General features: G+C 32.6%; 25 protein-coding genes and 1 long non-coding RNA gene across 34 annotated transcripts; 11 read left to right on the top strand and 15 right to left on the bottom strand.

The window, feature by feature from the left end:
* Window positions 1-4,446: 4,446 nt before the first annotated feature.
* On the bottom strand, window positions 4,447-10,469 carry LOC149898582 (putative odorant receptor 92a). The gene is made up of 7 exons (XM_090115220.1): window positions 9,869-10,469; window positions 8,011-8,203; window positions 6,985-7,081; window positions 6,091-6,195; window positions 5,620-5,708; window positions 5,215-5,281; window positions 4,447-4,816 (listed from the first exon to the last, which is right to left on the bottom strand). Exons 1-7 carry the CDS (start codon window positions 10,467-10,469, stop codon window positions 4,751-4,753), a joined length of 1,218 nt encoding a protein of 405 aa, XP_089971346.1. The 3' UTR covers window positions 4,447-4,750.
* A 17,507-nt stretch (window positions 10,470-27,976) lies between these two features.
* Ppa (F-box and leucine rich repeat protein partner of paired) lies at window positions 27,977-30,784 on the bottom strand. The gene has a single exon (XM_090114990.1). It carries the CDS (start codon window positions 30,592-30,594, stop codon window positions 29,263-29,265), a length of 1,332 nt encoding a protein of 443 aa, XP_089971116.1. The 5' UTR covers window positions 30,595-30,784; the 3' UTR covers window positions 27,977-29,262.
* Window positions 30,785-43,208: 12,424 nt separating this feature from the next.
* On the top strand, window positions 43,209-86,044 carry LOC149898575 (protein Wnt-5b-like). The gene is made up of 7 exons (XM_090114934.1): window positions 43,209-43,453; window positions 66,272-66,528; window positions 67,883-68,063; window positions 78,080-78,191; window positions 79,298-79,400; window positions 84,043-84,200; window positions 85,277-86,044. The coding sequence occupies exons 1-7, from the start codon at window positions 43,350-43,352 to the stop codon at window positions 85,472-85,474; spliced, it is 1,113 nt and encodes a 370-aa protein (XP_089971060.1). The 5' UTR covers window positions 43,209-43,349; the 3' UTR covers window positions 85,475-86,044.
* On the bottom strand, window positions 45,395-46,519 carry LOC149898580 (uncharacterized). The gene is made up of 3 exons (XM_090114907.1): window positions 46,363-46,519; window positions 45,849-45,950; window positions 45,395-45,520 (listed from the first exon to the last, which is right to left on the bottom strand). The coding sequence occupies exons 1-3, from the start codon at window positions 46,402-46,404 to the stop codon at window positions 45,395-45,397; spliced, it is 270 nt and encodes an 89-aa protein (XP_089971033.1). The 5' UTR covers window positions 46,405-46,519.
* Window positions 52,218-54,442, bottom strand: LOC149898579 (uncharacterized). Its single transcript, XR_016458026.1, has 3 exons — window positions 53,931-54,442; window positions 53,743-53,804; window positions 52,218-53,668 (listed from the first exon to the last, which is right to left on the bottom strand). It is a non-coding gene; the product is annotated as an uncharacterized LOC149898579 (long non-coding RNA).
* On the top strand, window positions 57,119-57,895 carry LOC149898578 (uncharacterized). Its single transcript, XM_090115072.1, has one exon. It carries the CDS (start codon window positions 57,266-57,268, stop codon window positions 57,605-57,607), a length of 342 nt encoding a protein of 113 aa, XP_089971198.1. The 5' UTR covers window positions 57,119-57,265; the 3' UTR covers window positions 57,608-57,895.
* On the top strand, window positions 61,101-61,573 carry LOC149898577 (uncharacterized). Its single transcript, XM_090114859.1, has one exon. It carries the CDS (start codon window positions 61,118-61,120, stop codon window positions 61,532-61,534), a length of 417 nt encoding a protein of 138 aa, XP_089970985.1. The 5' UTR covers window positions 61,101-61,117; the 3' UTR covers window positions 61,535-61,573.
* On the top strand, window positions 64,148-64,667 carry LOC149898576 (putative salivary secreted peptide). The gene has a single exon (XM_090115063.1). The coding sequence runs from the start codon at window positions 64,183-64,185 to the stop codon at window positions 64,537-64,539; it is 357 nt and encodes a 118-aa protein (XP_089971189.1). The 5' UTR covers window positions 64,148-64,182; the 3' UTR covers window positions 64,540-64,667.
* Window positions 86,045-86,850: 806 nt separating the features above from the next.
* Window positions 86,851-103,228, top strand: LOC149898573 (NEDD4-binding protein 1-like). 5 transcript variants are annotated; one of them, XM_090114960.1, is made up of 7 exons: window positions 86,851-86,916; window positions 87,015-87,250; window positions 96,757-97,470; window positions 98,665-98,840; window positions 99,855-99,956; window positions 101,189-101,308; window positions 102,459-103,228. In XM_090114960.1, the coding sequence occupies exons 3-7, from the start codon at window positions 96,760-96,762 to the stop codon at window positions 102,682-102,684; spliced, it is 1,335 nt and encodes a 444-aa protein (XP_089971086.1). In that variant the 5' UTR covers window positions 86,851-86,916; window positions 87,015-87,250; window positions 96,757-96,759; the 3' UTR covers window positions 102,685-103,228. The 5 variants fall into 5 exon arrangements, with proteins under 5 accessions (XP_089971086.1, XP_089971090.1, XP_089971088.1 ...); XM_090114961.1 differs by lacking the exons at window positions 86,851-86,916; window positions 87,015-87,250 and adding an exon at window positions 96,382-96,661; XM_090114959.1 differs by lacking the exons at window positions 86,851-86,916; window positions 87,015-87,250 and adding an exon at window positions 96,383-96,636.
* LOC149898574 (protein MBD-R2-like) lies at window positions 91,524-95,599 on the bottom strand. The gene is made up of 2 exons (XM_090115128.1): window positions 94,874-95,599; window positions 91,524-92,742 (listed from the first exon to the last, which is right to left on the bottom strand). The coding sequence occupies exons 1-2, from the start codon at window positions 94,948-94,950 to the stop codon at window positions 92,142-92,144; spliced, it is 678 nt and encodes a 225-aa protein (XP_089971254.1). The 5' UTR covers window positions 94,951-95,599; the 3' UTR covers window positions 91,524-92,141.
* Window positions 103,229-104,374: 1,146 nt separating the features above from the next.
* Window positions 104,375-131,887, bottom strand: LOC149898572 (uncharacterized). 3 transcript variants are annotated; one of them, XM_090114956.1, is made up of 10 exons: window positions 131,765-131,887; window positions 129,516-129,656; window positions 114,261-114,434; window positions 113,429-113,613; window positions 112,845-112,926; window positions 111,615-111,756; window positions 110,031-110,140; window positions 107,873-107,967; window positions 107,067-107,169; window positions 104,375-106,724 (listed from the first exon to the last, which is right to left on the bottom strand). In XM_090114956.1, the coding sequence occupies exons 1-10, from the start codon at window positions 131,867-131,869 to the stop codon at window positions 105,972-105,974; spliced, it is 1,890 nt and encodes a 629-aa protein (XP_089971082.1). In that variant the 5' UTR covers window positions 131,870-131,887; the 3' UTR covers window positions 104,375-105,971. The 3 variants fall into 3 exon arrangements, with proteins under 3 accessions (XP_089971082.1, XP_089971084.1, XP_089971083.1); XM_090114958.1 differs by lacking the exons at window positions 129,516-129,656; window positions 131,765-131,887 and adding exons at window positions 121,339-121,493; window positions 121,574-121,706; XM_090114957.1 differs by lacking the exons at window positions 129,516-129,656; window positions 131,765-131,887 and adding an exon at window positions 121,339-121,724.
* Window positions 131,888-132,784: 897 nt separating this feature from the next.
* On the top strand, window positions 132,785-140,812 carry Aprt (adenine phosphoribosyltransferase). Its single transcript, XM_090114989.1, has 5 exons — window positions 132,785-132,843; window positions 132,928-133,073; window positions 133,263-133,417; window positions 134,127-134,209; window positions 140,454-140,812. The coding sequence occupies exons 2-5, from the start codon at window positions 132,985-132,987 to the stop codon at window positions 140,676-140,678; spliced, it is 552 nt and encodes a 183-aa protein (XP_089971115.1). The 5' UTR covers window positions 132,785-132,843; window positions 132,928-132,984; the 3' UTR covers window positions 140,679-140,812.
* A 3,314-nt stretch (window positions 140,813-144,126) lies between these two features.
* LOC149898570 (uncharacterized) lies at window positions 144,127-145,355 on the bottom strand. Its single transcript, XM_090114988.1, has one exon. It carries the CDS (start codon window positions 145,334-145,336, stop codon window positions 144,338-144,340), a length of 999 nt encoding a protein of 332 aa, XP_089971114.1. The 5' UTR covers window positions 145,337-145,355; the 3' UTR covers window positions 144,127-144,337.
* A 1,535-nt stretch (window positions 145,356-146,890) lies between these two features.
* LOC149898569 (uncharacterized) lies at window positions 146,891-156,721 on the bottom strand. The gene is made up of 11 exons (XM_090114834.1): window positions 156,653-156,721; window positions 155,682-155,833; window positions 154,862-154,942; window positions 153,646-153,810; window positions 152,868-153,030; window positions 152,027-152,207; window positions 150,809-150,996; window positions 150,187-150,351; window positions 149,298-149,510; window positions 148,389-148,480; window positions 146,891-147,001 (listed from the first exon to the last, which is right to left on the bottom strand). Exons 1-11 carry the CDS (start codon window positions 156,719-156,721, stop codon window positions 146,899-146,901), a joined length of 1,572 nt encoding a protein of 523 aa, XP_089970960.1. The 3' UTR covers window positions 146,891-146,898.
* Window positions 156,722-157,653: 932 nt separating this feature from the next.
* LOC149898568 (uncharacterized) lies at window positions 157,654-170,065 on the bottom strand. The gene is made up of 11 exons (XM_090114969.1): window positions 169,885-170,065; window positions 168,915-169,052; window positions 167,410-167,742; window positions 165,682-166,105; window positions 164,556-164,706; window positions 163,935-163,984; window positions 163,300-163,401; window positions 162,302-162,411; window positions 160,954-161,052; window positions 160,078-160,251; window positions 157,654-159,455 (listed from the first exon to the last, which is right to left on the bottom strand). The coding sequence occupies exons 1-11, from the start codon at window positions 169,984-169,986 to the stop codon at window positions 159,159-159,161; spliced, it is 1,980 nt and encodes a 659-aa protein (XP_089971095.1). The 5' UTR covers window positions 169,987-170,065; the 3' UTR covers window positions 157,654-159,158.
* A 2,721-nt stretch (window positions 170,066-172,786) lies between these two features.
* LOC149898567 (uncharacterized) lies at window positions 172,787-176,342 on the bottom strand. The gene is made up of 8 exons (XM_090114899.1): window positions 176,281-176,342; window positions 175,895-176,045; window positions 175,564-175,747; window positions 175,093-175,271; window positions 174,567-174,743; window positions 174,143-174,355; window positions 173,332-173,435; window positions 172,787-172,868 (listed from the first exon to the last, which is right to left on the bottom strand). The coding sequence occupies exons 1-8, from the start codon at window positions 176,301-176,303 to the stop codon at window positions 172,787-172,789; spliced, it is 1,113 nt and encodes a 370-aa protein (XP_089971025.1). The 5' UTR covers window positions 176,304-176,342.
* A 5,517-nt stretch (window positions 176,343-181,859) lies between these two features.
* SP2353 (EGF like, fibronectin type III and laminin G domains protein pikachurin) lies at window positions 181,860-317,914 on the top strand. The gene is made up of 18 exons (XM_090114968.1): window positions 181,860-182,019; window positions 230,145-230,287; window positions 255,383-255,499; window positions 263,540-263,880; window positions 265,744-265,852; window positions 276,436-276,637; window positions 279,996-280,140; window positions 287,793-287,970; window positions 301,639-302,036; window positions 306,896-306,973; window positions 308,335-308,480; window positions 308,808-309,051; window positions 310,205-310,299; window positions 310,721-311,074; window positions 315,168-315,305; window positions 315,661-315,747; window positions 316,092-316,195; window positions 317,733-317,914. Exons 2-18 carry the CDS (start codon window positions 230,170-230,172, stop codon window positions 317,891-317,893), a joined length of 3,015 nt encoding a protein of 1,004 aa, XP_089971094.1. The 5' UTR covers window positions 181,860-182,019; window positions 230,145-230,169; the 3' UTR covers window positions 317,894-317,914.
* On the bottom strand, window positions 220,953-229,326 carry LOC149898566 (alpha-N-acetylgalactosaminidase-like). Of its 2 annotated transcripts, XM_090114965.1 has the most exons (9): window positions 229,003-229,326; window positions 228,375-228,549; window positions 226,720-226,894; window positions 225,898-225,995; window positions 224,367-224,528; window positions 223,614-223,808; window positions 222,538-222,702; window positions 222,138-222,210; window positions 220,953-221,035 (listed from the first exon to the last, which is right to left on the bottom strand). In XM_090114965.1, the coding sequence occupies exons 1-9, from the start codon at window positions 229,188-229,190 to the stop codon at window positions 221,004-221,006; spliced, it is 1,263 nt and encodes a 420-aa protein (XP_089971091.1). In that variant the 5' UTR covers window positions 229,191-229,326; the 3' UTR covers window positions 220,953-221,003. The 2 variants fall into 2 exon arrangements, with proteins under 2 accessions (XP_089971091.1, XP_089971092.1); XM_090114966.1 differs by lacking the exon at window positions 222,538-222,702.
* A 4,308-nt stretch (window positions 317,915-322,222) lies between the features above and the next one.
* On the top strand, window positions 322,223-350,080 carry LOC149898564 (ferric reductase 1). 2 transcript variants are annotated; one of them, XM_090114979.1, is made up of 13 exons: window positions 322,223-322,500; window positions 340,585-340,688; window positions 341,851-342,033; window positions 342,839-343,011; window positions 343,426-343,579; window positions 343,924-344,398; window positions 344,931-345,102; window positions 346,570-346,627; window positions 346,966-347,119; window positions 347,482-347,574; window positions 348,203-348,315; window positions 348,760-348,867; window positions 349,751-350,080. In XM_090114979.1, exons 2-13 carry the CDS (start codon window positions 340,593-340,595, stop codon window positions 349,877-349,879), a joined length of 1,908 nt encoding a protein of 635 aa, XP_089971105.1. In that variant the 5' UTR covers window positions 322,223-322,500; window positions 340,585-340,592; the 3' UTR covers window positions 349,880-350,080. The 2 variants fall into 2 exon arrangements, with proteins under 2 accessions (XP_089971105.1, XP_089971106.1); XM_090114980.1 differs by having other exon boundaries at window positions 340,579-340,688.
* A 3,021-nt stretch (window positions 350,081-353,101) lies between these two features.
* On the bottom strand, window positions 353,102-354,797 carry PolE2 (DNA polymerase epsilon subunit 2). Its single transcript, XM_090115022.1, has one exon. It carries the CDS (start codon window positions 354,691-354,693, stop codon window positions 353,119-353,121), a length of 1,575 nt encoding a protein of 524 aa, XP_089971148.1. The 5' UTR covers window positions 354,694-354,797; the 3' UTR covers window positions 353,102-353,118.
* A 19,546-nt stretch (window positions 354,798-374,343) lies between these two features.
* Window positions 374,344-383,425, top strand: LOC149898562 (ADP-ribosylarginine hydrolase CG3568-like). The gene is made up of 12 exons (XM_090114945.1): window positions 374,344-374,589; window positions 374,659-374,708; window positions 376,682-376,840; window positions 377,898-378,017; window positions 378,483-378,620; window positions 379,244-379,440; window positions 380,223-380,425; window positions 380,938-381,157; window positions 381,847-381,996; window positions 382,271-382,351; window positions 382,670-382,793; window positions 383,195-383,425. Exons 1-12 carry the CDS (start codon window positions 374,539-374,541, stop codon window positions 383,361-383,363), a joined length of 1,662 nt encoding a protein of 553 aa, XP_089971071.1. The 5' UTR covers window positions 374,344-374,538; the 3' UTR covers window positions 383,364-383,425.
* A 12,526-nt stretch (window positions 383,426-395,951) lies between these two features.
* LOC149898561 (calcium-independent phospholipase A2-gamma-like) lies at window positions 395,952-409,679 on the top strand. The gene is made up of 10 exons (XM_090115051.1): window positions 395,952-396,148; window positions 396,564-396,847; window positions 399,380-399,517; window positions 399,843-399,935; window positions 400,223-400,421; window positions 400,829-400,912; window positions 406,052-406,170; window positions 406,662-406,856; window positions 407,567-407,798; window positions 408,093-409,679. Exons 1-10 carry the CDS (start codon window positions 396,028-396,030, stop codon window positions 408,359-408,361), a joined length of 1,734 nt encoding a protein of 577 aa, XP_089971177.1. The 5' UTR covers window positions 395,952-396,027; the 3' UTR covers window positions 408,362-409,679.
* Window positions 409,680-411,682: 2,003 nt separating this feature from the next.
* LOC149898560 (uncharacterized) lies at window positions 411,683-413,600 on the top strand. Its single transcript, XM_090115113.1, has 3 exons — window positions 411,683-411,859; window positions 412,869-412,951; window positions 413,408-413,600. The coding sequence occupies exons 1-3, from the start codon at window positions 411,827-411,829 to the stop codon at window positions 413,523-413,525; spliced, it is 234 nt and encodes a 77-aa protein (XP_089971239.1). The 5' UTR covers window positions 411,683-411,826; the 3' UTR covers window positions 413,526-413,600.
* A 3,301-nt stretch (window positions 413,601-416,901) lies between these two features.
* On the bottom strand, window positions 416,902-418,250 carry LOC149898559 (U6 snRNA-associated Sm-like protein LSm6). Its single transcript, XM_090115013.1, has 2 exons — window positions 418,036-418,250; window positions 416,902-417,088 (listed from the first exon to the last, which is right to left on the bottom strand). Exons 1-2 carry the CDS (start codon window positions 418,124-418,126, stop codon window positions 416,943-416,945), a joined length of 237 nt encoding a protein of 78 aa, XP_089971139.1. The 5' UTR covers window positions 418,127-418,250; the 3' UTR covers window positions 416,902-416,942.
* A 430-nt stretch (window positions 418,251-418,680) lies between these two features.
* LOC149898558 (GATA zinc finger domain-containing protein 1) lies at window positions 418,681-421,024 on the bottom strand. The gene is made up of 3 exons (XM_090115054.1): window positions 420,526-421,024; window positions 419,936-420,122; window positions 418,681-418,898 (listed from the first exon to the last, which is right to left on the bottom strand). The coding sequence occupies exons 1-3, from the start codon at window positions 420,934-420,936 to the stop codon at window positions 418,732-418,734; spliced, it is 765 nt and encodes a 254-aa protein (XP_089971180.1). The 5' UTR covers window positions 420,937-421,024; the 3' UTR covers window positions 418,681-418,731.
* Window positions 421,025-423,383: 2,359 nt separating this feature from the next.
* Window positions 423,384-499,571, bottom strand: LOC149898557 (protein Wnt-7b-like). The gene is made up of 9 exons (XM_090115048.1): window positions 499,479-499,571; window positions 470,993-471,241; window positions 451,186-451,317; window positions 450,408-450,505; window positions 438,636-438,747; window positions 437,956-438,112; window positions 427,503-427,702; window positions 426,758-426,900; window positions 423,384-424,586 (listed from the first exon to the last, which is right to left on the bottom strand). Exons 2-9 carry the CDS (start codon window positions 471,079-471,081, stop codon window positions 424,435-424,437), a joined length of 1,083 nt encoding a protein of 360 aa, XP_089971174.1. The 5' UTR covers window positions 471,082-471,241; window positions 499,479-499,571; the 3' UTR covers window positions 423,384-424,434.
* Window positions 499,572-512,721: the final 13,150 nt, after the last annotated feature.

Raw genomic sequence — 512,721 nt, 5'->3', positions numbered from 1 at the left:
GGCCGCCGGGAGATTGTATTGTCCATTTTTGTACCCATTTTATTTTACAACCTGCTAGGTACTTCTGCACTAAGTATATATATAAGTTATAGAGCGCGTGGCGAAAGTGAAACATCAAAATTCGACTTTTTGTTTAGACTTTTCAGATGGTATCTGTTCTTGTCCTTATCAAGTACAAGCGCTTGGAGAGAGACAGCTCTAACTTATATTAGGTTTCGAAATGAATTATACAGTAGGTACACTTTCAAGTAATATATTTTATTTAATATCTAGATATGTGTTTCAAAAACATATTGTTTAGTTCAGTTGCTTCCATTGTACAGTACAGTTAGGTACTTATTTCGGATCTTTGATTTCTATGTTACTGTAAGCTTCGCTCGTTATGTACTGAAGAAAGAATAATAAAATATCCGGATTTATTTTGTTCTTCATATTTGACCTGGCAACACGAAAATTATCGACAATTATTTAATATTTCCAATTTGGCGGTACGCAATCCTGGCCAACGCGTTCCGCGAAACCGAAAAAAAAATACGACAAAGAAATTTCTCGTACATTTTATTTTCCGTACTCGCTCAAACTTGGATTAAATAAACTAGAATTATATGAAAAAAATACAAAGGGTCTATTATAAAAGAACGTGGGAGCAAGATTCTTGGAAAAGACCCTTTTTGGGTCGACGCGGGCGATGTGAAATATATTTTCTACCTGCTGTATGTTATTGTATAGATAGTCGGTAATTTTGAAACGCCTCAAAATTTCTCTGAATTTGCAATTTAGTGTTATTTAAGTATGTGTGTTCATATGGCAATATGGGCTTGACTACTGTTCGGTGTAGTCGATGGGGGTTATAACGTCGCGAAAAAAATGTCTCGACTTTCCAATTTTTGTCGTATAGTTCTAGGTACCTACTACCTATCTCCAAATAATAGTTTGTCAATATGTAGAACGTAAGTTGCAGTTTTATTATTTTTTTAGATTCACACTTGAAATTAATGATGCGGCCTAACGCTCGTACTAAAGGTAACTTAAATTGCAATATGTATATCTACCGTAATCTACCGTATGTACCGTAATACAAAACAATATGTCGTACCTACCTAATTATATTTATGCTGGTTGTAAGTTGTACAACGTTTAGGAACTCAAAACCATCCCTTGACTGTTAAAAATTACCTCCATATTTAATACATATTATGTTTTTATTCAAGTGTCTCATAATAAAGCGCCCTACGATTATTTTGCTTCCAATAAAATTCCTTACTTGACCAAATATCACTAACACGTCAATTTCAACGGATAGCTGTCAAAGCATAATAGTAACAAAAAAAATCATCAATGAATCGTGAATGGCAGTTCCTTTTAGTGACATCTGTATAGTGTTACGTTCTGCTTCGAGGCTTCTCTATTCTAAGAACACGTCATGAAGTCATACTATACAAGAATACGTATAGACTGAAGTTCATAAAAAGAAAGAGATTTATCAATTCTATATAATTATGCACTGATTATTTGCGTTCCTGCTAAGTTTTTATTACCTTTTATAATTTTCTTGCATAAAATTTCGATTGTTGAATCTTTATACGATGCTATTCTAGTTCCTAAACGTAACTCATATAGAAAATCTGTAACTTAAAAACTATAATACGAATTTCTTACATTATCTAATAATAATGTGGCCTGTTATAATTTCGATCTAACTTAGAAATGCAAATTTTGTACTTACCTGAAAGTGTTAATGAACGTCTTAACAGTATTTACTATTTAGGTACCTATGCCACGAATTTGCATGTAAATATATCACTATAAAACCTATATAAAACATTTGTGCTTCAAACAAAATACGAATAGAATCTCTTTTTAAAAATTGTTCAAATGCGGCTGTATAGTTTGAAGCCTTTGCCTCTAAAAGGTACAAAACGAATTTAGAACAAGTGACGTTAAACGCTTTCCCGCGCTTTCCCGAAACACGGGCGACGTGCGAAAATGCCAGTTTTTGTTTTGCCGCCTCTGTCATGAATCTTGTTGGGATGTTCAACTGTGTCTTTCATTTTCAGTGACATTATTTTATAATATGGACTTACTTTGTTGTAAAGTGAGAACGATGGTAGTAGAACAAAAACAAATAGGTACATTTAAACAAATATTAATTTTTCTCTCCTGAAATCGAAGTCGAAAATGGTGCACTTCTATGATCTATCATAATAAACAACCAAATAAAAAAAACAATAAAACAAGGTAACTATTTTTATTAATTATTTTATGATAAATCACCATGTTACGACCTTACAGAGCGTGAAACAAAGCGAATTAAAACAAACTTGACATAAATATTTCGAGCGGAAAGATTGATGGCGATTTTATTAGAACAAAATAGAAATTGATTAAGTATCTACTTAGGTTAAGCATGGTTGTAAATTGTATTCTAATAAAAAAAACTTTTTAGATAAAACATTTTATATTTTATTTATTTATTTATTTATTTATTTATTTCAGAACCAAAGACACATATACATATTATCACAATACTCTGCCAAACTGTAAAACAGTTTGTTGGCAGATGTAGCTCCATTTTACAAAATATGTACTTCCATTTTACTTATAAAACACTACAATTTAATTTAACACTTTGATATTCTAACAGCTAACAATGTTACATTTCAACGGCCACAGATCATCAACACATCAACTCACTCTCAAATGCATTTAAAAAATATCTTCTTAATTCCTTCCTAATAATTCCATCCTTCCTATCACTTTCCTTAATTTTCATTGGGATTCTATTAAACAGTTTTGGCACTAAGTACTTCCTATGTCTCTGCCCATAATACTTACATCTGAATTCGGCTTTCACAATACCCAGATGTAGATAGTTTTAATAGCAATCAGTCTTCTTGTTCTTTTGTATACAGTATCATACTTTTGTAAACTCCATAAATATGTTAATCTTTACGAAGTATATTTATCTTTCTAAGACTAGTCAAAAAAATATTTTACGCTGACTCCAAAACTCAAGGGTAGCAGTTGAACATCCCTCACACCCCTGTATCACTTGTTGCTTCGAGACACTGTGGTTTTATTGTGGGGACGATAGTCACTACTATCTACTGACACAGATAAAAAATGATTCTCGCTTTTATATTCTGTAAGCGGTTCTAGATGTTTCTTGAAGTTTGAATTATTAATATGTTCAACATTATTTATACGGTTATGTTTATTAGGTTTCTAAGAATTTATTGAGTATTCTCCACTAAAGTAATATAAGTAAGTATATAAAATACACATGTGTGTGGTGTTTGAAGTTAAACTCCTCCGAAACGGCTTGACCGATTCTCATGAAATTTTGTGCGCATATCGGGTAGGTCTGTGAATCGGCCAATATCTATTTTTCATACCCCTAAGTGATAAGACAGGCTGCACGTTTACCGGCATACTTCTCGGATATCGTTTTCAGGTTTAAAATTGCGCTCTATTTGATATTGTAATTCTCTAATTCTTATAGTCCTAATTTTTGCTATTTTGGTACTGCTCTCTTATTATAGAGCTAAAAATAGTTCGGAGGCGGAAATTTCTACTCTTCAGTAAGTTTAAGATACAGAAAGGTTGGATCTGTAAAACGATAATCAGCTCTACTTATAAATAAATTGTCTTCAGGCTTCAGGAAAGTTCGTACCTATTTAGTATTTATCATAGAATTTTACTCAAAAGTGACTGAATTTCAATACATTCTATGTTCAGAATAGTAATAAGTAGTAGTTAAATATTTTATTATTAAAATTTTATAGGTATGTATGTCATAATAAAACTCTCTAAAAATCATTGACATAACCTATAATTCTATTGCAAATTAACCACACACCGCTACTACAAAACCGTGTAAAATACGCTTCAGTGTTGCTGTTGCAAAAAACGATAAATAAAACCAGATAAATAGAATCATACAACATCCAACTTGTTGCACCGTGTAAAAGAAAAAGAACCGCCAACGCCCGGATAAGCGGACCACCGAAACCGAAAAAACGACTGGCTGATTTATTTCCGAACGATTTAAAAAGAAACGGATTGTCGATATTCAAATTTTTCTAGTTCGTTCGGTGAATATGTCAAAATATTGTTGTTGTTTTGATACGTAGTTGGAGTATTTGCAGGTAATTTGCGTATTTCTGTGTTTTGATTCTTCTATTGTGAACCAATTTTACATCTTGCTTTACGTAGTAGGTAGGTACTAAAGTTACCAATAACTAATTAATTTACTCTACATTACATTTGCTTAATGTAATTTATTATTATTCTGTAAGTTATTTTAAAACACAAGTCGCGTCCGCGTCGGTATGAAATAAAAGTATGTATTATGTAATGTGCAAAATTATTTTATTGACTTAAACCTAAGACTAAAACAGTGTTGAACAAAGCATTTAAACTAATACCTATACGTAATGCCTATAATCTAAGTCTATAATAAAATATATTCTTATTCTTAACAATCCATACTATCCATACTTAATATTATAAATGCGAAAGTAACTCTGTCTGTCTGTCTGTTACTCAATCACGCCTAAACTACTGAGCCAAATTTTCATGAAATTTGGTATGGAGATATTTTGATACCCGAGAAAGGACATAGGCTACTTTTTATCCCGGGAAAATGACGCAATCCTGGAAATCCCACGGGAACGGGAACTATGCGGGTTTTTCTTTGACTAAGCGGGCGAAGTCGAGGGCGGAAACGTAGTTAAAAATAAATTAAAGTTTAAGCTTTATTTGGATTGTATAGTGTCTTCAGTAGAGCAAAATACGACCAGGCTGTGCTTAAAATCTGAAAAAAAAAGAAAATAATTTAACATTCAGTACCCATATTTGTAATTTGTAATTTTAACAGATTTATGCGATCGATTCCCGGGCGTGGAAAGCAAATTTTCAGAAATCTTAAATGCAGTTTTCTAAGTTTAAAATGTAAATTTCTCTAATCTACAGTATCTACTTTCCTCCAGGAAAAGACGAAAGAACTCCAGGTAGCATTAGAAAATTCCACCATGTAACCTACTTATAACATAAATATTTACATACATCTAAACTATATAATATGTATAATATAGTCTCTATATAATCATATAATGTACCAGTTGATAAAAATCTAAGAAATAAATCTTCCACGAATAACTTATTATTGCGAAATTTCGCAATGAACTTTAAAATCTCCTGAAATAGACTTACGCTCATAAAAGCTCTTAAATTGACGTCAGCAAAACCAAACGCCGTTAACTTGCAAGGCTTCTGAGCTCTGTAACAAAATAAATTATAAAGAAAAGTCTTTTATTGTTAGGAAATTATTTAAAGATACTTTATAGGCTTTCAGGGGTTGCTATGACGTCTTAAAGCAATAATTCTAATGCGGTAAAATACAAGGTTATCTTGACTAGCACCTTCACTAGTTCATACTGGAATTAGTGCTGCTTTAAGACGGCATAGCAACCCCTCCCCCAGTTCATTCATACCATACATGCATAATAAGAGAGATGTATGAAATTTATAGGTGACGATTTGTTAGAGGTTAGGTTATAATATGATTTTGCACTTTTGGGGAGGGTTTTTATATAAATACTTTAATTAAAACCCAACCTTGTTTGTACGATGTGTAAATTTTTTTCAGCCGATGAATTAGCCAGGTACCACTTGCTCTCATATATTGCATAGCTGACATCTGTACTCTATGGAAAACAAAAGTATTAATTATTTGCGACGTTTAAAATCAAACATAGTAAATTACCTATATTAGGTATACAGTGTCGCATTTGCTATCTCGTAATTCCATTTAGGTACTAGTATATTTTTTTTCCAAAATTAATGTAAAATTGTATTTCCATACTGAATTTTTTTATAGGATATTTTTTTACAATTGACTTTTTCATTTATTTCACATTGTATTTTTATGTCTTCCTCGTTAGGTTCTTCCTCTGCATGTGATATGATAATAAGGTCTTAACTATTTAAATAAAAATAAATGTTATTTTTCGACGATAAATCGAATTTAGCTTCTAACTGCTTTCCTTAATAATTATCTTGATATACAACAATAGAAAAAAACCGTACAGATTTCATAAGCAAATCCCCGAAGAAACACACGAAGAATATTTGCAGCAAGCTCGCTGACAGGAACACCAGAAAAGTGCACGCCAGAGTCTTATCTTCCATGGCCTGTAAAAACATTGGTTAAGAAAATTAAAGAAAATATCTACATATTAGGTAATACTAGAGTGAAATGAGAATGGTAAAGAATAAATAAATAAATAATTTATTACGTCCTATCCCATACATTTCTGGAAGTAATCAAGTAAGGTAAATTACAAGTACAAGGTAAGTATATATTTTTGAAATATTTACCGTGAACACTAGGGTGAACAATCGTCAATCAAACAGTGTTTAGTATTTAGGTACCATGCCTATATCTAAAAATTTAATAATACCATAGACAAATATAACCTAGATGAATTTATTAGTCCATGATAATACTAATGCCCTGTTACATAAAAATATGAATGCTCACTTTATAAACCACTAGCTTTCCGCCCGCGGCTTCGCCCGCATTTTCTAAGAAAAACCCGCATAATTCCCGTTCCCATGGGATTTCCGGGATAAAACCTATCCTAAGTGTTAATCCAAGTTACCTTCTATGTGTGTACTAAATTTCATTGTAATCGGTTCAGTAGTTTTTACGTGAAAGAGTAACAAACATCTATACATACAAACTTTCGCCTTTATAATAGTAGTAGGATATTTCGAATTTCTATCAGGTGCTCTGTGCACTTTTATTGTAAAACATAATATTATGTATGTATTATGTAAATGTATACATATTAGAAATTATTGCAGCACCCCTTGAAATAGGTACCTCCTTAACCAACATATCCTAAATATACAAAAAAAGTATACATTTTAATTAACATTACCTTATATCTCTAGGGATATTAAAATAATATCAATTACCATAACATTGAATCCAGTGAGACACAAAAGAATGGAGCTGGCCACAAAATTGAATAGAGTCGACTTTGCGTACACTTTCTCCAATATTGCTGATAACCTGTTTATTACAAATCACATTATAATATTATTATTATATGTTCTACAAAGAAAGATCAGTTAATACCAAGTACATAGGTTTTCATGGTTTTAACGGATTAAAAATGTAAATTTTCACCGTGTTCGAACTTTTTTTTTGTTATCGCGTAAAATCAAACTAGTTAGGTCTTTTATTTTATTTATTTTTGACAAATTAAAATTCATTAATTTAGTATATACTTAATCGTAAATAGTCAAAGGTCTTCTTAAAATATATAAAAACTAGGTTTCCGCCCGCGGCTTCGCCCGCGCAGTCAAGAAAAACCCGCACAGTTCCCGTTCCCGTGGGATTTCCGAGATTGCGTCATTTTCCCGGGATAAAAAGTAGCCTTTGTCCTTTCTCGGGTATCAAAATATCTCTATACCAAATTTCATGAAAATTGGTTCAGTAGTTTAGAGTTTAGACGTGATTGAGTAACAGACAGACAGACAGAGTTACTTTCGCATTTATAATATTAGTATGGAAATAATGGCAGTCAAAAGAATGTATAGATTTACGTACGCTTTATATAAATTTACCTAAATTAAAATTACAACAACAAGTTCAATTATTAATGTATTCACAGAGGTCATATTTTTAACATTTTTTTTATAATACATATTTTAAACTTTTTAACTTTAGGTAGCTGTAGACCCAGAATAAGACAAATTATGCTACTTTTTATCCCGGAAATCCCACAGGAACCATGCAAGTTTTTGAAAACGCGGGCGAAGCTGTGGGCATAAATCTAGTTTGAAACTATCCTATGTGTTAATCCAAGTTTCCTTCTATGTGTGTACCAAATTTCATAAAAATGTATTCAGCAGTTTTTGCGTGAATGAGTAACATACATACAAATTTGACATTTATAATATTATTAGGATTAATTAGCAAATTCAAATAAATCATACCGTATTAATTCCTGATGCCATTTCACGAGTTCTACAAACTCTCTTATAAATGCTTCATTGTTGAAACGAACATTATTATCTTCCATAATTCTTTTAAAATTGTATTGTAAGAGACGGAATTGTATTCGTATGAACATACAACAAATGTACAGAAGATAATCTGTGCTGCAAATGTTTAAGACTACTATGGACTCTGCAAGAAATTAATAGATATTTTAGATTCGATTAATTTTTATGATATTAAGTATTAACGCTAATACGCTAAATAATGAAGGTAAAAAATAGAGCTAAGATACGGAGAATTCTGAATACGGTCATATAAAATTAGATGATGGGTAGTGTATGTACGTGCACCTGTATGTACGTGCACCTGGCACCAGTATGTACGTGCACCTGGCACCAGTATGTACGTGCACCTGTATGTACGTGCACCTGTATGTACGTACACCTGTATGTACGTGCACCAGTATGTACGTGCACCTGTATGTACGTGCACCTGGCACCAGTATGTACGTGCACCTGTATGTACGTGCACCTGGCACCAGTATGTACGTGCACCAGCATGTACGTGCACCAGCATGTACGTGCACCTGCATGTACGTGCACTTGTATGTACGTGCACCTGTATGTACGTGCACTTGTATGTACGTGCACCTGTATGTACGTGCACCAGCATGTACGTGCACCAGCATGTACGTGCACCTGCATGTACGTGCACCTGTATGTACGTGCACTTGTATGTACGTGCACCTGTATGTACGTGCACCAGCATGTACGTGCACCAGCATGTACGTGCACCAGCATGTACGTGCACCAGCATGTACGTGCACCAGCATGTACGTGCACCAGCATGTACCTGCACCAGCATGTACCTGCACCAGCATGTACCTGCACCAGCATGTACGTGCACCAGCATGTACCTGCACCAGCATGTACCTGCACCAGCATGTACCTGCACCAGCATGTACGAGCACCAGCATGTACGTGCACCAGCATGAACGTGCACCAGCATGTACGTGCACCAGCATGTACGTGCACCAGCATGTACGTGCACCAGCATGTACGAGCACCAGCATGTACGTGCACCAGCATGTACGTGCACCAGCATGTACGTGCACCAGCATGTTCGTGCACCAGCATGTACGTGCACCAGCATGTACGTGCACCAGCATGTACGTGCACCAGCATGTACGTGCACCAGCATGTACGTGCACCAGCATGTACGTGCACCAGCATGTACGTGCACCAGCATGTACGTGCACCAGCATGTACGTGCACCAGCATGTACGTGCACCAGTATGTACGTGCACCTGTATGTACTGTACCTGTATGTACTGCACAGTACATACGTACTGCACCTATATGCACGTGTGTGGTGTGTTTGAGCGCGGGGGGGACAGCGCGCAGCAGCACCGCTGCTGCGCCACGGCACGGCGCCCGGGCCCGGTACTGTACCTGTATGTACTGCACCTGTATGCACGTGTGTGTCTTTTGATGAATGGACATACAAATTCTTTGAATTTACAATAAAAATACTTGAATATTTGATTGAAGTTTACTTTTGACTTGTTGTTAATAGTTAATACACATAGCACTTGTTTAAAATTTTATAGTAATACAAAAAACTCCCAAGTCCCGAAAATACCGAAAGAACCGGGAAATCCCGGTTCCTTTAAGGTAAAGTACCGAAATTCCCGGTTCTCAAAAAAGAGACCGGTTCCGGAAACCCTAATGGGTATCCTAAAATTGAGGCTCTATATTTCTGATATATCATAAAAAAATATTTCTCTTTCATCGACCATTATTGAGAAATCTTTCTTGCGTTTTACTAAAATTTACCATCAAAGAAAATGCTCACCTGACCACAGTTGATGTAAGTACACAAACGGCCAATATCTTATGTCATGAGAATCAAAAGGATAAATAATCAAAAACGGGAGCAAAAGATCCCACTGATTCGACTTCAAATACTTCACAACGATTAGAATTAAGGGACTCATAAAGAACGTGATAATGAGTCCAAAATTAAGAATATTCGATACATTTATTACTGCGTTCAAGAATTTTACATCTTTACCAATAATGTCATCTCTTTCCTTCGTTCTTGCTCTTGTATTTTCTATCTCTTCTAACGACCTCAGTGAGTTTATTAATTCGCTAACAAAAGCTTCATAGTGTATTAAAGTATAAGCTTTGATATTCGCAAAGAAGCTGAATGTAACGCAAGGAGCGACATACGTGAGTTCTACAAAGGATTTTCCATTCAAAACTCCATTTATGAACCAGCACACAGCGCCTAGTACATCAGAATTAAGCCAGAAAAAGTTCAAAATATAAATAAATCGTTGTTTCAGTTTCTCTTTTCGCGTAGATTTAACACTATCATATGAAAGGCCTAGAACAAAATATATTGAGTTAAGTTTTTTCAGAACATTGTTCAACGTAGGTTCGGTATCCATCTTGTATGAAGTAATGAACGTTAAATAAAGTGTTTAACTGATGTAATAAAGGGCTTTAATTAAGCTATTAGCGTAATTGATGAGTTAATTACAAACAATATAAAGTATACAGGATGTGTAAGAATGATAGCTTTGTCTTAACTATCTTTCATTATTGTTTTATTAAGTGAAGAAGACAAATTGAGTTAGTTGGAGTGTGTCTATGGTTTGTAGTAATTGTTATGAATAAAATTATGTTTACTAATCTAGTAAGTTAAGTAAATTTAATCTAGTAAGATTGTTACGATGTAATTTTTATATTACTCACAATAATTGATATCATACCTAATTTGATTATATGTTAATTCAACTAACACATAAATTGCATGTTTTTATTTACATTGCCAAGTGTAAATAAAGTCTAACTTTTGATTAAATTAAGTTCCTCCTCCATCGTTTAAATGGAGAACACTGGAATAGTAAATATTAAAAGACACTGATTTATCCAGTTTTGTGAGAGAGAAATTTACATATAACAGGCATTTTTTTTTTTCACAAAATCTATACTAATATAATAAAGCTGAAGAGTTTGTTTGTTTCAACGCGCTAATCTCAGGAACTACTGGTTCGATTCCAAAAATTCTATCGTTTTTAGATAGCCCATTTATCGAGGAAGGCTATAGGCTATATATCATCACGCTAAGATCAGCACGAGCGGAGCAATGCGGGTGAAAACGCGGGGCACAGCTAGTCTATACTAATATTATAAAGAGGAAAAGTTTGTATGTATGTATGTATGTATGTATGTATGGTTTTCACGCATAAACTACTGGACCGATTTTGATGAAATTTGGCACAGATAATCTTTAGACCCTGAGAAAGAACATAGGCTACCTTTTATTGCGAAATATGTACCACGGGCGAAGCCGGGGCGGACCGCTAGTATTGAATATAATGCATATTTTCAAGACTCGGAAAGTTACATAACACATGAATACATCACATTTTAATGTTGCTAATTATATTCAAATTAATATTATAATTTTAATCCTGTATAGTGTATACTATACACAAATGCCATACAATTTACTATTTGTTTTTTTAATTACCTATCTAGAGCACTTAAGAAAAATATAACATGCAATTATATTTACATATCTACTATAAGTATTTCGGTAATGATTGTATTTAATTTTGTCGTGGGTTCTGTACACTTTTTTTCTATCTTTATTTTACAGTTATTTCCAAAAGATTTTGCGTTGAAAAAGTCTGTGTTAGACTCTACATCTTGCTCTTTCCTCTATGGTTATCAACTTGAGAAAAGATATTAGTTCTTGATTCTAGTTAGTTGATTTTTTTAATAATGATTATATTTCAACTTCGTCATTATGGTGTTTTATTCGAAAGAACTTCCAAATTGGGCCAGATAAAATGATCCAATTCTTATACAAAAAGATTTGCCTAATTGCTGTGACATTTATGTAAATGATTTCAATCATTAATTTAGCCAACACTTATGAGATAACATTGAACCAATAAATTGTAAATGACCATTTAAATTTAGCACTGACCCAGTTCAAATTCTCGATGTTTTAACTGTTGACTCACTTCTTATCAGGAAATATTCCATTATTGCCATATTTGAGTTAAAAAATATGTAATATGAACTTTATTGACACAATAACACATAAACATGTGTTGGTATAGGGTAAAAAAATACTCTTGTTGGTAGATATATAAAATTCAGTCATATCAGCAAAAACTGATCAGCCAAACTTGTCCAGCGCCGGATTTCAGCCAATTCTGACGTCACATATCTGTATGTCTTGTTCTTCACACTCTAGTGTTTTTGGTTTTCTTCAATTTGCTTTATATAAGTAAAGAAACATTTCCAATACTAAATTTTATACTAATGACTAATGAGTTATGTATGAATCGATCGGTAGGTAAGTAATGAAATGTTACCAATAAAAAAAAATCTTGATGTTTTTGTTAAAATGGCAACTCTTGTGGAATAATTCGTAAATAAAATCCCGTGGGGAAGACAGCTGATCCATTTCACATCTGTGTCACTGATTTTAGCACGGAGACAAGAATTTGCTGTCCTGTGAGATTTTGCCTAATTCGTGGAACAAAATTGTTCAGTTGCAGGCGTTCGGAATCCATGATACGTAATTGCTTCTTAATAAAACGATAAATCAGTTTATTTTGTTTAAATTTTACAATAAAACGCATAAAATAATTTTAAAGATATTTACCATAGACATAAATTATTTACAGTCTACTTTTGTCACAGAAAATTGAAAAATACAACTAAAAGGGTTGAAATTGGGCGGAGGGTGATTTAAAAAAATCGATCAGTGGAACAGATGACATGAATCCACCGTGTACCCCATAAAGCACGATATTTACTAGGTACATTCACAAAAGTAATAAAAATAATTCAAAACTATTGATTTCTTTCAATTTTTGGACGGCGGAACCCTGGATATTATGTTAAAAAGGTGGAGTATAATTACGTATAGCGGTATAGTTCCTAACTTGGATTTAATTTTATGAATTATTTATTAACACTCGTTTTAAAAATACATTATGTTCACGCGACTCTGTCTATAAAATTCTGATATTTTTCTATACTTTTATATCTGTGTAACCATTACGTCTTATGACTCTATATTTTACCCACTTTTAATTTAAAAAAATAACCAGAAATGTCTTATCAGCTTCCCATGAAATAGGTTTGTGACTCTTTTAAAAACTGGACTGATTAATATGAAATTATCTGATAACGGTCATAAGCTTTTATGGATTCGTAATTACTAATTAGCCTATAAACAATACTCAATGATTCAACATTTAGGTTATATCAGCATATAAAGTTTTTTTTTAGCTGCGCCCCGCGGTTTCACCCCCGTGAATCCGCTCCTGTTTGTCTTAGCGTGATGATAATATTATATAGCTTAAAGCCTTCCTCGATAAATAGGCTATCTAACACCGAAATAATTTTTCAAATAGGACCATAAGTTCCTGATATTAGCGCGTTCAAACAAACAAACTAGTATAGATAAAACCTAGTAAGTAGGTAGTAGGTACCTCTACAAATTTAGCATACAGATAATATAAACTTGCACTAATTAATCACTTGAATAACAATTTAAATATCGATCAAAATACCAATGAAAGTTAAAACGCTAGAGACGAAATGCACAAATGAAAGTACGCACACATGCACACAGCACACACGTACACGCATACATGTGTATAGTCCACATACACAAGTATATGTAATGTTGTGTGTGTGTAGTTATACATGTGTGGTGTAGTACGCCCCGCTGCGCCAGACGGTAGACGTATGAGTATAGTGTATAGGTATTTTGTCAGGGTTGCCACATGGAAATATCTATTGAATAATAAGAACGATTAATTAGTTTCTTGTTTTATTTTATGCTAGTATAATACAATAATTGGATATTAGGGATATTTTCAATCGATTTTAAACGCGATTTATGGTGTGAATTTATATATCCGTATTATTATAATTATTATGAACTATGTATTCAGTTATTCACAACGAGCGTGATCTTAGACAGGCTGTATGTATCAGTGAATGTATTATGTAGCGTTATGTATTCTTTCAAAGACATTACATTTCACAGACGAAAAAATGAAATAACAATGTATAAAGTGGAAGTACCTACTGACTACTGAGTACCTATATTATAATAAATATAAGTTTTCATATTTAACATAATTAAAGAAAAACAATTTAGTTGTATCGTAAGTATACCTGTCGTCCTCCCAAATAGCTTATTAAATGATTTCAGAATTTATTCTGCAATTAAAACATGCAAATAAATAATTTTAAAACCGGTAGCAGCCCTATTAATTCTCAAGCCCACCCCTAGAACGTAACCCCCGTAGTGTTTGGCAAGTGCACACACGGGTACATGTAAAAAATGACAGGCAATAAATTTGAAAAGGAACCTGCTCTATGGGCAGAGCATTGTCATAGACCCATTTTATGTGCAGTACCGGATGAAATTAGAATTTTGGTATTTAAATAAAATTTGTATATTAACGGACCGTTTCAAAATTCACACTGTTTTAGAATAAAAAAGTCAGAAATATTTAAATTAGAAAATTGAAATTTACAGTAAAACATTGTAGAGACGTTTGCTATAGCGACTCTACCATAGATTCTACTACGACTACGACTCTACTATAGACTCATACTCAAGAGGCAATAGGCATAGTCTATTCACCACTATAATCCTACTTCCAAGGCTTAAAATTAGGCTAGTATATATTTTCTATCTTCCATTGTACATTAGAGAAATTTAATTTACACTTATACATAATATTATAAACGATACCTTAAAACAGGCACTCTGTAAAACGCTTTTCAGTTATAATCTAATGAATCTAATATAAGATGCAAATTAAGATAGGTACACATCGAAAAGGGCCTCTCGGCTCTAAAAGACATGAAATATCAAATTATGAACAACATCCTGTTTCATACGATGGCAAAGGTAAACGTATCGCTACTTTTTGTAAGTATTTGTGCATTTACTACACTGCAAATATGTATAACTAGCTGTGCCCTGCGGTTTTACCCGCAGTACTCCACTCCTGTTGGTCTTAGCGTGATGATATATAGCCTATAGCCTTCCTCGATAAATGGGCTTTCTAACACCGAAAGAATTTTTGAAATCGGATCAGTAGTTCCTGAGATTAGCACGTCCAAACAAACAAACAAACCCTTCGGCTTTATAATATTAGTATACTCATCCACTGTCCAGCGGTTTCATCCGCAAAAATGAGTTGTTCCTTATAATAAATGAGTAAAGGTAGTTTTATATTTATATTCTAATCTCTTTAATAGAAAGACATCAGCTTTAAATACAATTTTATCAAAATTTGTAGCAATATTGAGTGTTGTATACGGGTAGAGTGAACTAGCATACTAACTACTCTACCAGTTCTCAGTACCTACTCTACCAGAGATTACAAATTTTAGTACTCTACTCTACCAATGGTGTCTACATTAGACATTAGTTTATTAGCAAGTAGGAGAGAGTACCGCTCTACTCTACAGTTTACTCTACCCGTGTACAGCGGGCATATACATAGTACATATTTCGTAAGCTAATTTTCATCACCAAAGGATATCCATAACATAATATACTATATTACTAGGACTTCATAAAATGTTTTTAATTCACATCTGAGTCGGTACATCCGTCCCGTTGCATTCCGTTGTATTCCGATAACGGATAAACGCTGTCATGCAAACCACAAAATTATTAAATTCACCAAACAAGCAAATTTACACTCTATTCCTAAGTTTTAAGACTCATAAACAACGTTAATTTAAAATTGTACGTGACGTTATCGACACAGCATAATATGCTAACAATCCAATAAGCTAAAATGTAACTTAACCACTTGTTATAAGGGTGATAAACAAATAATTAATAATTTTGTAGCGTCGCGTCGTGACGACAAACTTTACGGAGTTATGATAAAAACAACTCTATTCCTAGAGACATAGAGCTTCAAATACAATAAATATAAATTTGTAGTCTTGCCGATATACAACTGCTATTGTAATTCGTTTATACGAATGTAAGCCTTATTACAGTAGCAAAAAGGGTTGTATGAAGTGCAATGTAATTGTGTTTCTTAGATTCGGAATTTGATTTTGAACATTCAAATACCGGCCGTATTATAATGAAAAAATATATTTCTTATCACATAGATGAGTACATATTAAAATGATCTTTTTCTCATGGGAATAAGACCTACATTTGCTTATAAAAAATACTAGCAGCGTTATACAATTACCATCTTAAATATACGCTTTTCTACGGGATTCTGCACTCTATTGCCTTGAGATACGATTGTTTTTATATGAATGTATGTAAGTTTGCTAACATTCTATTACTTTACAATTTGTTGAACCGCAATGTCAAGCGATTCTAAACCTTATTGCTGTAGCAATACGATAGTTAAAACGTGAATACAAATTAAATTTGTGTTTTTTTGTCCCTACAGAATTGTCTCACGTCTCACGCTTAGCCAACTAGATAGGATGACCTAAATAGGTTCTAATCAAACTAACTTACTGAAATAAGAGTCAAGGATAAAAAGTCAGCAGTGAAATTATAATAAACAAATAAATTGTATTTTTATGTTCCAATTTGATGAATGAATGAATTCATTCATTCATTCATTTATGTTCTAATTTGAAGTGATCAGAAATTCGTGTACATTTTTGATTGCAAGATATTTTTCAGAGAAGTTTTAATCAAACTTGGTATTTCTTTAATGTAATAGACCATTGTGATAGTTATATTTAGTTCATGTAACCAAATAATATAAAAAAACTAGCGGTCCGCCCCGGCTTCGCCCGTGGTACATATGAAAAATAGATGTTGGCCGATTCTCAGACTTACCCGATATGCACAGAAAATTTCATGAGAATCGGTCCACCCGTTTCGGAGGAGTATGCAGACTAACATTGTGACACGAGAATAGGCATGACGAAAGATTTTCAAAACCTCTTCCATAATGTGTGTATACGTTTATTAAACAAGAAAAACCCTATATTTCGCTAATATACTTAAATTTAACGAAGATAAAAGCCATTTTTTCAATAAATATTTATTAACTGTGCCAAAACAGCTCACAGGTGTCATGGCGTAGGCGTGACGTCACTTTTACGTAAATACGTAATAATATTTAATTATTAAGTGTTATAGAATCTAATTTCAAAGTTTATAAGTGGTGTGCAGTATTGCAATGTGAATCTACATAAAAATAATACCCAAAAAAAGTGTTAGTAATTGTTTAAAGCGAGAAAATAATATAAAAGGAATAATACTACTATTATAAAGGCGAAAGTTTGTATGGATGTCAAGATGTATGGATGTATGGATGTATGGATGTTTGTTACTCTTTCACGTAAAAACTACTGAACCGATTACAATGAAATTTAGCACACATATAGAGGGTAACTTGGATTAACACATAGGATAGGTTTTATCCCGGAAATCCCACGGGAACGGGAACTATGCGGGTTTTCCTTTGAAAACGCGGGCGAAGCCGCGGGCGGAAATCTAGTGATTGTATAAATTTGACGCAGAGAAACCCGAACCACATATTCGTGAATTCGCAATTATATTTCTGTTCTGAGTCGATAAAGCATACGTGAAAAAATATAAAATAAATAAAAATGCGTATTCTTAACATATTCATATTTCATAACAACAAAATACACCTGACGCGAAGTTGTTTACAAAGACGTGACGTCACGCGTGTTTCAGTCAATATGGCCGACTGCAGAATTTCAATGTTTTATTTTATTGATAAATCTCATTAATCTTAATGTTTTTAATATTTCTAAGTCACTATTTTTAATTTATTTATTATACATTTTCCCTTAAAAACACTAATTCGATCATTTATGGATACTGTCGTCATGCCTATTTTATAATTATATAAGATTGTTATGTCGAAGTTTAGATACAGAAATTTCTATAATGCTAGAATGACTCATATTGTGTGTATGGCGCACCTAAATTCATAAATTGATCCATTTATTCGACGTTTAAAAATCGTTTATATTTAGGTACCTGAATATTATTATGTTGTAGACGTAATCTAAAATACTTACCTATAATTGATAAATCTGTATACTTACCTATACAGATTTGAGATTACCTAGACTAGCTGTGCTCCGCGGTTTCACCCAATTACCTACTCAGCTCCTGTTGGTCTTAGCGTGATGCCTGCATATAGCCTAGAGCCTTCCTCGATAAAATTGGCTATATAACACCGAAATATTTTTTCAAATCGGACCAGTAGTTCCTGAGATTAGCGCGTGCAAACAAACAAACAAACTCTACAGCTTTATAATAATAGTAGGTATAGATCTATACTATAGATTGTTGAATTGATAATAATAATATTATGTAGAGTCGGAGACTTGCAAGATATAAACATTTTTTTCACATTCTATCGAATTTAGAACAGCTTACTTAAGTTTATCTTAAAAACTCATATTCAAAGAGAAAGCCGAAAATCTTTTCTTGTTAATTATAAACTTTTATTATTTACACCCTGCATCCTTTCGGCATGTCGGTCAATCTTTGATCCCATGAAGAATGCCGACAAAATTTCTATAAAATTTGCGTTCGTTGACAAAAAATGTCCTCGCCGACACAAAGGCCCTACACCGTTAGAACTCGAGGTGAAAAAACTGAATTCGAAATTTGAAATTGTGTTTATAATGGCCGCTTTTGAGTTTTGAGTTGCCGCGTTTTTAAGATTAAAAGTTGTTTAATATTTTGTAGAAGTTCATTCTTGAACTAGCTTTTCGCGTTGGGTGAATAAAAATATAGGTTTGGTTTTTCTTTGAATTAGGTACCTACCTACGTAAAAAATTTTGGTCTTTACTGAGTAGGTATACTTAGTTTAAGCTATATTTAAGTGTCTGTATTTCTTTTTTTATTATCTTTAAGTGCAATAAAGAATTGATAAATAAATAAATATAATCGTAGTTCTAACACACGTAGGTACATTATGTATAGCATAGTATAATAATAGTATACTAAATATACTAAGGTACATAAATTGGACTTACCTTACCAAAGACTAGCTTTCTGCCGCGCCGCACAGATCCCGTTCCTGTGGGATTTCCGTGATAAAACCTATCCTATGTGTTAATCCAAGTTACCCTCTATAAGTATACTAAATTTCATTGTAATCGGTTCAGTAGTATTTCCGTGAAAGAGTAACATTTATCTATAACTAAGATAAATAGGTAGGTCCGTAGGTAGTACCTTAATAATATCATTCACTCACTCAGAGGCAAAATGGGTAGGTTTTGGTAGCTCATTTGCTATCTAATACAAGGTTAGCATGTTCCGTCAGATTTTGATTACGATTGAGTTGAACATAGTGATAGATATTCCCACATACCTTAGATAGACTACTAGTGGTCCGCCCCGGCTTCGCCCGTGGTACATATTTCGCAATAAAAGGTAGCCTATGTCATTTCTCGGGTATCAAAATATCTCCATACCAAATTTCATGCAAATTGGTTCAGTAGTTAAGGCGTGATTGAGTAACAGACAGACAGACAGACAGAGTTACTTTCGCATTTATAATATTAGTATGGATTTAGTACACAGATAGATGCAACACATACCTAGTCTGCAACACATACTCTGACCACTACTGTTGTATATGTCAATATTAACAATAGGATAGCCACCAACGAAAGAAACGGAAATTATTTATCACTATATCAGCCATCAGCTGACACATATTTTTGTATATCTCATTATGTGTTCTATACACGTGTATTATACCTACTTAGCTAGATTACTGTATATTATGTACCTTTAAATTATCTAAACTGTAAGTAGGTATTAGCTTTCCGCCGTGTAGCAACCAGAAACCGTGTAGAACAGAACCAGCATACCTAGTTCCCATTTTCGGGATTTTATCCCATGCTCTCTCATGTCTCAAACTATGGTCTAAGCGTGTAGAAGAGTCAGTTACTTTTGCATTTTTAATATTAATTAGGTATAAGGTCTAGGAGTCTAGGACATATTATATATCTAGTTATATACTGCTGCATTAGCGTGAAGTGAGCAGCAGAATTGGTAGTCAAGTTATCAAATAAAATAAAGACACACATATTTTAACTTTATGTATAATATTAATTATTAATGTAGAGTCGACGCTTCGGCAGTCTTGGGCCAGCTCGCACCAGGGAAGGTACCACATCCCTACAGAAGATCGGCGTGAAATACATACTTAGTACCTAGGTACTACGTAGCATACGAATGATCCTGTATTTCTTGCAATAATTTCTACTTCTTTCCCTTTTTAGTCGATTCATTTACTGTTTGTGAATACGGGTGTAACACCCGTATTCACAAACAGTACTTCCCTAAGTAAAGCATCAACACTGTGCAAAGGGTAACACTTCTCAGTGCGTTCCAATCATCGAGCCTTTCTATTCATAGACAAAACTTAAGTAATGCTTGGCAAAGCAAACGCACTGCGTAAGATGGCGGCATGTGATTGGTCCATTTGTATTGCTAAGTTCATGGTAGAGTTTGACAGGAGTAAATGACAATGAAATTTATAAACTGCTTTATTATCATGCAGATGTGCAAGCAGATGTGACATGAGCCGAGAGACCTTTTTAACAATTCTTGAAACTGACGGCTCGCTCACTTCTATAAGATCTCCCGTAACCATCTGTAAATGAAGATTATAAATTATTACCTACAATAATTACCCATAATTATTATACTTAATTCTGAAAAATTCTTGAAACTGTACCTACTGTTAGGTAGGTTCTTTGATACAATAATGTATTACTTATTTGTAAATTATAAATAGGTACTTAAGTGTTTTCTTAAAACTTACCTGAAAACCTGAAAAATCTATAACGTTTTCTAAACTCTTCCGAACTATAGTAATCAAAAGGATCTTGAAAGTCCCGTACCACTTTTCTTGTTATTATTTTCCTTTGTTAAAGTGAAACTTTTATTACATCGTCTCAAACTATTTGGTCTGTGTAGCGCATGTCGCGTGTATCGCGGCTGCCGAGTAGGTATACCTACTCGGCAGCCGACCGTCACGCGACATGCGCTACACAAAGCAGTGTTCAGAACCGTTCGAACAGTTTCACTTTTACCGTGGTTTCATAAAACCACACAACATCCATTTTGAGGTCGAAAGTAACAACAAAATAGTTTGGAAAATCCAAAAGTGCACGCCTCATAATTTTTTTTTAATAATTATTTATTAATTATTATTTTTGTTTATTTAATAACAATTAAACCACATCGAATCAGACCCTGAAAAATGAAAGGGTTCTATTCCTGAGCATACTCAAGCGTAAGAGAAAAAAAAAGACTCGATTAGTAAAGTATTTCGGTCGCTATCGTGTTAACAAGAAAATCCTCCGCACATACAGACACACGGACGTCCAAGACAGAACTTTTTTAAACTGTTTTTTAACTAGTTTAAATAACAAAAATGACATCAAAAATATCATGAACGTTAAAAATAGTGTTTTTTCTTAATATGTGTGTGTATGTATTATCTTACAAGTGCAATGTATGATACATAAAGACATTTTAAGTTTGAAAAATCAGATGTTTTGCGCAAAGCGACAGTAGTACCCACCTCAACGCTTCGCTTATGAGGCGTGCAATAAGACGACAAAATAATATAACTTCACTCGTTTTGTACACGTGGCCTGTTTTTGGTCTACTATGCGTTGTTTAAAGTAGCTATCGAAGTTGCTTAGCTGTGCGTTCAGTTTAACGAGCGCATAGTGCGCTTCACCACTTAAGTATTGTTTGTGAAATGATTTTGCTACCCCTATGCGTCCATGCCTACTATGAGACCTCACAGTAACGTTTGTGAATACGGGTGTGAGGGCGCGTTCCCACCGTGTCGTGACGACAGATAATCGTGTAGTTTTAAGTGTCGTGGCTTATATGTTTAAATGGAGGTGTTCCCATTTAGAACGACACAATTTACTGTCGTCTACGACAGTTTTTGCAGTGACGACACTTTGTCGTGACAGTGGGAACGGCAAGCACGACAGTCGTAAAACGATAAAAAATCGTGGACGGCAACTCTATGACGTCCATTGAACTCAGGAGAGTAAACGCACTAGTAATCACCAAGCGAACGCAGAGGCGACTAGATTTGTAGCTTGCTGATGATGTGTAAACGACAAAGCGACTGCCAGGAAACGATAAAATGTCGTCGCGATCCAATGGGAACAGCTAGATACGACAGTCGCTAAACGATAAAAAATGTTGACGACAAACAATCGTTATAATGGGAACAGGTAGAGACGACAGTCGTCGAACGATAAATTAGTCGTTACGACATAGTGGGAACGCGCCCTTAGTCCCGTCGTCAACCCTTTCTTACTTTCAAACTTAAAACAAACGTTCGTTTGTTTTAAGTTTTAGAATTATTTTTTGTGAAATCTTACATACTTTTTTGCCCTGTAATACCATCACTCTACTAAAAGTAATGAATTTTGTACCTACACATAACACAGATCCATTTTTTTATAATGTGTTGAATGTAAAACGTTGCTATACCTACTAGACTACTTATAATTACGAAAAATTCGTTCATAATTATTATTCTTTTATTTTTTTTTTATTCCAGATAGGGAAGCACTAGACCACAGCCTGATGGAAAGCTAAGACGCGGTCTAAGATGGTACGCGCTTCCCTAGTAGGCAGGTACCGGTTCACTCTTCGCTTGAAGACCCCAATATTGTACTGGTTAATTAAATAATTAAATTGTATTCAGTGTTTTTTCTGAATACAGATGATATAATATATAGATAAAAGATAATACAAAATAACTATAAAATTTTGATACATCAATACACTGTCAATCGCCCTCTGAAACTAAATTAATTTTTAATGTAGGTATGCTGTAAACATTAAATCTTCCTTCAAAAATTAAATCTTCGATAAATGTGCATTCTATAAAAAAAATCGGCAAAGGGAAACGTGAATAGTGATGAAACCGACACAAATTTAGGAACAAAAGTTTCCTGACATGCGACATCTTTGAATGTAATTATTTTTAAAGAAAAACATTTACCTAAACACATTGTACCTACTAAAAATAATAATCATCAATAAAACAATTATTATCGGAAAAAACTATTGAAAATCTATTTATAAAACAATGAAAAAGTAATTAAAAGATTGCCGCCAAAAGATGACAGACAATCCCAAAATAACTGTCATCATGAAACAATTGAATACAAATTGCTTTTAAAACATTTTCACTTTTAAACTGTTTATTGCTTTACAATCGGAATTATGTTGTAAAAGTGAAAACGAATAATTACAAGAACAAAATATAATTTCAATTTAAAGAACAGTTAGCGAGGTCTTTGTGAGATTTATTATTTTATGGTTTTAGTTTTAAACATTTTGTAATGCTAATAATGGTGGTAATTATTGACAATTTTTGAGACATAGCTTTAAAATATACCAACTTTGTACCAAAATCTAATACTTACTTATTTATAACACTAGTAATTGTAGTAGAGACAGAGTCATAGATAGAGACTAGAGTGGTAGAAAATATATGAAGGAGCAAGGAACCCACAATTATCAGAGCATTAAAACAAAAAAATATGTAGGTACCTATATATAAAATTGATTCTGTGAATTATTATAATACATAAAGAAAACCTTACAGGTTATTTAAATACTCAAACTTTCGAAGTAACAATTTGAAATATTGAATCGATTTTATAGGTAACTATAACTAGCCTTATAAAAAATTACATTAATTCATAAACTATGTGCTAGATATTTTATATTCAAGTTTTTTTATGTACAATATAAAATAGGTACATAGATTATTTTATGGAGTTGAGAAAGAAATAAAATTGTAACGTCGACGGACGCCCAAATACACGTACAGAGTCATTTCTAAGAAATAAATCGCCAATTTTCACTTATACTTGTTTCAAATTGATTGCGATACACATTATGAAAAAACGTACATTCCTTACGATTTGCATTCTTAATTATTCCGGCATATGTATTAGCACAGACTAATAATAATATACTAGGTATTAGTTAACGAAACATTGTAATTTAGCTAAAAAAAATCAAGTAACAGATTTCAACTAGTTTTCTAAGCATTCATTTTCCAATTATTTTTTAACTAGAGTTGTTTAAAATAACAATTGAATAATCTAAAATATTGTTATTATATTTCCTATATACCTACCTACCTATAATCTATACTAATATTATAAAGCTGAAGAGTTTGTTTGTTTGTTTGAACGCGCTAATCTCGGGGACTACTGGTCCGTCTTAGCGTAATGATATAATAATACATATATCCTATATCCATAGCCTTCCTTGGCAAATAGGCTAAATAACACCGAAATAATTTTTCAAATCGGACCAGTAGTTCTTGAGATTAGCGTGTTCAAACAAACAAACTCTTCAGCTTTATAATATTAGTATAGATATAACACTCAATAATAATGCAGCTTTCTTCAGCTTTTATTGATTATTTTTTAGGTAAAGTGTAAGTTAAACACACAGGTTACCTAGTAAGGGGTACCTGGAAGATACTGTTCAATGTAACAAAATCATGTATGAATTCATAAAATTTAATAAAGATTATTTAATAGACTAGCCGCTCCGCGCGGTTTCACCCCCGTGTCTCCTCTCCTGTTGCTCGTAGCGTGATGATATATTATAGCCTATAGCCTATAGCCTTCCTCGATAAATGAGCTATCTAACACCGAAAGAATTTTTCAAATCGGACCAGTAGTTCCCGAGATTAGCGCGTTCAAACAAACAAACAAACTCTTCAGCTTTATAATATTAGTATAGATTATTTAATAAAGATTGATTGATTTATTTAATAATCTTTAAGTTAATCCATTGCAAACAATCAAATCTTTCCTCCTCAAAATATTAGCGAAGGGATATTTATCATTATAATAACCGGTAATTTGTTTATTAATGAATAGGATTATAAACATTATAGGAAATCCACTAATTTCGTTAATATTTTAAACAATGTTTATTTGTTAAACTTAGATTAAGGTTCCAAAGAATTCTATGACTTGTCTTCCAAGTATTATTACAAACAATAGGGTTAAGACCGTTATTTTCTATTGTTTTAAGTTTTACTATAACGGGGTTTAAATTTTTGAACAGATTATAAGCTGATTAGAGTAGGTACCAATCCTTTTTCTGTAAAACTGTAAAGTAAGACTAAAAACATTAGTAATAATCATTTTTTTCATTATGAAAAGAATAAGTATAATACCAGTTTTGTTAAAATACCTATAATAGGTACCAATAATTGGTAGTAAATTCGTGTTTTAAAAGTAAAATTGACACGATTTCGTAAAGCTATGAATTTTGTTCTCTCTGTTGTTCCTTGTGTAATATGTTTTGTCTCTCTCTTTAAAAATAAGTATCACAACACTACCAAATTTGTATAAATCCTGATTCATTTAGAATACATTACTGATACCTATAAGGTTATGTAGGTCTTGTTTTTGTTGCTCTATGTATTTAGACTTTTTCAGAATATAGTCACAGACAAAATAGATATCACTTTTTATACACTTTATGCTTGTTTCATGTATTTTCATTAATTGATAACATAATCAAATTCTTTTTCGTTTTTCGTTATCATTCTAGCTTAGTATTTACCTTGTAAACTTAAAATAATTGTTAATAATGTAATTGAAATGTCTAAATTTTAAATTATATGTATTAGCAATCTTTAATATAATAATTAATTAATTATCATGCTTTTCAACTTTATTTAAATGTAAAAAGAACGAATAATATTTTCCTGTCCTTTTTTACTCGTTTTATATTATGAATTTTAAAACATCCGTTTTATAATGGTATTTAATCTCAACAATCATAATTGTTTGACCATATTACATTTTTCGTAATGTCATAGTACTTCTTTTGACGTTTTATAAATTATTTCAGTTTAAATTGAGTAATTAGAAAACCTACGATTTTAGTTCAGTATCAGTTCTGTCTTTTTTTTTCGTATAAAATGGCAGGAGATAACAATAACATTATTTTAAGCTTTGAAATATCTTTAAAATTTGCCATTGCTAAATGAAATTTACTTTATGATCGTAAAAAAAAGTTAGTACAAGTAACTAGGTGTGTTTTATTTATTTAAAAATTCATACCAAAATTAACTTGCATAAATAAAGCTAAATAATAATTTGTCATGGCTCAAATATAATAATTATGTAAAAATTGAGTAACACATATCAATAAATTGAAAAAATAGTCATGATGACGAGTCTCTTTTCGATTTTACTTTTTTAATATTTGTACATTGTACTGCCGCGCCAGGAAAGTTTGAAAACACATTTAATATTTTAATGAAAATATACCTAGTATTGACTACTTTATGAAGTACTAGTGGTCCGCCCCGGCTTCGACCGTGGTACATATTTCGCAATAAAAGGTAGCCTATGTCCTTTCTCGGGTATCAAAATATCTCCATACCAAATTTCATGCAAATTGGTTCAGTAGTTTAGGCGTGATTGAGTAACAGACAGACAGACAGAGTTACTTTCGCATTTATAATATTAGTATGGATTATGATCGCAATACGTTTCAAGAAGAGATACATTTTAGCTATCGCTATAAAATGATCAGCAGCTTTTTGAATAAATTGCAAACTAGTTCTCGATAATTCTACTAACAATGTATTTTATTACAAAAACGATACCAAGTTCTAGAATACATTAGCATTATTTATTAATTCGCACCTTTAATTGCGACTAAAATATGTCTTTTACTATGTACCTAGGTAATTTTATTACAAACTAGCGGTCCGCCCCGGCTTCGCCCGTGGTACATAATATTTACGTTTTCTCTACATAAGAACCATCCTCGTACTTCAAGGAATATAATAAAAAAAGAATTATCGAAATCGGTTCAGCCGTTCTCGAGTTATGTGCTTACCAACACATTTTGCAATTCATTTTTATATATAAGATATAGTTTAACTCTTTAAGACCTTTTAACATTTACTGGCCTTAAATTAATCATATAATAATTACCATATTATACCAGTATTACTAGTTACTTTATTTTAATGTAAAGGATATAAATGTATTTAGCATTTTTATAGCAAAATGCTGTAAGTATATAAAAACTATAAAATGTCATTTATTCAAAAATAAACAAATGTCGATTATTAATACACCCTATTTAGATTAACTACACCCCATTTTGTTCCTACATTGCCAGAATTTAGATAATTCTGGCGATATACTTACTGATAGTATGAATAATCACCATCAAAATATGGATTTATTGACATTTGAAGTTCAAAAATATTGCATTTAGCAAATCACTGTGGGCTAAAGAGCTTGCATCTCTCTACCTCCACACTCTCTACATAGTCTCTACATCGTATCAAGTCATAAAAAAGGAAATAAATAAATAGAGAGTCAATTTTTTGATGTTTTTGGATAAATACATTTACGATATAGGTATTAAGTATACATTTTGTTAGACAAAAAAAAAATTGGTTGTCTGTAAAGTCGGTTTACTGACGATAGTTGAACGTGACAACGTCCGATTGTGCTTTGTCGCTCGTTCCGCGCTCTCGCTCGCACTTCAAGCTTACATGGAACGCTTCAGATGAGTCAGAGCGAGGTAACGCCGCATGAGTCATGTTTTTTTCGTGCGTGCAGCCGGCTTTATCGAATTATAAGACGTTGTCACGTCAAAAACTTTTTAGATAGAGTTCATCTTTAGGTATGTCATGATATAGGTTATAGTGAAAGTTATGTAAATTAACTATAAAAGTACCTACCTAATATGTAGGTATATAACATATCGACTAGTCAGTCATAGGTTATAGTTAGTATAATATAAGGTTAGTATTATTTAATTTTAAAGGGAAGAAGGTTAAAAAATAAAGTCTTTAGTAATTGGCAACTTAAACGATGATTTAATACATTTTATCTATATTACATAAGTTTTGTACAAAACAACTTTTCAGTTAATATACAACAGATTTCAATTCGACATTTTGCGAAAAATATAAAAAAAACCTAACTTACGTATAAAAGAGATTATGGGAGAGTATTTTGTTCGATAAATTAACAATTAAATAAAACATTATTGCAGTGTTTGATTGTTTTATTTAAATTTAACATTATTACGTTCAATGCAAGGAAAATGCTTTAGTATAACTATATCTACAGATAATTTCTGTTATCTTAGCTCAATATACCTACCACTTCTTATGATTATTTCATACAGAGCGCTGAGACAAACGTCAAAACGTTAAAATAGTATACGCTATCGATACAAATTGACATAAGCGTATGATGTTTTGCCTAGGATTCGGTCACCCTACGTCATCGTCGTTAGTAGTGTGACCGAACCATTACCAAAATGTCATGAGATTACGTCAAAAAAAAACGTTAGCAGTTTCTATTCCTTATCGTTATTCTATTCTCTGACATTCGTCTCAGCCTGCTTGTCGGTAAAGAAAAAATGTGTCAAAAACTAACTTTTACAATAGATAATACATTTTTATTTTGATATTCTATTCTTCGCAACTGTAATAGAATATCAAAATATCCTATTCACAGGAACATTTACAAAGATTCCATTTGATAAAAAACAATATACCTACATCTAACTCAACAAGTTCTTTGAATCAATTAAAAACAACTAAACAACTAATGAGATCTCCCACAAACATTAAAGAAAACTTGAAACAAAACGCAACAAGTTATTTCGCAAAAAATCGAATTAAAACGACAATTTGAAATGCCTAAATATCTAACTAATGGAGCAATTAGATAGGAGAACCAGACCTTTTCGTAATCACTGATTACATTACGTTACATTTACAAATATGTGATTATTAAGATAAGTAATAATTGTATACAGTATACACAGATAAGCGAAAAAGGTCTAGTTAACACAGCGACTAGGTTTGGGGCAACTTTCTTCATAACCAAACAAAAAACCAGTAAAAAAATCACAGTACATGAAATCAGTCAACAAACTTACAATAACAATGTATACGACAAACAGAACATAAAGAAAGCGACCCCGTCTCCTAACGATAATTCAATAATATCTTATAATTGGTTAATTTTATAATTTTGTCCAGTATACAACCTTGGCGGTTCCAATATGGCCGTCGCACTCACACTCATACGCGGCACAGAAATACACTAGTGTGTGTGTGGTCACCGCACATGCCACAAACCGAGGTTTAGAACACTTAGACGCGGCAACTTCACGATATGGTCCAAGCCTTGTGGAGTGATGCATGTACACCCGTACAAGTCTATGGCCTTCAGATTCAACAGCCCGTCGCCTAGCGCTCGCAGGCCCCTATCCGTGACTCGGGTACATTGGCCTATATTGAGTGTTTCTAGCTGCGATAGCCTCGCGACTCGCTCCAGACCTTCGTCCGTGAGTCGGCAAGCGCTTAATGATAGGGAGCGAAGTCCGGATAGGCCTAGAGTTGCGTGCGATAACGCCTCGTCTCCAACCTTATCGCAAAACGACACATCCAAGGCCCGTAATCTGCCGCTTTCCGCCAAATGGGCGACGCCAGCGTCTGATACGCCGTCGCATGCCCGTAAATTCACATCTTCCAAGTGCGGTAGCTTCGCCAAATGTCGCAGACCAGCATCAGTGACAGCAACACAAAAAGAAAGATTGATTGATTTAAGTTTAGGAAGCCCCGTGGCGGCATGCTTGAGAGCCTCATCTGTTAACCTTTGGCAGTCTTGTAATCCTAAATGCTCCAATTCTGGAGTTCCTCTGGCTTCCCCACCGCCACATAAGTGAGCTATACCATCATCATTTACATGCCAACAAGATCTTAGATTCAATCTACGCAGTTTTCTCAATCCCCACGCAATTAATAACAATCCTGTGTCTGTAACATTGCAACAGCCGCCTAGTTCTAACTCTTCCAAGTTTTTTAGTGACTGTGCTATCCTTCCAAGCGAGGAATCAGTTACCTGCTTGCATAGTGATAAATCTAGCCTTCGTAGCGCTGGTAGTTCGGTTGCGAAAGCGCTTGCAAGAGCTGCATCGGTCACGCTATAACAACCACTGAGGGAAAGCGATTCTAAACCAGGAAGGGCCGCCACGGCATCTCGTAAACCGCGGCGTAAGGAAAGAACTTGTAGTTTTCTAACGCCTCGCCTGGCTAGCGATGCAAATAGCACGGGCGCTGGTCTCCTTAAATGCAAAGCGGCTTCAACCCCTCGCCAAACGGACCGACGGTCAGCTGCATCTCTCCAAGAGCGACAAACTTGCGCGGCCCGTCCCCTGTCTCTCACGGGCAATCTTTCGAATATCAACGCTAACAATTCGGGGTATAACCTCGAAATATGCGTTCCATGGGCCTCCGGTACCGGTTCTGGCACGTGAGCGGTAGACAAGTGCGGCCTGTGTAATCTGTACGGCGCGGTGCGGTTCTTTCTCCTGTTCACTGTGGGCAATTCGGTGAGACCTAGCCGGTCGTCGCGCCAGGACAACACTTCCTCCGTCCACGCACTCATCACTGCACTATAACATGTCACGGGTTGACGTTCGCGCGGTAGGAGCTGAGCGGACGTGCGCTCAGTGCGGGGTCTGAGCGCATACTGCCGGTCGGGGGAGAGCGGCCCCCGCCTGCCGTGGATCGGGCGGCGATTGGTCGCGCTCGGCAGCACGTGACGCGCGTCGTATCGATTTGGAGGCTCTGCGGCGGCATTTTTAAGTTGGCGGCCGGAGTGCCCGCCTTCGCCCCGCGCGGCTCGTGACGCCCGCTGCATAGATTATGTATTGAATACACGTGGAAATTTGTATAGTTGAGTATTTAGAAAATAAAGATTTTCATGGATTTTAAACGCGATCTATTCATTATATTATAGTTAACGTTTCGCACACTTTGCAGCAAGCGGGAGGTTGAATTGGTCAGGCGTGTGGTGGAAAGACGCTGGTTCGAATCCCGCCCCGTGATAGTTGTTTCCTATTTTTTTTTTTAATTTATATATTACACTTGTTTATAATAAAAATGCAAAAAATATACATTCAAAAACCAACAAAATACATGAAAATAAGTCGCTTGCTACACAACTTGCTCTACATTCACATAATAATATATTATCAGTCAAATAACATGCAATCAACTCTACATTCATACGCATACGGCATACATTGTACTAAGCATAATTTAATTAGATCTGAATTTAAATTCATAATGACCTGTTTACTAAGGTTATTGTGTGTTAATTATAATATATAAATATTAAAATAACACATTTTTATTCCAGGTACAACAGCACAAACAAACATAGTATCTTAAATGGAGGCGTTAATTTTTTTTTATCACAGTACGAAACATAATACCTATATTAGGTACCTACTGAAAATTTAATGAATGAAATACAGATGAAATTAAATGAATATGCATAGTATAAAAAAGAGCCTGTGTGCCGAGCACACGGTGTCAGAAGTGAAGCCTCTTTGGCAAGATTCAAAGATACAATAATCGTCACTTTACTCCATGCCGTTACGGTATTGGCATGATACAAACTTGAAAGCTTACTCTCAACGCGCCTAAAAAAGTTCACTTAAAAAAAAATTGACCACCTGGAGAAAAATGTAAAGTCACATAAATTTCTCTCAGATTCCTACAACAGTTGGCATAAACCGGTTGTAATAAAACACAAATAATCTATGATCAATCCAGTGATAAGGCGGCAAAACAACTCGTCGCGCCGTATATTTTCGTTCGCGCTGCACTTGCCGACGGTTTATGACCAATCAACGTTGGCCCCTGTCGCGATTCAAAACATCACTTATTACAATGGAAAACGTAGCACACAGAACTGTTACATGGGTCTTGGTTGCTGGTTGTTTGATATCAGACAACTATTAGACCTATTTCGCACGAGACCTCAAAGAATCATACTTAACATTTATAACTGCTCTTGTTTATGTTTAACCCATTGACCACCGAGCGGCCCGATCGGGCCGAGACACAATAGATTTTCTATTGTGTCTGTGATCCAAGGACGTCAGTCCGTCAGGATTAATGTTATATAATTATTAATTAATAATGCCTTTAGAGTACTTTCCAAAAACATAATACATACTGCACTGAATACTTTATTTTTGATTCAGTCTGTAGGACAAATTGTAATTTGACCTACTCAGCATTTTTAAGATAATGTAGTTTTCCATGTATTGATAGAAGGTATAGTTTTTATTTTTTAACCTATAAATGCATCAGTTTTTACTAAAAATTAATATTTTAAGCATCAAAATGACATAGCATCAATTCCCTACAGTAACCAACGTATTCCATAGTATAAAAAACGCGGCTTCAAAACGCCGCATATTACTTGACCTATAGTTGCATTTCACGCGTTTAAAAGCTCTAGTGCGTATTAGGCCTTACAAGGTTAACCGGTCTCTATCGTTCCAAATATTATATTCACTTTAGGAATTAGCATTGCATTAAATTGATAATTTGTATTTAAGATACAGTTTAGAAAGTTGAATTTGTAAATTATTGCTTTTAATTGTCTCACAAACATTTTTTTTAGTCATCATTAATATGTACATAATTTTGAATGTAAGTATATAAATTAAATAAATTACTTCTTCAGTTTATACGTATTTTATTTAAATGTTCGTTACGAAACAAAATGTAGAGTTGTTATTTTTTAATTCGTTTCTTGAAGAGAATTAAATTTTACATATTTAAGTCTATTTATTTATTATGTAACTACTATCATTATACTATGGTATTATTACATGAGGCAAGTATGCGACTCATATTGTTATGAGAACTAAGATGTAGGTAGATGATTGTTATTATTTTACTTAATTATAATATTAAACGTTTTATTTGCTGACAAGTTGTTTTATTTACACAAAATATCCAAAAACCTCATAGCGTCCATATGTATACAAGTTTTAAAATAACTCCTTCAGTAGTGTTTTTACATAAATAAATATTTATTAATTTTCCATTTTTCATTCAAAATACATTATATTATCATCCAAAGCAGATATTCACCACATAAATCAATCCACGTAGATGTTATCATACAGATTATAATATTTATCTAATTAACATAAATTAATTTCACTCTATCCATAATCAACTTTATTTAAAAGAAATATCGATTATCTATGATTTTAAAATCACGGGACTGGCATTCTAAATTAAAAAATACATTTTAAATAAAAAAAAACGAAGAACGAGTCAAGTGGAACGCCAGAGACCACTACCCGCACGCATGCACGCACACATGCACATCAGCTGATTTACATTTTGTATTTATCCCTTTATACATTCATGGAAATATTATCCTTATAATTATCGCATTAAAGTTGATTTTCATTTAACATTAATTGTGCATTTTCTATGAGGAAATGTATATTTAATAAACGATTTTGATCCGTATTCTGTTGCCATAAGTTTTACATTAGCTTGCGTCAAATTAGAACAAGCAAATTTGAACATTAGATCTAGGATATTAAAGTACGTTTTATCAGGGTATTAAAAACAAGGCTACTTATAGTAACAAAGGCATCTGCTTAGCATCGTTGGTGTGCGTGCATTTACCTGTGTGTTTATTTTTAAGCATAGTGTTTAATAAAATACCATTATTTTAACTATTATTTATATCCATATTATGTTTATCAAATTGCTTCGTGTAATAAAATGATTACTAACGTTAAATATTATGTGGTTTGTTTTTAACCAAGTTTATCATAGCAGTAGTAATTAGTCTTCTAGTTACTTCAACAATAAAAAAAATCTTCAAATGTTGTAACTTCAAATTATTCATACTTTTAACGACAAATGAAAATTACTTTACATAATACATTATGTGTACGAACCAATTCACCCCATTTATAATTAAATTTCAAAAAATACTACTCATAATAAATTGTAGCCTCTAGTAAATAATACGGTTTTGCTAAATCATGCTTGCTATATTAAGTAACTTAAAAACATTGATCAACTTTTCTAGTAAGGAAGCACTACAAGTCTTTAATAGCGGGTATCTTACTTTAATTATTCCTTATAAAATCATAAAAGCATTAAAAATGTCTGAAGCCAAACAAAATAAACCGTAACTTGGAAATATCAGGCGCAAACTATGTCGGAACGCAGGCATGATTCACGTCTTAGTTTTTTTTTTACTGTCAGCCGGAGGCAAGGCGCGCTTTTTGTGCCGTTTCCCGCCTACCTGGGTTGCCATATGGTTCAATGTGGTAGGTACAAAATAAACAAAACTTGTAACATGCATAAAATGTTATGCGCACTTGATTGGAAAATATCCTTGTGAAGATAATGCATGATGTACCGGATAGCGGTTGATTAAAATTTATAAACGAATATGCCTAAATATTTTTCTTACACACATAAAAAAGTTAATTTAATTGAAATAATAATTAAAATATATTATAGAATAGAAATAAAATTTTAAAAAGCAATTAAGTAAGTAAATAGCAGCAGTTTTACAAAAATGTGGCAAATAGTATCTTCAAATTTTAAATAAATGTTAAATATTTTCGAAGTAAATAATAAGAAAAAAATACATTTGAACTTAGAAGCTACTTCGTTTTCGGGAATGTTATGTTAGTTAATAATAAAATTTTACAGCGACATCTATCGACGAATAGAAAATAAAAGTTTACATTTCGTAACAATAGATGGCGCTTATATAAAAACTTAGCGACATCTAGTGAGGAGTAGTAAAAATATTTTTAGTGCTATTGAATTTCTTCTTTAATTTAATAGATGGCGCTGAAAACAAATTGTGTAAGTATCATAATACCATGGACGAATATAATATAATACATACTTATTCAAGATCATTACTGTTGTAAAAAAAACGATTTATGAAACGAATGGTAAATTTATTGTTCATTTGATGAACACTTAAGCATTAATTTCTTAATTTTTAAAAGGGATATTATCCGAAACGAAAGGAATTTTTTAATATGTTACGAGTTACGACCACTTGAAAATATGAATGCTTTCAGTTGTATCCTTAGGTTGTATCTTTATTATTTTCTTGTTTGTTATACAGAATAGTCTTATTGATCATTATTTTATTTGCTAACTCAAGCTAATACTTAACTTGCGCGCTGGACCTCCCGATAGAACAGGGACGAATTGAACATTATTAAATATTTTTAACAATTTTATAACGAGAATTTCGAAGTGGGAATGCGTATTTCATAATATTTCCATTTTATTAACACACAGTTAGTCAAAAACCAGCTAATTAGGAAATACGATCAAATTTTCTAAAAGGAAATTCTCAAAATAGGACAGTGTAAAATGTTATCAATAGCATAAATTATTAGTGTTTATTGCAAATATTATCAGTTATAGCGAGTTACTTAGAAAGTTAGAAATAAATTGGGACATAATACGGCAACAATTTTTTTTTATATAAGCCTAAGCTAATTATTACTAGGTAGGTAAATATTAAGTTATTAATAAACAAAAAGTGTAAAAAAAAATTAAAAGCGACATAGGCCGGATTAATATGCATACTGCATAGCGTAGGTAGATGAACCGGATTTTCTAGCTGTTTTATTTCCAAATTTTAACTAAACTAGTCTGTTTGTTTAGAATGTGGTCAGTTTTTACTAGAACTACTTATATTTAAAATAAGTACTTAAACGGTTTTTAACACGCTTTAAGATGTAATTAAGTAGTAAAGTAAGGAAAGATGTACCTAATATGTAATTTTCAGAAGATGAACATTTACAGAAAATGACAAGTTCAATCTTTATCTTCCTTTTTGCAAATTATTCTCCCAATCCATATCTGTCTATCGACAACATGCTAAGCGTTGTTTTGAATCAAAATGAACAAGAACACTGCACATTATTTACTGAAGACTTAAGCAATGTAGCACTTTTTATTAGAATAATACTAATCGAGAGCTTATTAAAAATATGTGTATAATTTAATGTTTATAAGCTGCTGAGTGAACACGCATCATCTGTAGTTGACTTTGTTGACTTTTATAATTTTTCACTATTTTAAAGTATGCCCATTATTATATAATAATATAAGATACTAGCGGTCCGCCCCGGCTTCGCCCGTGGTACATATTTACGTTTTTTCTACATAAAAACCATCCTCGTACTTCAAGGAATATAATAAAAAAAGAATTATCGAAATCGGTTCAGCCGTTCTCGAGTTATGCGCTTACCAACACATTTCGCGATTCATTTTTATATATAAGATTAAATAACATCTTTACACAACACTTTTTATAACATAAACAAAAATTTTACAGTCTTTCTTTCTGTCATATGAAATAGATCTTGTAGTAATAGTTTTAGAAAGTCTTACGAAGTTATTGAACATAGGTAAAGGATAAATCTCGGTAAATATAAAATTATGTATATAATGTTAGTTACTTACTATACTTCTCCGAAACTGCTGAATCTATTCTCATGAAATTTTGTGTGCTGGGAATCACTGAGAATCGAGATCTGAGAATCGGCCAACATCTTCTTGATCTTCCATCTTCATCTTCATTCTTCATACCCACATAAGAGTAAGATGTTTACTGGGACAGCTAGTAAAGGATAAAATTTATAAGTTTGTGGGAAGAAATCTCTGTAATAATTCCGTAGTCAATAGGTACATTATTGAAATTGCAAAGCTACATTATTTCTGAGTAACTTTTTTCTATATTTTAATAAGAAAAAAAAAAAGAGACTCGACTTAGCGGGCACGCGTCAACTATTATAATTTTTGCCTCAAATTATAAAGTTTGTTTGTTTGTTTGAACGCGCTAATCTCAGGAACTTCTCTTCCGATTTGAAATAATCTTTATACGGAATATTATATATCTGAAAGCATTTTCCCTTTCCACAGTTTACTATTATAGCTCAATCGTTTTAAAAAAAATCATCTTCCTTGTCTTCATTGCAGCCCTCTTTTATTAAAAAACGCATCAGAGTAAGCACTTAAAATTTGCAGCTAACATTACCGCCCAACAAAATATAGAGCAATGTTTGGAGCTGCTTCTTTAAAGTTATTGCTTAACCAATAACAACTCTTGGCCAGTTCTTTGGAATCATTAATAACATTATGTAGGAAAACTTTCAAAATATGTTAAATTGTCATGATTTGCAAATAGCAACTACAAAATTTCCTCTGAAGATATTGCTCTACCTTAATTTATATGCAGCAAACTACATAGTTAAATCTGCCAATTCATTAATTGCCTAATCGTTTTACCAATATAAAAACGTCGCGGCGCATCGTTAAAGAAAAATAAATTAAACATTGCTGTGAAAAATATGAGGCTAATAAAGAATCGGCAGATTTAACCAATTGGCTACGACATAGCTATTATCCATACTTAATAATATTATAAATGCGAAAGTAACTCTGTCTGTCTGTCTGTTACTCAATCACGCCTTAACTACTGAACCAATTTGCATGAAATTTGGTATAGAGATATTTTGATACCCGAGAAAGGACATAGGATAGGTTTTATCCCGGAAATCCTACGGGAACGGGTTTTTCTTTGAAAACGCGGGCGAAGCCGCGGGCGGAAAGCTAGTATAAAATATTGATTCAAAAGCGCTTATAAAGAAGTCTAGTTCAATAAATTAACACTTGTATTTAAGTTTGAGGCTATAATATGAAATTAACTGTACATAATTCGATACTAATTATTAATTAGCATACCTAGTATTATTCCCGAAAATATAACCGCGTACGAGAGCATATCCAACTTATTCCAATTAGCAATAATTAGTATTAATAAGTTTTCAGTACAACAAAACGAGTTGAACTTATAACAAAACAAAGTAAGAATTCAAGAATCAAGTTTTGATTCAGTCTGTACGCGACCTTGACGGGGGACGAACGACTTATAAGTTAAATAAATAACGGGACTTGGTTTCGTGAATTGTGAAAACTTATGTTGTGTATGTGCATGTGATAAATCAGTGTAGAAATTGCAATTTTTAATGGTGATTTTCTATAAATAAAATCATAAATGTATTGAGATTCGATTGCTCTTATATTTTGGTACAATGATAGAAACCTTCGATACATGGCCAATTTTAATATTTATCAATCGCAATACAGTTAAACTTGCCTTGATAATAATTATAATATCTGAAATTAAAACACAATTATTAAAACCAAAAGCTCAATGGCAAAGCTCTTTGCCATTTTTCGTTAATTGTATCGTTTTTATTTGTTCAAAGAAATTTTGCAACTTTAATATAAAACAAAGGGTTATAGTAGTTCACAAACATACTATAATATTAACCTATTTTAAATATATGAATAATTTTACAATTTTAAACAAATAATAATAAAAAAAGTTCTTGTTTGACTGTAGAACTATGAAGCAAATACATGTTTAAAACTTTTAATATAAAACTCTCTCAAATAAAATAATAATATACTCTTACACACTGAAAAGTTTCTTGCAATTATGTCTCCACAATATCGTAATAAATTTAAATCTTAATAGATTGATAATTTAGTATTTCATGTTATATCTATCGTATTTTATTAAAGGTAGAGTCATTCGGATTCGCATAATACCTCTATGTACAACGTATCAAAAAAATATTAAATCAATCAATAAGAAACATAACATAGAGTCGTCGAAAGAGCGAGATCTTATTCGATTAATTCATTGATATATGAATTACATACTAATATCTGTACTACCTAATATTATAAAGCTGAAGAGTTTGTTTGTTTGTTCGCAGGCGCTAATCTCAGAAACTACTGGTCATATTTGAAAAATTATTTCGTTGTTAGCCCATTTATCGAGGAAGGCTATATAATATCATTACGCTAAGACCAACAGGAGCGGAGCCACGCGGGTGAAACCGCGAAGCGCAGCTAGTACATCTATACATCTATACAAATATTATAAAGAGGAAAGGTTTGATTTTTTGTTTGTTTGTTTGTATGAATTGAATAGGCTCCGAAACTACTTGGCAGATTTGAAAAATTCTTTCACTGTTGGAAAGCTACATCATTTCTGAGTGACATAGGCTAGGTTTTATCCCGGAAATCCCACGGGAACGGGAACTATGCGGGTTTTTTTTTTAAAACGCGGGCGAAGCCGCAGGCGGAATGCTAGTATTAGATATCAGAAATAAAGTAAATATTACCCGCGGCTTCTCGAAATGAAAATAAATTCTCATGGGTATGACATGTTTCACCGCTGTAAAAAGCCTGTAATTTAGTTTTAATTGTTTTCAAAGTACCTACCAATAGTTTAAACTTTAAATAACAAACAATAAAAAATACACTTCAGTATTGTATTATGCTACGCCAAATAGTTTCAGCTCGACTTCTTAAAATTATACATAAATATAATATATCTGTAGCGAATACATATTATACATAATTGGTGGCTGTATCTCGCAATCTTATTAGATTATCAAATATCAATCAAATACTATTATAAAGGCGAAAGTTTGTATGGATGTATGGATGTATGGATGTTTGTTACTCTTTCACGTAAAAACTACTGAACCGATTACAATGAAATTTAGCACACATATAGAGGGTAACTTGGATTAACACATAGGATAGGTTTTATCCCGGAAATCCCACGGGAACGGGAACTATGCGGGTTTTCCTTTAATAACGCGGGCGAAGCCGCGGGCGGAAATCTAGTTATCAATATATCTAATCTAAGGGAAGGAATCAATGTCTTCTTTTCCTTTTATCTTTATTATTTTTTTTATATTTCTATATCTCATAAAAGTTCGCAATACAGTAACATCTAATAAATGTATGAATCTAGGATGACAGCCAAACGATTCAGACCAAACTTAAGGAATCGTAAAAGAAATTTAAAAAATAAAAATAAAATAGAACCAAAGTCTAGCTAAACTTTACCACGAATAGCTTGTTATAAAGGCATAAAAGAAATCGTAAATTTTATGGAATATAATTTCGTTTTAAAACTTGATAACAGATCGTCGCCCTTTCCGACTAGAATTTACTGCGGTTATAAACATTTTCGATTTTAATTAAAAACTTTAATAAATTATCATAAAACTCATTTTTACTAATTTATTTTATACTTATGTAATTACAAAATAGTTGTTGTATAGTATAGTAGTGTAGTATATAGTACTATATTTTAAAAGATATTTTACCAGTACATTTTTAATACAAATTTTAACAAAATAACAGAAGTGTTTGCTAACGCCATAAGATTTAAATTTTCTCGCGATATAATAAGCTTTCTAAATAAAAATATTTCATCCCCTATTTAATCTATTTGAGTTAGGTTTTCATGACATCGTTTCATACATTCCTTATTCATATTTCTATACTTTCCACGGATTGTTTATATTTAATTATTTATAATAAAGTTTTAATAATGCAAAATAGAAAAGAGTAAGTTAAAATTCAATAATTTTAATGAACATGTTGCAAATGAGGAAGTTAACAATGCCTAAGTAACTTGGCCCACCCGTTACGATTATCTCAATGCAAAACTTTAACCCTGCCCTTTATTGGCAATATAGTTTATTGCGTTGGTTTTTTGTTTTAAATCAAATGAATAATTTTACTTACAAACAAACAAAACATCAAAACATTCCTTTGTCTCTTTCCATGAAATCTATATATTTCATTCGACTCTATAATTTTGTTAGTTTTTAGTTCCTTATTAGTTTCTTTCCGAACACAATAAATATATGTAGCATATTTTTATAAAAACTACGGCCCCGTAAAATCAAATTAGTGCATAACAAAGAGAAATCGAGATTAATGCGTAACATAAAAGAATCGACAAAGGGCCCGATTATAATAGCTCAGAGAGCGACGTCGTGTCGACAGAGTATTTAGTTCTCACGATATTTTCATATTTTATACCTACGGTTTAAAGTCGTGTTAGTTGAAATCTTTAAATAAATAATGGCTGGAGCTATTTTAGTATTTAATAGCTCCAACTTTAGTAAGCCTAATAATTTTCGTGTTTCCCCCTAACCATTGTAATAGGGAAATACGAAAATTTCCCTAAAATACAAATAACTATGTTACAAATTACATATAATGGAATCAAAGTGAAATGTTGCTTATTAAATTGACTCTACTATATATTAATTGATTATGGGTAGATTTAGTTCACTATGTAAAAAATAACATGTGCATATTGCAGTTACAAAATATAAAATACTTCAATTTTGATCTCCTGTTTAATGCACAATTTTCTTTTTCGTTTTTCGTTTAATTATATACATAAAACTATAGGTACCTACATAGATATCTCCAAACAATGATCTCTTCCTATAACTTTCTTAACATTTTCATACATCAATTTTTAGAACGAAGAATAATTAATTAACTAACGATACGATTACAAGCAGTCGTGTCGTCATCGGATCTTGTGATGTCAACCGAGCGTCTTAGCTCCCATGTCAAAATTAGTTACGCCATTGCTTTCTATTGTAAATTAAAATTATAAGGGACGCTTGACGTGGTCCATCTTGGAGACTTTTATTATAACCGATAACTAAAGAATTTAGGAATAAAATTGATTTAAATATTTTACTCTACTTTTTATTTAATTTCTTCTTTGATTTATTCTAGATATGCTTTTGTTTAAGGGGGCGCATAAAGCAAAATAACCAATCTTCTATTAGATGATAGTGATGATACGTGTAATATGCAAGACCAAATCTAAAAATCTTTTATCGTGACAAAATCAAACGTTTATCTCGAGAAAAAAAGAGCCCCAAAAGTGGTTTATCGCAGATAAAACCAAAACTAAAAGTAATTACACAAAATGCTCTGACAAATATCTTGCAAATGTTTTAATATAATTGTTTATGAAAAAAAAATCATAATAAGTATTACCATGTCAAGTAGAAAACGTAAAAGTGTGAAAATTAGAGCTAACTTGGTGATTTTTTTTTATCGAGTAAATTTTAATATTTTATGTTTTTGATTAAACAGAATCGTTGAACATATCATCTAGTTTGATATATATTTTATTTTTTAGATTTGGTCTTGCATATTACACGTATCATCTAATAGAAGATTGGTTATTTTGCTTTATGCGCCCCCTTAAACAAAAGCATATCTAGAAAAAATCAAAGAAGAAATTAAATAAAAAGTAGAGTAAATTATTATTATATTAAGATTTCCTTAATTAATATACCTGTAAATTATTATTATATCATAAACATTAATAATTTTATGAAGCCGGGTCAATAACCTCTATATAATTTGACATTTAACAGAACTAATGAGGTTTTAATTTCCTATAAATTGGATAATCCAATCTTTTAAACATTAACTCATATTTTATGGCAATTATAAAAATTCCTTTGCATTTAATTTAATACGTGTCATATTACGTTATTATAAAATTTTATTATGTCTGTGGCGTAATCTCGGGAATAACAATATTTTTTGTTTATAGTTTCATATAAGCTAATGTTTCTAAGTGTACAATTACAAAACATATATAAGTATTTTAAAATAAAATAAAATACCTTCTAAGACGTGAATTATTAGGGATATCAATGATAGGAGTCTATAGAATGTTTTTATTAAATTACTAGTAAATAACCATTGAATATTGTAATATTTTCAATAATTTTTATTACAATACATGTAATTAAAGATGAGATCGCGTCAGAAATAATTAACTTAGAGCGGTAATAACAGCCCTCTATAATTACTATCTCTACCTTATAATTTAGAAGAAAATAATTATAAACCTTGTAGTTATTATGAACCTAAAATAAAATATATTTATATTGACGATATCCTCGCCTGTTCTTTGTTTTAAAGATAATATTAATACACAAAATGTTTAAGAACGAATTGATTAAGATTGCAGTATCTATACCTACTTAATATGTATAAGTATACATATTATATTATAATGTTATATCTAAAGTTTGTTTGTTTGAAAGCGCTAATCTCAGGAACTACTGGTACGATTTGAAAAGTTATTTCGGTGTTAGATAGCCCATTTATCGAGGATGGATAAGATAGGCTATCATCACCAGAGAGCCACGCGGGTGAAATCGCGGGGCGCAGCTAGTACCTAGATAAGTTTCATTCTATAAAATTCTATAAGAGCATTCGAAATCTAATCTATTCTAGTGAAATTAACATACAAGATGAAGAATAAACATTATTTCAAACGCAAGAACTTAATGTGCATAATTCAAAATAACAATAAAATGTTGACATTCGTTCCAAAAAATGTATAGAACGTTCCAGAATGGAATGGAACATGACGTTGTCCTTTAATTAAACAAGATGGCGGCAGTGTACCAATATTTGGTGTTGCTATCACTAATATGGATTTTGGGCGCGAACGGTGTGAGGAAAAAGCGGGAACCATGGACCAATGGAAGCTGGTTGTAAGTATTTTTTATATCAAGATAAGACACCCTACTCCTATCCTTTTCTTAATTTCTTTCCGTACAACCGGTTGTCTGGAAGAAATCGCTACTTAGATATAAGACCGCCGTTTGTTCAATATATCCTAGGTTAAGTCTCAGTTTGTAAGTTATCTAGAACAATAAAGCATAAATAAATAAGACACAGATTCATTTTCCAAGACCAAAAATGTCCAAGAACACTTTGTTTCCTTATATTATGTTACCAAGCTGTCCCATCCATACACTGTCCGTGCGTAACGTAGCTTACCTTGCTCAATTGCTCATAGATCGTTTACTGCAGAGAGCAATAACTTACAGCTTCATGGGCTGAAATACCAATAATCGGCCATCTTTGCGGAAAAATACGGTAACTAACTGTCAACCATAAGGTTAAATCAATTACCTACTTAATAAAATAAGGGCCATATTATGCGTATTTCAAAAATGGTTGTTTTGACTTTTGAACCCAAATATAACATACTATAATTTCCCTAACAAAAGCATGATTTTTATTAAGATGTTTAATATTCATAAATGTTTAACCTCAACATAATGCATTACGTGAAATTTGAAATTAGGCATGGCCCTTTTCGTTCGTTTCTTTTGAGGATATGATAGGATACATGATCTCTTGCATCTTCATGATGCAGAAGATCATGTACTTAATTTCTTTAGATGATGACTGTACCTACAATAAAATTTCTACATACAGCAAAATATTTCAATAATTAATTTCACCAATTCTACCCAACTCCAACTCCAAAACGTTCAACTGTTTTGAGAAGTGCTTTTAAATGGTTGAATATACCATTAGGCACCAAATACAAGTTTTTACATAAAAGAAAATATATGACTATAAACTTTGTAATAGTTTATAGTATAATAAACAGTTATTTCGCTCGTCTAGACGCATCAGGTGGCGTTGAATCAACGATTAGAATTGTGTGCAGCCACAGATAATATAAACTATAGTTACTATAGTATAATAGCTCCACAGAGACTTAACGATGTGGTCAGAATAATGTATGAATACTTTTACTGGAATACATAATTCAAATTTAAACATTTAAACATTTAAATACCGTGGGTGTTAGCAGAAGTTTTGTTGGAATTTTCATTTAATACTTACTTTTCAAATCCTCTTTATAAGATTTTATACTCGTTTTTTATGAACAACTAGCTTACCGCCCGCGGCTTCGCCCGCTTTGTCTAAAACCTAATAAATTATATACTTAAACCTTCCTCTTGAATCTCTCTATCTATTAAAAAAAACCGCATCAAAATCCGTTGCGTAGTTTTAAAGATTTAAGCACATACAAAGTGACATAGGGAAATAGGGACAGAGAAAGCGACTTTGTTTTATACTATGTAGTGATAGTAATATTATAACCTATAATTTAGTTCTCTACTATTTAGTTATTTACTAATAATTTATCTGTTGTTGTATCGTTTTTTCAACTGGTGTCATAAATCTGTATTGTAATTACCAGGATAGAGAAAAGCAATCACCAACGAAAAACAATGATAACAGATAAATAGAAATAAAAATACTTTTTTCATTTTCCAAGAATTTTTTTAATACTTACGGTGCTTTTACACCAATAATGTGCAAGAATATGTAAGTAAAGAAACAATCATATCGCTACATTCGGTTTAAAGTCTGAAGCGTTTAGCGTTTGAACTTTGAAGCGATACTATTGGTTATTTACAAACATATTCCTCGCTACACATCCTCGCATATTATTGGTGGAAAAGCACCCTTAACCTTAAGTACATACTTACATCTTTATTAGACGTCCTGAACAGCATCCCCCACGCAGCCTCCTAACGGAGGCCGCGTGTGTGAAGACCCTTGCTGCTGATCTTTATTAGTAAGAATAAACAATTGAAAATAGAACAATTTTTTTTTTATTTAACTATTCAGCACAGGTCTTGATAGTTTGAGTGCGTTATCAAATTAGCTTTTGTCTTCTTGACCCCATACAGCCAGAACTGGTAGGAGAGGCGAGATGTGGAGTTTAGGAGGAACGTCAGCAATATGTTGTCCTGAAATATATTTTATTTTGTACGAGTTAAGATTGGATTTTCTTTATTCATCATATTTGTAAGTCGAGAACGGCTGAACCGATTTCGATAATTCTTTTTTTATTATATTCCTTAAAGTACGAGGATGGTTCTTATGTAGAGAAAACGTAAATATTATGTACCACGGGCGAAGCCGCGGCGGACTGCTAGTTTCTTATATAATTTAAACTAGAATAAGACTCAAAAGAAAGACAAGTAGAAATAGTAGGGCATAAGAATAGATCTTGTGAGTCTAAACACTTTCGACTTCCTTCTCAAGAATTATACAAGGGTATTTATCTAATTTTACCTCCATTATGCCACCAGATTTAATATGGCCGCCATTGTCAAATCCGTCCATGTATAATATAACTGTGACTCCAGTAATTACGTGTTCCGGGTCTTCTTGCTCCTGCAAATATTATATGATAGCTTGAATAGTAAAATACTTATTATATGATAGCTTGAATAGTAAAAAAAATATTAAAATTTAAATTGTAGGTCGCTGTTTCCATTTTTAAACCATGGAATTCTTTTTTTTTTTTTTATATAGTTTTTTTTTTCAAAAAAAAGCTATAGCGTGTTGAATTCAGTTTCGTTAAGCTTCATAGACTTTTTTTATTTTAAAAATTAAAGTTAAACCATTACGAAACGCACTATTAAAACAATGGTTAAAAATATATATACGGAACACAGAAACAACAATCGTTTTTTGTACTTGGACGTAATTCATATCGAAAGATAAGATATACTGAATACTTCCCGGCTTAATTTATATCAGGTTGGTTTCTGTATAAACGGAGATAAAAAATACATTAACTTACATTTTCGCTCGGATATCGCAGAGTGAGATTAACATCTTGCATTGGAAACGTCCAGGCTTTTGTCCCGTACAACAATAACTCTGTTACATCTGTCAACGTCAGGGAAAAATCTTAATAATCTGTGGTCACGTTTTTGGCGCGAAGTGTGACGTAAGTTGTCAATTAAAAAAAAAAATTGAAAAAATAGTAACAGGAATAAGTTAATCATTGTTATTTAATACAAATAGATTTATTAATATAGTTCTTACTCTGTATAGTTTCCAAATGACATTGATATTTTTTTGCTGTCTGTTGTAGTGTCCCATTTAATCGCAAACGTTCCATAAAATAATTAGCATTTTCGATTGTCTCTTCAGGCAATCGTCTATCATATTTTTTTTCACTATTCACATTTAACAAGCAAAGTAGTAAAAGGTATAGAAATATATATTTTATATGCACCATCTATTTGTTCACAAACGTAACAATACTATTTTAAATTAAAAAAAAAACCATTAAAATTGATTAATTACACGCAATAAAATTTATGGAGAATTCACATTTATCTGTCATTATATATGACTGGCTTAAAGTTGCGACTGTATCAAAAAAATAATCTTATTTTGATAATAATTATTCTATTAACATAATATTGCGATTGATAAATAATGATTAATATGGTATTGATAAGTATACTAATTAGAAAAACAGATATATTTTTTAACATAATATTATTTGTTTTGCACTAATTCTTAAAAAAAAAACTAGATGACGCACGTGAAATAAAAAATAAAAAATAGAAGTTAAATAAAGGGGTGTTTTAGGATAACTATCGGGTTAGTTATTAATTAAAATTGTTAATTAAAAAAAAAGATTCTTTAAATGTACAATACATTTAAATTTTTCATACCATACCATACCGGAATTCCCTTCATTTCTAATTTATAGTCTGTAGACAGATATTTAAGATATTATTCCCATTGTAAAGCAAAGTTTGAAAAAAGAATGGAACCCTTCAAAGGATTCAAATTCAGAATGTGGAAATAATTAATACAGGGTCAATAAGACCGGTTGAAAAGGGTTTGTGAGAGTCCTCATTAGGCCTACTTTACACTATTGTTATGGGCCATTATGTTCACGCCTTAACTTGCTCGGTGGGATTTATATAGAGCTCCTAAATGTTGTGAAACGAATATGGTCCATTTTCATATTACACAATATTTGTAAAATTATTTAATTACAGGCTACTCCAAAACACCGGAATTATAATTGTTAATTCAATATATTTTTAACAATTGCTTTTTATAACCATAGCCAACGAAAGCTTAATTTGTAAATAATTTGTTAATCACAACTGCAAGCCTATTGTGAAAAAAAAAACTATAGCATAATAATGAATTTCTTTCAATTATCTATCAAATCAAGCATAAATTAAGATATTTTTCAAACATTTGAACAAGAACGATATTTCTAATAAATAAACACGAAAAAGATATTCATTACAGCTCTATACAATTCCTCCGAAATAGTCGATAAGTAATACAAGAAGTCTCGCTCGATATATTCTAAGATCGTAAATATTATTGGAAACCGTAATAAATCCACTTTTTTCTCAAGATAATTCCAATTTGTTCAGCGGAACATGTATTTATTGGAAGACATAAAAAATTTAATGAATGAGTCCATTACGTCATTTATCTATGGTCATAGTAAAGTATTTTCTTTAGAGACATAGCATATTGCTTTCTTTTTCTTTTAGAAATGGAAAATTTGTCAATTCCGTTGAAAATAGTAAGAAAGAGTAAGAAGATATAATTTCAATAAAGCTGGTTTCTACTAGCCACTAGGTTCACGTAAGAAACAATGAGTTTATTTAAAGTAGATACAGGTTTTGCTGAAAATCTTTGACGAAAGCTATTGGTTGTATCCAACAGTGAACTGGGAGTAAATATCAAATGCTATTTTCATTAAGATCGTGATAAAAGACAATAACCTAAAAATAATCACTTTACCTTGATAAATTGCTATCTCATGTTATAGGGCTATGATTGAAAATAAAACATGAGTAAACTCATATTTGCTAATAATATTTGTAGGCGGTATAAAATATGTTACGAAACTGTTACCATGGGCCCAATAAGTATTTATATTTGTCCATGATGTAACATATGTCTGTACATAATTTTCTACTAATATTATAAATGCGAAAGTTTGTGAAGATGGATGCACAATGGATGGATGGATATCATATACCTATGTAGATCAAAACTTTATAAAAATGGGAAAACAGTATACTTACCTATGTTATTGATTAGTAATTACTAATTAGTAATTAGTATGTAGTTTAGAAGCATCTACTATAGTAGTTTGTTACGTCCAAGATAACAAGTAGGTAAGATAAAAAGTAAACAGATATATTATGTAGATACCTTGGTAGATACAAACTTCCTTAGATTCTATGACAAATGATTTATACTGTCTACATACAAAATTCGACTTTAATTTTAATCCCTTTATTTTTCTTTCTCTGGTGAACGTTAGGTACCTACTGTAAAAATATGCCTATGATATTATCAATGTATGCAAATATTTAAACATAATATGTTTGACAAGGACTTTAGGAAGTATGTTTCGCCTCGATAGGAATCTTATTTAAAAAAGTTATATTGTTAACCAATTTATAAATCATTCATCTTTCTAATTAATAAACTAAAATGAATGATAAAACTGTCACAATAAAAGGAGCGATTCAATAAATTCATATCTAAAGCGTTAACCCAATTAAAAATTACTTAATGAATCAATAAATAGTGAAGAACATTAAAAACATACCAAAAAGGTTTTACCCACTCCGCTGCAGCTGTCATGTCGCCCAAAATATTAGTTATCTGTGGCATATTTTTGTTCCTGGCAACACTTGTGGATTCGAACGGGACTTTTGTTGAAGGAGCTCCGTATCCAGATGGAAAGAGGATATACCATGAAAGACATACGAAGATCGCAATACCGTTAATAAAACGTGACGAGGAGGTACATGTGAATGCGCCTGAAGGTACTTTAATTAAGGCGGTGGTGGTAAACGACTTGCGTGGAGATGGTGAATCTAGTATAGTGGGCGGTGGGATCGGACAACATTCTATAACTATAGAATTGAAGAGTCCTAGATTTGAGGGCTATGTGCAAGTCCACACTGCGAGCCTAGCGCGGTTGCGACGGCGGGCGCGAAATATCAAACGTATGAAACGCGCCTTTGCGTCCACATTGAAATGACTATGGCGGAAGCCTAGTGCGACGGTAATGAGCGAGCCAGCGCGCGTAGTTTTCAAACTCTCCTATCCGCGCGTTCTGGCCACACTACGGGCCTAGTCAGCAAGCGACCCAATGCGCGGACGGCGGGGGTATCAAACCAGTTCGGTCTTGTCGCTCGACTTCTTATATTATATCCTTTATTGTTTTTCGTAAAATAGCGGTAAATACTTAATTGTTGAAGTGAAACTTCTTTATTTATAAGTGCGATTCAATCTAAAACACTTATATACACCACAGTAATTTTGTAGGGTATAATCTCAATTCTTCATATAAGATTCACCCGTTATTCCTCTGTTTTATTTATTTCGTGTACAACTTCTATAATGATCTCATCTCAAAATCGAACTGTCCAGTAAAAATAGCAAATCGTCCAAAGTTTGCAACACCCGAAAAACGTCGAACCGCTACTTGAGATCGCGTGTCGGTGTGGCCACCGCGAGCGCCCGCTCGTCGCGCCCGCCTAGGCCGCCGCCACCGCGCATTCAGTGTGGACGCACACTATGATTTCATTGTCGATGTGTATATATAAGTATATGAAGTATGAACATTCTTTGTGTTGTTTTATTTATCCACTTTTTTTGAACTTGGTAACTACATAAATGACTTTTTGGAAATAGAGTAAAAGAGCCTTCTAAATAATATAATATGTTTTGAGTAACCATAGATTGCCTGATCTATATATCTCCGTAGAAAGTAGTACAAAAAATTACTGACACATGCATCATGCATGCAGCTTGAAGCAATCATTCACTAAAAAGTGTATCGAGTTTGTGTAACTGCTCATGATGGCCACTTTTTTGTTTAGGTATATAAAACGATTTTAAAATAAGTTTTTTCACTTTCCACACTTGTCAAATCAATATTTTTAAGTTAATTTCAAGTAGGTAATGCAATAAATTTATGAATAGGCGTTCATAGCGCTCATAACGCTCATTGTATTAGGAATTTAATGTGTAAGTATACAGTATGTATTAATAATTGTCGAAAATAGAGCTCGATAGTTCGATACCATTTCGGAATTATAATCGTAACAGGCATTTTTATATTGGTACACCGGTTTTATACCACGTTAGAATAAACTAAGGAACAAAAATAAGCTAAAATGAAATTTGAGTTCCCTTTTTTTATTGGGAATAGGGAAGCCCTTGACCACAATCTCGCCTGATGTTAAGCTGAGATGCAACGCGCTAGTACCTGCCCCCCTAGTCAAGTGGCTTTCTGTTAGCGTAGCGTTCAATAGAATAGACTACGAATGTATGAGATTGACGTAGGCTGTAGATAAACGTATCTACAGGTTACGTCAATCTCATACATTCGTAGTCTATTCTATTGATGTATTGAACGCTACGCTAACAGAAAGCCACTTGACTAGGGGGGCAGTTCACTCTACGCTTAAAGACCCTTGTACTCGTCGGGGAACACAGATTCAGGAAGCATGTTCCAGTCCCTCGCGGTTCGGATAAAGAATGTGGAATCGAACCGCTTTGTCCGAGTATATGGAACGTCTACGATAGAAGAAAACCTAGATCTTTGTTTAATAACAACTATGAATGCGCACTATGCAAATATCAGATAAATAATCCTTCATTTGAAAGATTAGAAAGATAAATTTCATTTTCAAGATAGGTAGTTGAGGTATAAAAATAAAACAAAACTCCCTGGATAAAAATAAAACAAAATTGAGGTACAACATTTCCATTGTGTTTGTGCTGGAGAACTTTGAAGAATGAAATGAGAAAGAACATATTGTTATTGGGCTGTAACATTAAATCAAAAATGTTAAAACTTATATTTGCTAATATAGTATTGGTATATAACATGTTTTGTTTTTAGTATTGGTATATAATAGGTTTACAATTTTTCGGTACATAAAGTATCTACGAGCGTTCCTCAGTTTACTTAAACTCAGCTGATCAGAAAAGACCAATAAAAACTTATATTATGTCGTAATAACTATTACTTTTATTGTTGTACTCGATACATAATCGATTAATGAACTATATTTATTTAAAAATAAATATTACGGGAAAACAGCGATACCTAAGCAATTTTTTAGTACCTACGTAGCTTCCGCGTCGATGCACGTAGTTTGTTACTTCAAGATAACAATTAAAACACTATGACAGCAATTAAGACAGCATTATTTGTACTGTCTACTTAAAATTTTTACACGTCTTAAATTTTAATCTCCCTATTTTTATTTGTATCTAGTGGACATATCTGTAACAAAATATGCCTGCTCTTATCAACTTTATCAATGCATGCAAATATTTGAAAAAACTTTAGTAAAGACTGGATGAAATATGTTCCGTCCGTACTAAATTTTATTTAAATAATACTTTATATGTAGTTTATTTTAAACTTATAAGAAAATCATCATTCATCTTTCTAATTAATAAAACAGTCTCACAATAATTCCCCTCAGAAACGATTCAATCAATAATTTATATCTCATTATTCAAACGTTAACCCAATTAAAACTGACATAATCAATCAATAAATAGCGGAGAACATTAAAAACGAAGCAAAAAGGTTTTACCCACTCCGCTGTCATGTCGCCCAAAATATTAAGACGATACACAAAAAAAAAATCCACTGCTTGGCGGGCGGAGTCTAATAGCTCGCTATCGCGAACGCCGGTGTGCGCGAAGTCATTCTTGCAAACTCGCCGCGCTGCCGCTGGCCGACTCGGGACAAACATGTATGGAGTCGTCATACAGTTATAATATTGTTATACATTTATTCAATTGTTGATTTATTGGTTTTATTTTCTTGCTTATAAACAAATAATCTTCTTTCCAACAACTACTTAGACATTATTAATAATTATTATTATTTCGTAATGTTTACTTTATTACAAAATAATACAGGTTATAAATAATCTTTAAAATAACAAAAAATATTGTTACTCTGAAAAAATGAAATGGTACTCAATAACGCGGACTACTGAATTGATTTAGATAGAATTTGATGCTGACGTAGATATTACATCATGCCCAGAAATGAAAGGTACTATTTCTGAAAGAAGTTATAAACCCTAATTCTTCTCAGTCAAAGTCAAGAGTGGAAGATATCACTAATACAGTAAAACTGATGCGAAACTTTGGATGTTAATTTGTATATTTTTTTGTTAGTTGTTACTTAATCACGTCAAGACTACATTACCAATTTTGATAAAATATAGCTAATTGCCTGGATTTACACATAGGATACTTTTTATCCGAACTGAACACTTCTGTGGGATAAAACAGGATTCACGATATAACCTAATTCCACGCGGGCAAAGCCGCGGTCGGAATGATATTTTTTTAAATAAAAAAATTGTTTAAAAAAAAACACAAAATATATTGACGCATGTATTTATTTTTTGCACTCTATTATAATTGTAATTATTCATTACAAATAATCAAAATAAAATAGCCAGAACAAAGTTAGGCCCTGGTAGGGTAGGTAGGCAGGTACAGCAATGTGAGACGAACACTGGCTTATTTATACCAATAATAATGTATTATAAACATTAAATTAAGTTTACTTTCTAACAACAAAAATACATAATATTAGCTAATGTGAAAGCGAATCAACCAATCATCCCACAAAAATGAAATGTGCACAAAAATATTCATCCAAATCGGTTCATGTCATTAAGAGGAGTGACTGCAGCGCCATCTTCCGGGTCCAATTGTGTTTCCAGATCACCCAGGAACTCAATTTAATATACTTACACAAAATTTTTCGAAATGAAAACTCACATTACTATGTAAATATGAATATAAACCTGTTTTATTACTAAGCAATTTCCCGCACAGGTGTAGTAAGTATAAATGAAATAAATATCAACATCAAATTCTTTATACAACATACTTATCTACCACCTTCTAAGAAATGTAATTCTTGAAATTATTTCGTATTTTTTTTAAATATAATACTACTCCAATGAGCTCCTGTTCCATATTATGTCCGCCATACTTCCACTAAGTTCACCATGATTTTTTATTTCTTTGCACTTTGTTGCTTTTTGCTAAAAATGGAATCATGCGATAAAACCAGTAGAACGTTGATAACATACATTTTTGACTGAATAAAGGTACTTACGAAGGAGTGGGTTCACATTGTGAACAATCAGTGGGTTTATTTTCCTTCTGGATTCCGGATTTCTGAAAAGATTATCTATGCTATAAATGAAAATATCTTACACATTCGTTATGTACTTAAAACAGGGGTACATATCAAACATCGTCTATAATACAATTATCATCAAATTTAAAATAAAACCAACTTACTTCATTAATTTGTTCCAATTGTAAGCATTCTTTTTCCTCCAACCTTTATGTTTCTTCTTCTTATTTTCTTTATTGTCCCCATTTGTCTCATTTTGTCTTATCGTGTTGTCACCCTTTTTTACGATTGCGCGAGCGACACAAGTTCCCCGTGTGACGGCCGTAGCGGGAATGACTCGTGCAGCGATCGGGGTAGGAAGGTACAGGGCGGCTCTCGCTATATTGGCTGGTCGCGCGCTAATTTCAAGTATTTCTTGTTTATTTCAAAACCATCGCATATTTCAAAATTCTAACACGGTAGACGTATAGGTTGTATATTTTATAGTTAATATCCAAAAAGTCGTAACTTTACGTTTGTTATTTTGAAGATGCCAGAGATTATAAAAAAATAACAATGAGAACTTTGTATTTTTTTTCTATCGAGAAAATATCATGGAATCATGTTTCTAAAACGGTAGACGTATTGTGTTACTATTGAACTTTCTTGTCAAGAATTTTCATCACGACAACTTTAATAATATAAAAATTACGAAGGTTTAAAAAGGGCCGTAAATGTTAGAAAAATTAATTCATCACCTTAATTATCTGTGGTATATTTTTATTCCTGGCAACATTGGTGGAATCCAACGGGAATCTTGTTGAAGGAACTCCGTATGGCGGGGAGAGGATATACCATAAAATGCATACAAAAATCGCAATACCGTTTATAAAACGTGACGATGTGATACAAGTTAATGCTCCTGGAAGTAGTTTAATAAAAGCAGTGGTTGTGCAAGATCTGTATGGAAATGGTGAATGTTATATAGTGGGCGGTGGAGTCGGACAACGTTCTGTGTCTATAAAATTAAAGAGCCCCAGGTTTAAGGGCTATAGTTTCCTTGTTGATGTGTATGCAATGTGATCTGTTTTGTAAAGATATCCTATTTTGTTGTGTTGTTTTATTTACCTACCCTCCTTTTGTAGTTAGATTATGATTTATGATTATTAATTGTATATTGAGAACTTATTGAGAACTAGAGGTCCGCCCCGGCTTCGCCCGTGGTACATATTTCGCAATAAAAGGTAGCCTATGTCCTTTCTCGGGTATCAAAATATCTCCACACCAAATTTCATGCAAATTGGTTCAGTAGTTTAGACGTGATTGCGAGTAACAGACAGACAGACAGAGTTACTTTCGCATTTATAATATTAGTATGGATGATTCTTGCTACACCGATGACCAGCCCTGTCTCGTCCGGGGCATGATCCAACATTATTATATGTCTGTATGATTAGTGACCGTACACGGCCGGGGCCCTGACCGGATGGTGTGTACAGTATAGAGAAGATAAAAGTGTATAAAACCCTGCATTGTGTATGAATGATTGAATGAAAAATTCTTTATTGTACACCATATAGGAAACAATTAAAAAACCTTATAACGCATTTAACAATGTAGAGGCCTTTTCGCTGACAGCGATCGCTGCCAGACAACCCAAACGACAAGGATAAATTCTGAGTATTTATTACTAGTGAAATAGTGAAATTAACTTTTTCACAACACATTCTGTAATACTTCCCTAGCATAATATTCAAAACTGTTCATACATTTATTAATTACTAGCTTTCCGCCTGCGGCTTCGCCCGCGTTTTCAAAAAAAACCCGCATAGTTCCCGTTCCCGTGGGATTTCCGGGATAAAACCTAGCCTATGTCACTCAGAAATGATGTAGCTTTCCAACAGTGAAAGAATTTTTCAAATCTGCCAAGTAGTTTCGGAGCCTATTCAATTCATACAAACAAACAAACAAACAAAAAATCAAACCTTTCCTCTTTATAATATTTGTATAGATAATTTGCGTCAAAATTATTGATTTTCCACAATATTTGCTTCGCTCTCGAATTGTGTTTAAAAACAAACTAATTTCCATATATTGACCAATTATATAAATTAATTGCTATGGAGGTCCTTATTGCAATGGGTTAAGGTTTATTTTAATTTGCTAATGGAATCTGACCTCTGTTCAGTGTCGATACTTGATGCTGATATGGCTAATGTGTATTAAACATGTTAAGGTTGGCTTACATGACGTTATGTAGCAAGCACAGCATTTATTTTGAACAGATAAAACGAAAGACTGATTTGTGTTAATATAAACTCATTTTTGGACTAAAATGGTTATTATTGTTGTAATAATAAAAACTTCAAACTCGACCTCGAAACGAATATCAATGCCATATTCGTCACTATTTTATTAACCACCTCCAGACAATGTTGAGCAGCTTTGAGCGACATGATTATACCAGTACCTAGTATAACTTTAATTAATCTTTAATTTAACATTTTTTATGGACAAAGTTAAGTTTCATTTGTCAAAATACAACAAACTTTTTAACAGGCTCCATGTAATCACATCTTTATCAATCTCTTTGTCGCATATTTTCAGCTTGCTGATAATAAAATGGGCCTTACCTCTCTTTCACTCGTAGGACGTAAGACATACGTCCCTTTCCCGCATCCGCATGTGAGACAACACTTTAAAATTGTGTACCAAATTAAACGTAACGTTAGAAAACAAACATGTCTCCAAAATTTATTATTTTCTTTTCCGTAATAGTGTGTGTTTATTCTAAATCAGTTATAGTCGGGCGAACAAACGATGGTGTTCAAAAAGTGTATGAAATGACGTATGAAGTGAGTGGATTTCCTTTAGTTAAACGTCATCAAGAGATCACCTTTGAATATCCAATTGGTGATCAGAATATAAAGGGTATCGCTATAAAAGATTTGGAAAATGGCGACGCAGAAGCATCTATTACTAGTGGAGGTCTTGGATTCAATTTTGTAACTATAAAATTAAAAAGCGCAAGAGGCTCTGGATACAAATTTCTAGTTGAAATGTATGCTTGATGTTATTGAATACAGTGTGTGCTTAATATTCTGTGTTAAGTCTTTATGAAATATAATCCTACTACAATTTGATATTTGTTTCACTTCAATCATAGATTCCTTACCTTTAATTTTTAACCTTTTCTATCCCCCTATTTGCATGAATGATTCTTATTTAATCAAAGTAACTTACTCAAATATGAATCAATTTATCCTCAAAAACAAAAGTACCTAACTACATAATTAATCCATAACAATTAAATTTATTCACAATCACTACAATTTGCATTAACTATCCCTTCAAACTTGCTTTACAATAACAAACTAAACTCCAAACTGAATAAGAATTAAAATTGCGTAATTAATTAAAACAATACATGTAACCCTTATCTTATCCACGCCGCTTGACCTCTATATCTGTTTCACCTTCCGTCTCACTCCATTCACAGTTCAAACCAACACAAGGCAAGATGTCTCTCAAAGGATTTATCGTAATTTGCGCTGTAATATCTGTAGTACATAGTAAAAGTGTTATAGTTGGTCAAGTGTATGACCACAACAATTTAGTAAGAAAAGTGCATGAAATGAGTGCAGAGGCGGTTGGCATCCCGTTTCTAAAGAGAGAACAAGAGTTACATTTTGATTACCCGTTAGCTGATCAGAAGATAAAAGGTATAGCTATAAGAGATTTGGAAAATGGTCTGTCTGAACCATCTATAACAAGAGGAGGGCTGGGATTCGGATTTGTTGATATAAAACTGAAAAGTGAACGCGGGTCTGGCTTCAAATATGTGATTGAAATTTACGCGTAGTGCTTTTTAGTAGTGTCATTTAGTGAAAATATCGCTCAAATACTGTATAATAGTTCTAAATTAAGTCAATTATAATATTGATACCGTGAGAAGTGAGAATGAACGGATTTGTTAAACGTTGATTAATAAAATATAACTATGAGAAATTTATTTTTTATTATGCAATAATTTAAAAAGTCATAAGATGCTGTGAAGAAGCTTTATCCGTTCATCATCTGTGAACTTTATATCCTATGAAAGAAATGTTGTGATGATTTTGTTGTGAATAATAAATGTTTATATTTTAAACATGCCTTTTAATATTTCTAGCACAACTACAATCTTGATTAAAATATTTAATTAAATTAAATATATTTGATTTTATCTGCATTCGATTTCATAGAAAGAGTCTGACTAATACAAATCATCAAGATTATTGTTCTTGTTTACAAATAAGTAATTTATCGTTACAATATGCATTTATACCATTAAATTGAATATAAACATTGAGTCATACAGACTTGAACAAATATGGATCATAGGTACTGTGTGACTAACTAATTGTAACACTTATGCAATAACAACAAGTTTTTCCTGTTTATGACGAATGTAATAAACAATATCAATTATTTTGAAGCAAATCTAATATTATTGCTCTCAAAAGTTCTTCTAACTATGGTAGGTATAAAGGACTAGTCTAGTGGTGCGGTGGTGTGCTTTCGTCATTCGCATGGAAATCAAAACCTACAGGCTACAGGGTATTTAACGTGAACACAGACACTTGAAAATTGTTACGAAGCAACGTCTTATAGCACAAACAAGGGAAACATTGAAAAAATAATAATTTACGGCCTTACTAATAAAAAGTTAAACAATGGATAAATTTTTACCATTTTCTACCATAGCTGTGTCCTGCTCTTGCTCACATGAAACGTCAATCATAAAAACAAGACATTGCAATAACTAATCCATTGCATAGCGAATGGATAACATTTTATTAGTAATACATGGTAATACCATGTAATACGTAGTATATTATTATTAGTCTGTAGTAATACCGTTACAGTTAAAACTTAGTACATAACAATCGAATTAGAGTCCTGCGTCTGGCTAATTAATTTTAGATTATGTTATGTTTAAAGAACTATGAAAATTACAGACATCCTAAAACAATTTGAATTTGTTATTAAAACGAAATAAAAAATTGCGTATTGCACCTATTTTACAACGACAAAAACGTCTTGCAATAAAAAAATTATGTCTTATGGATCTATCTTAAGGAAAAAGATTAAAAATTACGCGTTAAAAATTACTAAAGTTTATAGGATATTTTCACAATTTTCCGCAGATAAGATGCGTACTAATAAACGCAACCACTGCCGCGGCCGCCAGCCAGACAGCCCGGAGCCCGGACTCTCGGAAAGAGCAAGAGAGACAGTATCAAAAAACCACCTGTTCTAAAATCATCTCTCGAAGACGTTGCTACCTCCTGTACTATAAATATTGCGTTGGTACTGGAACATTTTTATTCTTTCCTTCAAACTTTCCAACTACACTAAGTGGACGCGAACAGGCGAAATGACCCTTCTATTTCTTTGGTACAATAACAGGAAGAAGGATAAACATTTAAATTAGGACAATCATACGTAAATGTAGCAAGAATAGTATTATTACGAGTGGAAAGGTTAATCTTGCAGCTCACACAAATATTTAAATAGTTATAGTCATATAGTATAGGCACGTATAGGTATACCACAGTTACAATACAGCTACTTTTGGTGACGCATTAGATCTACTATTATCTTACACTTTCACGCTGTATTTATTAACAATACATAAGAAATTGTTATTTCCTTATTAATATTCATATATGTATTGATGATTTACTTACTCTGTCTAAAGGATCACGTTTTATTATGCATGAGTAGTTCTTCTATATTTGTATAACAAGGTCATCTCACATTTATTGGTAAATAGGTTATACAGAGAACAACTTATTACTATTGCAATTCAAATACAATAAATACAAAGATGCTTTATTTGTTGAATCTAGACAATTTACCTATGTATATTGTTCTTATATTACGATTAGAGAAAATAACAATTTTCCATAATCGTAATATTGTAATGCATTACAATTTGATATTTATGGTAAACATGGAAAACATTACCTTTTTTAATTATCTCCGTAGGTCGCACTACATTTAAAACAACCCCCAGTACCTAAATGATAACATGATTATAATACGCTTGAGCTACGGAAATAGTTTCTACGTAAGAGACAGTAGGGTAAGTACCTCAAAATAAAACAAATAAATTACATCACCACTTTATTTACCATGATAATTCATAAAATGTCCGGTCTGAATAGCGTATACTTCTACCAGGAAATTATAACCTCTGAAGATGCTAGGACTGTTTAATTCCAGAGTTACGGACATTTGGCCAATCCCACCTTTTTTCAAATAAACTTCTCCCCATTTATCCGGGCGTAAATCAAGAACTCTGATTGCATTTATCACTTCGTGGTCTGAACTATTCACTGTAATTTCCTTGGAACGCACCCATATAGCCGGATTTTCTTGTTGCACTTTGTCATAAATTACCTTCGAATTTAAATCAGGATATCCGAGAATCAAATCAGAGCAATTAATCTGATTGTACAAGAGTACTGTTAAAAGTATTGATACAATCATTTTTACGTCTGTTATTTTCTAAGGTATGAGAATAAATGACAAAAAAACGTATGGTTCATGAATGAATAATTACAAGGACAACTAGCTAATAAATAAATCAAATACCTATATGGGAAATATCATCATTTTGCCGATATTTGTGTTTGAGTTACCTATATATTTTGTATGTATGTTTGATATGTAAATCTGACGTCTTCACACAACATGAGAATTTGGGACGACAACATTTACAGAATCATTTTGTAGACTAGGTACATTATTATTATTACATACCTTACTTTATATTTTGGTACATAGATAATTAAATAAGCTGCGTTGATCATGTCAATAGATGCAGACATAATATTGAGAACAGATTAATTATTCAGAAAATAAAATCCGTCATTGGGTACGTAAAATATTTAATAACCTACCTAAAATAACGTAAGTAGTTATTTTACCTAGGTTCTTAAAAAATACCTGAAACCTAAAGTTAATACATAAACAAAGCTAGAATTGAATTACTAACTTCAGATTAACAGCAATAAGAATTAAAACTTGCTAATAATAATTAATTTGTAGTTTGAAGCAAACATAAACAAAATTTCCAATAACCAGTTAGAATAATATTTGAAACGTGGTCACAACTTAAGTAAACAATTCTCGGAATACAAATCATTCTAATTGGTGAAATAATGTGAATGCCTTATACGTAACAAATATAATTTAACAGTTCTCCGACAATACACAGAAGATGATCTAATGAACATCTAATAAATAAACAACCGGCTATATAACCGACAAATATTTCTATAACGTCATTTTTATGTGATATTTTGGTACAATAACAACCAAAATGAACGCGAAGTTGTTGATTTTAAGCGTAATATCTGTATTTACTATAGTAAGTTCTAACGATATAAGATTGGGGTATACTGCGGCATCTTCCAAAAAGATTTACAGTGAAATAAAAGAAGCAGATCCTGCATTGTGGAAAAGAACTGATGACATCATTATAAACGCACCACATAACGAAATTATTAGTGCTGTCTTTGTCACTGATTTACGGGATGATAAGGACGGAGAAGCGTATATAGAGAGCGGTGGAGTTGGTGAAAAAAGTGTCACAATTGGTCTGAAGAGTCCCAGTATCTTGAGAGGTTATAAATTTGAAATTGAAGTCTTTACTAATGATCCCAATGCAAGATTGTACAGCAAAGGTGGCTATGCACCCTATAGTGGCAACGTAGAGTATTATACAAGGAAGTATTGATAATATTGTATTTATTTTGTATTAAAGATATTGTTTTTTGTTTCTTGTTTTATTTTATTGGTTACATGTTAGTATGTATATTAATTATATTCTCGATTGTTCAATAACGCTTAATATTCCTCAAATGGCATTACCGATTTTAGCAAAAGTGATGGTTTGAGAAGTGGGCACTCGTTACTAAGCTTGTTTCATTCTGGGTAAAAACTGATGTTGCCTCTGTCCAAATTTAGTTTTATAGTAGCTTGTAAGTTTCCTACACACACAACTATTGTACACATTGTATTTGTACGTATATATAGGTACAAGATAACGACTTGGATGCATCGAGTCAGAAAAATAGATAAGGAAGCAATATAAAACAGCGCAGTCCGCGACCTGCCAAGCCTATTAATGAATCATACCCTATGCCCAATCAAATAAAAACTAAACATATAAAATACAAATATGTTCACGAAAACCTTTCCACGTACGACAGTATTTACAATATGTATAACGCCAAACCTTGTTATTTTACCTGTTGACATCATATTATACGGTAAGAATTAGTCATTCAATTTGTACTTCCTTCTTATGACATTGATGCTTCAAGATAGTGTATCTTACGTTCTTCCGAAAAGTACATGAACAATTTTACATTTACATAATATTATAAATGTGTGTATAGAAATTAAAACATAGATAATTGTAAGAGTCCAAGAACTAAGGAAGTAATGAAGTCAGATAATAATTATAAAACGTTTTGAAATTTCTCACGTGTTTTAATAATAAATGGACCGAGGAAAATTTAACATCTATACTAATATTATAAAGCTGAAGAGTTTGTTTGTTTGTTCAAACGCAAACTCGGAAACTACTGGTCCGGTTTGAAAAATTCTTTCGGTGTTAGATAGCCCATTTATCGAGGAAGGCTATATAATATGATATCGCTAAGACCAACAGGAGCGGAGCACTGCGGGTAAAACTGCGGAGCACAGCTAGTTACACATAATAATATATGCAGTAAAATATCTTGTTAGATTTTAAGGTGAATACCCAGCTTAGGTACTTTCCTTAGGTTAAAGAGGGCATAATTTTATCTATTACTCACAGTTATTTTGGTTAAATTAAACAAAAACATATTTATAATCGATCATACAGCGACATCGTCAAATTTGTTATTTTAGTATTTTTATAAGTTTAAAAAAGTAAATTAAAGAATGTTGGATTGACGTAGTTAAGTTAAAATGAAAAATGAAAATGTAATAATATTTTTAATCATCTGCGTATATAAATTTAAAGCATACGCAATTTAAGGATACCAAACATAAGTAGATTGTGATTTGAGAATGATTTAAATATCTAAAGCAAACATTTTATTTAACAATAAACTCACCTAATAACCTTTTTCAGTCTTTATTTGTGTAATTAAGACACAAAATAGGACGCAATATAGAGCTGAAAATAATCGAATAGGTGACCTTTTACTAAAACAATGTATACATACTTTGAAATGTCGTCATCGTTTTGTCTTTCCCCTAATAAGAAATGCACAGACAAATCCATACTAATATGTATTATAAATGCGAAAGTAACTCTGCCTGTCTGTCTGTTACTCAATCACGCCTAAACTACTGAACCAATTTGCATGAAATTTGGTATGGAGATATTTTGATACCCGAGAAAGGACATAGGCTACCTTTTATGGCGAAATATGTACCACGGGCGAAGCCGGGGCGGACCACTAGTATAATATGTCTGTGAAGAAATGTATGCAGTATTTCCTGGATAATAAATACCTATTCACGTAAAATGATAATAAGGTATGAACCACAGGTATGAACAATATGATAATAGATTTCTAAGAAAATTAAGATTATGTAAGGTAGAATGTTCGTGTTTTGTTTGTTTGTTTGCCGTGACACTGTAACGTCATATGATGGCTTCGTTTGATGGATATACGATTAGAATGTTTACTTGGATCGCATTATGCAAGAGGTGTACTGAAAATTGTAATTACTGAAATTGTTTAATTAGATTTTGGTATTTAGTTTTTTATAGAATTCAAATGCTTTATAAATATAAAGTTTTAAAGAATAGAAAACAAATTGATCACGAGACAGGATTCGAACCCGCATATTTTCGCAATTCTGGGGCGATAAGACGTGTGTTACATTTACATTCTAAAGTTATTATAATTTGGCCTTTCGCACATTATGAATTTTGAACTTTTAATTAATTTGTCATTCTTACCCGAGAGGATGTTTTTGAAAATTTTATAATTTTAATCAGTTAATTTTTTGGATGCTCTGAAAGATCACATTAGTCCAATTTAATGTAATGGCTTAGAATTACCTTTTATTTTATAGACATTATTTTATTACGAGTTCAGCTTTCAGTTGCTAATGAACAAATTGATGAACATATTCAAGCATACCATTACAATAATTTTATGAATGTAATGTGTATATTCAGTTTTCACAGCAGTTTTAAGTTATTACGTCAGTCTTATCCGTGTAATCAGAAACAAATCAATACAGTGAAACAATTTGTTCATGTACAAAATGCAATTATTCATTCTAGGTGACTCACTCTTGCATAAAACCGACATTTTCTATATAAAACAATACAATTTCATTAGCACTTCAGTGCTAACGAACGAACGAAACAAAATGCGTTTCTTATCTCTTATCACCTTGCTTTGCCTAGTGGCAGCCGCGAGCGCTCAGAGCCACGACTTGATTCTCGGCCAGGCTACATACGGTGACGTCATCATTTTCAAACAAAATGAATACAAATATGGATTCCCCTTCATTGTAAGAACTAGTATCATCGAGTACCCAGAACCAGGGCAAAATAACTTCGCCTACATCAAAGCGATTTACATCAAGGACAATGAAAGAGACGGTACTGGTGGCTACCCGACCATTTCAGCGGGAGGTATCGGACAACGCTTCGCGAAAATCAAGTTGAAGAGCCAGAGAGGCAATGGATTTAACTTTACGGTGACGATCTATGGAAGATACTAGGCAGTCATGTGACCCTGGTACTAGTGAAAGTATTTTGTGCCATTAGAGAAATTAGGTTTTTAATTTAATTTATTTGTTATTTAATTATTATCATCCTGTATAAGTATTAAAAAGTGAGATTTGTACAATGGCTTTTTGATTTTGTCCCCCTATATATTATTTGATAAAATTAAATTTATTATAATGCCTATGTTGTGCCAAAAACTAGACTATACTTTAAATAATTTCGAGAAAAAAATCAGTGACAATATTAACTAAGTACCTATATCAAAATAATTTAAAACACTCATTTATTAGACCAATTATATTACACTATCATTTAAACACTAGTGAAATAATTTTAAATTTTTTGTTTAGATGGTATATTCAAGGCCAGTTTTTATAAAATCAATTTACTTTTTAATTATAAATTGCTTTTTAACATCAGGAAAACGTATTTTTTGTTACTTCCGTGTTACGGTATTTGAAAGAAAAAAAACGAACTTGTTTGCTAGACTAAACACGGGTTGATATATGTAGTCAAAACATCCACGGTAATTTTAAATAGAAATAATAATAACTGTATAGTTTATCAAAATATAAATATCTCATGGTATATCACAATAATAATTATGAACAAGCAAAAAATTATTAAGTCTGTATATTTTCCTTAATTTCTCTTTAACATCAGAACAGTTGTGTAAACAAAATTACACCCATTTTTAATACTCGCCTTAACGCGTTCTACATTTCCAAGAAGATTTATTAAACACTCTGATAGTTCCATGTAACGTTATCTCATATTTAATTATATGCCATTAGGCTGATATCCTAAGGTGTAAGTTACTTAGGAATGTGGTCAGACCTCTTTACTGATGTTAAATTGTATCAAATCTTTTAAAACGAAAGATCCCTTTAAGGTATCTTATCCTATCGCTAAAGTATAGATACATTTTTAATAAATATTAGTCTCAGAGATATTTTATATTACTAGATTTACTTCAAAATCTGGTGTAAACGGGAAAGTACAATATGGCTTAGAATAATAGAAATAGATATATTATTTTGAAAGCAAACATTTAAAGATAAGGTGATTGATGTTCATTTAAAATAATATTTACATTCCCAATGCTACTGATTACACTGAATAATAATTATAGAATAGAATATAAAGTCATTAACATTTCCCAAATTATAATAATATGTATATTAATTTATAAGGACGTATTAAAAATACGTTGAATTTGTATACAAGCTAACGTAATTTCGCATACGAACTAAAAACAATGCAAATGAAGTAATTGTATACAGTAGATATTGAATAAAAACCTTATTCATTTTACGCCTAATAATTGATATTTTTAATCTCTTTGACAAATGCATATAAATCAATTACAATATTATCTTTACTAATATTATAAAGAGGAAAGGTTTGTATGTATGTATGTATGGTTTTCACGCATAAACTACTGGACCGATTTTGATGAAATTTGGCACATATAATTTTTAGACCCTGAGAAAGAACATAGGCTACCCTTTATTGCGAAATATGTACCACGGGCGAAGCCGGGGCGAACCGCTAGTATTCTTATATAACTATTCATTTTATTATTTGAATGGTCACAAGATAATTATTTTTATAGTCGCATCACATTATTAATGCTATGACTAAAATATTTAATCGTATATATACTTCCCCACTAGATATGCTTACAATTTGAGTTGTACTTAAAAATAGCGTGTTTTTTTTCAGCAACATGGGCCTGCAAGAATTCGAGGAATGGTCGAACCAGCCAAACCTTTTCTCTGAAAAATCTCGTGTATGCGCCAGAATCCATGGTCTTACACCTGGCCAGCGACGCATATGCCGGCGGCATAAGGACCACATGCCAGCAGTCAGCGCTGGCGTTCGACAGGGCATCACTGAATGCCAGTATCAGTTCAAAACTCGGAGGTGGAACTGTACTGTGACGGGGGATGAGACTGTCTTCGGCCCTTTGACACTGATTGGTAAGCCTGCAATAGATGTTTCAAATAAAGTTGCTGCCTATAGCGCTTGTTAGAAAAAATCATAGGCTCCCTAAATTCATATATTCCTAGTTAGGACTTAGGCGTAGTTTTTAATGAATTATCAAAATATGCTTCCTTTCAAAACGTGTGTATTTATTCCCAGGTTTTAGATGCTGCTACAAACCCGATTATTTAAATTTTATAAAAAAATCTGCTCTATTACACATTATTTACGCGTTATTTTTCTGTAAGTGGTAATTACTAAAAAAAATTGAATTATTTCCCCAAACGTGCCATCAAAACCCTGCTACAAGCTATTTTTATCCTTATAACAATAAAACTAATAAACTAGAATCGCGTACAATCAAGTGCAGCCATAGCTTACCTCAAGAAGCATAAATCTCACTTAAGCGATGTCGACACAGTGTCGACTCTAAGTGATTTATACTTTGGTTTTATTTCTCGTAACTTGAAGTGCGGCCAAGCTGGATTATCTGCTTATTTAAATGTTTATTCCGAGTTAATATCGTTTGAATGAGAACTTTTTGCAAGTAATGTCAACATTACATTTCTTTGTGGTAATTAAATGAAGTATTTTGACATGGACATATTTTGACATAATATTATGTGCTTCAAGATGATGTGCTTCTTATTAACTTGGAGTTATCCTGTATCCATGTCCATGAAATAAATATTTAATAGCCTACTTATATTATATTTTATTGTTTGTTTTTGTTTAAAAAGTCTTATAAAATATTACTGAAAAAAATAAGTTAGTGTGAAGGTAGTTTGAAATAAGTTATTTTTAATCTTCTCCTCCAACCTTCATTCTATAATCGCTTAATTTAAAGAGAATTGGCATCAGAGTCAAGGAGACAATGAGAAGTGAAGGATTTATTAGTGAGCTGATTTAAACTATGGAATATATAGGAGAAAGCCCGGAATGGTAAATTTCGACATTAGATGTTTTCATACTGAATTTTCATGTATTGCGTAGAATAAAATGCAACTTAATTCTTATATGTAGTAACTAAGTAGACCGTACTCTTATATCTTTCTTGTATATTTTTTTGAGCCAAACTAAAAATATTAAACAAATATTATCAACAATTTGACTAAAACATTGTATATGACCATATGACCAAATATTTACGTGCACAAACGGTATACCTAAATATATTTTTACTAACACAAAAATCCAGCATCTTTTGCCATGACATACGTAACAAACATCATTACCATGATTATCCTCACTATTATTTTAGTACTATTAAGTATTATTATTTTAGGAATACTACAAAGTAAGTATTCTATGCATATACGAAACGAAGTCTAGTTAAAGGTTATTTCACAGCATCCAGAGAAACAGCGTTCACCCACGCAATCACATCAGCGGGCGTGTCTCTAGCCGTATCGCGAGCTTGTCGCGACGGTCGGCTAGCGTCCTGTGGGTGCAGCCGCGCGGCGAGGCCGAGGCATTTGCATACCGACTGGGTGTGGGGCGGCTGTGGGGACGATCTGGAGTATGGGTATAAGTACGTATTATGTGATAGTAGGTTATAGGGGATAGGAATTTCATGAAAATAATCTGTATACTTTTTTATTTAGTAGTTAGTATTAGTACTAGCCGTTATGTAGAGATAAACTACGATAACATGGCGCGCCCCTCCAAAATTCAAAACGTTTGAAAGTATTTGTGAAATTCATAATAAATAATATAATAATATAATATAATAATAAAAATTAATAATTTAATTATTATATTATTATAAAAATATATAAAAATGAATCGCAAAATGTGTTGGTAAGCGCATAACTCGAGAACGGCTGAACCGATTTCGATAATTCTTTTTTTATTATATTCCTTGAAGTACGAGGATGGTTTTTATGTAGAGAAAACGTAATTAATATGTACCACGGGCGAAGCCGGGGCGGACCGCTAGTAAATAATAATAATATAATATTTAAATATTTGTATTTCACTACACACATTGAAACAGTAATTTGGAGGGGCGCGCCATGTTATCGTAGTTTATCTCTAGCTTTGTAATGGTAATATAATAATTATTAATTATTAATTTAAACTCGATCGAGTAATTTTTGAGTTACTTCGAAACAAACAGTAAAGAGTAGATATTTTATTGTATGAAAGTATCATGAACTTAATTATTTTTCATTATTTATGGATTATAATGCGTCCATTACTTAAATAAACGTTATATGTAAGGTAATTAATTAAACCTTGGTTACCTGCGTTACCACCTGACGCACCTTATACCTGTCTACTAGGATCTCATAAAATAGAAGAGGGATATTTTACCTGTTTTCAGAGTCAATTCCTGTGGGAACATCCACGCTTTCCCTTTCCATTCACGTGAAAATAATATTTTGTCCCTCTCCAACACACCTGGGGAAATGGGAAATTCGGATACAAAGTGCGCTTGTGGGATGATTGCTATTTCTTTCACACCCCAGAAAATCTATATTTTCCTACTCGTTTTACCCTGCCATTGTTTATTTATTTATTTATTTATTTATTTATTTATTTACACACACCCATAGAACTAACTATCATTACAGGTTAACCTAATTCGACAGAGTTCTTTTATAAATTAAGAAAAACAAACATATCTCATAAAAATATAAAAATAAACACGTTGTAACACAATAATAGCCTATTAAGCCTCAATAATTCATAAACTTAACATTTCTGCTGATAGCATAATATATTTAGTAGTACCTTTGAAAATTCGCTCAAACTACAAGAAAACACATCTATTATATTGTGCAATTCGTTAATTGTACGAAATGCACAAATAAGAGGCGATTTGGCTAATAGATTAGTTCTCGCTACTGGTACATACAGTATATTGGGTAAGATTCTTTTTTCTAAATAGTGGTCTGGAACCTTTAAATACATTTCCTTTAATATTCCGGGATTGTATTCTTTGCCCCTTAAAACCCCCACCAAGTATGCCACCAGCTTAAATTCGCGCCTTACCCTTAACTCATTGTACCCCACCATGCCCAGTACAAACAGTGTGGGATACATTAGGGGATAGAAGGGATATACGCCATAAAGCTTCATGTACAGGTGGCGCATGAATTTATTTTGTACTCTTTCCAACATAACCGTGTACTTTGCTTCGTGCGGTGCCCATATGACCGCACTGTGTTCCAAATAGCTTCTGACAAGACTATTGTATAAGGTTTTGACTACCGTTATGTTGGTGAACCCCTGTGACTGCCTGAGTACAAAACCTAATTTTCTATATGCTTTTTTACAAATTTGCGTAATATGTGCTCGAAACGAAAGGTCAGCCGTGAGATTCAACCCCAAATCCCGTACTTCTGTAACTCTTCGTATCGGCGCCGCATCCACTATGTACTCATAATTTAAAGGTACCCGTGCGCGAGTAAAACTAATGATGGAACATTTACTTACATTAAAATACAACTTGTTCCGATGACTCCACTCCACTATACTATCTATATCCTGCTGGAGCCTTTCGCTATCCATTTTATCCCTTACCTCGAGCAGCAATTTAAGATCATCTGCAAATAATAAACATACTCCATGCTTGATGACCTGCGGCAGATCGTTTATCATTATTATGAATTCGAGAGGGCCCAAATTACTACCCTGGCTTACTCCCGATAGGGTGTAATATGAGTCAGATAAACAACCCTTGTAATCAACATACTGCTGTCTATCCTTTAAGTAACTACTAAAAAATTTTAAAAGATGCGGTGTACATCCCAATAAAGCCAGCTTATTCAATAAAATATCATTATCGACAGTGTCAAATGCTTTTCTAAAATCAAAGTAGGCAACATCCACCTGATGACCAGAATCTACTGCAGGCACAACATTTGACATGAAATTTAGAAGATTAGTAGTAGTACTACGACCAGGCCAAAATCCATGTTGGGCATCAGATATCAGACTACTAATTTGCTTCTGCATGGCACGATATATTGCAGCTTCAAATACTTTAGCCGGTGTCGATAAAACAGCCACTGGTCTGTAGCCACTGATATCCGATTTAACCTTTCCCTTAGGAACTGGAATGACTCTAGTAACCTTCCATTGAGCCGGAAAGGTCTCGAGTCGCATGCAAGTGTTAAAAATATATTGCAAAGGCTTCGCTAGTATCCCACTACAATCTCTAAAAAGAAACGCCGGTATCCCATCGGGACCCGCCGATCGTTTTGGCTTAAGAGACGCTAGTGCTTCTTTTACATCCTTTAAACTAAACGCATCAATATGTACTCTAGTGCTGGCGTACTCTTCTCCTGAGGCGCACTTTACTGCCATATTTACATTTAACTGGGGTGGCTCACTTGTGTAAACAGATCTAAAGAATGCTGCAAACTCTCTGGCACATTCCACATTCGTCAAAATATTACCATTTTTTAAAATAACCTCCTCCCTAGCACAACTCGATATCGATTTACAATAACTCCAAAAAGATTTTGGATCATGTCCAAATTGATTCTGTATTTTAATTAGATAATTTTTATACGCAGTGTCTATTGACTTTTTAATTCGCGATCTACAACACGAGAATTCCTGGTAATCGCTATCTTTTTTGGATTCCTTATATCTCTTATGAAGACTAGCTTTCAGTTTTAAATCCTTTATTATGCTATTCGTATACCACGAGGGATATGAGCGTGCCGTAGCAGATCTATGTTTTCTCCTCGGAACACATTCTTCAAAGATATTATTTATAACAGTATAGAAATACGAAATTATTTCGTCCACGTCCTTGGTCGCGTACAGGGCACTCCAATCAACTTCTGCAAGTTTAGAATAAAGTGCGTGATAATTTGCCTTATAGAAATTCCATTGAGGTTTTATATTGCAATCAGAGTGCTCACTGTAACGACCAACACGCTCCAATGAAGAAGAGACACTTACTACAAGTGGCGGATGGTATACGTCCACAGGCACAAGCGCCTCATCGGATGCAACTACTAAAACCTCTCCCCGAGAACTCGAACTCAAAACCAAATCCAACTGACGATTCATACATTGTTGTGTCAATGTATGAGAATATTACTACAGACTCAATAGTACCTTTCTCAGAGGGAGAGAAAATATTCACCTGCCTGAATTTCACGTCGCGCTTGTGAAAATTCAACGTGAAAGGTAGATACTACACCTTTACATTTATGATTTCCTGGTATTCAGGTGAGATGTAAGACAGGTAAAAATTCACCTGAGCTCTTCAGATTCGCGGTTTTTTACAAAAAAAACGTTTTAAATTAAATATTTATCCGTACCTGTGCCTATTTTTTATTAATGACAAATATCTTTGAAATATATCGTATCGTATTCTCATACCTCCAAAAGGGACAAATTTTATAACCTGTTTGATGTTAGCAAACGGTAAATAAATAAATTATTAGATTAAAAACATTATTTCTACCATTGTACCTGTTTAATTAATTTTTTGTTACCTACCTGACAACACAAATGAGCTGTCAGAAGGTCTTCACTCATATCAAAGCATGGTAGAAGACAGATTTAGTACTAGGGCTCCTCAATACCGTAAGAGGTGGAAGTCGTACCTACAAGCATTTTCCTCACAACTTTTCACTGAAAAATACTTTATTTTGTTATGAAAACTATAGAAGATAATCAAGTACTTATTATATAAAAATATTATCTAACTATTGAAAACTATGTAATAATATTTAGCAATTTATTATGAAATAGGTTATTTACATTAAAAAATTACAATTTTCAGAGTCTTGATCGACGATCATTATAGATCCTACAAAATTACATGATAAATCATTTATCAAACTTAAATAATATAAAACATATTCTCGACACTTATGTACTAATGTTTTAGTCTCACTCTGTGAAAATATTATATTTTTATGTTTTAAAACCACTTACCACAGACCGTAGTAGCTCATATTAAAAAAAAAAATTGATGTCGTATTCAAAAAAATTAGGTACCTAATTTATAAACTATGTTCATAATTATTTCGACCATAATAAGTAAAAAAAACATGATTTGAATGATACTAAATTACTGGATTTCTTATTGTATAAAGTTTTATAACTTTATAAATTTTAAAGAAATTCAGTAATTTCGATACGGCACCAAATTCCATTTCCAAAATTTCAGATCGTCGGGCGATGAAGGAAATATTCTGAAAAAGTAATACAAGTTTATAAGTACAACACATACACATTTTAGTAAACCTGCCAATACATTCATAGTCCATTGAATGAGTCCCTCCAAGGGGGGTCTAGAGTGCGTGAGTTAGTAACGTAAGATGTTTCTTCGGAAACATGTCAAGAGTCCCTAGGTAATAAACATACTAAAACCCCGGGCCACTAGGAGGAGCCCCGGAGTGGGGGGAGGGGGGAAATGGGTCCATTTTTTCATTTTTCGCTTAAATCTCAAAAACGGTACATGTTAGAGAAAAACTTTCAAGGAAAAGTTGAAAGGCCATAAAATTATCTACAAGTTGTACCTGAATCATTTTTTCCTATATCCTACCGTTTCTGAGTTATACGCAGTAAAACATGATTTTGGCTCAAACAATTTCAACATCAATCGATCAAAAAATATTTCTTTCTTCCAAAAAAGTCAAATGTGCAACTTGTGACCAGTACTGATAGATTGCTCTTAATTAGGTCTATAATTGGTAAAATAAACACATTCCTCCATGGAAGCCTTTAGGAGGAATCGATTGTCAAAATATTATATTAGGGCAGTTTGAGTTACTGAACTTGATCTTTTTATTTTTTTCTTCCAAAAAACTCAAAAGTGCAACTTGTGACCGGTACAGATAGATTGCTCATAATTAGGTCTATCATTGCTAAAAATACCAGATTCCACCACGGAGGCGTTTACGAGGAATTGAATTTTATCAGGGTAGTTACGATACATGAACTTTTTATTTTTTTTCTTCCAAAAAGCTCAAAAGTGCAACTTGTGACCGGTACAGATAGATTGCTCATAATTAGGTCTATCATTGATAAAAATACCAGATTCCACCAAGGAGGCGTTTACGGGGAATTGAATTTTATTAGGGTAGTTAGTTAAAAAGTTCATGTATCGTAACTACCCTAATAAAATTCAATACCTCCTAAAGGCCTCCATGGTGGAATCTGGTTTTTTTATCAATGATAGACCTAATTATTAGCAATCTATGGGTACCGGTCACAAGTTGCACTTTTGAGTTTTTTTGGAAGAAAAAAAATAAAAAGTTCAAGTATCGTATCTACCCTAATAAAATTCAATTTCCCGTAAACGCCTCCGTGGTGGAATCTAGTATTTTTATCAATGATAGACCTAATTATGAGCAATCTATCTGTACCGGTCACAAGTTGCGCTTTTGAGTTTTTTGGAAGAAAAAAATAAAAAGATCAAGTTCAGTAACTCAAACTACCCTAATATAGTATTTTGACAATCGATTCCTCCTAAAGGCTTCCATGGAGGAATGTGTTTATTTTACCAATTATAGACCTAATTAAGAGCAATCTAACAGTACCAGGCACAAGTTGCACTTTTGAGTTTTTTGGAAGAAAAAAATAAAAAGATCAAGTTCAGTAACTCAAACTACCCTAATATAGTATTTTGAAAATCGATTCCTCCTAAAGGCTTCCATGGAGGAATGTGTTTATTTTACTAATTATAGACCTAATTAAGAGCAATCTATCAGTATCGGTCACAAGTTGCACTTTTGAGTTTTTTTGGAGAAAAAAAAAAAAAAGTTCAAGTATCGTAACTACCCTAATAAAATTCAATTCCCCGTAAACGCCTCCGTGATGGAATCTGGTATTTTTATCAATGATAGACCCAATTATGAGCAATCTATCTGTACCGGTCACAAGTTGCACTTATGAGTTTTTTGGAAGAAAAAAATAAAAAGATCAAGTTCAGTAACTCAAACTACCATAATATAATATTTTGACAATCGATTCCTCCTAAAGGCTTCCATGGAGGAATGTGTTTATTTTACCAATTATAGACCTAATTAAGAGCAATCTATCAGTACCGGTCACAAGTTGCACTTTTGAGTTTTTTGGAAGACAGAAATATTTTTTGATCGATTGATGTGGAAATTGTTTGAGCCAAAATCATGTTTTACTGCGTATACGGTATAACTCAGAAACGGTAGGATATAGGAAAAAATGATTCAGGTACAACTTGTAGATAATTTTATGGCCTTTCAACTTTTCCTTGAAAGTTTTTCTCTAACATGTACCGTTTTTGAGATTTAAGCGAAAAATGAAAAAATGGACCCATTTTCCCCCTCCCCCCACTCCGGGGCTCCTCCTAGTGGCCCGGGGTTTTAGTATGTTTATTACCTAGGGACTCTTGACATGTTTCCGAAGAAACATCTTACGTTACTAACTCACGCACTCTAGAACTTTTTATTCAATGGACTATCACTACGAACCGACTCATCCCATTGGCTGATCGACTGTATTTTGACATGCGCAATGAATGGAATTTGGAGCAAGAGTCAAAGTTTTGAGGTTATTTTACCAGGATAACATAAACCCATTGGGAATATTAGCGGAAATTGGTAGTTCGGAGTTCGTATCGGTCTTTTATATCAATTTTCCAATGTGCCATTCAGTACGCCATTAGTATCCAAAGGGAGAGTATGTCTGAAATTTTACTCCACAGCTCGTAGACACGACGATTCGCCTGAAATGCTGAAAATTTTCTCCTATGTCACTGGGAGAACATGAGTAGTGAGGAAAATGAGAAAATTCCATTGGAAACGTTACAACAGGTTTTCTCTGTCTGTAGTGCGTGAAGTGGGTGGAGTTTAATGTTTTCACACACACCACTAAACATTTTTAGGGCTGAGTCGATGACGCGAATTCATTGTTGTTAGTAAAATAACTGTTAAATGAAAGTGATTTTAAATACATAATGAATTCCACAGATGAATTCACTTTGCATAGACGAGTGGATACACAGTGTCCCATGAAAGAGGTCATATTTCATTCTGTTAGGTATTTGCTACATTTGGCAGATTTTTTTGTCTATCCCGTACTCTTCCAAAAGTATATGCTATTGTAACGTATTTTTGAATTAACAGAATAGCCAGTAACAAAATGAATAATGGAAGGAATGAACAATATTCTAAAGTCTAATCGTATTAACAATGAACATACACGTAGTACACGCTGTACACGTAGTGACGTAAATCATTATGCGACAGTAGACTCAAACCATACATTGCTCATGTAAAAAATTCTATGGATATGGGCAGTACCTCCGCTAGGAGTACTAGTGTTCTGTGGGCAGTACAAAGACATTCACTGAAAAAAAGGATGAGAACATCTACGCGCTTAAAATATTATGATAGCAAAATGTCCTACGTGGACACGTGTCCTACGTCCTATGTGAAACACACAAAAATTTATTTATTTATAACAATAGATCTCATAATAATGAATTTAAACTAAGTTGTAAAGTTTTTGAAGTGAAACTTCTTTCTAAAAATATTTAGTGTAACATTTTTCCGTTACGCGTCATCTTTTTCTTATCTCTACCACGCGTGATTCGACGTATTTCTGTAAAGTTGCATATAGTAAATTATTTTTTGAAAAAAAAGGTAATAAAGAAGTTTCACTTCTTACGTGTGTACACTAGCACACGCACACATTTTTTTAAATGAAGCGTTTGCTGTTAAAGGTGAAGAAGGTTGTATGAAGAAAACATTAGATCTAATTGACTTTGACAGAACAAGCCCATTTAAGTGGCAGTCTTAATAAAATTTTACATTTAATGCATAGATGGGATTCCAAAATCGAATATGTATTAGAGATAAACTACGATAACATGGCGCGCCCCTCTAAATTACTGTTTCAATGTGTGTAGTGAAATACAAATATTTAAATTATATTATTATTATTTATAAATTAATAATATAATAATTAAATTATTAATTTTTATTATAATATTATATTTATTATCTATATTATTTATTATGAATTTCACAAATACTTTCAAACGTTTTGAATTATGGAGGGGCGCGCCATGTTATCGTAGTTTATCTCTACCTATTTTAATAATTCTAGAATAAGTAAAAAAGTTATATTTTTCATATAAATTATTATATTTTGTGCCAACCCTCACAGCGAAGGTTTTTTACCGTGAATAGAGGAGGGGCACTTTAAAAAAGCTTTTCCAATATTTTGCCCGTTTGAATTTTCTTCATGAGGGTAGCATGAAGCAAAGGAGTTAAGGAATGTTAGGAATTTGGAAAAGAATGGTTAAAAATATGTTGGGAAACGGGGAGAACGCCGTTTACTTCATAAAGGAGATTTTCCCGCATTCGAGTATTTTTATTACCAGGCGAACAAGAATTGTTAGAAGGTTCTAAGGAATGTGGCGGGTCGGGAACGCTTCTTTGGAATTTTCTTTAGAAGAAATTTTACTTATTTATAAGAAAGCTATTTTAACTAATTTTAAATTTGCTTTTGCCAAAATTGCTTTTTTGATATACCTATTCGAAAATATCTACCTTTATTATCGCCCATTTATATCATATTATTTGATTACAATGTGAATGTTTGTAAAAAAGCACGGTTATAATAGTAAAATCAAATAATTTAAATAACCGAAAATAAATAAATAAATAATATGTGATTAATAATATAACACCACTACATGAGACTTTTTAGACGTCGTTGACTTTTTACATACAAAATTTCCAAGGAATTTATGAATGAAAATTTTCACTGCACAATCTCTCTGAGTCCCGGATAATCGGATTTCACCCGGATAACCCCGGTTAACCTTTTTAAGCGAGCTTAAATCCGCCTTTGATACCAGGATCTCACAACCATTGAGGAGGTATGCTGATAAATAATTAGGGAAAAATCATGTTTATAATACATATTTTTATCTATAGGTACTTTCATAAAGAAAATAGTGGATAATAAATTTGTAAAATACGAAGTCATGCAAATTAAAGTTTTAATATTGTGAAAGCTTTTCCAAAGCTAAATTCTCGGAATCGATATCGTAGTTAAGGGTTGGGGGCTAAATAGGCGTGGCTTGTTGCATCCAACCCTCCATATTTCCGTCTCGCTCGGAAAATGTTTCAGGTACCAAGGCTCGCATAGCCGTGAAAATAATTAATTAGGTATTCTAATCATAAATAATCAGATAACAATTTAATATTTTATTTAAATCGGGAATACATGACAAAATATACTTTATTTATACTTACAAATAAAAATATTTACGTCAAAAAATGTTGACTAATCGCACACCAAAAAACAAAGTGCGGTAAAAGCTTACTGAAGTTACACAATTTCTGAAAAAAGTCACTAATTCATGCGCTTGTATTAAATTTTTCGGTGGTCCCAATAATTGCAATGGCCAGATTTTATACGCCTGTGGTGAAACTGGACCTTAATATCTCCCAAATAAAGTTTTAAATCAAATTTACATTATTATGCTAATGTGTTATGACATTTTGATTCTAGATACTTATCATTAATGAGCTGATTAAAAAAATCCACAGCTTATTAAAATAATGATTGTACCAGGTTTACAGAAGGCTTCGTAGATGTCCGTGAGCGCGAGCGGAAAGTGAAACGCGGGAGCCGCGAACAGGGGCGGCAGCTTATGAACAGGCACAACAACGAGGCGGGAAGACGGGTAAGGTGCAAAATATTGTATTAAAATTATTTAAACCAACAGACGTATTATTTTGTTTGCCTTATTTGTAAACAAAGAATGCTCACAACTCACAAGCTCAAAGACTTCTCGTGTCAAATGATGATGAGCTTTGCTTAACATGAAGACGGTAAACCGTATATCAAGTATATAACTATCAGTTTCGTGTAAATAATTAGACAAATAATCTCCAAGGCTCATGAAAGTGTAGCGCAAGGGCTTTCAAAAAGATAGAGCAAAAAATCGGTCTTAATTCTTATGCTTATACTATGTATTCTGTGCTTATACTGTAAGCTTTATTAATTTCGAGTATAAATTAAATACACAGTATTGTAACTTTTACATATTGTATAGAATATTTCAAATTCATTTCAATTTAGAAGAATTGTAATCAATGAATTGATGCTTGATTTATTATTATTAAAAGTAGACCACGTCGCTATTCGTTTCTATGCTAGCTCCTAAGAATGTAAAAAATGTACAAGTATGCAATAAATTAAGAGATAAGTCCATAGGATTTGTTTTTAAAGCAATTTCATATATTTAATAAGAATATGTTTTGCTAAAGTCATAATATCAGCACATTTATAAGGATTCCCGTCGACATTTCGGATTAGTGTCCCTCGTACTTAGCATAAATTATAGGATACATTGAAATAGTATTATTCGGTATAAATTAGTTTCTAGCTTATAGAGTTCAAGAATATATATTTTCCTAGATAATGTTTAAACAAGACATTGCAAATTGATCTTAGTTACTGTTATGACGATTGAGAAAAAAATACAACAAGCAATATTTAAATATTATGTACTATCCTTTACTTTTTTAAAGACATTATGATATTATATAAATAAATAAATAACATAATATTATGTAAATAATAAATAATGTCCTACATGGGCCCCAAATATGCATTATTTTAGAGCTGCATTCTTTGTATAAAAACATTAATTTATAATTAATATGGATGAAAAACAATGAAGTTAATAGTCAAGTCAGGGAATTAAAAAAAACTTTAAATATTTTTTCTATATTTGTGAAAATTATTATAATTTTATTATAAAATAAAATTTTTTATTTTTACCAGGCCGTCATAAAGAAGTCGAGGGTTACATGCAAGTGTCACGGCGTCTCTGGCTCCTGCAGCCTCATCACGTGCTGGCAACAACTCGCTACTTTCAGAGAAATTGGTAAGCATTTATGTCACTTATAAATTAGCTCATCGTTATTTATTATTTGATAGATAAGAATTAGTGTCTATCTTCTATTGCACTATGAAGTTACCATCCGTAATTTTTGGGTTAGACTATTGTTTTTTCAAGAGGTGGTGAACCATTGGTTATTTGAATACCTACCTACTCAAATATAAAGTAGGTAGGTACTACAATAAAAAATAACTGTTCGTAATTAATAGCATTAAAGCATTTGATGGACAAATTGTACGAGAGTCTCTATTATTTTAAGGGCCGATTTTTCAATGCTTGGTTAAAACTTATCCGTCCAATATAAATACCTATTGGCTATTACACGATCATATTAAAATGTCACATAAACTGTCAAATACTTAGAATACGATTTTAAAACATTGAGATAATATTACTACGTATGGAGGAGACACCACGAACAAAATCTGTGCGCCATTTTTTTGCTCTAACTAAGTTTTAAAAATTATTATCTAGTTAGGTACTTACCGATGAAAGTTATTCCTTTGCACTTTTCCGTATTATTTGTATTATTTGTGCAATATCGTAACACACACGAAGGCATATTTGATGCGTTTCACTTTAAAACCATTAAAAAAACCGCTCAACATACGCCATATAGCGTATGTTGTGCGGAACATAAGTGATGTAGGCGGTGTCGTCTCCATATTAATATTATCTCAATGTTTTAAAACATTGAGATAATATTACAATGGTAGTTTTATACATTATTCGACGAATAAGTTTTAACCAAGGATTGAAAAATCAGCCCTTAATGAATTAAAAAAAATTAAAAAAAAATTAAAAAATACAATAATTTTCATATCTTGTTTGTAACGAATATATTATAATATTAAAGTTTCAAAAATGATTTTCGCACGGTGCATAAATTAATTGCTTCCATGGGAGTCGACAGAGAAATAATGATGCTCATTAGTTCTTCAATAGCCGTCGAGTTCAGAATCGAGTCAATTTGGAGTCAATAAATTTGACTGGCTTTGCTTTGTTTCCTTTGTTATTTCGAATTGTCTTCTTCTTTATTAATTAATCTTGAGTCACAGTAGGTACGTAGATGCAAAGCAAAAAGAGAATTAAAGCAAAAGAAAAGAAGATGGTCGTGGGGCTTGTATCCCCTTTGATTATAATAATAAGTTAACTGTAAAAATTTTAGAAAATGTAACAAAACGATTACCGGGCATTTACTGTTTACCTACTTTTAAATCTATACTCACGTCTCACGGACAAAAATCTGAATCGTAACAGACGAAAACAAAAAAAAAACAAAGGACATCGAAATTAAAAATATCGATCTATCCCTCCCGGTACCAGGGCAGCATGATCTGACAGGAGGACAAATCGCCTCATTACTCGGAGCAAGTGCACAATGCAAGCTCGTTTGGGACACGATCAGCGAAATGGTAGAGTTCCACTACGTTAGTTTTCGTTACATTAAATTGGCTGAGTTATAGATGGTGATAAAGTGCGTCTTTGGTTTACTTTTGTGTTATTTGTAGTAATAGAAAATGGAACTGAAATATATACGATATTTCATATTATCTTGTTATGTTACTTTTGTCAACTATATTAATTCAATAGCTGTGGATTACTGTCCTCAGTATTACGGTACTTAGAATAAATAATATTATAAGATGCATTCAAATGCTTAGTAGATATTCGTTTTAGCTATTTCCTACAAGAAAAACTAACAAGACAAAGCTACATTTATAATGATTGCGGGACTCTGTAAATAATATACATATATTTTATATGATTCTAATTCCTTAGTTTTTAGTAGTAAATTTTGTACGTATATCAATCACTTTCATAATGTAACAAGTCGATATAGAGTCGTTGAGCCATAATATTGTTATGGTCCATTTACCTACATTTGTAAGATTTTAATTTAAAGTCTTATTCTACAAACAGATAAATAAAATATTTTTACGACCAAATTAATTTACATCTTGACTGACTTTACGATCACTTTAAAATTGTATACCTATTGTATTCATAATAATAAATGTATTAGTAACCTAACTTCTAAAGGCCAAAGGTTAATATCCGTATTTTTTAAATCATACAGGAACTTATAAAAACAAACCCCTATCTGATATCAATCGAGAAAAATGTTCCTTCTATTGGTAAAAGAAATACCAAAATTGGTACATTAGTTCCATAGTTAAGTTCTTACAAACAAACTCACAAAGTCACAAACTTTACCATGTTATAATTTTAGTATGTATGTAATATGTATAAATAAATAGCCGTGTCACAATATATCTCACTATAATTTATTCATTGATTCTAATTTCTAACTAATTCGATGACTGCTTGTATCCGCCATGCGGGAAGTCTTATTTATTATCTGTAATTAAAATACTATTACGCGTTTTTAATTTGAATACGTAAGTATAATAAATAACATAATGTAAAACCACGGCTAATGCACCTAACGATGTCTCTTAATGATAATTTATTTAGCATTGTTTAGAACATGTTTCCGTTTTAAATAATTGGATAGAACGACTCTGTTTATGTCACCTAATCTATACAAATACATATTAAAAAGAGGAAAGGTTTGATTTTTTGTTTGTTTGTTTGTATGAATTGAATAGGCTCCGAAACTACTTGGCAGATTTGAAAAATTCTTTCACTGTTGGAAAGCTACATCATTTCTGAGTGACATAGGCTAGGTTTTATCCCGGAAATCCCACGGGAACGGGAACTATGCGGGTTTTTTTTTGAAAACGCGGGCGAAGCCGCAGGCGGAATGCTAGTAATTTTATAAAGAGGAAAGGTTTGTAATTATGTATGTATGGTTTTCACGCATAAACTACGGGAACTATATTTTCTATCACCAAACTTTATATTTGTCATCAAGTTTTATCACCTAATAAATAGATCTATCATCACGAAATATTTTCGTTCTCAGATAAACAAAAATTGTTTCCAGGTATGAATTATCAAATTATTTTATTTATTTATTTATTTATTTATTATATAAAACGATGTCTCTTAATGATAATTTAATATATGTGTAAAATAAGAGATCGATAACCAATAAAATTATATTGCATTACATGAATATAAACTTCGTTCTTATAATAACAGTTTTGTTACTTAAATAATAGCTCTGTGCTCAGAATGGTAGATCTGTCACCAAATAAATCGATTATCGATCCCTGACTGCGACTCCTTTTTATTTGATATTTTGTCACCAATACAGTAGTAACATTTTATTTCGTTCAGATATTAAATTAATAGTATTCGTTACCAATTTAATACATCAATTTATAATTTTAATGAAAAAATGATCAAAGGAGCGGAGACAAATTGGCGCGCTTTAAAAATTATATATACCTATAATTATCGGCCAGAAAAGAAAAAGGGGGCGAATATTATCGGCCAGAAAAGAAAAGAAAAAGGGGCCCTTCGAAATCCAAACCAGCGCTGATTATTCAGTGATTATTGTTTTTTAACAATAAATATTGATTATTTTAACTTTAATTGTTTTATTTACTACTCTGCTAAAATTTTTAAAGTGAAACTTTTATTACATCGTCTCAAACTTTTTGGTCTGTGTAGCGCATGTCGCGTGTATCGCGGCTGCCGAGTAGGTATACCTACTCGGCAGCCGACCGTCACGCGACATGCGCTACACAAAGCAGTGTTCGGAACCGTTCGAACAGTTTCACTTTTACCGTGGTTTCATAAAACCACACAACATTTTTTTTATTTAAATATAATTTATACTACCAGTGGATAGTTGGTTGAAACGATGATGACAACCCTAATTTTTTATTTGAACTTAATGCAATTTTCTAGTAACATAATAATATGATTTATTGGTGATCTCTTTAAATTAGTTTGCTTAAATACTTATTAGGACACACCTATTATAATACATACAAAAACATTTATTTGGTACTAGACCTTATATCTCAGGATTTTAGGTGATTTATTTGTGGAACTGATTTTGCATTGTTTGGTGACTACATTTTGGTGACAGATCTACTATTTTGAGGACAAACCTTATTATTTAAGAAACAAAAAACTAATTAAATTGGTGATAGCTTAAATGATACCCATAAACTACTGGACCGATTTCAAAAATTCTTTCACCATTAGAAAGCTGCATCTTCACTGAGCAACATAGGCTATAAAACATGTAGGTACCACGGGCGAAGCCGGGCGGACCGCTAGTATATTATAGACAGTTAAATATTTTGTGTCGTAGTCGTCGTAGTGAGTTGTAACTTGTAATGTCACCATAGCTTTCCTATCTTGCCATAGCTAGCACAGAATATTACTAAATACATAGTTATTAGTTACCATACATAGCTTCGCAGAGGGCACAGCTTCGTCTACTTTTAAAAGGATTAGGTATATTTGCAATATTTTTAATTGATCCACACGGCACACCTCTTTCGCTATTGCGTGATCGTATGTAGCTTTCCTCTATAGCCTTCCTCAATAAGTAAACAGCTATGGTTTGTTTTGAATTGGCAGGCATTTCATTTCTTCTACTTACGAGACCATGGACAGAGTTCGTTGCTACAAGCATCTAATGATACCTAATGACTGGTTAAATAAATCTCTATCTTTTTTTTTGATATCGTATTTTTTTAAGGTGACTATTTACGAGACAAATACGAAGGTGCGACAGAAGTGAAGGTGTCGAGACGCGGGAAGCTGCGTCTCACAAATCCGAACTACAGCCTGCCGACCGCGCAAGATCTCGTATATTTGGAGGACTCGCCTAATTACTGTGTGAAGAACGATACATTGGTAATATTCTATGAATCTTCATTATTGTATTCCGTATTCAATGATGAAAAGATTTTGTTAATAAAATAGGGAGATAATAAGAGTTCGTGTTGTGTGCTTTTTGACTGATTTTAGATAGATATTTATAGGATAACATCTAGTCGCAGTGAAATTTTTATTACTGTGTTGATATATTCACGAATAATTAGATAATTAAACGAGGCATGACGACAGTATTCATAAATGATCGAATTAGTGTTTTTAAGGGAAAATTTATAATAAATAAATTAAAAATAGTCACTTAGAAATAGTAAAAACATTAAGATTAATGAGATTATCAATAAAATAAAACATTGAAATTCTGCAGTCGGCCATCTTGACTAAAACACGCGTGACGTCACGTCTATGTAAACAGCTTCGCGTCAGGTATATTTTGTTGTTATGAATATGTTGAGAATACGCATTTTTATTTATTTTCTATTTTTTAACGTATGCTTTATCGACTCAGAACAGAAATATAATTGCGAATTCACGAATATATGGTTCGGGTTTCTCTCCGTCCAATTTATACAATCATTTCATATTATTTTCTCTTTAATACTTTTTTTTGGGTATTATTTTTATGTAGATTCACATTGCAATACTGCACACCACTTATAAACTTTGAAATTAGATTCTATAATACTTAATAATTAAATATTTGTTTAATTTTGCTTCGCTATGCATACAGATAATTACGTATTTACGTAATAGTGACGTCACGCCTACGCCATGACACCTGTGAGCTGTTTTGGCACAGTTAATAAATATTTTTTGAAAAATAGCTTTTATCTTCGTTAAATTTAAGTATATTAGCGAAATATAGGGTTTTTCTTGTTTAATAAACGTATACACACATTATGGAAGAGGTTTTGAAAATCTTTCGTCATGCCTAATAATTTATCCTTTCCAACGACATGAGGCTTTGACACGTATCGAGTCAAAGAATACCCCATTATAATAAGGTTATACCATGGTTATACCTATCTGTGCAAATAAAGTCGTAATTCACTTGTTTTGAATAATTCATTCGCAAAATTCAATATTGTTCTCTCCAGGGCTCACCCGGAACAACGGGCCGCGAATGTAACAGGACATCAGCGGGCATAGACGGTTGCTCGTTGCTATGTTGCGGTCGCGGCTACAACACCAAGCGGATGGTCGTCAAGGAGCGGTGTGGCTGCAAGTTTCATTGGTGTTGCCATGTCGAGTGCAACACGTGCGTGAAGACTGTTGAAGTGTATACTTGTAAATAAAGATTTGAACCGAGAATTGTAACAGCTCAGACTGCGAAAATAAATATAATAAACATGAAATGTCTGTAGGTATTATAATAAATAGTATCCCATATATTTGTATTGACTCAAATTATGGTTTTTCCCAAATATTTCGAAAATTAAATAGCATAAATGAGGCATCGGTATACTATTTCTTCAAGGTTTCTTCCTACAACAAAATACGCTTGATATTGAGGCTAATAATACTCATTCGTATGGATCACACTATCGCGACGAAATATCATGATACTTTAAAAATCATAAAAACTAGGAAACCTAGGTTTTCGAAGTATATATATATATATTATGACTGTCTGTAGTAATAACAAAAAAAAAACAATCTATCATTAATTGCTTCTATAGTGTCATCTTACTTCTATCATTACAACTCGTATTAGTGCTATGTACTTAACAATCAGTATTTTTAATAAATTAGTACTAGACAAGTAAGTTTATTTATTACGGGACTTGATGATTGTAGGAATCATTTTTCGCAATACTTTTATAAGAGGAATATGCTTGTATGTAATAAAATATGTCATAGATTGTTTCCTAATGTCTATAAATAAAAATTACTGTAATGTGTTACGTGTTTTAATTATTGTCTTGGCTTTCTTAATTATTCTGTTTAAATACTAAATATAGGTTTGACTTTTTATGCATATAGCAGTGAGCATAATACTGCTTTTATATAGAATGTTAGAATGATGCGTTCTATGGCTGTGTGCTGTGGATGCGTATCTACTATGGACGCGCGTTATGGATTCTCGCTAGATAAGTGCTGCGGTACATCGATACATCATAGCTCGAGCTGCGCATTTCTTCTTCCTCGTACATCTTAATCGCGCCTCTACGTAACTTTGTGTCAGTCAACTTAATGTCTATTTACAGTTTTGCAGCATAGCTGCATAGCATATCTCAAGTGGAAAAGCACCATTATGGTGATTGTTCAGAAGCTGACGGCTTCTCAACAATCACCATAATGGTCTTATACCTTATCATAACTTCAAGTTAAGTATAACGACACGACACGAATTTCGTTTTGCTTTATTTCTATGAAGTTCACGCGTCGTAAGCGGTTTCATTTCAAAAGTCATAAGTCATAACAAAAACTTTCACGGTGTGGGTTTTTTCAGACCATAACGCATTCTGAGCTATTTTCTATTTTTTAGCAAAAATAACTTAAAACAAAAATGGACAAGGCACAATGGCAAGCCGCAAGGGCTGTGGGCAAGGGCAAGGGACTTTGCTTGCCTGTTACAAAAATGAAAAATAGGTATAAGAAGCAAACGTCAACCAAACATCTAAAATGTCAAATGTCATAAATCTAAATATTAATAACTAAACTTATTCCTCTGAGAACTAAACGAACTAAACGAAAACTAAAAGAAAGCAAGATTTTTGTGCGTTTTTAAACCCAGGTTATTTTATTAAATCTATATAATGTATAAAAGTAAATCAGAATAACAATTGATTAATTATATAATCAACTTAAATTGGGTGATGGATTATATTATAGCTATAAAACCGCCCGGTCGAAAATATTGTTTATTTGAAGATTTCTAAAGAGACTATGGATATAGCACATATAGAAATAAAAAGGGAAGCGGAGCAGGAATACTTATTTATCGCCGAATTTGGAGATATAGAAAACTTCGAAAAAGAGTCTGACGAAATTTTGCATACAGACTATAATGATTTGATTACCAAGTCCCCGCAACTATGTAGTTTTTGTTGTAAAATCCTAGAAAGCAGGCAAGTTTTTCTATTCTATTTATTTTATTTATATCTCTAACTAGCTGCCCCAGCAGATTTATACCGACTGCCCTAACTATTGTCCCTTTTTCGGCATTTCCCTCCATAAGAACCCTCCCTTAAATTAGCAAAATTGGAGCTATTCTCGAGTTATGTGCTTAGCCTACCTACTAATTATATGCCAAATGATATTTAGTGATTCATTTTTATAGTATTATGTTTGCCTTATATTTGAAAAAATATATGAATATTACACAATATTAAAGTCTTGAAAGCATACAAATATGGATGAAATTCACGTTTTTGTATATTGTAACACTAGCTGCGCTCTGCGGTTTCACCGTGGCTCCGCTTCTGTTGGTCTTAGCGTGATGATATATAGCCACAGCCTTCCTCGATAAATGGGCTACCCAACACAGAAATTTTTAAAATGGGACCAGTAGTTCTTGAGATTAGCGTGTTCAAACAAACAAACTCTTCAGCTTTATAATATTAGTATAGATAATATAAAACTCAAAGGTTGACTGACTAGTGATCTATCAACGTACAGCCCAAACCACTTGACGGATTGGGCTGAAATTTCGCATTCAGGTAGATCTTAGGACGCAGGTATTGTTAAGAAAGGATTTTGATCAATAATTCTAGTTCAAAGTTTGTACCATGGAAGTTTATCTTTTCCATGCAGGTGAAGCTGCAGGCAACAGCTAGTTCCTGTCCGATTAAGGCCCTTCTGGCCTCCACTCAAGCGACAGCCCAAGCCGAGGTTCGAGATCCCCGTGGCGGGGGGACGCCCGCCCGCATGTCGCTACCAGGGTGAACCTTCAGTTCACCCACGCGTCCGCGTTAAAATGTAGAAGCCCTTCTGGCTAACATTGAGAAACACTACACAAAAAAAAGCAACAGCTAGTTGAATCGTGACTAACGCACTTCAATCATATCAATAAATCATAAGAATTTTGTCGTTGTATTATTTACATAGCTTATTTTTTGTATTTATGCAACTTATACACATAATTTATATACAATTTAAACCATTTTAGCTATGCTCAACTACAACACAATATAACTCATATGAGAATTCATATTCCAAGGGTATGCGAGGCACAAGATGATTGTATATTTATATGTAAAACTGAGATTGAAGATGGTGAAAAACAATATGAAGAGCAACATGAACCTTTAACTAATTACCCACTAGATATTACAGAGAACAGTACTGAAAATGAAAACACACCACAGATAACACAAGAAAATGCAAAACAAACAACAGATAATACAATTACAAATAACTCTAAAGATATTACAATTACAAATAGCTCTGAAGATATTACAATTACAAATAACTCTGAAGATATTGCAATTGCAAATACCTCTGCAGATATTACAATTACAAATAACTCTAAAGATATTACAATTACAAATAGCTCTGAAGATATTACAATTACAAATAACTCTGAAGATATTACAATTGCAAATACCTCTGCAGATATTACAATTCCAAATAACTCTGAAGATATTACAATTACAAATAACTCTGAAGATAATATAATTACATATAACTCTGAAGATATTACAATTACAAATACCTTTGAAGATAATACAATTGCAAATACCTCTGAAGATATTACAATTGCAAATAACTCTGAAAGTAATTCTATTACAAATACCTTTGAAGATAGTACATTAACAAATAACTCTGAAGATAATACAAAGAAAGTGAAAAAGAAAAAGAAGTGCATTTGCGGAAAATCTGATTGTAAAGAGAAATCACTACATAAAGTGAAGTTAACTCTATGTGATTTGTGCGAGAAACCATTTAGTAAACTGTATCTCTACTTGCATAAGAGATTGATGCATGGAGATAAAGAATTGAAATGTGAATTTTGTAACAGAGTCGTGCAAACACAAGCCAATCTCATTAGGCATAAGCAAGTGGTACATGGAAAGAAAATAAAAAAACGTTGATATCTTTTTATTTTTTTAATACATTACCTCGATAGGATAAAAAAATAATGGATATGTTCCATATTTTTGTAAGCTTTCAATAATTTTTTTTGGTATTCTTCTAGTTAGTATAAATTATAAGGAAATTCTTAGATTAAGTATAGAATACTAGCTTTCCGTCCGCGGCTTTGCCCGCATTTTCAAAGAAAAACCCGCATAGTTCCCGATCCCGTGGGATTTCCGGGATAAAACCTACCCTATGTGTTAATCCAAGTTACCTTCTATATGTATGCTAAATTTCATTGTAATCCGTTCAGTAGGTAGTATTTGCGTAAAGGAGTAATAAACACATACACATCCTCTCAAACTTTCGCATTTATAATATTACTAGCGACCCGCCCCGGCTTCGCACGGGTGCAATGCTGATACTAAATACACTACAGAAAAACTGTGAACGTTGTATAAAAACATAGCGGCCCGGCCGGCCGGTACCGCCGCAAACGCTACGTCCCGCAATTTTTAAATCTGTAATATCTTCGAAAATATTCACTTAAATCATACGGTGTAAAGGGCCATATAGATCTATATTAAATGAACAATGTTTTCAAGGTATTTAATTGGTTAAGGATTAATGTTGTATTGGTGTAAATCGCTTCGAAAATTAGCTATTATTTGTCGTAAAAAGTAAATGACAAAAAAATGTTATTGTGGGTTATCCATAAGAGATAGACATATACCATCGCGGACTTTTCTGTAGACCTTTTCAATGTGTATAATACTTGGTACATTATTTTGATAAAACTCGTAGGGTTCAGCCTGCGTTTGCAATATAAGCGGAAAAAATGTAATTTTTTACGACATCACATTAGAAACCTCAAAAATAACAGTACTTCTCCACTATTCAATGGATGTCTATACTAATATTATAAAGAGGAAAAGTTTGTAAGTATGTATGTATGTATGTATGTATGGTTTTCACGCAAAAACTACTGGACCGATTTCAAAAATTCTTTCACCATTAGAAAGCTGCATCTTTACTGAGCAACATAGGCTATATTGCATTTTCAAAAAAATTAGAGATCCTTACAAAAAATGCAATAATGTAACCCAAGGTGTAAAAAAATCCTCAATAAAACTTCTGTCATCGCGTGCGCTGCGGAATCTATTGAAGATAGAACAAAAAAATGTTCTACGGTATTATAGAATGGATCAATATCTACAAGAAAGTCCGCGATACCATATGTCCATCTTCAGTAGTTATGTTACTACAACAACTTTTTTACGTTTTCAAAGTAAATAGAATTGCCGACAGTAATCAAACCATGTTATCGATACACATACATTAATCCTTATCCCATTAAATGATATTTTATTATAGACTGTTTCAATACCAGCAAAATACTTTTTAAATGAAAAGAATTGGATATTCCATTCAAAAGATATAACGAATTTTTAAAAGTGTTAATCTACAGAAAATAGTAGGTATACTGTTCGAGCAGGCCGTAGTGCGGGGGTCACGGAGGAATTATACCAATATGCGTCTTGACGGAACACAGTAGGGTTTTGGTCGGTAGGAATCCGACATAACCCACGGCCCCTCCCCCGGAGGCCGTGGGTATCTATAAAAGATTTCCCCACTAAAAAAAAAATAACCAGCGAGTGGCTTCAACGAACCTAAATATTAAAAAGGCCGTAGTGCGGGACGGGGTAAAGGTGATTTTCATGTGATTAAAAATTAAACCTATAGTCCGACCTATAGTAGACTTTTCACTGTAACGATATCGCTATCTATGCGGGTGAAACCGCAGGGCATTGCTAGTAATTAATAATTATACATATAAACCTTCCTCTTGAATCACTCTATCTATTAAAAAAAACCGCATCAAAATCCGTTGCGTAGTTTCAAAGATTTAAGCGTACAAAGGGACATAGGGACAGGGAAAGCGACTTTGTTTTATACTATGTAGTGATTATTAGTAGAAAGGACAGATAGATAGATTTTTTGATTTTTTTTTTCTAACTAGTTACCATTTTCATTTTAGTATGCTTGTTACCTTTTGCCCAGGTTGCCTGGAAGAGATCACTTCTAAGTGATAAGGCCGCCTAATAAACTATACTGTATTTTGTTTTGTATACTTATAAACTAGCAATAAATTTCCTATGTATAGTTTTATTGAAGTGTAAACAAATAAATAATTTGGAAAATCCAAAAGTGCACGCCTCATAATTTTTTTTAATAAATATTTATTAATTATTATTTTTGTTTATTTAATAACAATTAAACCACATCGAATCAGACCCTGAAAAATGAAAGGGTCCTATTCCTGAGCATACTCAAGCGTAAGAGAAAAAAAAAGACTCGATTAGTAAAGTATTTCGGTCGCTATCGTGTTAACAAGAAAAAGGATCCGCACATACAGACACACGGACGTCCAAGACAGAACTTTTTTAAACTGTTTTTTAACTAGTTTAAATAACAAAAATGACATCAAAAATATCATGAACGTTAAAAATAGTGTTTTTTCTTAATATGTGTGTGTATGTATTATCTTACAAGTGCAATGTATGATACATAAAGACATTTTAAGTTTGAAAAATCAGATGTTTTGCGCGAAGTGACAGTAGTACCCACCTCAACGCTTCGCATAAGAGGCGTGCAATAGACCGTAGGTACCTACATGTATTCTGACGCAGCCAAAAAATATTTCGAGATGATCCTGGTTAATTTGTATGTCTAAATAAACATTTCTCATTTTCTATATGACCCTCAACATTAGATTTTAAACTTGATATATTATTTATTAAAGTTCCAACAAAAGTGTTAATTAATGTTTGCTTATCGTACCCGTTTCCTCTAAGAGAATAAAAATTTATTTTAAGCAAAATTTAGTTTTTTTTTTTACCGGAGTTGCGAATATATAAATTAACTTATTACATAAGTATATAGTTATGTTGCTACAATATTCTCTTTTTTTAGGTCCTTTATAATATTTCTTAATGAACAATTTATTTCTTTTAATCGCCGAACTTCTTCTTGTAATGTTTTCATCTTTCGCTTCGTTTTTAATTTGAATATCTGGTGTTTTCGTAATTCTTTTCTCAACATATCCTTCGTAGGAGTATCGAATCTAGATTCTGAATCTTTAGTTCCATGGTCTACAGCGTTTACTTCAGTTAATTGTTCTGATTGTGGTCTAAATCCTGATAAATATGAGGCTGCAGTTTCTCTTACAACATTTTGGCATTCATTGGATGGTCCCGGTAGATCAGTAGCCTTATATAAATTTGAAGCAACAGCAATTTCTGAAATACCTTTTTCAACTTCGCTCTTTGGATCTCCAATTATTTGCAGTAATCCGTACAAATTTTGTGTCGGTTTTGATTTTTTTTTTACCAACCGACGACCTTTCTCGGTGTAGTAGAAATGTTCTACTTTGAAATGCGATGAGCAGACAACACAATATTTTGATGGACGCCAATAGTCATCTTGTCTGCTTTTACGTATGATAGAGACCCAATCATTGCGTGTAACAGGATCAGTTGGGAATCTGCATAAACAGAAAAAAAACTGTGAATTAAGGTAGCCATTGAGTAAAATATAATTAAGTAGGTAAGTATTCTTGTTTACTTGGAGATCAAAAAACCCAACTCAACCCAGCATCTTAAAAAAAACGAATTAAATTACATACGGGCACTAAATTCAGTACTAAATTTTGTTTCTGTACTGAACCACGTTTGTACCATGTATCAAATTTCAGCTGTACCAACCTAAAAACTAATGTCACTATCGCAAATACAAACACTAGATTTTTTGCAGCCGCCATTGTAGATTTATATTTTAACGTGACTATCGGCTTTCACACCCTCGAAAACCATGAAAACGACACCCATGACAAAACATTTGAATATTTTTGCAGCCGACCGTAATTCAATAGGTAGGTACCTATCGATTATAAATATATAAATTATTTATACTTAATATAATAAAGCTGAAGAGTTTGTTTGTTTGTTTGAACGCGCTAATCTCAGGAACTACTGGTCCGATTTGAAAAATTCTTTCGGTTAGATAGCCCATTTATCGAGGAAGGCTATAGGCTATACAGGGTGACTGGTATTTCGACGTGATCCTTCAAAGGGGTTATACTAGAGGTAATTTGCAACAAATTAAGTCCAGCTAACCAGGGGTCAAAAATGGATGGTTATTGAATTATGGTCCACTCATTTCGTCCGAAAAAAAGGCAAATAAAAGAAAGTGAATTTGCGCATCCAATTTTTTGATATGTTGTAGGGGATACCTAGAAAAGCTTAACTTGAGTTTTTCGACCAAGATTTCCTATGAGCTTTCGTCGCCATCTTGAAAAAAGGGGTAAAATTGGTTTTTCGGCAATAACTCGGCTATCCGATGAAATTCGGAAATCACTTATAAGACACTTTTTGTTCCTTTTTTTATGTTCTACAATTAAGTCCTGGCCATTTTTACTGTATCGTGCATCGTTATCGAGATATCGATCGATAAAGTAAAAAAAATGTATGCGTGTACTAGTGTACACACGTAAGAAGTGAAACTTCTTTATGACCTTATTTTTCAAAAAATAATCATCGGATAGTCGAGTTATTGCCGAAAAACAAATTTTACCCCTTTTTTTAAGATGGCGGCGAAAGCTCATAGGAAATCTTGGTCGAAAAACTCAAGTTAACCTTTTCTAGGTATCCCCTACAATATATCAAAAAAAATTAGATGCGCAAATTCACTTTATTTTTTAAATGTATATAATGAGTGGACTACTATGACCCTTTTCTTTTTGAGGTGATGCAAGTTTTGGGCAAGTTTTTGAAGTGAAACTTCTTTATCGGGGTTGGAAAAAAATTTAGTGTAACATTTTTTCGTTACGCGCCATCTTTTTCTTATCCCTACCACGCGTGATTCGACGTATTTCTGTAAAGTTGCATAATATAGTAAATTATTTTTTGAAAAATAAGGTCATAAAGAAGTTTCACTTCTTACGTGTGTACACTAGTACACGCACACATTTTTTTTTTAAACTGATCGATCATTCTTCGGCTTTCAAAAAAATATCAATTGAATGTTAACAGTGTAGTAGTTTTTTCATAATTAATTGTTTTTGGTAAAAAGACAGAAAATTTTCAAATCAAAATCCGTCATAGCTCAATAACCATCCATTTTTGACCCCTGGTTAACTGGACTTAATTTGTTGCAAATGACCTCTAGTATAACCCCTTTGAAGGATCACGTCGAATTACCAGTCACCATGTAAATCATCACACTTACACCAACAAGAGCAGAGACATGCGGGTGAAACCGCGAGGCGCAGCTGGTAAGATATATATAAAACAAGAATGATTTATTGTCTTAGTTTTACTTATAACTCTAATTTAAAAATCCTTATCTAAACTAATTCGCTAGGTACACCTCTAATATCCACATACCTACATTTTAATAATATCATACTAATTTATTAATATTTTTGTTAATCGATATTCCTGTATTCTATACAAATGACGGGGTAAATGTTTCAATGTAAACTAGCAACACCTCGGAGCAACACCGAATGGCGAATGATTACAGACTGTCATTCAGCATTCTGTCAAAGTTTTGTGATTCAAAATGTCAATAACATAAATTAATAATATGCAAATAGACAAATAATCAATGTTTACCTATGAAAAGATACTCCATCTTTTTTCTTTTGGTTCTGGGAACAGTTTTTGCAATGTTTAAAAACACAAGACGGCATTATTATCAAATATATTTTGAAGGAGCCGCTACGTGCTAACGATGTGGCGCTTCGTGCCGTACTGATTTGAGATTGTATTCGCTTTTGAATAATTTGTATTTGCTTTTTTGGCCGCACTCTCGGCGTTCCGCGCGGTCTAGATGTCTGTCTTTGTTCTATATGCTGAGGGAAAAATAATTAATTATAATAGCACAGTTTAGGCGTAGTAATGGCTAAACTGTGCTTTTTCGGACGGACGTCAAGTTGAGTGGCGTAAATTTTTTTGTGGTTAGTTATTGTCAATGGAACTGTGTATGGAACCTAAAGCGTCTTATTCACGGTCCATCCCCGACGTACGTCAGCTCAAGGTCGCGGTGCTGGATGTATCCTACTACGATCGTGCGCGCATCAAGCATGGCTAGGGTTGCCAACTTTTATTTGAAAAAATAGAGTATATTATCTGATTTTAAAGGAAGTAAATAAAGAGTAAATAAATATTTTTAAAAATGTATTTTTTTGTGCTTTTAGCAGTACCTAAAAATTTTTCATTATTTTTAAATGAATTATATGAATCCAAACATTCCAAATATAAATTTATATATTTCAAGAGCTCATTTTTAATTAATTTTTAATGAAGCTCGGTTTCTCTCTTCCCGCCACATTCACATTCATGACCGAAAAGACTCTTGCAGTAAATGCTGAAGTGGCGGGAACAGAGAGTATATAGCTAATCATTTTAATAAATAAATAAATAAATAAATAAATTTTTTCAAAACAAACAAATTCGTCAAGACATTTTTTTTTTAAATAAATTGCCATTTTTCTACAGTGGACTTTTGCATAAAATCTGTGTTATTCATCAATTCGCCTTGGAGTTCTTTTAAAATAATAACTTCTGAATATAAACTGTCCATGTGTACTAGGTTAATCCAAAATGATAATTGGGTATTTCCTGTGTACAATAAAAATATAAAATAACAGTTTCTTGCTTGCTCATGTAGGTACTCATTATGTAATCACAAAAAAATCATATCAATAGGCCACGTTTCGAAGTACATATTTACATTATTTTCTGTTGGCAACACTGATCTGCTGTACGTCCGCGCTATTCACTGTCCATCTGCACGACGTTCGTGGTGGTGGGGGTGCTCGCTGGATGAAAAATTGGTCGTGCACATCCAGCAAGATAATAATAATAATTATTGACGTACGTCAACACTATTCACTGTCGTTTTGCGTCGTGCATCGTGTATGACCTTGGCGGGACGTTCGTCAAGATGGACCGTGAATACGACGCTTTATCTGTGCCACAGCGCAACGCAATGTGACTCATTAATTCATTATAATTATCATGTTTCTGGCATAGCAATATTTCAATAAATTATTGCGTATAATGAACATTTTTTACATTTCTCCTATAAACTGTGTTTAGACCTTTTGAAAATTGTTTGTGAATAAAATTTTTTAACTTTTAAAATTTTTAAACGTTATGTCAAATGTCATTATTTAATATTTGTCTCGTTTTCGCCGTTTGTTCTCGTTTACTTTTGTCTATTTTTTCTTGAGTTTTTGGAATAATTTTAAGTTTCAAGCGTTTACAAAATTGGGTTATACACATTTTAATTCCCTTTTGCACTTAAATTTTAAATTCAAAAAGTATTTTTCAACAAGGTAATGGGTAAAAACTCGGAAGTTCCTTTGCCTCGCGTGAGTTTGTTTTGGTTCTACCTTGGTAAACTTTGTCTTAACAGTTATTGAGTAGATAATCTTATATAGAAGCAAAATAAAGCAAATCGACATTATGTTATACAACACCCTTATTTCCAGAGAATGAGTCGCGACAGTATATTGCTCAAAAAGGTATCATCCACTGGTATTCACAAAAATTCTAAGAAACGCAAAAGGAAGAACAGTCGTAAAATAAGAAATTTGTTCGATAAATTGAGGAATGAGAGTTCCAATTCAGAGTCTACCTCAAATGTTACAGTTATCGAAATTACTGATAGTAATTTAGAAGCTCCAACTGAGCAGAATGCTGCGATAAATCCTATCATAATCGCTGATGATGATGTGAATGATACAAACACATTGAATATTGAAACACCTCGATCTGATATCAATATATGTCCGCTGCAATGTTCCACACCAAACTCATCTAAGTCACGTACATTAACTAACTTCAATGAAGATGTTGTGAACTTAACGAAAGAGATAAATAACGATTCCTATTTAACAATAGATCTAACTGCGGAGAGTACATTAAATGCATCTAAAAGACCAAACGCAGTGATAGATTTAGTTAACAATTCTCAAGAATCAATTGACTCAAATATTTCAATGAGTGGAGATTCCGATGTAACAGTTATTAATACACAAATAACTAAAAAGAAAGTAAATAAACGGCAAATGCAAAAGTTTGCTAATGGTATTGCTCAAATGGATTCCTCAGAACGGGGCAAGTTATTGGAATTCATTGCTCAGAAGATTTTTAATGGTTGCAATGTTCCACACAGTCCGAGAATTAGTTTACATAGCTTAAAAGTAAGTATATTCTAAATATATTTTGTTATTTTGAGTAAAATTAGGTATACTAATAAGAATAATATTTACTGTCATGAAAATGGTATATTTGGGAATGGTCTCTTATGGATGTAAACTAATAAAAAAAATGCGTGCGTGTACTAGTGTACACACGTAAGAAGTGAAACTTCTTTATGACCTTATTTTTCAAAAAAATAATTTACTATATGCAACTTTACAGAAATACGTCGAATCACGTGTGGTAGGGATAAGAAAAAGATGGTGCGTAACGAAAAAATGTTACACTAAATTTTTTTCCAACCCCCATAAAGAAGTTTTACTTCAAAAACAGTTTTTTCACAAGTTAAAATTGAAGTCTTTATTAATTTCTTGATGACTTGTCCATAGATTGGCTATTTTGAATTATTGAATTTTTGATAACTATTTAAATTCAATAATCAGTTTTGTAAAAATGTTATTAGTAGACATCGGATTATATGCACTAACAAAATGCCAAAATATGCATGCAAATATGCACTAAAAAAGGCCGAAATATGCACTAAAAACGACTGATATGCCTAAAATATGCACAATACAAAATCAAAAAACCTTTATTATTTTATATATTTAAATCAAAGATTGTACAAATACAGTGAAATTTTCATGAAATTTAGTATAGTTTTTGTGCCAATATACAATTAGGCATTTTTACCTAATTTTCGAGCGCAAATTTGTGACGTTTGTCACCCGTGAGCCCAGTGTTGCCACCTTAGACCTTTCCGGGCTAAATCTAGCCCTTTTTTGGAATTCAACCCATGTTTTAAGTTTTAGGGTAATCTAGCCCTATTTTGAATAGCTCAAAATTTACTTAAAATGGAGCCTATTTTGTAATTTTTCGCCATTTTACCATGCCAAAATAGGGTTTGTTTACTCGTTGAGCGTTCTGATTGGCTAATTAAGGTTAGTCGACCAATCAAAACTCCCGTTACTTAACGAAATATGCACTTTTGGGGAAAAAGGCTAAAATATGCACTAACGCCGTAATTAGCGAGTTTTATGCATTTGCATATGCAAATATGCAAATACATATAATCCGATGTCTAGTTATTAGCATTAAATTATTTCCTATATATAAATTTTGAATCATAGTTTCACACTTCAAAATATTAATTGTAAAACATATATTACAAAACCTACAATAAAATAAAATTTTAGAATGGAGTGAACTGTGCAACAGAAACTGCGGAAGACACATATATAAAAGAGGTGATCCTTGGTCGAGCGCCGTCCAGAAATAGTATAGGTAGTAACATATATAACCCAGAGAGAGATATTAAGAACAAAACTGGGTTAAGAATGGTTGTGATCGACGGCAGTAATGTTGCTATGCAGTGAGTTTTTTAATTTAGTTGGCTTTTAGATTGTTTATTTATAATAGTAATAAACTTTTATTTTTGTAAGGACCGATTTTTTAATGCTTGGATAAAACTTATTCATCAAATAATGTATAAAACTACCATTTTAAAAACGTATTCTAATTGCCGGTATTTGACAGTTTACGTGACATTTTAATATTATCGTGTAATACTTTATTGGACGGATCAGTTTTAACCAAGCATTGAAAAATCGGCCCTTAATCAAATAGTGGTTGTAGGTAACATACAAAAATAACATTTTTTTTACTTATTCACACATGTAAATGACAATATGATAAATTGAATTGGTAGTTATAGATAATTAATTAAGGGAAAATAATTATTTATGAAAAAAAAGTATAAAGTAAAAAAATAAATCAACAGAATAAAATATGATGGAGGCTGAATGAATAAATTTGACATTAAATGATATACATGAATATAAGATTTAATGAAGTACATATTAGGCTTGGTTGCACCATATTTTAGTTATAGTTAAAAGTGAAGTCCCATGTCCCCCAGTGGGGTAAGGGGCAGATGCATTATACATCTGTTTCACTGATCGATTTTCTTTAGGGACAAGTAGGTGATCAGCCTTCTGTGTCCTACCAGACCAAGACAATTTTTTTTCTTCGTCACCACCGGGGATTGAACTCAGGACCCCTCGTTGTTACGCTCACGCGTCAACCACTGTACCAAGGAGGCGGTCATACATATTAGGCTTGGTTGTATCATATTTTAGTTATAGTTAAGGTTCATGTCAAATTTAACAATATCAGTAACATAACTTTTACACCAACAGCAAAATAGGTTGTGCCAGCATATTTTTTAGAAGTTAAAGTTATCAATGTCTCAAGTCGAATGTCATCTCATTTTGTATTTGACTCCTCTAACAGTTATTTAACGTTGACAATAGCTTTAACCAATGAAATTCGAGCCATAGATTTTATCAGTTAACTGCTATACCATAATATGTATAATTTTTTTCAGACACACCAAAGGACGAATATTTTCTGTGAAAGGTCTCAAGATTTGTATTGATTACTTTGTGAACAGAGGACATGTAGTCAAAGCTTTTGTGCCACATTTTAGGTAATATTTCATTTAATACTTTCATTTAATTTATACTAGCTTACCGCCCGCGGCTTCGCTCGCTTTGTCTCAAACCTAATAAATTATACACTAAAACCTTCCTATTGAATCACTCCTTCCGTAGTTTTAAAGATACAAAGGGACATAGGGACAAAAAAAAGCAACTTTGTTTTATACTATGTAGTGATGTATGTACATACAGTCAAAATCGAATCGAAATAACGACATCGAAGGGACTACTCATATTGAGTCGTAAAAACCGATAGTTGTAACAACCGGATTTGAATTTTATCCCTTTCTTTCCAAACAGTTGAAATTGTCGAGTGTGATACACCATATTCTTTTGCTAGGTCTTTGTTTGGAATTCCTTTCTCTAGCTTTGAAATAATACGCGATTTTTCTTCGATATTGATTTGTTTTCTTTTTTGCGACATGTTACAATTTTCACAGTTAACTCAACAATATGTTTTGGTGTGCCTTGTGTAAAGATAACGGGCCTTGAGGCTACGGCATGCATGTGCTTTGTTTCTTAGAATTACAAAAGACCCTAAACTTTGATTACTTTTACGATAATAGACATTGACTTTTATACCGTGCCAGATGTGGATACAGTTACCTATTCAAATTCTTTACAATACAGCTGAGCCCGTCGTTCTACAGATATAATTCTCCGAAAATATTAACCAAATGTGGTCACTTAATGCGGTATGTCGTAGTAAACAATGTCGTAAAAACCAATGTTTTCGATAAGGCGGTCATATAACATTCAGCCAGGACCTTTGATTTTGGTAAATTTAACCGGTATGTTGTTCTAAACGATGTCGCCATAAACGGTTTTGACTGTACTTCTATTTTATTAGTAACTAGCTCAATGCCTGTGTAGTTTAAGCTAATAATTATTATAAAGTAGCCTATCTCACTCTCTCATACTATAAAATCTTTCATTTTGACATGAAAGACAAACAAAAATACTTCCTATTCTATTACTCTCAATTTCCTTTGACGCCGCGAGTAAAGCCACGGGTAATTGCTGGTTATGAATAATTCGCCTTTATGTGAAACACTAAATGTTTTAAACTTCAAACTAAATGAGATATGATGGGTTTTTTTAACAAACACATTCCTCGCTACACATTCTCGCATATTATTGGTAGATAAACATCCTAAAAGCTTTATTTTCAATTCTTTTAATGTGTTTAAATTATAAAATTCAAGTTGTAAAATTATTTCAGATGCAAAAACGGCAAAAGCACAGATGGTCATATGTTAGACCAACTAGAGAGGTTAGGGCTTGTTGTTTACACTCCGTCAAGAGAAATACAGGGCAGAATGATCACTTCTTATGATGATAGGTAAGTTATTATAGAAGTGAAACTTCTAAAGACGCGTTGAGTGTGTGTGAACATTTTAACGCAGTATCTTAAAAGTAGCTGTTTATTTTTGTAACTTATGAAATCCTGAGCACATAAAAGGAAGTAGGTCATTTTGTAAATTAAAAAATCTCAGACTTGTTTCATTTGAGAGAAATTTGAGCAAACATATAATTGTTTTCATTTCTAATGCTAATAAAATTTTAATTCGTTTCTTGTTGGTGACAGCCCTGACACTTAAACTCGATACAAATAAAAATGGAAAATAAAATAAATTTCACTTCAAAAACAAAATAAATAAGTACAACATTTTTGAAGTGAAACTTCTTTAGGCGCGTTGAGAGTAAAATTTCATGGTCGCGTCATGGCAATACCGTCACGTCATGGAGTAAGGCGACGATTTTGGTATATGAATCTTGACAAAGTTTCACTTCTGACACGTGTGCTCGGCACACACACTTTTTTGTGGCTTTATTTAGTATTATGGAAATTTTAGAGTTGATATTATATTGTGTATAATAAGACAATGACCTATTTAAGTAAATGTAACTAGCTGTTTGTCCGGGATTCGAATGGGATAAAAATAATGTAAAATATATCCTGTTACTAAGTAAATAATATTACTCAGTAAATATGTAGTTTTCTAATGGTAAAAATTAAAAATTTAAGCATAAATACTAAGCATATTTTTCAGTTCAAATCGTAATTAACAAAATAATACAAAAAATCTAATTATATATGTTTTAGTGTAAAAAGATGTAACAGTAAACCATAGATGATAGATTAAAAAATATGTCAATTATGAATTTTTTTTATTTACAAAGATACAAAAAATTTTAACGGATTTTAAACGCGATTTATTCATTATATTATTTTTCCGAAATTTCTCCGTGTCTCCCCGTGACCAGGCTCGCTGTAAAGTGTTCGATACGTCGGGAAAAATAATATAATGAATAAATCGCGTATAAAATCCGTTAAAAAATCTTTAATTTCTAAATGTCGTCAATTCAAAAACTAGAAAATACTCACATACAAAATATTACAATTAATTGTTTGTTTTCAGTGTAGAATGAATAATTAGGGGAATAAATAATCAGCCAACAGGTTCTTTAATATTTATTTATTATTCCAGATACATAGTACAATGCGCGGCAGAATTCGACGGCGTTATTGTCTCTGGTGACAATTACAGAGATCTTCTGGCCGAAAATCCAAGATGGCGGTTCGTCATAGAGAATAGACTCTTGCAATTCACATGGGTCGGCGATATGATTATGTTCCCTAAAGATCCTTTGGGAAGAAATGGACCCACATTGGAACAATTTTTAAGGCATCCATTCCCGAATGAACAAAATTAAATGTCACTGTCAAATATTTTTTTTAATAGTCTGTAGTTGTTAAAAGTTGTGATGTTTTATGTAGCCTCGAGATTTATGTAAATTTTTCGCGGTTTCGTGAGGTTTTTTTTAAGTATTCTGCGTACTTTTTTTCATTTTAGGTATGAAAATCTGTATTCTGTACGAACTGTCAAAAGATATTTTTTGAAAATTTATGTAATTTTTGGAAAAAATTAGTGCGCAGAAAATAACATGATCTCAAAGACTGACTTTACTATTTTAATATAAGATAGGTTACGGCCTCATATTCTTAAAAAACGTTAAATTTTGTATATTATAATATTTCATTTATAATTCGTAAGGTTTGTGTCTATGATTTTCTATTAGAATATGTATAAAAACAAGTTACCAAGAAAGATAACAATTATTATTAACAATATATTAATTAGATTTCATAGGAACACAATGTCTTCTCAAATTATCCGAGAGCTGTTGATTTTGTAAATAATTCTAATTTTGTTGATTCTTTTTAAATTTGAAGAAGATAATAAATATTTTAATTTTATTTTTTGTGTTTTATTTCGTCTTACCAATCTGATAGTGTTTTCTGTTTTATGAAACATGTTTCATTTATTAACACGCCAACAGTTGTCTACCGTAAAGTTTACCGCTAATTTTTACCCGACTACGGCGAAGCAAAAGGAGAGGTTATAAAATATTTGACCTGTATGTATGTGAGTATGGATGTTCATCTGTTCCTTCATAACTTGTAAACTAGTTATCTTAACGGTGTTATAAAAACGCAAAAAAAAATTGAAATAAACATTCAACAAGTTGGTAGGTACTTAACCTAATGCACTAATAAATATAATTATCTATAAACAACATTAAGTGACAAAAATTATTCTTAAAACTCTTTGTTTAAATTGAAATAAGCTTTCTTGAAAAATGTGACTATTCGACACCAAATAATTTTTCAATTTAAATCATGATTTAAATCAGTAGTTTCTGTGCTTAGCTCGCTCATGAAATTCTTGAACTTATATTATAATATATTTGTGTAGACAATCTATCTTGTGAACAGACGAAAAACGTGATCCATAGAACTAGATTACTTATTTTTAATTATAATTTATATTGGAAATACTTAGACATAGGTTAAGGAAACATATGGTCGAAAATAAAACACACAAATTAAAATAATATTTTATTCAAATAAAGATTTACAACCGCAGAATTGAAAACAATACAAAGCTTCGTGCATATTTGGCATATAATAGCGTGTAAAAAATATTTTAATTACAAAAATAACCCTACCTAGTATCACTTTCCTTCATGCAAGCTCTTCACTTATTCTATAAACAGTCTTTTAAATATCATTATTAATAGCAAATGAGGAATTATAGATAAATTAAGGCCGCTTTTTGCTTAAATTATACTTAATTTTTAAGCGATTTTATTACATTGGTTTATATTTTTATCTTATAACTAGCTGCTCCGCGCGGTTTCACCCCCGGTTCCTTTCCTGTTGGTCGTAGCGTGATGTTATATAGCCTATAGCCTTCCTCAATAAATGAGCTACCTAACACCGAAAGAATTTTTCAAATCGGACCAGTAGTTCCCGAGATTAGCGCGTTCAAACAAACAAACTCTTCAGCTTTATAATATTAGTATAGATAACGTATGAAAATCGTTAACATTATGTATATTAAATTTTATAACAGTTACTCTACCGTTTTTATAATTCGACTATAATTATTACATATTTGGTTAAAAAGGGCAAAATTGGGATAACATTGTAAACTACTAACTTTATGGGATAACAAACAGACTAATGTGTATTTTTATATATGTGCATACTTTACTACAATGCTTACATTAACTTATAATTTTCTAGTTAAAAAAAACTATTTTGGGCACTAAAACTGAGAGCTATAAAACTGCGTAGAAATTTGAAGACAGGATTGTAAAAGGAAAAATTTGGTTGCATCGATTTTTTGTCATTTTGGATAGTAATTCAAAGTTTATTCTATTTTAATTCAGCCGTTTTTTGTGTGATTGAGTTTGGAATATAAATACTTCGATAATAATTAATTGATAATGCTAATTATTATTCTAATTATAATAATATAATATAAGCTTTTATTTCCTTACTTTTACAAAAAATGTTTTACAATTTAACTTATTCTAATTATATGCAATTAAAATATGTTATAACTAAGTATTTTACAAGTGTAAAATCCTGCTAAAAATGAGAATTTTTGTATGAATATCTATTACATACTCCTAAACGGCTATAGAATTTTAGTCAAAACTTCGAAGAAATGACAAAAAAGTCGATAATAACCGGAAAAATTAACAAAATCCTACTTTTGGCACTACACTATATAATATGAAATACTTTGGCATTGATTACAATTAATGGTTAATTAGATAGAGATTTAAAATCTATGAATAAGATTATATTCGGGTTATATTTGAGATTATTATAGTTTACATTTTATTATATTTTTGAAGTGAAACTTTTTTTAGGCGCGTTGAGAATTTCAAGGCTTGTGTCATGGCAATACCGTCACGTCATGGAGTAAGGTGACGATTTTGGTATGTTTGAATTTTGACAAAGAAGTTTCACTTCTGACACGTTTGCTCGGCACACACGCTCTTTTTTACTATTATTAGTAGTTGCAATTATTCCTATTTATTTCTGATTTAGAAGATTGTCATGCATTTAATAAATAATTAAAACTATTAACTTAAAATTACATTAAAAAATAGAAATCGATAACTTCCATAAAGGAAGTCGGTTAAAATTAACAATAATATAACTTCATATAGTTTTGCTTAACATCAAAACATACGATAAAAACAACTTTTACATACAAAGAGACATGCAAATATAATTTTTAACATAATTATATTTTCAATAAAACAATATCAAACAAAAAATTATGGCCTATTTATAAGGAGAACATTATTGAGAAAATAAATAATAATTATTAGAATTATTACAATCTCTATTAGGGAAAAACTATGATTTGTATAGCATTTATTAAAATATCATTTTAAAATTTCCTTACGGACGGCTATTATTGATGGATGCGAAATAATTTTATTTTTATAATCGTTTTAATAATATTATATAGAATCGTTAAAAACTATAGATTTACAAGCATAAATAACTTATAATTTTCTTTAAAATTAAAACAATTCTGAACGCAAATGTTTAAATAATATAATGAATACGACGTTTAATTTCTGCATAATTCACCAAAACCAGACTTGAAAAACGAATTTTCACATTAATAAGTTCAAACATCAGTATTTTTTATTTTATCCAATTTCATTTGTTCCAACTGCAATTGTCGCCTGATAGACCCCAATTGTGTTAAAATATTAATATTTCTGCCTTCACTCTGCAAACTTTTCAATATATTCTTTTGAACGGCTGGAACTTTCCATTTATCGTCAACAACTTTCATTTCTTCGCTTAAACTTTCATTTACTTCGTATCTTTCATTCACGTCATTTACTTTACGTTTCGGCGAATGTCGTAAAACCGGTATTGGTAGTGTATCCATTTTTTCTGGTTTTCTTACTTCATATTTTTTATATTTATCTTCATGCTTATTTTTAATTTCTTGTTTATTCCCACACACATCTAAATCTTTAGCTTTTTGTCTACTTTCTATTTCTTGTTCATACATTTTGTCGTGTAAATCTTTTCTTTCGTACCAATTATAGTTTCTATTATCTAATTGGTTATTTTCTTGCCAATTAGGTTCTTGCCTGTTTTCTTGCCTGTACGTTTCTTTATAATGTGGCAGATTCATTAGACTTTCTTTGGTAGGATTTAGGTTTTTCCGTAGATAACTTTCTAGGTCATAATTATGTGAGAATATGGAACTTTCTGGAATATTCATTGTGTACGGTTTTTCTATATATTCTGTATCGGTTTTTGTTTGTGCGTTTCGAGAGGCCATATTTAATTTTCTTTGTTCCATATCGATGTCCTGTTGTAATGCTGTCCTTTTTATATCGTAGTCTGCTGCATTGTATTTCATCTGTAAATTAAATAATTTTATAGTACGTAAAATAAATTAAAAATGAATTTTTGTTACAAATGTCTAAATAATAATGTTTTATTAATTGAGATATTTATTCGTAGATACAAAAAATGGGCAGAAAAATACATGATTTTCTGTCTATTTGTTCGTCTGTATTAGCTAACCTTAGAGAAAAAACATTGTTTTAAGATTAAATATACAATAAGTAATTCAAAATATTCTATATCGAGGATGCCTAGATCTTTACTAAAACAAAAACACAATTAACAAAACATTTTTAAGGACAACTAACAAAAATAATAATTTAACCAGTTTTTGCATAATAAAAAAACAACTTACAGAAGACGTGATATCCCGTTGTCTCTCCAATTCTCTTTCTTGCGCCATTTTCAAAGAACGTAATTGATGTTCGAGCCTCCTCATTTCAGCTTGTTCTAACATTCTGTAATATATAATTATATTATATTAAATTTATTTATTTATTGACTTTAACGTATCATTTGAAATAGAGAATAAAAGGCAGTTATAATAAAAGTACCATATAATATCAAATGTCGAAACAAACTTTCGAATGATATGGTATATAGGACAAAATTAAAGATTTTAACGGATTTTAAACGCGATCATTAAATTAATAACCCGACGTTACGCAAGCTTTGCACCGAGCGTGGATACAATAAAAACTTCAATTTCTAAATGTAATACTAGCGTAAAATCAAACCCAAGAAAATACTATATTTTATTAGTAAAAAAAATTTGACTATTAAACAAATCTAATAATCCTGGCTAGTTATAATTTAATACTTGAAATTTAAAACAAACATCTGTTATCTATGAGTTCCTAAATATTTTTAATGGTTGCCCATTAAAAAAATGTGTGCGTGTACTAGTGTACACACGTAAGAAGTGAAACTTCTTTATGACCTTATTTTTGAAAAAATAATTGACTATATGCAACTTTATAGAAATACGTCGAATCACGCGTGGATAAGAAAAAGATGGCGCGTAACGGAAAAATGTCATGCGTAACGGAAAAATGTTATACAAAATTTTTTTCCAACCCCGATAAAGAAGTTTCACTTCAAAAATATCTAATATAATCTGTATATCATGTTCAGAAAAAGCTAAGTAAGATAAGTTATTACTTTTCCCTGTTCTTTCTCTCTTCCCGAATCCTCTGTTGTTCTTGTATTTGATTCTTCAATTCTTGCTGATAATATTGCCTTCTGGCCGCTGCCTCCTGCAAAATATAAATGAAATTAAATAAATTATATAAAAAAAATGTGTGCGTGTACTAGAGTACACACGTAAGAAGTGAAACTTCTTTATGTCCTTATTTTTCAAAAAATAATTTACTATATACAATATTAAAGAAATACGTTAGTCACACGCTCGTCGCTACCTACTTAAATATTTACACCGGCCGCTGCTGCAACTCGCTCGCTTCGCTCCTCGCTACCTATTTGAATATTTACGCCGGCCACTGCCGTTTTCAGCTTATAAAGGATTTCGACTTAGGCGGATTTTGATTGGACAGAGAGTTTGAGGTTTATTCTTATAAATTTTGAATTCATAAAATTATAATTGAACACCTGACACCAATCAAGCAAACACGTGTTTACGTGAGTCATAGATTTATTATCGTATACTCCTAAAATGTTTTCTAAGAAACAATAGTGTACTTACATTGTCGGCACGTTCTTAAAGTCGGTAACTTATTTTTGTTCGAACAATAGAGGTAATAAATTCCTAATGATCAAGTTGTAAAGGTTGTAAAATAAAAAATATTCTATATTAAAACGTATATATAATATACAGTGCGTCATTAATTTCTGACTGTTTCGAAATTTGGTGCAAAATAAAATAGTGTGTAAATAAAATTTGTAAAAAATCAATAAAATAAAACAATTGAGTAAAGATCTATAGGCATATTATGTATGTATGTAGTATTTATACAAGATATGTATATTATATATTTATACAGGGAACTTCTCAACGTGTTATCTATGAAATTATACTTTTACTCAATTGTTTAATTTTATTTACACACTGTTTTATTTTGCACCAAATCTCGAAACAGTCAGAAATTAATGACGCACATAGTACATAATATATACATATTAAGACAGAGGTTAAGCTTAAATAACTTGAAAAATAAATAACATGATCACGCCCACGTGTTGGTGTTTTAAAAAATTCAATCAAAAACTGAGGTTAACTTTAAATACAATTTTAGAAAAATAAATACCACAATCAACATTCAAGTATTAGAAAAAATTGAATATACCATAATTCCACCCACGTGTTAGTGTATTGAAAAATACAATCAAAAAGTGAGGTTAATTTTAAATAACTTAGAAAAATAAATACCATAATTACACCTAAGTATTAGAAAAAGATATGTAATTACTTACTTTTTTTTAAATTCACTGGAATTAGAATAATTAAAATAAACACTTTGATTGTGCTGATCACTTTAATATAATATTATCACGTCACCATAGAGCGTTGGAAATAAATACGAGTGCAATAGAAAAACGGTCAAGTAAAGTGGTAGGACGTACGTTAAAACGATACGATATCCCTACTCCGCTGGAGAAAGTATACGTCGAATCACGCGTGGTAGGGATAAGAAAAAAAATGTCACGAGTACGGCGTAACGCAAAAATGTAACGCGCGCGGCGTAACGCAAAAAATGTAACGCGCGCGGCGTAACGCAAAAAATGTAACGCGCGCGGCGTAACGCAAAAAATGTAACGCGCGCGGCGTAACGCAAAAAATGTAACGCGCGCGGCGTAACGCAAAAAATGTAACGCGCGCGGCGTAACGCAAAAAATGTAACGCGCGCGGCGTAACGCAAAAAATGTCTCACAAAATTTTTGTCCACCCCCGATAAAGAAGTTTCACTTCAATTAAAATGACGTAATAAACTACCATCACCGTTGTGTGTCGAGAAATATTTTTATTTTACATAAAGACATTGAAATTGATATTTTTGAAGTGAAACTTCTTTATCGGGGTTGGACAAAAATTTAGTGTAACATTTTTGCGTTACGCCGTACGCGTGACATTTTTGCGTTACGCCGTATGCGTGACATTTTTGCGTTACGCCGTACGCGTGACATTTTTAAGGTCATAAAGAAGTTTCATTTCTTACGTGTGTACCCTAGTACACGCATACATTTTTGCCCAAATGTTACATGTTTGTACCTAACCCACAAATTGTTCAATAAATGATTTTTATTTTATTTATGTATTATTGTTAATTTTCTTGTAAAATAAAGTGTTTTTATGTTATTTTACCTTCTCAGCTTGCAAATTTCTCAGTGAGACAGCATCAGCGTCCAATATGGAGGGTTTATAGCTTTGGAGACTGCGGTATTTGTCGCCTTTCGACATTGATGCCGCTCTTTCTGAAATTATTTCAATCGTTATATGTATTTTAATCTTATATATAAAAATGAATCGCAAAATGTGTTGGTAAGCGCATAACTCGAGAACGGCTGAACCGATTTCGATAATTCTTTTTTTATTATATTCCTTGAAGTACGAGGATGGTTTTTATGTAGAGAAAACGTAAATACATATGTACCACGGGCGAAGCCGGGGCGGACCGCTAGTTAAATATATAAATCTCGTGTCACAATGTTTGTCCTCAATGGACTCCTAAACCACTTAACCGATTATAATAAAATTCGCACACCATGTGCAGTTCGATCCAACTTGAGAGATAGAATAGTTTAAACATGTAGGTACCACGGGCGAAGCCGGGGGGGGACCGCTAGTAATATACTAAGAATGTAGGTAGTTGAGATATGGGATATTGTGACAATCATCATAGTATAAAACAAAGTCGCTTTCTCTTTCCCTATGTCCCTTTATATGCTTAAATATTTAAAACTAAGCAACGGATTTGCATGCGGAAGGTTTAAGTATATAATTTATTAGGTTTTAGACAAAGCGGGCGAAGCTGTAATATATAAGATTTCTTTAAAAATAAATTCAGTTAACAGCCTAGGCCGTTCATTAAATCGCGTTATTTTTTATTGTTAGCCGTACTGTTAGAGACAACAACTGTATCGTTTAAGAAAATTTGACATCGTTTAAAAAAGTGAATATAACAGTACCATTTAATCGAAAGCCTAGGTTTTTAATTAACTGGCTGATGTGACAAACGCATTTTTTTTATAAAATAAACTAGCGGTCCGCTCCGGCTTCGCCCGTGGTACATGTTTACGTTTTCTCTACATAAGAACCATCCTCGTACTTCAAGGAATATAATAAAAAAAGAATTATCGAAATCGGTTCAGCCGTTCTCGAATTATGCGCTTACCAACACATTTTGCGATTCATTTTTATATATAAGAAGATATCTACCTCTTGTGTCCCCCGTGGGACCAGTCTAGAAGTCCCCGTAGCTCCGTCTTTCATTAACAGCCTAGGCCGTTCATCAAATCGTGCTATAAATTAACTGACAGAAAGATATCCATCCGTATTGTTAGAGATAACAACGGCGCGTCATCGTCAATCATTTAAGAAAAGTTGACTTCGCTATTTAATAAAATACCTAGGCTGTTCATTAAATGGCAACTGAGCACTCACCCCGTGTGTCCCCCGCGGGGCTTAATTTAACAGTATCATTTAATCGAAAGCCTAGGATTTTAATTAACTGGCTGATGTGACAAACGCATTTTTGAAGTGAAAACTTCTTTTGGTGTTGAGCACTTTTTCTATAATGGATATAAAATCTTAAACTCGCGTCAGGACACGTGACCTGATCGAAAAAGCGTAAGACGGATGGATATCAAACATGCTCAACGTTAATAATCAAGTTTTCAATTCTGCCGGCACTCCCCCAGTGCAACCCGTCTTTTTTTTCACACTTACCTCTTGTGTCCCCCGCGGGGCCGGTATAAAAGTCCCCATAGCTCCGTCTCCTGTCCCACTGGGGCCGGTGGGCCCACGTGTGGGGACCGTCCCACACACTGCGCGGGGACAGTTCGCGTTCCGCTTGCGTTCGTTTTGGGAACTGGAATATTATTTATTAGAACATATTCATTATCTTTAGGTAGTATCGTTACTATTAATCTATACTAATATTATAAAGCTGAAGAGTTTGTTTGAACGCGCTAATCTCAGGAACTACTGGTACGATTTGAAAAATTCTTTCGGTGTTAGATAGCCCATTTATCGAGGAAGGCTCTACAAATTTAAAAGTCACTCAGAATATCGAGACAGTAAAAACTGTTTATAAATAGCTCGATACGTCAAACATTATACACAAAACGTGCTGCAAACGAAAGAGATAACAATAATTTTAATCATAACACTTCAAATTCAATGTGAAAAAAGTGAAGTCCCATGTCCCCTAGTGGGGTAAGGGGCAGATGCATTATACATCTGTTTCACTGATCGATTTTCTTTAGGGACAAGTAGGTGATCAGCCTTCTGTGTCCTGCCAGACTGAGACATTTTTTTTCTTCGTCTCCACCGGGAATCGAACCCAGGACCCCTCGGTGCTACGCTTACGCGTCAACCACTGTTCAAATTCAATGTAAATTGTGTATAATCAGTGAAAATTGTTAGCAAAATGTTTTATGCATTCGTCCTTTTCTCGCTCCTTTCACATTTATATTGATTTGATTGTTATCTCTTTCTTTACCTGAACATAGAATCAGTATTACATCTAACTGAATATAACGTTAGTATATTCAGTTAGATGTAATACACAGCTAGTGCTGTGCCGCGCGGTTTCACCCGCGTGGCTCCGCTCCTGTTGGTCTTAACGTGATAATATATAGCCTATATTACTCGTGGATAATGTAGCTTTCGAATAGTGAAAGAATTTTTAAAATCGGTCCAGTAGTTTATGAGCCTATTCATTACAAACAAACAAACAAAGTTTTCCTCTTTATAATATTAGGGTAGACTAGTGTAGATGATATAAAGAAACATAGCGGTCAAAATTATAATACCAACTTTTAAGTTCCAAAGATTAAAAATGTGTGAAATTATTATTTTCTATCTCCCTTTATAAAAAGTCAAGGTTATTATTTGAATGAAGACTAATTCAATTATTTTGCTGCGACATATATTATATTTTTTTTATATACTTACAGTATACAGATCATCGTCATCCGTTTGAACGGCCACAGAGAGAGGCGTATGTCTGTCCACTTGCACACCCGTATCCACTTTACTGAAAATTATTTCATTTTGTTAACATAAATGTATATATTATATAGTTATATGTTATACTTTGTATTGTAAATACTTGAAAATGCAGTCCATTTTACACTATTTGATGTCGAAAGAAAAAATTCTAACAGTTTGTAAGATTAAATTGGCGAAATATGTTTATTATTAACTAGCTTCCCACCCGCGGCTTCGCCCGTTTTGTCTAAACCCAATAAATTATATACTAAAATTTTCTTTCTATCTATTAAACAAAATTGCATCAAAATCTGTTGCGTAGTTTTGAAGATTTAAGCATACAAAGGGACATAGGGACAGAGAAAGCAACTTTGTTTTATACTATATGTAGTGATAATTTCCTTTAATGTTTTTTAGAAAATTACGAAGATAATTTTATTACTTGGACAAATATAGCATTAATGTAAATTAAACATGTATAAAATAGAATTTTTCTGCAAAATTTTACAAAAAAATCCAAATCAATATTAATTAAAAAGGAAACTCACGTAGTATACGCATTATTAGCACCCGCGACCCTATAACCAAAGCTCGTTCTATCACTATTGCCCTCTCGCTCCAACTCACGCCGTTCCCGCTCCCTCTCTCTTTCTTCCTCCAATCTTTCTTTCTCTTCCCGTTCGCGTTTCTCGCGCTCTTGTTTCTCTTTCTCTTCTTGTTTTATTTTCGCTTGCTGTGGACAATGTTTAGTTTTTAATATGATATCTTAATATACATATATAAATCTCGTGTCACAATGTTTGTCCTCAATGGACTCCTAAACCACTTAACCGATTATAATAAAATTCGCACAGCATGTGCAGTTCGATCCAACTTGAGAGATAGGATAGTTTAAACATGTAGGTACCACGGGCGAAGCCGGGGCGGACCGCTAGTGGTTCTATAAAATGAAGCTAAGAATTTTTCATTTCGAGATTTTGTATAATTTAGATCAATTTTTGCCAGGAGAACTTTTCAGTTTATTATAGCCAAAACAAAACATGTTGCCCATTGAATTTTTCTGTGATCAGACAATTTTTTTTTGTAATTTTGTAATCTTCTTGAAAGTTCTACCATCTGTCTAATAAACATATTTTCGTATGGTCCAGAACATAATATTATGTCTAAGAAACATTATATTCTATACTCGCCAAGCCCGAGCAGAACATCGCCGTGTGTTCGCAGCCTATTCAGTCAATATTCACCCGCTTTATAGAACCTTCTAGATTCTAGAATGTTCTAGAAGCACTAAGCACGAGCAGAACATTATCCACCCGCTCTGTAGAACCTTCTATCATATTCTAGAATGTTCTAGAAGCTTCTGTCCCCTGTGAGGCTCACCTGATCGAGGTACTCCCTGTACTGCCGCTGGCGGATCTTGCGCAGCGTGTTCCTGCGCCGCTCGTACTCGCCGAGCCCGAGCAGAACATCGCCGCTGGTCCGTTCGCCGCGTATTAGCGGGTTGTTGGGCGAATATTCCCCCGCTTTTAGCATCACTGGGAGGCCGAGGTAACGCTAAAATCGTAAATAAATATCGTATCGTAATAATCGTATGTATGGTTAATTTATCGAGCTTTGTGTTTGGTAAATTGAAAGTTTAATTAAAGAAAAATTACGACGTAATTCCATATTTCGGATGATAACAACAGCTTATAAGTGAAGATGCTTATTAAATATCTTACAAGAACCGTTGAAATTGTATTCTTGATAATATATATGTTAGTTAAATATAAGTTATAACAAATTATTATAAGGCTAATCAATCCAAGTGATACACCAAATTTGTAAGTCCTCTATTTCGATTTTTGCCGTACCTATAAAAAATATTAAATAAGTTTGTTTTATTTACTACATATAAAATCGAAATCAATCTAATTCCTTATACATACGATTGTAAGCAAGAAAATTATCCATATTCATAAACACATTTCCACACCTACTTCCCAACCCAGTCCAGAGCAAATCCTGTCCAAATCTACCCTCAATACAAAGTACATTGACCTATATATAATCGATACTGTCATACCGATCCACGCAGCGTTACATGCAAATGTAATTGCGTGTTCGTTGCACGTATATTACGTGATGGACGTCGTTAGGCTATGTTTACATTTAGGCGAGAAAATGTATACGATTTAATACTGGTGAAAATTTATGAGAGAAGAGGTTTAGAGTTTGAGATTTAAGGTTTTTAATTATACGACTACTTATATGTGAATATTTAACTATAAATAAATAAATTTATTTATTTATCCAGAAAGGCTATAACGTCACGCTACGTCCACGTTCCTATGACCAATACGACAGTATTAATGAAAATAAAAAATTGCAAGAAAAAAATCACATTCATTTCGATAGCATAATTTAAAATATATAAAAAAACTGTTTTGCTGCTGTGATGCTGTACAAAAATACGAGAAAAGACCCAAATAATTCGACATATTGTGAGTTGTGACAACCCAGACTTGGCTAGCGTGGTGGAATATGGCCTACATTTTTCATACCTTTGGCTTTGACTCGAGTTGGTTTAAAACTTGTGTGTGTAAACCAGACAAACTCTATGACTATGTGGCTGGAGCACCGGGCAACTATAAAAACTCATGCGAATAGTGAAAATTCCCTAGACGTTAAATTTATCATATAATAGAAACGTCTACACACCCCTTTATCCGATAACGACTCAATTAGACCGCTACGCTTTTGCACGCCTCATAAGCGAAGCGTTGAGGTGGGTACTACTGTCACTTCGCGCAAAACATCTGATTTTTCAAACTTAAAATGTCTTTATGCATCATACATTGCACTTGTAAGATAATACATACACACACATATTAAGAAAAAACACTATTTTTAACGTTCATGATATTTTTGATGTCATTTTTGTTATTTAAACTAGTTAAAAAACAGTTTAAAAAAGTTCTGTCTTGGACGTCCGTGTGTCTGTATGTGCGGATCCTTTTTCTTGTTAACACGATAGCGACCGAAATACTTTACTAATCGAGTCTTTTTTTTTCTCTTACGCTTGAGTATGCTCAGGAATAGAACCCTTTCATTTTTCAGGGTCTGATTCGATGTGGTTTAATTGTTATTAAATAAACAAAAATAATAATTAATAAATATTTATTAAAAAAAAATTATGAGGCGTGCACTTTTGGATTTTCCAAATTATTTCTACTTACTATTTCTCGATTAACATCCAATGTCACATAGTTATTGGTTATCGCGCCTCAATGACTCTAATTAATTCAACGCTTTGTGGAAGTAATTGGAGAGATTCACAATTTAAATTCCGTTCGGAAATATTTGCGTGAACGAAAGTTTGACGAATTTTATCGTGAGTAATTATTGGTCTAAGTGTTGTGTCGTGTTTGGTTAGTTTTTAATTGTTGTGGTATCCGAGTGTGATTTTTTTGTATTTTCTTCCAGAACTATTGACTAGGTAGAAGATACCTACGTGGGTTTAAGAGATTGCGTTTATAGAAAAAAATTGGGAAACTAGGTTATTTTAGTCTAGGCTATAGTTAGTATTGTAGACAATAAAAGATTAAATTATAAGAAGGTAGGTAGGTATATTGCCGACCAGAAATTGGCTTTTTAATTCTTATTAATTAGAAATTATACAACACAAAGTTAACAATAATTTGCTACTTTCTATGCATTGAAAGTTGTAAATAAATCTGACTTTTATTTCGGTTAAAACCCATCTTCTATTGACACTATGTGTAGTATTTATCGAATTCAAAAATGCAAAACTATCTTTATATTAATATTCTTGATCTTGTACCATCATGAAACAAACATTAACAGTAGGGATGTAACGATACATGATTTTGCCGATACGATACCGATACCGATATTTGTAGTAATGTATCGGCGATACCGATACCGATACCGATATCGATGGCTTGGTAGAAAAATAAATAGTGAATTATGCATGAAAAGTTACCAACATTTAACAGAGACAACTGTTAATCGTATTCTTTTAAATAAAAATGCCAAATCAAAAAACAACAAAACCATTTATTTTAGTATTATTATTTTACGAAGTCAGTTAAACTTTAATACACATACAATCAGTACCTAATAAAAGTTTACTATAATTGGTAGAGTTTTTTCAGAAAACAAAGTGCGCACGCGCGGGCGGCCTCCCGCATCGTTCATTGGGCGCGGATTTTTGAATTATTTGATATCAAAAAAATTGGTTGTTTGTAAAGTAGGTTTACGATCGAGATGTTTACGTGATAACATAATGCAGTGGCAGTGCTCGACATGAAACGGGAGATCGGTCCGTCTCTCTCTCGTTATACCTGCGATCGCGCTCGTGAGGTTTTGGTGTGACACAAGTTTATGAACATGTCACCCGACTAAAACGATTTTAAAAACGTTATCACGTTAAAAATTAAAAAAAATTCAAAATTATTTATTTCTTTCCTTTACATAAACAAATTTGTGATTGGAACACTCCTAGTAAGCAAATAAAATGCTTGTGTCAGGAGGTTCCGCTCTTCCTTAACACTATTACAGAAACAGAAATAAAACAATATGAATGAATACAATGCAAAAACATAAAAGAAAAGAAAGAATTTAATAAAAAAATATCGGTATCGGTTGATTTATTATCGGCGATACCGATATATCGGCTTGCCGATATATCGGCCGATATATCGGTATCGGTATCGGTATCGTTACATCCCTAATTAACAGTATCAAACATAGTTAACAATTGAACAATACGTAGGCGTTGGTAATAGCAGTGACCCGAAAGCGCTGATTTACATATTCCGTGACCGTTTAGATTCCATCCAAACTATAACTGCGATTTATAACTCTCATTAAAAAATAGAACAGACGAATGTTCATCAAAACCTCTATTTCCATACTATTAAAGAAAAGTAATTATTTTAAATCTCCTTTCTTAATTATATGTACAGTATATGCTTACTATATCTGGATAAAAACAAAAATCGGCTAATCAGTCTCTGATAAGCCAAAAAGTTCTAAATGTATTTTTTTCGGAACATGCCTCCAGCTATTGAACCATATTTTTATAATAATATATTTCTATTCTTTAAAAATACCTCAAATATATTCTTATTGGAATACTTTCCTTCTTCCTAATACGTAGAAGCAATATTTGAAACAAGTTACCTGCTCCTCCGAACTAATACGTTGTCGACTTGTCGTATTCAAGACGGCATCTCTTGAAGGTAAAGGCTCTGTCTTCTGATATTGTGAATATTAATATCGATAATCATCTAAACATTACTTGCATTTTAAAATGCATCTATAGCTTAGCTTCGACTCAAGCCTAATATAAAATGTACCATAGCAAAAGATGAATTACCTGTACCGTGTACACATCCCTTTTTCAGCACCATTCACCACTTACGAATTGAATGAAAATAACACAATTTATCGTAAAACTTCTTAATCCATAAGTCAAGATTCTGGAACCTTCTAGAAACTATTTGTCTTTTATTTCACATTTCACTACCAACCCGGTCGGCACCCTAAGCAGACTGATAATATAACAACCTGTGGTGATTGCTATATGTAGGTACCTATCTATTTTAGGGTTAACTGAACACGCATTTGATGAGTATGAATTTAATTAGTAATAATTGATAGGTATTTTTTTGGATATTTTATCTTTAATTATCATAATTGTATCAGACCTAGACGAATCAAAATCTATAGCAAACGTTGTTAATTATAATGATTAACTAGATAGATACAGAACTAAAAACCCTTAATTAGTTATACTATGTTCTACTATTTAAAATAATTTTCAAATTAATTTATAATCTTGTTTCGTAATTAACATGAATGTCTTAAGCTCTCAAGCTAAAGACCAGCAAAGCATTCACGCTTCAAAGCATGCCAAAGAAATTTACATTCATAATCATACCTGTTATATACTTGTATGTATGCTACTACTTCTAACTATGAATTTATTAATGCATTTTTATTATATAATTTAGTTTAAGTTGTCAAGAAATATACAAGTAGGTACATAATATTACATATTGTATGCTTTCAAGAAATAAACCACCTCGCCAGTATTCTATGAAAATTTCAAGACATAAAGGATTAAAGGAATCACGTCAATCGGTTGAAAACGCATAGCTATCAATGCAGATGTAAAAACATTAAAAGAACACGCTACGAATTGTGAACCTTCCGTCGTTTTGAGACCTTCGTTTAAAAATAGGTCCATGAAATTAATGCAGCTCATTACCAAACGATTAAATGATCCTAAACTTGGCACCACCTACAAGGACAGAACCTTTGAAACTTCTAAATACCCTCACACCATTAAATCTGTCCTTGAACGTTTAGCGCCATGACGTGATCTGGCATTGTAGCATGCTTTAGACATTAAGGCCACTACTTAAGCAAATTATTTCGCAGCCATCGGATATTAATGTAGAAATTGCCACAAATCATGGGACAGGTGTGTCTTACTGCGTTACTGATATTTTATAGAGGAAAAATCTATTCCCCATTTTTGAAATTTTGCCAAAAGCGCGTTTGCAATGTAGCCTTTGGTTCAAAAGAAATTTCGTATCAGGAAGAACTGAAGGCAGAAATATTGTACGTAAAATTTGGCTTTAAAGAAATGCATATTTGAAGATTTGATGCAAAACTGAAATGCATCCATTAAAGCAAGTTAGTAACTTGATGATGATTAATCGATTTTTTCAGTATATTATTTGTGATCATAATTAAAGCTATAGTTAGCGTATCAGCCTTCAAAACCAACAGTATTAATGAATGTACTTAATTAATTAGCATAATATAATATTGTTTAAGGCGTGGTCTACTTTTGGGAGTTATATTGCCGTTATATTTAAGGTGTGGACAGGGTCGAAGGGAGTGACGGGGTGCGGTACATTAAACTGAACATTAAGGGTGCACTCACACACATCAGTCACCGTCACGGCACGTCACCGGACAGGATTAAAAAAAAATATGTATCAATAGTTCTAGTATGACTCTGTTCCCACACGACAGTCGCCGGCACGAAATCTATCAGTGACGTCCCCGGTCAGGCACGTCAAATAATCTTTCCATACATGTATCATACTTTTATCCCCACTCACCCGGTGCCGTCACGTCTCAGTTCAGTCAGCGTCGTGCTACCGTCAATTGCTACATGTTCTCTAGCGTGACACACGTCTAATCACTCACTAACCTGATGTATGTGTTCAATGATTCAGTCAAACCGGCGACGTGACTGACGGACAACATGACGGTGACTGGTGTTTGTGGATACGTACACAAACCGTCACCGATCAGTCATCGGTGACTTGACGGTGACTGATGTGTGTGAGTGCACCCTTAGGCTTGGCTTTGTTTCATGATAAATATATCTATCACTACGACCTTTCACCACGAAAAAAATAACTAATCCTGCCTAAACTTATAATCTATACTAAGAATACTAAGAATTGGGTACAGAAGTCTTTCACCGCGTTAAAAATAAGTTATCCAGACTGTACCTAATACCTATTCTATCTGTATCAAATTTCATACGTATCCTATAATGTGTGAAAGACTAAAGACATCCATCTTCACAAAATTACACGTTGTAAAATTATTAGTAAGACCATGAAAATCCTATAAGTATGTTCCAGACTTGGGAAATAGCATGCCAGAATCCGAGACAAGGCAAATATGAAATTCAACCAGCTCTTTGCTTGGCCTCCCTGCCAGAGTCCAAGCAGAAAATAAAAATAGTCAATCTAATGATGGTCACGCATAGAAAATAATAGCATTAAAAACCACGGTTTTTTATTAAAACAAATCGAGTCGCCGACGGCGTGAGATTATTCATATAAATACATAATTACATAGTCATGAATAGCATCAACATATTCTAACTACTCGGTATTTAGCTTTCAGTTGTGATCATGGCGCTGTCTTAAAAAATGTGTTTTAGCACACACGTATTGAAATTTGAATTTATAAATTTGTAGACTGTAGAGTGTAGGGTATCTAATTTATCATGACTTAATTGCAAATCAGCTTCAAATGCGAAAGTTTGCGCAAAAACTGCTGAATAGATTTTCATGAAATTTGGCACTCGTAGAAGGCAACTTATATTAACACAAATAATAGTTTTTATCCCTTAAATCCTACGGGAACTGGCGGATTTTGTTTGAAAATGTGGGCGAAGCTGCGGGCGAAAAGCCAGTCTTAAGAATTATAGATAAAGTCTAAAATTATAGAATAAGGGGAAAGTCACATCACACAACCCATTATCGTGAAAATACTATTAAAGGGGGTGAAGTATGAGGGTAGTTTGTAAGGAGGACGACCGTCACGCGATAAGGTGAAATACAGTCTACACGCGAACGAAGCCGAGATAGGAAAGCCAACTAATAAGCTATAAATAATAATTAAGAATAAAACTTACGTCAGATTTACTACACATCGTAGCTTCCAAGTAGAGTTAATAACAAATAAACTTCACACAGATTGAAAAACAAGAGTTCAAAGGGACATTGCAAAAACAAGAAATCAAAAGTACTTCGTAAAAAAAGAATTAAGAAATTATAACAAATGTAAAAACTATAAAAAACAGAAAAATGACTATAATTTATTCACATGTACATCACTAAAAATTTCATTTATGCACTATATTCACGCACACATCAAATATCAATCAGTAATACACTTATAATTGTCAACACAAGTGTACTCAATCCAAAAAATCAAAAGTACAGTCGAGTAGAGAAATTCACAGCGTAAATAACCGCGACTGTACCATTAGCGCTAACGTTTCTTCACATACTAAGCGTCAATTCTGCGCCAACTTGCAAATTCAGTACGCTTCAATGCAAAAGTGTAATTTCTCGCTCGTTAATGTTTCACACCGCGAATGAATATTCAAAGATCTTTCTTTCTCGAAGCAAAATTGCATATTAATCGCGTATGTGGTTGATAAAAGTTGCAATTATAGGCGAGGAATATACATAATATGGTAAGTATACGGTCGGTGACAGTTTAAATAACACGATTACGGCTTTTGAGATTACAGACGATGGTCGAATTGAGGTTTTCTTTTTATATTTAAATCAACTCAACTTTATAGGTACGGGAATAAAGTAAATAACTATTTTAGAAGAAAGAAAGTACTTTTATGTTTATCAGGGTCAGCACAACAACAGTAATTTAGTTTTTTGTAATATTTTAACGAAAATATTACTTTTTTTAATTATGACATTACTTATTTGATTATAGGAGAACGAAATATGAATGTGAGCATCCACCTACTTTTTGTTGCGTCACCTTTAGTAATTGTTACAAGTGTTCCAAAACACCAAATTACGAGGTTACAATTCACACGGTTCTTCATAAAATTGCTCAGTTTGTTGGCCAAATACAATGTATACTTTGTCTGCTGCATTATGCTTCGTAAGTATTTTTTAGGGTTCCATTTCGATACAATCGAATACATATGTACATTTTTATTGACAAAATTGATCGCTTGAATTTTATACCATGTATAATCTACATATAACTAAATATGTAAATAAATTATATCATATATTAGGTGCGTCCCGCGGTTTCACCCGCGTGGCTGCGCTCCTGTTGGTCTGAGCGTGATGTAGCTCTAGCATTCCTCGATAAATGGGCTATCTAACACCGAAATAATTTAAATCGGACCAGTAGTTCCTGAGATGAGCACGTCCAACAAACAAACAAACTCTTCAGCTTTATAATATTAAATTAAAAAAAAAAAAAAATTGGTTGTCTGTAAAGTCGTTTTACTGACGATAGTTGAACGTGACAACGTCCGATTATGCTTCTTTGTCGCTCGTTCCGCGCTCTCGCTCGCACTTCAAGCCTTACATGGAACGCCTCAGAGCAAGGTAACGCCGCATGAGTCATGTTTTTTCGTGCGTGCAGCCGGCTCTGTCGAATTAAAAGATGTTGTCACGTCAATAAGTATAGATTTTAAACTCAATAACTAAAATATTATAATGTGTATTATAAAAATTATGTGTATTAAATGCATAATCCTCCTCCTCAGTGTTAAATTACGAAGCAAAAATAATGGAAGATCCTTTCTCTATCCCTTGCCTCATAATATGGGCAACGCATTTGCAGAGGCCTTACTTTTCTAACTGCGTTGCCCACTTGGTGGTACCTATACAATTGTTCATGGGCGGAACGAAACCACATATTCTGTGTTCAACACTCGTAAAAAACATTTTATTAAGTACATTATAATAAATGATGTAATAAAGAATGTTTTTCTTACATAAATGTAACAATAAAATTTGTAATATGCTAAAAGTTCCATGTATAATTGTATAGATATTAAATCTTATAAGCTGTAACGTATTCTTTGGTATTCTAGGTCTTGAAACCGATCACAATTTTCATTTATTGTTATTGTGTTGTCTTAATTCGTTATCTTTTGAATTTGCATTAAACTAAGTTTATAACTAAAGAAAGAAAATAGTAAAATAAATATAAATATTACTATAAAGTATTCTGTCAACGACTGTACCTTAACTTGGTATAGAAAAACAAAAAATAACAGCATGCATCATCCTAAGCCCGGCCAATTATGAGACAAATAAGTCTGTCTGGACGATCGTTTAACTTGCCAAACCCTTTACATACCTACAAATATTATCACTGAGAAAGAATAGTGTTTAATCTATCTTCTATAATATAAAAATGAATCGCAAAATGTGTTGGTAAGCGCATAACTCGAGAACGGCTGAACCGATTTCGATAATTCTTTTTGTATTATATTCCTTGAAGTACGAGGATGGTTTTTACGTAGAGAAAACGTAAATATGTACCACGGGCGAAGCCGGGGCGGACCGCTAGTAAATAAATATAAAACAGCTTTACGGATTTCATAGAAGATGAATGGGCCTGGGGGACATATTGTCTACTAAAAAACCGGCCAAGTGCGAGTCGGGCTCGCGCACAAAGGGTTCCGTAGCAGCAAATATAATAAATTACAGTTAAATCAACCTATCTCAAAAACTATAAGAGATACTTTGATCAAACCAAAAATCGTTGAAAGAGTTAATTAGCATGCATCACCTCTATTTTTTTTAGAATTTTATACCCCGTAGTTATAAAAATAGAGGGGGGGGGGACATACTTTTTACGACTTTGAGAGCTGATATCTCAAAAACCGTTCACTTTAAGAAAAATGTTTTTTAGAAAACTTTATATCATTTTAAAAGACCTTTCCATTGATACCCCACACGGGTATGTACATCGAAAAAAAAAATTTCATCCCTCAGTTACATGTATACCCACCCCCAATTCTTTTTTTTACTATTTAGTGTCATATTTTTGTAGCGGTTCATACAACACATATTCCCATCAAATTTCATCACTGTAGTACTTATAGTTTCCGAGTAAATCGGCTGTGACAGACGGACAGACGGACAGACGGACAGACGGACATGACGAAACTATAAGGGTTCCGTTTTTGCCATTTTGGCTACGGAACCCTAAAAAGAGTGTGTGTGCCGAGCACAGGTGTCAGAAGTGAAACTTCTTTGGCAAGATCCAAAGATACCAAAATCATCGCCTTGATATTGTACTCTCAACTTGTTGGAATGACAGAAAGTTAGATTTCATGAAAACCCAAAAACCCTATATTTATGTACCTATAACTCTGATTCTGATATACCTACCCAGGTTCATTCAAAAGTTATGGAGAAGTAGTTAGTGCGAATCTAACGATAACTTTCATGCTTTATTATAATTTATACTGCAGAGAGTACCAATTAGGTTAGTTTTTTAACTAACCCTCCTACAGTCAATTAAAAGAAGCTTCGCGATGTGTGTCCTAATTAACATACCTTTTTATAACATATCATAACTATACTTAATTTGTACATATAAAAATGTCGTAATTATATCAATAGTCTAAGGGTGCTTTTCCACTAATAATATGCGGGGATGTGTAGAGAGAAATGTGTTTGTAGATAACCAATAATTTGGAAAATCCAAAAGTGCACGCCTCATAATTTTTTTTTAATAATTATTTATTAATTATTATTTTTGTTTATTTAATAACAATTAAACCACATCGAATCAGACCCTGAAAAATGAAAGGGTTCTATTCCTGAGCATACTCAAGCGTAAGAGAAAAAAAAAGACTCGATTAGTAAAGTATTTTGGTCGCTATCGTGTTAACAAGAAAATCCTCCGCACATACAGACACACGGACGTCCAAGACAGAACTTTTTTAAACTGTTTTTTAACTAGTTTAAATAACAAAAATGACATCAAAAATATCATGAATGTTAAAAATAGTGTTTTTTCTTAATATGTGTGTGTATGTATTATCTTACAAGTGCAATGTATGATACATAAAGACATTTTAAGTTTGAAAAATCAGATGTTTTGCGCGAAGTGACAGTAGTACTTGTATATATACAGGGTGTCCCACTGTTAGTATACTAAGCACAAAGGAGGTTAAAGATTTGCATACGCTAAGTACGTAAAAAATACTTAAAAAATTCCAGACGCATTTTTTTTTCAAGTAGATGAATTCTTAAAACTCTATGTGTACACCCATAACAAGCAACCCGCCCAACTTTGTCACCAGCACATGAGCTATCGTTTAATATTATGTTTTCATAGACAAAATGCTCACATTAGAGAAGCGGTATATGCCGGCTGCGCGAAGCTAGAGAAGAAAACATGGATTTTCAGGAAAAATTTAGCAAAAAATTTTTGACGTAATTTTGTTGACTAAGTATTTTTTACGTGATCAGTGTATGCAAAACTACAAGTCTCTTCGCGCTTAGTATACCAATAGTGGGACACCCTGTATACAGACTAATAATAATATACTACATATTATTATTAGTCTGTGGTAGTACCCACCTCAACGCTTCGCTTATGAGGCGTGCAATAGTATCGCTTCAAACGCTAAACTTCAAAATAAATGAATCGATATGACTGGTTATTACAAACACATTCCTGGCTACATATCCTCGCACATCCCTAGTGGAAGCGCAGCCTAATTCTTACCTATACTAATATGTATTATAAAGCTGACGAGTTCGTTTGTTTGTTTGAACGTGCTTATCTCAGGAACTACTGGTCCTTTTTGAAAAATTCTTTCGGTGTTAGATAGCCCATTTATCAAGGAAGGCTAAGGCTATATGTATATCATCTCGCTGAGACCAACAGGAGCGCAGCCACGCGGGTGAAACCGCGAAGCGCAGCTAGTTCAAAAATAAAACCTCACATAAATTGTTCATGATTGACGATAATTTAACGCGTAACTCGTGACCACTATCCCATCTCATCGTATTGTATTTTGCAATTAGCGATACACAGATTAACAGTGTCCTTGTAACTTGAATAACAATGCATTGTATTATATTTGATTAGCGAATAGCCGATGCATATCAGTGCGTATTAAATACCTTCGTACTATTGTTAAATGCTAACCATATAAATGTATTAAAGAGAATTATTATTGTAAAGCAAAAAAACTGATAATTTATGTAGCCTATATCATTACCATAGTTCTGACTTACCGACGAACCATCATAAGTCACAATCCGTTAAGCGGTTTAGGTTAAAGAAATATGCATGCATACATACACTCGAAAAACATAACCACTCTTCTTTCGCAATCGAGTAAAAGACTGAGGAGAAATTCATTTAAAAAAGAAAAGCAAAATTGTATGTTCTAATCACTGATTTATATAATCACGAATGTATCTTTTAACTTCTTTGATAAGAGTTTTTATACTTGTTTGGAAGCTGATGTCATTGATAAATTACAGCACCTATTGTTTGTATTGTGTTGAATTGTGGGTAGTAAAATTTATTAAAGCATTGATCATTTTGTATATGACTTTTTTATGCATCTATAAGCTAATATAAAAAAATGTTTTATACAGAATAGCAGAAAACAGTAGTGGCTCAGTGGTGAGGACCTCGGACTTCAGTTCAAGACCAGGCGAGTGTGAAGGAAATAAATTGATTTTTCAATTTATCTGCGCATGTTATATAACATCACCACAAACATAGTGAGGAAACCAACATGTCGAAGAATCAAAAGTTCGACGACATGTGACATCTACCAACCTGCGCTTGGCAGGCGTGGTGGATTATGGCCTATACCCACAAAGGAGACCGTGTCCCAACAGTGGGAAAGTATATGGGCTGTTGATGATGATGATGAAGGACAATTTTAAAGCATCATTCTAAAAGTAACAACAAACAACCAATAAAGTTTAGGTACGTTCAAAGATAATAAAATAAACATAAAAATCCTTCTATTTATTTCATTTGAAATTATTCAGATGTGTGCAGAGTTAGAGCATATTATAAACAGATTACACATGTGGTTAAAGATGCTATATCTTTATAATCTAAAACCGCAAATCGTAATTAAAATATAATACGCATATTATGAAATATGACACAGCTGCCTGCATCTATGTGTTCACACAAACTACTAGGTTAGAAGTTAGAACATACTTGCTAGCAGAGGTTATATTTTTTTCTCAACATGTATTCAGTTGTGGAGGATTTCGGGGATAGAACCTATCCTATGTCCTTTCTCAAACTATCTTTGCACGAATTTTTATCCAAATCGATTCAGTGGTTTAAGGCGTTACCCGGCAATTTCGACTATGTTCAACCTCTATAAAGTCTGGTACAACATAAAGCACAATACCGAAAAAAATATATAAAATAGGATGGTCTTTGATCTTTAATTGCTCGCGAGGAATTTTTTCCAAAGTTAATAGATTTCTAGAAAAAAAATGTGCCGTGGTCATCGATTTTTCCGCAAATACTCTATAAACTTCGTAACCTGCTGACTTAGAGCTCTGAAAATTTTATGTTTAATAAATTATCAGTTACACAACAGTCCCTGACGAGGATATTTTGTTTCACTGATTAGTATCTTTTTAAATACAAAATGCGAGGAAAAAAGAAGGTGCAGCGAGAGAGGTTTGAGATCCGTCAAGTATGGTCAAGGTTATTAGCGCATGTAAAAGCCTTAAGCGTGAAGAAGATACAGATAGTCAGACCGGCATGAGTTACTTACACTGCATTGAACCTATTTTCTTTAGAAAATGTGATTGCTTAATAAAATAACGTCATACAGGTCTTAAATATCGAAATTTTACAGCAATATCTAAATTAATATTCCTATTTAATAAACTATCGATATGTTTATAAAAATTGGCTTTATGAATGCAGCTTTAGAGCATGAAATAGCTATCTTATATCTATGAAGACCACTAGACGTTATCATTTATCAGTAGATAACATAAGCTCCCATTATGTAATGACATTATCTAGATATTAAGTACTAAGTATATAGTTTTATAAATAATAAATTATATGGTAGAACCTTAAACATAGATGGACAGATAATTCCTCCAAAAGTCATATTATATAAAAGAAAAAATATTTAGTTATTTGTGAGTATTTGAAAATAACTAAAAAATTGAGTGCCAGTATGACTTCTTGCTGATAAAGTTACTGATAGCATATTGCAGTGAGAATACAAGCTAATCAAGACATATTCAGAATTCATTGTGAATATGGTTGTAAAAAACTTGAAAAATATCATTTTAACATTAGGTATGACTGAAAAGGTTCGTAGTTAGCTATACGAAATAGTAAAATTAAAACGGAATGTTTTAATTTTACTGTACTACTTTTTTTTTGTTAACAATATGTTAGGGTAATCTATAAATATGAACGGAACCATTTATAATTATGGTTGCCTGGAAGAGATTACTTATAAGTGATAAGGCCGCCAAATAAGTAATGCTCTTTCTTTGCGCAACGGATTTTGATGCTTTTTTTAATAGATGGATTGATTCAAGAGGAATCTATAGAAGTAAGTATATAATTTGTTAAGTTTTAAACAATGCGGGAAAACTATTATTAAAATAAAATAAACCCCAAGAACAACTTTACATATTATTATATCTTAGTACCTACACATGAGATCTTGCTTTTTATATGAGCGTGGGCGAATCAACTCCATTTATTGCACTCTAGTTGATATGGCATTGCCAATGATAAACTCATGTATCCAGTACCTACGACCTTAACTCGATAATTTTCATGATTAATTTAAATCAAATTTATAACTATTAAAATAACATAAAGCATAACATAGTCCATGTACTTATGTGATTTACAATTATTTATTGAACTTTTTTTTATAATACAAACATGGCTGAAACTTATTGAAGCTGACCCGACATCGATAAATGAAATTTAGATATCCGTTCGTTTTTTAATCTTTGAAATTTTCGCAAAATCGATCCAGCTTTTCGCGTGATGCCGTGACCAAGGCCAAGAAATAGGGATTATTTTTAAATAATAATTATATACGGAAGAAAAATAAATTATTGTTATCGAATTGATACGCGATTGTTTCTCACAAAAGTTCAACTACCCGCTAAAACTAAAAATAGATGAACTCTGGAATAACACATAGCTACAGATTCCTCAGCTTGACATAATTTACCCAAAAACGAAATTTCCAGTACTAAAATTCCTTCATTCATTCATTCCTTTATCTATTCATTCCTTCATTTATTCACAAAAACTCACCCGTATATATCTCTCTAAGTCTGGCGAGATATCTTCTTTTTCCTCACTCTGGTCTTCGCTTGTCGCATTGTTTTCCGACAGTGCTCTCGGCCGGTTAAACTTCACACTCTTGTTCACTCTATTCTCTTTCTCTTCTACATTCTAGAAAGAGAAAAGGGATTTTTTTAAATATATAAAAATGTGTAAATCAGTATGTCAGTTTGCGCTACAAAACCTATAGGATGTTGGAGATACCTTATATCAAAGAGTATTCATTACTACTCATTTAAGCTGAATATTAATTTTATAATTATTTTATTGAATAAAAAATAATGTTTTTGAAACACAAATAATTTCTACTAAAAAATAAACAATCCTTAATTTTTCAAATTACAATAATTAGGGACCACACAAGAGCCATCCAGCATTCAATTAAAAAATTGGTTCACCCAGTACTGCACTATCCTATATTTTCACTAGGGTTGAAAATCCCTAATTACCTTCAAATATTGTAGGGTTGAGTTAGGTAACTATTGTAGGTTTAAACAATATACAATAGATTCATATATTCCTACAAACAAACACACATTTCACTAGATATAATTCCTAGCATCGTAACATGTAATCAATATAACTGTAATATGAATGGAAAAATGCCTCAAGTTATTAGGAGCCCTGACATTATGGGCTAGCAATAACATTTATTATAAAGTACGTAGTTCATACATAATAAATTGATGACAGTGTACGGCTTTCGTTAATTTGACGTAGGCTTTATGCTAGTGAAAGAGGTTAATCTATTTAATGAAGAAGCTTTTTAAATAAATAAATATTTCAGGACAATTTTCACACATGACACGATCTGATCCCATACTAAGCTTTCGCTTGTGTTATGGAAACCAGATGGCTGATAAACATACATATATAATTTTAAATAAATACTTATATACTTAGATAATAATTTACACCCAGACACAGAGCAAACATCTATGTTCATCACACAAATATTTTCCCCGGGTGGGAATTGAACCCACAACCTCTGGCTTGGATGGCAGGGCCACTGCCAACCAAGCCAACCGGTCATCAAATTTTAATACTGATATATCTTTTTCTAACTACTATATTATATTATAACTAGCTGTGCCTTGTAGTTTTACCCATAGTACTCCGCTTATGTTGGTCTTGATGATATATAGCCTATAGCCTTCCTCGATAAATGGGCTTTCTAACACCAAAATAATTTTTCAAATCGGACCAGTAGTTCCTGAGATAAGGGCGTTCAAACAAACTCTTCAGCTTTATAATATTAGTATAGATGGTACAGGACCGCCTCCTTGGTACAGTGGTTAGCATGTGAGCGTAGAACCGAGAAAAAAAATGTCTCAGTCTGACTTATCACTTTAGACTATGCTAGTCTAGCTATAAGTTTAAGTTTTAGTTATATTAATATGTATACTAGCATAGTAAAGTGTAATAAATAAAAGAAATAAATAATCTCAGGAATGACGAGTATGATTTGAAAAATTATTTAACTATTCGATTACGGTCTATTTGTTGAATAAGGCTATAATATATCATCATGCTAAGGATTATATCCCTAAAAGATTGAAAGGATTCTGAATTGTTAACATTTATTCTATTAGTTATAAATTAATTTAGATAATTGAAATTTTAACATATATTGTAGGTACCTATATTTTTCATTTTCAACTTTTTTTAGCAAAACATAAATAAAGTAAACAAACACAAACTTTAAGTAAAATATAAAACCATGGAAAAATTCATGTAAAAAATTGTAACAACCTAAATATTATTTTTAATCTATTTTCAGTATCGTATTACAGATCATTATTTAAAATATTACATACCTCGATTATAATTACAATTACGATTCACGAAAAATTACGAAGCGTGCAGCGACCGGCCTCCACGAAATACGCAACTGAACAACATAATATATACATTGCCTATATAAATTATAGCTAGAATACTAGGTTTCCCCGTGTATCTAGACGTCTGCGCGGTAGAATCAATATAGCACCGTAGTCCGTAGTTCTGCGTTCAATATTCGACAGAGGCTAAATTAGCTTAGACGAAAGTATCTTGGAAATAACTGACTGTTATGGCAATTTTTATTATTTCGAAGCAACATTATGAAAGTAAATGAACTATGAAGTGTCTCTGTATCTTTTCCTTATTTCAGGTGTTTTGAAACTGTGTAATGTGCTTTGGTCGAAGTTAATATTTTATCAAATTTACTCCATACTTACTTGATCGTTTTTATCCGATAGTGGCGATAGCCCCAAAAGCGTTTTCTCTTTTTCTATCTCACGTCGTTTTTCTTCAATTAGCCTTTCTAAATCGTCTGATAACATTGTTTTAGCAACAGGAAAGTATAATGGCGGGAAAATTGGCACTTTCACTTAAACTTATAAATAGCTTGTCATTTGTCAAATATAATTAAACAAGAGTAAACAAATTAATAACTAATTTAAATGAACTTAGTTAATCTTTATAAATATCGATAATATTTGTAGTTTTTAGCAACGGATATGAATTATGAAATTATGAATTTGAATGTTTGTTGTTATTTTTCGTAATTGACGTGTGCTGTCAAAACCAGGAGGCAGCTGGCAGGAATAACCAATCAACGTAATTCAATACAATGCGTTTCCTTTAACGCAAACAGCTAATACTGGGCTATAGGGAATATTAGGGGAATATGCATGAAACTCGAATCTGTGTAACTTGAATCACAATATAACTTTATTTAGTATTTAAATTAAATTAGTTTTTTATGCTTTCTTGTACTCGATTTATTTAAATATTTTAGAAATTCAAGGTAGACCATACTCCGTGTCTGATAGTAGATATATTATTTATTTGAATAAATAAAATTGTACATCCCGGTATTTAAATAACCTTCGTAATTTAAGCATCAGCTCATCCAAAAATTTGTTCAATTAAAGAGAGGAAAATATATTTACAACCTACGTTTTCAGACATAATTCTAAGGGTAGAATTAAGAATTTAATGTAGAACGATTAAAGTTATTTTTATTCGCATTTCATTCGAGAGCGTGCTAATTTATCTTAGTCATTTAAGTATATTTATGTCAATTTTTAATCTGTACGTATTTTACCTCATTTGACAAATGACACTCCGCTGAATTGGCAACACTGGTTGTTCGAAAATTTGACATTTGTCATTTACGTAGTAACTAATACTTAATCTGTGTCATTTGCGCTCTGGCGTTTGTGCTGTCGGCTGTGTGCATTTTGTAATTGTAAAGTCGTCCTTTGTAAATTAATTATTATTTTCGAAAACTTGTCATTTAAATGATACTTTGGTGTGTGATCATGTGCTTTTATTAATAAGAATTACAATTATAAATTCCTATTGGCGATTATTTAGAAATAAAATATAGTTACAGAAACTTTGAAAGAAAAATATCGCAGTTTTTCAAAATTTATCAAATATTAATTACAAAATGAGTACGGAATATGAAAAGAAGATATCCGAACTGGAAAAGAAAATAAAGCAATTCCCGAATTTTCCGAAAGAAGGGATTTTATTTTGGTAAGTTTAAAAGTAATGTGTTACTATTTTAGGTTATAAATATAATGTATCAAAAAATTTAATGCGCAACCAATTTAAGCTTGCATGCGTCAAAATTACTTGCGTCAAAATAATAATTGTTTTATTCATGCAATTTAAGCTTATAGTATATTTAACTTTTTATAACTCATATCATGTGATTTCTTTCAGGGACATATTCTCCGCGATTTCAGACGGCGCGGCATGTAAGTTATTACAAGGACTTCTAATAGAAACGATAAAGACGAAATTCCCACAAGCAGAAGCGGTAGTGGGTTTGGAATCCAGAGGTTTTCTGTTTTCCTTCTCAGTTGCTGCAGAATTGGGTAAGCTCATAATCTATACTAATATTATTTATATGTATGTATGTGTGTATGGTTTTCATGCATAAACTACTGAACCGATTATAATGAAATTTAGCACACATATAGAGGGTAACTTGGATTAACACATAGGATAGGTTTTATCCCGGAAATCCCACGGGAACGGGAACTATGCGGGTTTTGCTTTGAAAACGCGGGAGAAGACGCGGGCGAAAAGCTAGTATAATCTAATGTTATACAACTGAAGTCTAGCAATGGTTGAAAATATAAACCCCTACTTAATATTATAAATGTGAATATACATTTGTTTGCTACATCATACATAAACTATGAAAGCAATCTGGATGAAATTTGGTACAGAGATAGCTTAAGACCTGAAAAAGTATAATGCAACAAACAATAGTACAATTCATTACCTCAAGTTGAAGGTTAGATATTTTGTTTGGTTTAACCTTGAACCATTTTTTTGTTGAACTGGTTTTTTTTATGTTAATGGTTATGTCAACACAATGGCAATTATTTCAAAGTCAAATAACTTTATTACAATTCATTCTAACTAATAATATTTCAAATTTTAGAATACACAAATGTATTAAAAAGATTCTTACTTAAGAAAATTTTTAATGAGTTGAGACCAAATTCCTCAATATCCTATATTACTGAGATTTTAAAATAAATCTGTACATTATTTATTTACTATGTTGTGTTATAGGTATAGGATGCTTACCAGTTAGAAAGAAAGGCAAACTACCTGGTGATGTCATTTCGTACAAATATGATTTGGAATATGGATCGGTAAGTTTCATTTCATTACTTTTAAGTTAAAATTTAAAAAATATATACTTTTTGTTCTATGCTAAGTTTAAAATTTAAAAATTATATACTTTTTGTTTTATGCGATTATCCCAGAATATATTACTTGTATAATATGATAAAATTCACATGTGTTATTATTATTGCTATTTTTCACCTTTAGTTTTTGAGATTATAAACATATTTTATTATTATCTATAAAAATATTGAATAAGATAACATTGATTCTGAGTAAGCTGTTGATTTATAATATACTAGCAATGCCCTGCGGTTTCACCCGCATAGATAGCGATATTGTGACAGTGAAAAGTCTACTATAGGTCGGACTATAGGTTTAATTTTTCATCACGTGAAAATCACCTTTACCCCGTCCCGCACTACGGCCTGCTTGAACAGTATACCTACTATTTTCTGTAGATTGACACTTTTAAAAATTCGTTATATCTTTTGAATGGAATATCCAATTCTTTTCATTTAAAAAGTATTTTGCTGGTATTGAAACAGTCTATAATAAAACATCATTTAATGGGATAAGGATTAATATATGTGTTAAAGCGTGGTTGTATTACGTAATTAAATACTGATATAATACTTTTTAGACATCTTGACTCGACCAAAGTCGGTACAAGAATGACTCGCAACTGCAGACGACCGTTATTTATAGGACGACTATTCGAGTGGCGTGACTGTGTGAGTCAGCGCAGGTGTTATTTGTGTTGTTTTGATCGTTATTTTGAATATGACATGTAATATTATTATTATTTGATAATTAAATGATTATTAATACTTTTATCCATTTGATTATTATTAAAATAATTAATTAAGTTCGTCAATTGATTTACTTTTAAAATATAATTTTATCTTTAAATTAAACGCGCTAACACGGCCATTCTGAAAAAAGCTCGTGCTCTGAGCGGTAATTCAAAACTCAAAATATCAATAATATAATTCACTTCAGCTGGTGACATTCCGACTTGTATTAAGTAGTACATTATATTCAAATTATTTGTTTATTTGTCCAGTTGTCAGGCTAAACCACTGTCTGGATCCATACTGACAAGTGACAATCAGTTTATTATTATTTTCCGCCCAGTTGTAAGACTAAGTCACAGAAAACCCGTACAGACAAGTGGCATTCAATTCTATTATTATTTGCCCAGTTGCCAGCCTAAGTCACAGAAGACCCGAACAGACAAGTGGCATCCGATTATATTATTTGCCCAGTTGTAAGACTAAGTTACAGAAGACCCGTTCAGACAAGTGGCATTCAATTGTATTATTATCTGCCCAGTTGTCAGACTAAGTCACAGAAGACCCGTACAGACAAGTGGCATTCGATTGTATTATTATCTGCCCAGTTGTCAGACTAAGTCACAGAAGACCCGTTCAGACAAGTGGCATTCGATTGTATTATTATCTGCCCAGTTGTCAGACTAAGTCACAGAAGACCCGTACAGACAAGTGGCAGTCGATTATCATAATTAGTTTCCATTACCGCTAACACGGTCATCTAAATTTGGCTTTGGTACTATTTTTACACGTACATAGGACACAATAGTAGTCTAGCAATTGCTTGTACTTTTCGCTTCATAGCAATCATTGTCTAGTATTATTGTGATTTACATAGGATTCGATAGCTCAACGAATTTTTCCAGCTGCGAACAGTGGCTTCTGTATCTCATCTGTATCTCAACTCTCAAGTGATAACCATAAGTCCTGGAACATAATTAAAAGTTAAAACACAAGTTATATCCGGCTTGGCCATAGTAAAACAATAACACAAAACGTCCTCGTACGTTCATTTGAAATGAGTACGGTAATTTATCTCGTGATGTCAAAACACAAACATAACCGCTCGGCCAAACTGACCTTATAGAACACCATCACATCCATACGATGAACTCAAACTCAAATATTGATTTATTCAACTGGACTTCGCTTAGAAGCGTTTTTCAATCGTCAAAATATAGAAAAATAATAATTTATCAACATAATAGCTTACACTGGGCGCCATCGAAGGCACCACATTGGATTCAAATTCCCTGCGATCAAAAACTTATTATTTGTGACATAAGCACGTCGTTCGCTTACCACAATTAAAGGCTCAAATATCCTGGACAACCGCCCGGATTGCACATCACATTATAATATTGATGAACTACATTACCGTTACAATATTCTACAATTTACTTCACACAACGCACAAGAAAACACACATTGTGCGAGTTCCTTCATCAGGGATTGTTTACTTGAAATCAATTCAATCCAATTTTTCGTAGATTGAAGTCCACAGTGGTATAATGTCATGATGGTGACAGTGACAGTTGCATACTGTCACGTAGTATGATGGAAGAATTTGTGCCAGCCTGTCAGGATTCCGAGTAAGGGCTGGTTCATCTTCTACTTCTGATGTTAAAGCGTGGTTGTATTACGTAATTAAATACTGATATAATACTTTTTAGACATCTTGACTCGACCAAAGTCGGTACAAGAATGACTCGCAACTGCAGACGACCGTTATTTATAGGACGACTATTCGAGTGGCGTGACTGTGTGAGTCAGCGCAGGTGTTATTTGTGTTGTTTTGATCGTTATTTTGAATATGACATGTAATATTATTATTATTTGATAATTAAATGATTATTAATACTTTTATCCATTTGATTATTATTAAAATAATTAATTAAGTTCGTCAATTGATTTACTTTTAAAATATAATTTTATCTTTAAATTAAACGCGCTAACATATGTGTATGGATAACATGGTTTGATTACTGTCGGCACTTCTATTTACTTTGAAAACGTAAAAAAGTTGTTGTAGTAACATAACTACTGAAGATGGACATATGGTATCGCGGACTTTCTTGTAGATATTGATCCATTCTATAATACCGTAGAACATTTTTTTGTTCTATCTTCAATAGATTCCGCAGCGCACGCGATGACAGGAGTTTTATTGAGGAATTTTTTACACTTTGGGTTGCATTATTGCATTTTTGGTGAGGATCTCTAATTTTTTTGAAAATGAAATATAGCCTATGTTGCTCAGTAAAGATGCAGCTTTCTAATGGTGAAAGAATTTTTGAAATCGGTCCAGTAGTTTATGCGTGAAAACCATACATACATACATACATACTTACATACATACTTACAAACTTTTCCTCTTTATAATATTAGTATAGACAAATAATCAGTTACATCTATAAAGTAAAATTTATAAATTGGCTTACAATATCAGCCAAGATATTTAAGATTTGAACAGATTTTAAACGCTATTTATATAGTTATTATACTAATATTATAAAGCTGAAGCGTTTCTTTGAACATGCTAATCTCAGGAACTATTGGTCCAATTCAAAAAAATTCTTTCGGTGTTAGATAGCCCATTCATCAAGGAAGGCTATAGGCTATAAATTATATCGTCTCGCTTATACGATCAGGAGCGGAGCACTGCGGGTAAAACCGCGGAGCACAGCTAGTTCATTATATTATTTACCTGACATTAAAATCTTTAATTTCTAAATGTATAATACTCTCGTAAAAAACACTAGAAAATACTAATATCAACCAAATGAATTATTAGTTAATTAGTATTAATAGGTATAGTTCACTGGGTTATCTATTAATTAACATAATGTAGTTATCCATACTAATATTATAAATGCGAAAGTAACTCTGTCTGTCTGTCTGTTACTCAATCACGCCTTAACTACTGAACCAATTTGCATGAAATTTGGTATACTTAGAGATATTTTGATACCCGAGAAAGGACATAGGCTACTTTTTACCCCGGGACATAGGATAGGTTTTATCCCGGAAATAACGGGAACTATGCGGGTTTTTCTTTGAATGCGCGGGCGATGCCGCGGGTGGAAAGCTAGTAGTTTATATAAGGTAATGTAAACAATATACAATTTAAGATAAACTTATCAATCTTGCATCATATTATTTGAACTCTGATGAATATTGTGTTGCAATTATTATCTCACTAAATGGGCTAATGGGTCTTATATTATTACTTGAATGTACCAAAAATGTGATTTGTAGTTTTGTTACAATGAGGAATGGAGGGAATTAAACATTACATATTGTAATTCAGTGCAATGTCTTCTCTATCATATTGTAAAATCTACCCTGGATCATACTTTTCAATATGAGAATCCTGCTTCACTAGCTAACGAGTGACCTATCATGTATTATATTATTACGGTAATACCTAGTGAAATAAAAAAAAAGCGTGTGTGCCAAGCACACATGTCAGAAGTGAAACTTTGGCAAGATTTAAAGATACGAAAATCGTCGCCTTACTCCATGACGTGACGGTATTTCCATGACGTGACGGTATTGCCAAGACGTGTCCTTGAAATTTTAATCTCAATGCACCGAAGTTTTAATTCTAAGGCTATGTTTTTTAGTTTTCACTTATAAATTGTTATTAGGTACCTATCTGTTAGTGTAAACATAGATCTCTTATTTTTTCTGGTTAATAATGATTAGATCATTTTGTAAAAGAAAAAACAACTTAAAAATAGAAACAAAATATCATTGTATCATCATCAGTGTATAGACATATCGATAAAATACAAAAAGATAGGGATTCCTCTGATAATACAATCTTAAAATTATCTTTTCCAAAACCTATTGTGATTTTTGTAATCGGTTGCTACGAAAACTAAAAAGCCAATAGATACCACAAGTATAGTTTGTGAATTAATTTAAATTATATAAGTAGACCAAAAAGGCTATTGAGGATAAAAATGCTAATTAGACAGTGCGCGCACGAGCAACTTTGTCTCCGCAACTATTTTGTCTCCGCAACTATTTTGTCTCTCCACCCATGGGCTAGTATGAAAGTGCGCGCACGTAGCAACGCAACTCCCCATACAAATTGATGGGAGAGACAAAATAGTTGCGGAGACAAAGTTGCTCGTGCGCGCTCGCTCTAAATATCTGACAATGAATTGTGGTCATGGTAAAAGGTCCACATGCAAAGAATTTATAAGTTTTTCGATTGATAATCACTTCAGTCTCCTATGGGGTGCCTCAAGGCAGTTTATTAGGACCCACATTTCGTAACTGTTTTCGTTATTATAAAATTTGTAATTGTATATGCAGACGATACTGAACTTGAAAGACACGGAAGTTGAGATTCATAATATTCTTTGATTTGTAGAATACGAAGATAAGAGACTGAAGTGGGTGTCCTTACTTATCGCGCATAGTTATTACTAAGTACTTACTAGAATAACGTGCAAACATACATACTTTATTTTATCTTAAAAGCTATACATATAATATTATATTTTTACCTACAGACTACAGAGAAGTTGTTTTTCTATCAATTTTTATCTCAATCTGCTCAGTAGTTTGCTTGTATTGATAATCACGAGTTCAAATTGTCCCACTAAAATATCTAGATAATATTTATGTTATCTTTTAATAGGTATATATGTCACGGCTAAAGGTAGGTGAGAACATAAACTTAAGATTAGCCGGCTAAACTTAGGTTTATTTTCGACGAGGTGTTAATGTTAGTTTGTTCTATCTTTAGCCGGCTAAACTTAAGTGTAACCGCAGGCCCGTGGCTAAAAATGTCGGGGTGGGTAGATTTGGTTAGCGCCGGGCCGGTGGAGGGCTTGAGGGGCCCGCACAGTGCCAGAAAACACTCGCCCTGTTCCTTACATGTATTATAGTAACCAAATCTACCCACCCCGACTCAGGGCAGAAAGCTGGTGGCTAGGTTAGGTTAGGTTAGAACTCTTAAGACCCGCACGAGCCGAGCGAGCGCAGCGAGCGTGCTGCGGCAGCAGCCGGCGAAGTGCCAGAAAACACTCGCCCTGTTCCTTACATGTATTATAGTAACCAAATCTACCCACCCCGACATTTTTAGCCACGGGCCTGCGGTTACACTTAAGTTTAGCCGGCTAAAGATAGAACAAACTAACATTAACACCTCGTCGAAAATAAACCTAAGTTTAGCCGGCTAATCTTAAGTTTATGTTCTCACCTACCTTTAGCCGTAACATATACATAAATCTCGTGTCACAATGTTTGTCCTCAATGGACTCCTAAACCACTTATCCGATTATAATAAAATTCGCACACCATGTGCAGTTCGATCCAACTTGAGAGATAGGATAGTTTAAACATGTAGGTACCACGGGCGAAGCCGGGGCGGACCGCTAGTTGGTATATAATTAATATATGTATTACTTTCTCATTCCAGGACACGGTAGAAATACAAAAGGACTCAATAAAACCGGGTTTAAAGTGCGTCATAGTGGACGATTTGATAGCCACAGGAGGTTCATTGAACGCAGCCATACAACTTCTAACAAACTGCGGTGCGAATGTCGTCGGATGTCTTATTGTTATGGAGTTAGAGTCGTTGAAAGGACGAAAGAACATAACGAAAGATATACCTATACATACTCTTATCAAATATGATTGATTGTAAAATAATGTTTTGTACAAAAAGCCTATAAAAGACATGATGTATTTTTTGACAAGTTGCATTTTTTTGTTTGAAAAAAGGTTGACGTATTTTTTTTATCATACACGGGTTCGGTTTTTGATGATTTTTAAATGTGATACAATTTTTGAAGTGAAACTTCTTTATCGGGGTTAGACGAAAATTTAGTGTAACATTTTTGCGTTACGCCGTACGCGTGACATTTTTGCGTTACGCCGTACTCGTGACATTTTTGCGTTACGCATTACGGAGTAGGGATAGCGTATCGTTTTAACTTACGTCCTACCACTTTACTTAAACTATATAACTCGAATTTTTTGGCGTCTCCCTTGGTCTTTTGAACTACCGCAGGAGCGGAGCGAGCGAAGCGAGCGAGTCGCGGTAGTGGCCGGCGTAAATATTCAAATAGGTATCGAGGAGCGAAGCGACGAGCATCTTAGGTTAACTTTTGAACTACCGCACGAGCCGAGCGAGCGAAGCGAGCGAGTTGCAGCAGCGGCTGGTATAAATATTTAAATAGGTAGCGAGGAGCGAAGCGACGAGCGTGTTAGACTAACGTATTTCTGTAATATTGTATACAAGCTGTGCCGCGCGGTTTCACCCGCGTGGCTCCGCTCGTGTTGGTCTTAGAGTGATAATATATAGCCTATATTACTCGTGGATAATGTAGGTTTCGAATGGTGAAAGAATTTTTAAAATCGGTCCAGTAGTTTATGAGTCTATTCATTACAATCAAACAAACAAACAAACAAACAAAGTTTTCCTCTTTATTATATTAGTGTAGATAGTAAATTATTTTTTGAAAAATAAGGTCATAAAGAAGTTTCACTTCTTACGTGTGTACTCTAGTACACGCACACATTTTTTTTTTTTTATGTTCAGGCTATTAAAATAAGAAAAATTATTCAGAAATGGCGTTTAAAGTTGTGTGTTGGTTTTTATTTGTTTATAAAAATGGTCATAAAAAATAAGCGGTATTTAATTTTAAGTTAGTTATTATATTGAATTAACGAAGATTAAATTATACTTTGTGCTGTCAAAATGACATTTCACGCATCGGCCGAAAGTTCATAAGTTTTATATGTTATAGTTTTTGTAAATTCATACATTTTGCATTAATAATAGAACACATATATTATGGATTGTAGATATTAAAATGTTAGTATGTTATGTTCAAAGTGCAAAAGTCTTATTATTTTTATTGAAATTAAGACTAAATTTGACATTATTTAAATAATCTTATGTGCACAAATGAATATTGCTCTATAGTTGTTTTGACGATTTTACAAAAAAATTATTGAGGACATATTATTTTGAAAAATTAAATATAGTTTGACACAATAAATTGTAGTATTTAAGTAATCAGAATACATCACAAGCATTTTAGTGAAATAATTATAAAAACATAGAAGAATTTTAATCATCTACGTTAATATTATTTGTCTCAATTTGTATACAATGATGGGTTTTAATATTTGTTTATTGATTTGATTTTGTTTAAATATAGGCATACTACACAGTATTATCAGAACATCGAAACCAAATTGTTATATCTATAAGTAATATACATATCCTACCAATTACATATAAAATATAACAACAAGAAAACCATAGAATAAACGATAAATATAAGAACATCTATTGTCTATGCTCCGTTACTCCAAATATTATTTAAAACTTTTAAAAGATATTATATAATTAACTATTACAAACTCGGCTATCTGTTAATATTTTTGCAAAAACTTCATACTTACCGTTTTTACTTTACCATATATAGTTTTTCACATATTTTTGGCGGCAATTTTGACACCTCCACTATTGAAAAAAAAAAAAATTCAACAATTTTTAGCACAATAAAACAAAATATAACGGCATTTATATTGGAAACTTTTAGTTTATTTTTATCTAGTTGTATCCTTTAATAACTTACATCATATAGCAATAATTAGTAGGCTGTGATCTTGTGTCATGTTTTACACATAATTTAATTGTAAACCAATACAAATAATAGTAAATAGGAACCATTATATAGAAAGCTTAGTGTCTATTATTATTTTTAACAATTTTTGTTGATTGCTGTGAAAATGTATTATTATTACCAAAGTGGAAATTTGAAATAGCATTGAGAATAGAATAATATTTATAATTAATATGTCTTTATTTACTGTGTTACTGAAAAAAATCATTTTTTTGTCTACTTATTCTTTTATCTGTAACAATTAGAAATGTTGCCACAATGTAAAAAATCATAGGAAATAAACATTCTATTGTATCAATACTGTACCGAATAAGTATTTCGATTCAAACTTAATGACGGCTCGGAAGTTAGGTGCGGGTCCCTTAAAGTCCCGCTAATACCTAAAATTGTTTTCTGCGCATTGGATCGTACGATGTTTCGAGCCGCCATTAAGTTTGAATCGTACTGTACCAATCTGTCGTTTCAGCAATTAAAATCTAATTTTAGTATATCAGCATAATGATAAAATTCATTTAAAAGAAATGTCAAAATAAAAATTCGTGAAGTTATTCAAATACATATTTTTCAGATAAAATAATATGTAATATATTATTATGTATTTTAATTAATAAATAATTGCATAGCCGGATTTATATATAATTGTAACCGACTGTGCCTTGAAAATTAAAGATAAAATTTAACGAAATGGTGATATTTAATCACAATGGACGATCTTATGAGCTGTGTGGAATTATTCATTTGACGGTGCATTTACATTAAACGAACATTCAGTTAGAGCAAGAGCATTATTTCGTAATCTTTTTGTGTAAACGAAAACTCGTATTCAATGTTGTTCAGTATTAGAACATTGCATAGAATCTTTTCGAACGCACTAAGAACGAAAGAATGCTCTACGCATGTTTACACTAGAAGTCGTATTCGAAGTCGAATTTGACATATTATTGGGGTTATTTAGAATGAGCATTCGCTCGTTTGATGTAAATGTACCGTGATATATTAAATTTAAAATGTATAGAATCCTTATAATTCAGTAGTGTGTTATTTTACATATAATGTGACAAATATATGAATGTTCTTTTTTAAATAATAGTCTTGTTATTCTTGAATTATTTCATTTTATTTACTTTTTAAATAATATCTTACATCTAATGTAATTACAATCATTCCATATTTTACTAACAAATGGCATTTGTGATGTTCTTTTAATAAAATTTTATAACTTATACTTGTTTTTTAATTATCTTCAACTTTTTAAAGTGAAACTTTTATTACATCGTCTCAAACTTTTTGGTCTGTGTAGCGCATGTCGCGTGTATCGCGGCTGCCGAGTAGGTATACCTACTCGGCAGCCGACCGTCACACGACATGCGCTACACAAAGCAGTGTTCGGAACCGTTCGAACAGTTTCACTTTTACCGTGGTTTCATAAAACCACACAACATTTTTTTAGTTTTCGTAACCTATTTTATTGTAAATTATACATTAATATACCCTAGAGTACTATGACGTATCTAAAAGTCGAATTAATACCGCCTTTCATAATAAATTAACGCTTAGATATATTTGATAATCTTAAAGTAATATTCCTAATTAATGTTAAAAGAAATATCTAAATCACAGCAAGATTACAAAAATCGTTTCCTTTTTGTTTAACTGTTTTTTAATACCTTTGATTGCCCAAGTTTTTCATTACAGGTACGTTGAATCGGGATTCCTGTCTCTTCCAATCACTTGCTGGCATTTCTTTGTCCATAGGCGGTTCCATTTTGAAAATAATAGAAGGAACTTTAGATGAATCCAAATCGATTTTTCCGTAGTCTTCTTCACTATTACTTGTCGTACTTGTTATATCGTCACTTTGAGTTGTGGTTTCCATTTTATCAGCATCCTGAGAATCATTAGTACGGGCTACTCCTGCAGGACTATTTTCATCCTTCTTTAAGCTTTCTGAAGTCAAAGCTGCTTTTTCAGACTGATCATTCATATCGTCTAGCACGAATTCGACAATTTCATGATTTTCCGCGTCAGTCCTTGATTTTTTCATGTTATCTTCGGTAGATTCTTCAACACTTTTTGGCACATCAGTTGTATTATCGGTGCTTTCTTTTTTTTCTGGTTCAGCGGTTGTAAAGTCATTTGCGGAGACCGGTATGTTAATGTTCACATTGCTGTCTTTATCCTCAGTCATGATAGTGCGAGAAGCTCGTGGATTTTCTTCCTTTGCTATAATAGCAGGTGCGTTGTCCTTTGTTGGAACGGTAGTTGTTGAATCCATTGAAATACCATCGTTGCTGTTCATTGTTTTAGGTTGTTCACTAGATTTTTGATCGGGAATTGTGTACACTTCTATATGGAATTCGTATCCCCGTAAGGCGGTTGGACTTTTCAGTTCCAATGTAACATTCTTCTGTCCTTCTCCTCCATCTATAATTTTAACTTCTCCATCTTTTTCTGCTCTTAAATCATGTACAACAACTCTGCTAATAACTTCGCCATCATTAGCTGATATTGTAACATTGTCATCTTGTCTCCAAATAGCGGGACTGGCTTGTTTTTTTTCTTCGTATATTTTTCTTCCATTAGTATTCGAACCAATTGCTATATCGTGGCACTTCACTAAAGCCGTGAAGGCAAGAAGAGCTAACACTTTGTAATGCATTTTGTAAGTCTGATGTGCTACTGTGATCTGAGTTCGAAGCTCAGAGTTTATATAGATAAACACGTTAGAGGAAAATTTTCGAATTAAATCAGAACTTATGACTTGCCTTCGTAATAAGTATATTTTTTATATGTATTAACTAAGTTCTTCCTACAGGAAAATTGTCATTTGCTGTACAGTCGTTTACAAAATTCTTAAAAAATAAAACAAATCGTAGTGCAGATTAGCGTCATCAGTAGCTTTAAAACGGTAAGTTTCTAATATTTGTTCAAAATGTATAATAGATATAACGGGTACATACCCGCAATTCAAATCCTTTTTTAAGCGTGTATTTGTCTGTAAATATTATATGGACGATATTTCTCAAGCGAGTACTCATGTTATTGTATGCGAATGTGTAAATTGATATTTCTTACGAAAATTACTGAACAGATTTTGATGAAGTTTGGCAGTGTTATGTATCAAGATAATACTGACACCAACTACTTTTATAGAATATATCATTACTTTTAAACACTACTTCACCACAACGTCTTTAATTACTTATTTACACCTTATTATTAATACCACGTGTTCAAAACACTTCCATACTCGTCTGTACATCTACGTGAAGTTAACTCACGCGTGCTTCGAATATAAAGCACGGATTGTTTCCGAGAATACGAGATACGAAATGATACGAAGATTAGCTACCTTGACATGTCATAGTTTAGGAATATTGGATTATGGAGAAACAAATGAAGTAAATAATTGATATGATTTGTTTAAAAATTATATATCATCATCGGGATTCAGTCGCATTTAAAATGGTTAAATGCCATCGCAAGGCGCAAGCCTCTTGATTTTTATTGAACCGATTGATTTCTTTCGATGCTTTATGTACGAGCAAGCACGTCCAAAGTGCAATAAGGCGCTTTGGCTTGCATATTTCGTAACCCAAATTGTATTCAATATTTCACACTTTATATTAAATTAAAATCAGTTCATCGTCGACGGGCATTAAGAGTACCTCGCGTGACTCATCCATCCATTATATAGTTATTATATTCACTTTAATACAAGTTTTATATACATAGTTTAAATAACTCTTTTATTTCAATATTAATCATACACACGTACGGGAATTACGGGATAGGCCCGTACACTTTATAATATTTCAAATGTGAGTAATATTTTAAACTTTTGAGTATGTGCTTAATATTTATTATCTACTAACTGTGTTTATTATCTAGTCTACAATCAAAATAAATTATTATTCCAATAGCCATTGCCGAGGACTAACACTTAACAGCTTTTTAACATCTTTTTAACAAAGAGTCATCAAAACAAGTCCAGTAGTAGGTACTAGGTACTCCTTTGTGAGCAGATGCATGACACATCTTTATTTTTACTGATCGATTTGGAGCCTTGCGTCACACTCTGAAGCTTCTCGAAAGAATCAATTTTTTAGATTATAAATTATAATATATTTTGTCCTATATTATTAAATACTTAATTCTAAAGGTTATAATAAAACAATAAATATTAAAAACAAACAATTTATTATTCAAAAACGTCAAAAATCATTTACAATAGTCTGGTTTAGAACATGGGCATTTTTCCGGCATTTTCGGTCCCTTTGCTATTTGCTTCATAAATGGATGCACTTCCTCGCTGAAGAATGGTCTGAAACAATAATAAAAAGTAAATAAATTAATTAATCATGACAATAAGTAGGTAGGTATATAAGTGACTAGCTGTGCCCCGCGGTTTTACCCGCATTGCTCCGCTCCAATTGGTCTTAGCGTGATGATGATATCGCCTTTCTCGATAAATGGACATTGAAGGACAATGAAATAAGTTTACAAACTGGGGCCGAGGCACGTTCAAGCAAACAAGAAAACTCTAGATAAGCGGTATTTTTTGTAACCGAATTTTAGTCCATTCAAAAGTTACATTTGGGCTAGTATCTAATCTGTAATTTGGGGTGGCAAAGTAAGGACTCAAAAATGTAACATTTCAACGAACTATTTGGAAAAATAGGTAAACATATATAAACGCAAAAATGTCAATGTTATGCGAAGCGATTACTGTCTATAATTTTGGTAAAGATTACTACGTAAGGTCGTAGCCATAGTAAGATTTGTATCAATCGTAGTAAAAACAAGGACAAGGTCATTATGAAAAAAATATTGACATTTGCGAGCGTTTAAAACAAACAATTCATCAAATAACTAAGTACATATAATCATTCAACCGTTTTATACCATATCCACATACATAGAACCATAGACAACATAGATACTCATTTTTATCAAGATTTTGCAGTAAAAAATATTTTAATTTTTTTTTATATTGAACAAAAAAATTTTTTTACTCATACTTACACAAAAATACCAACATGAACACATTTAAATAACGTTACATTTATTCGTCTCGTAACTTCCTATAATAAACCTTGTTCACTTCCGCTCTGATTCATATCATTTGTGTATGATTCACAATTTGATAGTCACGTTGTCTTTTGTTTGTTTATTTGTTGTACCTATGATTATTTAGAGCCAGCGCGCACAAGCAACTTTGTCTCCGCAACTATTTTGTCTCTCCCATCAATTGTATGGGGAGTTGCGTCGCTACGTGCGCGCACTTTCAAACTAGCCCATAGGTGGGAGAGACAAAATAGTTGCGGAGACAAAGTTGCTCGTGCGCGCTACCTCTTATGTGATTATAATTAATTATTAGAAAAATTATCTCATAAACCGTGATAGCTAGAACGCTGAAATTTTGATTTGACGTGATTTTCTATTGTAGATGATAGTACAACTCGCACTTGGCCGGTTTTTTTTTGTTTTTTCCGACTTGCACTTGATGATAGATGAGTTTTTAGAGCAACACATAGGCGTTATTAGATTTTATTTCATACTAGACTCTATGAAAGAAGAAAAATAATGCGAACATCCGAACGATTACACCAAATTTATATATTTTTGTGTTTATCATTAGCAGGATAAGGTTTGTACGAAATAAAAAATTAGAGCTTTACTAAGTAATTGTCTATGGCATTAATACAAACCTGGAAAGCATTCTATTAATTTCCCGTTGATATTCTTCTGTAGCAAGTTGACATTTTCTGATTTGATCCAATTCCTCTTGACGAGCTCTCTCCTGTTAAAATACGTTAATTCTTAATTTACAATTCGAAGCAGATTTTCATATGATGTAGTTATTTCAGTGTTATTTTTTTCATTAATAAAATGATATTACTTCTTTATTTGTGTTAAAAGCGACTTGATATTATCGTTTAAGTATTTTTAAAATACATACTAAATACGCAGTATTTTTACCAGAATGTAGAAAAATTTGAAATTATTACTTCTTCATGGATTTATAATTCCTAATGTAGTTGACAATAGATAATTTAAAAAATAATTTTAATGGCCGGCATTTGCATCTTTTACCGCGCGCGGCTTTAGGTTGCCGGCGGCAGTTGGCTTGATATGGAGTTGTGAGAGTACGGAACACATTAGTTAGGAATTAAATCTATGAGGAAGTAATAATTTAAAAATTTTCTACATTCTGGTAAAAAAATACTGCGTATCATAAAAATCTAAATACTTAACAAGACACTAGAACTGCTATAATGTCATAATTAGTATGCTTTATATTGGACAGCTTCATTTTAGTGAAAACTAACAAATAAATTCAGCATTTAATATGTACCGCACGATTTTACGGTTTATTTTAGAATAACATCCCTAGGTGCATGAGATGTTTTGTTTATTTTTGATCAGAAAATATAAATACAAAAAAAATCGGCAACTGAACAGTGACGAACGCACTGGTGGCGTGAAAATCACCTGAGTGGCGACAAGGTCGAGCGTGCTTACAAGACACTAGTCCCACTAGTCCTGTTATTTAGATTTCTATGCCTCTTATCTACTAAATTTTTACCCTTTATACCAACACCATAAAAACAACAAACCTTCAACAATTTATTATACTCAATCTGTTCGACCAATTGTCTCTGGTGCAGTTTGCGTTTTTGCGCATCTGTATATTGTTTATGGTCAGATAATTTCTCTAGTTGTTCAAACAATTGTCTCTGGTATTCATCTTGTTCCGCGAGTTTCTCTTTCAATTTTTCTCTCGCTTCTTGGCGGTCCTTTATTTGTTCGATCATCGCTTGACGTACTTCCTGTGAAAAATAAATAGACGAAAATAAATGAATATTTTTTTAATGACAAGGATTAAGCTTTTTTTGCACGAAAACCCCGCTTAGAAAAAAGTCTAGATGAGTATACCTAAAATATCTCTGTGCAAATTCTTATCAGTATCGGTTCAGTACTTAGATCTCACGTGAAAGAGAAACAACCAAACAAATTTGAATTTGCAATTATTGTACTACGATAGAAATTAGGAGTAGGAGTAGTCATAATATAAACATTGTAGTGTCTAAAAATTGTCTTCATAATTATTTTTTCTGACAATTTTAGCAATTTACAGTCAAACCAAATAGAACAAACCAAGAATAAAATAATAAGATATGGAATAAGGATGCTGTAATAATTTATTAAAATGAATCGGAGCTTCCTATCCTTAATAATGTTATCTTTATAATTATCCAAATTCATTAAAACATAAGAGAATATCTTTCTTCTATATAAATCTATACTAATATTATAAAGAGGAAAGGTTTGTATGTATGTATGTATGTATGGTTTTCACGCATAAACTACTGGACCGATTTTGATGAAATTCGACACAGATAATCTTTAGACCCTGAGAAAGAACATAGGCTACCTTTTATTGCGAAATATGTACCACGAGCGAAGCCGGGGCGGACCGCTAGTAGAATATAAAAATAAACTAACTCGATTAGTTTTCTGCGCCCACGCCAAATATTCACATCTCTTGTTATCAATATATTCTTGCCTTTTCCTAGCTACCTCAGCGAGCGGCCCTTCCGCTAGTTTATCTATGTCTTCGTATTGTTTCTTCAGTTCAAGTAATTTTTTGTTGCATTCGTCTAGTTCAGCCTGGAAATAAAATATGAAACATGCAATAAATATAAAGAACAAATCTTCCGAAGGTTCCCTCCTTTTTTTAGTGTGATATATTGAAAGTGAAGTCCCATGTCCCCTAGTGGGGTAAGGGACATAAAACATCAATTAAGACACTAATGCTAATAACAAATAAGTTATGCTAGAATCTACCAATTTAAATAGGTAAGTATATAATTATATAGTAAAAAAATAATGATATACCAAGAGATCTGAAAATAAAAACTACAGTATTGGAATGGCGCGAAGGATGCGGGTTCGAGTCCCGCCTCGTGATCGAATTTTTTCTATTCTTTATAAATTTATATTTATAAAGCATTTGAATGCCATAAAACCAAAAATATAAATTCAACTACAATATTATAATAAATTATAGTTTTTATTTTCAGATCTCTTGGTGGTCTAATTATATTATTTATTTAAAAGAAATGACCTCTTTCCGTCTCCTCAACAAAATGGCAGCCTTTTCATCAGCCAATCCCTGTCCCGCTAATGAATCCCACGTGTCCGCTATCAGTTTATCAGCCTGCTGCTGTTTGTGTAACATCTCTTGTCTCTCTTCTATCATTCTCTTGCGTTCTCTTGCTGTCTCTTTGCGCTGTTCCGCGCGTTTGTTTTCCTCTGGAAAGAGTAACTTAGTAAAGTAATCATAAAATAAAGGGAAATTTTCAATCAATCGATGTCACATTTAGTTGCTTTATATCCGTGTTAACATTCCTTACGATCACAGCCATACCGTCGTAGGACGATATTATTGCACATAAAAATCTCCAAGGTGTACAAGTTTATAATATTATTATAAAACGTTATAATAAATGAATTGTAAAATTCTTTCAAATAAATGTCTCTAAACCTATTTATATGTATATGAGAGGAAGGGAAAAAATGTTGTGTGGTTTTATGAAACCACGGTAAAAGTGAAACTTAGGCACAAAATTATCGTATTTGTACGATAATTATCGTACGGTTCGACCGTCACGCGACATGCGCTACACAGACCAAAAAGTTTGAGACGATGTAATAAAAGTTTCACTTTAAAAAATGTGTAAGAATAGAACCGAGAAAAATATTACCATAATAGCATAAGCTAGATACAGAAGGGACAGATTTAAATAAATAAATTTTATTATCACATTAGCTATAAAAAAGTATGTGTCTACTGGGAAAGTTACTCTGCGAACATAATAATGGATATGAGAATAGCTAAGAGACTAATGTCCAAGAAATATGTAATTTAATTTAACAGCTTGTCGAAGAGATGAAACGAGAAAAAACATCAAGTTCCATTATTATTTGCTTTATTTTACTAGCAATACAATACATTTCTCTTCGGAATATTTTGATCTTTCATAATCATCAAATAAATATTTCGGGACAATTTTCACACACGGCGCGATCTGATCGCATACTAAGCTTTCGCTTGTGTTATGGAAATCAGATTGGTGATAAACATAAATATATAATGTTAAATAAATTCTTATCTAGATAATTAACAGCCAGACACAGAGCAAACATTTCTGTTCATCACACAAATACTTGCCCCGGGTGGGAATCGAACCCACGACCAGTGGCTTGGAACGCAGGGTCACTACCAACCAAGCCAACCGGCCAGTCGAATTCCATTAAATTTTAAATTAATCTACTTTCTTACCCTCTTGCTCCTTCCTAATATCCTCATCCCACATGGCCTTAAATCTCCTAGACTCCTCTTTCAGCATATCTCTCTCTTTCTCCCTTTGAATCTTTCTCTGTTCCAACTGATAATCCGTGTATTTCTTACAATCGAGATCTTTACGGAAACGTTCTATGGCATCTTGTTCCATACGAGCCGCCTGAAATATTATGCTTTTACTAGTAAGTGTAAATCGTTTGTTTGTCTTTGTTTACTGAAGGATTTTACTGCACGATTTTTTGTTAAGGGGCTAGAAAGTGACATAACACCTCATTCCTACGGGAATTCCTCTTTGACCCCGTCCGATTAGGGCCCTTCTGGCCTCCTCCACTCAAGCGACAGCCCAAGCCGAGGTTCGAGATCCCCGTGGCGGGGGGACGCCCTTGTGCATGTCGCTACCAGGGTGAACCTTCAGTTCACCCCCGCGTCCGCGTTAAAATGTAGAAGCCCTTCTGGCTAACATTGAGAGACACCACACAAAAAAAAAAAAAAATCCTCTTTGAATACACGGGCAAAGCTGCGGGCGGAAAGCTTTTTTCTATGTTATTGATTTACAGTAAGTATTTTAAGATGTTACCCGTGACTTCGTCGACGTAGCTAAATTCCCATGGTATAGCCTATGTCATTCTAACCATCTCCAGACATAAAAATCATATAACAACAACAAAACACAAAAATAATAGTACCATTTTGATGAAAAATAAATACAAGCAAATAAAAACACTTTCGTGTAATTTTTTTAGTCCATATTTAAAAGGAACTATCTTTTACAGAGTATAACGTGGTACGTAATATTCTTTTTTATTGAAAAAATATTTACCAGAGCTTCCGACTCCTTCATAGTGACTTCATACCACATTTTATCGAACTCTTTTTCGGCCATTTTTCGCGCCTCTTTCTCCTTTATTTGATACAATTGAATCTCTTGCGCTTCTTTTGCGCGCAATTTGTATATGCATGGTAATACGTGCGCGCATTTAGATCTGAAAATACGTTATATATTTTGTGCTATAAATAAGAATATTATAAATTTTTATACCCAATGTTAGAGAGATGTATTTGTATGAATGTATAATTTGGTAGCACAAAATGAAAAAAAAACATGCATGTAACGAAAGTAATCGAATTTAAACGGAATGCCTGTACCTATTCAAAAATAAAGTTAGGTGGTACATAATTAAATTTTGTTTCAGATTTGTAATATTGAACAAAAAAGTTGAGAAAATAAGTAAACGGAGAATGGAGAAGTTACCCGAAATTTTCTTCGATAGGACGAAACTTACCTATTATAATATTGGTAAGATTATATAATTTCTGTAGCCAATCCTATCCTACTAATATGCGAAAGTTTGTGAGGATGGATGTATGTGTATATTTGTTACTCTTTCACGAAAAAACTACTGAACCGATTACAATATAGAGGGTAATTACTTGGATTATGACATAGGATAATTTTTTATCTCGATAATCCCACGGGAACGGGAACTATGCGGGTTTTCTTTGAAAACGCGGGCGAAGCCGCGGGCGGAAAGCTAGTAAGTCATAAAGATTTATTTTTTCGCATTTTTTATTATTCTAGAAACATCTATTTAACTCACAACGGCGTATCCTTATATTTATCTTCATGTTCCTTCTTCCTTTTGGCCAATAGATATTGCAATCTATTCTTTTTATCTTCCCAAACTGCGGCGGCGCCAGCCTGAGCTTGTTCCACGAATTTACGTATATTCTCTTGTTCTTCGAACGCGTATAGATCTATTAATCTGGAAGGAATAATTATTTAAATAATATAAAAGTGTTATTATGTAAAGTGTTTTAGAGTGTTTATCTATACATCTATACAAATATTATAAAGAGGAAAGGTTTGATTTTTTGTTTGTTTGTTTGTATGAATTGAATAGGCTCCGAAACTACTTGGCAGATTTGAAAAATTCTTTCACTGTCGGAAAGCTACATCATTTCTGAGTGACATAGGCTAGGTTTTATCCCGGAAATCCCACGGGAACGGGAACTATGCGGGTTTTTTTTTGAAAACGCGGGCGAAGCCGCAGGCGGAAAGCTAGTTATGTATATAAAAGTGAAACCCGTTTTCCTTGGTCACGGCATCACGCGTGAACGGGTGGACCGATTTAGAGAATTCTTTTTTTATTATATTCCTTGAAGTACGAGGATGGTTCTTATGTAGAGAAAACGTAAATATGTACCACGGGCGAAGCCGGGGCGGACCGCTAGTTATAGATAATTATAGATAGATATATAATATATATTATTGATTTTAGTAGTGTAGTATTAGGGTTTTCCACATTATTGATGTGCGAGTGTGTGTAACGAGGAATGTGTTTGTACAAACTCAAACTTCGAACTAAATGAAGCGATATGATTGGTTATTTATGAACACATTCCTCACTACACATCCTCGCACATTATGACAATATCATTCAAGTCAGGTTGTAATGTGAAAAAAAAAAATGATCTTAACAGTAACAAACAAGTTCTCGATAGTTCGACGAAAAATTATATGTGTTCAGATTATCTAGTTACTACTAAAGTAAAGAAGCAATTCCGATTTTTTTTTTCATTTTAATCTTTTAGTGCAGCAGTTGAATAATCTCGGGAAGGCGTAGGAGGTCTGGTTTGAAAAATTCTTTCGGTGTTAGATAGCCTATTTATCGAGGAAGTTTTTAGGCTATATATCATCACGCTAAGACCAACAGGAGCGGTGCAATGCGGGTAAAACCGCGGAGCACAGCTCAGGGATGGATAATATAAAGTTAAAATAATATGTGATAGATACAATAGGATTACATGACTTACTTTTGTCTTTTCTGTTTCAGATCCTCTTCATAAGAAGCCATGCAAAGATCAACTCGCCGTGCGACATTGTTTATTAGAGACCTATAAAACAAATAAAGAATTACATATTGCAATATGTTCTATTTTCTTTAATTTTATTTTGAATGAATGAATGAATGAAAAATTCTTTATTGCACACAAACATACAGGATTACAAAATAAGAGCGATACAAGTTAAAATATGTACAGAGGGCGGTCTTATCGCTGTAAGCGATTTCTGCCAGACAACCCGCAAAACCATAAGGATTACATATTTTATTTTGTTTATTCCTTTGGTAATACCTAGTCCTATATACAAACGTACACAAATAACGCATATAGATATGACTAAGGTTACCGGTACTAATATCTATACAGGTGCATTATATTAATATTTTTAGTTTTAGACGAAATAATAGTTTTTTTGGGGGAATTGTTATAATCTAAAGAAAAGAGCGCATGCTACATAGTTAATTATGAAAAAAATTAAATTTTGAAAAAAAAAGGTCAAATAAATTACCTTAGTTAACTAGCTAACTAAAATCCTGTTACATTTATCTATACTAATATTATAAAGAGGAAAGGTTTGTATGTATGTATGTATGTATGGTTTTCACGCATAAACTACAGGACCGATTTTGATGAAATTTGGCACAGATAATCTTTAGACCCTGAGAAAGAACATAGACTACCTTACCATGAAATATGTACCACGGGCGAAGCCGGGGCGGACCGCTAGTCTATAATAATTGGAAAATAAGCTAAAAAAATATTCTGTCGTAAAATAATTATAAACACTTACCTCCGATCACATCGTATAAAGAAATCACTATTCTGTTTATCCTTCAATTCCTTTAGTTTATTCTCATTGCCTCGTCTTTGGTCCTCTTCTTCTGCTCGAAGTTTTTTGATGAATTTCACGTAACGAAACGTTGAGTTTAGTACACGAGATGTCTAAAAATATTTAAAGTACAAAATAAAAAAAAAACGTGTGGCACTCGGGGACTGCCGCGGTAAAGCTATTGCATGCTATGCCTTCAAGCCACACCTCCGTGCCCGTCGGAGTGGGGAGCGTGAGGTTTATTCGTTACGGAATTTCTAGATTCGGTCCCCGCGCTCAAGGCCCGCGATAGAAGCTATGCAATAGCTTAAAATATTTAAAGGATAATATAATCAATGGAAAAATTTTAACTGATAAAAAAGTATGCTTGTTTTTTTCTTTTTGCAACACTGATTGTATGTTTTTTGTGTCTCGAAATATTTAGGAGGCTAAAGATTGGTAAAGGTGGCAGTAAAATATATATTTTACTACATAGTTCTCTAGTAATTTCCTTTAAACCAGTCGGACAAAGCTTCGGGCAATAGCTATATAAATTGCTTTAGGATTGTAGAATTACAATTTAGGGCCTACAATTATGAAAATTTCTGCATTAATATGAACTATAAAAAACTAATCAGCTTTGGAAAGGAAGATAAACCAAGAAACACACTTTTGTATGATTTCTGTAAAAGTTATGGTGGATTTACATCAAACGAATTAGCAAGAGCATTCTTTCGCGATTTTTAGTGCAACAAAAACTCGTATTCAGTGTTGTTTCAGTATTAGAACATTCTAATCTTTTCGAACGCACTAAGGACAGCGAAAGAATGCTCTACGCCTGTTTACACTAATAGAATTTAACATAGTGGGGTTAGAATGAGCATTCGCTCGTCTGATGTAAATCGAACCTTACGTGAATTGAAATTAGTAAGAATTGTTAAAAAGTGACTTACATAATAACAATCAGGTGCGCCTCTCGGTCCTGGTCCATCTTTAGGTATTTTGGGTCTCTGTACCTCCATTTTTGTATAAAATCCACAGTATAACAAATATATTTATTTACTATTCATGTGTGAATTGAATCTTCAATCTTGTAGCAAAATTGTGACGTTTTCATTTGATGTATGAAAAGTATGTCATCTTTTTTAAATGTGGAAATAAGTTTGTATTGCGTACATTTTTTAAACGTAGTCCAAATAGGAAGTAAGCACAGAAGTAAGGCAGTGTTGATTATCATAAGTGAATAAATAAAATAGTTACACCAATTTAATTATTTTTTTAAATAAAACAACATGAAACATGTAAGAAATTTAATTGATGATATCAAAAAGTTATTACATAAAGAGATCACATGAAAATAATAATACTGTAAAGTTATGGCACACAGAATTGTGATTCTTACCTTTTATCAAAATAACTAAAAATAATTTGAAAAATATTATAATTAAATCACAAAACAATCAAAGATCTGCAAGAGATTTTAATTTAACAATCTGATTAGTTAAATAAAAAAATAAGACAACAGAAGCATAGCTGTTTTTAGAAAAATAAAATGATAAAAAAATTGCTTGTCGATTGCAAAAGGGCACAAAAAAAATATTTAGATATTTAATACCAGCTGATGCTTAATTTATTATATTCTAATAACCTTAAGGCTGGCTACTCACGAACCTACCGCAGGGGCAATATTGGAACAAACTCGTTTGGTCAGCGGTCGGAGCAATTTCAGTTATTCTCTAAATTGCCCCTGCTTGCCTATAAACATCACAATTAAGGAGCCAATTAAGAGTGCAATTCCAATATTGTCCCTGCTGCGGGTAGGTGAGTAGCCGGTCTAATATGTGCTTTAGATTAATAATGAAAATACTCCTGCAGTCTTTCAAATGATTGATATACAAATCTCACTACAAAAAAAAAGATGAGCGATTGATATACTTACAAATGTAAATATGTTGTTATAATTATACTTACAAGTATAATTTGATATCTTATTAAATTCCAAATTTAACAATAAATATCAACATTTACAAATATAATTATAGCAACATTCAAAAAATAAACACTGGTTTTGAAAAACATGTGTTATAAGTGGTTTAAATAAACTTGATATTAAAATTGAGACCATACTCAAATATGGTCACAATTTAAGGTACATATTTTGTTTATAAATTAAATCTAAAAATAATCAAAAAAGTTCAGTACAAAAAAAAGATGAGCGTCGACCAAGCTACGAAAAATAATAACTTAAAACCCCTTCAAATTGAAAATAAGTCCTGATATACGCTCATCCTACTGATTAAAAAAAAACTATAGAAAAAAAAACATCTAGAAAAATCAACGAGATTATAAAATTAATAAAAAATCAACTTTTTAAGCTTCTTATATAGAAGCCATATGTAATAAAAATAATTTGAATTAGCATACATTTACGGACCAGAAAAATGTATTTGTTCAGTTTTACTGTTACAATAGTACTTATAATGAAAAATAAATTTAATAAATTTATCAAAAATGTATACTCAAGTGTAAGAAAATAAAGACTTTTTTTTCTAATTTTAACTGATTAAATTCGATATTTCTCTCTTTTCTCAGTAAAAAAATATAAACTATAGTCGCAAAAAATTATAGCAGCTTAACTTAAGTTTCAAATAAATATTATATTTAACAAAAGAATGTACTTCTTTCTCTTTCCATCAAATGGAAATGTTCATAACCAAAACGAGATAGATAGCTTATAAACGTTGTTACATCGATTAAGACTCGTAAAATAGTACATCTCTCTCTAGTAAAAGACAATTCAGTATGCCAGAAAGAGATGGAGAGATTAACTAAATTGAGCCACACTACACTTCCATAAGAGGAATTTAATTATAACTTTTATATTTTCTATTCTTAAAACTAAAAACAAAAACATAAATACACATTTCTATGTATATAAAACTAAAAATATGCATGCTAAACCTTTATATTATGCATTATTCAAAAGTAGCTTCATAAATTATTATATATAACAAAAACATAGGCGGAGAGCGAGCAAAGCGAATACGATACGGTATTCGCGAATTAATTATTAAATACATACACCCGTATTTTTTGTGCTATAATATATTTTAAACAATTATATTGAGATTGTGAGTATCTTAAGACTACGCAACTTTTATGTTACTAATTTATCTTTTCAAAATAGAGCTTACTTTTAACAACATTATAATATTATGTCGTTGAAAAAGCACTTTTATCAAAATAAAAATACCTAAAAAACATGGCACAAACCAAACGTAGGTTTTTTTCTAAAAAAAACATTATAATATCTGAAAATTAAAAAATATAACAAACTAAATAATAAGTATATCGTTTAATTCAGGTTAAACTTTACTTGGCAACTTTAAAAGTTCCCTATAATTAACAAATTACAAGTTAGAAGGCTAGTGTTGCCAGGTTTAATAAAAAAACTAAATACTAAAAATTTAGTAACCTAACGAACAAAATAATATGTATATCGTTCAATTCAGGTTGTCCTACAACAACCTTACTTGGCGACTCCATAACTAATTCCCTATTAACTAACTTCAAGTTAGCGCTATTGGGCAATAAATCTAGTGTTGCCAGGTTCAATTTGAGGCAATTTAAATGGTTTTTATATGGCAAGTTTGGGGGTAAAGGCTCTATATCGCCTTGCCATGTGTGTGGTTCTCCGGTCACTTTGTTGTAAATGGTAATTGAACCTGTACTTGTTATTATGTTCGGTGATAGTGACTGGAAAAGGTTTTTATTTTTTATTTAAATGCAAATTACAAAAAAACGGAAATAATTTGGAAAAAAAAACTTGGATGATATGGGATAGATATGATGATATGCTGATAAAATATCATATTATTACAATAGTAAATAGTTATTACTAAAAAAAAAAACGAAGTAATTTTTGTAACACAAAAGTTATTATTCGGTTTGTAATTCAACAATCACGTCGCATCGATTTCATATCTTTTCCACATACAGGAATCCCAGCGAAATATAAGTATTAATTTACAAAAAAATCACCATATAAAATTCATTTAAATCAAAAAATTGGTATATAAGTTAAAAAAAATGTGTGCGTGTACTAGTGTACACACGTAAGAAGTGAAACTTCTTTATGACCTTATTTTTCAAAAAATAATTTACTATATGCAACTTTACAGAAATACGTCGAATCACGCGTGATAGGGATAAGAAAAAGATGGCGCGTAACGGAAAAATGTCACGCGTAACGAAAAAATGTTACACTAAATTTTTTTCCAACCCCGATAAAGAAGTTTCACTTCAAAAAATCTACTACAGAATCACAAAAATTCATCAAAAAATTTCTATGAAAGAACAAAAAAATGAAAATACTTACCGACAAAGTGACCATAAAACAGTTCGGATCTTCATACTTAGCACTTAACACATAGAAAGACGAATTGTACTCTATCACTTTGCTATGCCACATCGAATCTGATACAAGACTTCCAAATGTGTAGGTTATGTTCCATTCTGATTTATTCTGTTTTAGGATTTGGTCTGCATGCTCCTGAAATATATTTTTTATCGTTTAATAAGATTTTTTGTGGACTTACTACTATTATAAAGCTGAAGAGTTTGTTTGTTTGAACGCGCTAATCTCAGGAACTACTAGTCCGATTTGAAAAATTCTTTCGGTGTCAGATAGTCCATTTATCGAGGAAGGCTATAGGCTACATATCATTACGCTAAGACCAACAGAAGCGGAGCAATGCGGGTGAAACCGCGAAGCACAGCTAGTAGTGTTATATTTTATCACTTTGTATTAGATATAGATACAAGAATTATTAACTTGAGTAGGTTTGTAATGACAAAAAACGAGGGTAGTCGTATAGAAGGTATAGAACCTTAGCTTAGCTTTATTGTGACCAGACATTACTTAGCAAGCAAAACATTTAATTCCTACATTATTATGAAAATATATGGACAAACAAATAAAATAAATAACTTTACTATTAAATATCAATGGGCTCAATTTGCTTCATTTTGTCAAAATATATTAACAAACAACAAAAAAATTTTTTTTTATTTCAGTTGGTTGCCTGGAAGAAATCGGTTAAGTGATAATGCCGCCTTCTGTGTTATATTTTCTTTTATAATAAGTTTTGTGTGTATTGTTTTTATTTTGGCAGCACAATACAATATACATAAATAAAAAATAATAAATAATAAATGTATATATTATAATATATAAATAAATAAAAAAGCAAACCTTTCTCAAATGGTACTCCATTAAAGCAGTGGGTCCAGCCCAGTTGCAGAGTGCGCACAATTTCTTAGTACTGTCCATTCCGATGCGCTCCAAATAATCCTACAAATAATAATATATTTATTTATTTCTGATTCCTTACAGCTATTCTTACAATAATTACATAATAATAAATCAAATACGCCAATCAAAATCAGGCCCCGGAATCACAGACACAATAGAAAATCTATTGTGTCGCGGTCGGATCTGGCCGTTCGGGGCTCAATGGGTTAAAAGGAATTCCACTAATAGAATTATAAAAAAATGTGACAAAGAAAATCGAGCAAGGTTACAATTAACTACAGTTTACAATTTAAAAAAAAAAAAGATGATATATGTATACTTTTTGGTTCTAAATTTATTTTTTATATGAAAATACTACATATTGCGAGCGTGTGTATCGAGCACGTGTGAAACTTCTTTGACAAGATTCTAGTCCATTGAAATGTTACATTTTTTAGGCCTAACCTTGCGTTTTTTAGAGGACGCAATTTTACTTTTTTGGTGTGTAGGGGGGGTCAGTGTGAAGCTATCACAAGTTTGTGGGGTCGCCACCCTTGTCCCACGGCCGCCATCTTGAAAAAATTTTGGTTGATATTATGGTTTTTACGATATATCTCTTAAACTATCTATAAAAAAATTGTAAATTAAATTCTCTACAACTTTAGTCAAGTAACTTTTTGTCGTAGAACTATAAATAAAAAAGTTATAAGCGAAAATGTTCAAAAATTAGAAAAATAGTACTCACTTCAGAGCTCTGTAGAACCTTAGTTATTTACTTAATGAAAAAATATTGTATATAATATATAAAAGTTGTTCTTCGGAAAACAATCTACAAAAATGGTCTGATATCATTTCTTCGTAAAATTATATAAAAAAAGTTTTATTGAAAAATATAAATAGCTCTAATTTCTGAACATTTTCACTTATAACTTTTTTATTTATAGTTCTACGACAAAAAGTTACTGGATCATAGTTGTAGAGAATTTAATTTGCAACAAATAATATATTAACAATTTTTTTATCGGATAAATATTTTAAGAGATTTATCGTAAAAACCAACCGCAATTTTCAAGATGGCGGCCGTGGGACAAGGGTGGCGACCCCACAAACTTGGTGATAGCTTCACACTGACCCCCCTACACATTAAAAAATAAAATTGCGTCCTCTAAAAAACGCGACCCCAAATGTAACTTTTCAATGGACTATTCAAAGATACCAAAATCGTTGCCTTGGACCATGACGTGGCGGTATTGCCATGACACGGGTTTGAAATTTTATTCTAAAAGTTTCAAATAAAAAAAAAACTTACGCCATCTTGGCTAATAATTTCTAACGCGTCTTCCACCATTTCCGGTATAGTGACGGAAGCGCCGATATCTTGGCTCGTGTCCACAGACGATACAGACGAATTGTATACTTCTGAAATTAGTGAGAATTATTATTATCTACACTAATATTATAAAGCTGAAGAGGTTGTTTGAACGCGCTAATCTCAGGAATTTCTGGTCTGATTTGAAAAATTCTTTCGGTGTTAGATAGCCCATTCATTGAGTAAGGCTATAGGCTATATTATATCATCAAGCTAAGACCAACCTATATATCATCACGCTAAGACCAAAAGGAGCGGAGCCACGCGGGTGAAACCGCGGAGCATAGCTACTTAGTAATTATGATAATTGAGCCAACCGAAACTAGCTTTTAAATAAAAAACAATCATCAAAATTGGTTCAACAATTAAAGGTTCTTAAGTAACGAAAACAAGGTACATAACAAAAAAAAAATACATTCTAAGTGAGAACTTCCTTCTTTTTATGAAGTCGGATAAAAATTAATAGCTTCAGTATACATGATATCACACCCACACAAATATCTAAAAATCAAAACAAAAAAAACTTGAGCGATGTCAAGGGACATCCGTGTTAAGTTAGAGAGACAGACAGAGAGCCACGCGCACGCCGCACAACTCTAGCAAAAAGTGTCGTGACAACTTTTCGTAAGATTTTTTTCCGTCTAGCCCATTGAGGTATTATTATAGATAGGACACCACGAACAAAATCTGTGCAACAAGCGCGGCGAAGCGGGTCGGCTAGTGAGTCATACACTTTGTAGATATTCTACCTCTTATTACTTAAATTAAAACCAATCAATGTAACAAAAAAAAATGGTTTGAGACGATTGACTCTAACTCGTGTTACAAATAGTTTAGTAGCGATGCCCTCTCTAGTACGTAGTACATGGTAACTCAATGGTCTAGCCCCCTTTCACAATGCGCGATAAGGAACTTCGTTACAAAAGAAAAAAAATTACCTTCAGAATACATAGAATCCTGTTGCATTTCCTGTTTAGAACAAGACGAGTAGTTCACAAAATGTTGGTTCATGTCGTTGCGACCGAAACTCTCTGAATTTGCTGTCAATTTAACAAAAAAAAAGTATTAGAACAACAATTTTTTGTTCGCTGTTTGTAGGTACAATACGATTCAAACTTAATGGCGGCTCGGAACATCGTACGATCCGATGCGCAGAAAACAATTTTAGATATTAGCGGGACGTTAAGGGACCTGTGCGCACTTGCACTCGCACCTGCACTTAACTTCCGAACTGCCATTAAGTTTGAATCGGACTATATACTAATATAAATCCGCTCAATTAAAAAAAATTGGTATAAAATTATTAGGAAGCCTATTTTACTGGGTTAGGCAGATTATTGTCGGTCGGTGTAGATTATGAGTTTACTTATGAAACAAATAAAAAATCTTGACGTCTTTCCAGTTGACATTATTAGTTTATGTTTAATTCCTTAATTTATTTAATATTAAAAAAAAATACAATAAATAAGTTTTTCACAACAGTGGCAGAAAAATTATGATAGTGATGATAATACCAATTAAGAAATAGCAATAACATTAAAACAAACTTAAAAATTAACAAAAAACAACTCACAAGGATAACTGTGCAATAGAGGCATAGATGTGGCAGAGGGTTGTACTTTCCTGTAAGCCATGCGACAGTAAGCAGACAAGCGGACAGACAGCTTTTATATAGTTATTATGTGTGATGTTACAAAGTAGGATACTCGACTAATAAATATTTAAAAAAATCCAATTTTTTCCAAACTCGTAAATCGTCATTTAAAATGAAAACCTAAAAGCATGCTCAAATAATTTTTAGTCAAGTACCCTCTTGAAAAAAAAAGAAAATGAAAAATTGTCTGCAAAAAATTATATGCACAGAAATGATATACAAGAAACATCAACTCATGGTTATAAAATGATAGATGAAATTAAAATAACAAAAATTGTGCTCACGACATGATAATGCATGAAAACAAACATAAGAACAGACATTTATCCTAAAATAATTTCAAATTATTAATTTAGTAACATTTTACACAAGACAAAAAGGCATTATTGTGTTAATTACATCATGAAATAGTTTATTTTAAAGAGAAGTGAAGCATTTATAAGCATTAAAAGAATATTAAGTGTAGGCATTAGTTTGACGCTAAAATGTCATTCAAATTAATTCGGCCATAGCAAACCATACACACATACAAATACTTACGTCAACATAACCGTATATGTACTGAACACGCTTTTAGTGTTAGCCGCAGTTGCCTTTTGTAACAAACCATTTGGTAGCGAATTAGTTTTGAATGAATAAAACTTTTCCAATATAGGATTAGGGTTTGGAATGTATGTTGAGTACATTGGAACTGAAAGAAAGAAAAAAATAAAGTATATTATTTTTAGGGCGGTACGTCAAATATAAAAAAAAAAACAAATATTTCAGGACAATTTTCACACACGGCACAATCTGATCCCATACTAAGCTTTCGCTTGTGTTATGGAAACCAGATGGCTGATAAACATACATATATTATACATGTTTTTAAATAAATACTTATATAGATTAGAGCGATTATAATAAAGAAATTCGATCAGTGAAACAGATGTATATAATGCATCTGCCCCTTACCCCACTAGGGGACATGGGACTTCACTTTTTTCACACTTATATAGATAATTAACACCCAGACACAGAGCAAGCATCTATGTTTATCACACAAATATTTGCCCCGGGTGGGAATCGAACCCACAACCTCTGGCTTGGAAGGCAGGGCCACTACCAACCAAGCCAACCGGTCAGTCAATATATTTTACTGATTAACCAAAATATACAAATAATTGCCATGATTTAGTTGTTAAGCATAACAATGTGTGGACATGAGTGGCACATTAATTTTTTTTTGATCACTGCTAAATGGTCCTCAAGTTCTAATTAATGTAAAAAAAATGTGTGCATGTACAAGTGTACACACATATTCACTTCTTTATGACCTTATTTTTCAAAAAATAATTTACTATATACAACTTTACAGAAATACGTGGAATCACGCGTGGTAAGGATAAGAAAAAGATGGCGCGTAGCCGAAAAATGTCACGCGTAATGAAAAAATGTTACACTACATTTTTTTCCTTCAAAAAATTCCAATTTTGTTCAAACTCACTGGTAGATATATTTTTTTTATGCTATAGGATAGCAAACGAGCAGACGTGTCGCCTGGTGTTGAGCGATACACGCTGCCACCATAGCTCAGTTTAGGAGAAATAACTCGAAACTCTTATTTTAGAAAATGACTAGAATTTTCATGCAATACTAAAAATAATAAGTCAAAACATTCACTTACTTCTCTCATAATCGCTAACTTGTACATACAATGGTTGCGTATAATCCCTGCCGTTAAACTTACTGAACGCATCACTGATCCTCGGCAATACATTTTCATGCTTGCACATTGTGTCTTCACATCTAACTTCACTATAGCAACTACTTATCGAATTATTCACTTCACTAAACGCAGAATCTGTTATCGAGAGATTTTGGACCAAATTATTATTAATCGGTGTATTTTCTCCCAGATTGTTTGGTATATCTTCAGTGTCTGTTTGTGTTTTTCGTTCGTAAGTACGTCTTTCGACGATAGCGTTTATTATAGATATTGTTCCGTCCTTTCGTCGCAGGCTCACTCCATTTGTCTGTATATCGTTTTGTATTGGATATATTCCGCTTAATGTTCTTTGACGCCTTGCTGCAGACTGTGATTGTGTACTCTGTAATATTTATAGGTAACTATTATTATCAATTTTATATTTAAATTATTTATTTACTCTTTATTGTATAACAGTCTTATAAAATAAAAGTAAAACAAAATGTATAAATGGCGGTCGTTTCTATCATTATCGCGACGGATCTTAAATATAGTAAATGTATCATCTAAAGAACATCATTTGAAACTACCTTCATAAATAAGGTTGCCTGGCAGAGATTGCTTTACAGCAATAAGGCCGCCTTTTGTGAAAAATTTAATTTGTATGTACCTAAGGTCCATTCATATTTTTTTGTACAGTAAAGCATTATAATTAAAGAATTAATAAATAAAAAAAATATTTCAGTACATTTTTCACACAGCATGATGTGATTCCATACTAAGCTTTTGCTTGTGTTATGGAAACCAAAGGGCTCATAAACAAACATATTTACAATTATTTTAAATAAATAATTAATAGATAATAAAAGAATACATAATAGTATTAAAATATTTAAGCACAACTTATTATAAATGTTCATGTACTTTGTTCCTAGATATCTCTATGTTATTGTTATTTTATATACTAAAAATGAAACCCGTTTCGCGTTGTCACGGCATCACGTGTGAACGGCTGAACCGATTTCGATAATTCTTTTTTATTACATTCCTTGAAGTACGAGGATGGTTCTTATGTAGAGAAAACATAAATATGTACCACGGGCGAAGCCGGGGCGAACCGCTAGTAGATAATAAAAGAATACATAATAGTTTTAAAATATTTAAATTTTAAGCACAACTTATTATAAATGTTCATGTACTATGTTCCTAGATATCTCTATGTTATTATTTTATAGCATACTAGATTTCCGCCCGCGGCTTCGCCCGCGTTTTCAAAGGAAAACCCGCATAGTTCCCGTTCCCGTGGGATTTCCGGGATAAAACCTATCCTATGTGTTAATCCAAGTTACCCTCTATATGTGTGCTCAATTTCATTGTAATCGGTTCAGTAGTTTTTACGTGAAAGAGTAACAAACATCCATACTTACAAACTTTCGCCTTTATAATAGTACTAGATTTCCGCCCGCGGCTTCGCCCGCGTTTTCAAAGCGGAAGAAAAAAAGAAGCGAAAACCCGCATATTTCCCGTTCCCGTGGGATTTCCGGGATAAAACCTATCCTATGTGTTAATCCAAGTTACCCTCTATATGTGTGCTAAATTTCATTGTAATCGGTTCAGTAGTTTTTACGTGAAAGAGTAACAAACATCCATACATCCATACTTACAAACTTTCACCTTTATTAAGATTATACTGCAATCTAAACTTACTTTATTGTGATACATATGATGTCTCACAGGTGTTAGCGTCCTCCAAGGTTGCAATTGAACAGTTAACTCAGACAATTGGAACGAATTCTGCCGACTCACTATTTTCATACATCCACCTGAGGTATGAGCTTTTATAACATCTGTAACGTTTCTTATATTTCGGCCTTTACATGAACGTAACATTCTATTGGGTTCGGCGTTAGGGCTTTCGTTTAGACGTTTTAATAAACTGCGGCGTTTGTGTAATCGCTGTAGCGTTAGTTGGTTGTGTTTAGGGGTTGCTGTTATAGGCGGAGAATATAATAGTCGCCTTGCTATTATGTTTTCTGTGTCCTGGAATTAGAAAAGATAATCATCACTACATAAAACAAAGTCGCTTTCTCTGTCCCTATGTATGCTTAAATCTTTAAAATTATGCAATCAATTTTGATGCGTTTTTTTTAATAGATAGTGATTCAAGAGGAAGTTTTGAGTATAATATTATAATTTATCAGGTTTTAGAAAACGCGGGCGAAGCCGCGGGCGGAAAGCTAGTTTAATCCATCAGGCCCCGGAATCACAGACACAATAGAAAATCTATTGTGTCGCGGTCGGATCTGGCCGTTCGGGGCTCAATGGGTTAATGATAAAATAACATTATAAACGCATTTGCATATTAAATTAGATTATATAGAAAAGTACTAAATAATTATTCCAGAGTAGTGTAAAACATGTAGCAAGCAATAACAAACCCTATTCAGATGTGATAAAGACACACAAACCATTCATCTATACTAATATTATAAAGCTGAACAGTTTGTTTGTTTGTTTGAACGCACTAATCTCGGGAACTACTGGTCCGATTTCAAAAATTCTTTCGGTGTTTGATAGCTCATTTATCGAGGAAGGCTATAGGCTATATATTATCACGCTACGATCAACAGAAGAGGAGCCACGGGGGTGAAACCACGCGGAGCAGCTAGTTTATAATATTTTTGTATTACATTTAACTTTCTGTTCATACAGAGGCATGCAAAATATATAAAACTCAAAGGTATAAAACTCATATAAAACTCAAAGGACTGATATAGTGATCTATCAACGCACAGCCCAAACCACTAAACGGTTTGGGCTGAAATTTGACATGCAGGCAGATGTTAGGATCTAGGCATCCCCTTAGAAAGGATTTTGATGAATTCTATCCCTCAGAGGACAAAATAGGGGAAAAAAGTTTGTATGAAACTCAATTTTAAACCGATGGGATTGAGACTTTGCATTCTTAAAGCTATTTTGATGTAAGCGGATGTTTAGAAAGGATTTTTATAAATTCTATGCCTAAGGAGATAGAATAGGGGATGAACATTTGTATGAAATAGATGTTACGACATAAGCATCCGCTAAGAAAGGATTTTGATCAATTCTACCCCAAGGGGATAAAATAAACTATACCTAATTTATAATAATACTTCATAACGCGAGCAAAGTCGCAGACAAAACCTAGTTCTTTCATAACATTATTAATTTACCTGCATAGTTTTCCTTTTACTCTGCCTATGAATCTGTGAAGATTTAGCTCTTTCTTGTTTAACTTTAGCTATGATTCTTTTAACTTCATCCTCTTTGCACCGCTTTCTGGCCACAATCAAATCTATGAGATATATTTTCTGAAAATATAATTTATTATTATTTTAAAAGATATATTATAAACTTATTCAATTCCATTTTTTCGAAGGGTGGCAATTTTGTTTGAGTACAATTCTGCCAATGTCACGTTGGGAAGATAATACACGCTGAGAAACTAAAAATTTGTTTTTTAAACAAGTTATTAAATCCTAAATCTAAAACATAACATGTTAATCAATTCAATATTTTAATTTATGGCAGTACTGCGTTGCCACAATTTTGCCAATGTCCTGTAGTGAATGGGTTTCAAAACATGTTATTTTTAACATCTTCAATCTATTATTTATGTATTTTGTAAACTACCCTACATAAATTTATGATTTTATTTATAAGCTTTAATAGCAATGAATTAACTAAAAATTGTAATCATTATCAGAGCACTACTTTTCTTTTTAAATTAATACCATTTTCTAAAATTAATGATGTGACAGTGATAGTATTTATGGTAAACTACAAACAAAAATTCATGGTTAGATAAATATAAAATGTAAATATTAAAATGTTTATGTAAGATCTTTGGTTTTGAATTTGATGTAAAATATTATCAATATACATTTTTATACACTTATTAAATACTTTACTGTGATAACTTGAATTTTAGATGGAAATCTTTCGAGGAAATTTTTCAAGGCTTATCTTAAATTCCTCCCAAGAAAATAAAAGGAATTGAATCCCCAATTAAGATATTAAACGAAAATTTATATCCTCTTACTATTTTTTCCATATTTAATTAAATAGAGGAACCTATAGGTACATAATTAAGTTCGATTAAATGAGGATACACTTACAAATCCAAATAATAATTAACCTCACCTTGAAATTAGATGGTAAAGCTAATGCTTTAGTCATTTTTTGAAGATAACGGTATGGTCTATTTTCCAGATCATTTCTTAATGATTTTTCATGATTTTCCATCGTTTATTTCTGTTTTTTGCCACACATTTGCCATGAACACGCACATAAAGTTGGTCTTGGTAGAATAAAGTTGAGGTTACCGTAATAGCGGCAGTACACATGGGGCCAACGTGTTGGGCCAACGTGTTGGGCAAAAATGAAGGCTACCAAGATTCCTGTTCACACATTGGCTTACTGATCATTCTGCATTGGCGCTTCAAAGATGGACGTAGTCCGTAGAAGTTCTTGCAGCCGCGGCAATTTATATAAACAGTTCGTTTAATTATTACGTACCTACATGTGCACCAATAACAATGAGTGTACTCTGCCGTCTGCGATGATATCATTTTCCAATCTCTATTTTCCTTTTTTTTTATTTCTGTATAAATAAAACATTATTAAAAAATATGTTTAGATTTTTTCAAATGTTTAAAAAGTGTACATTTTACATTTAATTTAATTTTAATTACCTATAAAACGAAACTTGAAATATTACGGACGGATGTATTGATTGGTGATATTTGATCAATTAGCACAATTTGATCAAAATCATGCTCATTGTATATTGTTATTTAATTTTTAAGAACAAGTAACTGTTATATACCTACTATTTTACTCATTTTATAAATATATTCATTTTTTTTTTTCAAAAATGTATGAAAGTGAGTTATGAAAAACATCTAGAATAATATAATATAATAAATAGAAAATAAAACATCTAATTTATTGAGTCATAAGGTTTTTATTTTTGTGTAGTTCATGCCGTGGATTCCAAATAATTAAATTCCTTCATGTCGATACAATTCTACGAATTGTAAAACGTAAATTTCATTGACGCGCAACGATACTGTCTCCGCTGACGAGTAACAACAATCTGAACAAGACACCAACGTGTGAACGCTGTTTGCGGAGCGCGCCAAGATCCTTTGAAGTGTGCACAAAAAACCGACAACATTCGGTTGGCCTGCCAATATTGGCGCCAACTAGGCTAATGAAGCCAACATACCGCCAAGTAGCTCTCTACACGTTGGCCCAACCCGTTGGCCCAACACGTTGGCCCAATGTGTACTGCCACCATAACTATTATTACAATACCCCCAATAAATTCATAGTAGGTAATTTCAACACAGAACGAGATTTATGATTATCGGCTTCGATATAACTTATAAATTACTTGAATTATCGTAATTAGCGTTAATTTTATTACCCTTTGAAAGTAATTATTAGCTGATAAAAATACCTATTAGTAACTTATAGAACACAGTAATTTCTGTTTCTAGAAAATTGAAAATTCGAAGACAAAACCTTATGCCGCGTCTACACAATATATCCTGTGACATAATATCCAAATGATATCCAATGTGTGTAGAACTGTGGTGTAGAACGGGCGTCTTTCTTACCGCAGAGGATAGAATTAAAAAAATTGACGATTTAAACTGCCCAGTGCCAGAATTTATTTTTACTTGTGATTATTGTGTAGTAATTACCTATGACATACGACATTATAGCACTTCTATTTGTTTTTAATGTTCTGTGATCAGCGCCGACCGCTCAAATTTGTCCGACAGACAGCACATTGAGATAGTATTAATATGGAGACGACACCGCCTACATCACTTAAGTTCCACTCAACATACGTCATGTGACGTATGTTGAGCAGTATTTTTTAATGGTTTTAAAGTGAAACGCATCAAACATGCCTTCGTGTGTGTTACGATATTGCACAAATAATACGGAAAAGTGCAAAGGAATAACTTTCATCGTTAAGTACCTAACTAGATAATAATTTTTAAAACTTAGTTAGAGCAAAAAAATGGCGCACAGATTTTGTTCGTGGTGTCTCCTCCATACGTAGTAATAAGGTAGTAATATTATCTCAATGAGACAGCACCTTTTTGACGCGGCGCGCCGCGACAGATACCTCATAGATACTTATGAAAATATGAAATAATGACAAGTGCATATTTTCACTTATAATACCACAAAAGCTTCAAAATTATCGGGTATTTTCCGATAGGTTCGTTGCAAACAAATGAAGGAGTCAAGTTTTTTCAGGTTAAAAAATCACGAGCGCGAAGCACGAGTGATTTTTCCTGAAAAACTTGACGACTCCGTCTACTTCCGTCCCAAATGTCGGCCAATAATTTCACAATTGAATTCAACCTGTCAGTTTGACGTCATCTACCAGAGAAAATTTTCAAAAAATTATCACTTATAATACCACAAGAGCTTCAAAATTATCGGGTATTTTCCGATAGATTCGTTGCAAACAAATGAAGGAGTCAAGTTTTTAGTCAAGGTTAATAAATCACGAGCGTGAAGCGCGAGTGATTTTTCCTGAAAAACTTGACGACTTTATTTGTTTGCAGGGAACTTTGAGGGAAATGCCAGATAATTTTGAAGCTCGTGTGGTATTCGGGAGATTATTTTTCCGTCCCAAATGTCGGCCAATAATTTCACAATTGAATTGAACCTGTCGACGTTGACGAGTTTGACGTCAACGACCAGAGAAAATTTTCAAAAAATTATCAGTATAATACCATGTACCACGTGACGTCGAATGGTGCAATTCTATTGGTCGATATTTGGGTCGAAAAATAATCTTTGGTATTTTATTTAATTTACCGGGGCCAGTGGATAGCTACTAGCTGTGGCTACTAGGTAGGTATTAGAATAATTAGAGGTATTTAGGTAAGTCTTTGTGAAAAATTGCTTGTAAAATATATACCTAGTAGATATTAGTCGTTTGTGTAAAAAACATGTCACTACAGTTATCTAGAATTTATTAAAATAAAATGTTCAACCGATAAATAAGGACTCTTTATTCAATTACAGGTAAAAATATCGTGTTGTTGATTTCACTTGAATGCAGCAACCTCCTGAATGGATGAACCGGATTTGTACTGTAAATAAAGAAATGTTAGCATCATTATTTCTTTGTCTATCAAGTTCACCACGCTCTGTGTTCCATCTGAGAACCATCAAATCAACACATTTTATCTTTGTTACCTCTGTTAGCTACCACAATCGAGAGTTTCGTACAGGAAATTATTGGGCGTCTCATCAAAATAAAGCTACTCACGGAAAATTTGCTTGATATTAATCACGTGGAAAAATGGGCGAAGGATCCTGGACTATAATAATACCCTCTAATTCCAATGCCTCTGACTGACGGTTGAAACGTTACGTAAGTACGTTTATCTACAGCTTACGTCAATCTCATACATATTACATTCGTAGTCTATTCTATTGAACGCTACGCTAACAGAAAGCCACTTGCATAGGGGGGTAGGTATGTATCTAATATTGGAAGGTAAGATGGTAGATACATAGAAAATAATTGTTATGTTGGATGCAATTAATTACCTTTGACGCGAAGTGTTCATTCTATCTTTCATTGCATCCTTAAACATAATCGCCTTTTTCGTGAATGGTCTTTGTTTTGTTTCAATGTTTTGTGTTTCTATTTCCTAAAAATAAATTGTAAATTATAGAGTTACGTTTTTAGTTATCGAAGTAATGCGGAAATTTATAACAAGAAAAATAATTCATACAGTCAAAAAAACTCGCAAACATGTATTATCACGGGCCCTTGATAAGAGTAAAAAGTTTGATTTAAATAATATTATGTTCGTTTAAGCCGGTTCGTTCGGTTAACATACAACGTATGATGTTTACAACATACAAAATATGATGTTTGCTTTTTAAAGATGTAACGTAAAACTGCAACTGTCGTAGCAAAATTGGAAAAAAAGCTGAACTTGAAAGCTTGAACCGACGTACAGTACGATTCACGAAAGATAATACTTTTTGGTTTTGCATAACCAGCGTTTACAACATTACACAAATTATTTAACCAACATTAAAATATTATTTTGTCTTAAGTCTTTTTTTCATGACTGTACGTGCGCAGACGCCCCGCCATTTGTGTTCATTTTTCGTGAATCGTACTATACTAGGGAATCGCGTACCATCTTAGAACACATATTAGCTTTTCATCAAAAAAAAATCATCAGGCGAGATTGTGGTCAAGCGCTTCCCTATAACATGAATTAAAAAAAGGCTTGTTATATCGTAGCTGTTACGATCTTCGTACATATCGTTGCGCGCTGTCAGTACATGCAGTAGCAAATAAATTATAATATAAATATTTAAATTTAATATGTAGTTTTTATACCATAATTCGCTGATTCTGTAACATCTGATTATTCAAACTATCTCTATATTCCATCTGCTTTCTTAATTCTTCATTGGCATCATACAATTTCTTCTGTAATTCACCAATCGCTGTATTTTGTACATTCCTCATTAGTTCCCGTCTTTCTTGTTTTATATTTTCAATTTCTCTGTTTTTTTGTTCTATATATTTTCTGTAATCTGCTGCATTTTTCTGTGAATCAATCATTATGTGTGTAAAATAATATTATGCAGAATCTATTACAATTAAACATTTAAAAGCACATTGCATGAGAATTTTCTCTATTATAAATACGAAAGTAAGTAAGTTTGTCCGTCTAGCTGTCTGCATATCAAATTGTATCTTCTTCACACCTAAATCTATATAGTTCTACATTGCGTTTATCATTTAAAATTTTACATACCTTTCGAACAAGTTGTCTCTCCCTTTCTAATTCTAGTGTTTTGATATCGCTCTCCCTTTCTTTTTCTTCTTTCCACGATCGAACTAATCTCTCAGATTCTTCATTTAAATTTTGCGCTATTCTTCTTTCCCGATTCACATTTTCGACAAAGACTTGATTTTCCCTTTGCAGTGATTTCTATTGGATTATAAACGTTATATTGATATAATAATTGTTAAATAAATTATGGCTACACTGTTTTATCGTAGTTGTAGAGAAATGTTTCATTCCGCGGATTTTTTTGCAGAAAACATTATTCTTAGATATTAGAAAGGCATTTATTATTAGATATTAATCTGCATATTTTAATTTGTAGTAGACGTATGTAGAAGAGTAGTAGACGTATACTAATTACGAACTCATTTTCTCACAATTTCCATACAGGTTCTTCATCATTTATTATTTTTAATGATTACTTTCTAACATCCACATCCGGTTTTATACACCCTTATTGTAATTTTGTGTAATATAGTAAAAATATACTTACAATTTCAGCCATTTTCCGTTCTCTTTCGTTCCGTAACTCCTCTAAGGCAACCATTATAGCCTTTCTATCAATCGATCGTTCTTCTAATTTCTCATTTCTTATTCTTGTCATCTTTATTTCATGGCCTTTTATATAGTTTATCCTATTGTTCAGTTGCTGTTCATTTTTTCTTTTAATTGCTGTAAACAATGTTTTGTTTTTAAAAGTTAGAACTCAGATTTTAGAAGTTACTTTCAGATTGCATTTTTCTGTTATTTTACCGTTCATCATTATTTAGCCTATTAAAAAAAACTTGTTGTCCATTTATATTATACTTATTAAAATTGAATTTTGATCAAAGAGGAAATTCCGTTCAGTTTCCTTTGCAATATCATAATTTAACCTGTTTAATTTAAAATTATAATCGTTTAATAATGTGTCTTTTCACAGAAAATTTACATGTAGGTCTACCTCTAATATACCTACTCATACCATCATAATAATCTTCTTCCATTCTCTTCTTCATGTTATCTAATCTTCTATTCTCCACTTCTCTTTCTTGCTGTAAGATCTCCTGTCTCTTTCTGTTAGCACTTGATATCTGTTCATCGTAAGCCAATCTACGTTCTCTCATTTCTCTTTTGAGTCTTTCAGCATCTCTTCTTTCTTTTTCTTCCTGTAGGTGATATTATTTTGACATGCGTAAGTAATGACAATAACTTTTACTAAATATGATTATAATAATAATATAATATTTTAATTCTGGTACCACGCAAGCAAAACTTTAGTTGCAATATATCTACAACAGCTATCGAAATACTACCTTCATCCTAACATCTTCCAATAGAACCTGATGCCACATTTCATCAATTTCTGCTTGCTGATCTTCTATGTATTTCTTCTCTTTCATTTGCATTAGTTGCATTGCTTTTAATTGATGTTCGTCTAATTTCGTAGACTGTATACCATATGCTCTGTAATATGAAAAACAATGATATTGCTAGAATAGGTAGCCTCTTTACAAATTCTTATATTTACGCTTTATTAGTAGGTTTTCATTTTGAAGTTGAAATAATTCAAGAAGAAGACTATCGTATTTTAAGACATGCCTTTTATATTCAAATAGGTATACATCAAAATTACTGTATAAACCTTAGAATATATTTAAAAACATCGTGATAAGGCATGGAATGTGGAATGATTTCTTACATTTTCTCTCTCTCCAAAGCCATTTGACATTTGACTATCTTCTCATGTTCAAGTTCTTCTTTGTACTTCTCTTCTTTACTATTCCTTTCGGTACAGTATTTACATCCTTCCGCTTGCCGTTTTCTTATTAATTCATTTGTTAATTCTGATTCTTCTCTTTCTAAAATTTCTCGAAGTCTTTGCCGTCTATGTCAAAGTTTTATTTCTTCTTGATGCATTAATTCTTCTACTTTCTCACTTGTGCGGTTTATTACGGCTCTAAAATAAAAATTATGTTTTGTTCGTGTTGTTTTGTGTTGTGCTGTTTTGTTGTAAACATTAATAATTAACAAAAGTGCTTGATTTAGTAATCTAGACTGCATAACAACTAAATTAAGTATTTATTTACAAGAAATTTTTACGAACATGAAAATTATCCATAATCCATTTGTTAAATTAATTACTTATCTGTTTTACTTACTTCTCCAAGTGTACATGATCATATTCAACAACATCCATAGCCTTCTTTAAATCGTCCACATTTATAAGCGATTCCATGTCGTTTCGTTGCCGGAGCTTGAAGTATAAGATTATATTCACACACTTCATACAACACGATAATGAAAAAGTTGACTTTTTCAGTCATATTTAAGTGCCATATATAGCAAAACTCATGTTTAATTGTGGATAATAGGATATACATAGTATTAGCGCCACAACCTGGGACTAAATTCAAGCACTAGGTTGCTTGGAAACAGCACCAAAGAAATCTCTTAGTAAATTAAAAGTTCTTAATTTAATATTTGGAAATGTAGTATCCTTATTGGAAAAATATTTGAATCGATTTTTAAAGCAAAACGTCTTACTGCTAAAGAGCTTTTAATTGTGTCCAAGAAGGATGAAACCTATAACCACTCGGCATAGGCGACATGCGAAGGACATACCTTTTCAAATTATTATTTATAAGAATGGTTACTAAACTTTAAAAAATTTTTTGTATCTTTTTACCCAAGTTTTCTTCAATACAAACCCACATAAATTGATTTAGTATGTACTTACCCGCCAAAACGAGAACGGATGACCGAAATAAACATTATTATCTTTCATTTTATTCAATCCAACCATTATTATATTATTATATTGTATTGAAAATAGACTAATCTTATAGGAATTCTGGTAACCGAATAGGTAATCTAATATAAACGTAATTTGTGATATAATATTGAATAAACGGTAACTTAGAAACTGTAAGCGTTAAGCGTTGCCAGGTGACTGAATTTACAATATAATTAACAGCGCTATTTATATTATCATAACATTTTAAAAGAAGAGCTTTATTTTTTAGCGCGTAATTAAAATATACGTAGACTCTACAGTATACATATAATTACTACATTAAATAAAGTCGTTTTCCGCTGTCTGTCTGTGTGTTTGTATGCTTGTTTGTTGTAATCTTTAAAATTACGCTACAGATTTTTATGGGATTTATTTAAAAGATAGAGTAATTGAAGAGGAAGGTTGTAGAATTTAACTGATTAGGTTTTAGACAAAGCGGGCGAAGCCGCGGGTGGAAACCTGTTATAATGTTTTCATGGTTCAATGTTTTTATCTCTCATTTCAAGAGCCGGCGAGAAATCAGATAATGAAGAAAAAGTTTTTATAGGTATAGAATAAAAAACAAAATAACATTTGGTACTATTACAATCACTGTGGTTTATTAAACAACAGAATTGTGTGTGTTAAAGCTTACACTTACAAGATATGTACGAATATTTCAAGACAAAACCTTAAATTTATTAAAGGCTCTTACACGAGTTTATTGACCCCGCATTCTTATCATACACGTCTAACTAATTTACTTAAAACGGAATAAAGGGAGCGGCTGAGTGCATTACATATTGTGGGACATAATGTGACTGCAACATGTGATGGCTTGGAGCTTTTAATTCGTATTTCGTGGTCTTGTTTTATCACTTCTATTTGCGGTTCAGTTTTTAATTTGTAAGTACATAGAATATGAGTGTTTTCTGTATTGTTTTGTACTTATACTTACTTTAATCATTTTTATTGCGTAAATATTATCTACCTAAAAGTCTATATGTAATGGCACTAGCCATTGAGATACTATGTTATAATAATACCTCAATGTGTAGTGCATGCTTTTCTCATGCATGTAGATGTATTAAATGATATATATAATAATTTTCTTTATTTCATCAATAATTGCTAGTCCGAATTATGTATATTTGAAATGGAATAAAAGTAAAAGGTACTTTTTACCATCTCTGTTAGCTAATCATTCGCATGAAAAATGAAAAGTTTGCGAAACATAGCCTTTTTATAGTAACTACTATGGTATATTACGTACGATTGCCGTGCTATTACTACTTCAATTTTTTAATGAAACCTTAGCACCCCATCGTAATATTGTAAGGCTTCATACGGAAATAGGTTGATCAATCCTTGAAGCCGTTTGCTTGCTTGACCAAAAAAACAACTGTGACTTGAGACATTGAACTTTTTTTAGGGAAAAAGAAGTCGGTTAAAAATACAGTTTAAGATGGTGTAAGATTACGACAAATAATCAGACTCAAAAATAGTTTGGAAAATCCAAAAGTGCACGCCTCATAATTTTTTTTTAATAATTATTTATTAATTATTATTTTTGTTTATTTAATAACAATTAAACCACATCGAATCAGACCCTGAAAAATGAAAGGGTTCTATTCCTGAGCATACTCAAGCGTAAGAGAAAAAAAAAGACTCGATTAGTAAAGTATTTCGGTCGGTATCGTGTTAACAAGAAAATCCTCCGCACATACAGACACACGGACGTCGTGCAATATTGTTTTAGAGTAAGTGTATGTCTGTATTTCATTTAGTGACTTGATGAATTTTAAACGTCGTCAAATTTAGAGTTTTATATTATAGAGCTAAATCCATAAAATAGTGACTCTAACTATCTATCAAATTAAAAAAATAAAATAAATATGTAATTAAAAATAGCGGATTTTTGGCACCAACTTAGTTTGAGGTAGAGTTCGTTGTAACATCATATCAGATTCAAACGCATACAAATTAATATTATAATTATAGATAATATAATAACTTCGACAAACTCTCGAAGCTTTATTTCGTTATTGTACATTTCATTTGCAAAGGAATCATAATAACGTGAATTGTGAAACATTAATTATGCAATCGGATGCTTTATTATTGAATTTTAAGTTGTTCATTTAATGAAGTTTTATTGTTTTTAGCAATTTGTAACTGAAAACATAATTAAATATGGCTTAAATTCGGGTACTCGGTGATTAATGTACATTTAAGGATTACGTACTTTTACTGTGACATTTTTATAATGATATATTTGTAGATAAAATACCGTATAATGTATACATATGTTCAATTACGTTGAAAATGAAACGATTCATAAAATAATATGTGGTTTTTTACACTGTCTTACGCAGGCAGCGCTTTGTGAATTGTGAGGTGCAAAATGCCAAACGAAAAAGAAAAATAATGTTTTGAGTTTTCACTTATAATACCACAAGAGCTTCAAAACTATCGGGTATTTTCCGATAGGTTCGTTGCAAACAAATGAAGGAGTCAAGTTTTTAGTCAAGGTTAAAAAATCACGAGCGCGAAGCGCGAGTGATTTTTCCTGAAAAACTTGACGACTTTATTTGTTTGCAGGGAACCTTGAGGGAAATGCCAGATAATTTTGAAGCTCGTGTGGTATTCGGGAGATTATTTTTCCGTCCCAAATGTCGGCCAATAATTTCACAATTGAATTGAACCTGTCAGTTTGACGTCAACGACCAGAGAAAATTTTCAAAAAATTATCAGTATAATACCATGTAGGTTGTACCACGTGACGTCGAATGGTGCAATTCTATTGGTCGATATTTGGGTCGGAAAAATAATCTATATAAAACATTATTTTTCATGTTTTTATATTTTAATAAAATTATTGTTTTTCTAGCCAGTATAAGTCATTAGTTAATTCTGTATTTATATTAATAAAAGCCATTATTTCCAGCCAGTATTGGTAATAAGCAAATTTAGGTATACTCTTTTTATTAATGTAAATGTAATTAATTAATTACATTAATATTGTCTCGCTCCAGCCGCAGCTGCAAGCAGCATTACTAGTAGGTTATTAGCAAATTCTTTTTTTTTAATATTATTAAAATCAATTGTCTCTACAGCCAGTATTAGTAATTAGTTCACTACAACTGTTATGAATTGGCTGTTCTTTGCCTAGGCTACCCTTAATTAAAAAAAAAAAAACTTCTTCGGACCCGAGCAGATGTGTCGAGATTGCTACTTATATTGTATTCTCCCTTGCAATTATTCCTTAATGTCCTTTCCCTGCCCTTGATCGCAATATATGGGTGTAATGAAATAAAGTACTTCGATACTTTTTCTTTTAGAAAGGACATGAAAATAACACTATCTACGAATAGAGAAATTCTTTTTTTTTTGGGAACCAGGTGATCGTTAAAATATCCTAATAACCAAAAATAATGACTTCATTATTCTCTAATTTACGAACTTTAATTTTGGTACCTTTCAAATAAATTCAATCAGGCATTTTATTTGAAGATTTTTGCTCCCCTTTTCTAGTTAGTGTTTTTGTTAAATCGGTTATTATCTGTATGAACCTGGCTTTGTATTTAATAGTAAACCATTTAAATAATTTCATCAACAAATAGATATATAATTATGTTTTCCTGAATCACCTAACATTAATCTCAACGCGTATTCTTTCGTTTATTAAAACTATAACTCAATTACTCAAATTCACTGCTTCAGTCGAACTTTAAACTCAATCTAACGAAGGTAAAACCGGGTAACACCTAGTTTAATTAATATCTTAGGTATATCGGAAGTGGATTTAATTACATTACTTCGTCGTAAGGATTGTATGGACTCTGCGACACTACCGGTATAAGTGAGCTTATAAGGCTTTAGTCATAGAGACGTTGATTCATATAATTTAGTATTTTTCGGATTTATGATAAGGATTGACTTGGCCTTAAGTAGTATGAATAGTGGCATGTATAGTGAATATAATGTAAGGTGAATAGTGACATGTAACTTGTTATATTTAAAAACAAACTACTTTTATAATATAAGAGAGCTCTACCTTGATTTATTTCTCAAGTAAGAATAGTTATATCTATGAAATTTTTTTATGTAATAAGTACTAATAAGTACTTGAATAGGTAATCAAAGTTCGATATTCTTAAAATATGCCTACAAACAAACAAAACCAAACAAATTTAGTTTGCGATGCAATAGTTATTAAGCTTTTACTCGTAATATTGTTTCGTAGAACTACAAGTGAAACTATCGAGCTTTAAAAGTTGAATACTCTATATGACAAGAATGACCGTTATAAAAGTAATTTCAAATCGGCCATCTTAGCACGCGAGTTGAAAAGATTTCATCACTTCCAATTCGAGTGATCAATTTTACCCTAATCGAGAATGAACAATGGGAAATGACCTTAAGGCGGCGTAGTACGCATGCGTGCGAGGCCTGGTAAAACTGTCATGGCCGTTCAGTCTTCGTATCGACGGTGGACGCCGCGCTTCACCCTCCGACCCTTAAATTGTTGTTAATTAAACAAAAACGTTGACCATCTATTAAACAGTATTCGCCCGCGTGTGTCTGTGTGCTCTGTGTCGTGTTACGGCCGCTTGTTACCAGTTCGATCCGGTTACGTCCAGACGGATCCACTTCGAGCCAGCCGTAAGTAGTTCAAACCGATTCTTTGACGGAGAGCGTAATTGTAGAGTCGTATTTTGGTACTATGCTTTTGTATGCGATGTTTAGCGTTGTGTGAGTGAAAGAAACATTAGCGTTAGAATGTTTACACGCTTTATCGATTTCGGAAAGTTTTAATGCCTCCTTACGTCTCATTGGTTTGGCTGAATTGGAATTTCGGTTCGAATTTCCGATTGAAATGAGGCACGTGAACGTCGACAAGACAAATCTCTATTAATTTAACTTGCGATAGAATAATCTTATCACTTCAAGATTGATTGGCTAACAAGGAGCTTAAAGCTGTTAACATTACATATAAGGAATTATTTTAATTAATCGCTATATATAATCGATATATTGAAAACTCTCCTTAATATTAAACTTTTATTAATTATAAAAAATACATTGTTTTAAGGTATCATGAAAACCGTATTATTCACACACTTACCTACTTATTATATTACACTAAACACCGAAGAATAGATGAACGTTTTAAACATCTTTGTAGATGCCAAAATCTGGTTTTACAACTATCATATTATCCACGTTGATATTATTATCAACATGGATAATATGATTTTTACAAACTCTAAAGCTACAGCGATTACTGAATTTAATTGCAACAACTGCTTCACAAAATTGTCAACAAGTTGTCCAACTGTGGAGCGATTCTTGAGGTGTGGACATCGTTCCAGTAATTGCTTCGAAACAGTTGCTGTCAACGAGTGGGTGCTACGACTGCAGATACTATTCATATATTATCACAATTTTATCTGATTGAGAGTCACCCTTTTTTGAGAACTCCGTTTAGAGATGAGAAGTAAAGGGTTTTTCATTAAGCACGGGTAGATGTTTTCGGCCTGTGCTGGCCACCTCCTGTGAGTGACATCTATCAAAAATATATTTTATTGTTCAGCCAATTATGCCATTTTACTATGCCAAGTTACAAGAAAAAACATCGGGCACAAATGTTCCTGCCATTAGCGCGTTCAAACAAACAAACTCTTCAGCTTTATAATATTAGTATAGATTAAACTACAAACTAAAGGATAGTTCCACAGTGACATACATGTGGGTCACATTACTCCTGCTCTCATCACGACAGGAGAAAGGCGTGAAGTGAGCTCCTTATTCTAACTCGAGACACGCAGCTACGGTTTGAGCACGTTTTCAATGTAAGAATAAATGCAATTTTTACTTACTAGGATTGCTAAGAAAGTTAACTGAATTCGCTTGACAAATCACAAAAAAGCCACCTTGAGGCCTTGACAAATGGCAAAACACTTACCTACGACTAATGGTGGAACTTTAAAACATACAATACTTCATAGCTGAAACTAAAAATAAAAAGTAGCCTATTCTGATATCGGATGTTTGGTTTAAATACATAGAATCGAAGTTCTTTCTTCTATCGTGTACATAACGCAGATATCGACACAGCAAGTTCACTATATTAATATAGCAGACACGATGTTTTAAAGCATAATTCATCTGATATTTGTAATTACTGTAGTCTTGTTTAAATTAGAGAATGCTTTTCTCTCTTTAAAATGGAAGAAAGAGTAAGATTTTACACGGTGAGCGTAATTGATACTTTTAATTAATAGCTTCCTTAAAATACAATAAGTATTTTTTTTTATTTGGCCGTAAATTTTTCAAATTTACCTTTTCATGTAATGTTACATCCATGTTACATCCATGTTACATCCATGTTACATCTCAACTGATAATACTGTCCAATAATCTTTAAATTTGGAGATATAGCCAATATTGAAATGGTTTGGAACAACGGAATGCCGAATGAGAGACGTAACAGTTTTCGTTTATTACTACTTACGGCTAGTGTTCTATAATTTCATTCTAATCGATACTTAAGCTTTAATATCTAGAACTTTCTTTTGTGTTTGCTTCGAAATTTTCTGAGCAATCCGAGAATTTAATGTGAAAAAAAATATTTTTATACAATTATGTTTTCATTGATGTATTTAGAGAACGTAAGAAGTGTGTTATATTGATCTAAAAGAAAAGATATATGTAATGTTATTTAATGTACATAAAAATGTATCGCAAAAAATTTGCATATATACGTGGGCGATCAACTTGATAGGTACAGAAAATCAGATTTGAATGTCGCACATTTTCTGTGTTGGCGTAAACTTTATACGAATAAGTATCATATTTTCTAATTTTCCTTTTATATTTCACTAGCTGTGCCCTGCGACTAGCTTTTACGTGCATTGCTCCGTTCCTCTTGGTCTTAGTATGATTATTATAGCCTTCCTCGATAAATGGGCTATATAACACCGAAAGAATTTTTCAAATCGGACCAGTAGTTCCCGAGATAAGCGTGTTCAAACAAATAAACAAACTCTTCAGCTTTAAAACATAAGGTAATAGATTCTTTTATTTTTTCCAATTGAAATCCTTGCATAATAATATTGTATACGTTATCTATTTGAAACAATTTACTTTTACACACTGTAATCTTTTAATCCACGATTAAAGTACAGATCTATATCAAACTGAGTGTGAACATTTAAACAATATTCAACAGAATTAAAGAAAATCCCTTCAATACATCGAGACCTAATTTGTCTAAGTAAGTCCTTCAAAAACCAATAAGCTGACAAAGCTGTGCCTATTTCACCCTCAATAGATTCAATCCTCATCCAAAAGGAATTGCTAAGCAATAACGTGATGGAAAATTTATTCATCGTAGGCGATTTACGTGTTTAGCAAATTTCGTTCCATTATCATAAGGAATAACGGAGTGGACTAGTGTGAAATACCCTTTTATATTGGTTTGTAATTTGTGTATATTAGCTCTATTTTGTTATCACCAATAATCCTTAGACTTCTGTAATATCACTTCATAGTATAAAACAAAGTCGCTTTCTCTGTCCGTATGTCCCTTTGTATGCTTAAATCTTTAAAACTACGCAACGGATTTGGATCCGGTTTTTTAATAGATATATAGTGATTCAAGAGGAAGGTTTTAGTATATAATTTATTAGGTTTTAGACAAAGCGGACGAAGCCGCGGGCGGTATGCTAGTCACCGATAATCCTTTCTACTTAGATTGCTGTAATAGTATAAATGCAAAAGTGTGTTAATATAGTGAGCGACAATACGTTGTGATTTTTGTGTCTGGAGACAGATTGGTAAGGGGTATAGAGAGTGATATCTACGGCTACTTTTGTATCACTATGACACGTACCATTCCATGGAATTTTAATTTGACCACAACGACGAAGCTGTGGGCGTTTGGTAGCAAAATATATTTCAAATCAAGTCACAAAATGTTAACTTGCTATTCTTTAAGTCTATCAATGAAAAGTATAAGTACCTTTAAGTTATAATATTTAACTTCAGTATTTAGTGATTTTAACCATTCCGTGTAATCAAACCTACTACTTACTATTATACAAAAAAAGGTTTATTATGTGTAAAATACTTAGTTAATCGACATTGAATTTTCTCAAAAATAATATAAATTTTTACTATTTATCCAGATTAAACTAAGCTGTACTTATACTTAAAATGGCGGCTTAATTCTAGCTCAAATTGATTGGTTGGCTTAGAGCACGGTGCGGTTTGGTCCAATTTCATTGAATAGAGAACGGCTACAGCAATCTGCATGTCAAATATCAAAACGGTTCAGTAGTTTTTGATTGAGAATAGACATACATATTGATGTTCTAAAGTGTAGTTTTATAAAAAAAATTAACTACAGTTTTGGGTAAGAATATTATTGGTAGTATAAAATAGTAAGGTGCACATATTACACGTAGTATACGTTACGTAATTCGTTAAGTTGATCTACGTTTATTTATGTGGTGCCCGTTTAGTGGTAAGTCATAAGTTTTACCGTAGTTTGAGCTTTTACAGTAACATCTACGTGAACAGCTTTCTGTATAAATGTGTCTATAGCAGCACATCAATATTTAGCTTAAATAATGATATAAATTACAAATGATGTTAAAATTAAAACATTTTTACATACCATACTAGCTTCCCACCCGCGTCTTCGCCCGCTTTGTCTAAAAGATGATAAATTATATTATACTAAAACCATCCTCGAGAATCACTCTATCACTCTCTATAAAAAAAAACTGCATCAAAATCCGTTGCGTATTTTTAAAGATTTAAGCATACATAGGGAAAGAGAAAGTGACTTTGTTTTATACTAGGTCTGTAGTGAAGATGTACGTTTCTCAGTAAAGAAAATTGCAAACATAATATTATAATAATTTCAAACAACAAGTTGATATTAACAAAATCTGTATCAAAAAATAATGTTAAAGTAGCTGTTTCATTGACATTTTAGTAACATGAAATTTGAGTGTCGAGAAAAGGCACTAAGTACATTCCTAGGGTCACATCGTGGTCTATCTTCGATCTAGTTCTAAAGGGCTAACTACTTTTATCCTTTAATGCTACAAAAGCGAAAGAGTGGAGTAGCCGACATATGTACCTACGTAGAAATGTATAGAGTATATGTGTTTCATTGATTTCTATATTCATTCCTTTCGGTTAGATCTTTCGGTTAGTTTTTGTCGTAAAGTTATTAATTGTAAAAACTATTTAATTATTAGACAACGATTTAACAATATTGTTTGTTAAAATAAGATTAAGAATGTGATAACTTCGATAGTTATTACGGCATAAATACCTATAAAGTGTTGTTATATTAGGTACATTATGAAACTAATTATTAATTAGATGGGTTAGTAGGGATAGGTGCTAGAAGGAATTATCCTTGAAAACAACGGAAGCTTTAATAATTATCTAAAGAGTTTCCGCTGCGTTCCACATCCGTTCTATTTATTCGCTCCTTAAATGTCTAAAAATATCGTAAAAACTATATTTAGTTAATTATATAAAAAGAAAGCTTATCTCGAACTAGAATATATAATTAAAAAAAAGTATTGTTTCCTAGGTGACTTAGCATATTAACTTATATGTACATATAATTAATATCCGGTTTATTTAATTAATTAATTAATTAATTAATTTATTTCTTTATTTCAGACACATAGATCCATATACAATTATTTATGTTAGTGAAATGAATTTAAATAACAAAATTTTGCAGACGCTCTAGTTATCATTTTACTCTACCTTCCTCTATAGAAAGTTCTCTAAAGCCAAAACACATTGTTTTCGTAAACAATAACCTTGTGTGTGTCCACAGTGACACACGATACGATATTTGATACGTCTAAGTTGTTACGTCATCATTTACATCCCCTGTTGATATAGCAAGAGACATGGGGAGCTAAAATGGAGTGATGTTTGAAATTAAATGCAGCCCGGAGTTTTAATATCGTGGTCTTTATGTGAATATTAATATGTAATACCTACTTGATATATTTGCATTGAAGGAATATTTGAAGTAAATTAATATAGAGTTTATATTGTTAAATTTTACGTATAAGACACATGCAATGGTTTGGTATTAATAAAACACTTGACTGTAGGCTTTATAATAATGTATTCACAACTGTAATTACAAGTGCACAACTCCCCTTAAACTGTAGAACCTTAGGACTATATAGTATGACGCACACATACTAAACATACATGATACGTTACACACTACATCTCCCCTCATAGAAAATAATAAAAAAAATAGTAATTAACATTTTTTTTAGCTGAATATAATGCAAATTTTTTCTTCATTTTTGGTTACATATCTTAATATACTTATCATATAAACGAGTAAACAAAATCAAAATTAACATTAAAACAATAGCATGAATTTCAACCTATTACTAAGTACTTATTTTTAAAACTCCAAAAAGAACATTCTACACGATTACACATTGGCTTACACACTACATAGTAACTAATACTAATAGATTAAAACAAATAATTTTAATTAAATTTTCATGTACGAAAATAATGGAAAAATTATACAATATTAGAAAACATTTAATCGTCACATCCGTATTTAAAAATGCCACAGTCCGTAATTAATTAACAGTCATATCCGAGTAAAACAACAATTATCTTTCAATAAGTCTTACAATATAACCTCATAGAATACGTTTATTTATGTTCTTCCTCATACGTACAACAATATCAAGATACACAATTTCATTTAGGGTAATCTTCCCAAATAATTATAATTAATAACACCGTCGTGTCTTATATTATTCATCTTATTATATTCAATAATTCAAGATACAAGAAATATATTTATTTATTTATTTATACATTAATTCAGGCAGTTCTTTTAACACATCATTACATTATCATATATTTTATACCTTTATTCATAGGTAGGTACCATATTGTGTCCAAGTTATCTTCACGAGTGGTAGCTCGACCTAATCATGATCAGAATTAACAAGGATTCCGTGCCTGTCTTGTATCCTGGTGTACCTTGTTTCTAACAAAAAATCATATCATTTCACTTTTCAATTGTAGCTCTCAGTCTTACATATTAATTTATTTTTATTTTTCATACAATATTAATTCTTATTTCTTCAAGTAATTAAATGTCACATTTTTGATAGGAATATAAAAGAAAAACTTAGGTGATCAAGCTAAGATTCCATCTATACCCTAACATAAAAAAAACAATCTGAGTAATTTTTTTTGTATTCATACAACGACAAATATTTACTTTTTCTCTTCGTCTATTATTCACAAATATCATTAGATATTTATCATGGTAATTCATTTAATCAAATAAGAATATACTTTTACTTTAGTCTCTTTAAATCATGTTTTAAATATTGAAATATAAGTTTCATTACAATCATTATTTATGAAATTAGTGTGACCCTCCGAATCCAAAATGTTAATTAAAAAAAATTAAAGTTTCACACTCAATTGAATTGACAAGATCGTATTTCATTACAAACATTTTATAAAATGCACCGAACGATGCATTGTGACTACCTAGTTACCTACATGGTAGCACGAAATATGAGACGAAATTACAGACGCTGCATACCATTTCCCTATTTGGTAGCGCTTTATAAAACAAACAATGAACTAATAGAATTATCTGTTACTAAGTACTTTGATTATACATAGCTATATATATTTATGTATAATAAATATAACACAATAATGGTTTTTGACAAAAAAAAAAAATAAATCTTTTAACTAAAATAATTCGTTACCTTACATTAATGTAAAACACACTGCTTGAACTTTAAATTTTACTTTTAGTCTTTTTTTTTCACGAAATTAAACTTTTATTCCGTCGTCACTCTTGAATTTCGGGACATTCGGGATCCTGGTCAATTTGGGAAAATGTCTGCTATTCACACTGGCTGATCTCCCGGCTCCAGCTGCATCCTTCCAAATCTCCAATTTTATTTCACAATTTTTCATAAATAGATGATATTCCAAATTTCCATAGTTTTTTTTTCGTTTTAAAAATATTGTTCGTCAAATAAATTCTGTTCTTAATTTCCATATTCACGTTCGTCGATTTTTTTATTATATTGATAAATTTTCTATCCGGTACATTGCGATTTGCGAATACGCATAAAAATTATTTGTTTAAATTTTAACTTTTAAAATATTATTTTTCAAAAATGATGATGATATAGCTCAGTACTGCCGCGAGGCAGCACTGGCAGGGTCGCCATGCAATGGCTTGGTATTAATAAAACACTTAGTAGACTGTAGGCTTTATAATAATGTATTCACAACTGTAATTACAAGTGCACAACTCTCCTTAAACTGTAGAACCTTAGGACTATATAGTATGACGCACACATACAAAACATACATGATACGTTACACACTACACACATGTGTAATGTGTATTCGTCGAAACCACATTTTTACATACTTGAGGTTCAAATTTGAAGGTTAACATTTTTTAAAATTGTTTTACTTGAAGCTTGTCCATAAAAGAATCTCTATCGAAGCTTTGTTAGAAGTGAAATTTGTAAAACAACATTTAAATGTCGTGGTGAAATGTATTGTAATAAATATCTCAATGTCTATATTTTCCAAAATTACACGAACATTACATATTCCAAAAACATTGTATTTCTATAATCAAAGTTTTAGGAACTAGGGGGAACTGTGATATATATTTTTTCATTACACACAATATCAAAATTCCGTGGAACACATAGATCAATCCGTCTCGTTTCCTCCCTAACAAACAAGCGAGACAGGTATACGTCAGCGCGCACAATATTAAAAGTTGGACAGTTAGCAATTTAGTGTAAGGTTAGTTTGTGTAACTTTACAAAACATTAATTTGCAACATCTTTGTTAACGCAAGGGACAAATAATATGGTAATATTATTAGCTAAGTTCTGATTTGGGTAGCAATGGGATAACCGCATAACCACAGGTTATACAAATAATGGTTGCAGTTGTTAGCCTCTTAACAGAATGTTCTAGAATACTTGGAAATTTGAATATGTTATCTTTTTGTCTTAATTAGCATTGTTTTAACCTGCTAACCATACTATATGCGACAATTCAGGTATAGAAAATATAATTTGCGATCTCTACATGACAATCTAGTTTAGAACATAACTAGCTTTCCGCCCGCGGCTTCGCCCGCTGTGTCTAAAACCTAATAAATTATACATATAAACCTTCCTCTACAATCATGAATCACTCTATATAAATTGCATCAAAATCCGTTGTGTAGTTTTAAAGATTTAAGCATGCAAAGAGATTACATAGAGATATAGGAATAGAGAAAGTTGTGTGTTTATACAATGTAGTGAAGTTCAAAATATAAAAGTACTTATCTTCTTATATATAAAAATGAATCGCAAAATGTGTTGATAAGCGCATAATTCGAGAACGGCTGAACCGATTTCGATAATTCTTTTTTTATTATATTCCTTGAAGTACGAGGATGGTTCTTATGTAGAGAAAACGTAAATATGTACCACGGGCGAAGCCGGGGCGGACCGCTAGTTACCTATATAAGTAAAATATGTTGTTACATGACATGGCATAGATACTAGTTTCTATGTCAAATAAGAGCTTATTCTGCCTTTCTGTACTTACAAATATAATGAACAAATATAAAGAACTCGATATCAATAAGGCTAGGCTTAACAAAAATTTCCTTTGTGTAGAAAATGTCTGGTATCTGAGTAAGCATTTTGTTAAGAACTTCTATTGTGCCTAAAAGTAAAGATTCCATCCTTGTATGGATAACTCGAGTGTGTCTTAAAGAAAATTAGCTTAAAAACATTCCAAGAAAATTTTTATTTACACTGATTGTTGTGATATATTAGCTCCACCAAGGCTCCACCTGTATTTATGTTTATACTAGCTTTCCACCCGCGGCTTCGCCCGCGTTTTCAAAGAAAACCCCGCATAGTTCCCGGTCCCGTGGGATTTCCGGGATAAAACCTATCCTATGTGTTAATCCAAGTTACCCTTTATATGTGTGCTAAATTACATTGTAATCGGTTCAGTATTATTTGCGTGAAAGAGTAACAAACACACACACACTTCCTCACAAACTTTCGCATTTATAATAAAGAGACTCTTCTAAACTATCTTCTGACACAATTTAAATCGACAGATTAAATTCATACTTTGTACCCTTATCAAAAATCGATGAAAACACAGTAATGTCATCTTTTTAAAGTGTGTGTTTATACATTTAAAACTAAATAAACCACCCAACTCAGAACTCTATGTATGTATTTATTTGTGTATGTAAAGATATACATTTTGCTAAGTGCAATGTATTTTCTTGTTTAGAACTGTTTGTAATAATAATAATCTTTATTACTTTAGGCCCTTTGTTTGTCCATGGGATCATTGCAGGGACGAGCGTACTTTGAGGCTCTAAGCCATAATCCACCACGCTGGCCAAGTGCGGGTTGGTAGATGTCACATGTCAAAATTGTTACTTCTAAAGCGTAGTCAGTTTCATAAAAATATTTTCTTTTGTTGTTCTTGTTATACAGTTTAAATTATTTATAAACTTTTAATTTTAAAGACAAACGTTATTCTTATTAAAATGTAAAAGTCATATTATATTCCATTTACATGAGAAACAAACAGTTTACAGTACTTACATTAATGAGTGATTATTTGCTCATTATATACAACCAAGCAAGTCTAGTGAATAAACAATACCCTATAATATTGTGTTATAGCTTGCATAAGTGGCGTATATCGATGCTTCTAAATAGTAATAATTATTATCAAACACGGAGAGCCGGCATACTCAAAACCAATGCATCGATCAAAGTGATACTTTAACGACTAACAGCTAACGATATTTTATGTAACCGCTCATCATTCCTAATTTTTAAGTGGTGTGGTGAGAATATATATGAAAAAATGAAGGAAGAAAATACGTTTAGTACACATAACTAGCTACACATTAAAACGATACAGTAGCGATTGAATTATAACAGCTATAGGTAGTATAATCACAGTACATATTACAATATTATTTCATAAGTAATACCGTGGTATAACTATGAACCATTCCTTAAAATGCTCATAGGTACGCTATTAAAGCTCTGACTTTACTTACCTTTTTACTCATACTAACAGGATATAAAAGCTGATTTGAATCTTCAATCTTCGTTTAAAAGTAATACAGAAATCTGTAGAATATCAGTCGAATATATAATATTATTTGCTTATGAATATCAGTCGAATTAAATAGGTAAGCTGTGTTTGAGTGATGTGGGTAGTAACATCCTTAACCTTCTTTCCGATTTATGCCATATTCATGATTTTTGTTTTTGATTATAAAGATTTTACGATATTATAATATAAGCCGCTTGTTGTTGTGTTTGATAAGATTGAATAAAATAATAAATCGTGTTTTAAAATCTTTCGTTACTTATGTGGATCTCTAGATTTCCGCCTGCCTATTTCAAAGGAAGCATAGTTCCCGTTCCTGTAGAATTTCCGGGATAAAAAAATAACCTATGTCTTATTCTGGGTCTTCAGCTACTTACATACAAAATTTCATTGTAATCGGTCCAGTAGTATTTGCGTGAAAGAGTAACAAACATCCATCCATCCTCACAAACTTTGCATTTATAATGTAAGTAGAATGTCGACCAACACCTATTTTGTTGCATAAAAATACTTTCTCATAATAAAAATAATATTACCTACTTTGTATATGACACCTGTATTCCTCTCAGGACTTTTAATTCCCGCTGAATATTAAAGTTAAAACGCAACAAAGAAACGTTAAAAGAAATATCAGGTACAAGGTTTTACAGTAGCCGAAGTGTCTTTATTTTTGTTCTTTAAGCTTCGGAACAATGAACGTGCGATGTAATGAGAACTGAGATTAATTAAAATTGTCACTTACAAGCAATGTCGGCCAAGTGTAACCAAGCCTTCTTGTAAACGAAGTGTTGAAATTAGAAGCGGTCGGTTATAATTTTATTTTTTATTATTGGATGGATGGTAATATTATTAATAAGTATTAGTACAGATAATATAAAACTACATTAGGTATAGGTAAGTAAAAGGCAAGTGTATTACTTCAATTATCTGATGCTTTTTCGATGTTACGCAAAATAAATAAGTTTGAAATATGTTTTTGAAACTCAAAGACAAAGTAAAAGAAAAACACAAATATAAAACATATTCCCTTTCCCATTACAGCGATAAAGAACATCTGTGAATGCATTGTAAAAGAAACCCTAGCAGACGATGGTGCGTAACCAAAATTAATTCGCGGCAAAAATGAACGTAGCTGCAGGAAGCGGCCATTTTGTTAACGGCGTGAGACAAAGAGGGTGTTTGTTTAAATTACTCGCAATATTACATTGCTGTATCATAGTGGGGTGTAATTAAGTATGAAGTTGTGCTTGATGGTGCATAAAATGTACTGAATTAAGAAATATGCAAACAATTTGTGTCTAGGAAGAGTGGATGTTATTTATTTTTTTAAAGAGATGTTTTATAAATATATTGGGAACTATTAGGATCCGATTGTGTTGAATGTATAATTATAATAAATAGGTGACTAAAACGCATTAGAATGTACCTACATATAGAGATTTCTTAACATACTTAGATGACATATGTATAGGTAATAATTTTTAATACATATAATTTTTTTCTATGCATAAATACGCGTATCATCAATGCATTTTTCATGGAAAACTTTAACTTAAAAAACGTACAGAACACATTTTTCCCGCTTTTCTGGTTTTTTTTTATAAAACTATCGTCATTGTCAAGGTCTTTGAACTGTTTTTTTTATCTCAAAGGCATTTTCTATTAAAAGGTTCAAGTGGAAGGTTGAACTATGAGTATTGATGTAATGTAGAGGAGGTTTCATGAGGGAATTACACAAAGGAGGGTTGGAAGACAATGTGTTTCCCATCTTACGTTTCAAAGGGAATCCATTGGCAATTGTGTATAAACATAAGTACTGAGAGATAAAAAGGCAACCGAATGAATATTAAAAAAAACATTCCATGACACGCTGTCTTGCGGAGGGAAATGGGTATTTTTTTAATATTAGCTACGGTTTTGAGCACCTATTTTCTTGCGTACTCCACCCTCAATTTTACCTCGCAACATATAAGTAGGCACATTACTCATAGTCAGTCACCATATATATAACATAACTAATGTACGATTCGTTGCTGGTTTGATTTTAATGTTGAACTTATTGACATGTGAATACTGTAATAGGTATTACAGTAATCTTAATACTTCTAGTAGGCATAGAATAATCAGAAACAGAAGTTCCAAACTAATCTCTTAAATACGGTCAAAGTCATACTAATTACATTTAGAACTTTACATAAACACGGCAAAACAGGCCGCTGAACTTTCACCTTCAGAATCTTTTGTGCTATATCCTTGCAAAGGATTTTTTAATTAAAATGATTAGAGGCTTTTCACCCGAATCTCGTTACAGCGAGGTAATTTAGATCACCTGAGCTCAAGTCTGAAGATGTCGGGATAATGACGGTGTCCAGAAGTACGGTATGACATCTTTTGTATTTTCTTTTTAATACTGGTAAATGAAAAAGTACCTGTACATTTTTAAATGGCTTCAGTAAAGGAGGTTTTCAAATTGGTACGATTATTTGTTAATTAAGGTACTGGCTCAAAAACACGTAAATATGGTCCATACTTAGTGACATAGTATGTGTATTGATATAGGTAGTTATTTTTAAAATGTAAGGATTGTGTTTGAGATAATAGAACCGAGTGGAAGAAAAAAAAAAGTATTTTGTTGCCTTAACTTTAGACTTTAGTTGAAAAAAAGAAAAGAGATGATATCTTTAGAACTAACTCTACGTTTTAAATCGTTTTGTAAAACTTAAATATCATTTAAAAATATAATAGATATCATTTAAAAATAATGAAAAGCCAACATAACTGTTATGTGTATTATAAATTTATTAAAATCCTTGCGTACCTATGTTGTTCATAAGACCGCCTATGGTTGAAACTACTTAATTATAAATTTATAGACGTAGAGTAATAATTTTGGTTGATCCCTCTCGGCTTCCCGTAAAATGTTTCTACGCGTTTGTGCAATAAAAAGGAAAATTTTAGAACATTATAACTTACAGCCAGGTAACTTTTAACGACTTTCATGAAATGTTACGTTGATAATATTTTCGTGGTTACATTTGTTTCTTTATTCCAATTTATACCTCTCTATCAAGTTGAAATTATAATATCTTAGGAAAGTCAGTATAACAACAACTTACAAAAAAAAATATTTAATTAAATTTTTTAATAAAGGTTAAAAATATTTTCACCTACATTATTAAATTTAATTATATGGCTTTTCTTAATCATGTTACAAAGATAAAGGCACATACACACATCAACAAAGTCTAGGGATATTATGTATTGTACGAATATATTTTAGATAATAATTAAAAAAAAATTAATACAAAAATATATCCCTAGACTTTGTTGATGTGTGTATTTATTAGCACTATGAGGAGTCACTGAAGTACGTTCAAAAATCGACCAACATTACATATTGCATAGAAAGTAGATAATGACACCTAATATCTCTAACCATAGAGCACGTTTCCATAATCTATACTCCACGCATAGAGCATAGACTCTTCAATCTTCATACATGGTATATTATCTAAAGACTAGTCTGTGGAATGGCGCCAAATGAGAGTGGAGAACGCATGAACGATAGAGTGAACGCTTTTTGTATTAGCACTTTTGAAGAGACATATTGTTGATACATTGGTAAATATTGTGCTGTTACTCTAAAGCTAGTAATTTAAGCATTTGATACCACGCCATTTCTTCAATAATACGATGTTAAGACTATAACTCTACCCACGAGTCATCGCGATTAAATAAATATAGAGCTTCTATATTATTATCATAGGAAATCATATTATATTATGAGAATTGTGAGCAAATATACAATTTGTGAATTAACGAAGGAAAAATGCGATTACTTCGTAGATATTACTACGTAGATATTACACGTTTTTACATATTACATATTACATTTGTATTGTATAATTTGTATAATACTCCTTACATTTAGAAATATGATAATAAAATATAAGATAATTTTACATTTACATTCAATTCCATTCGGAAACTCCACTGAGTAATTTTTAACAATGGTTTTAGATCTATTCTTACGTTAAAATTTCCTATTAAGGGTTCTTTTCAATAGCTTTTATTTAATATATTAATGACTGGCTTCACAACTTACTGAAAATGTCTGTAGTAGCCTATATTTTTACGTTTATTTTCATACATTATTTGATTATTTATACATACATTAACTTTATGTTCAGAAGTTGTGAAATTGGCTAAAAGTTTAAATATGATGTTTGCAAATTCATAATTATAAATAAACCCAAAACTGGTTCTGTAAGATCTTCAGTCTCGAAATCTCTTAAACAGTCGAAGTATTGAAAAAAAAAAACTATCTATAAATTGTTTATAAAAGACACAGGCTGATGATGCTTATCTTATATATAAAATTCTCGTGTCACAATGTTAGTCTGCATACTCCTCCGAAACGGGTGGACCGATTCTCATGAAATTTTCTGTGCATATCGGGTAAGTCTCAGAATCGGCCAACATCTATTTTTCATATGTACCACGGGCGAAGCCGCTAGTAATTATATATTATAAAATATATGATGATAGTTATTCTGTGGCAATAAATATATTCGCTTACTTTATCTAACAAAAGGTAAAAGAAAGATGTATAATTCTTATATGTCGTCTATAGTCTCAAACAAAAACCCTTTCTAAGTTAAAAGGAAAAGCAACAGGAAATATTCAGAGTATTGTCTACGAACGCTACGACGTAGCACTGTGTAGCAATCGTAACTACTAACTACGAGTGACTCTACGAGTGAAGCAGGGCTTGTAAATTCACAAACTTTACATTACATTTTCACAAAATTTACATGTTGTTTTCAAGTGTTATTCTTACTCTAGTATAAAGTGGAATGATGTGGGAAAGAAACTACATAATACCTAGGTTTAGTTTATTGAAGTGAAACTTCTTTATCGGCGTTGGAAAAAAATTTTCTTCTTATCTCTCTCACGCGGGATTAGACGTATTTCTGTAAAGTTGCGTATAGTATTTTTTTTTAAATAAGGTCATAAAGAAGTTTCACTTCTTACGTGTGTACACTAGTACACGCACACATTTTTTTTTATACATTCATTCTGTATATGACATAAAAATGTCTTCAGTTTAATCGTCGTCGTCGTCGTGGGACGTCCAGTGCTGGACAAAGGCTTCTCTCAAGGTTTTCTACCATGACCGGTCACCGGCGGCCTGCAATAGTTTAATCATAACAATCTAATACTTACCTATGCTACTCGTATAACGTATTATTACTTATGTGCAATACATATTTGAGAAATGATGATGATATTTGATATGATGATTTTATATTATCTTCTACATCTCTTGACTCAAAGTCTAAAGCGTTCAATCAGCAAAAAATTCCTGACATCATATTGTGGTAAAAGATTTATTCATATAGTGATATTCATGTTATAGATGTAATGAAGTCGGTCACGACGCGTGGTAACAACCATAGAAAGATCACATAGTGCCAAGACGCGTTCTGAGGCCAATTATGACCTCTTATTTCCAGAGAGTTTACGCCGTGAATTGAACCATAGCTGGTTATTGCGATTATAATATGAATTTGCCAGTCAGTTCAATTGTTCAATTCATGGCGTAAACTGTCTGGAAATAAGAGGCCATAATACGGCCCCTGAACATAAATTAGTTACCTTAATACAGACTTTTATTACTCGCAACTTTTACCACCTTTTACAATCTAGCGAAAAATTAGTTGCGAGCTAATTTTTCGCTCTATGTACGACCTCAGTCTTTGAGTGTAACAAACACATATTTCAGCCAGTCAAATAAAATACTTTGATGACGATCACACCTAAAGGCGCGTCCCTAAGGAGCTATCGTTATTTACATTCGAAATTGTTCTTTTGACATTCTGTTTACATGCAAACAAGGGAAAATGAATAAACTCACGGATACTTGACACGTATTGTGTTTTATTTATATTAGAGACTCGGCCAAGCTACGGGCGGAATTCGGATATAAGCTCGTTGAAATAGAACATTTTGTGAACAATTGATTGTAAAATATTTGCATTATTACTATAATAAATTCTTTGTCCTAACTTCTAAGTATATAACTTATACAATATAAATGCAGAGTAAAAAGTAAACCAGTTATTTGATAAATCTGATACTGGAATTATAAATTGAATTGGGATTGGTTAGGGAGCCAGGTGCAAATTTGGTTAACTATTTCCTCTCAAGAGATAATTCGTCAGACGCATGAGAGTATAGTATTATAAAGCCTCGTGAACGTCAGCTGGCGCCCGGTTGGGGGGGTGAGCGGTTGTAGCCTCCCACGCACATTGGAAAAAAAATACATTCATTCATTCATTTCCTCTCAGCTAAAAATTTGTCAAATTGTAGCTAACCCAATATCTCAACGAAAAAAAATAGTCAGCTGGTTACAACATGGTGTATTATACGTCAGCTGGTGTCTCGAACATGAAAGTTAAATTTAAAGAAAAATTTATTTTCCGTTATTTCCTCTCAAACAAAAATTTATCTGATGATAGCTTATATGTAACTGTGGATAAATATATATGTCAGCTGGCTGTATCTTGGTGGAAAAACCGTCAGCTGATACGGGAGGCTACAACCGCTCTTCCCCCCAACCGAGCTCCAGCTGACGTTCACGAGGCTTCATAATACTATACTTTGATGCATTTTACTAACTACCGCTTGAGAGGAACTTGGTCATAAAATCTGCTGCTGGCTCCCGGACCAGATTGAATGCATTTGCAATAATCGCTTTACAAAAGAATCATTATATATTCTATAAGTATACCTCTACTATTGTTATAAATAGGAAAGTCTCAGGTATATATGGCTTACGGCTTTTTAAAAATGGCGGTTATTATATTTTGAAGAAAATATTAAATGAATTTGAAGAGACATGGAGACCCCATGTGCAAAATTTACAACATTTAACATCAAATAGAGGATGGAAAGTATAGACAAAACATTTCCTACACAACTAAAAGTATATGCAGGCTAAGCAAAAATCTAGTAAGTACGTTACACATAAATAAAAATAAGCCCATAGGTTTTTACCTGGATGAAATTGAATACCGGGGTATAACTAAATTTCTCGCGAGGCCCTCAATGGCATGTAATAAACATTTTATGTCATATCAACGGTCCCGACGTGAGGCTTTGGCGCGATTTATTTCTATTGCAAAACAAATATTTTACTTTATAGCAAAACTAGTTTTTAGTGGTATTTGATGGTACTTTTTGTACACTTGACAATGCGTGCAGCATTTTTGATTATTGTAGTTGTATAGTGACGAATAAAAAACATTAGACATTTGCTATATTATCAATCTAAAAACATAATTATAATGGCACATGCATTTTATTTAATTTATTTAATCTGAACGTTGTTGTATCGCTATTGTCATGTTTCTTATATTGTTAAGTATTTCTGTTTACGTTTATTACTAAACTAGCTTTCCAACCCCGGCTTCGCTTGGGTTGTCAAAGGAAATTACCATGGGAATGTGATATTTCGGCATAAGTAGAATATATGACTTAAGCTCCTCCTTCCTATTTCTGGACACAAGATCATATCATAAATTTTTCATTGCAACGTAAATTTTGCATTACTTTCCTAAAATCGAACATACATCCGATTTGTTTAACTTTTTTAACCGCTCGGTTAGCGGCTAACCAAGTGTCAAAGCTGATCTAACTGTCACACGGCTTAACGTCTGTCTGCCAACATTCTGAAGGATACTTACGTCAAAAATGCAGACTGTAGTGTGATGACTGTTATGTCACACACATTGACCCATCAATTTACCGTTATTTTATGCGACTCATACATGGATAACTGACTGAATAGTGTTGCTTTTAGGTTAAGAATGTTTATTTATACATAGCCTTATAAATAAACTAGCTTTCCGCCCGCGTCTTCGCCCGCTTTGTCGAAAACATAACAAATTATATACTAAAACCTTCCTCTTGAATCACTCTCTCTATTAAAGAAAACCATATCAAAATCCGTTGCGTAGTTTTAAAGATTTAACCATACATAGGGACATAGGGACAGAGAAAGCGACTTTGTTTTAATTACTATGTACTATGTAGTGATAAACATGATGGGAAAACGTTATAAATATTTATATATTAAAATGCGCATAATTATGAATATTCAATTAAAATCGTCCCATAATTTTGTCTGTTAATAACTTTATTATTTTAAAGAAATATTTTATACTAGCTTTCCGCCCGCGGCTTCGCCCGCATTTTCAAAGATAAACCAGCATAGTTCCTGTTCCCGTGGGATTTCCGGGATAAAACCTATCCTATGTGTTAATCCAAGTTACCCTCTATATGTGTGCTAAAATTAATTGTAATCGGTTCAGTAGTTTTTGCGTGAAAGAGTAACAAACATCCATACAAACTTTCACATTTATAATATTAATAGGATTTAAAAAGCATAAAAAGTACAACGTAATTTGCACTGAATATGAACGCAATACAAACACGGGTATTAATTAGGCACCTCAAAGGATTTCCAGTTTGGGAGGGAAATTTTTCAATTTTACGCTTCTGCCAACGAAAATACGGGATTCCAGATATTTGCGTAAGGGGAGACTCGGGACTGGGTATAAATAATACAGTGAATACACTCGCAGTATACCTACGTTGTGTTTTGGTTTTGACAGTTCAATGTTTGATTTGTTACCAGTTAAGGAACTCAAATATTTGTTCAGTGAAGGCACTATTAAATCATGTTATTATAAATATTTAACACATTCTAACAGTGGGCTTCGTTCGTGGAACGTGTTTACGTTTTCTCACCACAAGAACCATCATCGTACTTCAAGGAATATTATAAACAAAGAATTAAGGAAATCGGTTAAGCCGTTCTCGAGTTATGCGTTTACGAACACATTTGCGATTCATTTTTTTATGGTAGATTATTGTATTTTTTTACTTCAAGTTGACTTCAAGTCAAAAAACTATTTTATTCTACAAATGTATGCGCTTTCAGCAGATATTACAGATTACTGTTTCTTTGTTTTGTTAAACTTTACTGAAGCTCTAATACTTAATTCTAAATCCCTACTAATTGCAAAATTGTATCTATTTCTCATTTGCAATTTCATATTACATATTACTAATCATATAATACGGCAGCTTACATAATATGTACGTGCTTCAGAATCGATATGACATTGAGGGCCTACTTGAAACGGTCGTGTTATAGACAATAATCGCTCTTGTTGGTTCGTTATTTGTAGTGTAATTTATATCTATTTAATAGCTTATGCGGTAAACTTCGTACTAGCTTAATAATATTTTAATACGATTTATTCGTGAAGTTCTTCTTTGTTGAGATAGTTTGCTATTTCCGGCGGAATACACCAACAAATTAAACATGCTAAAAATCTCTTTTTGATTTATAAATTAAGTTATTGAAACTATCCAAACTTACTAAAAAATATCTCAAATTTAATACACGTACATATTAAACGAACATCTTAATATATATGTATACTAGATTTCCGCCCGCGGCTTCGCCCGCGTTTGCAAAGGAAAACCCGCATAGTTCCCGTTCCCGTGAGATTTCCGGGATAAAAACTATCCTATGTGCTAATCCAAGTTACCCTCTATATGTGTGCTAAATTTCATTGTAATCGGTTCAGTAGTTTTTACGTGAAAGAGTAACAAACATCCATACATCCATACATCCTTACAAACTTTCGCTTTTATAGATATATATATATATATTATATATTATAATATATATTAGATATTAGATAAATCTCGTGTCACAATGTTTGTCATCAATGGACTCCTAAACCACTTAACCGATTATAATAAAATTCGCACACGATGTGCTGCAGTTCGATCCAACTTGAGAGATAGGATAGGTTTTATCCCGGAAATCCCACGGGAAAGGGAACTATGCGGGGTTTTCTCTGAAAACGCGGGCGAAGCCGTGGGCGGAAAGCTAGTGATATTGTAAATTTCCAAACCTAAAGTGTATGTTATTTATAATATGAATAATTTGTAGGTACCTATGTAATAGGCGTGAAATCGTCAAACGACAAGCAATTGGAAACCGTAGTCATCACGGAAATAACCAATCGTTAGCAACCACAGATAGAGCGTGAATGCCACAGATTATAAATGTGTTGATAGACTATTCTCTGTGGTCTATCCACTGAATGTCAGTAATTTGTTGGTTTAGAAGTTTTATCAACAAATAACAATATGATTTAAGATTAGGATTCTCGTATAGTCTCACTATAAATAAAAATTAAATAAGGAAAGAAAAAGACGAAAATCATTTTGAAATAATTTATTTATCATGTTTTAGTCATCAAAATTAATGTTCTCAGGCTAGTTATCAATCCTATTAGGGTCTAGTTAGGTGTCAAAATTGATCTATAGCCCAAATTGTATGCAACGTTTAGCAAATTAAGTTTCAATTATGTCCGTCAATAGCTTCATAAAGTGGTGTTAATTTGCTCATGAATCCATGCCATGGATACCTAGAAGATAATAAAAATTTGTTATGTTTTTCAGTAAAATTAGGCATGCTAGCGAAAAGAACAATTCTAGCATCGGTCTAGTAGGTTTTGAGTTATATCATAACAAACAATGAAATATTCAAATGTTATAGTATAAAAACACTATAAAAACTATAAAAATTCTCGACAGTTATGTGGAAAAGTCAAAACATTTTTTGTTCATTAAAGCGTAGTTACTTAATTTCTATCATCTTTTGGTTTAAATTCCTTTTCCACACATACTCGTAGATATTAGAAAAACACAATATTTTTAACAACCATACATACTTAAATTAATACATGAGTGAAATTGTTCATATTGTTTAATTTAATTAACGGATTTATTTTGTTCTAGAACACGAAATTTGAATGCGAGTGTGTGACGTCATAATCTGTATAACGGCACAGATCAACTGGACGTCAGAGTGTTCAGCTTGGACCGTTGATTGCCTGCTCTAGGGCTCTCGGCACTGCAAATTAAACTGTGCAAAGCTAGGGCTATGATACGACGGGATTTGGATTAATGGAATTGGCTTATAATAAGCGCTCAACAGGACACAAAATAAGTGTGCTGAATCGGCTGAATTAAAACTAAATCTATTACTGTAGAAGCTGAAAACACAAATAAATGAAGATGAATGGAGGTTTTATTTGAATGCATTATATAAGAATAAATAAATGGTGGTTATGTTATAATACTGATAAACTAAAAATTACTTATTGGTCTATCATCATTTCACTTATTTTTCTTCGCGTTTCCATTCGGTAAAGAACAAAGAGCTAACCTTTTCTAACTGATTACGAAAGTACCAAAAGGTACTTTGAATTTATATGCGACCCGTAGTATTTTGATTCGAACTTTGGTAAAAAGTATTCGCAAGTTTTATAAATAGTTTCGTAAAAACTATTTACGTAGCAAGTAGCAACCCTATATTTTCATTCAGAATTGAGATCACTGAAACGCGCTAGTCCCTCGTACCTCGCAGGTTAAATGTTGATGGAATTTTAATGTTTGCGGATTGACTTTACATACGTACGTCGATTATGTGCCTGGAAATAGCGTTATATGTATGTATATTCGTCAACAGTATCGTCGTGTATATAGAATAACTAGAGGTCCGCCCCGGCTTCGCCCGTGGTACATATTTCGCAATAAAAGGTAGCCTATGTCCTTTCTCGGGTATCAAAATATCTCCATACCAAATTTCATGCAAATTGGTTCAGTAGTTTAGGCGTGATTGAGTAACAGACAGACAGACAGAGTTAGTATGGATTTAAGGAAATGGTATGTGCTGATTAATATAGTGCGTAAAGAAAGTTTAAAAATCTATATAACTTTGAATATATTAAGTTAAGCATGAGCACACAAACAGATATATATTTTCACTTATAAATCTCCTTTACATTAGAAATTCAAATATTTAATTGGTTTGTGGTTTGACTATGCAAAGGAGACCCTTTTTGGATGATCATTTAAATTAAAATTTTGCATTAATAATAACTAGCCGCAAGGCATATCCTTCCGCCTATAAAATATACAAATTAGGAAGTGCAATTACTTAGAAATTTATAACTAGAGCAAATTAATTGGAATATGTTTACTTTTCGCTGAAGTGGTTAAGTCGTTTAGCATCAATATGCCACTATCAAATAAGGTTTGTACAGCAGTCAACATCATCATCATCAACAGCTCATATGCGTTCCCACTACTGGGACACGGGCCTCCTATGAGGATACAGGCCATAATCCACCAAGCTGGCCAAATGCGTGTTAGCGGATGACACATGTCGTCGAACTTTTTGATTCTTAGACACTAAGCTTGGACAATGGACATGTCGGTTTCCTCACGATGTTTTCCTTTACCGTTCAAGCAGCGGTGACGTTAAAAACATGCGCAGCGATAATATATATTTATTATTTGAAATATATGTCTTTATAGTAGAAGCATCGTCATTTATTACAAACAACACATTATCGTTTACTTTGAATTTAATCACTCTAACTCTAATTAGTTACGATTTTAGAGCTCGTTCGACAATTAAATTTCAATTTTAAATCGATATCAAATCCAATGATTTCGATGTAACCGTTAAATTTTCACAAATGGCTAAATTCGCATTTCGCATTCCGTGTTCCTATTTCCAAGCAAATTCAACTTCGTAATGAACCGCGAATGACTTTACAAGTTTAATTTAATTTCAACTTTACGCACCGGATCATTGTTCGATACAATATTTATTGTATTTCCAATATTGAACATTTATATTTCAAATCATTTTTCATGCTTATCGAATCCTGTTGTGAATATAAATTTGTATTACATACGCAAACATGAATAGTCCTAACTACTAATATAATTAATGCGAAAGTTTGTGAGGATGGATGTATGTTTGTTACTCTTTCACGCAAATACTGTTGAACCGATTACAATGAAATTTAGCATACATATAGATGGTAACTTGGTTTAACACATAGGATAGGTTTTATCCTGGAAATCTCACGGGAGCGCTAACTATGTGGGTTTTTCTTTGAAAATGCGGGCGAAGCCGCGGGCAGAAAGCTACTTTATTGTATTTACAATATTGAACATTTATATTTCAAAATTATTTTTCATGCTTATCGAAACCTGTTGTGAATATAAATTTATATTTTACGCAAACATGAATAGTGTTTAATAATGATAAAATGTTTACTCAATACGTAGTGAATGTGGAATGGGGGTCACATGTTCAATCAATCAATTGACATTTCAACGACCATAAATTGCAGAGTTGACTGATTGCTCTATGTGTTGTTAATCATTGAGTATTATCTCAAACGAATGAGGTTTGACAGCTTTGTGGTTACGTTTTCTATGATCTACTAGCTGTGCCCCAGTTTTACACGCATTGCTCCGCTCCTGTTGGTCATAGCGTAATGATATATAGCTTATAGCCTTCCTAGATTAATGGGCTATCTATCACCGAAAGAAATTTCGGAATTTTCGGAATTTTCAAATCGGACTAGTGGTCCCAGAGATTAGCGCGTTCAAACAAACAAACTAGCTTTAAAATATAAAGGATTTATAGTATCCATTTGAAATAAAGACCTTTTTTGACGAAGTTTTAAGTACATAATAAAAGGCGTTCTTTTCCTATATTTAAAACAATACGATTAATACAATTATAATTGCTTTTGAAAATTTAGGAATAAAATTATACAGCATATTATAGATCACTTCGAATACACTTACTTATCTATAATAAAATAAATTTCTATGACTCGACTACTATGAACATAAGAATTATATGAAAATATTATTAAACTTTTCAAATATAAAAGTAATAACATACAAAAACAAAGAATCAAAACAAAATTGTCATAAGAATAACATCGCACGCAAGGTCCATTAATCACAAATGAAAAGTTGTATCTCAAACATTGTTTATTCAACTTGAACAACAGTTGTTTTGCCTCATTAATACTGTGAGTTTTAAAAGAACTAGAACTTAATAACTCGTTTATCAAACAAGCTAATTACGAAGAAAATGCTTTTGTTTTTGTGTAATAAACTTATGAGGATAGCATTTATTTTGTTGTCTTTCAATTTTACGTTGTATGGTCGGTTAATTTTTGTAACTTTTATTGTAATTAAAGTCCACATTGTATTTAATTTTACATTTATTTTGCTTAATTGAACTCAAGATAGTATTCACTGTTTCGTTTTATGTAAATTAAGGAAACTTTTACTAACTTTAGCCCCAACAAATTAGATCTTTCCATCGGTAACATTTTTATATAAACAGACACTCCACTAGTCTACTGATACATAATACGTTTAAATGTTTCAAAGTATCCAAAATTAATAATTCAAACATATTATTCCTTACTTATTTATTAAAACATATCATCTACCAACATTTTTAATATTATGTATTGCTAGAACTTTCTATAGTACCAAACAATACAGTTGAACAAATATTTTCGTTCAAACATTCGACTGTACCCTTTCTAAAGCAAACACATACCTATCTAAAACAAGTTTGTACGCGGTCAAAGACTCGCCATATTAGAGCCACTATGAATATATATATCAAATATTATATATGTGTGAAACATGAGTTGAGTACAGGATAGAGTAATATGCTAGTTTTTCATAGAAGGGGACTAAATGACGTCTCATTTAGAGGTCTACGAACTTACGAGTGTAAGTAATAGTTTTAGACGAGACTTGTGTGGACTTTAATTACAATAAAAGTAACAAAAATTAACCGACCATACAACGTAAAATTGAAAGACAACAAAGTAAATGCTATCCTCATAAGTTTATTACACAAAAATAAAAGCATTTTCTTCGTAATTAGCTTGTTTGATAAACGAGTTATTAAGTTTCAGTTCTTTTAAAACTCACAGTATTAATGAGGCAAAACAACTGTTGTTCAAGTTGAATAAACAATGTTTGAGATACAACTTTTCATTTGTGATTAATGTACCTTGCGTGCGATGTTATTCTTATGACAATTTTGTTTTGATTCTTTGTTTTTGTATGTTATTACTTTTATATTTGAAAAGTTTAATAATATTTTCATATAATTCTTATGTTCATAGTAGTCGAGTCATAGAAATTTATTTTATTATAGATAAGTAAGTGTATTCGAAGTGATCTATAATATGTATGCTGTATAATTTTATTCCTAAATTTTCAAAAGCAATAATTGTATTAATCGTATTGTTTTAAATATAGGAAAAGAACGCCTTTTATTATGTACTTAAAACTCAACTCAAATGGATACTATAAATCCTTTATATTTTAAAGCTAGTTTGTTTGTTTGAACGCGCTAATCTCTGGGACCACTAGTCCGATTTGAAAAATTCTTTCGGTGATAGATAGCCCATTAATCTAGGAAGGCTATAAGCTATATATCATTACGCTAAGACCAACAGGAGCGGAGCAATGCGTGTAAAACTGGGGCACAGCTAGTAGATCATAGAAAACGTAACCACAAAGCTGTCAAACCTCATTCGTTTGAGATAATACCATAATACTCAATGATTAACAACACATAGAGCAATCAGTCAACTCTGCAATTTATGGTCGTTGAAATGTCAATTGATTGATTGAACACGTGACCCCCATTCCACATTCACTACTATATTGAGCAAACATTTTATCAGTATTAAACACTATTCATGTTTGCGTATTACATAAATACAAATTTATATTCACAACAAGTTTCGATAAGCATGAAAAATGATTTGAAATATAAATGTTCAATATTGGAAATACAATAAATATTGTATCGAACAATGATCGGTGCGTAAAGTTTAAATTAAATTAAACTTGTAAAGTCATTCGCGGTTCATTACGAAGTTGAATTTGCTTGGAAATAGGAACACGGAATGCGAAATGCGAATTTAGCCATTTGTGAAAATTTAACGGTTACATTCTGTTACATCGAAATCATTGGATTTGATATCGATTTAAAATTGAAATTTAATTGTCGAACGAGCTCTAAAATCGTAACTAATTAGAGTTACCTACGATTTTAGAGTTCGTTGATGAGCTCGTGATTAAATTCAAAGTTTCTAAACGATAATGTGCTGTTTGTAATAAATGACGATGCTTCTACGCGGTCAAAGACTCGCCATATTAGAGCCACTATGAATATATATATCAAATATTATATATGTGTGAAACATGAGTTGAGTACAGGATAGAGTAATATGCTAGTTTTTCATAGAAGGGGACTAAATGACGTCTCATTTAGAGGTCTACGAACTTACGAGTGTAAGTAATAGTTTTAGACGAGACTTGTGTGAAATTCATATGTAATTATGAATTTGAACAAAAAGCTCCAAGATTTTCTAGATTTTATATGTTTTGAGTTTGAGTTAAGAAAATTTTAAATTTTATTATATTTCTCTAAAAAAACACTTGCAAATATTATAAATTAGGAGGATGGATGAACGTGTGTTTGATACACATTTACAAAAAAAAACTGCTCGATGGATTTGGATGAAACTTTACAGTTATAATGTAAGTCATCAGAATAACACTTGAGTGATAGAAATACTTGATTTTGCGGGTTTATCCTCAGGTTAAACCCCGCGGCACAGCTAGTATAAATGTCAATATGTTGTGTCATGTGTGTTGTTCTCGTATAAAGAATAGAGTGCTTTCTCAATGTATCGATATAGTTGTTTTTATATTACAATGCAGATTTGTTGAAGGTATGTTTCAATGAGATACGTGCAGTAGAAAGATCGTCGTTTGAGTGACGAAATCGAATTTAAAATTCGCTCGTATATTTTTGTAAGTTTTGAATAAAGCATAGATGTTTTATTCGTTGTATAACACACGTTACTCGTAATATACTTAAATCAATAAACAGTAAAAATACTAAATTGAACATGGATCTGAAATTGTCTCTGGCTCTTTATTATTCTTTTTTATTGCCTCTTACCTTGCTTTTACCCGTGAGGCATAGACAGAAAGAACTAAACAATAGAGTAAAAATATGTTGTTTATAACAGTTGAATAATATTTTATACCAAGTCCACGTCAGAGTCAAGTCACATCGAAAACGAAAAAACCACATACGACTAAACAATTCTATTCACACGCCATAAGATCTAAAATCGCCTAACACTAACGATCACTAAAACTAATTCCCACGGCGAACCGACCTTGTATCAATAAAACTTGGAATTTTATCCTGTTAGAATATAGAAGATCGATCGGCAACACATGACGATGTCTTGCGAACTTTGCTGCGATCAAACAACGTATAACTAGTCTGAGTACTAGTTCCTACTGATCCTGTATTTGGTTTGCAGTATTATGTAATTTGACAGTTTTAGTTTGTGTTTTAGTAAGACGTTCGGATGCTCTAGTTATAGATTGGGATGACGAAGTGTGGCGTGGGTCTGATATATAAGGGAATATGCTAAATGACTATATTATATATTTTTTAAATATACATATTTACTTTCGTTGAACGTATATACATACATATATTTAGTTTGTAGTCTTATGAAATTTGGAAGCTTTCGTTTTGCTTTGCTCTTGACCGACCATCGACCTTCTAGCGATAAAGCTTTTTATTTAGGATCAATCTTGTATTACAAAAAATAACCAGGATAGATTTAATGAAGCTGTATTTTAAAAACTTATCGACCATTCATACTTTTAGTAAAAGACAGCATAGGTAAAAGATGCACACCAATAGCGAATAAATAATACGTTTCGATTAAGTTAAATAACAGTTTATTTTTCAATAAATAGCTACAAAAGTCACCAATGAGCATTTCATAATAATTACAACAACTGAAATTATAACCATATTCATTTCCGAATATCCTCGTTTACACTAATGCTGAAACCTCACAATCAAAGGATACATGTAATAATATCTAATATATCATATCTAGTAAACATTAAGCCTTTGATGTTGCATTTTCCAGTGAAATTCAAGCTGATATAGTATATCGTAGACGAGAGCTACGCCGTAGCATCATTCGCTACGCCGCAGCCATTTCGCTCTATTAGACAGCTACGTAATGCTACGAATGTAATAAAATAGGTATAATGTATTATTGTGTATATGTAGGAAATAGGAATATATTTGCATTTTTATTTGAAGCTGAATGAATAGGTAATATTAAAAGAATTATTTAAAAGATATTATTTTTATTAAGTAGCAAATAAAAAAAAAATCTTGTGGTTTTATTTAGTCTTTAAATTTAAACAAGAAACTTTTATAATGTTTTATAATATGATAAATATTTAGTGTAACATGTATTTTATTACATGAGCTTTTAAACAAAAATTCATTCTTATATTTCAAACTATCAATCTTGAATTGAAAAACATTAAATCAATTTTACTAGTTGGAAATAAGCATGATAAATAGCGAAGAACAATTGCATAAATATGTTATTTTAGTATTCACCATGAATAATATCGGCTCGTTTGGCTCCACTCAATTTGAAAGAGAATAACAAATATCCAATCAAGCATTTGTATGCAAATTTATATAATATAACCACAACCAATTTTTGTTAGTATAAATAAAAATGAATCACTGTTATGGCGATAGCTTCCAACGACTTTACCAAATTGGATTATACTAATTCTTTTGTTTTTTGTAAGTACAAGGTTAAAAGAAAATTGAGATTTATTGATCAGAAAATTTCCAAACAGGAAGAGTCATCGAGTTATTAATATCAAATATTACAGATTAACAGCTTATCTAAACTGAAGGTTAAATTGTTTATTGTAGCAAAGCTTTACCTAAACTATTTAAATAATTAAATATATTACATAATAAAAATGAATCGCTAAATGTGTTGGTAAGCGCAAAACTCGAGAATGGCTGAATCGATTTCGTTAACCCGTTTTTTAAATATTCCTTGAAGGATGACTACGAGGATGGTTCTTATGGAAATAAAACGTATGTACCACTGGCGAAGCCGGGACGGACCGCTAGTTATAAATAAAAACTCTACCTACACTATGTAGAAACATTAATAAGCTTTAACAAATCAAATATCACCACTACATTCACATAATACCTACATAATAAATACCTATTTCACTTAGTAGATACTACAATCACTAATGCTAAGCCGTGTCCCTTTGCCCTAGATTCAATTATACCTGATACAGGCCTAATTAAAGTAACATATTGTAATATAGGCCGTTCACTCCAGTTGTATGGATTCCACAAACCACAAAACAATGTTGAATTAGATTAATACCTATATATTACACTAATTATATCGATTGGACTAGATATCTGTGACATACTAGAGTATGTCACAGATATCAAATACTAGAGTATTAGTTGTGATATTGTCATATGTATACGTATATCAAGGAACGTACACGGTACAAGCTTATCACTACTTAGTATAAAACAAAGTCGCTTTCTCTGTCCTTATGCTTAAGTCTTAAAAACTACGCAACGAATTTTGATGCGTTTTTTTTTTTTTGATAGATAGAGTGATTGAAGGGGAAGGTTTTGTATGTAATTTATTAGGTTTTAGTCAAAGCAGGCGAAGCCGCGGGCGGAAAGCATTGTAATTTAGGAAGTGTACATAAAAATTCGATTCTTCTTGAGTGAGACCGATTTACAAATAAATTTTCACTGCGAGAAATTCACTCGACCAAATCGTACTTAAAATTAAAATTAATCTAAGTCACCGTACTGATTTATCTGTCCTTTTGAAATATAAATGAGCTGTCATATCAAAACAAAACAACACATTAAAACAAATATTTGCTACGAACTTTCCGTGTTCGCAAAAACGCCAAAACCATATTTTATTTTTGATCTCGGTTTGAAGCCTCTCCTCATATCCAGTTATATGTATGGTATATTGTCCCTCTAATGGTGCTTGTATATTCAAATGTCGCTTATTCATTCCGTTTAATAGAAAATGACAAAGACGGAGTGATTTCTTTAAGGGTAAGGGTTACTTGAAAGGGATTTGATGCAATTATCGTCAAATATAATTTGAATGGAGTGAGAGTAATGTTGATATAATAAAGAGGGAAACGAATATTTGAGCTGGTATTTTTAGTATTTTTATCTGATTTATTGCTGTATAAATAACAATTTTACTGCAAACAATATAAAAGCTAAATAAGAATTATTATTATTATGCACTTAAGGTGTTTTTTTAATACTTTTAATGGTCAGTTTATTCTTCAACGTTGTTGTAGAGACAGAGGATCTCGTTAAAACTTTTAATTTCAAACTCATATTCACAACTTCTTTATTCGTTAAAACTTATGAATATTTAACTCGTTATTTATGCTAATTTAATATTTTCTAATCTACATTAAAAATAGACCAGTGTCTGTCTCTAAAACTTTTTACAGCGATATAACATCTCATACCCACGGGAGTTTCCTATAAGGCACGCAGACGAAGCCGTGGTCTATCGTGGGCACTGGTCACTTTTTAAATAATTGTTTAAAATTCAATGATTAATATAAAAATGAAGCCCAATAGTTAAATTATTTTATGAAAATATTCTGAGCAATTCTTTAACACTAGTTAAATACATTTTACTCATACGATTCTAGTTCAGAGCAAAAAAGGCATTGAGCCGTCATTATTTCTAAAACATTTAAAGTATTTCTACGATCTCGTTCAAAGAAACATTAAGTCGTGTCAAATGTGTAACAATCGGTGGAAAGCTAAGTTTTATGCGGTTTTCAACTGTGAAATTCCATCGTCAAAAGCTCGTGTCTCTAGTACAATCGTACTGGTTTAAGAGGTGGTTAGAAATAGGGTTGCGACTATCGACAAAAAAAGCGTCGTTTTTTAGTAAATATATTTCGACAGAATGTAGTATGTAGGTCTCCTTTGATATTTTTATAAAGGTTCATTTATTATATTTAATTCTGAGAACTTTTCTGGTTATTAAAATATAATATTATAAAATATATTAACTTCGCGTGGAAGATGTACTTTTCAATATTTTTTTACGCAATCTTTTTTTCTATATACAATGAAAACTAATAGGTTCGCTTATAATCTAATATACTTACGGCACAGTGAAATATTATCCTGGAACGAGTTCTGACAAATATTTGTGTTCCAGATAAAATAACCTACTTGCTACTGTACCTACCTACTTTATTATAAGTGAAGAAAGGTAAGCAAAATAATTAAGTTCAACGAGAGAATATTACAAAAAATAAATTATAATTGGGAAAATATACTCGAAGACTTTTTTTTCCCTTGCTCAAAAGATATTGTTGTTTGTAGCAATAAAGCTAATATTTTACAAGTTATCTTTATAAGTTAGCTGGTGTGCTACACAAATAGATTATCTCGATTTTGTTCAGGGACTATTTTACCTGCCAAACACCCTCATGCATTAAAAACTAGATTTGATTAGATAAGATTGCCATTTGGTTTATATAATAACTAGCTTCCCACGGATTTGCCCGCTTTGTCTAAAACCTTATAAATTATATACTAAATCATTCCTCGCGAACCGCTCTATCTATTAAAAAACCCACCAAATTCCGATGCGTAAGTAATTTTACAGATCAAAGTATAAAACGACTTTGTTTCATCTTTCAATCTATGTAGTGAAGCATTATATAAAGAAAAAATGTGTAGAATAATATCATGTACAACCCTATTAAAAGTCCTCTATAAAACTTGTGGATTACACGTCACTCGCGTCTTCTTGATTTTCTGTGATACATTACACTTGTAGCAAACGTACATTCGACATAATATATATGCATGAGAAATCAAAGTCTCACAGTGTATTTTATGAATAAAAGTATGTCGTAATTTATTTTTCCTAGGTAACCGTTACCGTTGTTATAATTATGCATTATGCACTTTAAGACATGTTTTTTATTTTTCAATATTTTTAAACAGTAATATACTGCATAATATAGTGCATTTACTTATTGGTTAACAAAATACTTACCTGAAATTTAGAAAGTTGAAAATTTCTATAATTATTATTGGTAATGGTTTTTATCTATTAACTAGCTGCGCTTCGTGTTTTCACACGCGTGGCTCCACTCCTGTTGGTCTTAGCGTACTAATGATATATAGCCTATCCTTCCTCGATAAATGGGCTATCTAACACCGAAAGAATTTTTCAAAGCGGACCAGTAGTTCCTGAGATTAGCGCGTAGCAAACAAACAAATTCTACAGCTTTATAATATTAAGTATAGATTATGAGTACACAATACCTATTTAGTGTTAAAATTTGTTTTGTAATAATATCTAGTCTATTCACCCATATATGTAAATACATGTAGGTCACCACAATTCCACTATCTGAAAGTACAAACAGATGAATAATTCATGAAGAATTTGAGTGTTCAAATAGTTTGTGTTGCTAAATCTTAATTACTCTGTCTTTTGGTCGACAGCGGTTACACAGTACCTATTACAAGTATATGCATAAGTAAATTGTTACAGCTTACAGGATATAATTTTAGGAATAGATAGTGACCATAAATATAGAGTCGATAGTGTGCTAAGAATCTTATAATTTGGAATAGATATAAAGATCCTCGGAAAATATAAAATTCTTAATATATAAAATGAAAGGTGACTGACAACAGCTGATATATCAACGCACATGGCCTGAAATTTGGCTTGCAGATATCCTCTATGGGTCCATAATCCGCTTGAGAATTTCAACTTAATTTAATCCTCAATTAATATTGTTATTATCATGAAAATTAATTTAGACCGCGCGAGCAAAGTTGCCTGCACCAGCTAGCACAAGTATCCTTTTTATCCACCATACCTATTTGAAAAGACGTATTTTATGATTAGTAACATATGTTACTAACCTACCTTGCTGATTGGGTATGGGTAGCCATGGGGTAGCCTTAGCCTGTGTGTATCAATCGAGATTTATGGCTTCAGGATTGGAAACGCGATGTAAATAAAAAACGGTCCTGAAAAATCCCTCAGTATATGTACCTACTTCATATTATAAAGTATTGTACCTACTGAGAAATTGGTGATTAGAAATGACATTTGTTTTCGATAAGTCGAGATATTATGATACCTACACATTTAAAGTAATAAATAACTTAATTTTATGAATAAATCGCGTTTAATACTTTGCTGCGTATTTTTTCGAAACTGTTTTCAATTTCAATTACATTGTGTTTTCTTTCGATCTTATCCTCCGTTCAATGTTTGTAAAGCCAATGATTATACCACCTGTAACCTGTTTATGTAGTTATGTAGATCTAATATAAATTCGTATGACATACCAACATTTTCCGCGTACAAGGACAATATTATGAGTTCACGGAGACGAAACGAACTAGGCTTTCGCGATACGTGCGTCGACTAAATTGGCACATTATTACAGGGTCGTATTGACGATTTATGAGTTTTAATATTAAACCGCTGTTACGCGATTACGTTAGACAGAGAATTGCTTATTTTGAGGTAGGCTGTAACACTCTCTGGTTAATAGTTTCAATCAAGAATTTTCATATAGAAATAAACAAAATGTAAACGTTAGAAGCAGCTGGATGCCAAAATACTGTGATAACGTTATTGCGGCTCCAATATCCAACGTTAAAGCAAATATTTTAGGCGTGTTTTTTATTTAGATACAGTTCAGTAAACTTTTATGTAAATTATCGTATTGTCCCCGTCAATTCATTTGTAATGAACACATCAATCGCTATGAAAGTAGGTACATTTGAGAATTTCCAGAACGTTATAATACGTCCCTGTACGCATATAGGTATATGGAGAGGAAACATCACAGAGGAACATAATCCTAGCTAGGCCGGGATTACACTTGTAAAACGTTGACAATCCCCAAGTTTTTGACTGGGAATTAGAGAAGGAATAAAATTTAGGCTAAATATTTTATGAGCTTAATGTAAGGTACAATTGTTTGGGCCCTTTGTTGGAAACTCTTTTAAGTCGGTAACTTGATGAGATAATGGGCTTTGGTATCTAATAACGGTTAATGAAGAGCGATTGAAATTTATTATAACTGAACCTAGGTATTACGGATTAGATAACTTTACTTGTATAATCTTAATGAACTTGGTATTATTGATATAAATATTCATAAAGCATTGACTAAGGACATATAAAATGGGATATACTTAGGTACATAGGAATAAGGAGTAAATAAAGGCTACATCAGACACTGAAAGAAGCTATAAGCCTAAAATATAATTTTTTGTGCAAAAGTTTTGCACGTGACAATAATCAAAATATCAATAAGTGTTCTGTGTTACATTCAATATAGGTACAACATATATATTTTATAGTAGGTAATATCTAACGAAACTGTAGTGAAAACTCCTCTAATGTGTAGAATTATATACCGACAATTATCTCTTTAACCGAGTTCACAGCAAAGTTATCAACATGAAAGTTTTGGACCTGCGTATGACATTTGACATCTTGTAGGTTTTAGGGGCTAATTTACTGCCCTACCTTATTTTGCATACCTTTTGGTTAATTATAGCAATTAATCTAACACGTATGTTGGTAAAACAAATTTTATATTTTATGAACTTATGACTACTAATTATAATGATACTAGCTGTGCCCCGCGGCTTTACATGCGTTGCTCCGCTCCAATTGGTAAAAGCGTGATGATATTATAATTTATAGCCTATAGACTTCCTCGATAAATGGACTATCTAACATATAACAAAAAAACATCTTTTCAGTTCAAGAAATAAGCGCGTTCAAACAAACAATGTATTCAGCTTTGTAATATTATTGTAATTAATAAAATTTCCCAAAATACATAATTAAATAATAAACACTTATTTCCCATTTCATATTTATCGAGAGCTCTAGTAAGTATTAGCACAGACTAATAATAATATACTACGTATGTATTAGTATTTATAGAGACGTTTTCCCGCCTACGTATTCTGTCAAACAAGCGACTTTGAATAGCAACTTTTTCAGAAATTTACCAATATTCTTAATTTTTCATCAAGTGAGACCTTATTTATAAGTGTTAGAAAACTGAATTAAATAGGTAGTCGTTATCAGGTTATGGAAAAAGGTATTTGTATATATTATTCTCTAAAATTATTATTCGTAAGCTATTTAATATAAAACCTTATTTACCAAAACTAATGAATAATTTTATTCGTTTTGGATGCTTTTCGTATTAGGTACTAGTTAAGCTTATTTTGACACTAGATGGCGTTGTGAGAAATAACACTACAGTGCCTCATTATAATTATTTTTTCGAGTTTTTAGACATTATTCGTAAAGAGAAGAATAATAAAATGTTATCACTCAAATTTAACACTATTTAAAGTATCTTGAATGTTCATTTTTGAAATATAGTACCACTAGCATAAAAATTATGTCAAACATGAAGATTGCAAGAACAAAAGTACAATAAGATCAACGTCGGCCATTTTTGGCTCATAATTTTAGTTTTATGCGACTGCCAAGACTAGCTTTGGCACAAAGGAGAGCCAAATGCACTTTAACGCTTATGAAAATGACCAATAAAAAGTTATTTTGAATCTTTTAAAAATTGTGAATTGTGAACTTATGAATAGTGATTTTTAGATTTATATTTTCTATAATATATTTTCAAAGTTAGTTGTTTAGATATTATGTTAATATTTGGAAGCAGTTCATCTAGATTAGAGTTTTTATAATAATAACTAGCGGTCCGCCCCGGCTTCGCCCGTGGTACATATTTCGCAATAAAAAGTGGCCTTTGTCCTTCCTCGGGTATCAAAATATTATAATACCAAATTTCATGCAAATTGGTTCAGTAGTTAAGGCGTGATTGAGTAACAGACAGACAGACAGAGTTACTTTCGCATTTATAATATTAGTATGGATGTGCTATTTATTAAATAGGTTTGAAGTTGGTGCCGAACATTAAGCACTTAGTATTAAGCCCGTGCACCGACATCAAACCTTTTTAATAAATAGCACATATAAATAATATGTAGTAAATAATAATGTCAAATCTTTTTTATTTCTTACTTTTCCGTTTTTGAAGTCGGTTGTTTTTAACGCAGTTATTTTTATTAGTGAATATTAAGCTTTCCGTGCGATTAGAGCTTTTTATGAAAATTAAGCTCTCCGTGTGATAAGAGCTTCTTGTGAAAATGAAGCTCTCCGTGCGATAAGAGCCTTTAATGAAAATTAAGCTCTGCGTGCGATTAGAGATTTTTGTGAAAATTAAGCTCTCCATGCGATTAGAGCTTTGTGTGAAAATTAAACTCTCCGAGCGATTAGAGCTTTTTGTGAAAATTAAGCTCTCCATGCGATTAGAGCTTTTTTGTGAAAATTAAGCTTTCCGTGCGATTAGTTTTTTGTGAAAATTAAGCTCTCCATGCGATAACCGCTCATATGCTTTGCGCAACCACAGTTGCAAAAATAAAATACGCTAAATAGCTTGCAAAAAAAATAAAGGTAGCCTACTTTGCTAGTGCTCTGGAACGTGCGCCGCGCGTTCGACGCACCCACAGACATGTATTGATATATGTCCGTGGACGCACCGCTGTTAAAACTTAATTTATAACTTCCGCGAGAGGAGTACTTCAAATATATTGACTGTAATCGATTGCTATTGTAATAATACTATACAAAACTGTGTTATTTTTACAATATATGATTACCGTATACCTTAAAAAGTTATGAAATCGTCTAAAGTCTACTAACTTTTAAAGTCGTCTTTATTACATATTTATTACAACGGTCACTAAAATATTACTTTATAACAATAAAACACATGTTAGAGAATAATCTGGTAAGTAAACACGAGTAGAAATCAATAAAATACAACAATTACGGCATATTTTAACACTTCCTTGTAAGACACGTAAGATACAAACTAAGATATTCCCAAAATTCTGTTTGAAAGGTTGGTAGTAAGTACTGGGTAGAAATAGACGAATCAATTAGTTGTCTTTGGTTTAAATACGTAAAAATTAGACTCTGAGGGTATGAAATAGAGTTTATAGTTAATCAATTGAAATAAGAAAGTCGCTTTGCAACCACAGTTGCGCGAAACAAGATTCTCGATCGTGTTTTTGCAACTGTGGATGCGCGTAGCTAAGTAAGGGGTCATTTTTTTTTTCTGAAGCATATGAGCGGTTATGAGCTTTTTTGTGAAAATTAAGCTCTCCGTGCGATTAGAGCTTTTAGCGAAAATTAAGCTCTCCGTGCGATTAGAGCTTTTTGTGAATATTAAGCTTTCCGTGCGATTAGAGCTTTTTATGAAAATTAAGCTCTCCGTGTGATTAGAGCTTCTTGTGAAAATTAAGCTCTCTGTGTGAAAATTAAGCTTTCCGTGTGATTAGAGCTTTTTGTGAAAATTAAGCTCTCCATGCGATTAGAGCTTTTTTGTGAAAATTAAGCTTTCCGTGCGAATAGAGCTTTTTGTGAATATAAAGCTTTCCGTGCGATTAGAGCTTTTTATGAAAATTAAGCTCTCCATGCGATTAGAGCTTTTTTGTGAAAATTAAGCTCTCCGTGCGATTAGAGCTTTTTGTGAAAATTTAGCTCTCCATGCGATTTTATGCGGTTATTAATTCGGCCGGTATATTTTTTTTTATGTATGTACACCGATTACTCCGAGGTTTCTGAACCGATTTACGTGGTTCTTTTTTTGTTCGATGCGGGATGGTGTCGAATTGGTCCCATAATTATTTTTTTTTCGGATAGGCCCAGTAGTTTTTATTTTATGAGCATTTTTGTCTGTACTCGATGACTAAGTTGATATGTAGCAAGTAACTTTGATTCACTTCCCGGTAACCGATTGAGCTGAAATTTTGTATACGTATGTAAATTTGAAGCGATGAAACATTATCATGACATGAAGCTGATTTGATGATGGAATCGGAAGGTGGCCATAGGAACTCAGTAATATATTGACTCAACTTTATCGAGTTTGGGCTCGTTTGATTCGTGTTGAAAAATACACTAATATTAAGCTTTATTTATTTCCACCTTACAATTATTAATAAATACATAATTATACATATTATAATTATGTATTTATTAATAATAATGAAAAATACACTAAAAAGTATTAAATAAAAATAACTGCGTTAAAAACAACCGACTTCAAAAACGGAAAAGTAAGAAATAAAAAAGATTTGATATTATTAACTACTACATGATATTATTGAACATATTTCGCAATAAAAAGTGGCCTATGTCCTTTCTCGGGTATCAAAATATCTCTATACCAAATTTCATGCAAATTGGTTCAGTAGTTAAGGCGTGATTGAGTAACAGACAGACAGACAGAGTTACTTTCGCATTTATAATATTAGTATGGATAGTATAATGAGAGTTTGTGTATAATAAAAAACATTTCGTTGCAAATAATTTATTAAGTACATAATAAATATTATTATTTGTAGATCATAGAGGGAATAAAGTGTAGAGTATCACATCTGAAACAAACAAAAAAAATAGTTAAAATATATTAACAACACCTTGACTGAATTATGAAAGTAGTTTAAAAGCATAAAATAAAAAAAGATTATTTTGAATTAAAAATAACCATAGCTATGTTTAGCTTTAATTCTAGTAAAGACATATTATAACTCAACTTTTAGTATTGCTTTTCTTAAAAACAAATTTATTATTTTAGCGTTTAAAAATAGTACCTTTTTTTAAATATTTATAAAGGGGTTTCATTCATCGTGTTATTTAACACGTTTAAAGCTATATTGCGAATTTTTAAGTTTAATGTTATAATGAATAAAAAGTCGTCTTAGATTTAGTTAAAAATTGCCATTTATTTATTATTTATTTAATTTCTTCAGTTAGAATTTATCTACGCTCAATAGTAACAATAATCGAGTGTAATAAATAGAACAAAAAGGCGTGTGTGCGGAGCACACGTGTCAGAAGTGAAACTTCTTTGGCAAGATTCAAACATACCCAAAATCGTCGCCTCACTCCATGACGTGTCAGTATTCCTATAACGCGACCGTATTTATTAGGGCCGATTTTTCAATGCTTGGATAAAACTTATCCGTCCAATAAAGTATTACACGATAATATTAAAATGTCACGTAAACTGTCAAATACGGGCATTTAGAATACGTTTTTAAAATGGTAGTTTTATACATTATTTGACGAATAAGTTTTATCCAAGCATTGAAAAATCGGCCCTAAATATTATAAAGCTGAAGAGTTTGTTTGTTTGTTTGAACTCGCTAATCTCAGGAACTACTGGTCTGATTTGAAAAATTCTTTCGGTGTTAGATAGCCCATTTAGCGAGGAAGGCTATATATCATCACGCTAAGACCAACAGGAGCGGAGCCAAGCGGGTGAAACTGCGAGGCACAGCTAGTCTTCTTCTTCTTATATATAAAAATGAATCGCAAAATGTGTTGGTAAGCGCATAACTCGAGATCGGCTGAACCGAATTCGATAATTCTTTTTTTATTATATTCCTTGAAGTACGAGGATGGTTTTTATGTAGAGAAAACGTAAATATGTACCACGGGCGAAGCCGGGGCGGACCGCTAGTTATTAAAAATTACCTTCTGGTGGTACAGTCACAGAAATTCTATTTTGTAACGTGACGTTTCTCACATATTTCCTTGTAAATATATCCTGAAAGTAAATTTAGTTATTAATATGATGAATATTTCGATGAATATTTTAAATATTTAGCTAATAATACAGTGTTACTTTTGTATTTGCATAACTAGCTGAAGGCGGTTTTTTCGCATGAGAATAATTAAAAAATATCTTTGCACATATTTTTTCCGGTGTGTTTTTTATTGAACTCCTCCTTAACTGCTGTTCCGATTTTAATGAATTTTTTTTGTGAGTTCACACAGTTCATGGATACAAAAATAATTTAGATTTACAATTTTAAAGCCAAAGAAGCCGCAGGCAAAAGCTAGTTAAAATTAATAAAATCAAGAAACAAACTACCATAACAGTATAACCATCAGTTGAATTCAGTCCATAGTTTCCAGGCGTGAAAGAGACAGAAGATCCTTTAGTATTCAAGTTGACGAGTGCGAAAGAGACGGAATGATATTTGTCACCTTTCCTCGGTAAATGCGGCTTCACCCATAGTGTTATGGAATTTTCAAGCTGAAATATGTATTTTTTTATATTAGCTGATGTAATAAAATTTCATTGTTAAAATAAATAAATAGTATGCTAAATTTACAATTTTTGTTTGATTTTTATTTCATAAAAACCTTCTACAAAGTCTAATATCTTATTTGTGTTTGATATGAATAAACTCAAAAATTGATGGGATATGATTACCAGCAGAAAGCTGCATTATGCATATAGAAGAAATACAATTTATTGTAGTTTTCAATTTAACTCTAGTTCAATATGTTTCTTTTTATACTGTGTTAACACAGGCAGAACCGAGGCGAATAGCTATTATATAAAATCATATAGATATTTTAAAGAATTAGTTCTTTAATTACTCGCAATCGTCTATTAAAATGTCAAAAATGTCGTATTTAATGCATATTAACATAAACAGACAAGATTAATTCAATTTAAAACCTTATTTCGTTGCAGTAATGTTTAAAGTCTATTTTAAACATTCATTAAAAAACTCTGCCTCACAGACGCGTAGGCAGAGTTTTGTATCGGACATTTTTAAGCATATTTTTGAACCAGGTTGCTTATAATACTTTAAATAAATAAATAAATATTTCAGGACAATTTTCACACACGGCACAATCTGATCCCATACTAAGCTACTAAGCTTTTGCTTGTGTTATGGAAACCAGATGGCTGATAAACATACATATAATTTTTAAATAAATACTTATATACTTAGATAATTAACACCCAGACACAGAGCAAACATCTATGTTCATCACACAAATATTTGCCCCGGATGGGAATCGAACCCACGACCTCTGGCTTGGAAGGCAGGGCCACTACCAACCAAGCCAACCGGTCAGTCAACTTTACTAGTTGTTTATAATAGTATTTGTCTAACATGTTTAAAATACGTTTATTTTTCTATTTCTTACCTCAAAAGGCTGTCCCATAACCCCCAAAGAATCTTGTCCAATCGCTAAGAGATCCATATTTAATAATAATTCCTTTTCATATTTATTTATTCTCGTCATATCGCAACTCAATAGTAAAGGTGCGGCTAACATCAAATAAACAGCTATATGCACCCGGCTTTGGCTCTCTGTGAGCGACCCTGTACCGAATATTAGCTAAAAAAAATATCAGTTTATTATTGGCCAAAATAGTGAAGTATACATAAACAAAAACATAGAACCACCTCTTTTTTAAAATAGCTTTAACATTTTTTTAAGTTCCAACATAAACTCAAATATTTATTCAATAACACTTATTGTACAAGCGGTTTTAATCGTCATATTATGTATAAATTATTTAGCGCATGTTCAGATATTTTATACAGAGAATAGCCGGCAAATAACTCTGTAGTCTGTAGTTGATCTTTTTAGAACAGACGAACGAAAAATATTATAATTTATAATCCATTTGTGTGGACAGGAACGTCTATGACCTTTAGGTATGTGTCAAAACTCAAATGTCATTGAAAAAACATTAAAAGGCTTTTTTGTATATCAATGATCAATATACAGTAGATAATTTTATTTCGTCTTGCTCTTTTATTTAAATACAAATATTATTACTGAAAAAGATCATTAGTTTTTCAGATTAAAAGCTATGACGTCACAAGATGGCGCTCAATCGATCCTATTCTTAACTGTATCACTCACTAATATTATTGTTTAAAACCTTACCATATCCATATCATTCCACTGTCCCGGTTTATGGAATGGACTCAATTCATAATATCTAGATTTATAATGATTTATTATAGATTTTATAGCCTTCCATGACGTCACAACGTCATGATAGTTTCGCCACATGTTGCAATGGTGAGATATTGTTTTGTAGTCTGGCTGTAATAGTAGAAAAATAAACATGATTAAAACAAAAAAAGTGTATGGTTTTATGAAACCACGGTAAAAGTGAAACTTAGGCACAAAATTATCGTATTTGTACGATAATTATCGTACGGTTCGACCGTCACGCGACATGCGCTACACAGCCCAAAAAGTTTGAGACGATGTAATAAAAGTTTCACTTTAATAAGAAAAAATATTTTAGTGTGTGCATATTTGTGGAAGCAGTTAGAAAAGAAAAGGTTGTGTGCCGAACACACGTGTCAGAAGTGAAACTTCTGAGAGATTCTAAGATACCAAAAGCGTCACCTTATTCCATGACGTGACGGTTGAAATTTTACTATCAAAGCGCCTGAAGAAGTTTCACATCGAAAATGCTTTTAATAAATATACAACTAACTAATATAGAGACCTATATTTGCTAAAGTATCGGAAGTTAGCGCTAAATGCAAACCACATTTTTCACACTTGAAAAGCTTAGCCCCGACCTCGTTCATTTGGCCCCGTTTTTTTTATTAGACTCTAGAATATTTCATTTCTTCATATGGACCATAGCTTACTACGCATTTATTCAAATCAAATGTATTTGGCAAGATATCATTCCCTCTAATAAAGCAATTTTTTGTTATAACTCTTGAGTTTTTGTATATTTTATATGATCCAATTTTATTTTAGATTGTGTTGTTATATCATCTTGTCATAGATGTGTGATTATATGTAATGTTTTATGTGAAATAATGTATTATTATTTACTCTTGCTTGATAATATGAGTCTATTTTACTATGAGCTTTTTTACGTTATTCCTTTCTTATTTCGCAGAATTTCTTTTCATACAATGCCAATTGTTCAGAACGAATCGTTCGATAAAATATATTGTGAGATTAATATTCTATGACCTTTCAAACATTATTTTCTGTTATTTGCGGAAAATTGCGGTAATTTCAGCTATTCTGGCATCCTATCCTACTATCCTACTAAAATTATAAATGCGAAAGTTTGGATGGATGTGTGTGTGTACTGTGTATGTTTGTTACTCTTTCACGCAAATACTACTGAACCGATTACAATGAAATTTAGCACACATATGGATGGTAACTTGGATTAACGATTAACATATAGGATAGGTTTTATCCCGGAAATCCCACGGGAAAGGGGACTATGCGGGGTTTTCTTTGAAAACGTGGGCCAAGCTAATTTATGCTATCTTAATTCTTAAGTTTACCAACTAACATTAATTAAGAAACTTATCAGGACTTTACATTTTTATGTGCTCCTACCAGAAGTTCCTGAGATTAACGCATTCAAACAAACAAACAGTGTTTATGTTCATATATTAGTATAGATAAAAAATATCATCATACTCACTGTTTTATTATGAATAAATTCAATATAATATGGCCAACTGCATGAGTATACCATTGGTCGACCTGTGGCATTTAAATGTTCCCCGAATTTAATATATGCTGAAAAAAAACAAATAAATTTTTAATAACATAAATATTCATAATATTAATTTCAGTGTTGAAGAAAATTCTTATTACAATTTCTATTGAAACCTTATCATAATCATATGAAAAGCAATAACGATTAAATCATCTCTGAAATCTGAAAATTTCTAATGTCTAACTATCACACTTCATAAGATACAGCCTGGTAACAGATGGACAGACATACAGACAGATAGATATAATTAAATTCTCAGTTAAAGGGCCGAAAATGCTAAAGTAAAGCCCCTATTACTTTAGTAGTAGACCATTGCAGTTTAGTTTTGCCAGTAACATAGAAAAACCAAATCAACAAAGAAGACACAATATTTATAGAAATACTAGCGGTCCGCCCCGGCTTCGCCCGTGGTACCTACATGTTTATACTATCCTATCTCTCAAGTTGGATCAAATTGCACATAGTGTGTGAATTTTATTATAATCGGTTAAGTGGTTTAGGAGTCCATTGAGGACAAACATTGTGACACGAGATTAAGATTTATTGTGTACTAGAGGTCCGCCCCGGCTTCGCCCGTGGTACATATTTCGCAATAAAAGGTAGCCTATGTCCTTTCTAGGGTATCAAAATATCTCCATACCAAATTTCATGCAAATTGGTTCAGTGGTTTAGGCGTGATTGAGTAACAGACAGACAGACAGAGTTACTTTCGCATTTATAATATTAGTATGGATTGACACAGACCTGTATTCAAGAATTCCTCTTCAACAAAACACCCGTCCACTTTAATATAATCGACACTCCATTCGGCAAAGATTTTAGCGTCCACACCAAAGTGACCTTTGGACCCTGGATAATGCATGCATGTCACTTGTGCTATGTTAGTATACATGCCGAATTTTAGACCGCGACTGTGAATCTGAAATAAAATGTGTAGGTTTAGAAATATAGGTTATAATGGTTTTTGTTGTATTATTGCTGTAACATGTAAGCAATGTGAGGATCAATTATAATATAACTAGCTGCTCCGCGCGGTTTCACCCCCGTGGCTCCACTCCTGTTGGTCGTAGCGTGATGTTAAATGGCCTATAACCTTCCTCGATAAATGAGCTATCTAACACCGAAAGAATTTTTCAAATCGGACCAGTAGTTCCCGAGATTAGCGCGTTCAAACAAACAAACAAACTCTTCAGCTTTATAATATTAGTATAGATAATATTAGCTGTGCTCCGCGGGTTTACCTGCAGTGCTCCACTCCTGTTGGTCTCAGCGAGGTAATATATAGCCTAAAGCCTTCCTCGATAAATGGGCTATCTAACACTGAAATAATTTTTCAAATCGGACAAGTAGTTCACAAGATTAGCGCGTTCAAACAAACAAACTCTTCAGCTTTATAACTAATGTTAGTATAGATGGTGTTTTAAAGCTTATAGTTCTAACTTCTAATATATTGAATTCCTCATAAGAAAAACTTTAATCTTGTTTCTGTATTATTATCTTTTTATGTAATAACTGTGTAATAAACTTTTATTCAGAACATAACCTTTTTTACCATAATTATGTAGGGTAGATTTAGAAAGTTACAAAGTACATCATAAAACATAATGGCTGGTTCACACTTTGATTAGTGCGAGTGCAGGTAATTAGTGCGAGTGCAGGTGTGTAGTGCGAGTAGTGTCCAATTGACTGCGAGTGCAGGTGATTAGTGCGAGTGCAGGTGTGTAGTGCGAGTAGTGTCCAATTCACTGCGAGTGCAGGTGATTAGTGCGAGTGCAGGCACGCTGCGAGTGAGGGGGAAGGGAGGGCGCGCGGGACGTGGCTACTCGCAGTCCACTCGCAAAAAAATAGAACACGCTTCTATTCACTTTACTACACAGCCTACTAAACACTCGCACTAAACAGTCGCTGTCCACACGTAGTACTACTCATCACCTGCACTCGCACTAATCAAAGTGTGAACCAGCCATAAGTTAGAATGTAACTTATGCGATTTTAATTTGATGTAAAGCTTAGATATGAATGAATATCACTAAATAGTATAAAGCAAAGTCGCTTTCTCTGTCCCTATGTCCTTATGTATGCTTAAATCTTTAGAACTATGCAACGGATTTTGATGCTCTTTTTAACCAACTTCAAAAAAGGTTATCAATTCAGCCGGTTTTTAATATTTAGAGGAAGCACTATAGAAGAGCATGCTTATTATAGCTAATAATTTATTAGGTTTTAGACAAAGCAGGCGAGGCCAGGGGTGAAAAGTTAGTAAGCCATATACTGTACTTTCAGTTATAATTAAACATACATGCGAGATAATATATAACATTTTAACAAATTTTTATTGCATTTTATAAACAAATTTAAATAAAAGACCTTTTAAAACATAATTAAACATACATACTAACATAATCAGCGATATACTTCATTCCGCGGGGAAATCTCTTTCTATCAGGCACCAATCTGCCCTGAGCGTCTCTCGTCTTTTCAGACCAACAGTCGTCTATTATGATGTATTCAAATCCGGCTTCTTGATACCCTTCATTGTAGAAAGTATCAGCTATTGATAGTATGAGCTGTTCGCTGAAACATTTTGTTAACAATTAATTTAAATTGAGAAAAATTTTATATTACAAAGCGTTTATAGGAAAGATTTAATGGAAAACAGTTTGGGTGCTATATTATATCTTTAGCAGCATGTTTCTATTAAATTGAAATTTAATTCAGTTGCAGTAACGATTGCCACGTCCGAAAATAGTCACTTTCTCTTACTCCACAGCTTTTAAGCTCAATAGGAATATTTGTGTATGAATAACAAGAATAAACTTTTACTATACTATCTCCTCCACGGGTCACGAGTGGCTGAGTTGGTCAGGCATCCGCCCCGGAATCTCCTCCACATACTATACCTACTCATAAAATCGTAGCAAAGATATTGTGTAAGTATTCTAGCATAAAAAGTCGACGTACAGTACGAAACAGACGATTTTTTAATGAAAAATCCGAAACAAAGGAATAACAATGGCAGGTACTTGCTTTAGACATTTTCGTGGATTCTTCTCACAGTCTACACTACACATGTAGTAACCCCAAGACATCCACCCCATGGGGGGTTTCCTCGCCAATCCATTATCCAAAAGGCATACTTCACCAAACAAAAATATAAACGAAACGAGCAAAAGTTTTTCATACATCCTAAAACTTTTTAAAATTAGAATGCACATGGGAATACAGATTATATTCTATTTTAAAAATAAATCACATTTTAATTTTTAATAGTAGTGGTATTAATAAAGTTTAACATCATGTTTTTAATTAAAAAACCGGCTTTAAACATTATAAATTAAACAAACTGATTATCTGTTAAACGTCAAACCCACGTAAATAAATCCCTGTCAATTTCAAAAAGAAAACTCATTATACTCGTTAATCGTGTATCAAAAAGCGCATTGATGCTACATTTAAGCAAAACTCATGCAAAACTTGCATTGTTGTTAATTTTTCACCATTTGCATAATGTCGTATCGATAATTGCGTCCCAATAAACACGGATGATATTCGCATAAATTACAGTTTGTAATAATAGTGAACCTCAATATTCTAAAATTATGAACAATTAAAATTTTAATTTCATTTGACCTCCTAGTAAACAGAAAAACATGGTGAATGTGAATGCTAAGTTCTGTTGATGTATTTTTCACAAACGGTTGAAACGGTGTAGCATTTAAGAACAAAGCGTCACACTCACGTCCCTTTTGCACTACGAAAAGATAAAAAGTAAGTGAATTGTATTCAGGCGATTTCAGTAAAGCGAAAGGGTCAGAACTCGAATGAATCCGGCCTGCGTGTTATAGCTTTGGTTGTGCACAGTTGGAAAACTTACAAGTTATTGGTGCTCCCATGAAATGAGTGTGTACAATGGCTGGCGTATGTTGTACAAACTTTTGATTAAGGTTGTGCTTCTTGAACTACGAGTATAATCATAGTTTTTTTCCTGTTTATAAAATAGCAATATAGCATAAATACAAATTCTTAGCTGTATTTAATAATTTTCATCGATTTTCTTTATCATCTGTACTTACGAAATGACTGTGTTATAATCTGTATCTTTACATTTTTAAGAAAAAAAACATGTGAGCCTTGTACCCACTGAGAATAAAAAAAAAAACTTTTTGCAGTGAGCCGACCGGAGCATGGGTGGAAATGTCATGGTGTGAAATGGCGCGGGTGTCGCTCGCCGCTCTGTTCGCCGCGCTGCTCGCGGTGGCAAACTCGCGCGCGCCGACGCAAGACCCCGTGCTGTTTGAAGCGGCATTTCAAGGTAAGATATTTTAATTTTTGAACTTGTTATAGCGAAATAACACTATACACGATGCGATAAAGAAAAAGTAATTAGATTTTATTGCGTGAGAAATGAAAACTTAAGGTGACTTAAGTCTGTACTCTGTATGGTCTGTACATAAGAAAATGGCGGCAAATGCAAAGTGAGATTTGTATTACATATTTGAAAACAGTTCAATTAAAACTTAAAATTTGATTGGTATTTGATAAAGTATTTAGTATCGTTTAGTTTCTTTAACAATTATTATCACCAAAGAGGCAATTTACGAATATATCATTTTAACAGCGACATGTCATTTTATTTCAAAGTTAAAACCAAAAAATACACCTCGATAAAAACATTTGATATTCTCACCATAGTAGATAATTAAGTTACATTAAGGTTCCCGTTAAAAGCTGGGTCGATTCCTAAATCTGTTGTAATTGGTTATAAATTAGTACTGGAGTGAGTCAGTTACTAATTAACTGCAGTGATTTTGCTAGCGGTTCAACCCTCATAATTAAAAAAAAAAACCTAGTAAGTACGTAAGTCAGAAAGCGTTATTTTTTTTTTTTTTTTTTTTTTTTTTTATAGTAAATAGGTAGACGTTTGACCGCTATCCTGCCTGATGTAAAGCAGTGATGCGATCTATTTAGGAGCACGTCTACCCAGAAGAAGCCTATTCACTCTGGACTTGAAGAGCTGGATATTGTAGTCTACGGGGAACACCGACGATGGAAGAGAATTCCATTCCTTCGCAGTTCGGATGAAAAAAGAATTTGCATAACGCTGCGTACGTACATGAGGAATGTCGACTGTGAAGGGATGGAATCCCAGTCCCCGTCTAGATGTGCGGTGAAGAAATGGGGAAGATGGAACCAGGTGGTGGAGTTCATTCGCACATTCACCAAAATGAATTCTGTAGAAAACCGATAGGCATGCTACTTGCCGGCGATGGTCTAGACTTTGGAGGCCACGACGAATTAATAAGGGATCGCCAATGATTCTGCAAGCGCGTCTCTCCATTGACTCCAAAGCACCAAGGTGAGTTTTGGCGGAACCCGCCCAAAGATGACTACAATACTCCACACACGACCGAATTTGAGCTTGGTAGAGTTGAAGGAGCTGTGCCGGTGTGAAGAAATGTCTCACTTTTGCTAATATGCCAAGCTTTTTGGCAGCTACTTGGGCTTTGGATTCAATGAATTGACGGAAGTTTAGATTTGCAGAAATCGACATACCCAGTAATTCGAGGTTGGGGGTTAGTGCTATCGGTACATTATGAAAAGAAGGAGAAAGGTGAAGTGGATTCCGCTTCGCAGTAAAAAGACATGCCTGTGTTTTGGTAGCGTTAAATTCAACCAGATTATCATTGGCCCAATTCGTGACGTCCAGCAGGGCTGAGTTGATACGCGAAATCATGGCCTCCCGTTCAAATCTGATACTGACCTGAGAAGCTTGAGCGCTGGATAGGTACCTCTCTACGACAGTAGTATCATCTGCATAACCGAACATGTTGGGTTTGAGGAGGTCGTTTATGTGCAGAAGGAATAAAGTCGCTGAGAGGACAGATCCCTGAGGAACACCGGCATTAATGGTCATTTCATCTGACGAACAACCGTCAATAATGACACGAATCGTACGTATTCGTACGATTCGTGTTCGTATCGTATTTTTTTTAGAAATTTCCTTGCGGCCGCGGCAATATTACCATTACTGTTAATAATATAATTTACTAGGTTTCAGCCCGCAGCTTCGCCCGCGCAGTCAAAGAAAAACCCGCATAGTTCCCATTCCCGTGGGATTTCCGGGATTGCGTCATTTTCCCGGGATAAAAAGTAGGCTATCCTTTCTCGGGTATTAAAATATCTCCATACCAAATTTCATGAAAATTGGTTCAGTAGTTTAGGCGTGATTGAGTAACAGACAGACAGACAGACAGAGTTACTTTCGTATTTTTATAATATTAGTATGGATTTATAGTCAAGTACTGAATCTTATTTGTTTTTTGTTACTTGTGCATTTCGAACTCAATATATTTTTTTTTCTTTTGAACTATGCTTTTATCAAAATTGAAAATACTAAGGAAAATAGAAATAAAATACTTGAGAAACTTTCTCAGTGTAGCAAAAGACTAATCAGTAATCGCCATTCACACCGTATGCCCGTAAGAAAATCGATCAGTGAAACAGACGCAAAATGCACCTGCCTGTTACCCACAAGGGGACGCCTTCATTTTAATTAGATCCTTTCTTACAGAATATTGTATCATTATAACTCGATATCGTTGATCATAAATATGGTTCACCCCAGACATAAGTAAATAACCGTTATTTATATTGAATAAAAATGAGGTTTATGTACCATCTTAATAGGATTCGTTGATGGCCACGCTTGCTATTCTTTGTGCGTCTCATTTTATTTATTTTTTGTATTATATGTTCGAGAAAGCTCTTTGTTGTGAAAGCATTCTTTAGCTTCGGATTGGTTTCTGTTTTAATTGAACAAAAACGCTTGTTAGTAAAATTGAGTTAACTCAGATGTTCTTTGAATAAAAATATTGGTTAAAAAGTGAACAGACTTTGATATAATCTGTCTGCAAACAAATATGAACTAAAGGTATAAATTCAGTCTAAATAAAATATTTATCACTTTCGACCGCCCGCGGCGAACCGTTTTATCTTAGATGAAATAAAAAGAAAATACTTTATGCATTACCTTTTGTCTGTTCTTATTTTCATTCAAAGCCCATAAATGGCTTAGAAATAAATTGAGCAATCAACAAAAATATTTCTGTTCATCTTTGTTGTTTAATTTATTCAATGTAACAACTAGTTTTAGTAGAAAGTTTAATTTAAAATTGGGATCTGAACGGTTCTAAAATATATACTAGATAATATTATTGCTAAAATTCCTTAATTGCAATATTAAATTCAATGTACATAAGTAACAAAAGCAGCAGGAGAGATACACGTAACTACAAACTCCCAGCTGTATAACGAAGGTAATTGAGTTATGCCTCGCCGTCACTAATTATTGTACTTCTATAATGAAGCGTATAATACTATTTGCCGTGGAAACAGCAATAACCTTAATACAAAGCTTATTACGGAAAATCTGTGAGGAATAAATGTTTTCGAATTTTGAAAATGTTCGACGTTCGTTTTTTATAGTCTGCACCACAGATACTATATAACTATACTAGGTCTGTACTATACATAGATTTTAGAACAGAATTAAGGCGGGTACAAACTACAAACATTCAAATTCGAGCAATTTGGCGGGAAATAGAGAATAAAACGATCGTATTTTTAACTGTTACTTCCATTATTCATAATTTACGAGTGGCATGTCGAACAAGCTCCGGCGTAAAAAAAGGGTAATGTGTTCTTTGACTACTAAGCCTTTTCAATTTGTCATTTCAAACGTTCGTAATATTATGGGTACTCACTCGTTTTTTATGGTTGTTAAACCTGTATTCTCTTCACACTATCCGTCAACTTTGTAATTTATAAAGGTTTAAACATTTCTTTCACGTTTATTTCTGCCGAATATTATAATCTCAAATAAAAACAAATAAAGTTAGCAAAGCAAATACCACAAATCGAGTTACAGTCATAATAAACTGAAACATTTTGTTAGCGCCCTTACACCAGAGTTGGGTTGTCAAATCCCGGCTTAATTAGTCTCAATGACGGCAAACGATTATACAAAAAGTTTACAAACAGAACATTTTTAATCAACGCTCTCCCAACGGCCCCGGACGATAATCGGTGCTTTTACACCATTCGATACGATATCGTTACAAACATTTGTAGTTAAGTTATTTTGTTATTTATGTTCCAAGCTAAAAACATAAACGTATAAAAACGTTATTGGAATTGTTTAATCACATTGCATCGACAATTTTTCATGAATTTCGATTGCCGATAATCTTTGCAACCGGTAAATATTTAAATTTCTACTATTCAAGTAAGAAAACAGAAAATACATACCTTACAATCTCACATATAAAATATTAATTGTACGTAAATGGTATGAAATATTAATGGTACGGTACGTACGGTACGCACGGTAGTCATATATAATTTATTATTAAATTACTTAGGTATAACATATTATATAAAAAATGATTAAAATAACCAATGTTGAATCAAAAAGTTAATAAGACGTACTTTCACGAGTATATAAAAGGTTATCTTTACCAAAAGCTTTTTTCAACTGATGTCTGATGAACTGACGTAACAACATTATTGGATGTTAAATTACTTGTATGCTTCCTTTTTGATGTTGAACCAATTCTCGGTATCAACCCGTCCTCAATATGAATGAAGGTATATTATCTCTTTTGAAGGTAAGAAATGTTTGGACAAAAAATAACGTTCCTTAGCAATTACTCTATTTACTTTGTACAGTAAATAATCTGAGGTTTATATAACCTGAAACAACATAAAATAATATATTATATTAAGAAATAATAGAGAGAATAGGGATATTTAATCATTATTACCTATGTTAGTTACACGTGCTGTGAGATTCCATATCGGCATATGGCCCGCTTTGTCTAAAACCTAATAAATTATATACTTAAACCTTCCTCTTGAATCACTCTATCTATTAAAAAAACCGCATCAAAATCCGTTGCGTAGTTTTAAAGATTTAAGCATACAAAGGGACATAGGGACAGAGAAAGCGACTTTGTTTTATACTATGTAGTGATAGTGAAATACATAGATAATGGAGCTATAATTATTATTATAATATCCAGAATTATAGATTTAACATGTTTACTTATTATCAAACCGAAATTGTATAACGATATCGCGATCGTGTCGCATAATACAAATTATAATCCCGTTTAGCACGTGTTTTGAATGTTTCATGTTTCTTTCGCTTAGTTTTCGATGTTATTTTCTTTATTTAGATAACGAAAATTACCATTCATTTATTTGGAAACTACGTCTCCAATTTGCGTGGACGAAATATTAATGTAACAAATTTATTCCTGCTTGGAACTGCTTCGAAGTTGTGTTTCTGAACTGAAGCGATGTTTGTGCTTCCAAAAAGGTTCTCAAAGACTGTAACGTATCAATGATTCACGAGCTTCTTTGGGATTTTAAAACGAGCTTTTCTATCACTATCATGTGGCTTGTGATGTGGTTCAAATCACGTGTGTCTTTATTTAAAGTCTATGGCGTTTGTCAATTTTAATTATTATCTAACTGTACATTTGGTATGGAAGAGACGCTTTCAAACAGTACATAATATTGTGTGTGTTTGAATTAACGACAGACTTTTACGTGTATTATGTGTGTGTGTGTAATAAAAACAAATTACTAAGACAACATGACTCTACATGGTGTTTTAGGTTGAGTTTTGAAATAAACTAATACGATCTACGAAGGCTCTTAATCATTTAATGTACGTAAATACTTTTGACCTTTCGGAGCACTTTTATTGCGGTGTTGCAAACTTCCAAACTTCACCGCTTCCAAGTTCGTACATCTATTATCTTAAATTGACTGGATAAAGACGTGATACTTTATAGATTTTACGACTTTGATTGATTGAATGCTATTTATTCTGATCTAAGTATAAATTGATTGGAAACTTTGAAAATAACAACACGAAATCTTCATAATTATTTGGGAAATAACTAAGATTTTCCTTCGTAATTCTGTGGTATAGAGAACTTCAGTATTTACGGCATTCTTCAAGAAGATAAGAATGCTCTTTACGACCGTAAAAATGTGCTTGATATGCCCCAATGTCTTTATGTATTGATTTCTAGATAATAACAATTTTACGATTCAGAGAATATGGATAGAGTGTGGATAAATACCTATCACTAAATATCTTTATGTTTGCTGTGTTTTATTTTGCTTGGTCAGGAATCCATACTTTAGATATAAAACTATAATATATTGTTTATTTAATTTACCTGTTACATAGGTATATATAGTTTCTTATACAGGGAGGAATTTCTTTAATTTCAAAAGGAAATTTCCACCCTGTATACAATGAATAATAATACTTATAGATATAATCGATACAATGTTATAAATGGAAAAGTTATTGACGATGTTACACGTGTTCAAGAAGAAATAAAGTTCAAGGCTAGATGGTATTCATTATTTAAGTTAATTCCTCTTTATTATTTGTAATAGCGAGCACGTGTGATATATGTAGGTAGACTTGGCCATCACACTTATTTGAGGTTTAATCTTTCTTATATATAAAATTCTCGTGTCACAATGTTAGTCTGCATACTCCTCCGAAACGGGTGGACCGATTCTCATGAAATTTTCTGTGCATATCGGGTAAGTCTGAGAATCGGCCAACATCTATTTTTCATATGTACCACGGGCGAAGCCGGGGCGGACCGCTAGTAATATAATAAAATTGAATCGACCAATGACTTAATCACTACATAGTATAAAACAAAGTCGCTCTCTGTCACTATATATATTTGGTCTTTAAAACTACGCAACGGATCTTATGCGGATTTTTTTTATAGATAGAGTAATTCAAGAGGAAGGTTTAAGCATAATATAATTTATAAGGTTTTAGGCAAAGCGAGCGGAAAGTTAGTTATATTAATAAAATACACTTCCAATATACTAACATCAAATGAACAGTCACGTTTAAACGACCAAAAACTATCGCTATCTGTCGCCTGCAAGCTTGTGTGAATAACTTAGTGATAAAGTATAGGTATAATTAATTCAGCAGCTACTGAAAATTGCGAACATACTTCAAAATCGCGCATAAATTATGCAAGAACAGCTGTGATATTTAAATTTAAGATCACATTAAAGCCATTGCTAGCTTAGTGTTTCTGACGAATCCTCTTAATGAGATGAAATATTTTATGAGACGTACATAGTTGTGAAATCACTTTTAATCTATACATATTCGGTTATATCAATCTAACTTATGTACGTTTATCACTACACCTGTAAGTAATGGGGGGTAAAATACATTTAAATAATGTTTTATTCGCATAAAATGAACTAAAGATTTAGAGACTCTAAACTATATTCAAAGTATTAACAAATCAATATTTTCAGTTACGTATTATTGAACTTTGACCTTTGGAGAATTCATTAATGGTGTTCTCAAGGTGACGTAGGAAAGGGGAAGTTAAGCCTCGAGGGACCAATGGATATACGACAAAGTATGACAACCACAGAGTAAATACGGACACCGATGACAACTATCCATACAGTGACATAATATTATATACTTAGTTGACAATATTATGTCATTGTACTTACGTCGCGTAGTAACTACCTACATACCTAACTAATAATGTAACTATTTAGTAATCTATAACCGTACTAGTGACTACTTTATGTATTTGGAATATTTATGCAGTTGCTTTTAAAAATGAGGATTATTAAAAACCGTTCTAGAGGTCGGTTTCACAGCTTTCTGATTCTGTATTGGTTAACATAACGTCAATTAAAATGACTGCATGAAAATTTACGACGAAAATTGTATGAAATAAGTTGGCAGGGACACTATCAGCAAAATAAACTATTCAATTAACGTTAAAAGTTTTTTTGTTATTTATAATACTGAGGGTATAAAGCGATGGTAAAATTTTTAATATTTAGGTAGAGCATTGTTGATCTTATTTTTTAATACCAAGTACAGCTGTAACTGACACCCTGTATAAGTATCATACAACATACTTTAGGATCCCATTTAAGAAACACATTCACATGTTTTGAAAATGCTTTCTTTCACCCACTCATTCACTCAACCACCCACTCACTTAACCTACCGACTCACTCAACCCACCCACTCCCTCTACCCACCCACTCACGCTACCCATCCACTCACTCTACCCACCCACTCACACTACCCAATGACTCACACTACATACCCACTATCTCTACCCACTCACTCCCTCCCTCTACATACTCACTCACACTACCCACTCACTCCTCTACCCACTCACTCCTCTACCCACTCAGTCCTCTATCCACTCACTCACAATACCCACTCACTCACACTACCCACCCACTCCCTCTACCCACTCACTCACACTACCTACCCACTCCCTCTACCCACTCACTCCTCTACCCACTCACTCACAATACCCACCCTCTCTACCCACCCGTTCACGCTAGCCACCCGCTCACACTACCCACCCGCTCACACTACCCACTCACTCCCTCTATCCACTCACTCCTCTACCCTCTCACTCACACTACCCACCCACTCCCTCTACCCACGCACTCACACTACCTACCCACTCCCTCTACCCACTCACTCACAATACCCACCCACTCTACCCACCCGTTGTCGCTAGCCACCCGCTCACACTACCCACTCGCTCACACTAGCCACTCACTCCCTCTACCCACTCACTCCTCTACCCACCCACTCACTACCCACTGACACACTACATACCCACTATCTCTACCCACTCACTCCCTCCCTCTACCCACTCACTCCTCTACCCACTCACTCACAATACCCACCCTCTCTACCCACCCGTTCACGCTAGCCACCCGCTCACACTACCCACCCGCTCACACTACCCACTCACTCCCTCTATCCACTCACTCCTCTACCCTCTCACTCACACTACCCACCCACTCCCTCTACCCACGCACTCACACTACCTACCCACTCCCTCTACCCACTCACTCACAATACCCACCCACTCTACCCACCCGTTGTCGCTAGCCACCCGCTCACACTACCCACTCGCTCACACTAGCCACTCACTCCCTCTACCCACTCACTCCTCTACCCACCCACTCACTACCCACTGACACACTACATACCCACTATCTCTACCCACTCACTCCCTCCCTCTACACACTCACTCACACTACCCACTCACTCACAATACCCAGAGTGGGTGGGTATTGTGAGTGAGTGGGTAGAGGAGTGAGTGGGTAGAGGAGTGAGTGGGTAGAGGAGTGAGTGGGTAGAGGAGTGAGTGGGTAGAGGAGTGAGTGCGTAGAGGGAGTGAGTGGGTAGTGTGAGTGAGTGGGTAGTGTGAGTGAATTACCCACCCGTTCAGGCTAGCCACCCGCTCACACTACCCACCCGCTCACACTACCCACTCACTCCCTCTACCCACTCACCCCTCTACCCACTCACACCTCTACCCACTCACTCCTCTACCCACCCACTCCATCTACCCACTCACTCCTCTACCCACTCACTCCTCTACCCACTCACTCCTCTACCCACTCACTAGGGCATGCACCCGGGTTTACCCGGTTCCGAAAAACCCGGGTAAACCCGGGTTTTTTTTATGTTCTTGAGAACCGGGTCTGAATAGTATGAAACCCGGTTCTCCCGGTTCCGACCAAAATATTAAAATATAAAGTATTATTCATATTTTGCTGCATTATTTTAACAAATTTATTCTATCTGGCAACGTCAGAATCACGTGCATAGCGAATTTTCGTGCCACGCCTCAAGCGTGGCTCTGATTGGTTGTCTAACCTTAGATGCTATAAGTTTCCCACGGGTGTATTACTTTGAAAAGCTGTTGATTTTACTGTTTCATATAATGATCCAGTCATGTTTTTGTTTTTGGTATCAAGCTGAAATTTATATCGAATACTCAAGTCTTCGGTCAAGCATCAAATGCTGTGAAAAAGTCAAACTCACAAGCCAACGCATCAAAAGATACAGCCGTAAATGCTGAAAATTTCCGCAAATTTCGACATTCGCATGGGACTCAAAACCTACAGGGTACTTCTTATGAACACAGAGCCTTTAAATTTGGTAAAAGTAAACTCTTATAACACAGATAAAGGAGAAAATGTTAGAAACATAAATTTTAAAGTTACAACATTATAAAAAATAGGTTTGTGCGGAGCCCTCGGAGCGCGAGTCCGACTCGCACTTGGCCGGTTTTTTGCTTTACAGTTTATGAATAAGGAATGAATAAGGTTTAAGTTTATAATATGTGATATTATGATAACAAGGTCCTTTTATAAGACTGATAAATAAAAAGAAGTATTGAAATTTTGTTCCTTTATTAATTTAATAAAATTAGACACAAGCCGCGTAAAATAAAAGGCCCATCAGGTACTTTTACAGTTACTTTTGTTTAATTTCGTATTTTTTTCTTAGGTATTATAAAAGAACCGAGTAACCCGGTTCTACCCGGTTCTGAGATCAATTTGGAACCGGGTTTCAGAAACTTGGAACCGGACTCGGTTCTGCATGCCCTAGCTGTAATAGCAGTTTTATGGTTCAATCGAAAAATGCGAAATAAAAGCAATTTTCTTACCATCATTAGAATTTTACGAGTGTTTTCATAAAACCGTACTTAATACTGTTGTAATAACGGTCATATTCGCTTACAGCTATAAATACAGCTACATAAACAGTTAAATGCTTTTCATTTATTGTAACACAGGTGTTCATTGAAATTAAATGCGCCATTGCAGTTTTATTGTCATCTAGATGAATTGCTTCGTGTGAGAACTTACTGTGTGTCTTTTAAATGCATTTTAGATGGAATTTTAGTGACTTAAAGTACTTTGGAGACTCTACTTCGCTTGATGGTTGTCACATTTATTTATTTAGGTTTATTTGAGAAATATTCAACGAAAAGTACAATATACCTACTATTATTAGAAGCCTAGAACTTTACATGATTCTTCCCTTTTGCACGTTTTTATTAGCTTCACCTGTATGTTTGTATACACTTATCCACCTTTATATTATACTCGATTTTGACCCACTTTAAACAGGCGGATTTAATTCAAAATTTGTGCACTTATCAAGATTCGGTGACAATACAATAATTTCATTTTTAGTTTATCTTATTCAACAGAGATTTTTTTAACTATCTTTTATTTAAATAATGTATAGGTGTGAAGTGTCTAGAAACAACAGAGGATTTGAGTAAATTCGAAAGGTATTTTTTAAAGCTAAATCCATAAAATATCTAAGTATTGATCGACCCTGAATCGAATAACAAAATGGGCGACGGGTGAGACAGTTAAATTACCATTATATAATAGCTAACTAATTAGCCATGTAACAATTCTACGTATCCAATTAGTGTCATTTAAGAAACTAAATTAACTCGCTCCGTTTATTTCAACCCTACGAATACTGCCTTTTGTATAGAATAACCATTATTTTCATTTAATATACTAGCTTTCCGCCCGCTGCTTCGCCCGCGTTTTCAAAGAAAAGCCCGCATAGTTCCCGTTCTCGTGGGATTTCCGGGATAAAACCTATCCTATGTGTTAATCCAGGTAACCTTCAATATGTGTGCTAAATTTCATTGTAATCAGTTTACTAGTATTTGCGTGAAAGAGTAACAAACACACATCCTCACAAACTTTCGCATTTAAATATTAGTAGGATAGGATAGTAGGATAATTCATTAATTAAACCGCGTATTTAATTGCTTTTATTTAGCACAATAAATTATCTATACTAGTATTATAAAGAGGAAAGGTTTGTGTGTATATATGTATGTATGGTTTTCACGCATTTAAACTACTGGACCGATTTTGATGAAATTTGGCACAGACAATCTTTAGACCCTGAGCAATAGGCTACCTTTTATTGCGAAATATGTACCACGGGCGAAGCCGGGGCGGACCACTAGTAAACAATAACCTTACAAAGCAATTTTGTGAAAGTTTAAATAAATGTACCGATCACCCTTCCTTTGAGTTACGACTTCCTGTAACTGCCAAATATTTGGGTGACGGTCATCAATATTCCTAACAAACTACTTTTTGTTTTAAGACCCGAATTTACTTTGTAAATTGTAGAAGCTTTCTTTGAATATAAAAAATTTGTTTAGAGAATACTTAGTTGATAGAGCAAAAGTTATTGTTTTCTATACCCTATATATATTTTTTATTTGGTTTTTTTTTCTTAACGTCCAGCTAAAAGTTAACGAAGCTTAGACTGTAGACAATAGACTTGTTATACAGACAGTATAATATTTTTCCATTAATTTGTTTAAATGTCTACTAAGTATTATAGTAATCTATAATATAAAAATGAATCCCAAAATGTGTTGGTAAGCGCATAACTTGAGAACGGCTGAACCGATTTCGATAATTCTTTTTTTATTATATTCCTTGAAGTACGAGGATGGTTCTTATGTAGAGAAAACGTAAATATGTACCACGGGCGAAGCCGGGGCGGACCGCTAGTAACTAATAAGTATCACAGTTTTAAATAAAGGGATTATAACCCCAACGTGATTTCAACCGTTCCCTACATCGATGAGCTAAATGACGTCATTAAATCATAAGTGGCTTATAGAAGGCGTTGATTAAAGACGTCATTGATTTTAGTTTCAGACCCCTCCTCATTGTATTTCTACAATATTTCTATAATTTAATAAAAACGAATTACAAAATGTGTTTGGTAAGCGCAAAACTCGAGAAGGGCTCAACCGATTTCCTTAATTCTTTTTTTTTAATATTCTTTGAAGTGCGAGGATACTTCTTACGGAGAGAAAACGTAAACGTGTACGGGCGAAGCGGGGCGGACCGCTGCGCTAGTTCTAAATAAAGTTTTATATAATCAAAAGCAAACCAAATAATATGTAAGGTTTTACAACGTAAATATGTATTCTGTAATGGCTAATTAACTACGTAACATTTTTACGGTTTCCAATTAGTGTAATTAAAGAAACGAATATAACGTTCTGAAATTAGCTCATTCTTTTTGCAAATATTTAGGTTTAAAATGAATCCAAATTAAATAAACAATAATAAACTTTATATTTCGATGTTTTAGCCATTTCCAACGTTAATATTTATTTTTTGGGAGCGTAAACATGAAAATAATTATGTTCACAAGATGTTAAATTCCAGCGTTTTTTGCATAATGTCTCTGATTTAATTTCACTATTTTTGTATGAAAGACAACGATTGCACAATAAGTGGCCCAGTCGATTATTATATGTACGATCACGTCTAAATCCACAAATGAGCACACAAAATGCAAGCTATTTTGATAATTTCGAATTCAAAAGCGTTATCATTTAGCTCTTGTTTCCAAGTTCCATATTGCTACAGTAAACTTTAGCTGGGAATCTGAGCACATTTGTCCGTACTAACTTTACAATAAATCAATACGGACAGATTTATCGCCAGGCCATTCCTTACTTATATCGAGCTAGAACACCTAGCTTGTTTATGTTCTATTCAATATACATAGTGATAGATGACTGGAAACTCTGGGTTTCTAGTTTGATTGAAATTCGGGTTGATAAAGCTATGTGTTGTAGTGTTTCATGTCATGTTATTAATAAAATGTGGGCGGTGTGTGTTAACTTAAATGAACACTTTTTTTTAATCGAAATATTTTTTCTATAGTCTTAGTTAACTACTCACTGTTATAGCAATGATCTGTTTATGCAGTTCATATCAAAATGATAAAGCAATTTCGGAGAACAGTCAGAATAAGTGGAGTATTAAAGTTTTTTTTTTCTGTATACGATTCGGAATTCTCTATGAAATTTATTGTATTTTTATCACTCAGAATGTTAGTTGTCAGAACTGTCAAAATGACATTACACGCGTATGAGTATGTCTTGCTAATGTTGATCATTTGCCATAACGTTTTGCCCAAGTTTAAGAAAATAAATGAATAGTTAAATAAATAAATGCTATCATGTGTTGTAGAAACCATAATATGGTTTATTTATGTATTTAACAAATAATAGAAACCATTCAACCCGCTAAGTTACGTCCGTAAATCTCAAATAATTTTCATAGAGAATAGAAATGAAAAACAAGACAACATAATTTGTTACCTATTTATCATAATCTTCTGGTTTAGAGGTTTAATATGTATCATCAACAAATAAATGAAGACTAAAATGTTACCTAGTTCAGATATTTTATTAACGAACGAAATCTAATGAATTTTATATCGTTAAAGGGTTCTGGAAAATTCTATTCACATTAAACGGTACAATCACGAAAATAGCTTAATAGAGAGTAATTATAATTATAGAATAACATTGTTACGAAAATCTTGGAATTTGATCAAATATCTTGCACAATTTGAGCCCGTTTTACCCTTATCACAAATTAAAGCAACGAACAATAGACGGTTAAACGAATGTTCCAGAATGTTCTAGATCGACTCCGTTATTTTCTTAATTGAATTATTATATAATTTATAAGAAATTTAAATGGTAATGGCTGTGGAAATTTGAATGTTAATAGCTATAATTTTGCTAGCTTGTTCGTTTTGTGTAATTGTTATTTAGAAATTATAGGGTTGTAATTTGATGGATATTTCTGTATTTATGCGAGACTAATTTATGATGATTTGTATGTACGTTAAACACATGGTACGCGTAGAAAGGTCAAATTAGCAAATTGTCTATGTTTTTCACAACACATTTTTCTATTTTCAAACACGAACAACAAAATATAACCTAAAAGAAAAATAATTATTATCACATACGCGATGATAGATAATCATCTTATCTTATACATATATAAAATTCTCGTGTCACAATGTTAGTCTGCATACTCCTCCGAAACGGGTGGACCGATTCTCATGAAATTTTCTGTGCATATCGGGTAAGTCTGAGAATCGGCCAACATCTATTTTTCATATGTACCACGGGCGAAGCCGGGGCGGGCCGCTAGTCTTATATATAAAATTCTCGTGTCACAATGTTAGTCTGCATATACTCCTCCGAAACGGGTGGACCGATTCTCATGAAATTTTCTGTGCATATCGGGTAAGTCTGAGAATCGGCCAACATCTATTTTTCATATGTACCACGGGCGAAGCCGGGGCGGACCGCTAGTATTTTATACTATCTAGATACACTGTATGAATGTAAGACATTTCATAAACTACAGTAGGTACAAAAAGTTGCAGGAATTATAATTCCCGTTTGTTAGCAAATTCATTACTTAACAACTTAAGCACTACTGCAAACTTCATAGCTATAACTTCTGTTGTCTCCATTAAAGTTATTACGTGAAAACGGGTGAAAATATAGACTCTTGTGCAAATTAACTGTGTCAATTCTTTAGAAATTTAAATATTTTTAACACTTTTTAAATGATATTAAGTCAATAAGGTTGAATATCTATTATTTTCTGGGAGCAATCCTTTTCTATGTGTTTAAAAAGTTATTAAAACATTCGATATAAATTTAATGTGGTTTTCAAAATATATCAATATTTTTAATTAATATGTAATTGATCGCTAAACGGGATTCCATTTCACTTGTTCTATAGCTTCAAGTATTGTTAACTTAAACGCTTGAAATAGCAACAAGCATTAATTGCGAACAATTATGATTGTTGTTCCAATCTGATACTTCGTAAAATCAAAATTAGCTGAATATATCGTTACAGTCTTTTATTTCAACGAAACATTTCTAAAACAGCAATCGAACCATAAAGCCTTGAACGCTTGTGCCTCGCCAATCTTTTTGTAACCAATTCCGTTTGATCAGTACCGTAATAATAGACCAAATGTGTTTAGGGTTGCCAGATACATTACAAGGGGTGACATCTTGGAGTTCCGCTAGTATAAAACTGGACACAGAATTATCATGTATACAGTATAAGGCATTGAAAGAAAGAAAGAAATATTTATTTCAACACACAAAAACACACAACAATAATATTAAAAAATTGGTTGTCTGTAAAGTCGGTTTACTGACGACAGTAGAACGTGACAACGTCCGATTGTGCTTCTTTGTCGCTCGTTCCGCGCTCTCGCTTGCACATCAAGCCTTACATGGGACGCCTCAGAGCGAGGTAACGCCGCATGAGTCATGTTTTTTCGTGCGTGCATCCGGCTCTAACGAATTATAAGACGTTGTCACGTCAAAAATTAATACAAGCCAAATATATAATTAAAGTACTAAAACATAAATTAATGTGTGGATACGTGCGCCAAAAAAGACTATCGAGTATCGTGTCTTGAAACTAAATCGAATAGTAACAAGTCTTATCTATTAAGTACTATTATGACAAAACCTATCTAATACAGTATATTTTAAATTATGTGATGATATATTTTATAATGGTTAACAGCAATGCTGTCCATAATATTTAAAAATTTATTACTTGAGGATAAGTCACCAAGAAAATTTGTGTGAAACTTATTACAGTAAAAATCAAAATTGTTCACAGCCTGGTGCATAACTTTATTACCACGTTGTTATGTTCTCAATTTATCGACTTCCCGGATTTCACGGCCATCTGGCAACCCTAAATGTGTTACCTGATTCAGTGAGCGGTGTGATTTCATTACTCGCCATGAGCAGGCGTATTCAGGATAACTATAGCAAGCAAAGAAAATAGAATTAGACGTATTGTAGACAATTTTTATAGGTTTTCTTATAAGTGAAGGAAGTCTCGTGTCCTCTAGTAGGGTAAGGGGCATTATGGATACATCTGTTTCAGTGATCGATTTGCTTTAGGTAAAAGTAGGTGATCAGCCTTCTGTCTCCTGCCAGATCGAGACATTTTTTTTCTTCGTCTCTACTACGCTCGGTCGTCAATTCGCTTCTACGCTTATTCGTCAACCACTACACCAAGGAAGAGGTCAGTTTTCATATGGTAGGTCATTAAAAGCAAGTGACCTAATGGTATTGTATTGTTCCGTATCTCCTTATGGGTATTTCACGTTTCATTTACTGTACCCCTACCATGAGTTGACATAGTTAAATCGTCTGACGTAACTACAATAGTAAACGTGAATAGTTCACGAGATTATTTTCCGTGAATGACGTATCTATCATCGAATAGTTATAAACTATGACATATGTCAAAATTAGAACTCATGGTGCAAAAATTGTATGGTTACTACAGCGAGTGTAGTATAGTTTACTATACGTTATCTACTGTAGTATACTATAATGCACCTCATGGTAGGCTTTTTAGTTCTAATACGGCACACTAGGGGGCGCTGTACCAAATTTCATACAAACCGCTTACTACAATCGCTAGCGAGTATCGTGTGCGTAAACTCATGGTAGACCTACTGATTGTCTTTAGAGATAAGTCATCCTTTGTTTTCTGAAAGACCAAGTCTATTGTCTCCACTGCAAATGAAATCTAAGACGGAGGAATCTAAGGGTGGTTAATACAAGGCGGCCAAATTTCATTGACCAATCAATAAAACCATAGGAACATAAATAAACTACTTCTTTATTAAAATGATTTTCTGCTATGGTAGTGGTCACTTGTAAAGTGGACCAGTCCGACCAGAGAAAGACTAGTCAAACGTGATGGAAAAGAACAGATAAAAAGTCCTTTTGTGTGTCCGTGTGAGCTGTAAAAAATATTTGTAACTATTAAAATAATGGGTGGGTAATTGTGAAATCACGTAAACTAGTATCGCATGGTAGTGCCTAATTGTTGAAATGATTTACAAGCTTGACTTTGGTAAATACGGTAAATTACGTAATGGCATTTTGATTCGTGTGTGTAATTTTAAACATTTGTTACGTACAAATGTATAATCAGGTGACAATTGCGTATTTTAAAATGAGGTATTTCGTTCTATACCTATGGAAATTGTTAATCAATGATTATATTATCTTCTTATATTTTGTTACTCGAGTTTTATTCATTTACTTATTAACGGATTTTAAACGCGATTTATTCATTGTTTATCCCGACAAATACGTTTCAAACTATGTTTCAAACACTACGGCGATCGTGGACATGAGCTTCATCAAAATGAATCATTTATAAAAATAGAAAAAGTGTGAAACTCCCATGATCGGAAAAGTATGGGGCAGATGCATTTCACATCAGTTTTATCGATTTTCCCCACAGACACTTCGGTGATTAGTATCCTGTCAGACCGCGAAGTTTTTTATTTGTCACCACCTGCTACTGATCTGTTATACTGTACTTTTACCAGTATATCATGAATGTTTAAATATTACAAAAATCGTAACAATAATATATTGTGAAGTTAACGTTTTCGTTAAAACCTATTCACATACAAAAATAGTTCAAGTTTAATTTTTTTGTTTGGTTTCTATTTTATAGAACAATACTTATGTGTTAGCAACGTAAGAACTTACCTAATTTTATAAATAATATATTGCATGTGTAAAATTGGAATTGGTACCTACTGATTATCCTATTGACTAGACGGGGTTGCGTATTTCCAAACTATACATAGCCAGAACGCAACCATAGGAAACTGCTCGTGTATACTTTGTAATGCTGTTTTTAAGTTTGTTATTACAATATATACACGAATTTTGCGTACTGATCGTGTATACTTTGTAACGCGGATGCTTGCTTCTTCGTTCCAAACTATACACGATCAGTACGCAAAATATGTATAACTAAATATAGCTAACATCACTTACGCTTGAGCGAAATAATAAATATAAAGGCAATCAAAGACTTGTACTATCTTCTTTTATTCTTCTTGATTGATTCAGTAAAATATGGAATAAAAATATTATTAGGTAAGCTTAGAAAAATAAATAGGTAACAGATATAAGGGTTACCTATGGGTTAGGTTAGGTTCGTGTTTTTTTTAACTACACAAAAATAGGAGACCCGCGAAGCGGGGCTCCGTCGCCTCGCAATCGTCTTCTTCTGGACTTATTAGATTCTTAGTTCTTACATTTTAGCACTAATGTCAGTTGTAAGTCGTGCAGTATAGTCGGGAACGAAGACACAAGCATCCTCGATAAGTACAAAAAATATACGATCAGTACGCAACATTATATACACAATACACATGCATTTTAATAATAGATTTCAAAACAGCAATACAATAATATAAACGCGAGCAATGGAAAGACGCCGCGCTTACTCCGAAACATACACCATTAGTCCGCATGCGTACTGGCGCTGTATGTTTTGGAGCGCTATTCTTACTTACTTCACTACAAAGTATACGCGAGTATTTGCAAGTATTTGCGTACTGCTGTTGTATAGATTGGAAGAACTTTGTAAAAAAGTTATTTCCAAACTATACGTGATTAGTTTCACACCGTTGCGTACTGGCCTTGTATAGTTTGGAAAGACGCGACGGGGTTCCGTAACAAATGCCAAATAATTACAAAAGAAAGATTGAGACATACACATGTCTCATAACAACTAGTTCGGATGCTCCGAAAAGGCCCAGTGTTTTTTTCTCCAATCTCGTTTGATCATACCGTAACAACCTTCGTAATTCAATGATCGTGATTCCATTACATCGTATTCAAAGAATTGTAACAATCGATGGGGAAACGGGGATGTAATTAAAGCAAAAATGGCAAAAGAAAACATTTGATTAGAACAAACAATGCAGGAGATTAAGGTACCTGAATATGAGGAAATAAATTGTTACCAAATGATTTTGGCTATAAAATATGTAGTTCGTTTTCAAGGGAATTTTAATCAAGTTCGACGAGATTGTACATAATAGAAATAAAGTCTGTTGCTATTTTTTTTTAATATTATAAATTATTTGTGGTATGAATAATTAGTTAATAGTTAATACTACAAATGTATAAACCTACTTGTATTAAAAATAATCTTTAATATATATTTATTTAAATTGCAAATAATAATAATACAAAACTTTGTTTTCATAATCTTTTTACGACGACTAAAACAACGGAAGTTTGAGATGTTTGTTTTAAATATAAATAAATGTATGTAAACTATCAACAAAATCAATGATAGCAAAAACAATCCATGTCGACAATATAAATTATAACGTAATATGTAATAACAATTCAACCAAATATTTTCCATCTAACAATCGCTCTACGAAATACATATATTTTTAATTTTACCGTATTTGATCTTCTTCAAAGCAAACATAACATACATAATGCAGATAAATGAGTCGACGTAAATCACGTTGAAGATTAGGATCCACCAATTATAACCTGTAGCTAATTAACACATTAATACGTCAACATGTATTAATTATACTAATTATGTGATTAATGCTTGATGATTTCGGATGGTTTGCCAATTGCATGTAGACTGTAGTGATGACGAGATCTGAATCTTGTAGTACCTACTGATTTTGTCAGTGATTTTAGATAAAAGTTTAGAAATAACAAATGTATTTTTAATGGATTTTCAACGCGATGTATCCAAATCCAGTATGTTTTTTAACCCTTTGTTTTGTAGTCCACCTTTAGAACCGCTATGGTAGATGTTAGGTACTATAAATAACAACAACATATAGATTTGTAGCACTGTTAAGACATATCATCATCAGTTTGCCCTCGACCACGCTTTCTGTAAAGTTCGAAACGTCGGGAATAAATAATTAAAATGAATAAATCGCGCTAAAAGGTAACTTGCGTAAAATAAAACATACAATAAGATTTTGTTTAAGTTGTATGTTGATATATAGATACTTGAGTTTCATAACTTAACTAGTTATTTTTCATAACATTCAAGTCTATCTTTAGTGTTTTAGGGTGCATAATTTACAAAAATAATAATTAACGCATACGATAACGAGACCCGTATCTTTAATCAATATCTCTTTTATATAATGTTAACACAGGAAGCGACGAATGCCATTTACTTTTATGGTGCCGATAAGATTGTCTACCTAATCTTTTATTTAAATCTCTCAGCTCTTTGTAATCCTTCATTTTATTCTATAAAATTTGATGGTGTCATTATAATAAAGTTTAAGAACTTAGGAAAATTATGTATATTTACCCGTAATGGACGTATTCGGCTAAGGTATATGTTTTACCTGAAAGCCAATTTTGCCTATTATTTATGCAGAATTCTCAGAATCGTGAAACTAAAGGATTCTAAAAATCTGAATAATTCAATCTATAGAAGTTTTTGGGTCAGCCCAAAAAATTCCAACTACAAATTTACATGAATATAACTATTTAATGTTTCTATTAAGTCTACGAATAAGTTTTGGGCTTTCTTATCATAATATAAAAGAGTCATTTATACTTTTATGTTAATTTTAAATACACTTTTCTATGAAAAACTCGTTTGAAAAAAACAAGTTATAAAATTCTGCTCAACTTTACCTTTTCTACTGAAAGCAAAACGCAAAAATCAACAAAACAAATACTAAAATGTGCAAACGTGTTTCGTAAAATAACCTTTTGGAACACCTCTAAAGCGAAATCCGATTCCTACGATCTTCTTCTTCTTCTTTTAAGCCTTAATTCACCCATAGTCGGGTATAGGCCTCCTCATGTTTTTTCCACTCTTTGCGGTCTTTGGCCAGACGCATCCAAGATTTACCCGCTGTTCTAGAAATATCGTCGGACCACCGTGCTTTCGGTTTGCCTGGCTTACGTCGACCACTCCATGGTCTCCATTCCGCTACTTTTAACGCCCATCGTCCGTCACTTCTTCGGCACATGTGGCCTGCCCATCTCCACTTGAGTTGGCATACTTTGAGAACAATATCAGTAACCTTTGTACGTTTTCTGATTGTTCTATTTGGTATGTGGTCTAGAAGGGAGATACCGAGCATAGCACGTTCCATTGAACGTTGAGCTACTTGCAGTTTGTGAGTAACTTTTTTAGTTAATGTCCACGTTTCTGCACCGTATGTCATCGAAGGTGTGACGCATTGATCAAACATTCGCCGCCTGAGAGATTCCTACGATACCTTGCACCAAATAGCGGGTTGAAACCGAGCTTTTAAAAGCACTCAATAGTTTCTGTTGCTCCTCAGATTATCTTAAAGTTTCTTCTCTTCCAAATTGCATCCAAATTTGGACTTAACTTACTTAAAAAACATATGTTTTATATTATAAGTAGATATATTTATCATGGTATTTGATGCAATGTAACGAGGCCACGGTCATGCTAAATCGACACGTGAACGAATCGCACTTTTTGATGTCTAAAAAATATGCAATATTCATCAACCCGATACATTTTCATAATACATTATATTTTATAATTTCCGTTAAAGTATGTTAACTCTTGTACGCAAAGAAATTAGATCACAACAATGAGAAGTCATAGAGTTAGTACCAGTACCTGCTAACCTTTCTCACAAAATTATTCTCCAACCAAGCAAAGTCATGCAGATTGTATTATACATGTAATTTCCTAGAGAAATACACTATCCTTACAATTAGCCACATGGTGAAGACGGATCGCCTACAAAACAAAGGCTGTTCCAGTAATGTATCGCGTGACAAGGAGCGATGTGTGTTCTTAGCGTGAATAGTTAATACGGATAGAAATAGTGCTAATAAGGTTAGCCAAATGTTCTTAGGCATTTTATGTATAGACTTTCAGGTCATTGCTCTAATCAATTTGGACTTTGCGATTGTAAAACTATACGAGCGTAGAATTATTGGACTTTCAAATCACTTCTCTGGTCTCTTAAGACTTTGGCTTCTCTGCCCCCCTAGACAAGTGGCTTTCTATTAGCGTAAAGTTCAATAGAATAGATTATGAATGTATGAGATTGACGTTTGATTACGACGACGACGACGATTGATTACGTCAATCTCATACATTCATAATCCATTCTATTGAACTTTACGCTAATAGAAAGCCACTTGTCTAGGGGGGCTGGTGACTTAAGAGTCTGGTTACTAAGCATTGAAAACCCACGAGTCAAGAGAGTATTAACTATCTATTAAACACATCCTCTATCTGTTTGCTTATTATTTTTTCTATCAAGTAGTAACGGAGTAATATTTTGATTATTTCTGCATAGGAGGTATAGAACTATATAGAGTAACATGTACTTCTTTTTACTGCGTTGAAACATCTCTATCCCATGGGAATTTGCTTTGAATACGGGGCGAAGCCGTTGTTTAAAAGCATGTATTATATGTATTGTAACCTCGATCTCGAGTAGGTATAGTTGATTACGAAATAGGATATACAAAAAACTATCAATATATAGAGGTAAAATGCATCTTTATACCCCACAACGAGACAGTACACTTTAATCATAAGCTTTTCAAGAAGACTGTCAAACGTAGTTCAAGTGAAAGTTAAATTGCTCTGCAGTACACGTATACGTTGCACTTGTATGACGTTTACCGACATGTGGCAGAAGGGAAACTTTTTAATGCTCTTTTTCTATTTCTCCTTGCGTTTAATTATTTTTCTTTTTGTATTATTTACTTTTGTATTAATATACTCAAGCCATGATTATTAATTATCATGGTCTATGATATTTAACAATTTACAATTATTAAAATTTGTAAAAGTATCTAATAAAGAAATACGCTAAACATTTATTTTACTAGTTTGTTCTTACTTTCAAACCTCGTCCGTTTATTCATTAATTAATTGCCGTCTAAGGAGTTTCACTTTCGTAATAATAACAGGGTAAAGTATTACTTAAATAAGTACTTTGCAAACCAGAGTCACTGCTTTTATACAAGGATAAAATTAACGTTTATTCTATAACCTACTATCTTTATTATATCTCGTATTTTAGAGCGATCTGTCCATATATCGCGATGGCACCTATACTTTATTACAATGCAATGCGCCGAATGTATTTACTTTTTTCCAAATGTTTTGGGCGGATTTCATATGTTCAAACCTAGATGATAATAATGATTTTTTTGCTAACCGCGTTGCTATAGCAACCACTCACTGTAACAATCCCCTCTACATCGTAGAATATTCTCATAAAAAGTAAACATCCCAAATCCTCATATCATACCGTAATCGCCCCACGTCAATCCGACAGCTCTATTATTTTACATGAAGACAAATGTTCCCAGATAGTTCGTAGTTAGGTCTGCGGTCCCTACTTGAATGACGTCTAGCTGAGGTCCATTGGAATGGGTCTATTAATTTTATGACGTCTTGACTAGCTAGCGATATGCCTGGGAGATATTGTTCGTTGAAAGTCCTTGTTCATTATGAAATATCTCTATTGTAACATAATAACTATGTTTATTAATATACAGTAGATCATTAAAGCTTTACGCTATTATAAATAAAAATTGGTGTAGATACATTAATTTTTACATACACCAATTAATTTATATGCTTAAAAATCTCAACGGTTATTTCATACCATTTTTATATAAAGCCATATTGAACTAAATATCGGTTCGCTCTTTGAACAATTTTATAGTCCGTGCCATTAATCATACTAGCAGGAAAAATCTTTAGCAATTTTCGGCGCAAAAACCATCGGACATTTTGTATTTTTATCAAAATCGATATATCGGTAAACTCAGTTGTTTATTATCACCGTTCGATTAAATGTCGTTTGATAACTTGGAATTGTTTGCGAATTCATTGGCCTATTCCATTTTTAGATTTTATTTTCGTTACTATAGATTCTGAATATTTATCGTGTTGTTTAACGTATCAGCATAAATGGACTAAATATTTATAACTTTATTTCGGGATTTATACATGGAAACAACCTTTTAGGCTTCGTTTGCGTATTTGATGTTTATGCTAAAATCGTATATTTGTAGAATATTTTACAACTTAATTTATAATTTAGGTCCTACATACAATATTTTAATCTACCTATATTTGTGTATTTGCTGATTTTCTCGAAATAGCACAGAATAATGCGATCCATGTAAAAATAGGGACGTAAATGACCGACCTAAATGTGTTAGTGGCGAGTTACCTACTTAGAATTCATAAATTAGTCGAGTCTATAAAATTAAACACACGTTATTCCTTAACTTAGGAATTATTTAATTCTAATAAACATATTATGTATGCACCTATGTATATCATAAGTTTGTGTGTGAGTGGAATCGATCTAATTCTCATTTGAACTTATAGTACACTAGCTGCGTTCCGCGGTTTCACCCGCGTGGCTTCGCTCCTGTTGGTCAGTGTGATGCCTATAGCCTTCCTCGATGAATGGGCTATCTAATACCGAAATAATTTTTCAAATCGGATCAGTAGTTCCCGAGATTAGCGCGTTCAAACAAACAAACTCTTCAGCTTTATAATATTACTAGTGGTCCGCCCCGGCTTCGCCCGTGGTACCTACATGTTTAAACTATCCTATCTCTCAAGTTGGATCGAACTGCACATGGTGTGCGAATTTTATTATAATCGGTTAAGTGGTTTAGGAGTCCATTGAAGACAAACATTGTGACACGAGATTTATATATATTAAGATAGTATAGATATCTCATAACAAAAGTCCACATTCCAGGGCGGTGCGGGGAAGGCAGCCCCTGCGAGCAGCTGTGTCGCGAGCTGCACGACGGGACATACGAGTGTGGCTGTGGCCCGGGCTACGTGCTGCATGTAGACGGCTACGGCTGTTTAGGTGAGTTGTTTGGCGATTGATATGTGTGGTTTTCTTTTATTGATATAATTGGCCTTTTAGACGGTTATTTCTTATTTTCTTTCAAACTCAAACTCAAACATTCATTTATTCAATTAGACTACTATTTAGTAGCACTTTCGAATCGTCATTACATAGTATTTTTAACATTTACCACCGATTCGGAAAGCAGTATCTATGGAGAAGAATCGGCAAGAAACTCCATAGTTCTCTTTTAAAATAATGTCAATAAATTTACATAATATGTAACTTATATCTAACTACATAATATGCCAAAGAACTGTCCTGTGGTTTTTACGCGACAACCCTCCATGGGTCTTTATCGTCCATATATTCCTGAATACTGTAGTACGCTCTCTGAACTAGTACATTTTTTATGTAAGTTTTAAATTTAGAACTACTAAACTCTTTAATATTGTGAGGAATTCTATTGTATAAGCGTATACCTTGACCCATAAATGAATTTTTAACTTTAGCTAATCGGAAAAATGGCATTTCAATTCTATTCCTGTTCCTTGTGCCATAATCGTGTCTATCTCCTACTCTTGTGTGTAAGTCAGAGCTTTTGTGTACATGCAAAATATTATTAAATATATACTGTGATGGTACAGTAAGGATACCAGTATTCTTAAAATGATCTCTTAGTGAGTCCCGAGCACGTAAATTATATAAAGAGCGAATGGCTCTTTTCTGTAAGATAAGATAGTTTCTATATCTGCAGCGATAAATATATAGTTTCTATATCTTAAACAAAATACTTCCAAAGAACAATCAAAATCTAATATTAAATGTTAACAATTATTTCTACGCAAAATGGTGAACGTCCATCCGATCGGACGGTCTAAAGCAAGAGAACGCGACGTCTGTCATCTGCCACCGTCTATTGCCTATTCCACTAACTATATACTATATATTATATTTTATTGTCACAGTTCTGAACTAAACACAGGCTTTAATTTCCCCAAATATAAACTGTATTATTTTAAAACTTTTTCAATAAAGATTCTATTTCTATTGAGGTATCAAATATGGTACGATTTAAAGGCTACGAAAGTAAAGCAGTTACTAGAATTAATGGTTAGTCATATTATAAATATAAAATGTATTTAAAAAATAATAATACTTGAATTAAAACAAGATAAAAAGTAAAACAACTAAAACCCAACTACGACAAAAAACGACGCTGAAAAAGTATAAAACAAAAGTTAAATTGATGAACTAATAAAGAAGCTATGAACGAAAAGATGTGAATTATATGCAATCAGCCCATGAATACAGGTAAAGTCACAAGCAAATGCTAGTAATATATATATATTCAAAATGTGCAAGTAAAAAGCTTTCAAATGATACCAAACACGGCATATTTATCTTAACTTTATTTTTTTACTCTGTATGTTTTGTCCGCTAGAGGGCGCCACATTAGATTTTGTGAAACCCCATATAGCCTATAACCAGCAGACAATTAAGACGCTTCTAATGATATGTCATTTGTCGAATTCTGATAAGTAGTTTAGAAGTTACGAGGAAACAGATGAACATACATACATACATACATACATACATACATACATACATACATACATACATACATACATACATACATACATACATACATAAATACATAGCCTGTCAAAATCATAACCCTCCTTTTGCTTTGCCGTAGTCGGGTAATAACAACAGGTTTCAATACATCATCATTACAATACAGTAGCTCTCTGCCTGCGGCTTGCCCCGCTATGTTTAAAACCCAATAAATTATATACCTTCGTCGAGAATCACTCTATCTATTAAAAAACCACGTAGCGTTTCGTAGTTTTAAATAATTGATGGATTGATTATGCTAATTTGTTTTTGTAAAATCAACTTCACACAAACTAAAACTACAATGTGTAAATGTATTAATTCAGAACAGGTCAAACAATAACAAGTTCTTTTAACTAAGCCTCGTGATCGATAGAAAACTATATGATATATCCTTTATACGAACCCTAAATCGTTACATTAGGCTTAAATTTAATTAAATACTTAGGTTAATTAACATTAGTTCTATACTAGCTTAGTAGTAACTTTTGTAAACTTGGAAGATTAGCGTTGAGTGATTTGCTATTAGCAGTACCTAAGGAATTAGGCTCATTAGTAAAGAAGCAAGTAACAAAAATTTCTACGCATTATTTTTCTTATCTTTTAATACCGAATAATATAGTTATTTTTATTATTCTAGTAAATAACTATGTAACAATTTGTCTGTAACAGGGCTGTTTATCTTGAGCAATAACCATCTTATTTATATTAAAATTAAACAAACAAAATAAAAAAATAGTTTTTCCACGTTTATACACTCACGTAATCGTCTTTAAAATAATTACATACTAGCTACATACATATCACGTTTGTACGACAAATAAAGCACTTCCAAATATCAGCACAGATTACATAGAAATGTATGAAATCTGAGTAGTGTTCGTAACTTACAAGACGGCACGTAGAACTGTGGCTACACTGCCGGCTACGTGCTACGCGATTGCTACGAGTGCTACGACGTTATAATGTAGCAGATGCGGTTTGATAAATGAGGGGGTGAATTAATCGCAACGGAAAAGATATTTAGGATTTGAATAATTGTTGTCTAGAGGACCAATGTATTAACTGCAGGTGGTTTATACTTTATTTGTTTGGGATGACTTAAACAGGTATACCATATTCCGTCTTCACTATTATATTTATTTTTACTGAAAAATATCAACATCGTCAGCTTATGACTATTGGTCTCCTATTATTTTAAAGCCATAATCCTCCCTTAAATGTATCCATGATATTTGCATAAATCATACATATTGGATCTCCACTAATTTGTCTTAAATACGAAATATTTAAATATGTTCGCGAACAAATACAAATACAACAACCTTAACTTATACAACGGAACTGTTATGGTATGATGAAGAAAAACTACCTATTATTGAACAGCTGTTATTCCTCAATGTATCCTCCGATACAAAAGACAAATTTATCTTCCCAATCATTAGTACTAAGGGAAAAATATAAACAGATACCTAACATCAATCTAATGCCCACAACGGTTTCAAGTGGCAAAATTGATTGCGCCAAAGCCTAAATTGTCGGAGTATTGGAAAAATGTCCGACATTAATAAAAGCACAGAGTTGTATGATAAATGTTGTCTACAGATGTTGTGATTAATAGCCTTTCTACATGAGCCTTTTTACAATTTCAGATGTGTTTGCTCGTTCTAAATGGTTGAGCTTTTAGAATCAGGGATGCTCTCGGTTGTTTTTTTGGTTTGAAATAGGGATGAAAGGAATTGGTGTGTGATACTGTTATGAAATGGAACTAACGCAACAAGTATACAGTAAGATACAGTTATATAGTAACAATTAACTAGTCATGAAGATATGCAGTAGTAATTTGTCGTTTAAAATCACAAAGTCGTTCACCGTTATCTGTTTATCTTAACAATTATAGTGAAGTCTGACGTGAGACTATCAGACGTGTTGTTCTTCAAAAAGCTTATATATAAACCTGCTCTTAGTGTGACATAATATGTATGAAACCTATAAGTTCAATAAAAGGGCTGTGTATAATTGCTGTCGGATCAAAATTACCTGTATAATGACGATAAATTTGATGGAGCTTATTACGCCGCCGCCGTACGTATATGTACGGGCGTAATAAGCTTAGAATTTCTTGAAACGTATTGGTTGATATAGAATCCAAAGAGAGAGGACATTACATACATTACTGTAGGTAGGTATATAAGATAATACATGTACAACAAAATACCCTCTATACTACCTATTAATATCAATTTTACTATTTTCTGTATTATATTATAGTTATATTCTCAGAACCTTAATCTTGTTTGATACGAGAAACTTGCGGAACTTACATTCTATTTCACAAATAAATAAACCATGAAATAATAATTCAATAGACGCTCATTAAATTGAGTTTCTTTGAAACCGCTTCGCGTCTATACGTTCACGATAAAGTATTGAATATTCTTAAGGAATTCCGATTATTGCTATTGAAGAATGAGAACGATTGAATTCACTATTATAATAGAAATTTCTGTTCCGGTTAGTTTAAATATAGACTGAAGGATGGTGTAATAAGATTAGGAAGACATTTAAACAGATAAATGGGTACGTTCATATTAAAATGACAGCTATTTATTTCATGACAAAACATAATATAGGAATATAGCGCGTTAAAAAATAAATACCATAAAAAGCATGACATTCGATAACTTTTTTCGGTTGTTATTAAATGTATCGCTTCTTTTATTTTAGAATGATATCTTCGCAGAGTATATCAACTACAAATACTATAAATTTTTCTCCGTTGAACTGAGTATGATGTTTGAGTTCAGAATCTCTTGATCGTAGAGCTCTATTTCCAAAATCCAAATAACACAAATACCCTGTATTATTAATTCATAATTAACTCCGTCATAAAAACCAAACTTCCACATCCACAGCTCAGTTAAAAACGACACCTAGTTAAACCCAGTTGTGCACTATAGCAAAACTGAATTCCTGTGTTTCTTAACTGCCATTTCAACGATAATGACACTTGAATTCCTCGCGCCGGCAAACGAGTGTTCCGTACAAAACGTGCTGATTGTATGCACTGGCCTTAAGTCGATGGCTGCATAGCGATTATGAAGAGTTTTCGAAAGTTCCTCGTCAAGTTTGTGATTTGCGGGATTCAATGGAATTGGTAGTCGTTTGTATGGCATAATTGAATTAGAAGAAGGACAGTTTATTTAGATAGCAATGTAGGTAACAGATTATATAAGAATAATAAGGAAGATCCAGTTGTTTTGATTGTTTTAGATGTTTAAAGAAACATAACAGTCATTACAATCTCCTGATTGTTTCAAAGTTATGTTTTCAAAAGCAAATCTTCATAATTATGCTTATTTTATAGCGTCCTACAAATGTAAATGTATACGTATAAACAAATATTATATTATCCGAGTGTGTTTACACCACACATATATACTCAGTATTTATATGCGAGTGTGCCAATTTAAATAGAAGTGTACAATAAATAAGTGTAGTCTGTAATTAAGCTATCACTTTGAGACTGAAGTATTTTGAAACAGGTTTAATATCATAATATGATCAAGTTTACCTTGATATGAATACAGATTACTATCATAACTCGATACAATTTCTTACACTTTTTTCTTTCATAATTAGCTTGCTACCTTCAAAGCAAAATTAAATATTTTGCAATCATTTCAAATAATATTTGCATGTTAACAAGTATCAGATACAAGTAACAAATTGCAAAGCGCGCTAGACTTTACTCAAATATACTTTTTTTCATTTACTTTTTCGTTTATTTAACGAAGCTCGGTTTCCATTCATTGCAATATTTGTTTAGATATTCCCCTGTTATTTGTAAATGAAACAATGTGGTTCTTTGGTATTGATTTGAATGGAAAATTTGTATTTATATTTGTGAGATTAAAATGGGAAATTTTAATTTAGTCTGTGTCTGTAAATAGAAAGATAAAAAAGAAGGTTTATTCTTGTCGTTTAGATAATTACCTCATCTTTATTTATAGACGGCAGTTTAAAAGGCCTAACCTGATTAAAATTAGCATGATAATATTATTTGGATAAAAAATATTTATTGTATCGTACATATAAAGAAAATATAAAATAGAAACTTAAATTGTCGATAAGAAAATCAGTAATCAGTAGATATTTAAAATGTTATCAGTCAATCTTGACAGAATACCAGCGCTGTAGTCGCAGCTTGCTGCGATTATGGCAGAAAGCTGAGTCAAGACCCTTTTCTGGAAATGCAGTGCATACACAGTACCAGATTCTCAACAAACATGGCGTCTCATTTATGTCTAATTTTATTATGTATCGTACTTTCTTTCTTCTTCTATTTTGTGTTTTCTTCTTGTGTGTGTACCTTTTTCTAGAAATAAATGTTTTTTCTTTCTTTCTTCAATCAAGATCTTCAGGATTAAATAAATTCCTGGAATGAGGATTATCTACGAGAAAGCTCTTAATCTACTTACCGTGAACCTACACTCGCGATCAAAAAATTTGTTTGTCCTTGATTCCGCAACTATTTAATTAAGGACACGATTGATAGTAGGTACAACGTAATATGCTAAATAAGCACATCATTTTTAGGTTATTTTATTGAGGTTAATACTGTCACTGGTAAAACGTGATTGTAACATAAATAAACTGTAAAGAAATGTAGAAATATAAAAAGAAAATTCCCGTCAATCAACACTTTTTTTCGGTTGAAACACGATAGCTTGTGTAACTTAATTAATTTAAACGTATTATTTTTACTAGCTAGATCTACTATGATGAGATTGGTATTGAAAATGGTGATATGATTTAGCATTGTTTAATAGTTATTAACGAAAAACTAAAATAATATTCTTCTTTTCGTCGAAGGAATGAGCATTATGAGTCGTGCACTTCTGGTTTTCAATTTTATACTGAAGTCATACATTCATGTTTATTTTCAATCTTTTAAATTAATATCACAGAACGTAGTAAATTATTTATTCAGGTGTCTATAAAGTCGACACTTAAATTTTTTACGACGCAAGCTATGCAAATAGACTATAATATAAGAAACCGCATACAGACGTCTCATGTACTTAAACTCGAAACAAAACTTGGAGTCGTAAACTTAATGGGATAGTATGAATTACGATCGAAGCGAGACTGAAATAAAGTTTAAGAAATATAGCAACGAAATCAACGCGTCTAGTATATTCATGAAAGACAGGGTTGAATTTTTATTATAATTTATTTGTTTGGACAGCTACGGACAACCAATATAGTCGATATTATGTGTCATCTATAAACTCGTACTTGTTATCATGTTTCAGGGACTATGGTTTTACCATTCATGGTAGTGTGTAAAGCAGCAACATAATTTAATATTTGTACTGATAATAATGGTGGTGGTGTTTAAAAAAATATTTTTGAAAAAGTTTTAGTTGTGCTTTTCTTCTGTCTGTAGTTTTTGTGTTCCGCTGTCTTTTAATTCGTGATTTTTAACTGTATAAAGCTCACAATCTAGTTATTTTTGACATCATCTTAGGTTGCATTTTATTGTCTGAACAAATCTAATTCAGCAATATTTTAACGAGATTTCTGTACTACTTACCTATGTTATGTCGTGGAAAGGTCCTTGATATTTAATAATCACCAATAATATTTCAAATTATTACTTGATTCAACAGTCCCCATGTTAAATTTTTATTATATAGGTAGCATACTATACCATTAATCAATACTGTACTGTAATTACTATTCCATTTCATGTTATTTTCAACACGCTATATACCGCATTTTTATCCAATCTACTATCTTTTTATTTATTTTAAAAGCCTTTTTCTTAAAAATCATAATGAATTCTGAAGTTCACAATAAATTATTCTATAGTTCTAGCCTTACTAGGTTAGAAATTCATGAATTTTTTCTAACGAAAATTGTACTTTTGACAACCCTAACTATCAAAATGCAGCTTCACATTCACCTTTCAACAGATGTGTCGCTTTGATTCGCGTATCTAAATTGCGTAGATTAAAACCTTCCCGTGAAAAGTTAGAGCAACAGTTGAGCATATTCAAAGATGAATATCAAAGAAAACGACTGGAAAATTTCGTTCCGAGAAACAATTATTGGCAGAGATAAAATTTGTTTCTACGAAATGTTAAATGTAGTCGATGCTAAATATTGTACAAGTGCGCTCAAGTGTATTTTCGAGATATTACTTTAATGTTTACTTTCGACTTTTAACACGAACAAAAATAATAATAAGAAAATAAAATAAAGATTTTTTTACGTGTCATAGATATCATAAGCACTTTACTATCGATTAAACCAAGATTTTATTTCTCACACATAACAAGTATTTAAATTGATATAACTTAGCAGCTTAATAAGAAGAAACGTTATCATTATCTTGCCAATCACAAGCATTATAAATAGCTCTCTTGTTAACAGAAATCAATGCAACAAAGGCGACGGAAGCCGCCGACGTCAAAGAAGATGTCCTCTATCAGAAAGACGTCTCATTTTCTGCGGAGCTAGAGCTGGCGCCGTCCAATAGAATAAGTAATATTAACGATAGACATATCGAAAGACTAACAACACATACACCAATACATAAAGAAGACAGAAGACAAAATTACTCCTACACCGGCGAAAAAAGCAAAGAGCTAGATGGATTCAAAAGTTTAATAGAAGACGGCGTCAGTAACGCCGACTTGAATATTATATCGGAGAAGTCTAGTGATTTCGATAAAGTAAAAGTGACTACATTAGGACCGAGCTTGGAACAGAAAGTAAGTACATTATAAGTTTTTATGCGCATTTGAAAGAGAGTAATGGTTGTAGCGAATGTGTGTTTCTTTTAGACGATGTGTAAATTGATTTTAGTTAAAGAGATTTCTTTTAAGTAAGAGTGACGAGCCAAATTTTATTTTGCAACTACGAATATAGATATAAAAAGCACAGATAATATACTTAAAAAGTAATAGTGACGAGCCAATTTTTAGTTTTGCGAATAAAGATAATAAATTGTTATTTTATCAACACCGATATAAAGTAAAATACACAACCGCAGGTTTCAGAGAATTCACAGTGTGAACTTTTGTAACGAACATCGCCTGAGTCAATTTTTGTTTACTTTTAATCATATCTCCGTACTCGCTGATCTTTTCAATTATATTCTGCACAAATGGCAGTCGATAGGTCAAAGTTGAAACGTGCTCTTTTATATCCTTCCCAGAAAAAATACGTTTTGCTGTCTCTATTATTATGTACATGTTTTGTTACATCTTCGCATATTTTTAACAACAAGATTTTAAAATAAATTCAGGACTGAACATTTTAGAATTGTACTATTAATTAGGTACTTTTTGACAGCATTTTTTTTAGTTATGATATTATACACAGGGTCCTCGCGACTCACATAAAACACAACAAGCCGTATAGGGGTAAGAGTTTCCCAAATACACTAGAAAAACCCTCCTTCTGTCGTAAAAAAACAATTTTCGTTGGCAGTTTTTTTTTTGCTTTATTTGCTGTCTGTACCGTTTCAATAGACGGCGGCAGGCTTTAATGAAATTTATTAAAACCGTAATGCAGCGTAACGTCGATGTGTTAAATTTTAATAACGTATAATCACATTTGCCGGTTCATTGGTTCGTCACTCTTTTGGCTCCCTGCATTTCAATTTCGAGACCCTCCCCGTAATATTAATAGGATGTTATATATTTCAAAGATGAATAGACGCACTTAATTATGATTGAAGAACTGATAATTAAATTAGAACTGAGAATTTATGTTAATGAAAAAGCAGTTTTTAGGAATTTTGGGTTTACATGTAACGTGATCGGCTTTTGTTTTACGATATCTATGTGAATATAAACAATGTATTTTTTTATTGCAAATGTTCGGAGTTTGAAACAGTTAACAGACTATTGAATATTTTTTTTAAATTGAACACGATACCTTTCATATTTCAACGTTTTATCTAGTTTTTAAAATAGTCAGTTACATATTTTGTGCTTTACAATTTATTATACTAAAATGTTGCTAGTTTAAATATTTAGTTAGTAACATTTTACCGAGTGACAATTTACTACACGGTGTTTTTCCTAAACATCTTATTTGCGTTAAACTTACTAAAAAATTATTCATTGAAAACCATGATTATATTGGGTTATTTAAATATCTACATATGTATTTATACACATTATACTATATTATTTTAATATATAAATAAAGTAAAATATTCATTATTTAATATATTTTATTTTATTTATTAATTCATACATTAGCGTTTTAAAGTCCATATTGTGTTCTTGAATTACAACTGGTCCTATAGCGTGCTCCATAAATATGAATTTATTTATAATCTACCATGTATTTAGAATTAGAGCAAATATTTATAAACAATACCTAACATTTAATACAATTTATTGAAGTGAAACTTCTTCATCGGGGTTGGACAAAAATTTAGTGTAACATTTTTGCGTTACGCCGTACGCGTGACATTTTTGCGTTACGCCATACTCGTGACATTTTTAAGGTCATAAAGAAGTTTCACTTCTTACGTGTCTACTCTGTGTGTACACGCTTACATTTTTTTTATTTTTTTTTTATTTTTATTTAATTTCTTAAAATAAACCCATTTCTACCAGGTGCCAGGTGGTACATCATCTCCAGCTCGAACAACAGCAGTGGAGAGTTGTTCCTGTGATCCCTGTACAGATTCAAAATGTACCTGTGTGTATAGAAAATGTAGGAGTGGTAAGTTTGTTTGTTTGTGTGTGAAGAATGTTCTTATAGGTACTTGTATCCATACTAATATTATAAATGCGAAAGTAACTCTGTCTGTCTGTCTGTTACTCAATCACGCCTAAACTACTGAACCAATTTGCATGAAATTTGGTATGGAGATATTTTGATACCCGAGAAAGGACATAGGCTACCTTTTATTGCGAAATATGTACCACGGGCGAAGCCGGGGTGGATCTCTAGTATTGTATATTTCGAGAATAAATGTCTATCTATTCTATTCTATAAAAGCGAAAGGCGTGTGTTGAAATTCCATCTCACGGTATAATTTTCACTAAATTTAAATGTACTTACACTGTCTTTGTGTTGCATTTAGTGCTTATTTACAATATTCATAATATTATGGGGATACTAGCTGCCCTGATATACGTTTTCCTGACATGAAATCTCTAGTGGTATGAATTATACTTACCTAAAATTTTAGCAAAAGTTAAAATCTATTAATCATCTCTTCATCCAAAATATTAATTTAAATACCTACATATATGTATAATGATTTCATCCCCATAAGTATTAGGGATACATAAGTACTAGGGGTGATTCTCTATTGGGGTGTATAATAGATTTCACATTAATACAAATTAAATTTCTTTATGGACAAGTGTTCTATCAAAGATTACTAAATAGTTACTACTTTAGTTCTATGCCTTGTTAAACAGACTTATAAGTCCATTGGATTAACCTATTGAGTGTCGTAAAGGTCAATGGTAAATTCTATTCATAGATATTTGTTCATTAGCGTAATATATGAACTTTGCAGAATAATGCTGAAATAAAAAGTATTGGATTATTTGTTTTTAGTTGAATCTTACTTGGAATATAATTTCGTTCTATTTTACGAAAAAAAGAACAAAAAACAAAAGAAAATGTTATTTCTACATACTTAGTTATTTTAAATATTCCTTTAAAGTTCAAACTCGAAATATTGAATTTTTTATAACAATTACTGTTAAGGATTTGATAAAACCCATACAAAAAGAGCTCTTAAAAGTTTATAAACACTGCCTTCGATTACAAATTTAAGGTTGTTGTCAAGGTAACCCTTTGCCCCTACACTGTATTGATCGATAAAGGGTGTATCAGACTAACTTTTACATCGTTTTATTTTTAAGGTTTTTTTTTAAACATCATAAAGAAAATATCTTTTATCAATACTCGTGAAAATGAATCTCGATATGTCAGATCATAATTCATAATACAATTATTAATTAGGTAGGTACATAAATATGCATTTCGTTTAGTAAAATACACGTGCGACCAGTTTAGTAAAATATAAAGAATCAATAAATACAACTTTTGCACTTTAAAACATCATTTTTTACAGATATTTAATACTTTAGCATTTAAAACATTTTCATAGCGTACCTACATTTAATGTAATTTGTTAAATTTTTCAATCGTGTAATCCATACTAATATTATAAATGCGAAAGTAACTCTGTCTGTCTGTCTGTTACTCAATCACGCCTTAACTACTGAACCAATTTGCATGAAATTTGGTATAGAGATATTTTGATACCCGAGAAAGGACATAGGATAGGTTTTATCCCGGAAATCCTACGGGAACGGGTTTTTCTTTGAAAACGCGGGTGAAGCCGCGGGCGGAAAGCTAGTAATAATTATAAAGCTGATCGTCTGAAGGCGCTTTATATTCCTCGTCATTGCGAAGTTTAAAAGTAATTTTCTTATAATACCAATATCAAGTTGCCCATTATACTTTGGAAACTTTGTTTAACTTCGCCGATAATACTCGCCTGCAATTTTTGTAAATTTTGTCCTTTTAATTTGTGGCTGATAAATAATCTACACTTATATTAATAGAAAAGATTTGTATGTGTTTTTTTGAAATGAATAGGCGTCGAGGTACCTGATTGATTTGAAATTCTTGCACCAGCAGATAGCTAAATTATTTCAGTAGCGTACTATATTTATATTTATATATAAATTTTATAGCGTAGGCTATATTTTTTTTATTTTCTGCTAAACCCGAGTCTACCCGCAGGGTGAAGGAATGAAAGAAAATTAATGTAGATTTAATGTTTTCTAGTGAAATACCAAATAAACTTATAAACAATCAAAACTTCCGATATACGTACATATTTCTACTACAACTTTCTACAAATATACAACTTCTACTACAACTTTCTACAAATATAGGTATAAAAAGCTACAAATATAGGTACCTATTGAAACTGTAAAATAAATGCATATAAAAAAATATTTTAAACAAGTAGTGCTAACTAAACTACCAAAAGTCATTACTTAAAGAATGCTATCGTTATATCTAATGGGATCGTGATATTAAATGCAGGGATCGCGTGTTCAGTGCCATCAAGATATTTCTGAGTAATAGCTGTGTAGAAGTCTTTAAAACTGAAGCCTGTTTAATATTCATAGACTAAAATAAAGAAAGACCACACTGATATTATATACTCTATAAAGTGCTCTATGGTTTGGTTTATTCTAATTTTAAATTTGTGATAATCTATACTAATATTATAAAGCTGAAGAGTTTGTTTGTTAGAACGCGCTAATCTCAAGAACCACTGGTCCGATTTGATATTTTGAATCGACAATTTCAGAGTAATAGGATATTTCAAAGCAAAGGATTTTTGTTTAATTTAGGCAGATACATAAACATTTTATACGCGTTTAGAACGTGACGGAATTTTCACTAATCAAATTTTACCTATAAATAAAAAGTAAAGAAGGTCCTTTAAATCGAAAATTCTAAAAATGTATTCATTTGAAGTTTTTGTTTTCTGTTACAGATCATTTTGCTAATATAAAAACGGTTTAAATTCATAAATTATGTCACGATTCTTATGAGTTGCTTCAATAAATTCCGCGTAAAGCATTAGTTATCCAGCTATTTGAGTAAAAAATAATTTGGAAAATCCAAAAGTGCACGCCTCATAATTTTTTTTTAATAATTATTTATTAATTATTATTTTTGTTTATTTAATAACAATTAAACCACATCGAATCAGACCCTGAAAAATGAAAGGGTTCTATTCCTGAGCATACTCAAGCGTAAGAGAAAAAAAAAGACTCGATTAGTAAAGTATTTCGGTCGCTATCGTGTTAACAAGAGAATCCTCCGCACATACAGACACACGGACGTCCAAGACAGAACTTTTTTAAACTGTTTTTTAACTAGTTTAAATAACAAAAATGACATCAAAGATATCATGAATGTTAAAAATAGTGTTTTTTCTTAATATGTGTGTGTATGTATTATCTTACAAGTGTAAGACTTATTGTAAGACTAACTTGTAAGATAATAAAGTGCAATGTATGATACATAAAGACATTTTAAGTTTGAAAAATCAGATGTTTTGCGCGAAGTGACAGTAGTACCCACCTCAACGCTTCGCTTTTTATATGAGGCGTGCAATAATAAAACCAAAAAAAATAAATTCTCCTCTGAAACTATGATGAAAAACGATGCTCTATATCCATACGTATGTATACACCGGAAGTCCCGGAAGTAACAGCAACATGGCGGCGAAGTCCTTCCGGTTTCAGGAATTCATAATTTAGTATCCATATGCAACATTACATTGAGATTTGGATGGATAATTAATATACGGATTGTGTGTGAATGCTGCAAACATAGCATTAATCTATGTTTGCAGCATTCACTCCTTTTTGATACTTTTGTTAAAATAATGTTTTAAAAATATAACAAAAATGGCAAAATAACAACATGTAAAATTTTCTTCTAACTTAATTAAAAGGAGAATACAATAATTTATGAGTTTATGAGTTATTATTTGTATTTTATTCATCGTTACTGTATTTTTAATATAAAATCAATCTTCTTTATTGTCATAGTTCTATAATAAATAATATATTTATGTGGTAAATTACCTATATCAAATTATCGTAACTTAATTTCATCGTTATCACATCATCAATATTAGAACGTTAATTTTACAAAAAATCCATTCAGTTTAATCCAAAATTCTCTCTATAATCTATAAACACCATAAAGAACATTCTAGCATTTCACTACATTCTATGCTCTAACATCAAATAATCATAAACCACTAAGCCTTGTACATCACTTGAAGTAAAGCGTCCCCAAAACAATTATATGAACTCGTATTTTTCACCCCAACCCTCCCTTGTATTATAGATCAAGCCCCTCGCATCACTTAATATAACTCAGAGCGATTCAAAAAGGCAGTTTTGGGTAGGACGAAATGGTCCTAGGAAATAGTATTGGTTTTCGCACGTAGAGATCTCTATAAAACTCATGTATTCCTGGTAGCTTGCAAAGATTTGTTGGTATTTTTTTGTTACTATACTGAAGTATTAAATGTCCTGTGTCACTTATGAACTATGTAACTTTCTACTGGGTTGGGTTACAACGATTGAAAATCGGTTTTTCAGTTGTTGATTTATTCATCATACATTAATGTTATGTATAAATTATAATATCTTTATGTATTAGTTTAGATAAAACATTCGCCAAATTAATTTGGCAATGCTATCAATGGCTGAAATATTTTGAAATTGTTGGGATTTCTCTCCAGATAAACTTAAAAGCTTTAGGAAAAAGAAATAACTATTGGAGCTTACGCATTTAATTGCGCGAAATAATTTAGAAGTTGTTTCTTTTAGAAAATATGAAGAACCGATTAAGTAAAGCGTTGAGTATTAAAATTCACACCTCTGAAGTATAAGGTAAAAAAGTATCATCGAGATCCATTTATAATTGATCGAATTATCGTTTTACAAACATACAAAAAAACCAGTGTACTTTTTAAAAGCTGGTTAAATATATCATTTATCATGTATATGAATCATATTCATATTTATATATGAAATAATGTATTTTTTGTATTAATTTTATTTACTTAGTTATTAGTACAATTTTATAACAATTTATGAAAACTTTTTTACATAATATAGATTTCAACAACATACATAGATATAAGTATGAGATATAGGTATATAGAATTTAATACGTTGTTAAATGTCTTATTTGAATTTGTAAATATGTTACTTTACCTCATTTATTAGCAGAAATGTACTCAACCATTCTTAGCATATTTATTAGCTACTTGCATCTCAATTCCAACAAACTTTTACTTGCCTGTTTAGGTTTCCATATTATGTCTCTTTATAAAACCTGTGAAACAATGATACATAATACTGAACGCAACATTTAAGAGCTTTGCACTCAATCTAGATACAGAAAGTCACACGAAAATGTACACGTTATCCATTCCGATCTAGGGTCTGTTATATATATTTTGTATTGAAAGCAGTCAAGGGATCGGATCCTTGAGGAGGGAGATATTTTATAAATTCGGAAGGACGTCTTTTGAATCCCACTCCTGATTTTATGATATCGTGACTTATCTACTTTTATAAGGGAGTCTCAGTGAATGTTTACTTGAAGTAAATATTTGCGTGGTTTTATTTATAACGGTTCTTTAAAATCTTAATTAAAAACGGATATTTTTACTTATATTAAATATCTGTTGAGTGAGTTTTTAAACGATGTTAAAACGAAGATTGTATTAAAATATGTGTGGTGCAATATTTTTTGTATAATATGATAGGAATTTGCGATCGGACAAGGGACATATAATTAAATTTAGTCTTTTAAAAAATTACAGATGCAAACATGAAACCAGTTTTAAATGTAAAATTTTCATTCATACATTAGTATATAGACCATTATTTTCATCACTAAGTCATACGTAATTAACAGCTATTAACTCAAGCGGCAATTTTAACCACGAAAAATATAAAGGACACAAGTTCAAATCCCTCTTTATCTAAGTGCTAAAACGTGACCGTATAACGTTGTAAGTCCTTAACTAACAATAAGCCAAACTCGCTAGTTACTCTGCCAACTCGCTAGTCACTCGCATAGATAGCGATATCGTTACAGTGAAAAGTCTACTATAGGTCGGACTATAGGTTTAATTTTTAATCACATGAAAATCACCTTTAACCCGTCCCGCACTACGGCCTTTTTTTTGTTTTAGTGGGGAAATCTTTCATAGATACCCACGGCCTCCGGGGGAGGGGCCGTGGGATTATGACTGATTCCTACCGACCAAAACCCCACTGTGTTCCGTCAAGACGCATATTGGTAGAATTCCTCCGTGACCCCCGCACTACGGCCTGCTCGAACAGTATACCTACTATTTTCTGTAGATTGACACTTTTAAAAATTCGTTATATCTTTTGAATGGAATATCCAATTCTTTTCATTTAAAAAGTATTTTGCTGGTATTGAAACAGTCTATAATAAAACATCATTTAATGGGATAAGGATTAATATATGTGTATGGATAACATGGTTTGATTACTGTCGGCACTTCTATTTACTTTGAAAACGTAAAAAAGTTGTTGTAGTAACATAACTACTGAAGATGGACATAATATGGTATCGCGGACTTTCTTGTAGATATTGATCCATTCTATAATACCGTAGAACATTTTTTTGTTCTATCTTCAATAGATTCTGCAGCGCACGCGATGACAGAAGTTTTATTGAGGATTTTTTTACACCTTGGGTTACATTATTGCATTTTTGGTAAGGATCTCTAATTTTTTTGAAAATGCAATATAGCCTATGTTGCTCAGTAAAGATGCAGCTTTCTAATGGTGAAAGAATTTTTGAAATCGGTCCAGTAGTTTTTGCGTGAAAACCATACATACATACATACATACATACTTACAAACTTTTCCTCTTTATAATATTAGTATAGATAGCGAAGTAGTTTAAACGATTAATGTAGGTATTAAAGTTTTTGAAGCTTCGCATTATCAAGACTTAATGCAATACAATGCGATTCAACTAAGAAAAGGATCGATTCTGCGCCATTTTGTGATGTCATAAGTGTTTTTATAATAATTCAATTACAATAATAATCGGAGTTAAGAAATAACTTTTATATAAATACAAAATGATTTATTAATTTGTTGCATGAGTGAAACAAAATTAAGTTAATCGTTATTGGAAAAATAATTTACTAGTAAATGGTATTTTTCAAATGATAATTGGCACAAATTTGATACGTAAAGGTCATTGACGTTCCTATTCTTAGTTGGACTGCATAAGAGTTATTTTCAAAATAGAGATATTTAATCTAGTTTGATATAAATAAACATGAATCACGAAGCGACTCAGCTAAAGTAGCCTCTAAGCCGCAAGAATTACTGTTTTATTTAACTTAACTCATCCAGATAGCAAACAGCTTTTAGTTTAAACAATGCTAACATTTAAAATGGATTCCTAGTATCTTACGTTTTTAGCTCGGCGAAAAAGTATTTGTATTGTATCTAGTGACAGGATTTTGCCAATATTGAAGCTAATTCCTAACGATGTTTGTTACAGTAGAATTTCTAAACATAACATGTACGTTTTTTATTTGTATTTATATAATGTGTTTGTTTATATACCTTAACTGACCAAAAGTATTTAAATATAGTTTTATTATATAGCAAGCTATGCTACAGCAGAAGATACAGATTCGAATACTGATAAGCTGATGGCAAATGAATTATTATCGAGATCTATTCAGTCAATGTGAAGTTAAAGTTAAATACGCATAGTCATTAAACATACACTTTTAAACCAAAACACTTGTGATACCTACCAGTTATTTATATATTATAATATATTATTTATCCATACTAATATTATAAATGCGAAAGTAACTCTGTCTGTCTGTCTGTTACTCAATCACGCCTTAACTACTGAACCAATTTGCATGAAATTTGGTATAGAGATATTTTGATACCCGAGAAAGGACATAGGCTACTTTTTACCCCGGGACATAGGTTTTATCCCGGAAATCACACGGGAACGGGAACTATGTGGGCTTTTCTTTGACTGCGCGGACGAAGCCGCGGGTGGAAAGCTAGTATTATTATATATTATTTATATATTTTAAGGAAAAGTTACATTATGTACATTACATCGTTTATCCTAATACACTCATATAAATAACCGCTCCAGAATGCTACATCCCAAAATCCAGGTATTTTAATAACGCCACCGGACCATAAACTGAGAATAATTTAATTTCAAATGAATTTTATGAGGAATTTTTAATAGCTCTAATGAATGAGGCGGGATTCCTGTGAATCTCTCTAATGTCCCTAACAAAAGTGGGTCAAATCGGAGCATTTATCAGTGGGAACGACTTCCAGAAGTTTCTGATAAGGGACCGGGTTCTTATTTTAAGGGGTAGAAATCAATACGGTAGCTATTGTTTTTACGATTTTTGTCCTTTTATTCGTCGAGTTGGAAGGTAACTATTGATGATATACTTATTAAATACTTGGGAAGTTTATTATTTGAATTGTGGTATTCAGATCGAGGAAAATTTAAATACAGGTCTTGATGTCTAATATAAATTATGAAATAAAACTTATAATATGCGATCATTGTTTTAGATGCAATATTATTTGTTTGCATAATGCATTATATGAATCTCGTAATCAAACTGTGAATTATTTTCTTAATTGGCTTAGCAAAATAATGCATCATATATTTTGGTAATTTAAAGAAAATAGACAGAAAAGTAGGGTGATAATTATCCAGGTTTAAATAAATATCAACAGAATCTTGCAAACATCCTTAATATCCTCAAAACATAGAAACTAAAAGGAAACTTAAGGATTTAGTATTTCAGCGAAATAGCAAACGTGTGGGAGTTACTCTGATTCAATTCGACACAGATTTAGTTTCTTATACGTAAAAGAAGATAAAATTATTATTCTAAAACCTCCTCACTTCATAGAAATTTTCTTCGCAGCGAAAATAAATACGGTATCCTTAAATATAAGAAAAATAACATTTACTTATTTTTGTTACATGTTAATTTTAGACACGTCCCAACATTATCTAAATTATTATGGATTCTAAGCAAATATATACCTACTTTATCATTTATTACGAAGATAAAATATATATTACCTATACATAAACTAAGATCAACTGATTATACTGTGATTGAGCTTTACTATGACTAAAAGGATAAAAGTGTAAAAGCATCCAAATTGCCTGACTATCAAAGGTGTCTCATCCAATTAAGATGACTGAGCTAGGTAGTTATTTTGGTCTAAATATAGGATCTTATTATCGCTACTAGCATTCATTATATTTAGATTTTATTCGTATATTCTCGTTACAATATTTGTAATCAAAGTTTCAAAATGGCTCACCTAATTTTATGATATTACTAGCGACCCGCCCCGGCTTCGCACGGGTATAAAATAGATAGCCAGGCGGCCTGCCGGTACCGCCGCAAACGCTACGTGCCGCAATTTTTAAATCTGTAATATCTTCGAAAATATTCACTTAAATCATACGGTGTAAAGGGCCATATAGATCAATATTAAATGAACATTGTATTCAAGGTATTTAATTGGTTAAGGATTAATGCTGTATTGGTTAAAATCGCATCGAAAATTAGCCATTATTTGTCGTAAAAAGTAAATGACAAAAAAAAAGTTATTGTGGGTTATCCATAAGAGATAGACATATACCATCGCGGACTTTTCTGTAGACCTTTTCAATGTGTATAATACTTAGTACATTATTTTGATAAAACTCGTAGGGTTCAGCCTGCGTTTGCAATGGAAGCGGAAATAATGTAATTTTTTACGACATCAGATTAGAAACCTCAAAAATAACAGTACTTGTCCGCTATTTAATGGATGTTATTATACATATAAACCTTCCTCTTGAATCACTCTATCTATTAAAAAAAACCGCATCAAAATCCGTTGCGTAGTTTCAAAGATTTAAGCGTACAAAGGGACATAGGGACATAGGGACAGGGAAAGCGACTTTGTTTTATACTATGTAGTGATATTTACCTTAACTAGGTCGTAAGTTATATTTCATACCGCTTGTTTATTACAGTGTACCTACATGCAAAAAAATTGCGGTTAGTGGCATATTCTTAATCGGATTCAATACATTCATAAGATGTGCGAGTTGATGCGTAGAACCTATATGATTAAGATTACAAGTTCCAATTTTAGCCTGGCCAATTCAAAAATAGCTTTTAAAACATCACTCAAATATATATTAATTATTATAAATATAATATGGTGTAGGAATATGGTGTTAATTTGAAGGAATGCTTTTATGTTATCTCTTGTAAATAAACGTATCTATATAACCCTACTTGAACATTTTCGGCCTTTAACAGGCGATTGGCCGATATTTGACTGGCCGGTTGGCTTGGTTGGTAGTGACCCTGCCTTTCAAGCCACTGGTCGTGGGTTCGATTCCCACCCGGGGCAAATATTTGTGTGATGAACATAGATGTTTGCTCTGTGTCTGGGTGTTTATTATCTATATAAGTATTTATTTAAAATTATATATATGTATGTTTACCAGCCATCTGGTTTCCATAACACAAGCGAAAGCTTAGTTTGGGATCAGATCGTGCCGTGTGTGAAAATTGTCCCGAAATATTTATTTTTTATTATTATTATTTATGTTTAATGTTTATAGCTGTACATAAATAATACTACTTACCTCCACAGATCAAAAAATTACCACGCCGCGTTTCTCCGGCACGTCCTGGCTTGCGTTACACGCACTTCGCGGCGCGTACAAACGTGTTCGTCTACGAATACGAGTACGACCAGAAAGAGCACGAGGCGTGTTATTACTAACTGGAGAACATGATGATTTATCTGGAGATTATCTTGCGTTGGTGTTGAGGAACGGACATGTGGAACTGAGGTGAGGTTTCCTTTTAGGTTTTAGTATGTATCTTTATACAGGTTGAAAGATCGTGACACCGCGTTTTCTGGCACTCCCTGGCTTGCACAACACGCGCTACGTAATGGCGCGTATTTGCACGGGGTTTTACTAAGATGAAGATGTAGCAGTATTATTTCCAATAGGGGAAAGTGATGGCGCTAAAAGACCTATATAGCACTGTAATTATTCTACACTGGAAGTAATACTGCTTTAAGATATCATTTTGCAGCAGATAACTAAATATTTACTACGTGTATAAACGCATTTGCCTGAGGATGACTTGATGGTTCAACTGGTACGAATAGAAAATTTGATTTTATACTATTGTTTATCGTGGAAGACGATAATGTGGATCACGCTACGCACAATAGGAAAATTGATAAGTTTTTCAAAAAAATTAGTTGTATCTATCTGTCAGCTAGTATGTACCTAATACATAATGTATTTACGTTATTAAAGATACTGTGCAAATACAAACTTTTCAAACAAACACAGGTGCAAACCAAAAATAAGCTACAAACAGAAATACTCAAACCACGCAAACATCTTTCAAAACACTCGAAAACACTTTCTCGATTCAACGCAAGGCCATAAACTTGTGCGTGTATTCACAGGAAAAATTATATGGAAGCACCACTTATGAATTTCATTTTACACCGTATAATAAGTTAATAACCTATTCACGAGCGACCGTGTTATGAGTAATAAAACCTCCATACAGAGCGTTTGTGGCAGATTAAAAATAATGATCAGCGCCATCTACTGGCCGCCCGCTGTTGTGCGTTATTCCTTTTAGGCTATTTGGTAAATCAGTGTGAATGGCTGTAATATATTGTTATAGTTTCAGTATGGACTATTTTGCCCGACTTCTTTGAGTGTATTCGATGAAAATTTTGAACCGTTTTTTAAAAAATGCGGGGTTTTCAATTCGACTGTTTTTATCTGTATAAACTCATACCTTTCGAATTATAACGTCTATATTTTTAAAAGCTGTTGTTGTGCCTTCGGCGTTTCCGACCCGTGAAGGTGGTTTAGTTGTTTTTTATAAGAATATTTGTTATTCTTCTTCTTTCTTCAGTAACCAAAAATTAACATTTACAGTAATTCATATTGGATAATGTTATCAATTCTTCATTCATATAACTATAAAATAAATAATTTACTGCACTATTGCAATTTTTAATACCTCACTTTCAAGTAAAACGGTACAGTTTACAAAAAACAAAGAAGAAGCGACGCTTTAATAGCACCTACATGTTTTGTGGCTCATCTTTAAGGAGCTTACGAAAAGCTAGGTTACCTAGATTCGTATTCACCAAAACTTTAATAATAAGGCTCTCACATGTAGGCTATTGCTGAAACATCTGTGGTTAAATGAAAAAGATTGTATACCTACATAAATATGAGATGTACCATCATTGTCAAATGTAGGTTCGTATTGTTAATTGAAAAGCAATCGATTAAAATATTTCGTAACTAATAACAAATTAGATGTTAGAGTGGAGAATGTTTAAGAAGTTTCTCGCCTTATTATGTATTTAATATTTGTAAATACATTTGGTTGGATAACGTCATTATTAACGTATTATTGCTATTAATTATTATAGAAACGTATTATAAAAAGGAAATACTTTTGATTTGTTTGTAGATTTTTGATGTTTCTATATCCTTGCTGAGTCAACCGGAACTTAAAGAAAATAAATGTTAATTAAACTGAAAAAGAAGTAAAAATATTCATGTTATTCCACAATCAAAGTTTCAACTTAATCCAATCCCAGTGTACACTTGAAAGAGCAACAAACATATTCAGTGCTACCAACTTTTGCCAAACTAACTTTCTGAGTGATACTGAATTGTAATTCACAGAATATTTCTAAATGTGAGTTTAAACTGAAGCCTGATAAATTAAATTTAATATTTTTGAAGTGCATTCTAAACAGAATATGATTTAGAAAAGTAATTATTGAGTTATGATTAAAATCGTCCTACGCTTTTTAGACTGAAACCCTTGAAAGTTTTTCTTTTAATATATCCTTTGAGTAATAATTTTATACTTAATTTCTAGGCGTTTTTATTTCAAAGGCTTTCGATATCTTGTCTGATAAAAACGCATTGCATTTAAAAAGCAATTCTAAGCCATACAAATTTATATCGTAACTGTTAGAAACAAGTATCACAAGCACAATGAAACCAGCTCGGACTTTAATTAAAATATGTGCTCTATGAAACAAAGCGTAATACAAAATCGATGTTAATTAAATAATCGATGAGGCTTATGCATCGGATTAATTATGCCTGGCTTGCTAAGCCTTGTGTTATAGCAGTGTTATTGTGTGGCTATTTCAACGTAGAATGTTGTAAAGTTTTATGCAGGTAAAGTTGTTTTGATGTAGTTTCTAATTTTACGCGTGGTAAATGTTTTCAAAATAATGATTGAATATTTGTAAAGGTATGCTGTACTCGGTTTCATCAGCGGGCAAAATCATGTGTTATTCTGATGTATTACCTATAGGTAAGGTTTTTCGAGAAAGTGTAAAAGACATACATACTTCTACATACATCCATCCTCAGATTTTTTCGTATTTATATTATTAGTTGGATAGTATAAAATGTTTTTATAAATAATATTAAAGAAGTAATGTAGATAGCTAAGTATAATATTCAGTTCGATTGCGATATTTTTTAAGAGTTCTCCAATGAACGAGTTGCGAAGTATTATAAGTGGTATACTAAAGTGCAGAGATTATCTTTTGCTATTAACAATTTAAGTATTTATTTTAAGTACATATTTATAATTTGAGTAATTATTTTATACATTTATACTATAGCGATTTCAGTGCGTATTTTTTCCACAATAAACTCGAAATTTGTGTTATGGCTCAAATCTTGCTCAAATGAAAATACTTGCGAAACGTTGTGACAATCATATAGAGATAGATAGATAGCAACCGACATGGCTCATCATAAAATAATGGACAGACATTCATTATTTGTACCAGTAAATGTTCAGAACATGTCATGGCTCTTCTTGATTGCCAGAGCGCGTCGTGGTCGAATAGCGCAAGTCGGTCACAACACGAATTTCGATTGTGATACATATTTCTGTGATTGTCAAAACGCGTTGTGAGCGTTTTCATTACAGCCATAACATGATTTTCGCTGTGTTATCTTTCTATTATTATCACAACGCGTCATGAGCGCTTCATTACAGCCAAAACACGATTATCGCGTTGTGAATTTTTAACTATTGATTGCCATGACGCGCGGTGAGCGATGTTTTCGTAGTTTATCTATTTTTGTTTATTTTAATGGTTTAGAAATACATTATTTGTATCAGGTTCGACTGTGGAAGTGGGGCGGGAGTACTCCGTTCACCGGAGCCAGTGCGTCTCGGTCGCTGGAACACTATAGCGGTGTACCGTCACCGCTGGGACGCATGGCTGCGGTTAAACGCAGGCAAGCGCGTTAGAGGACGCTCTAAGGTGGGTCGTAGTTCTTGTATTGGTTGTGTGGTTCTTGTATTAGGTTAATATCGTGTAATTAGTATAAAAAAATTGGTTGTCTGTAAAGTCGGTTTACTGACGATAGTTGAACGTGACAACGTCCGATTGTGCTTCTTTGTCGCTCGTTCCACGCTCTCGCTTGCACTTCAAGCCTTACATGGAACGCCTCAGAGCGAGGTAACGCCGCATGAGTCATGTTTTTTCGTGCGTGCAGTCAGCTCTATCGAATTATAAGACGTTGTCACGTCAAAAAATGCGACCTGAAGATGGTATTTAAACTAAATAATATCTTTAATACTCATGTCCACTCTAGCAAAGTAATAATACGCGGGTTTCTATTTATCTACGTGGGTACAACAAATGTGAGGATTCGTAGAATTTTATCTCAATTGATTGCAATTGACCCACGATTCGCCGAATCACAATTCCCAGTAAACACAATACTTATACATATTATATCTATGTAATATAATACAGCACGTGTAAGCTTAACCCACTTCTTGACTATAAAATATATAGGTATTATTTATTTATAACTTTATTGTACACTAGCTTTCCGCCGGCGGCTTCGCCCTCATTGCCATAAACTTAACAAATCATATACTAAAACGTTCCTCTTGAACTATTTTATAAAACACATCAAAATCCGTTGCGCAGTTTTAAAGATCTAAGCATACATAGAGAAGCGACTTTGTTTTATACTATGTAGTAATGTTGCTACATTAAAACAAAATCAAAGTAAAATAATAATTACAACGTTCCCGGAATCCCCTCAGTTTCCATACCGTTGGATTGCTCTCCAATTTGATGAGTTCTCTCTGATTTAAGTTAAATTAACCGTAAAACTTAATTAACCCCATTCTGTCAATGATATTAATTCGGTTGGTTAAAATTTATTAGTTTTGTCGCTTCGTAAAATGCACAGTTTATTTTTATTTTATTTTATTTTATTTTATTTGCAACACAAACACATATAACAATAATATAGGTACAATACTTATTTCACTTTAAACCTTAATGACTAATTGTTATTGCAATAACATGTGTTGACTACTAGACTATAAAATATTACAATCGCTTACACATAAATATAAAGAGTTATCAATATAGGTACTAACTTATAGATAACAGATAATTTAAAAAAGGGAAAAGGTATAAAAACTACAAGAGACAAATTTCTAATCTATTGAAGGACTTGCGACAGCAAAGTAAGGTTTTCATATAGGCATTTCCGAAATCTAATAGGTTTACTCCCGATAATGTCAAGATCTGGTATTATCTCACACAACTTATTGTAATTTGTACAGATTCTGTTTAGAGTGCTATAATATGCTCTTTGGGTGCGGTGGACTGGTAATGTGAAAGTTCGATTATTTCGATTACTTCTAAGTGGTATATGAAAGGAAATTTGGGAAAGAGCTGCAGTGGACAGTTGGCCACGTATAATTTTATTTAGAAATATTAATTCCAATATTTTTCGGCGATCTGACAGTTTTACTTGTTTAAAATAAGATAATCTTTCCTCATAAGTATGAAGCGTTTTGTTTAGATGAAACCGATATGAAAGTATTCTCATAAATTTGATTTGAATTTTTTCTATATTTTTTATATGAATCAAATAAAAGGGGGACCAAATCATACTTGCATATTCCAATTTGCTACGAATGAGAGAGTTAAAAAGACAAATATAAGATTTAGGATTCCGGAAACCCTTACATGAACGTAAAATAAACCCTAGTAATCTGTTACATGATTTATAAATATGTGTATAATGGTCCAAAAATGAGAGTTTGCTATCAAGGATAATTCCTAAATCACGTACGTTTGACTTCCATATCAGATTTTTAGCATTTATAGAGTAATTATATTTTATTTTTACCGTCGTAGTACCAAATTCCATAACATAGCATTTATCTACATTAAGAAACATAGCATTTGTATCACACCAATCTTTTAATTTATTCAAATCATTTTGCAGTTCAATGCAGTCATTTATAGTGAAAATTTTTCTAAATATTTTTAAATCATCAGCATAAAGTAAACAATTTGATGATAAATTATTGCACAAATCATTTATAAAAATCACAAATAATAAAGGGCCCAGATTTGAGCCCTGAGGAACACCCGATAGTACAGATATAGGACGAGAATAACTTCCAAGTATTCTTACTATCTGAGATCTATTTAATATATATGAAGAGAGCCAGCGCAGCAAATTACCGCGGATTCCCTCGCAGAATAGTTTACCAAGTAGTTTCCTATGATTAACCTTATCGAAGGCTTTCCTGAAGTCTGTATATATAGAATGGACTTGTACTTGACTATTTAACGCCCCATGAATAAAATTTGTATATTCTAAAAGATTCGTCGTTGTAGATTTTTGTTTCACAAAGCCGTGTTGTGTCGTGCTAATAGCCGGTTTAATAAAAAAGAATAAATGATCATACACTAAAGCCTCTAATATTTTTGAAAAACATGAAAGAATGCTAATTGGTCTATAATTTTCACAGCTAGTTACATCACCATCCTTATGCACAGGTACTACGTGAGCAGTTTTCCAGATAGTCGGAAATTTACCTTGATTTATTGAGAGGTTATAAATAATGTAAAGAGGTTCAACAAGACCTTGCATGCACTCCTTTATAAATAAAGGGGATATGCGGTCAGGACCTGGACCCTTATTAATATCAACATTTTTAAGATGTTGTTTTATGCTTAGTTTATCTATTTGAATATCGTGCAATGTAAAATTAGACCTATCGACACTATCAACTTCTAATATATGATTATCTGATGAGTCTTTTTCCCAGACAGATGAAAAGAACTCTGCGAACATATTACTTATTTCAATATCTGTATGTGCTGAACGATTACCCAGAGTAAGCGTGGGAGGAACGGACGAAGCGCGTTTTTTGTTTTTAATGTAAGACCAAAAAAGTTTTGTAGATTGGGGTAAAGATTCTTCTATTGATTTCTTATAGTTACGTTCACACGTTCTGATAAGGCGTTTTGCTCGCTTGCGTAAAAGAGAAAAAGTATCATAGTCCCGTGGATTACCGAATATTCTAAATTTTGTGTGATATTTTTCTTTTTCTCTCAGACATTTCTTAAGGGCGTTACTGAACCAAACAGGAGTTTGTGCGTTTCCGTGAACATTGCATCTTTTATAAGGTGTATTATTTTCAATTACAATATAAAGTAGCTCATAAAATTTATTTACATATTCGTCCACATCGATAAAGCCTTTAAATTCATTATTCCAATTTATATTATTCAAAAATTTCTTGCATTCTGTAAAATTACACTTTCTAAAATTAAAAGAATCAGATATCTTGTAATTAGACTTACGTTTTTTAGGTGTAGAAATATATACCTTAAAAGGAGGATGATGTCTATCTTCGTTTATTAAAGGATCTACATTTTCTGTTTTTAGTCCCATAATATTCGTAAGGAAAAGATCTAGTACTCTATTATTTACGTTAACTATTTTGTTTAATTGATGTAAGCTGCCTATAGACATTATATCAACAAGAGCCTTAGCCTTATGAGATAGAGATCCTTGCATAAAATTTAAATTGTGACTCCAGTCTATTTCTGGAATATTAAAATCACCAATAATTATAACCTGCTTATCATTTTCAGTGAGTACCTGTGTACATGTTTCAAAATAGTGTTCATAGATTTGCTTAGGTATATCAGGTGGGAGATAAACTAAACCAACAATGATTTCAGTAACATTACCTATTCTAAGAGATAGCCAAATGTCCTCTGCAGAGCTCTCCCAGGTCTGGTGACGCACAGCGGGTATCTCTTTTTTAACCGCTATTAAAACCCCACCGCCGTCCACCTTTCTACATTGTGACGTATAGCGATCTCTACGGAAGACGGTATACCTATTGTCAAACAACTCACTATCGCAAATACCTTCATTTAGATTTGTTTCACAAAAGCATATAACATCATAGTTCTCTATTAAAATTTGAGAGAAAATCTCGTTAGTTTTACTTCTTATTCTATTTACGTTTTGATAGTACATTAAAAGATCCATTACTAATTTAAATAGTTAATACAATACTTAAATACCGATCAGAGTAACATTGATAAAAAAAAAAAAAAATATACATATATAATTAATTACGCAATTTATCAAGTGATTGTGTATTTTTAACATAAATGACACCAGAGTTATCATTCTTTCGTAAATATATCTTAGAATATTTAACCCAAGCATATTTGAATCCACATTCCTTTTTAAACGCACGAGTTTCTGCATATAATAACTTCTGTTCTGGAGACAAATGTTCGTTTACATAGACTCTTGAGGATTCGCCTACGATGCCAAGTAGTGAAGAACATAATAAGTCTTGGGGATGTGTATTATTATATCTTTTAACAGCAGATATAAGATTGTCTCTATGGCGCGGTGAAGGTAGAGTAACTATGATATTGCGAGGTCTAGTAGACTTGCTATCCATTTTTGCAACACGGCGGCAAGAAACAATGTCAGAATCATTTATAGATACGGATACTGTTTGACACAATTTTGTAAAAATTTTTACTAAATTTTCATTTTTGCGCTCCGGAACTGATTGAATTTCGATATTTTGACTGCGTGTTAGTTTATCAGAATCATTTATTTTCTTTTTGAGAAAAGCTACTTCCTTTTGCATTTCGATGACACCCAATTCTAGGGTATTAATAGACTTATTTATGTTCTTTATAGATGTCTTAAGCTCCAATTGTTCATTTTGCAGCAAATCTGTAGTTGCAGTAAAATCTTGTTTCAAACGTTCGATCTCTCCAAATATTTCCTTTCTCAAAACATCCTGTAAGCTTTCGCGTAATTCCCGTATTTTAATATCCAATGTATTATTTAAAATTTCTTGAATGCGGTCGAAAGACATAGATTCAGTATTAATAGGACTTTGGAATTCATCACTTATTTGTATATTTTTATTCGGTGGAGAAACAGAGCATGCCGCGTCTGACTGTCCAGACATGCAAGGAGAACATAACCATTTAGATCTAGGCTGATCTTGCCCAATTTTTACGCAATCTGCATGATATTGATGACTGCAAGAACTGCATTTTATTCTTTTTTGAGTAACGAGTATGCTTATTTTACATTTAGAGCATAATACCATCTTGGCGTGAAAGTTAATTATTTATGGGGTATATTCAATTTAATATGCAATCAGATGATGAAAACAGAATTTAAATTTAACAGTTAAAAAAAAATATATAAGTTGAAAAAACTTCCCAAATTATTTTTTATAGTTTATCTGTACTATAATATATTTATTATCTGTTTAATTTGTTGTGATCTATGGTGATTGATGCGGTTTTGTTATTATCTGTGCTGTTTAACTTGACAGTTGTCAATAGAGGGTGCAGACCAATATGACACTTAATCACAAGTGAAGTCATTCAAAACTGGGCGAATATTGCTTAATAATATATCTTTGTAACGTAAAAATCATCACTTGAAGTTATTTTTAACTGCCCGCACAATTCAAAATAATAATGTTCCAACACAAGTTAAAACTGTTATTTTCACGTTAATAACACATTTATTCAATATAATGTTCACTTGTAAACAATTAATGTCCACTTCACTGTTAAGTTTTCACAACTTTATCAATGTTCTTTGAAAATAACTCACTAAAAATCAATATTAATTGAGACTCAAAGCAAGTAAGTATTACGGTTTTGACAACATCTTATATTCCAAATAGATCACATGTCAACAGTATAAAATAATTAATTATTGAAATTGTGAAACAAAATAAGTGGTAAACCTATATTCTGTACTGTAAAATAAAATGAAATATTTGGACAATGTGTGACTGCCAACCCGCACTTGGCCAGCATGTTGGATTGTGGCCTAAACAATGATAAAAGGTCTATATGTTGCTTATTTACCTATATGGGACAAACAATGATGACAATAAGCTTATAATAGCGATCGAAAAAAAAATAGAGTCATAGTTACCATGAATTTTAAGTAACAAAACACGCGCATAAGAGCCACTCCGAACTAAAAATACTGATATACTACCTAATTTAAAATGACTTACAATTTGACACAAATTAAAACGGAATGGTTTATATTTATAATAATGCATTTCATTATTTTAACAAAACCTTATGTCTGTTAACGTTTTCACATTAATATTTGAAAATACCTCATAAAACCGCTATTAAATCATCGTAAATAATAACTGCATTTAGCAAGAACTCCCGAGAGAAGTATAGAGTAATATAGTTTCTTCATCTCAGAGGGATCTTAATTAATCCCAAGTATTAGTAGAGTAATGCATCTTTTTAATTAAAGCGTCTTGTTTAAACAGGCGTCTCAGGGCGGCCGTATTTCTCCTTACTTTGAACATTTCTTGAGTGAAACATACGTTTATATTGCTGTGCGTGTATTTTGTGCGTGTTAATCTAAAAAGTACCCTATATATTAGTGATTACAGTTGGTTTTGCATTAATTTGTGTCTCGATTGGTATAACTGTTTGTGAATGGCCTTTTGAAATTATAATATGTATTAGATGCGGAATGAACTCTGGTAAAAACAGTTGTTTATCTCCAAGTATTTTTAAAGGTGACTCTCGTTCTTGTCACGTATATCAAAGTGAAACGAAACATAGGTAGTAACTAGTAAGTAATATGTAGGTTTATGTCCTCACTAAATTAAATGTAACCTCAAGTTTTATAAATGAAAATATGAAATAATTTCCATATCTCAAAGCATCCTCTATAATGAGATAACGTTAAAACCTCAAACATTTAACAAAAATGTCTCTGCTCAAAGCTTCATTTTCTAGATAAGGAATAGCGGAGACTAAACAAATTCAGCAAAAATTCGAACATCGAGATATCTCGAAAACAACTCATTTCATATTCACGGAGTTGAAATAAAAATTCTAAGTTAAATGGGCGACTAACTTTCTGATGTTGACGGGAAATTCCAACGTGATCGGATACGAAACGATTTCATGTTGGATCTGTATTTGCTTTGCAATTATTGACCTGAAAGTTGTTTTATGTGTAGATTACAATGTGCAATGAAAAAGTATATAAACTCCTTGCATTTCTACTGCAGAATTGTGTATCTGGGTTATGTTTAAATATACAGACTATATAAATAAGTGGAATCTTCGGTAAAAGTAGGTATGTCTATTTGCCTGTTCAATCTGTTATTAACTACTAAATGAAGAGAGAAGAAAGAAAGGTTTAAAATATCGTAACAATAATTAAAAAAATATATATAATTGAATTTTAGTATATTTTATCTAATCTCAAACACATATATCACAACCGATGTTTATCTGTTTGCATGCATTTTTACCTATTTATTGAAGTGAAACTTCTTTAGGAGCGTTGAGAGTAAAATTTCGAGGTATGATGGCAATACCGTGACATTATGGAGTAAGGCGAAGATTTTGTTTTTTTTTTTTCAATCTTGCCGAAGAAATTACACTTCTGACACGTGTGCTCGGCACACACAGTCTTTTATATTATGTAATAACTAAAATAAATAACATCAACATATTAAAGTATAATGTTAATATGTTGATGTTATTTGCAAGTTATAAACATATCTTTATAATTATATTTCATTTCCCAGGGCCTCTTCTCGCGTATGACATTCCGCGAACCAGTCTGGGTGGGTGGGGCTGGTAACACCACGGGGCTACAGAACAAACTCGGTTTAACTGAAGGTTTACTGGGATGTGTGGACTTCTTGAGGATTAATGGGGATACGTACAGACTTGTTAAGGATGCGGTCTCTATGTTGGATATCAGTAAGTATTGTAGATTTGGGAATTTTAGTTGTGTATTGAGTTTGGTTTAAGTCATAAGTGTACAGGTAAGATATTGTGTTAAGGAATGAATTGATTCCTTAAAGCTTTAACTAAACGAATAAGCTAGGTTTTGGAGGGTCTACTTCTTTCAATTTCATCTTAGCTGATTATGAAACTCACTTCGAATATGAATACGACTGTATTAAATTAATTTCATATTTAATGATAATTCCATAAACATGCTATCATAAATATCGAACAATTTTCAAAGAAATAGCGAAATAATTTTCCGAACCATTTTAACTTTTCTAAAAATTTTCAACTCGGTAAAATTTTCGAGCTGGGAAATGTAAATCGTTGTCCAACTCCTTTGAGAGACCCTAAATGATATTTCCAATAAAAATGGGTATTTTTACTTTTATAATACTTTTTATAAAAAATTTAAAGTGCTAGTTGGGATGTAATTACTAAGTACATCGGTAATGAAGCTTAGGATGGTTTTTAAGATCTCATAATAGTGTGGCTTTTATAAATAGATTATACATATTTTTAAATATTTTTAAAAATATAATGTTTTCTTTCATTTAAGAACTAGCTGTTGCCCGCGACTTCGTCCGCGATTAGGTCGTTTTTCGTCATTCGTCGTTTAAAAAAATACGTGACACTTTATTTTTGAATGTTCTTAATTGTCTCTTATAAAATTTAACTAAATTAAAATTGAACACTGATAAGAAAATCTTAAAATCGGAGGAAATCGAAAATCTGAGGAAAACATGAATGAATGTGATTTAAATTCTACATTACTTAGTATTTCAAATAATAATCTAAATTAAATGTAGATTAACAGTTTGAGCGCACCGTTATAGAATATATTGTACCTAAGTATTAAATTACGTTAGTTTACATAGTAACAAAACAAAAACACGATGACTTTCTTTCGCGCTGGGTACCACAAACTAAGCATGTTAATGGTACGTGGCCCGCGTCACTTGACCCCCCGCGAGTTCCCCTCCGTTGCTATGCGAAAATACATTCGTCGCCCTGCTGTAGAAAAAATTGTAATACTGTGGCCTGGGCGTTATAACACGCCCAGGAAGTTCCTGAGTGCCGATAGACGTCCGTCTATCGGCATTTATAACAATTTTATATTAATATCACCATTCACCATCTTGAGGAAAAGCTTCTAATGTCGATTTAAAACTGCATACATACGAATTAACCTGATGAAACATGTTCTAAAATTGTCCTTACTCCACTTTAAAGCATTACAAAAATAACATACTACGTTAATATCGCCTATACAGAAGATGATCTGTAATCAATTGTGAGGTTATAAGCAAACCCACTTTTATATTTGTCGGACCCCACCACCGAATTCGTAGATTGATCTTCTATGTTTACCTCTAATCTAAGTCATTAAGACTATGTCGAAATCTGTCTGCAGTAAGAGGGGCCTCTCGCTATTCGTCCGTTTCCAGAGACCGAATAGTTTCAATTCTTAATCTTTCATTAAACAAACTTATTAATCGTTTTTGTCTCAATTAATTGTAATATTCGCGTCCTTACTCTAGTCATTGCTTATGCTCATGTTCATCTTCAAGAGATCGAATAATATTATGGTGCACCCTATCATTTGTCAAACGGTCTTCATATTGAGTAAAAGTTTCAGATTCTCGAGATAAAATATGACGGCCGTGATCAGCTGTGAGACATTATACCCTCTCAGTGAAGGTTTCGGTCTCACGGGATAGTACATGCCGTTCGCGGTCAGCTGTGAGCCGCAATTCTCGTTGTGAAGCGGTTTCAGGTTCTCGGCATAACACATGTTGTTTTCGGCCTATAGTAAGCCTCTTACCTCTAACGATTCTTGAGAACTCTTATTTCTCATTTTCTTAGCTTTGCTCGATTTTCGAGATAAAGATTTTTTAGGTGGCACTGATACATGAAAATAAAAATTGAGTTGAAACGGACTGAGAGTGTTATAGACAAATATAATCAGAAAGCTTCGAACTCCTAAGCTATCGGAAGTTACACGTGTTATTGTGAGTCAACCATAAAAGATATACATTTATGATGTCGGGAGATATTTTTTATATAATAAGGAGAACATTTCTTTCATACAATATGATTTCTGTGTAGCTGTAACTCTACTTTTACTGCTCTGCTCAGGAATATGTAAAATAATTGTACCAAGTTTCGTTTAAATCCGTCGAGTAGTTTTTGTTTCTATAACGGTTATACGGACAGACAGACGGACAAAAATTTTACTGTTTGCTTCGTTGGCATCAGTGTCGATCCCTAATCACCCCGTGATAGTTATTTAGGAAATATATTTCATGTACAGATTTAATATAAGTATACATAATATATTTAGATTCCAATTTCCATGTAACGTTAAATTCGACTATACAATAACTAACAGACAACGCAGGTTACTCTCGTTTCCGTAAGTTGAGGCGGCTACATATTCGGTCCTCATAACATCACTTTTAGTGAACGAAACGACAGCGCGGTTTAATTCGATGCCAATACCATCAGAAAAAAGGAAATATTTTTAATTGTGAAAAAATATTATGATTTACACTATTAACACTATTTTAATATAAAATATATGGCTGTGAGTGTGTAAAAATAAATCCAGCTAGTTTCACATCACACTTATGTTTATAATTAGCTATACGACATGAAAATATACATATTAATTACCAAGCAATAATCATACAGGTAAATACTGAACAAAAGTATTAACAGTCAAAGTTTATTTTTACTAACATTTAACAACATGTAAATGATGAAGAAATAATAATTATTATCAACGAATTAACCTTTTCTATTCTTAACACAGCACATTTTTTAAATTATCTTGCTCAACTCTGCTCAAAAATTTGAGGGTTTTGTTGGAACTTTAGACCGGGAGATACTGACACAAAATTTCGAGTCATTTGTAACAAGGATGGCGGTTCTACAGGGGTCTTAGTACGCAATGACAAAAAGAAAAATGATGGTGTGAACGCTGGTACCGGTGGCTTAGTCGCGTGGGCGTTTGTCGAACTCGTCGGAAAAATAGCGAAAGTCAAACGATTTGTAACACAAAAATTTTAGAATTTACCGATAGCCCATAAGGCGGTAGTGTCATGCCATACTTTTCCGGTGTGACTTACAGCCCGACATACCGACGCGAATGTGTTTATTTAAATAAAACAATCATTCAACCATTTGTACCAGGCTAACTTTTGCACAGGTAACTATCGTCGTGCAGCCATTTACGAAAATCGCCATGCCATACTTTTCGGACGATTCCAAATGGTCGCCATACCGCCGAAAATCTGCAAAAATTTTTTATTTCGCCAAACTTTTTGTACCAGTATTGCATTGGATTTTTGGAGAGTATTTGATAAAATGTGACCATTTTTATATTTGCCATACTTCTAGTAGGGGGAAAAAGTGCTGTCATACTTGAAAACTTAATTTATTATTAATTTATATAAGTGAAGATTTCCAACACATAGATCTTTGAAATTTTGTATTTATATTTGTTGATCCTCAAACTTACAGGAAAAATAAGTGCCATACTGTTACAAATCGTTTGACTTTCGCTATTTTCCGACGAGTTCGACTAACGCCCACGCGACTAAGCCGCCGGTACCAGCGTTCACGCCATCGTTTTTCTTTTTGTCATTGCGTACTAAGACCCCTGTAGAACCGCCATCCTGTTACAAATGACTCGAAATTTTGTGTCAGTATCTCCCGGTCTATATGATATATCTAAACTACGATACAACTTGCATGCGGAAATGCTCATTACAATCTGTGAATTTAAAGAATAACTAACAACATACTATTCAATTTTATTGAGCTGATGAATATCTTTTGCCTGGAAAATCACCGCCGCCTAATAAATATACTGTGTTTTCTTATAAAATCGTAACATAATTTCTTTTATCTACTAAATTTTAATAAATAAGTTCTCTTTGTTATTTTCATCTAAAAATGAGCTTGAGCTTATATTAGGCAAAAGTATACATTAAAATTTCAGGACCGCACCTTAAATGGGGCGCTTGGAAAATATGCCTACGGGTTATTAATAGAGAAATGATACACAACAAAGTTATGTTGGTTCCATTTTATTTATAAAATATAATGAAAATGGGCAAATATAAAACATATTATGTAAAATGATTAAAAATAAATAAATGAAGCAACTACGATTCAAAGAAAACATCTTTTTCAGTGTGAAAATGCTCTATGCAATCCTGGATGATGAGTATATCATGTACTCTCATCCCAGTACGGTCGATAGCCATAACGATAAATATTATAATCAGATAACAGCAAAGTCAGAATAAAAATCATAACTTGTACAGTTGTGAGTGCAAAATTTATGTTTCATTTGGTAATAACATTTTTTTCGGTACTAAAACGTAGTACTTTGATATGTGGTTGGCTGCCCCTTCTCTCCTTCCTGAAAAATATCCTCCAAAATTACCCGAGATACTTCCAATGATTGAACCATACGTTGGACATTAACTTCAGTCAAAAATTGACGAAGCGGATGATTACTAATTTCCACTTAATCCTCGCTGCCACTATCTTCATCATCAAATCATCAATTTTCAAGTGGTGTTGTAAAATTGTCAGCAGAAATCGTCTTCCAAAGGCGATATAATTTTATGAACATAGAATCTGTAAATAAAAAATCAAAAGTTAACTGTAAATCTATAAAAAAAGCTACTTACAAATAAAATTTTATCAACAAACTACTGTTCCCAACGCACCTCAAAATCTTGTAAAAGTCAAAAAGAATTCATCATTTTATTATTTCATTCTAAAAGTGTAATATAAAACCTTTATAAAACCAATAAAAATGTTGTGTTGTTTTATGAAACCACGGTAAAAGTGAAACTTAGGGACAAAATTATCGTATTTAATTATCGTACGGTTCGACCGTCACGCGACATGCGCTACACAGACCAAAAAGTTTGAGACGATGTAATAAAAGTTTCACTTTAAAAAATCATTATAAATAATAAATACCTATAAAAGTAACAACTTACCTTTTGTGGGAACGCATGGTGAAAATTCACAAAACACGAAGATTGAATTTGATATTTTTGGTTTTATGACATTCAAATGCTTTATAAATATAAATTTATAAAGAATAGAAACATTCGATCACGAAATTATGTGGGTTCGAGTCCCGCCTCGTGATCGAATTTTTTCTATTCTTTATAAATTTATAAAACACGAAGATTTTAAAAATGTAACCAATCAACACAATCAATATTAGATTAATTGTAATATTGCTCTGAGATTGTAATGGTGTCTAGTCTGACTTAAAATAATAAACATCTACCCTCACTTTTAAAAATGTAGTGTATTCACACGAAATATAACCGCACCTTATAGGGAAGGGAAGATATGGGTTAAAGAGTTAAATAAATAACATGATTATATTTAAATTATTAATTTTCAACAGTGTTTTCAGTAGTGTTAACATGTAAATTGATTTGATTTTTACGAAATCTCATAGATGGCGCTGTTTCAGATTTGTCTTTATACTACTAAATTCATTAAACTGTTTCTCTGCCCATATTACGTAAATGACATAGTTTTTATTTTGTAAAGCTAGATAATAGCATGGCTTACTCGAAACCAACATTTAAACATGAGTCTTTAGATTGTACGCTGTCGTAGTACACGGAATATGTAAGAAAAATAAAGGTTCACAGCTCCTCCCCCGAAGGTGATATCATGATAATATGTTTAAACTATCCTCACCCGACCTCTTAGGAATATTCATGCAAAATTTGAAGTAAATCTATGCAGTACTTTTCGAGATTAGCTCGGTCAAACATACAGACAAACAGACAAACAGACAAACAGACAAACAGACAAAAATTCTAAAAACTATATTTTTGGCTTCTATATCGATTATAGATCATGGATTATGTATTCTTTTAAAAAAATATTCAATGTACAGTTTTGACTTTCCTACGATTTTATTATATGTATAGATAAATATAATTATTTATTTTATTAATAGAAATTTACTCTGACATGATTTCAGAACGATTGTTTTGTACACGACTGATTTTTATATACATTTAAACTGCTTTATCTATTTAAAGTGTGTTAAATAACATTCCAATAGTGATTTTGAGGTTAACAATATAATAGACTAGCTTTCCAAAAAAACCCGCTTTGTTGTTCCCGTGTGATTTCCGGGCTAAAACTTATCCTGTTTGTTAATTTAAGTTACCCTCTATATCTGTGCTAAACATTGTAATCGGTTAAGTGGTAATTGTGTGAAAGAGTAATAAACATACATACACATCTAATATCTAATATATATTATAAAGGCGAAAGTTTGTAAGGATGTATGGATGTATGGATGTTTGTTACTCTTTAACGTAAAAACTATTGAACCGATTACAATGAAATTTAGCACACATATAGAGGGTAACTTGGATTAACACATAGGATAGTTTTTATCCCGGAAATCCCACGGGAACGGGAACTATGCGGGTTTTCCTTTGCAAACGCGGGCGAAGCCGCGGGCGGAAATCTAGTAATCAATATATCCATCTTCATTAGTAGGAAGTTCATCCCGTTTCGATTCCTTTTTAGAAGTTAGAACCGTCGTAAAAAGGCATTATGTATGCTATTTTGTACTGAAATCCATCTGTGTAAGTTTCGCTCAAATCGGTGAATGAAGAGCTTTTTACAAAGAGTAACTATCGAGTTTCTTATTGATTATTCTCAGTAGAAGAGACGTTCGGAATTGCTTGGAAAAGTTTGTATGAATTAAAAGTTGTAGGATAAAGGAGATTTCGTTTGAATGTAATGCATTGAACATGTTTATTAAGCTTATAGCTTCTATCTTGCATAGCTTCTATCGCGGGCCTTGAGCGCGGGGACCGAATCCCGAAATTCCGTAACGAAAAAACCTCACGCTCCCCACGGGGACGGGCGCGGAGGTGTGGCTTGAAGGCATAGCATGCAATAGCTTTACCGCGGCAGTCCCCGAGTGCAACACGTCTTTTTATTTTTTCTTATAGATATTTCTATATAAGTACGATTAATAAAGAACACACAGTATTGGCAAACATCCATATGTTTTATATCTACATATTGAAGTGAATCCAAATCTACCAATCTTTCTTGAAACTACCACTTGAAACTAAAAAAACAACGTCTTTATGCATACTTAATTTGAATTTGAGCAAATTGTATGTAATTTTGCATAACTCACATTGCGAAAAAAATCGCTAGTTGAATCTAATTAAAAATAATAATCTTTTTATAACAGCATACAAGCGCAAAAAACAGCAATAAAAACTCGTAGTTTCTTTAGTAACTGCATTCAATTTATTACTCAATTTAAAAAAAATACATTGGGCATACAACTCGACTCATTAAAATTGTACACTGCATGTATACAATTATGTTGTAAAACAAGCCATTTCTGAAAAATATGCAAGAGAGTGCGCTCGTAAAGTTTGTGATAAAGGCACGGTTAATTATAAATTGTTTTGTGGTTACATAATGTAATGTTGCTTTAGAATGCTGAAGCACGTATATCAATTGATTTGAGCAATATTCTGTCAAAAGTAATTTACATATACCTACATGATAACACTATTCTACAATAAATCACAGATTTTATATCTGAAAGATATCTTGCCTAGGTGTAGAATCTATTAATATTTTATCTATTTGCACAAAGTACTTAGTGATATCATGGACGTATAAAAAAAGACGGACGGTATATCGCCTAAACATTGAGTGAAGCCTAGTAATGGCGGCGAAACATCCATGTGTGTGTGCCATGTTGCCATGGCAACAGCTGTCCTGATGACAATGGCGGCTGTATTTTTTTCTATAAATTTTGCCGTAATAATTTTGTCATTAAAACATAAAAGAAATAACTTGCTTCCTTGTGGAATGTAATCCCTTGTGTTTTGTTATTTAAAATTGTACTGTTGCGACACCATTTAACCACGCAAGACGGCATTTTAAATATTTTTTGTGAAACAGTGACGCAGTTAATCAGTCGGTAGTTCACGACGTAATGGCGGCCGACTAGCTTACTATGGTGAGAGTGTGTGCGTGTTTATTGTCTTTACACGATCGCTAGCTTACTATGGTGGCTTCACGTTGTTTGTTCGTAATACGGCGTCCGTCTTTTTTTATACGTCCATGAGTGATATATTATCAAATAATCTCAAAATAAACACAAGCGACATAAATGCATTACACTTGCATTACATTACAAAAGCAGTCGAATTTATTATCTCCTATTTTCAATAATTTGATTAAAATAGTATAAACAACTCTGTACGAAATAAAGGTAGTTTGACACATAATATATTATGGTCCCACGATAAATACAGTACCTACATACAATCAAGAATGCTAAAACTGAATCTTAACAAATACTATATTATGTATTCAGACTACAGATAGCGCTGCCTTTCAAAAACTACTTACATTTGTTACATAAATACAATAGTTTCACATCTAATATAACAATTGAAAACTTTTTGATCGGTTTAAAGTTTAAACCATATAGCTTCTGTATACTAATTGGATGTATTGTATAACTAAGAGGAACTTTTAAGCATCCGAACCTTCATTACAAAGGATTTTACAATAGGGACTGATGTTTTGTCGTCAACTATGTTAAAGTTACATATTGAAATATGAAACACATTAATCATGTAGTTCATTGGAAGTTTTAGAAATGAATATTTATGTTTGTATTTTACGGTTGAAAATAGGTACTTAACTGACGTTTATATATGTATGTATATTTATGCATGGCATGATAAATACGAGTAAATGTTAGGAAGGAGAAACATAGATATCTTTTTAACATAATAGGAATGTATATATGCTGTGATATACAGAACAACCAATTATGTTGACTGTGCTTTATAACGTAGGTATTCCACTGTTTAATTTAACATCTCGTTAAAATAAATCAATTTTAGCATTACTTTGCTTGGAAATCAAATGAAATATAATATGAATAAACAGCATTAGCATTAAATACAATCTTTTGCGGCATATTGACACATACATTTTGTAAATAAGCAGATAGTTTCTTCTCGGAAATGTTTCAATACGTAGAAATACATGAAAAATCAACAAATCGCACAAGGTTTAACAGAATAACCATATACAACCGTATACCACATTCAATCATTTTGATCTATAATATATCAATGCAATTTGTCGGACTCTATCGGGAAAATAACTTTTCTACGGAATAGAAATACGGAAGGCCGGACGAACCGACAATTTCTATTGGAAATTGACCGTTCTCTGAGAGAGTTATGGATTTGGTGCTATTCATGAAGATATTTAGGACTGATTGTTTGTAATTCAAGGAATTATTCAGAGAATATTCGTCATTGTTGGTTAAGAATTGTTTTAAAATCATTATCATAATATTTCAATTACCTATCTTTATTTTAATTGTCACAGACGACGGAGGTTTTGAATTCTTTGCGAAATAACAGAAACATAGAATTATAATCAAACTCAAACTAACACAAATATTCATTCAAACTTATTTTGAAAGGGTTTCAGCTATTTATAAGCTATTCAAGCTGTATTACATAGAAATTAGTAACCACTCGTTTTAGTAAACACACTAATTTTTCAGCTTTTTAATTATAAGTAACATTAGTATAAATAACACTAGCTTTCCGCCAGAATTTGAAATTACCATAAAGCTAAGGAAAAACGCGCGAAAAACCACGTGATAGCAGACGCATATCAAATTTTCGTATTTTCACAAGCAATACATCATCCTTGGCAAGTTTTAATATTCCCTGCGTCGTGCGTTATTTACGAGAGCCCTTGCCAGCCTCTTGATTTAAACACTTGCTGATGCCCATGTGAATATAAGTTTGACGGGATTCTCTGGGTATTTAATAGAAGCCTAATTAATATAGGTAACATAAAATAAAAAAAAAATAAAATATAAAATATACTCAACACTTCGGTCATCAGATATAGTAATAAGGGTAGAAGATACCGTTGAAAATACTACCTAACATAATATTAAAATTTATGTGTTTTATCTGTCATGACGTCAAACGCAAGAATATGAATAGGGCAATATTGAGGTTCACTTTATTGGTAAGCTTCACTTGCATGTGCCGTCATACAAGTTACGTATTTCACGCCATAGATAGTAACAGTATTTTCTTTATGAATATACAAGGAATATATATTATATCGTTGATTTTTCCTGAAATATCATTGTAATGAACGTATTAGAAGGATTATTTTTCCGACCCAAATATCGACCAATAGAATTGCTCCATTTGACGTCACGTGGTACAACCTACATGGTATTATACTGATAATTTTTTGAAAATTTTCTCTGGTCGTTGACGTCAAACTGACAGGTTGAATTCAATTGTGAAATTATTGGCCGACATTTGGGACGGAAAAATAATCCCCCGAATACCACACGAGCTTCAAAATTATCTGGCATTTCCCTCAAGGTTCCCTGCAAACAAATAAAGTCGTCAAGTTTTTTTTAACCTGAAAAAGTTGACTCCTTCATTTGTTTGCAACGAACTTATCGGAAAATACCCGATAATTTTGAAGCTCTTGTGGTATTATAAGTGAATAATGTATATAAGTTACAAAGTATTTTACGCAGTATTTTCTTTATTACTTCATAAATAACGGTGGTTTTTTCTTGCAATATCGATATGATGAACTTATTACCTACAGAAGGAATAATTTACAGTATTTTCAATTGATGAGTTTCCTTATGTGTTTCGGCCGGAAACTTTTGTAGGTTCACTAATTTATAGCGAAATAGATTTTTATTGCAGTGGTAGTTGAACCCTCATTCAAGACGTCGTTTCGCTGTTTATTACTTTTTCTTCTGCTCAGTTCATAAGGATAATGTTAAATAGAGTCACAAATAGGATTCACAGCTGACAGTAGGTATAGCAATCGTTTCATAAACGAATTCGATTTACTTCTTTAAGATTTTTATCGCAAAAATATGCTCATATTTACCAACAGTTTAGTTATCTGTCTCTAGATACAAAAATGCAATCATTTATTAAATTAGACTTCGTTAAAAACACTTTTGAATCATAAAAATACTGAAAGAAATTATTTAATAAATACATAAACACCTACGAAAGCAGACCTACGGTAAGTCAAAGCATAAAGATCGGGACTTTAAAACTAACCCTAACCCTCGGATACACCTTTACTCGTATAGAATTTAGATGACTACCTCCACATTCCACACACGCACACACACACACATTACATCATACACACGATACGCTGACAAAATACAAAATTAATTAACTTTGTTCGCCCTATCTCGTAAATTACAAAAATTACCTCCCACCTACTCAAGCTGTATTACGGCGACGCTTTGAAAATTATTTGCGTTTCTACGCTGAATTTTCTACAAGTGTTATCTCTGTAAGTGCTCAGAGCACTTGTGAAATAATTGGACGTGTAACGTTCTTTTTGATGCGATTTCGGATGTGAGCAAGACTGCCGGAATCGTGTGTAAAGTTTTGCGCGTTCCTTTTGTTCAGCTGTTTCGGCGTAGTATTCTGAGAGCAATACTGAGTGGTTGAAAACAACTTCATACAAAGGTTGTTATTTCGAAATTGAAGTAAAGTATAGTGTATAGAAAGATCTACATATTTATTTTATTTATAACTCTTTATTGCACAAACTAAAATATGACAAAAATACCATTAATACATAAGAAAGACATAGTTTGTACAAGAGGCGGCCTTATTGCTAAGCAGCAATCTCTACCAGGCAACCTGATGGAAAGGAAATGTATGAAGTTAATGGGATAGTGCAAAAAGAAGAAAAAAAAAACAATAATAATAAATAAATAAAATTATGTAAGTATCAAAGATACCTACTACATAAATACATACTACTACATAATAAATAATAATACAAATAAATAAAATACATATAAATACATACATATGCTTTGTAATAAACATATAATCTACATATCAAATTTCAATCATACCATGATGGTTTAAAGCAGTTTAAATTCCAGGGTGAAAAGTGATGGAGGTACAGAACATATAGAGCTATTCTATAATAATTATTCCACGCTAGAATTAATACTGCTTTACGACTTTATGGTAAACACCCATTCAGTAGTTTTTGCGGTATAAAAACTTACATTGATGCACCACAAATGAATATGAATAACACGTACAACAATTAAGTATAATACAAAAATTCTGTTAATAACACATAGAAATAGACTATAAAACATAATAAAAGAAAATTAATCCGCACCAAAGTTCGTTTCATATCAAATCGAAGTACATAAAACGAACTAATTATTAACTTTTAAAATATGAAAACTTTCTCATAGTTTCTTATCAGGTCGAAAAAGATCTTATAAAAGTTACACAGTTCGCAGCTAACCTCATATTAAGGGAACTTTTAATCTTAAACTTGGTAAGCTTCATTACGACCATGTTGAGTCAAGTTAATTTATAGATAGCATTATATTATCTCTACTTACTAAAGTATTTGTCGAACTTTGAAATGTGAAGTTTTACAAACGATCTTTGGCACTTTTGACAAAGGTTAAAGTAATAATTGGACGAAGATACTCCTTCAGAGAACTGCTAAGGGTTAACTCAGTTTTTGTTGAGGTAAATATAGACTTTGAAAATAATTCAGAAAGTTAGACATCAGGATCTATAGTTATAAGTTATAACTATGGTATACCACAGATAATATCTATATGAAGATACTAATATTATAAAGCTGAAGAGTTTGTTTGTTTGTTTGAACCTCTAATCTCAGGAACTACTTTTCCGATTTGAAAAATTCTTTCGGTGTTAGATAGCCCATTTATCGAAGAAGGTTGTAGGATATAAATCATCACCTTAAGACCAACAGGAGCGGAACAATGCGGGTGAAACCGCGTGGCACAGCTAGTACAACATACTTAGCAGTTAAGAAGCTTGATAAATCGGTTAGACCTTTGGAGCTACACTACAGACAATGTTAATAGATTTAAAAGAGATTTTAGATCAAAAATATATTTTATCTTATAAGGTTACGTTAATTAATGTAGTTATAGTCGAAGAAGAAGAACGATTAATGTACTACAGTGTATAGTAGCACATTGAAGTGACTAATTTGAATATGAATGAAAAAGTGTAAAGAGAAAAAAACAACAATTCCGGACATTATTTTCCAGATACATAAAAAATAGTCATCATTAAAATAAAATCGAATACACACAAAATATTTTTTTTTTTTCATATCAGAATGAGATTCTGTTTTATTTCGTACATATTGTAATTAACAGAAAAGTTTAAACCTGCATCCACGCATTAAATAAATATTTTCCATATATAAACCATCGTTTCACGAAGTATTTATTAAAAATGTACAATACAAAATTGTAGGACTCTTTTCAATATGTATTTTTATCAATACATACTACATTTAAATTTAAATTTTATTAATGGTATGGGTGTGATTTATTTTGTGCTAACTACATAATCAATATAATATCGTTTTAAAATGACTATTATAATTATTTTTTTGTATCTACACTATATTCTTAGCTCTTTTATGATATTAAAGAATATAAAAACACTATTCTCTTCCTTCTAGATGAATGTGCACCCACCCTCGCACCATGGCGACCAACAAACGAAGTGACGAGCGAAATAATACCGCACAGACACAACGAAATAGACCATGCGATATACGACATTAACGATATCGTACACTTTGAGGATAACGACCTTGTTATGCGAGACTCGAAGGACCAAAACAAGATAGACAATTCCATATTAAATTATAAAGATATGAAAAAAATAAAGTTCGATAATGATAAACGGGATGTTCGATTGTTCAATCAAAATGATGGAGGAACAAAAAGTGATGAAACAAGGGGGATGAAAGAGGATTACTGTGAGTGCCAACATGGCGGCGGGTGTGTTGGTAGCGTGTGCTTGTGCCCGCTCGGATACGCAGGGGATAAGTGCGAAATTACGCTCGATTTGAAGGTATGTAGATTTAAATTATTTTGGGGTAATATTGAAGAAATATTTATTTATTCAATTTTTCTTTCTGCGACCAATGATTTATTTTTCAGATGTTTTTTCCTTTAAAGTTTACACCAATATTCGTACCGAAAAAGTAAAGTATTTTTAAATTCATCGACGAATAAAAATTACAACTAAATGTGTTCATCAAATCCAAAACAAAACCAAAATGACTAAATTTTGGGCACAACCAAAATATTGCCTCTTAAAAGGTACTTAATAAACTTAATAACCTCACATTTTGCCCTAATCTAAGAAATTTCCAAAACAATACGCAAGTAAGATAAATGCAAGCTCTTACCCGTGGGCAAGTATCATAAATTCCCTAATGCGTTTTATAATTACATCTCTTCTAGACAAATATATCCATTGTCTTATGAAGGGAACAGAAAATACCTTCTTTGTCTTCTTTAAAGCATTTTCTAGCAAAAAATATCTCAAATAAATGTTTAACATTATTTAAATGTCCTTTTCCGTTGGTCTTCTATTATATTACGAATATAATCTGTAACGTTAAATTGAAATTTACGTGGAATAATTTATCAGTTTTTGTGCTTTGTTATTTGGTTGGTTAAATCGTATTTTTAGGCGAAATAATGACTTGATTCGGAGAAAAAGTAACATTTTTATTAAAAACAGGTTTAAAAGAATGAAATGAAATTTTCATTTATATTATTTTACGAGAAAAATAATTAAGAAATAGTCGAAGTCCTAGAAATTATTTGCTTTAACGAGTCGAGAGTTAGACTGCCTTCGCTTTGATGAGGCTTCGAGAACTGAAAACAAGAAAATGCCAGTTAATATGCAAATAAAAATAGTTGTAATTTTAATTAAATTCTATCTCTCCAATTCAATTTTCCAACGTTTTAATAGATTTGCTTAGAGTATATAAATCCTACAGACATTATCAGAGGATCTGCAATTTCATTTATTACTAGCGGTCCATCCCGGCTTCGCCCGTGGTACATATTTACGCATACTCACGTTATGCGCTTACCAACACATTTTGGGATTCATTTTGCACGCCTCATAAGCGAAGCGTTGAGGTGGGTACTACTGTCACTTCGCGCAAAACATCTGATTTTTCAAACTTAAAATGTATTTATGTATCATACATTGCACTTGTAAGATAATACATTGCACTTGTAAGATAATACATACACATACATATTAAGAAAAAACACTATTTTTAACGTTCATGATATTTTTGATGTCATTTTTTGTTATTTAAACTAGTTAAAAAACAGTTTAAAAAAGTTCTGTCTTGGACGTCCGTGTGTCTGTATGTGCGGAGGATTTTCTTGTTAACACGATACACGATATCCAAACGATTACGCATCTTTTTCACTGCTTAGAACTAGAGTAAAAAAACTTCAGGACGAAGCGTACTTAAAATACATTTTACGTTGTCAAAAATCTATTAAAACCACGCCTAAAGAGTTCTGGACGTATATTAAAGACAAACGAAATAACTCTAGTTACCCATGCAGTATGATTTTCCGTGAACGCAACCTTACTGATGGTAACGACATTTGTGAACAAATGTCGTTTTAAATGCGTTTAGTGAATTTTTTTTATCCGTTTTTCAATCCGATGATAATACTGACCCAATTACTACTGTAGACGATTTTGAGCTTGCTGATAGCCTTTGCTCAATCACAATTAAAGATCAGGAGATTATTAAGCTATTTCGGGATTTGGACTATAGAAAGGGAGCCGGGGCCGATGGCATACCGGCTGTCTTCATTAAAAACTGTGGAACTAGTCTTAGAACACCTTTACGCATACTCTTCCAACGTTCCATAACCGAAGGTATTTTTCCAGACTTATGGAAAAAGGCTTTAATTGTGCCCATACATAAAAAAGACTCGAAGAAAGATATAACTAACTATAGGGGCATATCACTACTTAATATATTTGCTAAAATGCTGGAAAAACTAGTATACCAAAAAATCTACACTCATACACTTAAATGTATTCCAACTAAACAACACGGTTTTATTAAATCACGGAACGTTACTACTAACTTATTAGACTTAACACATTACATAAATAACAACATGAGTGAAGGAGCACAGGTCGATGTAATTTACACAGATTTCGAGAAGGCATTTGATAGAGTAAGTCATAATGTTCTTATCCGTAAGCTTTATGCGGTGGGTATCAGGGGTGATCTTCTCAGATGGATAGAGTCATCAGGAACCGCAGTCAATCGGTGATTCTAGGGGGGTTTAAATCAGATTTTGTTGATATTACTTCGGGCGTCCCGCAGGGATCGCATCTCGGTCCCTTATTGTATAACATTTACTTATTCGACATTGGTAACTGCTTTGTAAATTCTAATTTCTTACTTTATGCTGATGACAAAAAAATATTCAGAAAAGTCACTTCCTCTTACGATTGTCAATGTCTTCAAGATGATCTTAATAGATTAAGTGACTATTATAAATTAAATAAAATATCAATTAATATAAAAAAATGCCAAAAAATAAGTTTTACCCGTAATAGAAATAATAATATTATTTGTTTTGATTATAAAATTAATAGTGAATCTATACCTGCTGTTACTTCAGTAAGGGACCTAGGTGTGATTCTGGACGTCAAACTTGCATATCGTACGCACGTGGATTTTATTGTTCATAAAGCCTACAAAAATCTAGGTTTCATCTTGCGACAAGCTGATCCATTTAACGACATTACTTGCTTGAAAGTTCTTTATTTTGCCTACGTACGTAGTGTTCTCGAATTTGCAAGTGTGATCTGGCGACCGCAATATAAATGTCACATTAAAAGATTGGAAGCGATACAAAAAATATTTGTGAACAAAATGAATTATAAAACAAAAAATTATTCGTTGAATTATGAACAGGCTTGCTCACATTATGGGTTAAATACTTTGGAGGATAGGAGAGATATAATAGACATTATGTTTTTATACGATATCGTGAACAACAAGTTTGACTATTCCACAGCGTTGGAAAATATAAAGTATCTTGTACCCATACAGCGTACTCGCCACACACGCCTATTCCACGTGCCGGCTACATCAACTAATTATCTAAAAATGTCACCGTTCCACAGGCTCCCGGACATTTATAATAAAAAATTTTCTTCTGTGGATCCCTTCTATTTATCACGTACTAGTTTCAAAAAGCAAATTTTACAATTAATTAATACTGAAGCTCAGCTCACATAATAATATAATACATTAGCTTTTTACACTCACACATTCTCATACACGCACTTTCACACACACACACACACACACACACACAATCACATCCTACTTACCAGGTCTTACTTAATTTTACATTAAATTGGTTTTAATTTATTTGAATTCGAAGATATTTAAAACATTTCCTTACTTTATAAATACTTATTGGGCTTGATCAATGCTTACTTATACCTACTAAAAATTAAATCTTTTCTCTTATCATTTGTAAAATTCTTATACTAGTATTTGTTCACATACGTATATTATTTTTACTACCTATTGGTGTACCTTTTAATTGGCGTAGCTTAGTATTTATTCATCTCAAAAATTGTATCACTAGCTGTAAGGTACCTTATAATAAATAAATAAATAAAATAAATAAATAAATAGCGACCGAAATACTTTACTAATCGAGTCTTTTTTTTTCTCTTACGCTTGAGTATGCTCAGGAATAGAACCCTTTCATTTTTCAGGGTCTGATTCGATGTGGTTTAATTGTTATTAAATAAACAAAAATAATAATTAATAAATAATTATTAAAAAAAAATTATGAGGCGTGCACTTTTGGATTTTCCAAACTATTTATATTTATTATATTTGTTACATAACATTTTGTTTTTTGATATATACCTTAATTATATAACTCTTAATTATTACTAAAATAAACTTGAGACTTGTCCAGAGACACCCGGATGGAACGAAGTTCTTTTCGATTTATTAGTTACGAGAGAAAGAGAGGCAGACAGAGAAACACACGCACAAAAATTATCGTTACAACTTTTCGTCTTAATTTTTCCGTCTAGCCCCCTTCGCAACGCACGATAAGGAACTTCGTTCCAATAATAATAATAACGTTCTAGATTGCCTCACATTCACAATGATCCCATTGCCATTTTATAAAACAAACTTTTCCTAAAATAGCGTAGAAAAATATCCAATTAAAATAAGTCGATTTATCATAATTTTCCCGAGAGCCAAGACTTATTAACTACGAAAACTTCCCCGTATCTTAAAGTTATAACAATCTGTTATAATATGTTGACTGCAAATTACCGCTCTTTTATATCTAATGATTATTAAGATAAAATATGTAAAACTTGGGAAAACTTTGTAAGAATATAAATTTTGACGATCGTTAAGCAACAGAGTTACGATGTTTTTTAAATTCAAGTTATTTAAAAGTTAAAAGTATAAGAATGATCATTATACCTACAAAGGTATTTTATAAAACTATTTCTATATGAATTTCATTTCCATCGCAAATACATTTCATTTCTTTTCACGTATTATACTCTCCAAAAAATATAGAAATATTTTTTTTCAGCCGTATAATAAAAGGTAGTTAAAAGTAACAAGTTATAATTCATTTTTTTTAAACCAGTCTAGTCATATTTGTTTAATTTGTTCACTTATCAACACAAATATATATTTATCGAACGTTATCATGCATTAAAATATTTTTTCCAACCATTTCTTCTTATTATTTATCTCCTTTTTGTTCCCAACTAATTAATCTCTTAACCGAACCACCAATAAACCAAAATCTAGAACACATCCTATTGGAATGATTTACGCTAGAATGTTCTAGAACTTAACAAATTTCCAGGTGCCCAGATTCAACGGTTCTTCGTATTTGCGGCTGCCAGGCTTGGGTAACTCTGCGCAAAGCTGGCTTGATATACAGGTATTTATAGTACTTTTGTTATTTATAAAATTTGCGTTTTTTATATTTACGTGTAGGTTTTGTACACTTATAAACTGTGTATTATATTGATAATAGACTTTACTGATATGATGATTAGGTATAGGATTAGGTACCTACATAGTTTAGATATGATGTGTTAGTATGTTTTCTATTAATTGAATAAAGTTTGTAGTATCTCCGTTTATTTTAAGTTACTATATTATACTTCGTGTAAATGTATAGTTAATTGAAAATTTCAAAACTCTCGCAAATACACAATTATTTTCCATAGTTAGGTATTTATTAATACTACAAAACCGTAACTCACATTTCAATTACTTCTAAAAACAAAAAAAACCTCCATTTCATCAAATGCACGACTACTTAAACTTTTACAGTTTTAATTACAAAAGTGTATGAAAGTTCGCATCGCTCCAAACTTTAACGATCGAACTTATATTGTTTGCGTTAGTGCAAAATCGAACTTTAATCACCAATGTTTCTGTTTCTGTTTCCATCTGGAAATTATTTAAATTGAACGGACGTTCGAATGCTGTTTCTTTAAGTTGAGAATTGGTCGAACGAATTTGTAAGTGTTTGTAAACAATCTTTCGTATAATATTATAGTGAAGATGTTTTATATTGTTGTTTTATTATTAGTTAGGCTAAAATTAGAAATATAAGTGCGTTTTAATACCGATGGTTACCTACTTCAAGCTTCATTTTTGCGACAAGAAGGAATCGGGCATTAAAAATAAAAGAATAAATTATTGAAGGCATCTTTTATTATTTCCTCCCTCTATGTCTTCTCTCTTTAAAACTAAATAAGTAATGGATATCTTCCTAGTGAAGACTCAATCAGCTTTGGCTATTATTTATTACTTATTACATAAATTCTTCATAATTTATGTATTTAGTAGATACTTATTAATTGTGTCTCCAGTGTCATAAATATCCATGAAATCAATCATGATATGAAAAAACTCAATAATAAAAAAGTTGAGAGGTGTCAAGAGACACCCGGATGAAACGAAGTTGTTAAAATAACTGGCTTGCTTTCTATGAAAGAGAGAGACAGATAAACACACGCACGCAGTACTTACAACTATTGTAAATTTGTCGTTATAACTTTTCGTCTTAATTTTTTCCGTCTAGCCCCCTTTCGCAACGCGCGATAAGGAACTTCGTTCCAAGACATGTTTAGCTACTACCCTATATTACATTTACTTATTTATTAATGAAAAAATTACAGCTTACAATATAATTGACTTAATCTAATTATGTTTACATGTTTACATGGTAAATGCCAATTACTAGATTTACAAATATCTTTTGTATATTTTACATAATAATAATTTCAGATAACAGTAAAACCTTCAAACGGTGATGGACTACTGCTATACAACTCTCAAGATCCGAGTGGTGATGGTGATTTCTTCTCACTACATTTGAGAGACTATTTCGTTGAATTTGCCTTTGATTTGGGCTCTGGTATCGCTCTTGTGAGGTTAGTATTTAAAATTAAGTAGTTTTACATGCAAACAAAGTATGAATTCATTTTTAGTCATGATAAAAATGTTGAATTGATTTCGGTCTTAGAAATATTTGTTTAATAGTTTTTAAAGATTATAAAAAAGTAACACATTAAAATTGGTACCCATTTTTAATTTATCGCTTGTTGGCGATATACCTAAAAGCATAATTGACGTTGTATTCGTCATTTTAACTGACAGATAAAGCTAAACGTAACATACAGATAAAAAATTGACAAGAATGATATCACTTTAAAAATCTTAATAAAATAACCTTATTTAAATTTTCTTAACAATTCCAGATCAGCCTACCCGCTCCACCAAAAACGCTGGCATCACATAACAATAAACCGTTCCGGGCGACGGGCCACTTTACACGTCCGACACGACGACACGACACGATCCCCGCACGACATTCGGTCTGTGACGTCACGTGGGGTCGCGAGGTACTTGCAACTGAAGCAGCATTTGTTACTTGGAGGCGCTCCTCAACCGTTACCGATGAGATTAGCGTTAAAGAATAGCTTCAGTGGATGTGTGGAACAGGTGAGAGATAACACACGACACAAGACACACCATAGAAGACACAACAAAAACCAAGAGATAACACACGACATACGCCACACATCTTCCCCACATCCATCCTCCCCAAATCCATCCTCCCCACTTCCATCCTCCCCACATCTATCCTCCCAACTTCCATCCTCCCCACTTCCATCCTCCCCAAATCCATCATCCCCTCTTCCATCCTCCCCACTTCTATCCTCCCCACTTCCATCCTCCCCAAATCCATCCTCCCCTCTTCCATCCACTTCTACACTTTGTTGCTTGGAGGCGCTCCTCAACCGTTACCGATGAGATTAGCGTTATAGAATAGCTTCAGTGGATGTGTGGAACAGGTGAGAGATGACACAAGACACAACAAAAACCAAGAGATAACACACGACATACGCCACACATCTTCCTCCCCACTTCTATCCTCCCAACAACCGTCCTCCCCACTTCCATCTCCCTTCTTCCATCCTCCCCACTTCCATCCTCCCTTCTCCCATCCTCCCCACATTCATCCTCCCCACATCCATCCTCCCTTCTCCAATCCTCCCCACATCCATCCTCCCTTCTCCCATCCTCCCCTCTTCCATCCTCCCCACTTCCATCCTCCCAACATCCATCCTCCCCACTTCTATCCTCCCCACTTCCATCCTCCCCACATCCATCTCCCTTCTCCCATCCTCCTCCTCCCCACATCCATCCTCCCTTCCCCCATCCTCCCCTCTTCCATCCTCCCCACATTCATCCTCCCCACATCCATCCTCCCTTCTCCCATCCTCCCCTCTTCCATCCTCCCCACTTCCATCCTCCCTTCTCCCATCCTCCCCACATTCATCCTCCCCACATCCATTCTCCCATCCTCCCTTCTCCCATCCTCCCCTCTTCCATCCTCCCCACATCTATCCTCCCCACATCTATCCTCCCCACATCTATCCTCCCCACTTCCATCCTCCCTACTTCCATCCTCCCCACTTCCATCCTCCCCAAATCCATCCTCCCCAAATCCATCCTCCCCACATATATCCTCCCCACTCTCCACTTCAATCCTCCAGAACTTTTCAAAGTCCAAATATTAGTAAATAGGTACAAAATAATTATAATAGTTGCCTTCGATTTCTTCGAATAACCTAAAATTATAACATTTCAGCTAATAATAAACGACGAAGAGTTGTCCGTCGTGTCGTCAGCGTTGGGTGGTGTTAATGTGGACAACTGTGATGACGCTAGAAATAATTCTTGCACGTATGTATATAAATCTGTATAAATTGTATAATTTATTTATTTGATAGGAAAAACAATACTGATGCCAGTTATTAATTAATATTATTCGTAGAAAACTTCTTAGTAAAATACTTCTTTTCTAGCAAAACTTTTTGATCACATACCTAAAGTTGAATTTTTGAAGTTACCTTCTTCTAGATGTCGAAATTTAACCTTGCAGGAGACAATCTAACTACAAATATTATTATCATAGGAAATTTACAAGCATAGAGAAAATATTATTAGATCCTAATTCCTAAGCATTCATGTCATGGCAAAATAATAAAAAAATCCAAAACTTTATATAATCACAGCAACTTCAACACAAAAAATATTAATCGACAACTACCCACATAATTTTTTAAACAAAATAATTAATAATTCACACCGAATCTGTTTACAGCAACAACATGTGCAAAGAAAAACCAGAACCAATACCAATATACCCGAAAAACTTGACGACAAACGATATTCACCACGCGATTGTACCAAAAAAGGGGTTCCGATTAAAATACCACAAGACAAAATCGAAAAAACACATCCAAAGCAAGAAATATAAGAACTTGAAGAAATACCAATATTTAGAGGAAAAAAGGTCGAACGATATAATAACAGAGAGACCTTATGATGGACAAACATACATGCAAGTGAAATATTTGAATAGTAATGAAATTAACTGGGGTGATACGAACACATATCCGAGTTTTTCCGGTATGGATAGCTTCATACATATCGATGATGAAGAAACTATGAAGAGGTAAGGAATTTTATTTATAATAAGTAGATATTTTGTAAATTGAAGGTAGACTTACATATTGTTATTGCTTAATTTATAAATTACAAGAGTAACGGAAAACTAAATTCACCTATTCATAATAAATCTGTGTATGAAAGTTTAAAGAAATAAAAAAATTTAGAGCGGCTTACACGGCTTACAACTATAGCAAAAAGTGTCGTTACAACTTTTCGTCTTATTTTTTCCGTTTAGCCCACTTTCGCAACGCGTGATAAGAAATTTCGTTCCAACATGGTTCCAACTATATTTGGAGTTTTATAGTACAGCGCCATCTAGATTAATCAAATGACAACTTAATTTTCCATCTCGCGATGTTGTCATTGAGCATAGACATAGAAATCTAAATAACAAGACACATAGAAGTGCTTTAATGTCATAATTATTCGTATGAAAACCGCTGTCGCCAAAATCAACACATTTAAACCGATAGTTAAACAATACACACAAGTAAACTATGCCTTTTATTGGACAACTTGATTTTAGTGAAAACTAACTTAAATATTAAATTAAGCTTTTTAATATGTCGACGATGAAGTATCAATACCTCCTAACTAACATTTTAGCGATTTTCGTTTTATAGCATTTTCGTACTTAAAATAGAGTAATACATAGGCCCATAAAGGTAATTTCTCTGTAAACAGTCAATTTGAGCAAATATTAAAGTGTAGCAATACCTTATAACAAAAGTTGCGTCATTTTTGCTGGCAATATATTCTAACTACACCCTGAAGCGTCCGCTCTATGTTTTTAAGCACGCTTTCCTTGGGCTCATTTACAGTTTATTCCTGGGTTAAGAGTTTGGCATGCTTTCAAACCAAGAAGAAAGTATTCTAACACGTGCTTCTCCATCAAACTCAACAAACCATCGAAAAATTGCCATTCTTGATGAGTTTCTTGATGCTTTTCCAAAACTACCATCGCATTATGCGCGTAAAGATACCAACAAATTGTTCGTAGAGTCAATTAAATTACTAAGCATTGTACATGTTACTGGTTTGACGAAACAGCTGCTGACCTGACGTCTAGCACTTTTGTTTCGTTTGTAATTAATTACCTGGAAAAGCATTGTGTTAGCCAACAGATGCCTATTATTATATTTTCTGACGGATGCACTTACCAAAATCGCAACGCAGTTATGTCGAACCCACTATTATATTTTAGTAAATAGTATAATATTACTATAACTCAAAAGTTTTTAGAACCCAGTCACACGCAAATGGAATGCGATTCAGTTCATAGCACCATTGAACGCCAACTTATAATAATATACGGGCATTTCTCCGCAACTCGAGGTTAAGCGCCTATTTTGGGTGAGAGAGGGAGGTGGGGGAAACCAGCTAAAACTGAAACCACCCGAGCACATGAAGCCAAGCAGCTTGTGAGGGCTGCCGAAGGCTTCAGGGAGGGACCCGGGAGACCCCAGGTGTCTTGCCCTGTACTCCGTTACCCCCGTACATTCCATGATGACGTGGGCTGCCGTTTCCTCGGTCGCCATGCATGCTCTGCATAGCGGACTGTCTGTGATCCCTAAATTAAAGAGATGTTTGTTGAAGGGGCCGTACCCTGTGAGGGTCCCTGTTATTACACATAGTTGCACTCTGCGTAGGTTGAGAATCGGACGTGCAAGTCTAGAGTCAATGTTTGGTAGGGCTTCTCTGGCATGCTTGCAGTCAGATCTGCTTGAACATTCTGCTTTTTGTGCAGTGCTAGTGAGCTGGGTAATCATCAGCCGGATCCAGCTTGCAGGTAGCGGTATAATTGGAAAAGGTCCCATGACCGGTGTTTCAGATGCCCTTCTGGCTAATATGTCAGCAGCATCGTTTCCTCATGAGTTACTGTGTCCTTTTATTCATTGTAGTACTAGGGACTTTCCCAGATCACATACCCTAGTTAGGGCTAGGTGACACTAGAATTAACCCTGAAGTGATTTCATGGCTTTTGATTGCCATGAGTGCTGCTTTGCTATCCTATACTTTGCATATGATAGGATCCGAATCGAAAAGTTTTTACATTCCTTTTGATTATGGCTAAAGCTGCAAGTAGAAGTCCTAGGCATTCAGCCTGAAATACTGTATTACGGGGTCCCAAGGGGTGCGAGATGTTAATGTTTAGGTCCTCAGAGAAGACCCCAGCACCCGTGCCATTTTCAGTCTTGGACCCGTCCGTGAAGATGAGTAAATCTTCGACGCTGTTGTGCTCTGACGTGTGTTCACGTAGTATCTTATATTTCTTGACTGGAACGCCAACTTAAGAACAAAGAAATTTACGTTCCAAGTGATTATGCCACTATAACCAAAGCAGCAAGAAAATCTCGTCCATATGAAGTTGAACAAATTGAAATAATGTTTTATATTAAAATCACTATCTTCGAGCATAATCACGTGTAGTGATAGGATTTTAAATCAACATTTTACTATAGTATTGATAAAAAAACCTAATATTAAAATAAAAAAATGTTGTAATCTTTAGAACAATTTCTTCTAAGTATATTGGCAATAAATTGTATCTAAAAAATACGGCTTCCTGTTTAAATACAATTACAAGCAATATCTAATATCTGCATGTTTTTTTAAAAAAGCTGTGAAGTTACATTTCATAAATGATTCCATGATATCTAATATCCTTTGATAATGAACGTAAGCTAAAATAATAATTAAAAACGGTAACGAAAAAGAAATAAAACGTTTTTTTTATCTACTGAAAAATGTAGTTTTTGTAGTTAGCATATATTGACACTTCATCGTCGATGTATCCTAACGCACGAATTTACGGTTTATTTTAGAATAACATCCCTAAGTATATGAGACGTTTTGTTTCTTTTTGCTCCAATAAGGTTGAAACTGTGTCATTCATTGTTATTTCGATTACTATGGTGACACTCGTAATACTTGTAAATATTCTATAATTTTAAGGAAAAACGGCATTATTTCTAAAAAAAAATATTTACCGAGGAAATATTATTCCTTTATTAGTATAATTACAACTTGTGGAAGAATTTCCGCAATGGGAAATGCTGAAACACACCATGTTTACACACATACGTCTCCATAGCAACTGAACTGTGACGAACACACTGGTGATGTGAAAGTCACCTGAGTGGCGACAAGGTCACGCGCGCTTACGACTTCTAGTGTCTTGTTATTTAGATTTCTATGAGCATAGATCACCAATTCATGCATTCAGAGCGCACTATGACATTTAGTATGTATATGTGTGTGTATGTATGTTTGTTTCTCTTTCACGCAAATACTACTGAACCGATTACAATGAAATTTAGCACACATATAGAGGGTAGTTTGGATAAACACATAGATAGATAGGTTTTATCCCGGAAATCCCACGGGAACGGGAACTATGCGGGTATTTCTTGGAAAATGGCGGAAAGCTAGTAATGCATAATGTGTTTATTTTGACTGACCGGTTGGCTTGGTTGGTAGAAATCCTGTCTTCCAAGCCAGAGGTCGTAGATTTGAATCCTACCCGGGGCAAATATTTTGTGTAATGAACACTATATAAGAATGTATTTAAAATTATATATGTATGTTTATTACAAGCGAAAGCTTAGTATGGGAACAGATCGTGCCGTGTGTGAAAGGTCTGAAATATTTATTTTATTTTATTTATGAAGATACTAGCGGTCCGCCCCGGCTTCGACGTGGTACCTACATGTTTAAACTATCCTATCTCTCAAGTTGGATCGAACTGCACTTGGTGTGCGAATTTTATTATAATCGGTCAAGTGGTTTAGGAGTCCATTGAGGACAAACATTGTGACACGAGATTTATATATCTTAATCTTAATATACTATTATAAAGGCGAAAGTTTGTATGGATGTATGGATGTATGGATGTTTGTTACTCTTTCACGTAAAAACTACTGAACCGATTACAATGAAATTTAGCACACATATAGAGGGTAACTTGGATTAACACATAGGATAGGTTTTATCCCGGAAATCCCACGGGAACGGGAACTATGCCGGTTTTCCTTTGAAAACGCGGGCGAAGCCGCGGGCGGAAATCTAGTATTAAGATATAAAATAAAACATTGCAGACTGCTCAGCTACTCGCTAGACATAAACATCCGGTTCCGCTCGGTGACGTCACACGGCCTGCTCGTGTGGAGCGGCCGCGCGGTCGACACGGGGGACTTCCTATCACTCGCTGTGGAACACTCTGTGCTTGTTTTTAGGTATGTTTGTATGGATTGTGAATAATGTGTTTTTGAAGTGAAAACTTCTTTAGCGGCGTTGAGCACTTTTTCTGTAATGGGTATAAAATCTTAAACTCGCGTCAGGACACGTGACCTGATCGAAAAAGCGTAAGACGGATACTATTCCAAAATATCAAACATGCTCAACGTTAATAATTAAGTTTTCACTTCTGCCGGCACTCCCCCAGTGCAACCCGTCTTTTTTTTTAACTTAGTGCAAATAAAATTGTTGTTTAGGATTCCACTCACCTAAGATTTTTTGTCAGTCGTTTTCTTATTAAAAATATATTTTCTACGTTCCGATTTTTATCGTTGTTTTTAATGTATTTTCCAGATACGACTTGGGAAGTGGTGAAGTCGTAATAATAGCGAATCATACGAAAGTGGATGATGGACTGTGGCATAGAGCTCGGGCTACTAGGTAAGATGATAAAAATCACATGTAGGTATATAACAAAAAAAAAAATTTTTTGTAATATAGATGTAATGAATAGCAATAATTGATATACAAATAACAAATATTGAAATAAGTCTGTTTATCTGAAATGAAGAAAAAAATGTTTTTTGTTTAAGGAACAATTTGTGTTCTTATAAAAAAAAATTAAATCAACCTCTAGACTTTTAGAGACATTTTGTGACCTATTTGATAAAAAAAATATACGTACTATGGACGCTTTTTTTACGATCAGTCTTAATAATATTTTTTTTTCTGAAGTCAACTGTATAAATTGCACAAAATATAAACAAAAAACCGTAATATTTCAGAAACAGACAAGCGGGAGTGTTAGAAGTGGATGGGTTGGGTTCAGTCGGCAAAATATCACCCGGCAAGTTGAAACAGTTGAACACTGAGAACGGTTTATATATAGGTAAGTTTTTTTCTCATAAATAGGTGCTTAACTTAAGCATTTATTTATTTTATACTTTATTGCACACACATAAGAAAGTACAAATACAGAAAGAACATAAAATAGAGAAAGATATCTATAAACGGCGGCCTTATCGCTAGGTAGCGATCTCTTCCAGGCTACCGTATGCGTAAGAAGAGATTTTGATTGAGGTGGGTGAGCAAAAATAAGGCGTAAATGAACAAATTTTTAAAGTGAAACTTTTATTACATCGTCTCAAACTTTTTGGTCTGTGTAGCGCATGTCGCGTGTATCGCCGACACGCGACATGCGCTACACAAAGCAGTGTTCGGAACCGTTCGAACAGTTTCACTTTTACCGTGGTTTCATAAAACCACACAACATTTTTTAAACCGGCTGTGTACGCTTCGCCTGTGTACGCTGCACGCTGCACCTGTGTACACTGTACCTGCATGTACGTGCACCTGCATGTACGTGCACCTGCATGTACGTGCACCTGCATGTACGTGCACCTGTATGTACGTGCACCTGCATGTACGTACACCTGCATGTACGTGGCACGTGCACCTGCATGTACGTGGCACGTGCACCTGCATGTACGTGCACATGTATGTACGTGCACCTGCATGTACGTGCACCTGCATGTACGTGGCACGTGCACCTGCATGTACGTGCACATGCATGTACGTGCACATGTATGTACGTGCACCTGTATGTACGTGCACCTGCATGTACGTACACCTGCATGTACGTGGCACGTGCACCTGCATGTACGTGGCACGTGCACCTGCATGTACGTGGCACGTGCACCTGCATGTACGTGCACATGTATGTACGTGCACCTGCATGTACGTGCACATGTATGTACGTGCACCTGCATGTACGTGCACCTGCATGTACGTACACCTGCATGTACGTGCACCTGCATGTACGTGCACCTGCATGTACGTACACCTGCATGTACGTGCACCTGCATGTACGTACACCTGCATGTACGTGCACCTGCATGTACGTACACCTGCATGTACGTACACCTGCATGTAAATGCACCTGCATGTACGTGCACATGTATGTACTATGTACGTGCACCTGTATGTACGTGCACCTGCATGTACGTACACCTGCATGTACGTGGCACGTGCACCTGCATGTACGTGGCACGTGCACCTGCATGTACGTGGCACGTGCACCTGCATGTACGTGGCACGTGCACCTGCATGTACGTGCACATGTATGTACGTGCACCTGCATGTACGTGCACATGTATGTACGTGCACATGTATGTACGTGCACCTGTATGTATTTTAATTTTTATAATTAATTGAATTTCTATCAAAATTACAATAAAAAACCTAGAAGCATTGACAAAATATTTTTGATTATAGGTAACGGGTGATTTTTTGACCTATCTTGCATTTTATAACTGACGGATAAATGATTTCCTAAAGTTATGAAATCCCAACTTTTTCCCTCATTTATAATATAATATCTATTTTTAAAATTGTGTTTTATATTAACAAATAAATGATATTTGCAGGTGGTCTACCGTCCATAGAGATCAATACGAACAACCGCTACAAATCCGGTCTGATCGGTTGCGTCTCACAAATATCACTGAGCGGCGATTTCGATATACCATTGACACTTTCAAAACTACCCCACACTATAACAAATAATGTCGGACGATGCACACCGTGAAAATAATATTAATAAATTAAATTTATTGTAGACTTTTTTTTTGAAGAGGGTACTTGTCGATTTCTTTTATGAATTTTTTTTTATGGTTTTTTTGATCAAATAATTGCATTTTAATATCACCAATGAAAATGCCTATTAATATAAATATCTGTAAATATATCATACAATTAAACAATTCTTATAAAATTATGAGCGTACTTATTTGTTTGAGTAATGTGACGTCACAACCATCAGCTAATGGCCGAATTGTCGGCATTTAAAAAGGTTTTTATCAGTTTATTCCCTAGCACATGATTATATGTATTTGTAATAAAAAATAATAACAAATTATAAAGGCTGAAATATTTAATCAAGTACCCTATTATAACCCAACTCCGCGGAAACATATCAATTCAAACATCGGAGGCAATAAAATTATTTTATCTGTACCATTAGTCAATTTATTATCTGTATCGCGACCTTCCCCTTGGCGTTATTATTTACGTACAATGTAACTTTTCGAAGTGCTTTACTATCTAGTAGATAAAAAAAAACTATTTGTAATGTTATAAAATTAAATATAGTCGTACAAGTGATTCGCACGCGTTCTTTCCGTTTCCAAAAATATAGTTTCAATTATCTATAGACACTATGTTATATAAGAGTGTGGCGTATGAACAGATAGCTGTCTCACTCTAACGTATCTGGTTCAGAGTGTTAGAGCGAGACGGCACGACCCCGTGACGTCATCCCGTTTATACGCGCTATATTTATAAACTAGTATGTACACGTAATAGCATTTGTATTGAATTTTTGCATAAACGTGTTTTAGAACGTATGTAAGTAGATAATTAATAGTATTCGGTATTACTGAGCTTTTATATTAAGCGTAGCCCTGTTTTTTATTTACGCTTCGCTTCCGTTTCACTCAAATATATTGTAATGTATTTTTTTTAATGTTACAGAACTGTTCTATAGAAAATGCATTTATTTTGTCTTAATTATTTTTAAGTAAGTTTTTGAAAATACCTTAAAACGTGAATATTTTATCGTGTTTAATGTGATTTTAGAAATTGAAGACATTACAAGGATTTCCAATGCTATCTATTTATTATCTACTTTCTGTATAATGGAAAAAATGACAAAAAAAATCGAAACACCAGACTACGTCATTTTTTTTTTCAATTATATAATAATGTCTTTTATTTCCAAAACTATATCAAATTAAACGCTTAATTATGCAAAAAAGACATAACTATATATTAATAAAATGCTTGATAAATTTTATACGCATTCCTCAAATCCCATTGTTATCACTAATTTGTCAATTATTGAATCCACAGGGTTAAAATTGTTTCTATAACATATCTTTGTGATTTTTTGCATTTATTTAATTTTAAATATCTCCCACGCTTTATTCATTATTCACGAAATGAATGAACAAAAATGTCTAATCGAAACGACCAAAAAATTGTTTAATTTTAAATTAGTGTTTTGGAGTCATTGGTTTTGAAGGGTAGTTTCAAGTAAGTTTTTTTTATTTTATATTAGATAGAGATATATACTTTTATTTCTGACTGTCCTTTTAATTTCAATTTCTTGATGTGAATGCATTTTTTTTCTCAGATTGTCATAGTTCATTTACTAGTGATTTTTCTTGAATGGCATATGCATTATTTTATTATGAATATAATAATTTATTCTTAATTCAAACTACCTACATAGAAATTACAATTTTCAAACTACCTTCATTCTAATGACTCCAATACACTTAACCATATAATGTTGTTCATATAATATTGTATAATGATACTCAAATAACACTTACCAAATATGAATCTAGTCTGTTTGTTTAATACTATATAGAAATGATCTCATAAATAACAATTATGTATATTTAATATTTATTTATTAGACTGTTTGAGTGTTTATTTATTACGAAAATGTATATTTTAAATGGCGTAATTGAGATTATGTAGTCTGTAGATTTTTTGTCTGACTGACAGTTCCTAGTTCCTAATTTTTTTAACGATTTTTTCAATATTCATTTTAAATATTTTAAATTTTCTCTTTCAGACCTTTTACTGCATTTTAAGTTCAACTTTTGGTGACCGTTTAAATATTTAAAAGCTTTTAGTTTCATTTATTTTGAGTCCTAGAATTATATCTCAATAACGCCATTTCATGCCTGGGTTAAATTGATAAATCATAACAACCTTTTGCACATATTTTACCTAAACCACAGATAATCCTAAACCTTTTTTTATTAATCAAAAAATAAATAAAACCGAAGTTAATTTTAAATCGACATATCTATGATTTGCATACTTGAACAAATTTAAAAAAAAAAAATGACTGTACAGCTTTTTGTGAAGAAAACGTTGATGCGCCATTTTTTTTTTTTTTTTTTTGGAGAATAGGTACATCTGAGCAGATAGTGTTACAGGTTTTTTGTGAATTAACCTATATCATTTAAAGTCAATTGATAAACAGCATATACGTTAATTCAAGAAACTTTCGTTACGGATAAAAAAAAAGATTTCAATATAACCCAGGCCCAGGGCGATTAGAACTACGAATAGCTTCGGTAGAATTAGTTTTGTATGTGATCCTGTCCGATGTAATATACGCCGTTATTTGTACAAAATTATATCACTAAAATATGTTTTTTGTGTTTTATTACCCGCTTTACTGTATTGGTTAATTAAATAGATGGTATTCAAGGTGAGTATAAATAGTTCTTAAATAATATAACAAAATGTAGGCAGGTAGTTAAGTCTAAAAAAAATTATTGACTTTTTTGACGTGACAACGTCTTATAATTCGATAGAGCCTGCTGCACGCACGAAAAAACATGACTCATGCGGCGTTACCTCGCTCTGAGGCGTTCCATGTAAGGCTTGAAGTGCAAGCGAGAGCGCTGAACGAGCGACAAAGAAGCACAATCGGCCGTTGTCACGTTCAATTATCGTCAGTAAACCGACTTTAACAGACAACCAATTTTTTCATTACTCTACAAAAGTTACTATTCCTTCAAATATAGTTCAATTAATACACAAAAAAAAAACAAAAATTGGTCCAGCTGTTTTGAAGAAGAAGTAACCACTACAACACATGAATTTATTGTACCTATACGAAAATCTATGATAATTTTTATGCAAATAATAATATGTAAAAATAAGTGAACAAATTATAAAATTTTGCGGAAGTTTTGCGTCACGGACCATATTTTATTCATGTTTTATTACTCATAGCCTTATTAGAGCTAGAGGGTAAAACCAAGGATTTAGATGGTAAATAATATAGGTCCAATAAAACTGAATAAAACAAATGCTTTCGCATATTAATTACCCTCACTTTTACATTACATGGCTCTACGTTACATTTTTATTGTGTACTAGCGGTCCGCCCCGGCTTCGCCCGTGGTACATATTTACGTTTTCTCTACGTAAGAACCATCCTCGTACTTCAAGGAATATAATAAAAAAAGAATTATCGAAATCGGTCCACCCGTTCTCGAGTTATGCGCTTACCAACACATTTTGCGATTCATTTTTATATTATAGAAGATTAATATTATGTAAATCTCCGTAATAGCACTTAATACTGATATTTTATAAAAAAATAGCTACTTTTGTCATGCTTAGATACCTAACAAAAAAATGTTACTTAAAAAAATCCAATCTTGAACAATTTAAAAAGTTGGCGACATTCAGGAATTAGGAAAGACCTTGGGGAAGACAATTGAATGTATGACATCATTTAATTGTAAAACTATCAAACATATCAATTGCAAACGACAGAACCCAATTAATTTCTTTGATAATGGAAAATGATTCATACAATATTATGCCGCGGGTAAACCCAATGCGTAGTAAATTTTAATATGCTGACACACTAGCGAGTAATTTAATCGACGATTGTTCAGACTAGACTAGACTAGATATTTTTACATAACAGTGACAAGATTTTGTTTACTTGGAAGAAAATATTTTAATAGAACACCTCATCCATTGTTTTAATAAGATGTCTAGTAAAAAACAGAGTTTATATCTCTACAATGATATTAAGTAGGTACGTCCAACTGGACGTGTAACTAGTGTTAAAAAACAAATACCACTACCCATTTTTCTTTTTATTACTCATAAATAAGCACAAGTTGTCGAACCTCCTTTTTTATAGGTCTGATAATATAAAATCGCAGTTGTGGCACTAGCATAATAATTAAATACTTTACCGGTCTCACACGACCGCGATAGAAACATAACGTTGTCCCTCACTATCCGACTGTCAGTTTACATTCATCTGTCACTTGACATTCCAATTTTAAGTTTTCCAGGCTCCAGCCAGTTTGCGTTCGTTTAGAGAGTAAAGAGGTTGTGTTACGGATTTGTTTCGAATATTTCGAAACTTTAAAAACTTTTTACGTAGTGACGGGATATTAACATATTGAGTGAGAATAATACATAATTATCTGCAATATACGTACAAATAAGTAGTATTTTGTTTTGTTTAAGAACATAAGAACCACCTGTAATACATTCGTTAACATTCCTCGGGTGTTACCTCGTGAAAAGTGTGTGAGAAATTGTTTGGAAACTTTTTTATATAACTGGATAATTTATTCTGTAAGTAATGTTCAGTTTACTTTTATAAATAACTGTAATAAATGCTTACTTTTTAAAACCAATTAACGACATTTGAAAAGTAGGACGGATGTTTGATTTCCGATTTCGAACATGTTTAAATTTATTTTTAATAAAAAATACCTTTGAAACTTCATCCTGTTAGATTAATTATTATTATTAGTCACGTTATTTTTGTGGTATAATGGAAAAAATGAATGAAATGTGGAAATGTATGATTTTATACCTAACGTAGGTACCTATTGAGTTACTACAATAGGTAGGTCTAGATTCAATATGTACAGGATATTTAAATACCTAACGACCTAGGTATATTTAATATTTGGCATTTTATATTATATGTATTGCATTAATATGCAAAAAATCCTACTGTAACTGTGAGGTTCAATCTCAGCGCTTATTGCGTGTCTTCGAGGCATTTACAATTAATAGGAATGCCACACCTAATACGAAACACAATTTTAACAAAATTTTAACGTTAGAAAAAGATTTTAACATTTAAAGGAATCCGATATTAGCATTTAGCATACTATAATAACAACTGTATAAACGTTTGTAACCTCACGCGTTTACCGCTCAACTAATATTGATGAATTTTCATTTTTAATATAAGTGGTTATATTACATGTATACTGTATGGATGTGGTACATAACAGGTAGGTAGTATTTTTTCAATCTCATTAAACTTGCAAGGAAAATAGAAAATTAAATTATATGAGCGAAGTCTATAGTAATATCACAGAATACCTACATAATATTAGCTAAACGCTAGTAATATGGTAATAGGTACCTAGTTCAACTTGTATCTTGATAAGACCCTCATGGAACCTTATAGATAATAACATAATTGTAAAACAAGCGATTTATTCAACCGAACAATATACGATGTCATTGACACGTCTGTGCTCTGACAGCGTGACGAAAGCCTTCTGTCAAGTTGTTGTGACCAATTTGCAAGCACCCGTCGCAAAGGCCGTAACTTTTGTTTTTCGCAGTTTAATGTTAATCCGAAAATCACGCATAGATTCATTCCCATTTCTGTTTCTTAGAAACAGAAAACATTTTCTATTTCTCATAGCTAATTACTAGTAAAAATAAATGGAAAATTTATACTTGAATGTTTAGCTCAACATTGGAAGAAAATTGCAATCGAATTCTTTCACGCTATAATAATGAACATAACAAATATATGAAGCTAGAGTCAAACGTATTTAGTTATTTACTATGTATATATTTAACTATTTAGTAGTTAATCAGTGGTCAAACTAGAGCTATTTGGAGGAAAGAACTAGCGATATTCTGTTAGTCCAAAGAAACTGGTTTACCAAAGGCAAACTTTTGGGTAAACAAACATAATCTACTGCTATAATGTCCTGCGTCATCCTATCCTATGAATATCATTGTACATCGTAGGCACTTAGAACGTTGCATACCTTTATTGTGTATTGAATCCTGGGTAATATTAAATTGACGAAATCAATTTGATACGTAGGTAGATTTATATAAAGTTGAATGTAATGTGTCTTTTCACACAAAAGCTACTGCACCAATTCGCTTGAAATTTTCTGTTTATGGCCTGAACATGTATTTACATAATATAAACTATAAAGTTGTTATTTATCAAAGATATAATAAAGTCATTTAAAATCTTATCTAGAACACGTTATTACAAATTGCGTACCTATCTATGAACGCAAACTCTACCAAAAAGTAGAGAATTACCGAAAAGCATACTTACTTACCTACAAATAAATTACCATACAAAAAATACTAAACTAAAAACACAACAAACTTTTGTATTACTCACGCTATGGCCATGAAAGTTGAGACAAGCGTTCACCGTGGGACCAGCGTCAAGGATGTAGGTAGGAAACCGAGTTAGTGTTCAAATTATTCGTGTTTATGGTTACCATTTAACGCACCATAATTGTGATTTTAATATATTATGTACTGTAGCGATGTAAATAAACACGTAAAACAAATTATTTTATTTTTATACTGCTTTTTCGTTTAGGTAACTATAGGTATTTTTTTAAGAAAATATAAATGGGCCATTAACTAGTATGTCGTGAAGAGTCACAAATAACATATTTTATGAGAGAGAACATCAGATAGACCCTGATACTTAAAAAAAAGCTTTAAATTACATGCAAAAATCTAAATCGCTTAGCGGAAAAATACTCGGTCGTTGTTTTTGTTTTTTGTAAGCATAATGCATATTATGGTAAGTGTCATTAATCATTATCTTGTTACTAGCTGTGCCCCGTGGTTTTACCCGCAGTGCTCCGCTCCTGTTGGTCTTAGCGTGATGATAGCCTTCCTCGATAAATGGGCTATCTAACACCGAAAGAATTTTTCAAATCGTACAGTAGATCCCGAGATTAGCGCGTTCAAACAAACAAACTTCAGCTTTATAATATTAGACATTAGTATAGATAGATGAAAAGAAAATTGTTTCCCTTGATTGATAGGAGTAGAAATAGTAGAGTAGGTATCTACATACTGTCCAATGCCCATAACATTGTAACTTTTAAAATTTAAATAAACATATTTACTTACTTTTTATAATAATTTACTTACTATTATGTATAGTATTACATTATCTGTGCTATTATGACAATTAAATTCTATTTCTTATTTAACTCTGAACATGCAGAAAAACCAGAATCTATCACAAAGGCCTGTTGGCTGTAAGGTCAGTACTCAGTCCTAAAAAATGTGACCTCGAACGATCATAGCTTTTTATTGCTTACGGCCTTAAGACCAGTTATTCCGTGACTTGTGTTATATCTTGCGGCTTGATCGAGTGTTCAATTTCCTTAGAATCTGAATATTTAATAGAAAGAAATTGCGGCGAAAAGAAAAATAATCAAATGTCGTAACATAACGTAACTTTTTTGAGACAATTAATCCAGATTCCAGAGTATAGCTAATCCAGCATTCTGCTATGCTAAAAAATATGTTGAATTACTAATTGTATCTATGACTGTCCGATTTTAAGTGACACTATTACAAGTACTTAACAATTAAAAATTTGATATGTTAATAAAAACAAATGCTTACTTAATTATGTATTTAATTAACCTCACTAAATGCGCACCTTGAAAACAAAATAATTAAGAAATTTATTAAAATATTTGCACTTCCCAAACATGACTGACCCTAATTAACTCATAATTATTGCATTTCATTTTTCCGGTAGAAAAACCACCACTGCTCCAATCGGTGAAGGTAATGTGCTATAAAAATTTGACAATTATTTCACGTTAGCTTTTTTTTTCTTGTTAATAGACTGAGAAATTTAGTTGACACTCCCGAACGGGAATCTCTTACATATTTAGTAAAAGACTACAAGACGGATTTCACTTCCGATACCGTTTACTGGTTTGTTTATAAAAGTAGGTTTACCATATGTTTCCTATATGTAATTGATATCAATAAATTTAAATCCGAGGTCATTAGCCTGACGAGGAAGATTCTTGTCTTGGGAAGTCCCGTGGGGATTTCCTTCTCAAATAGAACTCTTAACTCACTCTATTTTGCGTGCTTGTGTGTTTATTATATTAACTAGATTGGAAAAATATTTTATGAACGTTTATCAAATTTGTGATGCAAGAAAATTCTTACAATACGTTTTTCGACATATTTATTCGTTCATTTTAGGTTAACCTGTAGGTACATAGCATATTAAAACAATTCTACCATATGTACATTTCATCTATACACACATATATATATATATATATATATATATATATATATACAAATTAAAAATGAATCCCTATTTCCCTTGGTCACGGCATCATGCGTAAACGGGTGGACCGATTTCGATAATTCTTTTTTTATTATATTCCTTGAAGTACGAGGATGGTTCTTATGGAGAAAAAACGGGAATATGTACCACGGGCGAAGCCGGGGCGGACCGCTAATAGATTAAATGAAACGAATAAGAGCTTATTTGTCTATAAAAGGCCGGCAAAGCACCTGTAACACTCCTAGTGTTACAAGTGTTTATGGGCGGTGGTGACCACTTAACATCAGGTTGCCCATCTGCTCCTTTGCTTGCTCTGACATAAAAAAAAAAAAAAAAAAAAAAATACTAAACATAACGCTTGCTTAAGAACCGGTACAGTGACGTCACAGGGCCCTGGCCGAGATTGTCACTTACCTAATAGATCAGAATTGACCTTACGAGTACGTGGATTAAAATAATAAATGTAGTTTAAGAAACTAAAACGCTGTAAGATAAATTCATGAAATTGTTCTTTGTCACCGATCCTGAATATGTTTACATTGTTTGAATTAAATCTGTCCGTTTAAAATGGGTCAAAATCGAGTTTGAAGGAGATTTTACACAAATAATACATTATACAGTTCATATACAGGTTTTGTATGTCGACAATCGAAAAGGAGTCTACTAGGTTTTTAGCTTTCATCTTAGTGTTCATTTTGTTATAAACTCTCAATGGCTAAATAGATTTTGATTACTTCGACCTCAAAACCGTTCTATCTTTTGTTAAAATAAAAAATAAATTATTAATGAATATTCAATGCAGTGGATATTTATTTATTTATTTATTTATTAGGTCTAATATATATATATATGCAGTAGTTAGTAGATGCCTTTTTACATTTTTAGAATGTAAATATTATAATATATTATATGGATGTGAGACAATTTATAAGAGAATAAGATATTATAATAAACAATAAAACAAATTCTCACGTTTTTATAATGGTTAATAAGATTAACAAGATGCCATAATATTGTGCAATGTTTACGTTCTTTAGAAGACCTTTACAAACGCATCTGCCATTGTCAAAACTATCTATGAATTTAGTAAATGGAATAATTTCCTATGCATTTTGTGTATACTATAGCACAGAATACTTAATAGTAGCTAACGCTAGACTATAGATAGGTACTAATTGATTCGGCAAACGTTGTTCTGCCAGAAAACCCTATTTCAAAGTAATTACCGCCTATTCTTAAACCTATTCTACATAGTAATAATTCGAAAAATTCGTCTATCTATCTATCTATGAATGAAAACTTAAATTTCAACCTTTACCATTATTTCCCTACAAATACCTACCTATCACTTAGTTTACTATCCACATACATAATACAAAAATGTTTTTATTTACCAGTAGATAGTAAGTGCAATACCTTATATGTAACAATGGACTGACAATTACCTATATATAATAGAGCTATAGCATTCAATGAGGTTGAATAAAAATATATATATAGGTATTAAAACCTATTACGTTTTATGCAGTTTTAAACCGTATATTAATACCTAATAATTATTAGTAACGCAATAACTAAAGTTTAAATTTAAAATTATACGCTAAGGAAATGAGACGCGTGGGAAAGATATCAACGCGTTCCGCTTCTCATGACGTAATAAGTTATTGGAATTAAATATTATTCTGTTAGCCGTAGATAATATAGTATGACGAATGTAACATTGAGTTATAGCATACTCATAATAAAAATAGGAAAACATACTTCAAATAACATATAAAAATAGGAAAAACACACTTCAAATTAGTAAAATGATTGCTTTGTCACCGATTCTTGATAGTGCTACAAAGTTTGAATGAAATCTGTCCGTTTAAAGTGGGTCAAAAATGTAAATCGAATCAAAGGAGTCGGTTACACAGTACACTTACATACAAACATACAGAAAAAGCGTATTCATAAAATAGGAAAGCGTGATTGTGCCTATATCCGTTTGTATAGAAAGTAGGTAATTATAGATTGGCATTTGAATCAAAAGATTGCTTTGAATATTTTTAGTAACGAAAGCTTATGTTATCCGAAAGCCATATTTTTATATACCTCGTACTAATTTGTAATGTTTATTGTTGTGTGTTTGTGCGTGTTGAAATAAATGCTTTCTTTCTTTCTATATTTCTAAGTAATTTTATTTAAAATAATATAATTCATAATTATTATCAATCAATAACGTGACGACAGCAAGGAGCAATTATGATACTTTTGCACGCCTCATAAGCGAAGCGTTGAGGTGGGTACTACTGTCACTTCGCGCAAAACATCTGATTTTTCAAACTTAAAATGTCTTTATGTATCATACATTGCACTTGTAAGATAATACATACACACACATATTAAGAAAAAACACTATTTTTAACGTTCATGATATTTTTGATGTCATTTTTGTTATTTAAACTAGTTAAAAAACAGTTTAAAAAAGTTCTGTCTTGGACGTCCGTGTGTCTGTATGTGCGGATCCTTTTTCTTGTTAACACGATAGTGATAGCGACCGAAATACTTTACTACTCGAGTCTTTTTTTTTCTCTTACGCTTGAGTATGCTCAGGAATAGAACCCTTTCATTTTTCAGGGTCTGATTCGATGTGGTTTAATTGTTATTAAATAAACAAAAATAATAATTAATAAATATTTATTAAAAAAAAAATTATGAGGCGTGCACTTTTGGATTTTCCAAATTATTTAATTTTCAATAGATAGAGAAAAGTTGAAGAAAAGACTTCTAAAAATAAAAATTATGTTTTCTTTTACCAAAGAAATAAGGAGCCATATTATGTCACTCGTCAAATAATTCAGAACTACAGCAGCAGGTTATTTACTTGTGAACACATAGAAAGGCTTTCCTTTCTCTACAATTTAAGAAGTAGTTGAAAGTAATGAGTGAATTTAAGTAATACACACATACAATATATAAATCGATATATGTAGGTATGTGGATGTAAATTAAAAAAAATTTAAAAATATAGGTTAATTAAAATTTCATTTATCGAATGCAAAAATTGTATTTAACTTAAGTCGAACTGATTTCAGGTTAAAATGAAACTTCAATATTTGCTGCTTAAACTAAACGTAGAATAACTTGAATCGAACTTAACAAATAGGTAACACAAGGTATGTAGGTCAGCGTCCACAAGTATTTCTAATTTAGCTTAGAATTTTCTAGACAGGTTTTCAGTTGTAACTAGATTATTGGATGGCTTATAAATAAATAATAAAGTATATACTTTTTATAACGAGTTTTAGAAACTTACTTAATTGCATAATTTTCTACAATCCATAAAAATATAAAAAACTGTAATTTTCTTACAATGACATATATAAATCTGTATGAAATTTTGCACACCGATAATGCGGGTATAATGCGTGTAAAGCCGCGGGATCCAGCTAGAAAAATATAGAGTAAAATAAATAGAAGCCATGTGTTCTGCATTGGGAACGATAAGAGCTGATTAAAACAAATTAAACAGGTTAATCGTTCTGAAGCTACAACCAAACTATTCCGTAATCCGTAACCTAGCAACCACACAACAATCGTTATTTTCTTATAGTTTCTTGACCCTTGCCCCAAGACACGAAGGGTGTGAATAATTTAACTCCCCATAAAATTGCCGATAACCTACATTTACACAATTAAAGAATTAATTGTGTTTCTTGGCCTAGTTTAGTAGTAAATAAATTTATTGGAGGTTCTAAATTACCATTAAAATTGGACTTAAAAAAGACGTTATGAAACTTCGGCGTTATATACGATATCAAATATTATTTTCACAAAACATGCTCATGTGTGAAATGAAAGGCTTTTAGTGAGTTTTAAAATGCGATTAATAAAACTATTCGGACGTTTCGAACTGACGGGGTTTCGAGCAAATTGTCTTTATATAATTACTGAACGATTTTCCTTATGATATTCGCTTTCTTTTTAAGTTATAGGTAATTATTTAAAAATGATCTTCACAATTATTATTAAATATATATATAGAAAAACACAATCGAACTAAATAGTTAATTAAATTAAAATTGAAGTCTGTGTTTTTACCTATAATAGTTAATGCTTAATAGCTCTTTATTGATAAATTATAATGATATAGAAGATAAAATATAATTTGAATAAACAGTGATCTGATTTCAATACTAATCTAGTTCTAACTTCTAAGCTATTCTCAAGAGGCAAGGTCAAAATCTAGTTAGCCTTATTTCAAGGAATTTCCATCACGAATCGTATCAAGAATGCTTTTTATATTAAAGATTTATAATAATTATGTTTACAATTTACAAAACCAATGACCTTACATAGACCAGTAATGTGTAAAAAACTTTTAGCAAATTTGTGCATTACCTAAGTATATCATTAAGTGGTACCTATTACAAGGAAAAGTAAAACATATCCTGTTTAAAATTTCCTGTCATTTATTTCCTTCCCAAAATAACTTAGAATAAATTCATTTGAATTAAAAATTTCCTAAGTAAAAATGAATAACTAAGTACTTAATATACCTAATTATAAACCCATAAATTATTGAAACGCATTAACAGTTGTATTTTCCTGTTTACGTTTTTTTAAATGTTATTTTATAGCCTTTGCGATAATAATGCTATTTTTTCCCGTTGATTTTTCAGTGATTTTGTTTCACACATTTATATTTTTAATTGCCTATATTAGTGGGCAAAAGGTGGGTAAATCAAGGCTTTTAAAGCAAAACTGCTTTTATAATATGTATTGCGTTGTAGGCGTAAACAAAATTTATGATACCTATTTTTTGTGCTAAATGTTTGTATACCTAGTAAATATATTTTTGATTCTTTATTAGTTATAAGGCTGAAATACAGTGAGTTCGATCAGTAAGTAGCTTAGTTTTCAGCTCAATCGACATACCTACTATTCTAGCTTTTAAATAAGTTTATTCTTCAATAAACACAAGATTATTTTAAATACGTAACTTGTCTCACAATATACCTACCGCGATTCAGAATTCCTTGTTGTTTTCCGCAATCCTTGAACTTGGAAAGTACATACAATCAAGTGAACGTTATTAGCGAATTCTTATGTTAGTAGATTATAGAACGAGTTTATTAATACGTGTTTGTGTTGCTGATAAAGGCGTATTACTTTTTTGAAATACATATATAATTTACGGGATTTTTTAATACCGTTGTAGATATGATATATACCTAGGATGATGATAGATATGTATTCATACATGCCTAAGAATGCAATTGGCTTAATTTTTTTTTGTAGGATCGTTAAGGTAAGGTACTGTATCGTTTTAGACTATCAGTTACCTATATAGGTATCTTTTTATACTTCCGTATTTTATTTATTTATTTATTTATTCATCTTTGACTAACAGTACAAAACATACCAACACGCACAAAGATAACAATTATTACAAAGTTTGACTTAAAAATAAGGTACAATTAGAGACAAACGATACAATATTAACATTAAACAGGTCCACTTCAGATTTAGCACGTAAGAATTTATTCAACAAATTGAGTGCATGATGGGTGGGTGCACTCCAAGCGGCTCGCGTCCGGAGCAGGCTCTCCGCGAACAGCGGCCGCGAGCGCCACTGCACGGAGCAGCTCGGTGCCCACACACCACAGGCCCCCAGTGCCACGGGATTGTCAATTTTGTTATTTAAAAGCAGATAATAATGAACCATAAGCGCGCGCTCGCGTCGTAGCTCCAGTGTATCCATTCCAACCATCCCCGTAACGTACAAGGATGGATATAAGGGCGCTTGTGCACTACAAGGAATTTTACTGTCCGGCATTCCGATTTTTTACGGTCCGGTTTGGCATGAAAAATCCGATGAATTGGCTTGTGCACCTGTCCGTCTTTACTCGGATCAGTGCGGTACAGTTCAAGGAAGTTTGGCGGTAGAATGCTATCATATTTTTTTGCATTTTACAAGAAACGAGTAAAAAATATAGAAGATGAAATATTATATTACTTCGTAAGATATATTATTCTATAAAAAGTAAAGTTCCGTAAGAGATTTAAAATGCGTGTTTCACTTATTTATTTTAATCGGTGACGAGGAGCTAAAGCTATTCCCACTTGAACTTTAACTTACCAACACTTACTTAGATAATAATTATTGGTCAATGTATATAAAATAACAATACCGACTTCTCAAATCTCATTGCCATCCAGAAGAAAGTAAAACAAGAGCTTGCTTTTAATTGGCATATGCAGTAAAAACAGTAAAATCCAAGCAAGTGGGCATTCGAAAACAATTATACCTACAGCGACTCGTAGACACAAAAAACCATCCGGAATAGGGAAAAGTAAAATGTCGGACAGTAAAATTACGTATAGTGCACAAGCTAGTATATAGATTAATGGCGTGCCATACCGGACCGTAAAAAATCGGAATGCCGGACCGTAAAATTCCTTGTAGTGGACAAACGCCCTAAGTAGGGATAATATCCATACATCTTGCGGAAAAGGCATCTTGAGAATTTGCGTTGGATTTTCTCTATCATTAACGTGTAAATTTTTTCATGTGGGCTCCACACGATAGCGTTATATTCGAGCTTACTACGTACAAATGCATAATAAAGGCTAATGATAACAGTTTTGTCATTAAAACGAGCAGTCTGCCTAAAAATAAATCCAAGGGCTTTATATGCATTCTGGCAAAGATCAATTATGTGGTCATTAAAACTTAAGGTACGATCGAATAATACGCCTAAATCACGTATCGAATTCTCTCTAGCTACAATCTTATCCGAAACTTTATAGCCATAAAGATGTGGGGATTTACTCCTAGTAAAATTCATTACTTTACATTTTGCCTCATTAAGATCTAAACGGTTGATTTTACTCCATTCACAGACGCTATTTATATCGTTTTGTAATGCCTGACAATCCTCAATACTTCCTATAGCCAAGTATAATTTGAGATCGTCGGCAAACATAAGACACTGGGAAGAACTAATAACATCTGGAAGATCGTTGATCATTACCAAAAATTGAGTAGGGCCGAGGGTACTGCCTTGACTGATACCAGAATTTATTGCATATGGATCTGAACGGTAACTACCAAGTTGTACAAATTGAAAACGATCCCGGAGGTAGTCTGCAAAATATTTTACCAGCCTGGGAGTGAAACCAATCATAGAAAATTTACGCAAAAGGACGTCATTATCTACGCGATCGAACGCTTTTTTAAAGTCGAAATAACTGACATCGATTTGTTTTTTCCGATCTAAGTTTTTAGAAGCGTAGTCGACGAAATTTATTAAATTTGTTGATGTTGATCTACGGGCACGAAAACCGTGCTGACAATCCGATAATCGAGAACTTATTTGTTGTGAGACGTGATTATCTTATATATAAAAATGAATCGCAAAATATGTTGGTAAGCGCATAACTCGAGAACGGCTGAACCGATTTCGATACTTCTTTTTTTATTATATTCCTTGAAGTACGAGGATGGTTCTTATGTAGAGAAAACGTAATCATGTACCACGGGCGAAGCCGGGGTGGACCGCTAGTTTAAAATAATTTCAAGTAGCTTAGCAAAAGTAGATAGCACCGCGATAGGTCTATAGTTCTCAATGCTCACTTTGGAGCCACTCTTTGGAACTGGTGTAACACGCGAAGTTTTCCATACGGTAGGATACGTATCTGTTTGGAGTGACAAATTAAATATATAGTGAAGAGGTTCAATAAAAATTGATATACAGTCTTTAATAATGAACGGAGGTATATTATCCGGACCTGCTGCCGAATGCGGTTTAAGGCGCCGAGTTGCAAGCTTTATATCAGATTTTGAAATGTAATCAATAGAAATACGTGATGATGCAACGCCGGATACAAGAGCAGCCTCCTTATAATCAAGTTTTGGTTTTTCATTTAAAAATACTGATTGAAAATATTTAGCGAATGCATTTGCGGCGTCAATACCACTTACTTTAACACCATCATAGTCGTATTCAACACGCAACCTACTAGATGACCGCTGCTCCTTTACAAATGCCCAGAATTTCTTGGGATCATCTTTAATATTGGCTTCAATTTTTTTTATATGGTTCTGATAAGCCTGATTGATAAGTATTTTTACTTTACTTCTATAGTATTTAAACATTTCAAAGTTATACTGTAGACCAAACTGCTTATATTTTTTTAAATTAAAATATTTAATTTTTATATTATTTACAACTTCCGTAGTTAACCACGTCGGATAAGTATATCGTGAACTATTCATAGAATGTCTCTTTTTAGGGACGCATTTATCGAAACAGTCAAATAATTGTGTGTAAAATCTATCTACGGCACTATTTACACTAGTAGACGAATAAACATCATCCCAACGCAATGTTTGAATGCACGCATATAATTCATTATAATCTGCTTTACGGAAATTCCATTCATTTAATTTACTACCAGACCGTACACATGAATCGTTTATATTATAAGTCCTTAAATATGCTAATTTCACCAACAAAGACGGATGATAACTGTCAATGGGGACAAGTGGTGGTGTGTCACTACTTACCTGTAATTCACTGCTACTGGCATTACTTAATACAAGGTCAAGAATTCCACCCATCTTATTCGTAATAGTATTATACTGATGCAACTTACTGAAGGAAATCATATTATTATATTTATAAATAACATTTTTTGATGCTGAATTTAAGTTAAAATCGCCAAATATTACAATTTTATATGATGAGAAACGTGTACTTAATTCTTCTAATATTTTAAAAATATTATAATATATGTCATCCTTAGAACAAGGTGGTATATACAACACACATAACACTATTTTAATGCCATTGCGTTTTACCGAGGCTACTGTAATTTCGAGACAATCGGTAAAACTACTTATGTAATTTTTAACACAAATATTTTTTATATCATAACAATTTCTAATAGCTAACAATACACCACCCCAACCTGAATCATTACACCGATCTTTACGCAATACAACATAATCGTTAGGAAACAACTCTGAGTCACACACACTACTATTTAAAAATGTTTCAGTTAAAGCATAAACGTCATATTGTTCACATAATATAGAATTCTTACATACATCTAATTTTGTACGCAAACCTCGCACGTTTTGATAAAACATACAGATATTTTTTAATTTAGGGGTTTTGTGTCGTTTTACGGTTGCGAAATCCACTACGCCATGGCTTAATGTGCACATCCTCCGCCCAATGAATAGGCGACATATAAGTGTCCAAGTTTTTTGTGGGGACTGTCAACTTAAAGGATGCATAGTCACCACGCGAATTCAATTGTTCCACCAAACATTTATCATTAGGGCAAATACATAACAAATGTTTTATAATTTGTTCGACTGTAGTACCTTTTTTTAAATAATAGATATGCAAGTAACTTTTACGTTCGGACGCCTCCAATGACGTCGAACCGGGCGCGGCCGTACCACGAGCTACATTTCTCGCCTCACGTCGAACACGACGCCGCGGCCTCACGTCGACCCATTCAGTTGTAGCCCCGACTCCGTTACGGTCGTCCGAAGCATCGGCATCCACGAACGCGTCTTGCGAGTTCTGCGTGACTTGCGTAGCACACGTAGTAGGGGTGATCTCGCCGTCAGTGCCGCTCGGTGGGGACGGAGATGCGAGCGGCAATGTCTTCTTCCCTGCTCGCACTTTGGGCTTCGCGACGTTGATGGTCGTAAGCGCACGAAGACGAGCATCTCGAAGTGGCCGCAGCTTAGAGTTACCCTCTTCATCATCACACTTTTTATTTGGTGAACTCAAATGTACCGTCGGATCTCGCATTTCTTTACTTTCAACAAATTCTTTTATAATCGAATTCTGTTCTAGAATAAGCGTTTCTAGTGAAGTTACTTTATCTTGCAGATGTAACACAGTCTTATTCAACTCACGAATAACATTTTCCAAAGTTTTGAACGACATATTCACAGATTTTATTTTTTAACGTAACAGCTGAGCGAATGCGTTTAACCCTTGCAAGCGCGCGGGGCAACTCGGATTGCGCTACGGAAAATATGAAAGTTTTTTAGCATCTTTTATGGAAGATATTGAAAAATATGTCAATAACTATAATATTGATCGGTATATTCTAGATAAACCTAGAAACATAAGACCATACTTATTTTATAATCAGTGTGGTTTGTTTATGGAAAATAATAATGGTTCCGACAAATAAATAAATCTCCAGCTATCTCTGTCCGACTTTTATTCTAATTTACCAGCGTTATAATAATATACCGACAAAAAAATTCAAAGCATACCGAATAAAATACCTAAATTTTGCTGACACCTATGAACACAATCAAATTACATTTCTACTTAAAAATATATTAAACTTCGAATAACAAAACTAAACTTCTGAATAAAATACTGAACCTCCGACGAGATTACTGGGTTACTGACAACAGAGGTCATGTCAATATAATCATTCTTTTACGAATTTTATGAGTTATTTAATTTTCTAGTGTTGGTTACCAAATATATTTTTTAACTCTCAACATTGATGAAAATACCGAAACTGGTCGGACCGCGCGATCGGCTCCGTCGACGCGCAAAAAAAAAATCAAGTTTAGGTTAGGTTAGCCGTTAGGTTAGGTTAGGTTAGGTTAGGTTTCTTAAAAAAAAACTACACAGAAATAGGAGCCCCGCGAAGCGGGGCTCCGTCGACGCGCAGAAAAAAATCAAGTTTAGGTTAGGTTAGCCGTTAGGTTAGGTTAGGTTAGGTTTCTTAAAAAAAAAACTACACAGAAATAGGAGCCCCGCGAAGCGGGGCTCCGTCGACGCGCAAAAAAAAATCAAGTTTAGGTTAGGTTAGCCGTTAGGTTAGGTTATGTTAGGTAAGGTTTCTTAAATTTTCATGAATTAGAATTCATGATTATAGTAAGTACATTTTTGTATTTTTAATAACTTTCTGGACAAGCGCCAACAATAGAAATTTAAGTATGTATAACATTGTAGTAAAAATAGCACAGAGTTTATGAAAAATTAAATGTAATTGATGAATTTCTAGTTGGCAAGTAAAGGTAATAATTACAAAGCATTGTTATCAGTAGAACATAATTTTATATGGTAAAAAAGTATTACAGCAATTAACAGTCATAAGATTTTTTCTAAGATTTAAGTATATCATTCGGTCGTTTCGTCATTTTTAGTCGGACAGAAGTAGTCGGAGATTTAGTATTTCGGGCAGTAAATATTATATTTTTAGTAAGGACATTTTTAAATTTATTATCGGAGCTTTTATTACTACCCTTTGTTTATCGTTCTTCTTTCTTATGAATCGTATAAATAGGCACCTTATTAACTTGTATGAAACAATACTGACCGGTAGTATAAAACAGCAGTTCCATGGGAATTCACGAATTCAACCGCACATTGACCTCCATTTGTATCGGAATTACCGCCTTACTTCCGCAACACAAGGTTGACAATGCCGTTAATATCAATTAAGTAATCATAACTTGTATTATTTATGAATGAAAGTGAACTGGTTTTGAAATAATTACGGAATGTATTTTGAAATATGTTTGTGGCGATCTAATTTCGGAATCGCAATTGATATATGTTTGATATTATAAAATTAAAATACTTATGTTATACTCACTTTCCGCCCGCTTGCTTTGTCTAAAACCTAATAAATGGTATACTAGGTAATCTATCACTCTATCTATTAAAAAAAACGCACCAAATTCCGTTGTGTAGTTTTAAAGATATAAGCATTATGCATACATACAGACAGACGCGGCAAGCGACTTTGCTTTATACTATGTAGTATGCATAATCATGCAGGAAACTTCCATAGAACATTGAAAAGCCCGAACTAAATTATCTCATACCTACCAAACCTACACAAAGAATATTAAAATGTAGGATGTAGAGGCCCTTGAGGAAAACATTGACATTATTTTATTACTAAGAATTAGGTACTATACCTACCACATAACAATTATCTTTATTATATTCAATCGAATATGATTGACTATTAACAAATATACTAGACTAGAATTATCTACAAGTGAAAACATTTAAAGAAAGCTTACATTTAGGTATTCTATGCAGTAGATTAATAATAACGTGACATGGAATTATTAGAAAAACATCAATCTAATTACTTGACTGCTTAACATCGTCAGCCAATTTTATAAATACTGGTTTCATCGTGTTTAAAGCACTTATAAATGTAAAAATTAAGTGCTCTACATATTTATAAAATCCGTTAAAAACTCTCTCACGCGCGTATTCTTTCTAACTTCCGAATTTTTATTGATAAAAAGTTAAAAACACCTTAAACACGAGTGACTAATGTTTTAAAAATAATGCCACTTTGTAAGAATGCATCGATGTATGTTTGTGACTCTATCACGCGAAAGCTACTAAATTAATTTTATTATACCTGGCAGTGATATAGCTGCTATACAAATACCCACCAGAATATCACAAAAGCTACAGATATACTTACTTTTGTTAGTCCTAGAGAAACTGATTATAATTTTACAACTCTATACATTATATACTCTAAACAATTCTATACAGAATTAAATCCATAACGACGATTTATAAAAACATGTCACTATAAAACAAAAATAGTCCCGTGCTGATAACAACACAATATAATCTACATACATTAACATAAAAACTATATTAAATGTTAATTTTAAAATGAATTTTATATTCTAAAACAGTCTAATGTTCTGTATAAAAATAAACACGAATTGTAAAAATTCCTGCACATTTAGTCATTGCGTGGTAATACAAAATTAGGGCATAAATATAACTACTTTGATTTCATAATTTATATGAATCCTGTTTGTTATCTGTCTATATTCTATTCTTTTCTATACTTATTACTTACTTAATATTATAAAGCTGAAGAGTTTGTTTGTTTGAACGCGCTAATCTCAGGAACTACTAGTCCGATTTGAAAAATTCTTTCAGTATTAGATAGCCCATTTATCGAGGAAGGCTATAGGCTATATATTATCACGCCAAGACCAACAGGATCAGAGTCACGCGGGTGAAACCGCGGCACGCAGCTAGTATAAAATAAATTCACATTTGGATGAATTACTTACGCTAAAACTACTTAACAAAGTTGAAACTTTAGTGCTATGTTTGTACCAACATTTAGCATATTATGTTCACATAAAGTATAATTTTTGGAGATATAAATTAGCTTTTGCACGTTATTATGTCTGTGATTAAATCTTTGGGACACAGTTAGTACAAAAATGAATAAAAAATAGTATAAGACGTAGTATATTATAATTAGTCTGTGGTATAAGTGTAACAAAAAAACACAACACTAATAATGTAATAAACCTCTATGTATGTGTTTATTTGCTTATTAATCCAGTGATATAGTCATAACTGATACAGCTAATTTTAACGTCTTATCTTTTAAAGCATTTATGAAACAGACTGCGGTGTTAATTGCCAGCAATATTTCTAAAATTTTTAGTTGTAAATTTAGAAAAGAAAATTTCTTATTTTAGCACATATACGAGAAATATTAAATAGAAAAAATAAATACGCATACTTTCATTTTTACATATTATATTTTTATGAAAATAATGCATTTTGGTGTGCTTGAAAAATGTATGTACTTAATGAATGCCTTCATTATAATAATAATAATTAATAACGACCTATCTGACCTCTGCTCACTGTATTTAAAGATATAAAAACATGATAAAATGCAAACATTGGTGAATAATTACCTTACGTAGACACATACCTATTTATGTATGCATATGTATTTAAATAGTTATTACCAACTACACAAACACACGCAATTCACTTCTAAAATGTATTCAAAAGTAAAAACTTATGTTACTTATGTTATAAAGCTGAAGAATTTTTTTGTTTGGTTGAACTCTCTAATCTCAGGAACTACAGGCCCGATTTGAAAAATTGTAAACAATTTAGATAGACCATATATCGAGAAAGTCTTATGAGCTATAACATATCATCACGCTAAGACCAAGAACAGAGCAATGCGGGTAACACCGCAGAGGACAGCGAGTTTATATTATACTAGCTGCTCCGCGCGGTTTCACCCCCGTGGCTCCAATCCTGTTGGTCGTAGCATGATGATACACAGTGATGATATATAGCCTATGGCCTTCCTCGATAAATGAGCTATCTAACACCGAAATAATTTTTCAAATCGGACCAGTAGTTCCCGAGATTAGCGCGTTCAAACAAACAAACTCTTCAGCTTTATAATATTAGTTAGTATAGATTATCTAAAATTAATAAGGTATATTCTTTCAATTTCAGATACAAAAATGTTGCCAAGGAAAAGAAACTGCAATATAATCATCCTCACAGTATTATGTCTAGTCAGATCTTCATTTCAACATGGCTCAGGAGCGCCTCCTGGGGTAAGAAAGTTATATTATTAATATTATATATGTATTGGTTTGTATAGATAGGGGGATAGAGAAAAAACTTAAAGATGAATATTTGTATGGGGTTTTATTTTGACTGGATAACGTAAAATGTAAGTGTAAAGGTAGTAGTTAAAGACATTCAGAGTAATTAATACACTATCTTATGTACCTTTGTAGATTGTAGGTACTTGATGATATGTTAAATGTTGATACTGGTATTAAATTTAACAAGTTCTTCGCTTTACCTAATAAATAAAGATACACATACAATTAAACTTTCATTTCAAACTGTCAATTTAGATTAATATGTTAGCTTCAAAAGCAAACGTCTTATTACACAATCTTTAATAAACCTGGTTTGAGCCCCTGGTTTAGCACAGAGGTTTAAACTTGTCATTATCCATTGTCCTTCTCCGTGGTCTACCTAATGCTCAAATATGTTTGGTAATAAGACTTTTACTTAGAGCATGGTTGTAATACGTTTTAGACCCGGTTTTTAGTTAGACTGTGTTTTGTTATAAACCGAGTCCGAGTTTAAAAAAAATAGGTGATGTAATAATAATTATGAACGTGATTAATTACTCATATGTCATCAATTAATTAAATTCTTGTAATTAAGATGTCAGAATGTGGTTTAGCGTGCATATTATTTCAAATATCGTAATCCGTTGAATCATTCAATTAAATAATAGATTTAAACTTGATAATAAAGGAAACTTAACTGAATGATTTATGCATTTCCTTCGATTGTTCTTTTTAAAACAATAAATGGTTAGATCTATGATTACCTCATTGCAATAAGGAATATAAACACACCTATTGTATAGATAGTGGAATGTGGGTGTGATTTTGCAATACAGTTATTAAAATATTTCATGGTCTGTTATTATATTTCCATAATAATTAAGTCTATTCACATTATTTATACTTATTCAAACTGTGTGTCATTATATTTAAGGCTTCAAGTTAATTTTATATACGTAGTAGGTATACGTATTTAATGCCATTTTTTCAAAATCCTTTTATTACATTTAATAACTTACTTATCACCATAATATACGTATGTATTAATGTTATACATTCCCTTTATCATACAAATCTTCGAATCTTATTAAAGAAAATACTAAATTAAAATTAAATGATCATATTCCAGGCCTGTATCGACCAAATGCCACGCCACAGTGGTATACTACCACAATCTTCAGTGCCGCCCTACGCTATAATGACGTCAGCATCACAAGTGAGGCAGGGGGACAGTCTAAATGTGACTATTGGTAGCCCTTTTGGAGCCCCCCTACCGATTGGGGGCTTTATCGTTCAGGCGAGAGCTATTCAGGTAAAGATTATTTCTTTATAGACTTATATCACAGTATTACAATATCTATACTTATATGTTGTATAAATTTATGCATAATTAATTAATAATTAAATCTAAAAAATCTTGTTTAAAATGTTTACTATTAAGATATAATCTTGGTAACGGGGTGTAGGTTTATTTGTTTCATAGTAATTAAAAGTAGTTATTTTACTTAAAATCCATTAAAGTAGTAAAATTCATAACATTTAGGTACTGACAACAGTATAAGTTAATACATTATTTTTATAACAAAGTAGCCAAATAATTAACTGTAAAACCAAAAAGCACCTCAGCAAGTTTCATAACACAGCATAGCTAATTTCGCGTTAAAAATCTTCAATTGTTTATTTAATATTTCTAACAAGCTGAAAACCATCGTGTCACACGCTACAAAGCGTGCGAAAAATGCACATATCATTACCAATAGAAAAACATACTACTTTATTAAATAACGTTCAAATTCAAATATTTTAATTCATGGGAACAATTCAGATGTTAGATAAACATAAGTCCAGACATATCCTGCCTGTCAAGGCATATGAAATTACAAATATATATACACTTGTGATCCGCGGTTTCACCCGCATTACTCCGCTCCTGTTGGTCTTAACGTGATGATATATAGCCTATAGCCTTCCTCGATCAATGGGCTATATAATACCGAAAGAATTTTTAAATTGGACCAGTAGGTTCCTGAGATTAGCGCGTTCAAACAAACTCTTCAGCTTTATAATATTAGTAGAGATGAAAATAATTAAAATACACAATACTGAATTATTTCCAGAACCCAGAGCAAATTGTGGGTAAATTCACATCTGTACCAGATCAAACAACCACACAGATTATTAACTGTCGTGGGGATAATGACACAGTCACACACTCGACGCCGGAAGACAAACCGCCTTTGACGTTTGTGTGGCAAGCGCCTAAGGATTTCTTGGGAGGCGTTGAGTTTAAGTAAGTTTTTTTTGTTATTTTAGTGGATATATAGTTTTATTGCACAGAATAATGCTTTGAGTGATTATTAAGATAGCTAATTATTTAAAAATGAATGAAAAGATTATGACTGTAACTAGTTGCTTAAAAACTTGATAAGATTTATTTCGAACGGGACAAACATAATTTTTATCTATTTTATGTTTATTCAAAAGTGTGTTTATATATGTATATATTTAAATAAATAAATGTCTGACTTTCAAACGTTGACTGTAACTACTTATTTACCATAGATAAAGGTCGAAAAATCGATTTCATACGCAGGAACAAGCAATAACGTTTGTACCAAAATACCATATACCTCTTTTGTATGCTAATAAGTAATAACAAATCAATTAGTATGATAAATCATCAAATAAATAATTATAATTCCAGAGCAACAGTCGCGCAAGGCTACGCAACATTCTGGCGCAATGTGGGATCCCCACTCGTAGAAGTGGTGACCCCAGACACGGATCTATCCCCACCGACCACTCAAAGCACTACACCTAGGAACACACCACCTCCCCCTGTTATTATGGAGTCTAAGGTAAAATTGGTTGAACATTATTATTAGTACAATATCTGTTTTTTAATCTATGACAATACTTTTTAAACGGATGAAGTTAGGCGTGAGGTAATTATAATTGATGACTGATGCAATTTTAGCTTGTAGATTGTTAAATTGTTGTTGTTTTGTTGTCTTTTATTTCTTGTTTACAGATTGGTTTAGTATAATAAAAAGAAAGTATAATAATTCTAACCTACATTTTAATTAAATATTAGTCACTTGTGCAATTATGCTTATAACTCTGATTTCTCATGTTTAATACAGAAGTTATTTACTCACCATTTTGTACCAATAATAATAATGTATTTCATATTATTTTGCAGCCAAAGACAACCCCACCACCTCTAGACGTAATATACCAAGGATGCGCGGACACAAAACTATGTTTCGGTGTCCCCCAAAATTGCATTCAAACTGGCAACTGTAAAGCCATTCTAGCCATTTTCGTAGCTGGCGACACTTATACATTCGAAATACAAGGCACAGATAATCCAAAATATGTCGCCGCTGGTTTAAGCACAGATAATAAAATGGGCGATGACAGCGCTATGGAATGTGTCAGAAATGACAATGGACGAATTAATTTATTCACTTCCTGGACATATCCTAAAGAGGAGCCATATGTGAAAAGATCAGATTCGCCTCAAGAAATTGTGCAATTGTTGGAATCTTCAACGATAGATGGGAAATTGTATTGTAAGTTTAGAAGAGATGTGGTGTCCATAGTGAAGGGACAAACGTTCGATCTAGCGAAGGATACGTATAATTTAATGGTGCTAGCTGGCAGTTCTATGAAAGGTATGTACATAAATATGTGTACCAAAAGTGGGATTTAATTTATTTTCTCTATAAAAGATTCTATTTTAATATTACACAAAGCGTAGGCGGGAAAACGACTTGTAACATTAATTGTACAGATAATTTATCGAAGTCTAGTATTGCCATAGCTAAATAATATGTAAGTGTAATAGTTTTAAATTATAACATTTATAATAATTATTTTTCTTAATAGTAATATCTCAATTTAATTGTTATTTATAAACGCTACCTAATTATCTAAAAATTCCAAAAAATATGTGAGCCGTCACGGGATGCCTGGCAAATGTGAAACATCGACGTCGAGTTCCCGTTCCCGTGGGATTTCCGCGATAAAACCTATCCTATGTCCTTTCTCGGGTATCAAAATATCTCTCTACCAAATTTCATGCAAATTGGTACAGTAGTTAAGGCGTGATTAACAGACAGACAGACAGAGTTACTTTCGAATTTATAATATTAGTATCCAGGATATATTAATTACTATTTTAATTAGGTACTATTTATATTGCAGACAGTGATCGCGTAGGTTTCCACAACTTAGCATACGAAGCAACAGGCGCCCCGCTCGCACTCGCTACGGTCGGCACAGCGGCGCCGGCTTCCAAACTATTGTTGAAATTACACGGTGCTTTCATGATTTTGGCCTGGCTGGGTTCTGCTTCGTTGGGGATTATTGTTGCCAGGTTGGTTAATGCGTGAACAAAAAAAATAGTAAAAAAAATCATTCTCCACTTTCGATTTTTATAGGAATATATAAAAAAAATATGGAAGAAAAATCAATATTCTTCCAATTTTTAATTTTTAACTATTAATTTGAAAATCCCTTTTTTTTTTTTTTTTTTTTTTTCAAGTGGGGAAATCTTGCCTAAGATACCCACGGCTCCCGGGGAAGGAGCCGTGGGTTATGTCGGATTCCTACCGACTAAAACCCCACCGTGTACCAACGCGCTGCTTTAGACGGGATGCGGGTACACATTCGCAATCTTCCGCATGTCCCGCCCAGCAGTTGCCCGTTTCCAGGCCCTCCGCTACTTGCCCGTTTCCAGGCCCTCCACCAAATGCCCACCCCGGGGCGGCGCAAGCTGTACACGAGCTCACGCCACCCGCTCGCCGATGATGGATTGTTCCCCGTTCCATCATCGGCGTTCCCCAAACCCTCGACCCTAGCACCGACCGGCCGAAGGGCGCGCGCCGAAAGGCCCTCTGAAACGTGATTCACGCGTCGAAGGACCCTCCGGCGCACTTTTATAGAGGTTTCCCTCGCAGCCCCCACCTCACACCAGAGGTGGCGGCCCTCGGTCCGGCCCCACGGACCGGATTACGAGTTGGCAGACGGCTGTCGCAGGACAGCCGCCGCCCTACTCCCACCTACAGGAGTCACCGCGTGTCACAAAAGTGACGCGTCGGGATCCCGCCCCCTGTTTTGTTGGTAGTTAGACTACCAACAAAAAACAACGCGCGCGGCCTCTGGCCGCCATCCACCGCCGCAAAGCGCAGCCCCCTGCCAGTCGGTCGGAACGAGACCCAAACGAGCCCCGATCGACCTTCCAACCCCATTTTGCCCAGCCAAATTGCCAGGCCGCGACCACTAGCCGCCATACCTCGCCGTACCACAACGGCACCTGAGCCAATCCTGGCCCCCCGGAGGATCCTAGCCAGCTAGCCAGCCATCCAGCCAGCCAGCCAGCCAGCCGGACAACCAGCCGGTGACAGCATGCCAGCCAGCCGCCGCGGCTCAAAGCAGCCAGCCAGCCAACCGGTGGGGCAGCCGGTTTCAGCCAGCCTGCCAGCCGGCCCCCTAGCCAGCCAGCGAGGCAGCCGGTGTGACCAGCCGGTTCCAGCCAGCCCGGCCAGCCGGCCTTCAAGCCAGCCAGCCAGCTACATGGATCCCTGGCCGTCGAACCAATCATGTCGTCAGACGACAGACCGGCCTTTCAGCCCCTCCGCGTCCAATTAGCTTCACTCAGAGTACACGAGTGCACTCCAAGCTACTGAGCCCCCCCGGCCACGACAAGGCTTGGAACTGATGGGGGGGAATTTGAAAATCCCTAGGTTAAATGATTTATTAAATTAAATCGATCTTCTAAAATCTAAAGTGAATATAATTGATATTGAATAAATAATAAAAAGTGTAATGTGTAATTTTACAGATATTTCCGAAAGACATGGGTCGGCAAGACACTTGGTGGAAAGGACATCTGGTTTGCTGTAAGTTTATTAATTTTTTTCAGATTTAATTTTAAATGATTCGTATGTATATCAACCGGAATATACGTAACAATAGAAATAGTGTTCATAAATGTTTAAACAAAGTACTATAAGTAACTAGTATTAAAGAGTCAAATTTAAACATTTAGAAATTTAACGGCTTACTGATAAAGTCACTGATATCCTATTCATCATTTTTTTTAATAAAAAAAAATCTATTTTTAATTTTAATTGAGAGGTAAGCTAAACAGAAAATATCCAGAACTTTGGATACTAGTTATAATTACATAAGTAGGTCCTAAAATATTTTTATATTAATTAATATGTTTCCCTTCCAGTACCACAGAATACTCATGGTACTAACATGGGTGCTCACAGTCGCTGGGTTCATTCTCATAGTCATTGAAGTCGGTACTATTGCAACCACGGGTGACAATCCGCACGCTATAACTGGGCTTATTACCGTTATATTGTGCTTTTTGCAACCTATTGGTGAGTTATTTGCTATTTGTTTTAACGTTTAATTAATAAAACATAAAAAATAGGTAAAAATACAAATAGTCACAAAGCTAGATGGACGCTATTACAGATCTAATTTTTACATTGAATATTTATTTAATATGTTTTAGTACATAATATGTCTTTTTCGTTTTTCGATGTTTACGCTGAGCAAAAAAGGTGTGGTAATTATTTTTTTTTATCAAATCGACGCGAGTTCTTACTAGAATTTTTAAAATAGGTACTTAGTATTTAATAACAATATGGTTTACTAGTTACATCTCATTATAAAACAAATTTGTGAAAATTATTAAAATATGTGTGAAAATACATAATTTATATACTAAATATTTCAGGTGCATACTTCAGACCGCACCCGGGCACCAGCAAGCGGTCATATTTTAACTGGGGACATTGGTTCCTTGGTAATGCAGCTCATATCTTGGGAAGTAAGTAATATTTAATTCTCTAAGTAAATTATATTCAAAACTAGCTTTCCACCCGCAGCTTCGCCCGCGCAGTCAAAGAAAAACCCGCAGAGTTCCCGTTCCCGTGGGATTTCCGAGATAAAACCTATCCCATTTCCCGGGATAAAAAGTAGCCTATGTACTTTCTCGGGTATCAAAATATCTCTATACCAAATTTCATGCAAATTGGTTCAGTAGTTAAGGCGTGATTGAGTAACAGACAGAGTTACTTTCGCATTTATAATATTAGTATGGATGTCGTTATTAGTCACGATGATATTAGTTTCCATCGAATTCGTTCGTATGCTCTTCTTTTTTAACAAAATATCGTTCAAAATATTGTGTGCTATATGTGTGCTAAATTTCACTGTAATCGGTTCAGTAGTATTTGCGTGAAAGAGTAACAAACACACACACACATCCTCACAAACTTTCGCATTTATAATATTAGTAGGATAGGATGTGGTATGTACATTTTTGTATATATTTTCTCAGAATAATATGTCGTAATCCGATAATATGAAGAAAGAAACATAATATTTACAGATTTTTTGACATAACGTTTAATAAAATAATGATATTTTCACATAAAAAAAAACACTTTTTCCAGTTGCAACGATATTTTTCGCTGTCAATCTACAAAAGGCGGAATTACCTTCATGGAGTATTTTTGTGATGGCAGCATTTGTGGTGTTCCATGTTGTTATGCATGTCGTATTATCGGTAAGATTTATAAATTACTATAACATAACTAATTGACTATAAAGATAATCAATTCATGGCTATTAAAATAAACAACATACGTTGAATATCTTTACTATTTAGGTCATCCCAAAAAAATGATTTAAGTATAAGACAATTTACCACAGTTTTAAACTAATTAGTACGTACATAAAGTCTTGCGTAAGAGGGTGTATAAACATTTTTTGCCATTCCGCAATTTCATGATATAAATAAATATGTACCTACCTTAATATTAGAAACAAACTTATACCAGGTTTAAAAACTCATCTCCATATAGACAAAAAAATATACTGTGTTAAAAAGAAAACTTATATCAGCATACAAACCCAAACATTAATGTGCAAAAAACTACAAACATGTTAAAAAGCTAACAGGTAGTAAAATACGATTAAAATAACCACTTTACCAAAAATTTCCTTACAGCTAACAGTATGCGTGTCAGAAGGCCGCATATCAAACGGACGCGTGAACGCATTCCCTATGAAGGATATGCTCGGACCAAGACATGCCGCGGAAAGTGGGGATGCGCCGGTAAATTATATATTAATTATGTGCATGAAATTACTCTATTGGAAAATTGTGTATGTGCATGTCTTTATATCAAAGAACAAAATAAAAATAACGCATGGCAAAGAAAAAACTAACACGGTTTGGCGCCTTCGTCTATGCATGTCTTTATTCTTAAAAATTAAAAGAAAAAATTCATCATAGTACTTATGTTTTTTTTTTGTTTTATAAACTTCATGATACTTACTAACATTGTGACGAATCAATAAAAAATAATCAATGAAATCTCTATATCTAACAAAATATTGTAATATTGGATTAATTATTGCACGCCTCATAAGCGAAGCGTTGAGGTGGGTACTACTGTCACTTCGCGCAAAAAATCTGATTTTTCAAACTTAAAATGTCTTTATGTATCATACATTGCACTTGTAAGATAATACATACACACACATATTAAGAAAAAACACTATTTTTAACGTTCATGATATTTTTGATGTCATTTTTGTTATTTAAACTAGTTAAAAAACAGTTTAAAAAAGTTCTGTCTTGGACGTCCGTGTGTCTGTATGTGCGGATCCTTTTTCTTGTTAACACGATAGCGACCGAAATACTTTACTAATCGAGTCTTTTTTTTTCTCTTACGCTTGAGTATGTTCAGGAATAGAACCCTTTCATTTTTCAGGGTCTGATTCGATGTGGTTTAATTGTTATTAAATAAACAAAAATAATAATTAATAAATATTTATTAAAAAAAAATTATGAGGCGTGCACTTTTGGATTTTCCAAATTATTTAGGTTTACGCTTGGTCTCAATTAATAAAATAACAAAAACCATACCTATCATATACCTACTTAAAAATACATTTGAATCCATCCATTTATGATTTTTTTCTTCTATTTTCAGTTCTCCGGCTTCAGAAAGCACCTCCTTGGAGTTTACGCGCCAATAATCCTGCTGTTCGCGATTGCAATGATCTGTTTAGTTGCTCTTGCGCCAATTACCGACACTTATAGCAATATGATGGGATCTTAAATATATTTAATTTAATATTAATGCGACGAACAAAAATTTATATAATAAAAAAATACAACATGACGTACTATAAAAAACGACCCCCATTAGTCTATAAAATCGTTATCAAAAAATGTCCGAGCGCCATTTTATAAAACATTTAATGAAATTTACACCTTATTTCGTGGCAGTAATGTTCAAAGTCTATTGTATCAGCCATTGGACAACACATGCAGAGTTTAGTTTTGTACAATTTTTGAGTATTATTGTAAGTAAATAGTTATTTATTGTACGTCAATGCCCTTGACGAACAAAAATAGAAAAATATACTGTTCGAAATATGAACAGCGTCTAGATACCGCCTCTTTTTGAAGAAAATACTGAACTAGTAAAATATACTTTGATTGACACATTTTTTTAAATAACTACGTGTTTTTTAACGTATTTTAGATATGTCGTAACTAAGTGTCGTAATTGTTGATAATAAAAAATTATGAACACCTTGTATTGCACAAAACTGTAAATAGATTCATAAATTATAAGAAATGCGGGTAGGCATTCAGATTATGTTACCAGACTTTTTAACACTTGAGAGGCTTTATGAGTATAAAGTGTGGTCATATACAAAATCTTTAATCTACTCGCAATTGAATAAGCAATGTTTTAATATAAGTAATTTAAATTTTTTGAACATTATTTCTTTATTTTTCTATACTAAATATATCCAGTGTACAAGATAATTTAAGATCTGATTTTTCATCAAAACTTCAGTATTTTTTTATTGTAATATAATGCGCATGGATCTTTAATATACACAAATGATTGTTATTTTATGTAATACTGTATAACAGTGAAAACAATATAATTGTCGAAAAATATAAAATATTATTAAAAATAGGTAAGGTGCATTAGGGTAATTCCGAATGATGGGGTAAATGTTATGTAATTTAATACGTGATTGATTAAACAAATTGAATGCTATTTTTACCAAACCCATTTATTTTCATACGATACCTTCACGATTCTCACAATAAATCGATGCTCTGTAGTGTTATTCACAATTTTCCGAATTATCCGACATCCGGAATTACTCGAATGCACAATATATATATATATAAATAAACTATCCGTCCCAAGTGTGAATTCGTAAGTTATAGAATCTGGTACATATACGTGATAATGTTTTATTACGTTATTTTTTTTAATAATATAGTTACTTGGTTGTTATATAAGTAGGTTAGTGTTAATTGTAATATTTTTGATGTATTTTATTTAACACTTAATTATATTAATATACAAGTATAAGTGAATAAGAAATAACAATATTAAGATACAATTGTAAATAAATGACACCAATGTTATATTTGCTGTTTTATTTATACCTATAACCTTTAAAAAAGAAATAAAGATGTGCAGACTAAATAAAGTGTTTTGATCTGAGAGATTTTCTGCAAAATTAACAACAGAATAACTTTACAAACACTTCCAAAGAACACAAGACCCTATACTGCATTAAGACATTGGTATTCAATTTTAAGTAGGAACAACTGACATTGTTGGTAAATTAATGTAAATGATGACAATACAGATTATTTCTGACACTAGCTGGGTCTAGGTATTTTTTTTAGGGCAAAGGTTTCACATTAAGGGCGCTTGTGCACTACAAGGAAATTTACCGTCCGGCATTCCGATTTTTTACGGTCCGGTGTGGCATGAAAAAACCGATGAAATGCTTGTGCACCTGTCCGTCTTTACTCGGATCAGTGCGGTACAGTTCAAGGAAGTTTGGCGGTGTAATGCTATCATAAATGATTGTTTTTGCATTTTACAAGAAACGATTAAAAATATAGAAGGTGAAATATTATATTACTTCGTTATAATAAAAAGTAAAGTTCCGTAAGAGATTTAAAATGCGTGTTTCACTTATTTATTTTAATCGGTGACGAGGAGCTAAAGCTATTCCCACTTGAACTTGAACTTACCAACACTTACTTAGATAATAATTATAGGTCAATGCTTGGTCAATGTATATAAAATAACAATACCGACTTCTCAAATCTCATTGCCAACTAAAAGAAAGTAAAACAAGAGCTTGCTTTCAATTGGCATATGCAGTAAAAACAGTAAAATCCAAGCAAGTGGGCACTCGAAAACAATTATACCTACAGCGACTCGTAGACACAAAAAACCATCCGGAATAGGGAAAAGTAAAATGTCGGACAGTAAAATTACGTATAGTGCACAAGCTAGTATATAGATTAATGGCGTGCCATACCGGACCGTAAAAAATCGGAATGCCGGACCGTAAAATTCCTTGTAGTGGACAAACGCCCTAAGTGTATAGAACACTAAAGAAATTGCACTATTTACTGATATATTATGTAATGGTCTAGAACAGCTTTCATATATTCATATTATTAACAAAATTGGATCAAATAAAAAGATATATAGATTCAATTACATTTATTTGATTAAATATTATATTTACAATAACATTTTAATATACAAATACAAACTTAACACCATAGAAATCTAAATAACAAGACACTAGAAGTCGTAAGCGCGCGTGACCTTGTCGCCACTCAGGTGACTTTCACAACACCAGCGTGTTCGTCACTGCTCAGTTGCTCTGGAGACGTATGTGTATAAACATGGTGTGTTTCAGCATATCCCATTGCGGAAATTCTTCCACAAGTTGTAATTATACTAATAAAGGAATAATATTTCATCGGTAAATAATTCTTTTTTAGAAATAATGCCGTTTTTCCTTAAAATTATAGAATATTTACAAGTATTACGAGTGTCACCATAGTAATCGAAATAACAATGAATGACACAGTCTAGCATTCTTATTATCACGTTTAACACAAATTTCAACCTTATTTCTATGAGTTTATGTTCAAAGTTATATCTATTGAAAATTGACAACTTCTGTTGTAGAAAAGCCGAATTTTTTCGTATTGGAACAAAAAGAAACAAAACGTCTCATATACTTAGGGATGTTATTCTAAAATAAACCGTAAATTCGTGCGTTAAGGATACATATTAAAAAGCTTAATTTAATATTTAAGTTAGTTTTCACTAAAATCAAGCTGTCCAATAAAAGGCATAGTTTACTTGTGTGTACTGTTTAGCTATCGGTTTAAATGTGTTGATTTTGGCGACAGCGGTTTTCATATGAATTATGACATTACAGCACTTCTATGTGTCTTGTTATTTAGATTTCTATGCTTAACACACACAATATTAAGTTCACTGCATCAACTATCTTCATTAGGTATTTGTGAATCTTCAACAGTTCTAGACGCAGGCACATACACTTTAAAAGAATATTCTGTACGAGGAAATGATCCAGGATTCACAACTTGGCAGTTTTGGTAAGCTCTTGTATATGGTTGGAAATTGTCACCCACTACAATAATATCAGGCATCGGATATAATCCTAATGCGTCCGCATGTTTCCAAAAAACTGGTTGAACACCTAAAGATAGTGGTGATAAAGTACATTGACTCAGCAATGTCTTTGTTAAATGGTCAGGTATATCACCAGTTTCCGGGAAATGTATTGCATTCCTACACATCTTCGTAACTAAATCCTGCCTTAGAACAACTATTTCCTGCGTACAATACTGTATTCTACATGGATTTGTCGTGAATATAACAGAATCGCCTAATTTATCACAAATTTCCTTAGTAACAAAGTCTGGTAATGCTGGTCTAGGAAGAATATTTGGTGCAATTGGATCACTTCTGCCAGGCACAAATATGAACTTGCATGTTTCTCTTAATTTTGTGAATGGATATATGACATCAGATAAATTTATTAAAGCCGCTTTTAGTTGTGTACTATGCTCATAGCCATAGGGACAAGATAGAAACTCTCCCATAAATACTATTGCTATTGGTGGAAAGTCATTAAAACCAGAAAACATTGCTTTCAACTTAGAAATAACTTTTAAATTATCAAACCAGACATCTGATAAGAATATAATCATACCATCTTCATTTTCCTGTTCGATTTTGAGTAGGTTCTGTGAGTTTTTCAATAGTGACTTTGATTTGCCTCCAAATGTGTTCAAGTTGCCAAAATATGGCATTGAAGCTGCTCTGCTTTCAGATGGTGGTAAGACAAGACCCAAAACATGCAAAACTTTATCATCATAATAGCCTTCAGCCAAAACAAAACTATTTTCTGTGAATAGACCAGAATGGTACCTTGTCTGTGTCATATCTAAAAGTACACTACCAGTAGGGTCTTCTAGATAATATTTTCCTTCAGTCAACTGCGTAAGAAGTCCAAGCACAATAACATCATCCACTTTACTTGAAGAACTGAGCAAAACTTCAACTTTACGAAGCTGAAATCGATTCTCACTTTCCATTGAGGGTAAAGAGTCTTTAGCAAACAATTTATTTCTTGCAGTTCTCTGCCAAATGACTGTGTATCTATCTATTAAAAACTGAGCTTTCCATTTAGGCTCTGCATACAAATTATTACTTGTAACATCTTTGATAAATTTCTTCCGTTCATTGTCATATGAAATTTTGGGCACGTTAAATGAGTCAATTATATTCAAAACTGTTTCCGTTTCTTCTAACCCAGAGGAACAACATTCTCTAAATGCCACTTCTATATGCTCTTTTTCTAGTACTGGTTGCGAAAGGCATTGGTGTAATAGATGTGCAGTTATTTTATCAATCATTTTTAATCTCTCACTATTTGATAGTCCATTTAACTGCTCGACAAGAAAACCACTTGCTTCTCTACGTATAGTAAAACCACTGAGTTTAAAAGCATTGTTTATTTCCAAACGTAATTCCTTCAACTCTGCCATTATATTGTAAAATATTATATTAAATGCACATTAAAATTAATAAACGGAATTATAATTGATATAGGTAAATAAAATAAATAACTTGTTTACAAAATACTATTCCAATTTCCAACTTTCCTTTCACGATTCCCGCCTTCTTTGACATTAGTAACATTTGATTATTTGACGTTGACAATTGACAAAGAACGTTCATAAAATACCATCAACTTAAATATAATACATATGTAGTTTTTTCGCCATTTTTATTTTATAAAAAAGTTATTTTAAAAAAGCAGTTATTTAAAACTAGACGTTACGTAGACGTTTTTTATGGCTTATAATTTATTAAGGTGATTGCAACGATCTGTTCCCAGCCAATATCCCGCTAGATGGCGCTGAATTCTACATTTCTAGTTTATTTGAGTTTTTGCGTAATTGGAATAGTCATCAAACCTAGGAATAGTCATGGCGGTTACTGAATATTATATTTTATTGAAATATGTTATATCATTGCCTTAAAATCCACCCAATTCGGTAAAATTATGCGTTTTAACATCTGTCATTGCATACAGGGTCGTTTACACACACAGACGTATACAAAAATGATAAAGATTTAACTCTAGATGGCGTGAATGTAAAGCGCGTCACACACGGTGAAGATACTACCTATAATATTTTATCTAATCTAGTAATATTTTATATTACAGTATCTTAAGGTATCCGGTATCAGCGTTCTGACCATCATTTTTCTTTTTTCGCTGTAGATTGTAGAACCGCCATCCTGTTACAAATGACCCACAAAGGAGAATGACCACGGGTGGTATCGGTAAAATTTTAGTTGTGCCACGTATTCGTTATATTGTTAATTCCTATTTGTATTTATAATGATCATATGTATCAATATTAAGTCTTAATTAAACCGGATAAATTGAAATAATAGTAAAAGTAAAAGTTTTTCTTTTGAAACATGTATGACTACGTATGGAATCGGTAAAATACTAGTTGTGTCACGTGTTCGTGATATTGTTAATTCCTATTTGTATTTATAATGATCATATTTATCACTATTAAGTTGTAATTATACCGAATAAATAGAAATAAAAGTAAAAGTTTTGTTTTGACACATACCTATATCTATCTCTCTTGCAAACGTCATATGTCATAGTTTCTATTTGAAATGTCAAATGAATGTGTTCGACGCATTGTTCGATGTTTTACTTTTCACATTTGTCTTGTAAATTAAAATATTACCTATGTAATAAATGTAAAACTTAACGTTCATCGTTAGTTTAAACTCGATTAAGTAGTTTTTTGAAGTGTTAAATAAAACTATTGTTTTATTTTTATTGTCGCGAACTGCGGCTTATTTACATAAAAACTTTAATCATATCTAAAAGTACTAACATCAAGCTTTAAATTGAGCTATATTTCATCTTGACACAATAAGTTTGATTGCGATACCAAGTGCCATAGTCACTTGGGCAATCTCCTGTGGTTTTCATTTTTCTGTATGGGTAGACAAAACTTCAAAACGCCACCTGCTACGGTTTATATTATTATGAACGATTAGCTTTCCGCCCGCATTTTCAAAAAAAAAACCGTATAGTTCCCGTTCCCGTGGGGTTTCCGGGATAAAACCTATTCAATGTGTCCAAGTTACGTTCTATATGTGTGCTAAATTTCATTGTAATCGGTTCAGTAGTATTTGCGTGAAACACACACATACACATCCTCACAAACTTTCGCATTAGTAGGAAGTAGGATTGTTATAAAAATAAAAGTTATATTTGTTGGCGTAAACTATTTTATTGTAATTTTGGGAAATAAATAATGTCAAAATTGATTACCTACAATAAAACGCAGTTTTATTTTATTACCTACATTACACTATTGTTTTTTTTTTATCAAAACATGTATTTGAAGTAGCAAATATGATATTATGCTGATCCAAGCATTTTCACTCAAAACTAATATCACTAATGATTTGTAAAAGTAAATTATTTCAATATACATTTCATAACCAACAAGTAAGAATAATTATTCATACAACAACAAATCAAAAACACTATTTACTATGGAAAAAAAACCAGGAAGGTGAAAAACATATTTACGATTTCGATGCACTCGACTTTTAGTAAAATAATAGGTAAAAATATTATTATGGTTTTGATCACAGACATATCTGTGGTTTTGATTTTAGCTACTAGTATCAGAAAGCTGCGTGTTCAATGCACGTCGGGGTCCCACAACTGTGGAGGAAGGAAGGTAGAATACCTCCATCGAATAAGTGAAGTTTCTCGACATACTCTATTTGCCGGCCGGCCTCAATGAAGATTGTCCGAAAGTTGTATAATATGTGCTCTGTAACGAAAAAATTTCGCTAGCGCGATTCAGAGTGAGGTGTCGTACAATATACCTAATGAAGTTTTTCATCTTTTTATTTTACTGCAAATACAAAATAAAAATTAAACAATGGTAATGTAAATTCTAAACAAACTACTAAGGTAACGGCACCAGTCGTGGACAAGCATCCAGTAATGGACAAAATAAATATTAAATTTAAATATTAAGACCAAAATTAACGTTATATAATTTGGCAATACTTTAAATATAAGTTTGGTTCATAAGCTATCAAAATACGACATTTCATCTTATTCGGCCAAAACGTTTGAAGATGGCAGAACGTTATGTTTAGTTGCTGCGACTCGTTTCGAAGAAATCCGTTTTTACTAAGAAAATCCTTAAGGAAGTGAGGACACAATTTTGGTTATAAGAATTTTTGTATAAATGTCAGCAAAATTTGATATTACTTTTATTTATAGTAGTTAAGTGTACGAAATATTACACGATTTAGTATCATGATAGGTTTTGTTGTTTAAATAAAATTCATCAGTGTCCATAACTGGATTTAATTCTATGGATATATCCATTTATGGACATATGTCGAAAATAAACTTTTTTTAAAGGTATTAATTACATGCGCTTTTCTGTATTGTCTTTTCTTTCTGATTAATAATATACCTATCACGACCATTTCAAACAAAGGGTTCCAATATTGTGCAACAATTGTCCATGACTGGATTTGCTTTGGTTCCTATAATGGACATTGATATTTTTTGTTAAAATTACACTAATGGGTCCAACAACATAATATCTATCTAAACATGAAGAATATATTTTAGAACAATGTGTGCTGTGCGACTCGTTCTCGGCTTCATTCTCTATCACTGCGTATAGAGAAGTCGAATACTTATGCGTATTGTAACGCATCTATCTCTGATGAACTGTTTGGATCGTTGTCAGCTGCTAAATTCCACCACCATATAGCACACACGCTTAAATTTCATCCACACCATCTTGACAACAGTTTAAAAAAAGCTTTTTGCCTCGTGCTACAATTTGGAATCCATATCGATGGACCGATCAGATTAAGGCTGCTGGCGAATTCAGATTGGCGATTCACTTCACGAGTGTAGCGGAATGCCAGGAAACAGAGAGATATGGCGGAGCATCGTGACGCGGGTAACATCTACCCCCCCCCCCCCCTAAAGTGATATGACGAAGAAGAAGAAGTCCCAAAATGGATGGAATGGCAGTACTTTTTTAGTTATATTTTTCATCCCTGACTTATTGAGAAAAAAAAACCATATTGGTGTTTCTTAACGGACATAACTCGTATTTAACGATGCATTTGTCCAATTTTTGCCTAGAAAATGGAAATTAAGACCGTTTTAAATATTATAAGTATGCAAAATAATAAATAAGTACTATTTTTTATAAATACATCCCCAATTTATTGTATTCCAATCATCATTTTCAAGATTCTATTGATAACTACAAGTCTTCTCCAAGTGTAAATAACAGGAGAAACGACATTAGGTACAGTCCATAAATGGGTGTTCATAACTGGATGTTGTCCAAAACTGGGTGTCCATCATTAGATTTTTCACTGTCCAACACTGGTGCAAAAAAGTGGTTTTTTAATTTATAAATAACTTCATTATTTATGCATTGTAATCATTTTTCTAACATTGGTTACGTTAAACTAACATAGAACTAAAGGTATAACTAAACAATATCCAATAAAGTTAAAAAACCTACGAGAAATTTGCAAAAAACTTCAATTTTTTCCTTAATCTGTACAAGACTGGTGCCGTTACGTTACCAAAATACAATTATTAGAACAAAAATCATTTGACTGGTTGATTTCACCCAGAGGCCAGAGGCGGCTCGTGACAAAATTGTATGGGTGTTCACTTGAAATAAAACAACGAAAATACAATAGCGTAGCAGGATAATTTATTACAAAAAAACCGGCCAAGTGCGAGTCGGGCTCGCGCACAAAGGGTTCCGTAGCAGCAAATATAATAAATTACAGTTAAATCAACCTATCTCAAAAACTATAAGAGATACTTTGATCAAACCAAAAATCGTTGAAAGAGTTAATTAGCATGCATCACCTCTATTTTTTTTAGAATTTTATACCCCGTAGTTATAAAAATAGAGGGGGGGGGACATACTTTTTACGACTTTGAGAGCTGATATCTCAAAAACCGTTCACTTTAAGAAAAATGTTTTTTAGAAAACTTTATATCATTTTAAAAGACCTTTCCATTGATACCCCACACGGGTATGTACATCGAAAAAAAAAATTTCATCCCTCAGTTACATGTATGGGGGGCCCCACCCCCAATTCTTTTTTTTACTATTTAGTGTCATATTTTTGTAGCGGTTCATACAACACATATTCCCATCAAATTTCATCACTGTAGTACTTATAGTTTCCGAGTAAATCGGCTGTGACAGACGGACAGACGGACAGACGGACAGACGGACATGACGAAACTATAAGGGTTCCGTTTTTGCCATTTTGGCTACGGAACCCTAAAAAATGAGCACCACATTTTATAAATGTCTATAACACTAAAAATTACAAAGTACAGGCTATTTCAAAACGAATTCAATGACTAGGTATCAATAATTAGTAAATCACCGAATTTGCATTCGCGAGCGTAGGTATCCATAGTGTTTGTCACTGACGGTCACTGACCTCTATAACTATAGTTATAGAGGTCAGTGGTGTTTGTTGTGTAAACATGTATGTATTTGAGTAGTTAGTAGCATATTATATTCTGAATTTCTGATCCATGCCTATTCACTCAAAACTAATAACACTAATGATTTGTAACAGTAAATTATTTCAATAGGTAGGTATTTGAACATTTCCCAACAAGACGTAAGAATAATTATTCGTAGGTATACGAGATACAATAACAAATCTAATACACTATTTATTATTTTATTATTTACTAGCGGTCCGCCCCGGCTTCGCCCGTGGTACATGTTTACGTTTTCTCTCCATAAGAAGTAATAGCTAGAGAGCTAGCGCAAAGCTACCTGTATGTATTTGACCAGACCTGGATTTTTGTGTGTTGATTCCCCTATACCTACTATACATGAGATGAGGAGTCACTAAGCCCAGAGTGGTGGACGGGGCGCGCGCTTAGGTAAGACAGGTGGAAATTTTTGGCGAACTTTGAAACCATTTGACCACGTCTGCCATTTTGATATTTGAAAATAGATTATTATTACTATCGGAAAATAACAATGGCAGACCATTATCACGCGGATAACATTCTGGCAGACACTTATGAAAGTGCTGAAAAAAATACAATTTTGAAAGTATTTGACCAGATCTGCCATTCATATATTTTATTTATTACTTATTTTCCAAACGGCAGACATTTTCATTGCGTACAGACTTCAGCAGACAACAAAACTTTACAGACTTCAGCAGTCAACAAGACTTAGCTTCTACATGGTCAGATGTATATATGTATTACGTTCCCTGACCTTACATCAATGATTTACTTTATTAATGTTTTTATGGTCATTTACATTTAATTTTGAAAACTATGGAATAAAATTTATAAATTTGATGATACAAAACTAAATATACATTTGTAAAGAATCTCAAATATAAAGTTGTGTTGCAAATAACAAATCATCATTTAAATATTTAGTTTATTTCTTTATTTAAGAAACAATTAACAATTACAAAACAACATAAAAAAACACGCATGCATTTATTGAAATGTTCATTCATCATCACTATCGTATGGCGTTGTGTGACTCGTCTTCATAATCCATTGAATCGGATTCTGTAAAAGTAAAACGTAAATTATATAATAAAAGAAATGAGTCATTATAAACTTACCTAGTAAGGCAATGCCTTTGATGTCGCACGATGCCGCGCCGCCGCGCCGCCAGTGTAGGTACTTCTGCTGCTACATGAAAATATGCTAGGGTTGCAACAAATGGGAAATAAAACAATTGTGATTATTACTATTATGATGTAATCATTTATTCATATTATGTACATTCAAAACAATTGCTATTATTAAATCTGATGTAATTATTTTTTCATAAATATATAATTATTATTAATTACATAATATATTGCACTGTGAAATATTTACGTATCACTTTATTTTTGATGTTCTTAATTGTCTTTTATAAAATTTAAGTGACGCATTCGCATTGGGATCAACAATCCGATAAGAAAAGAATGGAGACAACATATACATAGCTTTGATTTCAATTCTACAGATACAAAATATACAATCTATCTAAAATGATACAACGGATGTTGAAATGAAATGAAATGAAATAATTTATTTGCAGGAATTGTGGTTAATTACAAGGTTTACAATATATTACAATAAAGTCCGCACAATTCGCCATCAACTGGCATACAAATATTTTATGTGTATTTAACTAACTAAAATACAATATATTTTTAGATTAATTTTAACATTTTACATTACAAATATTATTATTATTATCCTTTCCTATCTTTAATGTAAAGCAAAGAACTCATTTATATTATAAAAGCAATGAGATTGCAGCCACTTTTTTAATTTAAGTTTAAACAATTGCATGGGCAATTCCTTAAATGCCATCGGGATTTTATTATATATCTTCGCGCTCATAAAATGACTGTTTTTGCTACATAAAGCAGTGCGACAAATTGGAAGTTGCAATCTGTGAGGATCCCTGGTTGGGTACTGACTATTTTGACAACTTCTAATGTATATATAGGGATGCTGTTTCACAAATATTCCAACCTCCAAGATGTATAAGGAAGTAAGTGTTAAAAGTCCGAGTCGCTTAAATAAATCTCGACAACTTTCCAAGGGCCCTACTCCACATATTGCTCTGATACACCTTTTCTGAGCTATAAAAACTTTTTTTACGTTTGTAGAGTTGCCCCATAAAATAAGACCATACCGAAGCAACGATGAAACATAACCATGATATGCAATGATTGCCGCTCTCTCATCAATAATCTGTTTAATTCTTCTGAGGGCAAATACAAACTTATTTACACGGGTACAAACAGAATCCGTGTGAGCTTTCCAATTTAAGTGGTTGTCTAATGTGATACCTAAAAATACCGTTTCAGTAACTTCGTCAATACGTTGTCCATTATAAGTTATGTCAAGGTTATGTCTAATGTTATGATAATTACAGAATTGCATTAGTTTTGTCTTTGTAATGTTAGGAGTTAAATTATTATATTTTAGCCATTCTGTTACATTTTTGATAGTCAAATAAATGTCTTCTTTGTAGGTGGTCAATTTGTTACGAGGTATGGTGATGGATACATCATCCGCGAACAGAGTACATTTATGTTCTGTAACGTTAGGAAGATCATTTATGTACAATAAGAACAGGAGAGGCCCGAGGATACTGCCTTGTGGCACTCCGTATTTATTATGTACGTATTGTGATCTTACCGACTTTTTTAACGAATTGTTGTCTATATACGATATCTCTACACATTGCATACGGTTTGTCAAGTATGAGGTCAACCACTTGTGCGCTGGACCTCTTATTCCGTACAGAAAACATTTGCTGAGTAAAAGTTCATGGTCCACACAGTCAAATGCACAGCTCATATCAAAGAAGACTACAGATACCTCATTACGCCTATCAATGTTGTCAATTATATTTTTAGTCAATGTGTGAGTTGCGAGTGTGGTCGATTTACCTTGTTGAAATCCATTCTGTTCTTGTTTAATGATATTAAATTTACTTATAAATCGATTTAACCTGCTATACATAATTTTTTCATAAATCTTTGCAATTATTGGTATAAGGGTAATTGGTCTATAATTGACTAATTCCTGACGTTTGCCTTTTTTATGTATAGGTCTAATGACTGAATATTTGAGTCTATCAGGGAATATACCCTGTGTAAGAGATAGATTAAGCAGATGGACTAATACAGGACATATTACTTTAATACACATTTTAATAGTACATGTTGGTATATTGTCATATCCTACTGCTGCAGTATTATTCAAGGATTGTACAGCTTTATAAACATCGGATTCTATGCACGGAGATAAGAAAATAGAGGATTCGTTAGACACAATACTATACTTAGCAGAACCAGAACCATTAGCGGAGTTATGTCTATTGAAAAACGTATTGAATGCTTCTGCAATTTTAGCTGGTTCATTTATTACAATATCGTTTTGTGATATATATTCGATATTTTCAGACATGTTACTATTATTAATTTTATTTGATATTATATTCCATGTAGCTTTTGATTTATTTTTTGATTTATTTATATAATTACGGTTAATACATTTTTGAGAAGATACAATACACTTTTTTAAAACTCTTTCATATTTTTTATAATTATTTCTGTTATTTTCAGATTTATTTTTGTAGTATGTATGACGAAGCTTACGTTTATTCCGACTTGAGATTCTTATACCTTTTGAAATCCATTTGGGTGATGCTACACTGTTCTTTAATTTGATTTTGTTTATAGGAAAGCATAGATCAAAAAATAATTTAATTATGTCATGAAATTCATTGAAAGCTTCATTACTTGAGGTTTGTTGTAGAACTTCGGTCCAGGATAAGCTGTTTAGAGCATTTACAAATTTCTTCGTATTTTCTTTACTGTAACAACGTTTTTTTATAAAGATGTGATTTTTTTTCTTCACTGTGGAAATGGGAAATTGTAACGTTTGGCCAGTTTCATGGTCTGACAGATCAAGAAAATGAACTTTGCCAATTGACTCTCTAATGTTACTTATGATAACATCCAAGCAGGAGTTTCGCCGCGTGGGTTGGTTTATGTGCAAATAAAGGTTGTAGGCCGTTAAGATTTCTTTAAAACTATTGGAAATGGGTGTATTTTTTAAAATATCAATGTTTATGTCGCCAGCAATTATGATTTTTTTATTTGATTTAGAAGTCATTTTATGTAAAAGAATTTCAAAAATGTTTAGAAAGTTGGTACTATTAGAATCTGGTGTCCTATAGATACAAATAATAATCATTTTCATATTTGGTATTTCGACTCCGCAACATTCAAATACTTTTTCCACCGAAATTTCATTACAGTACGGTATATTAATTGATTGTATAGTTTTGTCAGTTAAGATACATACTCCTCCTCGCTTTTCATTGCGTCTAGAGAAGGAACTTGCAAGTTTAAAGTTTTGTAATTGTATGCATGTTTCGTGTCCTGCTTTTATAAAAGTTTCCGAAAAACAAATAAAGTTAATTTTATTACCAAATTCCGAAAGCTCGTTAATTGTAACTTCAATAAGTTGCATTTTGTTAAGTAGGCCCGCAATATTTTGATGTAATAGACTAGCTACGTTAGACTCTTGTTGTTTAGCTTTCGAAAAAATGTTACTGACGTGTCTGGAATCGAACTACCGTGTAAATCCGACGGCTTTGAACATTTTGTTTTTGAAACAATAGGAAAGTAGTATGGTATGGTACCTTTTTCAGGAGGCAACTCTTTTTTTACAGAAAACGTTTTTTGTCTTTTATAATGGCTTTTTTTGAAAGTTAAAAATGTTTTTGTATAGTAATACATGTCAATTTTATAGTTGAGAATTTTACAAAGTTCAAAATAGTACATTTTAGTTGTCCTATAATAGGGTTTTAGATTTACAAAGTCACAGTTTTTAAAATTATTACATACATAATATAACATCTCATTTAACTTTTTTTCGCTTAGGTACAGATTATTAATTACACTTAACAAGATTACTTTTGCATTTTTAATATTTCTTAGGATAACTATGAGTTCTGACATTATTTCAAAGGGATTTTTGTCATGCTCGCCAATACATAAAATTAGGACATTATTGGAAGAATCTGGAAAATTGGAAACATTTTTCATTATTTCAGGGGTTGAGGCATACGGTTTTGTAAACGAACTTATCGCATATTTTAGGTACTTTGTCTTTTCCCTGCTTTGTATCAATGCGGTTGATAAACCGATACATTGCTGTCCACCTAGGATTAGTATTTTGTTCTCATTTGTCGACTCATTCACAGGTAAAATAATGCGTTTATTATCTGTATTAGTTTTTAATTCAGCGCCATCTAGCGAGAGTACTGATGTGGAAGAGTTTGCTTCCGCGCCATCTTGTGTTGGATAGGGTGCTTCATTATTTACGATTTTGTGATTAATATCTATTGGACACTTTGAATTTGTCGATTTTTCTTGTTGGCCATCTAGTGACGAGGAGCATGCGTTTTTCTTAGATGTTTTATGATTCGATGTTGAGGGTAGTGATATTTTTTCAAGTGAGGCTATGTAATCTTTGTTTTGTTTATAGTTTAAATTCAAGTCTGTACAGCTATTACTAAGTTGCTCATCAAGAGTAGATTCATTTAAGTATTTACGCCGTTTTCTAACACTTGAAGTTTTTAATACGGTGGGCGTTGTGCAGATAGATTTATATTGTGATATTGTGATTTGTTGTGATGAGGTAAGTTTTTTTAGGGAGTTTATTTCTAAGTTTAACTCGTCAATTTCATTATGTGCAGCTTGTAGTTGATAACTTAATTTTCGGATTTCTTCTTTAAGTTCTTCTCTGTCATTTATTACAGTTGATAAGTCAGGTAGGCTTTTTGGTGAAATAGTGGAATGCAAGGACCTGAATGAAGAGTTTAAGGATGTATTGAGTGTTTGGGATTTATATTTCCGCAGAGTTACGAATTCTTCATCCATATTTAGATATAGATAGATTTCCTTTCCTGACTCGTGCTATAATCAGTATTTAGTAGTGATAACCCTTATAAATATATACCAGCTGTTTTAGTATCTAGATTTCTCTCATGTCATGTAGGTAGTAATAACGGTCCCAGGGACAAGATTTAATTTATATATTTTGTCCTTTAGAATTTATTTTCTATGTTGAAAATTTGCATTTTTGTCAATTCCACTAGTTATTTGTTTTTCATTTATCCTTGAAAGTTATAGTTTGAATTTGGAGTTGTTGCTTGATTTCGAGAGTTTTAACAGTTACGGTTAAAGTAAGTTTTATTTGTCTTACTATATGGAATTTTTGCAGTATTTTAGGTAACTTACGGCACTTATTGTGAGCAGTGAGGTAAAATCCATTTACTCAATTGTTTTTTGTTGAATTCTTCTTAGTTCAAATCACTTTTCTTGAATTTGAGTGACTAACTATTTGTTCGGTCATTTATTTTATTATTGGAATTTGTTTCACTTGGATAACACTTACACTTCTTTATTGTATCTAACTTAAGAATTTAGACTATATTTTACTTGAGTTTTATCAGTATTTTATTTTTAAATGTAAAAATACTACGGAGCGGTTTTTGACGTAACGGTCAACTGTGTTTCCTGCGTTTTCTCGTCAAAATACCGAAACAACGTAATTATTGTATAGTAGTTGGGCGTGAAAGTAAAAAAACAAATGAAAAGTGTTTTCCATATGATTATTTATTAAATTTACGCGATTAAGAATAATTTCAACGATACAATTTAGTAACCGAGAATTCAGAGGATTAAAGAAAATACCTGCCTGATAATTTTATCAAACTCTAAAAGAATTATGGTTATGCGGTGTTTACACGGGTGACTAAAGCCGCACGATTTCCGCCGCACGGCGAAAATCGACCGTCTAAATGGCGATTCGGCTAGGCCGCAAGTGACTAAAATCGCAAGCCCCAAAGTAGACTAGCATCCGACTTTTGCCGCGCGGCGACCGGTCGCATGCGGCTGGTGACTAATATCGACCGTGTAAAACGATCAGTTGCAGGAGATGGCTCGCTGCATGTAACCAATGGTTGCCATCCATGAATAAAAAAATGATCAAGCTGCGTGCAATTTTAGTCACCTGTGTAAATAGGCTAGCGATGCGGCATGATGAGGCGATTTGTCAAGCAACTAGCCGCACGACGAAAATCGACCCGTGTAAATCCCGCATTATTTCGCATCACTCGGTTTATTAGTTTGGTAATAATTATTAAAGGTAGTTACAACCCTAGCCATTGAGTCGAACGGTAGGCAACACAATATCGACTTTGTGCGGGTACATAATATGGTACATTTCTTCTTGCTGTGAAGCGTAATTATTATTATTAAGATTTTTTAGGCTATTTTGAATCAGCTGTTCTAATCTAGAAATTTATTAAAACGTGATTTTTTTAAAAGTATATTATGAGTTTATAAATACCTCAACCAATAGTTATTGTGTCCTAGTCCTATCCTCATTTCTTTATATCTTGGTAGTTAAATAAAGTGTTAAATTTACATAACCTCAACAACAACATTTACACTGCCACTGCACTAAAACTAAACTAACTAGCTCTCTAGCTATAAGAACCATCCTCGTACTTCAAGGGATATAATAAAAAAAGAATTATCGAAATCGGTTCAGCCGTTCTCGAGTTATGCGCTTACCAACACATTTTGCGATTCATTTTTATATATAAGACTAGCTGGTGCGTTGTGCGCGGGCTGCAAGCAGCCCGCGAGCCCCTTTTGCCCCTGGGTTGAAGCAATAGGGCAGTCATTTGGAAATGCATTTGAATTTTCTGTCCATTTGCTACATCTGCTAACAGCGAATCTACAGTCAGTCGGTAATGCTTATAATTTCCCCATTCAAGTATTTTCCACTTCGGGAGGCTGCCCACCTTCGAGGGTGCGTTGTGCGCGGGCTGCAAGCAGCCCGCGAAGCATCCCAGGGCAGAAATCTTCAGTCAGTTGAAAATGCATAAAAATTCCCCTTCAATTTGTTAATATCTGCTAACAGCGATTCCACAGTCAATCGCAAGTGCTTATAAATTTCCCATTCAAATATTTTCTATTCCGGGGGGCTGTCTACCTTCGAGGGTGCGTGGTGCGCGAGCTGCAAGCAGCTCGCGGCTCATCCCAGGGCAGAAATCTTCAGTCAGTTGAAAATGCATAAAAATTTCCCTTCAATTTGTTAATATCTGCTAACAGCGATTCCACAGTCAATCGGAAGTGCTTATAAATTTCTCATTCAAATATTTTCTATTCCGGGGGGCTGTCTACCTTCGAGGGTGCGTGGTGCGCGAGCTGCAAGCAGCTCGCGGCTCATCCCAGGGCAGAAATCTTCAGTCAGTTGAAAATGCATAAAAATTCCCCTTCAATTTGTTAATATCTGCTAACAGCGATTCCACAGTCAATCGGAAGTGCTTATAAATTTCTCATTCAAATATTTTCTATTCCGGGGGGCTGTCTACCTTCGAGGGTGCGTGGTGCGCGAGCTGCAAGCAGCTCGCGGCTCATCCCAGGGCAGAAATCTTCAGTCAGTTGAAAATGCATAAAAATTCCCCTTCAATTTGTTAATATCTGCTAACAGCGATTCCACAGTCAATCGCAAGTACTTATAAATTTCCCATTCAAATATTTTCTATTCCGGGGGGCTGTCTACCTTCGAGGGTGCGTGGTGCGCGAGCTGCAAGCAGCTCGCGGCTCATCCCAGGGCAGAAATCTTCAGTCAGTTGAAAATGCATAAAAATTCCCCTTCAATTTGTTAATATCTGCTAACAGCGATTCCACAGTCAATCGGAAGTGCTTATAAATTTCTCATTCAAATATTTTCTATTCCGGGGGGCTGTCTACCTTCGAGGGTGCGTGGTGCGCGAGCTGCAAGCAGCTCGCGGCTCATCCCAGGGCAGAAATCTTCAGTCAGTTGAAAATGCATAAAAATTCCCCTTCAATTTGTTAATATATGCTAACAGCGATTCCACAGTCAATCGGAAGTGCTTATAAATTTCTCATTCAAATATTTTCTATTCCGGGGGGCTGTCTACCTTCGAGGGTGCGTGGTGCGCGAGCTGCAAGCAGCTCGCGGCTCATCCCAGGGCAGAAATCTTCAGTCAGTTGAAAATGCATAAAAATTTCCCTTCAATTTGTTAATATCTGCTAACAGCGATTCCACAGTCAATCGCAAGTACTTATAAATTTCCCATTCAAATATTTTCTATTCCGGGGGGCTGTCTACCTTCGAGGGTGCGTGGTGCGCGAGCTGCAAGCAGCTCGCGGCTCATCCCAGGGCAGAAATCTTCAGTCAGTTGAAAATGCATAAAAATTCCCCTTCAATTTGTTAATATCTGCTAACAGCGATTCCACAGTCAATCGGAAGTGCTTATAAATTTCTCATTCAAATATTTTCTATTCCGGGGGGCTGTCTACCTTCGAGGGTGCGTGGTGCGCGAGCTGCAAGCAGCTCGCGGCTCATCCCAGGGCAGAAATCTTCAGTCAGTTGAAAATGCATTTGAATTTCCTGTCCATTTGTTACATCTGCTAACAGCGATTCTACAGTCAGTCGAAACTGTTTATAAATTACTTATTGAAATATTGGTTAAATTATTGAAACGTGATCCCCGAATTTCATCATTTTGAGGTGTCTAATCGATAGCGGGCAGTGACTTTTCATAATAAACTGTTCAAGAGTTTACTTAACACGCTCGTCGCTTCGCTCCTCGCTACCTATTTGAATATTTACGCCGGCCGCAGACGTGACTTGCTCGCTTCGCTCGCTTGGCTAGTGCGGTAGTTCAAAAGTAACCTAACTCGCTCGTCGCTTCGCTCCTCGCTACTTCTTTGAGTATTTACGCTGGCCACTGACGTGACTTGCTCGCTTCGCTCGCTTGGCTAGTGCGGTAGTTCAGAAATTAACCTGACTGGCTCGTCGCTTCGCTCCTCGCTACTTCTTTGAATATTTACGCCGGCCGCAGACGTGACTTGCTCGCTTCGCTCGCTTGGCTAGTGCGGTAGTTCAAAAGTAACCTAACTCGCTCGTCGCTTCGCTCCTCGCTACTTCTTTGAGTATTTACGCCGGCCGCTGACGTGACTTGCTCGCTTCGCTCGCTTGGCTAGTGCGGTAGTTCAAAAGTTAACCTAACTCGCTCGTCACTTCGCTCCTCGCTACCTATTTGAATATTTACGCCAGCCGCTGCCGTGATTCGCTCGCTTCGCTCGCTTGGCTCGTGTGGTAGTTCAAAAGTTAATAAATATTTTCTACTGCGGGAGGCTGTCGACCTTCGAGGTTGCGCGGTGGGCGGGCAGCAAGCAGCCCGCGGCGCCGTCTTTTGCCGTTGCTATTCAATTACCCTTCCTACTATGGAAATTTCCATACAAAATTTGCGAAAAAAAAAATTTCGCTTTTTAGCAAAAAAATTTATATGCCTGGAAGCGGACCAGGTTTTGAAGCATTTTTTGCTTGGGCGACCCCGACCTACCTGCCACCGGTTCAGAGAGCCGTTGAATTTCGTGATGTATGGAAAATGGAAACCGAGGGTCGGAGAGAAATTCTGAGTATGCAGTATTGTAAATCTGGCCAATTGGAGCACAAAAGTCAATTTTCAGACCGATCGTGAAGTAACCGGCGCCACAATCTTGCCTCGAAAAATCGGCCATTTTTGAAAAAAAAATTACGGCCAATTTGAAATTTCTCCATTGCCCTGGTAGCACCCCATCTTCCTGATCATTTTTTAGTTCTACACCCCCCACCTATCTCGCGCCGTTTCGGAGAGCCGTCGAATTTCGCGTTGTATGAAACTCGGAAACCAGCGGTGAAAACTCGATTATGAGTATGCCAACTTAATGTGCGGCTTGATTAAAGCCCCTGTGCCAAGTTTCAGCGCGATCGGATCAGCGATGGCCATTTTAGCATTTGTATGGCGGCGGCCATTTTTTCCGCCATTTTGAATTTTTTTCACTATCTGTGGTAATTGCTCGAGGTCTACTCCAAGTTTAGTTCGAGCACCCCAGATGTAGCTGTTACCGTTTGCGCGGGCCGTTGACCGTCTCCGCGGGATGTGAGAAAGTTCAAAATTTCGGATTTTTCTGGATATCCTGGGAGTTGGGTGAGTATGAATGCGTCATTGGTGTGTTTCTCCGTCGTGCCACCTTGGCTAAATTTACGTTTTTATGTTTGCGCCAAAAATGGAAAAATTCCAAAATGGAACGTCCCACTATGGCTCACTGGTAGCGTCCCAGGGTGGTGATCATTTTTAGTTCCGACACCCCCCACCCAACTCGCACCGTTTCCGCGGGCCGTTCGATTTTCCAATGTATGAAAGTCGGAAACTGGGGCCCGGAGCCACTCGAACGGGGCACCGATCGATTCGCCGGCTCGAACAGAGCACGTGTGCCAAATTTGAGACGTAAGGATTCATAAACGGCGATTTTGGCAAAGTACGGCGGCCATCTTGTTTTTGCGAAAATCCCCATTTTTCCACCACCCCTGGTAATCGCCACCAGTTCTGAGCATTTTTTGTTCAGACACCCCCCCTCCAGGTATCACCGTTTTTGCGCACCTCCAGGGGTCCACTTGGTTTTCGAAGATGATCGAGATCGCTATATTTTTCCTCTGGTCACTCGGCGCACCTCTACACGATCACGTCTAAATCCCCCCAACTTTCCACATAGTTTCCGAGAAAAGCGATGTCAGTCAGTCAGTGGTAGTGTAGCTTTATATATATGTAACTAGCGGTCCGCCCCGGCTTCGCCCGTGGTACATGTTTACGTTTTCTCTACATAAGAACCATCCTCGTACTTCAAGGAATATAATAAAAAAAGAATTATCGAAATCGGTTCAGCCGTTCTCGAGTTATGCGCTTACCAACACATTTTGCGATTCATTTATATATATATACTAGCGGTCCGCCCCGGCTTCGCCCGTGGTACATAATATTTACGTTTTCTCTACATAAAAACCATCCTCGTACTTCAAGGAATATAATAAAAAAAGAATGATCGAAATCGGTTCAGCCGTTCTCGAGTTATGCGCTTACCAACACATTTTGCGATTCATTTTTATATATAAGAAGAAGATAAGATTATGTGAAAATAACCAGGAAGGTGAAAAACATATTTACGAAAACATAGTAACATAATATGGCTGTCGCTACAATAATTATATTTCAATTTTATCTTTTTATACCTAGTAGAACTGGCCGACGAATAAAAAAAATCGTATTAGAATAAATACAATAAATTACGGAACAAAAAAAGGATTGTAACTGAATTAGGTATGTTTGTTTCTGGGCGCACCGTTTTCGACGACGCGACGCGCGACGTAAGGGCGCGTTCCCACCGTGTCGTGAGTCGTGACGACAGATAATCGTGTAGTTTTAAGTGTCGTGGCTTATATGTTTAAATGGAGGTGTTCACATTTAGAACGACACAATTTACTGTCGTCTACGACAGTTTTTGCAGTGACGACCCTTTGTCGTGACAGTGGGAACGGCAAGCACGACAGTCGTAAAACGATAAAAAAATTGTGGACGGCAACTCTATGACGTCCATTGAACTCAGGAGAGTAAACGCACTGGTAATCACCAAGCGAACGCAGAGGCGACTAGATTTGTAGCTTGCTGATGATGTGTAAACGACAAAGCGACTGCCAGGAATCGATAAAATGTCGTCGCGATCCAATGGGAACAGCTAGATACGACAGTCGCTACACGATAAAAAAATGTTGACGACAAACAATCGTTATAATGGGAACAGGTAGAGACGACAGTCGTCGAACGATAAATTAGTCGTTACGACATAGTGGGAACGCGCCCTAAGCGTATAGGTATAGGTACCTACTTTGCTAAAACAAACTAATAAAATTGTGTGTCTGTCTGAAAATTCGGAAAAGCATATTTTGCAAGTTTGTAATTACTTTGATAGTTTACCGATTTATAATAATTGTAATTGTAATTGTATATATATAATTTGCAATGTGGTGAAATTTCATAAAAATCACGGGCCAATTTTTTGTTTTGAATCCCACCGAAAATATAATTGCGTTATTAGAATAATTAATTACTATACCTACCCACGATCAATTATTACAATATAGTCTCAAATGCATACTAGAGAAATATTGCAATTTGATTCAATTAAAATGCATAGCATACAAAAATAAATTCACAACACAAGAAATTCCGCGCGCAAATCATAGCGCGTGTCAATGAAATCAAGAATGTTTTATATCAAGCCGACGCGGACGACGACGCGACGCCGAACAAAAGTACCTACGACGGACGACCACGCTTCGAGTTGCCAAACAACATGAGTAATAAATTGTTTACAAAAAAAACAAGTTTTCCATTTTTCTGTATGAGTAGACAGAACTTCAAAACGCCACCTGCAAGTTTGTGATTACTTTGATAGTTTACCGATTTATAATAATTGTATACTTATATCATTGTTTAAAAATATTCAAACACAATATGATATAGGTACTGATTTATCACTGGTTTCAGTGATGAACTGATGAGTCAATGTTAGCCACAATACTAATCACTTTCGTCATACATGTGTATGAACTATGATTGATGTGATTTGCAATGTGGTGAAATTTCATAAAAATCACGGGCCAATTTTTTGTTTTGAATCCCACCGAAAATACATATATTACTAATTGCGTTATTAGAATAATTAATTACTATACCCACGATCAATTATTACAATTTACAATATAGTCTCAAATGCATACTAGAGAAACATTGCAATTTGAATCAATTAAAATGCATAGCATACAAAAATAAATTCACAACACAAGAAATTCCGCGCGCAAATCATAGCGCGTGTCAATGAAATCAAGAATGTAATTTTATATCAAGCCGACGAGCGACGACGCCGAACTAAAGTACCTACAGTACCATTTACCTTCAGTGTACAATACAGTTTACAGACCTACGACGGACGAACAATAATGAGTAATAAATAAAAAAAAAACATAGTTTCTAAGGTCATTAGTTTTATTTTATTTTATTGTTATTTTCTTTGAACGATTGGAAATGAAATTACTCAATTTTTACACAGAACTTTGATTTATTAGAATTATGCTCATTATGCATAAGATAACGAACGCGAATGCACGACATCTAGCGCGTCAATGTCTAAACATCGCCTTTCGTTTAGACATTGACGCGCTAGATCTGTAATAAGTATATAGTCTATGCGCTAGATGTCGTGCTTTATGTCGTGTTTCGCTTGGCAAAAGTCACGCACACTACTGTAGAAGTGTCAAATTTTTCCGGTATTTTACTGTTGTTTTTCTAAGTAAATATTGTAAATTATTGATTAAAAAGGTCGAACGCGCACACATTTCATTATAGAGAAGTGATAAAATGATTAGTTTTAAAGAAATAGTGTCTGTGTTAAGTGTTTAGAGGTAATCAAAAATGTATGGAGGGACGGTCGGAACATCAACCTTAATACAAAAATATTTGACTTTGGACTATTGTCAATTGTCATAAAAAAATTGTCATTGTCAATTGTCATAAAAAAATTGACATTTGACATTAACAATCACTTGGTAAAATTTCGCAAAAGCAAAAGCAAATCGTAATTTCGCAGGATTCGCAGTTTCGCAATTTCCATCATAATTTTGTCAACGTATTTGTTATTCGGCACTTTGTTATTTAGAATTGTCCTTTGATCTATAAAACAATTCCTTAATATAAACGCAATAGACCGTAAATCATACTTATTTGTAAACACTGTATAAACTGCAATGTTTTAATTTATTTCACATGAAAGTGCGTCGCTTACTTTCTGTTATTTCGTTAACAAAACAGTTTCCTGTGAGTTTGCTATATTTGATTTCATTTGCCGGTTAATTTTGCGTTTGCTTTATAATCAAATTTTTGTAGAGAAAGCATTTCAGGATGGATATATTACGCCAGTTTCAAAGTATACCATGGTAAGTTTAATTTTCCTTCCTCAATATTTGTATACCTAAATGAATCAACTTAGTAGTATTCTGATATGTTAAAAAAGCTGACATCATAAAACCCACTCTTTGTAAATGTTATGACTCACATCCTCTTTTAAATATGGATTTATTCAACTTCCTACTAATATAAATTTTTTTGTGAATCTATAGATGTATGTTTCACGCGAAAATTACTGCACGATTATTGATGATACTTAGCAGTGATGTAGCTTATGTCATAATTATCAAAACATGTGTTAAATAAATACTTTTGCCTATGAGTTGTGTGTGGCTGCACAGTACACCGCACACCGCAATTTATCTTCTATGTAATATGAAAACTAGAAGATAATGAATAAAATCTGTAATGTTTTTGAAGTTATGATGTGATAAAAGGAAATTTATTTATAGACAAACTAGCTGTTTCTAGAAACATCTTTACTTAGAATTTTAAAAATAATTACAGCTTATTCTTCATATACAAATAACTATTAAAGTTGGTTAAGCTAGAGAAACGCTAGAGCCTTTTTTTTAAGTGGGGAAATCTTCCAAAGATACCCACGGCCCCTGGGGAAGGAGTCGTGGGTTATGTCGGATTCTTACCGACTAAAACCCCACTGTGTTCCGTCAAGCTGCTTTAATGATGGGGCCGCGGGTATTGGTTGGAATTCTTCCGTGACCCAAAAACGTCTGAGAATTTAACATACATTTAAATAGATTAATTGCTATACACATAGATATACAGTTAATGTCATATTACAATGTACAATCAGACCACAATAAAGCCATACAACAGTTTTGTTATGTCGATTTCTGTTTGAATGTGTGTGTAAGGTTTCCTACTATTATGTTTGTTGTTATATGTGTGTTTGCTAATAAGCTATTTTATAAATATTTTGAATTAGATAATTTTTATGTATAGTTATATGTATAAATATAATTAGAAGTAAAACATATTTGATAGGTAATCTTATTGCTCACTGTAGAAATTGTATTATAGTTTTATTAATACAACACAACTATGTTAATAAAGGATAGTTCTTTAACATTACAATCAAGGATTCAATACTAGTGGAGACTAAAAAAAATCTCAGTCTATACTCTATACAGGGTGTTATCGTTAAGTGTGCACAGACGATTATTTCATAACTATTTATATGTAAATTTTTTGGTTATTTCCCGATTTATTTTTAAAAAGTTATTAATGTCATTTTACTCATTAGGTAAAGGCCTTTCGAAAACAGTTTAAAGTTTTTTGATATCTGCAATAGTTACGGAATAATCGCCTGTGCACACTTAACGATTACACCCTGTATTGACAATTATAGAAGTAGCAATTGTTTTGATCAGTATAAAAACATATTATACCAACCACTATGAACCACTATGAATGAAAGATATATCCTATTAATCCTAATAGGATATATCTTAAGGTTATTAAGGTCTATTTAAATGTGATTTGCTTTAAAACCTGTATTAAGTTACAAGATTTTATCACACATATACACACCCTTGATAATAATTATTGGTATTCCTTTTTTTTGACATATTGTTTGTTAAAGTTTAAATATTGTTATACAAGCAATAAATAGCTGTAAGGAATCTATGTATGTAAAAATAAATAAATAACCCTTTGAATAAACATCCGTACTACTTTTAACTTTTGACTGGCCGGTTGGCTTGGTTGGTAGTGACCCTGCCTTCCAAGCCACTGATCGTGGGTTCGATTCCCACCCGGGGCAAATATTTGTGTGATGAACATAGATATTTGCTCTGTGTCTGGGTGTTAATTATCTATATAAGTATTTATTTAAAATTATATATGTATGTTTATCAGCCATCTGGTTTCCAAAACACAAGCGAAAGCTTAGTATGGGATCAGATAGTGCCGTGTGTGAATATAGTCCCGAAAATATTTATTTATTTAACTGCAATTTTACTTTATTTCACATATTTTTTAGGTGTAAACCAGACTGGTGTTATCCAAGCATGGGCAAAGAAATGAATGATCTATTGAAACAATGCATAGATTTGCCCGCACCAAAGTTGACTGATGATGTGACAGAAATCATAGAGAGAAGCAAGAAGTTCCCTATTTCATTTCCCGTTGAAACTGTCAGGTATGTAAAGATTAATGAACATACTGACAAACATATAATCTTACCTAGATTTTGGAAGTTAATTAAAAGAAAAAAGTGTGTATGTTGAGCACACAAGTCAGAAGTGAAACTTATTTACCAAAATCGTAGCTTTACTCCATGACGTGGCGGTATTGCCATGACGTGACCTTGGAATTTTACTCTCAAAACGACTAAAAAAGTTTCACTTCAATGACAACTGAAATGGAACCAACTGTTTTATTAGATTTATATTAAGAGCGCATATTCTATTTAACGCAAGTCAAAAACTCCGCGATCTATTACGATAGATCGCGGCTTGCGCTATCCTTTTACTATGAACAGAATAGGTCCGCAGGAGAGCGCCGAGCAACATGTCCTCTCTCTGGAAAGGCTCGCTGCCGACTGATTTTAATCGGGTCGCGCGCAGTGTTTTATAGTACTTTAAAAAAAATTGTAGAAAAATAATAGAGGTACCTTAGTTGATTTTTTAAATTTTATCTTATAAGTAAGACATTCTTTTATTGCAATATGTATTATATTATATTCAATAAAGTCAAATATCTTGGTGAAAATAATCATTTTGTCGACTATAATTTCTAAAAAAATTCACATTGTTCGGATTTTAATTTCGTAAGTTAGGAGTCCAAAATAAAAAAATCTTTTAACTAACTATTTTAATAAGGATTTTTGCAGTTAGTTAAAAATAATTGTGTGTTAGATCTGTCAGCGATTTCAGATATTTTTAGCTTCGAAATTGACACTAAAAGTGAAATCAAGTAATCATCGGCTCAGTTATCTTGATGGTATTCAGAAATACTGTATTAATTGAAAAAAACTCTTAACTAACTACATAGACAATAAAATTTCCTAAAATTATTAGTAATTCATATGTTTGTAAGATAAGTGGTTGATGGACAATCTGGTTTGAAAAATCACATATTTGAGCCAAACAGCGCACGGACCGCGTACACGGCCTTAAGTCCTTAAACAAATGGAAAAATAAATAAAATATTGATTAATTAAATTCAACTTGATTATAATAAAAATTATTTTTCAGACTGGAAACACTAATAGAACGAAAGCCGCTAGAGAGATTAAAGAGAAACATTATATCCACTTATCCAATAATACATGAGAGAGTGCTGTTGTTAATGACACATTTTTTGATTTATAAAAGGTAAAATTTTATTAAGTATAGGAAATAATATTATTGTAAGACTGTTATAAGTATCTCTCTGATTTTTATTTATAAGAAGGAAAGGATGCAGTGATAATAGAGCTAATTTTGCCTTTAAGCGTTAATAAAAACTTGATACACAATCAGCAACAAAAAAAATGTACAGACCAAAATTCCAACCTAAATTAGACTTTAACTCAACCAAATATGGTTGAATTTATTTTTTTGTATATTGACCAACTTGCTTAATGCTTATCCAGTTAAAATTTATTATTGTGTGTTTTGTGACCCTTAAAATTATTATAATAAACTTAATTTTGCTTTAGCTTTTATTTCTTTCAAGTAGAATTTTGACGAACACATTTAAGTGCGTTTTTGTATAGGATTGAGCATCTTATTAATTTTATGATTGAATATTTTGTATTACGAATTATCCGATGACAATGGCGAATATAATTTTTTCAGGGAATTTGGTTCGTCAATAGAAAAAGCATTATACAACAATATGACCGTACCAGAATTCATTGATAGGCTGTTAAAGAAACGAGCTGTAGCGTTCCTATCCAAAAAGGATACATATAAACTATTGTCTGGTGAGAGTGGGTAAGTTTTATATTTTTTTTATTTTTATTTTTGCAGGCTTTTATATAGGCACGTTGAGACTTGAGAGTTAAATTTTAAGGTCACGTCATGACAATACCGTCACGTCATGGAGTAAGGCGACGATTTTGAATCTCGCCAAAGAAGTTTCACTTCTGACACGTGTGGCGTGCACGATCTTTTTGTTTAGTTGAGTTGTGTTTTCTGTGATTGTTTTCAATATGTTAATTTAATAATTTAGACTGCTTATTATTAAAGTTTTTTACTTCTTTGACCGCCTCCTTGGTACAGTAGTTGACGCGAGCTCCGAGGGGTCCTGGGTTCGATTCCCGGTGGAGACAAAGAAAAAAAAAATGTCTTGATCTCGTAGGACACAGAAGGCTGATCACCTACTTGTCCCTAAAGAAAATCGATCAGTGAAACAGATGTATAATGTATCTGCCCCTTACCCCACTTGGGGACATGGAACTTCCCTTATAATTAAAGAATAATTAGAGTTTTAATGTGTACACATTTAATTTTTTATTGGTTACTTAATGTTATTTTTACTAGAATTATCATTCACAAAATAATAATATACCATAACTTGATATAATTTTTATTTATTTTTTTCCCAATCTCCATAGCAACGACGGGTGGGAACAAATAGGTACATTACAACAGAAACCTCCCCTTGAACTAGACACTTGTCTGAGTTACGATGAAATCAAACTTAGTGCTATGGTCTATATTAGTGGGTACACTGAGTGTATCAACGATGGGAATAGATGTAATAATGGTATCGTTAATGAAGATAATGTGCAAGAAGAGGCCGTTATTATTGGTAAGATTGGGTATAAATTGTAAGAAATTATTTTTACATAATTGTCATTTATCATTTACTAGCTGTGTCCCCGCCCCCCGCATTGTTCCGCCTCGATAAATGGACTATCTAACCGAAAGTATTTTTCAAATCGGACCAGTAGTTCCTCAGATTAGTGCGTTCAAACATACAAACTCTTCAGCTTTATAATATACTAGCTTACCGCCCGCGGCTTCGGCCGCTTTGTCTAAAACCTAATAAATTATATACTAAAACCTTTCTCTTGAATCACTCTATTACAAAAAACCGCATCAAAATCAGTTGCGTAGTTTTAAAGATTTAAGCATACATAGGGACAGAAAAAGCGACTTTGTTTTATACTATGTAGTGACTAGCTGTTCCCCGCATTTTTCCGCTCCTGTTCGTCTTAGCGTGATGATATATGCCTTCCTCGATAATTGGGCTATCTAACACCGAAATAATTTTTTAAATCGGACCAGTAGTTCATGATATTAGCGCGTTCAAACAAACAAACAAACTCTTCAGCTTTATAATATTAGTAAAGAAAAGGCAGATCACAAATAACCACTTAATTAATGATACAATCTTACCATTAACTAAACATGTATGAACAAAATTTTAACATTTTATTATTTTTTACATTTTTGGTCCTTCAAGCCGGATTTTAATTTTAGAAAGTGTGTCTAAAAAAAATTAACAAAGGGCCTTTTAAATCGATTGAAAATCTTTAGCGTGTTTTGACAAATGAAATATACCTTTCTCTATTTTTACCTTCATTCTAGGCCTTATCGGTCCGCGTTTCGAGCGTCCAGAACGTATGGAATACGAGGACATAGTAATAACGGAACAACAGAATGTTCTAGAAAACGGTTATGGTGAGGAAGTCACTCCCACCACGTGTTTAAATGTATTGAAAACTACGTATGTGAGGAATAACCAGTCGGCGAAACATATGTGGAGGCAGATTTGGTCGGAGTTCTATCAGGTTGGTTTTTTAAGATTTTTTTTTGGTTTTTCTAGGATTTATTTATTAGTTTTTGCGTACCAGAAAAAAAATGCGAAATTCTGTTCGTGTAGGAAATGTTTTTTTTTATTTGGAGGTAGTAAGAATAATGCAAAATTGTACTAGGGTAGTAAATATGTGTTTAGGATCATTTTTATACATTTGTCTGATTTTATTACTATTTACAAAGATTCTGATAATGTCATTTAATATTGTTCTCGTATACTGTTTGTGATTTATAAATAGTTGCTTATTTTTTTTTAATTGAGTTAAATATTTAGGATCGAAAAAAACATGTAGTTAATATGCATGTTTTTTGCATGCTTCGAAAAAATCAGTTTAATCCATTTTAAGACGTGTATACACATATTTTATGTTGAAAATTCGTAGCAGACGTAAAAAGTATATCGTTTTTTCACACTGAAGATATTTATTTTTTTCATAAGAAACAAAAAATCTCGCAAAATACTATTTTTTTCTCATACAACTTACAGGCCCACAGCTACACATACCAAGAGCTTACAGCATACGTGAATATAACAGAAAAACCCGACGAAAAGAAATTTCTAGAACGTTATGTGAAGACACAACGCGGTGTGTTCGATAATGAGCTCTATTACAAGCGGATAAGTGTTTTAGCGGAATGCGCTTTATTGGAAGCAGAATATAGGGGAAAAGATGGGGGAAATGTGTTTTTGAATATTATTGGATGTGGTTAGTATATTAATTCTTTATAATACTAACTAGATTTCCGCCCGCGGCTTCGCCCGCGTTTTCAAAGGAAAACCCGCATAGTTCCCGTTCCCGTGGGATTTCCGGGATAAAACCTATCCTTTGTCCTTTCTCGGGTATCAAAATATCTCTATACCAATTTTCATGCAAATTGGTTTAGTAGTTAAGGCGTGATTGAGTAACAGACAGACAGACAGAGTTACTTTCGCATTTATAATATTAGTATGGATTGTTACTAGTGCCCCGTGGTTTCCCCCCGCATTGCTCCGCTCTTGATGGTCTTAGCGTGATAATAATATATAGGCCTATACCTTCCTCGATAAATGAGCTATCTAACAGCGAAAGTATTTCTCAAATCGGACCAGTAGTTCCTGATATTAACGCGTGGCACAAACAAGTGGCTTCGACCGCGCAATCAAAGAAAAACCCGCATAGATCCCGTTCTTGTGGGATTTCCGGGATAAAATGTAGCATAAGTTATTCTGGGTCTTCAGATACCTACATGCCAAATTATTGCATGAAAGAGTAACAAACATCGATACATACATACTCATAAACTTTCGCATTTATAATATTAGTAGAATTAACTAGCATTTCGATCCGGCTCCGCCCTGCTTGTGAATGAAGGGTTTTAAAAGTAAATTTATTGAAAAAAAGTTTTATCATTTCAGGTCTAGGCGTTTGGAAGATGAGTCCGCACCAAACTGACGTGTACGTGCTAACGTTTTTGGAGCGAATTCGAGCTTTTCTCAAAAAGGATTTGTTGAACCATGTTTCAGATGTTAATTTTTCGTATATAAAACCCAGTAAACCTATAGTAGGTGAGTTATCAAATATATTTGCTCGTAAAACTAAACCAATTTTAATCTAATATTTGTAATTGTTTTAAGCATAAATTAAAAATTATCATATTTATGTCATCATGTAAAATTATCTTTAGTAGAATACTTATTTGTATTTAAACTACTACCTATTTATTAAAAATTCAATGTTCTAAATATCGGTATTATATTGTAATAACGGTATAACGCACCGATAACGAAATTACATACCGATTTATAACGATATCGGCTTTAATATGACAATTTTTTACAGATTTGTTTTCAAATAAATCTGCATCCGGTGTATCGCCTACCGAGAAACGAATATTCTTTGAAAGTAAACGACATCCTCAAGGTAAGATTATTGTAATATTATTACCAATTTTAGTTATAAATATGTGCCAGATAAATGTTTTAGATCCTTGTAGATAGTGAAATTAATAAAATTCAAGATTTAAATAAACACTTATTTGTATTGATTACCATATTTTTTTACTTATATGACAAACATTAGGTTAGTACATAGATCTTTAGAAACTTTGCCAAATAACGTATTTGATTTTTTTTCTCAATTATGTAATATTAATTTTATCTCCATCACATCGAATTTTGGTTTTATGACAAAATGTAATTGTTTTATCTTCTTATAATAATTGATAATTTTAATTCAAAGGTGGTATAAACGTACAAATCGAACAAAGGGAACCATCTTCCAAATTGACGGGCGAACACGCGGGAAAACTGTTAGTCATGACCTACCCTTGGGATGGTAATGCACATCCGGGTAATGAGTTTTGGTAAGTTTTTGTGTGTTAATTAATAAATTCGCTAATATTTATGCTGGCTTCATTATTTTTTATGTGGTTCTTTTTTTTAAACATCATCTAAATTTTATTCAAACAAAACGTCATAACATAGATTAATATCATTTACCACCAATTCAGAAAGCAGTTTCTACAGAGAAGACATGACAAGAAACTGTAGAACTTGCTCCTTTAAAATCATGACAGTTTTACATTTGCTCGTTTCGCATTTTTTCCTGACATATTAGCTTATAAAATTATCTTTTTCGTACAAATGTGACAACTGACAATCCGTTTAATACGATTATGCAACTTAACTTTTAAACAAACTCAGCTTTACAATATTAGTTATTAGTATTAATTCTCACATATATCAATTAATCATCCCTTTTCAGGCTAGGTAGTCTATCAGGGTCTGGTGACCCGGCAGCGGCTTGTTCTACACAAGTATCGGAACTACACAACGCACACATTAACCCCGCTATATCTGGGGTTAATACTAGAGTTGTAGGAAGATATGGGTTGAAAACGTTATCGGAATACTGCGTTGCCTTGACAACGTAAATAACGGTGTGATTTCGGTATTGGTATGGGTGGGATATCGGTATTTGGTTCGGTGGGGTAACGGAATTGGGTTGATGTGATAACGGTATTGGATAAACGTGATAACGGTATTATGTAAATGTGATAACGCTTCTGTTTGACATCGTTACAACGATACCGGTTTTGAAGCGTATGGCTATGCGTTGGTACGGTTTTTGGGAAAGTTATGTAGAATAACAATAGTTGACACTTTTTATATGTATAGCACAGCAATTGCTATAATTTGTTTTGTTTAGGCATGTCCTCGTAGTCATGGTAAACAATTTTAAGCAATTTTTTTGCGGACAAACACTGTGAGAGTTTGAAATTTTTGAATTTTTGAAAATTTCATGAGAGTTTATTGAAATTTTCTCAATTAAACAAAGTATTCAACAACAATCGGATCAATTGTTGATCAACAAATGTTTAACATGAGTACGAAGCTCAACTCCGGAATATAGTGTCTTACTAAATTACTATGAATAGACCTAGCTTTATAAGTAGCTGCAATACGTAATGTAGTGTATCTTTTGTATATTTAACGTTATTTAAATATCATCATATTTCAGTCAGTTTTATCAGTTTTATGACGATAATAAAAAACGAATGTTAAAATTCTGACTGTTTTTCTTTAAGCGAAACTTAACAATGATTAGTATCGTAGAGAAGTCTTAATTTAACATTTAAGTTGGCCCGCTAATAATAATCGTTGTAAAATATATCAACGGTCGGTTAAATAACAATGTGAATTACGAATAAAAACGTTATGAAGTATTTCATGTTAAATAATAAATACTATAATTTACTGCATTTATGAAAAACTATTATTTAATAGAATACACACTTTTCACATCGAAGTTTGTATCGATTTTACGCTAAAAAAGAATCATTTAACTATGTACACTATCTAGTACGCGAATAAACTTCAAATTTATAACCGTTAATAACGGCTATGCTATTGAATCATATCGGTATGATACCGGTACCTATCGATAACGGTACCGAATTGTAGTGATTTCGATATCGCACTAAAGTTAAACGCACAGTATCAATAATTTGAATGAAAAAGACTGATAATTGTATGAATGTGGCTTTATATTAAGGTGTAATTAGTGTTGTCTTTGTCTATTTAATCTATGACCTGAAAAAAAATTGGCAATAATAAAAAATGAAACTTAAACTTGAAAATAAACTTTAGCTTTTGCGTTAATTTCACATTTTAGTAGGTTTTTCAGAACTGTTATTTTATGTCGAATAAAGGAGTTAATAACATGCGTGTATGATATAACACTAACAAAATACTAAACAAGAATATTTAGTATTCAATAATAATTGGTTAATTTTTTTAACTTACGGATACTATATTTATTATACGCACACAAATTTTATATTTCAATTAAAATATAAAATTTGTGTGCGTTCAATTTATCATAGAAAAAAATGAATATGCAATTTTTTATTGACGTTAGAATGCGTATAAAATGAAGTATTATTTTATAAAATAACATACTTTGATATTATGATTCATTTATTCTCATTTTAATTGGTATTTCTATGGTGCCAAAATTAGTCTAATTTAAGATAACGTCACTTTCAAATCGTAACGTTTTTGTGAAGCTTCAATTAAAAATATTTTTAAGCTATTGCATAGCTTCTATCGCGGGCCTTGAGCGCGGGGACCGAATCCAGAAATTCCGTAACGAAAAAACCTCACGCTTCCCACTCGGGCGGGCGAAGGTGTGGCTTGAAGGCATAGCATGCAATAGCTTTACCGCGGCAGTCCCCGAGTGACACACGTCTTTTTTTTTTAATCCTACTTTCGCAGTTTTTAATTGACTACAGAAAGGGAGGCTGAAAATTCATTTTATGTAACTTGCCTTTTATTTGATTTAACTTTTCGATATTATTATTAATTAAAGGTATTGGAATTGTTGGTAGTATTATATTTTATTTAACACATACGTGTAGGAAATTGATACATAAATCAGATATAGGTTATTAGTTTAGATTTTAGTCGCTCATAGAAAATGTTAACATTTATTACCATGTTTAGCGTTTGTTTGCTAATTTTTCAATGTAACAACGCTACTGCTTTTTTGTATTTGTTTCAGTAAGAACATTTTTTATTTGAAAAAGCTAATAAAAGATAGTATCTTTCATATTATATGTTTAAAAATAATAAATTATTGTGATTATTCTAAGACGGAGATTTACGGTAAAAATGGTCTTTACTATTTTTTTTTGAGGCAAACAATATCTGGCTAGTATTGCTTTTAAATTTGTATTTGAAGGACGCTGTGTGCTGTTATTAATATCAATTTATCAATCAAACACAAAATATCAATTTCATTAACTTTATAAGATACTAGCGGTCCGCCCCGGCTTCGCCCGTGGTACATATTTCGCAATAAAAGGTAGCCTTTGTTCTTTCTCAGGGTCTAAAGACTATCTGTGCCAAATTGCATCAAAATCGGTCCAGTAGTTTATGCGTGAAAACCATACATATATACATACATACATACAAACCTTTCCTCTTTATAATATTAGTATAGATTAGATTTTTTTTTGGTTTGTCGATGGTAATGCATTATTTAATTATGTATGAGCTTAAGGCATAAAGTTGTGTTACATATAATTTTGTTATGCATTGTATCATTTTACTTACTTTAAATTGTGTTTATTTTGTATTCAATGTAATTTATTACAGAGCATAATATTGTTTTGAGCCGTTTTTGTAATAGAGTTATTAATAAATGTTAATCATATTTTGTTTTAATGCATTTCTTCAGATTTGTGTAAAAGAAGTTAGGAAAAACAGTTTAGAATGCGTTCATTTATTAATGTTTTAATTTCTTCTTATTTTATCATAGTTACAGAGTTCTTGCCTCTTTTCAAAATATGTAATTGTATTTGACTATACATAGGAACAATTTTTTATGAATTCTCTAAAATATGTTTAATATTATGTTTGTTGAAATAGTTTTGAAGAATTACATAGTGTTTTAGAATTCTCCACCACGATCTTACACATTGAAATATAACGATAATAAAAAAAATTGCAATGAAACGAAACAGTTTTGATCGCGAATGTCGAATATTATTTTATAAATCTTTGTAGGTTATAAGACCGCCTTTTTTGTAAGTTTATTTATCAGTCTAGTTATATATTTGTCACACGATACAGTACTAAAAATTAAAAATAATATCTTAAATGTTCATTTTTCTGATAATTTTTTTTTCGTTTTTTTTTTTTTGTTGTATTTTGTCAATGTGTATTATTGATTATTTTCCCACAAGCAGTAAGCATCCAAAAACTTCCAAAGGATTACCACGATGTCTTAAAGCATTATTATATGTATTCAGTTTGAGAAAGAGATGGCGCTAGACGACCTATAGTTCTGTCTCTTTTACACACTGGACATAATACTGCTTTAAGAGATGGTAACATTCATGAATATTAAAACGAACGAATCTATAATGTTTGAACAAAATGTAAGAACAAGTAGTGAGTAATGTATGCCTAATATGTAATAAATAATAATGTAGATATCTATGTTATAACTGAATGTTTGTTACGTTTTAGTGAAAATATATGCTGATGTTTTATATTATTCCTTGTTTTATTTATATGTACCTAAGTACTTCGATTGCCTACTGATCGAAATTTGATCACAATAATATATTTGATTGGAAAATCGGCCGAAAATTTACATATAAAAAACTAGCATTCCACCCGCAGCTTTGCCCGCGCAGTTAAAGAAAAACCCGCATAGTTCCCGTTCCCGTGGGATTTCCGGACTAAAACCAATCCTATGTTCCGGGGTAAAAAGTAGCCTATGTCCTTTCTCGGGTATCAAAATATCTCTATACCAAATTTCATGCAAATTGGTTCAGTAGTTAAGGCGTGATTGAGTAACAGACAGAGTTATTTTCGCATTTCTAATATTAGTAGGGATGTTGCTATCTGAAAAAAAACGCTCGCAATAAATAATAAAATGAACCAACTATTTTTAACTGTAACTGATATTCACAAGGCGAGTTTCGCCTACTTTCTCAATTTAGCTTTACGTATTATTTTTCCAACAGCAATAGAAATAAGAAAAGCAAACTCTACTAGAAAGTTTCACGTGTACAATCCGTATTGAACTACGAAAACAAACGTGCTAAGTACCTATCTTATATTCAACGAATAGGAAGGTCCATTATATTATGACAAATATCGCTTGAAAAATACAATTAACTAATCCTTTTTACATTTCAATAATTACTTTGTTTTATTTTAGCAGATTTCTCTATCTAATACAAATACATAACTACGATATATTCATAACTTTATAGTTTTATTTCGGAACTGAAATAATGCATTAGTCTAAATAAATCCCTACGACATAGGTACATCACGAAATGAAACGCAGAACCAATCCTATCCGTTGTATGATGGCATTGGTTAGGGAGCCAGGTGCAAATTTGGTTTACTATTTCCTCTCAAGAGATAATTCGTCAGACGCATGAGAGTATAGTATTATAAAGCCTCGTGAACGTCAGCTGGCGCTCGGTTGGGGGGGTGAGCGGTTGTAGCCTCCCACGCACATAGGAAAAAAAATACATTCATTAATTCATTTCCTCTCAGCTAAAAATTTGTCAAATTGTAGCTAACCCAATATCTCAACGAAAAAAAATAGTCAGCTGGTTACAACATGGTGTATTATACGTCAGCTGGTGTCTCGAACATGAAAGTTAATTTTAAAGAAAAAATTATTTTCCGTTATTTCCTCTCAAACAAAAATTTACCTGATGATAGCTTATATGTAACTGTGGATAAATATATATGTCAGCTGGCTGTATCTTGGTGGAAAAACCGTCAGCTGATACGGGAGGCTACAACCGCTGTTCCCCCCAACCGAGCTCCAGCTGACGTTCACGAGGCTTCATAATACTATACTTTGATGCATTTTACTAATTACCGCTTGAGAGGAACTTGGTCATAAAATCTGCTGCTGGCTCCCGGACCATCTATCATCATTCATCATGATAACTACGTGGAACTTGGAAGAGTCACTAAAATACGTAACGAAGACGACCCACTGCGTAATAAAATCTCACTGCAATCATAATAGAGATTGTTGCAAACATTACCTATTATTAATAGATTGCTCGTAATACCGTTGAGATAGGGAAAACATTTTGATAGACCATTATTAGTGCATCTCAATATGCTAAGTCGTCACAATATTATGACCCTACCAAACATAACAATGCGTCTCGTGAGATAGATCATATTGTTTATCTACTTACCGACTTCAAAAAGAAGGCTATCAAATGTTTATGATAATATTGATATCAATTATATATGTAATAATATTATATCAATCTCTCTTGATTTGTTTTCCTTTAAAAGCGTTTCAAATTATAATCTATTCAGGTCAAGTGAAAATGTGCTAGGAACAGGAACGTTGTCAATAACCTTTTTATTAAGTACATCATTCAATATCCAGTTGGTCCGTTTCGCAGATCTGTTGTGATCTTCTTCATCTCTGTACCTTTGTAATCTGTGATTTCCGGAAAAATAAATTGTGGAACTGCAACGTCTAGATATGAGCGATGGAAGGGGAACAACCGATTTAAATGTACTTAACAAGATAACTTAAGACAACTTAAGATGTAATTAACAATTTAAATGTAGTGTTTAAATGTAGTCTTTAGGAACTTATCGAATAAAAAGTTAAGAATTTTGCATGAATTTTTTTACGATCAACTTGTAAAGTGGAAATCGCAAATTATCGAAATTGCCCTACTTTTTAACCGACTTCATAAAAAGGAGGAGGTTATCATCTTTATGCACTTTAATAAAAAAAGCACAGATATATTCATGTGCTTTATATATATGCTTTTCTTCTTCAAGTAATGTTTATATACTTGAAGAAGAAAAGCTACAATTAACTCAGTGCAATATTAGGTATTATTTTTTTACTGCGACGAAGCTGAAAAGCCAAGCAAAACAAGTTTATTAAAAAAAATACAACAGAAACGATTATGTTGGTACTAAAATATGCCTATATCTTGGCACATGTTTTAGTGTTTTGCGTCGTACAAAAATTTGACCTTGCTTTTCGCGATTTGCGAATTATCAATGAGGAACGCGTAGTTTTATCAAACAGTGAAATGTTAACCTTGAAGCATAACAAGTAATCTGTGCCAAAGTGGTGCCAAACATGCGTTGTGTAGGTATTATTACATAATTATAAGAAACGCTTTCATTTGATTTTCTTCACATGATAAGATTTTAAAACTATATTGTATGTAAGTAATTAGGTAGGAATCGAAACGGTCGAATTGAAACATTATTATTAAACCCAATAGAAGTGTAGGGGCTTGTTATGTGCGGGTGTAATAAAAGATGTGATAACTACGCAAAGGTTATATTTCGTTAACTACATATATTTATTCGGTATGTAATTAATATTCGACCTATGCGACCAACCCGCGTTCCGACAAGCCCTTCACTAACTGTGCATAACGCACAAACTGTTTATATACGAGTTACCGTGTGAACCTATGGTGGGAACTTTCTTAGTAGGTACTACACTTGAAATATTTCGGTAACTCGTAAATTGGCTTGTCGTCGCTACATCATTCCCCCCTTAAAATAAAAAGGGTATACAAGTAAAAAAATCTTACAATAAAATTAAACAATAAACAAAGGGGTATATATAAAGTGTCGCTATATAAGATTACAAAATGTTTACAATATAAAGTATAAAAAATGTTCACAATATAAATCAATCATAACGTATACAAGTGGTTACAGTTAACACCTAATTTCGTTAAACTATTTATGTTATTACAAAAACTCGGTTGGGTCTTCTAAGTGGCGTGCGATTATTGTTACACGTCAATTAACACTTAGTAACGTCAACATTTCAAATCTCAATACGTTCTTTACACTTGTATCGTTTAATATTACAAAGGCTATTACTATACACTCATAAGCCATAAATCAAAAGTACTTAAATTTCTAAGTAGTAAACATTTCAATCAAAACTCAACACAAACATAAATTTGAAATACCATACTTAAAACGTTAAACAATGAACTCGTTTCAAAATTACTTAAGTTCTATTATTTATTAAATACGATGTGTTGATTAGTAAGTATTTATTATACATTTCTAAGAAGACTTAATAATACTTATAATCATCGTAATTCTAATAAATATAAAATAGTTGAAAAAATTACAAATACAATACTATTACCTAAATCGTACTGGTAATCGTATAGCTCTTCCACTACGCGTGGTATGTGTATTAGGCAATTCGCTACTTGGAATTTGTAACGGAACCTCAGTATCTGCCCCAGATGTCGTATCACTATCATCATTCAAATAATATGCAGGTTTTAGACGGTCTACAGATATACTAACTTTCCTGCCAGTCATTTGAATATAAAATACCTTTTCCTCTCGACTCGACACACGATAAGGACCGTCGTATGTTGGTTGTAAAGGCTTACGTACTGCGTCGTTTCTTACAAAAACATAATCGCACTTTTGCAAATCGGGGTGAATAAATATGTTCCGTCTTTCATTCTGCCTAATAGCTACTGACTGATATTTTCTAATAGAGTCTCGTAATTTACTTACATACTCAAGACTGCTATCTATTTCTAAACTCGATTTTGTATCGTAATAATCACCTGGTAATCGTAAAGTTGTTCCGTACGTTATTTATTAATACCTAATAACTTCATTAGTGTAGCAAATAATTGGCTTTCGAATTGGCGTCCTTGATCGCTTGTTAGCTTTTTCGGACAACCAAAACGAGAGATCCATCCTTCATATATTACACGCGAAATCGTTTCAGCAGTTATATATCTCGTAGGAAAACATTCTGGCCATCGCGTCCCCCTGTCACTATGGTTAGGCAATACGTCCTAAAACCTTCGGGTGAAGTGGGTAAAGGTCCAATTAAATCAACATGAATATGTTCAAACCTATCGCACTGCAGAAACGATCCTAAACCTGACATTGTATGTCGATTAACCTTCGATCGTTGACATTCAATGCATGTTTTAACTTTTAACCCATTGGCCAACGTGACGAATCATATTTGGCCAATAAAAACGATTTTGAATCAATTTGCGTGTAGTCCTTATTCCGGGATGACATAAATTATGTACACTATCAAAGGCAATACGTCGAAATTTATCAGTCAAGTAGGGTCTAATTTTATCATTATCTAAATTACAATAAATAAATGTACCACTTTCAGGTAACATTATTTTCTTTAACCTATTATTAGCGTCTTTCAAATTAGAATATTGTAACATATAAGAATCTTGTTGTTGATTCTAAGCAAGTTCTGCGTAATCTATTACAGTGGGACAACTTATTGTTGCGACTCGTGATAACAAATCTGCAACGACATTATCTTGCCCACTAACGTGTTTCAAATCCGTTGTGAACTCACTAATGAATATCAAGTGTCGTGTACGTCTGGGTAACTCTTTCTCGCTATTTACTTTAGAAAATGCATAAATTAACGGTTTGTGATCCGTATACACCGTTAACTGTCGTCCTTCGACCATATTCCGAAAATGACGAATAGCTAAGTAAATTGCTAATAACTCCCTATATACGTACTATACTTGCGTTTAATCTTAGATAGATTCTTAGAAAAATAACCTACATGAGTATCCGATGCGTCCGTCATAAGTGCGAGCGATGCATCGGCCCTAGGGTGCTAAAAAAATCTGCACTTTATAAACAAAAACATAAGTTGAGTTACCTTGGCGATAATAAATAACCGTAAACTAAGTCGCCGTAAACTAAGATCTAAAGTCATTAACTTAGTACCAAATGTCTTGATTACACTAAACTACACTTTATAATCACTACACAGTACACTCACTCGCGGATTGGTTATTTTTCGACACTGGTAAAATTATTAAAAGTCGGCTCTCCTGCTGCTTCTGCCACGCACAAGGTTGACGATAGTACAATCTGGCGATATGCTTAAAGCAGTAATGGTAATAAGTAATAACATATCCAATTGACACAGTGAGAGAGCATCTGCGCGAGAGCATTTTCACTCTCGTCCGCTCTAATTGGAACTGCCGGATTCATTTTTAATTCAAACAAACGATATCTATGCAATTCACTATATGTTCACTAAACGTCGGGGTCACCAATGTAGGGGCTTGTTATGTGCGGGTGTAATAAAAGATGTGATAACTACGCAAAGGTTATATTTCGTTAACTACATATATTTATTCGGTATGTAATTAATATTCGACCTATGCGACCAACCCGCGTCCCGACAAGCCCTTCACTAACTGTGCATAACGCACAAACTGTTTATATACGAGTTACCGTGTGAACCTATGGTGGGAACTTTCTTAGTAGGTACTACACTTGAAATATTTCGGTAACTCGTAAATTGGCTTGTCGTCGCTACAGAAGCATTAGTTACACTTTCAATAGATCCAATAAATCAAAAGTATAGGTACTTCTGTAAGGTAATCTTTTGTCTGGCCGTCCGCGTCGTGGGCTCTTTATCTATAGTAGGAAATGTATACTACAGCTGTGGTACTAGTGTTACTAGTGTGCCTTGTATACTAATTAGTAAGTAACATTAGAAAATGTTATTCTATAGCTCGCGTTCCGCCAATAATATTCCATAAATAGGTATGTTCCTAGAAAAATATAGGTAATCAACAGTTAGTAGAAATTTTAAGTACCTACATAGATATATAATATACATTATATGTAGTGTCCGACCGAACTTTCGGTTTCGGTTTCGGTTTCGGCCGATTTTCGGCCAAAAATCAAGTTTCGGCCGCAGTTTCGGTTTCGGCCAAAATCGGCCGAAACTTTTGCCGAAACCGAAACTTATTTCGCAAGTTCAGTGAACTTAGGGAGTATTCAGAGAGAAAGCTTGAAACTTATAAGCGCTTATCGGCGCTTGTCATGTTCATATATTTTCCTGCGCGGGTTGACAGCACTGACAGGAAAATATATGAACATGACAAGCGCCGATAAGCGCTTATAAGTTTCAAGCTTTCTTTCTGAATATGCCCTTAGTTCACACACGTTCACGCTCGCCTAACTTCGTTTTCCTCGGCAACGCTTTGACGGACGCTGTCAAAGCGTTGGTTGACCCACGCTGGTGGAAACAATTTTTGATTATCTATGTTGAGATTGGAACTGGGTGTAATAGTAATTAATAATTATTATTTTTATATAAGAGGTACCTTAAAGAGACTGATTATTCTTCTAAGTACAAATACCAATCCAAAGTATTAAAGACTCTTTAATAAAGAGAAAGATCTCAAAATACCTACCAAAACTTAGTATTTAAAGTAACAGTAACCATTACTGATTTGATTTAGATGACTGATTTTACTGAGAACTTAATTTGAAAAAATAATAAAAATTAAAATTGTTATTATTAATATTTTTAAAATATTATTTTTTTATTTTATATATTAAATAAATGATTACAACAAATTGAATATACTGTGTTTTCATTTCATGCCCTAATTAAGGCAAAATAATAGGTAAAATGCACCAAAGTTCAGTATTTTTAGAAATTTCATATTTGGCCACGTGAGTTTCGGTTTCGGTTTCGGTTTCGGCCTGGAAACCAGTTTCGGTCGGACACTAATTATATGTACATAATAATAATTATGTGTTGTTATGTTGGGTATGTTATTCGTTAGAAGACATTAATGAATAATGACTCAAATATAATGCGCAGGTTTTAATAATTTACAATAACAAATTAACTTAGGCATAACAATAGATTTTCTTCACATACGATAACAGTTGATGCAATATATTATATACTATCTTATTTATCAGCAAGGTAAACCTATCCTATGTCTGAGTATTACATATTATATAATGTCTGTAACAAATCACATACACATACCTACCTAGTACCTACCTATAATACTACTCGCATAGTTGGACCCTGTGGTTGGACCGTTATTATAAATTAGTGCAACTTTATTTGCGAAGAAAAATCAATTACTATCTATTTAAATGCTTCAGGGCATTTAGATAATAAGTAATAATATTATAAATCAACATTTTATTTATACTTAGTAATAGGTCCATAGTTAAATCATGGCTTATGTTAATCTTGGTATAAGAATGGTATAAGTTTAAAATTCTAAACAACGAAGCATTGAAATATTATCTCCAGGCTCAATCTAATTTAATTATTGCATGGTACATATTAGATATTATATACATTGGTATTTTTCAAACATGAATACTAGGAAAAGCCATGAGTCATGAAAAGTTACAGATAAATTCTGTTTGTTTATTTACAAAAAGATCAATATTGCGCGTAAAATCTAGTGCGAATTTGGCGTGCACATTCTGCTAACATATGAATTCATTGGTCAATAACAACAAACTGCAAACGTTTATGTTTTGTTATTGAACTCCTCCTTATCGGCTGAACCGGTTTTAATAAGAATTTTTTTTTGTCTTCAGTTTAAAAAAAGACAATAGGTATACTGGGCGGAGTCGTTGCGAAAAGCTAGTATAAGCCAAGAATATAATATTATAAGCGTGGGATAAGCCTAATTTTCTAGGATGAATGTAAGTATAAATGAACAATATAATTATATAAGTAAGTATAGATTTATTGTAAGAAAATAATATTGTAATCCAAGGCAGATATTCTGATGCAGTAGCAGAAATGATAACAGTAGCAGAAATCGGATTCGTATTATGTATAAGCTATCGAATTATAGTGCAAAATGTAGTTCGTAAATTACATGCATAATATCCTGTGATAATCTGTGCTGTGATAATATCTAAATCAAGATCTAAATACGTATCTAAATAACTTTATTTTTTTTCCTGATAAAAGTATATTATGAGTACCTACAGACTACAAATAGTCTACACTAGCCGTTATGTATGAATTCATAATAATGATTATTCAAATTCTAATAGTGCCAAACAAATATTTTGAGTGATTTCGCCGCGTGGGAATTTGGAACAGTGGCCAGATGATCATACGATGTTTATTTACATCTGAAAGTCTGCAACGTTATCATTGAGCCAATACAGAGGTGTGGCGAACGCTCCGTCACACTTTATTTACGATCTAATCTCACACAAACATGTTTTGCTTAACACATAAAACTGGTGTTATTGTTAACATTTGATCAGTACATAACTGGTTCTTGAAGTATAAACTACTGAATTTACGAATTTATTATAAAACGTGCTTGAAATAGTAGATTATCATAAAGCGGAAGTGATTGTACGGTTCTAAAACTGTGTTTGTTTTGATTCGCTAGTGTTGGTAGCACTGATCGTCCGATTTTACGTCAGTACTCGAACTGTCATCGATCTAATAAAACTAGCGATTTTATATTATTTGCCAAGGTTTAACATAATATTTAGTGTATAGAAAACTATTGTACAGTGCAGTTACTTCATCAGTGTTATCTAGAAGCTCGAGAAGTTTCTTAAATAAATACTTTTATACATAAAACTAAGCGCGTACGTGAGAACTGAGACTTGAGAGTAGACTTGAGTCACTTGAGTGATACTGTTCGGAGATTTTAATAGTGTTTTTATTTAAGTTATTACTTGACTGTTCTTTGGGTGTTGAAAATAGTAATCATGTCGTCGTTGGGTGGTCAGTGGCGTGCAATTAGGCATTATTTGTCTATGACGAGCTTGAATACAGAAGTCGAAAAGCTGGTGCAAAGAATAAAACCCGCTACACCAGAACAATGGGAAAGTAAGTGTTTAAACAAATGATAATGAGTAGTCTTTGTTAAAGAAGCAGTTTGTTTTGAATGTGACCTAATTTGCTTAGGGCTATTGACACAATTATGGATAGGTGAATAAACTTGTGAGTCTAATTTTAGATCTTACATTGTAAGGCAAAAATGATAAACAAGCAAGATTGAATTAGATTTCATTCATCAAACTTAAACTATATTGTTTTCACAAATACATCAATACAATCATATTTCATTAAAGATTAGGTTATTTATTAAATAAAACATTTATTTTGCTATTAAGAAAGTAATAATAAAGTAAAAGGCACAAAAGATTACACATAAAGTTAAAAAAAATAAGTTACTACAGAATAAACCAAGTTAATAGCTAAAACTAAATTAAAAAAAATTCTACTCAATTTTGTTTCACAGATCTCATAAAGAAATTCGAAAAGGCAGTATCTAGCCGTCTATCACAAGTTGAACCAAAAACAAAAGCAATTGAACATACAGTACAAGCAACTACTGTGGAAGAAACAGAAAAAGTGTCTAAAGAAAAGATTCAAAAAGACGAGAAAGATGCGCTCACAGTGGGTTCGGAAGCAAAAGAAATAACTTTTGAAGGTCTCTGGGAAGGATTGAAACTGAAAAAGGATCTGCATTTTGGTAAAATGTCCGAACCTAGCTGGAAGTCTAATAAGCCATTGGTTACTAAGGTAATATTGAAACTCAAACTTTTATTTATTCAACTAGACTTCTTTTAGAATCACTTTTGAATTGTCTAAACTCTAAATACTTAAAGAAAAATAATAACTAATTTATTTGTAGCGTTTAATAATAGTGGTCAACACTGTCTTTGCCCGAGGTACATATTATAATATAGTAATCAGGGATCATGTAAAATATATATGTCCTACTAGGTTTCCGCCCGCGGCTTCGCCCGCGCAGTCAAAGAAAAACCCGCATAGTTCCCGTTCCCGTGAGATTTCCGGGATTGCGTCATTTTCCCGGGATAAAAAGTAGCCTATGTCCTTTCTCGGGTATCAAAATATCTCGATACCAAATTTCATGCAAATTGGTTCAGTACTTTAGGTGTGATTGAGTAACAGACAGACAGACAGAGTTACTTTCGCATTTATAATATTAAGTATGGATGTGTGTGTATGTGTAACGGTGAAAGAAAAAAATCAATCAAGTAGTTTCTTAGATTTATGAATTCAAACAAACTCATCAGATTTATATTATTAGTATAGATGTTTGGAATGTTCTAGTGACTGTAATATAAGCTTTACTAGCGACCCGCCCCGGCTTCGCACGGGTGCAATGCTGATACTAAATACACTACAGAAAAACTGTGAACGTTGTATATAAAAATTAAAAACATAGCGTCCCGCTCCGGCTTCGCACGGGTATAAAATAGATAGCCGGGCGGCCGGCCTGTAGCGCTGCAGCAAACGCTACGTCCCGCAATTTTTAAATCTGTAATATCTTCGAAAATATTCACTTAAATCATACGGTGTAAAGGGCCATATAGATCTATATTAAATGAACAATGTATTCAAGGTATTTAATTGGTTAAGGATTAATGCTGTATTGGTTAAAATCGCATCGAAAATTAGCCATTATTTGTCGTAAAAAGTAAATGACAAAAAAAAGTTATTGTGGGTTATCCATAAGAGATAGACATATACCATCGCGGACTTTTCTGTAGACCTTTTCAATGTGTATAATACTTAGTACATTATTTTGATAAAACTCGTAGGGTTCAGCCTGCGTTTGCAATTTAAGCGGGAAAAATGTAATTTTTTACGACATCACATTAGAAACCTCAAAAATAACAGTACTTCTCCCCTATTTAATGGATGTTATTATACATATAAACCTTCCTCTTGAATCACTCTGTCTATTAAAAAAAACCGCATCAAAATCCGTTGCGTAGTTTCAAAGATTTAAGCGTACAAAGGGACATAGGGACAGGGAAAGCGACTTTGTTTTATACTATGTAGTGATTATATGTAATAAAAACCAGAAATAATACTGTGTAATATTCAGTAGGTTATGTTATCCTAATGTTTGATAAGATTAAGATGATTTTTAAGATAGGATAAACTTTAGATTATACTCTCTCAATCCTATTAAAATGAAACATTGCAAACATTCACAATGACTTTTCATATTACGTTATTGCAGTAATAATTAAAATAAAAAGTATGAATACATTAAAATCTTATCTTATGCAAAATGATAAAAATGTTTAATATTGAAAGAAGTTAATTTAAACAAATTCATATTTATTACTTTAATACTACTTGTAATGTTTTTCTTTGCATAATTGATATGGTTTCACCTGATTAAATAAAGTAAATATACTATAATCAGGCACTATGTTAATGGTTAATATGTTTTTGACTTTATTTAGCTCTTTAAATATTATTATATTCATACTCAGAAAATTTTGCCTTAATTCCTATGTAACTCTAAGGTTTTATGTAAATCCGGCTTGAAGGACCAAATTATAGGATATCTAATTTTCTTTTTTTTAACTTTAGTTAAATATGTGGTATCTCATGTTATGGGTTTGAAAACATGATGAATCTTATGTTTATAAAATGATGACAAATAAAAGTTATGCCTATTTCTAATAGAGAGCAAAATTTCGAGACGCAACTGTTATAAAAGATTCTGATAAAAATCTATATTGACATATACATATCTGATTATATCAATAAGAAACCAAATAAGTGTTATAATACAAAATGCGTGCATAGCCATGATAAGCAATGTTTATGCTTTGTGAAAAAGGCGTGATAGTAATGTGGCTAAAAATACGATTGACCTCCATTATCTGTGTGATAATGGTGTGATTTGTTTTTGTTTTGAAGTATTTTTTGTATAGGATTTAAAACAATGATTAGGAATTAGGTTTATGGGTGGCTGATTTGCGTATTGATAAGAGTTTACGTCGTATGTCGATGATTTATTAGATTTAGATACATAGACATTTAATCTTAAATGAATACATGATAATGTTACTTACGTTAGTGGATGCATCTTTTAAGATAAAATGTTAGAACATCTTATGAGTACTCTATAATATTTGCTGTTTTGATTCAAATAATTATTCTTTCTATTTCTAATATCCGAATCGACAATTATGCCTATAAATCCCTAGACAATATAGAAGATCCTTCATTAAAATTACACCTGGTTGACCAATAATGATGCAAAATATTTTGTTTATTTTTCAGACCTCCATCCATTCCCGCACAGCGTACGTAATATCAGCGATAGTGACAGCAGAAAATCCAGAATGTCTGCTCAAAAGGACTGAGCATTTTATCGAACATTTACAACAATATCCCGAAGCTAGAGATTATGCTATCAAGGTAATTTCAGAATCAATTAAAATCACTACATAGTATAAAACAAAGTCGTTTTTTCTGTCCATGTCCCTTTGTATGCTTAAATCTTTAAAACTACGCAACGGATTTTGATGCGGTTTTTTTAATAGATAGAGTGATCCAAGAGGTAGGTTTTAGTATACAATTTATTAGGTTTTAGACAAAGTGGGCGAAGCCGCGAGCGGTAAGCTAGTTAATTATGGTCATTTCCATAACATGAGCTCTTCTCTTCAAATATGCCATATGCCTACATTGTGTTAAATGTATATTAAATATTTTATTCTAATATCAAATGTTCGGTTTTTAACAGGAAGGTGCCGTTCGTGCCTTATTGAGGGTTCAACACAAAATTAAATCGGATGATAAACCAGTCACTATTGAAGTTAAAGGCATTGTAAATGAGGTAAGTTTGTTCTAGAAACTTTTGCATACATTTTTGCTAGGATCCGACTCGATGGACCTATTTAGAAAAAATATGAAATCTATTTTAAAAGTTTTCTAAAAAAGAATTAGGACTATTTTCACGACTTGCTGATAAAGTCAAGGATAGACTATCAATCATTTTTGTCGTAAATTTACATCAATTTGTCATTTCAACTGACTGACAAGTCACTCTTACTAACTCCAGAAGTTTAGAATCCCGCGAATAGTCTCTATTGTTAAAATGTATATTTTTATCTTACTTTCCAGGCTTTAGCATTAATGGGTTACACTGGCCCCACGAAAAGCAGGGGACCAAACATCCTTTCAATAGATGGCGGTGGAATCCGCGGTATTATAGCTATAGAGATTTTAAGGCATTTGGAAAACTTAACGGGAAAGAAAGTGCACGAAATCTTCGATTATATTATTGGTGTCAGCACTGGGGCTATTATTGCTGCTGTTATAGGTAATATTACGATTAATTATTTTATTTATTTAACAATAAGACTTATGGAAATTAAAGACTTTTTAACGGATTTTAAACGCGATTTATTCATTCTATTATTTTCCCGACGTTTCGAACACTTTACAGCGAGCGTGGTCACGGGGAGACCACGTGTCGTTAAAAAGTCTTTAATTTCTAAATGTATAATACTCGCGTAAAATCAAACATTAGAAAATACTAATAAGACTTATGTTTTACATACTTAGGAAATATCACTAATGATTCATAGTAAAAAATATAAATAGAAATCCTTTGAAAATAAACATATTTTCTGAATAGAACGCATACTATTCAACACTTGTTTATATTAAATATTGAATGGACAAACCTTAACTATCATGTATTAAAATTGTTTCTTTATATTTTAGCGAGCGGCAATAACTTGGAGACAGCGAATCAAATGTATCTAACGTTATCAAAGCAAATGTTTGGAAATACTTCTCTGATTGGAGGTGAGAACATAAATAAGCATTCTAACATTAAAATTATTATTAAGTAATAAAAATTGCCATAGTTCCTATTTATCTGGCTCGAAGGATCAGAACAATATGTATGTTACGTCCTGATAACTATATTTGGCAACACAGGCTGTCAACAATAATGTCGTAACGTCATAATTAATGTAGTTTTTTTATTGATTGAACTTATTCGGTATAAATTTTATCCGACTCGAAGGACCAAATCAATTTCACTATATTTATTTATTTATTTATTTATTGGTTTACCAACGTTTGTTTACATTTTTACAAAAGTTTAGATACACAAAATAAACAAACATGGTTAATGTAACAAACACTTACTGGCAAACACAGCATGCAAAAACGTTAAACCAGTTTATTTTTTAAGTACATCCGTTCCGCCGTTCCAGCCCTTTAAGACGTCCACTGCAGGACATAGGCCTCCCCCAAAGATTTCCATAACGACCGATCACCAGCGGCCTGACTCCAGCGGCTCCCCGCCACTTTGATCAGGTCGTCTGTCCACCTCGTTGAAGGCCGTCCCACACTGCGACGTCCTGTACGTGGTCGCCATTCGAGAACCTTTTTGCCCCAACGGCCATCGGTTCTGCGGGCTATATGCCCGGCCCAACGCCACTTCAACGTACTAATACGGTGGGCTATGTCGGTGATTTTAGTTCTTTTGCGGATCTCCTCATTTCTGATTCGATCACGCAAAGAAACCCCGAGCATAGCCCTTTCCATAGCTCGTTGAGCGACGCGGAGCTTGTGCACAATACCCGCGGTTAGGGACCACGTCTCAGATCCGTATGTCAACACTGGTAACACACACTGCTCGAAGACTTTCTTCTTCAGGCACTGAGGGATTTTGGACGAAAAGATGTTGCGTAGTTTCCCGAACGCTGCCCAGCCGAGTCGGATTCGACGATTGACCTCTTTCCCGAAATTGGACTTACCTAATTGGACGGTTTGTCCCAGGTAAACGTATTCGTCAACAATTTCGAGAATAGAGTTTCCAACTGATACCGGAGTGGGCACAACATGGACATTTGACATGATTTTCGTCTTGTCCATGTTCATGCTAAGGCCCACTTGTTGTGAAACTCTGTAGAGGTCACCGAGCATTGTATTGAGGTCTTCCAGGGATTCTGCCATGACCACGATATCGTCCGCAAATCGAAGGTGAGTGATGTACTCGCCATTAACATTGATGCCAAATCCTTGCCAATCCAGGAGCTTGAAGACGTCTTCCAAAGCAGCGGTAAACAGTTTCGGAGAAATTACATCTCCTTGTCTGACCCCGCGCTGCAGAGGAATTGCCTTTGTGCAATGCTCCTGAACCCGGACTGACATAGTGGCGTTTTCATACAAGCTTCTCAACACTTCGATATACCGATAGTCAATGCGGCAACGCTGAAGAGACCTCAATACGGCCCAAGTCTCGATCGAATCAAAGGCTTTTTCATAGTCCACAAACGCCAAGCATAATGGCAGATTATACTCCTCCGTCTTCTGTATAATCTGCCGCAGCGTATGAATGTGGTCCATGGTGCTAAAGCCTCTTCGGAAACCGGCTTGTTCGGGAGGCTGGAAGTCATCAAGCCTGCGTTCGAGACGATTCGTGATGACTCTCGAGAACAGCTTATAAACATGGCTCAGCAGTGATATTGGCCTGTAGTTCTTCAACAGGGTTTTGTCTCCCTTTTTGAAGAAGAGGACAACCATACTGCTGCTCCACGCTTTTGGCGCAGTGCCCTCGAGTAAGGTGGAAGTGAATAACCTCTGTAGCATTCTGAGGATTGGTTTGCCACCCGCTCTCAGTAGCTCAGAGGTGATTCCATCCTCACCCGGCGCCTTGTTGTTCTTAAGCTGTTTGAGAGCCATCCTAATCTCGTACAGGCTGATGTCCGGGATATCTTCGGTGTAATGTCGGGTTAGTCGGGCTCTAGGATCTTTCGCCGGACTTGCAACAGGCTTAGCAACGGAGGTGTAAAGATGTCCATAAAACTTCTCAACCTCTCCTAGTAGCTCTGGTTGAGACGACACCACTTTACCACTATCCGTCTTCAGCTTAGTCAGCCGGCTCTGCCCAATAGATTCATCTCTTGCGAACACTTTTGTGCCTTTATTCCGCTGTATCGCCTCTTCAATATTTTTCGTATTGAAGAGGCGGATGTCGTGTCGCAAGGACTTTGTAATCCGTCTATTGAGCTGCCTATATGACTTCGCATCATCGGAAGTATGTAGTAGCAAGGAGCGTCGTTCTTCCAGGAGCTTGAGGGTATGGGCGGAAAGTTTTTGGGACCTATTTCGACGGGGTGTCTTGCAGTGATGCAACCCTACCGTACGAATCGTTTCGATAAGCCTGTTGTTCAGATCGTCCACAGATACGTCATCGCCTAGGCAAGCAAAGCGATTTTGGAGCTCGAGTTGAAAGCTTTCGGGGTTCTGGATTTGGGTGCGGAACGGTCGAAGAGTTGACCTCATCAAGCGAGACCTTTCCAGTTTCACATTTATATTCAATGTGCCTCTTACCATTCGGTGATCACTACCGGTTTTTATCCTATTAATCACAGAAACATCATTGAATATATGTCTCCTTGTTGTCATGATGAAGTCAATCTCATTCCTCGTTTTACCGTCAGGGCTTATCCAGGTCCACTTTCTGTGCGGAGATTTCTGGAAGAAGGAATTCATCATGAAGAGTCCTTCCTTCTCCAGAAATTCAGCGAGCCTCTGGCCCCTCGGGTTGCGCTGCCCAAATCCAAATTGCCCCACTCTCAACTCGTCATCGCCTCTCTTGCCCAGTTTCGCGTTGAAATCCCCCATCACAACATTGAAATGTGTTTTCGAGGTGTGTAAGGCTCTACTGATGTCCTCATACATTACCTCCACATCTTCATCTGAGTGTGCTGAGGTCGGCGCGTAGACCTGAATGACCTTCAAAGAATATCTATCAGATATTTTGAGGACCAGGTACGCTACCCTGCTCGACACACTTTCGATGGCTATGATGGTGTTAATGAGGGGTCTGCGAACGATAAACCCTATTCCACCTTGGGACTGTTGGTCGCCCTCCCGGTAGAAGAATAAATTACCGGATGTCAACGTTATCGTGTCCTCCCCCTGTCTTCGGACTTCTGATAACCCTATGACATCCCAGCGTAACTTACTCAATTCTTCTTCCAGCTCAACAATCTTTTCGTCCGTCCTCAACGTGCGTGCGTTGTATGTTACCAGGGCCAGGGGTCGTCGGGAGTGGTAGCCGGATCGCTTCCGGTGATTCTTAGCACCCCTTGCCCCGCCGTTACCATGGCCGCTACCGTACCCAGGAATAGCGGAGCTGCCGGGTACTAGGGGCCTGGTTGTTGTTGCACTATTCATTGTATTTTTATGTGTATCTATTTGGGGGGAAAGAATGCCAATACTCGCCACGCTTGGCAGGCGGGTTGGCGAGCGCAGTTGATGGTGGGGGATAACGCTGCTGCCCGTTTGCATGTAGTTAACCCTTAGTCGCCTCTTACGACACCCACGGGTAGAGATGGGGTAGTGCTATTCTAGGCCGGCACCCGTTTTTAAGTACATAAAAAAAGAAAATTAATAAAAACAGAAAAAAAAAATATGCATATACAGTTAAACATCATCCATTAAAAGAAAAATCTTGAAAAATTTTACGGAGTTTGCTGGGGGAGTCCGAAAAAATGTCGAAAAGCTCACAGTGTTTATTAATAGTATTACAAAATCTTGGAACTGGAGAATTACGGCCCGAGACAGTTCTGCGAAGAGGAGGACAGAGTGGTAGCAAAACCTTACGTGGGTACCTAGAAGGCACTCTTATGTTGAGTCTTTGCAGTATTTGAGGACAATCGATTTTGTTATTAAACAATTTTGATACAAAAAGGACGTCTAGCATAACTCTACGATTATCCAAAGAAGTCATTTTAAAAAAAGAAAGTTGTTTTTTATAAGACGGTAGCTGTTTCTTTGATTTACCACTTGTAAAGACTAGGTGCAATAAAAATCTTCTTTGGATCCTTTCCACACGTAAGGAATGACACGCATAGTGTGGTCTCCAGACCACGGAGCCATATTCCAAAATGCTACGGACTAGGCTGTTAAATAAAGATATCTTTGATGTAGCGTTTTGTAGACCTTTCATGTTGCGAATCAAAAAGCCCAAAATTTTGGCCGCACGTGTAACAATATGGTGTATATGTGGGACGAAAGTTAATTTATTATCGAAAATGATACCTAAGTCTCTTATTTGCTCTTGCTCTTGGACAATCTCAGATTTTATAAGATAATTGTGGCGTATCAGATTTATCTTGCGTGAAAATCTTACTAAGAAGCATTTTTTAGGATTAAGGTCCATTTTATTACAGTTGCACCAATCAACAAGCTTGTCTATGTCACTTTGTAGTTTGTAACAATCATCGATTGAGTTGATTGTTCTGCAAAACTTAAGATCGTCAGCGTACATAAAACTTACTGAGAAAGATAACAGGTCAGGTATATCGTTAACGAAGGTGTTAAATAATATTGGGCCTAAATGCGATCCTTGAGGAACCCCAGAATTAATATTGTGTATTGTAGAGCGAAAGCCATTGACAACTACATAAAAACTCCGCTTGGACAAGTAAGAATTAAACCATTGTAAGAACTGACCTGAGATTCCATATATGTGTAACTTTTTCAATAATAGTATGTGTGAATCCTTGTCAAAAGCTTTACTGAAATCGGTATAAATAACATCGACTTGCCCATTGTGATCTAGGGAACTAGACAGACTTTCACAAAAATCCACTAAGTTAGTCGTAGTGGACCGAGATGGCAAGAATCCGTGTTGACTAAAACTAAAGAATTGCTTGAGATGGTTCTGCATACTAATATTATAAATGCGAAAGTAACTCTGTCTGTCTGTCTGTTACTCAATCACGCCTAAACTACTGAACCAATTTGCATGAAATAGGTAAGGAGATACTTTGATACCCGAGAAAGGACATAGGCTACCTTTTATTGCGAAATAATAATATGTACCACGGGCGAAGCCGGGGCGGACCACTAGTCTTACATAAAAAGTTAATTTACTTAAAATAAAATGTGAATAAATAAATACTATATTTTCTTTTGCAGGTACGTCTAGACTGGTATGGAATCATTCGTACTATGACACAGAGGCGTGGGAGAAAATGTTGAGGGATAATCTCAAAGATTGTACACTTACAGAGTGCAATCGATATAATGCACCAAAAGTAAGTGAAATTTATATTTATCACTCTTGTTATGTAATAATAAGAAAATATTACATGACTAGATTTCCGCCTGCGGCTTCGCCCGCGTTTTCAAAGGAAAACCCACATAGTTCCCATTCCCGTGGGATTTCCGGGATAAAACCTATCCTATGTGTTAATCCCAGTTACCTATATACCTATAGTTACCTATAGTCCCAGTTACCTGTATACCTTCTTTTTCTAAACTAAAGTATCAAAAAACATTACTCGAGTACTTATTTCGATCATTATCTCTCAGATGTCGGTAGTATCCTGCATAGTGAACTATCACTTCCAAACTTGTGTCTATAACTTTTGTTTCTTCCAAAACTGAATAAAAAAACATTACCAGACTTCTTATTTGCTTCTTTATCTCTCACTAAACGTCGGTAGTATCTTGCGTACTTATTTCCCCATACAAAAAAAATGAAGAGAAACTACGATAAATACTTATTTCTCCAATTATCTCCTAGATGTCGGTAGTATCCTGCGTAGTTAACTCCGGTTCTAAACTAGCGCCGTTCATATTCCGTTCCTACGAGTGTGGGTTCCGAGTACGCTCCGTGTTCCCGGGCACAAGTCGGGCCGCTCTGTGGCAGGCGGTTAGAGCTTCAGCCGCAGCGCCTACGTACTTCACTGAGTTCAACTTGCAGGGCTTGTTGCATCAGGTATAATTTTATTTTATTTTATTTTATTTATTTAGGTCATCCAACATTAGTGTGACTAAATACAAAGAAATACAAAGACAATACTTATAGCTAGGGTACATAATATAACAAAAAAAATTACAATTGTGTCAAACATTTACAGGATAACACAACATGATTTTTGAGTCAAGTCACTATGTGGTGGTGGACACACAAAGCAAAAAAATAAAAAATAAACAAAATTAAGATAATTCCTTTAAATACTTTCGGATCTTATTACAATTGTCGTGAAAAATATCAATAAAATAATATTGATACTAAACATTTTAAACTGACACTGCACACTATATTAACACTTCATCCTTAATAATGACACTAAATACTGACACTGCACACTGTATATAAACACTTCATCCTAAATAATGACACTAAACACTATATACTGACACTGCATCCTGTATAATAACACTGCACACTATATATCCTGCTGAGTTCAACTTGCAAGGCTTGTTGCATCAGGTATATAGCACCTTGTACACTGCACTGACACTGAAAGAAAGAAAGATCATTTATTTGACTCCACAAACAATACACAACAACACACAATACAATTGGAAACAAAACAATAAAACATGTAAAGTGAGGAAACACGAACACAATTTTAATCTACTGATGTAACTAATAAATGTTTCTCTGTTTTTCACATTTTCATAAAAACTTTATTTCATCAGGACGGTGGTATAATGGTGAACAATCCAACCGCGGTCGGTTTACACGAAGCGAAACTACTCTTCGGTGCGAACTCTCTCAAAAACGGCACAGTAATTTCGGTGGGAACTGGACAAGCGCTTAACAAACATTTAGACTATCAATTGTTAACTAAAGGATTGGCGAAAGACGCAACGGGTACCAGTTGGAAGGATAAATTCAATAAGATTCTGGATTCTGCTACGGATACTGAAGGTATAAATTACATGCTATTTAACTAATTTTGTGGAAAGTTTTATTAGAATTCGTTCAGCTGTTTTCAATGTTGAGAGGTTAATAAAAAATCCAGATTATATTTATATAGATTGGTCATTATTAAAAGTATTTTGTGTCGATAGAATGAATTAATTTTTTTGTATAATGTTAATCTTGTATATGGTAATTAATTAATTATTAATAGTAGAAAAGAGGAGACAAAACATTACTTTTGAGATAGAAAATGCACTAATGCACGATAAAAATGGCACTTATCACAATCTTACTTTACAGGTGTGCATCTAGCATTAAACGATTTACTTCCACCTGGCAGTTATTATCGTTTCAACCCGCCATTACACGAAGAATGCGCTATGGACGAAATAAACCCCGAAAAACTAAAAAACATGACAACAGACACATACGCATATATACGAAGGAATCAACACAAATTCGAACAAGCGGCAGCCATGTTGGTTCGAAAAAGGACAATGGCGCAGAAAATTCTTGACTTCGTAGAACACAGGAGCCAAATTATGGGCATAATTCCTGCGAATTATTGACAATTAGAAGATCAGCAAGATGCTACTTGCTGATTGGTCGATTTTACAGCTCATTATACTGTGTAGTTGCTCAGTATACTGTGTAGTTGCGCAGTATACTGTGTAGTTGCGCAGCATACTGTGTAGTTGCGCAGTATACTGTCTAGTAACTAAAATTATGGACTTATCCATAGATTATGATTGTTTGAGTACATTATGAAGTGATTTTGTGGGAATAGAAGAGAAGCTTGAATATTTTTGAAGACCAAGTGTTTGAAGAATTTTGATAGATTAAATCTTTTGATTCGATTCGCTTACATTCTAGGCACGAGCCATTTAGTTGGTTATTTGAATAAAAAATATGTGTAGTAATATGGACAGAAAAATTGAGAAGTCAATGCATATAAAGTAAGATATAGATTTAATCAAAGAATAATATTCTTTTCATCTGTGCAGATAAATGTTTAAAAAATAATTCTTGATGTGTTATCGCTATTTAGATAGTTTTGAAGCTATTTAATATGAGAGCTTAAATATTTCAAACATTTTATGAATTAAATGCTATATTTTAATAGTTATAGCGATTTCTCTTCAAGCTTTTGATTAAAATTAACTTAATGCGAAATTTAGCTGTCATTAAAATTTTACTTAAATTCAAAATGATTTCTGTTTTTGAATTGAAAATATTCAAAAATAGAACAGTTTTTAAACATTTGAGCTAGTCACTGTTTGAAAATAGAATTTTATGTTGTGTGTTGGAGTAATGATTTAGAAAATGGAATTCTCATTTCATTCCATTATTTAAATTATTCTAGCACATTCCAATTTACATTTTTTTATTATGACTTATTAAAGTTATTTAGAATAGATGCTTGGAAGCAATAAATCTATTATTATTGTGATATTATAGGTAGATTTAGTTATAAATTATGTTTACTATGTACATATACTCAATTTTAAAATATGATGCCTATTTCTCATTCTTAAAAATATAGATATTATATATGTCTCATAGATTCTCATAGAAAAGCACCTTTATGAGAAGTTTTTATATATTAGTTTTATGTTTGTATTTCTTTAAAATATTCTTGTTATGCCGTAATCATAGAAAATACAAATAACTTACGATCCCTAGAAATAAATTTCTTGGATTCATAAAAAAAATAGTTAGAGATGTAAAACCTATATTTTTATTAGATAAGTAATAAAAAAAAATGTTTAAATGTAATTTCGAATATATTATAATTATTATGTTTATTGTTTTGTTATTAGAAAGGTGCTTTAGGTATATTGAATCGTTAAAATTTTGAGTTTAAAACTCATTTTTACAAAATAAGATAATTGTTACTGTATAGTGTCCAAAAATACTTTTGAAAGGAATTGGTAAATATATTATCCAATCAATGTGTATTCTAAATTCAAATGTAGCATTTGAATATAGAATAATGAGTGAGGGAGACAGTTCATGAAAAAGCGAGATAGACTGAATAAGATGGATAGTAATGTATTTACCAACTTTTCATAGAAAATGTATAGAATATGTTATGTTACAACTTTATTAAAATATATATATACCTGTACCATTCGCTTGAATGTAGCTGTAGATGTTAATCTAGTCATTTATAATTTCTTAAATAAATAAAAGCACTTATTGAAAATTTGGATCTTTTATTTTTTATTCCTAAACCCATCTAGTACCTTCTACAAACTCTGACAAAAAGAACACTGAAAAATACGCTTAAATTATCCAGAGGCCGTATTATGATCTCTTATTTCCAGACAGTTTACGCCGTGAATTGAACTGACTGGCAAATTCATATAATGATCGCAATAACCAGCTATGAATTTGCCAGTCGGTTCAATTCACGGCTTAGACTGTTTGGAAATAAGGGGTCATATTATGGCACCTACAATGTTCATATAGGTATAGTTTTTCTTTTGATAGAACAAAGCGAATATTTTTTGAATGGGAACTCAATATTGTGGAACCAACAAGCATTGTTATATGGATTGCAACCTTGTTTAGTTGCTTCTTATAGTGTTTTAAATGCTATGGGATAAAATAGTTACTTAGTTGCCATTGTGTAGGTAATGCAATTTAATTTTAGTAGGCGTAATAAAATTGTAAGGTTCGTATGTAAATGAGTACATCAAACGAACATTGAGCTAGAGCAAAGAGCAAATTTTAGTGATCTCTTAGTGTAAACGAAAACTCGTATTCAGTTTTGTTCAGTATTAGAATATTGCATAGAATCTTTTCAAACGCACTAAAAACAACGAAAGAATATTCTGCGCCTGTGTACACTACAAGAATTTGACATAGTGGGGTTAAAATTAGCATTCGCTCGTCTGATGTAAATGCACCACGTATCACATTGAGATAATATTACTACGTATGGAGGAGACACCACGAACAAAATCTGTGCGCCATTTTTTTGCTCTAACTAAGTTTTAAAAATGATTATCTAGTTAGGTACTTAACGATGAAAGTTATTCCTTTGCACTTTTCCGTATTATTTGTATTATTTGTGCAATATCGTAACACACACGAAGGCATATTTGATGCGTTTCACTTTAAAACCATTAAAAAATACCGCTCAACATACGTCACACCGCCTACATCACTTATGTTGAGTGGAACATAAGTGATGTAGGCGGTGTCGACTCCATATTAATTATTATCTCAATGACGTATCACGATACGTATTAATAATTTAATTATTAATAGTAATGCCAAGTGTCGATGATGTATTAATACATCTTAAAAAGGTCATTAAAGCTGTATGTTTGTAAAAGATACAATGGTACTGAATAATTTAGACACGTATAATATAGAGCAGTTGCTTCTGAATTTTTAAACCATTCTTCGTAGTATGCAATGTACATTATATTATTATACAAAACACTTGGCAACTATGGAAATAAAAATAATAATATTCTCGAACATTCTGGACCATTAATTATGACATAATCTTACGGTACACTCGCCTGTCACTGGCCAGTGAGACCACTTTCACTTCCATTACCGTAAATGTGATGTTTCCGTTGTTATGAAAACCTTCAAGATGTAGTAAACTTAACTAGCAAATTTTGGGTATTAATTAAAATTACAATTACACAGTCTAATGATCATGATTATTAAGTAACCGTAAAGGCTACAAATACAAAGTAATATAATAAATTATGATAGTTTATAATTTTTTATCAAGTCATTTCATCGAAATTATTAACGCTCATTACCAAAATCATTACTTAACCTATTCCATAACATTTCCAAGGACTAAAACACTAGTCAGAGGTAAGTGGGTTAGGGATCATTAACATGCGAAGCACACTTTCTACTCCCACCAAGTAGTTTTGTAACCGGTACGTTGAGGAACGCACGTTCACAGCCTGATCATTGTGAACACCTTTGCCTATTCAGAAATATTTCGAAAAAAAAAGTTTGACAAGGAGTTTTCGCACGTTAACTAGTGAAATTCAAAAATGGAAAAGTGTTGGAAATTGTTTTTGATCACGGTGAGGAATTCTGTTATTTATGGTTCTGTCAATAGAAATAAACAGTTACTCACATTCTATACCTCATAGTTATTCGCAATATTTTTAAACAAATTGACCACTTAATGAGCTATAAATCTGTATGCATATACTGAGCTTCAAAGTATCTATCAGTAATAAATTTAGTAGGATCATACAATATTATAATTGTATATAAGTTAATGTTAAAATGATTGTATTGCCTAATACGTTACGCCTGATGCATAGTTTGTATTATCAGTATGTTTCACGCAACTTGAATGAAATAATGAATTGTTAATTTTAAGATGAGTCTCATTTTAATGCAACGAACAAAACGATGGGAAGCTTTTCAGAGCGATTCGTAACGTTTTTTATAGATAATGTTTCGAACAAGTTGCGAATGAATTAAAAATTAAATCTAGAAATAACGTTTTGATGATGGTTATGCTACATTCAGTGTTGTCCTGTTGTTTTACAAAATAATAATATATGAATATTAATAATTTCATTCCTGCAGCAGCAGCTTCGTTTAATCTTAAAGAATTTTTAGCGCCTACTGTACATGTATTGCAAAACTATATGTTAAAATTTGCGCCTTCTTAAAATAAGGCGAACTTAAAAGTTGCAAGTTAATTACGTCATCATGTTTGTATTTTATAAAGCTCCATTTTTATGATTATAAGGAGTTTACTGGAGGGAATTATATAATGAAAATAAACTTTTACTGCATAGCAATACATAATAACATTATCAATATGCGAAACATCATCTATATTAATAATTAATAAATATAAATAAAATTGGAGTGTCTGCTTTTAATATTGAAATAACCAATTTTTACTAAATGCATATGCATATTCAAATTTTGTATGTCTGTCGACTGTCTGTTTGTTCCGGCTAATCTCAGAAACGGCTGGACCAATTTTAACGGGACTTTCATTGACAGATAGTTGTTGTTATAAGAATTAGTAACTTAGGCTATTTTTTGTAAATATTTCAAAATTTTCAGATTATTGCAATCGTATCACTGTTAGCTGTAGCGGAATCGACAGTGCCTCAACCGAGAGCACCAAATTTCCAGTACTTTGAAAGGTTAAATTCTTGGAAATCTAATTTATAAATAATATATATTAAGGTGGCTAGAGAGAAATATTACAACTGAATTAGCTTTGCCACGCAAAACCGTGCGCAAAATCAAGTACAGATATGTTTTTCTTTAGCTCTATAGTTCTATAGTCTTATTCTGATGTAAGTATATTATTGTAAAGTTTGATCCAAATCGGTCCAGTATGTTGCTTTTTTTCGTAAAATAGTAAGAAACATACATACATCTATCCTAACAAACTTAGGCATTTTAAATAATTACTACTAGGTAAGTACCTAGTAGGATATCGACATTGCATGCCGTAGTGAACAATAATAATAATTTATTTAAGTAGATTAGATTTAAGTATTAAAAATAAAATCAGAATAAGTAGGTATATAGGAATAGGAACCTACTTTAACCGAGATAGAAACCTATAAAGTATGAATTTTTTATATTTGCAGGCCAAAATACCGGTACCCATATTACGATGAAAACGGCAAAGGAAAATTGTTGTATGGCTACGGAGGACCTGAATTATATCAATATAAATCGTATGCCCCTCTCGAAGGCATACATTAAAATAGTTTTATTCAATAGCGCCCTTTTTAAGCATAGAAAATTAATATTTTATTTACACTGTGGTATGTCGCAAATAACTTGTATTCTTTAATTTTTAGTTTTTAAAAGTATAGGAATTATAGGTAAACCAGAATCTGATGGCAAATTGGGAAATCAAAATTTTGAGTGTGCAACCCTAGGGAAAATGGACTGAACGATCTTGATACTGCTTATTTTTTATTTTATCCTCAACATCATTAGTCACATTACATAAGTGAACAATACTGTACTTAATAATGAGATATCCACTTAATATTATGTAGGTACATACTTACATGTATAATATACATATTACTTTTATCTATGTAATACATATTATTATTTACACATACCTATATTTGTATATATTCATTATCATTATGCCATGTAAAAATATGGATGTCATTCTAATGCAGATCAAAACTAGATTGCTAATATCTTATATATAAAATTCTCGTGTCACAATGTTAGTCTGCATACTCCTCCGAAACGGGTGTACCGATTCTCATGAAATTTTCTGTGCATATCGGGTAAGTCTGAGAATCGGCCAACATCTATTTTTCATATGTACCACGGGCGAAGCCGGGGCGGACCGCTAGTTTTTTTATAAAATAAAATAAAACTATGTTTATTTTCGTAAGTATTAAAGATACACACATTATAAAATTGACTTGGAAAGCTTGGACTTGACGAATAGCCGTATTGGAAACTCCTGTAATAAGTTTTCATAAAATTATATTGTAATCAACAAACAATATTATATTTACCTACTTATAATATTTTTTATTTTAAGTATCAAAACGGGTAAGTCCAATTTACCAATAAAATATTCAAAATTGAAAATTGTGATGTGTTTGACCCTTCTTCATCGAATGTTTTTCTATACACATTATAAACACACCTCTTGCTTGTGATCGCAGCGGCTTTTTCGACATTTTCGAAGATTTTTTAGACAAAATCCAATTTGATAGTTGTCAAATAAAATTGCCATATGAAAATCTTTTATTTCCTAAATATAAATATGCCATCAGATTCTGGTAGACCTATACTAAAGTACCTACCCACCAACTATTACCAACTATGACCATAAGATACCTACATAAAATATTTTAATGAACTACCTAAGTATGTAGAGGTTAAATTTAAATACATGCTTAGTTATTTGAGACATAGACAGTTACTGTGAATTTCATTAATTTTATGTTTGTGTTGTTGTATATAAATTTATTGTTAGGTAATTGGTTATTAAATAAATATTAAACACATGTGCGAGTTTTATGACAACATTTAGCGTAACTACCTCATCCCTTTTAATATTAAGGCTCTTAGGTTTATCCGAAAAGTCGCTAATTTTCTAATTTTATAAATACATATTTAATTATGAAATTTAGTTTGAAATCGACCAACAAATAATTAATAATAGTTAAGTAACAAATTAATATTTGTAGCCGATTCTACTTTTTCCTCTGAATTGTAGTATTTTTAATTTTCCTTTTTAATTACATAATATAAAATACACATTAGAAACAATGGCAAATATAATACGTAGGTACGTAGTACGTACATACATACATATACTAAAGTTAACGCAAGTTTTCTTTCCTTAAAATCGCACGTACACAGAACAATCATAATTTATTTGAATCAAGTTAAGGACAGCGACAACAAAATATTACTTATAAACAGTATAGAGAACAAAGAAAATATATTGTGATGTCAATCGACCATTATGAATACATACACTTGATGTGAAGTGCAAAGTTGGTCGTAAAATAGGAAATAATACGTAGGTAACGCAATTTAAAGCAACGTTTGATGATTGTCTAGAAAATAAATTATTCAAACACATAATAATGTGTATTTTTTACGAGATGTCTCTGAGCTTCGGTTTATCTGGGGAATTTAAGGCAATCTGTACACCACTATAAATTCAACAAAGTAAAAAAAATACTACACAACTACTAGGTACTACTATACTACATCATTTATATACACTAATACAGCATTTTAACTTTTAAGATGCAACACTAATGAGTTTGCTCAGAGCAAGTAATATTATAGTAGTTTGTCTTTGACCCTAGGAGTAAGAAAAAAATAATCTATCAAGCTACAGAAGATTGATTACATACTTCACTGCACATAATCAAAATACTTGTGTGTTTACGTTTGTGTGTGATAAATAAGGTGACTTTATAAACCTTGATTATCATAGAATATATTTCATCTGTAAATAAATAAATAGGTAAAAGATACACCAAACTAAAAAAGAGAAATCCAGAGCCATTGCCTTTACTGGTTTCCTTTGGTGTAATCTCAACTGGAGTAAAAATATTTACCACAGTTGCAATTTCCGAAGTAATAAACTCGGTAAAATATCCTATATTTTATTAAAGGATTTTACAAATCGCTTCGCCTTAATATTTGATTTACTTGACAACCTTGAATTCTGTTAACACATCAAACAAAACTATGTTATTTACCCGCCGTACGCTGTACTTCTTGTTTATATTTACTACTTATACATAATTTCCATCGTTTCCTTCATTGTATCATTCTTATTTAGACTTTTGAGCGATATAAACCTTTTTGGATAAAATGATCAAAATATTTTTTTTATTGGCAACATTAGTTGTATGTGAATGTGTGTATTTGTACTCTAGTTTTTGGGCGCCTTTATTTAATCCTAGAATTTTAAATTATCGCGTCGATATGAATTTTGATCCAGATGGGGGGAAAATTGCAAGGTCTGAATATACGAAAAAATATGGGTATCGCGGTGAAAAATTAATTGAAGATTTTGGTAATGGGAAGGGGCCCATGGAATCATCTGATAAAAAGGTATGTATATTAAATAAATACCTACTAATATTATAAAAGATACAACAACATGATATTTTAAAATCCCTACTGTATACAAATTTCAATTCAATAATATTTTATCTAGCTTTTTGAATTTATAAGTAAATACCACATCATAAAACTATGTATTAGGATAAGATTTAACATTTATTTGGATTCAAAAATATATTTAATCTTTTGCAGACCAATGATGTGAAATTTTACTATACCTACCCAGGAGCGGCATAGAACTATTTTAATAGAATAAATTCTCATTAATTCAGAACCACTCACAAAGGGAAAAAACACTTCAATTGAGAACCTATAGTCTGGTAATTATGTTATAGTGAAGATTAAGAGGAATGAAAATTGCCATTAACAAAAATTGTTTTTGAACTAAGTACCAATAGTTTAACTTGGTAATTGGTATAACAAGAAATACATAATATATATTCTGCAGAGGAAATCTTAGATTAGAGAAGAATGATTCTGTATTGAAAAATGTGATAAAGAAGACACATTTTGTATTGAAACTTATTTATTTAAGAAAAAAATTACAAATTATCTCCGTTTGGATGTGCTGATGTACAAAACATTATTTCCTCTGATAAACGCATCACCATATTTGTTTTTCAATTGACCGTTAACATATTCTTCCGTTTGTTCTAACGCTATATTCATGTAGCCATCGAGGCATGCCAGGACACCTGAAAATAAAAAATATTATAATTATTATGTAATCTATTAAATTTAAGATTAATATATGCTTTAATTAGTAGTGTAGTGCTTTAGGGTTATTATAAATGTAGGGTAATTTTGAAAATTTGTGATTTTTATATCATATAATTGGAATTGATTAAGCTTGTATAGATATAGGTTCATTATTTTAACATTCTTATTTATTATGATAATAAACGGCTATATATTAGAGTAATGCATTATTTGCAATAATTATATCCTATAGCACCTACTTTTTTGTACTATTTTACAAAAGATAAACAACCATTGTAAGTTTAATTGATTTGAGGTGATAATTATTGAAAAGATATTGTATAGATCTAAGAAATAATAAAAATGTTTAAACTATCAAGTATTATCTAATATATATTATAAAGGCGAAAGTTTGTAAGGATGTATGGATGTTTGTTACTCTTTCACGTAAAAACTACTGAACCGATTACAATGAAATTTAGCACACTTATAGAGGGTAACTTGGATTAACACATAGGATAGTTTTTATCCCGGAAATCCCACGGGAACGGGAACTATGCGGGTTTTCCTTTGCAAACGCGGGCGAAGCCGCGGGCGGAAATCTAGTGTACAATAATGTAATGTAATGATAACAATCCTTGCAACTTATTATTTTTTCAAATTGTTAATAACTTTTTAAAAAATCTATAATTTAGCCAAAATATAAGAATCAGACCATTATGTTTAATGCTTTGTTATTAGAATAAATAGTAAAATACATATTATGTATGTACGGTGTACAGCTATCAGCTACTATAAAAGTATATAAACATAACCTATAATTTTGTATGTTTTTGAAAGCTCTGAATTTCCATCCATTCCTATCATGTAACCTTGCTAAAATTAACAACTAAAGTAATTATATTCGTATTATATTCATAACAATAATCAAAAGAAAACAAACCTCGGTAATCGACGCCGCTGTTTAATTTTACGACGACGGGACGGCCGTGAATTTGCTGTATGAAGGATGATAGAGCTTCTTTCCGGCTCATTGTATTATCTTTTTTAATTACGTTATGTAGGTATTTAAGTTTAATTCTTTTTATTTCAATGAAATTTACAAGAAACAATAAAACCACAACTTGAAATCCTTTATTGACATTTGTGATTTGACAAGTACAAATTAGCATTTGACAGATTTTTTGTTGTCATAGATAACGAATAACTTTTACTATTTTGAGAATTTGTGTAGGTACATAATTTACAATAAATCTCATTTTTCGTGGTTTTATTTTTTATAATTACCGCATATAAGTCTAATGTATGCTTAAATATTTTAATCTCATAATCGTTTTAGATATTATAGGTAGCGGATAAAGCCGCGGGTGGAAAGCTAGTGCAAAATCATATCCTGAGAAAAAAAAACTGACATTCCTCATATAACTGAAATTATTTATAAATAATTATCACTTTATTTAAAATGCGGATGCATAATTAATTCCTTTAAAATCGGAAGAGGAAGTGGAATACACTGTTATAAAATTTTCAATTATCAAGGAAACCTACTTTTACATCTATTATGTACAATAAAATGCAATATAACTCCATATCTTTATTACTTATTTTACTTATGATTACATACAAATACTACAAATAATTATGTTTTTTCTTTTGGTTCCAAAGAACTCCATATGAATCCTGTACAATTATTAAGTTCATTATCAGTCATAGCATATGGTGTGTTGCTTGCTTTATAATAATCTGAAGGAGCATGCATAACAAACTCCATGTAGTCTAATTTTCGCGGCAATTCTTCTTCGGGCCCTGTGAACAAAGCATAAAATTAAATATAAGCTTAATAGAACACTATACTTACATAATAAAATGTCATATTATATCTATACTAATATTATAAAGCTGAAGAGTTTGTTTGTTTGAAGGCGCTAATCTCTGGAACTACTGGTACGATTTGAAAAATTTGTTCAGTGTTAGATAGCCCATTTATCGAGGAAGGCTAGGCTATATATCATCACGCCAACAGGAGCGGAGCAATGCAGGTGAAACCGCAGAGCACGCAAATAAAAACACGGGTTAAACAGCATTTGCGAAATAAAATGAAGTAAATAAGAACTATAATTAAAAAACAATTACTTTAACTTAAAGAATTGGCATTTTCTTTGAGTTAAATACAATATAATTTGGTTAACATTAGAGATTTAGATACTTTAAATGTAAAATATTTCACTTATAATATAATGTTATCCAGATATCTTGTAAGAGCAATCTTTTCATTGAAAATTTACAAAAAAAAACACATTATTTAATTTGTTTGTTAACTCAAAAATTTCTGGACAGTTTTGAAGTTCTTTAACTTATGGTCCGACTCCTTAGGCTGCCGCTGATGGGTCTGCGGACGCGGTTCTACCGAATACCCGCGGCCCCGTGAATAAAGCGGCACGGCGGAACACAGTGGAGTTTAGTCGGTAGGACCCTGCACTCAGCAGGGTGAGTCCGACATAACCCAGGGCTCTTCCCCCGAGTGCCCTGGGTATGCCTAAATGCATTCTCCACTATAAAAAAAAAAAAAAAAAAATGGTCCGACTCCTTGGTACAGTGGTTGACGCGTAAGCGTAGAACCGAGGGTCCTGGGTTCGATTCCCGGTGGAGACAAAGAAAAAAAAAATGTCTCAGTCTGGTAGGACACAGAAGGCTGATCACCTACTTGTCCCTAAAGAAAATCGATCAGTGAAACAGATGTATGCATAATGCATCTGCCCCTTACCCCACTACGGGGATATAGGACTTCACTTTTTTTTTTAACTTATGGTCAACAACATTATCAATCATATAATAAGCATTACCAATAATATAAGTAGCTGGATCAAAACCCTTCTCCGGCGGTGGACTGGCCCTCGTAGGCAGAAGCCAGGTAACAACAGCACTCTTTTCACAATACTGATCCGTGAGGAAACCCCGGATTTGAGCATAGTATGTGTCTCCGTGCACGTCAAGCATGGATACTATGTCACCGACTTGCATGTATGATCCCTGCGGTTAATATAAAATAAATAAATGTTTATTTGAAAATACTGTTTTGTTTTTTAATTCTTAATGAGAAGGCTTATGTATCAATTATTATTAATAAAAAAATAATAGCAGCTGAATTAGTAACAGCAATGGATATGACAATTCAAAGTCCAATGGAATAAATAAATGAGTTTAAAAATACTCTGGGTACTAAATATAAATATCTATATCAGCAAAAACAATAACTATAGAGTGAGGTTACCTCGTCTACTTAATTTATTATAACAAATTTAAGATATTTCTATTTATTTTTGTAATTGATAATTACAAGAATCATAACAAGTTACACAATACACATACTAGAAACTTACCCAATGTACTGTGCGTTATACAATAAACTAAATAAATTATCAAATTATGTTACCTTGTAAAAAATAGAATCGCTAGTAACAACAGTGGCTGTAGCGGTCGGCGCTTTCAAAGGTTGTCTCTTGAATATACTTCTCCGACCTCTACCACGAGGGGCTGGCGGCTTAGGAGGCGCGGGTGCTGGTGTCTTAGGTTTATACCTCGTCGCTCGAGTACTCTTCCTAGTACCTTTACCCGTAGCTTTGGCGGGAGTAGACTCACTCTCCGTCTTCCCATTTTTACCTTCATCAATCTCTTTTTCTTCCTTTTTATCTTCCGCTTCACTTTTTATAATACTAACGTCGACGCTCATATCCTTACTCGCGGTATTTGCTAGATGACATTCGTTGCATATTTGACCGTTCTCCGCGTTTCGCCACAGCAAGGAGTCATTTGTGTTACATTGAACACAGGTTGGTTTGGGCATCTTTGCTATTTCATTTATAATTATTTAAATTATATAAACTTAAAAAGTTTCGCTCAAACCCAAACAAACAATAACCATAGAGAACTGAGAAGTTTTTATTGACATTGACATATTAAATAGGACTTGACAACTGTACCATAAACAAAAGTGTATACCATTAACAAAAATGATACATTTTTTAAGATTGTTTTATGGTACATATTATTTCAATATGAAAATTATAATTTGATACCCTAATTAAGAAACGCTACACTTTACATAGGTTGCACGTTACATAATAGGCTTAGAAAATAGAATTATTCAAATACCCTGCCAGAGATTTGTCTCTTTAATGTTGGACTGCGACTGCAACTGTTGCCATTTATTTTATAAGGCACAATAAATTTTACGACAAAATGTTTGATGTTGACCAAAAATCTTAACGTGTACCTAGTTGTAAGTGCTTGTTTCTTTTATAATATAATATTCTTATCTTAATAAAATAATAATTAATGATTAGTCATTTTCTCGCAATGAATATGTAATTTTGAAATAGAAATGGATTTGGTCTCATATTGTCTCAAAGTGTAGAAAGTTTAAAATCGGTCAAAATCGAGTCTGAAGAAGTTTACATAGAATTGAAGCAAATAAAAGCATTTTAAAAACATCTTATGTGTCGATGCAAACGTTTCAAAATCATAAAAATGTTGTGTGGTTTTATGAAACCACGGTAAAAGTGAAACTTATCGTACGGTTCCGAACACTGCTTTATAGTTTATAGTTTACCTACTCGGCAGCCGACCGTCACGCGACATGCGCTACACAGACCAAAAAGTTTGAGACGATGTAATAAAAGTTTCACTTGAATAGGTATTATCTCCACATTAAAAAAAATGCTGAATTATCGTTTGCTTGAAATTAAAGTGTACCTATCGATCATGTATCGACGTGTGACATTCATTGCAACAACAATTTGCATGTATTACCCGTTTCAGTGATTCTGCTGATCAGATTACAATGTCACCTGAATTTATTTTATCCTATGTTTTATAGCTACAGTCTATTTTAATTTATAGCCCACATATCTGCCTGCAATTTATGGGATTGAAACACTGACAGGTTAATTTCTTTCAACATTTATATAAACAATTTATTGCTGATAGTGAAAAAATAGACGCAACAGTTATGTAATTGCACTATCTTGATTGTTTTAATTCTGAGATAGAGTTGTTACTTTCTTGTTTTGGGATAATTTTTATGAAAAGATCTCTTTGTAGGCATGGCCAGTGGCATTTTCGGAAGTAAAAAATTCGATTATTAGTATCGGTAGATATTTACTTTAATTAAATAAAAGCTTTTTTTTAAGTTTCTATTAATAATAATAACCAATTAATATATTTTAATATCACAGTATAAAGATATTAGACTACATTAGACAGTAGGTACCTACATAATATTTGGATAGATACGCCAAATACAAATTAATTCAAAGTATATTCCCACAAACTTTCCCATTCATAATCTCGTATCTGTAGGATTAATTATATGATTTCCCAACCTGTTTCTATTCCATAAAATAATCCTATTATACATTCAAGCTACTTAATTAAAACTTGGTAACTTTTAATACATTGGAACTGAGTTTTGTTAATACGGATTCTGTTCATCCATTGTTATAACTTTTGTAGAGAATTTTAAGCGTAGATAGTACCTATAATAATTAAATCATTTTAACATCCCTGTGTTTTTATACTTTGTTGTTTAATTATAAAAATGCCAGATGCCTGGTGTATTTGGAAAAAGCTTAGATCATTTACTTAATGATCTAAGGGAAAAAGGTATCTATTATAATATTTTTATAAGGTTTATACATGACAATCTAGATATTGTCACTTTTACAATAAATATATTCTCTCTATTACTTACTACCTATTCGTTTTCGAAAATGATTTTTTTTATTTTTTTTGTTCTTTACTTTTCTGAAGATATGAAATACATATGAAATGTTAGAGATAGGTGTATATTTTCATAGGTACACCGCCGTATATCGTCTTATATAATATTTTGGGAGTGGATACCAGATATATTATTTTGGTATAAAGGCGAGCAATTGAGTTATCTATACTAATATTATAAAGAGGAAAGGTTTGTATGTAGGTATGTATGTATGGTTTTCACGCATAAACTACTGGACCGATTTTGATGAAATTTGGCACAGATAATCTTTAGACCCTGAGAAAGAACATAGGCTAACTTTTATTGCGAAATATGTACCACGGGCGAAGCCGGGGCGGACCGCTAGTGTATAACATGAGTGGAGATGGAAAACTTTGTTTGTATCCGGAGCTCTAAGGTAACAATTTCCTTGCCTTTACTAGCATCGGTTCAGAACATAGGTGGAAATTAAATATGTTTTTAAATGAAACAAAATATGATACATTGAAAATTTTTATTACTTTTTACGTGGTATGAATAAGTTAGGCCTTAATCTATACGGAATGCAATATTAAGTACTTGAAAAGAATATCCAGTATGACCGTAGTCCATAGATAATTTTGTTTTTTTTTGCTGTAGAGATGTAATGGAGTTGCCATGTTTTATTTTTATCAACATTTAGATACATATTTCATTGTTTTGGACGTTACTGTAATCAAATTGAATAAAAACAATGGATATTTTAAACATTAAAATAACAATATATGGTCATACAAGAAATTCCATAGTGCATAATCTTAAAGTTACATTTTAAAGCCGCTGAGTCTTCACATTGAACGCATTACAATTAAATTGTTAATAATAAAATACTGGTGGCATATTTACATTAAACTTATGAGTAGTTTATGCTTCGACTAATGTGTTTTACTTGAAATAAATACTAAACGCGCCCAATGTTTCATAAATTATATTATGTACGAAAACTTGGCTGCTATTCAAGACAACTAAATCTTCTTGTTTGTAGACTTTAGTCCAAATAAAACAATGCTCGTTTGTATCTTTGTCTTTATTAACGCCATCTGCAAAATATGTATTTAGATGAGCATTAATTATAGGCTAATTTATCTTACAAAAACACTCGTCTCGAAAGATTCATCATAATATTGTCTCATTCTTTGATGCATGTGCATAAAATAAAAAGCGTGTCTCGGATCTTTGTAAGAAATTGTACTTAATTTTTAATAGGACTAAAAATAAGTAACTAGAAGTATAAACTGTCGAAGTGTGTAATACAGTGATTATGATGTGTGTTATTCGTTTTTACAAAAAAGTGACCGCTTGAGTTTAATAAACAAACAAGAACACATTGTGCTCGTAACGATGTATTCAATAAAAAATTATAAAAATATTAGTGTCATCATCTCACATATTACATATTAATTTTAGAAGTCATCATAATATACAACAATTCTAATACTAAAAACTGGATTTCTCAAAACACACCGAATACACATTTAATACGAAAACAGTTCACAAGATGGCGCTGATCTCAAAAACAATACCATAGACAAACACTTTATAAAGTCACTTGCACACATGAATTTCTGTGCGAGTTACACATTTCTCGCACGAAACGCGACAACACCAGTGGAATTTGCATCGGCATTTGGATTCTTCGACTGATTGAATTGTGTTGTATCCTCGACCACAGCAGAGAGTTTCACAACCGTTTTCACCTGGAAAGAACAACGTTTATTATTGTGTTAATACGATCAAGTATTATAATTCTGTGGTATAGCTTTATATCAATTTGCACTGTTATAGGTACTGTTATCTATACTTCTATACTAATATTATAAAGCATTGCAGAGACCTTACTCTTTCCCATCCTTGACTACGCCGACTCCTGTTACCCCGATTTAACCGAGTTACAACTCGATTCTCTAGACCGCCTTCAAAATCTTTGCATTCGGTTCGTATTTGGTCTCCGGAAATACGACCATGTTTCCGAATTCCGCAAAAAACTTGAATGGCTTCCTATACGTTTTCGCCGGTATGCTCATATGTTGCATTCGTTATACGGTATTTTGTTTGATCCTAAGACCCCTTCCTATCTTAAAGACAATTTCAAATTCCTCAACGAGCATTCCCTCACTCTCCGTTCCTCCAATCTTTTAACCTTAAGTATTCCTTCTCACCGTTCCAACTTCTTCCATTCCTCCTACACTGTCACCGTTATTAACCTATGGAATTCTTTACCTGAAGAAATAAAACGAGCTCAATCGATTTTTATTTTCAAAAAGAAAGTTAAAAACTATTATTTAACTCTGTCACAGGCTAGGTATTAACTCTGACGATTTATTTATAATATGTGCTTATAAAATATGTATGTATGTATATAATATGTATGTATGTGTGTATGCTTGTATATATTTAAGTATGTATTCTTATATATTATCTAATATGTGTATATATATAATATTATTATTTGTGTATGTATATGATAATGTAAGATGCATATATGTAGGTATAGTATAGTATATATATAATAAAATATTATTCTGGCACTTTTATTTATTTTGCACCACCATGTTATTGACTCATCTATTTTCCTCGTCTTTTCTGGGTTGCCTGGTAGAGATCGCTGCCAGCGATAAGGCCGCCTACTGTACATTGCTATATTATATTTTTAAGTTTGTAAAATGTATTCTATAAGGTGTACAATAAAGTATTTTTCATTCATTCATTCATTCATAAAGAGGAAAAGTTTGTAAGTATGTATGTATGTATGTATGTATGTATGGTTTTCACGCAAAAACTACTGGACCGATTTCAAAAATTCTTTCACCATTAGAAAGCTGCATCTTTACTGAGCAACATAGGCTATATTGCATTTTAAAAAAAATTAGAGATCCTTACCAAAAATGCAATAATGTAACCCGAGGTGTAAAAAAATCCTCAATAAAACTTCTGTCATCGCGTGCGCTGCGGAATCTATTGAAGATAGAACAAAAAAATATTCTACGGTATTATAGAATGGATCAATATGTACTAGAAAGTCCGCGATACCATATGTCCACCTTCAGTAGTTATGTTACTACAACAACTTTTTTACGTTTTCAAAGTAAATAGAAGTGCCGACAGTAATCAAACCATGTTATCCATACACATATATTAATCCTTATCCCATTAAATGATGTTTTATTATAGACTGTTTCAATACCAGCAAAATACTTTTTAAATGAAAAGAATTGGATATTCCATTCAAAAGATATAACGAATTTTTAAAAGTGTCAATCTACAGAAAATAGTAGGTATACTGTTCGAGCAGGCCGTAGTGCGGGGGTCACGGAGGAATTCTACCAATATGCGTCTTGACGGAACACAGTGGGGTTTTGGTCGGTAGGAATCCGTCATAACCCACGGCCCCTCCCCCAGAGGCCGTGGGTATCTATGAAAGATTTCCCCACTAAAACAAAAAAAAAAGGCCGTAGTGCGGGACGGGGTAAAGGTGATTTTCATTAAACCTATATTTATCTAATCCTATAGAGATCTAGGTCCATATCTCTCTATAATCTATAAAATTAGGTTAGAATTAAACCTATAGTCCGACCTATAGTAGACTTTTCACTGTAACGATATCGCTATCTATGCGGGTGAAACCGCAGGGCATTGCTAGTATATAATATACTGCAGTTTGAAAAAGTATTTGTGTACTATGTAATCTGGCTATAACTGCATTACACAAATTTTTTAGACGGTCCACATAAAATGTATCTCCGTCTGAACCAGACCGATATTTTTGAAATGGATGATTGAAAAGTTAAGGGTTTTAATCTAGAAATAAACGTTTAATAACTATGTATAGCTTTTAGGAGAAGGTGATATTATAACGTCATAATATTACCTCTTGACGTTCGATTGCAGTGTCTTCCATGAGTTCCAAAGGATCCAGTTAAAGGATCAGCTTCACAATACGATGGGGAAGGTTCTAGATACACTAGTTCTGATTTGCGCGGCTGCCTGCCGATACCTGCGTTTTGTCTTGGCCTGAAATTAGAAATCATGATAAGACATCGCGTAATAATAATTCGAAGTAAAAAGTGTTTTTTTTAGGTTTATTTAAATTAAAGAATCTAGAATATTTGTGGAACATCCAATAACACATTTTATAGCTCTACTCCACCTTTCTATTTAAACGTAGTCTACTACGGTACCCTATGGATTGTCAAACTTAAAAAGTTTCCTGACAACATAATATTATAATGAAAAAGTTAATTATCATTTTGTACAACATCAATTAACATTAAGATTACAAAACAAATAAAAAAAATTGGTTGTCTGTAAAGTCGATAGTTGAACGTGACAACGTCTTAAAGCCAAGCTTCTTTGTCGCTCGTTCCGCGCTCTCGCTTGCACTTCAAGCCTTACATGGAACGCCTCAGAGCTAGGTAACGCCGCATGAGTCATGTTTTTTCGTGCGTGCAGCCGGCTCTATCGAATTATAAGACGTTGTCACGTCAAAAGTCAGTTGGCACTTCGTTATACAATATCAATTTATAAGTAATAAGTATGTTATATGTACCTCAAGGTACCTTCAAATCACAGACTAAAATAGTCATAGATAGGTACAAATCCAAAAACACACCTACCTCCGTATTACCAAATGCGTCTGCGGCGCGTGTGTGGCCGGCGGCGGGTGGGGGGCGACCAACCTCGCGCGGTGGTACTTCTCTCTCAGTGCGGCTCCGACCTCGCGGAAGGGCGGTAGTGCGCGCCAGCAAGTACGCAATGCGCAAGAGCCGGACACACCGTGGCATTTACACTCGCGGCGGACTAGGTCTTTAACCACCTGGAGAATTTATTAAATCTTTATAATTTATTACAAACGAATAAAAAAATAATCATATTGATATAAAACTCAGGTAATTGCCTTATAAACGACCGTTGTATGTTTAAAATACAGTATTGTTACTAGTATAATATAACCTGTGTATTATATTTTGCGCACCTACTCAATTGATTTTATTTCATCATTATTGTATACGTAGTATATTATTATTAGTCTGTGATCATTATTATTGTTCTATTGAACGAAATCTGATAAGAAGACAACAAGCCAAGAAACTGAAACACTTTTCATCTTCCCGTAGTTTCAGATTCTTAATTACTACTGTCACACTGCACACATACAAATTAAATTGTAACATCCAGATGTTGCTATCAAAAATGATATTCAGGAAGGTTTTTGCCACAGATCACAGAAACTGTTTTTGCACATCTACGAAATCTATAACCACACCAAAAGCTGGATTATTGGATACTTTTATCTATGAAACGAGTGGGCAAACTGAATGAAACTGACGCTTTCACAATTAATGTAATAATTTTATCAATTGACAAAGTATTTATATTTAAAAAAAAGTTATTTATTTACACTTTTATAATCGTACCTACTTCGACGAAGTTAATGGGCACTTCCAATTAAAGTGGCCATACCTTTACTTTACCATCTATAAAACAACTATTAAAGATGTCTGGTTAAAGAAAAAATGGTTGCATGTTCATTAAGTTTACAAAGCAAAAATAAAAACAGTAGCCGTAAGTACGAATAAATTGATTAAAAACAGGATTAAACACCTTTAATGCACTTTGAGTACTTGCTTCGTTTTATTATGGTTTTATATTATCTGTTGCATGCGTTTTGGTTTATCTGTGAACATGATTACCGTTGCGTGTTGGCGCGAAAAAAAATACAAAAATGACGTTTATCGCATTATGCTAAGTGGCAAAATAAAAGGAAGTAAAGGCTGAGATGAAATTATTGTAAACAAATTTGTTAAAGATCTCGTTTTGAGATATGAAGTGTAAGTTTATTTTGTGGTTATTTCAATTTTAAGTGTAGTTTTGGTATATAAAATTAGGATTGGTTATTAATTAATACTATTATATAGATTAACTATAATACCTACTTAACTTACTATCTATATCTAACTATAGTAAATTATAGATTATTTGACGGAAAAAAAACTATTTACAATTAAATATTAATAGTAATAAAGATCGTAAAAAATTATGAACCATTATTGAAAGGTTATATTTAAGTTAAATAATAATATACTTAATTTATAAACTCGTTTACAAAGTATAACTACTTTACGGGAGGTCCACTTTTAAAATAAAATTGTCCATGTAATTTGTACAACCGAATAAAAATTAATATAGGGTTGCCCTTTTTTAAAAATAACTTCATGTACCTACCTAGCTATTAAGTAACTAAGTAGTACCTACTGTGCTGCATGTACCTAAATTAAAGTCTTACCGCTCAATATTAATTTGATAATTTGAGCAATTAGACTAATTCAACGCATTTTGATTTTTGAATACTAACATAATTATTAAAACACAAGTCAATTTTTCATCAACTAATTATGTGAATCTTACGTAAGTTTATGGATAAATTTAAAAAAAAATTGTAAGCTTACGCAGATAAGTGCCTCTCATTCAAATATTGCACGCCTCATAAGCGAAGCGTTGAGGTGGGTACTACTGTCACTTCGCGCAAAACATCTGATTTTTCAAACTTAAAATGTCTTTATGTATCATACATTGCACTTGTAAGATAATACATACACACACATATTAAGAAAAAACACTATTTTTAACGTTCATGATATTTTTGATGTTGTTCGGTTTTTTATTAATTACGTTCACGACTAAGACGTCACTTATTACATTGTTTGCTTCAATCAGTAATAAAACAGATTCAATAGAGGAAAGACGTTTCATTTCAACACAAAAACACAGTTTATGCAAAAACGAGCCTTATTGCCGCAACATATGGTCGCATTCGTACCGGATTATCTGAGCTACAATCGAAGAACAAAAGAAGCACCCGTGCAATTGATCGCGATAAGACGCTCATTATACAACGTTATTTGTTACGAAGTTGTTATTGAAAGATAATATTTATGATGGCGAATAATAATACGGAACAAATCATACGTGTTTTGGAAAGTACGGCAGAACTCATCAAAAAAACGCAAATTAACATATCTAAGTGTCCTAAACAAAGACTATCTAAAGGATATATACAATCGAGAATTAAACATTTGGAGGATTATTGGCAAACCTTTCAAAGTGCACACTTAGATTTAGTTAAGATAACGCCGCGGGAACAAAAGGCGCTTTTACCATACTTCGTCAACGAAGAATTTTACATTCACGAGGACCTTTATTTATGCATACTCGCTGATTTGAAGGATAAATTATTGAACATGGAATCCACTGCATCAGCCCTGGAGTCCAGCCATGACAACACCGTGGTACACATCAACGAACGAGTGAGGTTGCCGCGGATTGAGTTACCTACGTTCGCCGGGAGCTATGAGGAATGGCCGACATTCAATGATTTATACCTAAGTTTAGTGCACAACAACAGTACGCTGTCCGAGGTACAAAAACTACATTATCTTAAGTCCAGTGTATCAGGCGAGGCAGAAAGTTTATTACGTAATATTAGAATTACTGATGCTAATTATACACAGGCTTGGGAAACATTAAAATTAAGGTACGGAAATAAACGTTTAATTGTTAACTCTTTATTAAAAAGACTTTTTTCTCAGAAAAAATGTATGTCGCAAACTGCTTCACAGTTAAAATCATTATTAGATACTACTAATGAAGTTTTAAATAGTCTTGAAAATTTAAATGTATCCATCGACTCTTGGGATCCGATTATAATATTTCTTGTAGTGCAGAAGTTAGACCCAGAGTCTCATAAAGCGTGGGAGGAATTTGCGTACACAAAAAGTGAAGAGTTACCGAAGTGGTTAGATTTAAAACAGTATTTAGAGTCTAAATTTCGTACATTAGAATTAATTACACCGCCTGTAAGGTCCACTAAAGAACGCGTTTTTCATGTAAGTACGTCCGTAAATTCTGTGAAATGTAATTGTATAATGTGTAATGAGAATCATAATTTGTGTAAATGTAAATCTTTTGCAAAACTGAATTGTAATGAACGTGTTGAATATGTAAAAAGTAAGAAATTGTGTTTTAACTGTTTGGCCCCAGGTCATTCGGCATTTAAATGTCGTATACCTTTGTCGTGTCACATATGTAAAAAGCGTCATCATTCTCTTCTACACCGATCAAATCTAGGTACAGATTCGTCGGTATCCGAGGTTACTACACAACCGTCGACATCAATGCGGACCGATGTAGATGAGAAGAAGGTGCATACTACAATGACGTCTTTACATAGTCAAGGAGATGGTGAACATAAGGTAAGTCTCTTGGCAACTGCGGTAGTAGTCATTAAAGGTGAAAATGGACACACTACTACTCTTAAGGCACTAATAGATTCAGGGTCACAGGCATGTTTTGTTACTCAACGAGTTGCACAAGTCTTAAAGTTACAGCTCAAGCCGGTTAATATGATAGTTACTGGCATGGAGTCTTTGAAGGTACATGTAAAGAATGAAGTCAAAGTCAATATTTTGTCTCGGTGGGAACCTAAGTTTGAGTTACCAGTACACGCCTACGTGATGTCAAAGTATTTAAAAATAAACTTACCTTCGAAAAATAGTATTAAACATGAGCTTGTACACTTTAACAATTTAAATTTAGCAGATCCAAACTTTTATGAGTCGGGTTGTATGGATCTTTTATTAGGTGTAAATGAATACACAAAAATTCTACAAGAAGGTTTAATCAAGGGTCCCTCAGGTACTATATGTGCTCAAAATACCAACCTGGGCTGGATCATTATGGGTGGAATTAATATGAAAGTTAACACTATACATAAGTCTTTAATGGTTACAAATTTAACTAGTGATTCAAATATTAATGACTTACTTAAAACTATATGGGAGATAGATATTGATACAAATAGAAAGTTAACTAAAGAAGAACAACTATGTGAAAATATATATGAAAGGACACATGAGAGAGATAGTAATGGAAAATATATAGTTACATTACCTTTTAAAACTGAAAAGCTGCTTTCACCTGAAGGAAACACGAGAGAAGTAGCTGTAAGAAGATTGTTGCAATTAGAAAGAAGATTTAAAAGAGATCCAGATCTGAAAAATGAATACCTGAAAGTTATAGAAGAATACAAAGAATTAAAACACATTGAAGAAGTACCTGAAAAAGAAATAAATAAAAAAGCAGTTTACTTACCCCACCACGCCGTTGTACGCCAAGATAAGGAGACCACGAAGACTCGAGTTGTGTTCGACGCTTCCTGTAAAGGTACTAACAACATATCATTAAATGATGAACTCTTACCTGGTCCAGTATTGCAAGAAGATCTTAGAAACATTATTATGAGGTGGAGAACTCACAAAATCTGTTTCGTATCAGATATTCAGAAAATGTACAGAATGATATGGATGAATAGGAATGATGTGGACTACCAACGAATAGTCTGGCGAAATGATCCAACTGAAAATATAAAAGATATGAGATTACTTACCGTCACTTTTGGAACAGCATCCGCTCCATACCTAGCTGTAAGAACACTTAAACAACTTGCTGCTGATGAAGGTCATCATTTTCCTGAAGCTGCTAGAATATTAAAGGAAGATTTTTACGTAGACGATTGCATGTCTGGTGGTGATAATTTAGAAAAATGTATTCAACTAAGAAAAGATTTGACGGAACTATTGCGAAGAGGAGGTTTTGATCTTAAAAAGTGGTCGTCTAATAGTGCAGAATTTTTACAATCTTTAGAAGCAAATGATAGATCTACAAAGGCGCATTTAGATATTAAATTAGATGGTATTGTCAAGGCATTAGGTGTTCAATGGAATTTGGGAACGGATCGATTCGAGTATAATTATAGTTTAGAATCAATAGATGATAACGTTATTATAACTAAACGCAATATTCTTTCTGATATACAAAAATTATTTGACCCATTAGGATGGATTGCACCTTGCATTGTTTTAGCTAAAATTTTAATGCAGAAGTTATGGCTTGAAAAAGCAAACTTGGATGAGGATCTTAATATTTTTATAAAAGAAGAGTGGAAGAATATTCGCAATGATCTCCAAAATATAAAGGATATTACTATAGATAGATGGTTTGGAACAGTAAATACAAATTTTGATACAATTGAAATTCATGGGTTTTCAGACGCTTCGACATTAGCTTATGCTGCAGTTGTTTACTGTCGTGTTAGAAATGATGATGGAACTTATAGTACAAGTCTAATTGCTGCAAGAACAAGAGTTGCACCACTTAAGACGATATCATTACCTAGACTTGAACTCTGTGGAGCTTTATTACTTTCTCAACTTTTAAAGCAAGTATCACAATCACTGCGTATACCAACATCCAAGGTTTTTGCTTGGACAGATTCATCAATTGTTATTGCTTGGCTATTTGGTGAACCTTCAAGATGGAAAGCTTTCGTCGCAAATAGAGTAGTTGAGATAGTTTCTACAGTAAACAAGGAACAATGGCATCATGTTCAATCTCACGATAACCCAGCAGATATAGCTTCGCGAGGAATGCTTGCTATAAATCTTAAAAACTGTGAGATTTGGTGGAAAGGTCCCACGTGGTTAAGAAACGATGAACTACAACTAGAGAGACCAGAATTTATACAAACTAATTTAGAATAAAAGAAGATACCTATTAATACAGTCACACTAGCAAATACTATACAAGATAAAATTTCATTGAAATTTGAAGAATTTGATACATTAAAAGAATTATTGAGAACAATAGCTTATTGTAAGAAATTTTTAAAGTTTAAAAGGAATAAAGAAGACATGAAAATAACAACTGAAGACATAGATGAGGCATTGAATACTTGTATAAAAATAGTACAAAGGGAAGAATTTGAAGAAGAAATGGATTCATTAGAAAAAGGACAACAGGTGAAGAAAAACAGCAAGATTAAGACGCTAAATCCCTATTTGGATGAAGATGGAATTATCAAGGTGGGCGGAAGGTTAGGAAATGCAGACATAAGAGAAGACGTTAAACATCCCATAATAATCAGGGAAGCACCTATCACTGTACCGCAACCAAATTTAGAATCTCTTAAATTAACACATTTATCTCGTTGGCAATATTGTCAAAAAATGTTAAATGATTTTTGGTGCCGTTGGCAAACTGAATATTTGACCAGTTTGCAACAGCGAACAAAATGGTTGAAGAAGAATGATGAATTTAAAGTAGGTGATGTTATTTTGATTAAACAACCTAATTTGCCACCTGGCAAATGGGCATTAGGGCGTATCACTGCCAAACACCCGGGGCCAGACGGTTTCACTAGGGTTTATAGTGTTAAGAGCGGTGATAGTATAATAAAAAGAAGTGTATCTAAATTATGTTATCTTCCTATTAATACAGATATCAATTAATCATTTAAAACAAGCGAGTCAATTCATTTCGCATGTAATTGTTCTTTTGCTATGGTATATGTATGTGTATTTGATTAATTTTATTATAAAGTGTAATGTAAAATGTAAAACCTATCTGTATTGTTGTTATGTGTATAGGTACACAAATATTTAATATAAAACTGTCATAAAAAAGTATAAAATTGTGTGTAAAGTAAAATTATAACAAAGCCTGCAAAGATTGTGTATTTGATAAATTTATTAAAAATTAAAGTAAAAGTTATAGTATTGTAAACAAATGTTCAATGTAATAAGTACATAACATTCATATTTAAGGTATATATTGATTTAAGGTGTTATTTGTTAATTCATACAACATGCCGCTTTATTTGTAAGTTAGGGAGACTAATTTCATTGTTATTTGAAAGGACTAGTGTAGTCCTTTGGTGGGCGGTATGTTCGGTTTTTTATTAATTACGTTCACGACTAAGACGTCACTTATTACATTGTTTGCTTCAATCAGTAATAAAACAGATTCAATAGAGGAAAGACGTTTCATTTCAACACAAAAACACAGTTTATGCAAAAAAGAGCCTTATTGCCGCAACAGATGTCATTTTTGTTATTTAAACTAGTTAAAAAACAGTTTAAAAAAGTTCTGTCTTGGACGTCCGTGTGTCTGTATGTGCGGATCCTTTTTCTTGTTAACACGATAGCGACCGAAATACTTTACTAATCGAGTCTTTTTTTTTCTCTTACGCTTGAGTATGCTCAGGAATAGAACCCTTTCATTTTTCAGGGTTTGATTCGATGTGGTTTAATTGTTATTAAATAAACAAAAATAATAATTAATAAATATTTATTAAAAAAAAATTATGAGGCGTGCACTTTTGGATTTTCCAAATTATTTATCTCTTATGGCAAGTATTTTCCCAAACATTTTCCCCAGAAAATCATATTAAATAATTAAAATTTCTCACAATATTTATTATTTTTGAACCGACTTCAAACTTATAAGTAGCAACCCTATTTCACGGGTAGCCCTTAGGGTAATTGCGCCCTTCGACACACGTAACATCGTTTCGCACAATATCATAATTGGACCCCCTGGCGTCAAAGTCGTCGAACGAATATATTAGGAACAGTTTGGGCCTATGTAAATCAACTTTGGATATCTATGTAATACTTTTAATATATAATTATTTCTGGAAACTTTGATCTCTACAAAGGTAAGTAGCAGGTAGGTTACTACTATTATGGTATGATTTTTTGCTTATTATGTTTTAACTGTACCTACAACTCGGTTACAATATCTGTGGACCTCGCTGGAATGCGGAGCCCCTTCCCGTTCCCCTTTACTTCCCCGCGCTCGCCCGCGGCGCGTCATTACGGTTAGCAATTTCGTTGCGTTCGCGACGTGACGTCATCGAAGCCAGGTCCACAGATATTGTAACCGGGTTGTAAGTATATTGCAAAAATTTGAAATTTAGGAAGTGATGTGAACTTATAAATAATATTGATTAAATATATTCATTCGTTGATAAAACATGTTCGCCCAACATCCTCACTGTAATTACTTTGAGAATTTGCGACCCATTATTATGAATGATAAATAAAAATAAGAAAAGAACCTTGAAAGCCTTTTCTGGAGTGCTTTATACCTATATCAAGTGTATTTTATGCATTTTGTTCAAAACCTATATTAATTCTACGACGAAATGTATGCAGTCCCACACAATCTATTTAATACTAGCTGCTCCCCGCGGTTTCATCCCCTTGGCTCCACTCCTGTTGGTCGTAGCGTGATGATATATAGCCAATAGCATTCCTCGATAAATGGGGGCTATCTAACACCGATTTTAAATCGGTCCAGCAGTTCCTGAGATTAGCGCGTTCAAACAAACAAACAAACTCTTCAGCTTTATAATATTAGTATAGATTTACCTACGCAAAGTTCTATATCACTACTTAATTTTACGCATTTTGTTCAAAACCTTTATCAACTCTACGACTAAATGTATGTAGTCCCACACAATTTATTTAATATTTACGCAAAGTTCTATATCACTACTTAATTTTACGCATTTTGTTCAAACACTTTATCAATTCTACGACTAAATGTATGCAGTCCCACACAATTTATTTAATATTTACGCAAAGTTCTATATCACTACTTAATTTTACGCATTTTGTTCAAAACCTTTATCAATTCTACGACTAAATGTATGCAGTCCCACACAACATCGTTTGATTGAAAGCTAAAACGTCCCTTGCAATTTGTGCACCGTTCAAGGAAATCATTCGAAGAAATTGCTCCAATATTACATTCAAAGATTATACACTTAGTTGGAATGCTTCACTAAACTACATTAAACGTATGTGGTAGTTAGATGTTTCTTTAATGGTTTATTTGATTGCTGTGCAATTATTACTAATGGAGCGAAATCTTTTACTATTTATATGAAACGGTTTTTAAATGCTCGATGGGTTTTAATGACCAATCAAACAGATACAGTCATATTAGGCGCAAATCATACTAAGAATTAAAAAAAAATAGGGTTCATCTATTTTTTTCAAGGTTTATAATTTATAAATAATACATTGACGCACTATAAACAAAAACATTGTTTATTGTACTTTAATAAAATAAACTAATGCCACAGATAAAATAATATTGTACATGTACGAATACTACTGTGAAAAATATATTATTACTAGCTTACCACTAGCGCTTTCGCACGCTTTGTCTAAAACCTAACCTTCTTCTTGACTCACTCTACTTATCTATTAAAAAAACTGCATCAAAATCCGTTGCGTAGTTTTAAAGATATTTTAAGCATACAAATGGGACATATGGACAGACAGAGAAAGTCAGAAAGCGACTTTGTTTTATACTATGTACTTAGTGATTATTTTTTGAATACGTCTAATGTCTATGTACTCGTTATTATAATAATGTAGAGATATTTGTTCTAACAAAATATATCGCGTATCAAAATAACGGATATGTCTTGTTATGCTCATTGCTTGTTACTGGTTTATCTATGGAGGAAATTATGGAACAAATCGATGAAATAACTTAGAAATTACACGCTGTTTGAAGTAACTGGGTTATAACTTATAAGTATATTTCTAATGACAGTGTTGGAGTCTGTGGTTGGAGTGAAGATTCAATTGCACTATTTTTAAAGTCAATTACCTACAAGTAATGTAATGAGTTAAATTCACAGACATTTAATGTATGTCTGTGGTTAAATTAATTAGAAGATCGATTCTTTAATTGTATACTAGTAAAAATTCTTTAAAATTTATATGTTTACTAGTTAGCTGTGCATTAAGCTTCGCCTGTGATCGAAGATTGGTGATACAAACTCAGAAAACTTTGTGGGCACATGATCAAATACATAGTTTACGATTCTCCATACTCTATAGGATATACAGACAAACATTCATCCATATAGATTTCAATCTTATATTATCTTTTTGACATTATTTGTGGCACAATACATATTTTATATATTGGTCCAAAAAACAAACATTATTTCTCACAGTCTATTTAAATCTATATACTCATTGAAACAACAAACACTCTAAACTAAGGGTGTAGGTACTAGTCCAAAAAAAAAACAAATAATAGGTATTTCGCACAGCCTTTACTCAAATCTATGCACTTTTGGATTAATAGACATTCATACTATAGGGTGCATAAACATGCAAAAAAGGTGTATAATCTGACCTCGCTCACCTTCCTTCCCACTCGGTTATTGTGTAGATTCATCAAGCTCCTCGCATCAGATTCTATCTCCCTGGAGTCAAGGAAGCGTCTCGCGAACCTGGCTCCATAGGCTGCTTCACCACAACCACCCCATTGGAATTGGTCGGATGGACTGGGAGCGCGGCGTCTAGGAGAAATCAGTACATTTTGAATTTGGTATTTTTGGTTGAATGCATTCAAATCCTACTAATATTATGAATGCGAAAGTTTGTGAGGATGGATGTTTATTACTCTATCACGCACATACACATATATTGAACCGATTACTATGATATTCAGCTACCTACCAAGTACCTAGGTAGCTGAAGAACCAGAATAAGACCTATGTCTTATTATTATCCGGGATAAAAAGCCTATGCTTTTTATCCCGGATATCCCACATGAACGGGAACTACCTATGTGGGGTTTTCTTTGAAAACGCGGACGAAGCCACGGATATCTGGTTAATAACAATTTAAAAGTTCTTTTGAAGTGTAACGTCGTAAAGTGTGTCTTCTTTAGGCGCGTTGAGAGTAAAATTTCAAGGTCGCTTCATGGACTCGCGACGATTTTTGTATCTTTGAATCTTGCAAAAGAAGTTTCACTTCTGACACGTGTGCTCGGCACACACACTCTTTTTAGTGTACCAAACTGTAGTTGTTTAAACTTACCGATTAGAAGAGCATCCGCAAGCTGGCAAATCGCCTCTCGCGCAGGCCGTGCTGAGCGCATGCGTGACTCCAGCTGATGTGATTGCGTATGTAAAGGCGGCTTCTCTTGTGGCTGCAATAGATTTAATATTCAATATGTTTGTTGTTGTGTATAGTTAAACATGTATTAATGAAAATTTTGGTCGGGCATGCTGAACAAAATTTAAAATTTACTTGGTGGATTGGTTTTTCTACGTTATGTCCTGAAATTTTACGCAATTCTAAGCTTTTCTTATCTTTTGCGGAAAAATAAAATAATTTGGAAAATCCAAAAGTGCACGCCTCATAATTTTTTTTAATAAATATTTATTAATTATTATTTTTGTTTATTTAATAACAATTAAACCACATCGAATCAGACCCTGAAAAATGAAAGGGTTCTATTCCTGAGCATACTCAAGCGTAAGAGAAAAAAAAAGACTCGATTAGTAAAGTATTTCGGTCGCTATCGTGTTAACAAGAAAAAGGATCCGCACATACAGAACTTTTTTAAACTGTTTTTTAACTAGTTTAAATAACAAAAATGACATCAAAAATATCATGAACGTTAAAAATAGTGTTTTTTCTTAATATGTGTGTGTATGTATTATCTTACAAGTGCAATGTATGATACATAAAGACATTTTAAGTTTGAAAAATCAGATGTTTTGCGCGAAGTGACAGTAGTACCCACCTCAACGCTTCGCTTATGAGGCGTGCAATAAAGTGACTCGTAATTTGTAAAATAACTCGTGCTTTTTTCGATTTCGTTGCTAAATGATTTCTGTCTGATTTATTTTTGATTAATATTTAATTTGGACCACTAACGCTATGCACTAATGACTAATACAATAGCCCGAGCCGAGCTATGAAATAAAATAAAATTAACAACAAGATGGCGTCTTGACTTTTGTATTCCTTTTTTAAAAATATGCATATCTTTTTATTACGTTTGGAATTAGAACTATTGTGTTAATTTGGTTGATTATGAAACTTTATTGATTGGAATACGTGAACTATAAATAAAGTGTGATCGTGGGAACGGTCAGACGTATGATATTTATCAAGAAGCTGTCATGTCGGCGTCTCTGTAATGAGTCAATTAGGAGTCGATTGTAAGGTTATGTTTACTTGGTTTTGAGGTTTAATTTGTATACATAAAGGTTGAGCACTTAAGTTTCTTAATAGAAAAGACACAGAAGATTTTACAGGCTTCGTTTGCTACATCACTACATAGTATAAAACTAAAGCCTCTTTCTCTCCCTATGTCCCTATGTATGCTTAAATCTGTACGCAACGGATTTTGATGCAGTTTTTTTAATAGAACGAGTGATTCAAGAGGAAGGTTTTAGTATATAATTTATATCTTAGCTGAGTATCTTAGTACCAACTATGTTTGCTTCTTTTCGCAGTGATACATCTATTTTGCGAAAAATGTGGGTAATCCACCAGGTAAGATTTTTCCCCTATCAATTATTTATCGTGTATTCCAAGTTCCAACGATATTAAAATTACCTATACTTGTTATACTTTCGATAAATTTTTAAGTTCAACACATTTTGTCTTACATTTTCCTAATTAGTTGTAACAACTGTAGAATTTTCCACTGTTAAAAAATAAAATTGTCATTAAACGAAGCAGAAAATAGTGCGTACGTATACGGTATATATATACGGTTTAAAATTTTCTTCAGTGTTATTTTTACGCGTGTTTATTAGTTTTGTTTACCTTTTGTACGTTAATTCAATATTTATACAAACCTTTGTAACTATTGTAAACAACCTAGTATCAAATTGGTTAATCATAGACACTTTGCAAGTGTCTCCCAGATCATAGACAAGGTAAATGTAAATAAAACTAGTATTTATTAATGGCTGGGGTTGATATCCTGATACTGAAACTTGTTCACGGGTGAGACAACGTATTTACATAAGTGATGATGACTATATTGAGAGGAGAACGTTATAATTTTATAGATTTAAAACCTTGTGAATAAATAAAACCTATTTAATCGAGAGATAGGTACTCTATAATTATAATAAGGTATTATGACGAAAGTACAGTTTACAAATTAATTTTTGCCATTAAATTATACATATCCAAAATCTGTTTGAGCGTTTAGGAGGTATGATGGAATAAATATACTAACATGTACGTTATGTATTTACTTCAGGCTTCACGATTTAGCTTGACTGGTAGGAGTAAAATTACGTTAAAATTTAAACATATTCGAGTTTAAAATGCCTTTAAATACAATCTTAATAAAAAAAGATATCGGAAATACGGAATTCGGATACTTTTCTCGAAACAAAAGCTTTTAGAAGGCTTTTAGGTTTATATATTAAAGCTTCATAGGTTGAGTGCATGCTTAATATGAACTATGTTGTAGGCAATAAGTATGAATAAATAACGTTTTATATTAAGTGCTTTATTCCATTATGTATCAATAAAATATTAAATCTCACAACAAAGTTACAAAGGTGTTATTTCCGTATGAAGCTACGCAAGGAGGTTGGGTATCCCCACTTATAAATATGACAGTAAAACCTCTTTATAATATGGTAAAACTATCATAAGTCCGTATTATGTCAATTAAAATGTATGTATATGGCAATAATTAAACCCCCAAGTCGTGAACGGATCATAATTATTGACAGATTTATGGCAATACCATACAATTGTTTTGAATAAATGAATTTTCTATGCAATCAAGATAATGTTTGAAATCTTAATTAGTTGAAACAATAATAAATACATCAAGATGTTATTGCAATGGGTTCATAAATATGAAAGATGTGTACAGGTGTTTGTATAAAGCCCTTGTATGTTCCTCTGTTGAAATCGTTATTTTGGTAGGTAGATAGATATTTACTATACTAATATTATACAGCTGAAGAGTTTGTTTGTTCGAACGCGCTAATCTCAGGAACTACTGGTCCGATTTGAAAAATTCTTTCGGTGTTAGATAGCCCATTTATCAAGGAAGGTTATAGGCTATATAATATCATCACGCTGAGAACAACAAGAGCGGAACAATGCGTGTGAAACCGCGGGGCACACCGCACAGCTAGTATCCTATAAGAGAAACAAAATCGCTATCAAGACAGATTATTCTAAAAGCGTTAGCTTTAGATGTTTCTATAGCATGTTTTTATTTACATTTTCTTGGAATTGTGTTATTTTTATTTGTAGCTCGTACGTAAATGAATATTTTAATTATTACTATATTTTAATTTACTCTCACATTATCGTTATTAAAATCCGAAATTTTAACGTAACTTTTCTGAATGGAAATGATGGATATAATTAATTAAATTATACAATATCTCCCAAGTGAATTTACTTGAATTTTTAGTTGAGAATTCTTAATATAATTAATAAATTTAATGAATCCGGTATTCCCATAAGAACTGAACTTGGATTTTTACTAAATTATCATGTAGCATAGCATTTCACACTCCATCTTTTTATACATTTAGAAATCCAGATTATATAATGCTGTTAATAAAATAATGAATAATTTAAAAGGCTATACAGTACATGGATAAGGTAGCTATGAAAAGTGAAGTCCCGTGTCCCTAAGTGGGGTAAAGGGGCAGATCTTAGAGTATAGATAGTATCTATAGAGTGCGAACAACCAAGTGGGAACAGTAGGCACAGGTGGGAACAACACGACGCTCCCGCCGCGCGCGCTCGTAGTCGTGGTTGAGCGCTGACGAAGTGCGTTGCTCTGGATTTTTATTCATATCTAGGAATAAACATGGTGGAATGTGCAGTTATATCTTGCAAAAACGATACTAGAAAATACACAAAATTGAAATCCAGTTTCACATTTCATCAGTAAGTCGATTGTTATACTTATTTTTATGAAAATAAATTTAGCATCGCGGGGGTGAAGGGGAGGTGGGAAGCGGACACGCGCAGGCTCGCTCGCGCGCCTCACTCCCGCCACGTGATCGTAGTGATGTGACCTGACCAACGCTGTACTCGATATAAAGTTTACTAGAAGAACTATATTTTAACAAATTATTTATTTAACTTAAAAATTAATACTCTTTTAAAAATGTATTATGAATAAATTTGTGGTGTGTTTTGTATGATACACTTTCTAATATTATGAATGCGAATGTATTACTTATAGTGTAAATGTAAAGTATGTAATGTTACGATATATTTTCTGAACCGCTAAATTGATTTTGAAGATTTTGATTGTAGAAAGGATAAAATTAAATAAAAAAATTGTTATCATATAAAATATTATTTAATATTAATATCATTTTAAATTATTAATTATTTCTTATTTTTATTTAACATTTTTAAAACATTATTATTATTTTTTGATTTATTATTAAAGAAATAGCACTAAACCCGATCTTTTATTTTATTAACTTTATTATTTAAAAAGTACTCACTTTTTCTGATATTCCAATTAAATATATTTTTTTAAAGTACTCATAATTAATACAAGAAATATTCAAATGGAATAAACAAACTTTATTCAGTTGGTAAAGAAATTTAAAAATACCTACATATTTATACTTTATTCATATATTTTCCTTTAATAACTTTTTGAACATAAAATTTACTTAATATGATACATATTTATTTACATAACTTATCGATAGTTCAACACGCAATTGATACCTACCCATCCCTATTTGTCACACACACATCTATATAGTATCTATAGCTCATCTGCCTACGATGTGCACAAAGCAATTTGTGCAATACACTCGCTCTATACTACTGTAATATATACTCTAAGGGGCAGATGCATTATGCATACATCTATTTCACTGATCGATATTCTTTAAGGACAAGTAGGTGATCAGCCTTCTGTGTCCTGCCCAAGTCCTGCCAGACCGAGACATTTTTTTTTCTTCTCCACCGGGAATCGAACCCAGGACTTTCGGTTCTACGCTCACGCGTCAACCACTGTACCAAGGAGGCGGTTAAGGTAGCTATTACAATAAAATAATTATACAATATGTTGACATTTTTTATGTCTAAACGTCTACTCATTTTTATCGTATTTTGATAATTTGACATATTTATTAGATAATAAACAAATGAGATTTATGAGAAAGTATAATTAGTTAACATCATGTTGATATTAAAAATTTGGTTTAAATTTCAAATTCGAAAGATTATTGCGTTTTGAGAAGATTAATTGTGATCAGCCTTCTGTGGCCTGCCAGACCGAGACATTTTTTTTCTTCGTCTCCACCGGGAATCGAACCCAGGACCCCTCGGTTCTACGCTCACGCGTCAACCACTGTACCAAGGAGGCGGTCCAGCCTGTATAAGTTTTCCAATAATACAGCTAAGCATTATAATAACTTTTTCTTTACTAAATATTAACTATCTTAAATTAGAATTCGCTGTTTGCTATAATTTCAATATTTTGCTTAAACATAACTTTAATTTACTTAACAGTATAATATTTCATGATAACAAAAACAAGGCTATACAAGTCAATAACTGCGTTAAAAACAACCGACTTCAAACTTGCACGTCTTGCAACATTTACAAATACAGACAAAAATGCTCATAAAATAAAAACTACTGGGCCTATCCGAATAAAATTTTTATGGGACCAATTCGACACCATCCCGCATCGAACAAAAAAAGAATCACGTAAATCGGTCCAGAAACCACGGAGTAATCGGTGTACATACATAAAAAAAAAAAAAAAAAAAAATACATACCGGCCGAATTGATAACCTCCTCCTTTTTTTGAAGTCGGTTAAAAACGGACATAAATATTACAAACACAATTAATCAGTGTTCAATTAAGACATTATTACCGTTTCATTTCGTTCGTGCTACCTCTGACCTTTGATTATTGTGAAAATATCGATTGTAATTTATTTGTTTTAATTAAATATAGTGTTTTAGACTTATTGTGTCTGTGCCTTTATATATAGAAGCTTTTGCGATAGAAAAAAAATCAAATTATTTTTCTTGTAAATCTAAGGCTTTGTTCATATCGTTTGCGAAAATAGCTTACCTACATTTTATTTCAGGTATAGCCATGGACGTATAAAAAAAGACGGACACCGTATTACGAACAAACAACGTGAAGCCACCATAGTAAGCTAGCGATCGTGTAAAGACAATAAACACGCACACACTCTCACCATAGTAAGCTAGTCGGCCGCCATTACGTCGTGAACTACCGACTGATTAACTGCGTCACTGTTTCACAAAAAATATTTAAAATGCCGTCTTGTGTGGTTAAATGGTGCCGCAACAGTACAATTTTAAATAACAAAACACAAGGGATTACATTCCACAGGGAAGCAAGTTATTTCTTTTATGTTTTAATGACAAAATTATTACGGCAAAATTTATAGAAAAAAAATACAGCCGCCATTGTCATCAGGACAGCTGTTGCCATGGCAACATGGCACACACACATGGATGTTTCGCCGCCATTACTAGGCTTCACTCAATGTTTAGGCGATATACCGTCCGTCTTTTTTTATACGTCCATGGGTATAGCCTTATCTGTCTACTGTGGCTATATCGTATACATCACGTATATCACTACTTGTATAATATTTTAGTTATGTCATCTTCGAGTTTATGGAAACTGACGTATTAAAACTTACATTTGCAATAAAAAAACGGATTTGTCTTATGCAATTATTATAAAGTCTTACAGTCTACTAAAAATCATTCTGTAATCTCTAAAACTATGCGTATTTTCCAAATATTTAACACCTAAACCACAATAAACATTTAACTTTGTGCCTCAATTAACTTTCTCTCCTAATCAAAGACAAATCACTCATTATAAGAACTGTCAATACAAACGTTAGATTGTCAAACAAAATGGCGCCAATTGTAAAGTCATTCGAACTTGTCCGTCAATTAACGTCACAACAAATAAAACAAACTTGAGTGTCTCGCGGGTGTCACAACTCACAATAGATCCGTGAGCGGTCGGATATCGTTGTCGTGCTTAGTTGTCGTGTCGCTGTCGTGACGTGTAAAACAGGACTTCGTGTATAAGAAGTTGTCGAAAATCAATAATAATTGAAAAGTATATCATTTTGTACTTTGATGAAATAAATAACTCTTTTTATTTTTATTAATTGTGTGAATGAAATAGATACGAAAAGCAACTTCTTTCAAGTTTCGTAGCAGTACAAAGATGTACAATATAAAACTAGTGGATTAATGATTCAACAAATTAAAAACGTTTTTTTTAAGCATACACCATGCATGCAATCACCACTTTACAATTCTTAAGTAACAATTTTATTTTTATTTTAACGTACTTTTAGGTCTACGAAACCTAAAACTCAATTCTTATAATGTAGATATTATGATTAACATACGATTATTGGATCAACGTGATATTATAACGGGTAATATTATAAAATTGTATATTGCCTCAATGGGAGCAACTGTTTAAATTTCACAGAAAAAAAGGGAAAAACTTGTTCAACATAAATCATTAGTATCGAAAATCTTACCGCTCTGTAAGTAGTTTGTTCATACAGCCTCTAGTCCGACTTCCAATGAAATAAAGTAGATTTTAAAAGCTAGTTAAACTCATGTATGTTACGGAACTATGATGTTATTAAACGAGCGACAAATTATATCCTCACACACTCACAAGGTAATGCGTAATTTTGAACCTATCAATTTTGATTGATAACATTCTAAAGATTGATTAAGTTTTTTGCGTGTGTTTCACGTACAAATAGATTAATCATAATTTAATCGACCCGTTCGTTTACTTTACGAGTTTTTTTGCGGGAAATCAACGATCTGTCAATTATTATTAACCTCATTTTTATTGCGAAGGATCAGCGCTTTTAACACTTTAAATTTATCTCTATTTACATATAAATCATTATTTCCTTTAATCACGGCACGGTTGGACCGATTTCGGTAATTTTTTTGTGTTTGCGATTGTCAAAAGGGATCTTACGATAAAACTTGAAAAAATTAAGGTAGTAGTTAAATAAATTAAGCAAATTTAATGACATTTAAACTTAATGTGTTTGAGAGTTCGCGCAATGGCGGGACAAGGTCTGTCGGGTCAGTATAAATTAGTATTTTTGAAACATTTGGATTCTATTCATTATTATATAATATTACAAAAGAAATAACTATTCACTACACACTATTATTCGTAGCAACTATGGTTTCATTTTTACGATACATAAATCGTTTACAAACATCGACCTTCCGACATCGTTACGACAAATCGTATATTATAAAAGCGTTGAGCAAACACAAGTCAATTAGCCGTGCAGTATAAATCACAGGTGTCAATGTGGGTGTGATATCGTACGTTTATTTGCTTTCGTGAGTGTGTGTTTTTTTCTTATTTGTATAACAGGAATATGTAAATAAAAAGGTTTTAATGAGCGTGTCTATTAATTTGTTGATTTGTTAGCGATATTGTGTGATTGCTTTTGACTATATATCTTCGAAATTATTGTATGTTTATTTATAAGCCTATAAAGTAAGTTAATGACGATCAAAACGAGTGTTTACCACATAAAATTGGTTTATTTATTTTGATTGTATGTATTTGTATTGGTAACTAATAGGAAAACCGTAGCGTATATATAATAATAACTTGTTAGGTAAATGATTGAAAAATTGCAATTTGATAAAGATTCAAGGAAAAGGAGATTTCATTTAAATAATGAAGTGTTTTTTGTTTTGCGATAATTTTCCTTTGTTCACTGTGTTTTCAGTTTAACCGTGTAAAACTTGTGAAGATTACATGTTTCTATTTCAGTGATTTAGCAGTTTCGGATGCCAGCATATTAGTCGAGGTATATAAAACATGTAGTTATTTGTAGCGAATGGTAGCGCTCAGTGGTGTGGAACTCGGACTTTAAATCGATGTTGGGGGTTCGAGACAAGGCGAGCGTGTAAGAAATAAATAGATTTTTCAATTTATCTGCGCATGTTGATAACATCACCGTTCAAGCGGTGAAGTAAAACTTCATGAAGACACCGACATGTCGCAGAATCAAAAGTTCGACATGTGACATCTGCCAACCCGCACTTGGCCAGCGTGGTGGTTTATGGCATGTATCCTCATAGGAGGCCCGTGCCCTGCAGTAGGAATAATTATTGGCTTACGATGAAATGTGTGTTGGAAACCTTGGTGTTGACAAATACAATAAAATCAGTCATAGAGGTGTTTTCCTCATATATTGATTTCCGTGAGACTTAATTATTTTGAATATTTATTTCACATGACAACAATGTCGTCTATGCACAGTCGAATTAGCAGAGGTCAGTGACATTGTTCCGCGGTCGAAAATCTTCGGTTGCAATCTTAAAATGTCACTTTTGACATAATTTATTACGAACATAAAACTATGAGAGCGAACTTAAAATTTTGTTGGCATTCATAGAATTTTCTAAGAATACGTGTTGTTAGGTGCTGTTCTTCATCATTTAATAATATTAATACAGGGGCACTTGATTGAAATTTAGTTACCTAAAATGCATATGCATGCAAATGCAGTAATTTGTGTCACAGTAAACCCTGTTGGTTTTCTTTTATTCTTTACGAAGGTAACGTCAAATTTTGGGCCAAACGTTAAAATAACTTCATTGTAATTTTTGCACATAGATTATGGTTTCGAGTGCCAATCACTGAATAGTCTTTTGTGCAGGTGCTATGTGAGTAGTATTGTAGTCCATACTGAAGTCTATTAAGCTATGCAAAGCTTTTTAAATTAATTCGAAACTAGTTACGATATTGATAAATTATGTCTGATATTTGCTCGATTTTTGATGATTCGATAATAAATAGTAATATTATATTTCTATTAAACATTAAAAAGGTTGACAATATCTGATTTAAAACAACTGTTATAAAAACCAGCTGTTAATCTTAGTTCGATACTGGTTTTATGTTATTATTAATCACTTTATAAGTGTATCTATTCACTTACTTTTATCAAATACGATGTATCGTAGGACATAAGTTATCGCAAGTAAAGTAGCTTTTAAGTTTATGTAAATGGGGCTTTTTGCAAAAATGTTTATAATTTCAAAGGAAAAATATCAAATTATATTCGGGATATATTTAAGTATTAGAATGTTCTTTTATGTTTACTTTCTGAACGTAATAATCATAGGTACTAATAATAAAAAAAATCCGAGAGCTTTTTGTAGAGCTTTTTACGCGAAAAGCTCTAAAGAGAAATTTGCTGTACCTAGTCATGTAATCAATACGCTTTTTGTTATGTTTTTCAGTTGTCTAATTTTCACATAGGAATCGCGACAGGAAAGATAATTTTTTTAAATATTTATTATGCAAAATGTAATGTGTTGAAAACCGAGTGCATTTGTTTCACGTGCATACTTATGCACTATAAAAATACTAATCTCCTATATCTTGTCTAAATCGACATTCCTCCATAGCCGAAAATCATTAACAACTTACTATTATTACTTGGTAAGTATGAGAAATCTTTAATTGTAGGTATCACTTTATTACCAAAGAAACCAATAAATAATACCACGTTTAGTATTTACCCCCCACTGTTATACTTCCCACAGCAAAACAAATAAGGAAAATTTGTGATTTTATTAATCTGTTGCTTCATAATATATTGATTAAGAAAAAAGTGCAAAAGTAACACATTTATATTATTAATACTAGGTAATCAATTCCAACGAAAAATCAATATTTGAATATGCCATACTAAACATAATTAAATTAAAATTCATTGAAGTAGCATAGTTTATTTATAGAGCGTGCCAAATTGTTCAATTTAGTAGTTTATTTTTAGAGCGTGCTATGTTATTATTAGTTATATTATAGCCAATAAAAAGAGGAAAATCACATACATTTCGTGCGGGTAAAATACTTTATGTTGGATACTACAATATGCTTTTTTATTTGGTGTACAGTATATATAGAGCATGGTTTATAATGCGAATTCTCACATTTATGTTTTACGTGGCGTTTGCTTTGACCATAATCCTACCTATTATAGTAATTTCATACCCACAACTAGTTACCACTACATGTAAAACAAAATAGTGTCACACGTGTCAGAAGTGTCATTTCTTTGGCAAGATTGAAAAATACCAAAATCGTCGCCTTACTCCATGACGTGACGGTATTGCCATGACGCGAGTTTAAGTTTTACTCTCAACGCGCCTAAAGAAGTTTCACTTCAAAATAATAATTTCATTTACCTTATATTAAATTCAATTCTATGTCAATGAAGATTTAGATTCATAAAAAAGACGAAAAACAACGGTACACCCAAATTGAATTTAAAATATTATGTATACGTAGGTTTTTTACGAGCAACCCCACAGAGACAGACTAATTTAATTTAATCAGGCCTACTATTCTAGTATAAATTATCATTTATAATGTTTTTTTCGTAATGGAATTTAGGAAATGTAGAAAATACTATGAAACTTGCTAATTGGAATGTGTCGGAAGGTGTTTACTACGGAAACAACGTAAAAGATATAATTTTATCTGTGCCATACTTTTTGTACTTATAAAGCACGACCTTAACCTACGTGAAATTTCAATATTCATTAACAAAGATATAGGTTAAAAGCAATAGTCGATATTTTATTAAATCAAAAAGTAATGACTTAATTATTTAAGCTAACCACCAAAACCCACATTAATATACAAAACACATGCTGTCTCAGAATAAATAATCTAATACTAATTCTTAACTTTATCATATTATTGTAACAGTTTACTATAAATACATACAAATATATACTTACCCAAAGGCATGACATGACCGAAATCATTGCCGTCTCCTATGCCCGTACAATTCCACCTGTAGCCTCCTAATTGTGAGCGACACTCGGCATACGCCATTCTAGGGAACAAATATTGGTAAGTTTAAAGACATTAGCATAGTGCATTGAAATCTTATTTTAATTTCATTTAGCTTATGCCTTATTGACGCACCAAATTTCACAAAGACGTAAGTTTTATTGATTTTACGTCACTTATAAATAACAGTAAACTGTTAAATCTTAATATATATTATAAATCTCGTGTCACAATGTTTGTCCTCAATGGACTCCTACTTAACCGATTATAATAAAATTCGCACACCATGTGCAGTTCGATCCAACTTGAGAGATAGGATAGTTTAAACATGTAGGTACCCCGGGCGAAGCCGGGGCGGACCACTAGTTGTATATAGGTAGTTATTGCTTTTGATAATATGAAGCAGTATTTTAATATTTGTTTCAAAAGGTGTGTATGTTTATAAACACCAGTCGCTTAGCCCGTGTTTTCTCAAGAAGAAAAATATATGTTACCTAGGGGAATTAGTCGGCTTTTTCACATACCTATTATTAAAAACTTGTGATTACAACTGATCATCACCTAAAGCAAGTCTTCTAAAAATGGCTTACCAACTTACAAAGGGGAAAACGTACCTACACATTACATAAACTTTTGTAGACGCAAAACGTGTACAAGTGGATTGCCAGCTTCCAAATAAGTAAGAATACTCTACTAAGAAGAAAATACTCTACTTCACAGTACCTCAAACCATCCCCCACAGCAGCGATCGCGGCTGGCGACGACCGGCACATGGCCCGCTGCTTGTCCGTCAAGCCGGCGACTCGTGCGCACACCAAGTGCGCTCCTAGCGACACGCCGCCGCAGAGGATGCTTCTGTTGATTAGTGGAAGGATCTTAATAGATAGATAGATAAATTCAAAGGACACAAAACGTAAATTACAATTACAAAAAAACATAGACCAAAGCACAGAATAAGAACTAGTAAATGTCGATAACCAAAGCACACAATAGATAAGACGGAATTTAAAAATAATTATACAGTCTTTAATAGCCGGGTTAACACCTCCCTGAGTATATATTATGTTCTGTGGTTTACACAGGCTTCTCGCTCTTTGTTGACATCTGCAGTCAGTCATTGTAATTCTGCTATTCCAATGGGGACAGACGAAAAAAATATTATGATTAGATACAAATAATGAAATTGGAGGGTAAAAGGTGGAAATACTTTTACGAAGCTGGTTTGAGTTTATATATTATATGTGTATGTGTATCAGTTAATTTATAATGTTGTTTCAGCGATATTGTAACGGAATTACAGTTTAGTTCAACTTTCGTCAGTACCTTCTTTTAACAGCTAACCAAATTGGTAAGTAAATAAAACATTACAGCAAATAGGTACATGATGATTTGAAAGGAGTTTTTTTGATAGATTCTAATATCACAAATAGAAAATAATGAGAAGTAAACACCAGAAAAGGAATTATACAAATCCTCGTGACATTTTCATATATTTATATTTATGACGTTGTTTCTTAGCTGCAACGAAATTTCGTTTAAATTTCTTCACAATTTATTAGAATAAGAACCATAATCGTGTGGGTTTAGTTTAGCTGTAACATTGATTAAGATGTCTTTGTTAATTCCAACAATTAACGTTTGACTGCGACATGGGCAATTCACACAACGCCTACTGAAACTAAAAGTAGGTTTTTTTTAACATCACATGAAAGGTAAATACGGAATTTATACGTCATTTAATTCTTTTGTTGCAAATATAAAGGAAAAATATTATATATTTTTAACACTATCAAATCTGTATTTAAAATTAAAAGTCAATTACTGTACATTTATTTCGCTAAAATTCCAGAAACATTTTTACAAATAAACTTTTTAGCTTTATCTGTATTTAATAGTCATTTTTTAGAACTACCTGCTATCCCTGTTATCTAGTAGGTATCTCATAGAAAATAACGGAAATATTCACTCCAATAATTTAGTCCAATTTCTCTATAAAAATGTATATATTATAGATGATACAATAATAACCGGAAGTCCCATTGTAGTTTTGCGAACGGAACTGCGCTCAGCATTGTCTCTGTAATGAGATTTGTGCTTATTGACTGCGAAATACATATTCACGTTATAGTACAGGAGCTGGTTGGGGAATTTCTTCGTTATCTGATTTTAAAAATAGATTTGTAAGATTAGTTTATATATATTTTATATAAAACTTTCGTATCACAGTGTTAGTTGTCATTCTCATTGGAAACGGTTAACTGATTTTTATCAAATTTTATAATACGTATATAGGTATTCGATACCCTTCAGTGACAAGTAAGTCGTAGAACAACTAATTATAGGTTCAGGTAGTCTGTTTGTTATTTGCTTAAGTTATTACAAAATTATGTAAAAAAAAAAATGATAGCTTATAAAATATTAATGTAAACAGTTACTTGAATTATGGTTCAATTATTTAGCATCCTACACACCTTATTAATTCGTTATTTATTAATCCAATTAAACATTTATTCCTAAAGAAATATTATACTTCCTGACAAGGCTGTGATAGCCTTAACTGTTAGATACATTTAATTGCTTGTAATCAACATATCCATAAGAAGATGTATATGAAATCATACTCATTATCAACTGCTTTTGTTGGAAAAAAAATTCATTATATGATATAACAACATAATATAACCTAAAATTTAAAAATATACATTTTTATATTCAAGAAAAATAGTTATAATAATACAGTTTTTTCTGCAATGTCGCTCAGAAAATCAGTTTCAACCTAGACTCAGGACTGTTCATAAAAATACATATAAGATAGCATACGTGTAAACACAACCGTCTCCTATACTATAGTGGTCAATATGCATTGTTATGAAGTTATCTAGTTCAAGTCACAGTTAGTAATGAATGTCACATTAGCAGTAAATGGTACCAATTGTTGAATTCAAATACACTACCGTTTATACAAATTATTGCGAATGACATTTGAATTTGAATTTAAATAATCGAGGATTTAAAGTGCTTCGGATGGATGGATGCATCAAAAACTCCGTATATGGATATTTATGTTATAAATTGGAGACATCTATGTTTATTTGTACCAAAGAAGCCCCGAAACTACTAGTCCGATTTTGAAAATTTTCTCATCAACACAAGTCATATTTCGTTGCATTAAGTATATAAAATTACTATTTAATTTTGTAAAATATCTGTTTATTTAGATAAATTTGACCCAGGAACCAGGCACTAGAAAACTAGATTGTTGTTTGACACGATTGTTATTTTAAGGCCATTTTTCAGGCTTTTTAATCTGACATTAATATGACTAAAATGCACCGTCGATTCAGGTACAAAATTCTATACAAAAGAGAGGCCATGATTCTCTTATTAGTTGCGTTTTGGTCTATAGTTACTAAATCTATCTCATGGAGTTTAGTAATTTCAGATAAATGAACCGTCAAATTATTGCAGTCTAGTTCATTTAACTATTAATAACTTAAAGATCTTCAGTCAGAGATAATGAACTATCCATATAAGATTAATGGTTTAGAGTAATTTATTTCGGAGTAGGTTAATGGTATACAGTTATTTATAATTAAAATAACTTAATTAATTTTGACTTTCTCTCTCGGAGTATAAAATATAGACGTTAAATTTGAAATAACGTCGAAAACAAATAGAAAAGTGAATAGGCGGCGAAATTGCATCTCTGATAGTATGGCACCGTATTTAAAGTTGAGAGATTCTATATTTTGCAGGCCTACGATACAAGCTGTCTTAGTGTAGGCCTGCAGGTCATAGATATTATCTTTTAATCATCAGGTCCTATTATAATATCGTTGTATTTTTTCTGTTTAATTAATTGAAGATAATGATTTCTATGTATGTATTTAATTTTATAGTTATGGTGAATAAATGATTAAAAATGATTATGATTATTTTTCTTCATTCCTCAATATTACAAATAAAATAATTTCAACTTTTTCCCTCACTTCCTACGAACTCATGTCGTCCATAACTCTATCCTAAATACTTAAGCTTTCTATAAATCGCATTTAACGATAACAGTTTTTACCAGAATCGTGATAAATAGCAGGAAACATAATTTCTCTCAATCTATAACGAATACGTCTAAACCGGTGTTACCCACTCGAAGCCTGTCCGTCTATTCTGATAGTTGTATGAATTATATTTAAGATAAGGTAAAGTAGCATTGGTTCACTTTTGAATAAAGCTATTCTGATTGCGAATCATAGTACCAGGCTTTCAGAACATTGAAGTAGTTATCATCGAGTTAATTTTGGCAATTTACAAAAACTCGGGAACCCTACAAACTTCAACCCTAGTTCACTATTCCTTATCCTGACGAATTTAATTTTTTTTTTAATTAAATCAATAAACGATTTCGTTCACAAATATCGATGTCGGAAGGAGTGAAGGACGACGTCCGGTAATATCTACGTCCGCGTCCTTAGGACGTATTACCACTTCACCGGTTTAAAGACAAATTGAAGGTAAGACACAAATGCAGTATAATTCTGCTAGACGATATAATATACGATTATACGAATATTTCAAAATACACATGCGTTTATTATGTATAATACTAAATCTAATTTTATAAAATCTACTATTATAGTCCTATTGTACTAGGTACCTACACGTTATTTTTGTTAACAGCTCGAACAGATAGAAAATAGGACATAAATTATTCAAATCTGCATTTTTGAAGTTAAAAATACGTTGATTACACGTGTTTACAGATAAATACCTATTGATGAAACTAAAATTAATAGTCCGTACTATTAATATTGGCTTTAAAATGAAATATGTATGGAGCCAGTCTGCCCACGCCAAGGGCCAATTAATTTGTGATTTATTGACTGAAAATTGATTTTATTTATTGTACGCGATAATTGAAGTGAATATTTTAAAGTTTTAGCAATATTTGAAACTTGGCAAATGTGCGATTGTAAGAATGACTCTATGAGAACGACTTTAATCTAATATAACGGTATTCATAAACAATGGACTGTCGTATATTCAAAAGAATTGTAATCTTTGTCAATTAAATCCCACCAAAAACATTTTCATGTAAAATGTTGCCAAGACGAGCCCATATGACTCGCACTGTCAAAAAGTTATCAGATCTCATGTAGAGCCAAGCTTCTAACACTACACGCCCTAACTCTACAAGGCCTAACTTCACAAACTCTACACCCGTCAAAATATGTGGCTTGGCCGTTCGGGATCAGATATATGTATGGGATCAGATCGTGCCGTGTGTGAAAATTGTCCTGAAATATTTATTTATTTATTTAGATAAGTAATAGAAGGTTTAAAATAACAACCTTCAATTCTAATTTTTAATCCTTATAATTAGGCGTAATACACAAGAGTTATATTTCAAAGAAATCCAGTAGCAATTGATGTGTAAACTGTATAATGTGACAGCGGTTGACAGACGATACTGCCACCACAGATAACATAAACCTTATGTAATCGTTTTGTTATGATTGATCTTGTTTAAAACAAATCTACTGTAATAATGAGATATATCAAATTTTTCATATTTATATCATATCTACTAGCGGTAAGGTAGCCTATGTTCTTTTTCAGGGTTTTAAGATTGTTTGTGCCAAATTACATAAAAATCGGTTGAGAGGTTTAAGCGGGAAACCGTAACAGACAGACACAGTTACTTTCGCATTTATAACATTAAGAAGGGATTTTTTTTAGTTGGCTCTTAAACTTATTAAAATCGAAAACGAACATAAACATCAAACATAGAAACAACATAACCGTAAAAAATGCACCAAAAAGGATATTTTTTGTGTGAACTCCGAAAGATCTATCCATCCTTACTCACAAATGTTTGCATATTACAAGACCTATATAGTTATTGAAAGAGCTAATTCTACTTTTTAAGCTATGTGCATGAATTAAAGACCGCAGACATAGACCGCATAACGTAGTATTAAATCTCAAATAGAAATTGGGCCAATTATATTACAGTAATGTGAATGGAGATGTGGTCACTGCACAATCTCATATTCTTCATTCTTTTGACTTGGCTTATATAAAGCAACGCCAGACTAATAAAGTAATACGTAAAAACGTTGTTTTATTACGTACGTTAATTTATTATTAATAGATATGTTATTTCAGTATTTTTGAAAATATTAAACATTAATTATTCACAATTGATAATAATTAAAAATAGTGTTTTAATAGCATCGCGCTTCTCGCTTCTTTCTTTGCGACTTTGGAGACATTATCAAAAATTCTTTAAAAATTGTAGTCTTCAAAGTAACATTCTTTAAATTTTTCAATATACGTTTTGTGTTCCCATAAAAAGGTATCATTTTAATTGGCTTTTAATCAAAATGTTTAGTGCCGAATCGTAAAATTTTAATGTTCCCAAATTCGATTTGGACTAATGAAATTTCGTTAATGTTTGTTTTCTTTGGCGGTAATTTTATGAAAGATATAAATTAAGGGCTTGTTAAATTACTTTAAACGGTAAAAAGGACAGTTCAAATTTTTCCAACCGTGTTAAATTACAGTTTCTTATTATATCATTACGAGAAACATTTTCTTTGTTTATAAAATATATGTAGGAAGGTTTGTTTTAGGTATAATACGTAGACGAACGGCTTTAATTATTTTATGGACATAAGAAATAATAATAATTAGGTAATTAGTAAAATAAATTCTAGGTAAACGATTATTGACTATTGTATCGTCAAAAGTGGTCGTTAAAATAAGATTGATACACGCTCAAAATTGTTCTTATTATTATTAGAAAGCCAAAGTACCAGGCAATCATAACTTCATATGGAGTGTTCTAAATCTAAAGTGTGTCTTTACAATTCATAATTGTCTCTTCCTTGTCTCTTCCGATGTCATAATTTTATTGCGCACAAATAATTCGAGAATATTAAATTAAATTTATTTATTTAACTCATTAAACAAAGAAACATTCGAAAAATAATAATTTAGTTTTTTTTTTCTCATTTACCTCGGCCGCACAAGTACCAGGCGCGCATATAGTCATAGGAGCTTTCGGGCACGTGCCGATTGTTCAGCTTCATGTGGTTGTTGTAGTAAGTCACTGCTCTTATGATATTTATTGTATTAAAAACATCTATTATTGTAATTTGTAATTTGGATAGTTAATAAAAATGACATTCTATTAATTAGGTTTAAAGCTTTAATATTGCATTTCTCTTTAGTAACGATAGTCGTAAATCTATAAATAGGAAATCTCCCTCAACAATCTTAACTAACATTGGTTTCATACAAAATTCCCTGCGACCAAAAAGTATTACAACGTTCGAACAACCATAAAATTAAAAACAAAAGAACGACGCACGCGACGTCATCAATAAAAAATCCATAGAACGATATAAACAATCACTAATAGTCGAAAACAAGTGATAAATAAAACGGTATGTATTAAAGTAATCGTAAATTATATCATCACTGAACTAATGTGTATGTAATTTGTACTCGTTGCGTGTTTTAACATAAATCAATGGGGAGTTATTTTAATGAGCTTCGATAATTCCTATGTATCTAATGATAATATATCGCATTCGACTAATACATTCCGTTTTTTGTTGTGTTCCACTTGGTGTTTGGAATTGTTAATTCTTGGTTTACTTAATTGATGATTTTAATATGTATTTATAAAATATGATATGTGTTGAAATGTATATGTATGGGAATAAAAAATAAAAATACACAGATCATTTGATATTTATGTGCCTTCGTGATCATGAATAGTAAATTATTGGGAGTTTAAATTATTTGTTACTATTAATTGAAATCTATAATATAGTATTTAATACGAAATATTAAAAAAACTGTTGTAGGCTATACCTACTACAAGTAAAGATATTTGATTCACCATCTGCTTTTATACTTGAGCTTATAAAAAACTATGTATAATAAAATAACTTACATTACAAAAATTATTCCACTTTCATCTCTGGACAATGGCCGCCGAAACAAAAACCAAACTAGAACTAAACACCGGTACAAAGCAGCACAAATCTTTCTTACATAACAATAATTTTAATAGGAATTCGATTCCACGAGGTCCCATCTTGTCGAGACCACCTAGATTCCATTGTATTCTTAATTTTTCTTCCATTTTCAAATTCCTAGGCTATGCTTCTGGCTTTTTCTTTTTTTTTGCGTCGCGGTTGACAAAGGAGAAGGAATTTTGTTTATTTCATCGATGCCATTTTAAAATCGAACGGCTGAATAAATGGAGGTAGGAGAAAAATAATATAATCTGAAGACGGAGGCTCGTATTATCATAGATTAAATATAAAATAAATCAAAAATAAAGAAGTTAATTGTGAATATTGAATACGTAGACAGAGAAACCAATATAAGTACGATGTCCTTTTAGTAAGTGACAAAATAATACTCGAAGGCAGTAGAAAAAAGTAATCAGTCATACAAGTTAAAACTCAGAACTTACAATTTCATTAGTAAAATTTACATTACCAAATTAAGGTTGTTCTTAAATAGTCAACCCTGTTTTAGACAACTAGTAGATTATTTGGAGCAAGCATACTACATTGTGTTTTTGAAGTGAGCTCTATAAGCGAGTTGAGAGTAAAATTTCAAGGTCGCGTCATGGCAATACCGTCACGTCATGGAGTAAGGCGTCGATTTTGGTAAGTATCAATTCAATTCAATATTTTAATTTATGGCAGTACTGCGTTGCCAGTCTTTGAATATCGCCAAAGTTTCACTTTTGACGTGAGCTTGGCACACACGATCTTTTTCGATTACATAAATATTATACTATTTTATGTCAGATCATACTATTCCTAGTTACACTAGCTATATAAAAGCACCACAAATCCACGTCCCTCATTAGAGAACAAAAAAACGCAACCCAATACTCGTTAACAATATAACATTACTAACGACCGGACGGACAAAGCGACACGCCTCGTGGACTTTGCATTCATTAAGATGTGTCCTGCACGCTCTATTTTACCTTTGTTTCAATGTATGGCCGAAATAGGGGATTTAATGGAAGGAAAAATTGTTTATCTGTGAACATAAATGTTGATTATCTGTGGTTAAAAAGAACGCATTTTTTTGTCTATGGTCAGTTTTGTAAATCAGAGCATATTTTTTTAAGTACCTAGATAGGTATCAGTTTAGATAAACTAATGTTTTAAATACGAAAACCAGGTGAAATTATACTTATGTTGTCGTGCAAAAAAACTGCACCATAATTTGTATTTCTCTTCCGCTGAATATAGCCAGCGCCCAGCACTATTATAATTATTAAGGCTTGAATAACTGCATCCGTAAATAGTTCATTATAATTTTCCAATACAGAGTCACTAAAATGTTGTCACTTCAAATGAGAATCCCGCGAATTTTGACAGCTGTCAGTGACAAATAAGTAATAAGCATTTTTTTTATTTCAATGTATCGAAAATCGAAATACCTTTGTTGTAATGGAGAACATTGGACAATGAATATAGTTTGAATGTTTCTTCTACAACGAACTTTTAACAACACAAATCGTATTATTAAGTTTATCTTAAAGGTTTATCACACCTCTGAATAACATAAATTAATAATGTAAGTGTGATAAAGCCTTAAACGTATTCCGAGTAATTTATCTTGAGAACATTTTATTACTTTCAAATATGACTGGTAATAACATAATCTGTACAGATAATGCGTTCACAGGGGTAACAAACCTTTTCTATTTAGACATTAAAAAGTAAAAAAGCTCCTTTATGTAGTTTTATTAAAGAGTTATGAAGTAAAACATAATGTAGAATCTATTTTAGTATGGTTCTTCTTCTTCTTCTTCTTCTTTCTTTCAAATGGCAACTCCCGATCCCAGTGAGGATGGATTTTGCCAATGTCAAGTTTTGAACGGATGGTCAGTTTAAGTTAATGCTCATGTTAAACGTACTCTGTGCTGAGGAAAAATCACGGTTGAGATGATTCAGTTTCATTTACTCATAGACTTCTTACATGGAGCTGTATAACCTGACAAAGAACTAATATTAGGTAGTTATAGTTTTAGTATGGAAATTACACCGTCTTATTTTAACAGCGACATATAATAATTTTTTACAGGTATGAGTAGGTGGCGAGTGACCCAATAACAATTAAAAAATAATATACTTAATTGTTCCCCAGATACATGAAACATAACGGAAGAAATCAAAATATAAGCATCTTGAAATTAATTAGATTATTATTTACCATTAAAACATACATTTGAATATTTAAATATACAAAAAATTGTATCATTATTAACATATAATGTTTTTTATAAGCGAATACAAATTAATATAAAAAGTGATTGCTCTACGACCAAAGGTTTTACACACCTTGCTCGGACAGTTTATTAAGTTATCAGTTTCTAGTGTAATATAAGGAAAATTATTAAGGATTAAGAGGGTATCTATCGAACAAATCCTATTATTATAAGATGACGTCTTTAAATTATAATAATCAAGTTTTGGACCGACAACTTTTATAGAAAGGTGTGATATTCTTATTTGATTATAAGGATGGTCCTTCCAAAATGGTCAATATTACGTGTGTGTATGTGTGTGTGTATTAAAATAGTATTCACATGTTACATGTACATTGTATTATTCTGATTTTGCTTTATTACTATTTTATGAATAGTAACTTAATGTTTTAATTAATGAATAATGATTGGATCAGCACATTATGTTCCCACTGCTGGGACACGGGCCTCCCGTCAGAAGGGATCAGGCCGTAATCCACCATGCGTTCCAAGTGCGGGTTGTCAAACTTTTGAATTTCGATTCTTCGACATGCCTGTATCCTCATGATGTTTGATATCTACATAAGAACATCTACTGTATTATAGTTTAAACTTTTCACTGATACTCTATTAAACTGATAATTATACTATGGAGGTTCTGGCTATCTTACTCATCGTAAACTTGTATAAATATGTATACAAGTAAATTAAATAGAATTCATAAAATATGATGTTTAAGTCAGTTATTCAGACATTTCGCACGATTATACAGCAAATAGTATGGTTTATCTAAATTATTTGACAACTTATTGTAATCTGCATAATAATAGATACTGTAATATTTATGCGTCCTCTCGTACTGAAAATATGTTACTAAAGGTTATGTTTTGGAATTCAATATTCCATGTTTCCAATATTCATTTAGAGATATGATCATTGTTTACGAATTAATCACGATTAAAATATTAATTTTGTATTGGTTATTAATAATTTACCTATTGATAATATGTATATGGCATTATGAAAAGCATGTTTAATGTAGGTGGTTTATTTTTTGATATGTCGGGAGAATTTAAGAATCCTTTGTCAACAATTTATCTGCTTCATTTTGTGCTTTATTATAAGACTAGATTTCCGCCCGCGGCTTCGTCCGCGTTTTCAAACTTCAAAGGAAAACCCGCATAGTTCCCGTGGGATTTCCGGGATAAAACCTATCCTATGTGTTAATCCAAGTTACCCTCTATATGTGTGCTAAATTTCATTGTAATCGGTTCAGTAGTTTTTACGTGAAAGAGTAACAAACATCCATACATCCATACATCCTTACAAACTTTCGCCTTTATAATAGTACTATATAGATGTTATTACTACTTACTAAATAATAACCTACCACATAATATTAAGGAACCTGCGTGATTTTCAAATCATACCTGTTATATTACTGTATATTAAAAGAAGTGACGCAAATAACATGATTATAAAATAAATGGATGATACATAAAATAAGTTTGTAGTTTTTTTACAGCTTAAAAAAAAAGTTAAAAGGTTCATTTTATATAGGCCTTCAGTCAGTCAGTCATTAGCATGACTCGAGATATACTCGTGACTCAAGTAAGGCCGGGTTTCTATTTAATTCCTATAACTGTCTCGTAAGGTCCATTTATTGTTGAAACATAAGGTGTATTCTATATATAAATGATATATTTTAAAAGCTTAAAAATACGCTTAAATTCATGACATTATTGTAATGTGACCGATCCTTGATAAGTGTACAAAGTTTGGATTAAAACTCTCCGTTTAAACTTGGTCAAAATTGAGTCTAAAGAAGTCAATTAACATACAAATAAATAATTTGGAAAATCCAAAAGTGCACGCCTCATAATTTTTTTTTAATAAATATTTATTAATTATTATTTTTGTTTATTTAATAACAATTAAACCACATCGAATCAGACCCTGAAAAATGAAAGGGTTCTATTCCTGAGCATACTCAAGCGTAAGAGAAAAAAAAAGACTCGATTAGTAAAGTATTTCGGTCGCTATCGTGTTAACAAGAAAAAGGATCCGCACATACAGACACACGGACGTCCAAGACAGAACTTTTTTAAACTGTTTTTTAACTAGTTTAAATAACAAAAATGACATCAAAAATATCATGAACGTTAAAAATAGTGTTTTTTCTTAATATGTGTGTGTATGTATTATCTTACAAGTGCAATGTATGATACATAAAGACATTTTAAGTTTGAAAAATCAGATGTTTTGCGCGAAGTGACAGTAGTACCCACCTCAACGCTTCGCTTATGAGGCGTGCAAAACGTGTTAGGAATTCAGCACGATTCAGATTTTTATTTACATGTAGTAATGAAGAAACCTTCAAGATTTTTTATGAATAGTGTCTACAAGATTTTTCATACAAAAAGGAGAAATTCTAAACACTAATAACAAAGCTTCTCAAATTATTCCGACTTACTAACGCCCACCTGATATCCCGTGTAATTAACATTTAATAATTTGTCATAAACCGTCATCGAACCGGCAGTTATTTAATAGCGAATGATTCACTGTTAGATTGGAAGGATTTAAATGCTTTATTAAAGGTATTATTTTTTTAAGGAATGCTTATGTGGAATTGAAAATAAAGGAAGGAAATACCTCTATTTCCAAATGCACATATAAATAAAACCAACCATAATAAAATTGATACAATATGGATACAATCGGAATTTTATGCGAGTGTCGGCACAGTTAAATACAGTAATATGTAGGAAGAGTGTAATGAAGGACTTAGGACGTAGGATAACTTTGATTGCAACGAGCAATCTACACAGGACATAATAATACATAATTATATATAACTAGCGGTCCGCCCCGGCTTCGCCCGTGGTACATATGAAAAATAGATGTTGGCCGATTCTCAGACTTACCCGATATATGCACAGAAAATTTCATGAGAATCGGTCCATCCGTTTCGGAGGAGTATGCAGACTAACATTGTGACACGAGAATTTTATATATAAGACTAGCGGTCCGCCCCGGCTTCGCCCGTGGTACATATGAAAAATAGATGTTGGCCGATTCTCAGACTTACCCGATATGCACAGAAAATTTCATGAGAATCGGTCCACCCGTTACGGAGGAGTATGCAGACTAACATTGTGACACGAGAATTTTATATATAAGAAAGATTAATGCTGTGTGTATAATGTACGTTACATGCGAAAACTCAATTATACCATTAATAAAAATACACTCAGATCTATTTAATAAATAAAAATACGCTACGGGTCATCTTGTAATTATGTTGACGTGATAGTAATAAACATGGATGTTTTCGTGATGCATATTTCATTCGATGCGTGCAGTGGAGAGAGAAAGTCGTTAGGATGATAAGGTCAAATTTCGATGGTTGGATCTGTTATATTGTTATATTTATTGTGTACTGACTTTTATAGATAGTGCTATGCTATGAGTATGTTATCTCTGTGTGAACAGGAGCCCAGAAGGAGTAACTAAAATGAAAAAAAAAAATGTTTCAATGAAGATAATAAAAAAATTTCAGTTATAAACAGTCGTTAGTAAACATTAAACAAGCTTATAAATTAAGCATGTTTTTGTTTGATTGATTTTTTTAATAATGCAGTGCTTACCTATAAAAAAAATTAAGTATTATATTTTCCCCCATTTAATTTGAATTTGAATAACAAAAATTATAACATGAGTCATTCATGCCTCAGCCACAGTATAAATATTTTAATATTTTTAGACTGTGCCTCAGCCCTCAGCCTAATAAAATATCTGTCTAAATTCCCTATTAGCTAGAATTTTAATGTGTTTATAAAATTTAGTTCATGTTACAAAATGAATGAAATATTTTGATAGCTTCCGAGAAGATTACCGACCGCCATGATTTAATCTAAATTCTTGGATCATTAAAATATTTGCGTTATTGTTCTGTTGCTTCTTGGAAATGTAATTTTCGTTTTAGAAGGAAAATTTATATTTAAATTATATGCAAGCGTTTAAGATAACATTTGAAATCTATACTCAATTAACCTATCTACATAGAATGTATTCCTTTTTTATGTACAAATTTATAAGAATTTATCAGACTACTTTTACTAATAAACATAGGTTTTCAAAAGTAAGATTTTAACTATACATAAATATAAGGTGCATATTTCCTGATATTTGCTAAAGTTCAACGACATTGTTTTATAATAAAAAATTGGCGAAAATTATTTTTAAATACCGTAAACAAAAACGTGTCAAAAAGAATTCCATTCGAATTTTAAATTACCCGCGAAACGATGACAGCTGCCTCGAAACTAAAGACTGGTTATATCGACGAAAAAAAAAAAATACATTCACTGCATACGCACATAGTACAAAAAAATATTCAGTGTGATAATTTCCTTCCTATTTATTTAAGTAATACGTGAGTTACACAAGCACCGTAATTTATCGTGACTATACAATTTTATACGTCACTTTCGATACGTGAATGACAGGAATAATGTTTAAGGCTCCTTCCATACTTTATCTATTCTCCATTTTTTATTTTAGAAAAAAGTTCAAAAGAAAGAAAGATGTATTCGCCAAAATATTCATATAATAAGGAAGACTAGCTTATTATGTAACCAAAAAGCTTTGCTAAGAATATAATTATTATAGATTTTAAACTAAGCTAGGCTGTATGCATTTCATCCTTTGCCCCCTTAATGATTGTATCTTACAAAAAAAAGTAAGTAGCTACTTTTTTTCCTTGTCAAATAGATGATACCACAGGCTATGATACTATCCTGTTAACAGTTAACACGAACAAGTCGTCAAAAAGATTAAAACATGCTCCAGAATTGATGGAATATTGTTATTAATTATAACTTTACGATTTACATCGACAATGTCACGGTTTGTAGTTTATTGGTTGTATTTTATGCAGATTCGAACATGTTTTCCGTAATATAAATTGAAATGAAACGTATCTAATTCAAGTGCTGATTGCGGAGTGTAAGAGATGGTGATCTATTATTTATGGTAACTTATCCTGCTTCATATTTCCTATGATATAATGTATAATATTACTAGCTTTCCGCCCGCGGCTTCGCCCGCATTTTCAAAGATAAGCCCGCATAGTTCCCGTTCCCGTGGGATTTCCGGGATAAAACCTATCCTATGTGTTAATCCAAGTTACCCTCTATATGTGTGCTAAATTTTATTGTAATCGGTTCAGTAGTTTTTACGTGAAAGAGTAACAAACATCCATACATCCATACAAACTTTCGCCTTTATAATAGTATTAAGATATTAAGATAACAATTATTTATTATTCTATTCTGTCTGAATACTGGACTTTTTATTGTATTTGTTTTTATTGTATTTTATGTATTTCGAAGGTGAATTGCTATATTTGCTTTGTTTTATCTGGTTTGCTTTGCCAAGTAATAAATTTACCATCATAGTTTTCATTCGATTGATTTTATCTCTTTTTATAGCACTCGTGAGATATGGCTATTTTTTCATAATTATTCTGATGATATTTAATTTTCTATAGGGGTATGAATAATTTAATTTATTATCTTTGAAAAACGCATGTGTACCTACCTATTATTTTTTATTTTGCAGATGACGAAGAAATGTTACCGTTGTGAGAATCAAGTTTATATGAGCTTGTAAAAGATCTAAAGACTGATAGCTAAACAATTAGTATTACTATTTACTACGTGTTAATAAAGACATTATATATAAAATTTCGATTTAAAGCTTGATTCAGCTCTTCGCCTATCCTGCGCAGATTGTAGGCGGGGCTTAGATACTTCAAAATGATCTGTCAATTTTGAAAATAGAATACATATCTTTAACGCCAAGGGTTAAGGCAGATTATGCATTGTGAAACTGTAAAGGTGATTACACACTATGTCAAAATACGTTCGGAAAGGATTGACAGTAATGATGGGTTGATCGTTGGCGTTGAGAAACTTAAAGTAACTTAAATGTGCTTAAAGTTAGACGCGGTGAGTAACTTGATGATTCAGTTATAGACCTATTTTACCGTTGTTCAACTTGGCTTAATGCTGGTGTCAATCAGCTATCAAATAATTTTTTAATCTATATTTGATGTGTGGTACTTAATTTTTGTATCTGATTTATGTTAGTGTTGATTTACACTTTATTATGTTGTTTGGTTAAATCTTAATATATATAAATCTCGTGTCACAATGTTTGTCCTCAATGGACTCCTAAACCACTTAACCGATTATAATAAAATTAGCACACCATGTGCAGTTCAATCCAACTTGTGAGATAGGATAGTTTAAACATGTAGGTACCACGGGCGAAGCCGGGGCGGACCGCTAGTATCTAAATAAATCATAAGAATATTATTCATTAATAAAAAATATCTCTCAACTTCAGACTGCTTTACAATATTATATGGTCATACATTAACAAAATTAATAACGAAAACCTCTTTATGTACACAAATATAATATTAATTGGGAGCCCTTCGTAGGACCTATTAAAATACATGTACATAATTATGCATATTGATAAATTTTCGCAGTCCCAGATTAATATGTTCCTGAAATATTCGCAAATATTTATTATAAACTAGCGGTCCGCCGCGGCTTCGCCCGTGGTACATATTTCGCAATAAAAAGTAACCTCCTTTCTCGGGTATCAAAATATCTCCATACCAAATTTCATGCAAATTGGTTCAGTAGTTTAGGCGTGATTGAGTAACAGACAGACAGACATACAGAGTTACTTTCGCATTTATAATATTAGTATGGATTCGCAGTACATAGGTACATACATACATACTCCATACAAACCAAGCGCCCATTTATCAAAGACTTACCGTGAATAAATACTTTCAAGCAATCATAATATCAAGTTAACAAGCATCTTCTCATTCATGTCTCATAAAGGTATAATGATCAAAAGATTCGCATGTTTGTTTTGGCATACCGTTGTACAAATATAAAAACCCTTAGTAATATTTACTTATTCTTTGAGCAAGTTATGACGGTAAAACGTACTAAGGTATTTACGTACTAAGTAATTTAATAAAAATGTACAAATAACCAGTCTAATATTTTTTAAGATGCTGATTTTGTGTGATTACATTTTTGTGGTATACCGAAATGTTATTTTTTTCGAACTTATAAATAGTTGAATAAAACCAAATGAACAATTCATATAACGATAATATTATATATAATCATAATTTAACCAAAAAACATACACATATTTTATTCGGCAGAAACACTTTTCCGAATCTAATATGTCCTTTCAAAAGTGCTTCTAAATCTATTGTAACCATTTGCATACACTTACAACAGTAGAAATACACGTTTAATATAAAATCCTACAGAACCCACTACACATATTACCTACTGCACTCCTGCCCATCTTTTTTACTATTGAAAATTGGCTCGTATCAGATTTATTGTACGTAATTATAGGGTGCCGTTATTATACTCCAATATCCTTTTGAACTGTTCACGTTTTTGTGAACATTAATAAGACGTAATGATGGATGTCTGCTTTTTATTTCGTTACACCATATTTTAAAGGTTCAGGTAGCTGATGAGAGCAGACGGAAAAAGTGGATGTGTATATTCGCAATTTAATGTAAATGTAAGGCGTGGAAGTTTTGATGAGATTTGATTTATAAGTACATAGTAAGAAGTAGTTTTTTTGGTGAATGTTAGAGCTCAGAGCGAGGCTTTAATTCTTGGAGGAGGAAAAATTGGTTAAAACAACGCGAAATGTTGATCAAGTAATAGTGTAGAGTAATTGGTTCGAAATAAACGAAGGAATAAAATGAATCCTTTCTGTTTTAAATGCAAACCTTTATAAGAAATCAGTTTTCCAATATAGTGATGTTGAACTTTTTTTTTTATGTATATAGGTCGGCAAACGAGCTTGCGCGTAAAAAAAAAATATTCTTCGGATTTAAAGTCGTAATATAAATATTCTCGGTATCTAATTCGAACTAATTCGAACAATTCAATGAAATACATATATATTGTATTTTCTCGCGCTTTCCTTGTATTTATATATTCGATTTATCTTTATTTAAGTTTTCTGGTACGACTGTAAATGTTCAAAATATATAAGGATTCTGTAAACTTTAGGAGCACTTATTAAAGACAGATTTATAAGCACTAAGAGGAGGAGCATAAAATTCTATTTGCAAGTTGTTCATTACAATATATTGCAAGGTCTGTTGTGTATTGTTTTCTCCAGTCAGATAATTCTACAGACTGTAAAAACTAGGTACGATTTTTGTGCATACAATGTTTCTTCAGGGAAATTTCTTGGCAAGGTTTATGCGGCGTTGTTCCGTCTTGGTCGCAGTTTGGAGTTAAATTATTAACGATTATTATTATTTATTGTAACTCTTGTCACTGTTTGTTGGATGTCTTGCTTTATGGGTAACTTGTTTTCTATACAGGATGTTTTATGTAGCGTTGCCAGCTTTTTATTTTACTGAATATTTGCATGTTTTTCTTCTTAATTTAACTTAAAGGAATGAATGAAAAATACTTTATTGTACACCTTATAGAATACATTTTACAAACTTAACAATGTAATATAACAATGTACAGTAGGCAGCCTTATCGCTGGCAGCGATCTCTACCAGGCAACCCAGAAAAGACGAGGAAAAAATATCTAGTTTGTCATGAAATATAATTAATGCTGTCCATATTATTTACTATGATACATTAAATTAATCCTGTGTTATTTATGAGGTTTGTATTTATTTTAATAACTCAGGCCCCGGAATCACAGACACAATAGAAAATCCATTGTGTCGTGGACCGATCGGGCCGTTCCGGGCTCAATGGGTTAATTTTATCTTAATATGTGTTTCTACTTTTATCTGTTATTCGACATACCACAATCTATAATATAAAAATGAATCCCAAAATGTGTTGGTAAGCGCATAACTTGAAAACGGCTGAACCGATTTCGATAATTCTTTTTTTATTATATTCCTTGAAGTACGAGGATGGTTCTTATGTAGAGAAAACGTAAATATGTACCACGGGCGAAGCCGGGGCGGACCGCTAGTATTAAATATTATTATACATGAAAACGACTGAAAATAATTGAGAGATCACTTTGCAATCATAGAAGTATAATATTATGTCAGCACGCACGCTGACAAAGATTTTATAAACAGAAGAAAAAGAGCTAGAAAATATGAAATAGTGTGATTGCCTTTTTCTACCCTGTAAGGAGTTGCAAATAAACAATCAATGTTTCCAATAAAATAAAAAGTAATTAAGTCAATGAAATAAAAAGTGCATTAACCCTAAACAGCTGTTGGTAGCAACGACCGTCCATACTTGGTTATTTGGCTGTGTTATAAATGGCGTATTTTGGAAATAAAGAGACATTAAGTTTATCGTATTGCCGTTTTTGGTTAGTGATTTTTATTGCTACAACTTTTACTCCAAAAAGGTGTTAAAGTTTATTTATATGAATGGTAAAGAAGAAACCACTGAACTTGACCAGCTGCAGCTTGGTTAATTCTGGTACGAATCTTTATAAATGATGCCTCTAATACATTTCAAAAAGGAGGTTCAAATAATATTGAATTAATGAATATAATCTAAACAAGCTTTTTTAATGATAAACTACAATATTAAGCAGCGTACCTATGTGAGGATGAAAAATGCCTGACTGAAGAAAAGCTCGACAAGTCTAGCTTTCATCTACCGCATGAAGTTAAAATAAATACTTTTTTAAGTTTTGAAAAATAAATACGTCAGTAATAAATACGACTGTATGTCTAAAAGGGTGATTCATCTAAACGAGAATAGAAATTCGAAGGATATATACTGAGTAGTTATTGTTTGGTTTTCCTATAGAAAAAAAGAAAACTTTTTAATTCCTAGAATGTAAAATTACTATCTAAAAGAAGCGTAAGTGCCGAGCACACGTGTCAGAAGTGAAACTTCTTTCGCAAGATTCAATGATTCCAAAATCGTCCTTACTCCATGACATGACGGTATTGCCATGACGGGACCTTGATATTTTAACCTCAACGCGACTAAACAAGTTCACTTCAACGATAAAAAATACGATCTCTTGTTTTACCTGAAGCTATAAATTATTCTTGTATTAAATCTGCTCTACACACACAGTTTCAATTGACAATTATTACCAAGCACAAATAAGTCGGTGTAATTTTCTAAAAAAATAAGTCGAGTTTCGGGAGCTTACCTCACGCAGAGAAGTATAGGCAGTAAATACAGGAATCTCTGGACGTTCGTCGCGTATACTTTGCTCGCGCGACGCACGCATGTGACCATGTTTCACATCCTTATATGTTGATTATTATCGTTTTAAACACATTATCACTGGCTTGGTTCACTTGCACTTGAATTATGGTCATCGTCGCACTTTTGTTTGTGTAGCGCAGTTTTTAGGGCATGTCGTTCGATTGAAGATGGCAGGATCTGCGATGTTTACCTGTAAGTTAATAAATTCTATTAATGTTGGTATTACCTATAGAATTATTTATCTGTGTTACCAAATGCTTTTAGCCGACTTCAAAAAAGGAGGAGGTTATCAATTCGGCCGGTATATTTTGACGAATTATTTATTTATAGCTACTACACACATCGGACACCAGCCTCTCACAAATGTTAGTTATAAGATATCTAATCTAATATCTAATACATATTTATATTATAAAGGCGAAAGTTTGTAAGGATGTATGGATGTATGGATGTATGGATGTATGGAGGTTTGTTACTCTTTCACGGAAAAACTACTGAACCGATTACAATGAAATTTAGCACACATATAGAGGGTAACTTGGATTAACACATAGGATAGTTTTTATCCCGGAAATCCCACGGGAACGTGAACTATGCGGGTTTTCCTTTGCAAACGCGGGCGAAGCCGCGGGCGGAAATCTAGTAAATTAATAATGTACTTATGTGTTAAACTATTTGTGTTGAGAAAAATTAAATAAATTTATTCCTACATATTTTTATCAGCTACAACTTTCATGTTTAAGTATCACGTATTTACTTGAATGGGTCTGTTTATTATTACTTCATGAATGTTTTCAACGTCATGGAAGTGGTTATTCATAAAAATTTTGAGTCGTGGTTTCATTATTAGAACGTATTATGATCATAAACTAGGTATATAAATATGTAGAGTAGGTTAAATAAATACATAATATATTATATCTAGCAGATTTATCTATTGTAGGTATCCAATACCAACACGCTGAAAACATGTAATCTACGTAAGTATTATTTTCTAAAATATTTTTCAAAAGTGGACACTAGTGTTTTTTATCAAGAAAGAATTCGTCTTAAATTGAGATTATCCTTTCAGTAATGTTAGAAGACTAAATTTGGAAGCATCCATCATGTACAGAATCATAATATTTAAACTAATACATATTATAAATGCGAAAGTTTGTGAGTATGTATGGATGTTTGTTACTCTTTCACGCAAATACTACTGAACCGATTACAATTAAATTAAGCGCCACTATAATTATGTGCGTAACTTGGATTAAGGCATAGAATTATTTTATTCGAAAACCCCACAATATATGCGGGTTTTTCTTCGAAAACGCGGGCGAGGCAGCGGGCGGAAAGCTAGTTTTTAATAATTTAGATACGTTAATGATAAATCCTTTATTTAAAATTATTTTAAAAACTTAGTTTAGCTATTGTCACTTTTCCCGCCAATATCATTATGCGGCATAGATTACACAATTGTCACCGTCACGCTTGTCACAGATCCATTCACGATTATTTCACAGTTATTCTGATTTACATATTTTGATACAATTTATCTGTGCCTTTAGTGGAATAGTATTTAGATAGATTGTACGTTTATTAAAACGAATAATAACGTAGAAGTTGGTAAATAATTATATATTTTAGTTTTTTAAACCTAACGGTTTCTTCTTGAATTTGTGTGCCTAATTGTTTTCATAAAAATATAAAAATAATAAATAATTTTCTTAACTATTTAATTTTTTTTATAAATTTCTGCTATTTCATATTTCTAGTTATTGAAACTTACACACAACTGCGTTATTCATGAGTTATAAAATAACAGAATTTCGTGAAGTTTTTGATATAAATTTTTTTACAAAAATAACGATTCCAAATAAAAATATATTTTTATACAATAAACACATTTTCCATACATTATAATCTAATAATAAATAACTCAAAGGATGGGTCACGTATCCACTCTGTCAAACATCTCTGAAGTATTGAATAAGATACTAAGACTTTCGTTTTCAAGCCCACGTTAGATCGTGAAACTGCAATATTTGTGCAATACATTATCACTGTTTAGTACTGATTGTTGCGTTTATTTGTTGCGTCTTACATGTGTTATCTAGATGTGTCTGTGAAGTCTGTGAATGTTATACGAAATATTGCAGAATTATAAAACAAAAGATTACGCAGAACGTAACGTAACGCTATTGATTTTTAAAGTGGAGTCAGCTTATTGCTTTCAATTTTTAGGTGCATTAAGGGCAGAATTTGTGTACGTTTTCACAAATACCAGGAAAATTGACAACAAATAGTTTTATCATACAATTTTTATTTTTATTGATGGGTTTTAGCCGTTTACCTAAAAAAATCATAATTTGGATAACAAAACTATCCTTTTACTTAACTCTTTGGAGAAAAGATGTGTACAATAAAAACACATTTTAGAAAAAATAAAGAATGATTATAAACAAGAATATTTTAACAATTTAATCCGTACAAGTCAAGTACCGTAAGAAAGTTGGACAATCTATGCAATGATATAAACAACATTACCACAGATTATATTTGTGACGAAAAAGCGCTGCAGTAATCGAAGCTTAGCTTAATTATTGGCTATTTGGATACAAGCGAGATGCTTTCCATGTTGGCTTATCTGGCTTGTTGGACACGCTGTTTACACGATAGCCAGGGCCGGATTGAAGAATATTTATTTTTATGAAATTTAGTTTTTATAAAAACATTTATTTTTATATTTTATCTATTCATAGATGGTAAATCTAATTCAAAAGAAGGTACTACAAACAAATTACCTATTGGATGGTACGTTTTATGTGAACGTCGGAGAGTTCACATTAGTCGTTGCATACTTATTTTATTGAAGTCAAAATATGTCTCTCTGTCAAAGAAGTTATATATTTTGTACATTTCGTTCGATTTGTGATTGATAAACAACCAAATCTCACGTTATATCATATAGGTTCATCCATCTATTTCACGTTCATGAATATGTATTTCAAGCTCAGTACATATCAATCTAATAGAAAACGCTTGTATCCAATAAAGATAATATAATGTATAACTTATGAGTAATCCTGAATGAAAGTGCGCCCCTGTATTCAAGAAACAATAAATTTACAAGGTCAATTTACTTATTATTACGTTTATTCCAATCTTTACATGAAAACACCATTACTGGGCGTGTAATCGACAAAATACTATAATGTTCTATTATAAGTTATTTAGTTAATCTGATTATTCATAAAATATTGAACTAAGACCAAATTGATTTGCGTTAAGACTCAAATATATTGCGATAGTCTAAAGATTATATGTTTTGTAATAATTATTAATAGTGTATGTTAATTTGTGATGGATAAATGTTTGTTTCTTAATCATATTTTAGTATCTGTCATTATTATTAAAATATAGTTATTATATCAAGGAAAAGAAGGTATATGTGGCTGTCACCTTAATTAAAACAGTACTAATTGATATTTATATAATAAACATTAAATATTTTCACAATACCGAGATTATTAACAAACGAGATTAATAGCTGGGCCCGCGGTTTAATCTACATTACTCCGCTCTTATTGGACTGAGCTTCAGCTTGAAATATTGACACAGCAATGGATATCTATTTCCCTGCACCTATAAATATAAAGCAAAAATTACTTCTTCAGTAACACTTAATGATCTAAGTCTGTAACACACCTACAACCGTCTTGTGGGTGATTATGGGCGGCGCCAATCATCGCATATCCAGTGACGCGTCAGCTCGTTTGCCCGCTAATACATAAAAAAAATGTGTGCGTGTACTAGTGTAGTGTGTACACACGTAAGAAGTAAAACTTCTTTATGACCATATTTTTCAAAAAAATAATTTACTTTAAGCAACTTTACAGAAATACGTCGAATCACGCGTGGTAGGGAGAAAAAAAAGATGGCGCGTAACGCAAAAATGTCACGCGTAACGAAAAAATGTTACACCAAATTTTTTTCCAACCCCGATAAAGAAGTTTCACTTCAACAACACGCAAAAAGTAAAACCATAACTTAAAGACAACTCAAAACAACATAAACACATAATAATAATACAAAGCACTTATCACAACATTCAATCACGATGCAAGTTAATTTATCGTTTCAAAATTCACATAATTCCGAGCGTAATGCATATAAAATTCAAAGTTGACTCACAAACCCGTAATAATTCACAAAAACACGTATGTATTACAAATTGTCAAATCGCTTTTTGCCTCCCAAATTCAACTTTGGTTATGATATAAAAATTTATAAGGTGCGCGGGAACGTCAAAGAATAGCATCGCCTTATTTGGGCAGAAAACATTTTGATAAACATACTGGAGACAAGGTATGTCGTGAACACATGTCTGCGAAATTGAAATCTTTTGGAGTTTGGGATTTTTATTATATGATAGTCGTGCTAGTTCTAATAATTGTAGACAATCATCGAGAGTATGATATTACCTACTTCCGTAGATACATATTTTTAATAGAACATCCAAAAAGACTGGTTGTTTGTCCTAAAATGAATCGAAACTAAATTGCGTATAACTTGGTGATGGATAGTAATAATCATATGTATATCATCATCATCAGGCAATAAGTAATATTTTTACTTAACAATGAAATGTTTATTATAATACCTATGTTAATAATCACTTTGATTATATTACATACGTCGAGTATAATTAGTCAAATTCATTAATATTCGATATCTTTTCATTCTAACCTTATATAATTTAACTGTTGTACACATATCTATGCTTAAATTAAGTAAAATATGGTAATATAGAGATATGAAATTTGTATGAACAACAACCGCGGCGCTATACACAGCGAGCGAAGCGTGGGTGTTACAATAAATATAACACAGAGAATTAGAAATTACATAACAATATAAATGACGCGTCACTAGTCTAAAACAATTTACTTAATACAGAAACTAAATAATATATTAAATAAGATTTTACAACTTGATTATGGCTTGCCTTGTACAGTTACAGCAAAACGCCGTGCGTTACTTAAACTTTGGTGTTATTGTAGTCCACTGGTATAGCTTTGCTATTGGAAGCTATACTTTTAGCACATTAATGAGATAATTGATTAATCAGCCAAGTTAATGTAAAAGCCCTGGCTTTATACTGTGAAACTATAAAAAAAAAATAATATCATACAAATAAAATTAACTGAAAATATAGCGTACATAATATTATGTTACTAAAGAATATTGTAGATAGTTACTAGAGAAAGAATTAACATCCCTAATTAGTACTAGATAATTAGTCCCTAGTCCTTCTATACGAACTCAAAAACTTTACTTCTTAATAAAATTAGCATTGATTTTGATATATTTAAAATAACACCCTTCAAACATATTCTATCCTATAAAGGATCACAAACCTAACCAAGCCGGACTTGTCGCTCCAAAATCTCAATGATACAAAATATTCCTATTACCTGTGATCTCTGATACTGTAACAATCGCAGTGACTTATGGCCAGTAGTTTGATAAACGATTCACTGCACGATACAAGTGGTGTAAATAGGGCATTTGACTTGGAGGCATAGGCCCTGTTTAGTATTTGACGTTTTAAACATAATTCTCGGACCTTCTAGTATATATTATATAATACACCCGCCTTACTTCCGCGTATAGTGAATTCTATAAACAGAAACAAAAAGTTTGGAAAATCCAAAAGTGCACGACTCATAATGCTCATTTAATTATGAAATATAAAAAAATATATATATATATATAGATATACAGTCTTGTAGTTTTCGTTTTTTATTATACGACACTGAATTAATTAATCATTCGCATTCAGTGACCTACAATCGTCGATTAGAATATTAAAAAAAAATTTTAACTCAAATGATGGATTTTTTCACAAGTTATAGTGTTTTCAGGTTTCACACATGACGGACAGGAAAATTTTTTTACCTATTTCGGTGTTTTTTTCCAATTCTATTGAAGTAAATCAATTTTTAAAAAGTATGGGATTAATCTCCATTAAATTATCTCGACAATAGTATGCAAAATATCTTGATTCCGTGAACTAACAAGGCTATAATAATAAGAATAGCTGCAAAAATGAGACGAAAAAAATTTTTCGATCGTAAAGCACTCTCTGATGCTTCGCATCATGAGTCGTGCAATTGGGATAAACTATTCATTTTGTCGGTACTATATACATAATCTAGTTCCCGTGATAATTAAAATTATATTAACATCTCTACTCGTTTTTCCACCACCACATTTTAAAACGGTTTCCAATTGTTATTATGAAAGTTTATAAAAGATGTAAATTCGTTCGTAGATATAAATTACGTAGATAGGTAAGATAACAATAATCTCTACATGGTTAGGGCCTCTAATAGGTTAAATGCGGCCCTGGCTAACATCGAAAGTAAAGTAAAATATCTTTTGTGTCATCTTGGCTAGTTTAAATTACACCCCGGACACTCCATACAAAATTATCGTTTTGACAGTCACACTGTAGAGACTGCAAATGTGTGTGTTAACGCTTTATGGTTGGCACATTTTTGACTAGCGTAAAAAAAAATTCGCATTTTTCTGATGAAATACATCCGTAAACAGCACAATATCTAACCATTTTCAACGAAAAACGATAATCACAAATCCAAAATAATAAAATTACTTTAAGTCAATTTGATTAATGTTGTCAATCTTCGTTGCGTATCGTCCCTGTAGAAAAATATGGACCATTCTTGAACTGATCGTGCGCATGGGCGTAGCTAGCCATGGGCTCAGGGTGGGGCAAAAATAAAAAAATATATAATTATGTAACTAGCAACTTTATCCTAAGTCTAGTCCCGGTTAATTTTTAGGACTTCGAGCCTTAAAAGGAAAAAAACGAACTCTTGAAGCTGTGAAAAAATCAAAGTTATAAACCAACGCAATAAAAAAGATACAGCCGTTTGTGTTGCAAATTTTCACACATTTCGACATTTGAAAGGGAATCAAAACCTAAAGAGTTCGCAATTTTTCCTTTATCTGCGCTATAAGACGTTACTTAATACAAAATTTCAAGATTCTGGGTTCATGGGAAGTTTAGGGTCACTAATTACTGACCATAAAAACACAAAATGCTGACAGATCCAGGTAGAGCTTCGCTCGCAATCTTAAAGAAAAGTTTTTGGCCGATATCTCGGAAACTATCCACTTTAGAGCAAAAGTTATTTCGACTTTTTTATAGAAAGTAAAATTTCGCATTTTTTACACCCTGTAAACTTTTTTGTAAAACTTACTGTTTACGAATTATGGCCCATTTAATGAACCGGTTTATCGTTTTTGGCTGATACTGTACTGCATCTACCCATTTTTTAAGAAATGAAATGAAATGAAATAATTAATTAAATTATTAAATAATTTTTGAGTTGTTATGTAGAAATGTCGGCGCTCGGCGGGTGACGCGGGAGCCTTAAAGTTTTTTTTAAGGATGTAATGAAGACGAAGAAGAGATATCCAATGCATTTGGATATTTGATAAAATTTAGATTTTTCTATTAAGTATATTTTTTATATCCGCCAACCCGCACTTGGCCAGCGTGGTGGATTATTGCCTGTACCCTCATAGGAGGCCCGTGTCCCAGCAGTGGGAACGTATATGGGCTGATGATGATGATGAAATTTTTTTATATAAAATTTCACACATTTTTCTAAATAAACTCTTTTCGTTTAACTACTTCTATTTTACTTTTGCATCAGAATATAAAATAATATAGGTACTCAATATTATTTAATTGTACGAAATATAATAAAATGAAATATTTTAAAAGTCTATTCTATTGCAGGTGAGGAAATAAACTATTAATTTTGAAGTACTACAGGACATCATTTTTAATAAGTTTGTTGAATTTGTAGAATTATATGGTATGCATACCTTGAAACTCTTCATTTTAAGCCCGGTAATCCAACATTGAACATTAAATAACTCAAAAATTGTGGGCATTACAAATAAAACCGGCCAAGTGCGAGTCTGAATTGCGCACCGAGGGCCCAGAACAAATTTACTTTTTATTATGTTGTAACTCTAAAATGTATGTATGTTTTAGCAATTTTTCCTTTCTCTGTGCTATAAGACCAATGTCTTATGGTAAAAAGCAATCTTTTTACCAAATTTCAAGTATGTGTTCACGGGAAGTACGGTGTAGGTTTTAATTCCCTTGCGAATGTCGAAATTTGCGATAATTTGCAGCATAAAACGGCTGTATCTTTTGATTGCGTTGGCTTTCACAGCTTCAAGGGACTGTGGACTTGAGTATTCGATATAAATTTCAGCTTGATATCTCCACGCTTTCTTGAGAAAAAGGGTGTTGACAGTCAGACAGACAGACGGACAACATAGTGACAACAACATAGGACAACAACAACCTATATGGGTTCCGTTTTTTCCTTTTGAGGTTCGGAACCCAAAAAAAAAGTTTGAAACAAAAGTTGTAGAGAATACAGTAAGCTTAAAAAAATGGAAAGATGTATTTTATTGATTAATCCAATATTTTAAGAGTTATAAGCCAAAAACGATAAATCGGTTCATTAATTAATGGGCCATAAATAGTTAACGGTACGTTTTACAAAAAAGTTTACAAGGAATGAAAGATGCGAAATTTTACTTTCTACAAAAAAGTCACAATAACTTTTGCCTTTAAGTGGATAGTTTCCGAGATATCGGCCAAAAACACACAAACGAAATATAAAAGGATTACGTTTGTTAACGCATGGGGTCAATCGTGCGCAAGTTTTTTGTTTAGATCGCATTTTTTTGTGTGACGACTTTCGAGAGTGAATTTTCATACGGATAGGTACTAATTTTTGTAGTCAGTAGGTACTTAGATAATTTAATTTAATTTTTTAGATTTGGTTAGGTACTTTCCAGGCCAGAGCCAGGGTGGGGCAAGTGCCCCACCCTGCCCCACCGTGGCTACGCCCATGATCGTGCGGGTTGAGGTAAGTGTTTAATTTTGGCGGGAGGTGGAGACTGGAGAGTGTCCGTTCTGTAGCGTTTAGCTACTATTATGACTTGTATTCTGTGGTTTAAATTGGCGTGGATGTCAGATTACAGTGTTTAGATCTGACAGACATGCTTACTGGTCTATTGTGTTAAAATATTGAAATGTTACCCTGTGAGGGTTTTCTTTTGACTACCTACGTGGGCGAAGCCGCGGGCGGAAAGTATAATGACATATCATGTTGAATTGTTATCGAATATTACTAATAGATATGATAATTTATTATGTTCTTCCCATATTTTTAGGTAAAGCACCATGTTCTATGTAAAATTGTTATCATGGAACCAACTAATTTGATTTAAGATAAGATTACTGAACAATACACGTGTATTTAGAGGCAATAAAATTTAACGGCCAAGCGCCTACTTGCCAAGATAATTGTATGTAGGTGGTATATAATGTACTCATCACTAATTTCAAGTACACCCACTAAGTAAGTTATGTGAAGAGATTACTTCTGAAAAGGGAATTCAGATGAAGATTAATTTACACTAACAAAGGAATAAGCAAGGATGTTTCGAAGTGAAACTTCTCTAGGCGCGTTCATGCCAAAGAAGTTTCACTTCTGACACGTGTGCTCAGCTCTTTTTATGTTTGTAATGGATAAAATCAAATACTTGACAATTATTTTTTAATCTTTATAATTAAAATAATTGTAATTGTAAGCCAAATGATTTCAGTGTGTTTTTTTATTATAATAATGACGTGATTCTCAAAGAATGTATAAATTTTGATGTTTCTATAAATTCGTGGATTTAATCGAGATCTTAAGCTTCGAAATCCAAATTTTACGCATCTTTTTGTTGAATAAGGTTGTGATAACATAGGAAATATTTAGAAAGAATCCAAATAAATATGACTCAAAGTTGCCTGACTGACCTTGTGATCTATCAAATCCCTGGACGGATCGGGCTGAAATTGGGCAAAGAGGTAAATGTTAGGACGTAGGCATCCGCTAAGAAAGGCAGGTGAAGCTGCGAGCAAATGCTAGTAAATAAGATTTAAGTCAGTACTTATTTATAATTTCCTTATTACGCAGACGTCGTGGGCAACAGCTAGTCAATAAATACCTCAAAAGTACTGTAAAGTGTAAACCAGAGATAAAATAATCATGTACAAATTAATTGATTTCGACGGAGCGTGGTGTTAAATTAAATTTATACGAACATAACACGGCTTGTTATGGCGATGCGCTGTAAATATCGGGCAAATTCGACGCCATCTTTAATTTATTACGTCTTCGTTAGGCATGGCCATGGAATAGGCGTTTAAAAAGTTAAGGTTTGAATTTGGAATGTTCATTGTTGATCGTTTATTATTTTATATTATAAGGGAAAGTACTATCTCGTCGAAAAGAGATATTTAATAAAACGATGTTATTAACGATATGAAAGACGTGAAAATTCGTTTATATTATGACTCTAGTATTAATGATAGATTTAAATATTGTTATCGCCCTTTCAATTTTTTTTTGCAAAAACTTGATAGGCTTAAAATTCTTAATCTACTCATAAAGTTATAATTTAAGCGAATGTTTTTAAATCTGCGGCAGAACTTCGCCATTCGTAGGACTTTTTATTTATTTAAAGAAAGGCTTTGGTTTTGTGTTATTTATAGTATAAAGCAACTTTACAACAACTTACTTCTACCACAGATAATATAGTACTACTTTATTGTTCTATAATCCGCTATTTTACTGGCCGCACATTTTCTAAGATTTACACCTAGATCGTTGATACGGTTGATCCGAACTGATTGACATAAGTTATTGGATTTACGCAACACTGGCTATTGAATTTAAGATTATAATCCTTTGAAGTATTACAATTAAAATTTTACGTACGATTTTTGATAAATAGGTGGAAGCTAGACGTTGGATTGTTTTATGGTCACAATTTCACAAAGTTGTTGGTTTGTATGTTGGGAATAGATATGTTTTTTTACAGTAAATAAATAATTTAATTTTGCGAACCTGTAATGTAAACTATTTGTTTTAAGCTGACTAATATTTACTTTATAAATATGTAATTGACTGTGTAATATACAAATTACGATACAAAGACGAAGCTTTCTTATACATTCAAATGAGTATTTGTAAAGTTTTACTCATAAAAATTCCAAATAGATCTTTCTAGAATACACATATAGTATCAACTTAATTTCATATGATCTCATTTCGAAACGCATATTGGACTGTTGTTATCTAAATAGGTAGAGCCGTTCTCTATAATTGAATAATTGGTGAGAAATTGAGTCAGTTAAAGAACGATTGTTAATTGAGAATTGCTTTGGGCAAACTAAAAATAGAAAGGCGGGAAGTGTATTGAAAGTTTTTTTATTCAATTTACTATGATATATTATACAAATAGGTCCCTTACGTCCCAGGTCGTGGGTTCGATTACCACACGGGGCAAATATTTGTGTGATGAACATTGATGTTTGCTCTGTGTCTGGGTGTTAATTATCTATATAAGTAGATATATATTTAAATTTATATATGTATGTATGTTTATCAGCCATTTGGTTTCCATAACACAAGCGAAAGCTTATTATGGAATCAGATCATGCCGTGTGTGAAAAATGACCTGAAATAAGATTTGAAATTAGATTCTTATTAATTTGTTTATTTCTTAACGATATAACATCCTTAACGAATAAGTGCTCTGAAATCTCATAAGATAAAATTCATCTCTATTAAAATCTTGTATGGGATGAGAAACAAGAAAAAAAGAAAGAAACAACAAAGTGCAAATAGTTTGTTGATATCTAATGTCTTCGTAGTAATATGGGCTTCTTGATCGAGATGAATTCCTCTATCGATTATTGAATGACACCAACACAACATACACAGGTAGGTATGTATATTATCTTCATCATCATCATCATCATCATCAGCCCATATATGTTCCAACTGCTGGGACACGGGCCTCCTATGAGGGTACAGGCCATAATCCACCACGCTGGCTAAGTGCGGGTTGGCGGATGACACGTATCGTCGAACTTTTGATTCTTCGACATGTCGGTTTCCTCACGATGTTTTCCTTCACCGTTCGAGCAGTGGTGATGTTACAACATGCGCAGATAAATTGAAAAATCAATTTATTTCCTGCACGCTCGCCCGGTCTCGAACCCCGGACTTATCGATTCGAAGTCCGAGGTCTCACCACAGAGCCACCACTTAATTCGTCCCAAAAAGCAGCAGCCTTAAACAGGTGTATAATATCGATTTATGTAATTTTCCATCAACTGTCAACAACTCGAGAGAGATCAACATGAGATTTTCATCAAATGACCCATCCAAAACCTGACCCTGCGTAATATTGCTTAACCGCGCTTACGTCACAAACTATTCCCACGTTTACAGTTTTCAACATCAATGAGCCCTCAATTAAGTTATTTTTTATATGGCAACACATTCATTAGCTCTTAATTATCTCGGTGTCTCGTTAAATGCCGAGAATCGAACCCGTAATACATATAGTAAAAACTTGCTTCGCCTTAACTGCTAGTGTAACCGGCTGGAGATGTTAAAAGAAAATAAACTCTATTTAATTTGAAATAAGGTTCAAAATATCAGGAGATGTAATCCTTTATCATTGCGGAAAACAGAGGTGGAGTATTATCTTGTAAGGGTTGTCGTTCAGTTGGTTGTTGATCGGATATCTTATATGTATGTATTTTTTATATTGGATTGGGAAAGCAGTTTTAATATATTCCTTACTAATTACTTGCATAATAAAATGTTGGATATTCCAGGAGAAATATTAGGAGGACTATAGTGTGTTTCTATATTTGTATTAGGTATAATAAAAAAAATTAGTATTTTATATGTAGAATTTTTATTACATAATATTGAAATAATATAATATTTAAAGTATAGATTTGGATATTATTAACTCTGTCACACAAAATGCCTTTTGCTGGTCGTTGGTAAAATATTTGTATAACATAGATTACAACTGGACATATTTCAATATATCTATTTAAATACAGACTATTTAATCATTCATTTAACATTATGAACACAAATAAAATAAATAAATAACGTACTTGAAAATTAGTTCTGCAAATATTTATGTTATGATAGCCGTTGTCTATATTAAAATGTTTATTTTATAAATAGTAGTTCATCGTGACTCCGCTAGGCTTTAGCCACTTTAAAGCTAGTACCTATGTGTTTCTTTTTAAGTTATAATTTTAATTCATGTATTTATAATGCTCCATAGTACAAAACATAGATTTTATAAAAAGTAATAAGTTTGTACAAAAATCGGTTTTTACACATATTCTATTCCGACACACAAAATACAGCACTGTTAAGTTTCATCAAAATTTGTTCATTAGCGTGATAGAGTAACAAACACTCATACATATATCCAACCAAACATCAAAACTTTTACATTCAAATTAATATAAATTTTAACTTCAATTCCAGTGTTCGCCAAACCTTATTTATACGTAGGAAAGTGGTAAAAGAAATGCACAGGAATAATAAAGATTAACTCGAAAGCTACTGTACTTGTTTAAAATTTATTCATAATAATTATTTGTATGTACTTTTTTAAGAATTATCCAAATGATATGCTGTCAATCACTACAATTATGAACGAGAAAGTTTGTGAGGATGGGTTGATTATTATTTATTCTTTCAGGTATAAAACGGTAGATTGTTTTATTAAGCAATATTAAATAATTATGTATGTTTTAATTGTTACTAAATCCAAATAATATTGTTTAAATCTAGATTAACAATGTAAAATTATTCATATTATTAATATTATTTTCTAAATACAAATATCTGGATGTTGCATAGATGTATGCATGTTTATTCTAAATCACGCCAAAACTAATGAACAGATCGATATGAATTTTGGTATATATATAAGATTAGTATATAAGATACTATTTGGGCACCTTGCTGTAATATCAGTGAAACCATGAGCTCCAGCAGTGCACCTCAAATTGTCCCTCGAAGCTTTTAAAAATAAACGCAAAGAATAAAAATTCAATCGAACCTAAACTCGTTTTGTTACATGTACTTGCCAAACACGTAATAAAATGTTTTCATAACCACGGGTGGTTGGAATACGTCAAAATAATTTGTCAGTTGGTCGTAAATGTATTGGGCGCGAGTGAAAGCTCAAAGCTCTAATAATGGTCGGGTTATGATCGCTCGCTTATAGAAACTGGGAAATGACCTGTTTACACAAATGCTAAATGTGTAGACTGGAGTTAAATTTGCACTAGATTTTTGGGTTAGTAATGCGACGAGATCGCTGTGTTTTAACTTTTAGTTAAGGAAAAAGTAGATTGTAGCTATGATGGAGTATATGCACAAGTTGAGTTAAAAGGTATTTTGTAATTAAGTTAATTAAGCTATTGCATGGCTTCTATCGCGGGCCTTGAGCGCGGGGACCGAATCCAGAAATTTCGTAACGAAAACACCTCACGCTTCCCACTCCGACGGGCACGGAGGTGTGGCTTGAAGGCACAGGCATGTATCAAATGTCTGTGCTTGAAGGCATAGCTTTACCGCGGCAGTCCTCGAGTGCCACACGTCTTTTTTGTAATTTTTAGCAATGAATCTACATAACTTGATTGATAATAAGTTGAGATACATCGTTAGATTCATCTTAATAATAATTGAAAGAACCAGGGTGAAGTGGGATAACAAAATTTTAAGTTATGCATAATATTTTGTAAGCGCATTCCTGAAATTTTCTTTAAAACAGTGGTTTATTAATAAAGATATAGTGTAACAATGAAAATGATGGATTTTCAGTACTTTTGTAATGTATACAAACATTTATTTATGTGAATCTGTATTTGTGCAATATCTTATTTAGGTTTTGAGCTATTCATTTCATAAAACCTGTTGCAGATATTAAATTGTGTTAGTTTTAGAATTTTAGTATCTGGATATGAATTAAGTTTTTTTTTACTTTTCTGATTTAGAAATTAAGGAAATAGATGACTTCTATTGAATTACCATAATATAGAAATACCAAAAGATCCTTGCACTTGATAAAGATATTTTAAGTGGATAAAGACATAAAAAATCTGAATATCATTCGCAACTGTTGATTGCAATTTCAATATATGAGATATCAAGACGATTAATTACAACATACACTTATTTAAAAGTCACTTGTTGAAAGCTATTTATTTCAAAGATCTGTAAACTTGATAAGCTTGAATAATATGTAAGAAAAATATCATTAATATACTTCTATTTTGATTGCGGATTTTAAGTTGTTTTAATAGCTTCAAATAGAGATTAATTGTTTGGTCGAGTGGATATATTAGCAGGCAATATTCTATGAGTATTTTGGTGGTTCTCTAATAAACACGTTTTTGATGTTGTTTTTCAGCTTTTAAATGTATTAAAAGAAAATAGGAATACTAGCTTTCTAGCCGGGGCTTTGCTTAGTTGGTTTTTAATTTAATAAACTTTATACTACAACCTTTCAAGAACCGCTCTATCTATCTATAAAAAGCGCATCAATATCTGTTGCATAGTTTTAAAAATCTAAGAATACAGCAGATAGACAAATAGACAGCAACTTCGTTTTATACTATTTATTGATAGAATAATAGCGTACACTGAATTTGTTATTACACCAAAAACAATCGACTTTTAACTCTAAAGTTGACAAGACAAATAAAGTACTCGAAATATAGATACAATAATGTATAATAACGCATTCGAAAATGCCAAGGGTTTCAAGAATTCGTCATTAAATTTTATTTCATTAAAATTTCAACTGCATCCATAAAATGTACTTTATTCAGTCTCGTATGCTGTAAATGAAGTACATTCGTATATTTTGGATATTCATTCATATTCGTAATTTGGAAGTCTTTGAATAAAAGCGCCAAATTAAAATATAGGTAATTGAGTTTGTCTTGTTAGTTTTGTTTCTTGTTATATGAAATTAGATACTTTGCGTTGTAGTATAATAATAAGAGTATGTCTGGGTATGTAAAATTGACATTTTAATTATAATGTTGCCTTCTGGAAAAAATGTCAACACGGTTGTGAAGTCTGTATTTCTCTTTAAATAAATATTTGAATAATTGAAAGAAACATATTTATTTATGTTAAATATGTTTCTGTACAAAATAATATGAATAAATATGGTGATTATTCTATCAAAATAAATGCGTTGAGGTGAGGACAAAACACAAAATATTTTTTTTATATATAACTTTAAGATCAGCCTGGACAAGACTTTTACTGGCTGAAGGCAATGAAAATTGAAGCTTTTTTTGCATGTAATCCGTAAAATTATAATTTAACGCGGACAAAGCCCCGGAAATCAGCTAGTTTAAATATAAATTGCTATTGAATTAAACCAATATATAATTACAATCAAATCAGTTCCTCTAACTCAGTTCAATAGATTACTATAATTAATCCAAATTACTATATTCCTAGATAAGTCTAGCTCAGATCGTATCATTTTAATAACTTGATTGATATTTGTTTGAATAGATACGATAAAAACAACTAAGCAGTCATTAGTTTAATTTAGTTAAGACTAGCTTCCGCCCACGACTCCGTCCGCGCGGAAAAATTAAGATTTATTTTTTCTACGTATTTTTCCGGGATAAAAAAGTATCCTTTTTATGCCCAGGATATTAAGGTATAATAATACCAAGTTTTATCTAAATCGAACCGTTACTTTTTTACGTGATGCCTTCACATACCTACAGACAGACAGACAAAAATTTTTTTAATCACATATTTGGGTTTGGTATCCATCCAGTTATTTATTTTAATATTTTGCTATTTATTTTTTCAATATTTTCAATGTTCAGAATTGATCCTTCTACAGATTTATTTTATACGTATAGATATAGATTGCAGCGATAAGGTAGTTTTATAATTTGCAGTGTTGTTACGTGCAGGTTTGCTTGCGTTTTTATTGTATGTTTTTTTCTTTTGAAAACGTTATTGTGACGTTTTTATTTACTTTCTTGGTACAGTGGTTAGAGCATACATAAGTACTTATAATACGTGGGTTTTTATTCGATTAATTAGTTGAGACATAATATACATAGTTACTTTTTTTAGTGTAAAATGTAGTGGTTGGTCTTGTGGTATTAAAATACAGAAAATTAAAAACAATCAAAAATTGGAATACTTCAGTTTGTTCACAAAATACTGACCTATTTATCAACATTAAATCAGGGACATTTTTGTTATAAAACCATACTAATGTTATAAATATTTTCTTTATATTTAGAGAATAAATGTAGCACCTAGCAATTTTCTACAATCTACACATTACTCATAGCATACGTATATATAAAATAAATTAATTGATATAAACATCTTTTTCCAAGTCGGTTAAAAATGGTATGAGAACATTTTCTAATTGGTCACTTCGCAAAAAATAAACTGCCGTGCCGTTAATCCTCACTTAAGTGTACAAAAAGGTTTAAACGGATTATTGGAACAAAAACTGTGAACTGTTAGATTTTTTGCGTATATAAATACATTGGATTTGTTTATACTATGACATTTGTCTGATCGCATGTTGAGTTTGATAATGTCATTTTGGTTCATGCGACTTAGGGCCGATTTTTCAATGCTTGGTTAAACTTATCCGTCCAATAAAGTATTACACGATGATATTAAAATGTCACGTAAACTGTACTTTATTGGACGGATAAGTTTTAAACAGGAATTGAAAAATCGGCCCTTAACAAGGTATCCGAATTATTCTACGAGAGAGGAAATTCGAAAACTAAGAAGGTTTTATTGGAAACAATGCAGAAAATTATACAATTTACAAATCAAAACAATTAGTTGTATTTACATAATAGTAGCATTTTCATAACATTAACTTGCCGAGTTTTTACCATTATTTATTATATCATTTACGTGACCTACTCATACAAAATGGACTAATGAACACAAGACATGAAATCTACAAACTATTTCTCCCACATACTTTCCGAGTATTTTTATTGTATAAAACTAAGTATACATTAATAATCTATTTCCAAATAAACCCACAAATCCGTAGGTTTGCCAATTTCCAGTCCTGACCATATTGATATTTATTACTTAATCACATATATATTATTTCAATTAATTTATCAATCATCTTCTTTCCTATATACGCAGAATCTATTAATTATCTTGATTTACAATCCTCTACGACTATTTATTAGTTTATGGCCAATTAGATAGATACATCGCTTCTGTGGTTTTAAATTTAAATTTTTATTTATATTATTAATTTATTTGATTTATTTATGGTTTGGCAATCAATTGGATATGTTATGTATCATAGTTTATTTAAACTTTGTGATTCAGCGTTAGATTTTGATTTTTAACCCATTACTTATTTATTTTTAACATTATCCCACTATTCTAATATGTATATATATAAATCTCGTGTCACAATGTTTGTCCTCAATGGACTCCTAAACCACTTAACCGATTATAATAAAATTCGCACACCATGTCCAGTTCGATCCAACTTGAGAGATAGGATAGTTTAAAAATGTAGGTACCATGGGCGAAGCCGGGACGGACCACTAGTAATATAATAAATGCGAAAATTTGTGAGGATGGATGGATGTTTGTTACTCTTTCACGCAAATAGTACTGAACCGATCACAATAAAATGTGGTATGTAGATAGCTGAAGACCTGGAATAAGACATAAGCAAATTTTTATCCCAGAAATTCTACAGGAACGGGTTCTATGCGTGCTTTGAAAACGCGGGCGAATCCGCGATGGAAATCTAGTAATTTATAATATTATATTCAATTAGTTTCGTTTGTAAATGATATGATATAGAGCTGTTACAATATTGGTATTTGTAGGCATACATATAAATTTCAATATTATTATATCTATGACAAGCTGTGATCCGCGGTTTTACCCGCAGTGCTCCGCTCCTGTTGGTCTTAGCGAAATGACATATAGCTTATAGCCTTCCTCGATAAATAGACTATCTAACACCATAAGAATTTTTCAAATCGGATCAGTAGTTCCCGAAATGCTAATCTGCTGCGTTCAAACAAACAAACTCATCAGATTAGGTATAGATATAGTGAATATGTAGTTAATATCTTAATCAAATATAAAATTAATATTAATCACATGCTTATTTTATTATGTACATACTAATAAAAATATCTAAAAAGCAACCTTAATTTTATTACCTACACCTGTTTAAAATTCATTGTCGAAAAACAATAAACAAATATTATAATGTGGGTAACATTTAAAATTAGAAAAACAAACTTAATAATGATTTCTCTGTTTTTATTGTAGGTAGTTTAGACCTCATTCTAACGAATTTTACAAACGAATCTGTACTTACTTATAAAGCTGAAGAGTTTGTTTGTTTGAACGCGCTACTCTCAGGAACTACCGGTCCGATTTGAAAAATTCTTTCGGTAGATAGCCCATTTATCGAGGAGGTTTATATATTATCATCACGCTAAGACCAAGGCACAGCTAGTATAGACTATGTATACTATCATGTTATACTGTTACCAGAAGTTTTTTTCAAGCCCATTTATCGAGGAAGGCTAGGCTAGGCTTTATATCAATAAATACATAAAATTTCTAACAATGTACCAGGAGGAATATGTTTGAAGAGAGTAATGTGTAAATTTATCAACTGTTTTATTTAAGCATGGTACGTTTTGCCTGAAAGTTTTACCACAGTATTACCATATTTCCTATAATATTGTAATACTGTGGTTTTACCATCTAACTAGAAAAAAAGCATTGTCACAGAAAACATAGTCAAGATAATAGGATAATAATCATGTGCAAGAGTCAAGAGCTAAAATGGATTATAGATTTTCTGTTGACAGACGTACAGACGAGCTATCTTGTTAGATATATATTTCTATATTTTTTTTAATAACTAGTTTATGCACGCGACATTGTCTGCATTTAATTCAAACAATATCACATCGTAATTGTAGGTAGGTAATAATAATTCGTACTTGTTTTTATTATCTAATTAATTTACAAAAATTAAAAATATGATTATTTTGTACCCTATAAGTCGAGAATTTTATAACATAAGTTAAAATATAACATAATAAACATTTTTATAAAGCCGGCTACTCACGTACCAGCCGCAGGGGCAATATTGGAACAACCTCGGTTGCACGGCGGTCGGAGCAATTTCAGTTGTTCTCTAAATTGCCCCTCCTGCAGGTATGTGAGTAGCCCGCATAAGATTTTTGAATTAAAACCAAAACATACAATACTTAACTCTATAGAGATCTATTATAGATAGATCTATTTATTATGAAACTAGCTTTCCGCCCGCGGCTTCGCCCCCGTTTTCAAAGAAAAACCTGCATAGTTCCTGTTCCCGTGGGTTTTCCGGGATAAAACCTATCCTATGTGTTAATCCAAGATACACTCTATATGTGTTCTTAATTTAATTGTACCTAATCGGTTCAGTAGTATTTGCGCGAAAGAGTAACAAACACAAACATACATATCCTCACAAACTTTCGCATTTATAATATTAGTAGGATAGACTTAAGACAAGAGAAGAAACCTACAGAACATCTAATATCTAATATTCTAATACATATATGTATGGATGTATGGATGTTTGTTACTCTTTCACGTAAAAACTACTGAACCGATTACAATGAAATTTAGCACACATATAGAGGGTAACTTGGATTAGCACATAGGATAGGTTTTATCCCGGAAATCCCACGGGAACGGGAATTATGCGGGTTTTCCTTTGGAAACGCGGGCGAAGCCGCGGGCGGAAATCTAGTAGTTAAATACTTTGCAAAATATCTTCCCCATTAACACGTTTCAATTCCATATCCTTTAGATTCTACACTATCTCTAGATGTCCTGTCTAAGTGCAAGTCTAGCGCACGATTTGGTCCAGTACATTTGAAATTCTAATAGCGCGGCCATCGCGGGCAAGCTGCGTATTTGGTATAGGTGAACGAACACTATGTAAGTTTGTACTTAAAACAGAGGTCGTATAATGTTCAATTTAGAAAAAATATATATATAAATACTAGTGGTCCGCCCCGGCTTCGCCCGTGGTACCTACATGTTTAAACTATCCTATCTCTCAAGTTAAATCAAACTGCACATGGTATGCGAATGTTATTATGATCGGTTAAGTGGTTTAGGAGTCCATTGAGGACAAACATTGTGACACGAGATTTATATATATTAAGATAACTAGTAAAAACATCTTCTGTTATGTATGTATGGTATCCAATATCTTTAACCTTCTGCCAGACATATTGAGAACTAGTTTTCCACCCTCGGTTTCTTCTGCGTAGTAAAACGAAAACCCGCATTGTTCCTGTTCCTGTGGGTCTCAAACTATCTTTGTACCAAATTTCATTTAAATCGGTTCAGTAGTTCAGCACGAAGAAGTGCCAAACAGACAGATAGACAAAGTTAATATCGCATTTAATATATTAGAAGGTATTGTTGTTCTTTCTACTTCTGAATGATATTCCCAAAAACTTTAGCAGGTTGTAACACTTCTTTTTATTAATGCAAAAACTGCAGATGAAAAATAGCATTTCAAATGGATTAACGTTAAATTCCTTTAGTAATTTAAACATAAAACTTTGTATGACTCACTCCATCTTAAATAAATAGTTCAATAATCTTAATATATATAAATCTCGTGTCACAATGTTTGTCCTCAATGGACTCCTAAACCACTTAACCGATTATAATAAAATTCGCACACCATGTGCAGTTCGATCCAACTTGAGAGATAGGATAGTTTAAACATGTAGGTACCACGGGCGAAGCCGGGGCGGACCGCTAGTTGTCATATATATTGTATTATGTCATGTCTCATAAATTTTGAAATAATTCTACTTGCAATACCGAGAATTATTTTCTAACAAAGTCGATTCCTAATGTAAAGTTATTTCCTATAGTAAAAGCGAAACCAGGGTCAATATCAACAATATACCTTTTAATAAAATTAAATACTGAAAATTCATATCGCCTTTCTATAAATATGACTTTGATTACCTTTTATGGAATAAACGTGACAACTGCACTACCGGTGACAAAGGATATTTCCTTAATGTGATTTTACAGTACAATAGGTTGTTTATTAATTATCTATTTCTATACTATATAATATATACATAAAACATTATAAAGCTGAAGAGTTTATTTGTTTGTTTGAACGCGTTAATCTCAGGAACTTCTGGTCTGATTTGAAAAATTCTTTCGGTGTTAGATAGCACATTTATCGAGGAAATCGCGAGGCGCAGCTAGTATTTGAAACGTATGTTTGAATCTAGTACTGGCTAAAATTGGCTGTAATCAACTTAGAACTAGCTAAAATAAAATTGACTGTATTTCGTAAATAAAAAGAAAATTGAAATCGAGTCTATTTGAGTAACATTTTTTATTGACGAAACGTATCTACTCATAATACATATGAGCTTATTAGTTTCGGAGCTACGATGGTACTGAGAGGCAAATTCATAAAATATACCTAATACTTGTATGTATCATGCATTTGACATCATTTTTATTCGATGAGGCAATATTTTAAAGTTCTTAAATCTTATTAAAAATTGTGTCCGACCGATATTTTTTTTTACTAATATTTTTCGTGTTTTTTATTTAGCTCTACATTAAGAAATAAATAATATTTAAATATTGGAAAAGGTTAATCCACAATAAAAACAGCAAAACGAAAAACAGCTGGTGGCACGTCATTCAAAACTGCATCTTTAACCTCAAATACAAATTAAGTTTTAACATGTCAAAATTTTATGTCACTTTTTGGTCTATAAAATTTTGAACGTATTCTTTTATTAATCGTGTGGTGGTAATGTGACGCACATTCTTTTTTATATAGAGTTTTTTATATACGTTTTATATATGGTTTTGGAGAAACAATTCGATTTTTTTATAATAGTATGAAGCATGCTTGATTTTTAAATAATGAGTTATTAATTTGCCTTTTTATTGCTGTAATTTTCGTTCCATACTTTCGTAGTTTTAAATATAAACTCAAACTCAAACTTACACATTTATTTATTCAATTAGACTTTTTCTAGAAGCACAATTGAATCATCATTACATATTTTTTACATTTACCACCGATTCGGAAAGCAGTATCTATGGAGAAGAACCGGCAATTCTATATATTTATAGTTGTAGCTTTTAGATAAACAGATCAAAAGAAAATCGATAATTGTAGAGCTGACGTCTAATATTATTATTCTTTTGTATTTAATAAATAAATTAGTATTAATTCACTCAAGGATTGGTCTTCGTGAATAATATAAGAATTTTAAAGTTTGCCAACCGGGAAAAATTACTAAATTTCTATATTAATAGTGTACACAGTAAAAGTGGTTATGAATGTTCGAATCTAAAATTATATGTGACAGAGACTTCAAATAAATATTCTTATCCCTTCAAATGTCATTTATAGCGAGCTAAGCCTGATGATACAACTTGTTATATAAAAATTACAAAGTTAAAAATACTTATAACTTTTCTTATAAAATGCTTGTAAATAATTTTCTAATAAGATTCATACTAATACAAATAAACTATTGGACACTGAAATAGTTTCTAGAACATTACCGAGTTATATTATTTTATCTTATTACTGTAGTAAACGCTGATGTTTCTATGGAAATAAAGATATTAATTTGTTGTAATAGTAGGGGAGCCCAGGATGCTAAATGTGGATTTACTCGAGCGTCACGGGAACCTATTAGAATTGGTAGATTAGACCATAGCGAGAAAAAAAGGTCCTATAATGTTTTCACTTTTAGCGGTGGGGAAGGGTTTTTTGATTTTTTTTAATTTAAAAAAGAAAAAAATTGGCTTGGAAATACTCAAGCGCGTTAGATATTGATATTTTGCATGCTCCAGGACGTCACTGAAAAAAAGTATACGTTAATCTGACGATTTAAGTGGCGATTTAATCGCTATAAAGAAAGGGTAAAAAATTCAAGTAATATTATTCGAGCGCGTCAGATTAATATATGGGGGGGTTAATTACAATATAAGAGCTGTGGCGTTGAAATTCCTAAATTAGACTATACTGTTATATGCATATATAGGACACCAAACTCAAATCTATCGGACTTCTTCAAGAAACTCGAATTACTCCTGCATCGGCTTTTACATAAAAAAGATAGAAAACTTATACTTTGTGGTGATTTTAACATCAACATTTTAAAAATTAATAATATGACAAATACAATAATATTATAATATTGAATTATAACTTAAAAATGCACATTACAAAACCTACAAGGCAGCAGACCTGTATTGATCATATAATTAGCAATATAGATTGGGCGAAGGGTGATGTACACCAATTGTATCTTTCTGATCATAACACTGGTCAATCACTCTCGGTACCTATTACAAAAACTAATCCAAAAATTATACATTGGTTCATTAAAAGAAGAGATTATTGTAAGGAAAATCTATCCAAATTCCGAGATGGCATGTCTAACCTGACTTGGAGTAATGTATACGAGGAGTTAAATAGTAATAAAGCGTGCGAAGAATTTCACAGTAATCTAGTACTATTCTATAATCTCTACTTTCCATTTATTAAAATTAAAGTAAGTTGTAATAACCATGCACCTAAATGGATAACGAAAGGCCTCAGGAAATCCTGCAAAACCAAACGCCAACTTATTTATAACTATTACAAAAATAAAACTTCTGAAAACAAAAAACTACAGGGAGACTACGGTAAAATACTAAAAAAATGTGTAAAGACTTCCAAGAGGCTTGTCAACATAAACTACTTAAATAATGCACTTAATAAGTCTAAAGCAACTTGGAATTTAATCAAAAAGAAGATAGATGAGGTGCGGTCATTTGATGAAATAGGTCCAATCAAAGCTAACGGAAAAATTGTCACTGACACGAATCAAATAGCCAATGAATTCAATAGCCACTTTACTAACATAACGCAAACAAGAACTGGATTAGCACCAGACTTTAGTTGTGTTCAAACATCGAATTCATCTATATTTCTGACACCCTGTACTACTCTAGAGATATCTTCAATAATAGCATCCCTTAAAAATACTAAAGCCGCTGGGTACGACTCTATTACAACCCACGTTTTAAAGCACTGCAAGACAGAACTGACAGACGTTATTACTCACCTTATAAACCTTTCCTTTGAACAGGGCACTTTTCCAGACTGCCTAAAGATATCTATAGTTAAGCCTGTCTATAAAAAAGGTGATAAACAGATGCTTAACAATTACAGACCCATAACTCTGATCCCGATTCTAGCGAAGGTATTTGAAAAAGCTATGTATAGGAAATTAAATTCATTTTTAGAAAAATTTAACATAATTAAAGAAGAGCAGTGTGGGTTTCAAAGAAACAAATCAACGTCATTGGCTACATTCTATTTAGTAAAAACATTGATCGAGCATATGGACAAGCGAGAAAAGGTTACAGCGATCTTCTTGGATATGAGTCGGGCTTTTGATTTTGTTAATCATAATATTCTTCTCCATAAATGTAATCTGTATGGAATAAGAGGACCAGCACTTGATTGGCTCGAAAGCTATTTAAAAAATCGTCAACAATACGTAGAAATAGCCCACGCACACTCGGATCTAAACGTTAGAATGCACAGATCCGCTCCTAAATATAACAGAAGTGGAGTGCCGCAAGGAAGCGTCCTTGGACCTTTATTATTCCTCCTATATATAAACGATTTGCCCAATATAACACCGCATAAATGTGTACTGTTTGCTGATGATGTATCAATTATTATTGCCGATAACAAACTTACTGACTACCAATCCGTTATTAATAACACAATTAAAAATGTAATAGAATGGTTAGAAACTAATGATTTAAACATTAATATAGGTAAAACAAACTTTATTCAATTTCACAATTATAAAAATAAAACAACCTCACTACATTTAACTTTTCGCGGAACATCAATGACCGAGCTTGCAGAAACTAAGTTCTTAGGTGTTATTATTGACAAGAATTGTAATTGGAAATCGCAAATTCAAACAGTTGCATCACGACTTCATAGATTCGTGTATGCTCTAAGAAAATTACGTAATGTGGTTTCAGAAAGGGCCGCTATTGTTGCTTACCACGGCTATGTTGGCTCTATATTGAGATATGGTATTTTAATATGGGGTAATTCTACTGACGTACACCAAGCTTTTCTAGCTCAAAAAAAGTGTGTCAGAGCTATAACAGGAATAGGACCCCTCGATAGTTGCAGACCGATATTTCGAAGGTTACAGATCCTGACTGTAGCTTGCCTTTATATTCTCGAGATAGCTCTTTTCGTAAAAAAACATACATATCATTTTGTTACTTTTGAAAAAGACTGCCTGTTTCAGACTAGGGATCCCACCCGACTACGCTTCCCCATGTGTAAATCAAAATTATTTTGTGCCAATTGTCAAGGAATGGCTATAAAAATCTATAATCACTTTCCCCCAAATATAAGGAGTTGTAATCTTAATAAATTTAAATGGAGGATTACTTCATTTCTGAAACAAAAATGCTTTTATACGGTGAATGAATTTCTGACATGTAAGATGAACGAGGACTTGGCTTAGGCTTAAATATTGTATTGACTTTTGTATCTTTATCTTTCTTATATATAAAAATGAATCGCAAAATGTGTTGGTAAGCGCATAACTCGAGAACGGCTGAACCGATTTCGATAATTCTTTTTTTATTATATTCCTTGAAGTACGAGGATGGTATTTATGTAGAGAAAACGTAAATATGTACCACGGGCGAAGCCGGGGCGGACCGCTAGTTTATTATAATAATATTATGTAAAAAAAACTAATTTCCGAACCGAATATTCGACCGAAATATTTGTTTGTAAAAATTTATGATAGCTGCTATAATTTAATATATAGGTATATAATGTTAATGGGATCTATAAGTGTTGTGTAATATAAAATTGTTTATTGTAATTTATAATATATTTGCATGCTCAATTAAGAGCCAGAATGTTTAAGAGCCTATGTAATATGTATCTACCTAACATCTTTGTAAATGTACATTCTGCAAATAAAGAAATTTGAATTTGAATTTGAATTTGAAGTCCCCATTTCGCTAATCTGACGATTCGAGCTCAACCTTAGGGAATTATGGATTATTCAAATTTTCCAGCGGGGCCCCTGAGCGCACCCACCAACCACTACTGCTCATATTGACTAGAGGTACTAATGAATAGCTAAGGTACCGTCCCTTATAGTAATCTGACGCGCTCGAGTAAATCCCAAAATCCCCCTCTTGGCCTCCCCTACTATAATGGATGTGCTAAATATGTAGCACGGAAGAAAATAGAAACATTGTAGTATTTTATAATAATAAAAAGGTATAGAAGCTTCCTCAATTAGTGAGTTTTTAAAAACTTTTTAAAAATTGCGGTACACATGTTATTAAAAGGTTTTATCTTGAACAGAGCTAGAAATCCTACTAATATTATAAACGCGAAAGTTTGTGAGGATGGATGTGTGTGTATGTTTGTTACTCTTTCACGCAAATACTACAAAACCGATTACAATGAAATTTAGCACACATATCTCTATATGTACTTAACACATTTAACACATAGGATAGGTTTAATCCCGGAAATCCCTCGTGAATTTCAACTATGCAGGTTTTTCGTTGAAAACGCAGGCGAAGGCACGGGCGGAAAGCTAGTTATAGCTAAATTATTCAATTAATTTAAGTTAAGTTTTCGTGCAACAAAACAATCTTTACAGAAACAAAAAAATAATAGATTTGCAAGTAAAAAACTAATTTGAAATGTAAGTAGACAGAAATAAAAACAAATCAAGAAATTCTATATTTTTCTAATAGAAACAATAAATTTAAACCACTTACCTGTTTTATAATTTTAATATTGATCACGAGCTACTATTTTAATGTTTTAGACATTTTATTGTTTAAATAAATATTAATTTCACGCTTTTACATTTTATACGAGATTTCTGCATATAGTTAAGAATGTTGACTATAAATGCAAATGTATCGATAACATGTCATCTTCAATATGCACCTGCTTCGAAGAAATTGTATATACGATCTTAAAGCGTTCGATAAACATATAGAGAACTTACTTTAAAACATTTTTTTAGCATTTTTCTTCATGAGTTATACTAGATAATACTTTTTCGTTAGTAATTAAGCATCTCTACTTATAACTACTTTTGTCAATTTACGAAATACTTTATTTTTCCGACTTTTTCGTATGTTATCATGTTCATTTCCATATTTAAGGACTTTACCAATTTTGTAACTCAAAAAAAATTGAAAATTCATTAACAAAATTTGTTAGTCATTTTTCCTTAAAACATATTTGATATATGACTTTATTTAAAATATTACCTCAAAACACAAAACACATCACATCACTATACGACACACGATTTTAATGAAAAGCACAGCACGTGCGCTCTCTCTGAGATCCCAGCATCAACTGTCCTCATATAATGGACCATACCTTTACCTATTTGAGAGTATGTACGTTTTTATACATCTAACGTGAATCTACGGTTAATCTGTTACAATTACTTTTGTTGGTCTATTAATAGAATATGAACGTGTAATATGTGTAGTTATTTTTAGCGAATTTTAGGAAATATGTTCATGACACATTGAGTTTAAGGGTGGATAGAGCGGCATTTAGCAGATGCTAATGTTAATGTATTGAAAGTATAGGAATAATTAATGTTACATATTTAATTTTTTATTATATAGAAAACGAAAAAATATACAAAAAAGCGTGTGTGACGATCATACGTGTCAGAAGTGAAAATTCTTTGGCAAGATTCAAAGACACTAAAGTCGTCGCCTTACTCCATGACGTGATGGTATTGCCATGACTTCAAGGTCGCGTATTTTACTCTCAATGCGCCTAAATAGAGATAAAGAAGTTTCACTTCAATGCAATTACTAAAATGTAACAATGTAACAATATGTTGTTTGAGGAATTATTAAACTGTCAAATAAGGGGAAAACTATTGTTATAGTAATATTGAAAATTATAAGATCTTAGAAGTATATAAAGGAACAGTTATTAAGGAAAATTAAATACATAAGTACATTTCTCAGATCCATTTATTTCTCTGGTATTTCTCGCAATTAATAATTTATATATATTATGAATTGATTTATTGTCACGTGTGTTCATTGTATCCTATTTTTCAATAATTAAATCCAGCGATACGAGTAATGTTATATGATGTTGATCGATTGCTTACGATTGGAATTTTTTATATAAATAATTTTTAATACGGGCGTGAAATATTATTACGAATGTGTCATAAAACATTTGAGTTGTAATACATTTATTTATGAATTAAATTTATTTAATAATATCTAGTATTGCAATATATAATAGGTAGGTATTTTTGATTCTTTTAAATTACGTGGGATACAGTTAATAGTTTATAGCAAGCATAATATTAAACTGATGTTCCTTATATGATGATACTAGATTTCCGCCCGCGGCTTCGCCCGCGTTTTCAAAGGAAAACCCGCATAGTTCCCGTTCCCGTGGGATTTCCGGGATAAAACCTATCCTATGTGTTAATCCAGGTTACCCTCTATATGTGTGCTAAATTTCATTGTAATCGGTTCAGTAGTTTTTACGTGAAAGAGTAACAAACATCCATACATCCATACATCCTTACAAACTTTCGCCTTTATAATAGTATTAAGATTGCCTATTGAGAGTTTGAGAATGGTTTAAAAAAATAATATGTACCCATTCTTGACGTAATTTAAAAGGGCAACTACATTGTTTCTTCGCGACTCTTCTCTGTAGAGACTGCTTTAACCTGTGGTAAGTGGTAAGTCTATGTTATAATAATTAATATAAAGTCTAATAAACGATCAAATAATGTTTGTATTTTAATAATTAAATATGCGAATTTTGCATCGACGAAGGATACGTTTCTAACTTTGTTCGACTGAAGCAATTTTTCTTAGTATATGATTAATTTTTATATGTTTAACTAGTAAAGTATTGCGAGAATAATTACTGTTACAACTGGAATTCCTGTTTTATTTAGTGTTGCGTTAAAAATATCTTAAACACGTCTGTTTTGTAACGTTTCTTAATTGCATTACTATGTCTGTGTTATGGTTTATAAGTGGATATTGCACCTTAATTTATAAATAGGTATAAAGAAAATATATAATTTTCGTTCAAATGATCTGAGTAATTATTGAGCTTAATAACTTCATAACAAACAACACTTCGGACTTCTTCTTCTAGTAACTACACTAATAAATCCCTACTAATATTATAAATGCGAAAGTAACTCTGTCTGTCTGTCTGTTACGCTTTCCCGCTTAAACCTCTCAACCGATTTTGATGATATTTGGCACAGACAATCTTTAGACCCTGAGAAAGAACATAGGCTACCTTTTATTGCGAAATATGTACCACGGTCGAAGCCGGGGCGGACCGCTAGTATTCTATAAAGCTGAAGAGTTTGATTGTTTTGACGAAATGGTCCGAATGGTTGGAAAATTCTTTTTGCAGTAACTATTTTTGATAGAAAAATACTGCGGCAAAATATAGATAAAATAGTGTTTTCCTTAAAAGCAAATATCTAGGAAACCGTATTAAATTATTTAATGATTATAGAGTTATAGTAAGAGTTATTAGTATTTTAATATTTAATATTAACTTTCAATTGAATACAAGTAATATATCTAAAGATATATAAAACAACTACCGTCAATTAAAATTTACAAAATGTATGTTAACCTTTGTCCATGAATAAATTAAAAATATTTGTATGGATTTATGGAAAATCTATCATTTTCTTGTCTGTTATCTATCGAATTATCGTAGATTCAAAGTGGTTTATATCATCAATAATAGTTGCGCCATTAACAATTAATATGGTAATATTCTAATATATAAGCTACATATTTACATTAAGATAGAAAGAAGAGGATGTACACTTTACTAAATTGTATGTTTAGCTACCTATGAATAAATGTTTGAATAAATTATCCCCGTTTATTGTAGCTTTTGACACAAACTACATTTGTGACTTTCCGTAGTTAAGAAATTAAAATGATAATAACAACTAGTTAACAATAATACAAAATAAACATGATTTTTGTCTAAACAGACCTTAATTATTATTATCTACTATATAAAAAAATAAGTCGGGTTTTCCTTCCTGACGCTATAACTCCAGAATGCACGAACCGATTTCCACGGTTTTGCATTCGTTGGAAAGGTCTCGGGCTCCGTGAGGTTTATAGCAAAGAAAAGGTGTCTACTGGTGACGAAACGGGGTTCGCCCGGTTTGCTAGTATGTACTTCGTAATTATTGAAATGCATAGTTGATAGAAATATTAAAATCAATCATATTTATTGTTTCATATTAATAATCGAAGTGAAAAACTAATAAAATGCATATCAAGTTTTATTTTTTCATTTAATATGAGTTTTTAAATTTACACTAGGTATATTCAAGGTATCGATTACATCGATAACCTTTTACTAATAGTAATAATTATATATTTTAGTGTTTCTTGATTGGAATCGTAAAATTTGATCGTCCACCTGTTTGATTTTATATGTGTTTATTTAGATTTGATTATATTTACGACTCATTAAACAACACATGACATGATTGCAATTTTAAGCTTTAGCTTATTTCTACAACTTAGATAATTCTAATAGTATATTATATTTTATATGATGATAAATATAGTAATACAATCCTACTAATATTATAAATGCGAAAGTTTGTGAGGATGTGTGTGTGTGTGTTTGTTACTCTACTCTCTACTCTGAACTAACTTCGATTATATTAAATAAAAAGACAAGACTTAAAGAAAATTTATGGATTTTCTACAAAAATCAGTCTTGAAAGGATATTATGGAAGGGAAAGGAAATACGGCGAAAACATGATGTTTTTGCGAGCTAAGCTGTGGGTTATCTGCCGCTTAAGATCAAAATGTTGTTAGGAATTCCTTTTAACAATATGTAATTTAAGTACCTACTTAGACTGCATTAAATGAATATAATATTTTTATCGCTAAGTTAATCCATGTAAAAAACTATCCTAGTGAAAATTTTAAACCCTTTTTAACAAACCTGAATATTATAAGTCAAAATGCTTCATATACATCATCTGTTTTATTAAAATAAATACCTCATACAATCATACAGTAAACTTACTAACCAGAACCAGTCCGTGTAAAAGACATCAACGCGTGCATGAGCTTCGCGTGAAATCATTTGAATAAAATATTAATGAAATTATCAATGAATATACTTTAGCCCGCGGCGAAACCTGATATATTAGATTGATCAGGATATAAGCTTTTATCACTACAAGTTGTATAATATTGCATACACCCTTTTAGTGGTGGCAATTTTAACGGTTCGACGTTAGACATTTTATATGGAATTGATGTAAAAAAATAAGGTTTTTCTGTGTAAAATACTTTGATGTAAAACATAACGTTTTTCTGTGTATTGTATATATTCTTCAAAAGGATTAATATATTTTATGTGTACGTATTTTATTCGTTCTAAATAATAATTACATTAAACTTGGTGATCGCAAATTAAATGTTTGCAATAAAAGTTATGTATTCGTTCATAAAGTTTTTGTATTGTATGTTTTAATATTCCAAATAAACAATTTTGAATTTTGAAGTATTTTTATGTCAAAAGTAGGAGTCATCCTATATCTATACATTTCGTGGTCCCCCTAATTTATTTTTGTCCACTCAAGGCTTCGTAAATAACTTCGGATATCACTTATAACAGCGACAAAATATCAATCTAACATCGCAATAGAGTATGAAAATTATTGCTCTACTTGTACACAGTTTAATCGCATAGATTAAACTTGCAAAGTAAGCATTCTAGCGTATTTGATAAGAAATCGAGCACAAGATGATCATGGAGTCACTGGCGCAACATTTTCTGTACAGCATCTTATCATCTTCCCAACATAGTATTTAACGGATTTTGAACGCGATTTATACATCGGGAGACGTGCTCACGCTCGCTGTAGAGCGTTCAATACGTCCGCGTCCGTCCGCGTCGGGGTAAATAATATAATGAATAAAGTCACGTTTGAAATCAGTTAAAAAGTTTTTGATTTCTAAATCTTGCCAATATTTCACACCTGTTTCACGGGTCGCTTTTCTTTAAATGTTTAAATTAAATTGTAAGTGATGAATGTCGAGCCTTCTGTGCTCTACCAAATCTAGATAAGTCGTCAACATTATTCGTTTTATTTCCAGTGAAGACTTATAAAATAATTATGACTTTGAACATCTACTAATCTATACTAATATTATAAAGAGGAAAGGTTTATATGTATGTATGGTTTTCACGCATAAACTACTGGACCGATTTTGATGAAATTTGGCACAGATAATCTTTAGACCCTGAGAAAGAACATAGGCTACCTTTTATTGCGAAATATGTACCACGGGCGAGGCCGGGGCGGACCGCTAGTCTGTAAATAAAATTGATCAAGGAATCACCTCATAACACACGACTTTGACAAACATTCAGGTACTAGGAACTCAGTAGTCTAATTACTAACTGTAACTGTAACTGTGTATAATGGTACTTTTGTTCTCACAAGTTTTAATTTAATTGAATACAGATATAAATGCTTATTTGTTATTATTAATATCGACAAATGTTCGCCAGACCCGCTACGCCGTTAGACGGCTATGTTACAGCCGCAAACCGCAGCTTTCCCTAATATTTGGAGCGTCAGCAGAAAAGTATGTTATTGTAGTATGATACGGTAATTGGTAATTTATTTTGGGAAATTCATCAGGAAATAATTAAATGAAAAGTTATAACTGAATGTATCTGACGTTATACATAAGTAAAATAGTTTATGAAATGCATATAAATTACTCTTGCTACTGAGAAAATAAGAGAATTGAAGAGAAAAATCCTACGGATTTAAACTTCCTACCGACTTGAAATTCTTCTTTTGAAGATGTTTGCGCAGAAAAATAAATAACATAATATTTCATAATATAAAATAAAATTGTGTAAAAGAATAAATAAATCATTAAAATTTTAAATAGCAGCTATATGAAGTATTTTTAAATAATATATGCATCGTATTGATTTAAATATTTATGTACATATTTATATTTCATTCATGGTTTTAACATACATTTAAGATAATTTAGTAACCTTGATACCGTTTAACTATTATTTTTAGACAAATTCACCACCTTCAAAGAACAAGACATACTTAATTTTAAATATGACTAGAAGCCACCAGCTTGAAATAAAAAAAATTATCATCGAAATCATTTTACCCAGTCGAAAGTTAAAAGTTAACATACCCAAAAAATACAGTCGAAGCCTCCTATTTGAAATCGGCTAAAAATATAATATTATATTGAAATCAAATTATTATTATTTCTTGTAATTGTTTTGCTCACTGTACCAATACCGCTAAGTTTGTCGAGGCTTGATTTTTTATTACGAAATAAACGTATTGTATTTCTGTATTTGCATATTATTTTGATATCAGTGACTTGGAATTGATCGCGATTCCGTCTGCTTTAAAAGGAACTGAATTTGTTTAAAATATATATTTTAATACTAGTTTTCTTACGTCTTATCTATTGCTATTAACTTTATTAGCTTTCACTGAGAAAATTTTGCTTTTGCAAAGTACCAATTTAGCTCGGTTAAAAATTATTCTGCTGCATTCAATCAAGACATATTTAAAATGTGCATTAAAGCTTTGCTAGTATTATACAAGCAAGTATTGCTAAATATTCTTAGCTATTATTAAAAAAGTACTTATTTATTTCAAAATTAACGACTCGGTCAATATTACCTTTACCGAATTAGGTTCAAAATAGACAAGCTTACGTTATTATTTAATGATAAGTAAGTTATTTATTTTTAGACTTAACTATAGTTGGCTACTATTTACACAGAGTTTGGTTAAAAATAAACAAGCTTACATTATCATTGAATGACAAGTAAATCATTTAAATTTAGACATAATATTATTTGGCTAAAATTAAATCACTTGCTATGAAGCATATAACCGTGTTTCTTACTTAAAAACAAACAAGTAACTTATCTATTGGTACATAAGCACAGCTCGGCAATTAACAATGGAGCGAATACTATTTTTGACCGAGTAACTTGATAAAAATTAAACAAGGAATTGGCTGCGTAGCCTGCAAAGTCGGCCATTTCTATCAAATCATAGTCGAGTGACGAACGTGTCTGTTGAAGCGCCGCCTCAGCACCTACAAGGCAGATTCAAATTTACACTAAAAACAATAATTTTTCATCATCATTTTGAATTTTAATCAAACTATTATAGAAGAGCAAGATGCAGAAGACAAACTATTATGGATCAAAAACATCTCTGAGCCATGGACAGCCGTAGAACTAAAGTGGCAAGAAACTACAGAGACGAGGCTAATTGCTGCAAAAGAGTTAACCATAGCTCCAATACCTCAATACAATGAATATGCTGCTCTTAAAAAACCCAAAGGATATCTTCTGGTGAGTTAAGTTTTTTAGAATTTTTTGTCTGCTTTAGTTTAATTACTTTTGTATACTTACTTACGTTTTTTTTTATTTGTTTACAGCTAGAAAAAGATATGAAAAGCAAAGGACAATACCTATACCGAAATCACTGAAAGCTTCCCCACAATCAAACCAAAAATAAATTTGAATTAGTAAGTTACTTCTGATCAAGCATCATATTGTCATATACCTATTACTTTAATATGTAAATTACATAAGGTAGGTACGATATAGTTCCGATATGATATCTGCATATCTACACATCAAATTTGTAACGAGGTTCAACCAGAATATTTTATAATAGAAAACGAACAATATGTAAAGAGCTTATTGTACTTAAATTTTTTTTTGTGCAAAAAATGTTTAAGTTTTAGCATTTATGATCATTTTCCCGAAGACGAATGTGAATTATGTTTCAATGAGAATAAATTCAAATGTTTAAAAAAAATGACGGATTTACTTGTTGGGTTGTAATAAAATTATTAGATCAAAAAGATTTCTTATTCTCCTAGCTTATTCTATGGTTTTTGCCTAAACTTTTGACTTATCAAATACATTTATAAGTACAATTTAGGTGTATTAACTTGCTTACATTACCATAATGGTTGTTTGTTTTTATGTAAACAAACCTAAACCACTTTCATTAGAGAACAAACTCCAACATCGCGAAATAAAATCAGCTGTTCCGTAGATTTTGGCAGAGTAGATAATTCCACTTTTGTATATTATGAAACAGCTGATATTTCTTTTACGATGTTGGATTTGGTCCTATACCTAATTAAAGTTGTTCAGGTTTAGTCTGAGTCATTCCTTAAAAGTTTGCTCATGATTTATATTTCACCCTGTTATTGTGAAAATTAAAACACAGAACTCCAGTATCGTTTCTTGACATTGTGAATTGTGTACTATTTTTAAAAGTAGTAGTATTTAAGTGTAAGTAGTAGATATGTTACTTGAAATGATTGTATCATGTACTGAATAAAGCTAATTTCTTTAATGTGCATAATTTTCTTTCAGTTTCTTCTAAGTTTTTGGTGTGTCGGCAAAATTAGTGTTGTTTTCCTACATGAACGTTTCATTGGCTTTTTTTCCGACATGCCAAAATTTTTCCCACTGCATTAATAATGGTACAAATGACAACATATCGAACTAGATAAATATTTCAGTATGAGCTGACCTCACATTGTATACAGAAAGGGGGTACACATCTAAGCAGGGCGTGATGTACTGATGAAACTGAACAGTACATCACGCCCTGTTCGGATGTGTATATCCCCTTACACCTTGTATAGGTTTTACGAACATTCACAGGTCAGCTTATACTGAAAATATATAGCTTAATATGTGTCGTTTGAATTATTACTTGCAACAAAGTATTTTAGCTATGGTTACCTAATAAACCCGCCTAAGAATTCAAAGTAACTTGGCTAAATATACCAATCTTAATTGACTAGAAAGAACAGAGTACATTTAGTTATAGTTACCCAATGAACACGATTGACAGTACCCAGTAACTTGGCTACGTATACAAATTTTTAATTGAGTAGAAGTAACAAAGTAGATTGGCTGTCCCTACCCAATAAATATGATTAACATTATTGTGTTACTTAGCTAGTTTTACAAAGCAACATATTTGAAATCACTGAATTACTTTGCTAAAACAACAGAGCACGTTGGGTATTGTTAAAAGAGTAACACGATTGACTATAGTAAATAGGTTTGTTAAGTTTACTGAGTGAATAGGTTAAAAGCAACAAACCCTTAATACGTATTTTTTGACCACCTTAGTGGGCTTATATTACCAACATACGTTAACAAAGTTGACTTGTATAATTTTAGCAACAAACTTTGCAGGCTCCCTCTGAAGCAAGTTACTCGGTTGTAAATAGCAGCAACTTGATTATTTATAGCCGTTACGTTTTCTCAGTGTTGGATTTAATGGGTCACTGGAGGAATAACATATCAATAAATAAAAACAAAATTCGATGATTTTGCTTTTATATTATGCAATATAATAATCTTATAAAGCTTTGAAAATTAGGTCAAGGGGATAGATTAAAAAAATACCTTACAATAAACGCTTTGGGACTTTGGAATTACATTGGAATCACGCCTAAATTTATTTTACATTTAGATGTATAGAACAAGACGACAGCAAATTTATGTAGCCTATGTAACAACAACAATTCTGATGTTTGCAACAACACATATCCATCCAGCGGTTTGGGCTGTAGGGCGTGACAAATAAATATACATACATACACTAGAAAACATAACCTTAGTGTATAACCTCCTTTTCGCAGTCTAAAATATATCATTCTTTCGTATAACATAACTGCTTTCCGAATCGGTGGTAAATGGTAAAACTATGTCATGACGATTCAAAAGTACTTCTAGAAGAAGTCTAATTGCATAAATAATTGACACTTAGTCTAGTACTTAGAGGTAAGTATATACATTACTAGCCGCGCTCCGCGGTTTCACCCGCGTGGTTCCGCTTCTGTTGGTCTTAGTATGATGACATATTATTATTTATTATTATTTATTAAAAAGGTTCATCACCAGTTGTTACATATATATAGCCTATAGCCTTCCTCGATAAATGGGCTATCCAACACCGAAATAATTTTTTAAATCGGACCAGTTTCTTGAGATTAGCGCGTTCAAACAAACAAACTCTTCAGCTTTATAATATTAGTATAGATAAGCAATTCGTACCAATGTATGTGCTTTATCTTCCGATTGTACAAACAGGTTAATTTACTTTTTATGTATAAAAATAAAGTCACGGACTCACTATTGACCATTAAACCAAGTTAAACGCTAAACCTGTTCTAAATATAAACAAGAAAGTCATTTGTATGTTCGTGTGTACCTTTAAAAGCTGTATTTATATTGATTGTGTACGAAGTTGTAGAACAGAAATACAATTAGTTTAAACGCAATTATTTCGTCACTTCCTGGATGTCTTAATTTTAAACATGGGTTAGTTGTATTAGTATAATTATTATGTTCTACAACTTCTATACGACCTGGTCCGAGTGGCAGGGAGCCGCTGGATGCAGGCCGCCGGTGACCGGTCGTGGTGGAAAACCCTGAGGGAGGCCTTTGTCCAGCAGTGGACGTCCCACGGCTGAAACGACGACGACGACGACGACAACTTCTATAGATAGTTTTCTTGAAAAATAGTATAGAAAGCATTATTTATTTATTTATTTGGAGATCTTACAGAAACAATTAAAGGGGTATACATAAATTAATGACATAAACAATAATAACATTAACAATTGTTTCCTCTACGTCTCACAGTGAACATAAATAAAAAAAGTAAAAGAAAAAAATAAACTCATGTGTACAATAATTATTATCTGTTGCAAGGTAGCCAAACACTTAAAAATAATACAGACTTCTGAAATATTAAAATTTAGGTTTTATAAGAAGCTTTACTTTAGAGCTTTATCTGTAACAAACACAAACGTTATATAATACATTAAATAATAGAATAAAAAGTAAGTATTAAGACAGACTAAAATCTATCTCTATGACAAATTCCATTCAAATTGGATGGACTTTTTTACGTGAATGCGTAACACACACATATGTGGTACCTACATGTTTAAACTATCCTATCTCTCAAGTTGGATCGAACTGCATATGGTGTGCGAATTTTATTATAATCGGTTAAGTGGTTTAGGAGTCCATTGAGGACAAACATTGTGACACGAGATTTATATATGTATATTAAGAAGATTATTATAATAATAGTAGTAAGAAGTGATTTTCCATAACTCAAAAGAATTCACGTGGCATAGTAAATGCATATAGTTTCTTTCAATACGAAAGTCGAGTCACTCAACTAGTATTCAATGTGAACGCACTATAATCATACAAACAAAAAAATAATATTATGACCAGCCCGCGGCGTTGCTTGCCTCATTACCATCCGTCTGTCAAGTTTGTATCATTTAAATAATTATTTAAGAATTACTTTGGTATTTTGTTCGGTTATTTATTTATTACTAGCTTTCCGCCCGCGGCTTTGCCCGCGCAGTCAAAGAAAAACCCGCATAGTTCCCGCTCTCGTGGGATTTCCGGGATAAAACCTATCCTATGTCCCGGGGTAAAAAGTAGCCTATGTCCTTTCTCGGGTATCAAAGTTATACCAAATTTCATGCAAATTGGTTCAGTAGTTACGGCGTGATTGAGTAACAGACAGACAGACAGAGTTACTTTCGCATTTATAATATTAAGTATGGATAATAGAGTTCTTAGATTTTGTTTCGGCTATTATTATAATCATAGTGGTTGGGCTAATCGTTTGCATGTTACTGGATTTGAATTTAAATATAAACTGGGTCATTATTTTTATATACTACTAGCGGTCCGCCCCGGCTTCGCCCGTGGTACATATTTACGTTTTCTCTACATAAAAACCATCCTCGTACTTCAAGGAATATAATAAAAAAAGAATTATCGAAATCGGTTCAGCCGTTCTCGAGTTATGCGCTTACCAACACATTTTGCGATTCATTTTTATATATAAGATAAAGAAGATAGTAGGTATAGGCTCCATAAAGACTATAAGAGATTAGTTTGAATATGGTTTTAATATCTAAAGATTTATTTGTGAAAAATATGCAATTTCAAGAACTACAGTTCTGTACCTACATTCGTTCCCTAGGCTTGTATTTTTTTAATTCTCATACGATTTCGAGCGAGCTGTTGCGATAGTCTAACCGACCCTAATTTGTTTATTCAGGTTTTTCCTAAGAAATGACGATATAAATATTCTTTTCGCTATACTGCAGGAAGGGCTTGAAGTAAAAAAAAATATATTAGTATTGAGTGATAATTTTATGGTATAACTAGATTTCCGCCCGCGGCTTCGCCCGCGTTTTCAAAGGAAAACCCGCATAGTTCCCGTTCCCGTGGGATTTCCGGGATAAAACCTATCCTATGTGTTAATCCAAGTTACCCTCTATATGTGTGCTAAATTTCATTGTAATAGGTTCAGTAGTTTTTACGTGAAAGAGTAACAAACATCCATACATCCATACATCCATACATCCATACATCCATACATCCATACAAACTTTCGCCTTTATAATAATTTTATGGTATAATTATGTGGCAGTTAGTGAAGAGGCTATGGAGAGATAAATGAGCTTCTTTTTACCATAGTGAAACATCTAATTCCCATGGGAATTTTCTTTACCCGCGGGCAAAGTCGCGGGCGCAAAGCTTGTTATGTTATAGTAAATCACTACATACAATCATTGGTATAATCTTAATATATATAAATCTCGTGTCACAATGTTTGTCCTCAATGGACTCCTAAACCACTTAACCGATTATAATAAAATTCGCACACCATGTGCAGTTCGATCCAACTTGAGAGATAGGATAGTTTAAACATGTAGGTACCACGGGCGAAGCCGGGGCGGACCACTAGTTATATATAATATATTACAAATTTTTGTTTTCCAACAGCACTTAAAAATTACTTAACATTACCACTAATTCAAAGAGATAAAACAAGTACATTGCTACAGTAATTCACTCAGATAAGTTTCCACCATTAACTGGGGACATTTGCAGTTAAATTGATGTTGAACCTCTTGGGCCGTTCAATTAGATTAACTGGAAAACAATTTGCTCTAACTAGACGCTCCGTTTGTCCACTTTAATGTTATGTAGGAAAAGGACTGTAATTTTGTATGGACTGAGAACTAAATTCGATCAGACTAAAACTGGATTTCATTTTTTAATGCACCTAATGAACACAAAAGGTGAAGATACAGTTTTATACGTTTTGGCGTATGTAAATCCATCCTAATATTATAAATGCGAAAGTAACTCTGTCTGTCTGTCTGTTACTCAATCACGCCTTAACTACTGAACCAATTTGCATGAAATTTGGTATAGAGATATTTTGATACCCGAGAAAGGACATAGGCTACTTTTTACCCCGAGACATAGGATAGGTTTTATTCCGGAAATCCCACGGGAACGGGAACTATGCGAGTTTTTCTTAGACTGCGCGGGCG

Source organism: Colias eurytheme, chromosome 22 (genome assembly GCF_061535395.1).
Source record: "Colias eurytheme isolate Ceu_HAF_F1 chromosome 22, ilColEury1 Martin Lab GWU primary, whole genome shotgun sequence".
Taxonomy (NCBI): Eukaryota; Metazoa; Arthropoda; class Insecta; order Lepidoptera; family Pieridae; genus Colias; species Colias eurytheme.
This window is presented reverse-complemented; position numbering and strand designations above follow the sequence as displayed.

Coding starts and splice junctions, on each gene's coding strand:
- Aprt (XM_090114989.1), top strand. CDS start 132,985: ATGAGTACGGAATATGAAAAGAAGATATCCGAACTGGAAAAGAAAATA. Junction 133,074..133,262: donor AAAGAAGGGATTTTATTTTG/GTAAGTTTAAAA, acceptor GATTTCTTTCAG/GGACATATTCTCCGCGATTT. Junction 134,210..140,453: donor ATGATTTGGAATATGGATCG/GTAAGTTTCATT, acceptor TTCTCATTCCAG/GACACGGTAGAAATACAAAA.
- LOC149898558 (XM_090115054.1), bottom strand. CDS start 420,936: ATGCCCAAACCAACCTGTGTTCAATGTAACACAAATGACTCCTTGCTG. Junction 420,123..420,525: donor GCGATTCTATTTTTTACAAG/GTAACATAATTT, acceptor TATTAACCGCAG/GGATCATACATGCAAGTCGG. Junction 418,899..419,935: donor TCCAGCTACTTATATTATTG/GTAATGCTTATT, acceptor CTTTGTTCACAG/GGCCCGAAGAAGAATTGCCG.
- LOC149898576 (XM_090115063.1), top strand. CDS start 64,183: ATGCGTTTCTTATCTCTTATCACCTTGCTTTGCCTAGTGGCAGCCGCG.
- LOC149898580 (XM_090114907.1), bottom strand. CDS start 46,404: ATGCAAGATGTTAATCTCACTCTGCGATATCCGAGCGAAAAT. Junction 45,951..46,362: donor TGCGATATCCGAGCGAAAAT/GTAAGTTAATGT, acceptor TAATATTTGCAG/GAGCAAGAAGACCCGGAACA. Junction 45,521..45,848: donor AATCTGGTGGCATAATGGAG/GTAAAATTAGAT, acceptor AATATATTTCAG/GACAACATATTGCTGACGTT.
- LOC149898575 (XM_090114934.1), top strand. CDS start 43,350: ATGGCGGCAGTGTACCAATATTTGGTGTTGCTATCACTAATATGGATT. Junction 79,401..84,042: donor CGCTACTTTCAGAGAAATTG/GTAAGCATTTAT, acceptor TATTTTTTTAAG/GTGACTATTTACGAGACAAA. Junction 84,201..85,276: donor GTGTGAAGAACGATACATTG/GTAATATTCTAT, acceptor TGTTCTCTCCAG/GGCTCACCCGGAACAACGGG.
- LOC149898561 (XM_090115051.1), top strand. CDS start 396,028: ATGTCGTCGTTGGGTGGTCAGTGGCGTGCAATTAGGCATTATTTGTCT. Junction 399,518..399,842: donor CTAGAGATTATGCTATCAAG/GTAATTTCAGAA, acceptor GGTTTTTAACAG/GAAGGTGCCGTTCGTGCCTT. Junction 400,422..400,828: donor TATTATTGCTGCTGTTATAG/GTAATATTACGA, acceptor TTTATATTTTAG/CGAGCGGCAATAACTTGGAG.
- LOC149898568 (XM_090114969.1), bottom strand. CDS start 169,986: ATGGAAAATCATGAAAAATCATTAAGAAATGATCTGGAAAATAGACCA. Junction 164,707..165,681: donor AGTTAGCGATTATGAGAGAA/GTAAGTGAATGT, acceptor TCTTTCTTTCAG/TTCCAATGTACTCAACATAC. Junction 163,985..164,555: donor ACATATACGGTTATGTTGAC/GTAAGTATTTGT, acceptor CATGGCTTACAG/GAAAGTACAACCCTCTGCCA.
- LOC149898562 (XM_090114945.1), top strand. CDS start 374,539: ATGAAAGTGCGTCGCTTACTTTCTGTTATTTCGTTAACAAAACAGTTT. Junction 378,621..379,243: donor CTATTGTCTGGTGAGAGTGG/GTAAGTTTTATA, acceptor CAATCTCCATAG/CAACGACGGGTGGGAACAAA. Junction 382,352..382,669: donor AAGTAAACGACATCCTCAAG/GTAAGATTATTG, acceptor TTTAATTCAAAG/GTGGTATAAACGTACAAATC.
- LOC149898560 (XM_090115113.1), top strand. CDS start 411,827: ATGGAAAAGTGTTGGAAATTGTTTTTGATCACG. Junction 411,860..412,868: donor GGAAATTGTTTTTGATCACG/GTGAGGAATTCT, acceptor CAAAATTTTCAG/ATTATTGCAATCGTATCACT. Junction 412,952..413,407: donor AATTTCCAGTACTTTGAAAG/GTTAAATTCTTG, acceptor TTATATTTGCAG/GCCAAAATACCGGTACCCAT.
- LOC149898572 (XM_090114956.1), bottom strand. CDS start 131,869: ATGTTATCAGACGATTTAGAAAGGCTAATTGAAGAAAAACGACGTGAG. Junction 107,968..110,030: donor GAAATTTGCAAGCTGAGAAG/GTAAAATAACAT, acceptor TATATTTTGCAG/GAGGCAGCGGCCAGAAGGCA. Junction 106,725..107,066: donor AACGGGATATCACGTCTTCT/GTAAGTTGTTTT, acceptor TTTAATTTACAG/ATGAAATACAATGCAGCAGA.
- LOC149898557 (XM_090115048.1), bottom strand. CDS start 471,081: ATGGTCACATGCGTGCGTCGCGCGAGCAAAGTATACGCGACGAACGTC. Junction 438,748..450,407: donor CGGTCATGTCATGCCTTTGG/GTAAGTATATAT, acceptor AATCTATTGCAG/CCACAAGAGAAGCCGCCTTT. Junction 438,113..438,635: donor TGCGGATGCTCTTCTAATCG/GTAAGTTTAAAC, acceptor GATTTCTCCTAG/ACGCCGCGCTCCCAGTCCAT.
- LOC149898578 (XM_090115072.1), top strand. CDS start 57,266: ATGTCTCTCAAAGGATTTATCGTAATTTGCGCTGTAATATCTGTAGTA.
- LOC149898567 (XM_090114899.1), bottom strand. CDS start 176,303: ATGGCTTTGGAGAGAGAGAAAAT. Junction 176,046..176,280: donor GCTTTGGAGAGAGAGAAAAT/GTAAGAAATCAT, acceptor TTCATATTACAG/AGCATATGGTATACAGTCTA. Junction 175,748..175,894: donor TGGAAGATGTTAGGATGAAG/GTAGTATTTCGA, acceptor TATCACCTACAG/GAAGAAAAAGAAAGAAGAGA.
- LOC149898566 (XM_090114965.1), bottom strand. CDS start 229,190: ATGTGCATTCTAATTTTAAAAAGTTTTAGGATGTATGAAAAACTTTTG. Junction 225,996..226,719: donor AGAGGAATTCTTGAATACAG/GTCTGTGTCAAT, acceptor GTTTTTTTTCAG/CATATATTAAATTCGGGGAA. Junction 221,036..222,137: donor TGTGACTGTACCACCAGAAG/GTAATTTTTAAT, acceptor TGTTTGTTTCAG/ATGTGATACTCTACACTTTA.
- LOC149898559 (XM_090115013.1), bottom strand. CDS start 418,126: ATGAGCCGGAAAGAAGCTCTATCATCCTTCATACAGCAAATTCACGGC. Junction 417,089..418,035: donor CAGCGGCGTCGATTACCGAG/GTTTGTTTTCTT, acceptor TTTTATTTTCAG/GTGTCCTGGCATGCCTCGAT.
- LOC149898564 (XM_090114979.1), top strand. CDS start 340,593: ATGTTGCCAAGGAAAAGAAACTGCAATATAATCATCCTCACAGTATTA. Junction 340,689..341,850: donor GCTCAGGAGCGCCTCCTGGG/GTAAGAAAGTTA, acceptor ATCATATTCCAG/GCCTGTATCGACCAAATGCC. Junction 347,120..347,481: donor GTGCTTTTTGCAACCTATTG/GTGAGTTATTTG, acceptor TAAATATTTCAG/GTGCATACTTCAGACCGCAC.
- LOC149898574 (XM_090115128.1), bottom strand. CDS start 94,950: ATGCCGTCTTGTGTTTTTAAACATTGCAAAAACTGTTCCCAGAACCAA. Junction 92,743..94,873: donor GATGGAGTATCTTTTCATAG/GTAAACATTGAT, acceptor CTGTTTATGCAG/ATTCCCAACTGATCCTGTTA.
- LOC149898582 (XM_090115220.1), bottom strand. CDS start 10,469: ATGGATACCGAACCTACGTTGAACAATGTTCTGAAAAAACTTAACTCA. Junction 8,204..9,868: donor CTTACATCAACTGTGGTCAG/GTGAGCATTTTC, acceptor AATTTCTTGCAG/AGTCCATAGTAGTCTTAAAC. Junction 4,817..5,214: donor ATTTAAGAGCTTTTATGAGC/GTAAGTCTATTT, acceptor TTTTTTTTTCAG/ATTTTAAGCACAGCCTGGTC.
- LOC149898570 (XM_090114988.1), bottom strand. CDS start 145,336: ATGCATTACAAAGTGTTAGCTCTTCTTGCCTTCACGGCTTTAGTGAAG.
- SP2353 (XM_090114968.1), top strand. CDS start 230,170: ATGTCATGGTGTGAAATGGCGCGGGTGTCGCTCGCCGCTCTGTTCGCC. Junction 311,075..315,167: donor GATGAAGAAACTATGAAGAG/GTAAGGAATTTT, acceptor AAAACATTGCAG/ACTGCTCAGCTACTCGCTAG. Junction 316,196..317,732: donor TGAGAACGGTTTATATATAG/GTAAGTTTTTTT, acceptor TGATATTTGCAG/GTGGTCTACCGTCCATAGAG.
- LOC149898573 (XM_090114959.1), top strand. CDS start 96,604: ATGGGTAAAAACTCGGAAGTTCCTTTGCCTCGC. Junction 97,471..98,664: donor TTAGTTTACATAGCTTAAAA/GTAAGTATATTC, acceptor ATAAAATTTTAG/AATGGAGTGAACTGTGCAAC. Junction 98,841..99,854: donor GGCAGTAATGTTGCTATGCA/GTGAGTTTTTTA, acceptor AATTTTTTTCAG/ACACACCAAAGGACGAATAT.
- PolE2 (XM_090115022.1), bottom strand. CDS start 354,693: ATGGCAGAGTTGAAGGAATTACGTTTGGAAATAAACAATGCTTTTAAA.
- LOC149898569 (XM_090114834.1), bottom strand. CDS start 156,721: ATGGAGGTACAGAGACCCAAAATACCTAAAGATGGACCAGGACCGAGA. Junction 153,031..153,645: donor AAATATAAGGATACGCCGTT/GTGAGTTAAATA, acceptor ACGTATTTTCAG/ATCTAAATGCGCGCACGTAT. Junction 150,997..152,026: donor TATTAGGAAGGAGCAAGAGG/GTAAGAAAGTAG, acceptor TACTCTTTCCAG/AGGAAAACAAACGCGCGGAA.
- Ppa (XM_090114990.1), bottom strand. CDS start 30,594: ATGAGTGCGTGGACGGAGGAAGTGTTGTCCTGGCGCGACGACCGGCTA.
- LOC149898577 (XM_090114859.1), top strand. CDS start 61,118: ATGAACGCGAAGTTGTTGATTTTAAGCGTAATATCTGTATTTACTATA.